The sequence below is a fragment of the Lepisosteus platostomus genome, chromosome 9, assembly GCF_059453375.1.
Source record: "Lepisosteus platostomus isolate fLepPlt1 chromosome 9, fLepPlt1.hap1, whole genome shotgun sequence".
NCBI lineage: Eukaryota > Metazoa > Chordata > Actinopteri > Semionotiformes > Lepisosteidae > Lepisosteus > Lepisosteus platostomus.
This window is the reverse complement of record NC_142619.1, coordinates 25,390,369-25,924,700: the sequence shown is the minus strand read 5'-3', so window position 1 is coordinate 25,924,700 and position 534,332 is coordinate 25,390,369. Positions and strand designations below refer to the sequence as shown.

Here is a 534,332-nt window from a genome sequence, read left to right as displayed (position 1 = left end):
ATTATTAGGTAAAACACAACTGGGAATTAATGAAAAGTATGTCATGACAGAAACAAACGAGCATTTTGCTTATGTCGGCACCAAATGCAGGTACCCGATTTTGGGAAATGTAATTGTTTTTCCTGATTAGTATTCTCCTTGTGCTGGTATAAGGGTTGAATGGGTGAACTGGAAATCTGAGAGTTAGAAAGAAACAAATAGCGTTTCTATTGTTTTTTCAGATCAAATCAAGGATAGTTCTTTCACAGCATCAGCTTGTATGACCCCAACTATTACTTTTATTCTGCGATCCTGTATGGTGACCAATTTCATGGAATGCCTGTCAAAGCTATTTGTTTACAACAAAAATATAAAAGACACCAACAGCAGTGGCACTCCTTTAAGCTTTTTTTATTACAAAGCTCTGACAAATACTTTGCTACAGGTACCAGTATAGAATGAACCAGTTTGTCTCATAATAGATACAAAGAATACAGCTATTACAAAACACCGGTTCTGTGTTCTGTTATATAACAGATAGGGGAATAAACACTACAAAAGCAGCAATAATACAACAGTAAACTATTTCACCTAGCAGTGCAATCATTTAATAGTAAGCAGCATTAAATTAACAGACATCCAACACTGTATAAAATAGCGATGTTGATAAAAGTGTTCAATACAATGTACAAAATACGATAAATGTATAAAAAGTACTAAGAATTCTATACAATACTATACACATCTGCAGTTCAGGTCACAGTCTGCACATTCTGGTGCAAAAATAAAAACTGCTGGAAATTGATTACTTAACCATACTAAATAAGAAAAAACTAAATATAATGAATAAATCACAGTGGATTGCTAAATTACAGTACATTGATATTTAAGTTAGTCCCGTATGACCACTGGGTGTTTCCTAATTGTTTCAAGTACGTTTTTATAATAAAAAGCACCTTTAAAATCAAGTACATCACTTTACTCCCTCCCTATTTCTTTACTGTAGCACCTTGAGAAATGATCATTTGTATCTCAAGGACCAGTAAATGAATGCAACTAATAAGTTAAAAAAAATGTATCATTTTCAGGTTTTGTAGTTTTCACTTTTCCCATATTCAATTGTTAGGAAAGAAACTACCTTAAATTCACATTCTCAAAGCTGTATTTTTACCCAAGTAATAAACAGTTTTGAAATCATCATCTCTGCAAGACATGTGCAACACAGTGCTAACCACTGTGGGCCCCGAAAGGGTGATGTGGATGCCAGTACAATATTTCATGGAAATATGTCGCATTAAATAGAGACAAGTCTCAGAGAATCAGATTTTCAGTCTCTTACTTAAAGGTTGTACAGAGCTTAAGCCGTAAAATACAAAACGTGTTCCATTCATAGCTTTTCCATCCAAAATGTGTTCTGCTTTTCCTATCATCAAATAAAATTCTAACATTTCCAAAACCGGTGTGTGGGTTTTTGGGTTTTGATAAATCTGGGCTTGCTATTAAGTGAAAAAAATAACTTTCTCTATTTCACAGATATAGTTTTTCCTGCTAAATCAGTCTCTTTCATATTTTAATATTGATATCCATATTAAAATGTTGCCAAGAGAAGCTGGAAATAACTTAAAAGGCCAACCTTTTTGAGATGCCAGATAGCAAAAAAGAGATGTTGCTCCAGTGCTCTACAGTTCAATTTGATGATTTCCTTGAGTTTGTTCACCATTTCCTACATTCCTGTCTATATTTGTCATTTGTTAATTCTGAGATTCCACCCTCCCCACACACAGATGGTTTGTGTAATCAAGATGTTTCTCATTTAAATCTTTATCTCTCTCATCTAAACATTGGATTTAGCCAAGCAACTTAATTCTGAGTTATTTTTAAATGTGACCAAGATTCGGATTTGTGAAACTGTACAGAAGTGCAAACTGTATTTAAATCTTATTTCACATTTCAGGATTTGATAGCAGTGCTGAACTCAAAGTGCTCCATTTACCAAATATGTTTACCATTTATATTAATTTTATATAGCCTCTATATTAATTTTAACTTAAATCCAGAAACCTTCACAATGCTTCTCAAATCAAGGAGAGTGGGCTTTCTAGTGAAACTTTGCTTGCTAAAGTAAAAACACAGTGACCCAGAAAAAGTGAAATTCAAAGTTTGAATCAAAGGTTCCAAACAGTCTGCCTGAGGCAGTGGCATGTTGTCTACATATTCAACACATGCACTGCATATCTTTTTTTGCATATGCAGAAACAAAGAAAATATTGCAATTACTTTTCTCCTTTATAATTTACAATTACAATTACAGTGAATCCTAACGTGGTTACTCGTGAAGGATTCACACAGATCAGTTAAGTGAAGAACTGATTCGAATCAAGTCAGGGTGGAATGAAAATAAAACAACACAGCCCTCCAGGACCAGGAGTGAATATCAGTGGGCTCGATTTATCCATTGACCACTGGGGGCAGCAGAAATCATCAAAGAGAACCTCAAAACAGCACATGCAGTAATATTTTTTCTTTTTGTCAAGTTTTTTAAAGCCAGAATTCACCTACCCTTACATTTAAGCTATACCAAACATCTTGATGACCTCGTAAAGTTCAACGTTCTAAACAGACAATTACTTTAAATATGAAGTTCTGTCAAACACATTTGGTGATTGAATTCATTTCCTTCAAAGTTGTTAAAATGCTCAAGTGTATGGATGATTAATATACATTTACATTTTAACTGAAACACAGGCATCAATCCATATTGACTGACATAAATAAAGTTCATGTGCACATCAAAAATGTAACAGAGGCACAATGAGATACTCACTGAGCTTCTGTACTGTACATGAGAAAATGGGCTCCCGTGTGCTTGACAAGTCTCGATCCAAACGATTCCTGAATTAGTGCTTAACACTTTCTCTTTCAGTGTATGAAGGGGAGGTTTGTATTCCTCTGGTTGAACATGTAGATCTTTGATACTGGAAACTTACATCCCAGTCAACATAAAAACAAACAGAAATCTAAATCTATTCCCACAAAAGGGAGACAAAACCACATGAGCTGTAAGAATATACCAGAGAAACACTATTATTGTTTTGGCATTACTCAATAACTGGGTTTTTCAAAAACCTGAGCAGCTAAAGAATGGATTAATCAAAAAGGTTTTACCAAAAGATCATTACTGTACCACTTAATGTACTTATAAAATATGTACAAAAACTCCTCTTAATGCTTCATTAAACCTGTGAAGCACCTCTAGTAAAAAGATTTAAATATGATTGTTGAGGGAAATCAGAATTGTTGCATTCCTGAGTTTTTTTTAGAACAATGTCTTTCTTAGTTTCATGTTAGCACAGCTAACTGCCATTATTTTTGAAAGAATACAACAAATGCACCATAAAACGACTGCTTTCAGCACAGCAATTACTTTACAAGTTCTAAATGAACAGCCAACCTTGTCATGGCAAGAGTTTTCTCCCAAAAGTCTCTTTGAAAATCCAAACAAAGGTCCTGTTATAGCTATAAGCTTGAAATATTGATTTTTGGAGGCTACATGGTACATCTCTATCCACTGAAGCTGTCACTTGGCCATGCTGTTGCCAATATCCAGCCTCCTCTGAACTGAGCTGCCAGCTCGGGTCCGCCCTCTCTCGCCTCGTTTCCGGGCAACGGAGGAAAGAGTTGAGCCAGTCGTGCCTGGCGTCTGGAAGAAAGCCTTGAGGTAGGCCATATGCGTCTCTTTTGGAGTCAGTGGTGTTTGTGGCTGCAGAGAGAAAAGATAAAAATCTGAGGCCTGAAACCCACCAAAGGAACTGAAGGAGTCTCATGTTTCTTCCGAATGAAAAGCCTTGAGAATGTGCAAAAAGACATGAGAAACCGCCTGTGCCCCAACACATTTTTGTTGTTGGAAATTTCCTGCCAAAGAAAGGTCAATTAAAATGCAGTGGGTCCTAAGATATGGCTAGCGGTCGTACACTCCAGCCTATGTGGGGGATCCATGAAATAAAATTGTTGGTATGATGACAGTTAATGAAATATGGAATCAAAATAATTGGTTCATCCATACGTTACCCACATCCATAAAGGAAAAAAGGAAATGAACATTAGTCTACTTTTTTGTATTACCGTATACACTTTTTTTTTCAGACAAGTGAAGTATAAGTAGCACGTAGATTAATAAAAACTACAAGGTGAAGGAATGATACGTGCTAATCACCCAAAAAGAAAATAAATAAATGGCACTTTGCGGATGGAAAGGCAAGGAGAGAAGTCCATTATATTGGGCTGGAATTTGACAGAGAAAATATTACTTCAGCTCAGGGGAATGACCAATGAAAGGCAAATGAAAAAAAAAGCAGAATGGAAGAGTACAGTAGATATTTAACATTGCAGGCTGTGCTCACTGGGGTCTGAAAACTGATAACATGGCAGGATCTTTTGACTTCGTTAAGCTGCAACTGGTCTGTTTCCAAACGTTTGTATTGTCTCTTTGCCTAGAACAAATGTACAGGACAGAAAACCATTTCATGCAGCACATAAAAGAGAAATGGCATCCGGCTCTTCACAGTAAGTCTCCCCACAGCTCTCAGAGGAACAGTTAGTGTTTGGAGGAGAAAGATGCCGCCAGTGCAAAACTACCATAAAAAAGCTCTTAATGGTCTCTATGATCATGGAAGCTTCACTTAAGTGACGCAGGAAATACGTTCAAGACAGACTCGTGAGCTGCTAAATCAGGCTGAACAGCTAAAAGAAGGCTGACGACCTACAATAAGGAAACTTCATTACAGGCTACAGAAGAGGCTTATTAACTCTATTGATTGTTTCTTGACCATGATTTCTCATTTAAATCAATACTCAGTCACTCACCTTATCTTAACTTCCGTGTCCTAATATTATCATTTTCCTGTTTTGAATTTGACATCTCAAAGGCAGCTTTACCTCATTAGGAACCCAATGCTGCCCTATAACCATAGACAGTTCTGCGTCATCACGGTCATTTCCTCTCCCAAAGCCAACTTGTCATCAAGTTTCAGTGGAAAAGGTTATGGCAGCACCCTAATGCTAAGCCACGTCCGCTGTAATAACTGTAAATGGTGTGGTCTTTTGGGATGCACAGGCACCAGTTCTCACTGATTTGTTTCATTCTGTATTTCTGCTGTTGTTAGTACTAATCAACTACAGAAGAAAACACCCAAGGTTGGTTTTGCATTATTCTTCATTTGACCTCCTATTCACCTCCTTTTCTATGTCCTGACCTAAACCACAGCTCTTCCTCCTCAGACTCAAAAACAAAATGAAAGGGGCAGGATGCAACATGTCTGGCAGTTAATTCACATCTTTACCCTCGCTACGTCCTTTTCGATAAATGAAACTAAGCCACTGAGCAAGTTCTAGAAACATTTCTATCAACCTAATCACAGCAAGCTCCCTCGTGGACTCGGACAGCGCTCTCTGAGGAACACAAAAGCTAATGGTCTAACAGCCTGCACAGGGAGATCAAACAAGGCAATCTGGCGCTGTCAGAACAAGTCTGTTTTCTGAGCTGTCGGAAAGAGTCTGTCTTCTGAGCTGCCTGAAAGAGTCTGTTGAAGTTTCATCTTAGCTTGTTGCCTTGTTAAAAGTAGACTTCGGCTCTTTTTTGTGTTTGCATAGGGGAAGTAGAATTGGAGCGAAATGTTACAGAGGGTGAATTGGAAGGATATAATCTACCTGGTTTACGTGAGGCTGCAGGTTTGGCATGGCTGACAGCTGGCCAGGCCCGGCAGGGGAGTCCGCGCTCACGGTGCTGACAGGCCTTGGCTGCTCCGGACTGGAGCGGCCGGATGAGGGGACCTGGCCTTCCTGTGGGGGGGAGTACGCTGAGCTGCTGGGCACAGGAACAGACCTCGGTCCGACCACGAACCGCGCAGGGGACACCATCGCTGGCACGTTGAAACTGACCGGGCCCTTGTTGTGCATGTGAGTGCCTGCCCCCGCCGGGAGGCTGTTGGCCACGAGAGAGTAGGGGGGCAGCGTGGAGGAAGGCACAACAACATATGGCAAAGCCAGGGTGGGCAACCCGTTCGGAGACAGAGCCAGGCCACCGGAGCTGGGCCCAGCAGAAAGGAGGAAGTTCAAGCCATTCAGACCTGGAAGAAATGTGAACACGAGGTGAAATCTTTAAAACGGTTTGTTATCAGTTGCCAATACTATATCACGAGGTCGCTGCCCACAGACAATGCGCACAACATTAGATCTAGAGACTTAAAATGCTCAAATATCCACTTCTTAAAACATGACTTAGGAAACAATGGCTTCATCATCTAGGAAAATAATATGTATTTCTGGTTGGCTTCCTGTTTGAATACACTTCCATCCACTTACTGGTGGGTATTTACTGCCATGTCAAAACAATGCCTCACATTGGTACAAAAAGATGGACACAGCAGCACTTCCTCACAAGATTTAATTGTTTCAGATGGTCTGTTCTTGCTACACTTTTCATATGGCAGGGCTGTCTTGCGAGGGCTCCGAGCTCACCTGCTGAGTTGGGCACATAGAGGTAGTGCGAGTGAGGGGCGAAATCGAGGGGATTGTGCTTCCCAGCCTCCCCTGCTTCGCTTGGGGGGCTCTGAGGGGGTCCTGGCTGTGTCTCTTCTGTGCGCAGAGAGCACCACTGTCCCTCCTGGGGCTGCACGCTGGGCACCGCCTTCAGGTTGCCTGTCTTCAAGGAGCTCTTTGACACCTGGGCGTTTCCTCTCAAGCTCTTCTGGGGACAACATAGAAATGTGTGATTCTGTAGCTGTTGAAATTATGCTATGGCATTTAACCAAAGAGCAAAAGAATTATAATTATATGTGGGAACAGGCAGAATTGACCCTTAATGGCAGAACGAAAGATTTAGAACTTAAAAGTTCAGCCCTGCAGATAAAATTCTTTAATTCTATATAATTCTTCTATAACTGCATGCTACATTGCTCAAGAATCACTCACATTTGTTGATTGTCTAAATCATAACTATTATGTACTAATCAAGTCACACATTAACCTTCCGAAGAACAGTTTTAAAATAAAATGCATGCATCATTTACGAATATCATTACTGTAACATGTCTTTAATGCAGATCTACACATCATTTTTGAAGACTGCTCCTGTCGCCGGTTGTATGAAGAATCTATTCAGGAATTCCTCATCTGTAAACATTACCTAAATGTATTCCAAACATTTGAACAAATAAAAGTGGTATGACAAATCATGTCAGTTTCCCAAAAGTGATGTATTTGACCAATTTAATTGCCTTTATTAATTACCAGGCCTCATTAATTCCCAAACTGGCATAATTACAATTGGAATTACTTGCTTTAAATCACCAATCTTAAAACAGTTCATATTTTAATATAATGGCTCTTTTCCTGATATTAATGACATTCTCAGATCACAAGAGTAAAGCTTCTGAAATATGTAATAATCCAGAAGACAATGAAATAATTCTTTGCATTAATACTGGAGACTCCATCTCCTAAGTGTTTTTAAATTGGAGGAAATCAATCAGCTTAATCTTACCAAAGCAATAAAGAAGAAAAAATCTTTTCCTGTCATACTACATTATTAAGTAATAACCCTAATATCCCTGCTTATTCTTCAGAACTATGTCTTTTATCATCAAATAGAAGCTATATACCAGGATGATCTAGTAAAGACACAGCGAGGCTGATGTCCTTCATGATGACAGCTTCACAAAAAAAGCTGATTTCTTTTCCTTTCTATAAATACATTCTTTGTGTCTTGTGTAAGTAACTTCTGTGTTCCTATCTTTTAACTATTTTTCACAACAAAAACATATAATTCCAAATGTAGAATTTGTGTTGAAATGGGGCTGCAGCAAAGCTCTATTCTCCACAGCCCTGAATAAATCTGGCACTAAATTAATTTAGGTGTCCTTTGAACAGCAAGGTGAGTTTGGTTAAGGTCATTGTTTGGTTGCTGTTATTGCCTGTTCCTGGGGATGTCTTGAGGAATATTTTTACCAGGGAAAGGGAACTCACCTCACTGAAGGCCTCTGCTCTGGAAAATGACAAATTGCCCCTTTTGGCCAATGGGCCCTCATCTTCAGAAAGCCGTTTCCTCCCCATGCTGAGGGGCTGAGGACTGTTGCTGGCAACAGGTGACCTCTGACCTTCACTAGCTGTCCGAGTGCGGTCCACCTCCTCCGAGACACCTTTCCCATAAAGCATGACCAGTGGCGCTGGGGGCATGTTTTGGAAATACACCAGGGAATTCTGGGACTGGGGTTCTCTCTCGTCCCTGGGGGTCCCGGAGGACACTGACAGGACCGGTTGGCATCCCTGGGCAGTGCTTGGAAAGAAACGAGGCAACAGCAGCTCAGGGTGTGGCAGAGAGAAGGCCGACTGGGCATGAGGCTTTGGAAGAGATCCATACTGAGAATCCACAGCAATGGGAATGACCATCTGGCTGAAGGCAGGACGATGAGATGCAGAGCTGTTCTGAGGACTTGAGGCTTTTGATTCTCCATAGTGTTGGGTTCTAGAAAAAAAAACAGAGCAGCCCAGATTGGTAATATCTTTTTATCTTGCATCCGCAGTTGTACTTCAAAAATACTATATGATTAATAGCTTAAGTTTCTTTAAACCTTATGAAGAAATGTATGAAGCTGTATGAAGAAACAGATGTACTAGGCCCAAAGTCAATTAAATTAACTGAACAATACTGGAGCATTTTAAATATTTTCTGCAAATTTCCAATACTCACTTTAGATTCTCTCCAAACTGCAGTTTACAAACAGCTGCCCTTTTTTGTGAATAGTCCACTGGCTCAGGAGTCAAGGCTAAGTAAGAAGCAAACAGAATGAAAAAAAAATCAGCCTGCAATACAATCTACATCTGCAAAATAAATTCTGTTTGTGGTGTTAGCAGAGAGAAGGATGATAGAAATCTTGGGCACCAATTGTATTTAAATCCCTGATAACAGTGATTGCTGCTGGCATCCCATAGGCCCTGATTCTAATGAATTATTCTCACACTAATAAAGGACTGGGCTAAAATAGCTGATTACAGATAGATTTCCTTAAAGTTATTTTCCTGACCAACATGCTTCTGTTTAAAGACGGTTACACTTTTAGATTTCACAAACAGGCAGTGGTGCATTTATCATTTATCCTAAATCCTTTCATTTAAAAAAAATTATCATTGTTGTCCAAGGACATAAGGGACATAAGACTAGTTACAGTTTAAGTGGTTAATTTTATTCTCCGATTGCTCAAGGACGTGTGTTTCAGCTTGATCAAACTTCACAAAATTCTCAAAAACCCTAACACAAAAGATAATAATAGTGTCAGTGCTGACAGTGGTAAATTGTCTCTGATGGTACTTTGCTGACTAGTGCAGTACTCAGAGATACTGGTTTGTCAAAGAAGAAAACTTGAATTTTCATAAATAATAATGACTCTGCCCTGAAACTGACATTAAAAGATATCAGTGTAATTAGGAAACTGCTCCCCTAGTTCATAGTGATGGCTGTTGTAATTCATTGGGGTTAAGGTATCAAAGCTTTGTGTCAAACTGGACTGAGAGGAGGCACACCTGGAACTAATTATATAAACTAAAAACATGTTAATAAAAATGTATTAGTCAAGTCCATATCAGTACACATCCGTATTTTGGCTCTGCTCTACAGTAAGTTTCCAAAAAAAGTTTTCTGATTCACTCTTTCTATCTATGAGCTACTATTATTGGCACAATCATATTTATCATTGCCAGCCACCACTTCCTCCTTTATACATTTCATAACCTTTTAATTTGATGATTTTACACCTCACATTCTTAAAAGCTAGGCCTTCATTTTAAAGTTTCCGATTTCATTTATGAAACTGGAGACCAAGACGAGCCCAGTGGAAATGTCAACTTGTTTTATATTTATTGAATACCAAACAAAAGCAGGCCAACAAAATGCCAGATGATACCACTTGATATCAAATTAAGTGGTTTTGGTGGGGTTTTTTTTACAACAAAATAAAAAAACCAAAGACATAACAAATGTTTCATTGTTAGTCCATGCTACAGCATTTTTTTTTTATTTTAGATTTCTGTGAGCAACTCTGGCTTGGAACAGAACTTGGAAGCTGTCTCACCCATCACAGGTAACTAACCCACTGTCTGATGGCAGGTCTCCTCTGAACAGAAATAAGATGCCTCTGGGAAACAGTAGGCTGCCCTCCAGCACTTGGGGCTGCAGTGCGTGACTGGCAAGTGAAGTGAACTTCGTTGTGGGCCTCCGAAAGCTAATGATGTTACCATTCTGTTCCCTCTGTGGGCTGCTGGGCGCTGAGCTGATCTTTCGCTGCCGGCTCCTGGAGGCAGGCACGCTGCTGAAGGAAGCATGTCGTGTCAGTCTCTGCTTCCCGGGGCCGGTTAGCGCAGGCTGGGACGTCAGCAGCTCTGGGCGGACGGATGGTAAAGCTTCTGCCACCGCCACCGCTTCCGCATCTCCTGCAATCGTAAAAATAAACGATTCCACGTGACGCCCCAAGATGGGTGGGAGAGCATACCGACAAAGAGGCTACGCCCACGGAATATTTTCTTTTATAATCAATGGGCAAAATGCATGCCTAATTAATGTATTATTCCATTTAGAAATGGTGAATGTGTAATCATAAAACAAACCAATCTGGTAAGTTTAAGGGGCCATGAGCCACAAATCTGGAAATCCAAATGAAATATCAGAGGTGAGGAAGGTATGATGGGCCTTGAACCGTGTCAGGGACCTACAACAAAAGCAGTGAGACAGAACTTGAAATTTCTGGTACTTACCACTGAATGTCCTGAATTCTGTGGGACCAATCCATTTAAAAGCTGGTTTCCTTCCTCTTTCTTCTTTCACATGAACCTTTTTAATGAGGCCCAGGCTTGTTAATACATTAGCGATGTCATATAACCGACGGACCTTAGCTGCAAACACAGGGGTGAGATGGTCAAGTATAAATGCAAGTGTCGTGAATGATCATTTTGTGTTATTCTTAATTTCTACAGAGCAGGCCTTGCTTTAGTATTCTCTCAACATGCTCAGCTCTCCTGTGTCAAACATCGAAAAACAGCTTCCAGAAATACCTGCCTATAGGAAATTAGTATGAGGAGACAATTAAGAAGTGGATGACAATTAAGAAGTAACCTTTTTGGGTAGGTTTTGAAATTTGTAATAAACAGGGACAATAAAGAGTGAAATCTACAGATTTGTTCAAGGAAAAAAAAAAGATATCCAACTGTGATATTAAAAATAGAGGAGTTAATAATAGGTATTTATATACTGCCCACATTCACTTCTCATACTCAGTCTTGAACCTGCTTATCAGGAACAGGAATAGTAGGCAGGGTATAAATTTAGACATGAACAGCAGAGGGCCATGTGCATTATATAATAAGACACAGTCCTATGTTGAGAAATAAATAGGTCGATAGGAAAACTAAGGTTCTTTGGGTTCTGAAACTTGACCCAAAAATGGTTTATTAGCCTATTTTCTGAAACTATTTTAAACTTTGACGGGTTGGGGAGCTTTAAGTGATAAAAAAAGAACCACGTGTGCCCCCCGAGTTGCTCAACTGGTAAATGGCACATGCCCATGTGGAAGTAGAACTCTGCAAAACCAGGCATCGCAGGTCTGAGCCTGGGATTTGGCACAAGCCCAGGAGGTTTGGAGTCTCTCGACTCTTGGCAAACACACGGACCCCTGCAACCTCTCAGGAACCTCCTAGGCCTCATCCAGTCTGCTTTGAAAACTCTAGTATGATGTAATAGAACCTGTGACATGTTAAAGGGTGATTGGCTTGAAGGTAGGTGGGTGGGAGGAGTCTGCCTCATTCTCCCGTGTGCGGATGCGGGGTTTGAAACTGTGAGCAGAAATGTGAAAATCTCACTGTCTATTCCAAAATTGGATGAGTATGACAAAAAATAATAGGTGAAAAAATAAAGAAAAATGCTTTTACTCAGCTAATTTAGATTTAATTATCCATTATTACATCTAACTCTTGGTGTTAGGAAAAGAACATAAACTTACTTTTATACTTGCTGTGGTTGGCTGCATCCTGGCTCTCTTCAATGAGGATTTTAGCTGCAACATCCAATGTAACGATCCTGGTCCTTGATACCAGGAACAGCATAACAAACTTCTGACTCATAATTCGCAAGGATTTGTCTTTTCTTCTGCTGGCTGACCCTGTAAAGACCAGTTAAACTATGATAAAGAAATATAACATGATGGAAAAGGCATTAAAAACAGGATATGATAAATTTAGCGAGTACATAGAAGATTTTTAAAAATAGGAGTAAACAGTAAATAGGAATTAAAATGTTCATAGTGTTCAAATATCTACTGCTCCAAATTCTAGCTTTCAGACTGAGTTTTGGTGAGATGTGTAAATAAACTTTTTATTGTATTTTGTGTTTGATGTCTATATATATATTCAGAAAGATGTACTTTACAGTAAATCATAGTGAGTTGTCATGCAAAGCTTCAGCTATAGAAACCACAGCTACTAGCAGCTTTTATCTCAAAAGTCCTGAAAAACATGCTGAGTATTTTCTTAGCTAACTGTTCCAGTCAAAATGTTTTCTTATTGGAATTTACAGCACCTAGGTGATTTTAACCGCTCAAAGAAAAAAAAAAATCTACAGTTTCCTTGCCCACACAATGTCATCTCCTGCACTGCCTCTAAAATTGTTTTTTAAATGTAATATTGTCTATGTGTATGAGTCACATACACAGCAGACATGCACTGCTATTTTTCATATCAAATAAAAATACAGAAGCAGCAAAACAGTTGCAGGGAGAAAAATGTCAGAAAGTTAAAGGATAATTCCAGTTCTAAATCTAATTCTGTCATGTTCAATAACCCTGAGAATACATGTTCCAGTAAGCTATCAAACAGGAACTAACAAAATCAAAACGTGTAATTTTATTTAAAAAAATCATTTTGAAAGGAAAACTGGTTTAAAAGCTTTAAATGAAGTTCACTGAAGATCAGGCTCAATAATTCTTGGCCTTAAAGGCATTGTAACACACAGTATAGTGAAAAGACCTGAATTCCTTTCATGCTGAACAAAGGAGACTAAGAAGTCACTGATTCAAAGAATTAAAAATTCCACAAAGTACTGACATAGTCAACCCACTACACAACTCCAGTTAAATTAAAATGGTTTAAGTGCCTGGAACCAACATCCCAGCCATATCACTGCTTCAAGAAAGGGTTCAATGAGGTACTGATCAGTACAAAATATAATTTAGATTAGAGTAACAAAATTACACAATCTGAGAATGTGCATTCCACTACCCTATTTACCACATGAGCACTTCAAAAATCCTCTGCCCAGGAATTAACTCGTCACAACAAAATCATGTAGCAACAGTAATGACAAATCACATCCAGGAAAAAGAAACCAAGACCAAGTTTGTAAAAACAGACATTGTGTTTCAATTGTAATACAATAAGAGGCCTGTAAGACAAAAAACAGGGTCCATATACTGACCTATCAATTGTAGGCCTTACAAGCCTAGAGGGCTCTGAGCAGAACTAAGGTACACAGTAATGTACTGAGCAGTGTACTGTATATAAAATTAACACTTTTCATTAAACAGAGCAGATTCTCCAGTAAATGAAAGCATTCTTCACTTTCAAACTGATTTAAGGTGTTAAGAGAATGCTGATGGTTTATTTAATTTCACTCAGCCAGAGTGAATTATTGGAGTAAAAAAAATATCTCTATTGATTAAAGCCACCAGGTTTGATTAATGAATCACTCCATCTTACAGCTATTAGCCCCTTAGCAACAGGGTAATTGTATGAAACTTTTAACAAAACCAGATTTTTGCAGTTATTAACGGACAAACCGATTTTAGATTACCTTTCTGTAGTAAAGTGTGAAAAATATGTAAACCCTGTTTTATACAATATTTAGCTTTTTTAAGGGCTTACAAGTGCTTTAGGATGTGCAACATTGCCCTCTATTTATCCATGAAAGAGGCAAAGTGATCTTGGTTCACAAATACAGTCTGGCTGATGTGCCTTACTCCTGCCCTGTGGGAAGCATCACTGAAGAGGAAGACGAAAACATTCCCCCTAAATAATGATTGCTCTTTGATTCTGTCACTGTCTCTCAGGCTGCCTGATTGAACCTGCCAGTCTTATTTCGCCTGCGTCTTGAACAGGACACAAATCTGCCATCAGGTCAGCCTCTTTTCTCCATTAATGGGATTTAATGGGTCCTCGTGAGACGACAACAACAAAAAAGAAACCCAGAGTGACTAGCACAGTCATGAAACAAAAACGCCTCAGGGGCCAGGCCTGTTAGTGAGGTGGCAAATGAAACAAAAGTTGTAAGACATGACATGACCGGATGGCAAGCGAAGCAGAGCCTGACAGGCCTGCGGAGGAGCGGTGCCGGTGAACGCGCCGAACTCTCTTTTCCTACCACAGCCGATGTCCGAATCACTGCCGTCCTCCGAAAGCTCAGGGGCACACTTCTTGCTCTGCAGCTCGGCCGGTACCAAGTCCTTCTCGCGGATCTGTGCCATCTGCCCCTCGTAGTTCTGCTGTCGGCCCACGCTCTGCAGGGCCTCCAGGGTCTGGCGCAGGTGATGTCGCCCATGCCAGCAGTACTGGTTTTTGGCCACCCGGCTCACCAGCAGCAGAGACTCCAGGACATTCACAATGTCATAGATCCTCCTGCGTTCCACCCCTGGCGATAGGCGGGGAAACAAAAATGTTTCAATCTTCATTTTGCTCCCTTTTTTAAACCTTACTACTTATTAGGAGCAAGAAAGACACAAACCCGGCAAGAGACCAACAAAGCAAGCTCTCATTAGTGGCTTCTTTGTGGAAATCAAGAGCAATTAGAATTCACGGCAATAAATAATGAACTAAAACAAAAATCCAGTGAATTTCAACTGCTTTAAAGATTACAAGCCTGGTGATTTATCCACTTAAGCCACACTTAAAGCTATTCCAATAACAAAAAGGATTTATCAACACTGAATATACCTAATTTAAATTTAAAAACCTCTCCCACTTCACTCCTTCAAATTTCCTTTTTCTTTATCTTTACATTTCTTTTCCATCTCTGTACATTTTTGTATCATTAAAAAAAAAAATCAATGGAAAAAAAGGGCTATCTTCATTTCATCCACAGTCATACAAGGCTAATGTGTTTCCAGCTCCAATCGCCTTAAGGAATATTCTAAATAAGCTGTTACCAACAGCATATAGCCAGGACCATGATCAATAATTTGGGAGAAAACAGTAAACAGTAACAGTGAGTAAACGTAAAAAAAAACAGTGAACAGTCGAAATTTTCTGTTATACTTTTTGATAGAGTCAAAAACGAAGCCAAGAAATACTAAACCTGCCTACAATAAATTAGAATGAGGAGACAAATAAGAAGTGCACACTAAAAACACTACCACTTTCTGAGTAGGCCAAAGCAGAAGATACACACAGATCTCTCAATAATGTGGATGTGCTGTTGAAGCCACACTATGATGCTTCCTATGTCTTAACATGAGACTACTGTCGCCTGTGGTTCTTAAATTTCTAGATTTATTTAAAGTGTAATGGCAAATAAAATGTAAAAATAAGTATCAGGGCAAATAAAAAGCATAAAGTGGCAACTCAATAAACATGGTGTGCATTTTAAAATATGTCCTTGAATCCTATCACATATAACAACCAGCATAGTCAGACAAACGTGTTTTATGAAGAACACCCATCTTTATTGTTCAGAAAATTAAAACCTCTTCCTTAACTAAAAACATTCTTTGCAAAGCAGCTTTGTCAGGGACTCACTGCTTGAGGAAAAGGGTAGGTATCCATAGCAACAGCCTTATACTAGCATACTTCTAAATATTACATCTATAAAATGCTTAATGTGGATTTACATAACCATACTTTTTTAGCAATACTAACTAATGTAAAAACTAAGAAGACATTCAGAGTTACAAATGTAATAAAATCTGAAACTTTGGAAAAGGTGTGGGTCAGAGAAAAAAAAACACCATAGGTATCAGTTTCACATATTTTGAAAAAAAAAAAAACACAGGAAGGTCACCACTGTCTCCTTACCCAGACTTACAGCCACCTCATCTAAAGAAATGTTAGTCTTCTCTGCAGATAGTGGGTAATCAGGATAAAGGGCAAGAAACTTCTGGCAGAGAAGGCCCAGGCTTTTCAACTTCCTGCTAGGCCTCTGTTTTTCAAAATCTTCTGGGGTGCAGTCATCAGTTATGTCAAACTGAAGATGTTAAAGGAAAGAACAGACATCAATCAATTTTTCTGGTCTACTTGCTAATGAAAATACAGTTAACTCACACAATGGACAGCTGCACATACTGTAATTGCACACAGCCAGACCCACAAGAAAACACCTGAAATTGCAAGGTACTTTAGCTCACATTTCCCTCTTGAAATTCTTCCATTTTTTTTAAAAAAAAGGCCATGTCTATCTGCTTTATATCCATGTGGGACATTCTGATGGAGTGGAATACAGGTATATCACCACAGAAAACTCAAGAAAACCTAAGAAGCACTGTACAGAAATTATCTAGAGTCATCCAAGTCAGACATTTCTGTTGTTGGGTGTAAAAAACTCAGCTGACTTCAAGGTATAGCATTTTCGTTTCTTCTGAGCCCTTGTTGAGTTTACCTGCTTATTCAATTACACAAATACAATAGGCAGGTCAATTTAGAACCATGTGAACCCTGAATCTGAAAGCCATCAGCCCCTTTTAACAAATTCTGAATACCCTGTTCAGTTGTGACCACCATTTTGGGGTTTTGCGCTGAATTCCCAGATAGGAGGTACATGTTACCTGGTTAGAATCATCCACAACCTCCTCTGTCTCATTTTCAATGGGGCGAAAAAGGCTCTTCCTCATCTCTCTGTCCCTGATGTCGGGGCTGGCAGCACTGATGAGCATTTTCAAGTTTGCTGTTGGAGTCCAGGGCTCTGTCTGAGGGCGGTCCACGAGTTTGTTTGGAGTGCAGTGAATTCTCTCTGGGGTGTAACCTTTTCTGCTTAGCACAACTGCTGATGTTGTCTCGTCTTTAAAGGGGGTTATTTTTTTACATTCAACATATATGTTCTCCTATAAAACATAAACGAAAAACACATATATGTACAAGCACATGAACATGACACTAGTAGCTGTAAATAATATTTTCTTGTCAAACTGTAATGTTTTTCAAAATGAAAACATGCGTTTTTTCCCAATACACATAAAACTGAAAGATTTGAAATGATTATAGTACTCTGTAAAATTATATTGTTTAATACTGTGATTTTTATTGTAATACTAATAATATTGTTTATTCCTGAGGATTATCACTAATTCGAAGCACCATAGGCACAAAAATTGTACGTTTACAGTATATATATATATACACACTGTACGTACATTTCACAATTAAAAGTAGACTCTTTCTTAGGACGTTTATTGCCTACAAAGAAAACACAGTACTCATAATAACTAACACTGGCAAGAGTTTACTAATTCTTAAGTAAACTAATTTTCTTTAGAGAAATCATTAGTATGTGCACAAACATGGCAATTTTCAAACTATGTGTCAGTTACCTGTTCATTACATAGTTAAGAACTACGTGATGCTTTGTAACAAGAAAAAGCTTTAAGAGGATGCATTAGGAAAACTTATAAAGCTAATAACAAAATCAAACCCACGGCGCATTACGGTTGCTATAATACCGATACCGTATTTTATAAAGGCTGATTTGGAGTAGTAATTCGTAATTATCATTATATTAAAAAAAACAACAGGATATGCTTGCCTTCTGCTCAATTTTGCTTTCATCTTCATTTATGATGTCCGGTTTGGTCTTTCTTGGACTCACCAGATCCTTTAAAGATAAACATTCAACTTTCTCCATCTATAAAAGAAATATAATAAGGATTAAAGTTTGAGTGTGAGAGTAAAACGAAGTGCGAGATGCATAAAAACGTACTTCTATAACTAGCTATCTTTCTCTACGTTTTAGATGGTTCGAAATTCTCACTTGTGTTTAAAAATATTAATAAAACTATCATATGCTTGGGTTTTCAAAGTGAAAAACACTTAACTTTCTAAAGTTGTACCAAAGATTGTGCAAAACTCATTTGGTCAGTTGATTTTGGCGCAAAGACCTCACAAATTCCGCCCTCTACTCACATTTACTGAATTGTGGATCCTGACAGCTTCCTCACAAGAGAAGTCAGTGACGCATAACTACTCTATATACTATATATGCACATATATAACTTTGTTTCCAAAGGGTCAGTTCATAAATATTTTAATGCTCTTATTATAAAGCTACGTGCATTTTTCTTGCAGGCGCAATTACCTACAACATCTGTATAAAAAAAAAACAGAAAATAAATCCAAAATGAAAACCATGGTTCTCCATAAAAATATAAATGACAGAAATACTAAACTTACATAGACACATAAAAAGCATTATTATGTATTTATATGGGAGATAACGCTTAACGGGCTAAACCTAGAGCACGGACTTGTATAAAAAGTTTACTCACCTGGTCTTTTTTCAGTCCAACTCAATTAGTTTATGTGTTTCGTCTGGTCGTAAAACACTATAAATTACATTAACACCTTTTACAAATAAACCATCCCAGTTCATCAGCTGTAACCTCCCAGCCTGATCCAGTCCTAGTCCGTTCTGATGGTACTGAAAATGACATTCCTCATCACAGTTTACAACACCCGCTAAAGCTCGTTTTCTGGCGCTCTGAGAATCTCAACCCATTCCAGCCAATCGGCAGCCGGACGTGCGTAAACTTAATCGGACCGGAGCCAATCAGCGCCAGAGCGGCTGCCACGCCTCCAGGGGTCCGTGTTGGCGGGTGAGTCGGCGCGGTCGGCTGCAGAAGGAGGAGATTTGCTGGTATTTGGAGTAGAGCTGTGCTTCTCGCACCTTGGAGACCTAATTAAAAAAGTAATCACTGCGGTTTTTTGCTGTTCAGTGTAAAGACTGTGGACCTGCTGTAACATGCTGTAATTAACCTCTGTTTGAAAGAAACAGATGGAAGTGGAGCACAGGCGGATTCTGGCGCTGACCCTGCGCGGAAATTGGATTGGAAACCTAGATGTATAATTACCCACCTCCGGCTTTGATCAGGACGGTTAAAATAAAGCGATAACAGTTCTGTGACACAGCCATGAAATATTTTCAGAATTACGTAAAACTAAATGTTTAATACACTGGAGACATTTTTTTCTTTTCAAAGCTAGGTGAACGATCATTACCTTTCAACTGTATGGTATTAAAACGATCATTTTGGCTGCTGCTCCCTGTATAATGGTCAGATTTCGGGATTTTTACACATTCATACTACCAATAAAATAATATTTTAAAATGTAGGTATTGCAGTTCATTTGTCTAATGGAAAAAATAGGTGTGACGTTTTTCATTTTATTCTACACAGTTGCAAAGTTTATTTGGATCACTGGTTTATAGCATCAACTCTTAAATATAAACAAGTCAAAACATAATAACATAAATGGATTTTGTGATATACAAAATATTTTTTTAAACAAAAAGGACCTCTTAAAGGTTCGCACAAAAGTAATAATTTAATCGAGCTGTAGATTACTGACTTCAATGCTGAGTAATAAGCAAGTATTCTTTAGTGATACATTTTGGTTGTGTCCACTGTCCACCCACCATGTAATGTTGAGATGTTTTTTTTTCTTCCATTCTAAACCAGTATTTTACAGCAAGGGGATTCTGGTTTGAGGGAAGGTTTGTTTAAGGGTTACATATTAAGTGGGAGTTTGCGTTACACCCGGGGGAAGATGTGTAGTTAATTTATATAAGCCTGGAAGGAGGGGGAAGGGATTTAGCAAAGCAAACATATCAGAGCAGCGCTTAATTTTAGCAAGGTGGTGTTGTGGCTTATTGGGGGTCTGTTTAATTTATTTTCAACGTTTTTCCTACCGCGTTCGATTTGATTTGAAATCGGAGCCCGTTTCTTGTTGGCTTTACGCAACAGCTCAACAGTCTGACAAAGGCACAGCAATTCGCCTCGGGGTTGCCTATTCGGCGCCCAAACTGTTGATTCCCGAAGGACTAGGCAGAGTCGCCTTTCTGAGTCACAGCATTTTTTTGGGGGGGGGGTTCTGTAGTCTATCGCGTATGATACTGGGGTTAAAGTAGAGTGAATTCTAATCAATCATCTTTGGAACTGACGAATGCAAAAACAGTATTTATTTACTGTACCAAGTTGTTTGACTCCATATTTTAGATTTTAAATTCGGCAATGCTAAAAAAATGCAAGTAAGTCGTAGCTACGTCAGTATGCGTTGGCTGCAAAGTAACAGGTAAACGTTTCTTTACGTTTCTGAACGGAAAAGAAAAGAGACACGGTTTCGGCTATGGAGTCTTGATCTTCAGGTGTGTGAAGAAGGCTGCACAACCGATACGTTGTGTCTGTTTTCTTTTCCTTTTAGCAAAGCTAAAAAATGCAGAGACGGTGATATACCAGCAACAAATCCCCTCAAAAAAAATCTCGAAAGACGTAAGAATTTAAAATAGTGTTTCCCAAGACTTGTCAAGAGTATCATCGTGCAGAGCAGGGGTCCGCCTTGTAAGGGGCAAATATGTCAGTACTGTGTGAATATATGCACACTGAAGTTAAATAAGAGATTTGCAAGTCGAAAATGGTGTTGAAATACGGTATGGTGTATCTTTGAGTTGGTTTGAGGTAGTTCAAATATTACAATAACAGATAATTTAAACATTTAAATGTTGTAAATTATCTAGAGCAGTACCCAGATGTGACTAAAACACCTGGCTATAAATCCAATTGTGGTCGCAGAAGTCATAAAAAGACTAGGCCCCACAGATAGTGGAAAAAGTGTTTACAAAAGTACTTTTCTTCAGAAAAAGTAGCATTCATCAAGTGTGTAAAAGCTTTGGCACTTTGAAATTGCTTGACCCGATTTTCCTCTCTTTTCAATTTATTCTGGTTGTTGTTCAAACAGTGAAGACTTGAGAGGTTTTCATTTTATTCAGTGGGAAGTGTAAGCTGACAGAGAATTCGCATTAGAATCACTGAGCAAAACTGCAAACTGCCTGAATCTGCAGCTCTGATATGAAGATACATTTCACACAAAAAATAATTTACTAATCCTCTCTGTGATGTTCCTTTCTTTGGGTGATTGTATGTATTGTTGTGTTCTTAATTTTGAGAGGTTTGGGATTAAATGCAGTTTAGTAACAAAATATTGGCCAGGGAAACCTTTATTGCAGCACAGGAAAATATTTACAACAACTCACTTATACAGATGGGGGTAACTGCAGTCTGTAACTGATATAACGATGATACTATAGCTGTTCCAAAGAGCTGTAATTGTGTTTCTATACTATGGCCTAGACTGCAACCTCCCAATACTGTCTCTGATGTGTTGGCCTGTTAAACACGTCTTTGTTATAACTAATAACCAGCAGAACATGCCCTGTACTTAGTCAGGACATACTCAGTATAAGTACTGTATATGGCAGTAGGAGGTGGAAATGGTGTACAATACACTACTCCCTCCCAACTGTGCTGAGTCCCTTCAGCACCATAACTGGCTTAAACTAGGGGACATAACAATTCAGTTAACAATTAAGTCCACCATATAGAGTTGACTCAAGTAAATAAGCTTTGTGTAAATAAGTGTTATGCCCGGGCGACTCAGAGCTCGCAGCCCATGGTTTCTTCGGAAATCGGGAGCATTCTCACATTCTATCTGGGGCTGTTCGGACTTCCTGGGGCCGATTGTCCCAGCCTCCTCTGACCAATTAACAGGTGCTTTAGTCTCCATACTTAAACTCTACTCTGCCACTGATCTGGTGCTCTGTCATTGAGTTACCTTCTGACAACTGTAGTGTGCCCAGCAATACTACCTTGCATCACCGAAGGATATTCTGCTTGAATTCGCCTGAAAGATTCCCAGTCTGTTCTCAACTTCTTCTGACTGTCCTGAACCTGAGTAGTCAGTAGTCTTTTCAGCACCCTACCAGTCACATGGTTCCCTGCCAGTAATCGCACACAGCGGCACAGCCCCCTATCTACTGTACAACTGCCCAGAGAGTTGTGTTCGCCTTCCAATCCTATACGAACCCGGTCTCCCTTCTCCACGATCTCCATCTGTCTTCTCTGTCAGCCTCCGTTAACCAACCCACTTCGGCTATGTCCGGCAGGCTCCAGCTCTCTCCGAGCCCTCACTGGCTTATTGTACTTGGGTTCTCCGGCCTGTCAGTATGAAGCGTCTGTCTCAGCCAGCTAGCCGCGTCTTAACAACATTTTACAACTGGTGAGCCAGTGAGCCACAGTCTTTCACAGTCTGATGTGGCGACTACTATTGCTGGCCAGGCCTACTGTATATGTATGAACATGTTTGAATAGGAGTGTGAGTTGTAGAGGTATTATCTTCAAGGGCTGCTCTGCATTGCTTTGCCTTTTATCCATAACTATGTGTGATGAGGGGATGAGGGTGGGGGCATGTTGTGACAACATTCTGACAGACAAATTTGTGTTGGTATCCCAGGTGTTGGACATGATGAGCAGTGGAACTATGTTCCTGCCATCCAGCAGATGGTGACTTCTGTGGCAGATCTGTCTGGGATCCAGTTTTGGATGGTGGGACCTAAGCTGTGGGTTCACTGTTGGATGACTCTAGTTCTTTATTGAATTAATGCTATGATGCCTTGGGTGTAACACTGCACGTGGATAGGGTAGCATTCAGTGTAGACAGGTGACCTTGCACAAGAGTGGCAACACAATTTGTATTAGTCTAGTCAGACATTTACATAAGGTTTATAGCCAGACTGCATACTGCTTAGGGGTTGCAGTCTCTTCTGTGGTGTCTTGCTTTGCACTTGCTTGTTCTGTTGCTGTATGTTTTTATTTTATAATTTTTGTTGAATTAAAAAAATGTAAATTAAGTTGCCAGTAACTGTCACCCTCATCCAATATTGGCAGATGTTTCAGTCAACAACACAATATAGTTTCAGTACACTTTTTGGTTGTTGGCTGTCCACCAATTTGTTTTTTTCTGCAGACAGATGCCAGTTGTTATAATGTTGTAAAGCCAGTAGACTGCTCCTTCCACACATGATGCAACTTTGCTTCCTTATCACATGACTTTCCAGATAGCTTACCACATCACCCTTCCGTCATGTGACCTTCTATCCTACTACAATCCTACACTTCACCCACTTCATCTCACCCTCCTAGAGGCCTGCAGTGTTCCCCATTTCTTCCCCTTGGCCTTCTGATTGTTCTTTCCTCTGCAATGTTCTGCCTGTACAACAAATTGTACACAATTAATGCAGTCCTTTCCCCTTTTTGGGTTTGGCACATTCAAATTGACTTGGCATACTGTACAGATATAATGTTTTTCTTTATGCTTCTCTGTTCTCGGTATAGTTTAACTTGAACTAATTCCACAATAAAACTATTGTTCAATATAGTTTTTTTGAGATGTGGGTTAAGCAAAACTTAATTTAGTGTTACAACAAAAATATTGGTCAGCAAAATATTTATTCTGGTATAGCAAAGCCTTCACATTAATATTTGTGAATGCTTTGCTATACCAGAATAAAAATTTGAATAAAAAATACAATCATAGTCCTTTTAAACTGGATTAAATAGCTCTAGCACAGAATGGTAACTATGTGTACGTGTTGTTCAAGTTGGTAGCTGTGTCAGCATGCCTAAGGCTGCAAAGGAACAAGTAAAGAGTCTTCTTTGGGTGGCTTTGACCCAAAGTAGGCCCCACAGCTGAAAGGTTGTGTTTCTTTTCTTCTGTTTTCAGCATTGAATAAACCTTTACTTGTTACTATGTGTACATACTGGTAGCATGTAAGCAACCAACTACTTACTGTCTCTGTTGTGTGCGCCAGACAAATCTGTCTGTGTTAAATCTCATGACCGGTATATGCCCTCTATTTGACCAGTATTCGAACAGTTTATATACAGTGTATAGTGTATATGTGGCAGAAAAGTGGAAATAAATAAACATACTTTTGGTAAAGTACAATATATTGAATGTACAGTATGTGGCAACCATTTTATGCCTTGTTGTATAACTATGACAAATATGTGACAAGAGTGTGGAGGAATAGGGAAATAAGTTAATGTGGTCACTTTAGATTCAATATTAATTTTAAAAAATAAAAAGACAATACAATTGGGTAAAAAAAGTGAATTTGCTATATTCAGCTGTTTTGTAATCGAATGGCAAAAATGTCAAAATCTTCAAGTGCACATTCTGTTTTAGGACTTTATAATAGGAATCTGAAAGCACATTTGCATAAAAATGAATCTCCTCACAAAATAAAACAAGGAAACATACCCGCTGTTTTCGTACCACATATGGCTGTCAGTGGCAATTATGGGCCACAACAATGGAAAATTCAGAATGTCTGACTTTGTAATTTCCCAGCACACAAAAACAACAGCAATGCCTGTGATACTTTACTAAGTTTAGAGTTTTGCCCACCACACTTTTCTGCATGTGATATTTACATTGATATTGTCTGAACATACAAATGAGAATGCTCTATATTTAATGTTTTTTATATACTATACATGCTTTGCAGTGACATAATACTTATACAAGGGACTTAGTAACAAACTGTCTCCAAACATCCTTTGTTGCTCCAGGAAACAGATGCAGTAACAGTTGTTGCAGTGTGAGCCATTTCCAATTAGGTGACCTGAAGCTCTTGCACAAACCATACTTACGAAACAGATGCAATCACCTACACTCAAAATGTAGTGACATATTTGAATTATTTTACACAGTTTGCTGGCTTGTGAATGAGAAGTGTTAATGTTGTGCAATCGTAGTCTTATCTGTTTCTTTCTTACCCAATGGCTGGTTTTCACCCAAAGCTGAAGAAGTGAAAATTTAAAGTTCACTCAATGGCATGTAAGGTGAGGGTTGACTTGATGTGTTTGCCTTCCCCCTACTCATACACTTCCATAAAAAAAATCGAATCTGGCTTCATTTTCCTGGGGGTGCATTCCTGCATCTTCTGGAGATCAATTGTGAGTAATTTATAATCCTTTAACTTAACATTTCTTGAGAGGAACCTTTTGAGGTTGCCCAATTATGAAGGAGGTAAGTTGATGAAAAAACTGTGTAATATGAGTGGCGGAAGTTGGTATACATACAAAATGAACCTTGGACAACATGATCTCATAGACAATGGTAGTACCCAGCAATGTGGCCAATATGAACACTGGTGACAACAGCAAATGTGCAATGGGTTTTCAGGGTGAAAAAGCATGGCCTCTGTGGTATTATTTGCAGTCACAAATGTTACTGGTCCACAGTGTAAAAAATATTTACAATAGAGTTACCTGAGCTGGTTACTTAACTTATACTTATACTGTAGGTCACTTAACATGTACTGTGAGTGGGAAAAACATCCTGTGCCCCACCTCCAAGTCAACAAAGACTAGGAAACAGGCAGGTACTTAAAAAACAATGTTATTTATTAATGTCTGTGTCCATATGTGTTAGAATTTTAGCTGCAATTCCTTTGATATGGCTTTAATAAACTGAAAAGCATTCTCAGTTTTTTTCCCCATATGTTTAGATTTACTTACATTTAAAAATTAATTCAGCTACAGCGTAATGCTTCGGATTGAGCTCTCCAAAACATCAAAAGCAGAACTAAATTTATTTCTAGCATGGAAATGTTCTCGCATTTTTAACTTTCCTGCAGTTTGTTGTTCCAGCAAATTATCCAAATGAAATTCTGGCATATGCTGATGGACATGTCATTTTCTTTCCACCAGCAGGAGAAAATGAGAAGGCAGAGACACAAGGCAGGTAGATGTAAATTTCTTTTGTGCTGTTGTGGACTGTGCGTGTTTCCATGGATACATAGGCACTACAAACTTTTGCTCACTGTATACAAATCACGCAGCCTCGCATCTGACAGATTACAAATGGCAAACTACAAAAACGTAAACACTGATGCATTTTCAGACTAATTAATGTGTCTCCTGTTTTTCTCCCTCAAACTATTTAAATTCACCTTGTAGTGTAGATGAGGGAAAATGTTGACTTTAAGAGCATATTTTATAGCAAGCTATGTTTTTTCATCTTGTGAAAACCACTGTTGTGGTTTCATTACCATGGACTGGAGAATGGCAAAACAAATTAAGCAGCATTGTATAAAATAATCTCCAATCAATTGATGACCATGTCTCTTCAAATTCAATAGTGAATAATGCACAACACAGGAAGAGAATTGATTTTCTGGACAACATCAATGCAAATCGAAGTAATTCACGAACACCAACGCAGAAACTAAGAGCTTTCTTCGATGTAACCTTATTAACATTGATGAAAGCCTACACGTTTGATGTCTGTGGTTGTGTAAACGCATGGTTTTTAAAGGAGCAAAGACGTTTAATGAAATGAACCATCAGAATGGAATTTTAAAGTAGTTTTGCCATGTCTTTCTCTCCAATTAATGTGTGAGGCTGGAGCATCATTACTTTACCAGGTGCTTAATAAACTGTTCCCTTCACTGTCAGTTGAAGTCCACATATTTGGAACCACATTTCAAATCTTAACTTTTTTTTCTCTAATACATTGTAAGGCATAGTGAGGCTCTTCAATGTATTGGTCCCTATTAATATGCCCTGAAGGAAGAATGCAAAATAATTTGCAATCATGCATCCAATATAACTGGTTTAACCACTTCACCTAGACATCTGTGTTTTTAACTGCCATATGCGAGGCTTTCATAAAAGTGACTTGCAGCCAAATACAATATTTGGAATTTAAACCTCTTCATAGCAGTAAGGTAGTGCTGAATTTGTAAGTACAGTTTAGTCTTTTTTTTCACTTTTCTATATTCTCCTTTCCCATATGAAGTATACAGTATAAATATGAACAAGTCATAGGTTTATTCCATGCTGAAAAGAGAAGAAAGAAAACACAACAATTCGGCCATGAAGCTGTTATGTCAACAAAACACCAGGTGACAACAACTAAAACAAATGATTATTCCTTCTTGCCATTATGCCATACAGACAAGATTTGTATTCTTGGGATGTTGTTGGCATATGCACCCTTTGGCACTTGGCCATAAAACCCTGTACCTCTTTCAAATTTGCCATTGGCCTCTTGGTAGCACATCTGATCAGTCTCCTTCTTGATTAGTTATCCAGTAACGCCTCCCACTTGTTAATAATCATCTTCACCGTGCTTCAAGGGTTTCGGAGCCTTTCACAGTTTGGCATACAGTACCTATCTTCTGCTCTGTGGCTTTTCACAACATTGTCCCACTGTTCTGTTGATAGCTCCTTTGTGCTCAAGTCTTTCCTTCAAATGCACTACCCAAGGAACTGCTGAATTTATCCCGACATCATGTGAAACACTGCCATTTAACACAGGTGGAGGCTAATTAATTAGGCATGAGATTTTGAAGGCAACTGGATACCCCTAAGCAAATTTAGGATTATTATTACAAGGTGGTTTATCAAGGTAACATGTATCCAACCGGGATAATTTAGTTGTCATTTATAATTACTTTTCTAAACTTTTTTACAATTTTTTTGCAGGTGGAAGTTGGGAGTTGGGATATGTATTTAAATTTAAAACAGCTATTTTAATGCATTTTTCATTTCAGGCAACAAAAAGTGAAACTTTTGAAAGGGGGTGCAAATTTTCCAGAGGCAGTGTACACACAGTGGTATAATTCAGTAAATAAAAACTGTATGTGGTATCAGAAATAATTCTTAACATCTTTTAAATTAGACCTGCTGTGAGGCTGTGATGGTTGTTATTCCTCTGATTTAATATCTCACGGTGCCACACATTTTTGTTTCATTTTTCATCATCAACAGGTTTATTTTGAAATGCTCATAAGCTTCTTAATGATTGTTTGTGTTTTGCTTTATTGTGCTTTGAAATATAATGCAATTACTCCTAATCATGAAGCTAGTTCAGCATTCATAGACTACATCAGTATTCAGTATTGGGAGTTTGGTATACAGACAAAAAAATGCTTCCTTGTTGCAGTGTTCTGAAAAGAGAAATAAGGAAATAATTCTAAAATGCTTTCCTTTGTTTCTACATCAAATAGAATGATTGATTTTCCATCAGTTGACAAATATCTATTTTACAAATAGACCCCCACCAGTTTATGTAGGTGTAACAGGGATCATTGGTACTGACTCACTTCATAACAGAAGTTTGCGTTATCCCCTTAGAATCGAGGGTGGAGACTTTTCCATCAGCCAGAGTCCAGGTCTTTGGGGAATAGAGTGGTGTTATGTGGCTCTGAAACTGGAATGTCCATGAGTGGCCAGCAGGAGGCTCTGACAGGGGCTTGGTTGAACTTAACACCTAGGCCCAGAGCTGAACAGTAGTAGGAGGTAGGCCCTTAACCCCAACTGCTCTAGGGGCGCCGTATAAATGGCTGACCCTGCGCTCTTATCCCAAGCTTCCTCCCTGTCTGTGTTTCTCATGGAGAGCAAGTTGGGGTATGCGATAAGACAAATTCTTAATACAAGAAATTGTATATGAAGTGATCTTATCTTATCTTAACGTGAGTTCTGCTTTTGCATTTCCTTAACACGTTGAAAGTTACTGTTCAACATTTGTTTTCCAATCAAGCAACATGCTAATTTAATTAAGGGCTAAATTTGTACTTTGAGGTACAATGTAGAAGAAAACCAATCAAGGCAGACAAAGCTCATTTTATACAGGGATTAGAATTTGTTTGCCAGATATGCCAAATAGCAGATATTGTCGCAAACAATTTGTTGTGTTAGCAAAAAACACATTTAACTTGCATTGTAAGAGTTTTAATGGTGTAAGGGAGGTGTGAATACAGAACACACTGATAGAGAGTAATTTGCAGGACCGATTATCACAGGATGAGCTGAAAAGGTGATAATTGTAGGCAGGAAGACTGACAGCAATTAAACAACAGTAGAGAAAAACAACAAGCACATTATCCTCATCAGGTATAGAACTCAGTTAAAATAAAAAAAAGGTGTTTAAACCATTGATCTTCAACATATGCGACATGTGGAGCACCCCAGAGAAGATCCAACATCAAGACAACATTGGAAATGTTGCCACAAAGTCCAGGTACTGAATGTAAAGGTTAATGCACATGAGGAGAAGGAGCTGAAATATCTGATAGGCCTCCAAGGAATTGAAGAACTGAAAAAAGTGTTTGTTTGCACCCTGGACTGGTACAAAAACAGGGCCAGCCAGCAGCCATATCACCCTGCAGCTCACAACTGGCAACCCAATGAAGCTAAGCAGGTGTGAACCTGGCCAGTACCTGGATGGGAGATCTGCTTGGAAAGCTAAGATTGCTGGTGGAAGATTCAATAATGGGGCCAGTAGGTGGTGCTCACCTTGCAATATGTGTGAGTCTTAATGCCTCACTATAGTGATGGGGACACTATACTGTAAAAAGGCACCTTCCTTTGGATGAGACATAAAACCGAGGTCCTGACTCTCTGTGGTCATTAAAAATCCCAGTGTATTTTTTTTAAAAAGAGTAGGGGTGTAACTCTGGCGTCCTGGCCTAATTTCCCATTGGCCTTTGCCAATCATGGACTCGTAATAATCCTCATCTATGAATTGGCTTCATTACTCTGTTCTCCTTCCCACTGACAGCCGATGTGTGATGAGTGTATTGGTGTACTATGGGTGCCGGCACCTCATCTAGGTGGGTGCTGCAAATTGATGGTGGTGTAGGGGAGTCCCCATTATCTGTAAAGTGCTTTCAGTGGAGTGTCCAGATAAGCGTTATATAAGTGTAATGAATTATTATTATTGTTGTTGTTGTTGAAAAAACACATACAGTAGAGAGAAGCTGGTATCAGATTGTTAATGCCAATCAATTTCATTAACCCATCCAAACAATACCTTCCAGCATCACATTGCCAAAAACTGTTGCCCCACTTCAGGACCCAAAATCAGATGTGGGAACTCAAGACCAGCATATCTCCTTAGCTGACCAGAACTCCTGAAGGCAACCAGAAACATTAACTACAACTATAGTGTCAGCATTAGTAGGAATCCAGAAAGAGAAGTGGTGGCTGTTGGAGACTCAATTTTCGAATCGAGGGTGGAGACTTCTCCTTCAGCCAGAGTCCTGGTCTTTGGGGAATAGAGTGGTGTTATGTGGCTCTGAAACTGGAGTGTCCATGAGTGGCCAGCAGGAGGCTCTGACAGGGGCTTGGTTGAACTTAACACCTAGGCCCAGAGCTGAACAGTAGTAGGAGGTAGGCCCTTAACCCCAACTGCTCCAGGGGCGCCGTATAAATGGCTGACCCTGCGCTCTGTCCCCAAGCTTCTCTCCCTGTCTGTGTGTCTCATGGAGAGCAAGTTGGGGTATGTGAAAAGACAAATTCCTAATACAAGAAATTGTATATGGCCAATAAAGTGATCTTCTTTTTCCCAGGCTGGACCCCATTAAATAGGGTATGCCCAGCCTGGACAGCAGCACACATTTGATTTTTGCTTTTGATTTAGTTTTTTCACCCTTTTTTGTGTTATTTTCGGTTCTTGCTAACCTCACACTGGTGCTTCTGTCCCTCAGTAGGGGCGTTGACTTTTTACCTGTGCTCACCACTGCCTTTCCCACTCCCACAATGTTACTGTTTAACTTCCATAACAAATTCAAACAAATTGACAAGAAACTGAATAACTGCACATTCTCCGGAATCCTTCCAGCAACAGGCAAAGGTGAACTACTACATGTACCCTGTGGAGCACTCTGGAGAAGCTATGAGGTTAATCCAACAACACAACACATGGATGAGTGAGAACATAGTGTGTAGAAGAAGGTGAAGATCTGTAATCTGTAAAGTTCTGACAGACTACATGCGTATGAACGGGGTACTAGTCATCTTGGCATGAAGATACACACAGAAATCCAGAAATGTGAAATCTGGAATGGAAGAACTTATAAAGGGTGTCTCACGGGGAACCAAAAAGAGAACCAAAGGCAAAATTGAAACAAAGGAACAGGTAATTAAATGTTTATATCTAAATGCTAGGAGTAATCAAATAAAATACAGGAAATGGAAGCTACTGTAATAACAGACAATGATGATATAATTGGGATCACAGAAACATGGTTAACTGAAAATAATGAAGATTAATGTAACACACTGTTCTGGAGAAACAGGAAAGAGGAAAGAGTCTGTTTAGTAAGGACATTAGCTCCCTTTGTGTATTATTCTTTTTATTATTTTATGGGATCAGTCACACTCATTTGAGTCTAGAATCTTCCTTCTCATAAACCCATCATGACTTAAAGCTCATTCTTAGAAAAGGTACAGAGGCAAGAACATCCAATAAATGCTTTAAGCATTCGAATAGGTATTATTGAGAAAATGTGCATCTACGACACAATTCTACAATGAGTGTGAACCATCTGGCTAAAGATAATCCAGGTCTGTGAGGCTTCCTTCAGGGTGGTGGAGTTGACAGCCTTATCATAGCTGAGTTGCTTTGGCACTGAGATTTATAATATACACGCATCAGTACATTCAGAAGACATGCTGCACAATATCCTATTGTGCATTTTGCAGGATCTAAAGCAAACACTGTCAGGGAGGACTGACATGGTGCAGAGGTGTTGTGGGAGAAGGGGAAACTATTTAGCAGTACTCAAATTATGATTGTAAAAATGGAACTCTGAAATTATGTGCCTCAATTGTAAGGCACACCATCATCCATATTTATGTAGTATCTTTCCCAATCAAACCTCTCAGGAAGCTGGCATAATAGCAAACATTCTTAAATTCAAGAAGATTGATTAGGATGACTTTAAACTGCCTTGAACAGTGGAAGGCAGTTAACTACCCAGGACTGTGGATAAACAGCAAAACAAAATAATCATTTCAGACAGATTTGCTGTTGATGAAACACTAATTCCAGAAAAAAGTCAGATACCAAGACATTTAGAACCTTCAATATTAATTTTGTGTTGCATAAGTAATTTGAATTACAGCAAATTGAGGACAAGGACAGCAGGTCTGGCTTCATTACAGATAACACGGGATGTCTATGCAACCTTTGTTTGCTGGAAGAGAAGCTAAACACTGAACTGGGGTATCATGATAAAACTGAGACATAATTTCTCAGGTCCTGCAGGTTCAAGTGAGTTTATCTTTTTTATAGCCAGCAGCTATATCAGCCTACAACTCACAACTGGCAACCCACTGAAACTAAGCAGGTGTGAGCCTGGTCAGTACCTGGATGGGAGACCTCCTGGGAAAGCTAAGGTTGCTGCTGGAAGAGGTATTACTGGGATCAGTAGGGAGTGCTCACTCTGCAGTGTGGGTCCTAATGGCCCAGTATGACAGGGACACTATACTCTACAAAAATGTGCTGTCCTTCAGATGAGATGTAAAAATAAGATCCTAACTCTCTGTGGTCATGAAAAATTCCAGGGCATTTATCAAAAAGTGAAGGGGTCCGTAAGTCAAACAGATACAAACATTCCTTTGTTCCACTATCCATTAAAGCTGTCAACACAAATGTCAAGGATAAACACAATTTTGACTCTTACAACCCACTTGAGGGCAATATGTTTTGTGATGTGTTATAAATGTTACATGTTGTTATGTGTTATACTGTACATGTGCAATAGAATGATGTGCAATGTTTTTCTTATTTTTTGTAATAGTATAATGTGCAATGTTTTTCTTCTCTTTTTTGCACTCTATTTAAATGTACAGGAGTGCTACCTGTAGGTGTCCATAAAATATTTCCTTCAGGGTACAATAAAATCTCATCTTATCTACTCCACTGTCCTGACCACATTTCCCCTTGACCTTTACTAATCATGGCCTCCTCCTTCTTCTATTAAATGGCTTCATTGCTCTGTTTTCCTTGTCACTGATAGCTGATGTGTGTTAAGCAGATTGGCACACTTTAGCTGCCATCACATCATCCAGGTGCTATACATTGGTTTTGGTGAAGGGGAGTCTCCATTACCTGTTAAGCACTTTGAGTGTAGTGATATATAAGTATAGTTTAGTATGGATGAGCCGCTCAGGTACAGTACCTGGATGTATGCAGTGAGAGTGGTGCCTGTTAGTTACCTCTGAAGAGTGTCTATTGTGTTAACACATTGTAGAATCTAATCTGCATATGTGAAAGGGTTCATTCTACATTTTTTCTTTACAGGGGCACAAGCATTTGCTGTATGTGACATTTAAGAAACAACAGAAGGCGCATATAACCGTTGTCATAAATAGCTGTTATGTCATCTATTTTATCTAATTGATTATTAATTATTAATTAATTATTATATATTTATATTATGTATATACCTGAAGAAGGCTCCACGGCCGAAACGTTGTGTTCTCTTTCTTCTTTTTTTCAGCATGGAATAAACCTATTACTTGTTCCTATATTTATATTATATTATTATATAATAATTTAATTAATTAATTATTATCTAATTGATCAAAGAGTTTCATTTTGTCATTTTTTTAGGAAGCCAGGATATTGACTTCAACAGCATGGCTGGGTTGCTTTTTCCATAGTCCCACAACATTTTGTGTAAAAGGGTGCCCAATGATTTCTAATTCACTGCCACATAGATTCCTCTTATTCCTCTTGTGTCCTGTGGTTCGTGTTTCATTATTTATTCTAAAGAAGTACACTGGGTTTAATTCGTCAGTGACTTCTAAGGATTCTGAATACTTGGTACAGGTTCCCTTGTAACCTTCGTTGTTCAAGACTCAAAAGCTTCAGTTTATTCACTCTGTCAGTGTGGGACATTTCCTTAAGCCCCAGAATTCAGCTAGCCGCTTTTCTCTGGACTGATTCCAGGAAAGCAATATCTTCTGTATAATGCCATGACCAAAATTGTATACAATAATCTTTGTATGAGTTTTAATGCAATGATCCCTTTGAAAAACCCAATAATAGTAATACTGTTGAGATTGACCAGGCTGTAGTCATCTTATAAAAACCTTTGAAATGCTTGAATACAAAGCCTTACAGGAAGATTGTGTGTGTTTCTGTTTGTTCTCTGGAAGATGGCATTTTTCGTGAATAATTAAAACTCGGTTAACACCCTTGCTGAAATGCGTTGTTACTGTTTGCAGCCCTACAAGACATCTCATGAACTGGACCATTATTTGCCCAGGAGCAGGGGAACATACTAGCTAGTAGTTGTTGGAAATGGGTCCATGATCCAGAAATTCCTTGACACATCATCAACTGGCCCAATCAGTGCCAAGCTTTAGACCTACCTCCTCAGAAGTGTAGGACATACAGAATATAGCCACCTTTGTCTTCAGAATAGAAAAGAGAGTAACTAAAAGGCCTTCCATTCTACCAATTAGAGGAAATGACCAGGCAGAACACATTAATTTACGTGCAACAAGATCCCTGGCTTGCACAAGAGGCTTGCATTGAGAGGGCAGGCACCATGCTATAACACGTTTCACTGTTGTTAAGGCCAAAAGAATTATGCACAGAAATATAAAGTCTAAAAAATGATGATGTTGTAGGGGTGTTTAAACACACTCTGGGGAAAAGGTTCCTTCCAGAAAGTGCAAGGACCACTGAAGGCAAACTGGTTACTCTAGCCAAAACGGAACCTGTCCATTGTCCGTGTGCTGTGTGTCACGGACGTCCAAAGGGACTAACCGTGGGGAGCAGGAGAGCGGAAAAAGACCCATATGCGTAGCGGCGAGACGGGAAAAAGGCCCGGGCTCATTAGTGCAAAGAGTTCAGGAATGCCGTATAGAAACCTATGCCCTCAGGGAGCGGACGTGGGGCGCCCTGGTGCTAGGCGGGTCTCAGGACATCCGAACGTCAATGCTGAGCCAGGACAGAGTGCAAGACCCGGAAATATATAGCCCAAGGGAAAGAGAGGGACAGGAAGGACAGCAGACCGGAAACTAGGGACAGGACAGAGAAGGAGCGCCCTCTGGCTGCAGAGGGCGTGACACTGTGGTTAAAATATTCACACAAACAGCTGGATGTTGGGAGTGTTCTTCCACCACATGTGTCTACAGTCTGGCTCTTGCCTTAGAAAACCTTAGGAACGTGTGACCAAGTAAATCAGTGAATCTAAAAGAAACTCCCGTGTTGATCTTAATCTGCTTCCATGTAATAATCAGCTAGTGCACGTTGTAAGTTTTTGGACCACCACATGGGAAATGTAGATCTATGATGGAGAACATAAATAGTGTATAACTGTAACTAAAACTATCACAGCAGAAAAGCAAAATGCTGTCGCATCATTTTGGATCGAAATATTATTCAGAAAGAATTCAAATACAACTTGTGAATGTGAGTAACAGAGAGTGGGCATAATACTGTATATCAGCCTGTTAATAATATTGTAAATTTACACTTTACCTGTATAGATTTGTGTAAATGGCAAGAGTAGTCTGTGCTAGAGAATAAATGGTACAGAATATTATTTTGTCATGGATGTGAAGGATATTTCTGTATCTCTAGGATTTTTAATGCTTAGTGCTGGATGTAAGGGCTGGTAGAGATGAATACCAATACAGGTTCTAATATAAGCAGTAGAAAATAATTACAGATTCTAAAAAAAACACAAACAAAAGCATTTTGATAGGTTTCACAGCCCCTTGTTCAGCTGGTGCTATGTGTTAAAAGACTGGAATGTTTCCAGCACAGTCAGCCCCCTGCTGATCTTTAGAAGTTTGAAATACACAGAAGCCTATTATTCCTAATTAGCATGTATAATATTAGTCTTTGCTAAGTTGTCCTTCTGTTGATTGGAAAGACAAAATCATTTTTTGTGTGCTTGATTTACTAAAATAACAAGTGACATTGATTGCAGTAGCAGATTTTGGTTTGCAGGGCTGCTAGTCCAGTATTCAAAAGAAATTTGCTCATGCCAATGGTGATGGTGAAACCTTAATCCAACACAGAGGAAACAATGAGTAAAAACTGTGTTGAGGGTAACTAAAACACAATAGCATGTTTTATGATAATACAAATGTAGTGCTTTTAGCTTTCCTAGTGATGAGTTCATGGTCACAGATGCATAAAAACATTTTTAAAAACAAATATGGTTAAGATGGTTAAGATGTTGTATTATTTTGCTCTGTTAATTTTTGAATTAGCACTCAAACCTTGTTGTTATATTTTGTTCATATACAGTAGTTTCTAGACCATATTTGTGGAAAGTATCAGTTTTTTTCCTGAATCAAAAAGTACTGAAAAGCAATAAAACATTTCTGTGGGTGACAATGTGACCAGACTGAGTATACAATTATGTGTTTGGAAACACTGGAAGGTTTGTAAAACAAAGTTTTAACTTTAAAACAAAGAAAACTGAAAAGGCATATGCAGACTAAAAATGAAAGCAAGGCTTATTTTAGGTTGAATCAGGCTTTTGAGAATTCTGAAAGCCAGTGGTGTGTCCTGACTTTTTACTGAGGCAATGAAATGTGCTATTTATAAAAAAATATAAAATACAATAAAATATATTTTTTAAAATTGCAGATATTTGCCTGGTGGCGCCAAGTCCTCTGCAGTTTCTTCTTTATTGTCATTAGGGCTAAACTTGACAAGTGTTTGCTAGCTCGAATGATGCATGCAAATCGCATTATTTTCTTCAAAGCGATCATGATAATTAGTGTTCTAAGTTCATTAACTTTGGAAACTCAAAAGTCCAAAATAACAGGTTTATATGTTAAGAAAAACAGACCTATGAAGGAATGAAACAGAGCTTAAGAGAAGTAGAATGGGCTAGGACAGATTTTTAACTAAATACAAAACACATTTATGCCAAGAGTAAAATAAAATCAAAACCAGTTTTCCAAAAAATCAACTAGGATAATACATGGAAAAAATAAAGTACTTTATAAAATGATTAAAAAAGAGGGTCCAGTTATAGAAATGGAGTACAATGAATTGCAAGCACAGGTATAAAAAGAACATTATAAATGCCAATGGAGAGATGTAAAGGAATATTTAATTGAGGCCAAAATAAAAAAGAAGTTCTCTCAGTATTGCAATAACAAAAGAAAGGATGACATAAAATGGATCAAGACAATAATGGGAAACGTCTAGACAATGAAATGTCTGATGCGTTAATTGAGTATGTTCACAAAGGAAGTAGTCAACAACAGTGCCTTAAGTAGAGGAATGACAAAATACATTATTATATAGCAATTATATAGCATTAACATAAAAGAAGGAAAGGTGTTTCAGGTACAAGAAGCACTCCATTTTAAAATATCTTCAGGAAAGGAAACTAGAGTTGTTATTACTGAAGCCATTGATGATTTGTTCAACACACACTGACTGGTGGATTACTAATGTAGTATTCATCCATAATGGGGTGACAAAATGGAACTAATTAATTACCAATTATAGACCAATAAGTCTGAATTACAGGCAAGGTTATGGAAACTGTAATAAGAACTAAATTAGAGGATCACCTATATAGAAATAGGATTCTAGAGGATAGTAATCATGGGTATATTTACTGCAGGTCTTTCTTCACTGAATTGTTAGATTTATTGAAATAAGCAACAACAGTAATTGAAACACACAAGGAGCATTATACATGATATATTTAGGTGTTCAAAAGGCTTTTGATAACTTCAAAAAACTTTTGGAGTTTTTCATAAATTATTACTTGTCACATAATTATTCAGGAAAATACCAACATTTGGATTAGTTAATAGCAAACACTACAGATAAGGGATGAATGCTCAGATGTAATTAGGGCAGTACCCAGTGATCTGTACTACTGTTTTTCCTAGTTCATATCAATGATGATGATTCTGGTAGTGTTCGTAAATATTCAAGTTTTCAAATGATACCAAAATAAAAGGATTAGCAAAGACAATAGAAGCAGCAAATGGAATTTTAGTTTTAAATAAAACCAAAACTAAGCAAATACAATGTAAATGACATGTAATGTAAATAAGTGCAAAGGTAACAAAACATTAACTAAACATAGAAAATAAACGCTGAGCTTCAAAAAGTCGCTTATGGAAAAGACTTAGGTGCTTATGTCGATTATATCTTCTGGACAATGTGGGGAAGCAATAAAAAGCAAACAGAATCAAGCGCTGTTATGTTAAAGTTGTACAGTATAACTCCCCTAAAGTAATGTTCCATTTGAATATTGTTTACAATTTTGGTCACCACACTAAAGAAAAGATGTTGGTGCTCTGTCATCAGGCCAGAGAAAAGCAGCCAGATAAATATACATTAAGGAAAAGACCAACAGGCTGAAGTTACTGAATATTTTGAGTCAGATTATGAGAGGATCTGATTGAAGTATACAGAGCCTTCAAAGTCAACCCAGTGGAAGTCTGTAAAAGAAACAGTGAAAAATAAACCAGAGGACACAAGTGGCTGCTGTGTGAAAGTGCATTTCAAATCAACAGAAGGGAGCATGTCTTAATGCAAAATGTTGTGGCGGTATGGAGGTAGGTATATAACTATGTTGCGAAAGCTGATTTCCCATCTTTTTTCAAAATTGGAATAAGACAAAGCCTGAAGGCAGTCTCTGTTTGACAATGTTGCAAAGAGACTCAGACAACCTTATACTGTATGTCAAGAGAAAAATGTCTTGCACACCTCTGTATTAAAACCACGTGCAGGGTATTGTACAAGGGTTTCATCCTCAATTTCTTCAGCAATTGCATTAATTTGACCATTACTCATTACTTTGATAAGGTCATTCTGTCACTATGGATCCAGTTTGATGTCTCTGAAAATATATTTGAGTGACAGGAATACATAAAAGTAAATATATAAAAATATTGTGTGTATAATTTTTTAATATCCATCTCATAAGGCCATTTTGAATGTTTGGGCCCTGGGCATGTGCCTTCATCTGGCCATGAGTGTCACGATTATAGTCCCCCCTCCTTAAGGGTGCTCCAGCCCTTTCACGTGAGACTTTATTCTGTGCACCTGTTTCCTATTCCCAGCCCACCTTAAAAGCCAGGCGCTGATGCTCATCCGGGCTCTGCATCTGATTTCCGTATCGTGCGAGTCCGGGACCTGGAAGCGCCTTGTTTTAATTCCTTGTTCTGATGGATCTCCTGGTTTTGGACGTACCCATTTGTTTGGATTCTCTCTAAGGACTACTCTTTTGGATTGTTCGCCTCGGCCACACCTTCCCCGTGCACCAGCGCACCTTGGACACGCCCCCCTGTCTTCAGCCCCGTATTCCTGCATGACGTTTCCCCAGTGTTTCCCCACTTCGTCGGATTGTGTCGTCCGCATAGGGTCCGGAAAGAACTGTTCGTTACAATGAGTGTATGTGTTGGATACATGGACAACACACCAATTTATAAGGTTTTATCTATTTCTACATTTCTGCTTCTAGGGTTAATGGTAACATGATCTAACCATGAAGTAAATTTATTTTAAAGTGATACATGGTTCTACCTTAGTTAATTTTCTGACGACAATATTTTACAGGCTGTCCTGATGTCATGACAATGAAATCCCTTACAATTCAAATGATATCAAAGAAATGTGGAACACTATCATCATGAATAAGGTGATAATTATTGGTTTGGGGATATTGTAAAAGGCCCGACCTTGTAAACTTGAAGTTTAAATGTTGCTGACTCACCAGCATATTCACTGTTAAGTAGCCTAAAGTGATGATTGAGTGCTTGCAAAAGCAATGAGACTGAGAAATGAGAAATTGGTCACATTTCTCAAGCCAGTCAATTAGAAAGCTCTAGGGAGACAGTATTCTTGCTAATTATCTTGTTAAAGGAGGTTGAATAAATCAGAATAGATTAAATATGTAAGATACTTAATCAAATGTTTTTACATCTTCTGTCATGTCAAAGTATTATTGTTGTAGAAGTCAAGATAGCCTTCACCCACTTGGTCAAGCACAGCAGCACTTGGTCATTCCGGGTCATAAGCCTGACTCAAATCAACAGTGACTTGACCTTATGACTCATACAGTGCAGTAAATGAACACATTTACTGTTTGTAATTTTCACAGTCCTTTTCAAAAAGCATTGAACACAATTGAGGATGACACTCTGTGCATTGCAGAACTTGACAAACACATCTGGAGGTCACTGTTCTAATGTCTGCTCCCTGGAATAACCCTGCCTTATCTCCTGTTGCGATCCCTAAATGGCACACTTTCACACATGATTCACTCCAGGCCCTCCGAGTTCACAAATTAATATCAGACAGCGAGCACATCCAAAGAAAATGCATGGGGTGGGGGTGGATAAGAAAGCAACATTGCAAAGATTCAGCATTTTTATTAACTGCAGCCGTCACAGTATCCTAGAGGATGTGTCCAATCTTCTGCCCCCAAAATAGCCTTTTCTTTGCAATAGCAGCTAAATGGAATAGCAAGAGGAAGAGACCTGTGTAAATGTCACAGGATAGGGAGCCTGTGGTAAAATTTGGGTCACACCGATTGAAAGATGCAGCCCACAAGTGAAAAAAAGCTGTTTAGAGCTGCAGTGTCAAGTCTGAGAGTCAGAAAATAAGTTGTATATGTCTACCTCTCCCTCTGTTTTTGTTCTTTCATCTAAGCTTTACATTTTTTATCTAATATTTTCATAGTTATAGTCCAGAAGGGTTGAAGTTTTGTTCATGATCACACTGTGTAGTAATAGAATCTCTCTCTCTCTGTTTTTTTCCTGAACTCTAAAAGAAATAGCTGGTCAGGTTGTCACTCTCAGAACCCCACAAAATCAATCTTTGAATCACAGTCTCTAATCCCCTAGCTGGATTAATAAAGAATAGTGATGGTGTGAATTCTGAACATCTCTCTTAGGAGAAAAGATCAATGTCTTATTGAAACTGTCTGATGTTACTTGGTAACCAAAGTTCATATTAAATGCACACTTAAGAAGTCCAATACATTGACCTGTTTATCTTTCCACTGGAAGAGGGCCAGTAACATGACAATAAAGAAATAGAATACTGTCTGGAAAAATATGTTTAGAATTCTTGTTGTGTCAAATATAAAATTGCCAAATTACTATTTACTAACAGTCTCTTTTTTCTCATATTCTAAAGCTGTGTTATTTAGTCTCTCATTTTTTCACAAGTGATTAAGATAGTTAAACTTCAGTAAAAAGTAAAGTTATTTGCAATTCACCAGCAAACCACTTTTTCAGAACATTGAGCTATTCACCTCAAGGGATCTTTCTTTTTTAACCCACTTTCTGTTAAATCTTAAAAAAAACTGGGTAAAAGATGGCTCCTGACTTGGATAAGCATTGATGTATTCAGGGGAGCAAAAGCTCATAAAAGCAGTGAGGCTGATGTTGCTCTTGGTATGGTATGTATCCTGTACATGATATCCTTCTGTACTGTTATTTGCATGTAGAGCACTTGGGCAAACTCCCTTGCCTCAAAAGACAAAAATATGAAAGGTTCACAAAAAAGACATTCTTGTTATAGGATGTGTGAATCTGTAGCAGTAAAAACACAGAAGTCTGGAAAATGACATGCAGATTTCTGAGTGCATGTTTTTGCTTAATTTAGTATCACAATACTGTCTATAACTTTAAAAAATTACAGTTTAATGTAACATTTATTTGTGTTGAAGGGATGCAAGATGTCACAGCACAGTTCAGTGAAAGTTTGAATTTAGTTTTAATCTGTGATGAAAATCAGAATCGCTTTTATTCAGAATCAGAGAAAAATACCATTTCCAGAGAATACTGGGAGAAGACACACAAAGTTCATTCCAGTACAGCCATGAGTTATGAGTAACCTAAGTACTGGAACCATGGAAAACACTTCCGCTTATGGCACAGTGGCTATTCCTGATAATGCTGTCCCCACCTTTCAGTAACATATTTATTTCTCACATGTCCCACACAGCAGATGTCTGTTTAAAATCCACTCAAGCCAGGTCAGGAGTAATGACCCCAGACCAGAGTCAGATTGCTACAGTGTGTTTTCTACAAATAAATATAACTTATGTCTGAAGCTCAGTGAGTAAGGGCAGCATGACTGCCTTACACCGTTTGCTTCTTGTGATAAAAGCCGGCCCATTCCCACGACCTCAGTCAATCAGACACCAGCCCGATCCGATTCCCGAAAACAACAGCACACAATCTAATCATCCTATCACGTCTCTCGCTTCTCACTGCACCTTCTATTTAAACCTCCTCAACCTGCGCTTCATCGCTTGGTATTAAACAGTCTTCAGTTTCTTTGAGCTCTTCACCCTCAAAACCTTTTTAGCGAAATCTTTCTTCAAGCCACCTGGATACAATACTGCCTGCCTTGCTGACTCCGACTTCGTCTTGCCCTATTGGATTCGTTCGGTACCTGACCTGCATAGGGTTCTTCACACCATTCGTGACAGACACCTTTTGTGTGAGGTTTACATGGACACCTGTGGCCATGGGGGTTTTCACCAGCTACTCTAGTTTCCTTCCACAGTCCAAAGACAAGTTTTAGGGTTAATCTACGTGTATAGACTGTCCCCTGTTTGTGTCAGCATGTGTGTGCTCTGTAATGGACTGACTATCTGTAAGTGTATCCTATCTATAAGCTGACAGTGTAAGACTGTGACTCACTACATCTCTGTATTGGGCTGGATAGATATTAGTAAGCGTAATATAAATCATTGTTAAGGCTGGAGATCCTCACAGTTGATAAAGAAACAATATTGAGTCTTCATAGATTAGAAATGTATTTAATGTGTGTATAATTTTGCCTTCATAAATATTTCAGTAGATTAGTTTAATATAATCAGTCACCACCAGAACAGTGAAGTTCTAATAGCAATATATTCACTATAATGAACTAACTACACCAAAACATTGTGAAATTGCTTAAAAAAGTCTGAATTAAAATACAAAGCAACCATACTATGTTTGTTACAAGCTGTTGAAGAGTCACACTTTTAGCACAAATGTGAAAAGAGTTTTAATTTCTATACGGCAGACATCATTGTTGAATGTCTTTTGAAACAAAATTAATTGTTTGGACACAAAATGAGAACTTTTTTCAGTAAAGGAGGATAAACATTTTTTCATCTAATTATTCCTTTTTACAATATTATAATCCTTCATGTTATTAATATTAGTGTTTAAAAAACAATTCAGTTTTATTTTCTCCATGGTGCTCAATGTTTTTTTTTCCTGTGTTATTTATAAAGCTGGTTCTTTATCCATAACTTGTCTCTGATGATTGACACAGCCAGACAGGCAGAATCACCAGAGGCTGATGTGTCCGCTATCACTGTGCACGTGGGAAACCTAAATGTGCAGCATTTTCTAAGCCTTTGGCAAATGTCTAGGAAGTTACATTTGCTTATGTTTTCAGACTATACTTGAACTTTTAAACTCAGTTTTCTGATGCCCGAGAATGTTGAATGAGCTGTTCTCTCCTCCTTACGAACAGTAAAGACAGTTTTTAAATATTTACTAAAAACATGTTATCACGTGTAAAGAAAGCACAAATGCCCAAATACACAAACACACACATGGGCTTTGTAGTCACTGAGTGGACAGCACTGTTCCACATTTTTTTCTGAATCTGTATACTCCAAGACACAGCAGGTAAAGAGCTAATTTGCTTTGTTCTATCTGAGCATCTGTTCCACTGAAAATCTTTGTGTGTGTCTCAAAAAGCTTATTTTCATGTATTACTGGAAATAAGCAAAACAAATGTTGCATAGATAAATTTTAAAATACTCTACAATGAGAATAAGCTATCTTTTAGGATATCCTGTAATGCAAGTAAATCTATGACAGAATGTTTTTAAGTGAATCTATACTGTACCTACGCTGTTTTCACTTTTTGACTTTAACAATTTCTTTTTAAACAACTGGAGCAAAACTCACTCTGGAACAAAACTGTTATTCTATCATTTTTGTACCAGAAGACTGCTCTAGGCATTATTTTAATGTAAAAATGATGGATTCTTCTGAGTTAGCCATAAGACATAAGATAAGGTCACAAATGAAAGAAACCTATGTGGTCCAGCTAGCCCATTTGGTAATTATTATCTAATTGATCAAAGAGTTTCATTTAGTCATTTTTTAGGAAGCCAGGGTATTGACTTCAACAGCATGGCTGGGTAGCTTTTTCCATAGTCCCACAACATTTTGTGTAAAGGGTGCCCAATGATTTCGAATTCACTGCCACGTAGATTCCTCTTATTCCTCTTGTGTCCTGTGGTTCGTGTTTCATTATTTATTCTAAAGAAGTACACTGGGTTTAATTCGTCAGTGACTTCTAAGGATTCTGAATACTTGGTACAGGTTCCCTTGTAACCTTCGTTGTTCAAGACTCAAAAGCTTCAGTTTATTCACTCTGTCAGTGTGGGACATTCCCTTAAGCCCCAGAATTCAGCTAGCTGCTTTTCTCTGGACTGATTCCAGGAAAGCAATATCTTCTGTATAATGCCATGACCAAAATTGTATACAATAACTTAAAGGAGATCTTTCTAGTGCATTGAATAATTTGACTTAAATCCAACTTCAATATATACTTTAAAACTCGCTTAAAAACTCACAAATAGTTTACAAATGTAAAACCTTGCCTAATTGAAAATTGCACTCTGTTCTGTTGTCCACTAACACTCTGCTTGATAGCCTGTTTTGATATTTAATATCTAATATCTGATATCTATCCAAGTCTAACAGAATCTAGTTTGCAATTGTCCAGTTAGCCATTATTGATGTCTTTGGCACTCCTGCTATAAAGACTTGTACAGGTATTTTTCCATTTACAGACTCTTAATTTGTATGTTTTTATTTTAACACAGCTCTGTATATATCACTTCTAAATTTAGGATCTGTTAATTCTCATTTTAAAAATCTTCAACATGTTCAGCGGCAGGCAGCTCAATGGAGTGTTCAATTAAATTCAACTTTATTGTCATTGAACTTACACAGGTGCATAGTATAATGAAAAGTGTTTCTCATTAGTCACTCAGGTGCAGTATATAAATAGGACAGAAGATAAGACAATAGACAGTAACACAATAGCAATAACAGTAACATGTAATAACATAACATAAATATATGTAGTCAAGTAATCAAAACTGTGCAAAATTCCACAAACAGAGAAAATATAACAGGACAAAAACAGTGCAAGGTAATTCTTGGAACAGTGCAAAAATAGTATGGTTAAAAATAGTATGGTTAATTAATAAATATTAAATATTATTACCACCGGTACAGTTTTACTGGGCTATCGAGGGGACAGTACAATTTCGACTGTAGTGGTGTAGGAGTACAGTCATTGTGGGTACAGGAAGACGTTAGGAGAGATCATAATATGGTGGGAGGGAGTGGGGGTGTCACCAACTTGACAGCTCTGGGGAAGAAGCTATTTTGGAGTCTAGTTGTGTGCAACTGGAGTGACCAGAACCTTCTGCCAGATGGTAGGGGAACAAACAAGTTATGACTGGGGTGAGTGGGGTCAGACATAATTTTGGTGGCTTTTTTCAGACTCCTGGTGTTGTATATTTCCTGGATGGATGGTAAGGCACTGCCGATGATGTGTTGGGCAGTTTTGACCACCTGCTGCAGTGCCTTACGGTCGGATGCGGTGCAGTTGCCGTACCAAACTGTGATGCAGCTGGTCAGTTTGCTCTCCACCGTACATCTGTAGAAGTTGGTGAGGATCTGTGGATGTAGGTGTATTTTCTTCAGCCTTCTCAGGAAGTACAGCCGCTGTTGTGCCTTCTTGATGAGACTGGAGGTGTTCAGTGTCCATGTAAGGTCCTTAGAGATGTGATCACCTAGTAATTTGAAGTTATTCACCATCTCCACCGCAGACCCTTCTATGTAGATGGGGGAGTGAACTTTTCCTTGTCTTCTGAAGTCAACAATCAGCTCTTTGGTTTTGCTGATGTTGAGACATAGGTTGTTGGTTCGGCACCAGTCTGCAAGTTGATTTATCTCCTCCCTGTAGGCAGTTTCGTCATTGTCAGTGATCAGCCCCACGACTGTGGTATCGTCAGCATACTTGATGATGGTGTTTGTGCTGACAGTACAGTCGTGGGTGAACAGGGAGTAATGCAGTGGGCTGAGCACACAGCCTTGAGGGGCACCGGTGTTAAGGGTGAGTGTGTTGGAGGTGAGGTTGCCAATCCTGACAGTCTGGGGTCTGCTGGTGAGGAAGTCTAGGATCCAGCTGCAGAGGGTTGTATCTAAACCTAGAGCCCTGAGTTTGGTAGAAAGTTTTATGGGTATGATGGTGTTAAATGCTGAGCTAAAGTCAATGAACAGCATTCTTGTATAGGTGTTCCTTTTATCTAGGTGGGTTAGTGTGGTGTGTAAAGCTTTAGAGATTGCATCCTCTGTGGAGCGGTTTGTGTGATAGGCAAACTGGAGAGGATCCAGTGTTTTTGGAATGCTGGCTTTAATGTGCAGAATAAGAAGTTTTTCAAAGCACTTCATTATGATGGGGGTGAGTGCAATAGGGCGGTAGTCGTTCAGACATGTGGGGGCTGATTTTTTCGGTACTGGCACGATTGTGGTCATCTTGAAGCAGCTAGGTACAGTGGCCTGGGCCAAGGACAGGTTGAAGATGTCGATACAGACATCAGCTATCTGCCAGGCACATGTTCTGAGTACCAGGTCAGGGATACCATCAGGTCCAGCAGCTTTATGTGTGTTCACTCTACTTAGTGATTTCCACACATCTAGCTTGGATAGTGTGGGGGGTGGGGTGGCAGGGGAGTCAGTGGTCCAGGTGGTTGGTTCAGGGTTTTGAGCTTCGAAGCGTGCGTAGGTGTTAAGCTTGTTTGGAAGAGAGGGGTCAGTAGCGCTTACAGGGCTTGTTTTGCTCTTGTAGCTTGTGATTGTATTTATGTCTCTCCACATGCGTCGTGGGTTAGCGTTGTAGTGGTGTTCTATCTGGGATTTGTACTGTTTCTTGGCAGATTTTATGCCAGCTCTTAATTTTTTCCTAGCCCCTCTCAGTTCTTCCTCATTACCAGATTTGAAGGCTGCGTCACAGGCTTTGAGCAGGGAGCGGATCTCAGTGTTCATCCAAGGTTTTTGATTCGGGAGTTTGCGTATCTTTTAAACGCTCACTACATCATCAGCACATTTGCTGATGTAGCTAGTGACTGCCGATGCATACATATCAATATCGGTGTGGGATCCATGGGAGGCTGCATCTTTGAACACATTCCAGTCTATGGAGTGTTGGGGATAATATATTGCTCACTCTGTGTAGCAGAATGAATAATAGCATTTTGGTGGCACACAAGCAGCTGGACAATCTTTGCCTCTGCGTTCTTTTAGCCACTGTTTATCTCTGATCATCTCACACTTACTAAATAAATCTATACAATATCTTTATTGTTTTAGTCTGTAACTTATGTTTAGCCATTCATCCTTTTCCTAACGGTTTTATACGATACAGGGTCTCAGGGTAACTGGAGACTATTACGGCAAGCAATACAGGATACAATCTGGACAGAACGCCAGTCCATCGCAGGAGACAGTCAAACACATGCACACACACTCACAGCAGGGCCACTTTTCCCAGAATTCACCTGCCAGTATGTCTCCATGGCCTCAGTGCTGTGGGACAGCAAGCCTAACCACTGTGCCACCTAACATAAATTTCCAGTGTAAGAAATCTAAAATAGAGCCAATAAAACCATAAAATAAAGTTATTTAAACACCTTAAGTGTAAGATATTTTTAAAAAACAATTGTTTTTAAATCTTACTGGAGGTAAAAAGTCTGATGATAGTTGCACAGTCCAGATGCAAGTGACTCATGCATTTTCCACGCCACTAACAGCAGTCTTCCTTTCACATTTTTACATGAAAACGAAAAACATGTATAAACTTTTAACTTTTAAAACGACTTCTAGCACAACTGTATGAACATGTTCCATGAAGAAATACATGTAATTGTTTTTATGTGGGAGTTCAGTCCTCTGGTTGGAAACCAACTCTGGAACAAATCTCCCCATTTACATGCATTCTTGTGGAAAATTATTTTTTTTAATTTACACATCTTTGATTTAAGTAGCATTTTTCAGCAATGCATTTGCTGGGTAAATTGAGAGCTACCTGAATGTGAAATACCTAAACAGTAATATCAATACAGTATTTTATGGAAACACAGCAAAATTAGATATTGTTTACTGATATGGAAATCTGTATTGCTGTGGTTGATAACTTTTTCTTTTCAGTTTTTTTTTTGTATTATAGCAACTTGGTCAGGTGTCTGTTTGAAAAGTTCCAAACATTCACAAACAGCAAGGTGTCTTAAAGCCATCTTACAGAATGTTGCAGTAAACCTGCTTGGATGTCACAGTCAACATACAATAACAGCACTTAGAGTGTTGATCAGGACAAAATTATCCACGTATGCAATGTTAATGGAATTGCTCAGCTGGTATATCATTTTTCATGCTCTTTTGTCCTTGTTTCAGGTCTCAGGCAGGAAATTATGCAGGCAGGTCCAAACAAGACCTGGACAGAAGTCACAGAGACATGCCTTCCCAGCTATGATTTAACAGCTGGTTTCTGAAGATGACTGTGCAAGAAGGCATGACTGTCTCTCAGGTAACTAGATCCTGTAATTGTCACGTTGTGACAACCTCTAGTCCAAGCAAACTGTTTCGAAATCTTGGACCCAGCGGGGGGTCAGCATTCTTGACAAGGGACAGAGCAAGGGCATGGCTGTTACACAGGAGTCATGTGCTTAATAGCCTGTGAAATGTCTGGCTTTCCAATGGGACTATTTGCCCATTCTTCGGTAGAAGAAAAAATGTGCTGTCAGAGTCAGCTCCTGACTGAATTTGCTGGTTATCATACGGCCTGCTGAGGACCAACTGCCTACCCTCAGTTAAGAGGTTCCTGCTGTTGTGACACATCATAGAGGAGTATGAATTGACTGAGAACTGGCACTAATGGAGGCCAAGGAAAGGCTGTTGTTCCCTGTCGAGGGCATAGTCTTGGTCAGAGGTAAATGTTTTTTTATACGTTGCCTGGTACACAGCACATCAACTTACATTCAGGAAACCTCAATGAATTTCAATGAATGGGTCAGAGGTAGAGAGTGCATTTTGTACCTCTGCTGCAATGTTTTCTCTCGCTTCCTATGTCAGTGAAACAAACATCTTGAGTTTTGAAGTTTCATGCTGATATCAAATATAAATGAGTGCTGTAGCAAAATGTTGAGAATTGCTAGTTCGGTGCATAATGGGATATGTGTTAAATAATAAGAGCAACATGATTCCGTAAATTGTTTATGTTACAATATCCTGTCAATATCTTTTGATTTCATATTTTATATATATAGTTTTGCATTATTTAATTTAGTACACTTGTACTATATTAAATAATATAAATATAGCATATTATTTATATTACACACAGATTCTGCAGATTTTAATTAGATGGAAGAGAGAGACAGTTTTTTGTCATTGAAATTAATGAATCCTATTAGACAAGATAACCTAGTCTATCCTAGCTGCTTCTGAGTACAAACAAATGTTTCTCTCAAATTATGAAAGTTTACTGTAATAAATGTGGGAAAATTCATGGTTTATCACAGTAAACATTCCTTAGATATGCCTCTAATGAACATTACATACCCATGGTCCAGTGTAGTAAAACAAAATAGTGAAATCCCATGGTCAAACCACAGTAAAACCGTGGTAAAAGTGCTGAAACCCCATGGTAAACTGTCATAAGGGATGAATCCAAAAAGGCATAAATTAATTTGACCATTTCCTGTTGCATGGAAGCGATGGTACGAGTTGAAGACTGTAAATCAATCTTAAAATCGGCAAGACCAAAGGAGAAGGACATTTCAAGTCTCACCAGTTTCCTTAAGCACTCATCAACTATATACTGAAATGCATTAGTTTGCCACATGAAAAGCAAGCTTAATCAATTTGGGAAACATTGTTTTTATGGCCTGTAACCCAGACTGTTCTCTCCACAATGTCTTGGTGGTTGTTCACAACATATGCATTAATCACAAAGTATAAGGATAGAAAATAACATAGTCTTCCTTGTTGAGGAGAATTCAGCATATTGAGAGAAGGCTGCTACAAATCCTGTACCATATACAGTGTGTAGACATAAGCTGTTTAGGTTTAGCTGGTTCTCACGCTGCTGAATGCACTGTTCTGTATTGGCCAGGATGGAGCATTGACACATACTGTACATGACCAAACTCTGTACTTACTGCTACTTTTCTTTTTAAATCTCAAAAATATGCATTTGTATAATCTATATGGCACATAGTTGTGTCTTTCTGTTCGTTCATTTCCCCCTTGTGCTTTCAACTCCAAACAGCCAATAGCTAGATGTCAAGGTGGATGTGATGCAATGAGGTTGTGTGGTATTTTGTTATCGGCAGTTATTCTATCTAGAATATGTAACACAGGAACTAGAATTTTAATAATTTGAGAAGTCCTTAACAAACTGTTATTTGGGCAAAAGACTCCAGTTTCAAATGTTGCTCAGTTAGCATATTTTTTTTATTCTTTGAGAGCGCTACTAAGATTATTAAGAGAAATTGATGTGCAAGTATCCTCATTGCAAACAAATCCTTCTAGTCAAGTCTATGAGAAAAACCTAAGTACCATACAAACATTGGTGGATTTATCCAAAAAATGTATTTATTCATTTTATTTAGATAAAGAAGAAAATACTGTACATTTAAACATAAGTGGTTTTGAGCAGTGCTGAAATATTCTTAGAATACAATGTTTTCTCTAAAAATATGCATTGACATCTTAGTTCATCTTCTCCTTATTTCATAATGGCCGTTGACTCTCCTTTTTCATCTGGTGTTTCACCACCCCCAGGAGAATGTCTGTTTCTTAATTCATGATCAAGGTATGACCTCAGTCTTCTTCTGTCTATAATGATGAGTAATGTGGTCAATTGATGTCATCAATGGATAATCAGACATTCAAAACACCATGACACACTCTCAGCCTGAAGAAAGGCAGGAAACAGATCACAGGAATTGCAGCACAGACATTTGAGTGTGTGACATCATTTAAAAAGGATAAGGAGACCAAAATGCCAATGTACTGGGAAGACTACATGAAATAAGGTTTATATTTAGGCATGGAAAAAGATTAAAAGAAGAGACAAAACTTGTAAAGAACATCTTATGTACAAGTGTGATACATAAGATAGGTTTGCAGGACTAAGCTAGATGACTATAGCCAAAGACAGGCTTGCAGAAGCATCTTAAAGGAGGGGTGATGATGATATCCTGTATGTTTGTAAAATGAGATGCAAAGCTTTATAAATCTTAACTTACACATCTTTTATTGTAAGTGGTGTCTTCGCAACACGCATACATGTAGACCATTGTGTAGTCCTTACAAATGCGATATGTACTAGAACCATCCTACCTGATGGGTTTCAGAGCAAGTGTTTTTAATAATTAATAAATAATGCCAATAAAAGAACAAGAGATTGATAACAAGTGGTGTGCCAGAAGCTGATTTAAGGAAGTATCTCAAAGAAAGAGGATTTGGAGGCACAGCAGCAGATCAGTTAATGCTTCTACCCTGACTGTCTGAAGTTGAACTGAAGGACTAGGAGGTTTAGATAACTAAACTGGATTAACCAAGGAAAACAATAATAAAAAAGTTAAGCTGAATCCATAAAGAGAGAATATAGCAGAGTTTACTTTACTGCTAGTTTAAAAAAAAACAGAAGCAGGTAACTGCTGGACTAATCCCGCGGTATGCAACAAACTCACCACAAGGTGGCACTCTCTGCTCTGATGCCTGTTCTAACCCTGTATTCCTGTCTTGGACCTGGGTTCTTTAGACAACTTGGGGAAGAGTGATGGTTACTCATTAGTGGAAAGTATTAGTATTATCACATTGATTTCTTGTATGCTCACAATAAGTAGTTTTGTTTATATAATGTGGTACATTAAGAATCACATTAGCCCAAGACCAACATAGATATGTATGAAAAAATAACTCTTCGTTTTAATGTAAAATCAAGTCTCAATACCAAAACCAGATATATCTGAATGTCAGCATAGACCATATTTTAATGTTAGTGATAGGTTACAGTTTGTCTATGTTTTAGTTTTTATTCATTAATGATAATCTACGCCATCCACAAATATCACAATGGGTAATTGCTTTAGAATCTTCAATCAAGTTTATATTGTGAGATCAATGAAAAACATGAAGAAGCACTTAAACATTTGTTGTTACCTTTTCTTGAATTTCATCTTCATTTCTGTTTCAAGGTTTCTGTGGCTAGTGCAGTTACCATGGAGATGTTAAGAACAGAGTTCCACCCTTGCCTGTCCTGACCTTTTATCAAAAAAAGTGAAGTAAGATGCTTTCGAAGGATGGGACAGAATTCACAAATGGAAAGAATTAATTTATATTCAAATTTGCCCTGAAAGATGCTGCATTGTCACACTCAAAACCCAACTGTAAGATCACTGAAAGTAGTGGAGCTTTGGAATTGCAATTCTTCATAGTACAAAGGGAAAGATAAAAGAAATGCTCCCTCATCTATTACAGGAATAAACCTTTAAAACATCGGGCCACCGAAAAGACAAAAGCATACGTTATTCATGTGCATATTCTACTCATTTTCTTACTCAAAATTTAAGGTGTGTGATGGAAGACAGGGTGAATAGATTGACTTTATTCTTTAAATATGTGTAAAATTCATACAATGTCTATACAATTATATATTTAAAATTTTTAAAGAAGGCACTGTGCAATAGCAGAGTTAATACACATAAGAGAAATAAAAATAAAGCCAAAATAAAGCACAGTAAGTTAAGCTGGTAAACCAAGGGAAAACTTAGCATTTAAGGCTATAATGAAAAAATTACATCTTTAAGCAAGTATTATACTTTAAATAGCAAGTATTGTGCTATTATGGTGACAGTCACAGCGTCCCTAATGGATCTGGGCAATGAACTTCACAGATGTGGTGCTGTATATGGCAATGCATTATTGCCCATTGTGTGCAGCCTGGTCTTTGTAATAGAAAGAAGGCCTGAGTCAGCAGATCTCTGATTGGGCTTTGGACGCTACTCACGCAATAAATCCTTAATATTAAGGCAGATAGTTATATGCTAGAGAACAGTTATAACGTAGATTAGACTGAAAAACAAAAAATGCCCAAAAATCAGAAATGTGCACCTCAGTTTTACAGTTCCCCTGAAGAGTGTAAGGAACTTAGCTATTCTGTAATTATGATGCAGATGAAGAGAATACAATTATCCAAAATTAACAGTCATACACTGTGCTCATACACTGAAATGATTTCAGATGACAAATTCTGCACACTCCACTCAAAGCGCTTTACAGGTAATGGGGCCTCTCCTCCAGCACCCCATGTGCTGCCCCACCTGGATGATGCGACGGCAGCCATAGTGAACGCTATGAACGCACCAGTTATCAATGGTGAGGAGAATGGAATGATGAAGCCATTACTCTACACCCCTACTCTTTTCAAGTATTTACCTGTAAAGCGCTTTGAGTGGAGTGTCAAGAAAAGCGCTATGTAAGTGTAAGCAATTATTATTATTATTTATTGGTCAACATTTGTCAATCAGAGTCTTTGTTGCTTTTCAATACTAGTGAATTGACCCAAGTGCTACCCAAGAACATATCATTTGTATTGTTCATCATTGTTGCCAATCATCAAAAAATTGTTGAAGCTCTGGAGATTAGAGAAGGTTTACACTTCATTATTTGCCTTATGCCTCCCAACCTCATATAATGATGGCTGGAATAATACTCTTTCTATTTCCTAGCTTGATCTAGCAAATAATCAAAGAGATAAACTACAAAACATTCGTAATATCCTATGCAGAGGCCTTCTTCCATACTAATGGATGTTTTGCAGAAGATACTCTTCAGTATAGTTTTTAACCAATATTACAATCAGCAGTAATAGTAAAAATAGAATTTTAAAATATTTGCACACTGGTTTAAAAAAACATGGAAGGCAAAAAATCTAAGGACTTGTTACACTTATTAAGTAGTATTTGAAGGAAAATAAGGAACAAGTAAAGGTTTATTCCATGCTAAACATAGAAAAAAGGAAACATAACATTTTGGCTATGGGGCCTTCTTCAGGTGTAAAGAAGGCGGCTCAACAACCAAAACATTTTTTTTATTCCTCTCTTTTCAGGGAAGGCAAGAATTCAGATCAAGATTGTTTCATCTTTGAAACAATCACATTTTACAGCGACTCAAAAATGTGAAAATCATTCAAGCAAGGTGAAATCATGCAAATTATTTAATGCATAAGGTGTGCGGAAATAATACATTGTCAAAAGATTTTTTTTGTTCTACTATTTACAGCATATACTATTATAGGTGGGTAGCGGTGCCAGCATGCGTAGGCTGCAAAGGAACAAGTAATCATGCAGGTTTATTCCATGCTGAAAAGAGAAGAAAGAAAACACAACGTTTCGGCCGTGGAGCCTTCTTCAGGTGTGAGCACTATTATACTATTGCATAATATATTAATATACATAATGTAACACAACAGGGGTTCAGGTGGGCGCCCTTGCCGCATTAGGTCACCCCCCCCCACTGTCTCGGGCTTGAACCCGGGACTCCTGCATCACTCAACAAGGACCCAGCCAAAGAGAGATCTCTCCACAGCCCAGGGGCTGTGGTCCTGCTATTACAGGGAAGGGCGGTGATGTCACCCCTCTGGTAACCCGGCTCTTACACAGTACCTGTCGGCCATATGCGTTACAATAATATACATGTATAGTATTACATAAACATGCCTTTGTTTATTTTTCAACCACATAATGAATAGCTATCAGCTATAACAATGAGAAAATGCTCATCTTCAAATGAGAGATTAGAGGGGGCACTTTTAAACAGTGCTGCAAGGAAAAGGCACAAAATATAAGCAGATGTTTTTGAACAAATGCATGTATTGCTGAAAACATCAAATTGCACTTTAAAAAATCTTTATCATAAAAACAAATGAAAAACAGAACCCATTCAAGAACCGTAAGAAGGATTTTACTGATTTTTATTAAACTTTTACATAAAATAAAGTGTTTTAATGCTTTCCACAGCTGATAGGTGTCAAGCCCTCATCTCACACGGAAGCGCACTCGCGCTAATCACACTGCAGCCCCGAGCACTTCTGCCAAACCACACCGCTCCTGTCAATCAGCCAACCGCGACACTTCATCAATCAGCGCACCTTCCTCCTCGCACAATACTTAAACCCTCCAGAACGCTTTGTTCTTCTCCTGGTATTGGTTGTTCTTTGGAGCCCCTACGTCGCCTTTGTTTTTCTGAACCTTCTCTTGACTCTTCAATATAAGAACCACAGAACTTGCCTTTGATCACGTCTTTCGCCTAGCCCTTCTGTATTTTGGAAGCTGCCTTCCTGCCTCTTGACCACCTAAGGTACCGTATAGGGTTCATTCCCCCCCCACCCGTTTGCACAGCGGGTCATTCGTGACAACAGGTTTGTGTTGCAGAAACGAATAAAATTAGTTTACGTTTCTAACACAAATAATGATTCAGAGTATGTTATTAGTGTGGTTTATTTATTGCAGTGTCCCCCCCAAAGTAGATGTCTTGTTCAGTGCTCCAACTGCCATCAGTAGTGATCTCAAGTTTGAAACCAGTTTACAACAACACATTTTTATTTTAAAATTTTAGTCCATAAATTTCCAAAAAAGGGTCATAATATTGCAAATATATCACAGATTCATAAACTTTGTCTGCAGTTCTATCAATTTTAAACATGGTCACAAGATGCCAATATGTATAAGAATGAGGAGTAGCTGTAAGAAGACTGAGTAGAAATCTGTATAGCTGCTCTCTATACTTCTTATTGTCATGTCTAGACCTCTTTAAGAATAGAACACTATTACCAAGTGACATCTTCAGTACTGGCTGTGATTAAATCCTGCAAATACAACAGCAATACTAAAGTCATTCAGCTGATGCCGTTATCTAAACAGATTTATGTAGCTGAGGTGGTGAACTTTACATGATCAAAGTAATGTACAGTATACAACCTGAAGCTGGGGAGTCACTTACAGTGGGACCTTGGCTCTTCATCTCATCTAGAAAATGAGACTAGGAAAAATGCTTCCAATATAGTTTGCATTTACGCATAACTGAAGTCTTCAATGTATTAGAAGTAACCATTAGAAGGTCTACTTTTATTTTGGTGTTGAAAGAAAGTACAGTAATTACCATGGAAATATCCCACAACTGCAAGTTATCAAATGATTACAGAAAGCATAAGGATGTGAAAAAAAGTCTACAGGAAATTGTATCCAAATTTAAATTTGTAGGGTTTCCATTAAGTTGATAGTGGAGAGATAATAGGATGTGGTCACTGTTCGTAATGAAGAGATTTTGTCATAGTTGTTGGTGTTGTTAATTTATGCAAGTCTTTTAGCTCTAACTAGGATACGAACAAGAAGAGTGAGACGAAAAAATTGAGAATATCTAGAAATTTCATTCTATGTTTCTAAATGACAGTTTTCCATAAAACATGATGGTCTTGGTTTGAAACTGTTTGAGCAATGTATTTTGCACCTTTCTCTCTCTGTATTCATTAGCACCATTCAGACCTACAGGCTAGTTGTCACCTATTAAACCTTTTTTTAGTGTTTTTCCCATGTCTGGCCTCTGGGAATAGTTACTTCCCTTGTAATTCCATTCCTGCTGTTCATTAGTGATTGTGCTCACCATTCAAAGAAGTCCCCAGTGTCATATATACTTTCTTGGCATGCCATTGGTCTGCTTTATTCTTTTCTCTCTCCAGCACTTACAATAATCAGGGTTACTGTACGTCTCTGGGTCCTTCTTGTAACTATACTTATATAACTTTATAAGAATCATCTACTTTATGTATTGGTACAAAAAACAAGGGCTGCAATTTTCAAAGTTTACCCATATCCAAGATGTATTTGTTTAGAAGATAAAATTTACCATTGAATTCTAAATAGCCACTATTATCAATTTATACTCACTTTATAGGTCTAATATTTATTAAATTGATTCTTAAATGGCGGTTTCCATTACATTATTATTTTCTTCCATGAACAAGTCTAATGATTGATAGTTTTTTTTCTCAGAAGACTTCTCTGAATATGTGCCTAGACAACTGAACTAAAAATCTTGGATTTTCAACGGTTAAACCTTTATTATTAACAGGGAGTCCACTGCAACTTCAGCATTCAACCAAAGGCAGATAAGTGAAAACAGAGATATCTTATTAGAGGGCTAAACTCAATACAATCATTTGAAATATAATTACATAGGATTCTGCATCTTGAGCAATCAATGAATTTTCTCTCAGAAGCCCATAAACTGATGGAGGAAGCTTTGATATCAGCAAGAAAAGAGCACCTGCTAGTGAAGTGCATTGAAGGGTAAAGGTAATGCTTTTCACAGTTCACAGGCTGCAAATTGCATGAAAATCAATATATTCTTAGGTGCAACATAAATACTGTGATCCCTCAATGAAAGTCTTACTTTGGATGGGATTTTTGAGTACAGGACAGCTTGTCTCTCTATGTACTGTACTTGCTTTTAAGCATCTCAGATTTTCAAGGACTGTGGGTTAATCAAGTTTCTGATTCTCATGTCCCTTTAATTTCTTTTACTCTAACATTTTTACTCAATCATTTGTCATGATTAATTTTGAAAAAATAATGTAAAACTTATTGCACTTGTTTCCTCCCTTTTTCAGCCAAAAAGTAGGAGGATATAGAAAAATGAAATATTTTCAATATGAATTTCAATAAAACTGTAACAAAAAAGACCTCTTGAACTTTGGGACAGAGTGCAGGAACTCTTCTGAAGTCTGCCTTCCTTGTTGAAAGGACATGTAAGTGTTCAGGGTTTTGTCCTATCACTTTAAGGAGCAGCACATGCTGGTGTATGCTGCTTTCGGGGCTATCATCATGGCCAGTTATTATATCGTGACAATTACTGAAACTCATAAAATGCATAAGAGGCTCTGCTAGCTTCCGAGAGCCCTCTTGCAGACCACAGGAACTGTGTGACACCCAGGGGCAGGGTGTTGTAGCAGTGATCTTTAAATAGGAGGATCTCAGGGCAAGTACACAAACAACCTTATAGGACAAAAACTGATATTTTTATTTATAGTGCATGAAATCAAATAGCGAAACAAAACCCAAACTGTCAAAATAGTTCTTCATCTTGTATATATCCTCTTTATTAATGCAGCTGGGCAGTAAAGCTGCTTACCAGCAACAAAATACAGAAACTCACAATACATGATCAAGGGCCCATCCATGGGTCAGGTCCTTGCTGCCTTCTCCCTCTGAGGCAGCACATCGGATCATTCCTCAATGCTTCCTGGGGAATGTGGTTCAGACAAGAACTGCCATCTTGTCTCCAACTACTGCCCTCTTACTTATCCATGCCCTCTACGAGAGAGCTCTTTAGCAGGCTGAAGATTTGTCATTCCACATTAGTCATTAACTTTTAGCAAAAAACAGGGGAAGCAGGCTTGGACACACCTTCTTCCTCCTGCATCATGCTTCAAGTGTATTTTCCCATCTTGGAACTCTAGTAGCAGCCTTCCCCTCTTTCCTGGTGCTGGGGACACTGGTGGCAGCTGCCATTTTCCTCTTTGTGGCTCATAAGGTGCTCTCCCCTCTGGGTGCATGGGAGACAGGTACAACTTCCCCTTTTCTAGTACCACTTTTGCAGTACCTCTTGGTCTTGCTGTCAGGGGACAGTCAGGCAGCCTCCCACTCATTCTTTCTTTGTCAGTGGAAGATGCACAAACATAGCAGTATAGGTAAAAGCTACAGTATGCACCAAAAGAAAAACAAAATCTTAGGTATCTCTGAGATTTAACTATGCTTCATCAGCTTGTATACAGTATATCCTCTTTATCAATACAGCTAAGCCGCTAAACTGCTTACTAGTTCCAAAATCAAAATAAACCATTTCTAAAAAAAAAACAGTTCCAAAACTCACAATACAAGTCCACTGGCCTGCCCATTTGTTGCTTCCTCTCTCCCTTCTCATTCTGATGCTTCACATAATAAACTCTCCGCTCCCTTCTCACACACCAGATGTTTGACAGCCACCTCCTGGGAACTGACAACTCACAGCTGGCCAGGTGACAGCCTTCCTGGGTTTTTCAATTGGTCATGTCACCAGGAATGGCAGGTCATTCTCCATTGCTTTCTGGGAAACATGGATCAGACAAGAGCTGCCATCTTCTTGTCTAATCCATCTACTGCTCTTTTGGTAGATTCTTCACATTTAAGCAGCTTTTGTCATAATTTGGAAGTGACGTGTCCTTTAACAATTATTCCCAACTGTATCAAAAACAGAAACTGTATACTACTTGGGTATTTTTACAGTGACCTGAGAGAGAAAAAAAACATGATATACTGTACACTTAGTAATGTTTTTTCTAAGTCTGCACAGGGGTTATCTATGATCTCTAGGATTGAAGATGGATTGTTATGCTCAGGAAGCAGAACAATGTGGGTTTGCAGAACTATGGGCAGCAAACAGTGGTGTTGTGCACAGCTGGTGTTTTGGCCCCTCAGCTTCAAATCTTGGAGCTGTCGCCAGTTTTCAGCAGCATACATTGTGCATCTGTGCATGAACATTTAAGGACCTAACTGCCTTTTTCCCTCAAGACAATCTTTGCCAGCTCATTCTTGGATAGTATTGTTTAGCAGACAGAACTGTGAGAAGTGCTAATCAGCTCTGCTTTTTGCTCTGGATTCCAGAAGAAACAATACACTGCCTTTATGTACACCTTTATGGTGTATGTAAATATATATGTCTATACTTATATAGAGGCCTGATGAAAGTTAATACATCCCCATGTTCGATGAGGCTTGTAGCATTGGCAAACAATGAGAGAAGTTAATTCTCTTCGGAGACATCTTTTGATTTAAACTGTACAATATATGCTATTAAGGGATTTACAAATTGTGATATGACTACAACATACTGTAATGCAACAGGGTTCAGGTGGGCGCCCTTGCCGCATTAGGTCAGCCTCAAACCCAGGACTCCCGCGTCACTCAACAGGGATCCAGCCCGGTGAACCAAAGAGAGATCTCTCCACAGCCCAGGGGCTGTGGTCCTGCTATTACAGGGAAGGGCGGCGACGTCACCGCTCTGGTAAGCTGGCTCTTACACAGTACCTCATGGCCATATGCGTTACAATACCTATAGTCCTAATGTGGTAGAATGCAATGCATTTCCAGTACAGAATCGATATATGATCATGTCCCAGGAAATGGGTTTGATGTAACAGTGCAGGGATGGAATGAGAATGCGCTCAGTGGGGTTCATGTCTTGTGATTGGGTACCATCTGTCTATCTATTTGCAATCATCAACTAGCAAGTTTTTTTTTTCTGCATCTGTGACCAAAAGGAACTTAAATAACATTCGTTTAATCCGTCTGAGATTCCTTTTTTCGGAATTACATTTTTATTTAATTCCTAGACAATGTAAATAGAAAGGCGTTCCAATAAATATTCTAATGCACATAAGAATGTTTATAAAATAAAATAACCACAAATTTTAGTATCAGCCACATTTTCACATATACAGTATTTGTCAGCCCCTACATGTAATTATGTAAAAAAGGCTACGAACAAGAGATGTCCATTCTTACCCTCTGGGTCATTTGACTAATTCATCCGAGGACACCATCCACCCCCTTCTTGAAAGATGCCTTCATATTTGACAGCATTTCAAAAGATAATACTTAAAACACACATACACAGTATAAACACATTAGACATTTACAACACCATGAAGCTTTGATTTCCTTGATTACATATTTGAAGTGGGCAAATTATTTGAATACATAGGTATTAAATTCTCACTCTACCTTGATAATAGCATAATTACTGAAAAAAGTTTAAATACTTTGATGCAATAAAAAGGTCCATCAGTAATGTTCAACTTTCATTTCACAGCAATTGTGAATCAATTTAATTATTTATTCGTATTTAGAAAACGTCCCTGTTAACAATCTTACTAAAAGGACGAAAGCAAATTTATGAAGACCAGATATGCTTTCCAGTTATATTAGAGCCGACTGTGATTGCAGGATTAACACTCTTACTGCACTTATTGAGAGAGTGCCTGGGGATGTTGTATCTTCATGCAGTCTACAGGGCTTGAATTAATGTTTCATTCTAAATGACATGACAGAATATAATTGCTATGTACTGCCCGGACATTGTTTTGGAGATTCTGGACTTGTGTAAGTGTAAGAATATCAGTTGCCACTTCTCCAGCGAGATTTCCCACAATATTCAGTTTTCCTTAGAGACTTATCTTTGACACATGAACCATGCTCAGATCCTTTTCTTTTGAAGGATCAGAAGTTCTGGCTCCAAAGGGATGTAGCTGCAGCAGTGACTCATTCCAATGGGATATTTTAAAATACCGTTGGGGAATGACAATGCATTAAAGATAGTAAATGGGGATTGAATCTTGATCTACCAGGCATAAACGGGATGTAAGTAAACCAATTCCTGAAGGGTTTATTACCAAAGGCTATCAAAAAATATATGTTCTATTGTTGATCCCTCTTTTTTTGAAAGTGTACTATAGTATTCATTTTGTATCTTTATCATAATAAATCATGATATTTTAATGATATAGTGAAATATCTCATATTGGAAGGCAGGTAAGTGTTATACTCTAAAACAGCCAGACTTCACACACAGAATCTTGTCAGCACCACAGTGGTTACTGTATTAAACTGACAAATATTAAAAAATAAATTAAATAGGAAAAATGGGCTCAAAGAGCTATTTCATTTTCTACTTCAATGAATGTTTTTCATTATAGTAATTTAAAAGCCAAAAATATTGATTACAAATTGAAACTTGATCTTAGACTTTTTTCTCTCTTTATTTTAACCATTTCATAAGGGCAACAAGTTAGTAGTATTTATTGTTGTCAGTTATAAAACCATATATTCACCCTAGTGTGCCCCATTACCCTGTGTTAAGACTGAAAAGGACACCTCAATCGAGCTTGTATTGCTCAGTTGAAAGTCTCAGCTTTTTTTCTTCATTTTCCAAACAAGTGTATTTCAAATCACATGAACCAAACTTCACAGATGAAACATCTGTACTTCTACTTCTAGCACTTGTACTTCTGTACTTTTAAGTGCTTCTCCTTTAGATTATTAGATGTTAACTCTTAAATGTTGTTTCTGAGTAATGAGTGTGAGGTGTCTGGAACGAGAGAATATTTGTTGCACTTAACACTGTTTCAGAGTATGCTGGTTTGTGAAATGTGAATTTTTAAACTTGAAACCTTTCATTTTCTATCCACTACTGCATTTTATATAAAACGAAATGTGATCAAAATAATGTTTTGAAGTTCAATCAAATATATATTTTGACAGTGAACTCCTCCATCACCTACAATGTGAAATTATAAGATGCAGCAATGTTGGTTTTATAACACATCTTGTTATACTTTTGCAGGTTCCTTGTTAGTTGGGGAATGTATACTGAGCATTTAAAGGGACTTGTCACTTATAATTGCAGCAATTTCACATAGTTATATGGAAAACAATAACATTTTTGTAGCAGGTGAATACACATTACATAAATAAACTGATTATGTTCTTAACATTTTTGTCAACATTGTTGTCCTGAGAATGTCACAGGCAAATATCTTGTGTGGTCACCTTTAGGAAGCCGTATTTGCACCAGGTTGCATATGAATCCCACAAGACATCATATGCATGTCCTAACTGCCCCATATAGGCCTAGCTCACCCCACATATGTTCAGTGAGGCTAAGGTCTGACAAGTAGTGTGTTCACTGCGTAACTGAAACATTCTCATCTTGCAAGAAAGCCGTTCTGTGAGCAGCATGAGGACATGCTTGAATGTTATCACATCAGGATGAGTGTACAGGAAAGGCAGAAGGCTGGCTCCCAGGACAAGACAAGGAGGCAGCATGTGGTTGTCATCAATCACTGCAAGTAGAGTCCTATAGCAACTGGACACTCCTGCCCAGACAATCACAATCTGACCTCTCCATCCCCTCCCCAGATTGTGGCACGTGATTGACAGACTGCAATTTCCTTTCTGGTCTAACTTAAAAACTGCTAGCCGTGAACACCTTAGACAGCCAGTTGGAGTGTCCTTAGTCCAGCTTCCAACAGAGAAAAGGATCAAAGCAATTGTTCTTTTGATAAATGGGATCATGATCAGCCATGAGTGATAAACTAATTAAAGTAAGACATGGAAACTGTCTATTTTCTAACTGCTTCATCCAATTCAGGGTTGTGGGGGAGCAGAAGCCTATCCTGGCAAGCAACAGACGCAAGTTGGGATACATCCTGGATGCCTAGTACATCTCAGGACACACACACACCGGGGCCATTTTTCCCTGAAGCCAATTAACCTACCAGTGTGTCTTTGGACTGTGGCAAGAAAACCAGAGCATCCAGTGGAAAAGAGAGTTTACAAACTCCACACAGAGAGCATCAAAGATCTGAAATTGAACATACTGTATACAGTAGTCTTAGCACTATGAGGCAACAATGATAGCCACTGCACCACTGTGCTATCTGACACTAAAACCATTTAAGCACTATATACAATTAGTTTACTTTAGTTTTCCAAAAACATACATGTATGAATGGAATGGCTATCTTCTTTTGATGCTCGCTAAGACAGGGAAATAAGACAAAAGTCATGACCCACCTTGGGACAAATGCCTCGAGGCATATACAGTAGGTAATAGGGTAATACTGATAAGTGCCTTTAGGAATATTTCTGCTTTTTAATAACTTGTACATACTTTGGTGTCTTTGTTTTGAAAATCAGATTTCCCTTTTTTTACTGAATTTGAGAGTGGATGGTCAGAATACATATAATTTGATAAGAACTTCATGTCTAAATGAAATGTTCTATCTAATTGAAACACTTCTAAGGTTACATAAAAATAAATCCTAGTGGAATCAACCCCTCCACCCTGAAATGTGTTAGAAATATTTTTATTTATTTCAAGCATCATTAGCCTGTCAGCTGTATTTTAGTTTCCAGACCCAGTTAAATTATTAACATAAAGACACACATGGAGATGTTTTTTTTTTGGTTTTCTTGGCTATGGAACCGATGGAAGTAAATGTAAGAATGTCAAAAAAAAGTCTAGATTTCTTTGCAAACACAACAGATGTAAGAAATATGTGGCATGAGCTTAGCACTCTCTCACACAAAGAAATAGACCTAGAGTAAGTTACCTAGTACCCTGGTCTCCATGATATTGAAGTTGTAAACATAACAACCTACAGTAAGTGTGATTTATTTGTCTGAAGCTTTTATCCAAAATAACTATGGTTTGTATCTATTTAAACAGCTGAGCATTTCAGTGGAGCAATGTGAGCGAAGTGCCTGGAATTAGGACCCACCCACAACCATCTACTTACCAGTCTTGAGCCCTAACCACTCCACAACACCACCTACTCCTTCCTTATTGTAAAAGTGTTTGAGGTTTGTGTTTGTGTGTCAGTGGGAGGTGCTGGGTTGATGCACACAGGCCAATGGGTAAGCTGAGAAAAACATATGACAGAAGTCCAGTCATTACCTCATATCTGACCGAGAACTGTAAAACACTAATATACATGTAAGCCCCAGTGCATTCAATTTCTCACCTTTTTCAAGCCCTAAAAGGACCATAAACAGTCTATTTTTACTGTAGCTCTCCAGGTTAAAATTCTTCCCTTTTGTGGCTGTGCACCCTAGGGCTTTAACGTTAACCAGCTGTGCGTTTGCCCCAGTTCTTATCTGTGCAGCTGCTCAAGGAATAAGCTGCCTGAAACCTTGACTGGAGTTGGCTTTTTCTTTGGGATACATTTCAGGTTTGCGTATTAAATAACAGCCAAAAGCAAACAAACAATCACAGTTCTGTTACAAAAAGTGACATCACGAATTTTATGACTTGATAATAAGTCATAATAATATCATCAGTTGTCAAACTGACACACATCTTAAACTTCGAGGTATTTTTTGTAATAGCTGTATTGTTTTGCAATAGATATTAATTTCTGTAATAGAAGGTGAATTCTAAGTCACCTTTCCATTCTTTCTAGAACTTGTAGTTAAAAGCAAATAGTTATATTAAACATAAAAAAGAAAATGTTATTGCCACTACTTAAATGTCAGTTTTTGTTGGTACTTATTTTTGCTTGTGACAAATGTGTTTAAGGTTCTTATAAACTGGCTTTCTATAAGTTCCACAACACCATACAGTACATCATATAGAGTATTTACACACATGAAGCCAACCTAGATGAATCAGGGATCTCAGAATCTATATGGAGCAGCCACAAACAATTTAAAGGGCATAACATCAGTCATTTTAGGAGTCTCATAATTCAGACATGAATTATAATGCAGCTTTATATAATGACATTTGGGGTGTAAATGAAGATGTGGTTATCATGGGAGATTTTACTTTTCCATGTGTAAATGGGAAAAAAATCATCAGGGATGTCAGCAGCTGAACCTGAGAAGGTAGACAAAGCTATTGACTGCTTCCTTTGTCAAACATCTGCTAGGCAGAGTGGCTGTATTGATCTAGTCTTTTCAATCAATCAAGATAAAGTAAGGAAAACAGAAGTGAGAGAAGGCAACAGTAATACCGTATTCATTGAAACTGCGAACTAAAACAAATGTTTGTAATTTTAGGAAAGCGGATTATGTAAGAAATAATTAGTTTAAAGAAGTAAAAAGGGACATAATAGATACTGTATGTTATCAGTAGAGAATGGATGGAAACGGTTTAAAGATGTTTTAATTTAAGCACAGAACAGGTTCACCCCAAGTGTAAGCAAATCAAAGGCTAGAAAACAGTGGTTTAATAAATCAATTTAAAAAATATACACAGCAACAAAGTAATCTAATCTACAAACAAAATAACAAAGTAATCTAAAATACTTTAAAAGAACAGATCCAGTTAGTGTACTCACCTCCAAGGAAAGGTAAAATAATTTTAGAATAGACAAGAATAGAATTTAAAAATAAAATTTAATGTAAGCTAAAGTAAAAAAACTGAAATTATTTTATGCATCCCAACATCAAAAGAACAAAAAGTAAAAATAGGAAAATTTTTGAGGATGAAAGGAAAATGGCTGAACATAAGATGAATTTCAGAAAGGTCTATCTATTGTACATAAATAAACAAAATAGTATTCATAGGCCATTAGGAAAGCTCTTCCAACTATCACTCAAGACAGGGGTCGTGCTCACTGAGTGAATACAAGACAGCGGTAAACGATAAAATGTATATAAGACATTGTATGTTTAGATTTTTAAAAGCCTTTCTAATAAAATGAATTGTGAAAATGCATGTGGTAGCCATTCAAGAAAATGGGATGATGTAATTAGCAGGGTACCTTAGTAATCTGTGTTAGGATGACTACTCTTCCTTCTTTATATTAATGATCTAGATTCTGGTGTAGTTACTAAAGTGACTACAAATCACTTAACTCTTAAAGTATCTATGTTCACACATCATTTCCGTCTTGTAGACACTGTAGGGAAACGATAAATAAGGCAATTAAAATGTTGGGCTATATAATTAGAAGTGTCGAATTTTAAATAATGTAGCTAAGATTGTATCCTGCACTACCTAGACCTTCTGTAGAATATTGTGTACACTTTTGGTCACCTTGTTACAAAAAGAATAGTGTATGCTAAGTCTAATATTGATTATAAACCTGATTTACAGTATATAGAGTAATTGGTATATGAATATGGAGGGTGGTCATTTTTATTTGTCCCTGATATTTTAGAGCCATTCTGACTGCAGAAGGAGAGTATACATGTACTGTATTTGATGAAAAGCTGGCACATCTGAGGGTTTATCTAACTAGATGATTACAACTCTGATTTGTGTGGAGACCAGATGGCTGTAAATGCTATCAGAAGTCCATTGTGTTGATGTTCTCAATGCCTTGAGGATTCATGTACTTCAGTCAAATCCCCTGTAGTCTTGTCTGTTCAAGATTTAAAAAGCTGCAGTTCTTTTAACCTGTCTGTAGAGGATCTTGGGAATATAGTCTGTCTTGTCTGCACTGATCCTAGTGCAGCATTGCCTTTTTTGTACCTTAATAAGACAAATTGTATGCAGCAAAGGATTGATTCTTTGTACAGTATTAACATAAACTAAAATCCTTCTTAATTTAATAATAATTAATAATAATTGCTTACACTTATATAGCGCTTTTCTGGACACTCCACTCAAAGTGCTTTACAGGTAATGGGGACTCTCCTGCACTACCACCAATGTGCAGCATCCACCTTGATGATGCGACGGCAGCCATAGTGCGCCAGAATGCTCACCCCACATCAGCTATCAGTGGGGAGGAGAGCAGAGTAATGTAGCCAATTCATAGATGGGGATTATTAGGAGGCAATGATTGGTAAGGGCCAATGGGAAATTTGGCCAGGACGCCGGGGTTACACCCCTACTCTTTTCGAGAAACGCCCTGGGATTTTTAATGACCAGAGTCAGGACCTCGGTTTTACATCTCATCCGAAGGACGGCGCCTGTTTACAGTATAGTGTCCCCGTCACTAGACTGGGGCATTAGGACCCACACGGACCACAGGGTGAGCGCCCCCTGCTGGCCCCACTAACACTTCTTCCAGCAGCAACCTTAGTTTTTCCCAGGAGGTCTCCCATCCAGGTACTGACCAGGCTCATACCTGCTTAGCTTCAGTGGGTTGCTAGTTGTGAGTTGCAGGGTGATATGGCTGCTGGCGTATAATTTAATAATATAATTATTATAATAATTTAATAGATGAAGTCTCAGTTTTCTTCCTTACCTGGTGTGTATTGGAGCTGCACCATACCCAGCTGTGTAGTGCTCTTCAGTGTTGAATGAAGTAGGTCCCCTAATGTATGTAAAGTAATTTAAGATCCTTCATGGATACAAATAAAACTATATATGTGCAAAGAATTGTAATAATTATCATCTCTGCAACCTGGAACAGTATGCAGGAACTAGAACTGGAAAATACATACAAACAAACTTGAAAGTAGCTTTTTATTTCCATGAAGTAACTTATGGAGGAATCAAACGTGAGATAGGACTAGCTGTCACAGTGTGTGTTTTTTTAGACAGGTGTCTAAGACTTGTTTAGAAATTGGAATTCCAAAGTGGAGAAAAATATGAAAAAGTATGCCTTACAAGCTAAAAATCTGTTAAAAATGAAGAAAAAATGAATGAACATAAGAAACATTTTGTATGGTATCCTACAAGGAATGGGTTGAGACTGTGTGTGGCTAATAGGAAAATGGCAGAGTCTGTCAGATTGTTCAATGACCTTGGCACACACAGGGCCCTTCTATGAATGAAATAGCAGGCAGCCTGGTTTCCCAGAAACCTGGAAAGCAGCTGACAAATGTTTCACACTCCAATATAATCCAATTACATTATAAACTTACCTTGTGCTTAATGGAAGCCAATTAATTTTCCTGGCTGATGCTGGCATTGCTAAAAATCCTAGTTATAGATTATGTGAGTGAGATTAGAGATTAGTTCTGTAACGCTATTGCTTCTATTTGGTTTGATAGATAAATTATTGCTTTTACTTGGTTTGCTTTGTGTGTAAATATACATGAAAGCAGTTTCATCACAATGCAAAATGCACATGATGCAAGCTCTGCAACGAATACTTGAAATCTCTCACTAATACTAACTTCTATCTACGCAAGGGTCTGGATTCATACAAACTGCACACATAGTGCTAATTGTGCTCAGGAGGTTTTACCCAAACGCTTCTCATCAGTGGGTTAAATCGACAGCTTATTCATGCATATCTGTTGTTTAATAACGAGTACAGCAAGCACTATTAATTTTTCATGACGATGGTCCAGAATTTCCCCACCTGTTTCAAATTGATATTTTTTTCTCTTAAATTCTGGACAGCCTGAAAGGTTCAAGGATGTATCAGTGTGGAAGGAATTTAGAAGGTCGTGGACTGGACAGGATTCTAGGCTATCCTGTTGTTCTTTCTTAAAATGCTTAATGAGACTCAGCATTTGATGTGTTCTACAGCAGGAGTCAACAGAAAAAGTTCTGATAAGAAAAATTCTGGTAATAAGTGGTAATAATATATGTCTGGTAATAATCAATTACATCTGGTAATAATTTATGTAATTTATACAATTTAATAATAATAAGAAGAAATTATGTCTAGTCAAGAAAAACGTAAAACAGTACTAGGATTTGGTAGTGCAATTAATAATTTATATTACTAGTAATAGTAATATAATGGCAGAATTACAAAATAAAGAAAACAACGACATCAAGTGTCTTAATAGGGCGTTGGACCACTGTGAGCTGCCAGAACAGTTTCAATGCACTTTGGTATAGATTCTACAAGTGTCTGGATCTCTACTGGAGGGATGCAATGCAATTTTCCACAAGAAATTCCATCCTTTGGTGTTAATTTAATAAATTAACATCACTTTATTAACCCTTTACAATTTCTTGCATTAGGAATAATCTTTTCACATACCCCAGCTTGCTCTCCATGAGACACACAGATAGGGAGAGAGTCTAGGGTCAGAGCACAGGATCTGCCATTATACAGCACCCCTGGAGCAGTTGGGGTTAAGGGCCTTGCTCAGAAGTAGGATTCCTCTGCCAGCTGTGGGATTTGAACCAGCAACCTTCTAGCCACAGGCACAGATCCTTAGCCACAGAGCCACCACTCCGCCCTATTTGTTTGATGGTAGTGGAAACACCGTCTCAGGCTTTGCTCCAGAATCTCCAATAAGTGTTCAATTGGGTTGAGATCTGGTGACTGGGATGGCCATGGCATTTGGTTTACATTGTTTTCATCAAACCACTCATGCCCTGTGGAGGTGGACAGGATAGCTTCACCATAGGATGAACGTGAATGTGATCACTCAAATGGCATTTATCTTTGCTCTTTTAGGGGTTAAGCGGATCTAAACCTGGAAAAGTCTGCTTCCCTCAGGCATATGATTCACAACAGCATCCCAGAATCACAACAAATCCAGTGAGTTCCTGCATATATTTAGTTAGGAGATTGGAAAAAAATCTGACCTGAGCATCATAGTTGCTTGAAAAAATCCATATGATAAGAAATCTCATTTAGCCATTTAATCAACTTCTTTCAGTTTCTTCTTACATGGAACAGCCATGAGAAAAGAATCAACACAACAGCACAAAGATGATGATGATGATGATCATAATAATTATTTCTGGGGTTACAATTCTAATGTGTGATGAGGAGATCAGACAGGCAATAGATTAATACCTGATCAAGTATTCACAGCAAAATGTTAATACATTTTTCCCCATGTTAAGTCAGTTAGCAATGCTCTTTCGCCTTGTACAAGATTCACATAACTAAACATATTGTGAGCATGGGTATTAATAAAGGAGACAAGATTCAGATTAACAGAAAACAGGTTTTTATTATGTCATGAATGGGGGATAAATTCATAACAACCAGGCTACAATGACAACATCTAGGCTGGTTGGTCTTCGAGGTCCTGACTCTCTGTGGTCATTAAAAATCCCAGGGTGTTTCTCGAAAAGAGTAGTGGTGTAATCTCGGTCTCCTGGCCAAATTTCCCATTGGCCCTTACCAATCATGGCCTCCTAATAATCCCCATCTATGAATTGGCTTCATTACTCTGTTCTCCTGTCCACTGATAGCTGATGTGTGGTGAGCGTTCTGGCGCACTATGGCTGCCGTCGCATCATCCAGGTGGATGCTGCACATTGGTGGTGGTGGAGGGGAGTCCCCATTACCTGTAAAGCGCTTTTAGTGGAGTGTCCAGAAAAGCGCTATATAAGTGTAAGCAATTATTATTAATTATTATTATTATTTCAACTGGAAAAGAAAAGAACGTAGAATGATGATAACGATTATGATAATAATAATGATTCCTCAAGAGTGTGGTCAGTAGGGGGTGCTCATCCTGTGGTCTGTGTGGGTCCTAATGCCTCAGTATAGTTTTGTTGTCCCTGATGTAACAAAATAGATTGGCTTGGTTCAATTAGGCTTTGCAGTCCAGTTCAGCTAATGGAGACTAGAGAACATCTTTCTTTTATCTGGTATTGTGATTACCAAGCATTTGCTTTTGAAGAAAAGCTTTGGCAAAAATAAATCAGTCTAACCCATCAAGACTTTTCTCTAGAGATCACAGAAAAGCTAAGGAAAATCTTAGTCTCGCTGTATATCTACTATTTAGGGGGTCAGAATGGTCTGTCTGGGGCAGTGAGGACTTGTAATAGGTTTACATGAGTCACCTCATGCCTAGTTTTGGAAAGTTAGACTCTCACAATTACTGCAGACTGGTATTTTATAGATATCAGTATACATTTGATACTGTAGATATTGAAAACAGGGAGGTAATGCTAACATTTTTAATTTCAGACTGAACAGACTTAATAGGAAACTAGGGGATGACTGTTGAGAGAAGTAAAACATCGTTGGATCATTTTGTATTACGTCACTCTGTGATCATTCCAGCAAAGCGCTGTGTGGGTAAAAGCAGCACAGACAGTTCAGCTACCTTGCAAAAAAAAAAAAGTGATAAACCAGCACTACCCCAAAGCACTTGATGATGAATGTCTCAGAGGATTACTTTAACAGTTTGTGGGGGAAGGGATATTCTCTTCATTGGAGAAAGCTTTTTTTTCCCAGTGGTATCCCAAAGAGACACTGTAGTTAAAAGAGGTATGAAATCAGGTCTAAAATCAATTAATAACATAAACAGACACCTGGGCTGTATAATGGTATTGTAGAATACCTGAGGCCCCAAGAATGCCTATATTGCAGCAAATAGAAAAACCCAGAAGTAGTTTTGTTATCACAGTTGGAGTTAAGAGAATATCCTTATAATTTTTAAGACATACTAAACAGCTGTCCGACTACACAATTTTGAAGGTTTTAAAGCTGTACTAATATATAATGTATGACTTTAATGAATTATGATTCACTTAAACCCATTTGGAAGAAGAAAAAACGTTGATCAACAATGACTCATCTTGCTTGGCATTTCTCAGAAGGACATGGGGTAGCTTTCAGAATTTAGTGCGTGTTTGACATCAGTCGGCAGCAAAAGATGAGAGAGACAGCAATCTCATTGATTCAATATGTCTGAATGAATGCCTTGGATAATCCTACTCCTGTCTGGCACAAGATGATCTTCTAGCTGCAGGAGGTTCTGTAATGACTGAGGATCTTATATTCAAGGTTCCAGTTTGTCGCAAATGTGTTAAGTGGTTTTCTGTTGAATATCACAGCACTTGCATGTTGTGACACTACTGTAAATGCACTATAGGATCATGCAGGAGCACTGAAATTTGTAAAAAAAACACATTTTTTTATTTTGACCCCAACAGTCCAGCAAGACTAGCACATTTCCCCTAGAGGTCTGAGTAAGAATCATATACAGTAGTATTTCTTTTATGGTTTGGAAGGTGTAGATTGTTTCATGACATGTACAAAAACGTGCGGCACCCATCAAAAGATTAGTGTGATAGGCCTGACACATCTTCTAAAGATATGAAGATGTTGAATGACAGAGAAACACTGTCCCATCTGTCCAGAAGTGGTGACTGTAGGTCAGAGGCCTGCAATTCTGCTGTTGGAATCCCACAGTCCTGTAAGCACCTTCAAAAGGGTAATGAGTACAGTAGAGATCTGAAAAGCATGTCAACATCTCATAAATAAGCAACATATCTACCGTAACTGATCCAATTAAGTTATTAACAGCTTGGCTTGAACAAAATAAAAAAATATTGTGGACTCTCCAGGACTGACTGACCACAAAGTACTGTGGTCTCTAGTGCTGAAGGTCTGCACCTACCTTATTTGTGCTCTTGTACTTCCTTCCTGTCAGCCTTTCACACAATCCACTATCCAAGCAAATGGCAGAACCTACTGTCAATATTACAATTTGGTTAGAGCCAAGACTATCAAATAGTCCATTTTTAAAAGTCTCAAGAGGTTGCACTTTAGAAAAGTAGGTTGAATGGATATCTTTCACACACTGTCCTTGACTGTGTTGATTCCCAGTTACTGAAGGGACCCTAACTGGAAATGCCTTAGAAATTACAGTATATGATGGTCTAGTTTAGAAAGGTGCTTCAGTGCCTACATTCGTATCGGAGACATTTCAGTGCTTTACTCAGTTTATCTGACTTTAAATTTTAGCTAATTAATAACCAGCATAGAAAAGTATCTGAATCCCTATCTGATTGATTCCATGATGTAATTGTTTAGTAAATAATGGCATAATAACTGTGAAATTGTTTTTAAATTACTAAACAGCTCTTGGGGTGGTTAATGAAAATCAGTCACTGTGCAGAATGAATGTGTAGTTATAGTTGTCTTGTTATAATAAGTTTAGATCTGTTATAATGCATATCTATTCTCTCTAGGTTATGAAAGAGGCATTTTCATTGAGTTACTGTATCCATTTTAAGTGTAAAGCTCTTTTTAAGAAACAATTATTTTGTGTCTCCCTCCTTTGAGAGAGCATTGTATCCTACCTACATTGAGACACATTAAAAACACTACAAGAGAGCATTGGAACAAATAGTTCTGACAATCGGTTGTGTATTTAAAGCTTTTTTTAATATCAGTTTATATAAATAAAAACAAAAGCACAGCATTAAACTCTGCACAGACTTTAATTTTTCAGATCACAGTTAAAACCTATGACTTCGCCATAATTATGTCATTATGTTTCAGCCTGACATTTTGCAAACCTTCCATGCTTTACAGATTTCACAGTTTGCTGAAATGTTGAAAAAGACTTGGAGGTACTCAACCCTGTGGTAAAATCATTGCAGAATTGAGCCTAAAAGTATCATATATGACTTGACTATCCACAAAACAGAGCAGGTTTGACTGATCACTACCAGACCCGGATGGGTATTAATTGGCCAGTGTTTTCCCAATTTTTTGTGCAACAGGATCAGAAACTCCTGGGACCTGCCAGGTGCCTGCAAACCTACAGCAAAATTAGTAATAAATGCACCACTTCTCTCTCTGTTGATGGACTAATTACTTCCAAATTATTCTTGGTTATAAGAATTAACTACAGGACCTTCAGTATTTTGCAGTTAACCTCCTCATCTATTACTTTCTTTCTGTTCTTACTAGAATTATCTTTCAGGCACACAGACAAGACAATGCAGTATTGTTAACTTTTGAACAGTTTCTTACTGTCATCTGTATGTGCTCAGAATTTTCAGTTTCCTTTTCTTGAGGAATATATTCAAAACTTATTATTTAACTCTTTTGAAACAGTTTTATTTTATTTTTGTGTGCTATTAACTTTAGAAGCATAATGTTATGTGGCATTAACTTGGTTCAGTGTTAGTTAAAATAATAAATTTACCCATTGACACTAGCTGGATGACTCAGAAAAGGATTCCAGACTTAATTCTTGTAGTCCTTTTGTGAATTTGTGTTATGATTTCCTTCAGATTTGTGTTGAATCTAAAGGAAAAAAGCTACAGTCTTGAAGAATATTGATCTTTTTTGCAATGGGAGTATGGAATGGGAGATGTTCTGTGTTATCTCAGCCTGTGCATTTTTATTATTAGAAATGTATTCTCATCACCTAAAATCTCTGTATTAGCGATTATATTGGAACTTCAATTCATCCCATTATTCCAAACGTAATATTTTATTTTTGTAGTGAGATATACTCACGATGACTGATTGTTGTGTGAACATTTTGATTTAATGTGGGTATTTATCTTTCCAAATGTTTCTAAATGTGCATGCCCCACAACCTATTCAAAATGAAATATCTATAACAAACTATGAGGACATCAAAGCATTTGGAACATGGACTTAGGGTATTGTTTCTTTTCTTCAACTGGAAAAGAAAGTAAGATGATAATTATATAATAATTACTTATACTTATATAGCGCTTTTCCAGACACCCCCACTCAAAGCGCTTTACAGGTAATGGGGACTCCCCTCCACCACCACCATTGTGCAGCACCTACCTGGATGATGCAACGGCAGCCATAGTGCGCCAGAACACTCCCCACACATCAGCTATCAGTGGGCAGGAGAACAGAGTGATTAAGTCAATTCATAGATGAGGATTATTAGAAAGCCATGACTGGTAAAGGCCAATTGGAAATTTGACCAGGAAACTAGGGTAACACGTTTTGAGAAACACCCTGTGATTTTTAATTACCACAGAGAGTCAAGGCCTCAGTTTTACATCAGATCCGAAGAACGGCACCTTTTTATAGTGACTGTCCCCGTCACTATACTGTGGCATTAGCACCCACACAGACTGCAGGGTGAGCTCCCCCTACTGGCCCCAGTAAGTCTTCCAGCCGCAACCTTAGTTTTTTCCAGGAGGTCTCTCATCCAGGTTCTGACCAGGCTCACACCTGTTTAGCTTCAGTGGTTTGCTAGTTGTGAGTTGCAGGGTGACATGGCTGCTGGCCAAATGTAAACTCAACAATACAAGGACACATACTATGTATGTAAAATGAAATGAATGTGTGATTACATTAAACAGAACATATGCACAAGCACGTCTTTACTAACTTCTCGCAAACATAGCAAGTTTTTGAACTTCTCCAGGGGTGGCTGTTTCTCTGCAAGCCACCCCTCCCAGCTTTAAATAACTGACTCCAAGACACTATTGGGTGTCTGGGCCACCTAGGGACTTTAAACGACAATCTGTGGAGTTTAAAAAGATTCCAAATCTGTTTTGGGAACCAAGTCAAAGGAAAAACTGCTTGAAGTCAGATCTGCCTTGGAGACAAAATAGATTTACAATAAGTGGCATGTGTGTAGGCCTAGCAGTCCCAGCCAACCCACTGGAAACCCCTGGCACAGATTACAAGATGTATACAAGCAAGCCAATAAGTGTTCATTAGTACATCTCTTTAAAAATCTATACATTTCTCCTTTACCCTGAAGGTTTATTGCTGGGATTAAAAGAACAGCAACAAAATTAATATGGCAATAAAACCTATTTTCATTCATAGCACACACATGGATATTTTAGAAGGCATTTTCTTTCATGATAATATGTTGTTTTTGTTTTTCTGTGAAGGACCCAAGAATATATCACACAATGCCTGTGGTCAATTACCAGGTAATACTGTCTATGTTAGATGTAATGCTTAATTTCCACATGTTTATGACTTCTCTTGGCAACCCAGACAGATTAACTCCACATCTGTTTTAAAGTAAAGACAAACAAATTGGAGTTCTGATTCCAATGTATAACTCATGAAGTATAGCAGGGACTCTGTTCAGAGCATATTTATGTTGTATATCTTAAGTCTTATTGCTAGTTGAAATTCCAGAAACACCGCTAATGACATTTTTATGACCATTTTAATGTATCTGTAGTCTAGTTTATACATATAATTGGAATTTAATTACCCTTCAGAGAATTGAGGGAATATGTTTTAAAGTAGCATGTATGGAACATGGAAAAGAAGCTAGAGAGGCATCTAGGTCTGAGAATGTTCACTGTCCAGAAAATATGGAGATAAAAATAGTCAAGCTGGAATATTACTATTGTCCCTTCATTTTCACGGGAAGTTTCTTTATTGTGTGAACAACTGACCATCTGCAGCGGTTTCCATCTTTTGTATTTATGTGCACATGAAAGAAGACTGTGCTTTCTTTACATTTAATTTAATTTTCAAAACCACCCACTTTGTTTTAAATATCACAAGCTACTGTGCAGCCACTGTCCTCCGAAAGTATTGGAGCAGCAAAGTCAAAACTTTGAAACGTTTTTTCAGTCAAACAATTTGATATGCGAGGATGTGATTCACATGAAGGACAAGTACAGCATATGTTTTATTTTTGGCTAATTCCATGCATACTTTTGAAAAAATAAAAGTTACTACAAATAATCTTTTACATGAACATATTCTAGGATGCATGTTTTATCATGTCAAATACCCATATAACAATAATACAATTTATTATGTTCCATTGAGGGTTTACAAGGCAGGTGTCACTATCATAAGTCCCTCCTCTTAAGGGTGCTCCGGCTCTTTGCCATTTTAGTTGATTTTGTGCATATGCCTCCTATCCAGCCCCTCCCTATTTAAGCCAGACACTCCTACCATTCTGGGCTCAGCTTTGGGCCCGGAAGCCCGCCTACTAGTGGGTCCAGGAGAGACCCGACGGCAAAGGCTTTACCACGGCGTCCTGACCATCTGGGTCCGGGGCTCGGAGCGCCTGGCCTCATTAACCCGTTTTTATTCCCCGTCCCTGCACCGGATCCTGCTCCAGTTTTTAAACCTTGTCTTGTCTGTCCTGGGTGGATCACCCGGCTCTGGACTCTTGGACTTCACCCTGGATTTTCCCTTTGGACTCCCTTGGACTTGTACGCCTGGACCACGCCTTCCCCCCTCGAGCACCAATTCACACTCGTCACGCCCCCCTGTTCGTCCAACCTGCACAGTTCCTAGTCGTCTCTTCCCTGTGTCCGTTTCACTCCCTTCCAGATTCTACCGTCTGCATAGGGTCCTGATCTATGCTTCGTGACAGCAGGATGTTGTCTTGTTGATAGATAAAACCCAAATGTTGACAGTGTCACATCATTAAATTGTTCCTCAAAATTATTTCAAAATACTTCAGATATAAGATTGTTACATAAATCTTCCTTTCCTTACAGAGTTCAGTAGCTGTGAATGGAGGCGTATGCCGTAGATCTGCAAGATTCAACTTGAGACCAATCAAGCTCATTTCAAGCAATGTTTCAAGCCTGATTTTCAATATATGGTGTCTTGGAATTTTGGTTCTTCTGAGCCCTTCATTTTGGAATTACATGAGTCATAGCATGCCTGGTCTAACTCTGCAATGAGTATCAGGACGATGTTTTGAAAGATGTATTCATTTAATTTTTAACCCAACCAATTTGGAATGTTGCATTGTTTTTATGTCTTGCATAAAGGTACTCTTTTACTACATTAGGAAGGTGAAGAACAGACAAGTTTAACCACTCATCTTTAGACATGCTGCAAGCTCCACAGTGCCTTAAAGGAGGCATACTGTAGCATGTAACAATATGAGGTTAACAATTTGTACACAATTTAAAATAAAAAACAAAAGAGCTTCCATATGCACAATGTATATAGTGTGTTTGCTTCAAATCTGTCATGTTGAAAATGAGATGGTGTCTGTTTTTCAAACGTTGAGCTTTTTGTTGCAGATGTAAATTTGTTCTCTTTTTTCCTGCAAGTACATTTATACTTCTGAAAGATCAAAAATAACAAATGTCAGTCTGAGTGCAGCTGAACTGTGCATTATATAAGGAAAAGAGAAATGTTATCAATATATTTAACACTTAAAATAGTTTTGTGAAAGTTATTAAAAATTTAACTTCAGAAAAAGCAGCACTGGCGCTAAAATTGAAAGCAGGGTTTTCAGTGTAAAAAGAACCTATTTGCAGGATGTACGCTAATGTGTGTCAGCATAATCCTTTGACACAACCAGCTGGTGAATGTTAGTGAGTGAGATTAATATACACAATCACAGCAAGCTTAAAAAGATTGGCAATTATAGAGGTATATACGAATCTTAGGCCTCGAAATGAGTTCTTTGCATTAAATTGTTTTGAAAAACTGAAGTACTGTGTGTCTACCTCTAATAAAAAACAACTGGAATTAAGTATTTGTGTTTTTTCTCATTCCTAGCCTTTACTCACCTCAGAATCACTACTGAAGGGCTAAGCACTGAACACTGTACAGCTGGAGCAACAACATCTCAAAATACAGAGTTTATTGTACATTTCTGCACAGCTGGAGCTAATCTTTTGCAAGTCTTTCGTTAATTAGCTTTGTGTAGATACTTCCAAACAATCCTTGGAAGTGCATTCAAAATAATTAGCATAAGATCCTAATAAAAGTGTGGTTTGAAACCATCCAAAGCATTTGAATACTAAGTATTCTGATACTGTACAGCAGTTCATTTTTAGTCAACCTGATTGCAGTTTCTACCGTGCATTGTATTGATACTTCAGGAAGATCTATCTATTACAAGTTTTTAAAAGGTATAATATAGATCAATACATCAATTAATGGTTTTTCCTGTGTAAACGATTCTAAGAGTTTCTGATAGAAAACTTTAATTGTATTCACACGTATAATACTGCCATGAAAATGAAGAAATCAGTGCATTATCTCACAGACTTTAGAATTTTCTTTATTGCCGGCCCAACTTAAATGGTCCATGATCTTTATTCACATTTACTATTACAGTTTCTAATTGAAAAGTTGCATCCATGACTCCTTTTTCTTGTACCAAAATTAATTATACATAATTAGAAATTTTTAGCAGAGTCAGTGCTCAGTGTTGGACGTGGAAGAATACCTTCTAATACAACTAATATATGAGTCAGAACTGTTTTGTATTTAGTACAAACATACTGAAGGATCTTAATGCATATATTTCACTCAGTATAAACAATTATACCAGAATTGTACAGTAGACTATAGGATCATCTTTGATAGATCTAACACAGAAAATAAAAGGTAGGTTCACTGGATGGATGACAACTTTTATCATTAAAGGTTACCATAGAGAATCAAAACTTTCTCCAGTTTTCAAGCCATGTCAAAAGATTATACAGACATTAGGTAGAATGTGAGCATGTTTAAAATGACTGGAAAAGCAGTGTATGTTTTTTGGCTTTTACACAAAAGTGTAATATACAGCAAAGTTTGTATAATAACAATTTTACACTACAGGGAAAACGACTGCAAGACATTGACTAGAAAATTAATGTCAGGAAAAATACATGAATGTACTGGAAATCAAAAGTGCTGAACTGCTTAAAATGAAGGCAATTGATCTGGTTTGTAAAATGTACGTACAGCATCTATACAAAAAATAATAGAATATTAAGCTGAAGAATTATTAAAGCAATGAGACTTCTGAGTCTTCTGGGCATAAGTCAATAGGAACATTAGAACTGCTAATTTTGTGATTTCATGACTAAATTAAGAAATATCACAGCAGATTCTACTTTCTACCAACTAATACAGTAAATTAGGTATTACTTTGAATTAGAACTTCAATTATGATAAAAGTATTTCCATGCAAAATTAGAGAAACTTCATTTTACAAATATTTGTGAAATATGAGCTATACAGTTTTTTTAATTGGCCATTGGAGATAAAAAATAATTAGCACCAGCCATTTTCATTAAAATGTTATTTTTCTAAAGACATGGTCATTAGAGTAAATAAGCACATTTTCATGTTTTACTTTGTTCTTACTGTACTGTATGTGAAATACCAGGTGGCAAATACCAGGAGCAGTAAATTAATGGTGGCAAGTAGGTGTGAAAGTCCCTGTCAGTAGAAAAGTACCTATTTTAAGAGCTTAGCTGATTAAGAAGATTTTGGAAATCTGTGGAACTGTGACAAAGGAAGATCGATTTTAGTGTTTGGGATGGAAGAAGCTATAAAGGAGATAGCTATGTATCAGATGGTTTTGAATCCACAGACTTTTGTTGTTCATGGTAGCTAGAGAGGCTTAGCATACAGTATGTCCAGGAAAGGAAGAGTAATTGAGGAAACATTCACAGTGAGTTTGAGAGATGGATGAAGGTTGGTGAAAGGATGCAGTAATCGCTGTAGCTGGTTGCTTGAGTGGTGGTACCAACATGGGTATCAATGCATCACAGGAAGAATGCAGGAGCAAAGCCATGATAGGAGAAGAAGCATTCTTCTACCCAGTTGATGAAGATGTTCACATAACTTTGTCCCATCCTGGTACCCAGTGCCATTCCAATGACCTAGTGGTACGTAAGAGTATTTGAAAGAAAATGAATTCAGAATGAGAATAATTTAACTACAGTACTGTACATTTGGTAAGTGTGTGTTCGAGAACTTTGAGACTGTTGTCATGGGGAATGACAGTGTACAGGAATGCATTGTCCTTGGTGAAGATGAAACATTCTGGACCCTGAATTTACAAGCTGTCAGACCAGTAGGGAACATGGTTAGTGCCCTTAATATATGAAGGGAGACCATCAACAAGTGGTCTCATTGAGCTATCAAAGAGAGATGAGAAATCAGTATATCCTAGTTGCACGCCAAACACAGTTGGGCGTTCTTGGGTGTTAGGTTTTTAGATTTTAGCTCTTATAATAAGGACTTAAATGTTGTTGGTGATTTAAAGAGATCTGTAAAACTTGGTTTGCATGCCTTAAATACTGGAGACATTCTCTTACCCTTTGTCTACAGTATGATTGTTTTGTTCCTTACAGATGTCTTAAGGATGTTACCTTGCATGTACAGTAATTGTAGTGTGAAAGAAAGTTGTTCTACGTTTTAGATCAATTCAAGGCACAGTATGTGTTCTTGTTGGGAGGGCCAACTCATTATGGCCTCTAATTACTGGAGCAGTCTTTTCTGATGTTATCATAGCTTATACATTTAACGAATTTGAGTTTTTTTAAAGGAGGTGGAGAAAATGTAAAATTCCAGTGAAGAAACAACTCCTCCCACTGTGTTTTTACAAATTTCTGGAGAATTTGTTCATAACAATGGGAATTTAAAGCATTAGGAACTCTTTATTTCAGAATCAATTTTAACTGGAAATGGAAAATAGAAATAGAATTACTGATAATATGTCTCTAGTAGGAAGGATAACTAATGGATAAGGAGACTATAATGAGCACTGAGAAAGGTCTGGTTTTTATGACTATTAAGGTAAAGAAAACATATCAAGCTTTCTTCATCTTGAAAAGATGAAAGTACATGAGGGCTGTCTTACTACTGTATGTCAAACTATATTCATTTGCCAAATTATAACACGCTAAAAGAGTATAGAGAATAGAGAAATAAAAAAACACAACGATTCCAACAAAAATGGTGAATTCATAACTTCAACTTTCCAAATTGAAATCCTGCTCTTTCTTAAGGAAGGGTCACATCTATTTCAAAATCATATCATGCAGATACAATTGAACAAAACTTTCTAACCTCGTATTACAAATGTTGGGGGCTAGAACTGAAGAAATGAAAATGACTTGCGGTTGATTCTAAATCTCAAGGCTAATTATTTTCAGGGACTCTGATGAATTTTTCCCACTTACTGATAGCATGGATAAACAAGAGATACACTAGGATCCCTTGATGCTTGTGGGGTCATACAAAAAAGTAAAACTGGAATAATTTGTTTTTTTTTTCCCCCTGATAATATGCAAGAGAAAGCATTCAATCAATTAAACACACAAATGAAGGCTTTCGAAATTCCCTCGGTCAGATACAAAGAATGTCAACATCCCAGGTCAAGTGTTGTATGAACAAAGCTAATTGGGTTCGCTTTCATCATGAAGTCCATTTTTGTGATACATTATAGCTTCAATTACCACATTATACAGCTAGTATGTCAAATTCATGACGACTGGGGTGCAAGGTGCAGGGTTATATTTGAAAAGATGAATCACTGAGAGGATGAATCTCTAATGATATCAGAGATTTTGCTTGAAAATGTATATGCAGTCATTTCCCTGTCATTGTCAGTAACACCATAACACAAGATTCACGGGCAAACCATAGTGGTCACCTTGCCAGGTCCTCACGTTGAGATGTCCATGATTGTGCTCAAGATGCCAATCATTTCACTCCGAAGAGGTATGAAGATTAGTTAAATAATCAATATGCTGTAAATTGCTGCCTAATTATAAAACATCCATAACAACTTATTCTTCTTCTTTTTCACAGCCTTAGTCCCAGACTGTCCTGGGGTCAGCTGCTTTAGTTCCTCTTCTCCACTTGTCTCTGTCAAGCACATCTTCCTCAATCACTTCACATACCTCCATATCTTTTCTCACACAATCTATCCATCTCTTTCTAGGCCTGCCTCTTCCCCTGTTACCTTCCACCTCAAATTCCATTACCCTCTTTGTTACTTCCTCAACGTCCCTCCTCATGATATGTCCATACCACCGTAACCTCGCCTCTCGCATCTTCTCAACTACATCCACCACCGTACATCGTCTACGGATTTCTTCATTTCTGATCCTATCCTTCATTGAAATCTGCAGAATCCATCTCAACATCCTCATTTCAGTTCTTCTCATCAAGTTTTCTTCCCTCTTTCCAACTGCCAAGTATTCATCTCCATATAGTAGTACAGGTCTAATCACAGTCCTGTACATTTTGCACTTTAACTTTCTAGGAATTTTCCTGTCACAGATTATTCCAGTTATTTCTCTCCACTTGTTCCATCCAGCTTTCACTCTTTGTTTTACTGCCTCCAGTGTTTCTCCTCCCTTTACCAGTTTTGATCCAAGGTATTTAAAGCCATCAACCTGTTTCAGTTTTCCTCCATTTGTCTCCTCAACATTGGTCATAGTATCTCCTCTTCTCTCCATTACCATTATTTCAGATTTTTCTGCATTCATTTTCAGTCCACCCTTTTCCAGACTCCTCTGCCATTTGAACACTTTCTCCTGTAGTTCTACTTCTGAATCTGCCATCAGTGCCACATCATCAGCAAAGATGAGTTCCCAAGGCACTTCTATTCTTACCTCCTCTGTCAGTGTGTCAATAATGTTTATAAAAAGGAAAGGACTTAGTGTTGATCCTTGGTGTACTCCAACTGTGATTTCAAACTCTTTTGTCTCTCCTCGTTGTGTGATCACCTTCATAGTTGCATCTCTATAGGTTGCTTGAACTAACTTCACCATGCTTTCTGGTATTCCTTTCTTTCTCAAGCTCCAATACACCACCTCTCTGGGCACACGGTCATATGCCTTCTCCAAGTCCAGAAAGTCCACATACAGCTTTTTCCCTTTCTCTAGTGTCTTATCCTGTAACTGTCTCATCACAAAAATGGCATCTGTTGTGCTTTTCCCTGCTGAGAATCCAAATTGTGAGTTGTGGATCCTGACTATCTTCCTGAGTCTCTTGTCCAGAATTGTTTCCAGGATTTTCAATCCATGTTCCAGAAGTTTTATTCCTCTATAGTTTTTACACTCCATTGGGTCTCCTTTCTCCTTGTAGATGGTAACCATACTGCTTTTTGTCCATTCTTCTGGAATTCTCTCTTCCTTTGCAATATTGTTTAGCAATCTCGTCAGCCACTGAATCGAGGTTCTTAAAGTGTTCTGCTGCTATTCCTGATGGTCCAATTGCTTTGCCCACTTTCATATCTTTGATAGCTTCTGTCACTTCCTTTACTGAAAACATCCATAACAACAACAACAGGCAATTTCACTGGACCTTAATTCTGAAGAAAGCTCTAGTATGCAGTACGAGCCTATTCCAGCATGAAAAGCTAACTGCTTCATTAGCAACCGCTTTGAAGTTTATCGTTTTACACTGTAAATGTATGAACGAGTGCTATAGAGTAAAGGACCTATTAGGAAATTTTGAATGAGTGCTTTATACTAACTAGGTTAAACTTTTTTTCTTTAGTGAAGTACTCTTTACAGTGGTCACCCTGGTGATGTCTTTGGAAGAAACTTGATTGCTTTTATTTTTCTAAACTATTTCAATACCATTCTTCGATACAAATAAAGGATCTAACAGAACCAGATAAGGATAGATAAGGACCACTGGAAGTTTCTATTAAATATAAACAGTTATATTTAAAAATCAGAGACAAGAAATATGCCAGAAATATAATCATACTGATGGTGCTTGAAAGATTTTAAATTCGCAGCCGGCTTTAAAACCAATTCAACTAGGCATTTTCTGAACTCTTATCCCTGTTTATCTTTTGATCGCACAACATTGACTTAATAGTCACCAATGAAATCCATCATAATTAGATACTTTTCGTAAATGCGCAGCTTTTCATGGCTAATTCCAAAATTTTCCATTTCACTACACAAGTCTCAAGTTTTTATTCTCTGTCCCCGAATTACGTTTAGTTTGAGAAAAAAAGGCTGCTCCTTTTGCGGGTTCCTTGCCTGAATCACGTTTAATTCAATTACAGACAGCTGAAGATGGAGATAACAGCTGAAATGACTGACATATTTTTAAATAAATAGGTTACAAAAACAATAATAACAAAAACCGTTCATAAATCATCATTAAAAAAAAATACAGACATGAATTTGGGTAACAGCGCCACTTGCTGCAGAAGCCGACAGCTGCATGCTGGCAGTTGGTTTCTGTAGACCAGGGTTTGGCACTTGAAGCTACGCGGTTTACACAGTCCTGGGAGAGAGGAGCGCTGTGTACGGGCTGTGTGGAATGACAGCCGCTTCTCGGTTCTGCTCCTGCTGGAGGGGATGATAATTTCCCTTACACCAGTTCCCCTTGTAATCTCTTTATCTGGTACATTTAACTACCGAAGAGGAAAACGCTGCTGAAGATTGCTAGCAGGTAGGTGTCTAAATCTGACTTTTAATTCCACCCCTTATTGTTCCTTTTTCTGCCTTTTTATTTTTTTTTATCACTGCAAAACTGGTTGATTGTAGTGTCTTCGATTTCATTGCATTGAAATGCTGAGACCTGGAAAGTGCGAACACCTGTGTAACTGCGCAAGCTATGCAAAAAACGGCAAATAATAATAACAAAAAACAAACTGGGCAGGCTTTACTTTAGAAACGATTATTATACTAACTAAAATGATATCGAGAAAAATTCTGGGAAGAAACCAAATGCAATTTTCAGCACATGGGTTCATGTGGTGGCGTTGTATACTGTTGCACTGAAAGAGTCAAAACCTGCATCATTTAACTGCTTTATTGTGATTTTGTGACACCTGAAAATATTTATGTGGTCTGATGCAGTTACGATGTTATGAATATATGAAAAAAAAGTGCTTAGGTTAAATGCAGCCACATAAAAAGGTGTTGCAGTTTCCATTTTTGGTCTGGTGCCAGCGTTTCTCCCCAAAAATATTGATTATTCAATATCGGTTCTTTAAAGTCGAGACAAATGTTTAATATTTACACTTTGTTGTAGGATCGGCAAAGATGCCGTTAATTTTTAACAAAATTGTTACGGCATGATAAATGAACTATTGAAATAAGCTTCTTAAAAGTATAAGAGCAGCAATGCTAAATATCTTCGAACAGCTACCGAAGAAAATACTGGACGTCACAGAAGGGGAACGCTACCCACTTAGTCTTTTTTCATTACGGAGGAAGAAATAAATATCAAACACTTGAATATTGGATGTCTTTATTACAAATGTAATCTAAATATCAATGTATTAACTCACATGTAATCTAATTTTAACGCGAGTAATTCATCTATGCTTTGTTACTTAACTAAAAAAATGACAGATTTATCGTCTTGGCATACTATCAGTTTATGATGAAAACTCAGTCAGGAATATGTGCAGATCACTTTGGGGGAAAAAACGCGTAAAATACATTAAATTATACATTAATCAATTTTGTTCACTCCGGTGTTCTTAAGATTCTCCACAGGGGGTAGCTTGTCAATAGGAGAGGGTCTCAGTTTAGATGAATAAAAAATAATGCAATGAAGCTGCAAATTACACACTCTTTATCTTAATTGCTTACATGCAGCTCTTAATAACTAAATATTTTGAGGTCTTCAAAGAAAACTTGTCATACTACTTCTTAGATTAAAACAATTAAATATCATCTATTGTATTCCAATTTCAATTCACATATGCAGTTTTGAGAATCTTGCGCTGAAATGGCAAAAAGCAATTAATGTTAGTTTCCTTATTAACACCTGTTCATAAAACATCTTCTACCTGTTAACTCAACAGGGAATCATGGAGACTTCATTATTTAGTTCCTGGGCTGAAAAAAGTGTTTCAGTATAATTGTACTAAAGGATAACGTTTATGAAATATGCATAAATATAAATAGAGTTTACTCGAGCTCTGAAATACTCAAGAATGAAAATACACTTGTTGATTCTGGAAACATTAATGCAATACAGTACTGTGGTTAGTACTTTGAGGTGTAGCCACCTGTCTTCTTCAGGACAACATTGTGTATTATACATATTGTGTGAACAAGAAGCTCTGGTCTATGCAACTGTAATTCATTTGTACTGTATAATTTGATAGTCCTGTGAAATGGGACTCACTAGGGTCCTATCTTTTGAATCGCCGGACCTGGGCAGAATTCTAATTCCAGAACTCTTTCCAGTGTCTGTGTAGCTGACGTGATGTGAGCCTGGAAAACATATTGTTTAAAAATCCGGCCTTGCTTGGACAAATGACCATTGACATTATTAGTCAGAGGTTTTAGAGAACGTTGATGTATTGAGCTGAAGTTGCAGTTCCTTTGCTACCGTCTAGTGGCTGACATCATGACTGACATATTTCTTCATGCCTGGAAGATGGTGAGATGAAATTTTTTTTGTCGTACAGTGTCACATCTATGCACAATCACAGCACTGTCTGAGAGCTGCCTGAAAATCTGGAGTCATGGGAACATTTGCAGTATTCCAAAAGACTGTGCGTGCATGTGGGTTGCAGTTGATGACAGACGGTGTGGATTTAGGGGTGGCTTGCTGTGTTTTTATGCTGGCTTTTGTAATGCCCAAAGGCATCTTTTGTGCTTTTTCGAACTAAAGTGTCATCTTGTTAACTGTCAGTTATACAGTTTACAGTAATACAGTCCGTTGATTTGGATATTTTCTTGTGTGCCCTTTCCTAGTTCTGATGATCCTCCTGTTTTTTTCTGTAGACTCAGGCTTCCTCTGGCCTATATCTGTTCTTACAGCTAGCAATCATGTGTTTCTTATTTGAATAGAATGGCCTGCCTGTACATCAAGGACACTCAAGACAGATGAAGTTCTTCTGATATCATCTGCCAGCCAGGCTGTGATTTTGTCTAGTACACCTGATCACCAGATTTCTTTGAATTATTGAGCACTGAAGGACTCAAACAATTCACATGCTATGTAACAGAATGCCTTTATATCCCCAGATGCCAATGAATATGTCTTTTACAGGTTATAGTGCAAAATATGCTTCCTATTACTTGAAATCAAAAGGATGAGTTTCAAAACGTTGAGCTTCAGGGCACGGTTCTAATTTTTGGGAGATTATTGTGAAACTTTAAAACATGCAACTACAACATATGTGTAAAAGAGTATTTTTTCTGAAACATTTTCTGAGAAATGTCTGAAATTTACTTGAAGTCAAAAGAAGTGGAGTCATTTTTGTGTGGTAACTGTAAAGCTTTTGAAGATCTCCTGTTAATATACTTAGGTACTTTTGTGGTACATTTTATAGTGCAACAGTGTGGGCTGGGTCTGAAAGACTGGATTAAATCTGGGATTGCACAGAAAAGGTTAGGTTGGTGCCATGTCTTGGGGTAATGAAACTGATATCTTGTGGTTGTCGAGATTGCTGTGCATAGCAGGGAGTTTAGGAGGGGAGTGTAAAGTAGTTAAACTCTTAGGTCAGACAAAATTAAAAGTGGTTTACCTTAGCAAATCATACTTTCACTAAGGTAACAGTTATGATCACAAAATACAAGTAAACAATGAAATAGTGTGTTTCTTCAGCCTTAGGTTCTAGCAATGGATGTATGTTGGATAACATTGAGAGGACATGGAAAGATCTCTAAATTCCTTCTGTAATTGTAGATTAGATGTTGCCACTAATCTACTGATAGGTACTGAGACCTAAACAACGTTCACATTATTATGCTGCATTGGAGATATTTCTAAAATCAATAAAATGAAAACAACAAGCATCTCAACAGCAAAACAAAAAACAATTATCCAAACCTTCCATTCAGCTAGCTGAAAAAAGTGGATGAGAGTCAAAGCCAGGTCGTGTTTGATACCTGACTTGTCTCTTGCTGGAGTTAAGTAAATAACCCGACACTGAAGGTTTGTGAAAGTACTTTGAGATGTCTATGAATGAGATCATCAAGACACGGCCTGGCTTCAATTCACTACCTGGGGTGCTGTCTGTGTGGAGTTTATATGTTTTCCCTGTGTTCATGTGGGTTTCCTCTCGATGCTCCATTTTCCTGCCACAGTCCAAAACCAAAAGTGATAATTGGCTTCTGGAAAAATTGGCCAAGGTGTGTGTGTGACTGCGTCTGTGTGTGTCCAGCAATGGACTGGATATGATGCCAGTCTCCTCTGCAACCCTGAATTGGATAGTTTGGCTGGTTTTCATTTTCTAAAGTTTTCAGTAAAAAAAAATTATAGCAACTTCAAAGTTGCCAGGAGCTAGTATATTACATAGTTTATTTTTTGCAGAATTACAGGTGGTGGTCATTAAGATGAAAACGCTAATATAAAGTCAATTACTAGAGGTTTGGCCATCACATGCAGCCTGTATGGTGTGTCTGTGCTGTGGCGCAGAGTCTACCAGCATCTGGAATTCTGCAGCAGGGATGTGGCACCTTGCTTTCACAAAAAAGGTAATTAGCATACACATGGTTGATTGAGGTAGAAAATGCTGTTTCAGGTGGTGTTCCAAAGATAAGGGGATGTGAGTTGTCTCAGTTACAGACTGCATGTTGGAGGTCTTGTGGAGAAAAGACGGTTCTGGCTGATATGTCATGGCCTTATAAAGCTTTTATGGAATATGGATAACATCAGTGTCATGCTCATAAACCACTAGGTGACCACACATGGTTAATGGTGACCCAAGCCATGCCAGGAAAATGTGCCCCACACCATTACAGAGTCACATCAGAACCCTTTGCTTGGAACCAGACAGTCAGAGCAATGAAACTCATGTTGGCGCAACACATGCACTCGTTCGTTTGTCAAGAACATGGTCAAGGGTGATTTGTCAGACCATACCGCATTTCTCCAGTGTTCGTTAGTCAATTTAGATGTGCTGTTTGTACCACCGGACACTGGATTATGCTCATACGCCAGGCTAAAATTTGCAGTTAGTTGATCCGCGGTTGCTCACCTGTTTTGCCTTGCACTTTGAATCAAAGTGTCCCTATCATGATTCAAGAGTATGTCCTTCTTCCCCTGTTGTTTCTTGCCGATGATGTTTTATATCAGATTTCCTTGCTGACATCACTTTAGGCACTTTTGCTTGTGGAACATCAAGCTGAGTTGTCTCCAATCAAACAATAATCATCCTTCTTTTGAAGTCTGGTTTTGAGGTGTGCTGGGTATAATTACAGGCAACCAGGTCTGTGCAGCAGTTTCAGTGTTTCTATTTTTTGTCCCCTAGATGCATACTATACTATATGTACTATACATGGAGATAGCCTTATATCAGGTTGCACTGGACTATTTTAAATGGCATTCTATCATTTAGACCTCTACAGTTGATGGATTTATGCTTTTTAATTGAACATAGAAAATGTCCCTCCTGGAGATTTTACATATAGAACTGTTGGGGATGTGTGACCTTGGCTAAGGCATAATGTTATTGAATAACAGGCACATGAATGAGGGAATTGCCGAGGTACCTGAAGATTACAGTTGTATTTTGGGCTATGCAGAGTGATTAATTGATGAGGTTTCTAAATGGACCTTTGTGGGAGAAATAAAGTCTGTGGATACTTATTCAAAATCTCTGAATGCATAAAAGGCACATAAAATGTAGTTTGATATTCATGAAGAAAGCATTTTTAATGTTATAATGTGAAAGATTGATAACCAGTGGAACGGTGGAGTGTATGGCAGTGTTGATGATTATATTCCACTGTTCAGTAGGGGAGTATCCTGTTATAGATTATAATTTATTTTCCAACTAATGTGCTCTTTAAAAAAAGGCTTTTCAGAAGTAAAAAGACGATTATAGACTGCCTTTAACTGAAAAATTGTAGTATTATATGTCTCCTCTGTTTTTTTGTGTGGCTAGATTAGGACAATTAAATAATTTACCTTAGGATAAGCAAAACTCTTTTCCAGATAAACATACTGTATCTAGACAACAATGTATTTAAAATCATAACAATGACTAATCGATTTAAAAAAGAGACTTTGCACAGAACTGCACTGCAATCTCAGAGATATCACTATAACTGTTGTTGATGTCTGTTATAATGTTTTGAAGTCCATTAGAAATGTATTATTTGGTCAAAGACAATAGAAATAAGAGGATAGAACAGTTTTGTTTTTTGGCTCATTTGTTGTGTACAAGAATATGTAAACTTAATGAAATGTTTTGAAACAGTAGATACTTATAGTACTGTTACATGTAGAATATGTTATTTTTTTTCTCTTGATATTTTATAATATTCATTATATTTATTTTAAAAATGTAGCCACTAGTAATTTAACAGAAAAGTTTGCAATAGCTGAACCGTACCTTAGTGGCTTAATAATGCATTTACAATGTTCAGTATGTGACAGAATAGACAATATTTTTTTTATTTTTGTTTACCTAAGTTAAGGGACATTTCAGGCAACAACTGATTTCCGGCATTATTGTGTTTTATTGTTCTTTTTGTTTGTATCCTTTGTCTCATGGTTATGGTTCATAACTGTAATGGGAACTGATACACCAAACTCTTTAGAGGCTCATGAACAGACACAGAACATTCAGATGAATAGGACTGTTTTTGTAAATAAGCATTTTTATAGCTCAAAACAAATAAATAAACATTTATGTTAACAGTGCAGTGTTGATTGGTGTCATTGTTTGTGCTACAGAAAGTTTGATAAAAAACAGAAAGGAACAGTGTTTCACCAATACATTTCCTGTAGACATATTTGGGCTAATTTGTTTTCTGTTTGTTTAGTGTTCTGGAGCTCCTAGTTTTAGATTCATAAATGAGTTAGCTGGAATATAGGTCAAGTTGTATCAAACCTGTACAGGATTATAACTTTTTTACTATCTTTACTCTTTTTAAGCGATATCACATCTCCTATTGGCAGACTCTTTATTTTTCTTTCCAACTTGGCTGTTTTGGAACATTGGGCATGTTTTAGACATATTACCTGTACAAATACAGCCTCCATCTTTTTCACATTTTAGCCATATAACAAGATTTTCATCCGGAAAACACTAACCAAGTACTAAGGTATCAGTACCGTACCTTTTATGTTAAACCTCTAGTTAACCATCCATCCATTTTCTAACCACTACTTCCAGTTTGGGGGTTGTGGGAGAGCTGGAGGCAGCCCATCACAGGGCAGACACTGACACACAAACATTCAAACCTAGGGCCATTGTTCCCAGGAGCCAATTAAACTACCAGAATGTTTTTTGGACTGTGAATGGAAACTGGAGCAACTGGAAAAAAACCCATACAAACCCAGGTAGAACACACAAAGTCCAAGGAGACAGCCTCCCAGGTCCAGAATTGAACCTGAATTGAGGCAGCAAAGCTAAGGACTCTGCCACTGTGCCACACTCCTCTAGTTTACTTAAGATGTCATTACTGACTATAGTGCCAGGTAGAGGACTTCTTAATTTGATCTGTCATTTTAAATCTCACACCTGAAGAAGGTTCTTTCTTCTCTTTTCAGCACGGAATAAACTTATTACTTGTTCCTTTGCAGCCTACGCATGCTGACGCAGCTACCCACCTGAGCTATTTGAAATCTTCTTTGACCATCTTAATAATGGGGAGTTGGCTTTGTCTTTTTGGCTCATGTCCTCTGGAAGGCAAGACAACCAATGCAGTTTCACTATGAAATGGTATTTGATTTGAATAGTGAACTCAGGTAACCTCTGGAGAAATGCTTAAAAGGCAATGAATTTAGCATCTCCTTGCCGTGTCAGATTTTTGAAGTGTTGCCAGACCCTAATCACATCGCATCAGTCCATATTGTGGTTTTTGGTAAAGTGTGCAATGAAACATGCCATTAGGAATCAAGAGTCTGTTATTACTCTCCCCCCCCCACCTCCCCAGTTGCAGCATAGAGTTGTTTTAAAAGCGTTTGGTTTTGTGTGGATTTCAGTTGTGGAAGTGATGGTATGTATATCTGAAAATGTTCCGGTTTTGGGGAATGCTCTTACGCTCAAAAATCCATTTGTTCTTCACGAAAAGAAAAGAATAAGGTGATAATAGCGCATGAAGAAAGGCATGACAACGTAAATTTCATGAAAGACTCCCTGCTTGTAAATCAATCACTTTATGTGAAAAGGGTGCAATGCTGATCCAAAAAGCTAAAGAAATGTCTTCAAAAAATATCTGAGTGTTCTACTGCAGTTCTGTCTGAAATGAAGGGGCAGTATGAGGTGCGGTAACAGGAACCGATAGCCAAAAACTGACAGACTGAAAAATACTTTAATTCTAAGGGTTTATAACATGATTACACAAGGCATATGAAACTGAATTTTCAGATTCAGAATATCTGAATGTTTAAGTTTAAATAAATGAGAAAAAATGTCAAATGCAACATATACTGTACAGCACAATGCTTTTGTTATTTCCATAAAAAAGGTAGCTTTTGTTTTGCTTGAAGTCTATTGCATTCTTAACAAAGTATGTCATTTTAGGAAATGGGGAGCTCTATGTGCCTTAGTAATGAAAGCATAATGCAGAGAGCCATTCTTTTATATAATGTGGAAACTGGGAATGTAACAATGTGCAGCAAATAAAAGAAAATACAAAACCTTAGTCCAATAAATAGAAAAATGACAGATAAAATGACAGGGCAAAAGCTCTTGCTTTGATAAAAGCAGTTGAAACAGTGTTGCCCTCAGCCTGTAATGAAATATAGACCATTGCCCATGAGACTGAAATGTGGGAAGAATGTCCCTATTTTTAGTTCTGATTCTTGAACATAGCTTAGTCCCAATTGAACAACTTCCCGGATTTCATTTCTAAATTCATTATAAAATTTGACTTAACTGTGAAGTTTTGTTTTCTGCTGCTCAGGATAGAATGAAATCATGGCATTTTGGTGTGACATTGTACAAATGAGTTTTAATGTTAATAATGAACTTCCTACACATAAATATATAATAAAAATTTAAAAATATAAACTTAAGCAATAAGAAAGAGCACCATATTACATAGTTTAAACTATAAATAAAAATAAATGTTTTAGTAAATAAAAAAAAAAATTTTGCTAAATATTTTGAGTGCAATTTAAATGACCTTGCTAAAACAAATCTTCTTGTGAATATTTTCTTGGTATTGCTTTTGTTTCTGTTGGCTCCAGAGACACAATAACTTCCCAGTCATTAACAGACAACGTACTATATACGATTCCTTTCATTTAGGTTTGCTTTCTCAATTATTATTCAAGACAAAGCCTAATTGGTTAACATTTCAAGTGTAATTCTAAGCATAGTGCTTCATTTTGGTCCTAATTAAATTACTAGAATACTGGATTGGAACAACACTGGAGAGGAGGGTGGAGATGCTAGTAGCCAACAACAGAGAGGAGGCAAAGAGCGAAGTAGGACACCTCAGGCAGCAGCTCCAGATGCCTGTAGAGGAAGACTCAAAGCCATGGACTAACACAAGCCAACATTCAGACAATTCATAACAATATGGGCACATTTTCTAAGCCTCTAATGTTATGGTGATCATTAGACGGTAACACTGGTATGGTTTCAGTGGACTATGGAGATAAAAGATTTGCTTTATTTTAATTTTTCTCTATGACAGCTTTTTAGCCAGGGTGTCCCTAAGGTTCCAGTTCAGTGTTACTTCTAATATTCTACTGCTGAGTCACAAGTACAACATGCTAATAAGGAAATGCTTTCTTTCATAACTTATCATGTGTGGCTGTGACTTCATTCCCTGCGGTGCAGATCTGAGACAGCCGTTTGAGAAATTCTTGGGACTGAATATTAGACTTTACCCGCAGGGGTAGGGAATATAGCATTTAATGAACTGTAGAAGCTGTTTCGAAAGTTTCGATCTCTGTAGTTTAGGACAAAAAATAAAATCTGAAGGTCAAGCATTGATAGGAGAAGGATATAATAAGACTGCTGTAATTTTTAGTTAAACCTACTTTTTTTACCTTAAATGCAATTTATTTTTAAAGTGAGGCATTCCTTGCAGAATACATGTGAGGAAAATGCAGCTCAAGACTCAAGACTTTGACTAGGAAATTGTAAATGAAGTGCCCATCTATTAAAAGCATGGCAAAACTGAATATACCGTAATTATAGACCATTAGTAATTATAGACTGTTTTTAAGTTTTACATCTATTGTATATAAGGTTATGGAAAACATAATTAGAACAAAAATACAGGATCATCTCTATGATAATAAGATTCTGTAGGATAGTCAACATGAATTTAGAAAAGGCAGGTCTTCCTTGTGTTATTCTTTAAACAAGCAACAAAAGTAATGGGTACACAGAGATGACAATATGGTATACTTGGAGTTTTAGAAGGCTTTTGATAAACTTCCTAAAAAAAGATTCACTCTCAAATTGCACGCAATAGATCTTCAAGGTTGTACTTGGTATTGAATTGAAAATTGGTTAATGACAAGAAAACAGTACAGTAAAGAGTACAGTATAAATAGGGAGTGGTTTCTCAAACTAAAATGACATAATTAGTGGAGTACCACTGGAATCTCTATTAATATTACAGTTCTTTTTATCTTATACCAATGATCTAGATTCTGGTATTGCTAGTAGATTAGTATAGTTGCAGGTGATATCAAAATAAGAGAATCGGAAAACATTGTAAATGCTGCAAAGGACATTCAAGAAGATTAAGACAGTTGTTTAGAACTTCCCGGCAAAAAATAATATTTCATTCAGTTTATAAGGTACAAGGGGCAAAATATTTTTTAACATTTCTTAAATTAATATTTCATGAATTACGGATAGGACATCCTTTTGATCCTTATATAAATAGTATCTTTATGTAAATTATACTGTAGCAATGAATTTTTATGAACACATCATATTTATTCCCTTTTATGTAGTGGAGGCTGTGGTGGAAGTCATATCAGGGCACATGCTGTATTGTCTGTATTGCGCAATGTCCCAAAAGACAGAAAAGTCTTATCTTGTTCTCTTGTGTATTTTTTCTAGCAGCTATAGATATGATATTTGTCATTTGCGTGCTCTCCCTCTGGATTTAAAAATACAAAATTCATGTGGAGCTTCTTATTTATGCATGTTCTACAGCAGGCTTGATTATTCTTGGGAAAAGTAATTTTAGTGTAGGGGAAAATACCTAGGCTTGTCAATTGCTCTGTTGGTTCTTCAGCGTAAGCAAATGAGAAAAGGGAGAATACTTATGACTAAGTATATGAATCTGTACTTGATATCGGATCTGGAAAGTGCTTTGAAAGGGGTTTTTATTAGCTGCGATCCTCATGATAAACACAAAGCTTTGCAAGAATACAGTAGGTGGCCTTGCATTAGTGCTAGAAGATGTGTGATCCACACTGAATGTCCCATATTGAGAACAGGTTATTCTTCACGTGGGAGAGGTGTATATTTATAACAAGAGGTAATCATTTATAACAGACTGATTGCATAACAATCAGACATAGGCCAAGTAAAAAGATGTGGTTTAAGTTTAGATTTACAGTAAAAACTCTCAGATTCAAGAGTTTCGTATTGTATATCTTCAGGGGCTAAAGAGGGCAAACACTATGTAGGTGTACAGGGAGTTATTAGTACACAGATGTAGTGAAGAGCCAAACCATTCATACCTTTAAAGGTTAGCAGCAGTATTTTGACTCTTATTGTGAAATCCATAGGGAGAGAATGCAAGGAAGCTATAACACATTATACATGCTTATGGGGTTTAGTTTTGGAATCGAAGCAACCATGTTAGGGGAAAGGGGGGCTAATTAAGTTCTGAAGAGTAGAAGAAACACCTGATCATACTGTCACAGCTTTTGCACTCGCCAAAAATAATCTGAGCATACTTTCTTCCATAAGAACAATTTCTGTAAATGAATGCAGCCGACATCTTATAGTGACTGTTGAAACCGTGTAGACCACCAAATGCTTTGGAGTGCTGTAAGGTTATAATAGAATACATTTGTTCAGGTGTTTTCATTGAGATGAAATGGTGATCAGGGAAATTAAGAAATGAACATGATAGAGTATAATATATTTTAGAATGGAAATTTTACCATGAGGTATAGCCTGTAAAGTCAAATAAGCTTTAATTTATTCAGGACCTTGAATGGTTATTATTACTAGTCTCCAGAAAATCTGTGGGGATCCTAATATCTAGCTAAGTAAATCTGTAGATTACTGAATAGGAAAATGAAATGGAGGAATGTTGTTGTAGTAGTGGGATTTAGAGGCCTACGGATTTATTATGACCAGTTTATTTATTATCAGGAAGATCTCCCAAAAAACAATTACGTTTAAAACGTGGGGAACTAAACTAAAAATATAATAATCAGGAGGAGTTCATCAGCAAAGTGTGCAATAGCCTGAACCCCTGTCTTATCCCAACGAGAGGGATGATTATATTTTGTCTGATTGCTTCTGCCAGCAATTCTAATGAAAGAACAAACAATAATAGTGATAATGGACAGCTTTTTGAGTACCTATTCCCAGCATAATCAGTATCACTGACCCATTCTGCACACAAATTCTGTGATTGCTCTGTTGTTTAGGATAGTGTTCATATTAATAAATGAGTGGAACAGCTCATAGGCAGTTCCATTTCAGGTGATTTAATGTCTTCTTTGCATCCAAAGAAAATAAAAAGGAATTCAAATATGAAGATATGAGATTTGTCAATCAGTAAACCCAATCCATCGAGCATTTTTTCTTTTAGTGGTACCATGCATTATAGAGCAATGGTATCCTGCTAGATTGATTAATCACAGGAAATTGTGGTATCTGTGTTTGTTAATGGGGGGTGGCGTCATTGCCTGTGAGTTATATTTCTCAGGTGCTTCTATTATAAGTATAGTTCTTAAAATTGGCCTAAATATTTAGCTTTAATTTAGCTCTGAGTGTGAAAGGATCCCAACTGAACTACCGTCTCACCATCTGAGCTTTCTGAAATTACCAATAATTTTCCATACTGTTTTTCACCAAATTGGTGGGAAATTTTGACACTAGTTACACAGACAGGATATTTAAAATAACTGGAAGCCATACATTATGTTTTAGATTGTACGAACCTGTCAATTAAGTTTTCCAGGGAGAAATTGTTAAAGCATGATTGGAAAACTAACCATAGAACTCATTAACTGATTTTTTTTTCCCTCTAGCCAGACCATCTAAAATATCACAAAAGTGTGTTTTGTTCTGTTACCTCAAGCTGGATGTCTGTTCTGTGGTCAGGTCCTTAAAAAGGGAAGACCGCTCCTGTTTTGAATCACCATGCAATGTTTAATTCTAGTGCTTCATAGACTTGTGGAAGCCATCCATCAATTGCCCCTGTTTCCATCTGGTTGGGAAAATGAGCCAAGCAATTTGTTCTCAAGTTTGTCTGCGGCCATATTTGCTCTGCCACAGTTTCCATGAGCAGCGGCTCATAGCCCATCTGCCACCTTTGTTTTTAACAAAGGCCAGAGGGCACCTCTCAGTGATGTCTTTTTTACAATCAGTTTCACACAGACTCTCCACAGTTGTACAACTTGCACACATAGGAGAGGAAGTCATGGTGAGACTACTATTGAAATAATTGATATTATTTCTATAGAGGGATGGTTATATACTGTACATGTACAACTATTGGATAGATATTAGAATCAGAAGCTGTATCAGTATCTGAGCCGCAGAGGATGAAGCAGACAATTACATGCTAAAAAGTAAAAAAAAAAATTGTGGAGTCAGATTCAGGTACAGTATTGTCACACGATGGCCTGAGGAAGGCCAAAGTAGGTGCTTTTTATAAAAGAAATGCTCTGCCACAAAGGACTCAGGTGAATTCAGTGCGGTTTACAGTGGTCCCCATTCCCGACACAAGAAAAACACCAAAAAGAAAAGTAAAATAAAAATAATCCTTCAAATAAAGACAAACCCTCCTACAATTACTCTTATTTTGGTCACAACTAACTGACTCACCAACTGACCCCCTAACAGGCTGAGGAGCTGGCTTATATAGTATGTAAGCCCCTCCCCCTTTGGAACAAACCATTTCTCCTTTACATAACCATAATTCACAAATTATGCATCCATAATACATCCATTTGATTTCCTACAAAAGAACATCATCAAAAATATCTTGACAACATTCAGTTTACATTTCCCTTTATCCTGGTTCAATAAACATCAACATAAACAATAACATTCCCCCCTCCCCCCTTCACATGCATGTGGTTTTAACCATCTCCATGAATACACCTTTTGGACTGGGGTTAGGTTTGGCCTTCTGAGGCCACCATAAACTGACCCATCCTGGAAGTCACGAACACCAAACTAACAGTGAGTATCATTCACTTCAACAGCGCTCTCCATTAATGCCACAATACTCACTCATACCCATATGAAAGTGTATGTCTTATGTGAGTGTATGTGAAATGAAGTAATAGCAGTTGTTAGCCAAACCCTGAGTGTGAACCCTTAGGAATTCATTTAGCACCAGAGTGTATGAATAGTGTATTTCCCGTGCTAGCCATACCTCGTGACAGGCTCCTCTGTCACAAGTATATATGTTAGATCAGGACAGGGCAGAAATATGAGGCAAAGGGATGGGGCAGACAGGATGAGATTTTGCTCAGACACCTGAAGATGGCTCCACTAGGCGATGACCTGATTTGTTGAGGAGCTGTAACTAAAACAATAAGGAAAATGCAGAATCACACTTGGTCTACAGAGATCTTAGTAAACTGCCACAGTTAAAATGGTATCCTGAGTAACATAACACAAAAGACACTACATTGAACAAAGCAGCTGCCTGGTGTATCACACAGTCTGCCAATATGTTCCTCTCTGGCCTACCAACCCACAATGACCAAACCCTCATGGTCTTATACGAAAAAAGCAGTGTGAGGATCACAACATTTTAGACGATTAAGGCAAACATTAATATCCAGAGGTACAGATATTTAAGCATGAACAAGTCATTTGGGACCAGTTGGCCTCCTCTAATGTCAGATGCATGGTTATTACAGACCTCTCACAGGGCTGTCTGCACTGTGTTTAGATATGTACAGTGAAAACTGTACTGCAGAGTAAAGTGTGGTACATGCAGTATACAAAATGGACCTGTGGCCAACACCTTCCACCAGAGGGCAACAAGTGTATTGAGCAGTAAAAAATTATCAGCCTCTGTTGATGTACAGTAGCGCCCCCAGGTGACCATCTGTGTTGTCCTTAGCAGCATGTCTCTCAGGACAGGTGTGTAGGTGAGTCACATTTCATTGCCCCACAGCATACAGTTTTTTTTATGTCACCTTTTCAATGAATCGGCTGACTGTATAAACACCTAATATATATATTTTTTTGTGCTCTTAAGACCTATACTTGCTAAGGGTCATTCTGTATCTAATCAAGTGAAAATTTAAGAAATGTTGAAGTAAATGTAATTTTGTGGAAACGTGTATTGTGGGCAGTAAGCTCCTGTTGGGATATACAGAACCAAAGGGGCAGCCTCTCACTTTTTCTGTTCTCAACAAAACACATGATCCTTTTAATACATTTTGAAATTTTATGACAGCAGTTACATTCCACACAAAAGATAAAGTTTGAGTCTCTTAATCATAAACTGTTTTGGTGCTAGAATAGAGAGACCTTTGGTCCGCAAGATATATTCTAGCACTGTGTAGATGCAAAAGATGCTTTTGAGATTGTATTCTCAAGATTTACACGTGACATTTTATTTTGGGATCTGTTTTGGAGATTTAAAATTCCCTCCAAAAGTACTGTACAGGAAAAAAGTCAAAAAGTTAGTTTGCTTTATAGTCAAGCAAGTGTATTTGTCATCATGAGATGAATGTGAACGATACTATATTTAATTTTTATCTGATTACGTACGTTTAATCATTTTAGAATAAGAATATACTTAATTTTTAGTGGACACCCTAGGGATTGCAAGTCACAGTAAGTATTGGGACACATTTCCTATAAATACATGTCACAGTGTAAAAGTCATGTAGGCTGTGTATCCTATTTAAGTAATAATTGTGAAATCTGTGACCCATTGAGCTCACCAATTGTATAATCATTTGAGATACTTTGCTGTAGCCTATTTGAGTGTTTGAATTTCATTTATTTTTCCTTCATGAAATACTTGCTACAGTACCTGATGAATTCTTGAGCTGTGTTGTGGGTATTTGTCATGTTGCATCGTTTAAGTAAAGGTTTATCTTGGTCTCATCTGTCCCTAAATCTTTGTTCCAAAAGGTTGGCCTATTGCAATGTATTTTCTAATTCTCCTGGTCCCGGTCTTCTGCGAGCTGTGGGCTTTGGTATCTTTACTCATGTTGCTGGCCGTTTCACGGACAGATGTTTTAGGGTTTGCTTTTGACAGCTCTGAGCATTTTACTGTCATCAACTGCAAATGATGTTCTTGGCCAATCTGGTCTTGGTTGATTGGTAATTATTCCTGTGGTTTCTCTCTTTTTTAGTATATTGCAAATTGTAGATTTTGGTATGCCCAGTCCCATAGCATTATTTAACTCTTAAATCTTAAGGGAAATTTAAAACAGAACAGAAAGCCATACAACATAAAGTATCAAAAGACCTATTTACATTTGCTGACACTATGGCACTCTTGAAAGTGGATCGCAGCTTGATATGTCCCGTGACACAAATGTTTATCCACATGTCTGAACATATCTAAACAAATCTGTTGGTGACCAATTGAGCCTCAGTTTAACCATGGAAAGTATGCTTTGACATTATGTGATGTGACTATTTGTAGATTTTGTGGCTAAAAAATGTGTGTGAATTGTGGTGGCTGTAACATAGTATTTTTAGACATACTAGCTTTTAAAAGCTGTGTTTTTTTTTTTGGAACTGAAAAACTGAGTTGCACACCAGATTGTGTCTTGCTTAAAATGCAGATCTTACAATATAATTGTTTTGGGATAATTTAGTAGCTATTTTCATTAAAATCTGAGATGTACAGTATGGTGATAGTGGCATTTTGAATGGGCACTGAATGACCCTCCATACAGCAATTACTGTATCTGGTAAAATTCAAAACTAATAAAATGCATCAAACATCTTGGTGCTGTCAAATGTTTAAACATTGGTGAGAGCTTGACAAAAGTTAATTAATTTGATGAAAATATTCTGCATGAAAAAGTTCAGTTCATGGTCTTTCCAAAAGATAAATCATAAATGGCAATCAAAAAAAGCTGTAATTTGGTTGTTTCGGCATGCTCTGTATTGGCTTTAATAGATATTTCATATTGTTGTCTTGTGTACAAGACTGAGAAATTTTCAAACCCCCTTAGTCCATGTATCCTATAGTAAATGACAAGTCTCAGATGCTTTGGGTGTGTCAGGGGGAAAAGTTTCTCCACATAGCTCCAGATGAGTGGGAGAACTTTAATGACAGTTACAGATTACAAGGAACCCAGTTCATTAGAGACATAATTAATGATACGCTGAAAATGGAAAAGGATTTATAAACTACTCATTACACTGGCTTTTCAAAGTTTCCATTGAATAATGTCTTCTTTTTAGATCAATCGTAAGTCTGCTTTGATAATTGTATGCCCTTTTGCAATTAATTAATATGCGTCTGCAATGCAAGGAGGGAAAAATATAAGTCAGCAAATTTCTGGCCACAAGCTTAATATATTATTATTTCATGCTTTTTATTGAAATAACCATTGCTCTCCTCTTCACTGCATTAAGCATTGCACATTTTTATATCTTTAGCCTATAGTTTAGAAACAAATCTCCTGGCAATATAAAGCAGAGAATTACAAATTGCTGAAAAATGTGAAGACTAATTTAGTTTCTCAAAGAGTAAGGGATATATATTATTTCTCAAGCAGGTCTCATTATTACACAGCCTTAAGTACCTAATTAAGAAAAAAATGAGTGCTTTGTCTTTTAGTGCTTTTGAGAAGTATTGGACAGGTAGCGCTGTTAACAGGAATGATCTATATCTATATACATATTATATATATTATAGATCTCTATATAATGATCTATAAAAAATCTATAGTATGGGGAGCTGTAATGTACTGTAGTTTTCTGAAAAAAGCCTAATTTTTGTGCCCACACTGCTTTTGCATAAAATGGGTATGACTAGTTGGCCAAGTATACTGTATGTCTCTATTGATAATTGAGACTGGTTGCTTGGTGTAAAACTGTCTAAAAAACAATAATTTATTTAAGTATGTGGAAAATATGTGTACTTGTACAGGTATATTAAGAAAACAAATTAAAATAATTCACATTCATAGTATGAATAGTATAGTAAAATAGTCACATTATTATTTTTTGAAAAATAAAAACAGAACTTGCTGCTTTTTCTATTCAGTGATAAGACAGCGCTGATACACAGTATGTCTTTGCAGTAACTTTGATAAGCAAATTTGAGTTTAAATTTCAAAACGTAGGTATTGTAATAGGGTGGTTTTGTATTTAGGGTCTTGAAAATAATTTAAGTCTTGTTTTTGGCAGCTTTTCTTTGAATCTGAAAGTCTTGCTAGTAGAAAAAGTGTGTAATAAGATGAGACTGCAGAATCTGGGTGGACACTGACCAGAGGTCGTCTCCCAAATAATTTGTTTTTTACACAAAAACAAGATTCAGGTTATAAAGGATTCATCATTTCATTGAGGAGAAGTGTTTATTTCTCAAATATTGAACGATTTCATTGGACAAAACATTGAATTATGGAAGACGGAAAAAAATAATTTGAACAACTGAGTAGATTTTTTTTTCTGGACATTTCCCAATAAATCCTTTTCTACATGCAATTTTTGGATTTAATTTTTTTACCTGAGTATGCATTAACCCTAGCATTGTTTATTCTTGCTTATGGCAGAATTTGACATGCCAAGCCTTTGAACTCCAATTTGCTTTGCTCCTCCCTGATTTGATAGCAAAAGGCAAGGCATGTCAATGGGATATTCCCATGAGATTTTGTGACTGTGGAGAACCAGTACAAATTAAATTAAGCCGGCTGGAATACCCACTGATATAGAGCAATCACAATGCCTGGCTAAAGTTTATATGCAATACATACTATGTATATTCCCGTTTAATGGCCACTTTATCTTTAAATGGTTCCAAGTCTATTTGTGTGCATTTTAATGTCCATTGAGTAAACTGTGCAATACAGCTAGAGTTTAATAACTGTATTAGCATCTTAAATATGTTTTTCCTTTTCTGTAAGCATTGTATGTACAGTGTAGTGTACAGTACATACAGTACTATGTAGCCAGAAATTAGTAGTAGGGCTTTACATGAGGGCCTCTGTACCTCAGCAAAGAAGTAACCAAGGAAGGTTTAAACTCTAAATACAGTATGAATCAAACAAATAAAACCCCAGCATCCATTCTTGTCACAAGAACAAGACAAGAATTCATCATAATTTAACTTTTTAAAATACTTTTGTACAGAGCGATAAGGACACCGTCATAACACATCCTAAAGCAAAATACTAATAGAAACGTAGATGCAAATTAAGAGTGTGAAGCTCTATTTTTTTTTGCAATACAAATTTTACACAGAAGAAAAGAAGTCCAGACTCACACCTATAAAATCTAAAATTGATATAGCAACTTTTTTTGTGTCAGTGTTTGCACATTGAATAATAATACTGGATGGTGCTGTGACACGTTGTGTCTGGGGGGAAAAAAAGTGATGGTCTTTTGATATATTGAAAGCTATAGACATTGTGGTCTATTGAGTGTGCCTACTGTATCTTGGTAATCTTGGAGGAGGTGATTGATCATCTTTACTTTCTGACCATCTGCTGAAGGTGGCATGGTTCTGTTTTTTAGATAGAGAATGTTTTTAACATAAAGCAATGAGGAGAAATAGGTGTCACAAATGATTATGGTGGTAATAACAGAGTCTGCTCAGGAAGGTGGAAAGAATGTAGGTGGAAAAGGCATGTGAAATTTGAACGCAACTTCCCAATTAAAGGATTAGTGCCATATAAATGAGCATAATTTTCTTCCCTGGAACACAGGTGGAGACCAGAATTCTAGAACCAGCTGCTTCAGCATATAATATTTGCAATAGGGGAAATCATTTTATTAAGCCTACATACCAATCCCAATGGTAGATTTAGATAGCAGAATCAATGCAAGACTTCCCTCATGGGACTTGCTTGTATGCAGTGTTGCAGACAGTGTCTCGGAGAGTGATAAGAGAATGTGGAAACAGGAGCCCCTGAAACCATACAAGGTTTCAGTTGTGCACAACCTTGAGAATAACGCATGAAATTCAATCTAGCCTACTTGTCACACAGGGCTGAGTTTATGGGTATGCAGTGCGCATTGAATCAAGACAAAGGAATACAGACTCTTATAGTGGCTGGGGTGGTAGGGTCTGTCTGATTTTTTTTTAGCTTTGATAAATGAGACAGCATTAAGCATGTTTCGACTGTGCTGTAAGAACTTATTTTCCAGTTGTGCATTTTTCCTTTTCTCAGTTGTCTTCTATCCTGAAGAATTATACAACTTTATTCCTTTATATATTAACACTGGGCTTCCAAATAAAAAGTGGTATTTAATATTATAAATGATTGATGCATTTTTTCTCTTTTACTATTATTTTTTATGATTTTAAAATATTTCTCAGGTGTTTCTATTTATTTATTTTTGTTTCCTTGTGGGATGTTTTATGTGGCGTAAATAGATTGAATTTATTCTTCTGATTATTATGGATAGCTGCTCTTTTAACATCTCAGAAATATTGAACAGCCCTTGTGACGTTTTTACAGTAAATTGTGTTTGCCAGTGTCTCTTCAGATTTTAAATTGAAACCTCATTGTTAAGAAGAAATGTTCCATCATGGTAAGGTATTAAGAAACAAACCACTACATTCTGTGATCTGCATCTTGATTACCCGTTTTGGTAACTCTTTTTATATAACTCTCTTATCCTTGTAAGCCGTTAAAGGATGCAGCTGTCAACAGATGTGAAATGGCTTTTTAGGAAGTAAAAGATCACAGTGAAAATTTGATTTGGGAGTGGGTTTAGCAGATGGCAAGGATCAGATTTGGAAACAATTTGATGTTTCTCAAGAAGTGATCTTATAAAGTGTTTTTTTCCTTTCAGATTTAAAAACGCATTTTTTAAAAAGGTCCTTTGGTCCCTTATTACTCGAATCATTGAAGCAGTGACAAAAGTCCTGCGCTTCAGAATTAAATGTCAAAAAGAAACTGGTGTGACCTATACTTATCTCAGTGATTGGCCATTTTACACTCCCAAGTCAGACCCTCTATCTGAGAGAGAATGTGCTGAATCTCCAGTATATGTAAGGTCAAGCACAAAGAACATGAAACACAAAATAAAAATGAGGTTCAGAGCATTCATTTCCTGGGGGGTGGGGTTGGGGTCCAAAAGTATATTTCTGTTGAAGGCTTGGAGGTTAAAGACTGTCTTACCCCTTTCTGATGCCTGGCGAAATACTTCGGACCGTGCATTTGGAATAGAAAGCATAGTAAGGAGAAGAGGCTTCTCAGACATCACTACGTACAGTACATGCAGCACAAGGCAATAAGTCAGATGGTGTCAGGAGAATCACTATGGTAACCATGAAGAACGTCTTTCTACCAAGCGTTACAGCCTAGGTGTGATTTCCAGCTCATCAAGTGTTTGTGATGATTTACTTGTTGACACTGCATGCCTGATGGATAGCCACGTTAACGCCAGTCATGTCACTGAGAACTAATAGCAGCAGGGCCTTTTATGGTTCTGGAAGCACAGCAGGTGACTTTAGGGGATCATTTACAGCAGTAGAATTAAGCTGCCAGCAGCAGATCAGCATAAAACATGCGGTTTAATATCTGTGATTAACATGAAACAATGGACATGTGAGCAGAAGAAGAATAGATTATTCCAGAGACTAATTTCAGCTCTTTCCTTACTAATTTACGACATGTTTCCTGAAGGCTTATCAGAACATGATTGCTTGAAGTATAATGTGATAGGAATAATATTTAATCACTTTGCCGATAAATATTTAAATACATTTAAATAGTTTTAGATCTGTCCTCAAGGATGTCTTGTCCCTGTTAACTAGTTTGTGAAATGCAATAACATAATCAATATTCTATTAAGATAGTAGATTACAGTTAATCAATAACGTATAGGATGTCAACGGCAAATTCAACGTTTAAAGTTTAAAAGGTTAGAAGCGAAACTACTTTTTCCAAATAAAGTAGTTTTTTTTTCCCTCTCAGGAATAGAATAGCAAAGGTGCATTGTAATGATGTTTTGAATAAAATATATTAAAACAACACCCTAATAATTATTATATTTTCATTTAGGAGAGAACCCATTTCATCTACTACTGAAGCTGTACTGCTGCACCCAACTGGGTGATCCATGACAGCATTTATCTGCTAGTAGGCCTGATACACAGCACATTAAGTGGAGATGTGTGAAGTTGCTTCACCAGTTGAACCAAATGAGACCTGTAGGTAAATCAGATTGTACAAGCAAAGACTAGATTTTAGCCAGACATTCAGGATCAACGGCTGTACAGATTTCTGTTCAACACAGTAGCCAGACCCTTAGTTTAAGTCTCATCCAAAGGACAGCTCCTCCTGTAGAACACAATGTAATGTACCTGTTCGCTGTACTAGGACTTGGAACTTCTTGCCCAGAGGGGAGAGCACCACTTACTGGTCACCAACACTCACAAACAGTCTGGTTTTCTTTAAAGGACTCATTCTTCCCTCTGCTGATGACTCTTATCTTTGTTTAGGTTCAGATCAGCGTAGTACTAACAGCCACACTCATTTGATTCGCCCTCAATATTCTTAATTAACTTCTTGATTATCATTTTACCAAAAGAAATTTGTTCTTGTTTGTGCTTTTATGGTTATCGCACATTCGTGATTTTGGGGCTTTTAATTCAGGTCTCGGATCCAGTGGCTCCAATGAGAAATTGTGAATTTGGTTTATATGAATGCAACCAGGCGGCTTTAATTTGTCAGGGTTTTTTTATAACCAAACATTGATGATTTATTCAATGAAAGAGCCCTGGAGTATTAATGAGTTCAGTGTTTGACACTTTATATCATCTGGAGTCTAACCTTTCAAGAAATGCTTTGAAAATGTGTATGCACCAGTGCTTCAGTATAGAAAAGATGTAATTATGAAATTTTGCTTGTGAATAAGTCATTCCAAGTAGCTTTGCAGCAAGATAGTATACTTATGTGTTCCTTGTATATCTTATTAAGAAGTAGCACTATTGTAAAGGTCAGAAAGATACCTGGTGGATGTGGAAGAAATATCACTTTGACAAGACAATGATCCTAGGATGTTACAGTGTATGAAGAACTCCTGGATACATCTCAGTGGATGTTTCCAATATTCAGTACTGTGTAAGTCTGACTCAGAAGACAGGAAAAAGTTACAGAATTTATTAATTCATGTAATATGGTGCTTGACCATAACTGTAAATAAAACAAAGACCAGTAAAATGGTTCTCAAGTGAAGCCCTTATCTATGAGGTAGAAAGTCTAGGATGCACCTTTGGCAAATGAGGGTTTTAAGATAGCTTTGCAGGCTTTTAGTCAAATGCTGCCCAAATAGATAGTAATGAGATTTGTTCTGATTTCTGGAGAAAAGGAACAAGTAAAGGTTGATTCCATGCTGAAAAGAGAAGAACAGAAACACAATGCTTGTGGGATTTTTTTTTTGTAAATCAGTTGGTATGCCTGTAGGAAAAAAGTGAATGGGCTTCTCAGAATGAAATACAAATATTGTTATACAAATATATTTTTGAATAATACAAAAATACAAAATCTACATTTAAAAGGAATTATTTAGGTTCTTTAGGTTGAATTATCTAAAGAACACTTGATAGTTGGAGTGTAAGGCTCTAAGACTGGATTAGAATTATTACAAGAGTCATTACTGATGACCCATCAAAGAGCTTGTATTCCTTCAAGCACTTTATACAAACTAGTAAACAAACAGAAATGTACCCCATGTGAGGATGCAGTGGCTTTAAAGAATTATCTTAAGATTCTGACACTTTGATGATGTCTTGATCTGGTGTGAAGTACTGTGTCATGGAACAATTACAAGACAAGCAGGACCAAACCACTGACCTTGATCATATTTGCAACAGCAGGTGCTTATATTGAAACACATCACTTCACAGTGAGGAGTTTTTGTAATCCAGATGTTTTATTTACTTTCAAAATGTGAGATTTTTGATTATTCTTTTCCTGGGCTGTTGACTGGAATATACTAAATTCCAAATGGAAGGAAGTCAGATGTCTTGAGCCTGCTTCGTGCTACAGTTACCAGGATAAGTACTGGCCTGATGAGCCACTCGGCTCAACCTCACTTATATCTTGAGGCCTGAAACATTTTGCATTTTTTTCTGGAATTTAGTAGTACAGTATATAACACATTCACTGTGTTTTTTTTCTTTGTGTCATATTATTTGCAGCACCGGAGATCAAGAGAGGAATAGAAATATTCTAGGACAAAGGAATGACAATATGCATAGGCAGCAGTTTAATAACCTCAAATTAAACATGTTGTCTGTGGAAATAGGAGTTTTAAAATATTTGATAAAGCATGCTTTATTTTTGGAAATGATTTTAGTTAAGAGAGAATATTTTTCTAGATACCCGTCCGGACAATGAAAGATAGCTGTCATGCTTGCTTGACGTAGAATTAATTTAAATTATGAAAAAAGGTTCTGACCTATGGCTTTTAATGCATTTACCCCTTTGAAGCTTTAAATCCTTTTTTTTTGTTTGATGTGGTGCAACAGATAGGATTATCTCCTAGGCAGTGTCTTTTAATTTGTGTCCAGTGTGACTTGAGCTGACATGGCGTCAGGCCAGTGTTGCTGTATTCAATATCTACTTGAAGAAAGTGTGAAAGTGTGCAATCAGTGACTTTATGGAGTTGCAGATGGGAATGATTTGGTAATAACCATTCCATTGTAATGTTCAATAAGCTGTGCTTTTTCACTATGAACATGTAGTAATAAACATGTTACAACATGATTAAATATATAAAGTCAGACCTCACTTCTCAAGTATGGGCAATTTTGCAGTAACCACGATTAAGATCATAATTAGCTGATTTCAGGATGGTATTCTCCACCTTTGTTCATTAGGCTACTTCATCTCTTCATCTATTTTCTAAACACTCTATCCAGTCTGAGGCTGCAGGGGAGCTGGAGCTTATCCTGACAAGAAACGAGCACAAGGCAGGGGAAGCCAGTCTATTACAGGACACACAGGTGCACAAACATGCACACACTTGCGTCAGGGCTAGTTTTTCCAGAAACCAAGTAACTTACCAGTATGTGTTTGGACTGCGGTGGGAGGAAACTGGAGCACCTGAAAGAAACCCACATGAACATGGGGAGAACATGTGAACTCCACACAGACAGCACCCCAGGACTGAAACTGAACACAGGGCCCCAGTGCTGGGATGCAGCAATGCTAAGCACTCCACCATGCTGCCCAAGACTGCTTCATTTAGTAGTAATAGATCTTTTTTTTTTCTCTAACAGTGTATGTTATTTAACTTCTTGTTGTTGCTGCCGCTGTTTGGTGTTTTTGTTTTTGTTGTTTTCTTTATGTCTTTGTAAAATAGCATACATGCAAATAAGAATTTAATTGCACTTGTGCATATGGCAGTAAACTCTACTACTACTAATAGATGATGCATTTTTAAGCCCTTCAATTCACAGAGCTTAAGAACATTTAATCAATACGGATACAGTCAGACTTTCTGTAAAAATGTTTTTGAAGTATGATTTAAATTTTAACCCCTTCTTCTAATTTAAATGCTTGTAGATTCAAATTGAAGGCGTATGTTCAGGGAATTCACTCATGTCAACTCTTTATCAATATGCAGTAATTATTCAATGAGATTGATCTTCTTTTGATTCAGTTTCAATCTACAGTATGTGGCGTTTTCAGGGCTGCTGCAATGAGTGGTGAATTGTCCAGTTTTTATTGATTTGTATGCAGATTGTCTATGTGTTTATATTGGTGTATTCTCTAAAATTGCACGATAACATATCGTTTTCCTAAATATCCATCCATTGTAAAAGGCTGCTTATTTCTAGTGGTGACCATGGCAACCTGGGGCCTGTTCCAAAAACATGGGCCAAATAAAGTTGGGCTACTGCCTGAAGGGTAAGGGTATGTCAGGGCACTAGTATAACATGCATTAATTTTGTACAGCAGAGCTATGAAATCAACAGATGAGCGCAGTTCTGATTCATGCTTTGACCACCATAATAAACAGTGACAGTGTTGCTCTATTTCAGATTTTTATGAAATGGTTTTCACAATTTCAGTGATTAGGCTATTACAGAAATTTGTGAGTGCCCTGAAATGAAAAGGGATGCGTGAAACATGTGTTTGCAATTAACATGTTATTGACAAGTGCTCCTTTTAAGTGTTATCTGTCATTTTAGAGAGAAAGTGTTCAAGGGTTGGTGTGGGATTCCTTTGAATGGAAGCCGTAACATTAATTACTACATGCCACTGGTAAAACAATAACGGCAGTTTGCTTCCACTGGCATGAAATACTCTAGTAGTAAACTAATGAGCAGATATTAGTAACAAAGAGAAACTAACATGAAACAATGATGCATCAACAATATTCACTATAATGATCTATTGTAGTTGTAAGCAGCATTACTATAGTACCTTCTGGTATAGTACTATAGTACCGAGCTTGTGACATTTCAGAACCTAAACACAGTAGTACCTAGGAAGTATGGAGGTGATGGACCTCTAGAGAAAACCAGGTTCTTGGTGGTTAGTGTTTGAGGACCAGTAAGCGAGACACTCCCTGCTGAACGTAAAAAACAACCAAAACCAAGGCATTGAGTTTGATGAATTGGACTCCTTGATCAAAAAATCGCATTGAAGTGTGTCTTTGAACCTGGTGTTCAGGATAGATTTGATTCTTGTTTTCCACAATCTTAACTTACCTAAAGTTAGTAATAGTTTCCCCATCAAAAGTACTTTGTAATTGTCTGGTATAAAACAATTAAAGAACAGTGTGTGTACAGTATATGTGTCATTAACAGTATGATCATTTACATCTTATGTTTTGTGCTTCTGATCGCTTTGATCTCATAATTAAAATGGATTTCAGGATTTTTAGCCTGTAATGTGTCCGGTTGATGGATAGGGCACTAACTGAGCATGTATTAACTAAAACTGTGGTATTTCGTATATATATAACGGCGGTAATAACATAACAGTTACAGATTAGAGGAGACAACTTGGCTAATTGATCCAAGAATCCATCTATCTGTTTGTTGGAAACAAACGAGGGTATCAATTTTAACATGGCCATGTGTCTGTGAACACACATGGCTGGGTAACTTCCATACTTCCGCATCCCTTTTAAATGCCTGTGCATGTTGTATTCATGTGTGTCCCTTGTTTTGTGTTTCAGTGTTCATCCTTTAGAAATCTGTTAGGTTGACTTTGTCAGTTGATGATTTTGAATACTTGGATCAGTCCCCCTTGTAAATGTCTCTGTTCACACCTAAAAGAGGCTTCGTTCCTTCAGTCCGAGCAGTCCGACTTCAGTCCCCACACACCTGTTGTTTTTTGTTCCAGCCGAGGCCTCAGTTACACAATCAAGCCCCTCGTTGACTTAATAATAATATTAATTTGAACTGTTTGTTCTCAGCTCTTGAATGTGTTGGAGCTTTAACTGTTGTATTTTGTAAGTGAAATTAAATCCCAAACTTGTGACTAGGAACAGAATGCAAATATTCAATTGAAGCAACTTTCTAGATCAAGTGGGTGTTGCGACTAATGAAGGTGGGATGGAATGAAAACCAGCAGGTGTTTGGTCTCCGGGTCCAGGATTGGGAACAACTGATGAAGGACATTCCTTTTCTTGAGTGGATTTTGTATCCAAGGTTTTATTATTTTCCTATGGGAAATATATTTTTTTAAATTATTGCTTTCTGGGCGATCCTTGTAATTACATACACAGAAAAACAAAATTTACATATCTCAGTTACACTGGCCTCATGATTATACCTGCAGTACCATATTTGGAGTTATTTGGCAGAACATTTTAAAGTTAGTTATCGTTTCCCCATCAATTCTGTTGAGCCGTTTCTCACCTCTTTACTATTGTTTTCTGTTGTGCCACACCTCCTGTACAGTGTGTAAAGTACTTTGTAATTGTCTGGTATTAAATATCTCAGAATATTGATCAGTGTCAATGCAACTATTTGTGACTGAAATCAGTCCCAATAACATTTTGCATTATTTTAATTGCATTTCCTCCTTGATGATGATGTTTTAAGAGGACATTGTCTTTGATAAATATGAATCACTAGTATTATACATACCTAGCCTGGAGGTCACCGATCAGTTTTTCAACCGGAACATTCTGTGGTATGTACTACATTTCATCAAGAAGTTGATGACTCAGTGCAGACAAATTATTGTAGCAGCCTGTGAGTTGCAAATCTGAAGCAGACGTTTGGTGTTTATCAAATCTGCAAGGTAAAATTCAATCAGTTAAAGAGTTCCTAAGAAGACCTTGAGAGAGCTTCTGATCTGTGTGCCAAGCTACCATCTTTGTTGAGGCAGGACCACAGTTTTTATTGTATCATTGTTTTTTTTTCTGTGCCACAATACCTGCTAATTTTGAAAGTTTGATTTGAGACATTGTCTTTGATCAGTGTTTTTTTTTAATTTGAGAAGAAAACATAATAAAAATTAGAATCCTGACCATAACATAAGGCTTCTAGCATTATAAGTAAGGCCCAAAATGTAATAGAATTTATCTTTGTAGGTGACTGCTAGAATACCTTTGTTCTCATCCGATAAAAGACCTCTGAAAGCATTATCCACAGTGTCACGTCCGTACTTTACTTTTTCAGAGATAATACTTCAAGGAGCTTGTGCTTGTGGAACAGGTCTTAGCTTATCAAATGTTACTAGTATGTAATAAGGTGTCAAAGAAGTGAAATTTCAAACAAAAGCTGGATAATAATTATTTTTTATCTTCTCACAACATTTATCATCTTCGTGAATTTTCTGGTTGCTTGTAGCTAATTGATCTGAGGATTGTATTCATCCATTTCATGCAAAAATGCAGTATGTCTGGGTAGCTAGTTGTAGACCCCTAAATCTTGTATTTAAAGCATTTAAATCCTTCCGTTCTAAGTTGTAAACGCACATTGTGTTTGCTGCCGATTCTGTGAAATTACGTGAGTTCTGTGATGTCCATTGTATTGACATTGAGGATTTTGAATACACTAAGGTCTCCACAGCTGCAAATTGAACATTCGCAAATTTGCTTATTCGTGATTCTGTGTGGCTATCGCATGAAACCGGGCCGAAGGTTACCCAAAACTTTCAAATCACCTGCACAGCAGACTCTAGAAGAATTTAGCAAGTGAGTGAGTCTCTCCCTGCCACCTGCCATTACCCAACATCTGTATCTCAAGGTGGTCTTGTATTTATAATTTAATGAATGGCTCCTGGTTTTATTTTGGAGGGGTTGGGAATTATAGGCTGGAGACGACATTACAGGCATGACGGTCTTCTTGCCTGTTTTATTACAGTGGGGTGTGCTAATTCTGGAGCAGGGTATTAGCTGTGAGCAAAAAAGTGCAGGCATCCACTTGACTCAGAGGAGGGATTCAAGTTGTTTATTGTAGCTGATTGCTATACAATTAGGTTGTGATTACTGTTGTTTCTTTTAGTTGGTCAATATTATTTAAATTAGCTAAAAAATTATCCATTAGTACTTTCATTATCATGTAAAGGAAGGTTTCTTATGCCTTTTAACCATACATACAGTACAATATATTTTAGTGCATTATGCAGTGGTGTAGGGGTGGACTTATATCCAAAATCGGTTACTGGCACCAGTTTCCTGCACTGAACCCTCATGAATGGTGTGACCCTACTGTACTGGAAAGAGGTGTCCTTGTCATTTTCTGTGTTCAAGACTTAAAATGTGAAAGCTTTTTAGTCTGTCAGAGTAGGGCATTCCTTTAAATTCTGTAGTGCTTTTATGGACTGATTCCATTATCTTTTTGTGGAACATAGTGACCACAATTGTCACAGTATTCTTAGTGAAGTCTTACTAGTGCAGTGTACATAATACCTTTCGAGCCATCACCTGTCTGAGAAATTACTATTAAGCTTTGCAGTGTGCACTTGGCCTCAAATGCAAATTAGAGTACAAGGATAAGATAACATAGTTTAATAGACAGGAGAGCATTGGTCAATAAAGGTTCAATTTTGGTTACCATTTAAGTTATAAAACTCTGTAAATTCAGTGCACAGTATCAATGGGAAGGAAAAGCACATTTACAAAGTGAGTCTGTCTGGGGAGTCAGGACTTAATTTCATAGCAGAAGAGGTTTTATTTCTGGATTGAACATATGCACATATTTTACTTTCCTACTTGTCTAAATTGATTTCTAATTGGACTGGTATATTTTCACTTCTGGGAATACAAGAAAGAGGAAAATGATTTTACACTTTCCCTTAAGTAGCCTTGGTATACCAGCTATTTATGTGAATACTTCAGCACTGTCCTTCTTATGATATATTGTCTATATAACGCATTTATTAAGAATACAATGATTGAAAATAAACTGCATAGTCCAGTACACAGGTTCTTAACACAAACAATTGTCAGTAATATCATGAAGACAAGACATTGACCTTACAAGATCAAATAAATGTCTTAGGCCAAAGTGAGACCTCATGGTTTAGTCATATCTGGTCATCATAAGAATGTGTGCTTTACAGTCATGACAGAAACCAGTCAGAGCCACTGCTGCAGCATGGAAGGTCAGGTCATCGAAGTGATATACTGTAGCATTGTAAAATGGCTGTGAGGGAGTCCAGAGAGCGCTTCTTAGCACATACAGTACTGTATGTGCCCTGAGCAGTTGTAGGCTTGTTTCCCTCTTAAACAGACATCTTTGAGTCATTTGATGTCTCTGTTAAACTGATGTTTGAACTCATGTGGGAGACTTGACATGTCCTTGTAATCATGTGAATCAAGGGCTAACTATTTCCATTGTTGGGTTTATCGCCTGTTCTACCAAGGATGTTATCTGAGAGTCATTGCCTGAGACTGGTTTCTTTTGATAACAAGCAGTTGTTCCAGACTAATGGAATTAGGATGTGCCAGCTGCTTCTGACATCTTCTTGTCACCATAGGGCAGATACATATTCACTACATATATATTCCCTCAGTGTTGATCACAGTGTATCCATGTTTTTTCACTGGATAAGACAGGATAAGTTTTTAAATTGCAACTTCAGAACAGGGATGTCTATGAGTGTGGCATATGATTGCATTAAAAGAAAACCAAGAATAACTAAAAACCTAGATTGTACAAGCAACAAAAACGAATACGAAATTGATATAAAAATCTAACTTTTTATGCAAGATGGACTTTTGTAATTCTTGTAATTCTGTTTAAATGCTATCAATTTGTAGGTAAATGTTGGCATTCTGTTGTTAATTCAGATTTCCTTTTAGTTTAAGATTTCCCCATATAAAATGCAAGGAATAATGAGGTCTGAATGTTTCAGAAAGAAAAGTGCCGTCTTTCTGAAACCTTTACACAGGCAAGCCTGAAATTGCATTGTGTTGGTTTCCAATATGTGTACTTTAACTACTGATGATAAACAGATTGCACAGACTATCAGTTTTATTAATAAAGAAATGGAGTGGTGTGGATATGTTAAGGTTTATAGTCAAGTCTTCAGTAGTCCTTTAACAGCATGGTTTAAAAGGGGTTGCATATGGTTATATTTCTGTTCCGTAACATTTACAAATAGGAACTTGTAAATGTACAGCGCATTCTTGCAGCATTTACAAAATTTTACAGATGCGATTATCAAGTTTACAAAGAAGACACCCGCTACCTACATACCAAATCAATTAACTGAATGCTGTTTTGTTTACAAATATTATTTTCTCTCTTTTCATGAGGTTTTAAATGTGTAGAGGAAGATAAGATGTTGTGAATGCTACTTTTGTTGTGTATCCACTTTAAATAGTAGTCTTAAAAATAATCTTATGAGTGCAAGTTAGATGAGGTAATTACTGCTGATTTACAGGTAACCCATAGATTAAAAGAAGTGACTTTCTGAAAATCATTACCTACAGTATACAGTATTCTTTGGATGAATTACCAGTAGGAAGTGGTTGCAAAGTCTTGCCATTGGATTATTAGATTAAATTATTCACCTTACATTTTCTAGCAGTGTCTATAGTATTGCATATCACAGGAAAAATGCTTGTGTGCTACTAGCAAAGAAAAAGAGCTTTATATCACTGGGAATTTGTCTTCTATTGTGGTGGGTAACTTTGGAATGGTTTGTTGAAATTGGGTCCTAAGGCAACAACAGTTCAGCAAAAGCAAACAGAAACAGTAGGTACAAAAAATTGTAGTGGCCATTTGTTTGATAAAAGGCACAGTAGTGGGTATTATATCTTGTTCTCCATTAAATAAGGTCATACACTGAATTGTGCCTTTCATGCCTAGTATAATATTTTCCTTAAACATGTTTCAGTATGTTAATTTAATGTCATAGTTTTCAATATATCATCTGTCTATTCTTCTGTTTTCTAACCGCTTTGTCCAATAAAGAGTTGTTGGGGATCTGGAGCCTATTCTGGCAAGCAACATGCAGAAGGCAAGGATACACCCTGGACAGAACACCAGTCCATTGCAGGGCACACAATGACACAAAGACAGACAATTTTACCAGAAGCTCATTAACCTACCAATAACATTTTTAGACTGTGTGAGGAAACTGGAACACCAAGAGGTGATTTCAATATCAATAATATACCTGTATTATTACATGTGGATCATCTCGGCTGATGCTTTTAAACTAGAGATGGTTGTGCTGAAAGTATCTGTGGATACTTAAAATGAATGCAGTTTTCTTCAGATTTTGTTTTACTAGAGCCAAACTAAGAGTTCTGGTAGGTGGTCTTAATTCTTTTGGGCAAGAGAAATGGATTTAGCATGATGTGAGTGTACAGGTCCTCTACAAAAAAGTAAAACATAATTTTAAAAAGCAGAAATATGAAGTTATTAGATATGAATATGAAGGATGACACTGGCTTCTTTGAAGACGCATATCCAGAAAGAAAAAATACAAATATTTTAACATGGTTAGAAGGTTACAATGAGCTATGAAGTAGTAGAGTTCGATAGATTGCTAGCAAACATTACTGTAATGGCTCCAGGAGATTGAAGTTATTTCATAGTTTGTGCTTCTGGACTTTTTTTTTCTTAAAACTATTTTTAGAGCTTTTACGACTGTGAAATGAGAGCCTTCACACTCTCATTTCATACTGTGTCAAAAAACTAAATTGCTGGAGATTTGCAGCATTAAGCTCTAGTAAGAATTCAGAATGAAATTAAAAGTGGTGCTTGCAATTGCTAGGTTTGGGAAGGACTGGCTTAATAAGAGTTTTCCAGACTTCCAGAGCAGTGGAAAGGTAGCTGATGTGTGACATATTATTTGAGTTTGAGAAAGTGTGTTTGGCTTTCATTGTGTTGCCCTGGCATTTCAACATTTGAAACTGTAATAATTTGATAATTTGCTCTGACCTTTTTGCTTGGTTCTGGGTTATTAGCAGTCCCTTGTAATGTCATTTTTGGATTACTTTTTGCCACATCCTAGAATAAGCTACAGCAGCATTCCATAGTTCTTAATTACAGTTACTGCAATGTAAATTATATAATAATGTTGAAGTGTTACAATTCCTCTTGTAGTTTCCTTCTTTCAGTACTATACAGTATGTGGTCCATTCTTTTTGCGTATGACATTCCTTTAACGCCACAAATTCACCTTATCATTTGTATTTGGACTAATTGCATTGTATAGAGCAGCAATTCTATAGAGCAGCAAAAATTGTTGCACTCATATATTATTTAATCACAACATCTCTTGATTTCAGTTCTGTTCTTTCTGCTGTATGTTTTAACATTTTGATTATCTCTTAACGGCTTTTAATTATTTCCAGCAGAACTGGGTTTACTGCAGATATTTTTACTATAATTTGTATTCCCTGCAATATTTATTTTTATACATGAAGTATTGGCGTTGGTTTTAGTTAATTAACACAGCCTGCTTCTATGACGCATATACTAGGTTTCAAGAGATGGAGATTATATTTTCCATTTAAAATGTCTCATCACCCTCTTCTTTTCACATCGTAGACTCCATAATGAAAAGAGCTATGCTAATCATTGGAGAGGAGATTATTAAAACTTGCTGTCATTTGTAAGCATAAAAAGGCTGCTGATGACCACTTTAGACTCTTGCCCTTTATAGTAAACATTTACTATATAATAACTATTAAAGACATATAGTTTTTTGGATATAGAAAAAGCTGTAAGGATATATTAAATTGTTTCTAATGCAAACTGACAATGATTGCAATACCTTGACGCTAAGACCTTAATTAGTACTAGGGCCATTTCATGGACATTAATAGATTGAACTTCTAGTTGATAAAGTAGAAAAGGAATATTACAAATGCATTAAATCTCCCCATGTTTTAATGGCATATAAATCTGGGGTTTTTGTATTGCCAAATGTTATATCAGGTATCGTTTTTCTAGATACCTCATCTTGGGCCAGTGCAATCTCCTCTGAGCCTCACTTTTTTGCGGTAATTTTGTTTGTTAAATGTATGTTGTGCTTTGGTCTCCAGCGTAAATAATTTATCCTTTTTATCAGTCTGTCACAATGCATTATTGTTGAGATTTAGTGAAAGAAATAACATTACAGTGTTTAACTGTCTTTATTTTAGCCATCTTCATCAGCAGTTACTCCAAATTTATTATGTATTAATATTTTTGGAATGGAAGGTAGTCTAAAGACCAAACTTACTCTGGATGTATTATATACATATGTAGTGGTCATAAAATGGAAACAGCAATGTAAGGGCACTTAATGGGGTGTTGGGCCACTGCATGTTGCAAGTGTAGCCTATACTGTACGCATCGTGGTCCAACATGGTCTGCAGGAGGGATGAGGCACCATTCTGCCATGAGAAAGTCAGTCTTGATAGATGTGGAAAACACTTTCCCTGATGTAGTTCCATAATATTCCATAGATGCTCAGTTGGGTTTAGATCAGTGTTATACTAAACCATTGGATGACTACACACAGTCTGTGGATGTCCATTTGTCTCAAACATGATGAGGAATGATTCATTTGACCATATCACATTCCTTCATAGCTTGGTAGTCCATTGCCTGTGTTCTTTAAATCATTGGACTCGCAAATGCACATTGCCAGGTGTAAAGAGCAGTTTGTGCACTATAACCTCAGGAGAGTATCCTGCTCTGTGGAGTTCGTGTTGGACAATTTTTTATTAAACTTTCTGTTCAAAGGTTGAAATTTGCAATTGGTTTATCTGCAGTTACTCACCTGTTTTTTCTTTCCCTTTGAATTAATGAATTGCACATCCTGGAGTTTGTGCTTCTGTCCATTCTTTGTTGCTCTTTGCTGATCATGTCTTTCCCTTGGCTTTCCATGCTATCATCAGACACTGTTGTTAATGAAACACCAAAATGTTGAACTGTTGTCGCTAATAATAATTATTGCTTACACTTATATAGCGCTTTTCTGGACAGTCCACTCAAAGTGTTTCAAAGTTAATGGAGACTCCCCTCCACCACCTGGATGATGCGACAGCAGCCATAGTGCACCAGTACACTCACCACACATCAGCTATCAGTGGGAGATGAAGAGAGTGGTGAAGCCACCTCATAGATGGGGATTACTAGGAGGCCAATGGTAAATTTGGCCAGGACGCCAGGGTTACAGGGTTAGTTTGATCTTTCTTCTGACAGCTTAAAGAGATTTTTTGAATTGGAGTCCTCACAATGTTGAAAGGTTAAAAAGTGTCCGTACAGTATACTGTAAAGAAAAATGTACAGTAGACATTCTTTTTGGAGGAATACATTTTTTGATGATACAGTATATTCCAAATGGAATCACCTGTTCACTCAGTACTTCTTTCTTATTACTGGGGGTTTATGTGTCAAGACATTATTTTGAAAGGCTTATTTGCCTATTGAGATATTGCTATATAATTATAGCAGAGCACTATTTAAAGCGACCATACAATATACATTTACAATATGAGATATATTGTTTAACTGTGTCACATCTTATTTTTTACTTTTTGTTAGTGAAACTGATTTTAAAGGCGGTTACCGGATTTAAACCAAAATAAATATGTCTTATTCCATGGCAAATGTACACAGTCACCAAGAAACATTAAGTGCATACAGTCCATTTTTCCAGATGTATCCTTTTCTGTCCAGACATTGTTTTCTTTATTATGTGTTTATTATTCCGTTCAGGTACAAACACTTGTAAATAGCAATACAGAAAGGCAAATTGAGGCTAATGGCAATGATATGTCTTGAGGCACTGCTGTATCAGATATATTTTGAATGGAAAAATGTATAGACCAGTTTGTAAAATAAAACCTGTTGAAAAAATCCAGAAAACATATAAATGTATTTGCTGTATAAATCAGTGTTTAAAAGATGTTTTATATAGTTTTCACATACCATGCTGAGAAGAATAGTTGTAATTTCCTCTCTGTTAACAGAGATGTCCTATTACATGGCTGGCTTTTCTAACAGTAACCTTTGTTAACCTCTTTTTATTTTAAAAGAACAGCAGCTGTCCAAGGAAAAACAATTGGTTAAGATTCTGATCTAAAAAAATAACCTTGAGGAACAAAGCTTAAATTATTAACGGTTACTGTTCTGTTTCTGCAGTTTATTTTGTTTTGGGCAAAATGGGAAGTCACTTGAGGAGAGACAGTATTGTTTCTTGGCTAAAATGTATGGTACAGCTGGGTCAGTCAGTTGATTGTAAAGAAGGTGACTAATGTTCTGTTCTGCATTGGCACGACTTGAGCCATCATGGCTCATGTCTGGGGTCAGATCACCAAGAAGGCACTGTACGTACCTATAGTATGATAAGTAGGCTTTGGTACTTCCATGTTTTCTTTTTTCTAAAGAACGGACCATATTTTATTTGTTTCTTTATTTACTGTATGTTTGTGGTGTTTAGCTTCTTGTGTTATCTGTAAACTAACTTGATACTTTGAACTACACCACCAGCCATCCATCCATTTTCTAACTGCCTTATCTAATACAGGGTCAAGGGGGACCCAGACCCTATCCCGGCAAGCAATAGGCACAAGGCAAGGTACTCCTTGGAAGAGATGCCAGTCCATCGCAGGGTACCACCAGCTAGTATTACTGTGAATTGGGGGAAATTAAATTTTGGTGTCAATGATCATGTTTGGAAAGGTCAACAAAGGCAGGCTGTCAGTGCCGCACTGTGCACTCTGAATCTTTAAGACGAACTGTTATTTTGGGCCAAAGTGAGTATAACAAACCAAGAAAATGTAATGGCCCTGTGTTTTTTTAGACAGCTTTTTTTCTTCAGTCTTTTCTCGGTCCACATGCCCTTTCGGTTGTGTTCACATGTAAAATCTAGAGGACTGTGTGTTATCATTCACCTTATTTATAGAAGAATGCAGAGTCTTTTTGGATCGGTCTTCTATTCATTGGCCTCTGTGATGTCTTTGTTGGCAGTCAGGTGGTGAAGAAGAATGTGTAGGAAAAAGAATTTACAGATCTTGCTAACAGCCTTTATTGCCCACAAACACTTGCCTGTTACAGAGCTCCCCTCTGTAAAACTCCCCTGGAGTTTGATAAATTATAAAATGACGAGCTCTTTTACTCCAGCCTTATGGATAGGTCTCCCTTGATGTTTACATATTTGAACAGAATTTCCCATTTTAATACTAATTCAATTATGAACAAACTCCATTGTTTTCACAGCACTCCAGTCTGCCCTGTGCACTGTTGCACGTTCTTGTATTTGGTTGCACTCTACCAAAAAAAGGTGTTTTTTTATGCAAACACAGTATGCCTACCCTTTTGGCAGACTCCTTAGAGAATTTAAAGATTTTAAATAATTTTCATCGTTATAATGTGCTGTCTAGAATGCATGAATTTCAATTAGGTTAATTATATTCGTTCACTAACTGGCTCAGGGCTGAAACCTTTCAGTTGTTCTGGAAACATAAATGAACTATTTACAAGACTTCTCTGGTCCAGAGATGTTTTTTTTCTTTCCAAAGTATTCAGCTGGATTGGCTATATTGGGGATCTGTTTGTCAGTACTAACTAAAGTGCCAGTGAGTCAACCTTGTTTAAAAACATTGTATATTCAAATAAATGAACATTACTTTCTTATAATCTGCTGTCTTTATTAAACACATTTAGCTTGAACACTTTGCAATACATTGCTTTCACTCTCTTCGATCTAAAACCACAATGAACCTTTAGCCTGATGGGCAGAGAGCAAATATTTATGCACAGTTTTCTGATGTTCTTAGATGTTATACACAGAGGACAGCAGTGTGATGATCCATTGTGCTGGCAGGAAAAGAGGATCTCTAGCGAAATGAAAGCGAGCTCCATAGAATATTTATGAAGCTGGGGAAAAGAAGTGTATATATAACAATCATACTTTGAAGGTTTACTGATGTGGATTGACAATAAATTATTGCCAAGTGAGGAATGCTGATAAAATATGTAAAACAAAAAATGAAGAGTAACACGCTGAACATCTGACTCTTTAAAATGTTCTGCCCAGGTGCAGTGTTTGGATCAGTCTAAATCTGTAACATAACCAGTTACAGCTTCATTCAGACATCTGTTACAGGGAGGAGTAGGTGTGTGGAAAAAAGTTTGTTTAATCTTTTATCACAAAAAAGCATCAACAAACACCTAAAAAAATTGGGATTTGTATATAGTGTTATTTATATTTTGCAAACATTTATATTGTTATGAACATTTCTTTTTCCTTTCATCTTTGTATTTCAATATTTTGTTGTACAGTGTATGAAGTTTCATTGGGGTGAAGCAGTGTCACAGTGTTAGCCTGCTTTCTTGCACTGCTGGGGTAATTTCTGCTGTGGAGTTTCCTGCATGGAGTTGTATGTTTCCCTGTGTTTGTGTGGGCTTCCTCCGGATGCTTCAGTTTACTTCCACAGTCCAAAGATATACTGTTAGGTCAACTGGCTTCTGGGATAACTGGCCCCAGTGTGACTGTGTGCATGTCTGTGTGTCTTCTACAATGGATGTCCCATCCAGGTTGTTTCCTGCCTTGCACCCATTGCATGCTGGGACAGGCACTGGCTCCCTCCATGACTCTATTTTAGATAAGATCACTTTATTAGCCATATACAATTTCTTGCATTAGGAATTTGTCTTTTCACATACCCCAACTTGCTCTCCATGAGACACACAAGCACACAGGCGGGGAAAGAGAAGCTTGGGATCAGAGCGCAGCGTCAGCCATTTATACAGCGCCCCTGGAGTAGTTGGGGTTAAGGGCCTTGCTCAGTGGCCCAACGGAGTAGGATTCCTCTGCCGGCCATGGGATTTGTACCGGCAACTTTACAGCCACAGGTACAGATCCTAAGCCACAGTGCCGGCGCTCCACCTTAGATAAAGTGGTTTAAACAATGGATGAAGTTGCTTTTTTCTGACTGGTTCAGCTGACTTTTTTTACCTTGTTGGAATGTTTATATGCTGGCACAGACATGAATGAAAATGCAAATGTCAACACAGGGCAGATAAATACAACCAGTTTGTTTTTGAGTGCTTTTAAAAGATGTTACTGCTTATAATAAACTGAATTGTGTCATGAGAGTTACAGTATTAATGCATGCATAACCTTGTAATTCTAATTGAGGGAAAACAGAACAAAATAAAAATCTGTCAAGCAACATCTTACAAAAATGAGGCTTTCTCATATAGGAATATGAAATGTTTAATGTATAGGAAAACAAGGAGTATAATTAAGTTGTAAGTGCTTAAATCAGTGAGCTGTCATTAGTAGAGTACCACTGAGATCTGTAGTAGGAATGATGCACTTTTTAAATTAATATCAATAAGCTGGATTCCGGTATAGTTACTGTACTTGTTAAGAATATCCTTGTGTGGCAGGTCAGATCAGCATCAAATGGGAAAGTAACACAAAGTACATTTAAAACCTAGAATGGGTGGCAGTTCTTTATACGAAGTGTTGTGGAATTCAAGCTTCCCAGCCATGTTGATGAAAAGGATACTCTGGCTTCCTTCAAGAAATGACTGGATAAGATACAAGCTCAATAATGCCTAAATTCTAAACAGCATAAATAGGAGGGACGGCTTCCTCTTGCTTGTGTCCTTTCTAATATTCTATTTTTCTATGTGTGATATTAAAAAGTATTTTGATATTCGGAAAATATACTGTAGCATACTGCTGTTCTGTTCCAAATATTCTGTTTCAAATAAGTAAACAGTATTGTCTTTACTGTATGTCTGCATCTTCTGTGACTCTTTCAGTGATTTGCCCTCTAGACCATACTGTATATAGGCCTTGACCTGTATTGGTACTCTGTGGAATGAAAGGGGAGAAGCAACAACTAACTATAATAAAGTAATGATGACTGACTGTGAATTTGTTGTTGGATTTGGATCTTATTGTCTTCCATAATGAATAATGCATGGGCATTATCAACCCTTTTTTCTAGTGATGGTTTGAGATTCGATATCAGTCCTTTGAAATCCATGTTAAATTAAACTGGCAAGAGGAATGTGCTTGCTAATACGTGACTAGCTATTGATAAAAGAATCCCACATAATAATTCTCTGGAGCTTCCAGATAACGCCAAATAAATCAAAGTCAGACCACATATCCTGATGCGTTGTCTTGGAAAAGTAGGGTGTTTTATCATTGTAGTTGGTTGCAGTACATCGGATCTCTCCTCTGTTGATTTCCATCCAAATAATATAGTGAAGAAAACATATTGCTCTCCTGAATAAAGTGTTTAAAGAAAATGCATTGTAATAACAGCTAAAGATAGTCTGTTAAACTAAATTGAAAGATTTTTTGTTCTTTTAATGGAAAATGTATTCATTGTTGTTTCAACCTTTCTAACATATAGATATTTGAGTCAGAGTTATTTCATGTTCCAGGAAACTTTGACTTCAATATCGTGCAAGCTGTAAACAACCGATTGAGTCAAAAGATAGACATTTGATTTAAATGTATTGTATATTTTGTAAAAAAAAACAATACTTCTCTCACTATGAAGAATGTGGCTCTCATGGCCAAATAGATCAAAATATTTCCATATTGTGTTCATTTTCCGAGTAATTTTCCCTTCTTTTTTCCCCAAATTGAAATACAAAATTTTTATTTTTAATGTTTGTTTTCACTCTTGAACAAAATAGGATCATTTTGTAAAGAGGTAAAATTACAGTCTGCAGTGCATATGCGTAGCCCCAGTCTTCTCCTTTATTTATAACCCGACGGACTTTGACCATTTCAGGATTTGCTGTGCTTTTGGTTGCCAGGCACTTTTCCTGGGAGATGGTGTGTGTGACTACCCAGTTCAAATTGGCTATGCCCAGACAAAGTCTGGATCATGTTTCCGTGAACATTGTGATGGATTTATTTTTTGCTTTTAACCCTAAAGGGCAGCTACTATAGCCATCACTAGAGAGGGTGTTTCAGTCACATGACGTTTGGTGTTAACACAGTGTAGCAGTTCACCAAATTGTTACTCTTGGCTCAGCCAGCAGCTTGGAAGAATGAAGTCACCCCCTTGTTATCCGAAGCGTGAATGCACTAACCTCATTATTAGCATGCTGAGCTCCACACAAACAATGATTTGTAATCATTTTGACAATAGCAATGAAATCAGTCCTTTAGCCTGAAGCATCTCAAATGGCATCATTATAAAGCAGGTACTGTACATGTACTTTTCTGGCTCTGGGATGAAGTGATTGTGGTTGATAAATGTAATATGTTCACAAACTGTGTTGGAAGCTTCTGAGCTGATGTACACTGCCTCAAGTATCCTCTGTGTACGCTGTGGCATTCAGTCAGGTTGGCCGGTGAATACGGTGCAATTTGGCTGCTGTGATTTTTTTTTTTTAATGCAAGTGTTCTTCCTAGCAGAGAGAATTTGGCTTGAAGTTTCTTGTCTGAGCCTGGAGTAGAATCCCTGTTTTGCAGCATTGTTGTGATGCAGGACTGGACAACGTGTCTCATTATCATTTGCTTCCATTTGGCTTCCTTCCAGTGTGCCTGCAGCTCAGTGTCTGGCTCCTTTGGATGCAATCTGTAGCATTTCATCTGTCAGCCTGATTGGACATCAAATATCGCCTTCGTTTCCTTGAACTAATAAAGTCAAGAACTGCCATAAACCGGGCTGTCATATTGCACCATTGGCAGTCTGGGAACTGAAATGCTATATGACATTTTCTGTTGATTTCTTGTAAAAATGCATCACTTTAAAACTTATGTGGCTTGGACAAGTGACAGTTTATTTACATTTCTGTTGTTGCTTTGGAACCCCATTTGTCTGTTTAGAGCTGTGTCATATGAAGCAATTACACACTGCTTTCCATAGCGCCATGCAGTGAGAGTTGGAAATGCTAAAAGACAAGTCCAGAAAGTAATACTGTACTTATTAATATCAAATAAACTGATTTAAAACTTGACCTTTATTTTGCATTCCATCATAAATACTGATCCACACTGAAAATAGAAGAGTTTACGTTTTACATCCACAACTTATTGGGTACAAGCATGATCCATTTGTCCATTATTGGAAAGGCACTTGTCCTGGTGTGGCCACATCAACCCAAAGCCTGGTCCAGAGAAGGTTCACAAATGGGCCAGAGAGCATGTGAGAAAGGGAAGGTTTAGGATAGCCAATCAAACCTTGCCAGCATGTTTTTGGAAGAAGAATCATATAATCTGGGGAAAGCATGAGAATCTGCAACAAAAGTTACATAAAAAGGTGCTGCGGTCTATAATAAAACCCAGAGCTGTGAGAGAGCTGCACTAACAACCATGTGTCTGTGTCTGTGTTGCCCCACATACAGTACATAATGTTATTATCATTTTCACTACCAGCATACGGTAGGTGTGCTGATTGTTTGAGTAGTCCTTGGGATAACAAAATGCTGATATGATTTAAAAATATCAGTATGACCTTTGGTATTTGATTTGCATGATAGATATAGTCATTCCAAATGGTGTGATTTTAATTTGAGAACAGCAAGCGATATGGCTCTCTCAGTTGAATAATGAAATCACTTGGCTACTATAGACTGCATTGAGGACGAACTGTCTGTATGAGATGTTACCTGGAAAAAGAGAATTTCTCTGTTGATCAGCAGACCATTCTAGAGAAACCAGGAAACTGGCTGTATGAGGGAAAAATCCCCAAATTTCACCAATTCTGAATGTTAGAGGGTCATTGCACCAAAGGTCCTTACATTAACCTGATCCATCTCTGCAATCTTTTGCAGCCTGCAGGGGCTACAGCATGGGAAATTCCAGGGAGAAACATGAATATCAGTAGAATGGCTATAGCTTGATATCTGCTTTGCCAAGGCCCTTCTGCTGGTACACAGACTTATCACGTTCCATGTGCCAGGGACATTTGAGGTAATGGTAGAGACAGGGATGGGGTATTTTATTCATTAGTGCCGTTTTACCTTTGAAAGTTCCGATAAGTGAAATGACGTGGAAGTGTGGTGGTGCATTATGCTGACAATGGTGCTGTTAAAGCTAACAGAAATTGATGGTCAGTGTGTGATGATGCAAGGAGAATTCTGCTTTACAAGAAGGCCTTTTGTGCAGATTGGGCACAAAAGAGTAATTTTTTTTTCTTCCCGCAATACGGTTCAATGTGGATGGTATTGCAGAACAATTCGAGACTGCGATTGTGATGTGTTATAATTATAGTTCATGAAAACAATATAGAGCTCATGTGGTGGCCAGTTTTTTCTCCCTACCAGTATCCAGTAGCACATCTGTGGTATACAGTACACTCTGAAGTGCCATGAACAGGAGAGAACTGTGACCAGCACACTTTTGCCACTTACATGCAACGGCAGAGGAAGAGTGACAGAAAATCTCACAGGAGTCCATCCAGAGGCTAATCGGGTCTATGAGTTAATGTTTTAAAGATGGTTAATGATCAGTGAAGTCATACCTGACATTCATTTGGAATGATTTCATTTTGATGGTGTGTCACATTTCATTTGAAGGCTTAGGAGTCCTTAAACTGTACTTATGTCCATGTCACATTTTCTGTGATTTCGTTTGATATGCATTATTCAGTTTATATGATGATGATATGAAATCTTTGCATAAATATTAAATGGCTATTTTCAATGGAGTTTAAATCTAGAACTACTGAAAGTTAACTGAAACACTCTGAATTGTGATTCGTGAGACTGATTTCAATTCTGAATTTACTGGGCACCGGATGAGTGTGTTTTATAAGTATCGTGTAAGCTAGTACAGGGCTCCTGCAGAAAACCTTTTGCTTTTTATTAGACTCTAAAGATTTATGTACTGCATCTATTGATACACATTTTGATGGTGGGGTTGAATAGAAATATGGGACAATAAATTCTGTAGCTTTTTGTTACTTTTTATATTGAAAAAGAAAAAAAAATTGCCACTTAATATTCTAGACACTTTTAATAACTTTTGTGCATTCAAATTTCTTGAAGTTTCAACAGTATGTTAAGTTTGCAAAACACCTTCCTCTTTCACAGCTGCACAATTATACTTTATTATACCTATAGCAGTATAATTGCTGTATCTTAGTTTGAGCAGCCTCTTAATTAATCTCCTAATTGTTGATTAAGAAAATGGTACATTTGTTATTTAGCTCTATTGTAGAATATTACAGTTTTTATAAAAATTAACTAAGTGATGGCAGGATTTTTTTGCTTACAAAATTTATATCCAGGGCATTTTGCCAGGTACTTTTCTTCATCTGTGCTACAGATCTGAGAGTAATGGAAAATTGTATAATTTTGATAGTTATCACTTTATGTAAATGTGAAAATATGGAAGAGACATTTAGGTTTTGGTGAGGGCATATGGAAATTAGATGGAGATCTTGCATTGTGCTTGATGTCATTGCAGAGAAAAAAAAACCTTTAGATCAATATTCAGAAGGACAGAAGTGTCTTTGCTTTGAGTAAAGCTGACAGAAACAGACAGTCCACAGCTTTAGCTGCAAAAAACAAAACTTCTAAAACAAAACGTAGATTGACCAATTCACATGATGTAGTTAACTTTGAAAGGACTTCAACATTCTTCCCCCCCCCTCCAATGAAATATAATAAAAACGTATTAATTTGGTATGCAATTTTAAATGCTTTGGCCACTTTGATTATAGCAGAGCTACAGTATATTTTATCCCCCCCCAAAACAAAAGGGAAAACTACAGGTTTTTATTCTAATACAATTATTTAAAACATGTCTTTAATTAGGGGTACTATTTTTTTCTCTCTAAGAACACAGGTGTTAAAACAATTGGATCCCATTTCTTGTACTTGGTGCAACCTCCTCTAGCATGAATAACAGCACAAAGCCTTTACCTATAATGATTAAATAGCACATTGGCAGGGATCCTGGACCATTCCTCTAAGCAGATGTTGTCATGATCCATGTTACCCTTATGGACTGCCCTTTTCAATTCAGACCACAGGATTTCAATCAGGTTTACATCTGGAGACTGAGATGGCCATTGCACCTGTGTTGTTTTTGAGTTGTCATGCTGGAATGTCCACCTGAGACCACGTCCCAGCTTTCTGGCAGAGGCAACCGGGTTTTTCTAACACTTCCCCCTCACGCCCTGTAAATTTCCGCAACTGGCGATCAATTGATCACCCAGGGTTTGCAAATTCTGTTCTGTCTTGTTTCTTGTTTCTCTACCTCGGACCCTCTAGAGGACAAAATACAGTTACTTGACAGTGCTCTTTTATCTACCATTGACACTTTTGCTCCTTTAAAAACTTGAACTGTCTCCTTCTCACACCCTGCCCCCTGGTACAATGACCAGCTGCGATCTATGAAGGCAGCCTCCCGCAAACTTGAGTGTAAGTGGCGTCTTTCTGGCCTAAATGTACATTATCAGGCTTGGAGAGATTACGTGTCTGAATATAAGGTTACAATAGAGTTTCATAGATCCACCTACTTCTCTCACATAATTGAAAATCACCATAACAACCCCAGACATCTTTTCTCCACCATCAACAGCTTACTAAAGCCAAACTGCCTCACCACATTACCTGCCTCATTGCAACTTTGCAACACATTCTTAGATTTCTTTAGCTCCAAGATCGACAACATCTGGCATCACATTCTCTCCTCTACACATCATTTCCATACCTCCTCCCTCCTTATCCAACTTTTCTGGTTCCCTTCTCTCCAGCTTCTCTCTTTTTGACTCAGCATCCCTCAATAAACTAGTTCAACACATGAAACCCACTACAGGTACATCTATTTTAGATCCCATTCCCACCACTTTATTTCAGTCCTGTTTCTCTTCTCTCTGTTCCATTGTCCTCAATATTATAAATGAATCCTTGAGCACTAGCATTGTACCAACGGTCCTCAAAACTGCTGCCATTACCCCCGTGCCAAAAAAGCCTAACATGGCTCTCAACGATCTTAACAATTTACGCCCCATCTCCAACTTACCCTTTCTTGCAAAAATTCTAGAACGTGCTGTCACATTTCTGTTACATGAACCTCCTCATGACATATAACCTTATCGAACCCCTCCAATCTGGCTTCCATCAACTTCACAGCACAGAAACTGCCCTGATCAAAGTCACTTATGATCTTCTAAAAGCTCCTGATTCTGGTTCTCTTTCTATACTCACCCTTCTTAAGCTCAGTGCTGCTTTTGACACTGTTGATCATGACATCCTACTTTCTCGTCTTGAGACTGTGTTTGGAGTTTCTGACGCTGCTCTCAAATGGTTTAAGTCTTACCTCACTGATCGCTGTCACTTTGTCTCTCTTAATGGGTATTGGTCTGAAATTGGTCTTGTTAAGTCTGGTGTTCCTCAGGGCTCAATACTGGGCCCCTTGGTCTTCAGCATTTACATGTTTCTACTTGGTCAGCTTTTACGATCACATGGCTTCAGCTATTATTTCTACGCTGATGATACTCAAATATACATCATACCAAACCTGACCCTAACATAAAAACTCAAAATGTCCTTAATCTTAACTGTGACAAGACTGAAGTCATGCTTATTGGCACCTCCCATCAACTTCGTAAAACCAATCCTGTAACCCTATCTGTAGATGGTTCTGTACTTGAGTACAATCTTCAGTCTAAATTGAAAAACCTTGGGGTGATATTCGATTCTGGCTTAACATTTGACCCAAATGTGCAGCATATTGTCAAAACATCTTTTTTTTTACCTCAGAAGTATTGCTAGACTACGCCCTATGCTATCACTAACTGTGGCTGAAAAACTGATCAACACATTTGTGTTCTCTCCAATTGACTACTGTAAAGCTCTACTCGCTGGGCATTTAAATCTACTTTGAACAAACTGCGGTATGTCCAAAATTTCAGCAGCCAGAATCCTGACCAGGTCTAGTGCAAATGATCACATTACTCCTATCCTGGAGTCCTTGCACAGGCTTCCTGTCAAATTCCGTGTGGACTTTAAAATCCTCATGCTCACCTACAGTATAAGGCTCTGCATGGCTTGGCACCTCAGTACCTGTCTGAACTTAACTGGTTCCATTCTTCACTCCTCTACTTTTCCTAGTACCACCATCCACAGTCTTCTCTATATATTGTAATTGTGTTTTATCTTAATTGTGTCTTTTTAATTATTGTTATTCTCATTCTGTAAAGCACTTTGAGAAGCCACCTTTAAAGGTGCTATATGAAATAAAGTTTATTATTATTACTTTTTTAATGTATTAGAATAAAAGACTCTCATTTTCCAATTTTTGGTAATAAAAAATAACTTGTGTGTGCTGTTTATTTTAAAAAGGCTATTTTTGTTTGTTTATCAAGGGTGCCCATAATTCTCATAATGAGTCCACTGTTTGTTCTGTTCTAATGCAGCTTTAAAACATTACTTTAGCGATTCTCTTGCAAGAAATTTTTAAACCTTTGATTTCATCCAAAGGTTTTGGGAGTCTTAATATTGAAATGAAGGCCGACACTGAAGGTTATAGAGTGCATTGGGGGTAATCTAAGAGATCACCCCATTATCACTAATCTGTTAATCCCCTTTAAACTGTTAGACCACACTACACGTTTAATATTTGCAAGTGATAAGAAGTGGCTGTAGTAGAATTAAGCTAATGTAAGCTTTGCATGTTCAATTCAAGATCTGGCATGCAGGGATCTTTCAGGAGACACTGCTTGAGCTACATATTGTAGCATTAAGTATTCACTGCTACTCCTACAGCATTTGGAGGTTAATTGTATTTGCATTCTGACGTGATTCTTGGGAATTTAATATCTAAATCTCATTTGAAGCAAAAAAAAAGAATTTGAAGCCCCTCTTCTGTGAGATAGATGCGTATCTGTTTCAATAAGCAGTGTGTTTGACAGGTCACCTAATCAGTATGTGTAAGTAGTGTAAAGTAGGGTTTATTTTTCCTTCTCTGTGCAAGAGTGATCAGAATTTGATATGGGGGTCTTTACATATTCAATTTTGATTCTCTCTTTCTATTATGTTATCAGTTTAGATTAAAGGCTGATTGAGTAGCATCAAATTACTGTTTTTCTCCAACTCTACAGGTTGTTTTTTTTTCCACAGTATTTGCCATCATTATTAGTGAAACATTAAAGCTAAAGCTATTAAAGTGTCTTCATTTTTGAAAAGATTGGTATTAGTACAATTGATGGTATTATATGTGTTGTGTTATATTATTTCTTCTATATTATGCATACATGTAAATGCATTTGTTCTGAGTGATAAAGATCAGAGCAAAGATAACAGATGCTTTCAGAGGTTTAGAAATCTAAAGGGCATAAGTTTAGATCAAAACAGAAGCTTTGTCAAATTTTTCCCCTGTTTTCTTCATTATTTCTTTCTGACATTCCAGGTTTCAGCAATTCTGTAATAGTGGCATTGAATTTAAATGTAAACAAAGAAGAGTTTCCTAATATGTTTTATTATCATATAAAGCTTGGCTTTTTTATTCTGTTGTTGTGGTAGGATAATGCTGTGGTGTATCAGGTCTGTTCTTGAATGCATTGGTGTCAATGATTATACTTAACTGCTGTTATCAGACTAACATGGCAAATAACTAAACATACTGCATGGGGGAGGGAGCACTTAATAGACATTTTGCAGCAGGTCAACATCTGTACATGTATATTAACATCGCATATGCTTTTCAGCTCTTTCTTCTGATCATCCCCTCTAGGTTTGAGCTGAGACAGTAGGAGACCTATTTGCTACGTTTGCCTTGATTTTCATTCTCACCACAACCCTTCACCAGCTTTGACCTTGAGTTTATGGCGGTATGATTTGTTCAATAGAGTTAATTCCCAATAAATCTTGATTATTTCACAGGGGTGTCAAAAATGCAAGAAAGAGTTTCCTTGTATTCTCTAAAATATATATTTGCTGTATATACTGTGTAGTCTCCTAAATGAACTCTTATCTGGGTTCTCTGTGTTTTCTGTTCTGTGCTTTCTTCCCCATTGTCTGCATGCCTTCATACATTTTAAAGGGCAGAACAATTTTAGTTCCAGTTATATTAAGATATAGTATATTTATCTTTGGTTGGCATTAATTTACATGATCATCTGTCTTCGCAATTTAAAGATTCAGCTGTGCAAACCATACAGTATATACTGTATATATTGATCATACTTATATATGAAGAAATAATACATTATACAGTGTATAAGGTTCTGAAATATGAAAAAGGGGAATCCACTGCATTTTTGTTGTATGTCAGAAACTGTAGAGTCAACTGCAGTCTCTCATCGCAATCTCTAATCTTCAAAATATATTTTTTCATTAGGACATGATGTGTCCTATATAATATTCTATGAACCTTTGTGACGAAATTTGAAGACTTCCATTGATAATGGAAGAGATTTTAAATGAGGAATTCAATTATGTTTTATACACATTTGTACATTTATTTTTGGTTGCCAGAGCTATCTTTGTTTTATGATTCATAAATCCTATGTCCTAGCAAAATAATTTAATACAAATGTTTTTGAAAAATGTTTGTACCAGACAAATCTAATCAAAATGGATGAACATTGTTATTTCCTCTTCTTATTTCCAGCAGCTATCCACTTATATTACTTGTAACTGGTCATGAAGAGTTGCAAAACAGACACATCGTGTGGCCTAAAACCCATGTAAAAATGCCTGGCTTTCTTTACAAGAAACCCTGGTTCCCTGAAAAGAAAAACAGTAATATCTGAAGGGAATCCCTCATGACTGACACAATTACATGTGTACCAGATATTCCCGTTTTTCCTGAGCTCTGGAAGATGTGGAATTATCTTTCCTAATTTTAGTTTAAATAAGGTAAGAAGACTAGCTAGGAATGGCCTGCAGAGGGTGAAGACTGCCTTCTTTATATGGCAATTAGGGTTGTGAATGACAAAGTTTACCCTATCATGGATGGAATTACTATAATTACTAAATCACTTGGGTGAAAATACTCAAGTAAACTGGATACCCAGACTTTACATCCAGTGTTTGTCAGAGTATCTGCCTGGGTAAAAATAACGTGCATGTTCCTCACTACAAAAGATGTGAAGTGTGACATTCTTATAGGGTGTAGAATCTGGAAAATGCAGAGGGTAAAGATTGTTACTGCAGTGCCGGGCTCATGCCAAAAAATCCATGTCAGTGAGATTCCAAAAATATATTACTGGGCTCTGGTGGAATGCACCTGAAGTAGTCCAGGAGCACACATCCAGGTGTCTCACCCCCAATGATAGGAACAGTGTGTTATTTGTGGTCTATTCTGAGGGTATGACATTGCTGGATTCAGAAGGATGGCTGTATTGGGCCTTAATGAAACCCACAGGCAGTGGACAGAACTTGGTGAGCAGTTGCAGTAGACAGCAGAAACAATGTTGTGGAGTCCAGTGGTCCAAATTAAGTCTTTGTGAGCATCTGCAGGACCATGGACAGTATTAGATTAATGTATGAATGTAGTCTCTAAGCACTACATAGGAGTGCTAACTGTGTCTCCATTGATTCTATCAATGGAGCAGAGGGAGATTTCCATTCTATATCTTATCATTGTCAATGGGTTCTCCCCTTCATCAAAGAGGGACTGGAGAAAATTTAAGACCATGAAGACAAGCAGGAGAAAAGGTCACATGCAACACACTATAGAGATCCCCTTCTTGTAGGATTATTATCACCTGGTGTAGTGTGCACATGCATTCTGAGGGATGGTCAACCACATTGGACAATTCTTAACTCCAAGTCCTTCATGGGCCACACCTTCTTTCATTCGCTGGGCATGCAACAGAGAGCTCCTCACATACGCTAGTAAATTACACTGATGAGGATGCTACAACAACAGATTGGCCAGCATTTAACTTAGCAGGAAAAACTAGTCTCCCTGGCCAAAGTAGAGATACTAGGAATATGTGAACACCTGGTTCACATGACTAAATGCCATTGCTGGATATAAAACCAAAGTGTGCTTTGTGTTTTTTCCATGAAGGTGAAGAACTTCTGCCTTCCTAAAAGGATCTCAAATATAATGAGCCAGGGAAAGATACAAAATCCATTCTACACTCTCCAGCCTGCCTTTTCCTACACGTTGACTCCTGCAATCAGATGTATAGCCCTGAGGCATAGTAGGCAAGTGTGAGTCTAGAGGAGAAATGCCTGTCGCCATGTGTCTGACAGAAATACAATAATTTCCATTACGTTAACTGCGCATCTAGCAATGCAGTCCTCAGAGCAAGGATCAATACACTTTTTTCCAATTCACCTGTAGGCAGAGGTTGGCTATGAGTGACTGGATCTTTGACCTGAGGGTGAGCCAGTTGCTCAGGTAGCTCAGCATGAGCTAAACCTCAGCAGATTGAAGACCATATCAGTTCACTTCAAGAAGGTGTTGGGAGTCAATAACAAACTGAACAAAAAGATGCAGAAGTTGCCAACTCCCATTGATTACACATCTTAAGCAGAGCCTGTTCAGATCCTGAATGGGTGTATTGAAGTATGTGTCTGTGAGGGAATCTACATTCTTGACTGGAGGGTTTAGTTGAGGGACCCCTTAAAGGCGTCTGTAGGGAGCAGCCATTTTGTCTCTTGAAAAGAATGAGGTGTAGTTACTCAGTGAAACTGAGATTGACAGGCCTCAATTATTTGCACCTGTAGACAAAAGTATTGAGCAGGTGATATAAACTGGAAGGAACGGAGGAGAGATGTCTCTTTTGTGGGAAAGTTAGGGTAAAGTTGTAAAAGTATTGTCAGCACTCTGATAGGAATTAGGTTTTGTTCTTGTCTAGAGTTAAGAACCAAGACTTGAGATTTAAGAATTGTTTTAATTGATGGACCATCTAACACTGTCTTTCAGGTACATGGTCACCATCCAAATTCCAGATTAACCGCCTTGAGGAGTTTAGCAGATTATTATCAGAATCAGAATTACATTTATTCACTACATACTGTACGTTTCACGTACAATAAATTTACTCTGGTGTTTTTGCTGTGCCAGATACATTCTACATATACTGTACTAGACACAAACAGGACTAAAACACATCATTAGAACAGGGCACACATAACTAGGAATTATGGTTAAGCAAAAAGACAGCCCTAAGAAAGAAGCTGGTCATATAACAGGTGGTTCTGTTTTTCCTAAGGGAAATTTCTCTCGCAGTTTCTTGGTTGGAAGGGGTCTATGTCTTTGCTCTTCAATTGTCAGCTCATCTATGGAGGGCAGGTAACAGCCAAATACCCTTTCCTATGAGCAAACCACTCACTGCTGATGCAGTTTGCATATATTTATAGAGGCAGTCAGAATGCTCTCAATAATGGCTCTGCAAAACTGTATCAGATTTGGTTGAGATACCAATTAGCAACATTTTTCATTTTTCTGCTGTGCTTTCTTTGTGATACCGATGATATTCATGTCCATTATAAGGGTATTGGAGATCATAATTCCCAAAAACGTAATGGAATCCACCACACTCACAGCCATGTCATTGATTACCAGTGAGAGAGGTTTTAGAAAATGTTTCCAGAAATCAACCAACATTTCCACTGCTTTCAGGCTATTATCACATCACACCATGATACCAACTGACTCACCTTTTTCCTGTCCATGATCTCGTCATCATTAGTGATAAGACCAATAAGGGTGATGTCAAAGTAAGTTTGTGGATGACAGAAGAGTCGCTGGAGGGGCAGTCGTTGGTGTACAAGGAATACAGTAGTGGGAAAAGCACACATCCTTGAGGTACACCAGTATTCACAGTCTGACAAATAAGGGCCTAGCCACACCTGTTGCCTTCTATCTGTGAGAAAGTTCACTGCAAGATGGAAAGTGGAACTTTCAGCTGTGACAATTTATTGTAAAAGAGTTCTGGAATTACTGTATAGTACAGAACTAAAATCCACAAAAATAATTTGTGCATACCTAAGGATTCTAGATGTCACAAAATGAAGTGATTGCACTTATTCAAATATAGTGTTTCTCAGGGGGACACAGTGTCCATTGTAGTTGTGTGTGGCTAATACAGTTAGTCTAAATATCTTCAGTGAAGATCTCGAGATCTCTAGCAGATGCACCAGACAATGAGGTGTGGCAAGTCAACAATGAAGGCACTGATGCTGAAGGTTGTGTAGAGAAGCAGAATGTAGGTAGTCGCAGTCTGTATGTTTGTGCTGAGTTGCATAATATTGGAGGGTCAAGGCTGGTTGCAGGGTGGTTGGCAAAAGACCTCATTTGGTCTCAGTCAACGTTTCCCTCTGCATGCTGCTCTTTAAAGGCAGGGTTAAATATGTACCTGGCTGCGCTGGGAGAATCAAGCAAAGAGGACTTGTGTACAGACAAGTTTAATTTGCCACAGGTGAGGCCATGGCACACCATGATCAAAACCTCCAGACTGTGTCCCACTACCTAGAGAACTGGTAAACCTATAATTAAGAAAATCTTCCCAGTAGGGGAAGCCCACCCCACCTCTTCTTCAGATGGGCTGTGATTATTTGGTTCTCTATATTGTATCGGTGTGAAGGCACAAGACCAAACCCACAAAGACATTTAGCTCTGAAAAGATTATTAGTACAGAGCGTAGTCCACTCCACTTTGTGGGAGGCAGTGTCCTGTCTCTTGGTAGGTACTTCTTAAGTTATATCGTTAGAAGTGTCTTTGTAGTATTTCTAAATACTATTTTGTATGTGAGTACTGTAAGCAAAAAAATGTTCCTTATGTATTTAATATAGTCAAACATTTATAAAAAGAGGAAAAGGTAACGGGTTTATTCCATGCTGAAAAGAAATAGGAAACAAATTTTTGGCCATGGAACAACGTTGTTTCCTTTCTTTTCTTTTCAGCATGGAATAAACCTGTTACTTGTTCGTTTGCAGCCTACACATGCTGACACAGCTACCTACTTGAACTACATTTATAAATGAATACATCTGGCTTACTCTAAGAGTAACGACAAGATAGTTTGCCATATATTTTTGAATATTGTACCAATGGAAAGTCCTGTTACATGACATCTGTACTTTTGATTAATCAGGGCTACCTTTAATGTACCTGTTCTTGCTTATTCAGATAAGTCGTAGGGAAACACCTTGCATATTTTAAGATTAGTTGCCAAATTGTGCTTCAGTAGTAATAATGAGTAGTGCTTCTTTTATTAGCTATTCATGCAGCTGTCTATCCCATTCAATGTTCCAGCCTTCCCCAGTTCTAATGAATTGATTGTGTTTCTTGTAGCTATAATGTGGTTCTCTGTTTAATCATCACTCTTTGGACTTCTGCCATATTGGTGACTTCATTCACATTATTTTTCACATTGCATCACTTAGGCATTTTTAATCCACAGTGCCAGATATAGTAGATTTATAATTTGGCATTGTTCTAATGCCAGACTTATGACACTTTTCTCTCATAGCAGTAGAAGAAAAAAAACTCGTCAAGATTCCATCTGAGCTTTATGAATGTGTTTCTAACATCTTGTTATGGGCCAATGTAAGTGGTGTGATACATCAAGGTTTAAGATGTGCTGATTCTCGTTGTAGTTTAATGCCTCCGTCGTTATTTTGCACTCAGAATGCAAACATGCATAATTTGTTTTCAACACAAACATACAAAGATCAGGTGGATAAGTGCTCTGTCTGTTGCATGAATACAAGCCAGGAGATTGTGTTTGCGAGTTGACAGTGTTTGAGTTATTGAAAATGACAGGATCATTACACAGTACTTTTGGGCTGGCATCATTTTTTTCCTGTCCTTTTGTTTTCATTTTGGCATCAAAGACAACAAAGTTAAATTAGCAGATTTACACTTACAATTGTGTTAGTTTCTCTGTAGCACTCAAGGAGCTATGATTAATTAATGCAATGCTAACCAAAGGTTTATAGGTGAACCCTAAAATAAATTGTTACCAATACACCAGACAGTTTGTTTTGGTGTGATTTTGTTTCTAAAAGTGGAAATGACAGTCCTGAAAGATACTGCTGTTTGAAAGATTGGGAATTCTGCTGAAATGTCCATTAATATGGTTTTGCAGGTTTAAGAAAATTTGCTTGGGAGATTTTTTTTTTTAAATGAAAGCCAGGGGGTAGATTTTGCTTCATGGCTTCATGGGGTAAATTCCAGCCTTTCAACTTCAAGCAGTGTGGGTATTCTGTTTATTTCATTTAGCAGGGTGCTATAGCTATACTGTTTAAGCAATCATATGGGATCTAATTAGTGTTGTAAAGATCCTGAATTACTTAGGCGTTTTTTATAAATATATAAATTTTTTATATGAAAAGCAGAATGAAAGAAATTTCCATGGGATGTTCATTTAAATGCACCACTGTACATGTTGTGACACTCTGGCATTTTAAATGTTTTTCTATTACACGTTTGGATGATGTAGCCATGTAGTCTCTAGCTATTATGCTGTCAAGAGTCATCTTCTGTACTATGTGCGAATTACAGTTGTGCTGTGTTCATATTTATTTCCCCATTGTTAGACAAGGAAAATGGGAAGCAGTGTCAGTAGCCATTACTATAGATAGAAACATGGTTTTCCATCCATATATCATTGGTAGTGTTGCATATTTAAAGTTGTATATGATGTGCACTTGCATAAAGCTCTGATATTCATAAACATCACCTTAATACATTACCTGCTACATTTCTGTCTTTGTGATGCTTTCACTTTTTCTGAGCTTTGAAAAAGGTGCACTTCTTTCAAATTCACTGTAGGTTTAAATTATAGAACAACCTCTATAATTGCTGGTTTGATTCTTAATGCAAAAGGTCAATGGAGTAATTTTACCCATGTTAATAAGAGCGAGGGAAAATAATTGGAATTTGATATGCTAGCTGTGGAAGATAATGATAAAACTAGATCTCTCATGACTGACGCACAACAAGAATATCAGTGCTTAAGACAGTGTATAGCTATAATTAATAAATACATTGAACTATCTACAAATTGGTAGGTAAGCTTTGATATCTCAGAAATATCTTTAAATGAAATTGAAATTGTTTATTATAATGTTTAACAAGCAAAGAACTGTTTGATATAAAGTAACAGTACGTACTATGTGTGATTTAAATAACAGATATAATTATTAATAATACTGTGTATTTAGGAGACTGCACAACAAAGTTGCTGAAACCTAGCATTATTGCTTGAATTTTTTGTACTGGAAGTTTCAAATGCCTATAAAATGGAACCGCTTGATGAAAGTACATGAATGTTGGCAGGGTTTTAGATGCCTATGGCAAATAGTCCGAGTGAAAAAAGCTCCCACAATTGGTCACATGGTTTGGCAGCCATATTGGGTTTTTCACTAAATTTGGGGGATTTGTTTGAAAATATTTTTGAGACCAATTGAATTGCCGTATTGTTGAAACTGGGTGAACTGTTACCACATGCCCAAGATTTAGACTTCTCAGGAAAGGTCACATTTCTTGGATGCCATAATGGGTTTGTCATTAAACATTAAAATGACAGAAAATTCTCTGCCTAATTGAAGGCAGATACATACACTAGTACACATAAACCAGTTCAGACTCACTCTCAAAGTTATTCAATATGATGTTGTAAGTTTGTGTATCATCAAAGATGAATAGATGGTTATGGACGTTATGTCTTGAATGGAATAATGTTACCTGATTACATGCTTTTGAATTCATTTACAACCTCTGTATTTGGTCAAAATAATCTCAGAATGCAATTTTAAATGCATATATAGTTACTGTATGTTTACTACAGAACATAAATAGGAACCCTTATGTACTCATTCATTGCCCCATCACCTTGGACATTCCCAAGATTTTTATGAAAACACTTAAATAAGTGCACATAGTGTCATGGTAATTCTGAAACGTACTGTATAACAGAAACCATACAGTATGTGTTCTTCAAAAATGTCCTTGCCCTTATGCAGTGCATATACTGTAGGGTCATATTTACCATGATACATATACAGGAACCCATATACTGTATACTGTATATATGTACAGTATGTATTAGGTGACATCATGACAACATACTAGTTGGCACAGCTGCCTTATAGAGGATTTTTCAATTTGAGAGGGGTTAAAGAGGAATCAAATAGTTCAAAATGAACTTCATTGACCAAATGGCTCCCTCTCACTTGTTATGTGTTCTATGCATACTGTATGTATCTTGTATTAATTTTCACTGACTACTTTACAGTATTAAAACTTTCCCCTTGATTTTTGTTTTATGATTTGAAATGAAATTTATTTCATAATCTTTTAAGATATACGTCCAAAAGGACAAGTCAGCTGCCAGAATTACATGGAAGAATATACTGTTGCACAATGTCTTGTGGTGAGGAAAGAATTTTAAATGGATGTTTCCTTAGACAAAATAAATACTAAAATGTTTCTATGTACTGTATGTCAATGGGTGATCACCCAACTAAGAAATTAACATTTGTTGTTCTATAATACATTTTGTATTTCAATTTCTAGTCTCTTCTTTCTGTATAAAAACCAAGGTTCAATACATGTACCTTTATTTAATGTGATGTGCTCAGTAACAAAAAAAAACTGACCCCAGATTTTTCCTTCCCGTGTCCTTCAGCTTGTAGGCTGTTGATTGCATTTTGGATTACATGATTCTTCCCAACTCATATGGCCATTATTTTGTTAAATATATTCAGAATGAGTTTTGAGCAACTCAAGACTGCCTAAATGTGACATCCCTTGCTTCTGAATAAAATAGTAAATATAGATTTGTCTTGTTTTAGGTTCAAAGCATCTACACTGGTTTTTAAGGAGGTTGTACTGGAGTTTAAACTAGAAGTCTCATTGGGAATACTAGGACATGCTGTTTGACAGTGTGATCTTTTGGCAGAGAATCCTGTGTATGTTTTGTGAATGCCAAAAGTGTGAAATTTAGGTATTCAGATGTGATATTTTTTCTGGTGACCAATTACAATTGAAACTGAATTAAACCATCAGCACCAGGCTTATGATGGAACTGTAAATAGCCCAACTGGTGAACAAAGACAATAAAATCTCTTAACATTTGTATAAAGGAAAACAACATAATGAGTTGTTTGATTTCTTAATGTACATTTTGATTATAATGTTTAAAGTCTTGGCAAGTTTGCATAGTCTTTCGGAAAATACATAGCAAATAGCATACACTGTATTCAAGCACTCAGAAAAGGGTAGCAATTAGCAAAAAAATGTAGCTATTAACTCAAGTGTGCTCCATGTTAGGTTTTTAATAAGTTCATTACTCACGGAGTGGATTTCCTCCTTATGTCTAGACATTACTGAACTCTATAATGCTCACTTTCTTGGAAAATTTAAATGAGCAGTCTTGGATGTTTTATCCAATAGATACTTTAAAGTCTTTTCCCCTTCGACTGATGTTTTCCCAGTGAGAAATTATATATGTATGGCTACATTCTGGTTTTAAACTTAAGTGCTGTGCTTAGTTTCTGTAATATAGACGTTTTAATTAGTCTGTGGTTGTTACTGTCATGCTATGTGGAATATCCCTTTAACTTAAAAAATGATGACTGAACAATAGACTTTAAAGCCAAAGCTGTCATTCTTTTTTTATTATTTAGCTCCTTTGTGCCACTTCACCATATGCTGCTCATCACCTCCTGCTGTTAAAGACAGTTTGTGGTTTTACAAAATCTGGAAGCAGACTGAAGCATAGTTGTCGGGAGCTGAGCTCATAGTCTATAGGCTGAATATTGATGAAAACAGTGCTTTCAGTTGTGACTGGACATTTATCAGCTTTGAACTATTGCAGGGGCCAAGGTTATATTGCCTACTTCTGGGATAACTAAAATGGTAGAAGAGAGGAAACGGAAAAAGATAATAAGAAATATGTGACTTGACTAGGTAGGCTGTCTTAAACTAAGATGTTCCTTAAAGCCTAACTCGTTAGTCACCTAAGGAATTTAAATAAATATATATATCTACTGTGTACATAAAATCTGTGAGCTGGGATTTATTGACTTGAGATAGAGATGTTGTTTTAAACCCTGGAAGGCATGATCACATCGAATTTTTCCATTAAGAATTCTGTTGGATATTAAAAATTCAATGTGTTTAACCTTTTTAATTGCCTGAAAATACTATCCATGTAAATGCAGCACACTGAACACAAAGTTCTGAACAATAATGTTAATGAGCTCTTAAAGCTGAGCTGTGGCCACAAATCTTGTGTCGTATTGTTGATGTAGACAATCAAAGAAACGTTGTGCATATTGAAGCTTTCCGTGTGCCATCAGAATGGAAAGACAAAGCTGTGCACAGTAAGGAAGCAAACCTTTTTAATGTCTAAACAGTCATAGAGCCAATTAAAGTTTCAAAGGCAATCACAAACCACTGACCTGGAGTTTCCCAACTGCAAACTCAACACAAACCATTAAGGCTTTTTTACATCATCAGTTAAACAGCTGTCAGACCAATTTCTACAAGTAATAATTGTCTTTGTGGGTTTTTATTTGCAGCAGCCATATCACCCTGCAACTTACAACTGGCAACCGACTGAAACTAAGCAGGTGTGAGCCTGGTCAGTACCTGGATGGGAAAAACTAAGGTTGCTGCTGGAAGAGGCATTAGTGAGGCCAGCAGGGGGCGCTAACCCTGCGGCTCATGTGGGTCCTAATTCCTCAGTGTAGTGACGGGGACATTATACTGTAAACAGGCGCCGTCCTTCGGATGAGACGTAAAACCGAGGTCCTGACTCTTTAAAAATCCCAGGGTATTTCTCGAAAAGAGTAGGGGTGTACCCCGGTGTCCTGGCCAAATTTCCCATTGGCCCTTACCGATCATGGCCTCCTTATAATCCCCCTCTATAAATTGGCTTCATTACTCTGCTCTCCTCCCCACTGATCACTGATGTGTGGTGAGCGTTCTGGCGCACTATGGCTGCCGTCGCATCATCCAGGTGGATGCTGCACATTGGTGGTGGTGGAGGGGAGTTCCCATTACCTGTAAAGCGCTTTTAGTGGAGTGTCCAGAAAAAGTGCTATATAAGTGTAAGCAATTATTATTATTAATTATTATTATTATTTGCCTCAGACCAGATTTATTTTTTTATTTTACTGCAAGAATCAAACATCCATAAATTCTATAGAAGATCAAAGGTTCAGTGAGTGGGAATAATGGGGAAATCTGACAGTTTATCGCTGTTAAATACACTTGTATATCTCCTTTCTTACAGATTATTATTAATAATAAGGTGGAATTCATGCGGAACTGTCTAGAGGTGGCATAGGATAGAGTGGGTCAATAAAAAAAAAGCCAAGCACAATAATGCTGGCAAATAATGTATAATGCAAAGACCATACAAAAATAAAACATTGAAGTAAAAAGTATAAAAACAATAAAAAGAACATACAGGTGGGTAGCCAATACAAAACAGTTGTACTACCCCCAGGCAAGTCCGAGCTCTCAGTCCTCGGTCTCCTCAAAGACCACTTGAGAAACTGCGACACCCATCAGATTTGGCACTCTGTCCCATCCCCCCACTGCTCGATATCGTTTGATTAGCACTGTATTTAAGCCCCGCAGCACCACCGCCCGCGGCTCTGTAATTGAGGTGCTTTCCGTCACACTTTATCCTGCCCCTGAGAGGTCCGGTCCCACCTCGTCCTGCTGCTGGCAGCTCCGGTCCGCTGCCGTCTCCAGCACGCCTCCAGCGGCCTCTATCTGCTCTCCTCGAGCAGCTTCATAGCCTCCCGCAAGTCCTCGCCTGGGAGGCTTTGGGTGTTTCCGCGTTTCCGTCAGATCACACCTCTGCCGTTGCATCCACACTTGTTGTACTCCGTTTCTTCAGCTCTGCAATAAACCACCCTTCATTCCATCACTGCGCCAACCGAGCCGTGGCATAACCAGTAGGTGCTTCACTGGAATGTGCCCCATGTTTCCAGTGAACAGGAGCAGCACGTGAATAACATTACCACATCAAAATTATTTAAAAATAAGAATGAGGGCAAGGGGTGCAGTCTGTCCTCAAAAAATTCTGCAAAACGCAAAGTGAAATGTGCACCTGGCAAACCCGTGGTAGGTGTTTAAATCTGAATTTTTAAATGAAGATACTGATGTGAAAAGTATGGGAGAACGTGATCATTCATGATCGATTTGGCCTCCTGAGCAAAAGCAGCTCATTTTACAACCTGTTGCGTTATTTGAATGCCCATAAAATGGGTGTCAAATGTCAATGTCAAAGATACTGGAGTTTAAAAAGGTAGATCATACTAGGGCCAATGGAAACAAGGTGTGTGGCCCTAGAAATAAACTGTGACACAAACGTTGACCTTAAGGCATTCTATGTGTAAGGAAGATATACTGACGTCATGGTATTGATGTTTTATATCCATATTCATTAAACTTTAGTGACCTGAAAACAGAAAAACAATTAAAGTATTTTGTGCCCCTATCACTGTAAAGGTCTCTTCATCCATTTCCCTTAGTGTTGCATACCTTTAACAAAACCTTCACGTAGGATAAATAAAAGCAACAAGTGACTTGAACAGCTAAGCTCCAGAAACTGCTGTGGTTCTAATCTCGAGTTCCTTACTGTCCGTCAGAATGGTTTGATGTTGACAGTTGTCTATGTACTGACCTTTTCTGCGAATCCTATTGGCTCTTCATCTTCAATAACGTGGAAATGCTGGATCTAACACAAACTGTCGACAGATGAGTATTTTATTTTTTTTCCTAAACTCAAACAAGGCCACACCAGTTTAACCTGTAAGATGTAATGAGTTAACATCGCCAGGCTCCTGTTCCTCTTGGCTGGCAGCCTGTTGGATCTGTTTCCAAATGAATTGTGGAGTGAATCCACAAATCAATGCAGTATGTGTGGTTAAGTCACACCAGAAGGAAGTAAAATAAACACATGACATGACCAGTATGTATTTCAACAATTAAATAATTAAAGGAAGAATAAACATGCTCAATCAGCACATTTTTTAAGACTGAAGACTGAACTATTTTAAATATAACATATTTAAATATAAGCCTTTTCCTTTCAGTTATGATATGAAAAGTATCATTAAAGGACATGACAAAAACTAGCTTGCCAACATATTAGGAACATCCCTTTAAAACTGATCTTTCTCACCTTAAAAACAGGTAATGCAGATATGATGATTAATGAGTTACATGACTTCATCCAAAGTTCACTGGCAGAAACATATAAAATGAATAGAGGCTGGGACTGAATGTTAATAGGATAGGAAAGACTAGTAACCTAAGTGGTTTTTGAACAGATATCATTGTGGAGTCTTAAATATTTAAGACTTGGATAAAATCGACATTGTTATTGGAATGTCCCTTGCTATATCTCTCTTGACCTTCTGTTTTTAATCTGTGCTTGCAGTTCATTATACTCATGTTCTTAAATGGAGTTTGTACATTTTGAATGATGTATTATTAGCGCACTTATCAAAGAGTAAAAAATGCCATTATTTTTGGCATTTAAATGCAAATTATTTTTTTCCAATTGTAAAAGTTTGGTACAGTACTTGCAATTGTATCTGTTTACTGACTAGAAGGAATATATGTACCTCAGAAAAAATACTTTATGACATTATTTTGGTAATAATAGTATTATAGTAATTCAATAGTAATATTTAATCTGTATTGTATGTTTACCTGGGGATAATAAATTAAATATACTTGAACTGAAGGGATGTTTACCAGCATTTTCAAATATCCAGGCTGTGAAACAGCAATTAAGTTTTAGACAACCAAGCTAACAAATCACAGAAGAGGTAACTGCTGTAGAATGATAACTAAATAATTTCAATAATTTGGCAGATTGTCTATAGTTTGGAAAACTTGTATAGCTGTTGAAAACAATGTTATCCCTAATAGTGATTTATCCTATGAAAATCCATCTACTGTTTTCAGTGCCCTTATTTTGGTTTATTTCAATTCTTAACACAAACCCTGACAATGCCATAACATTTAAGTGAACATCTGTACCAGCTGTCAAAAGAAAAATGTCAAAAAAGGTGATGCATCAGTGAAACAGACAAATTATGTATAGTCCAAATATTATTGAAAATCTGTGATGAAATGTTGTGTGAGCGGAACTGGGATTTAGGGAACGATGTTTGAAAGACACATATGTTTAATTCAGACAGATCATTATTAATGTTTTGATCTACCACTCAGGCATTAATTACATAGACATTGTTTTGTAAATCAAGGAAAACCAGAAATATAGATGTGCTTATGGATCAGAATTATACTGACTTCAGTTTTTACTGTTTTGCCTACATATGCTGAAAAAAATGGCAAAAATGCTTTTGCTTCCAATACGTTACACTTTTAATGCCTCTCAGTTTGTATATTGACCACTGTTAGTGTAGGGTCATATAACAACTTTATTGTTGCTTTGTATGTAATTCATACATCTGTAATAAGTAGGCTACAGTCACTCCTGTACAGGTTAATGAATTGCATGTACTATACTGTATATACCATATACATGCATTAAGTATAGTGTGGGTTTCTGGTGGATTATTTTAAACCTTTTCTCTTCTATGTGGAAGAAAAAACAAAGAAAATCAAATATTAGGTCAATTTATTCTTGAACTGCAGTCGTTGCATCTTTTTCCACCCTGGCATTGCTGTTTGTGCTGTTATCTCAGCGTCATGTTCAATTCCTGCACAGTGTCTGAAGGACTCCTCTGTTCCTCCTTGAGTAATTGTTTGAACATGTCTAACATGTTGGTGTATGTGACAGGAGGAAAATGTATTGGGTCATAAATCTGCAATTGCTTGGCAAATATGAAAGTACTGAACATATATGAGCTATTCTTCAAAATTGGTCCCAATTCTGGGACTCCTTTACATTAGTCTGAGGACTGCTGTACTTGTCCTCTGTAACAGGAAAGTATAATATCACTCATGTTTTCCCGGTGTTATATATTAAGCCTGCAGAAAGAGCTGTTCCTTTAAGAAGGGTACTGTTCATTATAGCTGCAGACTGGATCACTCATCGTGTAGACAATTGTGCCAGAGAAGAAAAGGAAAAGTAAAACCTATTATTAAGTAGCATTGCAAGGCAACATTACACAATAGTTTGTAATTAAATAATGACAGTTTAAAGGACCTTAAATTTAAAATGGTTGCACATAGAAATCTTGAAAAACAAAAACAACAGTGCCCAATATGATTCATACCTCTTTCCATACTTTATAGTAGCCAAATATATGAGAATCTTCGGCTATTTTCTTGGATGTTTTTAGTTGCTCTACTAAAATGACCAGAATTGGTTATAAGGTTTTCATGACTATGTGTTTTATACACTAATTAAATAAAATAGAGCCAGATGTTATACTGTATAGAAGTATAGGCTATTGTGTCAGTTTTTTGCAGTCCAGAGTTTCTCCACTACAACCATGGGTTTGGAGCATATTGTATCAAATTATATATTAAATTTTTTTAGTAATCACCCCCTGCATCCCCACACTTCTCAAATTAAAATATAGAATTACAACAATCACCCGTATATCTTGAAAAAGTAATAGTTCTTAAATTATTGAGCAATATATTTATTTTAATTACATATGAATTCTTGGCAAACATCAGCATAGAAGAACAAATTGATGCTGTTAGAATAATTGTAAACAGGGGGGGAGGAATAGGTCCTAGATGCCTGGTAAATGTCATTGAAAGCCACATGAAGGCTGTTGTTAAATGATAATCAAACGTGTTGGGGATTACTTGCATTTGGAAAATATTGCTTTAATTTAATTAGTCCATGACATAGCCGTGGATTCATCTGAACTTTTTGTTTTATTTTAAATTAATCTTTTATAAACATTTCCAGAGCAGAGCAAATCCTAAAAAGGGCTGCTTATTTGCGGTTACAGCTGCCCAGATACACTTCTGACACAACCCAAGTGCTTGATGATCCTCTCATAACAGTCACCTCTTTGCCAGGTTATGAACTTACATCAGTGCCCTGCACCCGGCCACATTAGCTAGTTGCCAAAAAACTGGGAATGGAACATTCCTGTGTATGACAACTTTTATCATGCAGAAACTGTTGAGAAATGGCTTGCACAAATCTTGAGAGAATGCAAATACCCTTGATCTAATCATGTGGGGACTAACATGGCAGGAAATCTTATACTGCTTCGGCCTTTATCCTCCTTAGCACCTGATGTTGCAGGGGGGTGGACTTTAGAACCCATAGCTTGCCTATAGTAGGATGGTCAATGAACCTCAAAATGTTCAGTAGATGACAAAGCTCTCTGGTTTTAAAGGACTGCTTAACACATGGGTTTGTGCATCATAACTTCTAGGAACTTTCCTTTTTTAGCACAAAAGCCACTTATGTCATTTACCTTATTAAAATTGCCTTTACTGAACTGTGAGTTTCAAACTGTTGAGCTATTTTAAAGACCCCTCGTGTGTTAACTTCAGTTTCATATCTAACATATACTGTACAGTGCTTCGCCAAAGTATTCAAACCCTTTCTATGGTGTCCCATGATAAGAAATCACGACATGATGCTGTGGTGCAAATAGACCAGCAAATAATATTTTTATCTTTCCTTGTGAAAATTTACATGTTCCTTTGCAGTCTACACATGCTGACTCAGCCACCCACTTGAACTTCTGTTAGTTTTAGCTTCTACTAGAGGTTATTCTGGCCTCAATCATTTGTATATACTGTAGATTTCATGCACACACTTGTGGGAGTGCTGTGGAATAAGCTAGTGCTACCGTAGCAACCAGCCATGCCTCTACTCATCTGCCAGTGCCAGTTGCTGTGGATATACAATCAGACAGGAAGTCTGCTTAACCTGTGGGGCATTATGACCTCCCCCGTCTCAGGTGTAGCAGGCTACTTAAGGTCTAATCTTATTGCTCTGTGCTCTAATACAGATTTCTGCTCTTGTCTCTCGTTCCCAAGCACTAGCTTGTGTTTCCTCATGAATTCTTGACCTTTGCTTGCTTTGCTGTGACCTTGACCTTGCATTTTTTTATTCTGCTTCACTACAATGTTCTCTCAACAGCAGATTTTGCTTGCTTATTTCGAACATGATTATGGATTCCCCTTTTGTGATGTGCCTCAGTGTCCATCAGGCTTTGAATCTTGCCTATTCGGCCTTCCTACCCTAGTGTTTTGTGTTTTGCCCATTTTCCCTGCCTGTTGGCTACACTTGCCCTCTGCTTGCCTGCTCTTCTCTGATTCCCTCACCTGCACTAAAGTTCAGCTCACGACCCACTGACAACTGCTTCACTCCAACATATGCAAGCGACCATTACATATACAGTAGATTCACATGGGATGAATAAGTTACAGTAATTAGTTAAGGGTGAGAGGCACAGTTTCATACAGGTATCAGCCTAGGCTTTGTATATAAAAGGCTCCACAGTGAGAACTGGTTACTGGTTGGGTTACTAGTGACTTTTGTGTACTACCTTTACATGAAATAACATGAAATAGATCCTTATTTCACAGTTTCACATTTCCATTGTGGTTTGTCCACGTGCTTAGACCTCGTGAGTCACCTGAGGAGAGGTTGGCCTGCTACCGATGAATACACATTCTGTAAACTTAATATTTTATTAAAAACCTGATTGTTCAAAAGACTTGTAAGAGTAAGATAAGTTATACTAAGTGTCAACAAAAACTAACATGATGTTTGTTGATTGCGTAAGTATTTAGACCTATGAATCTCAGTGTGCCGTAGCAGCAACTTCAGCAGCATGTCTCTACCAGCTTTGAACAGCTTTGCTTGTAGATCAATTATGGGCAGCAGTTTTTAAGTCTTTCTACATTTACTTCAGTGCATCTTTAAATCATTGTCCTGTTGAAAGATGAACTTTTAGCCCAGTTATAGGTCTGAAGTATGTTTTCCTCCATGATTTGCATGCACTTTGCGCCATCTATATCAGTCTTGACAAGCTTCCCACCCAGCTTAGGAAAAACAACTATTACATAAAGCTGCCACCACCATGCTTGACAGGGATGATGTATTTCATTTACTGTATGTTATTTGAATTAAATATATTAATTATGGGAAACTTAATTTTCTTTGACAGTACAAAACTGATTCTCTTGCCAATGCTAGTGTTGAAAGACATAACCTAAGGCCCACAGAAAACAGTTATTATTTAACTTATAGCGCATAATGCTGTAGTGATATAATGCAGTTATTTAAAGGCAGGAGAAATAGAGTACCTGCCATGAACAGGAAGTGGGTTTCCATTTTGCTTAAATTTCTGGTGCTTTCACACCTCAATCATGCTGCTTGTAGATTGAGCTATTTGAAAAAATATAATTAGTTTACATACAGTATTTTATCACAACATCCGTTTTTAACAATCAGTTTTACTGAAGTGAACAGCAAGGAGCAACATAGTTAATTGAGATTTTCATGACCAATGAATGTTGGTTATTAAATTAGAAGAAGTGCAAGATTCTTTATAACATCTGATATTAAAGTGTTAATTTTGTAGTGGACAGCAGGTATCTTTAAATGAACACAGAGTTGCTTATTAATTTAGAAAATATTGTATATACAGTATGTATATTATGTCCTGGGTGACAAGTTGTTGTCATAGTAAGTACTGTTGCCTCACAGCATTTGAACCCTGGTTTCAGTACGGGACAGAGCACCTTCTGGATGAAGTTTCTCAATATATAGAAAAAGAGGAAAGTACATTATTAGTCATTTTAAGATAGAGCTACTGTTGTGAGTATAATTTCTTAGTATTTACATTTTTGCCTTCATAGATATCACCAAACGGAAGAGCTTGCTCCTAATATCAGCAAAAAGGCTGCAAATGACATTATAAAATTCATAGGGGAGGCAATTTTTCATTTTTATGAACTCCAATTTTAAAGTTCACTGGCATTTTCAGAATAATAATTGACTGGTGTGATTAATGCCAAATGCAGAGATTAAATGAGACTGGAATGAGGTTGTATGGTTCCTGTAACACATTCACAGAAATATTATTTTCAGAATTCCACTTTAATTTAATTAGCATTCTCCTTTCTGATTGAAAAGAAATAGCTGTATCACTGTGTCTCAATGCCGTGGTATTCTAATGAGGCCTGTGCAGTGTAATCTTTCCTGAAGCCCACAGTTGCAAGCTGAAAGGTAATCTAAAAATAGTTCCTGGCTTGACCTTAGCTCTGTAAATGTTTTTGCCTTTGTTTTCTCAGTTATGGATAAAGATCTAAAATGACAACATGCAGTGTTTTTGTGTTTTCCAAATAATTTCTCATTTTTCTAACGATTCTAATGGGCCTCTTGTTTTTTGCCACTCAGATGAACCTTAAAATAATTACATTAAATTACATTTATTTCTTTCCTAGGCTTGAGGAATAACTGTATTGGTTTGTGCTGATAAAAAATATTTTTCAAGCTTTACTTAATATAGTCATCTTCTGGTCTCATGAGATTAATCTCATTGCGGTGAAAAAAAGATTGCTTGGGAAATAGCAAACCTGTTTGCTTAAGCATTGAAATTTGAATTAAAATGCTTTTCTCATTACTTGAGAGGAAGACGCCTGCTGATACTGGCTGATAATTGATTTGAAAGAGGAATATATTATCAACAGTAGCATTCAGAACACATGCATTTACGCTCACACAACAAAAAACCTAAAAATTAATTAGGTCAGATCAGAATCACTTCCTGTTTTAGTTATCATTTTCATATCCTTACATACAGTAGAATCAAGATCTTTTGGTTTGTAATTACCTGGATAAAAATCCCTGCTTATTGATAGGTATTACATGTTCCAGTGAATGTGTATTACATAAGTGACTATTTTGAAGTCAATGAGTTTTGTTAAAGTATTATGAATACGATCTCGTCTCCTTACAGGTAGGAAATGGTATTTGATAATTCCTGGAAGTTCGTTTACCTCAAGTGCTTGTAATACCTGTAACTATGTCTTTTCAGTGCTGTACTGGGCATCAATCTTTATAATTGTAACACATTTACAAAGTTATTACCAGACTAAAATTTTTTTGTAGCAGGTTACATTTTATCGAACATACAGTACATGACATATCGTAGGTAAATTCATTATGTTGATTAACATCATTGTCAAGAGGGCCCTAGTGAGAAAGTCATAGGCTTGTAGTGTTTCCAACATCGCAAGCAAAAGAAGCTGTACATCTAACTGCTTTGCACCAGTTGCTGCTGATGTCATGTGGGACTCTGTCCCAATCTTCTCACAGATTCTGGACAAGCACGTGCCTGTTCTTTTGTCTTTGAGCCCTAGAAACATGTTATCCTAACTCATTCCTTAAATGTTAAGTGGGGCTGAAGTCTGGCACATAGGGCACCTATAGCACAACTGTCACATTCTGTTGTCACAAGAAAGCTATTACACAAGCATTATGAGAAAATCTTTTGTCCTACTGGAATATTATCACTTCAGAGTTAAACCCACAGGAAAGGCAACAAGGTAGGTCCCGGCACTTGATCAATGTAATTTCAAGAAGTCAGGTTGCCATTAATCAATACAAGTGGACCTCTGTAGTTTTCTCAACACTTCTGCCTAGACCCATCACACTTGGACTTCCCCATTGATCCTGGCGATGTGTCATGACTCATGGTCTCCCAGCTCATGGCCTGTCATTGAATTTATTTAGCTGTAATGTCTTTCCAAATTATAACTTGCTGACTGTATACACTCCATAATGGATTCTTTTTGTGCTTTTCTTTCTTGATTTTCACTAGGCTTGACATTTCAAAGGTGAGCCCCAATCAACTCTCCCATTAGTGAGGAGATTGTGTGCTTATGCGACACTCAAAGCACTTGAGTTAAGGTTGGTCAGTCAAAAATGAAAAAAATAATCAAAAACAATATTTACAAAATCTGATGGAGCAATAAATTTCTGCATAGAATATTTTTAATACAGAATTTTGCCTATTGCCTATCTTTTACTATGGTTTTGCTAGTGTAATATTAAAATGAAACTTTGATTTATTTTTTATTTAATTGCAGTATTCATTTCTCTTTTGTCTTTTCTAATATCCATTTATTGTTCTCCACATCGGCAAACATCCTCTCTCCTTTGAAGCCAGAAGTGTTTACTCTGCCAAGAGTCACACACTTTATCTACAATCCAAGATCCTATCCCATAAAGCTGTAACAGTATATTTGAAAATATACCATGCTATGATCAGAGTTCCCCCATGGTTCTCACCTGTTTTACTTTCTCTGTTTGTGTATTTGAAAAGCCTAGATCAATAAGGGCAGTAGCTCATTTAGAAGCTCTGAGAGGTTGAGTAAGGAAGCATGTTTATCATTTCAATTTTGGTTGCCAGTGTATCCATTGGTTCTTTTTTCTGAGGAAAACTTATATCCCCCATGATAACTATTTCTTCTTTTACTGTATATATATACTATATACTGTACTGTACAACCCTGATTTCGTTATGTGTGGCTGTATTATAATTGATATTGTAATTTGGGGGCCTGCAGCATACTCCTTACACTATGCTCTTTGGTTTTTTTTTGTAGGTCTGATCCATACACTGTAGATTCTCTGTAGATAAGCCCTCGACTTAACTGGGTTATATTCCTGTGTCCGAATGCTCTCTTGAGAACAGGTTGTTGCTACACTGGTACATCATAGAAAAGGAGGAATGCAAGACACTTAACATTACAGTGTTGAATACGTTGATCATGATCTACAGTATACTGGTTTTAATTTTGTGCTAGTAAGAGCAAACATTTGTCATTATTCGTGAAAACAAGTTACTTCTGGGTATTTGCAGTATCTTTCAAAACTTTATCACTGAATATATTGATGAAATGTTACCATAAAAACCATGATCGTTAAATCAAAATGTTTCTTTCCACTGAAAAATGAAAGAGAACCTCCTGCACTGACTTTCACACAGTTTTACAAATTTTACTCTTCATTGTATTATTGCGTAAACGTCAGAATTTCATCATAGCAAATTGTGTTATAATTTTACTTGGCATTGTTATGTTTGATCAAGTGTGCAGATGCCTTTCCTCCTTTAATTACACAGCCTGAAAGACTTAAAAAGATTTTTGCAGAGACTTCTGCTTAGTATATGTGGAATGTGAGGTGGCGGGGGCACTCAAGGGAATAGATAACCTTACAGCTGCAGGATCACCAATGCCTTGATGAATGTTAAATGTTTGTCAAAGGAACAGGGGATTCCTGACACTCTCTCATCTCTGATTGTGACAAAGCCTTGACATCTGCCATTAAGTAAGGCAGGCCCTTGTTCTGAATCTTCACTTTTTCCTTTATTTTCTTTTTCTTCAATATCCTTTCCCTCCTGTGTCTTCTGTCTCAGAGCTGATGAACCAGACCTAGCAACAACAACCCCCCTCAATCCCTTTCGGGATCTGTTCAATCAATGGGTTTTTTTTTTAGCCTAGGTCTTGTTGCTGGACTCTCTCTCAGCTCTCTCTGTGGATTTGGGGTATTCATATCCACTCTTCTTGTGGATTAAATGTTGCTTGTCTCTGTAACACTAGTCTGCCCAGTGGATATACCCAGACTAGAAGTGTCTAGACTCCCGAGTGTTAGCTAGGTGAAATGCAACCTTTTTCCTGAACCGTTGAACAGAAGACATGCTTTATTTCTGCTTTTATTAATTGGAGATTTTTTTATTAAATTTGTTAGCTGTAGTGCTATTACCTGAATGCTGCTGTCTGATATTATAAGCAATAACTACACATTGAATTCTTTATTTACAATACAAATCTGTAGTCCAGGACAGTGTTTTTCCATAGCATTTAATTTGCTTTTAAGCAGTCCGCAGTGGGACTTCTGTTTGTCTCCCCTATTAAGGGCTTGATTGCAGTAATCAAAATAAAATCAAAATAAGAAAATTGAAATATAGTTAGATAATGGAACTGTTCAAATCACAGTGTTTTTTAATTATATATATGTATATATAAATCAGTTCCTTGTAATGAGTAGTGGTTAGAATACTATGCATAAGTCTGTTTTAGGATGCTTGATTGCATTTTCTTTTTCCAAGGTCGATAGCATTTTCCTCTCTTTCTCAAGGTTACCCCGAATATGAATGTGCCTGAATAACATTTCCCTTTAAATTGGTACAAATGATTTTAATAGGATCTTATTTATACTGTACAGTATATGCAGATATATGCAGTGCCGCAGATCCTTAGAAGTTACCAACACATAAGACCTGGAATTTTTTTTTCTTGAGATTAGTTGTATAAATAGTATTTCTACTTTAGTAAGGACCAGCACTACTGTATAATTGTCAGATTCTGAAAGAGTTCTATTTTAATTCTGAACAGAGCCGGAGTTCTTGTTTAATGTCTGTGCTTGGCAATAAAGCATCACAATTTATTTTGATTCATGAGACAATTAATGTAGCTGAAAGCAAATGTGCTTACAGCTGGCTTATGGTGTCTCTCTGTCTTCCAAGGTCCTTTATTTTTTGCACAAAAGAACAATAAGCCTTTGGCTCACAACAGCTCTTCTTTAAATGTAACATTTTGTTAGTTTTGGTTCCATAGAAAAACAGCTTCCAAACAGGCCTTTTGTATTGCGCTCTACAGTACATGTTTGTGATAAGAAAAGTGTGAGGACTGGTGTAAGCTCTATCGGATTTCCATTCACAGCATCAGGAACTGGGAGAAGAGCTGTCACCATGTTTGATATGCGTATGTGTGTGTTCGTGATTGTGAGTCGGCGTGTGTGTAGCTCCCCAGAGACATGCCTGTTCATTATTCTTCCTAAAAGAACCATTAAAATTTCATCAGTGCAATGCAATCTTCTTCTTGGAGGAAAGGCATCATTTTCACAGTGCCTTCTACACAGACTCAGGGAAGGCTCCGCTGGAGTGTATACTGGGATGTACAGCTGGTCTGCAGAAGAGGAATAATGTAAGTAATTCTAGTCAAATGCCATGGACATGATTTTAGGGATATCTTCAGGGCTCAGTGGGAAGGCAATTTGTAATGGAAACTGGCAAGGTGTAATTGGTGGCTTTGAGGGGCATTTTGTAACCTTGTTTGATAAGATATCTTCCCACTCTCCATAGGAGAGCGAGGCCTGTGCCGTGAAGGCTGGTTGAGATTTTGTGTGATTTGGTAGATAGGTGCTAAAAATATGATTACTTGGAGGATTTGGTAAGCTTTAGGCAGAGGTAAGAAATATTTTTAATATTGTATGAGTTTTGTGGAGCATGGAAACACTAATTTAATGTTTTTGGTTTCTTGGTTCTAGGGACATTACATTATTATTCTGTGTTAGTAGTGTAGTGTTCCTGTTGCACAAAATAAGATGTGCATTATTTGAGTTGGTAGAGCATTCTCTTTTAGTACACTTTGATAATGTTGTTTATTAATTTCTAAATTCACCAAATAAATAACCATAAATCACTTTGAAAAATTTGGAAAGCAATAGTTTTATCTGCATTTTCGTGTGCATTTCTGCATTGTTATCCAGTTTAAAATCTGCTCTGTATATGAATCTGGTCCACAGACCAAATGCTGTGGCAGCTTGTCAAGAAATGGAATTAGCAGGTACAGTACCATCTGTGATTAATTTAATGTTCACTTAATTGAGCTGGTTTGTGTGTAATTATTAACTTTCTGACTAGGAATGCCTTGAACTCTGCTTGATTCTGTAATAATTTCAAACAGCACTGCATATACTGTATGAATTTACGAGATTAATTGCTGCCCTGGTCCTGTCTGCACAAGTGGGGAATGAGCAGTAATTTAACTGGATGCATTCAAAATGGAAAATGAGGTAAAGCGGGTTTGTTATAGCAGTGCCCACTCATAGGCAGTCTATCATAGGCTAAAGTAGTTCAGGTGGGTAGCTGCGTCAGCATGCGTAGGCTGCAAAGGAACGAATAATAGGTTTATGCCATGCTGAAAAGAGAAGAAAGATAACACAACGTTTTTGGTGTGCAGCTTTCTTCGGGTGTTACATGCTCCACAGTCGAAACGTTGTGTTTTCTTTCTTCTCTTTTCAGGATGGAATAAACCTACAGGTATTACTTGTTCCATAGCAAAGGCTATGTGCCTGAATATTTTTGGGTGGTTGGGCGATTGTTCTGCTTCACTCTGCCTCCTTGCAGAGACCCACAGCATTCTGATGTTTCAGTTCAGAGTGAGCTTGCAGACACAGGCCAACAGTGTACAGACTTGGAGTTTGTCAAGAGCTTGGCAGAGAGCCAGGTCTGGCCAGCAGTGTGAATAATTATCTGAACAGGGTCATTGGTACAGCATATAGCAGAAAGGAGCAGGTCTTCAAATCTTCAGACCCTTGTGTAGAACTCTCTGCATATCTGAATATTTTCTATCTATACTGCTATTAAAGACAGAACAGTTTGTACTACCATTCTTGTCATGTACTGTAGCAAATAATACATTGAAAACATCCATCAGCAATACAATAACAAATCAAACCCATTTGTAATCTTTTCTTCAAAATTTTGAACTTTGGAAAAGGGAGTGTGATACATCCTTACCGGAAAAGAATTTGTGTCTTGGGCTTCTTTCAGATGATGATTTTTCTGCTCATCTTCTCATGAATGTGATCATTAAGAATATACAGTGTGTACTTACTTGATTTGATCTCCTGTGAAAATTCAGTTGAGACTAAGTGTTTTGAAATTTTCAGCAACCAACTGAATATAACATTAATTTTCAAGGAACAAGATCAGTTTTGCATCAAGGAATGAGTGCATTTATATTTAGCCTGTGTTAGATGAAGCCTTGCATTTCTCCTGGAGTGCGTGGCTTGCTGTTACTGTTAATAATGATTTCCAATAAAAAGCACTGTTGGTTACAAGACTGTCAGTGAATGAAGCTTTATTACTGAAATCTTAGTGTTAGCACAATAATGAACATTTCATAAACGCATAATGTCTGTTTTCATATACTGTATGTAGTAAACAGGCATCATATGACGATATAGTTTGTCTACTCCATTTGTTGCTTAATGTTTACAGATGCACTCAGAAACTGAACGAGATTTAAGCAAAACTTTCTAAAAGATTACAGAGAATTATGTCTGAAAATTAACTTTTTTAAGCTACTTTTTTTCTTTGAGTCAATATGTTTTAACAGCCTTCTAAGAAAACATTAATTACACAGCAGTATATTCATTCAGGAGCACCCTGTGCCCTCAGCTTTCAGGATAGGCTCCAGGTTGTCGTGATCCTTACCAGGAATAAATGGTTGTCTGACAGTACAGTATTCTACCGTGTGCATCTGCAAATCATCCCATTCATGCACATTTTGAGCATGTGCATAGAGGTTAGGTTTAATAAATAATAAATGAGGATCAAGGGATTGCTAAGGAGCTAGAGTGGACGATGATTACACTGCCCCACATCCTGTTACAAGACAAGTAGCCACCATACAGATTGACAGGAAGCAGTTTGCTGATACGGGGCATTAGTTGTGTCAGAAAGTGATAATGAGCAGGCATACATCTCTGAATTTAATTACACTAGCGTAGATCACATGTGTGTTTAGAGTGAGTTTGCAGCATCAGGTAATCAGTGTTATATCTTACCAGTTTAATCACCGAAAACTGAGTTCTTAAGGTATTTTGGAGTCTATACTGCAGTGTCATATACTGTGCCACCATCCTTAATAACTTTCATAACGGGATTTTCCCAGAATGAAAAACAAATCTCTAACGATTCATTCCTGCATTTGAGTGCTGTATTGATTGCTCTGTATTCATTCTAACAGGTGTTACACACGGTTTTCGTAAAGCAGCCCTTTTCTTTAGTCATAATCCTCAATAAAGACAGTTCCAGTTTGACCTAGAATTGTTTTAATTTTCCAGATAAGGTTAACACAAGCACTTTCAGTCATAAATATGTACCTCTTTTGTATCAGACGCATATTTACCACCTGCAACAGTAGGTTAAACTTGCTCTATTAAATTTTTAGCAATAGAAATCTTCTTCCAAATTTGCTGATGCTTATTCTACACCACTGCTTTGGTGGTTCATGTGGACGTTTTTTTCTAACCCTGCTTAAGAAAATAATTTGAAAAAAAGGGAAATGTGAAATTCAGGATTATTTGCTCCATTTCATCAGTAAACTGTAAAGTCTTCCAGTCAAACTATCTAGGCATAGTTGTGCTAAATCAATTATACAGTATTTTATAACGAGATTCATAATGTTATATTGAGCGTATTCCTTCTTCAATCTAATAAATTAAACTAATGTGTTTTTCTGGCTTGACAATATTTTTTTTTTACTGCCAAAGTAATACCGGATACTTTCTCCCTTCACATTACCTACTGTAAAAATAATTCATGTAATTGTGATTAAGGTTTTAAGCTTTTAAAACAAGTTTTTATTTAAGTGTCATTTTAATTTTAGTAATACAGGATATTTATTAATTATTGCTAAGATATTGTGTCGAATAAAGCCTAGACATGTGTCATGTTTATGGAGCAATTTCATTTGCCGGAGGATGCAGAATTCTGAGAGAATAAATAAATAATGTAACACCCTGAGGGAAAGAGTAGTAGAACACTAATACGTACCCAACAGAATGACAAAAGAAATGGAGCTATGGAGAGCCAGCTCGAAGACAATGAAACAAAGAGACTTGGGACTTTTGGAAGGAGTAAGCAGTTGAGGGAAACTGACACACCTGGGAAGCTCGTGCTTCAGGTTTAAAAGGGAAGAAAACATACCAGTCTGGGCCTTTAGACTGAGTAGTAGTGGAGGGTGGAGGAACAATGAGTGTAGCGGAGAAAATAAACATAATGTTTATTTTGTTTGTTATGAGAAGGAACTTCAGTAGTTTGAACTGACAGAGGAACACTACTGAAATGAAAATACTTTTCCGTTTCTCACCTAAACTGTGGTGTACTTCTAGAAGAGCCTACTGTTAAAGATGCCTGCAAACACAGCCAGACTCCCAGTGCATTGCGGTTAACAAATACATTTGTTTACAAATACAGAATTTGTTAATTTAGGAAGCATTTTTTTCCGGTTTTGGAATTCTCTATAAAAAGTTCTGAAATTGTACAACAGTTGGACATGCTCTTTGCTGCACATCTAAAAAAAGAAAAGCGAATGTATTATTAGAACGTAATACTTAATATATTCTTTGCTGTTTACACTGCTTGCAGTTCTTAATTATTAAAAAAACAATAAACTACAGTATGTGCAGTTTATTAAATTTTCATTTATAAAATAATTGAAATTCTTGTGAAGAGACTTTGGGTCTGGTACCTTTAAAATCTGATTGTACTTGTGGTTTCTAGCTAACTACTGTATGTAGATCTGTTGTACATAAATATGCTTAAATGTACCATTGTTTAATATTAGTAAGACTGTTTCTTAAAGTATGGGGATGAAAATTATTAATTATACCAAAATAACTGTTAATGACAAGGTATGATTTGAGATACTCTATATTGCCTTTACTTGCCTCCTGCTGGCAGCTTATGCTTTTGTTCAGCAGTGTAGTTTGTATTGCCAATAATGCATTTACAGCTCAATAAAATGTAGATACTGCAAAGAGAAAAATTGTGCATGTGGGGGGTGGCTGAGTCACAGGCTTTATACAGTATGTCTCTAGGAACTCTGTGGCTTGCCTCCTGTGAAGCACTGTGTGCTGCACGTGGAGAAATCAGATTTATGCCATTTATTGAGCTTGTGAATGCTTTTTTGTTTAATGGAGAGGGGATTTTTTATTATTTCACTCTATAGGATGCAGGTGTATATTTTAGAACTGAATCTTATTTGAACAGAACCATATAAACCTGACAGTTACTAATGTAACAAATTTGTTGGAATTTTTTGTTGCGAAAAAAGACATAAATGCTGTTATCTTTCTTGGTTGACAGAGTATTGGACTTAGAAAAAGAGACAGGCCATAAATTATAAACCTTATGCAATGTGCCGTTCTGGCCTGCAACCTTTAACCTCTGTGTTATTCTACCTTTCGTTTGCTACATGCTTTGAATGGCGACAAGGGAATTAAGTCTGGTAGATTGACACCATTCTGATGTTAATAGTTCATGGTAAAAATTGAGATTTCATGGTGTGATTCAGTGTTTTTCTTTCAACCTTGCATACATTTAAATGAGCTTTTAACTGCCAATTTATTTCTTATGCATTCCTTAATAAGATTTTATTTTAATCCCGACATGATATTACAAGATTATGTCGCACAGATATGGGTCTGTTGAAGAATAAAACTGGGGGGAGTCAACACAAGCAATTTAATTGAAGAATAATTGTCTCATTATTTGTTCGTGTGTTTATTTTATACTGAAAATGAATACACATACAAATGTTTTCTAATATGATTTTTTTTTCTTTTGTGCAAACAGAGAGCATAAAAATCACATTTTAGAGCATTTTTTTTGTTGTGTTGCTTGAGGAATGTCAGCTGCTTATCTGGCTGACAGTGCTGGAAGATGACAGTGGCACATAATAGGAAGAAAAATGGGGTTTAAAATGATTGTGTACGAGTATGAAAAATATCCCTCTAATTATTTCTGCCGGGGTATGTTCATGAATTAAATTTTTCTTTCACTTTTGGAATAATGAAATAATAATGAAATAATTTAATAACTAGAGCACATAATACTATTTGTAGTAAGTACAGTAAATATATTCACATAAAAAATGAAGAAACCTTAATGAGGAGGGTGAATAAGCAAAATCAGGTTTACCTGCTCTGTGTTCTTTATAGTGTGAGGAATGATTGTCTATTACTACTGTACATACCCAGAATGTCTATTAATTGTCCTGGCTTCCTGGACAGGCTGCCATAATGCAGTTTGGTTCTGGCAGGTGAGGCATACAGTACTGTAGTATTCAATGAAGTATTAAAGGTACAGACATGAATCTGCTGAAGGTTTTATTTAGTGTATTCCCACACTAGTGTATGGATAAAAATAGTTAAAAACATTTAAAGAATCCCTCACTTTCTTAAAGTGTTAAATTTGATTGAAACAAAGTGATCAGAAAGGAAAGTGATTTTTCAAGCAAAAGTCTCACATAGACGGTGCTGTCTCCCTTGCTTATCTCTTAACTACAGTGTAAAACCTAGTGTTTACCCTTAGTGGGATAAATATAAACTGATAAACTGATGAAGATTCATCTTAGAAATATCAAGCTTTTAACTTAAATAAAATCGGTATACAGTGAATCTGTTATATACAATAATTGTAATTTTGTGTGTAACTTAAAAGGCTGCCCCCTGATGAGATCAGTTTTTGTGCAGAAAATAATTATGTTGAGATGACACGTGGCCAAAAGTGAAATAAGTTTTCTGTTTTGGAAACTAATTGGTTTTCATTATCTGCTTTTTATTTCATTCTGAATACCCTGTTTTAGGTAAGCCTAAGCTGTTTTTCTATGGGTCTTGCCCTTGTCTTCCAGCCACAAGACATTTAAGTCTGTACAGAAAGCAAAATAATTAACAGTCAATAAGCAGTCATCCCTTAAATTTAATTTCACCATTTAGCGACCAAATCACTCAATTACTACAAACTATATATTAGTGGATTCATAAACAGAATATTAACATCAGAAGTAACTTTCTGTTATAAAACATTTTCCAGACTTTGTTGTAGCTCATTTTTTTAGAAAGGCAGTCACCCCCTTTTGTAATAATATAAAATGCCAGTCTGGTCCTGTCCAGTGTATACTGCTGCCTGGCACCCTATGCTTCCAGGATAGGTTCTAGTTTACTGTGGCTCTGTTAGGAATAACAGGGTTTCTCATCATGGAAGGATCGAAAATGTCATTGTGATTCAAATACCTTTGCAACTCTGTATTGCAAATCAGATGGATTGCATTGTGTGGTTTCAAATTGTTTTCGATCAAGTTTCCTATTTTTCTTTCATTTAAAGTAAATTATTAAATGTTGCATTATCCATGGCTGTTCCTCACTTTTGGGGGATACAAAAGTAAAAAAGTGTGTTTCCCTTCTGTAAAAGTGTTAATGTTACGTCCCAGTGTGGTCCATGTGTGTTTGTTTTGATGTTATGTTCCACACTTCCTGACTTTGGTTGTTCTCCCTTCCCATTGGTTCATTAATTCATCCATCTTTGCCGTTGTGGCATCATCTTCAATCAACTCTCCACCAATCAGGACTCAGCTTATTCAGTATTTAACTTGGAGGTTTTCAGAACGAAGGGCGCTTTCACTTGACTTTGGTTCTGCTCGGCTCATCTTCATTTCGCTCTGTTTTGCTTCGGCTCCGGCTCTCTGTTTTCGTTCGTTTCGCTTCATGTGTGTTTTCGTATAGCTTCGGCTTTGTTGGTTTGTGTTCCTCTCCTTGTACTTTTGTTTGTTTGTATTATCCTGTATCTCGCCATTACCTTGACAAAACATATTATATCAACCTCTGTGTTCTTTTGTACTCTGTTCCTTGTCTACCCTTGTTTTTCCCTTATTTGTATTTGTAGTTCACTTGTATATTTGTGTGAACCTTTGTGTTAAGGGTTAGTTAACGTTGACGGGTACATTCTACAAACGTAGTTTGTCTTTGTATTTGTAACACTAGTTAGGAAGGGTGAGTGGCTTTTGTCTTGTATGGTTTTTGGGTAGTTAGTGAAGGTTAGCCAGGGCATTAGAAGACGCCGAAGACCGAGTGTTTCAGGTTTTTGTTTTGTAGTTAGATCAGCTTTCCCTCACTTTATTAGCCAGTTCCATTTTGTTTGTTATTTTCTTTCCTTTGGCACCACTCTAGTTCCCTTTCCCTGTGTGTTATTGTGTCCTATTTATGTACCTGTCACTTTATTCACTTTAAAAATAAATCCCTTTTGCACCAAACGTGTTGTCCTAAGTCCCTCACCAGAAACCCACCTGCATCCAAAACCATCCTAAATGTTACATCCCTTTACCCCTAGACACTTGGGGTCGTAACAGTTAATACTTGGTGTTTAGGTTAGTTTCATGTTCAACATCATATGATTTTGAACCAAACTACAGGCAATTCAGATATTCTAATTACTCTGTGAGGTCTGTATACTGTATATCCCCATTAACTATTCAAATGCTGAAACTTATTTCTGTACTGTATCTGTCTAGATCTCTTTTATGAAGTTAAGAATGTCATCAGATGGTACTGTATGTTTATAGTCAGGCTTATGAGACTTTTTCCCAATGAAAGTACCAGGCTTTGGTGAACTTTAGAGATATTTTGAGGGTGAATTCAAATCGAATCCAGCTTTGGAAACAATAGTCATTTCCATGGTGGTGGGTAGAATCTCATGCACTTCATCACAAGTAAGCTTTGTCTCTATTGGAGAGCAACAACAGTATAATCAGTGTTATAGTGGTTTTCGTACACAATGATGGGAATAGACATTACAGTGGGTATAGAAAGTCACCACCCCCTTTCAAAATGTTCACGTTTTGTTGCCCTAAAGCCCAAAAAGAAAACAAATAAAAGCAGACTTCTTCCAGTTTTATTTACAAATTGTACCTTGCAACATCCAAGTAAAAAAAGAAAGCAAAATTTCTGGAAAAGAAAGTAGAATAACTGGGTTAGATAAGAGAACACCCCCCTGAGTTAATACTTGGTGGAAGCACCTTTTGCTTGAATTACAGTCTTGAGTCTGTTTGGATAAATCTCTACCAACTTTTCATACCCAGAAGGAGGAATATTTGCTCATTCCTCCTTACAGAATTGTTCAATCTCAGTCAGACTGCACGGTGACCGTTGATGAACTGCCCTCTTCAAGTCATTCCAAAGATTTTCAGTGGGATTTAAGTCAGGGCTCTGACTGGGCCACTCAAGGACATTCACCTTCCAGTCCTTCAGCCACTGTACTGTTGCTTTGGGTCATTGTCATGTTGAAAGGTAAACCATCTTCCCATTTTCAACTTCCTGGCTGAGGGCTGCAGGTTTTCTTCAACAATTTGCCTGTGTTTTGCACCATCCATCTTCCCTTCTATCCTGACAAGTGCCCCAGTCCCAGCTGAAGAGAAACACCCCCACAACAGGATGCTGCCACCACCATGCCACCTTTACTGTAGGAATGGTCTTCTTTAGGTGGTCAGATGTATTGGGTTTTGACCAGACATACAATTTTGCATTCTGGCCAAAAAGGTAAATTCTGGTCTCATTTGACCACAGCACCTTTTGCCACTTGGCCACAGAATCTTTAAGGTGCTTTTTTGAAAAATATAAACGTGACTTGATGTGGCTTTTTTTAAAAAGTGTTTCTTTGGTGCCACCCTCCCATACAGGCCAGATTTGTGGAGTGCTTGTGACATTGTGTACACATGCATACCATGCCCAGTCTTTGCCATAAAGGCCTGCAGCTCGTTCAATGTTGCCATTGCCCTCTTGGTAGACTCTCTGATCAGTCTCCTTCTTGCTCGGTCATCCAGTTTGGAGGGACGGCCTGTCCCAGGTAAGGTTTATTTTCACTTGGCTAATGTGGGTTACTGTGTGTAAATAAAAATGCAACAAGCCTAATTAAATTTGTTTTTATTTTCAGATGTCATACAACAAAAGGTACAAATTTTGAAACGGGGTGGTGACATTCTATAACCACTGTATACTGTACAGTATTCAAGTGCCAAAAAATAGACCTTTAAAAAAGCTGTAAACATGAAATACTGTATATCTTACTGAAAGAGTAACACAAAATTGCTACATAAAAACAATGCAGAGGTTTTAGAAATGTCTCTGCTCTGCTAACACGATCTGTAACTAAAATCGTAAACCTATTTTGTGATTGATTTGGTCAATTAATTTTCTGTATGCCTTTATGAAGGTATACTTGTTTTTTGGCACTATATATTTCTGGAAGTGTATTTAGGTAATGCAATGCAGGGTGAACAAAAGATTCAGCTCAAGCATGGGGCTGATGTCATCTGTCTCTGCAAAGTGTCATGTATTCTTAAATGATTTTCAAGGAAATATCCAATGGGTTCTACCAAAGGGTCAATAGAAATTGACCTCTTGAAAAGGCAGTTAATCAGCTTGCTTTGTGTTACAGTGTGTGAGTGAGGTGGGCTTTCAACAGTGACCAACAAGGCATGAAAGTTTTTTTAATCGAATGTCAGAGCTGTCTTCTGTGGTGGAAACTCTGTTTGGGACAGGTAGCAGAAAATAAATTAAGCCCTTTTGTTTGTACCACACGTTTCCTGCATTTTTTCTAACAGGTAGTTTTTAATTAATTATTTTGGTATGTAAAAAATCCAAACATGTTTTGGGGATTTAAAGTTAGGGTTGGGTCACTCTTCTTAAAAGTCATTATTCCATCTGTTGTATTGTGGTAGAATTCTCAAGGACCCTAGTTTGCAGAGTCCTGGGAGATTATTCAACATATGGCAAAACTGCTCAGAAAAAATATGAGTGAATAATATTATAAGTAAAGTAAACTCTGTTTATTGAGAAAAACAAAATCCACAAAGGTGGTGTCTTGTTTTTCAAATAAGGGCAAACGTTTACATGATCTGTGATCTGCAGAAGCTGAGAAAAAAGTTGTCCATATCCCTTCTTCAGAAGAAAGAAGAACCTCTTGGTTAGTTTCTGTTTAATTTAATGAGCCATCAATGCTGCTGTAAGGCAGTCTCTTGAAGCCAGGTAATTACTGCATTACAAAACTACAGCTGGTACCTGAAGCCTTGAACGCTGTGCTCCAGCTTTCCTGTCAGTTACCGTGACAACAGGAAAGTGAGGAGGTCATTTTCTTTGCTGAGCTGTCTTCAGGCTCCAATCCAGGTTTCAAGTGACAATATGCTGAAATGGCATTTAGGCCTGTTTGTAAGAAAACTACAGGGCACATTCTTTTGTGAAAGGGTACAGTTAATGGCGAAAGGAAAAAAATACATCTTAATAATCTTATTCATAATTTTTCAGATTTCTTGATATACAGGTAGCTTCATGTTTGTTATCACGAATGCTCATGTATTGTTTCAGTAAAATGTTATGTTTCAGTGTTTAGAATGAAAGGAATGTTCTCTTAGGAGTTTAGCATTCAGACATAATAGAACTGCTCTGCTCAGATTTCTCAGCATTCTAGAGTTAAGGAAGTTCCATTGCCTTTTTTCTCTTAACCGTAGACTAGGAAGACTTGTAAAACTTTTTGAACTACTCAAAATTCAGTCAGTACAAAAAAAAACCCAATTACATTATTCGAAAACTCTTAACGGGATTTTCATAGTACTGAAACACAAAATGGGTACATAATATAATTAGGAATAAGTAATATGTTTATTCCATGCTGGAAAAAAAGAAGAAAGAAAACAACGTTTTGGCGGTGGAGCCTTCTTCAGGTGTGAGCAACCTGAAGAAGGCTCCACGGCCGAAACGTTGTGTTTTCTTTCTTCTTTTTTTCAGCATGGAATAAATATATTACTTGTTCCTTTGCAGCCTACGCATGCTGACGCAGCTACCCACCTGTAATATAATTATACAGATAAATACGGTAAATAAATTCAGAGACCGAATTATAGCCTGAAGTGCTTTGAGTGTGTGAACAGTATGTTTGTGCAAGAAAGCATCTATGCTATCTTGAGACAAACTCCAAACCCCCAATTATAAAAAGGCCAGGCTTTCCTCTATAGCTCAGCAGACCCAGAATAAGCTTTGTTTGGTATTTCTGGGTTTCAGACCCCAGGAGTATTTCAGCAATATCGCCTGCAGTGACATCTGTGTGCACTAAGTCTTCCTGCATATCCCTGCTCTCTGGTGTTTATACCTGTTTCCCTAATTGCACTTACAATAATCCATCTCAGCCATTGACATTACTGACGGTAGGTGAGCTTAGGATCCAATGGCACATTGGTGATATTTTTACATAGAATACAATTATTGCTTTTATCTTTTCCATGTAACATTTTCTGCTTCCTGTTTATGCTCTACTTTGTATGTGTGTTTTTTTCTTGTTTCTTCTGCTCAGATTAGTGTTTTCTACATCCAACTATTATAGTAACTATTCCACTAAAATCATCTTTGAAAAGGCCAGTGAAGGCAAGAAAATGCGATAAGATGATGTGCACAGATTTCACAACAAAACTTTTGCTATGTTGGAGTCTTGCAGCAGTGTTTTCAGAATAAAGCTCTCTGCAATAGTAAGTCATCTTATCCAGAAACTACATTGCTGCTATTACATTTTGTTGCCATATACAAATGCAGTTTACAGTATACAGTATAATAAAATAAGTTTTGATATTTTTAAATTCACTGTGAAGACCGCAGTGATGAAGTGGAAGAAAGTTGAATTTTGAAATAAAAAATTGAAACAATAAATCAATCAGAGGAAAATATTTAGTGCAGTCTGCCAAATAATGGAATAAAACCTTTGTGCTTTTGCGATGAAAACATTTAACAGATAAAAATCTAGTCCATGTTTATGAGGTATTTTTGAGTGCAGGTGCACTACTTCCAGATTTTTCTTTTGGCTTGTTGATTGTGAATTGCTGTTTTGTTTACAGCAAAAGGTACTAATTATCAAAACTTCAAAGCCCAGTTTTAGGCCAAAGATGATAACCATGAAACATTAAAAGACCCATAGTCTTTGAAATTTCTGCCAAACTTCTAAGCAATTATATTTTCCAACGTTTAATTTGGTTCTTGTTTCGCAGTGCAGTCTACAGATATTAAAATAATTCAGAGGAGGTCAAAGAGTGAAGATGCTTATTGAGCTCTGTAAATTAAAGTTTATTAGTCTGAGAATGAGATATGTCAGTAGTCTCCTACAGGTGGAATTCTGCATGCTTTGGTGGAAAGTTGAACAATCTCCACTGTGTACGAGTCTCCCAGAGTATCGCAGGGAGCACCGGGATGCGTCCTAGTTCTTTCACTGATGCCTTATGTACAGTACCAAAATGACCTGCATTCAAAATGCAATGAAACATATGTTAAAGATACACATTATAAAGGTAATATTTTGTATGGTGATATAAGAAAACATCTAAAATACCACAACAGTGTGAGAAGTTATCCAGTTTACAAAATGATACAAGGTAGATCAGGTGAAGAATTGCACTCCAGAACATGTGGTTAAACTAAAAATGAAATGGGCGGCAGTGATAAGGTTCTGCCCCTGTAACGGGAAGGTGATGTGTTTAAATCCCAGGTGAAAATACACAACTTTATAGATGTGTGCAAGCATGCTGTAAGTCATTCTGGATAAAATTGTCAGCCAAACAAATACATTTAAATAAAAGGGGTCTAAGATTCCACAGGAGCTAGCATGAATTAATAATGCAGTGGTAATAACAGATTAGAGGTTGCAAGCAAGTAGATTTTAGATTTGGAATCCCAAAAAGTCAAAATGGGACAGTCATAAAAACATACTGTACTGTAAGAGCTTACGAAGAAGAGGAAGCCACTTGGCCCATTCAGTTCATTTGCTAGATAGTAGCTAGTTGATCCAAAGATGCCACCCAAGTTTTGATTCCTTAAAATCATGATGTTCCCAGATATCTGGGTCTGCTACATTGGTACTGAGGAGGAGCATGAGAAGGAGGAGAATGAAATAGAAGCAATACCTAAGAGGCCCTTAAAAGATGACACTAGAATTGTTGGGGGTGAAAGAAGAGACACAGGACTGGATATATGAGGGGGCATTGCAGGCAAGAGCAGTACTGTAGGTCAGAACAAGAATGCTCAATTTCCTAGCATAGCTCAGACTGGCAAATGTTTTGTAAGAGTACACAAGTAATACAAATTTGTTTTGTTGTGCTTGTAATCCTATCTCTTCTAAAACCATGGCTTGAGATTTTTGTTGGCATATTGCATTGTGTGATATGCCACCTCTACAGGATGTAGAACTGCTTTTGTGAGTCACACTTCAATGTAATTGTTTTACTGTATGTGATCGAAGATCCAGACATATTGTAAATAAGCTTTCACCTGATATTTCCCATTGCATCCTCAGTAACGGAATTTACTGTTAGGCAACCCATCACAACTAATTAATTTTTTTGTTGGCCTGTGTATTAACAGTCAGCTCTGCATGAACTCTAAATGAAGATGTAGTTAATCTATGCAGTGATTATACTGTACATCAATAAGTAGTGAATTAAGTTAGAAAGAATTTCTGTGTGTTGTTTAGATAACACTCAGTCTTATGTAGATTATCCTGTGATGAAGGTAGGGAGGGTTTACGTTACATGTGTAAAGAGCAAGTAGTGCAGCAAGTTCCTTCCGCAGGTGAACAGAGCAATGTACAGTAAACATAATGCAGTCACCACTAGCATCCACCAAGCTTCCATTTCACACTTTAGTCTGGCTTTGCTTGTGAGCGCGTGTGGTCAATTATCTCAAGCCTTTTCATTGAAATTTGTGAGTAAGCCATATTGCAATTGTGTCAGGGAAGTACCTTAAGGTTTTATTGTTTGTATTATTTATATGTATTTAATTTTTTTATGAATTATTGAAAAGTGTGCGGTATAGGAGAATGAAGTGTACAGTTTTTACAAAATTGTTAAAGGGGAACTAGAGTCCCAGTGTCTGAGTGGTTCTTAAATCTTGGTAATAAAATTAAATTCATGACGATATATAGAAAAGTTTAATAAATTTTATATCAAGCACAAATCTTGAACTTTGTGAATGTAATGTAAGTTGCCATATTGTTGCAAACCCCTGGTCATGCCACAAGATCGAGAGTTTCCACAAATTGAGACTGACTAATGTAATGCAGTGTACGAGCGAATTATGTACAGGTTGTTTAAGTAGGATTCATTTATTGGCAAAATTGTCTCAAATCGAGAACAATATTTCTATTGGATTAAAAGAGATGTCTTCACAAGCCTGTTTGTTTACAATGCAGAAGGGGCGTTTCACTTCACTGGACATTTTGTTGCCTTATTCTGAATCACAGAATGTGGCACTGCACATACATGGAAATGTAGTCTACATGTGATGTAAATTGGAGGTTTTATAAGTTAATGTACATATTTTACTTGTGTTGTGGTTTGAAATGCACTAATCAGTGCTGATTCTTTCTAACCCGGGAATATAAAAATGACATTGCAGTTCCCCTTTAAAAGGTCATTCTTTCTGATTTAGTGTATTGTATATTTTCAGTGTGGGCTATATTTGGTGTTTATTCAAATTATAGGGTTCCAAAAACGTTTTTGTTTTAATTTACATCCTTTCTCTCCCCAAATATATAGAAAGGACTGCTTGCTGCTATTTTCTCCTGTTCTTGTTCTCTATCAACTCTGTGATCTGCACACAAACCTGATAAGCATATAAGAACCCAGGTGAGCCTGCAGTTCTGCTCTCTTCTCTCTCCTTCCTCACTTGCAGACTCAACTAAGGCAAATAAGGCAGGATTGCTGTTGGCACGAATGGTAATTCTCTATATGTATTCACAAAGGCTACAAGAGGGTTGCTTCTAAATGATGTACTGTAAGGTTCGGGTTATATAAGGACAAGATGACCTGAACCCTTATGTATCCCAGAGAGTGGGAGTATGCACTATGCTGGTTGTGCATGTTTTTACTGTAATATACTGTAAGATACCACTTCACTAAGAAACTGTGTAGATAAAATTGGCAGTGCTGCTTATATACAGTAAGTCTATTAAGAAAAAGAAGAAGAAAACTTTTTAAACCCAAGAGAGTCAGTAATTATGTATGTTTAATTGTTCTTATTTATTGCCTAAACCGCTTTTTTACATAATGAATAATTTGTTACCTAAGTTAGACTGGAAAGTAGCTAAGAATACATTAAAAAAACACACAAAATGTAATCTGAAAAGTAAAATAAAGAATCATTGTATTTTCACAAGAATCTGTTCTGCAATAATGCACTCTATTTGGAGAATGTTTTACAGTATGTACAGTATGTTATTTGTCATAAAAACATTTGAAAATAGCTACTGGATAGTAGCCCTTATTACCCTTATTTTTTTAAAAAGCCCAGCATTACTTATACTACAGTATATGGTATAGTGAAATGAGTTATTAAAAATATAGTAATCCACACAAGAAATATATGTTTTTATGGCATTTTTCTATTTCATAAAGGAAAACTAAATTGAATGAGTTTCAAGGCCTCTGGGACTCTTGAAAAACTCCTTCACTCTATTTAATTTTTTTTTGCTGAATTGAGCTTCTCTTGGAGATACACATGGGCAAGCCCACAGTTTTTGCAAGCTTCCTTTTGCTCTTCTGAGCCATTTGCATGATTTGCTTGCTCCTGAGTCCTTGTGGCTCCTCTGTGATTTCTTTTCATATGGTGCCTTGTCTGTATCACAGCTTTTTTTTTTGTCCTGGTGCTCTTTTTGTACCTAAAGGGCTGATAAAAATTCATTATCTTCCAAGATGCTGTAAAATCAATTTATTGCTCATGAAATTAAAATAACTTTTATCTGTTTTCATGTGTTGATGATGGATTCTGAGCTGTGCTTGTTCTTTGTGTAAAGAGCAATTGAAGACTTAGATTTTATCAATGGGCAGCACGCACATACTGAACAGACTCTGTTGAAGTTCATTTTAAATTACTTACACTTGACCTGGTCATACATGACTTGAAGAAGCTGCTCAGTTCTAAAATGAGATTCAGCAAGTTCAGACATTCAAAAATCCCTTCAATTCTGCATTTGCTGTTCAATTACAAACCTGACTTACAAACCTGAAGTGAAGTGATTTGTAATTTCAATATCTCAGTTTTATTCTATTTAGAAAGTACTATTCCTAAAGGAATTTCATCTTGGAATAGTATAAATACAAATCCCGTGCTTTCGATTGTCATAGGCACTCATTCCATAAAAATGGGAAAACTTGGTGATTGATGTCTGATAAGTATCTATGGTTGAATTAATTTTTCTTTGAATACAAATTGAATATTGCATCAGTAACATATTTACATATTGTAGCAATGCAGAGTAGCGGTCTGGACTCAGAATCTTGCAAGAGACGCAGCTGTTGAACGCTTCACCAGTGTTCTGTGCCTTGCTCAAGTATGCTGCCTTGCTGAATAAATGATTCCACAGGTGTTCATTGTAAATGAGAATTCCTCCATGGATTTACCCGGTAAGATTAAGGTAAATGTTAGTTTTAAGTACTGTAAACATATAACATTCCCTGTCAACAATGAAATCACATCCTTCCCCCCAGAAATAGAAAACCATAGAAAACAAACAGCATTTATTGTGCAGGATCTTTCAGATGGTTTTGTTTGCTTGCATTGGTTAAGTGATGACATTTGAAAAGATGATGAGTATAATGGTTTGTGTCCATTAAACCATTTTGAAACATTATATGGTGACATGAATTGCTCAGAAAAAAAGAATTTGATTTGTTTTCTGATGGTCATCTAAATTGTGAGGGAAATGTTCATGATGTGCAGGCAGTGGACTGGAAATGTCATTTATAAACATCTTACGACACGTTCAAAGTACAAGGTAGTTCTTCTCTCTAATTATAGCATTTAACGTTAGAGAGATCTCATGCTGAAAGATCAAGTGAGCACTCTTATGATAGCTGATGCTTGTCGAATTCTGTTCTTTCTCTCTCTTCTTAATGCTGCGTATTTTCCATAGAGCTGTTGAATGTCTCAGTTGTTTGCAGAATACTTCAATCTTGCCCAAGATAATGGCATTCAGTTTTGAATTACACCATCAGACAATGTAATAGAGGCCTCATTTTGTAACAGTATCTGAGCAATAACATTAGTGTTTTCTTCACGCAATTTGTCGTTTTTTTTTATCTAAACCTTTCTAAAGTCAGACATTGCAAACAATATTGGCCAAGCTGTGCTTGTTTGAAGGATGTGCTTTAACAAAAATGTGTGGTGCAGTATGTTCTGTTTATCTTCCACTGAAAGATTTGCTAGTGTTTTAATAATAGACTACATATGTACAATAGTTATACTGTATCTAGTATGCAACGTCCAGTACTGAATTAACAAGGACAGCTGCACTGGGCTACATCCAGAGCAAAAGTTTTCTTAGTCTATTATCTGTATCCATTTGTTCTTAATAAATGTGACATTTATGGTATTTCATATAAATAAATATAAAAATTTGATCTTCTAAATTTGCATGCATTAATGAAGTACAATAAATGTACGGGATGAAGAAAGAATGGCATGCTTAACAGTGAAATTTATACATGATTAACCACCATCCTCCTCTCCTTAGCTCCATCAATTTGTACGTCTTCAAAAATGTCCAGAAAATTCCTATTTTCCCTTTTGTCCCTGGTCTCAAGATGTGTTTCAGCACATAAAACCAATGTACAGTACTAACATATTCTCCTGCAAAGAGCAACTCAAGAATTAAGAATTTGTGACTGTGCAACATTGGCTCAAATTTCTTGTAATTAATTTATCCAATAATATTTTAAAGATCTAATTACTACCTTATATTGTTGCTGGCCTTTCTGTAAAACAAATTGAACAGGCCAATATGGTATAAACAAAGAATAAGTGGCTGAACGGGGTTAAATTGACCAATTAAAGAAACAAAACTTTCCATTGATTTTAAGTCCTGAGCATGTGTTAGACAGCTGAGAGATGCATACATTTATTTTAACACAGGGTGTATACTGCAAATTAATCCAAAGAAAGATTCAAAGTTATTTCACTTTCAGTCCATTTTGGTGTTTTTTGCTGCTGTACTGTTCGTGCATTGATAAATAAACCGTGATTGATTGATTGAATATTGACCCGTAAACATTTTATACAGTATAATTCGCACACAGTATGGGTGAGTTTTGTGACGTGTAACACAATATGAGATTGATAGTGCCTTCAACTGGGGAATCCTGGTTGTGACCAGCTAATGACAAAGCCCAGGTTCAAGACTGTGCTGTTTGGGATGTACAGTTCAGTCTTTACTTGCTGAGCTACTCTGGGAAACCCTTCCCCCCATAACACCGTCCCATTAATCTGTGACATTTTATCTTTCACCCATACTCACTAGTGACTGGACAGTTCTACCGATGGCTATCTCTTTTATTGGTTATTTGTACTAAAGTGATCTTCTGTTAACATAGATTATATTCCGTGCTACTTTGTACTTGAAGAGAGAACAGTTTTAATGTTTTACCTTGGACTTTGACAGACAGTTTTCTTTTGAAGAGTACAAGATCAAATGCAAAAAAAAACCAAACCTGCTGAATTGCATCTATTTTTGCTTTGCAAGAATACAAATACAAAGCACAGTTGTAAAAAAAATCTTGAAGTATTGATTACAGAAATTATATTTTTGTGTGAGAAAATGCTGGCATTTGGCAGCTTTTTGGATTAATGAGCCAAGTTGTTGCTTGTGGTGGGAAATTCATTTCATTTGCGTTGAAGAGATTATCTAACAGCTGCCTTCTTTTAAAGCCTTGGGCCATGATGGCTTTATGTCCCACTTGTAACGTGCCAAGCCCTGTGGCTGATTTCATATGGCAGTTGAGTATCAATTTGGGGGATAGTTCAGCACAAACCAACAGGAATGTAACTTTGGGTCTTGCTACAGTACTTATCCAGGTTGCAAAATGTCATTAAAAAGCTTTCAATTTTAAGTATGAAGGGGTTGGACACAGCTAGTGGTAAAGATATTTTTAAATATATTGAAAATACAACTGTGACATGAACGTCATTTCCACTAGTTGTTAAATACACTCTTAATAGCCTGCTCTCCAGGAAAACAAATCAGACTTCTTCTGCATCAAGGAATAGCAGCTTGTGCATAATCAACTTGCCATGGAAAGAGCAGTCTGAGTTGCCATGAGAGATCGCAAGAAGTGCTACAAGTGTTTCTCATCTGGCTTATTTCCATTGTCTTTTCGTGGGTGTGTTTTTTTTTTACTTGTGCAATCTTCAATCTAATTTTATAACCCACTTCTTATCATTCCATTTATAGCTGAGCTCCTGCTGTAGAAAACATAAACAAAGTGGTTTAAACCTGTATGGGGGCTAAAACTGGCAGTCAAAAGCTACCTGTGGTTTCTGCTGGGAGGTGATGGATTTTGGTTTAACCCCAGATTGTGGCTTCAGACCTCAGACTGAGTACATTTCCAACTGTAGTGCTAGACAGGTGAATAACTTCCATTTGATTAAATTAATGTTTTAGCTTAAATGAAACAACTGAAAAGTTGAAACTAGGTAAGAAACAATAGTTTGTCATTTCAGTTGTATCAAATGAATAATGTTTTTACATCTGCGTCACCCCACTGAAAAGAACTACGTTTTTTTTTCTACCTGGTCTCATGTACTCCAAATAGTTTTGACAGACAGTATATTTCTGCTTTACAGATGTGAAGACTACACCTTATGACTGGATACAAATTTGGCCAATAAAGAGGAAGTGGAGCGTTCAGCAGGAAACGGTGAAACCTGAATGGATGATTTTCTTTGATGGCGGCAGTTCCCAATGCTCCTCAGATGATATGCTGATTTGGATTACACTGGATGCGTCTCTCAGATTTTCTTCTCCCAGTTCAATCTGCAAGGCCTTAGAAGTATGTATTCCATGGGGTCCTTGAAGTTCCACAAAGGTGTGTTTTGGGGAAACGGCTTGACTGCCCGTTTGTAGCCCCCCCCACCCCCCCCTTCCCCTGCACTTTGGTTTTTCTGTTGTGTTCCCGGAGAGTTTTCAATTAACCAAGGAATGGATTTACCATCAGAAGCAAGCAAACATGGGAAGAAACCGTCAAGTCACAAGCTGGAAGATCAAAAGAAGGTAGGCCAATTTGGGCATTTTATACTTAAGTGGACTGGAGTCATGATGACTGATAATAGTAATGAGAGTAATCTTGCTTACATTTATTAAGCACTGAAGGAATGAAAATGGTTTTCGGTGTAATTTTTCTGTTAAAATGACTGTATTTTGCAATCAAAGGCAGCAGTGCAGTCAATGAATATTACTGCCATGGTTAGTATAATAACTGACCTTCAGTGTTCTTTGTGCAGAGCACAAATCATTGTACTGTATATTCATTTACAGTAATGTTCTGAAACTCATTTTCTATTAGTTGCTTGAGATTTCATTGAAGCTGATGACTAGTGTGTTCAATACAATCTTTCCCCTTTTCTTGTGTTTGAATGCAAGTGTCTGCCACCACATTGAATCACAAATAAAATGTAAAATTTTCCATAAGGAGACACATTTTATGCATGTGTAATTCTTAGTAATTTGAGAAAATCAAAGCTTGTTTTTTGTAATAACATTGTATTTAGGTCTCTATATGTCTACCTTTATACAGTATTTGTTTTCAAATTACAGTATATTGAGTATCCATACCTAAATTAGCACAGACTTGATAGACTGAAATTCCTTTTACATGTCACATGAAAGATAAGGTTTAAAAGAAGCACTACAGGACTAGGGGTCCTTAATTAAGTTTGGATTGATGTCTAAAAATACTGTATAGAGATATCATAACAAACCAATTGATTTCAGATGCGTATCATGACTTATAACAGGATATTTCAATAAGCCAGTTTATTAACTCATTTCTTTAAACGGATGACCTTGTTCAAAATGTGTTCCCAAAACATCAGGCTCAATTTATATATACAGTAGTTTTTCATTTTCCCTAAATTTGCAATTGTGTTTTCATTACAGTGCATTTTGTACTGCTTGAAACTTGCAGCTTATATGTAAAATGTCACGGTGCTTAAAGTATAAGTATACAAGTATAAAAGAGTATACAATATTCTCTCAGTTATTTTACTTACAGTCATGCACAGTTCCTGTTTTTGTACAGTGGCATTTTTTTTATTATTATGATTATGAATAATTATGAATTCCCCTGTGAAACAACTAATAGATTATTCAAAAGGAGTATGCATTTAAATGTTTGGAGCTGAAACCTTATCGCTCTAGTGTTTTTGGCTTTTTAAACACTTCCCCCTCCATAGTTCAAAAAGAAAAAGAGAAACATATGTGGTCAATGCAGTTTTAATTACTTCTGGTTTACTTGTTTCAACTGCTTTGTTTGTTGTTTGAATACCTCTCAGACAAGGCTTGAGAACTAGACATGAAACTCATTGTATGCAGACACACCGTCTCCTGTGATCCTACTGTGTGGAAAATGGCATTGTGGAAATTTTTCTTCTGTTGACAGCAGTATTCAGGTCTAGTCTACAACGTTAAGTTTAATTGGGACAGTTCCCGATTTACTGACCTGATTCTTAATAACAAACTTCAACCAGTAAATGCATTTATCTTCATCCTAGAACATCTGATTAGAATGGGCTCCCAGTAATAAATCAGATTTGACATTTGTTGTACCATTAAGTCACTATAAAATCATGCAGTATTCTTTTTCTACTGCCAAGAGACTGCTGAAGAGCTCTTTAATGCTGTAAGTAACACAAGCAAAGTGAGGGTAGACAGAATGGAGATGTTGTTGTGCTGGGCTACACAGGTTGTGTCGATATCTTCAAAGAACACCTGCTACCCTCCAGCATTGACAGTGAATATGCGGAGAGATTGTTGTATCTGAAGTCTTAGCCTTCATACGAGCTTTTTATTAGAAAAAGCATTGCTAGAAGAAATCACATCTATCAATCACTGCAGTAAGTCATATTGAGGAACAACATCTCACTAAAGAGAAGTTTGTGTAGATTAGGGCCAGGAAAAAAAACAATGGAGAAAAAACACAGATGCCTATGGAAAATAAATAAATGTGTAAATTTAAGCATGTACTATAGTTTCGATACCTTTTCTGTGGTTCATCAAATGCTTTGATTTGTGTGAATTGTAGGTGTAGTTGTACTGTGAGTTTTATAGTGAGACATCTTTTATTTCTGATATTGGTATTTTATGATCACATGGGGATTATGTGAATACCGTACATGTACATTTTGAATTTCTTCTTTTTCTACCTCATTTTCATAATATAAAAGTATTGTAATTAACTGTAACAGGACATTAATGCATTAACAAATAAATCAGTAATGTATATATGATGTCATTAGAACTGTGGCTTACATTGACAGTGATAAAACTGTGTTACAATGCTTTACTGAAAGGAAACTTGAAATAATCAGACTCTTTGTGAATGTGTTAATACTGTCTTTTTACCTTGAGATTTAATTGAGTTTCATATTAAGTAGCAAAGTCTTGATAGGTTTCTAAAGTTATTTTGAATACTGAGTGTACTGCTGCTTCTGAACTCTGGATGAATTTGAGGTATCCTACAAATCTTGACAGATTCTTCTGTATGAATATAGATCTACAAAAAAAAAACACATCACTTTGTAATGGCTCTGATGCCTTTCTACTGCTGTATCCATAGTGAAAGCCTAACTGAGGAGCAGCATCAGACTCATAACAACCCTCCCTTGGTTTGGTTTTTAAATAATAGTAAAAATGATCACGTGATGTCAAGGGATTGCACATATGATCACAGCAATTTTAGCTTAGGTCAAATGTAAGAGAAACAGGGACACTGAATTTGTAAAGTGTTAGTTTTAAGTGTATAACTAGTCTTGAACCCAGGCTTATTTTTTATAATAATAATAATAATAATTGCTTACACTTATATAGCGCTTTTCTGGACACTCCACTCAAAGCGCTTTACAGGTAATGGGGACTCCCCTCCACCACCACCAATGTGTAGCATCCACCTGGATGATGCGACGGCAGCCATAGTGCGCCAGAACGCTCACCACACATCAGCTATCAGTGGGGAGGAGAGCAGAGTAATGTAGCCAATTCATAGAGGGGGAGTATTAGGAGGCCATGATTGGTAAGGGCCAATTGGAAATTTGGCCAGGACACCGGGGTTACACCCCTACTCTTTTCGAGAAGCGCCCTGGGATTTTTAATGACCACTGAGAGTCAGGACCTCGGTTTTACGTCTCATCCGAAGGACGGCGCCTGTTTACAGTATAGTGCCCCCTGCTGGCCCCACTAACACCTCTTCCAGCAGCAACCTTAGTTTTTCCCAGGAGGTCTCCCATCCAGGTACTGACCAGGCTCACACCTGCTTAGCTTCAGTGGGTTGCCAGTTGTGAGTTGCAGGGTGATATGGCTGCTGGCCACAAACACGTTTCTCTTTTTAATTAATGAATGCTACCTACGGGATAAAAGTGTACAGGTCACTAACTAGTCCCTGTATTTCACGTCAGTTTTAGTGGACAAAATAATTATTTGAGATCCTTATAGTATTTTAAGGCTGTAGGAGGAGGAATTATGAACTGGAAGACTACTGTAGCTGCCTGGCCACTGTAAATTTTTACCGAACCCAAGAGATGTGATGACGTAATGGGATAAAAGTATAATTAAATATTAATAGAATGGTTATTGACAATTCTCATGGTGTTATTGAATTCAGAGATGCTTTATCTGTAGTATAATTTCTGTTTCCATTTCCAAAGGTTTTTGTACACAAATAAAGGTTAATTTTTATAGACTTTTTGGATATCCTAAAATACAATATTTAGCTTCACTGCTACAAGCATTGATTTAAATCCAAAAGAAGAACTGTGATTTAGCTGGCCTAAAAATGATACTTTTATTTATATTTTCTGAGATTGTTTTCACTGTATATAGAGAGAAACAAACAATGAGCTTTCAAGATTCAAGTAACAGCCTCAGAAACCTGGGAAAGAGAACACTGCCAAAAACCTACACAGCAGGTCAGCTAGAGAAGTGAGAAACTGCGTTACCAGCTGAATTAAGGGATTTTAGGTAGGCCAGATTGTGCAAGCACAGAGTGGAATTTAGCCACATCACCAAGGTAACACCTCTTCTTTTATGAACAGTGTCATGGGATCTCTTATAGCCAAGTTGTTTTAATGTTGCATCTAAAGAATGGAACCTCCTATAGCACAGTGTCTCTGTGTACCTTGCTGGGACATTAGTTTTAAAAATACTCTTCCTTCTGCACCAGAGGGATCAGTAGGTGACAAGAATCACCTACTAGGCTATAATGCATGAGCATATCGTATGCACAAAACAGTATATGTATATCAGGAAAATGCATATCATTATGTATTTTAGACGGCTACAGTACAGTATATTGTTGTTTTTTATACTCATTTGGGCAATGATTGGAATAATACGTACATAATCCATTAGTTTAAGTATCAAAATTATGATTAATCAAAATAAAAATGTATAGATGTTTTGATTTTCATTTTGATGAACGAAAAAATAGTAACTGTATACTATTGATGTTTCAGAGAGGAAAATCATACAGTTTAGAAGTTGTAGGTTGGAAATCAACAACACTTTATGGAATATAAGATACAACTGACTCTATAAGTTGAATTTAAATTTAAAGCATAATACAATATTTTTGGGAACTTTAAAGAATAGGCGAGACTAAATTCTACTGTCAGTTCAGGTTTTTATAAGGCTTAGAAGATTTTGAAAAGAAAATTAATTTTTATATTCTGAATAAGGTTAAAATGGTTAATAATCATGTTTGTCTTGTGAACAAAAAATCTAACTTGCACATAAAAATTCTTCCCTTCATTTATCGTAAGCAAATAAAAATAAAAATTATGTGATGAAAGGCTGAACTATCATTAATTGTTGCGGAATGTTTTTGCACACAATTTGAGATAAACTGCACAAACAGTTGTGAAGCCTGAACATTAAGAAGGGGGTCATATATTTTATGGCTCTGCCGGGAGACAGTGCAGTCCCTATGAATATTTAATAGTCAAAGTGTGCCAAAATGGAGTGGCAGAAAGGCCATACAGTTGGCAGATTGTGATCATCTGTGCCTTCCATGCTAGCAGCCCATACTGTAGACACAATAGATGTGTTTTAGAAATCTCTGAGCATAGTTGGCTGTGCTTCCTTGTTTTCTGGGTGCACTTATAACCGATATGCTTGATTTCCAGAGAATACCAGTTTTTGTGGAAGAAGCATGCATTTTCTTAGGGTACACACTGAATTTGTTCATTTTTTACATTATATTTTTACAAACAAAATGAGGCAGCAAGTAAATGTGTACTGGGGACTTGTCCTTTGTATTTCCACATCTGTATGCAAGGTCTCATAGAAGTTACCTTCACCTTTGGCACTGTTATACCCCACTGCTCACATTGTCCGATAAATATTGATCTTGTTCTTGTGCAATACACTGTATCACTTTTCTTTTTTATGAGTTTCTGAACTTTCAGCAATGGACAATAGTCTGAAATACACAATAAATATTAGAAAGCAGTCAGAGCAGTTAGAATTGTTTCTTTCACTCATGATCACCATAAAGGAACCATGCTGAGATTGCCTGTTAAAGGTCAGTCAGCTCTTTAGCACACAGCATATTGATTGTAACTGAGTATCTGGGCCTCCTTCTGAAATGTATAATTTGTAGCGTTCATTAAATTTAAAGAAGCTTATGTGAACATACAACAAATATATATTTTTTTGAGTTGGCTGGGGTCACCCAGTACTTTTAGTACTGATTAAGTTTTCCTCATTTTAGGATCCTCAGTGAAAACATGCATGAATTCCCGTATTCTGTGTTTTTAATTAAAGTGTTGAAGACACTGTATTGATGAAAATGCAAAAGCAAATGTGTTTTGTGTATGACACTCAATAAATAATTCATGTTTGTAGCTGATATTGTAATTGCGATCTGTCTGACTTTTGAAGCTGTCTGCCGGATGTAGAGATTGGGGATTGGGGGCAGAGAGATCAACTTTAAAGCCCTGAAGAGGCATGTCTGTCCCAGTAATCTCAGTCCCATCAATCCTGTGTTTTAGAAATGTTTTAGAATAAGAATACACACACAGGGCAATCTGCAATGCACACACACACACTTGCCAGCTTAGTTACACAACTGCAGTTGTCTTCTTGAGTCCTGGTGGGACTATACAACATATTCGAATGCTTTAAATACTGCATTTGCCAGCCAAGGGTTAATTCCTTGTTAATTCCTTGCTTTAGGGAGCGCGTGCTACCTGTTAGTTAAAGGTAAAAACTTCGAAATTCTGTAACACACTCTTGCAGTCCAATATTCCAGTTCCTAGCATTTCATTTTCTTAGATCTCATACAAATGTACTGAACTAAGTGTTATTTGGTTCTCATTGTTTTAATTCCCTGAGGACTCTAAAATATGCGGTTAGTTTTAGTAAACTACAGAGTCCAAGAGAAAGCTTTATTGTTACCTTGTAATTTGCTCAACAGTTCCATAAATATTGTCACAACACCATTTTTTGCTGGAACAAGAAAGATTTTCCTTTGTATTTAAACTGTCAACTTGTCGAACTTATTGCTTTCTGAGACAGGTAACATTGCATATTTTAAGCATTTTACTTAATAGAGGTGACCTAGCAATACTATTTTTATAAACGCAACATTTTTTTCAGAGAATCTCTTTAACATTTTAATTCATTAGGCTTCTACTGAATTATGATCAGTTTATTTGTGAATCATCATGCAATACAGCATCATCACTGATATCAAATATTGTACAAATTAATTTAATCTGAAAAATTAATGGGACTCAGACATCTGCAAAGACACGCATGGTGTGTCAGAGAAGGATATTTTAATGAGCCACAGATGTTTCTGAACTTGTCTGACATTATTGTATAATCTAATTTCAGAATACTCAGGAGTGGCTTTTATGTGAAGGATTCTTCCCATATACGGTTAAATCAACATCCTGCCTGTAAGATTTTTTAAATTACATTTGGGGGGTGTGTAGTGAAAGAAAGAAAGAAAAACCCAAATAGTTAAATATATTGTTAATGTGTTTAATGCTTCGAGTTTAATTGATTAATTTCCACATTGTATAGTAGTGAACAATTTTGGCTTTTTCAAATCTAATCCTTTTTGCAGTATGATCCTATTTAAAAGAAATTGCATTTCTACTGCATTCATCCATCTTCAATTACTTACAGGAGACTAACCTCTTAGACAATAGGCACAGGGCAGGATATACAGGTACAGCAGAAGGGCTGACAGTCCATAACAGGGCACTCATACTGGGAACAAGTTTTAGATATGCCAACTAACCTAGACTTTAGACTTTGGAAGAAACTGGACCCCTTGGTGAAAACCCACATGACCATGCAGAGAATATACACATAAGGTACAATATTGAATCTGCTCACCACTAAGCCACTATACGACCCTTCTACTTGATATTGTATTCATGTAGTAACTAATGCAAAGAAACTTCAACACCCCAGACAGTCAATTGCAAAACATTTTTTTTCCAAAACAACTGGGATGGCTCAAGAGCAATTTGGCAATCGATTCAAGTAAAAAAAAAAAGGTTCACCCAAGAATGCTAAAATAGCCTCTTTTGAATTCTGTCTCATATTGATACAGATCACACTTTTTCATCTCAAGGGTTAAGCAAATGTACATTAGGAAGTACAATGCTATTAATTTTGTGAAAGGTATTCATTTAAAATGTGAGCTGAAAGGTGTTAACTCATTGCGTTAATAAATTCGCTATTTTTGTGGTAATGTACCTGCATACTGTATACTGCAAAGTATTTTATCATGGAGGTGCATTTTAAAAAAATAAAACAGTGTAGCCTTAGTTTCAGAAACGCGCAGGCGATGTACGTGTATTAAATAAAAAGGTGCAGTGTATTTCAATTCTAATCTGTAAGTTATTATTTGATCTACAAGATAAAAGTGTGGTGTATGAGAGCTAGTAGTGATCTCTATGGAAAAACCCTGCCAGCTTTTTAACCTTGCATGGATAAAATATTACCAATGTGGTTGTGTCATGTTTTATGCTGCTCACTAACCACTTTGATGTAGTTTGTGTTCAGTAGAAAACCATACTATAAAAACCTCGTTAGGTGAACTAATTTGAGGTGAGAGATTACCCCCCTCTCTCCCCCATTCATTGTACACACCTGCTCTCAATTTGTCTTCCTTGAGCTACAAGGGACGTGAAACATAGAGCAGCAGTGTTTCTCACTCTCAGGCAAGAATAGTAGTGGTTAGGGACCAGAGCGTGTTGCACTATTTGTCAAATGCTTGTGGTGGGTCCACATCAGGCTTAGCAGGTGAAATGCATGAAATACAAGACAAGAAGAAAGAAGTGTTTGTTGTCTGTTCACCAGCTGAAGGCACTGTCAATGGGGTTAATCTTTTTCTACAAAGTTATTAGGAGACTGTTCAGGTTTTGGGAAAAGCAGGTGAAGACACTTCTTCAATCAATCAAAGGTTATGTATCAAATGCACAACAATGCGGCGTGCAGCGGTAGTTGCTGGCAATTAAATGTCTTTTTTACGAGCTCACGGGGGGGGGATAAAAATCACAAAATTAAAGTTACATAATGATAGATAATAGTGCAATAGAAATTGAATAAGAAAAACTCAGACAACAAAACTCAATATAAATACCACACCCGAAGAAGGCTCCACGTTGTGTTTTCTTTCTTCTCTTTTCAGCATGGAATAAACCTATTACTTGTTCAATATAAATAGAGGTGCTATGTGTCCAGGGTTCTTGTTTAGCATTCTTGATCATTTTGTGTTGGGGTGAGGGGTGTAGGGCTCTTTTACTGTGGATTAATGATAATAGCTTCACTTCCCTGATACTGTATATCGTATTAATAAATGTTACTGAAAAAATGTATTCTGAGAATACAAAAAACATGCGAAAATGTAGAATTGATCATTTTAAAGTTGGCATGTGAGAAGCTAGCACGGCACTACAGTTTTTAAAATCGCAGCCCGGGGGCCCTGGGTTTAATTCTGGATCTGAGGTGCTATCTGTGTGGAGATGTGCTCCAGATTCCTCCCTATAGTCCAAACACATACAGTACTGGTAGGTTAACTCGCTTCTGGGAAAGCTGGCCCTGGTGTGAGTGTGCGTGTCTGTGTCTGTCTGTGCCCTGCCTTGCACCTGTTGCTTGCTGTTGCTTGACCCTGAATTGGATGAAGTGATTAGAAAATGGATGTACTGTATGGATAGCTTTGTGAAACATTAATAACTTAATTATCTAATATGTTTCTCATTAGATCATTAATAGACACACTTTTTGCATTATACTTTTTACATACTTTGCATTACTGCAAAGTAATGCTAAATATATATAAATTTGGTATCCTTTTATATGCTTGCTTTTATCTTCACTTGTTTAGAAATGTACAATATACAGACAAGAAGACCTGCTAACCTTTAGGCATTATGAGAGCTTTCAGTAAGGACAATGATTTCAATTCAGTAATTAAAAGTTAATTGTGAATGCAACTAAGAAGACCTCACTGCTCTTTAGGATCAGGGATGATCTGATTTTATCGAACTAAAATATTATTTTTACAGTCTCGCACTGTTGAGGCAAGGGGCTTTCATTGAGTACAAATGAGCAAGGAGTTGTTGCTGTTGATGCTGATACTGGTGAGCTTTTCTTTCCTCCTTTGTGTGATCTTGACTGCAGCTGTCTACTGCTTTCTGCAGCTGCCTACAGGGAGCTTTGGCAAACACTTGAGAACTTTATTTATTCATGGATAAGTCATTGTTTTTTTTTAAAAAAAACAGCAAGCATGTGTTTGAGCTAACGAAGCACAGTACCCTAGTAGTATATTACCCCCATTATCCTACCTTTATAACCGTACTGTATAATGCCTTCAAATTTTAAAGATCTAAAGGGGTGTTTTGTCAATATTTTTGTTTTATTTATTAGCTATTGAACCTGTTGGCTGTTTTGTCCAGTTGTGATCGATGTGAAGTCTTTTCTTGACATTGTTGTGAAGAAAATGTAAATCAATTGGAATCTAATATTAAACTGATGACATGAATGCTAGCATCAATGCTTACTTTTATGAGGAAAAATTGTTACCACCTCATTTTCTACAGTTCCACAGAAGATGTTGAAATGGTTTGGCGTGAATGCAGTGAGGGGTTAGCAGTGGCACAACCTTAAGTGACAGCTGTGAAATGGAAAGCAGAGAAAACGTGTTAAAACCTGATGGAATGAAAGACAAATATTGTTTTAATCTTTTTTTTAAATGAAAGTCATTTATGCAGCTTTCAGACCTTTGCCTACGCTGCTCCAGAAAATATATGTTTGTAATCGCACTTTCAAATACCAATGCGCTGAGGAAATTTAATTTGTGTTACAGTATGGTTAAAATTCTGGGAAATCATAATGAAACATGATTCCATGACCCCAACGAACAAAGCACAAAGCAAATGTGGTTCCTTTTGGAAACCTGATTGAATTACTCAGAAGCTTATAGTAGGTCGGAGATCATAGTGACTATATCTGTCCTGGATTGAGGGTGTCTGCTAAGCATATAGATAATGATGAATTTCATTTCTGCAGATAATGTACCCTTACTTATTTTTTTTTATTATTTGAGATATGAGACCTAGTCCAGTGAATGGAAAAGGAGAGAAATTGCAGGGAATAAAAGAGAGTGAGGGTTTATCTCAAGTTTTCATGATTTCTGTTGCACCCATTGTGCATTTCAATGAGATCTTGGTGGGCTGCTTTGTTCATGAAAGGTCTGGGCTGGGAAGATGGAAGGATTGACAGAACAGAACATATTTGCACAGAGGTTATACTCTTTGAGTTCAAAGCCTTTTTTTAACTTTGCGAGACAGACATGTTCGAAGATATATGATTTTGAAGCTGTGTTCAACCTTGTGATGCCATCCAAAAAATCCTCTACCACAAGGAAATTAATTCCTTGCTTTAAATCTTATGTAGTTAATACCATGTTTTCCTTATCGTGAAGCACCTGTTAGCCAGATCCTAAGATTGTTTCTGCTGCTATAGTAGGTTGTGTTTCACATTGATTGTATTAGTGCTGTGATTCAGACATACTAGATTTATTAGTAACTGTAATGTCTGTGAAGACTTTGAATATTTTTTCTTAGGCATTCTGGCCTATTGCCTAAATCAAGTGAACTACATACTGTGCAGCCTTTGCCATTTTGTTGGTTAGGGATTTGGTTAAATACTTCTGTAATATGAGAGCATGAGTTGAAAGATCCCAAGCCAGTAATGTTATACACAAAAGCAGAAAAAACTAGACTTCTACAATGAGTAAAATAATAAAGCACATTTCTAGTGTTTTATGTCAAGCACTTGACTCACTTTTACAGAAGATCTAGAAATAGATGAAAAACCTAATAAAATCCTTCACTATTGAATCTGTATTTGAAATATATCCTATAGATTCTGTATGTCATTAGAGAAAAGACAGCTCTCAAGTATTCTGAGTTTAAACTGTCTATGAACATATATCTGGCCACATCATGTTGGCAGACACAGTACATCAGAGAAAATGTGTAATCCAACAAGGGCCTCTCTCCAAGCATTTGTATGTACTGTATGCTTTGCTATACATTTGTTGAAGTGTGTAATATGTCCACTAGAGGAAGAATAAATTATTTTTAAGTCCAAAGCAGAAAAAAGTGCTGGTTGCTTTCTAAAAAAAAATGTTTCAGACCAGAATTCCAAAGGAGCTGTTTCATGCCTTTTATGTTGTGCTGTTATTTTTAATCCAGTTTTTCAGAATGCATTAAGTAAAAAAAGGTGGTAATTGTGAGGAATCCACTGTTGAACTTAATACAGTGTACTGTATGACAGTTCTCCTAAACTTTCCACAATGTATTTTCTACATGGAAAATGTAGGTTTTTATTTCGAAGTCCAGACATGCCTTTCTGTTCTCTGCAGTATAGTTTAGTACCATTATATTGCTTAAAAGAAGTGGTTTTAAAATACCAAGAGCTGGGTATGCAAAAAACGTAAAACTTGACAAGAATTTATTAATTTATTTCTCAACTCTAGTGATTATATTTGATGTATCGGTATTTAAACAGGTGATAATTTAGGAAGGATTGTGCTAGATGTTATCTCTACAAAATTAAACAAGACTGTGCTAGATGTTATCTCTACAACATTCTTTACAGCTAATGTAAGTGTCACACTTTGTCATGCCATTTTCTAAATTGTCTAAATTCTTGTTTGTCTTGAGCTAGTGCCTCAGTACTGCAGGAAGGACAGGAATCTTCTTTGGTGATTTGAAAAATCATCATTAGAGAGAGACAGCATTACAGCATGTTATACTGAGCTCACTGGGTCTCCGAAGCTAAGAAAAGCCGGCCTGTTTCAATCTGGAGCGGGCGGTCGCTAAGGAAATCTAGATTAGATTTCTGCTTCAAGAGCCAAGTAAGTGGCACTTTTCCCTCTGGCTAGTGCTTTCTGACAACTAAAGCCACAATATGGTGACAAGAGACACTTTGTGAGAGAATCCTTCGAGTTAAATTAGTTCCTGAATGCTTTGTCATTAATGATCTTATGGCATTTTTTTTAAATTCCTCCCTTAAATTGTTGAAGTAAATTCTCTCTGTGTACCTGTACATGACCTGACGTTTTGGAGCTGTACATCACAGTGGATCCTCTCATATACTAAAGGTTTGAGATCTTCTGACATACTGTAAAAGGCACTATACAAGTGGAAGGGATAAAATTCTCTCACAGTAAATTCTCTCAGCACCACTGACATAAAGCAATGAGCATGTTGTGTTGAATGACCCCCTCTCTCTTGTATTCTCTAAATTGTTAAATATAGACCTGCTGAGATAAACATGTTCTAATAAGTATGATGTTATTTGGTACTAACTAGCAAAGTATTTTTTTTAAACGTTTAGTTCTTTTTTTAAAGAGCTTGCTATAGTTTTCAAACAATAACATAAAGGATTTGACTTGTTTCTTAATGGCTACCTTTGCAGACAGGTTTTCAGTTCCGATATTATTGTGCACATATTGTACATCATAGTTTTCAGATGTGGAATATAAAATGAGATCAATAAGGAGTGACTCATACACGAAATGGCCGCTGTGAAGTTGTCAGGCAGCTTCTGCAGAACTTTGGATTTGTGGCTGTGATTTCTGAGAGAAATTGACTGGGAAGCCTCATTCACTTTAGGGGGCTGATTGATATAATGATATTCATACAGTAGCTAAAGAACACAGTGGTACTGGATTTTGCACAGTGAAATCTTCCCTCACTGTGTGAAGGCAGTGGGGTTGAATGTTTGCCTATTTGTTTTAAAATTTAAATGGCCTGGATCAACATTTTAAAACTGTTCTGCATATTTTTTTTGTTCCCTTATTAAAAAAAAAACAAATAACCAGGGGAAGATTTTTGTTTTAAAGGAGGACTAATTAATTGCAAATTAATATTTGTGGAAATATTGTTTTGTCACAATTTGGGTAAAAAACTTTCAGTAACATTATACTTTGTGTACATTAATCACCTTGTGTAGGTGGTTTGAAAGAGTTAAATATTCATATGCTTGTTTCATTTATTTAACAAGCTCTGTTTGTTTGTTATCAGTGCATTTTCCTTTTAAGCATCATTATCTATCTTATTATCAGATGCTTTCTAACACCAAGGGATTATAGACAATTGATAGGCATTAGGATTTAATAAATTCCCTCTGGCTTATGGCCATTACATATTGTATTCAGCTTTTCTCAGTTGTAACTGGGGCTCCACGGGTGACACTATGGTCTTGTTAGTTTGAATTAAGAAAAGCAATGCATGGCCTTAATTATGCATTGGAATACAGGCAGGGTGAAAGTGGGGGATTGATACAGCACTGCAAGTAGTATCAAGCTAAATGGAGCTGCTCAGCTAATTGTTGTCATGTGTGATGTATATAAAATGAATCATATTAAACCAGCAACTAAGAACAAACACCCAAGGATTTAAATTGGAGTTGCTCTGACTCTTATCAATGAAGAAATACTGTATGGCTTCTTTTTTTAATTTGAAAACTCTGTGCGGGAAATGTCCAACAGTGGTTTTAAGCTTTTTTGAGGAGATGCACTTAACACATATACTGCTTAACCTTTTTATATAAGGCTAGAATAATTTTATCTGTTATATTGATTGGGTGGTTTTTCAGGCTGCTGAATTTGAGAAAAAGTAGATGGTTGCTGTCTCCAGCAGCATGATTCCTTAGTAAATAGAGAGTATGATTTACCTCTGAGGAAAGCATTTGACTTGAATGCCTTCCTTGTTGCCTAACCGGTTGTGTTTGTTTAGATATGTGATGAATCGTGAGCAACCCCACATTTGTAAATCAGCCCGAAGAGAGAACTGCAAACGAAGGGAAGAGTTTCTGATTCACGCTTTTGTGGTTGGGTCTTTTCACTAACCTCTGTCTTAAGGTTAGGCAGGTCACAAGAGTTTACACTAGGGAGGATAATTTGTCTTCAGTTAAGACACAAGGCTTTGCAGAGCTAACCTGGGGAAAAAGAAAACACTGTAAGGTAATTAATTTAAAGTAAAAATTTAAAATAATAAGCAACTGGAATCTAAAAGAACTCTTGTTGGTATGATGAAATTTGTTTAATAAAATCCATGCTTTGATGTTATTCTCAAGAAAATATGCAACTATTCACATCTGCTTTAAAGGCGGTTTATTCTTATTGTGTTTATTGTGTTTAGTAGTAGATTTCTAGCACATTTGCTCAATTGTTTTCATATTGTACAGTTGTACTCCTGTACTTGAGTCTTGGAGTTTTTAAAGTTATTTTGTTCCAAATGTGCCATACAGTACATGCCGTCTTCTGAATTTCACTAATGAAAACTGAATGCTCAGCTTGTGTTGTCAGCAGCTCCTAAGGAAGGTAACCTTTGGCAAGTTTTCCTGGCACAAGATTAGCTATAACACAATTTGAGGTTGTCACAGTAGCAACCTTTAGATGTATTTAGTGATAGTAAGTCAACATTTATTAATCATAACAATGTAACACAGGCACTTTGGCTATTGGTGTTGGCAGCTTTCTGACTTGACTTTGAATAACATTTTTATTCTGGGATAAACTTCAGAACCTGAAATGATGGGGTTTTTTTTTCAGTATTATTATATTCAGCAAAAATGTCAGTTCACATTTTTCTTCATGCTTTAAAAGTTTCCAGATATGACTTGCCATTGAGGATTCTGAGAATTTGATTTTTTTTATCTTTATGCTTTCGTTCCCTTAATAGATATTTATATTATCTATAGATTCAGTCATGTGAGTATTAAAGCCAAATGTAGTGTGTTTGGGTAATACAAAAGTATATTCAATTATTATAAATTCATTTTGTAGTTTCATCCTATAGCGGTCAAAAGGTGATGAATTTCAATGCTTTTTCAAACAAAAGTGAAAGAGCTGCCATCTTGGGATTTAACTGAATGGTACCTATTGATTTTCCTTACTTAAAACTGTTCATTGAATCATTCATTGAAGTGCTCTTTGTAGTGCTGAAGGTACGTTACAGGGATTCTTTGATATATCTAGTTAGTACTGTAGTAGATTCTTCTGCAAATCTCTGTAATGATGCTCCTTGTGTTTTATACTAGAAACGTTTTATGGGGGAAGATCGCAAAAAAGTAGAATGTTTAATATGTGGAGCTGCAGAAGTCCACTTTAGAAACAAATGATCAGACAACTGTTAATACATTTATAATTATAAATTAAACAAGCTACCTTCTGTTAATAATCCTGGGGTGAGTGTTAAGGATGTGTTACTCACTATGGTCATGATTGAGGTTGTGTTGCTAACATGGATTTAAAGTAAACATCCTCTACCACAGGTACAATTACCATTTAATGCTAATTGTTTGTGCTCTGCTTCCTTTTTGAGCTGTTATAGATGAAATGTATTTTCCATTTGGAAAAGAATGAAAAACAGGTGTTAGTAAACTATATGCTTTTTAAATAGATATAAATGGTTTTTAAATAGAACAGAAACTTTCATCTAAAGCGTTAGTGGTATATCTTTGTTTCATTTGCAGAGATTGAGAAGGATTTTTGAGAAATTCATTGAAGACGATAGAAACCATCTTATCTGCTTGAATCCTGGGTCCATCTTGTATTTGTGTAAACATGACTGTGTTTAAAATAGCACCTCTATCATAGGTACGCTCTATTTAAGCTTCTGATTGCATTTTTACCATTTTTATCCCTGGAAGTTACTTTGCCAGCTGCTGACCTGTCCTGTTTTTTCTTTCATTGTGAATTCTGAAGAGATAAGAGACCTACTGGAGGTGAACTGGCTGTAGGCATTGGCAGGTGGTACATTGATAATGCCAGTTTCCTTCTGGTGGTGTGCAGAAAAAAATAATCTGTCATCTTACGATATTTGATGTTCCTCGTAAAGTGGACAGAAAAATGTAATTTCCTTAAACCCACTATGTGGTTTAGCTCAATGGAATGGAATACTTGATGCAACATGACACATAATACACAAACATGATGCCTTGAAATATTTCAGTTTTAATTTCCAGAATGTATTTTCGAATGCACCACAGGAGGTATACGGGTTGTGCTTTGTAACCGTCACAATTTAAACTGAATCCGTCTATTAATTTGTAGGTCTCAAGGATGTCAAGTATAGAAGATGAGACCATTTTGCTATGTTGCACTTTGCAGTCGATTGTGTTAGTGCATGTCACAGTCACAGACATGGCCTTGTGATCTTGCTCTCTCTTCAAACCTCTTGTAGCCCTGCGGCGAGACATGGCTATATTAAGAACAGCAGCTGAAGTCTTCAGTACTCTCCATTCAGCAACTGCATTTGGATTAAAGTTTCACATGTAATTAACGTGATGCTTTTGGCAGATATATTGATGAATCGCTAAGAAACAAGCCAAAAGAAAAATGTTTACAATGTATTGGAAGAATGTCACAGGGATTGTAAAGTTATAATATAACAGAGTCAGGCTATAAATGTGTCAAGGCACGTCTTACAGGTACTTCACAATAACACAACTTCTGATGTCCCATCAGCTGGTGCACCTGAGATTAAAAATGGTCTCATCTGCTGTCTTCAGACATGCATCTTTTTTGAAAGGTTGTACACCTTTTTTAAGGAGTTTTTGGCTAGAAAGCTTAAAGGTTAAAAATCTATACACTGTATCTGTTCCTTGTTTAGATTGGAAGGTGGCACGATGAATTTCTAGTAAATATCTAGGAAAGGATGAACAAACAAGCAGAAGACAAGATAATTTTGCTTGCAATATAATAGGCATGACTGGTGGCAAAATGATGCTGAGCAAAGGACACTGAAATAATTAATTGTATTAGAAGATGTGATTGCATTTTCCATTGAACATTTTAAAATGGTACTTTAATGAGAAACCTCTTATTTTGTCTCCGTCAACAAAAGTTTCATTCGTTATTGCAACCTTGGGCCAGTCATAATGGCTGAAATACTGATTATGAACAACTGTGCAAATGCACTTTTTTAGCTGGGTGAAGGAAGGGGATTTCATTAATTTTCTTGATTAAGAAGCATGAAGCAGACCTGACAGTTGCATTTGAACATACAGTATTTGTGTGAAACAGTTTTTATTTAATTGATTCTGAATGTGGTTTGGTTGTCAAATACAGAATTTTACAAACTCAGATTTTAACTTCATATACTGAAAAGCCATCTTTTACTGTGAACAAATACAATTTCTAAGTATCTTTTTTTTGTTTCAGAAGGTGAAACATTACTTGTTTCAAAAGCATGCATTTCACATTTCCCAACAGTTATTTGAAATACTGTCAAGTTGATTAATTTATAATATCGTGTGTACAGTGTTATGGAGTGGTATGACAGAAGGAGCTAATTGGCAGATACTGTGATATTGAATTGAGAATTAAAGTGACATTACAGCCTTGTAGTTTTATCCATCTGTACCTTAAGAACTAGCACATTTTAATTAACAAATGCTGTGGTTCATTCTTATGACTACAGTACACATTAAAAAGAATGTCCTCACATTATGGTTTATTTTTCTTTACCTTATGTATAATGTGAAAAAGTATATCAAGAAGAAGGTGCTGTTCTCCCAGCTCTCTTTCCATGTGAGTCGGGCTCTTTTAATGATGATTGCTCTTGGCTCATTCCAGAATCCTGGGAGCTAGAATGCAGATAAGCCATCCACAGACACATTCGCTTAATACACAGTCTTACTTCACAGTATCTATTCATCACACTGACAGGCAGATGCACTACAAATATAATCACAGTAATTTACTGTGTGTTAAATATTTCACCAGAGGAGGAATTGGTCCCTCTATGTTGCCTTCAGATGTGAATCACAATTAGATATTTACTGCTTCACTGTGCAGGTCTTCTTAATCAAAGTAGTGCATACATGTTTCATTCACAGAAGCATGGATGACATTACAAAAGCAAAAATTGCAGTGCCATTTTAGACCTCTATATCAAGTAGTGAAGTAACTGTAACCATTTGTGACTCCTAAATCTGTTCAAGCAAAGCACTTTTGTGAAGCTTTGTTTAAACATTTGGAGTAAAAAAAACCCTTCTAATAGTTTATCCAAAGGTATCAAAGAAAGGTTTTAAGGTTATTAAAGAAAACTCATTCTCACATCAAATTATAATACTGAGAGATTATTTAACTGTCTGGACAGTATTAAACCGGAGCTCTATTTAACAGACATTTTATGTAATATGTTATTTTAGCTGTTTTCCATTTAACGATTAAGCTAATTATTTTTTTTATATTACCTGCTGCAAATCTGGTTGCTAGCCAGTCTCCATTACCACTAACTCCAAGCTGTATTATAAACAGAACACATAAATAGTTTTGAAAACATCAATCTTAATTCACATACAGTAGTACAACTGTTTTGTCTGCAGTTCCCTTGAAATATTTGAACATTCTGTCTGAGAACTTTTCCTTTGTTCTAAGTTGTAATCACCTGCTTTAAGAATAGTTTAAGGGGAGAGAGATTTTTTTTTTACAGTATCAAAGCGTTTGCTTTGGTTTCCAGGCATGATATGAAATATTAATCACCTAGTCCTCAGGCTGTGTTCATAAGCCGGTTTCATGCTGGTAGCCCATGGTGTTGCATTTACCGGAAATGTCATTTGGAACAGTGTGCCCTAGAATGCCCTTTTCATTTATTCAGCGCTGGATGCATCCGGTAGAGCCCCCTGTAAGTGGCAGATGACTGCTTTCATCAGACAAAACAGATGAGGTTTTTAGGGGGGCTTTAACAATTTATGAAAAAAAAATACAGGTCAGCAAGTCAGGCACTAAACAACCCTAAAAACCTCCGTTGTTTGGTCTGCAGGATGGTAAGATTAATCCTGTACATCAGTACATATTTGAAGGCCTAGAGCATTTAATTAAAAAAGGTGAAGACTACACAAATGGCTTTACAAATGACAAAGTGCAAGGTTTTTAATAACTAATGACAGTAACTTGTGGACAACACAAGCTCTGAGACAAGGAGCTTGTCTATGCTTGTCTATGATGGGAATATGTTGGATATGTTTTACCAAGCCATTATTACTTTCATATTAATCTTAACCACTTTGGCAAATACAGTATACATATTATATACATCTACATTAGTGTATAGTAAATCTTGTGTTTGTAAAGTTTGTGAACCCATAGGTTGGTCTGGATTCTCATTGATTTTATTCTTACAATACGATTGGATCTTTATGAAAGTCTCCATAAACATTTAAGATTAAATGTATAAATACAAAGACATATAAGATATATTTGGATTATTTAATTAGGTAACAAAATGATCCAGAAGTAAATATCTTCATGTGAATAGGTATGTGAACCCTTAGGTTCAGTAAGTAGTGGCACCTCCTTGAGCAGCAATGACTTCAACTCCACATTTCCTGTAATGGTACTGTACATCCCAGTCCTATAAACACAACAGTTTGAGTTTTACTATTCATCATTCTCTCACATAATCTTTAATTAATATTGGCTCATTCTTCCTTACATGACTGGTTTAAGTTGTGACATTTGAAGATTTCTTTTCATGAACAGCCTGTTTCAGGTCCTGACATAACTTTTAAATGAGGTTTAGGTCTGGAATTTGTCTTGGCCAATCCAAAATGCTAAATTTCTTCATCAGTCATTCTGTTGTTGATCTGCTTTTATGCAAAGGAACAAGTAAAGGTTTATGCCATGCTGAAAAGAGAAGAAAAGAAACACGACATTTCGGCTGTGGAGCCTTTTGTAAACATTAACTTGTTCCTTTGCATGCTGACGCAGCTACCTACTTGATCTGTTTTTATGTTTAGGATAATTGTTTTTCTGCGTTACCTGTACAAGAATGAATTCATGGTTCCATCAATGATGGCAAAATGTCTTGAGGAAGCAAAGCAGACAGAAATCCATGATCCATGATACTGCGGACCTTCTATTGTAAGGCTGTGCAAAACATTTTTCATTGCAGCCAAAAATTAACTTCTAACTAATCTTTCCAGAGAACAATCTTCTGATTGTCTTGTGGATTTTCCAGGTGTTCTGTGGCGAAGTTAAGATGGAGGCAATGCTTTTTTTTTAGAGAGAGCAGTGGTTTCTTCCTGGATATCCTCCCATTAAAACCATTCCTGTTCATGCTTTTCCTGATGGTCGAGGCACCAACACTGGCATTAGCCACAGCAGGTTCTTTGTGACTTCCTGCATGATTTTCCAGGTTGCTTTTGTAATTTTGTCTTGGCAGGACAACTGGTCCTGGTAGAATCACTGTGGCCTTGGATATTTTCGATTTATAGATTGTGTGTCAGTGAGCCCCAAATGGGTTTAGAATGGGTTTTGTTACCCTCTCTAGACAAGTGAGCATTCAACTACGCTTTTTCTGAGGTCCTCTGGAATCTCTTTTGATAGTGGCAATGTGTACTGCACTAATCCATATGGTGAACACCAAACTCTTATTTCATATTCACTGATTCATAATTATTATTTTTTTTACTTCATGCACCATTGTGTCTCAGAAAATATTGAACTGGTAAATGTAAACCATCATCGATATTTCAGAAAGCACGAGTACCAAGGGTATCCTGGTAAGAAAATGTCATTCCCACAATTGTAGTGAGGAAGCTTTTTCTTCGCAATTCATGTGGATTTTCATATTAAAGTATATACATGTACAGTACAGTAGCTTTAATTTGTCACACATGAAATGTATGCTTTCAAAAAAGATTTTTTTTTCACCACAGCTGCCAGGACTTAATTTCTATAAGATCAAGTAAAAGCAGTTCGTTGTCATGCCAACGATCGCTTTCATCAGTATCTTCACCTATGGAAACAAAGAGAAACTGCGGTTCATGCCAAAATGAGCCCAATTTGAATTGTAACAGACAGCTGTGTAGTGTAAGAGCTTGAACTAGAGAGAGGTCAAGAAAGCTAATATTTATGTTTTGATTATCACACAAAAATAATTACAGATTAAACTAATAAAAAATTAAAATGTTCACACGTGGTAATGTACGTGGGTAATGTACAGCTAAGATGCAATTACAGCCACTCATGGTCACACTGGCTTCATAGTCACACCACTCCCCAGGCAGTAGAGAATTCCAGTATACCAAGATACCATGTCTGCTGCCATGGGGGAATTCAGCATTATCCTGGTTCCTACAGGATGACATCAACATAACAGGTTCCCTTTCACCTTATTAGACTGTAAGATACTAGGTAATGGTCATTTTGTTCTGATTTGTAACGGTTTAGGTAATGATATGCCAACTTATGAACATTGTTCCTCAAACTTTTGGGTGAGCTGAGATTTTAAGTAAAATATTGAAGTGACCTAAAGTAATTTATGCAAGTTTTCTATTTTATTTTGATTTGCATATCCATTGTTGTAGGTCATCACAGTGACACAGTGGTTAGTAATGCTAGTTCAAATTGCCGGGTGCTTGGGTTCAGTTCCTGAGGTGCTATCTGCATGGTATTTGTATGTTTGTATGTGGCGTTTGGGTTTCCTTCAGGTGCTTCAGTTTCCACTCATAATCTAAGGCCATAGTGGAAGGTTAACTGGCTTCTGTGAAATTGGCCCTGGTGTGAGTGTGTGCCTGTACTGTATGTGTTTGTGTCTGTGTGGATCCTGGACTGGCATCCAATCCAGTGTGTACATGTATCCTGCCTTGCTTGCTGGACTAGGCTTCAGCTCCTCCACGCACCTACTGTTTATTGGATAAAACGGTTAGAGACTGGATTGATTATTGCATGAGGCTGTGTGATCGATTTGCCATACTATTTCCTTCATATCAGAAACAATGTGGGGGCAAAGGTTTATTCTTTTTGAGTGGTAGCCATCTCATTGGATTGTTTTCATCCCAAAGTATGCTAAAATAGAGTCAAAAAACACAGTTTTGACAATAACTCTTGAGGTAACGTTTGTGACTTGAATTACTTTATACAGTATTTTGTATATTTAATCTGAAATTAAGCAAAGACTTAAGAGAATGTTTTGGTACGAACAATTATTTTGTTATTGTTTCTTAAATGGTGACAACTGTGCAACAAACCCATCAATGCACAAAATTTTGTGAGATTCCCAGCCCTATAAACACAACATATTAATGGGTTTTACTGCAACATGCCACAACCGATGATTGCAAAGAGGTAACTAACACTTGAAATGGTGAAGGCTTGAATTCTGCAGCCACTGTTTGCATACCAGTTAGGACAACTAGTAGTGTATTATATTGCATTTGTCTTTTTAACCTACAGGTATGTCACCACAGCAGATGAGGACAGTTGGTTGTAACTATACAGTATACTCTCAATTTGACTTGAAATGCTGTTTACTGACTAGTGTATTATCTTTGGCATTTAAAGCACAAATGCTATAAGTGAAGCCAAAATTTACTGGTTATTATAACTCTAACCCTATCTCAGCCTGAAAAGCATTCATTTCAACATCATGTTTCAAATACTGTATTTGAAAACCTGTCAAATACATTATTGTATTAGATACATTTAACGTAATTTTAGGCAATTCAGTTGTTCCAGACTACTTATTTGATTAATTGAATCATATCTTCAGTTTGAATTGATTGTTTCAAATATGCATTGCAGAAAGGCTAAATTTAGCCTGAGATAGGGCTAGGGTTAGCTTTCCCACAAAATGTAGACATATCTACGTAGACAGCTGTGTCTTGACACCTAATTGAAATGTGGCAAAATTGATATTATAGTTACTTTTATATTCTTTTCGGATGGGCATCACTATTTAGTTTATATTACTGTTAATACAGATATGACTTCAATGAAAATTTTAAAAGCATGACCATAACAATAAGTGAAGCCAAATTTACTGCTTATTCTAATCTAGCATAGCCTGATTAAATGGCTCATTCAAACAAAAATTCCGAATGAGATTGCACGCTCATTCCCAAAACCATTTCAACAGCTTGATTAAAATAAAACCTCTGTGAAGGTTTGTGCTGTTATAAACCCTTTTCTGTGATCATCAGCACAGACTTACAGTACATGGCACTACTGGACAGGAAATGGTGGTAACCTTGCCCATCCTGAAGGACAGTGGCAGATTCAGCTTGGCATTTTTCTTTAGAACAAACAGTGAAAAACAAACCAGATGGCACAAGGGGAAATTATGTGGAAGTGCATTTACAGTATAGCTGAAGCCAGGGGGCACCTCTTTACCCAAAAGTTTGTGGAAGTGTGGAACAAGCTACCCAGTCATGTTGAGGCTGCTAGCCTGGCTTCTTTCAAGAAATGGCTGGGTGAGATTATTTGAACGTGGCCTAAATGGGCTGAATGGCCGCCTCTCATTTGTAATACTTCTTATGGTTACAGAAGAAGTCAAATATGTGGCTGTTGATGCTGAACAGAATGATTTGCCCAGAGCTATGCTTTTTAGCGAGAATGGTTTGATGGAAATGGAGTGGGATTGAGGATCTTGCACTCTAATCAAAATGTGTTATTCAGGGTAGGCACTCTGTCCCCTGCTATATGGAAAACAAGTGATAACCACAATCTCTCTTTCCACTGTTATTTCAAGCTGAAAGGCAGTTAGGTCATAGTCATTGTCATTGAGCCGCATCCTCTAGACCAGTGGTTCTCAAACTTTTTGGACCAAGTACAACCCCTGATCAAACCAAAGCATCCAAGTACCACCTACAAGTCTATACAAGTCTATAGTACCATAGTTTGAGAACCACTGCTCTAGAGTTATTGTGGTTTACACAAACATTTGAAAGGTCTCCCACAACCAAATGAACATCTGTGTCAATGGATGTCTCATAGACTCTAGGCATGTATCAGAGCATGTTTATTCACCTGTTGCTCAGTGTTGGACATCCCTACCTGACATCTAGTGGTTCATACAGTATATATATTCATATACCATTGTGGACTGTTTCTCTTGACTGTAGTGTACGCAATTTAATATGCAACATACTTGCCTTTTGAGTTATAAAATAATTTCACAGTTGCACTATTATTATCTCTTAATACTGTACTTCCGTGTGACTAATACAATATTAATCTTTTCTAAAGTTGCAGAAACATGATGGTTTTTACTGAAGATGTTTTATTTTTTACATAAATTCCTGAAAGGAGGTAAAATTATTAGAAATTTACATAAGCAGAGAGTTGGCAAAACTCTTCATATACGTTTATATTGAGTAATATATCTTTATTGAATTTAGAAGTATGTATATAGTTTTGCAGTTCACACAATGGTTCACACTGGGATTTGACTAAACAATTTCTCGCATGATTCCATATTGCATTAGGGTCCACTAAGGACCAGACTGATAGTGTTTCAAGATCATTTAATAGTCGATAGAATTTAATAGGGAAAAGGGAATGTTCTTGTTCTAAGCTGTTATTGCATTCTTGACTTTAGAACTCCTCAAAATTCTAAATTGAAGCCTTCTTTTAGGAAGGCTTTTACCTCAAAAGTCGACAAAATGTTGATACTGAAATGGTGATGGCAGGAATCACATCTACAATGTGAAAGACTAGTGATTCACAATAGACCCGGAGTTCAGGTTCACGGGTAAGTAGTGACAAGTAGTGATGGTCTTTGGTATTGTAGTGAACAGCTCAGTCTAGTGGTTAGAAGAGCGCATGGCACCTTTATCTCTGCCCTTTAATTGCAGGTTCCTGTATTCTCTAAGTGTATCAGAACCATGCACACCAGCACTGGAGAAGTGAGTGTAGTGAACTTGTTAATGCACTGAAGTGGCAGAGTGCGGTACTGTATGGTATGTGTCAAGGGAACTACAGTACATGCTTGTAAAACCTAAACTCTGTAGGTAAGAGAGTAACCAAAACACACAGCACTGCCTTCATTTACTGTACTTACCCATGCTCATGCTGAACATTTAGCAATGGTCAGTGGTCCAGTACCAAACCTATGATCTTCTGTGACTGAAACATTACAAGGCCTACAAGAAGGCAAGGAGGCATCCTACAAGGAGGCATCTAGGTGGAAGTTTATCCCACTGGACTATATTATTACACATTGCTATCTTAGTAGAATTATTGTACAAAATGTAGCCAATTAGCTTGTTTTCACATTTTGTTTTTGCCTGAACCCTGGTCTTTTTTATTTTTTTATGCACAAGAGGAAAAAAGTTTGATTTCAGCCTGATCTCTACCTTATTATGGTCTGAAAAGCACCAGCTTCTGACATTTTATATTAATTAGTGGGCTTTTTTTAGCATCTTCTAAAGAAACCTACAGTGGGTAATTACACAAGTTGATCTCTCTGTGCAGAATTCAGAATTTAATTAGTCTGTAAAAGCATAATATTGAGCACAGATTTGAATTGTAATATCTCATAATTAGCAAGTACTCTTTAAAGGATTCAGTGTAATATTTTGAAACCTCAATCTTCTGAAGAATATCAGAAAATTTAAAAAAGGCTTGGTGCTAGTTGACACCACAGTGTGACCTGCCTTAAGCAGGTGTCCTTAGAAGCTGTTAAACTTGTGACATAGCAATAGAAATAACACATTATATCCTGTGTTCTTTTGGATAAAAAATGAATGGCATATACTGTACAAAAATTATAGGTGGAAAGACAGGTAATTGCAGCTCTTTTCCATTTTATACTGTAGAGTTTAGAAATACCAATGTCTTAAATTCAAACTACAGCTATATAGGGCTGTACATTCTATGGACGACTGCTGCAATTTTCTTATCAGTTACTTTTCTTGCTAATAAACAGTACAGACATGTTTGTTGGATGCCATTTTTTTAATCTTAAAAAGAAATGGAGTCAAGATCCATAAGTTGTTTTATAGATCTATGGATAACAGAAGACTTAGTGAGAGTTGATTGGCATCACAAAGACTGGGACATACAGTACTGTTTTACCACTGGGTGACTACTCAAGGATATCTTCTTTCCATGTGTGTTGGGTAGATGAAATATTATACTGGGTTGTGCTGCATAAGATGATTCATTGTGAGACTTTACAAGCTGCAACTTTTATACTAAATTAAGTTCCATTCAGTACTGAGAATCTGAAGAATCATCGTAAATGGAATGCTGCTTTTTTGAAACCATGTAATTTTTGATGTTATACTTCCGTCATTCATATTTAAATGTTTCATTTATTGCTCTATTCCTCTTTTGGTATCAAAGATGTGACTGAGTGTGTTTCCTGTGGTGAGGGAATTCCTTGTAATTATGGTTCTTTTTATTCTTCCCGTGACAGGAACCAATGAATAAAATGGACATTACTCTATGACCTAGAAATAAAATGCTTTGCTAAAGTATTCAAACCCCTCTTATGGTGTACCGTTTGGTGGAAAATAATACACATACACATTTTTAATCATAATAGTTTATTCAAACTCTGAATGTTTGAACTAAAAGGTTTGTTTCCAAAAGTTCTAACCGTTGGGAATATCAAGTAAAGTAAAAACCTGCTTCTCACCTGAAACGGGGCTACAAATTCAGCTTTCAACAGTAATCCTAAGCATAAGGGCAAAGCTATACTGGAGTAGCTTAACAATAAAAACTGAACATCATTGAGTGGCCCAGTCCTGATTTGAACCGTATTGAGAAAGACTTGACAACTGGTATCATTAAGTGATCCTTAAGTAATATAAGAAAGCTTGAGCTAATCTATCAAGAGGATGGGAAAAATATTGCACCAAACCAGTGTACAAAGTTGGTAGAGACTTACCAAAATTAATTGTGGCCATAATTACTGTCAAAGGTGCTTCCACTAAATATTGAGATCACAGGTAAGAATACTTATTTAACCATTTATTAAATAATGATTATATATTATTTTGGAACAGTCGGCAAACTAGTGAAATTCACAGATGTTACCAAAACATGAAGAGTAGCCAACATTGTTGAAATGCTGAAGAAAAGATATCTGTCTATAAGTCAAGGCTGGGCAAACACCTGGCTGATGACATTTACCAGCAGCCATATCACCCTGCAACTCACAACTGGCAACCCACTGAAGCTAAGCAGGTGTGAGCCTGGTCAGTACCTGTATGGGAGACCTCCTGGGAAAAACTAGGTTGCTGCTGGAAGAGGTGTTAGTGGGGCCAGCAGGGGGCGCTCACCCTGCGGTCCATGTGGATCCTAATGCCCCAGTATAGTGACTGGGATACTATACTATAAATAGGCGCTGTCCTTCGGATTAGACGTAAAATCGAGGTCCTGACTCTCTGTGGTCATTAAAAATCCCAGGGCGTTTCTCGAAAAGAGTAGGGGTGTAACCCCGGCGTCCTGGCCGTCCTGGCCAAATTTCCCATTGGCCCTTACTTACTTATTGGGCTTCCTAATAATCCCCATCTATGAATGGCTTCATTACTCTGCTCTCCTCCCCACTGATAGCTGATGTGTGGTGAGCGTTCTGGCGCACTATGGCTGCCGTCGCATCATCCAGGTGGATGCTGCACATTGGTGGTGGTGAAGGGGAGTCCCCATTACATGTAAAGCGCTTTGAGTGGAGTGTCCAGAAAAAGCGCTATATAAGTGTAAGCAATTATTATTTTTAAATTTAAAGTAGACAAGTACTTGGTGTTGCATTCAGGTAGCGAAAGCAAACCTTCGATTTAAAATGGGTAATGCTTCAAGATGATATTTATGAAAAATGACTTAGGCACTTCATGTAGGTGCATGATTTTCATCTTCCAGTCACTGTGGGGAAGCAATCAAAAAGGCATAAAGTGTTGGGATGTAAAGATGTTATTATACAATGCACTTCTAAGATCTAATTTAGAATGCTGTGTTCAGTTTTGGTCACCGTGATGCAAAAATGAAAATGTTGGCATGTAATTCATCCAGAGGAGAATAGCCAGATACAATCTTGTGCTCAAAGGAACGTGACAGGCTGAATGAAATGAACCTTTAATTCTTAACAGAGAAGATGAGAAAGGTACACGATTCAAGTATTCAATATTCTTAAAGTCACTGATAAAGTCAGGTCTATATCAAAGAAAAAAAATGACAATGTAAACCCAATTTCTTTCTTCAGATTCAACAGTGAAACCACAGGACACAAGTGGAAACTATGTGGAAATTCATTTAAAAATTAGAACAGAAGACACGTTTTTACAGAAACTCTGGAACTTGTTACCCAGCCATTTTGTTGAAGCAGATTTCTAAACATTTGTACACTATACTGCAGCTGGCCTGGAAGAAAGCAAGATGACACCCATTGTTACGCAAGGTTGTAATATGGATCTTTGTCTTGTTTACTTCTAGTCTGGAGACCTTTTGCTCATGTAAGGACTTCATTTCCATTAGTAATGTCATAAATGATATAGTATTTTGCTCAGCGCAACAAAACTACTTAATTTTCTCTGTCTCATAGAGGCTGTTAACAGAGAAAAATACATTGATTACATGACCCGTTTTCATCAAGAAAATTGGCATGCGTGTTTTACTGTTCATTTAAACTGTTTGAGCAATTCACTCGATGTAGGCTTCATAGATCAGAGTCTTATTGACTTTACATAAGTATTAAGAACAATCATCCATTTCATATGCTTTATTTCCTATATGACTTATTGGAAAAATATAAATTGTACTGTCTTGTAGAAAGCCAGCATTCTAAGAGACTATCCTGTGTTTTCTTGAAGCAGTTTGTACGAGAGCAAATGTACAACTGCCTATTCGAAAACATGATTTTTGTTAAGATTGACAAAATCTGTCCCTAGAGATTTTGTTATGGATCTGTGAATGAAAGTAAGGCTAGTTTAAATTTGCAGAATGTTTCACCTGAATAGAATTGAAACCAGTTTGAAACTAACCAGTTGTCATCGACACCAGCAAAAACTTAGACAAATGCATTTAAATTGCTGACAGATCAGTAATGAAAACCCAGGCAGATACAGTAGCTTTAATACAGTAGCCTTAATTTATAAATTTTAAGTGACTGTATATGCTTCAAGGTGCAATATATTGCCAGTCACATTTATAAATTTTAAAAGAAGAAAATCAGCCTATAATTAGATTCATATGAGAAAGGTAAAAAGGTAAGACATATATGTGTTTATTAAATATGATGTGAGGGAGAAATATGATTCTAAATGAAAAACTTTGATGAAGATACCTTTTCATTTTGACACTTTTGCTTTTCCATTTGTATGTTAAAATGGTATTAAAATCTTCTAGACAATGTGGAGAAGTAATAAAATTGCAAGCAAAATGTAAGCAGGATAATTTAAATTCAAGGGATGTTATGAGAAAATTGTACAATGCACTAGTGAGACTACATTTACAGTGTTGTATACATTTCCGGTCATGTTGTAAAAAGATATTGCTGCTCTGGAACCAGTACAAAAAGAGCTGCCAGATACATTCAGGACCTTAAAGGATTGTCGTACAGTGAAACGCTAAAAGGAGGGGATCTTTTTACTTCTGAATAGAAAAGACTATGAGGGGACCTGATCCAAGTCTTTAAATTATCATCAATCCAGTGCACTTCTTCAGGATAAAGAATGTAGCGGAAACCAGATAACACAAACAGAAACTGCATGGAAGTACATTTACAACTAAGAACAGGAGTCATTTTATGTGAAAGGTTTTAAGAGTATGGAACAAGCTACCTGGTCATATTATTGAAGTCATTATCCTAGCTTCTTTAAAAAAATGTCTGTTGATCATCAGATCGATTAACTACTAACTACTGAACAGGATAGATGAGCTGAATGGCCTCCTCTCATTTGAAACCTTTTCTTATGTTCTAAAGTGTGAATCTCTCAGCAGAGACATTACTGAGCAGATGGGATGATAACAGAAAAGATAAATCACTGTGAAAATAAGCATCTTATTCATCTACTCTTTTCTTCTTTTTAAAATACGTACGAAAGGTTGTACAGTACTAGTGGAGTGAGTAAGATTTGTTTTCTTTAGATTTTGACAGGGACACATGATCAAATGTGCAAATATTAAGCAAATAGAATAACAGACACAAAAAGTTAAGTTGAAAGCCAAGATCAAAGAAGAAGATAAGGAGAGTATCAATAAGAAACTGGCAGTATTGAAGTGTTTTAATCACATTTTGTGTAGTGTGAATTGGAGGTATTAAAAACTGTACATCTCCTACTTATTTTACTGTCTTATACCTGTAGTGGTCAGATTACTTCACATGACTGTCAGGAGCTTTAATTAGTGAGTACCCTGAAGCAGTATTTATGTTTTTCTCTGTGGTAAGAGGCATGTTGAAGAGAACAGGGGCAAAGGGAGAGGCTAGATAACTTGAGAGGTGTAGGAGGTATCTGTCACTACATTCTGTATGTATCTGGATGATTCCAGTTTAAAATCATAGCTGCAAAAATTCTAATCCATTACCCTTGCTAAAACCTCAAATTTTCTTGTCCTCATTTCATTTCTTGGTTTGCCTTGATTTTTTTTCCCTTCAGAACATCTCAAAACATGTAACTGTAGTTTTTGCCAGGTCTTTGTAACCAGAACATTTCTATCATTAGTGCTGTTCTGTAACATTGCACTTTAATGCCTGGGTTAATTAGTTAATGGTTTTCCAAAGTCTCTTTTTAGAATTACATCTTGAAATCCATTCAGCTGCTAATAGAGTATAGTTCACTTGTTAATGGCATTTTCACACCCTTCATTAACGTTAAGAATCTGAAGGTAATATGCACAGCTGACCTTTATTGGTATGGAAACAACATTTGCATTTGCATCCCGATTACACCAGTCTTGTGGCTGACTGAGAGTATGAGGACTGAAGGATATTGCATCATTTTCATTCTCGAGATCTTATAAGTACGTTGTAAAAGATGTCTACGTTAGATGAGGGTTTGGGTTTTGGATGAAGTTTTCAAATGGGCAAGGGTTTCAATGTGGCCAAGGTGTCGAATGCAATATATACAGTAATGTTTTAAATTATTCCTTTAGCTTTGCTGCAAAAGTGGTCAGTGCTCTTTCCAATGTGGTACAGTTACAAAATACAGTGCATACAGAATCTGTTGATTTTCTATAGGCACTGTATTTTTTGCAAGTGTTTTAGGAATTTAAGGATTTTACAGTATATGGCTGGTATTGAATGTATAGCTTTTTACTTGAACACCTAAGATGATGTTTAAATACTGTCAAAGTGTTTCTTCTTACTCTTTACATGGAATTCAAAATCAGGTGTTTACTGTATAAAATGTACTGTATCAAATGTTGTAATATCGACCTAAAGTTCTTTTAATATTTATATTGATCTGCTGTAGTTTTTTCAGACAATCAAGATGATTAAGGAAAATGAGGTGAGGTAACTTGATCATAGTATGGTTTGATTTGTTACTTTGAAACTCCAAGACACGGATACTGTATATAATTTAAGAAGAGCAGAATGAGAGTTGTTAGAACAGCCAGGAGAATATTGATGATGTGAAGTATATCAGGGTGAATAGTGGGGAACATTTAAATGACAAAAGAGAAGTGGCTTGTTACAGTATGTTAAAAGAATATATGAAGAAATTGACTACGTGCCTCAGGCTGAGGGAGGATAAAGTTCTCTACTAAATAGTATTATCATAGAAGAGGCAGAACTTTTGCAGAAACTAGACATGCACATGAAAACTCTCCAAGGCCTGATGGTGTGTACCAGTTGTGCTTAAGGAAACAAGGAGATTATCCAGTAGACAAAAATTCTTCCAGCAGTTGCTCAAAACAGGGGTAATATCCATTGACTGGAAAATTGGCAATGCAGTGCCCATTCATTAACCGTGACAAAACTGAACCAAATAATTATAGACCAATGCGTTTTATTTCTATTACATGCAAGGTTATGGAAACAATTAGAGGATCATCTGTATGGCAGTAGGATTTTATGGATAGTCTTCTGGATTTAGAAATGTCTTTCCTAACTATCTTGGTAGAGCAATTTGAACAAGCAACATCAGTTGTGGTTAAAAACGCGGAGTATATGACACGGCAATTTTTTTAAGGCTTTTCCTTACATTGCTCTTAAAAGATGAATCTTTAAATTGCATTCACATTATTTCATGTATTTGGATTGAGAACTGGTGAATGGGTAGAAAATAGAGAAAACTGACAAGATATGTATGCAATGTAATGTATGTATTGTAAGATGTAATAAGTCCATGGTACCACAGAGAATTAGCACCGTATTAGTATAACTGCTCTTCAAAATCTAATATTTATATTGTGATATATAAGTAATATTGTCTAAAAACAAAAGGTTTGCAGCACCAAATACTATAGGTTATAAATAAAACATTTAAAAACATATAGAATTCAAGGCAGAAGCCATGTCATTTAGACATGTATAGAGTGTTGCATACAGGTTGCCAAATATATACGTACATAAATAAATAAATAAAAAAAGGGTAAGCAATGAGCTTGAAGAAGCTGCTTATGAAATGTCAGACAGGCTTATAAAATTGAGCCTTCTCTGAACAGAAAATACCAGGTGACCAGGGAGATTTATTCAAAACCTTCAAAGGCAATGACAAATGGAAAACAATGACAAAGGCAGTACATTTAAAACTGGGAATATCATGCACTTTATATAAACATGGTATAGGAGTTTGGAAAAGCTACCCAGTCATGTTGTTGCAACTGATAGCCTCATCTAGCCAGATCCTCAGAACAATTACTCTTAGTAATAAACCAGGTAAATTGGGCTGGATAGTCATTTCTCACTTGTAACTCATTTGAACTTTTTATTAATACATTTTTATATTCTTTAAATTAATAAGTAGAAGCAGGTACAGTAGATATGTGTATGTATCATTCACACAGCCTTTGTAGCTTCTGTGTTCCCTTCTGTAGTTTACAGTATGGAAATGCAGAGGTTGCACATTTCAGTTCAGTGAACAAATCTTGATGATTTCCAGACATGCTTGAGATGTGGTGCTGATACGATACAGACATTCAGGTATAGTTCGCCTTTTTGTTTAAAAAGACAGAACAGCACCTTAAGCATCAATAAATCATTACTATGCAAACATTAGACTGCACATAGGTAGATTCTTCATGCATGTGTTTTGCAGGTTAGGTGATTTTTCACTTTTCTGTTGCTGTGGCAACACCTGTTCTGTTCTACTAAGCACTCAATTAGAATTTAAGAACAAACATGGTGGTTTTGATTAGAAACCTGAAATCCATACACTGTACTGTGACAAAGAGGAGAACCTTCCCTAATGTCTTACACATGTGGTAGGCTAGTGAGCTGAAAACAAATCTGCAAAATGTCTGCATTTTTATTATATTGGACCATTTGCCTGAAAATGGGACATCATTTATTTATTGTTTTAATTTTTCATATTAACCCCAATATTGTAAATCATAGGACAAAATAAAGAAATAGGAAAGAGTACTTGATTTTATGCATAATGGCTAAATTTAATTTTAGATTAAGCTAGCATGACAAGCAATTGAAAATCAAGCTTTGGTTATTATAAAGAGAGGAAATTGCTGCTAATGTCTGTTAATCTGTCCTAAAATAGGTCACCTTATTAGACTTGTTCAAAACCATTAAAATTGCTTCATTAACCATCATTATCCTTTGGAGTCATGTAGCTACAGTATTTCTTTAGTATTTCTTTTTGCATTTTTAAGATAACAGCCCTAACCCTAGCTGGGGTTTCAACTGAGCAGTTCCATAATCTGTGCTTGATGCCCTCCAGTCATCAGATTTACAAATCTTTCCCAATCCACAGCATATGAGTCTAAAACAATCCAAACCACTGGTTAAAGCTCTTGGAATTTAGTCTTGTTAAATAATATACAGTATCTTCTTAAGGTAAATGTTCAATCGGGACAAAAATGCTTTTAAAATTGAATGTAAATGAGAATCCATTTTGCACTAGTGTAGGGTTAGGGTTACAAAAAACACTAAATGTTTACTGCAGTTTTTCTAGTTCCACTTTAAATGACAAAATTAAGAATGTTTACTCAGTAGAACAGAGTTGATTGCAACTTTTGAACTGACTCAGTTTTGGGTACATTAATGAATGGTGCAATATGTAAATCTAGCAGCCAAAAGTGTCTGAAGAAAGGTTGAAGATTGGAGTAAAGTAACACTTGTCCTAAAGTTGACTTGGGCCCCAAAATCCAGCAGTGAACGTGAAACATTTCTAAGTGTGGGGGAATGCTAACCCTAACCCTAGCTGGGGTTTAAACTGAGCAGTTTCATAATCTGTGTTTGATACCCTCCAGTCATCAGATTTAAAAATGTTCCCCAACCACAACATGTGAGTCTAAAACAATCTTAACGACTGATTAAAGCTCTTGGAATTTAATATTGTTCCATAATATATCTTCTTTAGGTAATTGTTCAATCAGGAGAAAAATGCTTTTAAAATGGAATGTAAATGTGAAGCCATTTTGTGCCAGTGTAGGTTTAGTGTCACAAGAACCACTAAATGTTGACTGCAGTTATTCTTTTGGTTCCTCTTTAAATGGCAACATTAATTGTGTGTACCCATTAGAACAGAGTGTCTTACAACTTTTGATCTGATTGAGTTTTGTGATATCATTAATGAATGGTGCAATTCGTAATACAAGCAACCCAAAGTCTCCAGAAAAAACAAAATGTTGAAATTACTGTAATTAAATGATTAGAGTACTCACAGTACTTGACATGTTTGTTCATTGAACATGATGTAACAGTGTGGTGTGTATGAATTATTTATGTCAGTTTTCACTCATTAGGTATTTTGCCATTGAATGTCAGAAATTCACTCCCAGTTTAATTTGAAGAAGACAACTCTATTGATCAATATCAAATTCTCGATAACCAACCACAAAGGTAAATTCTATTAAGACCAAGAATGAGAAATACAGTGTAGGATGATGACATTTCTTTTTTCATCATTTTCATAAGTAAGCCTGTTCTTTAACCAACATTTTCAGAAGAGTAGTAATGCTTTAAAATAATGTAAAGGTTTACAACCTTAAATTATGAAATAGGATAGTTTGAAAGCCAGAAGACCTTAACTGCCGGTGTTTAAAGAATGACTTGCAGTATTTTACAGCATTTATTGAGGCTGCCAGCTGTGCTTGGCACTCATATTGCAATATGAGTAACATGGTGTCATGGATTTGCAGGTGAAACGTAAGGTTTATTCATTAATGTACAATATTTCTTTTAAATGGATGGTGTACTGTTTCATACAGTATATAGAAGCTGGTAGATGAAGGTAGATACTGTACTTGTGTGTAGCATTCATACAAATATTGTACTGTAGCTTTTGTTTCACTTCTGTAGGTTTATCATGAGCATTTGTATCACAGGCTTACTATCCCTCTATAAAAACATCAATTCATCATTCGGTGACTGAATTTCATTATAAAAAGCATGTGGTTTTGTTCTCTTTTGTTCACCTTAGACTTTCTACAGTTTCCACAACTTCTCGACCCTGACTTCTACTTTTGTCAGTAGCTAAGGAGTTTTGCTTGCTGGGAACATAATAAAATATGTAATTTGGTTAGTATTTAGTGGTGATCTGAACATGTCTGCAGTACATTCACAGTTATCATATTTTCTGAAAACATACCAAAGGCTAGTCGCACATTGCTGCCTTGCAGGTCTGGGATCTAGGATCAAACTGGGTGTAGTTTGTACCTGTTTTTTCTAAGTTTGCGCAGGTTTCCTCCCACAGTCCAAAGACATTCTGGAAAGTTATTTGAGTTCTGGGAAAATTGGCCCTGGTGTGAGTGTTTGTATCTGTGTGTTTCTCTATGTGCCCAGCAATGTGCTAGTTGCCTCTCCAGGGTGTATCCTGCCTTCTGCTTTTTGCTTGGTGGAATAGGCTTTGGCTCCCCTGTAAACCTATTGTTTACAATAAACAATAAACCTACAGTATATTAGATTAATACAGGTTAAAAATGGAAGGATGGATAGCAAAGGCTACTTAAATGTTAAATAGAGTACATGTGCCAAGAATATACTTCCTCATTTTTTGTGTTTCTGTTTATGGTGATTGGCAAGTGATCACTATAAAGCTGGATCATTGAAATCAGTGTGCATCTTTTACTGCATGTGAATTGCACAGTTGATAAAACAAACCATTAAAGCCTATCTTTTAGCATCAGCTAAAATCCATTTTCACAGATCTGGAATTCTGCTTACCTTCAGTCCAGTTCATGCTCATCTTAGGTCATATTTTTCTCTGGTCCTATTAATATAATTTAACAGTGCTTCCTGAAATCTGTGGTGTCATTAGATTTCATGGAGAGGAACTCTACATCTATTCTAGCTGTCATGAATCAGTTATGAATTAATTTATCCTTATGTTTATTGATCCTTATAAACATTACCAAAGCCTCCAAAAAGCTACTGAAATAATTTTAATTACTACACGTTCTGGAGATGGTGTTCATTTTTCAAAAAAAAAACTATTAATTTTTTTTCCCAGCAAAAAAAATGTCATTGCAGTCAATTTCCAGTATGACTAATTGTGGATTAAATGTTTAAATGGATTGCCATTCTGTCTTGCCATAGGGACTGTTGAAAGAAAGTAATCTGGCAGCAGATCTGTGATATCAGCACTGTCTCGGCCACCCAGTGTGTTATGGTCGACTGCCAAAGAGGTGGGAAGATGAAAGACATGAAGATAAAATCAAAAAATATTTGTATCTCTGCCAGTTTTTATTCCAGGGCAGGGGAGGGATAGTGGCATGGAATTGAGACTGATAACAATTTAAAAAAATAATCGTATTTTTGCCCATGAGACCCATAAATAGTTTTTAACTAACACCATTATATATGATGTGCATAGCAGAGTATTGCACTGTTGTTATGAGTGTGGAAACCCATTACTTTATTAAAAACTTAAATTTTCAAAGAGTACCATGTGTGCCACTAACATTAGCTCAGTAATACAATGTTGAAGGATGGAAACTGAAATGAAGACAGCAATTTAACAGACTGAGCGGCTTCATTGCTTTTTAATTATTTTCTTTATTGAGTAGTATCTTTAAATAAGGAAGATTTAAACGCATTAGAATAAATAAATGTTATTATGCACACACTCATACCTATTAGCCCATTAGCCTTCTAGTTTTAGACTGTGGGATTAAACCTGACCTCCCGGAAGAAATCCATATGAAAATTCAGATAAATAGAAACTCCATATTGATAACACATCAGGTCTGGAATTGAACCCTAGGCCCCAGTGCTGCTAGGCAGCAAAGCTAAAAACTGTGCCACCATCCCACACACGTATGTTTTTTATTAAGAAAAACCGAGCACGGTGACTAGTACAGAACTTTACTATCTACTTACAAAACAAGCAGCTACTGTATATTGTAAACTGTGGTGAATAAATCATTCAAAAACACAACCATTCATTACTAGTTGATTACAGAATTCTCCTACAAATGTTTAAGACTACAAAAATAGCAGACTAGGCTTAATTATTTCTTTCTGTCGCATTTGGTCTGCTCTTGGCTTTTCAGAATTAGGGACAAACTACCAATAAGAGTGACAGCTTAATTAAGATGGATCACAAATAACCTGGATAGCATCTGTGTAAAATACACATGGTCACATTCCCCCTTGGCGTAATTAAACTTGTTCTCCTTACATGATGCATAGTCAGTAACACTGAGCAAGCAAGAGTGTCATTCTATTGTTCAAGTCTTATTCATGTCAATTCAACAGTAACATCAAGAGCAACAACAGCTTGGGATTTGAGTTTTTTTTATTTTCTTTAAGTAAAGAAAATGCAGGCTTGGAATAGTATATTTATAGAAAAATGCTACAATACTGGCATCTGAAAATTTCTTAAGCCCTATAATGTCTTAAGCCACACTTTATAGCAGTTGATGGTGTCAGTTACTGTCTTAGTCCTTATACCTGCGTAAGCATCCTCCATCTTTCAGTTGGAAGGTACAGTACCTGCTGGCATAATACTGTATGCATAGTGTCTTCCTATCTCAACTCCATTTTGCATTTATTTCTTTTACAAATGAAAAACTAGTCATGTCATGTGCTTATGCATTTTGGTTTCGTCTTAGATTCTGTATTGATAGTCCTTTAATTTTTTTTATGCAGTTTTTTTTTCTGATGCCAGTGTCACAATAAAGTTTACTGCATGAGTGTCACACCTTCGGAAAATACACACTGACTTATGGAGCAAAGTCCATAAGTGCACCCGGAGCAAAGACTCTAGGGGATCCGTGGAAAAAAGAGAGGCTTCCGAGAAGCCTTGAGACTGTGTGTTACAGTATGTATACATATGAGTTTTAAAGATATTTTCAGTACATTACTGGCATCGGTTGTCCTCGACTCTCTTGCTTTTAACCCTTAAATGTTAGCCAGACAATCTGTGAATGCCTATTGTGAAGCAGAAGCAGGGCTATTCACACGTTTCATTATGCCAAAAACCTTTTTCACACAGTATTTACTTCATTTACTTCCCAGATTAATTAAAGTGTTTGTAGTAAAATGAATAAATGAATGCAATATAAAAATAGGTGCAGTATGTAGCAAACAAAACCTCCTTTGTATCCTTCAGATTAATGTTTTTCTTGTTCCGAGTACTGAGTGACTCAATGCCTATGTGAAAGTAAGCCACTTTCATGTATTAGTTTTGTAAATAACATGTCCACCTTAAGTAACAAGCTGTAGCAAATCAGTTCTTCATGCCGGATTCAATTTGAAATTTCACAGCATCTATGAGGCCTTCTTGTGCCATGACCGTCGTATAGAGGAGAACAGTATAAAGAAACAGGCATGTGTTTTGAAATCAACAAGTACGCACAAGAGCAACACATTAAAGTTCTCTCTTGGGAGTGAAATATAACATACTCTAAATATAACATTTTTAACAGTATGGCACATAAGATATGATGACTTTGAGTTTCTATAATTACAGAAGGCATATGGGTTGCATGGTGAGAGTATAAATGAAAAAAGAAAACAAATTCCCATTTACTTATATTTACTTTTTACTGTGCTGTGCTAATATTCATTTACATTTCATGGGAGAACATAACTGAAAGCAGTTTTAATTTCTTGTACTGTTTTTTTTTATCACAGAAGCTAGCGGAATAAATTTAATGTTGGTTCTAGGTAAAGCTCAGGCACCTTTACAGAATCATTAACTGATCGAGTAGAAAGTATGTCTTTAAGTTGGGAAATAAAAATGTTTACAGTCAAGATAATCCTGATAATCATTCTCTGTCTGAACAAAGCAGTGTTATTTTGTAAATGAAATATCTATTGAGAAATGTGGCTTAGGGATGAAGTATTTCTCTAAAGTTTAACTTAAAAATAATTTAATTTATGTTTTCTTGTAGTACCTGTAGTAATTCTGGTTTTGTTTTTTCTTTCATTTTTCTTTGCTTTACAATTTATTCAGTCAAAAACAACCTTCTGAAATCATCACCTTATAATTAAAGGGAGGTAATCCTAATATGACCCTCTGGAACAAACCTAAAATGATCAGTGACAGGGCATTGGACAGCTGGTTACAGAAGGTGATACTGTGCATTGAGAGAAAGAAAATGAGTGAAGGTATTGACTATAACAGAATACTTTTGTTATTTTCTTTTTGTTGACAATTTTATTGCCAAGATGTGATGGATTATGATCCTTAACAATCAGTAACTTCAGAAGTGTGTCATAGACTGTACTGTCAGATTTTACTTTACTGTATATAAAAATAAAACACACATGATTGTAATAAACAGATCACCTACAGCTACAATTATCTTTCTAAAAATTGACAGTATTGGCCAAAGAACGAAATATGTAATTTACATTTCACATTATGATTCTCTGTACTTCTTGCATATTTTATGCACTCATCAATTACCACTGTATATGTTAGCATATTTCATGTTTTCTGCCTTATCAAATCCCTAATGCCAAACTGTTTTACTAGACGTGAGTCCCTATAAAAAGGATTTGCTAACAGCCATATAATTAAACTTCACAATCTATTAATTGGCAAATATCATGTTAGTTTTTCTTGTGCTTTGTTACTAGACTAAAAGTTATTAATTGCACTTGGGTCATCAAAATTACATGGATAAAATGATGTAAAGCTTGTTTCTGTGTGTTAATAGACATGCTTGAAATGAGCTTTAACAGGAAAATCAAACAATTGATTGTAAAAATGGCCATTTACATTTTATGCTCTTGACAAAACTTTTATTATGATGTTGTACCAAAATATATCCATATCCTCAACGAGGTGTAATTAAAGATGATTTCATGCTAAGTATGTCTAAAATGATGTAAAATTTTCCTCCATTGTTTTGCGCCTTCTAACAATTTATAGAACCCTTTGGAAGTCACCTTGATGGACATTGGGCATTAAAGCAGTTTGTGCACAGAAGTAATGCCTTCAGTGCCATTTTAATCATGGGGAAAGAGAGTTTTCTGAAATTCTCAAGCAGTGAGGCTATTGACCACATTACAGGCAATAGCTATAAAAAATCAAGCTGGTTCTAGTTTCATTTGTGGTGTCAAGAGGTTCAAAGCTAAGGAGATAGTGGCTGCTGTAATAGGAAGAGGACACAAGAAATCTTTATCCAAATGTGCAGCCAGACAAGGAAGCGAAATCAGACCTTAGGGCAATAACTCGGAATGTTCAGGAAATTATGACATCTGGATACAGTGTCTCCAAGACTACCATTTGATATAGCCTTGTGAATCAAGTGTCTGCAGCAGAGATAACTCTGACATAAAAAGTAGTGACATGAATTTGCCAAAGAGCATTTAAATGACTCAGAGGCTGAACAGGACCAAGTGATGTGGTTGTACAGTATGAAACACAAATTGAGCTTTTGGAAACTGACAAAGCAGTGTTTTTAACACAGAAAAGTGAAACTTACTTTGTAATAATTTTCCTTTTTGGGCAGCATAGAAATTGATGTGTTTTGGGTTTTTTTGGTCCACTGCCTTCTTATTAGAGCTAAAGGATGGATAGATATAGTTCAGAATTCATCAGAATATTTTAACTGAATGGTGCCTTTTCTTTAAAAAAACTTGTGAACTTTTCAGCAGGATGAAAATGTCCAAGCCTACAACCAGTTGATTAAGGGAGCATAGAATGGTCATCGCAGTCTCTGGTGAACATTTACAGTAGATTATGAGTTGAAGAACACATTTGCAACACAAGCACTTTCACATCAAGGCGTAATCTAGGTTTTGTGTAGAGTAGTAGCCAAAAAACCTTTTAAAAAGTGAAGAAGCCTGGGCCCATAAAAGAATAAGAATACAATATTTTTTTGTGTACCAGTTTGAGTTTTTTCAAACTTTTCAAAAAACAAATCAAAATAAGAACAAAACACAGTAACTCAACTGTACCCCTTTTGAGATTCCACTCAAAGGCCCACACCATAAGATTTAGATAGCCATTGTCGAGAGACTGTAATGAAGACTTTAGGCATTCCAAGCTTCCAAGTTCCCCCTCTGGATTTTGAAAGCTCCATATTAATTATATGAAAATATGATAAGATCCATTGATGCCAGGTGAGGAAATAAACAGGTTTCCAATGGAATGCTACTCTTCTCAGCTGCAATGGGATCAGCGAATGGGATTGATTTAGTTGTTGCGAAAGGCAGATAAATGATTAATAATATGAGAAAAGAACAAGGAATTTTCTTGGTGAGAAGAATGGACAACAAAGAAGGAACCTGCTTCCAAAATGTAACCACATCTGGACACTCTCAAAATGCATTCAATGGTGTCCATAATTCCTCCAGGACAACATGCACAATAGTCTAGAGGTGATTTGTTTTTTATGATGGAGTCAATGGAGGTTCAAGTGTGCGCTGTATAGAAAAGTTAAGTGAACTGTTACATGGCTAGAATTTATATTGTCCTAGGAAATTTCTTTGAGTGGAGCATACAAATCTTTATTCCAAAGTGAAGCACTTGTTGAAGGATTGTCTGTAACCTCTTCAAAAGAAAAATCTAGAGAGATCAAGTCAATCCCTCTGTTATTCCTCAAGGACTAGCAGATTAAGCATTTTGTGTGTAGACAACCTGGACTCACAAGGCACATACTGTATTGCAGAAAAACACAAAATCAACAGCTATGAGTAACTATAAATATGTAATCATGTCATCAAGAATTCTTTCATTATGAATTTTGTCTTGCCTGAAGACCAAACATAGAAGTCTGAAAAGGTAAGAATCCACTAAATGTAGTATTTTGTATACAATTTCAAAATAACCACAGAATACTAGTGTAATCTTTTGACATTTCTTAAGGAAAAAAAATGCAGGATCTTTTTATCCAGCAGTGTAAGGAAATGTGCTTGAGTTTGTATAGTTGTTTGAAAGTTATTGAAATGTAAGGTTTATATATTTTTAGGTTTTCTATTTGATTGTAGTCATTTGTATTTTGTAGTTCTTTCTTGGTTCTTTCCCCATTAAGGTACACAGTAAGCAGCATTAAGGTGGAGATACATAGACTGGAAGTGATGCCGATTTAGGAGTGTTGTTTACTAACACCAGAAACCACTTTTAAATTTTAAATGTTACACAATAATACATTTGTAAGTATGTGCTGCTTAAGTAAAAAAAAGAATATTTTGTCACCTAGATTAAACAATATGTATTTCCTCTTTAGTCTTCCTAGCATAATTTCTATTTCAAAAATGCCTTGTTTCTCACAAAATGTGAACTAAATCTCATAGGTCAGTAGTTTCCAGATACTCCTTAATGACCTGTCTGCCTGTGTGTTTATGATTTTCCTGAGCTAGCATAGTTGTGCCCAGTTTATAGTAGGTTGATACTGTTCAGACTGATTAATATCTTACAGTCATGTCTCGTGCTCAGCATAAACAAGAAAAGCCTGGTCTGCACATATCTTTCTTTTTCTGACTAAGACGGCTTTTTCAAATCCATTTTTAATAGTTTTATTTTCTCTTCCTCTGATAAGCAGCAGCTACAGATGCTTATGAAGCAAGTTGTTGTATGGTTGTATGTAGTGTTACAGTACTGCATTGTTTTATGGTGAGGCAGAGGAGACCAGATGTCTTCCTTAGACAGACATCTGCTAGTTTTTCACAGCTTTAATTTAAAACTTTACTTGGAATATATTCAAGTGAGATAATGCGGTTTTCCTCAAACTGATTCTGTGCACTAATGAGTACTGAAAGCCTTTATTTTATGTACTTTTTTAAAATCATACATGCATTATAGTGATAAGTTTCTTTTGATGTTCACTGCATTTAAGAAAAATACCCTTATTTAAAGCACTTAACTTTTATATGATGTGCTTTATAAAAAGGCAAGAAGGCTTAGTAAAGGGGATAGAAAATAGAGGGAAATAGAATTGCATTTCTTTTGTTGCTTTCAAAATCATTATACAGTAGATTTGCCTTTATAATGGTAAAAGGTAATTAGCTTGCAGGAAGTTGTTTTCACATGTACTAGATATTCTTTATGTTTTGAAAACTTAGGTTTTAAGCAGAAGTATGGTTTCTGGAATGAGAACCAAATAGGATGCACATGATTTTTTATCTTTGAAAACGCTAGACTTATGCATAATGTATGTTAAAAAGAATGAATTAAATCAGGGAAAAATAAAATGCTAAAGAATATTTTCAAACCCCTGGTACTTGCTTCTCTTATTTTTTTTCATACAGCATTATGCAGCTTTACAAACAGTGTAGACTGTTCTCTGAACTAAGTTCTGCAACCAATTTATTGTACATTACATGACAACATCTAAAGGGCATCTTGATGTTCTGAAGCCAGATATATTGTCCAGTTCTATCTGCAGGCTCATTGTGTCCTGTGACTGTCAATCTTTGTGTTGTGACCTTTAGAATCATTATTTTCCTTGAGCAGACCTTTTCCTTACCAGCATTACAAGTTGTGTTTATGTCTCTGCTACGCCCTCAAGCATAGCACATCTCTTAATTTTCATACATCATGCTCTGTGCCTTAACTTTAACAATTAAAATGCTTTTTTCCACTTCTTGATTGTTCTGTTCAGAAGTCACTGAAGCAGATCTTTTCAGTTTATTATTTTGCTTACACCGGGCAGCAGGTGTAGTGACACATACAGTACCAGACCTTTTTTTCCTGAAACCTATATATAGTCCACTGCACTGAAGCACAACTCCAGTCCTCAGGGCCTGGAATTCAGCAGGCTTATAGGTCTCTTTAAACCATCAGTAGTTGAAGAGCATTGGAAAGTGTTAAACTGGTCCAGCTTAGTTGTTGATTACTTCAATTAGGTCGTTAAGTGCAGTAGTGGGAAGGATTCCAGGACTGGAGTTGTGCAGGCAGGTCTTCTGTGAGACTGGTGGTTAAATATTCCGTAGGAGAATGTTATCTGTTCTTTAACATCATGATGATGCAAGAAGCAAATAGAAATTAATTATGGTATTCACTTTCTGTATTTTCCTTCATAAATATACATTTTGGGAGCATATACTTTTATAATGACAGTATTATAGCCATTGAAGATGGACATATTAATTATATAAAATTTACTTTGATGGGATAGTACCAAATATTAATCTGTAAGTTAAGAAACTGGATGTTTGGTCATATGACCTCTTTAGCATGATTGTACTGAAGAGTACAATGCAATCGCTTTGCAATCGCTTTTGAAGATAGAGAGAAGTACATTAATGAAATGGCATAATCATGAACTACAGTAATTCCACACTGGAGAACGGCTTTTTAGAAAGCTCAAAAAAGTTGTAACAAAACCTTTTGTGCCTTAGACTGTAAAAAGCTATCTGAGCTTAAATATGGGATTTAAGATGCTAGCTTTTTAGGCTGGTAATGTGCTGTTGGTAATAGGCTGTATGTACAGACAGATGAAACTAGTGCCTTGTCTGGTACCAATGGCCACATTTTTCAATATGTTCAATTGAAACGAATATAAAGCTCTGAACTAATAGAATGATTTTTACAGACCCTGGGTAGCACAAATCTTAGAAGATGCTAATCTCTGTTAAACCAGTCCAAAAAGTTTTAATTTATCATTATTTTATAATTAATTCTAAAATGATAACATGATTTTATGTATCATTATTATTGTTATTATTGTTTATCAATATATTTTTTTAAAAGTTTGAATGTCTAAACAAATAATACATTTGCTCATTGTATTAAACATCATTCATAAAAAAATCACAATCATTTACTCAAAACATCTAGCATCAATAAAGTTACTTTGTGAAGAACAGGAATTAATTTGGTTTAATATTTTTTCAATGATTTGCAGGCCGTTGGAGAAGAGAAGCTAATTGTTTCCAATTCTGACATTTTCCCAGGCACCTCGATATTGCACGCTCATTATAATCAGCTCAGTCGAGCTGTATCGTACTCCTCTACAGGGAATTAACAGATGCATGGCTGAGTAGTCAGAATTAGGTTAGCATTCTCTTATGTGGTGGCTGAATTTAGCTTTTCAGAGAATGTGATTTAGAACTGTCCATTAAGTTTAACTTATTTGACATATTGGATGTATTACTATGATAAGGTTCCTTAAAAGGTGTTCCTCCTTCCCAGCTCAGTGATATAACTGTCCTCTAACACTGCATGTGATTAACATCTGTTTGTGTACTCATAGCTGCACATGGTTTCTAGTGATTCGGAAATGAAATTTACAGTCTGAAACCATTCCAGGTCTGTCATTAAATCTTTATATTCTTTCTGAGACCATATACTGTAGCCTGCAACCTGTGGGAATAACCTCATGATGCAGTTGTAGTTGTAATAACATGCCCTGGGTTTTAACTGAACTAATATATATATAATAGTTATTGTAGCTCACATTTAACATTCACTAAACAATTTACAGTATACCATACACTTTTAATGTACAGTAATTAGAAAGTCTTATTCTGTATCAATAATAACGACACTACATTTATGGGAGGCATGGTGGCATAGTGTTGGGCATTGCTGCCTTGCAGTGCAGGGGTCCTAAATTTGCTTCTGGAACTGGGGTGCTATCTGTGTGGAGTTTTTATGTTCTTCCCTTGTGAGTTTTCACCAGGTGCTCCTGTTTCTTCCCACAATCCAAAGACTTGCTGGTAAGTTAATTGGCTTCTGGGAAAATTGGCCTGGTGTGAGTGTGTGCGTGTTTGTCTGTGTCCGCCCTGTGATTGGCTGGTGTCCTGTCCAGAGTGTATCCTGACTTGTGTCCCTTGCTTGCGGAGATAGGCTCTGGCTCCCTTGCGACCCTGAATTGGATGAAGCAGTTAGAAAATGGATGGATGAATAACAATTATATGCTTTCTTTGGAATTTGAAACTGCTAAACCAATAAATAATGACAAATTCTCAAGTTTTCACATTGCAGATTGGACTCACTGAGCCTTCCTGTTGTATATTGTTTATAGAATTTAAATTCTGTTATTGTTCCTCTTCTTTCCCCTTCCAGTTCGTAATAGAGAATCAGGATTAAATTCAGCTCACTGCCGCATACCCTGCAGCAGTTCAGGAGAAATAAAAACAACCAGTGCAACTTCGAAGGTGTCTTTCTATGCATCTCTGCCTATGTTCTCTGAGTGATCCTGGAATACAATCATCGGGGCCTTCCTGTGAGAGGGAGGACTGATGTAAGATTAAGCCTCACAGATAATGGACATTTTTATGAGCACATGCTGAGTGACAGAGATCACAAGAGCACTAAAACAAAGCCCTCCTGGAGTTTGACTCACCCTGCACTCTTCATAGAGGTCTCCACCAAACTAGCTATGCTAGAGCTACGAGTTACTTTTTTCCTTATTCTGACATTTAAACGGGCCATTGTGATGCACCTCTGTGTCCCCTTCTTAAATGTTTAGAAGTCTGTTCGTCTCTGTAGTTTACACTTGTGCTGAAAGAACTAAAGGCAGATGGCATGCTTCCATTTCCCCTCCCTGTATAGATTCTCTTTATTTGATCTTCATTGATCCTGAGTGATTTTTACCTGAGGTGACTAGGCGTTTGCTTAGAAGGTTCCCTGCTTGGGTATGGTCCTGTGCCATGGCTAAGGTACTGCACCAGGTATTAAATTGAGTAATTAAATGTTCAGAAAGTGCTTTCACAAGTGTGCCCCTGAACTCATTATTTTGCCTTCAGGGAGCATGTATACTATCTGCTCAACATGAAAACGTGGCCATGAAATTCATAGATTGTGTTAACCGGGGGTTAGATTAGAATCAGCAGGCCAGATTTGCAATTAGTGTGAATGTCTTGTCAGTCCATCCTGGAAAACTGTGAAGAAGCAGGTAGAACGGAGTGGGGGGATGATATTGGTCACGCTGTACAACTGCACGTGAAAGGGAGTGTGAGCAGAGTTGCTTCCTACTCCTTTCCAGAATTTTCCCTGCAGAGATCTTCAGGGCAACACTGTGATCTCAACAGCTGTCTTTCACCTCTTGTAATTTTCACACAGCTCCTGACTTTGTGCTCTCTGATCACAGGAGTCAAGGTCTTGGCTTAATTGCCTGTAGATGAATGCTAGTGATAAGGAAATCTTTTTTCTTAATTGCTGCTGACTTTAAAGGAGTGGTGATTTCCTATTGTATTAATAGGATTTTGTATGTCTGTAATTAGAACTCTGATGTCCTATAACCCACAACCTTCTACTCTTACTGGGACTTAAGAAAATTTGTATATGAGACAGGAGAATTAATTCTTATCTACATATTTCAAGTGTGTGTCTCAGATTTATGGTACATTGTACACTCCTCAGGACGATGGAATCATGCTTAGAATGCTCTAGGCGCTGTGGTTATAAAATATTAAAATGTGTAATTTTGGTGCAGAAAATACTGGAGTAGCACAATGAAAAAACCCAAATCACAGAACTAAAGCAATGACCGCAGTGTAAATCAAATATTTTCTCATCAATGTTGTATCTCTAGTTTCCTTAAGCAAGTGCCCTTTTAATTATGAATCATAAAATATTTACCCATCTCTATTATTGACTAAAATTTACCAGCTTTCTTGCAGCTGTTTCCCAGTCAACAGATCATGAATGTACAGTATTTGTTGATACTGTACATACTCAAGCCATGAGCAGGGGATGTGCCAAACCTTTTTTTTCTCAGTTTCAAATGTTCCTAATTTCAAAAGAACAGTTAAAATGAGAAGATGCAATTTTCCAGTCTTGCTCATCGTGTAGTTTATTGGCTAAGAAACCTTTTGCCAATATTTTTTAAAGGAGTCCAGAGTTTTAGCTTTAAACACCAGACTTGTTCATCCTGTTAGTCACCCACAACCCTTTGAGTAAATCATTTTCCATTTCTCTTCCTAAAAGAATTCTCTAGTTGTGGTCATGTGCTCTTGTTTCTTGAGTGAATGTGAAATAGTTCCTTGGGTTAACCTGTCTACTAGACAACCCTTTAAATTTGATATACAGTACTTGAAACAAATCTCTTCTCTTTGTTTCAGAGAATTAAATAGGTGGTTAAATACCTGAAACAAAGTTGGTTTATTAGTTGGTTTTATTATTGAAAAATAAGCAGTATTAATAAAAAAATCAACATGATCAGGATCAAATATACAGTATACTGCATCTTCTTTCAACCTTTTCACATTTTAAGAATCCCTGTGAAATATAATTGCATTTTCTTTTTACTTGTTATTTTGCAGTTTGGAAAGACAACTGGCAATTTAAATCATTTTCTGTAGGATCTGCAGTTAATTAATTATTATTTTTAATTTGATTACAAAAAGACAACTGGAAAGATGGCTTATTTTAATAGATCCATCATAAGCTGATAACCGACCTCGTTTTAATGTGATACTTGAGTCAGGATCACTTCAGAACAAGCCAATACATTCTCTAGAAAACAAGAAGATAGAGCGGGTTCCTGTTATTGTGGTTTATTACTGAATGTTCTAATGATAGGTGCAGGATATATTTTCCATGTGTCTTACATTAGAAAATATGCCCTAAATAAGCAGAAAAGTCATTTCATAAGCTACTTCCTAGGGCAGGTGTTCTACTGTAGTACTGTGACTGACAGACGAAATTGAACTGATGTCTGTCATACTATAGAGAAACACAAAATTTAATTGATAGTTTAAGGCAAAAGGAAAAGTATCCTTTTTAATTAGTGGTAAACTAAGCCACAAAACTAAGGGAAGGGCAAAATAATGTTGAAAGTAAAACTTAAATGAAAAGATTTGTAATTGTAAAGTCAGAAATTGCTTAAGTAACATCTGAAGAAACTGGAAACCCTGTTGTTAGCCAAACAGTAACTGAAGATGCAGAAGGAAAAATTGCACATACAAAGAACAGAGGTCGAGCAACTTAAAATGTAATTTATAACCTTAAGTCAGTTTCTATCTCTCTTTTGTGTTGGTCTATTTTTTTAAATTTGCTTTACAAAAGATTTGTTATACTTTGTATTGTAACAGAACAGCTGTGTCTCAGCCATCTTTTGGTTGTGCTGTGAGTGTGCAGCATAGAGACCAGTCAGGGAAATAAGTGCAGGCTTTTTTACTAGGCAACAAAGGTGAAATCTGTACCGAATGTGTTATATCAGACTGAGTGGTTAGTTCTAAACTCAGTTTGCTCTGCCAGTGGTTTTAAGGAAAAAATTACACGGTATTCTCTTATGGCTAATGGTTCAAAGAGAAAAAGTGTTCGGCTTCCTAAAGGCATAAGTTTGAAGTGAAAACTGTAGCTTAGCTCTTCCACCATTAAGCTAAGGTTTACAGGGGAATCCCTGAAGCAAAATAGGTTATGGACCACGTAAGGGTAGGGTGGTTATTTGCTCCAAGTTGGGTCTGTCCTGGTCCCTGTTTTTACAGTTCCCCACAAGAATAGAAATAGAATAGGGGGTTAACAAGTGTACTGTAACTCTTCTGATGCCATGCTACAGGGTTAAGGAGGAACTGCCACGATATTTAATAGTATTTATCATTGTTGGTGTCAGAAGGATCACAAGATTTATAGCTATACAGTATATGACAAAATATTGGGCATTTAGAGCATATGAGTTAATATGGTATTTAGTACTACATTAACAACATATTTAATTTTTTTCCTTCGAAAGTTAACTTTGGTCAACTTTTTATGTTTTTGCTATGGTAACAAATATTTATACGTAATGCTTTGGTCATAGTTAAGTTGTACATAACATTATATAATACTAATAAATTGCCTTAGTATCAGGAGATAAAGTGGCTAAGAATGTCTGAGTTATTCTCTGTGAGAAAGACTCATGATTTATTTTTTCAAAAAGCAGGTATGAAAATATATTTCTTAGTTATACTTAAAGCACTATACAAGGCAAATAATGTACAGTATTCATTACTAGAGTACTCCATCAACTTCATAATTTTATGTTTATTTGGTTCTTTAAATTGAAGAGCCCTTATCCAGGAATGCTTTTTATAATACGTTTTTTATTAGGTTTATTTTTTTAGATAAATTTGTCAGACTGTACTATTAACAAAACGTGTTTGTTTTTTTGACTGCTTCAGGTGTTGGCTGCAGTGGCTAACTGACCTGCCACTGAACTGCTCAATAATCAATAGGTTCACAATAAATCCTTTCAGTCTTTAGCTCTTATGCCCATTTCAGTTGTTTTCCCTGATTCACAGGGATGATTCTTAAAAAAAAGATATTCAAAATCCAATTATAGTGTTGACATTTAATGCTCTTACATAGAAAGTAGGGCAGGGGTTTCCATTCAGATCTTTTAGATTTTGTAGACTTTGTAAGTCTCTTTAAAGCACTAACATTTGAAGAGCTGGTACAAGATATTAAATTAAGATGGCCCAATTCAAGCAGCAATGGGCTAATTTAGGTCAAAGATGAGCTAGAATGAAAACCTATAGACACAAGAGCCCTCCAGTACCAAGATTGAATACTCTCTCAAAAGCACTTTCCAGTTTCAGATTGCCTGCTATAAATGCCATGTACAGTATGCCTTCATGTCTAGAATTCCATTTCATTTACTCAAAGAACTCAAAGTGAAATGTCCAATGAATATTATTAATTTGACAAATTTCCCACAGGGTGTTTTGCTCAGATAATGGTATTGAGATCTAATGTGCTCCCACAAATGAAACCATGCACTGTGTAGTAATTAACTTGTCACTGCAAAAAAAGTGGTAAAAACCTCTTGTATAGTACTTCCTGAAGCCAAAGGATTAGCGAGATAATGTCTTATCTGCATGTAACGCACACATATATATATATATTTTCACATATCTTCTTTGTGGAATCCACATGGCACTCTCAAACTGTACTTTAGACAGCTATATTCTGAAACCTGTATTCTGAGAAATTTGTTTGAATGTTGTTGTGAATTGTTCTCATGATCAGGACAAAAGATCATACTTATCTTGATGGCTTTAAGTTACTTGTATTACTTGTAGCATTATACCCTTGTGGTGCACCTGTGCAGCTCTAATTGCCCTATTTCTTTGTTGCATAGCATTGTGATCAGTTAAATCACACATTTTCTTTCAAAAGAGTCATTTAGAAGATAGCACTATTAGAAATGCAAAGCTAGCTGTGACTTAATATTGACCTGAAGGTTTGCCCTTGCTTAGAAAACATGGTCTTAAACCTTAGAATAAATGCTTACTTTATTTTGTTTGCAGATATGAATATGCTCTTAATTTTGAGCATATTCTATGTCTGCTGGTATTTACTGTAATTGTTCAGCTTCATTGACACAGAGTAATTGCTTCCAAAGCTCATGTGCATGCTGAATTGGAAATCTAATCTGTTTAAACCAGCTAGACATGTCCTTTAGCATGTTGTATGAATGATTCAGTGGATTCTAATAGCTGCTGCAATTTCTTATGAATCATTAAAAACAATTCAAATCTGCCAACAATGCTGCAAGAAAGAAGAGCTGTCTCTAAAACTGTTTCCTGGTGATAATGTCATTATTGTGACCTGTCAATGGTCAAATATACTGTATACAGTACCAGCTGGTCTGATTTAGGCCTGTTAAATAAAATATTGTCCCAGTACATTTTAGTCCATTAGGTATCACAAACACTACCATGTTCAGGATTCAGGGAAATGTTTAGAGTGAAACTTGTTTTTTAGTGTCTTATGCAATACAACAATGTATACCTTAAAGTCTGTACATTATTCTAAGCCGTTTTTGTTTGCTTACTTAAGTAGAACAAATTAGATGCATAAATAATATTTGAGTCTGTTATGTAATTCAATTGCAGTTAAATCCTGAGTTAATAATGTAATTAAAAATTCAGCTTTTCTATTTCAGTATAATGTTAAACCACACAATTAATGGGTACTTTGTATTAGGTTTTGAAGGCTCCTGGCTACATTTTAAGTGTCTAATTTTAAAGGATACAGGCAATTTATTCTTAAAAAGAAAGTGCAGACACTGGTATCCCCAAATACTGTATAAGCAGCCACTGTTTGATGACTAGTACATTTCTGATATAGGGAAAGATGAGGCAATCAGTGAGGAAAAACACAGGAGTGAAGAAGTGGACACATCTCTTGTTTTAGCTCACCTCATTTTCAGGATACTAGGCACATAAAATCCCTTTTTAACAAAGATGTGAAAATATTGTTTTTTAACTAATTTGTGTCTATACGCTAAGTAGAAAAAACGTATGTTGCGAATGGAAAAATATCCATTATAAAAAAATATCATATAATCTAAGATATCCTGCATCTAAAATTGAATTATAAAAAAAACAGTATACTGTGAATTATTTATGGATATTTATCTTTTGTTATCTTGATTTGTTAGAAACAAATACAGCAAATGTACTGTATGTTTCTTGTCTGCTGTTGGGCATTTTCCCTTTGCAACATTCATATTTCTGTGACACCTGATCATCAAAACTCAGAATGTAACCAAGGCTAGATATGAACTAAGGACAAGCAGTTTGCTTATTGTACTGCTTTAGGCTAATTAGAATATGACATCCTTTTGAATAATACAAACAGCTAGAATCCAAGCACAGTGAAGATGGGGACACAGTGCTTTAATGATGTTATATTATGCAGCACAGACATGAAACAGTAAAAATCTAAAGAACAGAAGAAAGGTTGCCAGTTAGAGTTAGTAGCGATTCTACTTGACTCTTTTACTTGATTCTTCTTTTTTTTAACACATTTGGATATAATATTGATGTCAGCCAAACTCAGAGTATTATAAAATGTAATTTGCATTTCATTCTTCCTTTCATTCGGATTAAGAGTAGAGTTCTTACAGCCCTCCTACAGCTTTGTAAAAACTTAGTTACAACCTTGAGTCGAGAGCACTAATAGTTTGTTCAGCTAGGGTTTCATTATGAAGATCCTCGAGATCTTTGGTTGTGATACCGTAAGTGCATTGTATACATTTTTATGTAAACTTTGGTGAATGTTGCCATCTGTTGCTGCAAAATACCTTTTTGTTAAGTACTGTCTAGAGATAACAATATGTAATTACAAAAAGGATTTAAAAACATATTTGTAACATTGAACACTCTTGAACGTTCAGTATGGAGCTCACACTTGCCTATGAAAACCTGCCTTTTTAGGATAATTAATCAAAATTGATTTAAGTTCTTTTGGCACACTACACCTGTTTAAATCAATAATGTGAAAAAGTCCCTCTAATATGAATCACAGTATGTTTCACAGTCTCTAATATGCACTCTTCAGTATTTCTGCTGATGCATTGCAGCTACTCTTGTAGTTTTTTGCCTCTATTTGAGACATTGCAGAAAATGAGTTGATGTTGTGTATATGCTAATTATTTCCTTGGGGGGGATATTATTAAAAATTATTCTTTGTATGAATATCAAGATCCCCTGGTGGACTTGCCTCGGAAAAGCCTTCACCCAGGAAGTAGGATGAGTTGGTGGGCAGCCCCCAGTGATGCTGAAATTAGATAAATCAGCTAAGGTTCCCAGCTATCTTTTTTTTTAAACTAATTTGTGTCTATAAGTTGAAAAAACTACTTATGTTGCAAATGGAAAAACAGAAACAGAAAAAAATTCATATCATCTATGATTGTACATGTATTCCAAATTGCCCTGCCTTCTACCAAGTTTCCAGTGTTTTTGTTTTGAATATCTACAATAAAATTGATAGTCCTGGAGAAAAGGTTTGCATATCGTGTTAGTTTGTTAGTTTCGAAATCAGTTTGGAAGAGCAAAAGTGAGCTGCACATTTTGAGTGCAGTGTTATTTTAGTGGGTCATCATCCATATAACTGTTTGTTATGTCTATTCAGTTATAACCACAGATGCTGAAATATATTATTTTTCCAAATAGCATATTTTAGGGGGTTGATTGGGAAAAATGATTGCAAAAGATAATTTATTAGCATTATATGATTTATATTGCTACTGTAGTTAATTAGGTTTTGTAGGTTGCCTCCTCTGCAGGTTTCCAGATAATGACCAGATTGGAAGGAGCCAGCTGTTCACCGGAATGAACATTATTCCCAAGAGTGAAAATGTAGACATTTTCCTAAAGCAGTTTAAACTGTTTAAAAGAACAAAAAAAATCCATGGTGTTTTTGTTTGCCTCAGTAGTTTAGGTCTCTGTTTCTCCCCAGCAGAGGCCACTGTAACCAAGCTGTCCTTCTGTCTACATTGAATACATCCTCAGATATGGAGAAGATGAGTTGATTTAGAGGTTAGAGGTTTTCATCCCCCTTTTTATAAAAACAGACCTATATTTATTTAATCATATGCCAATCCAGTTAATGGAGATGTCATGCAAGTACAGTACATACAGTGTATATAATGGATATATTTTGCAAGCTTTATACACTAAAACTAGTATCATACAATTTGATTACTGCACTGTACTGTACAGTAGATCTAAAGTATAGAATTTGTGATCTTTTACATCATTTACATCTTTCTCTTGACCATTTACAGATCCATCATTATATATGATCTTTCAAAAGATTTCTTTTTTATAAATGCAATTTAAAATAAAAAATAAAACTTGGTAGTCCACTAGGGGTAGCATGATGCTCAGTGATTAGCATTGCTTCCACGCAGCGCTGGGGCCCTGGGTTCAATTCTGGAGCTAGAGTGCTATCTGTGCGCAGTTTTGTATGTTCTCCCTGTGTTCATGAGGGTTTCCTCTGAGTGCTCCTCTCACAGTCCAGTACACATCTCTGGCCATGCTTAATAACTTTTAAGAACATTTTTTTTCAATTATTCTGTTATATGCACACCGGATTTGGATTGTGGGTTTCTCATGTCTCAGCTCGAAGCTACTGTACTAATCCTTCAACTCCAGAATGAGGAAGTGTGGACGAACTCCTCCAGGCTGCCTGCTTTCAAGACTTTCATTTTTGACATGTCACAGGCAACGGAGACATGTGGAGGTGAGGTGCATCCTTGTCTTTCAGCACTGCAAACATGAAAGTGCCCAGGAAGCTTGCTGAATCCCAGTCACAGCTGGCTTGTGACATGACTCAAGCTGGGTCATAGAGCTCAACCTGTGAGCGTCTTTACAGTTTGAGCCACAAAAGAGGCTGTGACTGGGCATAATATCCCATACATGTTCATAATGTTTTTACCTAAAGTAACTGTATATTTGGAGTATACAATGTATTTTTTATATTTAAAAGAATTTCTTTTATGCCATCAACAGTCACTGATTTTAGTCTTTTATATAATTCAACAGTACAGACAGCAGGTAGCTTTAAATTTGGATTATTTTCTGAAAAAAGAGTGTTTTTTCTTGTCGAGTAAATGTATACTGTATTCAGTGAACAGTTACGGTAAACGGGATACAGTACATCTCCAAATCACATCTCCCGCCATAGCACTGGTTGGTTTGAACAACACAACAGTTAATCTCTCCAACCATGTTATTTTCCATGAGATCTGCTTTGGGCGAAATGGTCTTCTCTGATTAATAAAACACTCCACCTCTCTATCTACATCATTTCAGAAGATTCAAAGAGGCATTGTCTCTTAGTTATGAATGAGCAACCTCCCAGCATATACTGTAAATCATTTTCATGCAGATGATGAGTTAGTCCTTCAGCTGAAGCACAGTGCTAATTCTTCCTAGTGTTTCTTGTTCTGTAGTCTCTGCAGTCTGATGAACAGGTTGCTATGGCACATGTAATGTTCCAGTTATTTGCATACCGTTCTTAGATTAATCACACGTCAGCAATTACACCTTGATTTTAATATGCAGTCTTGCTTTTTATCTGTTCAGTGAGTAAAGAACTGTCACATGTTGACTACTGGAAATGTAAAAAATTGTACAGTAATTTGGTTTTCAGATTTGATTTCCTTGGAGCTTTAAAGATTTGTTTGGTGGAATCTTGCATTGGCTTATATTCTATTTACAGAATATATATTTTGGCTTATATATTGGCTTATATATAAGCATTACATAAGCATTATGAACATTACATTCATGCAGTGCAATGAAAATTAGTGCTTTAATTTCCAAATGTTTTTGCATTTGCTAGGGACCAACAAATTGGTTACAAAGCTATGTACTGCAGCATGTGTGAAGAATTTCTTGCCTTTATTGCTTGTTGAACCAGTTTCTTTATCTCCCCTCCTCTGACAGAAATGTCATTCTGACCTCCTCCTAGATCACATAATCTCTTAAGTGAATACCCATTTCATGTGGCTTTAATGACTACACCTACAAGGTAGATTTAATGGCATATAAGGTAAATTATGAGACTATGATTGACACCAGGACATTCATAGCTTTTATTTAACAAGAGTAATCTAGTGTTCTAGCAAACCCATCGGTAAAGCCTCACCTCAAGTCAATTCAATTCCATATTTGTGTCAGACTGATTCACTGTTATTGCCTATTTTACTGTTTCTGCAGCTTCATTATGGTCATAGTTTCCCAAAGTGAATCAGATAGTGTGCCATAGCTGCTGCAAACACAAGATGGCAGACCCAGGAAACCAAAGCTAATTCATTTAGGAGACCCTGATGATGACAATCTGAGGACATTAGGAGCTTATCCATGGTTTATTGTGATTAATGTACCACCGACTCGTTCCCTGGAGGTGGTGCAACCATTGGGCCTGGGACCCCCAGAGGTTTCTTTATTTACTCCCACAGGGAGTTTTTGTTTTCCTCTTCTTTTTGCCCACACGGTCAGCTGTTGCTATATTGGTAAGTGCTTTATAATTCTATGCTCTGTGGCAAACTGTTACAAAGGACACTGTAGCAAATAAATGTTTGTTTGACCACACAGTGAAATTCTGACTCCAAAACAAAAGGGGGTAAAGTCTGCCTCTTCTTTCATCTGTGGAGAAAAAAAGGAGTGTGCTCACAGTACTTGAGTTGATGTTGGCCGTGGGCTGAGGAAAAAAATTGGGCTGTTGTAAACAGGAACAGTGCACAGCACAGTTTCCCCCAATGGTAGCACGCCTTCAGTATTGTGATAAATGTACAATTGCTTCTCTCAAGATGGTAAATAACACTAATATTTCTCCCAGCAGCAGAAAACTGGAAGTTTCCCAGTTTTCCTGAGACATGGAAACTGGCACAATTCATCTTACTGATGTTTTCTTAATTGTGTGAAGCATGGAAGCAGCAGATCAGAGCATTGTTTGAGAGGTCACAGCACACAGTAGTTTTAAACTGCTCCATTATAGTTGGCCAGATTGGCTGATGCCTAAAATACAGAATTATAGTGTGATTTTTAACTATGTGTTTATTGTCATTTTGCACTGTGGGAGTGCTCTGCTATTTAAGTTCTTAGATTTACCATGGTGGAAGAAAGCTGCTTTTTGTCTTGCGTTTGGCACTTAGAACTTGCAAGAACGTGCACTGGCAGACCTGCGATCAAATGAGACAAGAAAGTGTGTGTATTGCCTGCTCAGGGACCACTGTAAAACTTGTACAAACTACACCATTAAAACATGATTAGTGACATGCGTCACAGATTGACAGTTCAATTATAGACTGTGACCTCCTGGGGTTAATTGCATTAATGTTTTTTTTCCCATTTTCTGCTGTTTTTACCACCCTTATCTGCTAGAATTGTAGTGATGCTATTTTTATCACAATGCCAGGTGTCAGTGAAGGGTTTTATCTGAATGTGACTTCTGGCACAGGACTTGCAGGGATTTGACTGGTTTGAACACTGAAAATATATAGTCATTTAGGGTGTCTTCTTGTTAATGCCTGTGTGTATCTCTTAAATCGTAGAGAAAAGAGGCATAGTCAAACCATGTGTGGAAAGGCAGACTTAATCAGTATAATGCCAAGTCAGTCTGTGATTGTATTATGAGAGCGGTGCTAATTAGAAAATGGACAATTGTTCGATTTCCTTATGGTTTATCTATATTCTTTCAGGTATTTCATTTTGCAATAGCGCAGTACAGAAATTCGGTGCCTGTCCAGATATCTTGGTATCTTGAGTAGAACTTGATATCAGTGCAGAAGTTGATATCTACTCTGTACAGTGGATTCGGTGCTGTTTTGTGTTCAAAGTGGTAATTCGATCTATTTTTGTGTTAATTATGGCTTTTTTTTAAAGAGATGATCTAGTGTATAACATACATTTTGCACCTTGCACAAATTTTCATGCTGAAATCTGTATTTTGAGATAGTTTTTGAGATTGTTAATGAGACATAAAGCAATACGTGACTGCTTTGCTACAGTATATTATTGGAAATCTGTCATGGGATAGCTCTGAGATGCCATTTGTTCTTTGCTTTGAATGTACATTTCTTACTGTATATTGTCCCTGTGTTTTTTTGTGAAGGCAGGAATTGAAGGTTATGTTACAGTATGTGGAATTGAATTGGTTATGCAAGAACATAACCTTAAATTCAGGAAAATTCCTAAATAACACACACAACCCTTAAAAAGGGGTGGTCCTCTGGCATGAAAAGAATGATTTAGATGATAGATTTCATAAGACAGATAGGGAGCATCAAGTGGAAAAGTTATAAATGCCATCATCTTCATTTCACCATTTTCCAAACATAAACAACTTACCTAAATGCTTCTGTTTGTGCGGGTTTTGATTTTTGAATTATTCTGGAGTGCACTTTCAATCTCTGCTATTTTGTGACTCCTCACAGCCCTGTTCCCAATTTCTGCACAGAATGACAAATTGTAACATTGGATAGTGAAGTGGCTATACACCAGCATCTGCATTTCTGTGAGAAAACTGGAGGAGGGAGGAAAGATAGATGTACAGTAGTTCTCAAAATGGGTCAATGGGTCAGAAAAAAAGAAGATAAAACACACAGCATCCCTCACGCATATTTAATAGCTTTCTTTTTAGATTGGAAGCACTGTCCCCTTTCTCTTGATTTATATTGTATGAATACTAGCACAATTATACAGGAGGATGTTTTGCATCTTCTTATTTGAAATTTATATATAAATGATCATCTGGAATCTCTTGCTCATGCACACTAGGGGATTGCAATATTCCCCTCCCAGAAATAGTTTACAAGATGAAGAACTAATATTGGCTGCATGTTATTGCATTCTAGGTTTTATCCATCAGGATTATAAGTCTCTGAAGAGCAGTGGTGGTTAATATTTAGAGCAGCTTTCTGTATAATTTCATTTACTGGACAGTGCCACCTATTGGTACTTTGTGATAATGCACGTGATAATAACACAAGTAGAGTAAACGATTTTGCAAGTTTTTCAGTTCATTGTTTTTTAAGGCTGACTTCTTTGCAACCTCCATTATTTAAAAACATGTATTATGTACCATAATACCCAGATGAGCATAATTTGTACATTTGTACAGTTTTTTTTGTTGATAATTGTATTTTGAATTTAGTTCTTGAAAATATTTTGAATAGACTCATTTGATATGATTTTATAACATATTTGTACCTCAATTTAATGTGGAAGCTCCTTGATTTTTGAGTTATGACAAAAGAGGATTTTTGAAATTTAAAGTATTTAAGTGGTGTTTGTGCATGTAACTATTGTCTGTCAGACCAGTTTATATATGCTGCATGAAAAGAGTAATATTTCCATGAACTGGTTCGTGAGAAAAAAACTGCATACATATGTAAGTTTTGTCTTTCTTAGCACCTTTGTGATCTCTGCCTTGATTTTGCTAATACGAGATGATTTGCTTGCATTGTATGGATGGGATAATACTGTCTGGCTAAGTCATGCTTATTGGTACCCCCCATCAACTTCGCAAAGCCAGTCCTGTAACCCTGTCTGTAGATGGCTCTGTACTTGAGCTCCAATCAAAATTGAAAAACCTTGGGGTTATATTCGATTCTGGCTTAACATTCGACCCACATGTACAGCATACTGTCAAAACATCTTTTTTTCACCTTAGAAATATCGCAAGACTACGCCCTATGCTATCATTAACTGTGGCTGAAAAGCTGATCAACATATTTGTATTCTCTCGAATTGACTACTGCAATGCTCTGCTCCCTGGGGTATCTAAATCTACTCTGAACAAGCTGCAGTATGTCCAAAATTCAGCAGCCAGAATCCTGACCAGATCTAGTGCAAGTGTTCACATTACTCCTATCCTGGAGTCCTTGCACTGGCTTCCGGTCAAATTCCGCGTAGACTTTAAAATCCTCATGCTCACCTACAAGGCTTTACATGGCTTGGCACCTCAATACCTGTCTGAACTTTTATCGCCCTACTCCCCACCTCGCAACCTCCGCTCTTCAAATTCTGCCCTCCTTACTGTCCCCCAAGCCCGTCTACATTGTATGGGCGACAGGGCCTTCTCCTGCTATGCCCCCAAGCTCTGGAACTCCTTGCCCAAGGATATTAGAGAGTCACCTTCTCTAAACTCCTTCAAATCCAGACTCAAAACCCTCCTTTTCAGAAAAGCCTTTACTTAACTGGTTCCATTCTTCACCCCTCTGCTCTTCTTAATACCATCTTCCACGGTCTCCTCTATTGTTATTGTTGTATTGCTGTAATTATAATTGTGTCCTGTCTTGTGAAATTTTTCTTATTTATTGTTGTAGTCTTCTTATTTATTGTTATTGTCATCCTGTAAAGCGCTTTGAGAAGCCACCTTTAAAGGCGCTATATAAAATAAAGTTTATTATTATTATTATTATTATTATTATTATTATTATTATTATTATATACTGTAGTAAGGTAAGAACAGGAAATAAAGTTCTACAGTGAAGTTAAACAGTACAGTCAGTGAAGTTCATTGTTATTTCTGCTTCTGCTCAATTTATTGTTTATTTAAATTTTAATGACTTTTTTCATTTTGTAGTGATAGCTTGTGATTGACATGTCATTGGCAGTGATTCAGTTTAATCTCTGAAACAGTTTAAAAAATCGATCTTTTCAAAATATTTTGGAATCCCAAGAAGTAATCTTTGGACTCAATGCAAAAAGTATTTCACTGTTGTCTACAAAGGATCATTCTGATTGAGTATATATGCAATATAAAATACTCTTCAAAATTAACCCCTTATTGTTCAAGTGGTGATCAAATACAGTACTTAGAGTGGTAGACATTGCTATGTCAATATAAATACAGGTAACTATTAATGGGGATTACCAAATGCCAAATGATTTATAACAGTGTTTTTGTTTTACTTAATTGAATATTTGAGATTGCTCTTACTGCTGTTTTTAAACACTTATTTTCTAGTAGGTGTACAAATACTGTAGTTCTGTAAATGAAACATGAGGAATGCACAAAGTCATTTGCTTCGAAGTCATGAATTCCATTGTAATCCTGGCCAGATTTTCTGAAAATGTCAAATTTGTGTGAGTTACTGCTAGCTACCTTGTAAATCCTCAACAGGTGCAATTTTCTGAAACTCATCTCTATGTTAAAGAGAGATGCATTAGAAAAAGAGGTGTACGGATGTGTCATGGGAAAATCTTGTACTAAATTCAGCAAAATGGCACCATTATTGAAAGGCATTAGAACTGAATAAAATTTTTAAAAAAACAAGTGAAAATCTGGTTAAACATTAACACTTAAGTGAGCTTTGGAAATTTCTCCAAGTACTGTGAACCAAACAACAAAATGAGGAGATAGGATAGATCTTTTGTACGGCAATGGGTGTATTTAGATTTCAGTTGCATTCATTTACAGTACTTATTAATATGAATTATTAATGCACGTGGTGGCAGCTGTGGTTTGAACAATATAATTTTTGCACCTCATTAAAGCTATGGACACATGGCTTGACTTAAGACAATCTGCTGAGCTGTTCAGATATTTTTTTTTAATTAACACTGTTATGTATTGATATATTTTCCTTAGCTACAATGCTTGCTGTTTTTTTTTTGCTGAATGAGCCAAGAATTATGGAGGAACCATTCTTTTGTAATGATATCTTGAATAGGTTTTACCCTCCAGTAGATTTATTAAATTCAAAGTAGTGTTTTACACCTTTCACCTATAAATAAAACATACAGTATGTACAGAGAGCTCAGGGTAATATTGTGAATTAATATAGTAAGCCACTAAAAGAAAAAAAAAACTTTTTCACAGGACTAAGTAAGGTGTCCAGAGGTCAATTTCCTTGGGTGATGTCACACCGTCAGACAGTAACTTGGCTGTGTCTGAGCTCAATATCTCTCTACCCTCTCTTTGGCTGTGCTTCTTTTTCCTCCTCAGTTTGGTGTCACCCAAGTGTCAGGAAAACTGATGGTGGAAGAAGTCCAACCTTGAAAATGGAACCAGTTATGATTTGTTTGAAACTGAATAGCCCAACATTATACATATATAATCCCTTCTTCCCAAACCTATGTTACTCCAAACCTCCAGTACTCCAAACCATCTGAAAGTTATAATGTGCCTAAATGTAAAGAGAGCAATAAAGAGATTTCTTTAGTTATCTTATGTCTTATAATATTCTTTCTTATAGTATTCAAGAAAACAAGTGTTATTAAAAGTGTTATCTTAAGTCTTATTAAAATCACATTTATACTGCTTTAGTTACCCTACCTTAGGAAGGATGCATACGGTAGGAGGAATAAGTACTGTACATAAAGAAAGAAAGAAAAAAGGATATACAGTATAGTATACTGTACATGTGAAGTACATTAACTGTTGTTTCTAAAGAGAAAGTTCATTTGATTTCATTCTTTCTTCCTGCAATGAACTACTTAAGATGTTTTAATGCTTCCATGGCTCCTGTTTTAAAACTGTGGCACTTTTATGCTGACTGGACTACAGCCCTTCAAAGGAAAGTTTCTTTCTAAAACATCAGTTTCTTATTTCAGGTATCCCTTTTGTTGTCTAGTGATCACTGTTTGGACCTAACAATATCAGGATCGGGTAAAAGGTGCTCTGCAATCTTAAAGAGCTGTATTATTATGGAAGGCTTGGTAAGAGTGAGTCAGGCAGTAGTGAAGTCTGGAGATTATAGAGATGTTTCACTAGACCATATCCTGTAGGAAATTTGTAAATCATGGAAAATACTTTTATCTTTTTGTAATTCTCATTTTGCTGCCTCAAAAGCTCGACATATCCGAGTGGGATTTTGTCAAACACAAACCCCTGTTGTTATTTTTAAATAACATGTATACCAAGAGAATCAACAATATTCATTTGGCCACATTCCAGAATAAGTTCATTTTAGATACAACCTCCTCATTGACGTGTACCTGTATTACCTGTTAGATTAATGCAATACATTTCGGCTACAGCCATATAATCTTTCTTGTTTGCACAAGTTTATTTGGAAAGTAGCAGCTTTCACTGGCTTATATAATGCTTTCACTGTTAATTGTTTGCAGAAAGAAGTTTGTTTTAGCTGTGCTTCATCATACAGTACAGTATACAGTATACTGCATAAAGTACAAGATTACCATGAAGGGGGAATGGGAGAGAATTTCCACTGTTAATGTGCAGAAATAGTAATAGTATTGTTTTCCATTTAGTTCCTTACTGTTGGCTTGATCTCATTATGAACAGGTAGAGGCTGCTTGCCCATTTTCTGAAGGATGCCTAGGATTTGCTTGACTTGAAGAATTAACTTTTTTCATGCAAGCATGCCTTTTTAAAAAAAAACAACACTTGTTAGACTGATTGCCAAAGTGTTACAATTACTTGAATTATAGGTTTCTGAAGATCACAAAAGTCAGGAGTTGTATATCCAGACAAGGGTCCAATACATTAAAGTTCTGTTTAAGTACGTGTTGTAGATTTAGTATACAGTTGGTGAAGTTTATTACTTCCACTTTTTTCAAAATGTAAAATGTTCTAAAATCATGCATGATCAATCAGACCAAAGTAAATCGAGTTCACAACTCATATATAAATAGGTCTTCAGAATTCCTGATGAGACATTGAATCATGTTCTGCTAAAAGATTCAGATGATTTTGTTTTTCCCCCTGTGCATACAGTTTTATTAGTTGCTTGGCCTTGTCTTCATGGAACTACAGAATGGGATGAACAAATACAGACACATCACAGATCATATTTATGACACACTCTTTTGTTAATCATTCTGCTGCAGGCCGAACTGTATTAAGGCTAACTGTAAAGCTTTAGAAAATCAGTAAATTAAAGTGACCACTGTTAGACATTGATCTGGGCTATTAACATCAGATGTAATTTTTCTGAAGACCCAAAACATGTTAAAAACAAAAGGAAAGGTGTTATACAGTGGCATAAGTAGATCACATTATAAATCTATACGATAAAAATGTTCAGTTTTAAAAATGTCATTAGGTGTGTAGGGGTAATACAGTAGGAAAAGCTGTTTTACAGCTTCCATCTACTGGACAGTTTGTAGAGGGCAAGTGAGTCTTCAGATTTTCATTTAACTGAACTCTAAATAATTTATATTAGCTATTACTTCCTAAATGGACCGATTAAATGGTTTCTCTCGGGTGTTCGTTCCCAGAAATCCTGTAGGGACACGGGCCCTCCGAGATGAGAACTGGACAGCCTGTTCTAGAAATGTAACCTTTTCATTGCAGTACATACTAGATTCATTAGAAAATAATGGCATTTTTTTACAAAAGTAAGACATAAAAGCAGCCCACTCAATATCTCCTTAGAATTTATACTATGAATTTTTGGGGCTTATAGTGCTGAAATTTCAATTTCTCTAAAAATGTAATGTGTTGTTCTTAATTTTTACTTGACAGAACCTCAATTTTAGGTACATTTTTTTCGTTACACAACATATTTGTGTAACCATAAGAAAGGTTAAAAATGAGAGACTCATCCATGGTGAACAAATAAGATATACTTTGGGGTTTTTTTCAGTGAGGGGAGCTATCATGAACTCTTCAGTTTTTAAGGCTTTTTGCATTCTCAGTTTCATCTCTTAGAGTCTTGTGGTTTTTGACTAGACAAAATTTGAGTGCAAGATTATCTTTCTTAATTCCCTAGCTTCCTGTTATGTATTCTTGCCAGAAGGCCTTGTTAGGAATAACTAACAGTTCTCATGGATGAGCTTTTTTTCCTTCACTAGGATCATAAGATATGATGTGCTTTAATCTAGATCAGTTGTAAATGTCTGTGTAAAAATGGACATGGGATGCAAATGTATTGCATTTAAAATGGTTTGTGGCTTCCACAGATATTTCCTCAGTAAAAAAAATATTGCTTTATTCTAAAATGTAATATACAGTATGTAAATCATAAATTGATTATAGTTTAGCACACCAACACATATCTCCTATCTTTGTATAATAAGGGACAGCGAAAAATTTTTTCAGTCTAGAGTAATCCAGAGTTCATTGGCGACAGTTTTTTGATTCGGAGCAGTTAGCATTGTGGGCTGTGATTTCCTAAGCAGGCGGCGACCTGTTGTGGGTGTGAAAAGAGTTTCAGCAACATATGGAGTGCAAGTCAGAAACAAGTTTAGTGTGATGAATCCTGCCAAGTTGCAAGCTACTGTAACTGGTTGAGCGATACTGATACCAATAAGTATATCACTAAGTAGTTTGAAGGCTGAAAACAAAATTTCACTCAGGAAGCTATCTCTTCTTAAGCAAGAACCTACCTTCAAGATATGCTAATTGTGTAGTTACTGGGAAGATGGCTGAATTAATTGGCCAAATCAGATTTTCCTCCAAAGCAGGTTGTGGTACAGGATGGGTAGCAGAAGGATAACAAAACAGTAGTTAGGTAATCATCCTTTTTTATGTTGGCAACCTATTTCACCATATTGTAGTTCCATTGTCACTAGAATGACACCTAATAGGTTTGGAGATAACAGTCCATACAGTTTTCAAAGAAGAACAGATACTGTAGCATTATGTAGTACTTTTTGCCAAGAAAGTGATGACCTGCTGTGACCTTAAGAAGGTCACGTTTTCTGTTGTGTGCTCTTTGTATCCAGTAAAGGAACAAGTAAAGGTTTTGTTTCATGCTGAAAAGAGAGGGAAAAAAACACAACATTTCAGTTCTGGAGCCTCCTTTGGGTGTAAGAAAGAAGAAAGTCAGCAGCTAATAAACCATGGGAGAACAAATGCCAGAAGAGGAGAAGGGGCGGGAGCAGGAGAAATGCAGAGTGGGCACTCAGGTGGTGTGAAGTCGAGAGAGGTGAAGAGAGGTGTGAGGTTGAAACCTGCAAATGAATAGAGAGGATTAGAAGAAAACGAGTCTGTCGTTGAGAGAAGGGGGAAGGTGTGATCCTAATTTCATGATAATTTTGGTTTTGGATGTCTTTCTGCAATAGGAGTTGAGAAACCCTTCTTTGAGAATGCAAAAGGAGAGATCACTGTGAGATCATGGCTATTAGAGGTGAAATGAGAAACTATGGGCTTGGAGAAATCTTTGATCCTCACAGCCCTGACATGTTCCCTGAAGCGGTCTCCAAGTCTCCTTCCTGTTTCCTCAATGTAGATAACTAGGCATTTTCTGCAAGAGATGCAGTAAATAAGGTTGCTGGAGGTACAAGATGTCATCAGAGTGATCCGGAATTGTTCAGAGGGGCCTTGAATGAGTGTGGTTTGGGATATATATTTGCAGGTGATGCAGCAAGTTCTGTTGCAGGGAAAAGTGCCTGGTGTGGATGATGGCTGAGGATGGCCGAGCAAGCTGTGAACAAGAAGGTTACTCAGATTAGGTGGTCGGCAATATGAGATGATGGGGCGGTCAGAAAAAAGTGTACCAGTGGAGGGATAATCCTGTAAGATGGGAAGGTTGTCTTTAATGGTCCTGTGGATAGGAAGTTTGTTAGGGTGGTAGGGAAGTATAGTATTTTGTTATACCATATATCTGTATATGAGTATAATGACAATAAACTTGAACTTGAATATGAGATATTCTTGCTTAATGCAGTACTACAGGTGCACTATTGAAAGTGTGCTTATGGTACAGTATGGTATTATAGTGTGGTTTGGTAGGACCTCAATGTCTGACCAAAAAGCGTTACAGGGTGTGATCAGGTTGGCCCAGTCCAGTATTGGAGTACAGCTCCCTTCTATTGTGGACATATTTACAACTCACTATCTCAGGAAAGCTGGGAGTATTGCTAAGGATAACAATTATCCTGGTTTCTCATTTTTCTCTCCCCTGCCCTCTCATAAGCTTTATAACTGTATAAAAGCACATACCTCCAGATTTAGAAAGCTTCTCCCGCAAGCTGTCAGATTATTGAATTCTATCTCTACTACTGATGTTTTTTTGCACACAGTTTGTGCTGAGCTTTATTTAAGTTGTGTTATTCACAGTAACTTTGTTGTTTCTGCTTTTCTGTGTTTTATGTTTCCTTAATGTCTTTGTATTGGAGCATACTGTATGTGCAAATAAGCATTTCAAAGGACTTGTGCATATGAGAAAATAACTGAGCTTAGGAAGTTTGATTTTAGTAAACAAAATGTCAATCAGGCAGCCATTGTGGATAGAGTCTAATTTTGTAATGTGTTAATTACTTTGTGACTAGAATGATATTGAATAGAATGATCAATTTTTGGAGTTAATCAGCCAACCAGTCCTTGAACAGAATCAATTTCCATAAGAGGTCGCATTTTGCTTTTTAGCAAGACATTAATCTCTTGGTGTTGGTGGGTGAAATGTCAAAGCAGATTTTGACATGCATATCATAAGCAGTTATGATTGTTGATAAATTGCCTCGTTTTGATACAATTGGTGAACTTATTCAGAAAACAGAAGTAGTCTTACTTGAAAGAAAAAAATTAAGATGGTTTCCATGTTGATATAAGCAGGAATTTCAGAGTGTGATATATTAATTGTAAGGTAACTACTGATTCTTGATTTTTACTAAGTCAAATAGTTTTTAAACAGGAGGAGAAATATTGACAGTAAAGAAAAAGAAACAGTGATTTGGGTTACTTGGTTAGTTAGTTTAATAGGAACACTAGATTGCATTGGGTGCTCGTGACATGAAAGTGCTAAGCAATAATCAAGACAAACAAATCAAAGGAACAGTGAAAGTGCGATTTCTCTTCTCTCATTCTCTCTTGGTACTATGAGAATGATGACCAGAGAACCTCTTTGTTTACATATAGTAGAAACGTCTACCCTTGTATCATAATCACCAATTGTACTTACCCTTTTTTCATCCAGTATGCATAGCCACATCATCCTGTGGAAGGGATGTCACAGGGAGTAGAACCATTACCATTACCATTTTTTACTCAGCGTTTATAAGATTGCTTCTGAGATTGAAAAGAAGTCGCCAAAAAAGTTCACTTTCAGTTACTGCCTCCACAGAAAAACCCAGCTAAATGTGTTGCACTGCACTACCTTATTCATATATTGGATTTTGACATTTGCATTACAGAACAAGTAGCCTGGGGGTCCCACGGATTTGCTTCCATTTTATAATTCTTAATTTACCCTTCACCTGCATGGAGAGAGTTCATATAAGTACAATGGTGTTTGTTCATTTTAATGATTCATGGAAAGTTCTTCACAAATTTCTTAAATATAAAAAAGCACTTCTTGCCTGGCAAGATCTGATTAATAGCAGGTATTCAGTGTTTTATATAATACAAAAGATACAGAAAAAAGCATTTAATTACTACTAATCCTGATACTTCCCTTTCTTCTTTCCAGATTTGTGTCTTGCCAATTTCTGTTAGCTTTGTTTAGACGTTTATTGTACCCACACGTGTGAGTTTGGGCACCCTCATGATTAATTTGAGATTGGGGGGGTTATTGAATTTAATTCCTTTGTTTTTCCTTTCATGATAAATCAGCTACTCGTGCTGTGTGCCAGGCAGACACTGTTAAGAGCCTTGAAATCTTTGGGTTTCAATTCCTCAAGTAAGCACAACTGCATCTTTCACGCTGAGAATTCTTTAGCTCTAGAGTCCTGCCAGTTTCTCTTTGTTGTGAAAGAATGTGTAATGTAAAATAGCTACTGTCAGGCTTCTAAAATTGTATTATCCCTTCTGTATTTATTCTTAGGGATCATTTAGAAGTTAGCTAACATCCTTGCTTACATGCAGAACTTGCCCCCTGGTTCCATATAACCAAAATCAGAAAACACAAATCATTGTAGTGACGATCATGTCATTAGGTACTTTCTGAATTTTTCTCAATCTGGAATATCTGTTCAAGTTTACACTATGTCAATATTTGAATATCCATTCAAATAAATACTTCTTTATGTTCCATTTGTCCCTGACATAATCATCACCTTGCTGAAAGTGAAGTCAGGGAATACTGAGCTTTCCTCTTTTTGCATGCATATACAGTACAGTAGAAATATTTTCCGTTAATATAATTTTAAAAATGTAATTTTGGTAAAGAAGGCTAGAAAATTATATTTGACACTACTGCGTTTCTTGTTGTGTATTACTGTGCGCTGTATGCTCAGCACAGTGTTCTGGAACACCAGTGGTTTGATAATCCATACCCACCTATAGTATGGTAAGAGCTAAGCACTACTTCTGTTTTTCTTCCAAAGTCTCTGCACTTAGTTGGTGGTGATCCTTTAAGATTCTTTGATTCCTTAAATGTGTAATTATGCTAGAAGATTTTACAGTAAATGCTGGGTACGTAATTTATATAATAATAAGGTAGAAGCCACTTAGCTTCTTGCTTGTTCTGCTGTGCTATTTAAAAAATTATACATCAGAAACACTGGTATATAATCATTCTGTATGGGGGATCCCTGGTGCTTAGAACTGGAAATTACATTGGAAGAAGGTTAATGCTGAAATAAAACATGATGTCTATATTTAATATCTTTATTCATAATGCATAAGTTTATTATACTTTACTGTGTATACAGTCTGAAATCTACATAGAAAAAAGAAAAGACAAAGCATTTCTATTTTTTTGTTTAGTTATGTTCACAAAACAAAGCAATGCGTTCCAAAATGACAAGCTGATGCACATTCTGCATCATTTGTATATTTTCTGGATCATCTTGACCTTAAGATCACCCTGTATTTTAAGGGGATGACTGTCATATTAAAGAGATCCCATTGGATACAGGTTAATAGAGATTGTTGAACTGCTTACAGTATATTCCAGTCTTTGTCATTGTTTTCATGGGTTCACATCCCTTGTTAACATCCAGCTTCCACCGCCACTTAAATTGTCATCCAGCTTTGATTTCCTGCTCTGTGGTTTTGAATCCCACTGCTAGCCAGATCAGCACAATATAATTTGCCCTGTCTCTTGCAGTATAAAACCACATGTAATGTTTCTTGTCTCCGTAATGAGGATCCAAACAGTGCACTTTGAGAGAAAGTTCAACTCCGTATTTTAATTGTTCAAGATTAACAATAAGCATAGAGTACATGCAGTATTTCTGTATTTCGAGATTGCCCAGACAGCCCGGCCTGTTCAGTTCCTTTCAGTGGTTTCTCTATTCGGGTTCCCTCCATACCCAAGACACGCTTTTTCTGCTGGGCTGTATTCTGCAGCCTTTCTTTTCGCCATGGAAAGAAACTGACCGGCCTGGACTGATTAGGCCCCACCGACCGGTTCATTATTTCACTTTCACCTTTCACTTTTCACTCTCCGATCTCTTGCGCTTGGGTTCTGACAAATCACCACCCACGCGGCTGTATCCAGCTACTGCATTTCAGAGATCCACCAATATTTAAGTTTCTCGTGTTACAGGACAAATTAAAAAAAGAGAATTAAGAGTTACCACTAACTGTTACCAGTTGTCTAGTATATCCTGCCATTGAGAAGGGAGGAGGGCACCCATGGCATAACTAATACATTCACATCTCCCAAGAAAGCTAATTTTACATGAGGAGCTTGAAAACATACATTGCCCTGTAGAAATTTTGTCATGTGAGGATGAGCCCACAGGAAGGGCAACAGGTGAGCTCCCAGCTTGTGACCAATGTAGTGCCGTGCAAATCAAATCAATCAAATTGAATTCAGAATTGACTAGACACTACTGTTTAGACCATCAGACTTGGACCTCCCCATCAATTTCTCTGTTGTACACAAGTGTGTGGTTCTACATGTTTGTGTCATGCTCACTGGTGTCCGTCACCCTGTTCTACACAAAACCTTAATTCATTTCTAGGAAAGACTTGACTAGTTGACAAGTATACCTGAGGAGTTCGTTCAACATACTGGCAGCACAAAGTACTTCTCCTGATGAATGCATTAGTTCCACTATCTATGTTTTCTCCAGATTTTTGCAAGGCTCGACATTCAACAGGTTAAACCATCTAATAACCTACTGTATGCATAATCAACTATGAATATTGAGTTGAATTAGTGTTTTATGGAATGGTCAAATTCACTCAAGTATATTAAGTGTGATCATGATTAATCAATTACTGCAGATGATACTGGAAAATTCAATCAGTATACAAAGTCTGTAAACTAATGGTAAACTAGTTTGATTTGTATTTGGTGATTAATGGTTAAACAGTTGGTCCTTTCAAAAGGGCAGTAAGTGGTAAAAGACATGTTTCACCAACAAGGCGGCCTCAACAGTAATGTAGTTAACTGAGAAAGTAGGAATCATATGTTCCAATTCTCTAAATCTAATATTTGCACTTTGTTGTTTTGATAACTGTAACTGAGCTCTGTAGAGTAAAGCAATGGGAATGGAAAACATTATCAGTGTCCTTGAAACTCGCCAATCGTGTGAAGGATCCAAAACTTACATGCTCACTAAATGCTTGGCTCACTGCTCCTCTAACAATAAATCAGTGTTAAAGGTGTACCTTGTGTTACCTTGAATTGACCTGTTATTGAGATTAATAACCAGAGTTCCTGACGGCTGCAGTGCTAAAACCTTTATTGTCCGTACACCAGGTCAAATAAGTTAACACATTAAACTTTCATTCATTTTTCATTGGGCCATGTTTATGCTATAGGTACTGTACAGTATGTTTGATTCCACTCTCTGTACAGTAAATATCTTGCTAAGCACCTGTATACTCCCTGTCTTAATTGTATACATTATGTGCAATTTGACCATTTGTTCCATGCAAACATTAATTACTTACAGTACAGTATATAATATGAAAAGCATAGTAAAGGCAACCCACAATTTAATGGACTTCACTTTAGCAGACTTTGGAATTTGGACAAAAACCTGTTAAAGTGGAATTATGTCTGTAAAACCATCAATACTGAACATTCCTCACAATAAAGATGAAATGCTCAAATAATAAAGTAAAAAAAAAAGTATAATAGTTTTTTTGGGGGCTGAAAAATATCAAATGGACATTTGGTAATAACGGACACCCCTCACTGTTTGAACTGAAGGTTTACTGTAATGCTGAAATTTATCAGATCCTCCCCAAGTCTTTTGTCATGTATTTGCAGTTGTACATCTAGTATTTCTATGCCAGCGCATAAAGTGAATAAAAAATCCAGGGCGTTTGAAACCCATTTTGTACTTTGATTACTTTTTTTTTTTAAACGATAAAAAGGACAATATATTGTACTTCAGTAACACTATAATTTTGAGTTTCAACATTGTTTCTGTTTCCATGTAACAGATGTTACTGGAATTCAAGTAATCCAGGTTCTTAAATGAGCCTCTGTTGAATGGTTTCTTTTGAGTCCAATGTTATGTTCTTATTGATTTCTTTCAATGTAAGTTTAGCCAAAAGTTTTCAAAGTTCCTACCTGTCATTAAGTACAGTACATTGAGAATGATAGATGCTGGGTGAAAAGGCTGGCCTGTGTGATTTATTTTTGTTAGTGGTATGGATTTCTGTGGCTGAGTAAAAGAGTAATGTTCTGGTTAAATCGATTGGGTGGTCTTTTAGTTTGCATGCAAGTATCTTTGGGAAAGGCCTTTTTGTTCTTTCAGGTATTCATGATATAGAATGTTTCTGAAAACAGAGGATATTAAAGACAGGTAATAAAGTACTGTATATTATAGGGCATTCCACAAGATAAATATTTCTCTTGGAACTGCATAAATGCAGATATATCCGTGTCAAAATTAGTAGGTAGTTAACACTCATATCAACTAATCAAGCATAAAGCACCTCTCTTGTTGTTCTTCCTGAGTTTGGACACTCATTCTCACCTGCTTCATGCCCTTTTCTGGTACTAGGATGAAGAAATTAGGACCCCCAAAGGGGGTCAACCAATGCAGAACTATTAAAATATAAGAAAAATGAAACTTTTTTTTTATTGAAGAACTGTTGGTCCTTTTAATTTAGAAATAAAATAACAAATTAGTAATTTAGGTAAGCAAGGGTGAAAATCCCCTGCTTACTTGTAAATTGGTTGCTGTCACAAGTGAAGCATTCAGAAGTTTTTGTGATGCTTAGATCTTTGTGGTTTCACTTATTTTTGGAGCAATGGTGATAAAATGTAACGGTGCACAAACCCTTGCGAAATCCAAAATAAAGATGAGAGAGAATTTTAATGGCCAGTGTTCGATGTCATTTTCTCTGTAGGACATGCAAAGCTTTAGACAGCCAATAAAATAGTGATTATTTTGTCAGTGCACCCCTAAGTGGTAGCGTAGATTAGTGTCAATAAACATTAGTTAAAAGGCATTAGCAAAGTCAACTTTGCAAGCTAAGCATTTTGCTTAGCTGCTTTGATCAGATATATAGTATGATCAGTGGTTATACAAGGCAGAATACGTGTGCCATTTCTGTGAAGCTGTCTGACTTGAAGTAGAACCCCCCCCCCGAAAAGATGACTATAGCTTGGAAAAGGGACATGGGTTGGGTAGAGAAAAGAAATCAGAAACAACAGATTACAAAGAGGGCAAAGAGAGGGAGATATTGGCAGGAATGCAGAAAGGACCCTTCCAGCTACAGATAATACATATGATGTGGAGCCAGTGAATAGAAGAGAGTAGAAGAAAGTTTTTATCACTTTGGAGTGGAGAAGGTGGTTCCAATGCTGAAGGTGCATTGTGGCCTGATCTGAAAACTGTCTGTGGTATTTAAGTTAGAGGTGCCAAAGTGAAGGACGAGATCAAGCATGAAGATGTCTAGTTCACCCATACTGTATATTCTCAAGATGTTAGAGTAGGCAAAAAAATATGAGGTTAACTTTACAGATTTTCAAAGTTTGAAAGAGCAGGGGTATGTTAATTTTATAATAGGAGACAGGGCCACAATGTGTGGGTCTGGGGTTAGTAGCATTAATAATAATAATAATAATAATTGCTTACACTTATATAGCGCTTTTCTGGACACTCCACTCAAAGCACTTTTACAGGTAATGGGGACTCCCCTCCACCACCACCAATGTACAGCATCCACCTGGATGATGCGACGGCAGCCATAGTGCGCCAGAACGCTCACCACACCTCAGCTATCAGTGGGGAGGAGAGCAGAGTAATGTAGCCAATTGCATTGATTTGAGGAGAAAAAGCCAAGTTAACATCTAACTCCTGAATTGTCTGATTGCACAGCGGTGAGAAAAAGTTTTTGAATCCTTTGAAATTATCTGTATCCCTGCAATAATTGCTCCTAACATGTGGTCTGATCTCTATCTCTGCCATAATAATACATAAATACTATCTAATTAAACAAATAACACACAATTGTACTTTTCCATGTCTATATTGAACACATTGTTTGAACAATGTCCATGTCTAAGTATAATTGTCTGTGTGTTATTTGTTTAGTCAGATTGTGTTTATATATTATTATGACTTACATGAAGATCAGATCACACTTTAGGTGTGATTAATGCAAAAGAGATAAGAGTACAGAAGACATTGTTAGGGACAAAGTCATAGGTGGGTAGGACACCTGAAGGCAAAAGAATAAAGATAGGAGAAATTAAAGAGTTGCAGGGACTCCAAAGGGCAAAATAACATGAAGGAAGAGCATAGTGGGCAGGATGGCATGGAATCTAAGAGCCAAGAGAAAAGAGAGGACATCACTGAGGCCCAGACAAATTGATGGACAAATTGCCAAGGATACAAACAGATTAACAGGAGATTGAGGCAATTGGGTGGACAGGAACAAAGCTGCCTGGGATTCAGACTGACAGTTTGACAGGAATGGGACTGCCCAGGATATAAGTAGATGGATTAATAGGAATGGGTCTGCCCAGGATACAGGCAGATGGGTTGAGTGCTTCACTGGTGCACCGGTGCTGATAGAAGTGTTCTTTGGTAGACATGTGAGCAAGCAATGAGCACAGAGCTGAAAAACTAAGCACAGAAGCTCAATGTCAGAGCACCAGTCTAGCACTGAATCAAGATAGAGATAGGTAGATACTTTATTGATCCCGTGAGGGAAATTGCAGTGCAACAGCAGCTTAACACAGACAACACAGCCACACTGTAACGAATGATACAATAATAATAATAATAATAATAATAATAATAATAATAATAATAATACAATACATACAATACAATCAGTACAGTGAGGGGTGCACTAAAAGAGTTACTCACAGTCCAGGACACACAAAGAACAAACTAGAACAGAACAGTACGCAGAAAAATCATATTGCACATATGAATATAAATATAGATGTAAATATAGATATAAATATACAGTAAATATAAATGTATTGCACTGGTCCCTGGCATATATTGCACAAAAAACGGTTGTAAATGGGAAAAGAAAAATAACAGATGTAGCAGTAGATGTGTAGATGTGTTCAGTCCAGAAACAGATCCTTGTCAATGTTGCCTCTGCCCAGACGCAAGGTGGATGCGTTGTACAGTCTTATGGCAGAAGGCAAGAATGACCTCCTGTAGCGCTCCCTGTCGCACTGTGGATGAATAAGTCTATTGCTGAACATGCTCTTGATTTCTACAAGCCTGTCATAGAGGGGGTGGGAGATGTTGTCCATGATGGCCTCTAGCTTGGACACTATTCTCCTCTCAGCCGCTACCTCCAAGGGGTCTAGGTCAGACCCAATGACAGAGCTTGCTCTCCTGATGAGCTTGTTCAGCCTTTTAGAATCAAGCCATAAATGTAGTGATTAATTGGTGGCTTAATAAGAAAATTGGCTGCTTGGTTGAAAGTCAGCCAGCCAGCCAGACAGACAAGTGACCCAATCTCGTCGGGACCAGCTAGAAGGTGAGCGCTTGTACTGTATGAATGCAGCTCACAGCCTGGACTTATGAACAGAGAGTTACAGTATAAGTTAAGTTCTCTTGTGCGAGTGAGGGCTGAATGGGATGGATGACAGGATAGAGAACAGGGTCTATCCTGGTGGTTGCAGCAGGGTAGAGGTTGAAGTATGGATAGAGATATTTGACATAAGTAAATACAGCAGTAAGATTCAGTGGTCAGGGCTGCCCGGTTGTAATGTAGTAATTGAGCTGGTGCTTGCAGTATTTATACTAGCACCACTAGCATAAAGAACACAATTCGGGAGCTGTATTTATGAATTTGCCCTAGGGGAGTTGGGGACTCTTGGGGACTTCCACTGCATAAGTCTGGATCAGCAGTAGGTAGGACATATATTATTGCAGGGAACAGCAGACATGGTAGGACATGCTGTATACTGAATGAGTCAGATTAGGACACTTGATAGGCTCAGGTTCAGGAGATGGCATCTGGAGTACTGGGGAGCTGAAAAAGTTGAATCCAGGGTCAGAGGCACAGAACATGTTGGGCCTAAGCCAGATAGGGTGCCTAACACAGAAGTAGAACATTATAAATTTAATTTAATGGACTTTTTCCTCATCATTTTGTGCAGTCTCCTGCTCTTGAAAACAATATTTTCTTTTTCTCACTGTTAGTTTTTTTATTCCTGTTCTTTGCTTATAATCCTATTATTAAAATGAATTATTGATTCTATGAGGCCAGATGTAAGAAAATCTGCATGAACACAAGTCACTAAATGTCCAGGATTTCCTAAGGGAGCAATATGTTTGACATATTTGCCATCTGTTTAGAAGCAAAGTTATTAGGATTTCAGGGATTGGAATGAAAACTGTGTTCAGACAATGTTCTTCTGCACAAAAGTTATTTATTATTTCTAAAACTATGATTTAGTGCATTGTATTTTATGCTGACAAAAAACAAACCTTCTAATTATTTTTGGTGTTTTAGAAATAATAGTACTGCTTCATTTAAACACAATAAAAATTCAAGTCTGGCTAAGTATTGACTTTATAGTCACCGACTCCATATCACATGGGTATAGTACTTCAACATATTGTCAATTTGCTTTTCATTGCTGCATAGAGAACCTTGTTTATATCAAGTATTTGTTTCAGAAGTACATTGTTTTTCATCATATTCCATCTTGCATCTTTATACAATGTAAGATGGTGTTTTGCTTCTCACAAATGCTTGTGTATCGTTATGTAGGCAACATGGAAAATAAACCTTCTCATTATGTATGATTTTCAAAAACGGAGTAATGTACAACATCTTGGAATCGTTTTTAACATCAGTATAAAAATCAAGATTTACGGCAGACATGATAAAGTACTGTAGGTCAAACAACACTTTACTGTGGATAATGTCCATAATAGAAAGAAGTCAACAGAAATCAACTCAACTATCGCTCTTCTTGTCCAGTCACAGACAATAAGAGAAAATAATAATCTAGCAGCAGCATTTAATGATCATTTGGATAAGTAGCTGTGGAGATAGTAGGCAGAGCATTAGCTACATTAAGTAAGACTCCAAAAGCAGAATATAACAGTCACTATCCACTTAACAATGTAGACATGGAAATATTTACAAGATTTTAAGTTTAAGTAAATGTTTTGTTTTGTCTTAGAAAGCTGAAAGTATTTTGCTTTTCCAATGCGGGATCAAAAAATGCCTCCTATTAGGAGGCCCACTTCTTGTAAGTACACAGAGATCACTTTATTTACTGTATCATTTCACGTCTCATCCAAAAGATTTCTGCGAGTCTTACGCATTGGCTGAGTCATCGATGAGGAGATTCATGCTAGAGGGATGTGTGTTCTATGTCTTTTCAACTCTAGCTCACTTTTCCCGTAAAAATCCCTCCCCCTCCAGCAATGACCAGATTCGGTCTTGCTTGGCTTCTGACTGTCTTGTCATGTCTGCATTACCATCTCTTGATTTCCTCTGCCTTCATACCTTGGTATTCACAATGCAGCTTAGCAGTAGGCAACATTGCTGCCTCTTCAATATTATTTTAATGATAAATGCTTCAGAAGAAAGCATACAATAAAAAAGCATGAAAAAGGTTTGGCCTGCTTTTACCACTCCAGAATCAAAGAATGTGACTGGTCGTTCAGCGTCCAAGCTAACATTTGTAATGCATCAGCGATCCACGCAGTGTTTTATTGTGAGGGCTAAGCAGATTTGTGTTTCATAAGGAATATGGACACTGGATTAATAATTATAATTCTAACTTGGAAGAAGTGCTGTATTTGTATATGCTGTATTTTGTATTTCTTTGGCTGCGAGATTTAAAAATTGTATCTGTGCCGCAGGAACACATGGCTTTATGTTGTGTAATTGTCTTACGGAAGAGATTTAGACAGGTTTACATGATACTGTAGTACATGCATGTAAAAAAGAGATAGTACTGGGTTGTTATGGTTAAGTTCCAGTAATTGACTTCAAAGCTATTGACTTCAAAACATGCGGTACTTTTTATTATAAATTGTTTTCCAGTTATGATAACTGTTACATATTTGCCACAGATTCCTAAATGATAAATGTAGAATAAATGCAATACAAAATAGACATTTAATATTTTTAGTATTTAAAATTAGTATAAGGTAGTGTATATCATGTCATTCAACTTACTGAGCATACAGTAGACATATCACAGATATACTGTTAGGTGCTTTTAATGCAATGCTAAAACAGGAAAAAAGAAACAAAAGTTTGGTTTATGTATGCGTTCTGTACTGGACACTGAAGTGAGAAGTGGGACAGTTGATGACCTTAATTCATAACATAAAGGACTCTGCAAGATTTCATTACTGTGAAACAGATAGCTTAGTTATCTTGTCAACGTGACCCAGAGGTTAACGTAAATGTAGTCTTAATGGTGTTCATGCAAGTGATCCTAAAATATCATGTTCAAAAGAACTAAGGTGCACAGATGGCTTGTAGCACTTTCCACTCAAGATAAATGTATAAGAACTACAATAGGTGAAACATATATATACTGTCGTACACTTGAAGTGCAAGTGGCTTCAGAATGTAAGGATTCTTATTGGCCAAAACCTGTTTTTTAAGGTACTGTTTCTATTACAGTATTGACAAAAGTAGTAGTTAAAGATAATGATAATAATGCAGCTTTATAACATTTGGGATGGATAACAATGTACTATTATTAATAATTAAGGCAAGTGCAAGGAAACTCAGAGTGACTGTTACAACTTTGTTGTAATGCCTCTGGGAACATGTAAATTTCCATTCTGTTTTGATTTGTTTACCCAGCAGTTTTCCTTGCCCAGACTATTTTGCCTGCGCCCAGTGCGGTCTTTTATGGTTTCTATAAAAGGTTGGAGTTTTCTTTGAGGCTGTCTTACCGCTTCTGCCAAAAGCCACAGCCGATGTGTAATGTGCCATTTACTTTTGTTCTTTGTTACAAATTGGCAGATGCTTGTTTCTGATGTAGGAACATGAAACAAACTTTCTCCTGTCATTAAGGGTGAGTGATGCAACCTCTCTTCCATTTATCTGTAGATTGTCTTATTCAGACTGCATTTCCCCCTCCATTAGGTGCCATAAAGAATGCATTTCTGTGTTTGCCAGATAAAAAACATAGATGTATTTGTATACATATGTTCAGGCATTTAGTTCACAGGTCACAACAATATATTCGTTGTGTTTTCTGAAGTATAATGGTAATGTGTTAGTTTTTTCTATCAGGGGGCCAAAGAATTTTAATGATTTTATTGTTTTGTTCTGTAATATTTATCACATTCAATGACCTCGGATCTTTTGCAATTTAATGGTTGTCATAGTGTAGTTTGTTAAATTTTTACATTTTTTTGCTTTGCAATTGTAGAGTAACATCTCTTTTATGGATGAAAACAGTCTCCAAATTAAAACAGTCTGTTGTCTTGAATGAGATATTCTGCTTTCGGTATATAACTTGATTCTATTCAGTGTTATTTTACCAAATGTGATTTTGTATTTTTATTAATTTATAATTCCTTTAAAATATAAAATATTGTATATTACAATATTACAATATCATATTTTTATTCCAAATATAGTTGTGATCCCAATAATGGGATACTCGTACATTTTACTGGTAAGGAACAAATACTCCATTAACACAGTCTTTGCAGTACTGACACACAGACCTTATCAGCCTCTGCAGAGATCGCTGTGGGATGTTCCACCACTCTTCCTGTAAAGCTGTAATCAGCTAATGATGGTTCATTTTCATGCAGTGAGCTAAAGGCATTCTACTGAAATGAAATTCAGATGCTGTAATTATTGTAATCTGAAAACTGACTACAATTACAAATTAATCAGATCAATGTAACCTTCCTGGGCCAGTGTGGTGACCCTCTACCTTCCAGGATGTGGCCTGTTCCTCACAGAACTAGTTTCCTGGTTTCTCTGAACTTGTCTGCTGATTGTTGAAGCAAAACTTGTCATTCTGTGAGCAGTTTCTCTCTCAAACATACCATATTCAATAATGCCAACAGCAACCAAGCTATGGTCATTACTCAGGCAAGGCGTTTTGCTAGTTTTGTGATAATTAAGATACTTCTGAATGGGTGTTTGTGTTTCCTTAACAGTTTGTTTTGGCAAGTTCAACACTACACAAATGCTAAATGCTGTGAAATCACATGACTTGATCACAGTGTTTTGTTATCCCAATGCACAGTACCACTCAATCACAAACCTAATGACTATCTAAAATACTAATGACATTATACAGTATATCCTGATGAGCTACTGATGCTAAATGCAGGCTGATGTGTTTTTATTTGAGCATTGGTATATAATAGTGTAACGCTTACGGCCGACAGGCACTGTGTAAGAGCCGGCGTACCAGAGCAGGTGACGTCACCGCCCTTCCCTGTGATAGCAGGACTACAGCTACTGGGCTGTAGGGAGATCTCTCTTTGGCTCACCGGGTTGGGTCGCTGCAGAGTGACGCGGGAGTCCAGGGTTCGAGCCCCCGACGGTGGGGGGCCGACCTAATGCGGCAAGGGCGCCCGCCTGAGCCCCCATTGCGTTACAATACATTAGGTTTCACAAGTTTATTATCCCTTTGTGAAAGGAAGCTCCACTGATCATCAGATATCAGACAAATCCACTGATATGTTTTACTGTAATTTAACCTTGATTGTAAAACCTGCAAAAAGTGCATTTAAAGCCAAGACCAAGAAGAATTTCTTAATGTAAAGTGTTTTGGAACATGGAACAAGTTACCCAGTGGAAAAAATGGCTCCTTTGTAAACTTTACTTCTTGAGGTTACTCCAATAAATGTATAAACCCTTAAATTTAGGTATTGCACATTACTCTCTCAGTCATCAAGATACTTTAGAAACTGAACTAATGGATAAAACCAGAGACAACCCATATTAGCTTTGATTGGTAATGGTTCTCCTTGAAATGCAAGATATTAGGGGATGTTAGGGGGATGTTAGGGGAATGTACTGAAAAGTGAGATACGTGTACCATGACTCGATGGAAGCAGATAAAATGCTACATTGCCCCTTACAAATCAGTCCAAAGAAGAGTGACTAGCTACATTACGAGGGGTAAAGGAACATCCTTCACTGATGCAATAGGTTAAAATTATTTTAACAGAAAAGAGTACAAGGGGATCTGATTTAAGCGTTCAAAATCCTCAAAGGCACTGACAGAATCAACCCAATGGATTTCTCTTGGGTCAACAGGGAAACACTAACCAGAATTACATGGAAGTCTCTTTAAACCTGAGAAATGGCTTTGGGAGCCTGGAACAAGCTGTTCATCCATGTTGCTAAAACTGATATCCTGTTTCCTTTACAAAATGAATAGGTGAGATGTTCATATCAGTCACACTGATAGCGACGGTTCTCTCATTTGTAACCATTCATATCAAAATATTAAGTTTTGAAATTTACAATACTGCTGCTTTTTAATCCATGATCACTTGGAACAAGTGCCATGAAGACTGGTCAAAAGAAAAGTTGAGGATAAAGTTATAGACATATTAAACAATGTTTAACATTTTCTACTCTGGGATGAAACAGTATGTGAGAAGACCATCAGAATAACCACAGTACAACATTAATTTGTTGACATGAGATTTTGGGGTTGGTTTGCAGGTATTCAAACAGAACAGCAAACTCAGAAGATGTACCTCTAAAGAAAGAATGTATTGTAGGTCCTTTCTTAAACATTTGTGGAATATTATCAAGAATGCACAATGTGGGTAAAAGACATACTGTATTTAACATGACAGTGAAGCTATTTACATAGTGAGTTTACCTAAGCCTAATTTATAGCAGAATTTATTGCAGGTTTGAAATTGATATATCACCTGACCTTAGCCAAGCAGAAATATATAGTTTGAACTTGACAAAGAAGAATATATCAAACATTAAAAAATGAATTCACCACAGAACACAATTGCTCAATACTGTAAGTGTGACTAAAATGGGTTATCATTTAATGAAATGACTGTATGTAATAACAGTGCATAAATACCCCGTTTACTATTTTCTATTACATGTTTTTTTAGGTTTCATCTAAACATTTTAATGTTGCTTATTTTCTTTTGTATTTTCTTTTGAATTTATTATATAAATTCCCCAAGTTTTGATGCACATTTTATACTAGCCTTGAAAATTCTTTATGGACATATGTGAAATCAGTGGCTGAGACAAACACACGGACTGGAGCAAAACCCACCCTGTCAAAACTGCTTATCGTGGTGTTTACACAACACCTGCCAAGAAAGCAAAAACACAAATAAGTGACATGACCTAGCACTTTAATTGCATTGTCAATTAAGTGATGAATTCCATTGCAGTGATTTGTAGCCTTCTATGTAGTCATGACAACACTCTCACAGAACCACTGTATAGTGTATGTGACAGTGCGATAATTTGTCAGGAATATACTTGAAATGCAGCTAATCTTTGCCATTTGTTGAGGACAACCTTTACTCTAGTAATCTCCTGTGTTGCTAAAATAGATGAGAAACCCTGGAAACATTTGAAAAAATCTCAGAGCAGATTTCTGAGATGTGCAAAAGGCTTTTGCGTTGTTTTTTTTGCCAAAGGCTATCAGGTGCACAGTATCATTATAAAACACAGATTGAAGGCAAGGAGGAGTAACAATTTGGGGGTTGTACAAAATGTTCACATCTTGTATTTACAGCAATGTTGACACTAATGTGTGGTTTGATACAAAATAAGTCTATGTCCCTGGACTAAGACTTTTCTATTCCACATGAGGGAACTTAAATACCAAGTTTCTCATAACTTTAGTTCAAAAAAGTGTGAAAAAACAGGTAAAGACCGATTAAATATTTTCAGTCACATTTTTACTGAAAACTGTCAAACAGTAAAACAGAACTGAATCACAAATATACTTCAGTGATTTTTGTTTTTGTTGCATTCTTGACCTTTTTATTGTATTGCTTGTTTGTTTTGGGGGATTTTGTCTGTCTATTTTTACATTGAAAATACTCCCTGGCTTCATTTTCCTGTTTTCTTTCAGCTCTTCAGTAACCTTTCAAATGTCATATTAATAACACACCCAGATTAGAGATTGCTTTTGATGGGGCGTGTTGTGGAACACCTGTGCCTGTTAAAATGTTTTCTGTCCTGTGTAAATCATTACTTCCCTCTGTGTCCCTGTGCCAGATTTATTTTTACACACAATTATGTTTGTAGTTTAAAGGGGATCAGTTGATTTAGTTTTGGCAGAATGTACACTAAGACATGTATTTGAGCTATTTTTAGTATTTTCAGTTGGAATGTTTTAAATATTTTTTTTTAGTTCAATAGTTGAATAGCTTTGGAAAACGAACCCATTTTCAAGTTTGTATACAATATGATGACATCAGTTCTTTTCCAGCTTTGTTAGTACTATATTAAAAATCTTAACTGTAAAAAATTAACTGTAAGAAGTGTAATTTCTGACTTAAGCCCTATAATTATTGTTTAATGCTTAAAAAAGGGAATATTTTCATTCTGGACCAACATAGAGCTCTGTACTGAAATTAATATGAACAATTAAAAATGATATAACAAAAGTGCATTTACTGTTTATGAAACTTAAAACACAAACGAATAGAATGTTTCTATTTTCTATTAATACAGTATACAAAATGTTTCATATCATTTTGAAAAAATATCTGACATTACATTTTTTATTCTGAGTGTTTTGTGCCACAGTGTGTTCCAGGATAGCTGCAGTAGGGCATTTCTGGAGACTTTAAATATGGGAGTTTTTTTCTTTTTTAAGAAGTAAGGTATTTTTATTTTTATTATTTTTTTCGATGTATCATACAGTGCAAGAGTAATGCTCAACATAATATTACAGTTGTTTAGATACGATATATACATTTTATGTGCATTTTTAGATTTCTGTCATGTATTTTGTACTATAATTGTTTACATCTGGCCATCTGTAAACCCATCATCAAAATTAATTCTTGGAAGCCTGTTTGTTGGCTTAATAATCCTGGCAACTGATAAGAAGAGCAGCTGCATCAGCAGATACTGCAAAATCATTACTTTTCAGCTACAAGACTTGTGTTATATAGGTCAGGTTTTATTTTATGATTCTGTTTATCACAGCAATAACCTTGTAATATGCAGTATCTCAAATAATGTTGAAATTTATGTGTAACAAAAGTCCTTCTATGCCAATTAGATTTAATTGTTCAATTAAATACATCTGCATGAGTTTACATACAAACAATCTGCCACATTGCTTTAGAAGCCCAGTAAATTCAATTTGGGATTTGCTCTAATTAAAAAGAGGGATATTTATTGGAACTGCCTAGATATCAAGACAGTTTTTGACAGATGAATTATGGCTGTGTTGAATAATTGATTTATTGCTGTGTTTCAGCAAATTGGAAGACATTTAATACGACTCAGCAGATTGTTCTTTTGAATTGAGAAAGGTGTTTAATGAAGTCAGGTTGTTTAAGTATTAGAGGTTAGGAAACTTCAGTCAGCTGCAAACACAAAGGCTTTATTGAAGGCTTGTAGATTTCCTCTTAGGCTTTGTTAAGATGTGAATTGTGGAAAAAAAACAACAACTGACTTTCCATAGCAAAATCATGTTTAAATTTATTTTACCAAGCAAATAAATTGAAACTACATTCTCATTTTCAACCTCCAATGACCTTGCGACCCATTTTATACAAAAAAAAATTATTAATTTGACTAAAATACTGTGCTCACCCGTATGCCACTTGAATTTTGGACCTGCTATATACTTCCAGAGTTTTAAATACTACTCTTTGTTGAAAAGATCGCAAACTGGATGATAATGCTTTGTCTGTCTCACTATTATTAATGAGACTCAAATGCTCAGCCACTACCACTGGAGGTGCTTTCTGGCTGTTGAAGACCATTGTTTAATGTGCTTATCTGGTTCCATTCCAGGTGTTACTGGATCTGTTGTGTGTTTGAGTTAACACAGCATACTGTATATCGGCTGATCCGCCTTTATTTTACTTTTATAAAGTCCTGCAGTATTTCAACATTCATAGGCAATCTTGGCTAGCTATCTAAATACACAGTACTGTATGTAACAAATTCTTAGAGATGGTAAAGTCTTTTGCCTTTTTGGTTGTAGTATAAATGTTAATCCTTTTATGTATTTCAGGTTTAGACCAAAATCCAAAACTAAGTTATTTTAATAGATTTCTTATGAGCTCTTGCAGTGGCATTAACAGACCTTTTGTTTTTCCCAGCCTGCTGGGTTTGGATGAAGCTCTGTTTCAATCAAGTATTTATGAAGGAACAAGTGCTGGAAGCAGAAATCCCCCTAAAGAACGTAGGAAAAGGGAGACACTTCAGAATTTGATCCCAAAATTTACACATCAGCAGGGTTCAAAAGAAAGTCTGTCCACATTGCCTGCAGTGCTTTTTTATCTCGAGTTTCTGCTGAATAAAAAGCCTTATGAATTAGCCTCTTCATTTTGTGTTGGAACAGAGTGAGCTGTCTATTGCCAAACAATGAGACATTGTTTCATGTTGGTTTTTGTACAAAAATTGGACTTGCAATTGGGAGGAGAGGTTAGGTAATGGAAAGCACTCAAGTGTTGCATTAACCTGCACCTTTAACCTTTTTTAGGACAAGGCTAATACATTGCTTAGAATCTGTCACGTGATTTTTTTTTCTTTGGTGGGTGCTGTGCTTTTTTATTTCCCTTTTCTTTCCAAGTAAGTGTTTGCTCAATGTTTTATTGTCATTATTCTAAGAAGAGAAGAATATGCTAGTGAGTCATGTCTAAAGCTCTATGAAAAGAAAGGTCTTTTACTAATTCCTCTTCTTTGAGGGCATTGTTATTATAGTGAAGTATTTTTTTTATATATTTTGTCCTTGCTTACTAGGTACTTATATCTATTTCATGTACAGATGCTTAACTATAGAATATTGGTGGTTTTGCTTGAATGCCTGTTGTGCTGTCACATAATTGGAGACAAAAATATATGCAGTACTGCCAGAGTTTTGTATTTATGCATATTGGTGGTAACTTAGACTGTAAGTACTTATTAGACATACAAAATTTGAAAACTAGATACTGCATTGAAAATTATTAGAAACACATGGGTAGTGTAATCTAGTATTCCAACACCCTATGTCTCACTGTTTTTCAGTAGTTTTGCTAATGTTGCTATACATGCATTTTTTTCCTTCTAAACATGGATTTCCATGACTGTTCCCAGCAAACACAAAAACTGTGTTCGTTGTGTTTCCTTTTTTCATTGAAAGTCAAGTTGCTAATGGAACCTGCTGTTTTATCTAAGTGACGAATGAAACATAAGTGTGCAGTGACTGTATATTGTGGGTTAGCAGGCAGGAGTACAGCAGGGTGTGGGTTGCAGTTTTTATTAATAAGAGGTATACAGTATTCTAATGTACAGCATAGCTGGACCTTTGCAAGAACGGAGCAGGTTTGCATTGTTGAATGAGGAGAATGTTCTGGTAACTGTGCTGACTGAGTGCTAGCAATGCAGAACCATATTCCTTTTATTTTACTGGGAGTAGCTGTAAGGCAGTCATCATGCAATGTCATCAATTCCTCTTGAAGCAGAGTGACTTTAGAAATTGCTACATCAATCTTGGTCATTTGGTGCTTGCTTATAATTTGCATGTGACAATATTAGCATGCACTTTACACCTTTTTTACACCTTGTGTTTTTCCTTGTTCATTTATGATAAAATACTTAGATTGTGGCATTCTTTTGGGATGCTGGTGTTTTAGCTGAAACTAAACATCATTATCACCTTAATTAGTTTCCAGCATAACCATCCTTTATATTATTTTTACTATGAACTGTTAACTTATAGTTTGGGTAAAAAAGAAACCTGTAGTAAGACAGCAGGTAGATAGAATGGCATTAAATAATAAGCATACCTGTAGTGAACCATTTACTGCGCTATGGCTGCACTGAAGAAGTTCTGCACTAGAATGTTGCTTTGTAATATTACGGGATTATCTTTGTTTAATTCTTTACATTAACACTATTTATGCCATACTGGATTGGTTTTATTTTGACCTCTGGAAGGTTTTTCCTCTTTGTGTTGTTTTTTTATGTTAATCAGGCAGTTGGTTTAATAAAACCCTGAAAGTTTGCTTTGTCCCCACAAGCTGTGGTGGCATTTGGGGACTGGGGGGAAGGTTTGATGTGATGGACTGTGACAATTCTGAATTTATGCCGGGTTGCAGACTGCACGGAAGGGTGCACCGGGATCCGGCAGACCTGTTCCTAGCAAATGAATGCAGATAATTTTCGAAAGGTCTAGACCTGGCTCCTCTGCAGGTTATTTGATTTACCACACTCCAAATTACATCTTTGTATGGTTTTTTATATTTCTTTATTTTCCCTTGTTGATTATTGGCACATCATCAAAGTAAAAGAAACATGAATTCTGCTTTGTTCTTGATTATGGAGGGGGAGAATTCATCCCCGTCAAAAAAATGCATCTTTGTGCATGGGTAATGAGCTCAGTTTATGATGGATCTAACAGTCCTCACTGTGTGCTAATGTCTTGGCGGCTTTATGATTTTCATCAATGTAACACCCGGTCTGAACTGAGGCCTTTCCTCAGCCGTTCCACCTGCGCCATGAAACAGGGAAGTCCAATTCTGGCAGACTTGCCAAGCGTTGGCAATGCAAGTCATTTATCTGAGCAGACTGCATACAATTATGAACTGGAGCTCTCTTGGGATTTAGGGGGGAAACAAAGAGACAGAAAAAGAAGGGGGGGGGGGGGATAGCGACAGACGGAAAAAGAGCAAGGGGATTGAGTGTCACTTGCTTGGTGGCTGGTGGCGTGGTGAGAATCCAAAGTGAAGATCTGCTTCCCGATCTGGTTCCTTTTAAGTCTGTTTTTTTTTGTGACGGTGAAGGAGGGTGCCCTGAAGGCTGTCATATAGTAATCTAGGTAATAAAGGGAACAAGAGTGCATTGCTGTCAGGTGCAGTGAAGAGGCCTCTGGCTGAACGTGGCGAGGATGAAGTGGCTGGCCACAGTGCGGTCGTTGCTCTCTGGAAGCCACAGTGCTCCTTCCTCACCTGCTGCCAGTCCCAGCATGCACTCCAAGGGGGAAATGTCAGCCAAGCAGGTAAGGTAAAAACAGCAAACAAACCAGTAAAGATGTGAAGTAGTATTTACGCCATATATACGGCTCTTGGTCATTGATGGAATGTAACAGCATTTAAATTTGTGTAAGCTATCACAAATGTAGATTTCAAAATGAAAAGTTAATGAGGGGAAAATATCGATACCGTGATTTTCGGCAGACATTTTGTCAGAATTAATAGGTTATCATTTTTACAAAATTGTGATGACAAAGTCATTAGAACTGGAGTAAAGGAAAGAAATTGTGAAAATTATTGCAAAATAGGAAATGGATTGAGAGCACTGTAAATAGAATTTGGCATATCAAGAAAAAATAAGAGAAACTGAGTAAACTGGTATTTGACCAGTTTTAATGATATAATACACCTGGAACTCTGTTGAGGATGATGTTGTTAGAAGAAAGTTTTCCAGAAAAAAAAATTTAACAACTTGATTGCAGAACTGGTGGTGTATGTCATAAAAGTGTGAAAGAAAATGTGAACAATGGACAATGTTTCATATTAGTAGATGCAGACATTGTGAAAGAATTGGAAGAAGTGCCAAGACATGTCATCTTTACAAAAACCTATTCTGATCGATGTTTTTTTTATGTCATTTGTTGACTGATTAAATCAAGATGCAGCATTTTATCAGCAAAGAATCAAGACGTCCTTTACTTCATATAAGTTTTGTGTTTAGATGAAAAGTAAGCGGAGAAAAAAATGATGCCTACTGTCAAACAATGAGTGGGTTTATATAATTTGGTCTTAAATCAACAGTGCAGACCTTGTATGTACAGAATACTTTACTTACGCATGCCAAATACAGAATCTGATGTAGATCCTCTATTGTATTTATGGCTCCTGTCATTGCTTATAAAAAACGTCTTTTACAAGTTCTTTGGCACAAGTTCTTTACAAGTTCTGTGGTAATCCTGTGAATGGCTTTTCACAAAATCCTTAAATTTGCCATGTGTATTTGTGTTTCCAGGATCATCCTGGATCTTTGCAGGTTCTATTTGTCGCATATGATATCTACCCAAATTAACCTCACCAGTATTGGGTTGTCTTAAAGGTCATCATTAAAATATTTTATGTACAGTATGCTAAACAAAATGTATTGGGTATTGAGCAATTTACATAAAAGAAGCCTTGTTTTGCCACGGCAGTGCCACATATTGTATAATGAGCAATTATGCAAAACCATGAGTGAGAATGTGGTTGGGCCTGATATAATGGCATTTAGGATTTTCCACAAAAGATGACCATACAAGAGTGAAATGCAATACTTTCTCATGTAATCACATCCTCCAAGTAATTGTTGGGAAATCTAAGTTAACTAAAGAACAATCTAGACTGACAATAAACTAGGTCACTTTAAATTCGCTAGGCTCTGTCTTGAAAAATTGTTTTTCCCACATTTTTCTTTAGTTGAACAACTCAGATGTGCTTGTTAAGTTTTCATTTACCTGGGTGTGCTTCCTATTAATCACAAAATAGAGGGAAATGTGACCCCATGGATTCTGTGAGGAAGTTTCTGTCATCATATTTTATAGTTTCTGTTCATATCAAATTGCTTAAAGATTATCTATCAGAAGTACCTCTCAAGCACAAAATGTGTAACAGCTTTTATAGGTCTTTAAAATACATTCATGATGATTATTTTAAATATTGGTGTAGTGTGAAAATTAAGTTCTGAAGTTTGAAAATTAAATTGTCACCATGATTTGTCCTTGCCATTAAAATCTACTGTATCCATATATTTATACATACATATATTTATGAGATACACCAATTACCAGTATCTGTATAACACTTAAACCAATGTTGAACTGAGGGAAGAGACCTATGGAGCACCAATGTGAATACCAGCACACATTTGGTATTTTGTCTCTTATTTGCGCTTCATGGATCAATTTGCACAGATGAGAGGCAGCTGGGGGAAAGCTGCAGGGTACAGATCACTGTTCCATGGACTTCCACTTCCTCATGAATTTTAATCTTGGGGCTGGCACATTCTCATGGAGCCAGGGGGCACCAAAGCAATTACACAGCATTGTCTTGTACACAGCAGCTCCCTCCTCAGGGAGACTAGGATGTGGAAATGGGAAACATGCAATTCCTTTACAAGCACAAGTGATTTTTTTTTTTACAGCGGATGTCAGTGCACATGAAGGGCCTGATCCTCGGATACAAGTGCCTATGTAGAAAATAACTTTAAATTCTTTTCAAATTAAAATTAATTTACTATGTTCTAGGCTTTTAATATTTATAAATGTGCACAGGGTTAGAAAAAATTCATTTTAAATGCCAACAATGTTGTACTTCTGTTCTTATTATACATTGTCTAGTATGTGACAATTTATACAGTACTACTGTACCTTGTGGAAAAAAATAACTTGGAGCAAGATCTCCAGTCAATTTGTTTTATGAAAAAGTGGAATCAAACCTAAGGGGAAGCATAATGATTTAGTATTTGGAGTGGATTTTCTGTTGGGAGTATTTGGTAAATTATTTTGCAGTAGAGAAATGTTCAGGTAAAGGACAGAACTGTCCTACTGTGTTTCAAAAATAAAATTAAAGACTTTGTAATTTACTATTTGGATTTCAAAAATCTCTTTTTAAATTGGTCCTGTAGCATCTTTCTGCAAGTTCTCATTACATGTTGCAGTGGCAGTATATAAAGTGTATTTAGAACACAAAAATATAATCTTAATCAAAGTCCTTCAGTAAGGATCATGTCTTTGGAAGAATCACAGAACAGAGAGACCATAGGAACATTTGTTAATTTGGGTTGGTTAAAATAATCCTAAAACAATCCAATTGTTTATAAGGAAAACAATTCACAGAACTGGAATTTATTGTGTGATTTTGTTACTGTTTTATCATTAAACGAGTGACACCAGCAAGTATTTAACTTTGTTTTGTAGCTGTAACTCTGTTCTTTCCTGTTCTTAATTTACCACAGTGTTTATGACATTTGTTTAGTTTCACTTTTGATATGCACCCCTTTAGATAACAAGAACACCATAAGTTCACACTTCCTGGTTTGGCCTCTTTGCCTTCAGTGTCCACAGCAGGGCTGTTCACCATGTGTCCCTCCTGATCCTGTCTGCACTGTTGTACTTCTTTAACGTAACCCAGACATTACTTGTCATATTGATCCTTCTAATTATCATTTCAGTACTGTAATTCGACAGCTGGTTATAGCAGAGTTCTTCAATGGTTTAAATTAGAGGGACTGCTTGTTGAGTAACCTACTGTAGGTCTACTGTCGGAACGGGAAACGTTGAAATTAAGCAATGTAGCTGTTTGGACTGTTCTTTGTGCTTTGTAGGTGATGCCTTTTCTAAATCTCTGAGTGTGCTTGTGTATACACTATAAGTCAGTGCACTCTAGGAAACCTTATCAGCCCTGACAGATCAGATCAGCTCCCATTGATCCCATTTTTTGCACAGTGCAGGATAAACTTTAAGATCCTTAGGTTTGGTTCCTGTTTCAAGGATGTATTTAATCATGCATATCATAATCCTTGTGTTTTGTACTTAAGATATTTATCCTATTATGCGCCCAAAATGTCTTGGGCACAACTCATTGGCAAGGTTTTACAGCGGTTTTAATTTCTCTCTAATTACTTTTGTTTGTGCACGTTGAGTAGTTACCATTTTCCTCAGATAACCTCAGCCCATTGTGAAAACAGGAAGAACAGCAGTAGCAGAACTGCAGGGAGGGAGCTTTGATTCATATAGGCGTACACAGAAAATTTCTAGTTGTGACCATCCGTTTCCATCAGCTTCTACCAGCTGTGGAATTTTCAAAAACCGAACCCTGTGGTTTACATATAAACATTCTGTTTTGAAATATTCCTTTCGGATATTTAATAATTATTCACTATTTTCAAAATTGGAGGTTAATAATACATATACATATAAATACACATAAAATTACAGAAAATGCAATAAATTAATAATGGAAACTGCATTTCTGGATTCATTATGCCCTTGATTATATACTGTATATGAAGTGATTTGACAGAATTACCTTCCTTGCTAAATAATCAAGTCAAGTCTGCTTCCATTATTATCGGTTAGATTACCAGCTAGGAAACATTCTGGGTCTTCTATAATTATATCTTAGAAATCATGTATTTAAGAAGTGTTTGAGTTGAGAGCTACATTCAATTAAAAAATCATGTTTAGGAGACCAAGTGGAGGTTGAACTCTGCGATCACGGATTCAAGCCTGGGTCATGTCTTTAGCTGGCAGTGACCAGAATTCCCCAGTTACTACTATTCCCCAAAGTAGCAAGAATCTGTAGAATTGCTCTTGGCTCAATAAATTTTCAAATTTCTGAATCCCCAACTTGTCTAAAGTTATAGTGACATTCTTTTTTAAGACATTAGGAATCACACGCTCAACCAACCCTAACAGATATTTACCAAATATGCACGATTCCCGGTCAGTTTTGGCAATGTCAGGAGTATTGCACAATATCTTTGAGATATAATGATGTTACAGTAAGTGTTGACAAAATACATTAAAGAATGTGTCAGCTTTTTAATATATATTTCAGTCAAAAAAATATTCAGTTCATTCTTCATGAAAAATAGATTGAAGCTCTTTATGTAATCATCTGCATTACCCAATGCTTAATGTTCTGAATGCTTTACCGATTCATGCAGCTGTGTTTTCCTAATGCCCATTTATTAGCTGAGAATTAGCTTCTTTAATTAGCTTCTTCGTGCTGTTCAAGAAGCGTAATAAAGTGTGTGTATCTGACATACATATGCTTCTACCTGTCGTTCTAAAATGTAGGGAATGCAAGGTTGCCTGAAATGTTAATAGAGCACATTTATACAGCAATAATGGATCTCTTTTACTGCTTGACTTTTGTCCTCAATTTCAGTTACCTATCTTGTTAAATGATTGCTAACATATAATAAAGAAATCATATTCAAAATGTTATTCTTGGAAATTGATTGTTATGTAATTATGTATTATGTAATTACATTTGAACACTGTATCATAGATGAATGATTTGGAGATGAGAGTCTGTATAATTTATTAAGAAAAACCTCACTGTGTAATCTGTATATTTATTTTACACCCCTCTCCCTCTCTTTCCTAAATATTTTTGGCCTTTTTACATGTGTAAATGATGCACAATCTTTATATATCATAACAAAGGATTTCTCTCATATTAAAATAAGAATGAACCTATTGAGAACATAAGAAATACTACAAAAGAGATGAAGTCATTTAGCCCATCTAGGTCATTTGGTTTCACATTGTACCTCCATTTTTGCAGAGCACTGACCTCATCCCAGTCTACTGAGATTTCCAGTGTGTGTGTACTGTACCACTGCTATCAGGCTTCAGTGCACTCAGTCCAGTCAACCTAGTTCAGTTTAAACAGGATCTGTCTCTGGGGCACGAAGCACTGCTTGTTCTTTCATTATTGTAATGTCAGCCTCTGGCCATGCTGCTTTGTATACCACATCTGAGATAACCTATCCCAGGAGGTGTAAGTGTAGTTTTTCATACAGTACCTCAGTCTGTACAGGCAAAGACATCTAGGGCACAAGAGCAGATTGTCTTGACTTTGTCCTTTTGCACCGTATATATTTCTCTTGTGGGATGGCTGATTATGTTTAAATCACATCAGCATCACTTTATCTTTTTACATTTAATGTAATAGTTTATGTATTAACAATATGTATTCAATGAATCAGTACTCTTCTGGGATCACTGAGATATCTGCATGTTATCAAGCTGACATTGAACTGGATACCATTTTCTAAACAATTTATCCAATGCAGTGTTGTCAGGGAGCCAGAGCCTATCCCGGCAAGCAACAGGCACAAGGTGGGTTAGGACTGGACAGGACGCCAGTCCATCACAGGGCACACAAAGATACAAACATGCACACACTCATACCAGGGCCTCTTTTCCCAGAAGCACAATAGCTTAGCACTATGGCTTTGGAGTGTGAGATGAAAGTGGTGCACTCTATGAAACGCAATGCAAACATGGGGCAAACTTTCAAACTCCACATACTGTAGATACAGTAGCAGCCTGGGAATCGAACCCAGTGCCAAATGCGATATACTGTATAAAAATGCATAAAGGTATTTGTAATTGACTATGTTGACCTTGTGCTGTGCATATGTTGATCCTATCACCCATCTACGGAAGGTGAAACTATGGTTTCCTTTGAAAGGTTTTGAAAGTCCCTAGGCTGTAGATACAGTACTTTTATTGAGAAAAAAAAAGAACTTGAATAATACTTTATCCTTACAATATAAATACAAAAATATTATGTCTCACTATTGTTATATGTTATTTCCCTATAATTAAATTTATCTGCTTACATTGGAACAATTGAGCCTGAAACATTAATACTTCATGTCAAAAAGTAAAATATAGACATTTTACAAAAGACAGCAACTTTAAACTCTACTTCTACTTAAACAGTTCTTCCCTTCTCCTTACCTCAGCTCTAGGGAGCTAAATGTATTGAAGACAACCAACTCATGAAAAGTTAAGTTCATTCTCTAGCCTCTTTCTCTTCTAGCATAAATGCTCACTATTGTCTAGTAATGTCAGTCTAGCTCTGCTTCATGAAAAACACTGTAATCATCCTGGAGGTTGATTGCTAAACCCTTGTCATGGTAAAGAAGAATCCATTTAATCCACTTAGTGGTAGCTCCTTTACCTTACTATGCTCTCAAATCCATTTTATGGAGTTGGCTGCAATGTTATATCCCTCATTCATAGTAGCTACACATCAGTCAAATACAGACTGAAAGATAAATCATTCATTAGATTTCAAATATTAAATGTTCAGAGATGATTTACAGTATAGAGGCCTTAAGAATTCCCCTTTCTTTTTTCCAAAACTATCGGTCCTGTTATTGTACTGATTTCCACCAATGTGGTGCTTTTCAGCAACTGTTCACAGACCCATGGATTTACTGGTTTAGACTGTGAGTAATTTAAGGTACAGGTTTGGTTTTCACTAAGGCAGTGCCAGGCTGAAAGCAAGTGAGAGGCCCTGAGAAGCGCCCCCATCTTGGAGAAATACATGAAGGAACTGCTGGAAGAGCAGTGACAGGGTTGAGGGATGGAAGGATGAAAAAACAGAACATTGTGAAGGAGATTCCCTATTCTTGAATTTTTTCAGTCCATTAAAAACAAATGAGTCCCACTTTAGTCATATAAGTAGTTATTATGTACCCATTACTTTTATTTTGGGGAGTGAGTCAAATTAGGGTTTTGTTATTTACATAAAATTTATTATAGGCATTGGCTATTATGTCACTCTATCTGCACTTTAGAAATATTATAAAGTGTTTTTCAATGCCATGTTCATGTATTAATCTAGAGCTTTACCAACCTATCAGTCTTAGTTAAGTATGAGAATATATGCAGGCCTTTTTAGGTTGTTCTGCAAAAGCAAAAACATGTCCCTTCAGTATTTCACTCCTAATAGCCTGCTTTGTTGCTGTTTATACGCTTCTGCCAGCTTCCAGAAGAACCTGGGACCCTTTCCATCTTCATATCCACAGATATTGTACTGTATATATAATGGATAAAAAAATGGATGTCCAACTTAAAACTTACATAATTTTCTAAACTTTTAATAATATTCCAATCGTTCATAACTAGGTTCATAACTTTCTAAATATTCTAGCTCAGAGGAACTGAAAAATGAACCAAAACATTCCCGCACCTGAATGATAAGAATAAGGTTAACACATTCAGTACAAATACTACTTTTTTTTACAAAACAAAACTAACACTTACCATACATACAGTAAACCACAATATGCTGGAAACATATTTCCTACAAACTACACCTTAATAATGTAAAGATGCACTTTTTGTCTGGTTGCTTTTGTCTCACTGATATATATCTTATTTGCCCTTAATTTGTAGTAGGTATGTTTAGCATACAGTACATACAGCATGTAGGAATTTACTGTATGTATCATCAGACAATACATTTCCTGTGGCTAAACATCCTTAGGTAGAGAAAGTGAAACCGAGGTAAAACACAGACTGTTTCCTAGCAATAAAGCAATGCGAAGGCTACAGAATTTTGTTCATGGCTCTTTGCTATTCCCAGTAGGCTTCAGCCTCACTCTTTTCATTCTCTAACAATGTTAAGACCTTGCTGACAGTTTTCGAAAAAGAAGTAAAATATCATATTCCTTGCAAGTGAAAACAGAATGCCATATCTCACAGAAGTGTATCCTTCTTAACCATGACACCCTGTAGACTATCTGTAAGGCCTATGTTCTTTTAAGAGGAGGAAATCCACCAGGAAAAAAGCTGATTGGTAAGCTGACTGACTGCCAGTTTTTCCTAGATTACGTACAGTTGAAGGTATCTTTGTTGTGGTTTCAGGAAGGCATTTCATACACTTAATTTAACAGCTGCCTTATTGGACAGCACTTCAAGAGCAGATGGACACTTATTCTCATATCAGCGGATAGACACATATTTCTTTTATCAATTTTCTTAAACTGAAGTTGATTGGTTTGGATGAAGAGAATTTGCTGTGCACGCCAAACATCAGATATTGTTTTTTGTCCAAAAGAAGACTTCCAGGCCAGTGATATTCAGCTGTCATAGTATTTTTTTTTTCTTTCCTACTTTCTTGTAGTTCTCTTTTTGAACCAAGGATAATATATGTTATTTTAAGCAGTCTCTTGTACATCTTATGTAAATAACCAGTTTGATTTTAGTCATTAAAATTGTTTATGGTTTGATAGTAACTTCTGAAATAAAGCACACATTAAAGGGATTGTAGAGTGCCTTCAGTAAGTGCTTGAGCCGAATCAGTATAAATATTTATTGGATCCATGAATACATACAGTATAAATCCCAATTTCCATCTGCCTATTATGTACTGTATTATTTAGATGTGTATTTTCATGATATTCTGTTTGATTTTGTTTCTCATCGCAGAGGCTCCAGGAAGTACTTGAATTAGACATGATAACATTTTATCAGGCAAATACTGGTTATCTACAGCCTTTCTTTATGATTAACATTTCTTGTGTTTTTGTTTGTTGTTGTTTTGTGATGTTAACTGACATAACTTTTGGCGTTAGTTGCCAATCTAGTATTTGGGTGCATGGCATTTAGATAGTTAGTCATCTATAGAGCTAGGCTGCATGCTGTTTTTAGCCAGTATACCACAGTTAACACCCTTACTCTTTCAAGCAGTGCCACTGGATCTTTAATTACCAGGTAGTCTTAAAATCTTATCTGAAGGACAACACCTCCTACAGAATGTCTGTGGGTAAGTGAGTGTAACACTCAGGAAAATGTTGAAATTAAATTGAGCTTTCATGCAATTTGGTCATGTGGTCTGGCTTCCATATATGATAATTCAGGAGTTATCTTCTTTAGAACCAAGGAAAGTACAAATCTGAAACTCTCACTTAAACTTGTATGCGACAGCTTAATTGGTCACATGGTTTATCCGCCATATTGAATTTGCTGAAAAGCATTCAAAAGACATTTTGTCTTTATGCATGTGTCCAATTGGGGCACAAAGTGGTATGTAGTAGTGGTATGTGGTTCTTTCACAAAGTTGTTCAACAAACCTTGCTTTATTGAGAAAAATGGCTTCTCAGAGCCAGTCAAATTTCAGGTGTGCCTTAGTATGCATGTACAGTATTTACATGTTGTAACATGTAGTATCATCAATACAGTGTTGTAAACCTGTGAATAATCAAGGAGTGACAGTTGGAATTATAGCTCATAAATAAGACTGATTGGTTATAAAGCGATGTACTGTAAGACCGGTCACCTTTTTTTCTACTTTATCTTATAAACCTACAGTATAATGAATGCAGATACGGTCATTTTTGCTATTAAATAAAAATTGTAACCCTTACTGTATATGACTTCTATGGCCATAAATTCACATGTGTATGACTTCTGAACTTTCCTAATGGTCAGGTTGCCTTTATGGGAAGATGGGAGCTCTGTTTGTGCTCTATAAAAAAATGTCCTTATGCATGTTCTTCAAACTCTGTTAAAGGCAAATGCAAAACTATGTAATGGCTCATTATATATTTCAAAAATAGTTATGGTTGAACACATACAGTATGGTTTATCAGCCATGATATGCTACAATGCATATCAGACCCCATAAATGTTCTGTCCAGAAATAATCTTTGTGATTTTTGACCTCTCAGCAGTATGGAAACCCATTTTATAGCTCCTCAGTAAATGCAGTAAAGGTCATGGTTATTCTGAAATACACATAGGAAACCAAGTATTCTCTATCAAAAAATGTCAGTGAAAAGAGATATTTCAGCTTGATAACCAATGGTAGCTGCTTGCAGCTACATTTTGTCATTTAATGTTGTTACTTGGCAGCATGGTGGTCTGCATATGAAACTTTCTCATACTCTTTTTGTTACTATTATTTTTTATCCTGAGCTGTTTAATTGTGTAATTATAATTTTGAGATTCTAGTGTCTTGCTGTATTTTTTGTTCTAGAAGATATAATGTAGTATGCAAATGTAAAACTCAAAACTCAATTAAACTGTAATTCACACTAAAAGACATTTTAATAACTACCTCTTCCATTTACACTAGCATATTCCCAGCACTATTTTGTACTGAAAGCCAGGCCTACACCACACATAGACCTAATAATTCGATGACTGAATGGTGGAGCTTGCTGTACCACTAATAGTTAAACATTATTGCTGTAACGGAAGTATCACCCTCTGCTGGTTCAAATTCTACGCATTATTTTAATTATAAATCTTGGCTACTAAAATCATTATATGAAGAAGGTTTTTGCATATATTAATTTCTAATATACAGTGCCTTGCAAAAGTATTCAGCCCTCTGCCAGTCATCTCCCATTTTGTTGAATTACAATGATGCATGCATTTAAAGTGAATATTTTCATCAAAATGCACAAATTGGGCATAAAACGAAAGAGACAAGTAATAGGTTTATTCCATGCTGAAAAGAGAAGAAAGAAAACAACATTTCGGCTGTGGAGCCTTCTTCAAGTGTGAAAGCTCACACTGTGTTTTCTTCTCTTCTCTTTGTGTTTTCTCTCTTCTCTTTTCAGCATGGAATAAACCTGTTACTTGTTCCTTTGCAGCCTACGCATGCTGACACAGCTACCCACCTCAACTACTATAAAATGAAAGATACTACAATTTGAAATCAAGTTAAATACATATTTGATACAATTTTGCATTGTAAATTATATTTTTTAATTAAATCATATTTAAAAAAAACATGCATTTCCCATGCAGGTAAAAAATTGTATACTTGATAGTTGTGAACAGGAGAAGCAGAAATGGATTGCTTGAAGTACTGTATATGGCCAACCAATTCAGTAGACTGCTGTTCCTTTTTATTGATGGAATCTGATGGTGTCAAAGGTGAAATTTGTATTGGTTTAATCCCAATAAATTGTTTGATCTTTTATGTCACAGAGATCTTGTATCGGACACTTTGCCAGTGCTATGATCAAAAAAAAAATTCTGTTTCCATTTAGACGTTCTGCACTAATGTGCTTTTTTTCCCTCGATAATCATCTACCTGCTGAGCCAAGGTAAGCAGAAACTCTTCCAATCAGACTCATGACCAACAAAAAAGGCAATGAGATTATCTTTGCAATATGTTTTCCACTTTCCAGTAAGAATTGCCAAGAACTTGCAAAAGGCCATGTGCAGTACAGCATTTCAGTATTGATTGTGAGGGGAAAAAAGCCTGGAATTATCCGTAGAATGTATAATTCTTGATAGTTTTTGCTTTTGATTACATTAGATCACAATCCTTCATTAAAGTCATTGCTGCCATCAATGTTTCGTTTTGTTTGAAGCCAAAGAAACAGACCCTCAGGAAATGGGATCTTTAGTATAGCTGCAGATTTAACTATTTAACAAATTTGTAACAACCATTTACAAGAGTACAGTAAATCTAGACAAGGTACTGTATATTGCACTAGTAAAACATTGATCTTCTTTCAGATACACTGTGCCAGTAAATTCTTGTCATGAAACTCCAAACAGTATGTAAAAACAATAGACAACTCGCATCTATTCTGTGGCTTCTAAATTAGATATACAGTAGTTTATAATTACTGCTTTTAATATGTACTGTAGGTGTGCCCCATACACTATGTCATAAGAGTCCTTGCGTGCTTTGCATATAGTACAGAGACCGAAACATTACAGTCTGTTTTATACATGCTGCAGTTTCTAGTACATTAATTCAATGTTGATATTTGAGGTTCCAGAAAGATATTTTGTATTCAGAATGTACTGTAAACATTTTTAAAAGGTATTAAGACTGCACTATTACCATAAAATAATCTAATTTAGGTCACCCAGTGACTTATTTTTCTAGGGTTCATTCATATGAACTGTTTTACTCTTATTTTGGATTTTTGGTATTTTGTGGATCTACAGTACAGTACTGTACATCTTCTACTCTACAAATAAATCACTTATAGTTGCCTGGGTGTGTACAGTATACAGTGATTACCTTTAATTAATGATTTTTTCAAAGGTACAGATCCTGCCAGAATTATGAGCCTTTGCTAAAAGCATTATGTGTAGCGTTAGAAAAAACACCCAGAGAGCTTTAAGTGTGATTGTGATTTCTTTTGCACCTTGACACTATTGCTTTTTTGTACTTCAAAAACTTACATATTTATTAATTTTCATTCCATCTGTACAATGTCCCCCTTGCTTGTCAGTGAAACAAGGGATAGATTAGACCTGGTGAGAGACTAATCCCTCTATTTAAGATTAACTTAATATACTATAACTCTAACAATATTTCAATGCTTAGGTTATTTACCATAATTGTCCAATTTGTATTATTGTCCTATTAAGTAGTATTCGATGATCATCAAAATTAGGTTGAAAAAAGGCATAGGTACTTGAGAAAGAGGTAGAATGTTTTATACAGGGTCTTAGTGTAATTGTTTTTCACTTATGTCGGTCTGTTTTGTTTTATACATCCTTCTTTAATGTAAAAAAATGCAGAAAGCAGATCAATCAGAATAATAATACTTTATCTAAACAAATAATACCAGTTGAGAAATTTACAATATTGACTTGATATCCAGTACCAACATTACAACCAGACAAAATAGAGAAGGAAAATTAATACAATATTTAATAACACAGCAGGACATTTTTGTCACAGTTAACAAGTGCAGCAGTCTAGCAGAATAGATATGATTGTATGACTGAAAATACCCTCTGATATAAAGGTGGACGTTTTCAGCTTACTCTGCAGATTTTTCTGGAATTGGAAATATCAAACTGAACGTATTTGCATCATAAATAGGTACTGACTCTTGTACAATTATTTTTGATCAAATGTCTTTAAATTGTTCAGTAGTTCTCTTTGAACTGCAATAATTGTCTCTAGACAGCACTTACAATACATCCTCCTTTTTAAGTTCTTTAAAGTCTCTGTATTTCACTGACAGTTGTTTGTGAACTAAGTGATACAGTACATTTGAGCTAGCATGTACTTTGAGAAACGTGTAAAACCAGATATGTTGTGATAAAAGAAACTCAAGTCTAGACTTGTCTTTAGCTTGTTTTAATAAATCTGTATTTTGAAAGTCAAAGCTCTGTCCACTCAGAACATTTTTGACTTTTTAAAATGTGCTTTGCTGTTGTAAAAACGGATACCGAGTGTCACCAAGTAGAAATGCAGTAACGTGTTGTTAAGTCACAGCACATCTCAGACAAGCATGATGAAGCACAGAGAGGAATAGCACAAGGGATTGCAGTGATAAATGTTTATAAGGCAACGACAAATTCTATGTATTGTTTATACAAACGTGAAAGCCAGAGGCTGGTTGCAAGCTGCCAACTCAGTGCCTGCCATCTTTGGAAGCACAGGCTCTGACACACACAGGGGCTATTGTGAAAATATCATTTTTATTTAAACAAACCTTTTATAGACTTTTTCCAGTCTAGTTTGCCCACCTGAGTAATGGCATCCTGAGTCATTAATTGACTCAGTGCACAGCAGATTCCCATTTGTTTTGTTGTGGCAGGACAGTCCTTTCAGTTCTCCAAGAAGTCCTTAATTGGGCACAGTCCTGACTATGATAACCACTCTTCCTTGGTTTGTTTTTATTCTGTAAAATCCAGTTTGAGAAAAAGAACTTAGATATGGATGGTGACACTTGACAGTTGAATTCGTTTCCAGGACTTTTTCCAGCCTTTTGTCCTCTGTAGTGGGCATTTGCTTAAAACAGGGTATTGACATGGCCATCTGCGAATTTAAAACACAGCAGCAGAGTAGACCTGAGAAAGACTTACTGTAGGATCGTTTTATAATTTGGTGAAAATCTCCCATGGAGCATGGCCCTCACACTTTACACATAGCAAATCCAGTGCTCTTAGTCCTAATAATGCAGCTGTGCCTTAATATCAGCGTGCTGAATTTTCACTGGGGAAATGGAAATGTGGGACAATCTGGTACTGCTGGCTGAGGTGAGTTTCAGTTATCTTGCCAAGAGTAACACTATTTTGGACTACAATCAACAGACTGGAGTCTGTACTTGGCCAGATATAATAAGGCAGTATTTAAAATGTGCAACACTTTATATAATCATTGCATGTACATTTTAATTTTTAAGAGTTAAGCAAACATATTTTTGCATGGGTCTCCTTGCTTAAGCTATTACAATTGGGCTGTATGCCAGTGGAAAAGAACTGCATATTGTTTTCTGTTACACTTCTAAGCTTTGAGGCTTGTTTTGATTTTAAGAAGAATTATTAATCTAGAATAATAATATAAGGCTTTAGTGCAGTATTTTTGTTGCATTTACTATTATTTTACCGAAAACGTTCAACAAAGCTTTAAGCAGTTTTTCTTTTAACTTAGAATTTTTGGAGGTTATGTTGACTTGTTGAAGAACTAATGGGAACTTATGACTTCTTTAGAAACCCCACTACAGTATATCCGAGATCCTTTGTGGCTCATTTCTATCAGAATTTTCAGCAGCTGTTTAACATTTTCTATATTTTCTATAGTTTCTTGGTCCCCAAGAGAATCTCAAATGAGCTTCAGTCAATCTGTAACTAAAAGATCAATCCGTTATGCTTTTTGTACTATTTTCACATAAAAAAACAGCAAATCTTACAGTGGCTTTCAGTGCATAGAGGAAAAACTGCCCACAGACAATTGATTGTATCTTACTTTATGCCTTTACCCTGGACGCATCTTTCACAGAGATGCTTCACATGCTGTTTTGCAGGCATGTATACTCTATAAATGTTATCTTCAGCGTCTACCCTGAATTGTCAGAATCTGCACCTTATCACAAAGTAGACTGGGTAATTATTTTTTGATAAGATTTTATATACAGAAGGAGTAAAATTCCATGCCCCAGTGTTTCTTACAATCGTAACATTAATACAAGTATTTTCACATTATTGCCAGTAATTGGGCAGGTAAAGTAAAGCTCTAACCTATGGATCCCTTGTAGGAAGAATGAGGCAAACCAGCCTGGTGCAAAATGTAAAAATTAAGGAAATAAATAATTAACGTCTACACTGATAATGGTGGCTAACTTACTTATTCATGAACTTTACTTTTGTCTACTGATTCTTTTAGTGGGCATATTCATTTAGGTGATGTTTACGCAACTTTTAACTTGTAAAATATATTTTAATAACAGTTGTTAGGCAGTTTTTTTTAAGGTATCTCACTTTCACTCCCAAAGAATAAAAAAAATAGTTCAAATTTTCCGTTTATTCCAATTTTCTGACAGTTGTATAGGACAGAAATACCCAAAGGCAGTCGTTGTTTACTTATCACCCAATTATATAACCATGTGATACTTATTATCCCCATAATGATGCTAAGTAAACTACGGTCTAACTTATTTCACAAACATTACTTATTATTTATTACTTTTTGCCTACTTCAAAACACCCTTGAAAACCTGAAAACACATTGAACTGGTAAATATACTGTAAACCCATTTGTTTATTTAAGAAAAGACTAGTTTTGATTATACAAGGGTATCAGGGTAAGGAATTATAATTCCAATAATTACAAGCATTTTCTTTTCACTGTACAGTATATTCAGATGACTTGGTCCTATGACTATGCAGGGCTGTGGTTCATGAATGTACTAAAAGTCTTGGTATTATTTTTGCAACGTACCAAAAAAACACATGAGGGTGGGTATCATCACCTGTGCTACTCAGAGCCCAGAAACAAACGCTCTTGAACTTTCAACGTGCCTTGTCAAAAAACTGAAAAAACTGGCTCAATGAGTTCTGAATTGAGTGTGGTGTAAAAATGTGCTTTCACTTGGATAGTATTTTAGAAAATACACAACAAAACAACACTGCAAAGTTGACCTTTGCATTTACAGAAAGAATTACATTGTAAAATGTATAAAGTCCAATATACCATAAATATCTATTTGAAACATTTAATAGCATAGTTTTGCAAGTACAGCACTAATAATGTTTTTATTTTTCCCCACATGTCTACATTTGTTTGTGGCTCCCAACTACTGTATATTGGAAATGACAGGTAAGCCTTGAGCTTTTTTTTGCTACATTCATTCATGTATTGTATTATAATTGTTTTTCTTTTGAGTTGAAACATACTGTATATATTCAGAGTTGCTTGAAATTGTGTCAAGTGTCGTTCCTATTAAGTTTAGGAATACATCGTTCTGTCACCCGAAAAATTGAATTAAATTAACCTGCCTCTAATTGTCTCTAGACGGCACTTACAATATATCCTACCTTTTAAGTTATTTGAAGTCTCTGTACTTCACTGACAGTTGTTTGTGAACTAAAGAAATGTAATAAATGGAACAGGTAAAGGTTTATTCCATCCTGAAAGGAAAAGAAAAGAGACATTTCGGTTGTGGAGCCTTCTTCAGGTGTGTGAAAATGAATAAAATATAATGATTACAGACAAACAAACCCATTATTTACCAGTACTTTATTATTGTGACAGCCTTGCTTTCATAAGCAAATACCCTTTTATATTGTGCTTTAAAAATATTCTGTTTTTTAATGTTCCAGATATCAATTTGGCCACCACTTACTCATTTTACCCATGTCCCCCATTTGGAAACTTTTACCTGCTTAACTGCATATAATTCTTCAAATGGGAAGCTGCCATAACTGGATTTAAATGCATGCAGTTCTTATACGAATGAAAATTTTGATATGTTTATGGTGAAGCAGCATTACAAACAACTTGAGATTTACATCATTGCTCTGGGATTTTGTTTGTAAAGATGCTCTCCTGAGGAAACTCAAGCAGATATCTCTCTTAACAGAGCTTATTACAGGTTACCTTTTCTTAAATTCTCCATAAAACCTTCCTTTTTAAACTTTTCATAATAAGCTGTACCAGTTTTATGCATTCCTGTTTTAATCAACCTGTTTTTCTCTTTTAATGATTGTCTTGGAATAGCTGATCTTAAAATGTCTTTTCTTATTGATGTCTTTTTTATGTTGAATTAGTTTAACACTGGGAATTCAGCATACACTTTTTGTGGAACCTGCAAGACTCAGTATTTTTAAATACTAATAGTAATAGTAATTTTTAAATGAGATACACCACAAACTGCTACTGCACAAAGCATATGTGGATATTATGCAGAACATACAGTATTTCTGTGTGCCATCAGCACAAAGTGCTACAAATAAGCCAAGCAAGTCATTATTTACTTTGGATATCAGCCTATGTGAAATTTCCCTGTTCTGGGTAAAGTATAGACATTGTTACAGAGATATTTAATGAATGCGAATTCAAAGTTGTGTTTGAAGTTATGACTGATACTAATATGTTTATATTTAAAAAAAACTGTGTGCATGCATACTGTGCTAGCATATACTGAATTACAAACTGATTTCAGTAGTGGTAAATAGGTGTATTTATATACAGTATAATCACATCTAAAATATTTAATATAATATTTACATATTAAAATTAAATATAAGATATTAAAATTAATACACCTTAATGTGTTTGATGAAAAAATAAATATCTTAGATCTTATATACAGTATGTATACACTAAGAGGTCTTTAATCATTGGAACAAATAATGCCTATTGCATTTTTAAAGCCTCTAAGTAGGTACAGTATGTGTATACTATATACATTTAGACAAAAACATGCTTGTTACAGTGCTAATATTTAAGAGAGAAACAGCTGTGTTTGGCTGACAACTTTCTCTGTACCTACATGAAAGGGGGTTATATGTCTCTTGGGGCAGTGTTCCTTATAGTGTTGTAAAATTATAATTTCATTCTAATAATCCACGTGGAATAACATCACCCAATAAGCAGATGTTTTTATAAATGTGTATTATTGCTTTAAGCATAAAAGGCTGTAGCTTAAACATTTTGAATCAGGACTAATAACCTGACTTTATAACAAGGAAATGAGGACCTCCATACAGAGAGAGGAGTTGTGGGGTAGCTGCAAAGCTGGCAGTGGGTTATAGATTTCAAATCAAAAGAGTGGATTACTATGATATTTATGGTGGTTTTGGGGAGTGATGTCATGAAGAATTACAGTATGAGTAAGAGTAGTAATAGGGGATACTTGGTTGTTGTTACCACCCCTGTACTTTCATTAAAAATAACTCTTATTATATATAATGTTGCAACTATTGTTTGAATTATAACAATAGAATGGAGTGAAATGCATATGAGATCTCAGTTTTATTTAACATTTTAATTATGTTGCCTTGATTCTGTGAAAATATTTATTGTAATTAAGTTCACGTTTTTTCCTGGTCTTGCCTGGGTATTTGTCCTTGTGGAACAATAAGGACCAAAGAATACAGGTGCGTTCAGATTACCTGCCAAGTCTGCAAATGACACAGTCAACAATAATACATAATCATGATTAAACATTTCTTACATAATGGTAAGAAAAATTAAGTAGTAAGTAAAAGTGACTGAAAATGATAAAAGTACTTGACATATTGACCTGCTGTACAAGATGACAAGATTTATTGAAGATCTTCCCTCTGTCTATCCGTTTTCTTTCTACTTCTCCAGATGAGAGTTGCAGATATATCAATCCATCCATTTCCTAACTTGCTTTATCTTGCACATGGTCATGGGGGAGCCGGAACCTAACCTTGCAGCAATGAGCAATGGACCAGAAAGCCAGTCTATTACAAGGCACAACACACATTAACACCAGGGCCAATTTTTACAGAAGCCAATTAACCTAGCACAATATCTTTGTAATGTTGGAGGAAAGTGGAACACCAGGAGGAAACCCTTAGAAAACCCGGAGAGAACAAACAGATAGTGTACAAACTCCATGAAGATAATACCTCAGGAATAGAGCCCAGGGCTCCAACGCTGTGTGGCACTAATGCTAATTTCTGTGCCACCCATATAAAATCTTATTATAGTCAAAACATGTTTAACATAGATTAACATTGATATAGAACAAAATCATAGAAAATTTAAATCCAAACTACAGAACACAGAATTATGGTAATGTGACAACAGAGTCACAGAAACCACAAAAATAAAAACAATCTTTCCTTATTCGAGTCCCACTTTGTCATCATGTGATTTATTGCACGATTTATTTACACATGAGGAATGAAAATAAAGTATCAACGCACAGTAGCCACACATAACCAGAAATAAGATACATTCTTATACAAACGTTATTCCCATCCAGTGTGTTTGCTTACTGGTAAAATCCTGATCAGGTGTATGAGAGTCTTGTCAGTGTTACAGATCTCTGCTTACTTCAGGTTCAAATACTAACAAGTAACTTTGCGATTGATTGGAAATGTATATCTACTGAATGTCCCGTGTTGGTTGTTGGAGAGTAAGAGTTGCTGGGAGAAATAGTGGCTGTTTGAGTAAGGAGGGCTTATTGTAGGGGGACAGTAGTTAATGGTTAAATGAAGTGAAGGTTGAAAATAATTTATTTTGTTTCGGATTAGAAATGCTACTGTATCTTTTCAGTTCACCATGGGACCAATTGATTTTCGTCACATTTGGTGATTTTTTTCAAAATGACCTCTCAGAATTTTAGCACAGACCTACAGTATTAACATGAATGCATAGATCTGATTATCTTATCAATCAAAAGGATGTCATTCATTGGCTGTCCCACCCAGTCAAGGGTGATTATTTTCTGTAAGCCTGGTAAGGTAACTGATAAAGCATATATGAGATCTGCACACTCTCTGGTAGGCTGAACGGGTTTTTTCTTCCTAGGTATCAGTTTATATATGGCACAATCCGTATGGCTCAAAACCCTTTGGAACATTTGCTTTACCTCCTTTACATTTCAGACTCTATTCTTCTTCTATTTGATTTCAAGGGCCACAATCTCCAAGGAGACAGTTGATATTGTCTCAATTTATCAAGTTTGCTCTTACCATATCTTTAAAATGAGTTTTTTGGTTTCCTCTGCTTTCATTGTTTCGGCCAAGTTGGGAGAAGAGAACCTTCATGTGTCGCCTGGAGTTTGGTAACATGATCAACACAGTGCACCTGATGATGGGTGATCAGAGTGTCGGTGCTTGTGATGATCTCTTGCGATAAAGCACTGTTGGAGTAGTGAGTCTATCATGTCACTTGGTCTGTAAAGATTTCTGCAAATATTTTTCATGATCTGACTCCAGTCAGTCTAAGTGTCTCTGGATGTTGTCCATGTTTCAGCAAAATATAGTGAAGTACAGTAGGAATGATGACTACATGATAAACCATCATTTTGCTTTCAGTTTGGATGCTTTTCAGATTTCAGTTGATTTTGGGTTTCTCATTAAATTACAAATCATTATTGTCATCATCAGCTTTCAGTAAATTATTGCTCCCAAGTTATGGAATAAGCCTCTATATTCTTCGGTCCCTTGTTATGAATCTGAATCAATGGTGCTTGACTCCTGTATGTGCATCTTTAGCTTGGTAAAGGAGAATATGTCTCTAATGAATATTAAGTCTAAGTCCCACCTTCTCATATGCCTCAATAAATATGTTGACTAATATCCGGAGGTCCATTTCTGTCAAGTCACAAACTACAGCATCATCCGTACACTGGAGTTTAGCATCTGAAGTTGAAGTGGGATAAGTAGTTGGAACTTAAATACTGTACATTTGATAAGCCAGCTACAGCCCACCAGGGAACTTGTTAGTTACGAAATGCAGCATGTGACTTGTAAATATTGAAAATAGGGTTGCAGTGATAATACGTCTGTTTGCCTCCTGCCCAAACTTCAAAAAGCTCTGTAATGCATCCATAACTGACAATTATGAAATGCATATATAATCATGAAACAGGTAAGGAAGAGGAAAATTTTTGGAGTGTATAAAATTTAAATTACCACTACATAAAAATTGAATTTCAAAAGAAATCTTAAATCTACTACTGTATGCCTGATATAGAAAACATTCCACCAATCTTTCTTGTGTAGAACCTATTGTGGTATATGACATTTCAGAAATAGCTGAAAGATGGGCATAACCTTTTCAAAAATATCCAGGTGTGGAAATGTTTTGCATAGATTTTAATGCATACGCAGTTAGCACTTCTGAAAAATCATCATAGCAACAGTAGAGAGTGGACAGCGTTGTATTTAGGCTATAAACCTTGCTGAAAATGCTGGACTTTAGAGCACCACAAGGAGGATGCTCTTTGTGTGTGTTCTTGGGTGTTTTCCAGAAAATGACCTTTTTTGTAAGGAAAAAAAAATCAAACCTTCCCTGAACTGTGCTGAGACTTATTCCATCCTCTACACTGGGACCACCTCAGATGCTCACTGGACTACAGAAGATATTGATTCCTCAGCTATCAACTTAACTTCTGCCTGGCTTTCAGATTGTTTTTGAGCAGATGGCAAGTTTCTGCGCTGCACAGATTATTTCTTCTTGGAATTTCCCATGCTGTAGTCACTGCATACTGAAAACAGTTATGCAGATAAGACAGACATGATGGTTCTGGGCTGGTGTGGCGACCCTTGGCCTTACAGGAGGGGGCCTTAAGCTCTATCTGTTTTCAGTGTATCTCTGACCTTGTCAGCTGATTACTGAAGCAAAACATCCCAATCTCCATAGAACGTTGTCACAGGTGTGTTCATTACTGTAGCAGGGCACAGCCCCATCTTTTGCTTTAGTTTTTTAAATGGTTGTTTGTAAACATTCTTGTTCAACTCAACTTGATCATTTTAACCTTTTGTACTTTGTTAGTTGATACAGCAGCACTACTCGGACAATTAACACTCCTCTCTGTTCACCATTTTAAACACGAATGACATTATGTAATCTATTAACATTGCCTTTGTCTTTTTGTATCTGTATATTCCAACCTACATAAAGAAAACAAAACTTCTGTTGCTTTAATAAATAAGGAAACAGAATAGAAGAGGAATGTGTGTTTTTTTTAACAAATTCTCCTCTAGGATTCAGATTTGCTGTTTAAGATTTAAACATGCTGACAAAACACCTGCCTGCTTTCTGTTGGATTTATTAAATACCCTTGAGCATTGTCCCATTTCTGCTTTTACCTGCTTTGCAGATTAGTGACAGGGCCTTAGTAACCACAGTGTTTACCAATATCATCACTGCTGCGGTCTTGGCTTTGTTAAGTGGTGTACAAGTGAGTGTTATGTTCTTCAGATCGTTACTTACAGAGGATGCCGGTTACTTTAGCAATGAATTGCAGTAATATTTTATAGTAAAATTACTTTTTGCATAGCTATAACAAGGAAACATCCATTGATTACCATTTCACATGATCATTAATTTTCTTATGTATGATTATTAGACAAATTAAATCTTATTACCCCACCCTCGTTGGATCTACTTCGAAAGTAAAAAAAAAACAATTGCCTTCCCAAGCTTGATTTTCATTCTCATTAATATCTGTTTCGTTAAAGACCGCCTTCTGGAATTTATTTCAGTCTTATTTTGTTACTTCTGAGAAAGAAGTAAAGCTAAGTGTTTTTTTTTACGTTCCTGGTTAAAATAGTAACACATGATTTACAGGGTGTGTATGAATGATCATAAATGCTGCCTTATCTTGTATCTAAAATCACTGGTTGTGAAACCAGAACAGCTACGTAACATGGAGAAAATATGGTGCGGTATATACTATAGTAGGTGTACAGTACTTCTCTTGGGTAAAGAAAAATTGTCAAACAAGCTACCTCTCTAGATCTGTACAGTATATTGGTATTACCGTGTAAGTTTGTATACAGTTTTATTTTCTTTTGGCGGGAATAGGAATTCTGCTATTGCTGTTCCCAATAAATGCACTAAACAGCACAGAACACATTGTGTTGTTCCTCTTATCTTTAGTTCCGATTGGAATCTCTATTTTGTGCTCCTGTAACTCAATAAATAGATGCTATGAATGCTATGAAGACGGATAGTATCCCCATGACAAGCTATAATGTGTCAAGTCATAAAAAATGAAGTTTAAAATTCAGTAGATAACTTGGGTAGCTGGCCTGAGAGGCAAAGTAAGGTACATCAAGGATTTGTTTGTTTAATGTATTTGTTTCTACAAAGATGAGAATTTGCACTGCATTTCTAAGAGGTGGGCATACTGTATTTTAAGTGAATGAAATGAGGTCTCAAAATCCATGCTCCAAAAAAGAAAAAAAAAGAAAAGTCGTGAGATTCATTATCATTAGACATGCTTTTTACTGTACGGTACAGTATATAGTTAAACAGTCTGAGGACAGAATTTCCTTATTTTGATTGGGATTATCAGCACTTCTCCGGGAATGTGCTGTTGTAATTTAATGTTTTCAAACACCAGTTGCGGACAAACTTTGATACCAATCTTTTTAACCTTGCATCCCAACAGTAACTTTCTTATGATAACGTCTTTACCTTTTTAAGCCTTCATAGAGATGTTGTTTCTGTTTCTTTTTCGGTTGTGACACTCTTGGCAGTGTCAGCCGGGCAGGAATTCAGGCAGTGCAAAGTCATGTAATTAAGCATAAATGTTTAACTTTGTCAACTGCCTAGGGATGCCACCTGGCCTCACAATCACTGGACAGAACAGGATTTTAATGTTGCCCTGAAACATTTAGTTAACCTGTAAACTGAATGCTAAACCTTTACAAAATTAAAATGGCTTTTTACAGTATTTACACTGTGGAGCCTGACAATGTACTGGTCCTTTATAAAAAGTGACTGGAGTAATTTTTATTTCCCTTTGTGTCATGATTTAAAATATCCATTATTTAAAAACTGTAAAGTTGCCTGGTTCATTTAGATTCCTAGTTTGGATTAACAACCAATCAAAAGTGATCATCTGTGAAAGGAACAGTGCACAGCCGATTGCATATTTAACCACCAGGCTGTGCAAATTAAGATAGGAGCATCCACACAATGTAAATGGGAGTTTTAAAATAAGGATGGCTGAAATGGGTTGGTAGATTTGTATGAAAGCGAACAAGCATGTTCAAGCTGTTTTTTATATGATAGAGAATTATGTAAGTATCATTCTGCTTTGCATGGTATTTCAGCAGAATTATCACTTGGTAAAGGTTTTAATGCTCGGTTCACAGGCACCATTAAAATCCTGTTCAGGGGTCATCTATACCCTGCCGGCCTTACCTCTGGATTTTCCAGTTAAAAGTATACAGTGTTGAACCAGTTATTTTTCTTTAGGTTCTTTCGTGGCTTACTCCAGAAACTGTCTGGTTGGCAAGATGTTTTTAAATACTCATAGAAACACTTATGGTGATAGTTTTCCAAGTTATGCAACATTTTTTTTGGCGGTGCTAGCGATTAACTAAGCTTCTGTGGACTTATCAGATTTCCTTCATAGAGCTGCAAGGCCCAGTGGGTGGTTTATAGACAACACCTACAGTACAACATGTAGAGCTCAGTGAAGCCGACGTGCAATTGTTCGGTTCTTGAACTTTGTGCCATGATTATTTGCTCATGATGTATTCTTCCATGAATTCATTTTCCAAATTGCACACATAATTATATATAATTTTGTTTTCCTATTGCTTTTTTAATCATTTTTTTCTGAAATCTAAACAGTTTATACAGTTGTCCTTTCAGGGTTATAGTGTTTTTAAGAGGAAGGAAATGTCACTGTCAGTCAGTGGTTAAATGAATATTAATTGGCCCTGACTTTCACAACACTAGATAAAATAACCATTCAGTTGCATTTAACTGTATTTATATATAGATTATGGTTATGTGTAATATGTTGCCTTCAATAATGTTGTCTGCTTAATACATATTTATACATTTCTAATTCCAAAGAATTTTCCAAAAAACAGGTTTAATCTGTTGTATATTTTACACACTATTTTTAGACATGCAGTGGACATATCTGTATTACCCTAGTTCTACTTGTTGCACAGGAAGAGATCACATAGTCTTCTCATTTGAAACTTATCAAGAGCAGCTGTGCACAACAGGAAATATATGAGCAGAGGATATTTACAAAAAGTAGGTTAATGGAGAAGACCATACTAAATTTTAAAGGAGATAGTGGAAATGTTTTTATTATTGTAGGTTTATTATGATGAGGAATGAAGTGGTTTCTTCATATGTTGTGGAATAGCTTTCATGGGGATTGTAAAGTACAGGACTTAGGAATATTAAAAAATTTTACTTACCTTGCTCGATCCATACTCCGAAAACAGTAATATGGCATGGGGCATTGCTAACTGAATTTCACAGACAAACAAAGGATTTGGTTTATTTGTGATTTCCAATCAATCAAATTATTTCCCTAATTTGTAATGTCTAATTTTATGTTTTACCACATTGCCACATCTGTTACAGGGGGAAGAAAGGTTGATTAATGATAATTATCCCATGGCTTCATCATTTTCTTTTTCACCCAGCAGGCAATCATGTACTCCCATGCTGGTGAGCTGTTAATAGCAAGACACTGGCATCTAGTTCAAGACTTTCCTGCTGAGCCTTACCATGTATCCATTCAATACGAGCTGTGTGTTATAGCACTATCACAAGTGAGTCCATTATCATAAATGGATGTGTAACAAAATGCCATAATACAACATGTGAGAGTCTTCTAAATAATGAATTTGTAACACAAAGTGTCCATGCATAAACAGTAAGTATAATGCAAAGGAAGAAGTAAAGGTCTATTCCATGCTGAAAAGAGAAGAAAAGAAACATAACATTTCGGATCCATGGATCCTCTCTCTCTCACACCCACAGAAGAAACATTGTGTTTCTTTTCTTCTCTTTTCAACATGGAATTAACCTTTACTTCTTCCTTTGCAGTCTATGCATGCTGACACGGCTACCTTCTTGAACTATGGGTACTACAGTAAGTATAATTCTGCATGTATACAGTATACTGGATATACCCAGTTATACTGCTTCAGTTGGCAACATCTGAGGTCAGATTTGGGTGGTGCATTGGCTCTGTGGCTAAGGATCTGCGCCTTTGGCTGGAAGATTGCCAGTTTGTATCCCGCGGCCGGCAGAGGAATCCTACTCTGTTGGGCCCCTGAGCCCTTAACCCCAACTGCTCCAGGGGCGCCATATAAATGTCTGAACCTTTGCTCTGACCCTCTCTCTCCCATCTGTGTGCCTGTGTGTCTCATGGAGAGCAAGTTGGAGTATGCAAAAAGACAAATTCCTAATTTAAGAAATTGTATATGGGCAATAAAGTGATCTTATCCATCTTATTTTCTGTCAGTATTGACTGAAATAATGCCAGACACCATTTTTTAAAAGCAATGCTTTTTGATAGATTGTGTATATCCAGGGGCCCACACATGGGGCACATCCCAACAACAGTACACACCAAAGGATGATCTGCTGGGCTCAGTTTTGGAGAGAATGTGCAGTACCTGCAAGGATGAACATGGTTTGAAGTTTTTCAGTGGTCAGAATGTCAAAATAATGGCATCTGTGCTGTGTGTGCAGGTATTTTCCAATAGATAACCATATTAAGGTTAGACCAGAAAGGCCAGAAATCAGATGGTTCACATTTCTAGAAATCGTGGCTGAGGCTTGAGGAAAACATTGGTTATCAACAAACAGATTAACATCAGCATCTTCTCAGAACTTGCAATGTGAGGGGGTTCATTAACCTCCATAAAGGCTGTCATCTGTCACCTTTAGATCATTCAGCATTTGTTTGACCTAGCCAAGAGGATTATTGCATATTAATGACTGTTGACACGACCTTGACATGTGCAGAGGTAAATGACCCCATACAGTATATTCAGTTTCCTGAGCAGCTTTAAAACATAAGAAATTTTGGAAACTAACAGAGACCATTTGGCACATCTTTCTCATTTGGTAGTTTAGTTACTAAGGGGTAAAAAGTCATCCAATCATTTGTTAAAACAGCAGAGATTTTGGGCCTCAGGTGCTTAGCTAATAAAATCTGCTTCAGATACTAGTGGCTCTTTGTGTAAAGAAGCATTTCCTTTTTTCTGTCCTGAATTCCCTTTCAGCTTACAGGTGTGTGACCCCCTGTCCTTGTTTTACTATTTGTTCATTTTTTCTATTACTTGCCCAAGGCCACTTTCATGTTGAAACAACCTCAATGAGTCTGCCATATTTCTGTTTTTAAATCATCTGTGCATGAGAACAGTGATTTTGTGTTACAATTATGTCTTTAGTGGCATTAGATCTGTCCACCCTTTGGTGTTCATCAGTGATATTAGCACCCCCTGATCTCTACTACGGTTGTCTTCAGTTCAAACTTCAAACTGAGCCCCTGATATAAATGTGGCTTTGCATAAAATAATCTATTAAATAACAAAGTAGTTTTTAAATCCGTCAAAAGGATTACATATTGTTGATGTTTGTTTTTGAAAAGTTGTCCCCACATGCTTTATGCTGTGACTGATACTCATTTAGTGAATACATTGGCCAGAGCTCTAAGTGCAGGTTACTTTTGAAGTCATGCCTCCCTAAACGTGTGTGCCCTAAAAGCATTGAAGTCGTATTTGATTTCTCTTTCAAGTTTCAAAAAGTTCTACCTTTGAAGAGAGGTGTATTTAAGCTTTGTACTGTAAATGACTCTCACTCTGTCCCTTCACATTGAGTCATGTTCTAATGTATTTGGCACATTCTGCAGTTATACAGTAAATAAGCCAGGGTGGGCCTTTGGAAAAGATGCAACAGGTCAAATTGGCATTTGGAGTCAATAGCTTAAATAGCTTATTTGTACTTTAGGGTGTATTTATTATTTTTCAGGTGAACCAATCTGATAGCTAGAGATAACATGTTCGTTGTTGATAAGACCAGGTGCATCACAGATATCTGCCCTCAGGGTTGTTTTGACATGAAAACCCTGGGTGAGCTACAGTACACTGAATTATCATCATGGAGCCTCATCAGGATGTTTATTTTGATAGTTAAGACAAGCTGCTCTGTGACATCATCTGCCTCAGCTGCGCCATTGTTGTCATAACAGCAAAGTGGTTAGTGGCTCATCTGTACCAGCTTCATAGCAGTGTTGCGGTGGGTCAAGGACAGAGTGTGTAATTGAAAAAAGAAGGCCTGTGCAGGACTGAAATCTTCATCTTTCATCTGTGCGGGCCAGCTATTTCTGTGAACAATGGAAAACAATAAGTTGCAGTTATTCACTAATTCAAAAGGTTAAAGTAGTGGAAGATGATGAAGGCATACCATGAATAAGATATTAAGAGCTCTAGGGCCATAACCTCTGTGTGCTACTTTAGTGTGTGGATCTGTCCTCATTTCTCCTTAGGTCATCATTCACCCAGGAATGCTTTATCTGACCACCACTATAAATTCCAGTGTGGGTTTGGCGGCAACCTTAGGATTTAGGATGTAGTCACACACATAAAAATAAAAGCCATTGTAAATTCAGTTTTCTGTCAGCTCTTTGTCTGTATTCCAAAGAAACAGGAGAAGCTGTTTTTTTTTGGTCATAGCCACAATGTTATGTTAATGCACATAATTGAAATGATTGGTCTGTGACATCCTAAAGTTGGGATGTAAAAACATGTAGCCACAAGTGTTTTGTATTTATAGGACAACAAGAGTGACAAAGGTATAACAAATACAATTATGTCAATTATATCAACCCAAATAATGGCATACTTGACATTACCTCAGTGGATGTGTGATACCTGTATGGCACAGGGGGACGAACTCCCTAAATGATTAAGCAAATGTTAGTGAACAGAAGTTGGGCTGATGAAAGCTGAATAACCAGCCTCAACCATGATACCTCGAAATGTTCAAGTACAGTACAGTACATGATACAAAAGCATGTAATAGGTTTGGAAGATCTACACCAGTGGTTCTCAAACTTTTTGGACCAAGTACCACCCCTGATCAAACCAAAGCATCCACGTACCACCTACATCTTCTCATAGGAACCCCAGAAAATCTCAACGAGCAACATGCGCGCGCGTGTACACACATTCACACACACATATAATAAATATATTAATAATAAAATCTTTATTTGATATAGCACCATTAAACGTGGCTTCTCAAATTGCTTTACAGAATGACAACAGGCACAACAACAATTAAAAATAAACAGTAAAAAAGCACAATTTCAGTGAGAGGGTTGTGCCTGTTTAGTCGAGCAAAGCAGATGTGAATTCATTTTTCGAGCCTTGATACAATTCACAACAGAGTCTAACAGATTTTAAATCTTCAGGCATTTTCTTGACGGCCGAGGCCTCGCGGTGGATGCTGCAGTTCATTTCTGGAGCAACCTCTCTAATTCGTGCAACTACAGCACTCTGTCGGCTTGTCATCGCTCTAGCACCGTCTATACAAACTCCTACGCATTTTATCCAGCCGATGACATTCTCTTCGATAAATTCATTCAGAAACTGAAATATATGCTCTCCTGCAGTCCCATTGGAAGCAGCTTACAGAACAGAAAGTCCTCATGAGATATGCCCTCAAACTCGTACAGTATCTAATGTAAACGAGCAAATTGATAAAGTATCTGCTCATCTTAACGCGCTCTATCAGCTTACTTTTGATATCATCCGCCATATCAATAATTCTATGAGTGTGTCTTTCGGAAGGGGTAGCAGGTCAAGCTGCTTAGCAGCTTTTTCTCCACACGTAATATGTCAGCTCTTTTGCCAACGGTAAATAAGGTTCTTCAAAAATACTGGGGCTTACCTGCTTTAGCAATCCGCAAGCTTGCAATTTTCCCCGTTTCCATTTCAGTAGTCCATCTCAGAAGTTAAAAGAAGTTATTTCATGCGCATGGGAGCAAAATAGAGACGCTCGGTGTATTTTTCTCAAATTAACCTAGAACAGTTCTTAAATATTTTTCTGTTATCTATCACGCTTTCCTGTGCTCACAAGATTGTCAGCGTTCGTAGTACGCATTTCTATGCTTTCCTGTGCTTAAAACATTGGCATTGTTCCAAAATCACGCACATTTTCCTACCTCCCTATTTGCTGGAGATAACTTTTTTTAAATACAATTGGCCGCTTTCGTTCGTAGCACACATTTCTATGCTTTCCTGTGCTTGCAAGATTGGCGGTGTTCCAAAATCACGCACATTCTCCTACCTCCCTATTTGCTGGAGATACCTTTTTTTAATATACAATTGGTCACTTGTGTCGTAACATGCATTCCTTTAGAATGGAATAGAATTGCATTCTAGCTCTTGTGTACACTCAAGTATTAGGGCGCGCTGTATCGTAGTAAGTGGGCTGCGTATTCGACGTATTAAAATGGAAATATGAAAACCCATCTCAATTTTTCAGTGCACACTACAAAGTTGCAGGGTCATAAGGCGTACCAGCTTGCGGCGCTCCGCGTACCACTCGTGGTACACGTACCACAGTTTGAGAACCACTGATCTACACTTTTTTTAAAAATTTTGATTATCTTTTTGGGGAGGTGGTTAAATAAACTTATTCATTTTACTTCACCATATACTTAGTCATTCACAAGAATAGCATTGATTAATCAAGAACTTATTTGGGAAAAAAGATACAGAACTGATTCCCTGGTGAAGACTGATAAGGGATATAAAAAGTCATTTTTTCATATTTGTTCATGTTTCATTTTACATCTTATGCTTTTATTTTGCAATATAAAACTTTAATTAGAAAGTTAAATTAATTCAGTCCTTTCTTAAACTTACCCCAGCTAACCCATTTTGTCAGTGTAGTTCCAGCTGTGGGTTTACAGAGGCAGGTGGTAGCAGTATTCTGTGAGTGTGCGGCAGAGTGTTACAGCAGGGATTCCTTAACTGTTCTGCCTCTTAAAAAGGACCTCTTTTAAAAATGTAAGTGCATGAGATGGATAACAAATGAGAAAGACATGGGCCATTTAGCCCATGTCACTTGATGGCCAATTGATCCTGGAATCTCATGGAAATGGATCAAAACAGTGAAAATCAAGCTAACATGGTGAACAGGGATCCCCTGTTTAGACTAACATACAGTAAAAGCAAACTTTAATACTGAAATTGCTATCCTTACATTTGTGTTAAAATACTAATAGTGGTACTATCTGTAAAGTCACAAATGCTCAAGAAACATGCTCCAATAAATCTGTTAATGAGATGAAGTGAGATGGTGTTGATTTTATCTGCATGTTTTGATGATGTATTGCTAGGATTTCCTAAGGACAATCTAGGTCATGCCTAAGGACCTTCAGTACTCCTTGGAACCTGATTTGAAAACCATTCTGGAGCAGCATTTATGGCGAGGGAGTTTCAGATGTTAGAAAAGTGAGAGAAGAACTCCAGAACTGAATAATAAAATAGCTTATGTGAAAAAGGAAAAGTATAAATGCATCATCTTAATTGTATTTCCTAAACCCAAGATTAATCGTAGTCTTACAGAGTTATCTAAGAAACACGGCATCCTAGTTAATTACGGTCAGTCTTTGAAACAAGCTAAAGTTGTGCTTTACAGTTATTTTTTAAATGAATGTTGAAATGTTCCGGTTTGGTGTGGCTTAACAGTTTCTCTTCTCTCACACATTTCACTGTTTAACCTAAACCAGATGTATACTTTCCACATAAAACTTTCACTTGCTTTTATGTTTCACACCAGGCTAGATATTGTTAAAAATACTGTTGCCCACCATATTTATCCTGCTAATTACACTAATTACTTAAAAAATCTAAATGAGCATTTTCCTCCCATTTAAAATATAGTTTTTGCATGCAAACAAGGTACTGGGATTTGAGGTCAATGACCAATCTGATTAGTGTTTAAATGAAAATCTTTGTTTCATATTTTCATTTTGTGAAGAGTTGACGATATATAAACACTTCTTGGTCGTAGGGGAAATTCCCGAAAATGGAAAAAAATGTGTTTCATCCCTCTAAGTTAAAGATAATTAGCATAGAGGATTACTAAATAGGCAGCAGTCAGCAAGGCAGTAATCTCCTGGCATAAATGTCTGTGTTGTTATTGAAATTTTCCTGCATCCTGTAACGGCAAATTCAGACGTTACACAGAGCATGACTCAAAACCCTTTGACAGATCCTTGCTCTCTGCTTGACTTTGAACTGATTTTCATGGGCTGAGTGAGGGAAAAAAAGAAGCAGTATTTCTCATCCTGGGGCTGTCAGCAGTGAAAAATAGGCAGGAATCAGACAAACAGCTTCAGTGAAGGGATTGTTTCCGGGCTGAAAGCTTTTCCAACAGCTGTTTGCTTTGGCCACTGCTTACGTCCCCTTTTTTACCAAAAAAGAACTTTTTTTTGGTCAAGAGGAGGCTGCTGTTGCTGTGGTCAGGAAGAGGTGTCTATTTCCAGTTTTCAGTGTTGTGGGCTCGGAACGATGTTTTGACAGTTGGAGTTCAGGCTTGTTTTTTCAACTCACTCAGGCTATACGCTGCTTCGGAATGCTGTTTGGGAGAAAAACGCACACTTGTGAGTCCTCTAATCACAGACAGCTCAGTGGCAGTTACCTTCAAGAAAAGTTCACGCCCCAGAGGAGTGCTTAGTTCTATAGTAGTGAAACCCTGTCAGAGCTGTGTGCCATAGAGTGTGGAAGAAGAAAAAGGGCTGAGAGTTTCTATGAGTCTCACTCACTCAAGACTGGCTTCAGAATGACTGCTCCCATTTTTCCTTATAGGATTTTGTTTTAACATCAGATTTTTTGTTAGCGGCTGGGAGACACAGAGCTCTTGTTTCATCTCTTCTGCGGGAATAGTTCTGTTTAGTAGAACGCGCAGAGCCTTTCACTCTTTTGCTATTTTTGTTTTAATTCTGTGACCATGCCTGTTGTTGGAGTTGCTTCTAAGTTGAGACAGCCAGCAGTGGGCACGAAGCCTGTTCACACTGCTATCCCAATTCCCAATCTTGGCAGGACTGCTGTGTCACAGTCTTTTATGCCAAGGACCGTGGAACTGAGAGGCACAGACAACTCAATGCTGTCTTGTCAGCTGTCATTAAAATCAACCTGCGAGTTTCAGGAGATGAAAGCACCTCAGGGGAAAACCAAGGAGACTGAAGACAGTAGGGTAAGTGAGACATGTTTGTTACACCCTGTAGCAGTTTGCATTTGATCCGTAGATTTGATTGTCCATGTGTGCAGACCAAAGGAACTTCAAACTCTTTCATATTGAATAACAGGAAGAAGAAATAATTAATTTATATAGCATTTAGTAGTTTTAGTAGAACATCATTGTGGTTTATACTGTTTTCATATTCTCTAAATACAGTATATACTGTACAAATCAGAAACCACATGCTGTGTTTGTATGTGTGTGTGGCATATAGTATTTTTCTTGAGCTATTAAGATTTATATCTGTGAAATGAACTGGTCCATGCATTTTGAGGAGCAATACATAATCATGCCTTTCCAGAAATGTATTTCTGTAAGAAGTCTTTGGAAACCTTACCTGGCTTCAATTCAAACCAGCCACCCACGGTTTTATCCCAATTGCTAAGTTAAGGATATCATTTCAGATGAATTGCACCCGATTTCCGAAAGCCCATTCTTAAGCTCAGTTGCTCACTCACATTTATTAAACATTCCTACCAGGAGTGGCTGACAAATGACGGGTGCATACCGTCTTACTAAGTGCTTTACCATATAAGACAGCTGATGCCAAGTATTTAGATTCTTTAATAATGTTGTGCTGTATTTAGCTGGAGCAGGAGTAGCCACAGAGCTTAGGGTGGAGGTGTCAAAATCAGGAAAAAAAAAAAGCTTTCAGTTGTGGTGTCCTGCACTTTACCTGATAAAATAAACATACTTTCCTGTTTATGTAGCAGCCCCGGTGGTTGTCTCATTTACCTTTTGATTCCCGGAGAGTTCACAACCTTTCACACATTAACCAAGCTTAGCACAATGGCTTCTTTTTTTTGCCTTCAAGGGAATGTGTACAACATCAAAGCTGTAGCACCGACAGACCACTTTTGGATCAGTATACCGTATCCATAGAGGTGCCAATTAAGGGGTTACTTACCCTGTTCGGTACTAGAACAGAGAAAATGAAAACCCTTTTTATTATTAACCTTATTTTAACTACCTCTTTGATAGTGCTGGTTTCACTTACAGTGCGTTAACTACAAGTGAAAGTTGCATGTCTTGTACTTACCGAAAGGTGAACCTAACAGGCCCCCCTGCTCTTACATTTAGCCTGTGGTGAAGGTGGCTCTTGTTATGATCCTTTAGAAGTGTACAGCCTGTTATAGCTTGTCCTGCAAATGACAATTAGCCATTGTTAATTAGGATATCTTCTTCTCAAAGTAACCCCTGTCTTGACAACATAGAGTGCAGAACATTTTTATTCCCGCCACTGAAAGATTGACAGTATTTTGTTGGGTGTGAGGTGAAAATGACACTTTGATTGAACTAAATTTTGAAGATTGATTAATTACATGATATGAAAGAAAATAAGGACAAACTATTTGGAACTATTTTGGTCCTTAGATACACAATACAGTGTAATACAGCAGACTGCTCTGAGGAAAAGAAAAATACTTTTTGCTTGCATAATATTCTGTTAATGTTTTTTGTTATGCTAAAATCTAATTGAAAGTACAAAGCTAAAATCACATGACTGCCTTGATTTAACTCAGGAAATAATTATTGTTATTGCTAATAGTTATTAACTTACTTAATTATGAAAGCTGACACGGAACATGTTGGCTATTTATATTCTTCTCTTGAGAATTTCATGGCCATGCAACTTAATATGCTTTCAAGGATTGGGCTATATAAACCTGTTAAAGAAATTGCACAGCGCTATGGACTTTCAGCATGTATTTGTAAAGGTATACACTGAAGCTAGGCAGGTGTGAGCCTGGTCAGTACCTGGATGGGAGAGGTTGATGCTGGAAGAGGTTTTAGTGGGGCCAGCAGGGGGATGCTGCTCATCCTGTGGTCTGTGTGGGTCCACAGTGACGGTGACAATATACTGTAAAAAGGCGCCGTCCTTCAGATGAGACAGAAAACCGAGGTCCTGACTCTCTTTGGTCATTAAAAATCCCAGGGTGTTTCTTGAAAAGAGTAGGGGTGTTAACCTGGCATTCTGGCCAAATTTCCCATTGGCCTTTGCCAATCATGGCCTCCTAATAATCCTGATTTATGAACTGGCTTCATCACACTGTTCTCCTTCCCACTGATAGCTGATGTGTGGTGAGAGTACTGGCGCACTATGGCTGCTGTTGCATTATCCAGGTGGGGCTGCACATTGGTGGGGGTGGAGGGGAGTCCCTATTACCTGTAAAGTGCTTTGAGTGGAGTGTCTAGAAAAGCACGATATACTGCAAGTGTAAGCAATTATTATTATTTATATTATTATTATCTTTCAACTCAGTTTAAAGTAGGTGAGTAGGCAAAAATGATTTGAGTGCAAAACATTTATCATTGTGCTATTTTTTGTAAGAATGTACATTTACATTTTGTACGTTTGTACCCGTGCATTTTGATTTAATGTCTCAGCATGTTTATTGTAAAATATGAGGAAAAATATGGTATTTTCTTAGAGAAACAAAAGCTTTCCACCCAGGTGTAGTATTTACAATGTGAATATAGCCCTGAGTATATTTGAGATGCTGGGGGTGGTAATTCATGTGTGACAGTGTGATGTCTCTTCTCGGTAGTAGCACCTGCACTCTTATTGGGGATCGTACTTCATCATCTCATTTTTGTCTGTAAAAAGAAACATTTGCTCTGATGGAGAAGAGATCTCACCAGATGTTGCTTTTCTTAAATAAAACTTAGATACTGTGCTGATGCAAAATGCAAATACATGTCAGACATGATGTGTGTTTTAAGAGTTAAATACTACAGAAATAAGAATTTTAAGCAATCAATCACAAGGCATATCTTTCACTTAATCTAGAGTACTTGTGGTTTGTAAGTGCTGGAGACATATGAACAAAGACTGTTGTCTGCACTGCTTATGTAACAGACTGTCTCCCTTAGTAGTGCACCTTCCTACACCACCATTGTGACTGCTGTGAGCTGAAGTTGGGACATCTCTTGTATGACCACCGGTCATAACGTTTATTTTTACTTGGGACCCACGGGGAAAACATTGTTCAATCATCTCTTGACAGTGCAGAAATGTTCTTTGAGGACGTGACTTGTGAAACCTGGCAGGGATTACAAGATCTGTGCTTTGCCTTTCTTGGTTGAATACCTCTGTAACATACTGTACTGTTTTTTTAATCCCACACAGCCAATCTAAACAATGCATCTGTCTGGGTTTTGATAGCAGATGGAATGTAAGAGATGTATCTTCACACCTGTTGTGGGAAGGTGAACCGGAACATGAGCTTTCCTCATTGAGGAGAAAATGGGATAAAACTAAAACATGTGAAAAAAGGGAAAAGAAACAATAAAATGCAGACTGGGTTAATATTTGCAGACTCCATGCCGTCACTCTAGACAGAAAGGCAATGATGTGCGGAGATTGCTGAAATCTGCCTTCTTCTTCAGGAGGATGCCTCTTGTGCTGTTTGGCTGATTTAGCACACCAGTATCCTGTGTTATGACAAATTTTCTGTAGCCAAGAGATAACACTTCTCCCTAGCCCCAGTAACAGATTAACTGTATTACACACCATCTGTCTCTGCATTGACTGCCTCAGCTTTAAGCAAATCTAGAAATACAAAATAATACAATTGCTATCTCTTCTCTTTTCAATTATATTAAAGAAAATAGCCAACCTGAAAGAGATGAGGGCAGAAAAGCGAGGTTTGTGTTGTATACAATTAGAAACTCTACAGACTTTGCGAACATAATGGATTTATCAATTACTGGAATAACGTAGTTGTTTATAATCTCACCAGGGTTGCAATTGCATTTTGAATTTTGTTTAATTTTAAGTGAATGTACAATATGTAGCCCATTGTTTTCTTTTTCTGAAACCTGTCCATTTTATTTCATTATGCATAAGGCATAAAAAGGGAGAAGGAGAATCTGCTTGTCATACAAGAACGGTAATGCTGTACCTTCCAAAGAAAAAAAATCCTTTCACCATTTCAGTTGATTAACAAAGCAGTGAACAAGATTAAGGTGTGGTTGACATATAAATTGACTTGTACAGTACAATTGAGAATTACCAGATTAAAAAAAAAAACATCAGTTGCAGTGAATTGCTTAAATTCAGGGTGGAGAATATAACCAATGTTAACAGTTTGTGTTGAAACAGTGTTAAGGATAATTGGAAGCCTGGTAGTACAAGATTTCAACTTAAGGTTGGATGTCATTCCCACAAGTATAGAGGGATGATTGTCAGTGGTGGTCTTGTTGAAGGTTTACTTACTGTAATCTGAAATAACAAACAGTCAGGTTGAGAAGTGCGTTATGTTTTAGGGACAGGGAACAGGGATGGGAAAAGTGAAATCAAGGTTCCACCTGAATAATGACTGCATCAAAGCAAAGGTCTCTTCAACCACAGAATGAGCTAGAGCAGAAAAAAAGATTCTGTGATTGTTTTGACTCATCACATCTTCGCAACCCTAAGCGACAGGGCCCCTGGAAGAACTCAGGAGTCATCTTCCAGAATGTCTGAGAATTGTTCCAGTGTTGCTGTTTAAAAAGAAGTGGCTGCCAGAGAACATACTAGAGGATGCCAGCTGATTCTTGGAACAGCAGACAATTATGGTCAACCGTAACAGAGTTAAAAAACAAAAACAACAACAGAAAATTAAAAGCAACTTGTACAATTTCAAGTGTACATTGTTACACAGTATAGTACCGTACATGCAGTTTACTTTTATGTAAAAGTGCATAGAGCAACAACTGAAGAACTGTATTTGGATCTTTATTTTCTTGAAGTATGGTACGATGAAACATCCATCTCTTTAGCATTTCTTCAGCATATTCTGAAGAAAGAAGGGAACTGTACTTTTAAAAAAAAAGAGAGAACAGCATTTATACCTTGTCTTGTAATCATGTACAGTTTTTCCCATCACTCCTTCACTCCATGGACTTTATTATGCATTGACATGTGTTCCATTTGAACATAGAGAGCGTCTACCTGTTGACTAACAGGTAGCATGATTCATCCTGATATGAAGATAAATGAGGTTTAAATACAACATCATTCTAAAATTTAATTATTTGAAAGCTGCAAATCAGACTTCAGAAGGAGCTCCTTATACAGGGCCGAATAATAAAATAAATACTAAAATCTCATGTTTGTTTTCTTTTTCTTTCTTTGCTGGGTGTTGCAGATCCAACACAGAGGCATGTTGCTTTAAGCATCAAGAGGGAAACAGAGAAATAATGTTGTTTACAGTATGGCTGAGTCAGTTAAATATAGCTAGTAGAGCTACACAGCCAGGTTGAAACTGTAATAAAACAGGAAGAAAAATATGAGGAGGAAAAGGGTATAGTCCTAAAAAAGGATTTATGAAATTTCCTGTTGTACATGCTGAACAACTAGAGTGCACGTAGGATTTCAGTGATTATTAGTGACAAATGATGTTATTAAATCTCCAGAAATAAATTGGAACTGTACCCATGTATTTATATATGACATGCTGTATATATGAGGTTGTAGAACCACATATTCAGTCTTCCATCTTAAATAGTTCACCAAAAAGCTTCCCATTTGTTAGAATGAAATGAACTTTAATAAACATATAAATGTGCAGAGAGCAAATAATCTGTTCAACATTTCTACAGTATATTTTGAACTATTAACTGTTGGCAGCTTCTGGTTGTAGGTATAAGATCTACCTCTTGGATGCATAAGTGCTTTTTTGTCTCTGTTGAGTGAACCTGTAAGCTCCCATTGCTTAGAGTTCTAGTTACTGTAAATTCAAAGGTAAAGAAATTAAATGATCTTCATAAAAAATCCCTTCTTCTGTGACTTGTTTGTTCCTTAATCTCATAAAATACAAACCAGTACCATTGCATTAGATTAAAAACGCAAGCGTGGAGGATTAATGCATGTGCTCCACTGAAGCCAGTCCTGATCCAGCACACTCTTAATCACGCGGTTCTCTTTCTTTGAAGATTTGTTTATTAAACTAGCATGGAAGTCTAACACCTGGGTCTGTTGCTGTCTTGATTGCGGCGTGCTGCTGCAACTTTGCAGTATTTGGCCCTGTACTCTTCCTGTTATGCATCAGGATTTGATTTTTCCAGGGCACATCTGTAAAACCACAATACAAGGCTAATTAGTAATCAAAATGGCCTGGAATAGATAGCTGACATCCCACTGAGTGCTGTAAAGTTGACCAGAGCGGGAAAAAGGCAGTGTGACTCAGGCTCTGCATTAGTCAGGGGCTCTGAGTAAGATGTTATATACAGTGACCTGTGTGTAGCTTTTACTCACCAGCAGCACAATTATGGGATTTCCTGGCCATTGAGCTTTAGAGTAAATATGCAACTCAAGGGTCAGCCAAAACAGTTTGAAGGAGTTATTTTGTTAACCCTTTCCTTTACATTTTCATTTTCATCTTTTAATCAGAAAAATAATTGTTGTTCAAGAAGGTGGGCTCTACTTCTGCTCTGTGTAGTTGAGACTCCCAACACGCTCCTTGAATGTGAGTGATACTTTTTTATTCTGTCATTTACTATGTACAACATAGTCATAGAACTAGGATTATGTTCCTTATTGTTCAGTCCCTATGTCGTTTGATTTTCTAGAGTGCATTTGATACAGGTTCCAGTGTGGATGGCTTACTGTCTTTCTTTTTCTGTATGCCTGTAAAACCTCAGAGGATAAGAACATATTTCCGACTGCTGACATCTGTAGATTTCCAGTTCTTTAGTGGACTAAATGGAACAAGGGCCTCAACAATAGCAGTGTGTAAGGAAAACTTTTGAATACCTTAATTATTATATGCTGTGGGATATACGGTGCATTTTCTTATATATAACATACTGCAGAATGACTGATCGGTGAAGAAAGAAAATGAGGTGAGGTGAAGGTCATTTCCCACAATTTGTTGTGAGCTGTTTATGGTTGATAGAGTTCAGAGGCAGTGGAATTCAGTGAGGCATTGTCTGGGAAGGCACATGCTGGCAGCTGACCTCTGCTGTTTAGATGCAGACTCTTGTTGGATAAATGAGAGCAATTAAACAAGACTTCATTAGAGCACAGGGTTTGTTTCATTGCACAGGGCACAAGGTTATGGTATCCAGTAGAGTGGGGGTAATTAATGGGAGCACAAGTGTTCTTTTTTTTCTTTCTGTATATCTTTTCCTTCAGGGGTCACGTATAACTCAGCTCCATTGTACTTTGCAATAATTCCTGCATGAGAAACTTGCTCCATCTTAAACACAGGAGATCATTTCCATTTTAACACTTGACATAATCGCTTTCTCATTGAAGTGGGTTAATGCTGTAATTAAACATTATTTTTTACTCCTGCCACTCTCCTGGGGCCTTAGATTATCTTAATAGGTTCAAAACTTGTGTCTCAGAAAAATCACTATTGCATACTGCTGAATAACAAACAAAAACCCAGTGGCAGATATGCTAAGTTTGTGTATTGCCATGGGCTTTGATGTATAATAACATTATTATTCTTTGTTTGTAGTCCCTTTCCGTTGTGCACTGTTTGTGATTTTGCCAGGGCTGTTTCTCGGAAACTTTGTCTTCATTTTTAATCTCAAATTCCGTTGTACTGTACATTTTAATCTATCCATCCATCCGTTATCTAACCACCTCTTTCAGTTCAGGGTTGTGGGAGAGCCAGAGCCTATCCAGGCTATTGCAGCGTGTTGCAGGGCATGCATTTTAATTTAAAAAAAACATAAAAAACATTTGTGTACAGTACTTATTAGAATGGCACACAGCAGATTGAATCAGTCCTGTGGCTGAGGTTAAACATGAATATTAACTGAACAAGTAATAGGTTTATTCCATCCTGAAAAAAGGAAGAGAGAAAACACAGCGTTTCGGCCATGGAGCCTTCTTCAGGTGTGAGAGAGACGAGGCCTTGTCTCACACCTGAAGAAGGCTCCACGGCCAAAACGTTGTGTTTTCTCTCTTCTTTTTTTCAGCATTGAATTAACCTATTACTTGTTCCTTTGCAGCCTACGCATGCTGATGCAGCAACCAACCACCCTCATGAATATTAACTGATTTATATCCATTTTATAATAATAATAATTATAATTGCTTACACTTATATAGCGCTTTTCAGGTAATGAGGACTCCCCTCCACCACCACCAATGTGCAGCATGCACCTGGATGATGCGACGGCAGCCATAGTGCGCCAAAACGCTCACCACACATCAGCTATCGGTGGGGTGGAGAGCAGAGTAATGAAGCCAATTCATAAATGGGGATTAATAGGAGGCTTTGATTGGTAAGGGCCAATGGGAAAGTTGGCCAGGACGCCGGGGTTACTCCCCTACTCTTTTCGAGAAACGCCCTGGGATTTTTAATGACCACAGAAAGTAGGGACCTTAGTTTTACGTCTCATCCGAAGGACGGGACCTGTTTACAGTATAGTGTCCCCGTCACTATACTGGGGCATTAGGACCCACATGGACCACAGGGTGAGTGCCCCCTGCTGGCCCCACTAACACCTCTTCCAGCAGCAACCTTAGTTTTTCCCCAGGAGGTCTCTCATCCATGTACTGACCAGGCTCACACCTGCTTAGCTTCAGTGGGTTGCCAGTTGTGAGTTGCAGGGTGATATGGCTGCTGGATTTATATCCCCTAATAGTTTATATCCAAAATCCCTTTAAAGGAATCTTCTAGCCAGAGAGTGATGGAAATATGGATGCAGATAAAATAATATAATAATGATGAAAGCAGCAATCAATTGCAGCAGGTGAGCAAGAGTTGTGAGGGAAGCAACTGTTTACACAATATTATGCTTGCAAACAAACATTGCATTTAAGGTGAATAAGATTGTATAAAACATTTGATTCCATGCATATTGTATAGAATATTACATAATATATAAACATTGATGTCCCTTCATTGAAGATTAGTGGGGATGACAGTGCAAATAAATTTGAAATAATTAAAAATCTTGATTCTGTCAACTTAAGTATGCCGAAGCCTTCCCTTGGGTCTTATTTTTCATGTTGTCATAGTTACTTTCTTTACTTTTTCTCACATGGAGCACTGTGTTGCCTGAACACCAATCCACCTGTGTTCTAGGCCTTGTGCGGCACTCCTGAGTGGAAACAGTAATTTTCTACAATACGGAAGTGGGAAAAGACCACATCATTAGAACAGTTACAAACGAGCGGAAGCCATTTGGCCTGTCTTTTCAGCCCATTTGACAGCTTCTCCCGGGAACACCAGTCTTTAATAGAATTAGTCTGGATAATATTCAATTAAATGTCACCATTTGGGGGCAATCTTGGAGAAAGTAGAGGATTCAGAGATATGATGTAATTAGTTCTGAGAAGTTTAAAATATATCAATAGGTTTCTACAGGGTGATAATGTTAAAAATTATTAAATGTTAACCTGTAAAGAGGATTCTAGCACAGGTATTAACAGATTCTAGATGTTGTAAAATGTAACTGATGTGCACAGATCTGTGTGAACAGTACAGTATGTGAACTGGAGGGGTCAAGGTGCGGATTGTTAACAGATGTTAAATGCCTTATGTATGAGATGCTTCAAAAGTTAATAATTATGACAACTGAAGGGACATGGGTTTGTAGTTGTTAAGGTAAGGAACTGTAGATCTTTTGGGGACAGTAAACGCAAATGACAAGTCCCCACCTCGAGACTCAAGATTATGGCAAGAAAAAGTGAAGTGGTCACCATTTTAAAGGGATTGTACCATCAAGGCCTATGTGTCAGAACTGGGGACAGAAGATAGAGAAATGAAAGCCTTGTGGAACATGCTGCTTTTACACATATCCTGACTGTAGGTAGAAGTTTCCTCTGTCTTCCTTTGTCAACCTGCTCTCAGCATAGATTAATTTTATATGAAGAGTGCCTCTAGAAAGGAGGTTTAGTCTGAAATGTTCAGAACACAGGTAAAATTTCCTCTCCTGTAGTCAGGCAATATAAATGATAATATATATTTATTATATGTTGGAAGAGAGGTTTTCTCGGTTATGAGGTCTGACACTATTTTCTGATTGATGGATTTGTGAGTTTCTTTTTTCTACATAATTTGAAAACCTGCTTTTCCTGTCTCGGTTTTGTGTGTTCCTGCCTTTTCAAAGGTGAATGGGCTAAGGTTTTACTCAGTTTTCCTTTTTCTTTAAGGTTGTAACTCGTGATTTATGGTGCTTGAAGACACTTTTAAACTGTCTACTGCATTTGTTGGCTATAGCCCAGAGGATAAGACGGTTCATGTTTAAAAGATCTAGTTCCCACCTTTCTGGAGGACATGACCCTTCAGTCTGTAACCCACTGATAAAGAAGAGGGAAAAAAAACTTTTGAAATTCTGAATACAGTACTGGCATACTTGTGTTGCTTGGCAACATTAAACAGCACTTCATTCAAAGAAGATGTGGATCAGAGAATTTAACGGTCAGAATATTGAAAGCAGCTGCAGGTACCTAATTCAGGTTTTAAACCTTAATAGGTCTGCATATGGTTCTTGAAGGGAATGACTGAGCAAAGGGAGCTTGCTGGCACTGAATGCAAAAGCTCTGGATGTTAAGGAACTTAATATTTCAGTAATCTAAAGTCAAACTGTTTTAATTAGGCTACAAAGGGAAGAGGGTTTGAGAATTAAAAACACATTGTTACAAGTGGGTGAACTTGCTCATATGGGTCTGTGTTGGTTGGCTTTGATCTAAACATGCCTCTAGCTTACAGTGTATTTATTGGGAATCATACAGAAGCAGAAATCCTACTCAAAAAATACAAAGGGGGGTTGTAAAATGTCTTCCTTTTCCTTGTTCAAGATAAGCTCGTACTGAAATGAATTTCCCTTTTGCAAAAGGAGTGTTATTTTAAAAAACGAAACATTGCAATGTGTGGATTAAAGAATACTGGCACACATACAGGAATGCTGCTAAAATGTGCAGCAGCCATGGAGTTTAGTCAAAGGTAAAACGTTTTTTTTTTAACGTTTAAGTAATGCTTTACACTTCAAGTTTATCTTTAGCAGTTTATTACACTGTAGCTACTGGTGTGTTGGGAAAGAAAGTGGAGTCATTTTGTGTTAAATGGGGCTAAGTGAAGCTGTGGAGCGAGGTGGTAGTTCTGTACATCTTATACTGAGAAGTCAAACCTTGAATTCTCAGAAGTGCTGGGCCTCTTTTAGGTTTTACTTCATAAACAGCACTTTCAGTGGGGGTCACAAAGTAGACATTGAACCTGCTTTTAGAATTCTATGTCCAAAAGATTTTCAATACAGAGCTCTTTTTCAAAGATCTGTGTTTTTCTTCACTCCTTTTGGCTTTTCCAGCCGTCATCTCTGCACATTGTTATACAGTAGATGTATATACACTTACAGTATGTGTTAAGAGTTTCCTAATGTAAAAAAGCACATTTTTAGTATTGCCATAATATTCCACTGAAACTGATGCTAATGCATCACACATTTGTGAGTTTAGTAAAATTGTCCTAGAGAAAAACATGGGCATTGTAGTTGGTATACATACAAAAAAATATTTTTCCTTCACATTCTTTTTTACTTTTCCAGTTTGGACAGTTGTTGTTAGGGGAATCAACTACAGAAATGTTGAATTAAGAAATGCCATGCTGTACTAAATATGAACATCATGGGTTTTGTTTTTGGATTTGAAATGAAGCTCAGCACTGCTGAAAAAAGGACACAATTGTCAAATCATTTAGTACACACTTCCAAGATCTTTATACAGAGTGGCCACAGCTAAACTTATCAACTCCCACGCTTGGATTTTAAAAAGTTACTTAACTATCCCTGTTGAATATCTGACATCCGTTTGACTAAATAAATGTTCAGAATTCCCACACTAAGAATTCCAGACCATGAAATCCCTAAACTTAGTTGGCTAAATTAATCCTGTTTCACAATTGTCCCCATGAGTAATAGGAATATGAGAAACTACACAGGAGGTGTACTTAGTTTTGGCCAATTCACCCCAACAGAATTTAATCATTTGGTTGTTAAATAGAGAAGATAATTCACTTTTAACACATGCTGACACAATGTTTTATACACTCAAGTTATTATTAAACTTAATTAGGTGTGCACATGAAAAAAATCCATGTCTTTTCCTTTGAGAAGGCACAAAAGTCTGTTCGATTTTGTTTTTAATAGTTGAAAATTCTTAAAGGATGTCTTTAACAGACAGAGAATATTATGGAATGTCTCAGAGTATTACCAGTAATGTGATTTGTTAGCTATGCTTTAACAGAACATGCCTTTCCCCCAGGTTTTGCACTATAGTAGCACATTGCCTCAGGGCCAAAGCTGCTACCTTTTAAAACACTAGCTGTTTTTATTCTTCGTAATTTCAACCAATATTGTGATGGTTCCTGTTCCCCTCTTGGCAAGCATCAGGTATTTTTATTGTGTGGCACACCTAGTTTTTCCTTTCTAAATGGCTATATAAACCACAGCCAAACCGTGCCATTTTAATATAGCTAGAGGTTACATAACAGTGCTTGGGAATGTTGGCCATGCAAGCAGTTTAGGTACTCAAAAGAAAAAAGAATAAACAAATTACTGGAAAATGTTGTAAACCAAGGACATTAGAGGGTATCGTAATTGTGCAGTTCAGACACTTTTCAAGTGTCATGCAAGTGGTTTATAAAGTTTTACAGACACAGAAAGGTACCCAGGGTGATGAAAGGAAGTTTGTGTTTGCCAAAGTTGGATATCCTGCTTTTTTGGCAAACAAATATACTTAGCCTCCAATATCACAGTGCAAATCTTTCATCTGTTTTTGTTTGCAAAAGTTTCCTTTAAATGAATTGGTCTTCACATTGTTTAAGACATTAAAATTGGGAACAAAAAATAAAGGGAAAAAAACAATTATGTTTGCAGTTAACATACCTATAACTATGTGAACAGCTTCAGTGAAACTCATTAAGAGGAATGAATGTGATTTTTTTCCCTCCTTTTTTCCCCAAGTTATCTTGGCATACTTCTTTAGTGCGGGTTCACAAACTCATTGGAGGTTTTTTATAAAGGTTATGATGGCTTTCCAAGTTTTTTCAGAGACTTAAGCAGATGTTGACATTCAGCCTTAAAACCCTGTGCTCATAGAGTCTAAAATGCTTTGTGAAATGTTTGAAAAGGAGAGAGATAAGGAGGCAGAGACAAGGACAGCTGATTGGTTTCCTTACAGTGCCCTGACCTTAGTCTCCTCACTGAAGTAAAGCCTAGCATGTAGAAAATGGGGGCAGCTGTTTGCTCGTTTTCAAACATGTTAGTCAAAAACAAAATTCCTGTGGTGATGTAGATTTGGAGTTTTTTATTGAATACTGTGATTGAAGATGTACTTAAAGGGATCGATGATTTTCCATTCATTCCTCAGATCTTACTGAGTCAGCCCTGGACAAACGTAAGATGTTTTCAGTTGCGACGATCCTTTAATAACACAGTGGATTTGCACCCATCTGTGAAGAAAAGGCACCAGATACCAAAACAGCCAGACTCTGTAGTCTGACAACCAATTTAAGAATGTTTTGATTGGCTATGGCATGGATAAAGGTCTAATTAGTAAAATAGTGTTGGTCGGAATTTTTCATGTTATCATGAAATTATCTTGATATGCGATCCTGGGATGACATTAAAAATTACCAAAATGGAAGGCTAAGGCAACTATACCAGCCTCGATAGAGAGGGGAATAAAAATAATAATATTGCTTTAGATTTTGAAATACATTGTTATTGGCTCAAATGGCACACCAGGAAGTAAAGATGTCCAAGAAGTAACATGTCAAGAAAGAAAAACCCTGGAACATTCAAGCAGGCAAAAAAAGAAAGAAATTTGTCAGCTGTAGCTTCTGACACTTTTTGAGCATTGTAAGTGTACACTTTAGATGTATTATTTATTCAATACTTGTAGAGGTTGCACTGAATAAAATCTACTTTTCTTATAGTGACAGAGTCCCATAGTAATACAGTATATTGTACAGCAGTACATTTCATTGCTGTGAATTGGAAGCAGGCATTTCTAGACAGTTTAAACTGTCCCATAGATCTCTGAATATGCTGAGCATACAGTACATGATCAACAGGTTCTCATTTCTCTCTCACTGATTTCCAGCAAGGCTAGGCTTAATTTTGAAAATCACAAAATAGTTTAGAATGTGATTTGCTAATACAGTGAATTCATTGTTAGATTTTCCATATATGGGTTTACTGTAGTTTGAAGCTTTTTAAACTGTATTGGCTGGAAAGGCATAAATATGTTTGCTGTAAAATACAATAGTATTTTCGGATACATCCAAAAATAATGTAGTTTCCATTTCATCTGTTCTTATTTGATTTTGTTTTGTGCAGTGATCAGCGTCTTTGGGCAATAGTTATTAAAGTGGGCTTTGCAATATTGTACATAGTGTTGGCAAACCATATTAAAATGGTGCTCTAGCGAGTTCTTTTGTTCTTTGTTTGTTAAAGACTTATTTCCTTTTCTTAAAAAATGTGAAAAGTAATACTTTGATCTAAAACCTTCAAGAATGTGATCTGTCTTATGATGTTATGAATTGTGCTGCATTTAAACAATGTATGTAAAACACGGATGAAAGTAACATCTGGAAACAAAAAACACCCCCTTCTTCAATCTATTTTAATACAAATTCTCTCCCAAAAGAGCAGAAAGATTGAGAAAGATTTATAAGCTGCTAATCAAAGAGGCTGGAGGACATCTTTCATCGATGAAGTACTGTATTGTAGGTGGCACATTGCTGAGTCTTCTTGGGCTAGGCTGTGGTAACGGTGGCATAATTAGAATGATCAAGACAGCAGACCATTAAAAAATTGAGTGAATCAGAAGATTTTAAACTCAAAATATCCTGCAAAAGCCTGCTGGTGGAATTTCTCCCCCAACAAATGGTTTGGAGTTGTCATCTGGAGCAAAAAAAGAAGACTATTATCCATCCATCCAATTTCTAACTGCTTTGTCCAATTTAAGGTTGCAGGGTAGCCGTAACCTATCCCAGCAAGCAACAGGCACAAGGCATGATACACCCTGGAGAGGACACCAGTCAATCATAGGGAACAGACAGTCACAGACACTCACACCAGGGCCAATTTTCCCAGAAACCAATTAACCTGCCAGTATGACTTTGGAATGTGGGAGGAAACAAGACAGTTGAGACATATGGAAAATTGCAGCGTTTGAGTCTTTGGCAGGCTCTCTCTTTAAACAAGCGCAAGTTAGAGAATACAAGTTCAAATGTTGGGGGTAGCAAGATGGGTACATCAGGTACCCATACAAATAGTTATCTTAAATAGTTAAGATTTTTGCCAGTGTGTGAACAGACAGTGTACTGTAAATGGGACTTAACTTCCAGATATGCAATAAGAAAAGCTCACACTAGCAGTCTGAGAAACATCTCATGCTATTTGGTTATCATGACAGCACAGAGAATAAACATTGGAACCCAGTGTTTGTAATATATTTGTATTCCAGAATATACAGTACAGTTAGACCTAGGATTGTGCTATTAATATTCACATACTGTTCATAGATACAGTATATTAGAACAACAGTCTCTTAGAATTTTTGCTTAAGTTATGGAATATATTGTTTTTAGAATGTAATTATTAAGTTGCTGTTAACGTGCTGAGCAGTCTCTTTACATTCTCTGCATATACTGTACACGTAAAATCCACTGTCCTTACTTTTAGGATGTCTGTTTCCAGTGAGTGCAGTACAGGTGTTTCTTCAAGGCTGTTGTCTGTCTGACATTGATCACAGCTGTGGGGGAAATGCCTCCTGGAGGCCTCTGTAGATGTTGTTTCTCAAACATGTGCAAGTGTTGTCAGTCAGGTGGAAACATTGCTGCACTTAAGAAGATGATTGCTTGAAAATGACTGCATTCAATTTCACTATTTGTATAGTGAAATTGAAAAAGTTGATAAAGTACAGTAGGTAACACTAGATAAAACTTGTAGCAAGATGATGTTAAAGAATGATTCTATTCACCTTTTTATTAATATATTATTAGTAATTTTGTAATGAAATAATTAAAATAAACTATTTTATACAGCTTCTTTAAATGGAACTGTCTTGAAGTGCTTTGTTTGCCAAAGAACACCATATAGAAATTGTGTCTTTGTATCACATGAAGTGCAAAATAGACCCAAGAAGCCATTGAACCATGTAGTACTAAAGTTATGCTGAAAGCAAACAGCCAGCATTGGCTATACTTCCAAAATCGGCTGCTTGTCAGCATGTATACATGAAGTGCCACCTGTTCCCTTTTATTTTGAATTATCTTCTTTCTACGGTCAAAGAGATGTGAGGATCACTTAAATGTTTACATGTGGCACTAATTACCGAGGCACACTGCCAGCCTAAAAAATACAAGATGAAATAATGTAAAAAGTCTGAATACATTCCTGTCTTGTCTTGAAGCTTTTGAGAGCAAGACAATGTACATTTAATGGTTGATATTATTAAATGAGTATAATATGTTTAAGAGAAAGTCATGAGAACAGAATTATGAAGATCTCGTGAAACCTGAATAACTTACAACTGAATGACAGTTCAAAACAGCTTTCAAAACTGACTTTGTGAGCACTCAAGAACTGATGTGTACTGATATCAAACATTTTCATGCTGGATTTACATTTTTACTCACCAATGCCTCCTTTTTGAAAACTAAATCATTTACTTGATGTCTTTATAGACAGAAAAATGTGTTACAGTAATTCCCTAGTGTCCTTTTTAATGTGCTTACCAGTGTGTGTGGCAACAGTGTTCCGGGTGTAATCATTTAGTTCAATGTTTAATGTAGCTTAGATATTAGTCTTTTCACTTTTTAAAAGACACACCGTCGCTACTTTCTTACAAGCAGGTAGCCCATCTTTTCTGAGCATTCATCATGTGTCTGACTGACTGCTTTTGGCATGCTGAATAAAATACAGTATCTTGCCATTTCAGCTATACAAGAATCCACATGGAGATGAGATTCTTAGTTTGAAAACTCATTTATATAATCTTTCAACAAAAAATTGAGACTGTGTTTTTTATGCATAAATCATATTTTTCATTTGTAGCAAAAACAATTCTGGTATAGTACGTCTTTATTTAAATAATTCTGGCAATATTTTTTAAACGTATGTAGCTTGTGGATATTAGTCCTTAATGATAGATTGTGAGTTACCACTGACTTTTTTTGCAAATTTAAGATCTCAAAGACATGATTGTGAGCTGTATTAGCAAGTACACGCATTGAAGGCAACGCACATTTTCATCTTGCAGGAAAGTATTCTTCTGCTGTAATATTGTCATCGAGGGATGAGCCTACTGAAAGGACAGTAAGTGAGGTCCCATGACTTAATCAATAGAATCAGGTTCCCATCAATCATTACAATTGAAGTACTCTAGAGAATGGATATGTACTCATAAGTCAATCCACAGATTTGTCTGTTTTATCAATGAATAGTGTATCTTACTGCACATTTATGTCCATTAAGAGAATCTACACAAAACTTGATTCATCATTAAAAAAAAACTCCACTGCTGACGAGTCCATCTCAGATGTTGCTTCAACTTGTCAATGACACAAAGGGTCTGTTGTTTTAAGACATATCGGTTGCCTTCTTTGTTTTTCTTGCTTGATTTTCTTTAGAATTGACTTTCAGTAGTTTAAATCACCATATCTCTTGTGCATTCAAATCTGATGAGATTATTTATACAACAGTTAATGTCACTCAAATGTGTCATGAATGAATGATTAATCAAATGGCAGCAAAAAATGTATTCGATATCCAGAATTTGTGTACTTTTTTCATTAAACTTAATTGCATATGTAGAGTGATAGGTTTCCTTTGACACTAAGTATGGGACCTTTCAAGTGAATTCAGACCCTTGAACAATTTTCACAATTTCAATGAAAAAAAAATAAAAAAAGAAGTTGATAATATAAAGGAGAAATGGAAAGGTTATGATCGCAAAAGTACTGAAACACTTTGCTCTGGCAAACAAATTTGTAGCACAGATTTAACATCACAAGCCACACACTACATTGAGTTGCTTCTGTCTGTCGACAGAGTAATGGTTCTCATGATTACAGAATAAAATGTCTCTATTGGGTTTCTTAGTCAGATAGAGACTTTCAAGCAAACTTTTAAAGTTATGGATCAAGTTATTGAAAAATACAGACCAGGAGAAACAAAAAAATATCAAGGTTTGTGAAAATCTCTGTGAGCTCAGTCTGCTCACTAGATCAGGCTGTCCTTCTATACTGGCAGTTAAGCAACGAGGACAATGGTGACAAATGTCACTGTGAGACCAAAAACAATATTGAAAAACTACAGAGCTGAGTGGGTTAACAATATAATGTACATTATAAAAACATGTGCTTGTTCGGAACTAAAAAAAACTAATCTCAAATCTAACATTGGGTTTTAAACAAAGAACCTACTGTAGGTTACTGTGTATTGCAAACGTTTAGCAAAAGTTGTGGCCAGAAAAGACAGAATTGGAACTTTCTGATGTGAATACAAACTGTTACATCTTACAGTATGTAAACACAAATAGTGCATCATTCCGTCAACACTATCCCTACTGTCAAACATTTTGGAAGCAGCATTATGTTATAGTTCTGCTTCTCATCAGCAGGGAAAGGAAAGTTTATCAAGACTGATGGGTACGTACAGGAGCGGTACTGGCGAATATTGCAGGAAACCTGCTTTGGACCTAAAGCAGACACAAATTCACCTTTCAGCAGGACAATGATCCAAAGCACAAGGCCAGAACTTCACTGGAGTGGCTTATGAACAAGAAAGTAAATGTCCTTGAGGGGCCCAGTTAAAGTCCTGACTCAAGTCCTATTGAGAATCAGTGGAAAGACTTGAAAGCTACTGCACATAAGTGATCCCCATGCCACTTTAGAGAACTTATGCAAACCGGCCAAGAAAGTTTTGTTAGAGGGATGTACTGTGCGTTTCTATATACAAAGACGTTTGGTACTTTAACTTACACACAGTAACTGTATATGCTTTCAAGAACAGATTGAAGATTTTTTTATTTGCTCTCACTATGATCACAGTCATGTTAAAGACTAAGTACTGTAGTTCTTACAGTTCACACTACACCGGGAAACTTGTTTCCTCTGTAGCTGGGATTGTATGCTAGATTTTTTTTTAATTAGGTAAAAATGTGGTGTAGTGGTTATGGCTCTGGATTCTGGACTGCAGGGTCTTGGATTCAAAGTTCAGGAGGTATGCTGCTGTTCTGTCCATGGACAAGGTACTTCTCTCATGTTCTCTAGGAAATACCCTGTTGTAAAAATAATCATTGTAAATCTCAGTTTTTCTATGGTCTTTCGTGTTGAAATAAATAAGATAGAGGTCCATACCACTACAACAAGTAGTGCAACAAGTTGCAATAGAAAAAGTCAAAGGGCTTTGCCAGTATATGTAATAAAATAAAAGTTATATTAGTCATAATAGCAAGCTCACATGCCTGAGAACCAAGGTGTATTGAAATTTTTATTTGTAATGTATTTTTTTGCAGTGCCTCAAAGCAAAGATGTCTGCCGTTTACACCTGTAATTGTGCTTGTCAAATAAAATCAATTACTTTATCCATTTTTAGAAGGATGCTATCTTTTTATAGATAGATAGATAGATACTTTATTGATCCCGTGAGGGAAATTGCAGTGCAACAGCAGCTTAACACACACAACACAGCCACAGTGTAACGAATTATATACTAATAGTACAATACATACAATACAATACAAGAGTTACTCACAGTCCGGACACACAAGAGGAAACTAGAACAGAACAGTACACAGAAAATCGTATCACACGTATGAATATAAATATAGATGTAACCATAGATATAAATATAAATATAAATGTATTGCACAGGTCCCTGGCATATATTGCACAAAAGTGGTTGTAAACGGGAAAAAGAAAAAGAAAAAGAAAGAGAACAGATGTAGCAGTATATGTGTATATGCGTTTAGTCCAGAAACAGGTCACTGTCGCTGTTGCCTCTGCCAAGACGCAAGGTGGATGCGTTGTACAGTCTTATGGCAGACGGCAAGAATGACCTCCTGTAGCGCTCCCTGTCGCACCGTGGGTGAATCAGTCTATTGCTGAACGTGCTCTTCATTCCTGCAAGCCTGTCATAGAGGGGATGGGAGAAGTTGTCCATGATGGCCTCCAGTTTGGACATCATTCTCCTCTCAGCCACTACCTCCGTTATGATATCTTTTAATCCCACCTTAATTTCTGCTGTGTTGATTTTAACTAAAGCATCTTCTAAAAACTGCAGCTACTTTGCTACATAAAGGGAAGCATACTGGATACCACATGACTATATTCCTGTCCACTATTAAAGTAATAGACCATAAAAACAGGCTTTTAGCCAAAGACTATTACAAAGGAAAAATAGAGTAATGCACGCAACAATTACTTTTGAAATTTAAAAGCTGCACTTGTGGTCAGTTAACACAGTAGTAGTATGGCTTATAAGCACTATGTTTTTGCTGACCCATATTATTAACAATCTGCAGTCACTAAACAGATTCATATTTTAAGTGTTCTAATTAGAAACAAAAAGGTCTGATTGTTTCTTCTGCAAGATCACCCTATTATCATTATCAAGATTATGACTTGTATTTTGATATTTAACAAATTTGTGCATGTCAAAATGCTGTATATATGATATACTGTATAATATATTTCTGTTTGTGTATCTGCAAAGGTTGGACAATATTTTGCCTATTAATTTCATTGGTCCTGTGAGGAAATAGTAAAAGTGTATTCACTAGAGTGAGCTATGGTTAAAAGTATACCTATACTATACCTATAACTATACAAACTCTGAAAGTCTTATCTTGTTCACAGGTGAAAATGACTTGACTCAACATTTTTTTAATGCTTATCTAGCACCCAGAAGTTGCATAAGCATTAACACGTCTAAGGAATACCACATACAGTAAATTAATACTTTTGTGTTTGTAGTGGTACTCTAGTTGTGGCAAAACCTAGGTTCCCTTAACTCAGCACTGTATCTAAACACAAAATGCATTTACATTCACATTTATATGTCTTGATGACCAAGCATTAACAAATAATCTAATCTACATGGATATATTGGCTAAATACATGCATCTAGGTGCTATTCTAGATGTTTGTCTTTTTAAAAAAACTCATATTTAATATTAATTATGGAAAGTAAAATCCTAGGTTAAAAGAAGACAGACAAAACAAACTGCCAGTAATGCATGTAGGTAAGAGCAGGCAGACGGACAGCACCGAAACATTTAAATAATATATTTTCTTCCATTCTCCACCACTAGGGGTGTGTCCACACCCTCACATGGCACCACTGGGAATTTAAAGTTGAATGGTCAATTCTAGTTAGATTTGGTCTTCACAAGGTTCCGGAGAGGGAGAGCTCCAGCTAAAGCAAAGAAAAACTTTTATAATAATCACTGATAAGGTCCACTTACTTGGGTAGTCATAGTAATGTTGTGTCCTATATTTTTAATAGAAATGATTACTTACAGGCATTGTTCTTCGATATGCAGCAGGCTGCTGAGTGGACCAAATGATCAAGTGTCTGTAAGATAATTTGATCATGTAAATCAAAGCAACAACAAAACAAACTATCATCTAATTATTGTTGTATTTAACCCAGAAAATAGGTGTGATTAGGTAACAACTAGGAATACAGGAACATGTCAAGACAGCATAAACAAGGCCTATCCATTATAATAAAACAATGAAATAAATTTGTAAATCTAATCAAGTATCACTGACCTTCCTTCTCTGTCAACCAGACTTCCTTTACAGTACATCAGTCTTCCTGGATTCTCTGTCTTCTTTGGATGTGTTTTTATAGTCCCAAAAGTCTTATTTTTTCATGTTTTTTTACTAGTCCTTCAGAAAAAGAAGTCTAAAAAAGCCTAATTCGTTTACCAGTGTCATTTTCAAAATGAATGTGGGAAAGTGGGTATGAGGTGCCAAAGTTCTAGTAATGTGTAAAATGAGGGTTAATTTCAGGAGATAACAGACAGCTTTTATCTTTTTCGGAAGAACAAAATCTATATTTTATATCAAGCTATAATATTTACAGGTGTGACAGGCATGGATTTTTATTATGCAACATCTGTGCAAAGAAGAAAAGAAAAACATACATTTATTATTGTGGCTATTCTCCTTTTCAGCTTAATTAAGCAAGATCTGTTCTCCAGCGTGTGACATCTGAAATCTAAACCATCAGCAAAGACAAAGCAAATACTGTACTGTATGTATTGTATGTACAATTATTGCTCTACATTTGGGTTAAAGCATCTAACCAAAGTCAATTAAGTCTGACAACTTTTAATATTTATCAGTACAGAATGACTCGGACTCCTACACAGTGCACTCATGAGCAAAGAATACAGTATGAATTCATCTTTCTTACAATGCAATCTTCTATTCATATGCTCTCTGTTTCTGTTAAAAATAAGACTGCAAAACTGAGAAGGGGCTTAGTAGCAAAACATCATTTTTTTATATTAACCTAACTCTTGCACTCTCCTACATATTATTTTAAACATAAATAAAATAAAATATCTGTGTATTAAATTATTATTTTAGTAATATTTTTATAAACGGTTGTGAGAAATAAAATTAATGTTACATTCTTAACAGTGCATGCAGAATCACTTGTTTACTTGATGCTGTCAGGACATACACTTTCAACAGCAAACCTTTATCTGAAGCATCAGGGGTGAGCGTTCTGGTGCACTATGGCTGCCGTCGCATCATCCAGGTGGATGCTGCACATTGGTGGTGGTGGAGGGGAGTCCCCAGTACCTGTAAAGCGCTTTGAGTGGAGTGTCCAGAAAAGCACTATATAAGTGTAAGCAATTATTATTATTATTGTCTGCCAAATAAAACAACAGATAACCTGCAAAGTAGCACCCTGCAATCTCTGTACTCCACATCCTTGCATTTTGGGGAGAGAAATTAGACCCCTCCACTGCTTTGCTTTGTCTAAGTTTGATCCTATCTGCTGCATATAGAGATCCCTTGCAGTTGTCTCTCTCTTTTAAAGTTGCTCTTACTACAGAGTAAAAAGGGTTTGAAGGCCACCTGGAATCTCTCATGGAAGGACAATGAATTCCATAAATTTCTGTCGGTGTCAATATTCCCAGTTAGAAAGGCTGCGTTTGAAGTTCTGAGACTTGTCGAGCCCTCTTCCTGTGCTGAAAACAATAACAAAAACATTCCACAAGTACATGTTTTCAGTTTGATTTCACAGATAATTTGTGAATAGGGAGATAACAAGAGACAAGATTCAAACTTTAAAAGGGGCATCTATGGAAATGAAAATCATGAAAATTAACATCATGCCATTTTTTATTAGAGTTGGATAGAAAAAAAATGTACAACCTCCAATTGAGTATTTCCATTTTACCTGCAGCTACACAGAAGGTTACAGCTTATAACAATATAAATTGATGTAATCTTTTTTTTTCTGCTTTAGAACATTAGTGTGGTATGGATCCTTGACCAAACCGCATTATTCTTGCAAGCACGCACATCCATTCAATTGTCCATTCTGTATCTCCAAAATGTGGGACTACTATGTTGACTCATATTTTCTGTTATGTGAAGAGGATTTATGAGGTTGAGTAATGTGCTTTTGGAAAAACTAAAAATTTCTTTTACGTGACCTCAGTCATAGTTAAAGAGCCACCTGTGTTTAAAAGGCTGTGTGTGTTCTTGGATAAATATTAATTCGTTTTTCTTAATATTTTACAAACATCTCTCTCAACTGTCAACCTGTTCATCATTTTGCATTTATTATCTGCACTGCAGTGATATCTTAGTGTATGAAAATAGGATCTCACAATAGTAGTGATACGGGGCACACCTGCGCAGTGGTGTGCATTTCTGCCTCACAGTACTGGGGTCCTGGTTTCAGTCCTGGATGGCCGTCTGTGCGGAATATGTATGTTCTTTTTTGTGATCACATGGGTTTACTCCCACAGTCCAAAGACATACTGGTAGATTAATTGGCTTCTCGGAAAACTGACCCTGGTGTGAGTGTGTGTGTTTGTGTCTATGTGTGCCTGTGGTGGATTGGTGTCCCATCCAGGGTGTACCCTGCCCTGCTCCTGCTGCTTGCCAATATAGGCTCTTGGTCTCCTGTGACCCTTTATTGGTTAAAGCTGTTAGAAAACAGATAGATGGAGAGAGGGTATAATTCATAATATAATAACCAAGGCATCATTGTTGTAATCAATTCATTTTAGCATAATGCATTATTTATTTAGTTACAGAAGCACGCCGGTTTATTTTCACATTCACATTCAGTGCCTCTAAGAATAATGAGTATGATACAGTACATGTAGAGAAAAGAACATTCTTTATGTCTATTTGTATGTGGAGAGAGAAAATCCAGGTTGTGGATATAGTTGAAAGCAATCATAAAGATCTAGAATAAAAAAGGAAAGCAAGTTGACCAAGATAAACCATATGAACTGCCTGAATTCCTGCATGTAATGTGCAGTCATTTAACATCTGATGAAACCTACTGTATGTATAGAAATGAATCTGTTCATTTACTCAAGTGCTGTTGCTCACTTATTTTGAGAGAAATCGCATCCTGTGGGACTGTCATTGAAAGCATATTCCGGCTTTCTAGCTAAGTTTTTGGTTCTTTTGTTTCCTAGTATCTTCTTTCAGTTTTGTACAAAGGGGATTTTAACAGATGACAATACTTTAATGAATAAACCAAGTTTGCTGAAATTCAGTTTAGAGACTATCGTGCACCCTAATACGTCAGGGACTATACCATACTTTATAGCAAATGGGTGTCAGGAGACAGCTGTGGGGTTGGAATTTTTTTCTTCTTCACAAAAATGATGTGATACAATTACACACGAGGACACATACAAATGTTTGTAGTTTGCTTTTTATTCTTGATTTTTGTCTCCAGTTTTGAGAAGAGAATATTCAAGTGAAAGTAAACAAGTAATCAAACTGCCTTCTGACCTCCCAGAAGTGTAATTTGCTGTAGGAGGCCTGTGCAGTTTAGTGTTTGGGCAAATTCACATCCTGTGCTGTCGTCATCTCCACTCAGTCGTTTGTGTAGAAAGTCCAGGGAATCTTAAAATGATTACTGTCGTCTCTGTATGAGAGCTATGGAATATGGGCTAGAGCTAATAGCAGCTTCTTTTCTCTTTTCATGAGTGGAAGCTTGTATAACAGTGTTCCCAGAAACAGTTCAAAGAGTCAGGTCATGCAAGATTTCAGGAGGAGGTGCTGAGGACTGTAGGGGACTTGGAGCAGTTCACAGGAAAGGTCATGTGAATAAGTACTGCAAAAAGCTCTAAGCAGCTCACTGTTATAAAGTGAGCCTTGACAAAGCTAATCATATGTTTCTTTGGAGAAAACGTTTAATAATCAGAATTACTAAGAACATGTTTTATAATCAGAATTCGAAAGTTCTGAATGATTACTAGCTTTTTGAGTAATAGCTGACTAAGGGAGAAGTAGAACATAACTAGTGCTTAAGTTAAAGGCTGTACATCAAAATGATGAACAACATGAACAAGAATGAAATTTAGAATTAGATTGCATTAAGTGTAATAAAACTGTTAATATGATATTAAAGTTATTTGTCTGGATCCCTTTATAACTTATCTGATTTGCTCATTTTCCAAAAACAAAAACATTCTGGAGGGAAATGTACATTTTAACATGCCACATGCAGCACTGTCATTCTGCAAGCTATATTTGCTTGCTTTTCGTGAAAGGACCAGTGCACCCAAGGACATTATTTTTTTTGCCTCTGGTTGCATCTGCATTAATCTAATTATAAGGCTGTTCATATAACTAAATTGTATATACAGCTTGTAAAAAATAAGTGGAAAAAGTACAGTACCAATCTGTATGCATACTGTACCTACAGAGACTGTACTAAATAATACTTTGGTTTCTTTCTCTATTGGCTTGACTGCTGAGTGTATGGTCACGTCCTGTGTTGCATTTGGGCCTTTCAGTAAGAGCTACAGTAGCAGGAACAGCTTGACAAAATGACAGGAAATTTACATTTCCAAATCATTTAAAATCACCCTTCAGAATGCAAACTTTTGGAAATACCCAATCAGTGTAAACCATTTTGAGGCCTGATGAGTCTTTAAAGGTATTTAATATTTTATAGTATAGTTTTAAATATGGTTTGTACAGAAAGTACAGTACATGTCTATTTGAGCCCCTTAAAATTAATCGTAGCTGTCTTAGTTGTACAGGGAATACTTGTGAGATGATTCCCCTCATTCTTCTAATGAAAAACAACAGCAAGGAGATGGGTTATCTTGAGAATATGATGTTGGCTCCATGGTTAGTTAATATTACAAATTTTCTGCTGTTTGAAAATGAAACATATGATCCTGGAATGCATCAAAGATGAGGTCAACCCTTAGTGATCTGCTGACATCCACTGCTGATTATATGTATGAAGCCACTCAGACTTCCCTTTCAGCAGTAACTCATATGTGCTGCTGTACATATGATAAGTATTAAAATAAGAATGTTTCTTTTATGTAATATATATATACAGCATATACTTTACTGACCTGGTTCTTGTTTCGATACTCAAAACGAAGAGACAAAATTGTAGGAGATGCAGATGCAACTAGCTACACACCAGTTCTAGAAGCACAATTTTAACCTCCAAAGCAGACTCGAAAGAGACTTGATAAAGTTGGACATGGCTGCAAACCAGCGTTTGTTTAATACGGATTTCAGTTAAATAACCCTCTGATTAACCATTATACACAAAAATAAGTTTAATGATGATTAGCTTTATGAGGTACAGCGTTTGGTTTTGCCATGGAAGTCTCAGACAGGAAAGTAACATTTTTAAATTCTAACAGGAACAGAACAACAAAAAAAGAGGAATTTAAAGGACTTAAGGTTAAGTCCTATTCTGCAGGCTGTTTTTGGTAGAGACTACTATAAAAACTTTAGGAAGAAGTTTTTAAACTTGTGCACCCATTTCTCTCCCACTGCTAAGAGCACTTACAAATATAGAAAAAGGAATCTACTTTATGTATCTCTGACTTTCAGCCATCTGTCGGTTTGAGTAGTGAGCATGTGACTTAGAGACTAAAAAGAGAGAGAACTGAGTGCAGGTATTTGCAAGACATGGCATAGATGTCTTTCTTGCCATGTTTGATCACATTTCATTAATTAAAATATCATTACAAACATAGGAGAAGTCATCTTATTGACTAGTTCTACATTCAGTTTAGTTTAGGATTACGGTGAACTCAAGGAAAATAATTTTAATTTCCCATTGAATGGCAGGGAAAAGCAGGTTCGCTCTCACAAAGGTTATTAGGGAGTTTTCCTTTTTGGTTAAAGGTTAGAATGGAAAAGCACAGTTCTGCTCTTCCATCATAAAGGTTAGGTTTACGGGGGAACCCAGTGAGGCAAAACAGGTTATCGACCAAGTTGGGGTGGGATGGCTGTTTACAACTGGGTTGGTCCCTGGTTTAACAGTTCCCCACTATTTATTAGAAACAGTTTTTTAAGGTTACAGCAGTGATGAATTTATGTTGGTACATATGTCTAAAAAAGCAATTATACTAGGTTAACAGGGTCTTGCAACAGTGTCATTAAAAGACTTTTGAAATGAACCTAATTATAGCATGAGGCCTGCTCCATAACATGCTTAATGCAGTGTATTTTAACTCAAGGTTTAGAGCACATTTTTACAGTACATGCATAACTGTGGTAAATGAAATCGTACTGTATTTTGGAGAAAAAAAGAAAGATCTTTTTTACTCAAATGTTTGAATTATTAAAACAGCCTTGTATTTTTTTCTTTCTTTAAACCTTCTTTTTGCAGGTTCTGTTGAAATAGAAAATTGAAACAAATTCTGAGTACTATTTACTAATGAGTCAAGTGATATCATATACATGTTTTCTTATTTGAAAAGGTTTCTTTCATTTTGTGATCATTTCAATACATGATGTCTAATTCAGTTGTACCTAATAAAACAATTGTTGCCAGGTTCCCTGGACTATTTTGGTTTGACATAGTGTTTTGTTGTATAATATTTACAAGATATATGATATGAGAGTGATAAATCTGGCATCTGTATAGAGAATTTGCAAGCAGGCTTGTTCTGTGTATTAAATTATATATGTTAAATTAAGGGCAGCATGGTGGCACAATGGTTAGCATTGCTGTCCGCAGCATTAAGGCCCTGGGTTCAATGCCCACTGTGCTATCTGCATTTGTATGTTCTCGCTGTGATCGTGTGGGTTTCCTCCAGGTGCTCCCCCATGTCTTGTGTTGGCCCTGATGTGATTGTGTGTTTGTGTCTGTGTGTACCCTTTGATGGACTGGCCTTCTGTCCAGGGTGTGTCTGTTGCTTGCTGGGATAGGCTTCAGCTCCCCTATGATCCTATATTGGATAAAGTGGTTAGAAAAAGGATGGGTGGATTAAAGTAAAATAAAAATCAGGAGTCCGATGTACAGTAGGTTCAGGGTTTGTCAATCAACATTCATTGCTGGCATTAGTCATCTTCAAAAAGTATGGTTTTGAGACTGGGCTGGGGATTACTTGAACTGACCAGCAATCTAAAGACCACTTTGCAGTGCTGGTAATTGAGATATCAGTGTTCTTTCTTTTTCTCCCAGACACATCTCTGTTGCTGATAAGGTTATCAGTGGTGCTTCTCAAACGGTCTAAGTAATGCTGCCACAAAAGTATGCTCAACAAAAGCTGCCTTTCTTGACAATCCAATCCGGTCTTTATCATTCCAAACAAAGGTACCTTTGTTTTTAGCTGTTAAGAGGACTTAAGTTATATGATTAAGCAGAAATATGTGTTCTTTTATGGGGAATGGTACCAGCTAGACTGAAGATCATGTTGCTCTTTGAAGAGATAAAACCCAAAGGTAAGAGTTTGATATCAGTTGCTTTCCTATTTACCTTTTTAAGTCTTATGGCAGGTATGGTCTTGAGAACTGTACCTTGACTTTTATTTGATTAAATATTTTCTTTTTTTTTTCAGAATTAATACATAATCAAGATGAAAATTGATGGTCATATGAGGGGGGTGGTTTTTAAAGCTTCCCAAAAATGCTGCAATACAGGAAATGTTCTAAAACCAGTGATAAAAAGAATTATCTGCCAGGGAAGAAGAAATAATGAGAAATTTGATAGGAGATAAATGAGCTTTATGAGAAGGAAGATATCTAATTGACAGTTTTTATCCAAAGCCAATGTGTTAAGGGCTAACTCACTTTCCCTGGAGTTAATATATTAAACATATCTCTCCTTTATTGTTAGAAATTAAACAGATTTAGGAATGATTGGGATCACACTAAAACTGTATCTGATAGAAAGATTTTGCGTATTTCCATAATTATGTTTCACACACTGGATAACCATCGCAATAATCTTTTCATGAGAAAATATATGCCATGTAGACATACTGTACCCAAGGACAGAAATTAAAGCAGTTTTTAAAATCTACTGTTTATTTGCGAATAGATTTAACTATGAAGAATAGAGTGCAAGCTTTCAAAACCTGCCGAAATCTAAATGTAGTACTTTTTTATATTCTGTATTTGGATGTTAGAACAAATTGTTTTCTTTGGAGAAATTAGCTTTACTCCCTCACTCTTTTTTGTGAGTAAGCATACTGACATTAATAAAATGGCTGAGCACCAGATCATTCATTGTGGATGGTTTCCCCCTGCTAGATGACCCCCGATGCACAAACTAAAATTGTGGATTTGAGGTGCAGAAAAGTAGAAGGTCAAACAGGTGGAATATCTGAAGAGATGGTATGAAACCACAGATGAATGAAGTCTGGTCTGTCTGTCACAGACCCATAAGGAATGTGCTTCATCTGCACTCCCCTGTTGTTTCATCTCTTACTTGTCACATAACTCATTTTCTAAACAAACTCTTGGCAAAAATAGCTTTTAAGAAGACTTTTCAAAATTGTTACAGGAGGAATAAACTTAGTTTTACCCCATGTGATGCACACCACTGGTTAAGCATTACTGATGTTCAGTAGTTCACACGCTAATTCATTTTCATTCTGATGACTGCAGTTATTTTATCTTCATTTGGAAGTGATAAAACATTCTCTGAAGGTACCATAAAAAGGTTTCGAGTTGAACTAGTGTCTCTGTTGTGATTAGCTTTAAAATTAATATAAAGCAAAACCCTGTAACGGATCCAGGAAAATACATCCAGTACCTTGAAAAAGTATTCATACCCTTGCACATCTTGTTACTTTAAAGCAAAAAGAATAATAGAAGAGTCATGATTGCATAATTATTCAAATCCTTTGCTGTGGCAAATGGTAAATGAATTTTGGTGCACAAAAAGTACCTTAACAAGCCACACAATTAGTTGAGTGGTCTCTAGGTGTGTGTAATTATAATGGGTCACATGATTTCAGAATAAATACAGCTACAGTGTCTCTGTAAGGTCCAAAGATTCAACCATTAAGATGAAGGAGCTTTCAAAACAACTCAGGGATAAAGTTTTATAAAGGTTGAAATTAGGAGAAGGGCATAAAACATTTCAGAAATACTTAGTATCTGTTTGAGCATGGTGAGGTTCATCATTAAAAGGTGGAAGGCACCCAAACACTGCCTAGATCAGGCTGAGCAGGCAGGCAAAGAGCAAGATGGTTAGAGATGCTACCAATATGCCAAGGGCAACATTGAAAGAGTTAAAGAGTCCAGTGGCAGAGAAAGCATCCATGGGTCAACGTCACAACTATGTGCTTGAAGGGTACAGATAAAAAGAACATCTCCTTATCTTTGTTGGGGTTTACAGCAAAGCACCTAATGGCAAAGGTGGCAAAAGATTTTGTGGCGCTTCTAACACATTTTCAGTCTTTTCTCTTTACTTTTTGTTGACACATCTTACTTTTAAAAGTCTTTAGTTTGAGTATTCGGTTTAGTTTAAAAAATGTGTATCGTTTTGTAATTTCATAAAATGGAACGAATGCTTTTAAACCCATAGGAAAGGTCTGTGTGCTTTTGCAAGGAACTACATGTTTAGGACTGCAGACGGCATCATACCATGGTTAAAACATTCACATACTGTACATAAGTGCTGGTAAAGATGATATATTTAAAAGAAAATTTTTAAATTTTTTGAGTTCATAAAGACAAAAGACTGTACATATGAAATTTATGTAATACTGCATACTGTCATACAGTATGTACATAAACATATTTGTATGATACTGTACATACTGTATGATACATAGTCGTGGGCAAATATATTGGCACCCTTGTACTTTTTGCAAATAACTCACTCATCTAAAAATAAGTTGAAATTGACCATTCTTTATTTCACTGTTAATATTACAGAACCTTTGTATTTTTATTCAGAACTTAATATACCTCTTTAAATCATAAAATGAAAAGAAATGGTATTTCAACTCATTTTAGAGAAAATTGTTATTTGCGAAAAGTGCAATATTTTTGGCCACAACTGTACCTCCTACCTTAAACACAGTTCTCTCTCTTGGCTATTGTTAAGTTTCAGGTTGGGTTGTTCCGATGTGAGAAAGAAAAACTCAAGGTTCAGATGGGTTTCTTAAAATCTCATGCTCACCTTTAAGGCTCTGTATGGCTTGGCACCTCAGTAACTGTCTGACCTACTATTGTTCTACTCCCCACCTCCCAACTTTTGTTTGTCTAATTCTGGTCCCCTGTCTGTCTCCCAAGCCTATGTCCTGTACATACTGTGGGTGAGAAGGCCTTCTCCTGATACGCTACAAAGCTCTGGAATTATATCTCTAAGTATAGTATATCAAAGAGTCACCTTACCTGAGCACTTTCAAGTCAAGACTCAAACCTTCTTCTTTAGAAGGGCTTTTATTTAAATGGTTCTGTCTCCCCCTTTGGTTTCCTACTGTATTCCAAACCCTTGCTGTACAGTAATTGTGTAATTCAATTCAATTCTTTTCCCCCTGTAAAGCCTCTTGAGAAGCCACTTTTAAAGGCACTCTATGAAATAAAGTTTATTATTAAATTTTGTACCGGTGCTATCTGTAATAGGCTTTAAGACAGGAACTACATTACTTAGTGACTGATTTTTAGGATATTGCAGAGTAGACTCTGGGGGTGCCCAAAAGTTGTTAAAAAACATTAGGCAGAAATACTCCTATTTTTAATACAATGAGTAATTCTGAACAGTTGGTGAACACAAAATCCAGAGAGAAAGTGCTGCAGGATGTAATCCTTGTTTGTCTTTACAACTCCATTCTTGGGCTTGAACGTGTTGACATGTTTGCCACATGAGCAGTGGCACCAATTAAATGCCACACAATAGTAGGGGTGTATTGTTTCTTTTCACGCAGTGCTCTCAACATTTCTAACCTATAACACCCATCGTGTTCTTTAATTGAAATGAGTAGCACCCCTGGCTTTTGTAGTTCTGTATTAGTTAAACCTTTAAATGATCTATGGCAGCCAGAAAGCATACATTCAGAGACTAGAAAAAAATGTAGTGTATTGTAGTTACTCTCAGAAATCACTGATCTGTCATATACTGTAAATCGTATGTATACGTTTGTGGTAGTGCACAAATGCCTTAAAGCAGAAAAATATATTTTTCCCCCCAGTTGGAAGAATTACCAGCATCCACCACAAAAACCAGTGAGTGTTCCATTTCAAGTCATAGATTTAAACCCTTATTTGAAAATACTGTATCATTTACAAAGCATTCACCAAGACTACATTTAAATGGGTGAAATGACTCATAAGTTGCTACGGAAAGATATTTAATAGAGCCACTGTCAATGAAGTTCACTTAGTGATTTGGGTCAATTCAGCAAAAAAAAAAATAGCAAGGGATTTATACTACCTCTGTGGAACATTCTGGGTCATCATTATTGGCATCCTTCATCTTTTTAAGCATAGGTTAAAATGCTGTGTGGATTGTCTAATACAGTATAAAAGTTTAGGTGCCCAGATGCTTGTGTAGTCTGAGAAATTGGCCATCCCATTGAAACATATTTGTGCCATGGTCATACAGTATCAGAATGTCATGAACTAGCTGTCTGTTCTAATATCGTGCAAGTTCAGAACCTCTTTAAATACCTATACCTCTGGCTTTGAAAAAGGGCTGTTTTTCATCTAATTTCCATTGCCATTTAATAGAAATCTTTAATAGTACTTAATGTTGTTACTGTACAGTATGACTGTGAAACACAGTGAGTACATTTTCTTATGAGATTGAACCTGATCAGTGTTAAATAACTTTCTACTTATATTTTTAGATATATCGAGTGATAGTTGTACATGCCAGAGCAATTAGGATTAAACTTGCTGTGCTGGTATTTGTCGCAGCGTAATGCTGCTTAGTCAATTAGAAATCCAGTTACACAAAGGAAATGCAGTATGTGATTACAGGAGACAACAGTACAGGTTTTAATGTGGATGGTCTTATGGCTCACTCCCAATTGTATATTGGAATTGTAATTAACTCTAACAGATAGAGAATCTTTCGAAAACACACTTCTGACCTGGCTGTCCTACTAACATATTTGAATTTCTAAATTAGTGTGGAGCTGTGCTGAACAAACATATGAAATGTTCCGTGTAATCACCCAAGGTTATTTAAATTCAATGTTCCCCTTCTTACTGAAATCAACATACAAAGCTTTGTTCACTGATTTGGTGATTTCAGAGCAAAAATCAGAGACAAATGGAGAATATTTCAATGTGACCTGAGAACAAATCTTTTTGCTAATAGAAATATCATTTATTGTCTCAGGATCCAATTTTACTGTGTATTCTCTGGTACCTTGTAAATAAAGGGCGGTCTTTTATTTAAAGTGATTATGCTTAAAACAATAAACAGCTTGCAGTTTGCAAAGGAGATCATCTCTCCTTTGGAACTGAACTAGGTATTTGCTGAGAGAAAATTATTATTATAGTAAAAGTATAAAATGCAGCAATTGCTGTGAATAGCTGATTTTAGTTTTGTTTGATGTCACAGATAAAGGGACATGATTTAGAAGAGGCACAAATCAATGAAATGCTGCCTTTTGACATTTTGAACGCTAAATAAATACTTAAGATTCCTACTGTAGTTTTCTGGTGTTTAATTTTGATCTTGTGATACCACTGTAAACGTAAAGTCAATTCAGTTTAATAAGCCCACCATAAACCACAGAACAAGACTAGCTGCTCCTAAATTCATGTTTTGATGTAACTGCAGATTGTATTTTCAATTGGAACATGTCTTAAAGGTGGATTTGATCAGACATACTAATACACAAACCAGTTCATTTCAAGCCCTTTTCATCTCACCAACAACCTAATTTATCCTCTAATACAGTTGTTGCTTTATCTTTGTGCTTCAGTTAATTTTACCCGTTGTCAAACGAGATCTACTGACAAATAGTATATCAATATCAGATGACTAATATAACCCATCTGTTTCTGAAATCAGACAAGATTAGGCTACAAGGTGGTAATGCTACTGTCTGTACAGGTCTGCTGCCTGTAACTGCTTATGGTGTTTTAAATTGAAATGGCATTTCTGGTGTACTTTGTAGCTCTCCCTTATAATTCCTTTTCTTTCAACCTGGGAAATCAATTGTCCAGCTTCAGTGGGTAATATTTCCAGTTGTTTTATCAAGTTTTATTACAGTCCTTCAGATGATTCCAACTTTCTTCCCTTTTTACTGTAGTATAAAGTGGGTTTTTATTTGGTTATGTCACTTTTTTACACCTGCTTTCTTCATCAGCTGCACCAGACACCCTCCCTAGTGTTTAGAGTCAAGGACACATGCTGTGTACTCTGGGTTTAACATCATGCATCCAGCAGGATCTAGGTGGGGTAATAGAAAAGCATTTGTTTTAAGTGTTTTAAATGGAACTGATAGACAAAAAGGCAGGCAGACAGCAATCGAATCAGGTCCTGAAAAATATTTATACCTCACTGTTTTTTTGCAACAAGATCTCAGCCTATTGTCTATTCTGTCAATTTGATCTAGTCCCTATGGTAGTAGTCAACGACTATAGGGCTCAAGTTTGTCACCTTTCCAACATTGCATTTCCTTTTATCCCATTCTATAAATATGCACTGCTGTGCAAAGGTCTTAGGTGTTTTTACAGTGCTTTACTAATTTCATTCAGTGCTTTTCCTTCTTTATTAAGAAGCACAATTCTGTAGTGATCAACTACTGAAATTTTACCACTTTGCTTTAAGATAGCAGTTAATTAACAGTTTATAATTTGTGGTATAAAAAGTATTTTATTAGCTTTATGGATGTATAGAGATAAACAAAATTTTGTTAGTGACAAGAAACACCTTTGAAAAAATGATTGCTAAATGAGATGGTTTGGAGAACTTTATATTTCTTGCTCATGTATAGTTTTTATTGTGCTTTTTGATCAATTAAAGATTTTAGTCAAAGTCATTTAAAGATCCTTGCATTCAGACGGAAAAAATAATAAAAGTGGAAGTTGTTGAAACAGTAGAAATCAATAGTGCAAGCACTGAGTAAATTGCTGATGTTTGTATCCAGCATGTATTCTATTTCCTAAGATGTTTAAGACTTCTTAGTTGTCTAAGACTTGCACATGCAATATGCTGTGCTGTTACAATATGAATACAGTGAGGAGTTGAGTCAGCATGTGAACTGCAAAATAGCACGCAGGGGCCATTTGCACACAAAGGTAAAAAGGAAGGTTGAGGATCTTTCTTTACATATGTGCTTGATACAGTACATATGTACTGTATATTTATATACAGTACTGTATGTACTACTGTAAAGGAAGCACAATGGTGCAGTGGTAAAGGGGCCAGGTTCAGTTCCTGGGTTGCTACCGTATCTGTGCGGAGTTTGTATAGTATATTTTCCCTGTGTTCATATGGGTTTTTGCTGAGTGCTCTGGTTTCCTCCTGTAGTCCAAAGACATAGTGTATGGGTAGGCCAACTGGTTCCCTTGTGAGTGTTTGCATGTCTACTGTACTGTAGGTCTTTGTGTTCTGCAATGGACTGGCATCCCTGTGCCTGGCATTGTGCCCTGCTGCTTGCCGGGATAGGCTCTGGCTCCCCTGCTCCCCATTATTGAATAAAGTTGCTTGAAAATGGATGGATATACTGTATGTTGGTGTATACACATACATACAGTAGTACATGTATAAAACCTGAACAGTCTGCTCTGCTAGTTTAACTTAATCACTTCACTTCATCTATTACATATTATAATACTTTACCTGTTTACCAAAAGATAGGAATTATTTATCCTTCTATAAATGCACAATGTACATGTACTGTATATTGGCATGAACACACTAAAAACCTCAGTGGTGCATTGTGATTCAGGCATTAGTTCCAGTGTAGTCGCACATACATAAAATCTCACTCCAAACTGATCATTTGAAACTGAGTTATAGGGTGGCAAAACTTGCATTAGCTCAGATGTTTGCTGTCTGCATTTTCTTTTTCCGGTCCTTAGGATCCAATAGCTGATTGAAACTGGGAGCAGCAAACACTGTGCATGTGCTAGGAGATTTCTCAGGCATATTGCCCTGATACAGCCAGAGGCAGAATGATAATCAGGCTTTGCTTGGCTGCCAGCAAATGTAATTATTAGACATGTAAGAAGTACTAGAGGAATTTTTGTTGACCTGTCAAAAAATCATCAGCATGGTCAGTGTTTTTCCTTTTCCAAAGGAAATTGTCATTGAATATGACATTTGGAAGAAATGTAGTACACAAAGATAGATCTGGTTGCTAGATCATGGCTATTTATATAAGTACATACTGTACAGTATATGTCATTTTCCTGTAGAAGGTAGTCTGTCATTGTTTACCTCTTTACATTTTGTCTCTGTGTATTAAGGGCATTCTCTGGCTTTTTCACATCAGCATTCTTGGCTTTTTGTGTCTCACAGATGCTGTTATTTATGCCTTGGCCTGTGACTGATTTAGAGCCGTCTGTGGCTTCACACTTTCATATGGTTTCAGAGAGGCCTTTAGAATATTCGCCTACAATGTTGGTGAAAGTGACAGCAGGTTGATGAATTTTAGAGATGTTTCGTGGGGCTTTTCATCAAGAATAGAAAACAAATTTCTGAGTAACAAATTTATATTGTTATTAGTGAGCTGCCTCCTCAGTGGCCGTTTCAAAAACCCATATACTCCAGGTCTATAAGAGCATTATTTCTAGTGGCATTCACGGAAAAAATCAAGAAAACAACTTTTTTTCCCAAATTGCCTAGTCTCCGTTTAGCCTTTCTATTAATGGATCACTCTTTTATTTAAATTTGTAAAAACGTTTTTTGCTGCGGCCTCATGACAATTGTTTTATTGTAGTAGGAATTGATGTTTATATTATACCAAGCCCATACCTGACTTGCACAACGAAATGACTTTTTTAAGTGAAGCAATGTAATCTCTCACAACTGCCTTCTTCACACCTGAACAAGAATGTGCATTTTTGGCAGTCCCATTAATCCTGTGGGACCTCTTGGTTTTTTCTTTCATTGTAATTTGTCAACAATGACATGACTAATTACCAGTAGAGATTTGGCTGTTATAGTTGTGACACCTGCAGTTATTTTCAAGATAATGTACAGTACTGTACATTGATGGAACAGACCATGAGATGTCGGCCACACATGTATATATATATATTTGTTTGCATCGTTAGAAAATTAACAAATTTAGTTTTTTTTAAATATCAACCAAGGCTTCTCTCTTTGGTAGTTATTGTTGAAAATACCTGCTATCCATGGGCAATACAAAAATAATAATTCAATATTCTGTATATATAGTGTGGATGAGGTCTCAAAGTATTTTCTACATCAGTAATTCCTATGGAAATAGTTCTTTTGGTTTTTCAGCTTGTTTGCTTTTGAACATAATGGCCATTCTGTTGTTTCTGCTGTGAGGGATGCATCATTTGTTATGCTCATATATACAGGTAGTGGACAGAAAAATGGAACCATCAATTTAAAGTCACTTAACAGGGTGTTGAGCCAACACATGTGGCTAGTAAAGCCAGAATGCTCTGAAGCACAGAGGCTGCCAGTGTCTGGATTTCTTCAGGAGAGATGTGGTACCACTCTTCCACAGGGAAGTCAGTCATCTCCCACCTGGTTGTTTGAAGTGGCAAAGCTGTCTCAGGCTTCGTTCTAGAATAACCAAATGGTCAGTTGGGTTCAAATCTAGTGACTGAGTAGGCCATGACATTAGTATCATGCTTTTCAAAATATTGAGATGACTACCTGTGTTCTGTGGATCAGGGCGTTGTCATCTTGGAAGACTTGGAAAGAAATGCTACAGCATGGAGTGATAATGACCTCTCAGTGCCATAAGGTATGAGATAAGATTGACCTTACCCTCTGAGAAAATGAGTTCACCCAAACAATGCTAGATTAATATGCCCTGCAACATTATGAAACTGCAAAAACCCTTTTGAACCAAGCACCAGGGCTACAGCATTCAAGCTCCATAGGCTGGTGCCACCCATGGGAGGAGCATTGGCACTGTGGCTAAGGATCTGCGCCTGTGGCTGGAAATCCTGTTCCAAATCCCACGGCTGGCAGAGGAATCCTACTCCGTTGGGTCCCTGAACAAGGCCCTTAACCCCAGCTGCTCCAGGGGCACAGTATATATGGCGCTCTGACCCCAAGCTTCTCTCCCTGTCTGTGTGTCTCATGGAGAGCAAGCTGGGGAATGCGAAACGACAAATCCTAATGCAAGAAATTGTATATAGCGGATAAAGTGATCTCGTCTCATCTCGCATTTCTCCAGTGATCAGTATTCTATGGCATGTTCTAACTTCTGCACTCAAAAACGTGTATTGCAAAGTGTGAATAGTAGTTCATGCCCTACAACCCTAATTATAGTGTCCTCCTGCTCTATGGTGTTTTCAGTGGACTATATTGATGAAAATGGCTGTTTGCTCTCCAGGTTGAAATGTAGAGGCAATTGGTCTGTAGTGGTTTGCCCGTTTTGTCTTGTACTTTGAATTAAAGCAAGGTTATTATGATTCTGGAGTATGTGCTCCATGTCTGATGATGATGACTTTCCCTTGGATTTCAATGTTGACATCACCTTAGACACTGTCGTTTATGAAGCATCAGCAACTTGAGGTGTCTTGGTCACTGAAGCTCCTGCCAAATGCGCTCTGACAATCAACATTTTTTCAGAGTCACTGAGGTCTCCTTTTGCTCCCAGGCTAATCTTAAATATAGGCAATGAAGTCTGTTTTTTAGGCATTTTAGCATTTTTAGACAGGACCCTAAGCATGCATGTTGTTTGCTTAATTAACACATGAGCCACGCCTGTGTGACCACCCTTGCTTTCAGTATACTTGGTGTCCTTCATTTACTCAGGTGTTTTCATTTTTTTGTCCACTACCTGTATTATTTATAGTCTGTTACTCAGATACAGTATATACTGTATATTATATTAGTCTATAACTTTAATATGTATCATCACTTCCTCAGATAATATACTGTATTTATACATAATATATAACTTGATATTCTGTAGGAATGTTGATTGCTATAGTTTGCTTTGGAGACATGTAACATCTCCATTAATATTTACCAATCTCACATATTCGCACAGCAAATCTTTATCCATAAAGACTAATATCAATCTGTTTTAATTTGAAATATTTTCCAACTATGTATTTGGGCCTAGGTGTGTGGAAAGCATGCTCTCTCTGTTTTTTGTTTGCTCCACTGTATATCTTGAACTGTGAAATTCAAGTTCAAAAAAGTAAATACAATCAACTTAAAGTTTTCAACTCTGCATGTCTGCCAAGAATATTGTACAAATTGTATAGTCATCCTGACCTGGTACTGTCAAGATAATAAAAGGGAGTGTTGGAAACGTAACAAGAAACTACTTGAGCGTCTTCAGACATTTTATAAATCTGTTATGTTCTGGATATTAAAAATGCGAAATGTCTTTGCGCTTTTAATGATGGGGATGCAGTTTGACCATAGTCAATAGGACTAATAGCTATTCAAGTTTGAGTAGATTTCTTATTTCATGGAATATATAATTACATCTTTGATTAGAGAGGCTTTCTTAATGTTTTCTTGGAAATATAATATGTGGTAGTAAGCAAATTGCTGGCAGTAACATTAAAGCTTTCTTTTGTAGAAATATTAAAAAATACAAACAGATCTTCTAAATATGTTGAATATTTTTAACTGCATTTTGACAGTTTTTAAAGTGGGATATACACAAATAGAATAGTCAAATAAAATTGAAACGATGTTCTAATCTTTGGTTTGTTGTGTAAAATAGCCACCTTGAAACCTTTCTGCTGAACAAAGAAACAGAAATCTAGTCTAAAAAAATCTAGTTTCAGAAAATATATCTGTCACAAAGCCAACAGAAACATTGAGATAAAAATGTAAATACTTCTTTCTGAGAAGGTTAGGCTTTAAATTGTAATTGTTTTAAATAATGTCAATGGATTTTGAATTTCAATGTAACTGTAATTTGTTAGCTTCATCTCAAACTTTTAAAGCGTAAGTGCATAGAATGTTTGATTTCAAAAATACGAATTTCATATTTTTTTACTGTTAGATTTAAAGAATTAACTTGGACTACTATGGGAAAAATTAAGTTCTTTACAATAAACTTGGAGCAAACTGGTTATTGATGACCCTGATGTGAAAGGTTGTGTATACCACTATCAGTCACAAAAGCCAACCCCACAATTATTTCTGTTACCTTTCACCCTGAGGATCACTCACAAATGTAGAAAGTCCATTAGAGGGATATCATAAATAGTATCATTTACAACCAGGTGAACTGCCTTGTAATTCATCTGGTCCCTGCTCTATGCCGAAAGCATGTTCTTCTGTGTTTTTCCAAAATAAATAAAGTAATTAAGAAAGTTAATAGACCATTAAAACTGTAAAGTAACTGATGCATTTGACACATTTTAAGAGAATGTTAAAAGATGAGTTAACAAGGACATCAACTTTAGAAGGATAAAACTAGATCTAAGCAAAATTTGAGGTCTTGTTTTTCAACCTGCCGAGTTGGAGAAGGGGGGGGGGGGGGGGCTTTGATCTCAATGAGTTTTTCTTAAGAAACCTTTTTATCCAATGTATCTACAAAGCTTTCCCTTAAAGCTAATTTTTGTGTGTTTATTTAGCTTAAAAGCAGTGGTCTGCTCTACATAACTTTTGTAGCATAGTTAAGAGGTATCTTTAAATTGTAGCAAGGTTTGAGTTTTGCAACTCACCACAAAAAGTACTCTTTCTACTCCTAGAAAGCAGATCTGTAATGGTCTGTTCTGTGTGAATGCCTTTGGAGTATGTTCTACATTGAGGAAGAATTCCTTCTCTGTGCGATAAAAGGTGTAATTAAGTACCAGCTCAGTAATGTAACTTTCCCTAAGAAAATGCACTTTTCTCTTGTTCCTGTACTACTATTGTTATTGGAATGTTGCTCTAAAACAGAAAGGAAGCCGTTAATGGGATTTGCATTATCAGCATGACTCTTCCAAGAGCCAAGACTCAACCTGTGGCAAGTCACAATGGAACACAAGCAGGAAAGGGATTTTCACCTGGAAGCACGAGGAGGAAACCTGATGAAAAGGCCACAGAGAGGATTGCTTCCCTCTGTGTTTTCTGTGTTGTTTTTGTGGGTGAATTTTTAGAAAGCTGCAAAAGGAAATCCTGAATGACTCTTGCCCAGCCTGCTGACTTCTCTTCGCCTGACCATTGTGTTAATCCTGGCAGTGGCTACAGAGACATTTATAAAAGAGGCGGGAGGAAGCACTTCGTTTGTGACACACAGACTGGGAATTAGGTGACTCCTCCAGAGCCATTAAACACATGCCAAAATAACTATGGTGATTGATTACTCATTACTTGAAAAAAATAACTTTGCAAAAAATATGTATAATAAACTATATTTTGACATGATGACTAATAATACATCATCAATGACTAAGACAGGGAGCATGGTGATGCTGTAAACATGCAGATGATTAAGACATGCTGGAAATGTTATGCTAAACTTGATACTTTGACATGGTTTCATTTAACAAGCTGCAACTTTTGTTAAACGTATTATTAAGAATAATAATATACCGATTTGTGTGATCTAATACCTATCTTTTTTTCGCAGAATCAGAGTGTAGTTCTTTTTTTTACTTTTCAAAATATTTTATATGACATTATGAAAGTTATTAGTATTGATATTAAAAAAACATTAAAACCCTTAATTTTGCTTATAATACATATACACTGTATTAAGCATCTGCTTCTAAAGTTTGTGATTTACTGGGTAAATTGCCAATATGAGAGAAAAACAGAGGTTCTGGAAATGATAGGCTACAAACATTTTCAGAAAGTTCTAGCCAACATGTGGTGGACAGTGGATAAGTCTTTAAAAGTCTTTATTGCTTGAAGTTACAAGACCATGCTCAGCTTTTCCAGTCTGAAATTCTACACTGATGTCATATAAAATTTCTATATTCTAAGCCATAAGCCTTTCACAGGGCTCTGTGACCAACTGATAGAAGGAATTGTGATTTAGCACTTGAAAAGGTACAGTATCTAGTATTGCTGATTTTCCATTGTTAGTTAGCTGTTAGGTCCCCCTGCTGGTATCTTAATAATATACAGTACAGGCTCTTTATACTCACCATGGAGGAGTAAACAACAGTATTCTTCAGAACTAAGGTCTAACAAATGTTCAAGTTATTGTATGATTGTCACAATATTTGTATACAAATATTTGTAAATATTTTTATTTATGTGCTTAGCGGGTGCTATTATTCAGAGAAACTTAAAATACACAGTACATAAAATAAATACAAAAAACATTACTAATATGTGTTCCCCTTAACAATAAAATAATAGGAACATTGCAAAGGCTTACCAATGAAGCAGGAATTTTTGTTTATACAGTACTTTCTGAAGAGAGTATTTTGCTTATATTGATTGTTACTGTAAACTGTTTGAAAATAAATCTAGAATGTGATTGTGTTTGGTGATCTTGCTTTATAGAAACATACCAGCATTTTAAGTGGTGAATAATTTACAGTAGGTGAAATAAATATAGCAATATTGCAAAACCTAAAACTTTAAAGGTTGCTTAATAAAGCCACATACTGTATGCAGTATCACACTGAAAATTCACATGTGTGTTATTGTATTATTTATGTAATAGAAAGACACTTACTTTTAAGTAAGAATTAATGTAATACAACATTAAATAGTCCTTAATATAAATTTGTTTTGAGGGCACTTTTATCCATGTGACTTGCATTTGTTCCCAATTAATAGTCAGGCATTTTACTGGAGCAGTCTGTGTAAAGTAGTACAGTACCTTGCTAAAAGGTTCAGCAGTGAAAGCTGTTCATCACTGAAAACAATGCTTTTAGAACGTTTGCTTTACTTGCTGATACTGTGTGTTATATCGGCATCAGCCCAGCTGGAGCTGTAAGAATCCTTATTGATGAGAAAAGTCATCCTCCCACAGCAGACTGAGAGCTGTGAGGGGCAGAGATGACCTCAGCTTTCACAATAAGATCAAAGGCTTTCTGTTGGAGATCTGATTTCCTTGCAGTCCAATTAAACAGTTGTCATTCTTGATATATATTTTAGATAATATCACACCCAGAACATGCTAATATTTTTGCACTCTGCAAATTTATACATTTTGTTACAAGTCAGAAGTCAGTTTAACCTAGTTTTTGTTATCTTCTGCTTTGGAATGGATAACTGCCATATGTACATTTAAGACGTTGAGGAAGCCAGTGGAAGTAGTAAGAGTATAAAGTGAGGGGCAATGGACAGCATTTGTTTCTTCTCAATTAAATGTTTTAATTGTAAATCTAAAAAAATATCCAGACTGCATCTCCCATAAAAGATGAGATAAGGTGAAAGTGCAGGTTGGGTTACATTATTTTTCTTCATAATGGGAAAAGCAGTCTTATCACAATTGCTATTATTTTTCTATCATTAGTTATCAAATACATTTGAAAGACTAACACGCTACCTTACCTGTCAATAATATTATTGACTAATTTAAAAAAAACATATCTGCAGGTGCAAAGGTCTTCACCTCTCTATACAACAGAAACAGTTTTTGCTTTTTATTACTTAAATGTGCAAGCACAATTAGAAATACCCTAAACATTTGTTTCTGGACAGCTTTGGATTGCCATTCCTAATACAATGCTGAGTCTTAGAGGTGTTATAATATTACTGCTTTACGTACTTATTGTGTATGTAAGTGCATTACTGAAAAACATAATGTAATGTGATCCAGGGTTAAAGGTCACGGTGTCTGCACCTGCCCTACTACTGTATGTTTTTTCTACCAAAGGTCAGACAGCCATGATGCAGAAACTGATATCTGACTGGGCTCAGTAACCTGATCCTTTTCAACTGTGGTGCTTTGCAGTTTGGAAAGAAGTTCATGTTTTCTTTTCAAAGTACAGTAGAACAATATACATTTATGCTGATTTTATTTACTGCACATTGGGATTAAGTATTAAAATCTGTTCCTTTTGGCATTTTATCTTTGTCATTTAAGGTTTTCTTCTCTAAAATTCTTACACAGTATGATTATATATTTTCTTTCTTTATACTGTATAAAAAACTGTATGTGATTCCCCATGTAAGTGGGTTTTCTGTCAGTCATCAACATTCCATTGAAGGAGAACATTGCAATAAGCACGTTTGCAATAACTGGAAAAACCACCCAGGTGTACCTGGCCAACAAGAATTTTGAGTAGATTCATCCTGACCATTGTTATCATAATCTCTTACTGTAAGGGTTTATCTGAGTTTATCTTATCTGTTCAAGCAGTTATCCTTCAAAAAAGAAACCAGAGACTAATTGGAGAATAGAGCTGTTAATGGAAGACCATCACCTGATACTTAGAATTTGTCATCTTAACCTTTTCTCAAATTTTTGGTGTACACTGCACATTCATTGTCTTCGTAAATGGTCCTTAGTATGTATTATTACTTTCAACTGGAAACATATCCTATGTTAAAAATCTATATACTGGCTGTCACCCTTCATATGGTAAGTACCGTAAGCATAAATGTTATTTTTTTCAAAACATGCTTGATACTTATATAACCATTTGTTATTGTTTGCTAGATGTAAGAAATACAAATTCTACGCCTTTCATTCCTTTTCAGTTTCCTAGCTTTGAAAAATGTAAGACCGTCAGTACCCTCTAGTGGGCTCATTAAGAATATGCTTTTAGTAGACTATAGAGCACACATGGACATAGTTTGTTTGCAGAGGCAGCAGATACACGGCTGGTCATCCAGTTAGAAAGCTGTTAATCTGACTTTAATAGTCAGTCCGGAAGATGTTGAACTATGGCATTTGTTCATCACTTAAAATTATTGCAATCAGGCCATTTCCAGACTATGGCGTGCTCCTACTGTATGTTTTGATGTACATTTATGCTCTAATGATTTTCACCTCTTCAGAAGTGTCTGTGTAGAAGACTCATGTCTCTTTGTGTATGATGCTGTCAGAGCTGGCAGCCATCATAGTGAAGCAAACTACTGCACAGCAATGGGTTACACCACCTTTTATAATCTGGTTCAAAGAAAATGACTTATACAGTATTTTAGAAATGCTCAGAAGATGTACTCCAGGGTAGAAAATGGACTAAGACCATTTTCTCTAAGATAACAATGCTTAAAATTACATTTTTTTGCTCGAAGAAGACCCCAGATTACCAATTACCAATATTCAATAGCTGCACAACTAAAGACTCGCAGATTTATAGTACAGTATTGTGTTTTGAAATGTATAAATTTGGGCTCTCAGGAGTAGCCAAACCCCAAGATAGTCTTTTTTTTTTCCCTCCAGAGCACTCTGCCCTCATTCACTGCTCTCTGATGTGGGAAAGATGGGTGCTTTGGCTCTGAATATTCTGAAGGCATAGTCAGAAAAGACAGATCATTTTTGAGAGCATTGACATTGCACAACCTTTCATTCACCTGAGGTTGATTAGATGGCCTGTTCCGGGGAAATACTGACATTTTGGATGTCAATTTTGAAGGCAGGCAACATAAATACATCTAAAGACTGTGAGGTTGTGCCTGAAGTGCCAGTTTGCATTTGAGATTCAGGTATTTAAGTGAAGACAAGGAGCTAGTGAATTACCCTTAGAAAGAATGAGAGGATTTGAATCCCGGAACTGTGACTATGTGTTTAAACAGCGGTTTTTGAGATGTTACCATCACAAAAAAGAGGTTTGGTGTGGTTAATATGTCCTGTGCTGGCAGATACATTATTGCAGATGTTTAAGAAACAGTTACTGTACAGAGTACTGTTTAAGATATTTGTTATTCCACACACAGTAGTTGGTATCTAAATGTTATGAATTTAATCTAGTTACTGTACATTGGACATTCAGAAGCACTGGTTCTGCTGGAGCCACTTCAATTCTTAACGGCAGTTGTCCTCATATAGAGGGAGTTCAGTAATGTGTTTAATAGTGATATGCAAGGAAACTGAAATCAAGTAGTTCTAGTGGTTTGTGTAAAGGTCCGAGCAGGAGATTCCCAGACAGAGACTAGAGCCCTTGCATTATTCTGAAGTAGGTGCTTATTCTTAATGTTAAGGATTTTAAAAACATGTCCTCAGAATAAAAAAAAAGCTAAACAAAAAAGGACATTGTGTTAAAGGTTAATACGTTTTCTCTAAGTTATAATGTGTGCTATTATCATTTTAAAAATCCAGCTACTCCACTTTCATTCCTGCTGGACAGTGGCACTTACTGTAGCTGCAGGTACTGTATGTATGTATAGTATGTTTAAAGTGGCTCACTACTGGATTACATTTATTTTCGGTTTCTTTATGCCACATTAGCTACACTAATGACATGCCCGACTGTGGTTCTGATAAGTAATTCAAGGACAGTGCTTAGAGTGTGCCAGGAGTGAGAAGTGACTAAAATGTTAACAGCCATTGACTCACCTTTCCTAAGTGGATGACAATAGGACCAGTCTTAATTAAATACTGCTTGAGTGCCAGATTAAGTTTAGCAGGTTAAAATGGCTAGGCAAAGCACTGGATGACTCACTTTTAAGCAAGTGCAACACTCTTTCCTACAAGTACTTTCATATGTATTGAATGAGACATTTTTTGAGTAAGACTGGGAGGAAAAGGGGGATTTCAGTTCTGCTATTGTCAGCTTTATGGTTTTATTATGACACATGTGCCTTGAGACACAGTGTTCACTTGATTTGTGCAAGTACAGAATTGAACCCATTAGCACATTTAGTATCTGGCAGATGGGGAAAGCAGAATCTGCAGATTGCCTTATTAAATGATAATTTCAAAACATCTAGAAGAAAAATGGGCACCACATTTTATGAGACTGGCCCTTTTCTTGCTGGTGGAAATATGCCAAAAAAGGATGCCAGTTCACTCTAGCTGATTTCAGTACATATGGCCTCCAGTTTGTCTCCTTTCAATGGGACTTGCAAGCCCTTTGGAACTGTGACCAGTAATTGTATGTTTTCTGTTTACATATTGCACTATCATAATTTATTTGCAAAAATACACATTTCCTTGTAAACTACTAATTATAGAGTGGGCACTAAATAACTAAGTATCATTCTGCGAGATGGAATTTATGCATCATGGACTCAGTGCTAGATTTTGATTTTAATGCTCTTAACTTTGTTTACAGCACATGAAATATACAATTATAAGCCTCCTGAAGATAAACAGTATTACACTTGTTCTCCTACAGCTGTTAGATAAGCCTGTTAATTAAAACATAATTTGCTCTTGTATCCATTGAGGTTTTGTGTCTTAGCTTGTGGTTTTATTAATTTATTCCCTCTTTTTCAATTATTTCTCATTTCTAACTTCTCTGTTTTTTTTGTTTGCGCCACATAGTGCCTTAGAGCCTGGAAGCTTGCCTCAGTTTGCCAGAACAAATTTGATCGGAAGTTTCAGCGTTTACATTCATTTGCTGTTTCCACCCATTTTTTTAATAGAAAAATCGCTTAATGTAAATAAAAGTGACAATAACGAATTAATTCAGCAGAGTTGGTGTTCTAATTAAAAAGTTCCACCAAGACCTGTGATAAGAACCAGCTGATGTGTATGCTGGTTAGCAAACTGGACAGTTTTATTGAAAAGCACCCTAGAAAAAGGAAAAATCGGTATTGACTATTGATTAATATGCATAATAACCTTCTCAAAAGCATATGTGGTGGCATTTTACTTCAAACCATTCCCACCAAACTTCCTCTCATTATTAGCAATCTCTGCTGTGTATTGTCATGGAGTTCTGTCACACTTCCTGAGCCATGTATCGTCTGCTCTTGCATGTTCAGCCCTTATCACCTCACAGAGCACTGCTGTGATGACTGCACTCCACTCTGTTGTCAGACTCATCCTGTAACATTTCACTAGCATTCTGACAAGGTAGCCAGTGCAATAGTACCAGTTTCAAAACATTTCTGTCTTCTGGCGAAAATGACAAAATATTTTTTTTTGGTTATATATCATCATTTTCATGTTGAACGTTCTTCACTCAAACATCACTTTTCTCTGGGTTTTCATGATGCTGAACCCTGGAAGAATGTTCCTTTACAAATGAACCTGCTCCTTTTACTGTATCTATTTCTATTAACACCTTTATGTTTTAAGTCCAATGAAACAATCCTGATTGTGTTTTGCCCCTGTTTTTCTTCTTAATCCTCTGGATCGAAAAATTCAGAAACTAAGATAAGAGAAGACTTTATTAATCCCGTAGGGAAATTGAAGTGTTACAGCAGTCCAGCCCAAGACGAGCAAAAACAGACATCAGAATAGTTATAAAACAAAAGACAACAAAATAAATAAAAATAAATACATACATACATAGGTGTGTGCAAAATGTGATGATCATAGTCACTGTAAAAACAATAAAAAATGTGCAAAAGACTCATCTCTGTTTCTTCTTTGATCAATCTTTTTGGTTTAGTGTCCATTTGTATAATTTAATTTGTTTACCTTGTATGAACAAACGTTGTGTTAGTTGCACACTACTTACTGTACATGCTCATATCTTCTAATATCTTCAGTACTGATCTGAAAATGGTTTATTCTGGACTTGGTGAACAGATTATATTTCAGTTGTTCTACCTATTGTGTCTCACTAATTTTTAGCTGATCTGGTACCAGGTCTTCTGCTGCCTATGGTCTGCTCTGTGTCGTGCATAGATAGATTTTCTTTTGTGCTTCCTCATGTACTAACCTTAATAGTAAAAAGCAGGTATTGTTGCATGGTCTGCACTGTACCATCTCCTTTTTTCAGTTGCCTCTTTCCTCAGTTATCATAACACTTTTCTTTTACTTTCTCCCACATTTTATAATGGCTAATTTTCTCACTTAGACTGGGTGATAAATTGGAAAATATCTACTCTATCGCTAATCTTCACAGAAGTATAATGCCACTAAAACATTTGTAAAATACTTGTGTTACAATTATGTTGTCTTAATAGAAATTCATTAAAATGTGAAGTGTAAAGTACTGATATATACACTGTACACCCACATTTACACACAGCTTTAATGCTTAAACCTACTGTATTCCAAACATGGTGTACGATTTGCTGGTAGAATATTAGCAAAGTTATAATTTTGTGGTGCTATAATATTATGTGTGTATGCCATGAGCATCTGAAGGTTACCTTGAAATGTTTAAAGCTAACTGATCAGTTGTTAAAGACTGAAGATTATTTTTTTCGGGAATAACTTGCAAGTGATTAAATTTTCTGTTTGGTTTTATTACGGAAGTGAGTGTCTATTTTTTCAGTTTTACTAATGGGTGCCATGAAATAAGGCTGCTGCTCTAAATTGTGTAAAACTGTTGTGCCAATTCTTGGGGAAAAAAAGAATGTCAAGGCCAGTGTTGTTTACTCCACAGATGAATGTGCTTGTCTGGATTTCCTGTTCCATGGCCATTCTCAGTTTGAAGTGGTTAAGTACTTCTGTACTTAAGAACTTCTTGCCAGCAGAAACCGTTATAGTAACTGTTCCTAATTACGAGGTCTCTGGCTTGGCCAAGCAAATCATATTCTGTTTTACCATTTCATCTCCTTGAACCTTTTGAAGTGCAGAACTCTGCTTTGACTGACATGTTTTGAACATCCAAGATGAGAATTCATCCAAATTATGTACCACTGTGTAAGAATTTCATATTCTAGTATTTTATTTTTTTCATTTTTTTTCAGACATAATTTAGGTGATTTCCTGCAAATCATTTTGAGGTGCGTCAGGGTTTTCTTTAATTTAATTCTGGCACTGGGACTTGTTATCACACCTGTGCTATGTTAATAGGACCTGCTGTCACTAATCCTCATAATGTACAGTAGGTTAGAAAAGTGGTCTCATTCTGCATTTCAGGATATAATAAAGGACACATGGTTTGGCAGATCTGCAGTAGATTGAGTGTCAATGATAAGCCATACATAAAAGAAGTAAAACGATACCAAAATGCCTGTTTTAACTGTTTCTTCAGAAGTTCTCAAATAGTGATTCTTAAATTAACTTGATATTGTTGGAGAACTGATTGAAGAAGCTTTTCAGGGTTGGACTTTCATCACATACTGTAGGAAAGTTACAGTGAAACTTTGTCCTAAGTACTATGTCCTATGTGCAAACTGATAGTTTGGCACATTTACTAGATTTGTTTTGTTTTAAAATCAGGGGGCATCAACACTTCAAGTGATGTGCAGTTGTTAAATATAGATGCTTGCTATGGAATGTTTTAGCTCTAGATTAAGATGTTCTTTACATTCAGCCTATTGCTGTTACAATGTCTACAGTATAATAATAATAATAATAATAATAATAATAATAATAATAATAATAATAATAATAATTGCTTACACATATATAGCGCTTTTCTGGACACTCCACTCAAAGCGTTTTACAGGTAATGGGGACTCCCCTCAACCACCACCACTCCCCTCACCTGGATGATGCGACGGCAGCCATACTGCGCCAGAACGCTCACCACACATCAGCTATCAGTGGGGAGGAGAGCAGAGTAATGAAGCCAATTCATAGATGGGGATTATTAGGAGGCCATGATTGGTAAGGGCCAAAGGGAAATTTGGCCAGGACGCCAGTGTTACACCCCTACTCTTTTCGAGAAACACCCTGGGATTTTTAATGACCACAGAGAGTCAGGACCTCGGTTTTACGTCTCATCCGAAGGATGACACCTTTCTACAGTATAGTGGGACTTGTATTTAAATATAAATACTGTGGGACTTTTGTATAGTACATTTAGTTTGATTGAAGCTGTGTTTGTTTCTGCTGTTCCCAGATATGCATACTTTACTATTGGGTATGTTTCTGCCAATATAAGGTTCCAGCTAAAAGCATTTTTTTGCATACAAAATAATATTATGTACATATACTGTATAATTAAAGGACTAATGGTAATCAGCATATTTTTAAAACATACAGTAAATATTCACATTTTTTTGCAAGTGAGGTGGGAAAAGGTTTAGTTACAGTGTGAAATACTTGAGAATATGTTTGCTACTGTATGAATTTTTGTCTGTCCCAGTATGTGTGCTTTAATATTCATGAGTCTGAATTCTGTCTCCTGCTACTGTAAAGTGCCACAAACGTCTACGGGGAAGGTTACAGAACATGAGAGGCAGCACATACAACTCACTCGGGTGTTGCTGGATAAACAGTTTTTAAACAAATATAATTAAATATGCTTATTGTGAAGTAGGTTGCCTTCTGTGAAAGTCTACCAAAAACCATCTTCCTCATCTGCTTGATTTTGGCTCATTTTACTGTATAATAACAAGAACCTCCATGCTAATGCAACTAAGATATGTTGCACTATAATATTAAGAGTGTCTTTTCTAATTTTGCTATCTCCATTGTAGTTGTATTGCATTAGTCTTAATAGCTTGCCAAATAGAAGCATTTACGAGAATCTCTTTAAATGACTTGAATGATTTACATTTAAAATGTTTTGTTTGTCTGAGGTCTTGTTTATATCCATTTTAAAATTGGCAGTGTTTTCAGGTTTCAAATCCAAATCAAATGGATTGCCTTCCAGGGATGTTTTAACGTATATTTGAATTGTCATGTTAACAAAAAGAACAAGAGCAACAAGATCATTTTTTTAAACTTCTTTTGTTTAATATGAAACTAACAGTTTAATATGAAAAAATGTATTTAAAATGTCTGCAACATAATTTTAGGTACCACAGGAAAATGGACCGTGACAACTATACTCTCACAGTTTTGTTGCTGTGTGCTTAGCAGTAAATGTTTTGCTAAAAATTTTAATTAACTGAATTATTAAGAAGAACCTTATATTCCATTGCTCTAATATTATTGGATATGTATCATTATCATTGTTCCTTATCTTGAAATAAAATATAAATATGTCAGACTCACTGTAATTTTATGCTACATTGACTGTCTAACTGTGTTTTAATGCTGTACATTTTAACTAATAATAATTGAGAGAGCTTTAAATACTCTGAACTGAAAGTGTCATTTAAATAGGGGTTAAGTGTATAAAGTCCATGAACTGAATGCATTCACTGATGGATTGCAGAGAAGAGCTCTTAAAATGTAAAAAAAAAAACTACATATCAATATCTTGACATCTTCCATTTCCTTTAAAATAAAGAGTTGTGTCTTTGCTTGACAAAGAAACTGCACTAACACCCTGTGACAGCAGCAGGGTTTGTTTGAATTGGTAACTGATGAAGTCAGCTGATCGCAGAGTATGGCCAGTAATTGCAGATCGTTCAAATCTGCTGCCAAATGATCAAATTATTGCCATATGCCCTTTTGACCGCTGTGTTGGTTGCTTTCATGAGGTTCTGGGAAGATTCATAATATCTACTAAAAATTCCCATGTTAAAAAAGATCTGAAATATAGACTGATGTTAAAAGGGGAAAGAAAAACATTGTTCTTTCTCTCTGGGCTTGTGGTTTAAGAGTATCACCAGCTAAAATTATGTATTTATTATGCTGGGATTTCGCACCTCCAGACTGCAGTTCCAAACATCTGAAGTAACTGAAATCTCCTAGTATAATGTGTGTGGTGTATAACATTACACCGTGTCCAACAAACTTTACTTGGTCTTTAACTGCTTGCTAAACTTAATTTACATAGTATTGTATGTGAAGATCTATGGAATGCCAGGGTTAAGTGGAGGAATATTATCAGCTGTATGGTTTATGATTGATTTCTTTTCTGTTTTAGACAAGCCAGTTGGAAGTGTATTGTAATTCAATGTATTCCCGTGTTGTTTGAATTTCTGTGAGGTCTGTTGTAGGCTGGCATGCCGTTATTTCATGTCTCTTTGAAGAGGTTTGATGGAATGGTAGAATGATCAGGAATGCATTTTATAATACAGCAAAACTATCTGTATAACAGCAAGTAATGCTGAGCATTAGCTATGCTAGTTTTGCATAGCCAAAAGCTTCTCTCTCTACCTAACACCTCCCTATGGAAGTTCTGAGCTACTGCATGTTACTTACAGTACCTGCACACCGAAAGACACTGCAATGTGATCAGACTATAAAGCAATCCATCTGCTATCTGCAAAGCATAGTCACATTGGCGTAGAACAGATTGTTTTCTTATGAGAACACGCTGAAGAATGTCTCCTCTTATGCATATGGAAGGTATATTGTTAGTTCTTTTAACAGCAGCTAAACTGTTTTAAAAGGTGGGGAGGAAACCTGAAATGTTTTTTGGAGGGTTTAGTCTTCGGATTGATTGGTAAGGCTTGAGGGGGCATGCTGATGGCTAGAGCTTATGTGTAGCTTTCATAGTGGACAGCCAGGCAGTTTAAAGGCAAAATGTGGATTAGAATGAAAGCAAACTGAATCACAGGAAAGACAAAATTAACCTATAAACTGAGAAATATAACATGATATTCTGTTCTAGGAAATTCACTGTATTTGGTCTTAAAGAGACCACATCTATTTTTAAAAAATGAAAAGCTATGGCTGGTTAAAGTACCAATAACAATACCAGTTTTAGAGATCGTGAAATATTTTTATTTATATTTTTGGATGTCTGGGAAATCTGTTCATAGCTGATGACAGGGTCAGATAAATTTGCATTTGTTTTATCCATGATGTTTAGGATTGTCGTTAACTCTGGTTCTTGGCATAGTTTTTTTTTTAATGAATACATACAGTAAGGTATGCAGTTACATATCAGTTTCTTTATGATATTGGGAAAGATGTTAGAAATACAAGATTTATTGATATTTAGATAGAAGGCTAGGCTGGAAAAGTGGCAAAGCTTTAATTGGTAACATCTGGTAATAGGCATAGTGTCCTCTTTCCTTTTTAGTCTAAACAACATGGAGCAAAGGAACACAGTTCACACAAGTTAAATGTACTGAATGTTCTGAGAATTGTGACTTTAATGTACTGTATTCTGCATTTCTCTTTACTCTGGCTGCCATTGTGTCAAACTGAACTTGCTCTTGAATATTAAGAATCGAATACTAGAATGAGTTTAATAAAGTGCACCAAATGATGTGTTTTGACTTATTTATTATTTCATACTATACATACATATTTAATTTTTAAATTATACAGATTAGTTCGCTGGGAATAAATGTAGTTTTTCTAGTATTTATTATTTATAAAAAGCTGTTTAGGAAAGATAAAAGCCTTTATGTTCCGCTATTTAAATGCAAATTTCCTCATCAGATCAAAAGTATTTACTATGGAGAAAAAGCAGCAGTACAATCTATTTTCATTCTCCATTGACTTCTCTAAATGCTTAAAGACAATTATCGAGTTAAACAGGCAAAACATAATTTGGTTGGAAAGAATAAACTCTGCTTCCTTTTTTTGCCTCATTCAATTAATCATACTTTATGATTTCACAGAATATAGTGATATTTGGTTATTTCTTAAACTGTTTCATTTACTCCCATTGAAAAACAAATGGGACTTAACTACAAATGAAAGTGTGAAACGCTTGATCGGCTAAATTGTTGGGTTTTATTGTAAATCATAGTAATAGTAATTTGATAGTCAATCAGAATTAATAGATTTGGACTATACTCTTATACGTACTTGTTATTAACTGTAATAGCGCAGGTAGTAATGAAAGATTCAGCAGTAATAGTAGTAGTATTGTACATTTGTGTTTTTATTTTCGTGGAATTGGTGTTTGGAAGTTAACGAGACCATATAAATGTGGTTTGGAACCAGTTTCTAGTGTACGAAATTGAGAGTGCAACTGAGGCGCTTCACTTCTTCCTTTTAACTTCTCTTTGTGGGAAAAGCTGGAAAAAACCACAACAGATAAGCCTTTGAACACTTGCTCTTTTGAAGCATGGCAGAGATATTAAAAGGAGAAAAAGTATGTTTAATTAGAAATGTGGGTGGTTTTTGAAGAGAGAAGAGCGTGTACTGTATGTGTGCGTTGGGGGAGTCATTTTTAATAAGGTAAAGGAGGAATAAAAAAGGACATTAGCCAAAAGCTGGTTAGTTGTTGGTTGCTAAAATTTGAAAATGTAAGACTTACCTGATAGACTGGCCCTCTTTTGCTTTTTTTAATATGAGGCTTTTGCTTGTAATCACCAAAACTTCAATGTGAGGTTTAAGATGGAGGGAGTTTCCGGTTTAAGAGTACTTATGCATTAGTTTTAGTTAAACTAATGGGTATGGCATGAAAGACAAAACAACAGCAATAAAACTTGATATGGTTGCCACATTATTAAGGGATTATGCAGCAGAAAATCAGCTAAGCTGGTTGCTAAATGGGAAGTGAATAACTGGTTGTCTTGCTGTTTGGATTAATCTGAAGTTCACAAAAAGAGAGACTCTTTGAGAATGGTCACCAGAGTAATTGTGTGGTTCTTGGATGGACTCCCGTGGCCTTCTTTTTGAAACCCAAGAAACTGGCTTAACACACCAGATACTGGATACCCAATTTTAAAAGCAAGTCACCCAGATAAAGCAGAGTTTTAATGCCTTCACTTTTTCTGTTCGGTTTGCATGAAATACTCGATACACCGCAAACGAACCACTGCGTTTACCACTTTCATCTGTCAAATGCCGTTTTGGGTTAGCATTCACTTTTGTCTGGCAAGTGAGCAGAAACTTTTAATTAGAGTCTTCTGTAAAATGTTATTCAATGCAAAGACCCAGGATTTGATAAACGATTGCTTGTCATAACTGCTTTATATCAGCACAGTACTTTCGCAGGTATTGTGCTATTCGTATTCCTTAAAAAAATATTTGATCCATTTCAAAGTACACATACTGTATTAGACTTTTTGTGACACAGTAGCTTATGAAATGTTGGAGTACAGTAGCTCCTCCATTGTTGGTAATTATATTTATTTATAGATGTTTACAATTAGATGCCAAGGGTTCCGTTTGTTAAAAAATGTAATGATAGGAGACTTCTCTTGTTTTTTCAAAGCGTACTGTTTTTGAGTATGTGTGCTAATATTATCTTTAGTTTTAGGCAATAATGTTGAATGTTTTTTACTGTTGTCAGTAAAAAGTTGTCAAGCTTTTTACAGTTTTGCTCTGAAATACTGTTTCTAGATGCCATTTTTTCCCCTCTATCAAATATGTGCTGTTGGATGCTTATACCAGCAATCTGTACCACCTTATGCAAATATTATTTGTGTGTCTCTGTTTTTAGTCTGTAAACTCCTGTCTGGTCTGTGTGAAACTGCCTCCCATTCTTTGGCTTTTACCAGAATTTCCGCATAAACAAACTTAAGCATTTTTGTGGTAATGCACAGTTTTTGAATATAATATTTATTTTTATGTTGGAGATGAATTGCTTCCCGCCTGTTTAGCTAACGTTCTCTGTTTCAGTGAAGAGTACTTGTAGGGTGTAGGGGCTGACTGATTTGTGAATCAGCACGTTTCTGAAAAAAGGCAGTTTGTTTTCTTGTGTGGTCAGAATAGTGCTGACCCTGGTTTTAAAACAAACGTAACTCATACCTCAAATAGGAAAAGTCATAAACGTCCGTTGAGCATAGGGTTTCCTTTTTACTGCAGCAAGATAATGTAATCCAGAATAGAGTCGATTTTTGGGGGGGTTCGAGTCCAAGCCAAAATTCCTTATCCCATTTTTACTCCGGTTTATTTCCTTGCAGATTTACACTGATTGGGCCAATCACTATCTTGCCAAGTCTGGTCACAAGAGGCTGATCAAGGACCTGCAGCAGGACATTGCAGACGGAGTTCTACTGGCAGAAATCATCCAGATCATCGGTGAGACCCCTGTATCAAGCTGTGGAAACAGCAGCACAGAGCTTGTGGAATTTTTCAGCGTCCACTGCCCCTTGCCTCTGAGGGAATGCTGCATAACATATCCCGACAAGGTCAATCCAGCTCAGTGGGCTGGGAAAGTCCTTTAATATTCATATGAAGAAAAAAATATTCTGAGAATTTAAGTGGAAGCCAAAGGGTTCGTTTAGTTCAATTTCAAACTCCAGCTAAAGCAGCAGCAAAAACCTATCGCCTAGCACATAAAGCTGGATTGTAAAATATTTATGTGCTATTAAACCATGTGTCTCCCATGTGTGCCTTTTGCAGGCTTGGAGTGGCTCGTGCTTTTTTTGGGGGGGCTGTCTTGAAACTTTACCCCGGCCCTTGAAAAAGACAATCGCTATGGATTTTATGTCAGTAATCATTTGGCAGTGGCTGATGAATTAGCAGACGACTTTCTTTTTTTAACTTCCCTCCTATTATATGGGAGCTCATGGAATCCATCTCTGAGAATGTTATTTCCTAACACATGTTGAACTATATACTGCAGCATCCCACAGCAAGTGCTATTTTTTAGGTCTTGCTGGTAACGGAGAGTTCTCTTACTCAATATAATTCTTTTTTTGTAACTTTTTTTATAGCGAATGAAAAGGTTGAAGATATCAATGGCTGTCCCCGAAGTCAATCTCAGATGGTGAGTTGCAAATTTTGGGGATTTGTGTTTTTGATATGTTCATGGAAGTACAACTGATTAAAAACTCATATGGTATGGATACCATTACAGTCTGTGTGAATTTGTGATTTTTATGGTTATTTTACTCTGCTTTAGTGTCAGTAGAAACTTTGTTTGCCTTATTTCTGTCAGTCTAATACAAAAGAATACAAATGGTACTATTTAAACTACCTTTTGAAACAAAAGTAATAGCAACAAGAAAAATGTCACTAACATGAAACTGGCTATACATACAAGGAAAACAGCACTTATATTAATAAAAATTAAAACATTTTTTACAAAACAGGTTAGATTAGATTGCATTTTTATTTCTAGTCTTGTTGTGGCAGTAGCTAACTTTGCAATAAATTTAGTTGCACATACAGTAGCTACTTGATAACATAAAATGAGCACATCTCTTCTTAGACAATGACCTAAGTCATATCACAACTGTAGCATAAAATCCCATATATTATTTCTTTCAGTTATAGTTGTAAAATCACCAAAACCCTGACCACTTAAAAAAAAAAAGTTCTTTTTTTGTTTTCTTTTGTGTGGATAATGAATTTTACTCTTCCAGGTTTTCTCTGGCCCATGTAATTAAAGGGGACTTATATTTTTCATATTTTTGACTTTGAGTGCCAAGATCTTTGTTTCAAGTCTCCCGCTCTTCAGTGCTCTGAAAGGAGATTTTCCACGCTGGATTTGTCTCTCAGAACAAATGACTAACCAGTGGGGTTCAGTCTCGATAGGCTGCTGCTTGCAACATATAAATAGCATTCAGTCTGCCCATAAGCAGGTCAGTTTTGACTTGTGGGTCACCAAGGGCTTTCACGAATAGCACTCAAGTTATGAGAGAGCTCGGCAAATGTGGTATGGACCTCTTTTCTTAAGTAGAAGAGAGATTTTTCTTTTATTTTTGTTGTGTGAGTTGGTCACCCGTTCTTTTTCTTTGTATACCCAGAAGGTCATGCTTGCTCACCTGTTCTCTGTATCAATTGACGCGAAACTTCATTAGAAGCAAGTGCAAGCTCTTGATGTGTTTTTGTTTTGGAAGCAGCAAGGGGTAATGTGATATTGTCAGCCTGATTTTACCCATCGGCGTCAAAGCTCCATGCTCCCACTGGATTCTTCTTGCACACTTCACCTTATTGTAGGGCACGCCAGTCTGTCACCAGAGAGGCTTCAGATCCAAGGTAAAAACAAATCACACTGAAGTGTTTCTTCTGTTTATTGCTGCGTGGTTTGAGCTTGGACTGATGCTGGAGTATGCTGTATGCTGGAATGTGCTCAGCAGGGGAGGCGCAGTAGTGCTGGCACATACTGTAACTACAGAGTTTTAGACAGACAAAAGTAATTTGCTAGAAACGACCGATTTGATGCTTTTCATGGAGCTATAAATGCTTAAAGGCAAAAACAGTCCTAGTGTTTTGTTCAAGTGTTTATCGCCTTATACTTTTTTTTATTTATTTCTTTATGACATAACAATCCTTTTAGGAAGAAATCATAAAGGATTTGACAGTGTTTTTGACGTTATGCAGTCTATGCACAGAACGTTAACATCAGAAACTAAGTTAATTGATATAGTTGTGGCTTTGGCTTAGTGACATGATCAAGCTGAGAGAGTAATAAACAGCAGTACTGACCATAATTACACTTCACTGCGTTGCAATTGTGGGTCCACAAAAGTCAACATGTTATTGGATTGTCATCTATGTCTTCCTGCATACTCAGAAATACTACTTTTTTTAGTGTGTAGTTTTTTTTATGTTTGCATTTACTCATAAAAGAATACACAAAGAACATTTTAAATTGCATGCTTACAAAAATCGTTTAAAGAGCTTCGTTGCCTCCTGGGATTATCAATTGATCTTAATCTGACAACACTTTCAAATTTTCAGTGGCATCTTGTCTCAGTTGTAATTGCCCCTGCACTATATTTTCTGGAGTGCAAGGAGTCGTTAGTTATTTCTGTTGACACTTGACACTAAAGTCGTGCGCAGCAAAATAACTTACATATAAAGAATGGCTGTAATTCCACCCACATTCTATTATGTTGGATGCCAGGCATGCCTTTTTAAATGCGCATCTGAAGTGGAGTATTGGAGTAATGGAGGGGTGCTGCTAATCCAGTACTATTGAATGTTAACCCCCCCCAGTGTGTTCACACTCTTTGTTTTATGCGAGCATTAAGGTTGTATTAATGACCAAAAAAATAGATTTACTTCCACCAGGTGTTCCTCCTTTAATATTCCCCAAATAAGGGCTCGATATTATAGCGATTTGCAGTCAGAATCTAGATTACATTAATTAACCCTCCACTTGATCCACTTGATCCATATCCTTTAAATAAAGTTGTGTTTGAAAATTGTGTTTAGATTTAATCTGAGAAGTACCAAGCAAGTTTGCTTTTTCGTCCTTTATCAGGATGATACATTGTACAGTAGGGCAACTTAAAATATGATTCAGGCATCTTATCAAGATTGTTGTTCATTAGGGATAAACTGAATCCATGCAGTAAATTAAAAAGCATGCATTGAATAATAATAATAATTGCTTACACTTATATAGCGCTTTTCTGAACACTCCACTCAAAGCGCTTTACAGGTAATGGGGACTCCCCTCCATCACCACCAATGTGCAGCATCCACCTGGATGATGCGACGGCAGCCATAGTGCGCCAGAACGCTCACCACACATCAGCTATCCGTGGGGAGGAGAGCAGAGTAATGTTATGCCAATTCATAGATGGGGATTATTAGGAGGCCATGATTGGTAAGGACCAATGGGAAATTTGGCCAGGACGCCGGGGTTACACCCCTACTCTTTTTGAGAAACGCCCTGGGATTTTTAATGACCACAGAGAGTCAGGACCTCGGTTTTACGTCTCATCCGAAGGACGGCGCCTGTTTACAGTATAGCGTCCCCGTCACTATACTGGGGGATTAGGACCAACATGGACCGCAGGGTGAGCGCCCCCCTGCTGGCCCCACTAACACCTCTTCCAGCAGCAACCTTAGTTTTTCCCAGGAGGTCTCTCATCCAGGTACTGACCAGGCTCACACCTGCTTAGCTTCAGTGGGTTGCCAGTTGTGAGTTGCAGGGTGATATGGCTGCTGAATGTCAGTTGCTATGATACTGATTACGTCTCACCATATTACTTTATGGGGTGGCATGGTGATAAAGTGATTAGCATTGCTGCAGAGGTCCTGGGTTCACTTCCGGACCTGGGGTGCTGTTCCCACGGAGTTTGGATGTTCTCACCGCGTTTGCAAGGGTTTTACCCGAGTGCTACATTGGTGTGAGTGTGTGAGTGTCTTTGTCCAGGGTGTATTCTGCCTTGCACCCGTTGCTTGCCAGGATAGGCTATTGCATAGTTATTGCTATGTGGTTTTACCATTACAAATTCCATTTGAAGTTTGGGTATGTTGAACAGTGCTAAATTATATTCATTTTGCAGACCACATTTTGTACTTCCATTCATTATACCAATATTAAGGAGTCTACTTGCAAGTAATGTTACCATGTGATTCATTGTGATTCTTTTTTGTGGTACAACTTCTGTACTTCTGCAATTTGGTAAATATGGACTTTTTAGCAAAAGCAGTATCATAATGTTCTGAAACTATGGGGCTACAGCTGTCATTGGATTGTCTAGTGAAGTTATTAATGTTGAGCCAAACTGAGGTTTTACATTTAAACACTTTCAATGAGATTTATACACTTTACTAAAATTGTGACCATTAAAATTGTGGTTCATAACTCTATCATAGATTTATCAAATTAAATTTACCAGTAATTGTGAATTGTGATTATCCCTCAGGAGCATCAAGGCACAAAAAAACAGTATATGGATAAACAAACTTAATTAAAATTAAATTTCAACTGGAAAATAAAATTGGTCACTACTCAACAAAATATAAAGTTTTTGAATGCGATGATGTTTTTGCATTTCCAAGGTAGTAAACCTATTATGTTCAATTATATATAAAGTTGTATTGCTGTAATTCCATACAGTAGATCTAGAGAGAGACATAGACATAAGACATCCCTGTAATATATTAGAAAGCTTACACACTAAACTTGAAGTTAGTTATCACATTTTCTCCTGCTAAAAGCTGCAGTTAATAATATTTGTATTTGTTTTATTATGTATAGACTGTCCAATCATATACTCTGTTATCTTTATGGTTCATGTTGAGAATGTGGTGATGTATACTGACTATTCTCTCACAAGGACTGTATGAAATCTAATTTCAAACTTAAATTAGATTATTATTAATAGTAGTACTGTATATATAGTGCAAAACACATTCGGGTTTTATGGTGTGGTTCAAGAGTCAACAGTCTTAATGTACTGTATTAATGTACAGCTAAGCTCTGGCTATTTCACTGAGAAATCATTACCTCTATGAAACCTGTAACTGGTCAAAGTACAGATTTTTCATACTGTAGTAAGGTTGAAACAGCTGTTGGTGCTAATTAATTTTGACCTTAGGTATGCAGTGGAATTACAAGTCTGTTTGGAAACTAACAAAGCTAATTGCCATAATATACATTATTTTATACAAATGTGGAGACCTGAATTCACCTATTTAGTCACTGTACTGTAAATAAGAGTTAAGATAACATAGGTAGGGTAGTATTGTGAGGCAAGCAATAAAATAGTTTTTTTTTTCTCTTATAGCTTTACATTTCCAGTCAACAAGAAAAATAACATTTGCACTGAGTACCCTCTACATAATGCACAGCATGTGATGCCTAATATAATTAAGTCTTCGTTAGGAGCTGTAATGTAGAAAACATCATCTGTATTCCATTCTGATTGTAATGCACAAGATGTCTGACAGTGTAGTGACACACACCATTCTCAGTTTAGTTTGTTCACATCTCTTAATCTCTTAATTACCTTCAGTATCTACAATTCAAAAAATGTGCAGAGTCTGATTCAAAATTCTGAATTAACTGAGAAGCTATTGAGTTGTGCAAAGAGCTGTCAGGAACTACTGACGTTTGATCATTTTTTTTTTCCTCTGGGAAAGGCTAACATTTCTAGATGCCTCCCACACTTAATCTGTTACTGTCCATAAATGTTTGAATAACAGCACTGCACTTCCTGAATCTTTAATGAGATATTTTTCAGTATTTCTTATTGAAATATACCAGAAAACTTTTATTTCATTCCGGTTTCCCTCAAACGTTTACAGTGACGTTTGCAGCTTTTAATAGAATGCATCCTACTCATTGCAAATCTTATGTTGCTTCATTAATGTCTAGACTAACCTTAAAAAACAAAGGGCAGATTTAGTCTGACACTAAATCAGATATGCCTTGATCCACTCATCTGGTACATATTAGGAAGTTTAGAAATTGAGTTTTTGTTCACTAAACTACCAGGGGGGGGAAAAAACGAAGGGTGTTAATAGTGCGTTTTAGGTCACTCAAAAAATCATATGAACTCCTGGGAGCCTTCTTGTCGCTGGGCACCTTGCTTAGAATTTGTTCTGGCATGGGCTGCATTTTATTAAAGAGTCATTAAAGGATTTTCTGAGCCCTTTTAAAATTAACGTGTTGTTAACTCTCCTGTTTCTGCTGACATGAACTTACAGCATTTTAAATTGAACCTGTCAACGGTGGAGTTCTGTTTCACTGAACACTTCCTAGTGCTTTTCTAATGTTGAATGCATTTTTCATTCATTGTGTAAAAAAAAGAATCATAAGGTTAAATTACTTGTAGATGGAAAGAGTTATGTTAATTGTTAAATTAATGGAAGGAAAATTGAAAGCAGCTAAAAACATTTTGACCTTCGCTTGATGAGCTGGGATGGATAAGTATAACCTTACAAATTCATAATGTACAGTACTGTATATGTTTTATGCAGTACTTTGCGAGATATATATTTAAAAACCCCTGGCATCCTGTCCCATTATTTTATGTTTCAACAGTACATTGATTGAACCATCATGAAATAGGTTGTTACTGGCATTTCTGCTAAGCACAAGATGGTCAATACTTCTTATGGCCCCAGATTAAAGAATGATGATGCAAACTATTAACTGAATGCTCTGAGAGTCACAGGGGGAAAATGCTAGCAGTTTTGGAACAGACGGTGTTATATGAGAATATTTTTGCTGTCTGCAGTGTATTTCTGCTAAAAGAACAGGCAAACTTGTATTTGTCAAATGATAGAATTTCACATTATACAATACTAATGTATATAATCTTGATCTTATATTTTTACTTTCATACAGTCTTGAAGCATTTAAATCATGCTTGTTTATAGTATAACATTAAATCTACACATTTATTTATTTTTTACTCTTTTAAGCTGCAATATCTCATTTAGACGTGTGATAAGGAATATTAAAATCACATACTGTCACCAACTACATTTCATGCAGTGGTAGGAATGCAGTAGGTGTAGAAGAGTTCCTGATTTTCTTTTTTCGCTACAAAGTTTATATAAGACATGTACTACACCTACGTGTGTCTAAATAACATGAGTGTGTAATTTAAACACATCAGTGAGAAAATGTTCCTTAGCAGAATGTGCACTTGAAAATAATAATTGCTTACATTTGTATAGCATTTTTCATCCCAAAGGATCCCAAAAGTGCTTCACAGATAATAAGGCACCCACTTCATTCATCCCTGAAATGCAGTGCCGAATTGGGTGACTTGAGCCAGCATTTACAGAGCAGCAGCCCTACTGTACAGCAGATCAGTAGAAGTAAGGAACTACATCACTAATTAAGTGCAATTTTGTGCAGGCTCAAAGTGGAATTCAGCTAGGCCACTGGGGTGAACACCACTACAGCGTCACAGGGATATTTAATGAGCAGTTAGTCAAAAGCATGGTTTAAAATCTCATCCAAAGAATGACATTTCCTGCCTCACAGACTGTAGTTACCACACTAGGGCATTAATTTGAGAAATTCTCATCCAGATGGAAGAGTGTCACCTACTGGTCCAACATCACCACTTACAGTTGCAGCTACTGTAGGTTTTCAACTCCACTAATGACCAGTCACTACCTTGCTTAGATTCTGAAATCTGCAGGGATCCAGCTATAGGATGACAGTACTGTAGTGGCTACATGTGTTGGGTGTCTAAACCACTGATTATACAAAAAAGTGTAGAAACTGAGAAGTGTAGACAAGAGAGTGTTTGGAAGCAACATTTTTATAGAATACATTATACCCTGAAATATTTATTTTAAATAATCTGAATTTTATATTGTGAGTATAAAAATACTATTGAGTTCGTGAAAAAAAATATCTGGACTTTTCTTTTTTCTCTCTCTAGAAAATGATACTGCGCGCAAGGATTCCCTTTATTTTCAGATAATCTACGAACATCTTCTTTTACACAAATGATCTCAGCTCATTTCAGCAGCTTTTCATCGGGGCAATTATACACATGAGTGAGGTGCACTTTATAGTTGTGAAGAGTTTGTGAATAGCATGTGCATATCATTACTTCTCTTTCCACTTCATTTGCATACATTAACATGTAATTAGCTTATTCAGCTTGTGTACAGTATCACTTCTTATTTTTTACACAAGTTATTACGTTATAGCCCTTTTGTGAATAAGAACCAAAATATCTTGTTGCCATGTGTAAAATATTTGCCAAAAGTATTGAGATTCATCAGATATTCAAAGGGCTGTTTTATGTTCAGTTCACAGGGGATTTGTGAGTTTTTTTATTTCAGAGCTCTCTGGAGATTGAATGTCTGTCCCATTTTTATGTGAATATGTTTAATTTACCCAGTTATGTCTTCCTGTACAAATAAATGATCCTTGCTGTAACTACTTCTGTTCTGTTTCATAGTAATACATAAGCTTTTCCTGATTTTCCATTCTCTCACAGATACCCCTTCACTTTATCCTTCCTTCTTTAATGCTTACAGTAAATGCAATGATACATCAGGAATCATTTAGTTTTAGGTCTCTGTATAGTATATATTGTGGGCACACTTTAGCAGTGCAGCAGAATTATAAAGAAATTCAGTAATTAGTCTAGGAGAAGGATAGGTAGTGTGCAGTGGACCTCACAAGGAGAGAGACAGGCCTGAGAGAGGCTCTAATGGAAAATAATGTTCAAGCAACTGCTGCTTTCTGGGTAAGCAGTTCATTTCAAGGAAAATTCCTAGCAGCATTGACATGATTCATAACCAGCTCCTAACGTCTGAGAAAGAAAGTCACAAAATTTCTTCTGGGGTGTGTATAGCGGAGGCAGTGAAGGATGGTTTGGCCTATAGAGTGTCTCAGTTACCAAGGAAACAAGCAAGCTGATGCAGAAACCCAAATGGCAAATTAAAATTGCAGAAAGCAAAATTTCTCTTTAAAATGTAAACACCATTATGTGCATATTGTAGTGAAGCACAAGATAATGAATAAATTGTGTCCTTACCATACCTGAATAGCATAAACAAATACGGTTTGTCCTTTAATCATATTTTAGTTCAGCTTCATTACTGTGTTGGTTTCATGCAATTTGGGGTTAAGGTCAACTCTTATCTTTTCTTCTAAGAATATAAAGAGCACTGTAATGAACACAAAGCTATTCATTTAATGTATTCATAGAAGCACGGAAACAGGTAAAGGTTTATTTCGAGCTGAAAGGAAAAGAAATGAGAGACAACGTTTTGGCTGTGGATACATCAGCTGAAGAAGGCTCCACAGGCAAAACGTTGTGTTTCTTTTCCTTTCCTTTCAGCCTGGAATAAACCTTTACCTGTTCCTTTGTAGCCTACGCATGCTAACGCAGCTACCTACTTAAACTTCTTCGCCGGAGCACAGTCTGGCTTCTTATTCTTTATGAATAAAGCTGAATGCCATTCTGCCATCTAGTGACTGAAGTTAGAAGTGAGTTTGGAAACTTTTTTATCTGCTTTATGGCCTAGTATTCAGTCGTGGTAGTAAAATGTACCAATCACATGTGTAAACTTAATGACTACACTGTATTTTCATTAGACTTATTCAGTTTATGCAAACATTCCTTTTCATTTAAATTATTTAGTTTAATTAATTGAAGCTTTGTATATTAATCAATTACTTTTGTAGGATTTCCAGACCTTGTTTTTTATTCATTTAAAAATAGAATGTATTTTAAAATTACTCAATAACTGTTTTGCGTGTTCCAGATTTTCAAATTTACCTCTCGGTACTGTCAGACTAGAACTTGGACATTTAAAAATGACCTTCAGAAGACAATACAGTGAATGTCTAGGAACAGTCTGGATGTACTTTCTCTTTTGGACCACCATCTTAGCTGAAGAGTGTTTAAATACTTTAAGCACCCTGCATTTAATAATTTACGACTTAACCAAGTATATTTTTGTTAACATTTCAAGATGTCTTCGAGATGGGATTTCCAATGAGCACAAAGATGAACAAGGGAAACATTAAAATTGCCCTTGATCAAAAGGTCAATACATTTAAAAATAAATTAAAAATATAATAGTTCAGGTGGGTACAGTAGCTGCGTGGCTCTGTGGCTAAGGCAGGGCAGACAGCAAAGATTAAATAGCATAGGAGAACAAAAGCTGAGAGCAGGGGAGAGGCAGAGAGGCCACTCAGGTCGTGCAAAGTTGAGAGAGGTGTGAAGTCGAAACCTGCATGTGAATAGAGAAGATTACATGAAAACAAGTCTGTCATTGAGAGAAGGGGGAAGGTGTGAACCAAGTTTCAGGATAATTTTTGTTTCTGATGTCTTTCTGCTGTGGGAGTTAAGAAACCCTTCTTTGAGAATACAGATGGAGAGATCAGTGAGATCCTGGTTGTCTGAGGTGAAATGAGAAACTATGGGCTTGGGGAAGTCTTTAATCTTCACAGCCCCAACGTGTTCTCTGAATCAGTCTCCTAGTCTCCTTCCGGTTTTCCCAATGTAGATAGCTGGGCATTTCCTGCAAGAGATACAGTAAATGAGGTTGCTGGAGGTACAAGAGGTCACCTGGTCACAAGTAAACCTATTACTTGTTCCTTTGCAGCCATAAAAATATAATGATGTGCCTTTAAAAGAGGGAGTTCAGTTAATATCCTGACGTGCTCTCTTCAGCAGGCTGGGTCATGTTGGTCTGACTCACTTGCTCTGTTTGCGTGATCCTTTCATTACAGGGCATCATTTTACTTTAAACCATGGCTACTTCCAAGAACCTATAGGAATGGAGCTCCGAGCAGAGCTGCCTCATTGACTCAATGACAGCTGCTCATCAGATGAAGTGATCTCATGCTAGTATATTCTGGTTTTTAACAATTCAGTTACTGCTACAGTATAATGGTACTTAACCATAAAGGAAGGCTATTGTTAAACACCACAGCATGCTGGACTTTGTACAACATTTCTTTAGTACCTTTCCTTCATACATACTGTAGACACTTCAACCCCCCTCTGTATGAGCAGGGGAGGAACACATCCATTTTAACCTGGCATTTTCTTATCCCAGCAAGCAACGAGTACAAGGCAGGGTACACCCTGGATGGGACACCAGTCCATCGCAGCGCACACACAGACGCACACATTCTCACACCAGGACCAGTTTTCCCAGAAGCCAATTAACCTACCGGTATGTCTTTAGACTTTGGGAAGAAAGCACACTACCCAGAGGCAAATCCCCTGAATCTGAGGAGAACATACAAACTCCACACAGATAGCACCCTGGGCTTTCAACCCAGGGCCCCAGTGCTGCGAGGCAGCATTGCTAATCGCTGCACCACCATGCCTGCCTGGTTATTTTTACCACATGCGGTGTTAGCGGATGCTATGCTTGCCCCCTCTCTCCCTCAGCCTCAGTGACTAGCACCCACCTGTTAATTATTAAAGGGAATATACAGTACCTCTTTGAGTCTGCAGCCCTGCTGCTCTGCTGTTTCCTTCCCCACTCTGCTGACACACTTATACAAGGGAAAAATGGGTTTCGGGTGCTACCTTATTTTTACATAATGTTAATGTTTTACAAATTTTATTTTTATAAGAAATAAAAAAAATACCCGATTCCTGGCAGTACTGTATATGAGATGTAAGGAAGTATGGAACCCCTTTAGAAGTTCCACTGCTTGTATTAATTATTAGGGGTTCTGCAGTTTTCCATTTTGGTCCGTAGACTTTCCTTGTCATGTGCTCAGTAAATGCTAGTACATCTGGTATATGAAGTTTAATAAAGATGCTGTGTTCACTATATATGAAGGTAACTATTCATGTACAGATATAAAGATCTATTTCAGTACTCTCTGATTTCATATACAGTATAAAAGCTGTTTTTGCCTCTTAATTGTGTTTAGACTAAGGTCATTTTAAAGGTTGTCCCCATTAGTTTAATAAATCCAGTCTTTTAATCTTATCAATTGATGGTACTATGCTTGGGTTTCATTCCAAAATGAAGAACATGTCTGTAGCTAAAAAAATAATTTATGCAGGTGTCTCCTAAACTGCACTTGACAGTCTGTTCAGAATTCAGCATCTAGCATCTTGACTAGGTCCTACACAAGGTTTCACATTTCTCCTGACCTGGAGTCCATACATTTGCTTTCTGTCAGGTTTTAAATTGGTTTTAAAAAATTCTAGCTTACAGTATGTTCAATTCTACATGGTATACTGTAGCTTCCCAATATCTAGTCAGGATATTATCTGTTTACTCTGTTAAACTTGCCCTTTGCTCTGATGATACAAGTTTATTATCTGATCCTACTGTTCCTCTGAACTATGTGGGAGACAGGACATGTTGCTTTACCCAAAGTTTTAGAACAACATCCCAAAACAAATCTGGGACTTAGTCACATTGGAAGCTTTTAATTCTAGCCTAAAAATATACTTTATACTGTATGTGTGATCGCCAAGCTATTAATTGATTTGACTTCATTAATCAGCAAGAACATGCTGATGCAGGATATTTCATGGCATTTTTAAGCTCCTTTCTGCAGTCAGTTACCTGAAAAACTAGTATATCTCCACAATATTTCTTTAATTAGGAAATTCTGAAACCTTAACAAAATGGGAAGTACGTTATAGTTCCCTTTTCTACTTAAACTGTTACTGAGTTCAGCTGTTCCTAGTTTAAATGAAGAAAAGAGCTTCATCAAGCTGTTAGTGTTTGGACTTCAAAGAACAACTGTGGTCAGCCCAGGCAAGAAGAGGGTAATTAAACTGGCTTCATATAATAAAATCTTTTAAACATGTAAGAGTTCAGTATAAATTATTTGGTTACTAATTAGACTTAAGTGACCACAAGAATTTATAGGCAATCACCACAGTTTCATCTGTTGTTTGTCTGTTTTTTTTTGTGTTACAGCTTTTCTTCTCAAACGCTAGTGGCAGTGGTGCTTCCAAATAGAGCATTTTCAGCTGCAGCAATATCATATTCACTGGAATGAATGGTATTTGTGTACTTAAAATAAATTGTTCCAGAAATATTTTATTAAATGTTATTTTTACTGATACACAGTGCAGTATGCACATCAAAAGTCTATGTAGCAGCAGAGATAGGTACTCTTCAGTGTGCTGGCGAAGACATTTCTATAGCAGTCAATTTGCTTGGTGAAGTTGTAGCAGGATTTCACAGTATCCATATTTTGTCCAAATAAGACTAGAACAACAATAAGAACTCAGAAGACACTGCTTATCTTCAAATTATGAGATACACTATTTATAGAGGTGTAAGTACTGTATATGTGCTGGAGACACTTTGAATGTTGTGTAAACCTTATTTGGAATTCATACTTTTTATCTCTGTTCAGTGTTTTTACATTGATTTGAACATTCACGTTTTTCCCATTTTCTTCATTAGAATAGAATACTTTTTGCTTTGAATGCTTTTGCTCTTGATCAGCATAAGTTATGCTTCTCTGTAGTGGGCACTTACTGGAGCCATAGCAAACTCCAAGGCCGTACAAGACTTTTCATCTGTCATCTTTTTGAATTTTGTTTACACTGTGATGGCTCTTAATTGAAACATGAAGGAGTATCAATAAATTCTGATTCATATGACACATACTGGAGGTGAATGCATGCACTGCAATTGGACAATTACAGTACATTGTTCTGTTCTTATTGTTCAACAGAACACTGTTATTAATGTGTTCTAGGTTTCATTCAGTTTTTAAATGCATCTCTCCCTGCTTCTAAATTGAATGTCATGACACATTTGAGACTGAAACGTGCTTTCCCACTCCAACAATCTACACAGCTTAAATACTGTACTGTGTATTCCTCATAAACTAGTTACAATCCCACACGATAAAATGAGAAACCACTTGCCAAAATAGCGGTTTATTACAAAATGCAGTGAAAATGTTAACACTCTTTTGCCATTTTAAATATTGCACTATAAGCAGTATTTTAAATATTGCTGGCTTCATATTAATCTATAAACGGATTTTAAGAGGGATTTTATAAATGAAAGGAAAACCCTGCTGTCAGTACTGCTCCTTGTATTACTCTTAATACCCTGTTTTCACTGCACATATTAAGGAAAGCATATCTTTAACTTTAGAACAAAACAATTCACATGTTGAGTCTCAACATGAATAATTAGGTTTGTTACAAAGTAAAACACAAAGTGAATAACGTAAAATAAAATTTCAATAAGATACAGTACTTATTTTAATATTATTATTATTAGTCTTTGATCAACAGATCCTCTGCCTTTTCTACTGAAGGTTAAAAGTTCAAGAGCTTATAGCAATTTGCTTAACAAGCTTAGAAAATAAGATGATTCAAACCTATTACCCTACTGTATGTGTTCAGTATACAGTAAATATAAAAAGTGTTCTTAAACTGCCTCTCAGGGCTAGCTACCTTTAACCAGCTTATCCCCCATTCATCCTTTACTGAAGTGTAGCACCTACATGTACAGTACCTGGGGGATGCTTGGTAGCAATTGTCACCAGCCCTACTACACAACAGAAACGTTAATTCACCAGTTAAATTCAGGGGGATATATTGTATACTGTAGGTAGGCCAGCTCCTTCAAGTAAAAGTTCTATTTAAACTTGACAATGGGTTAACTCTACTCTTAAAAGTATCTTGAGATCTGTAGTGACCAATTGGTCAGGAGCTTCGTTAAAGGATATCACATGATACAACACAGTGTCCTCAGTCACTTCGTTGAAGCATTAATTGGGAAATTATTTCCATTCCAGTACTTACTAGGCTCAGCCTTGCTTATCTTGATATACTGTATGAGATACCAGCCTGTTTAGTCAAAGCTTGTTATGCGCTCAGTCCCAGTGAAAGTTTGCTTACTTTCTGAAATGGCCAGAACTCATTAAGATTAAATTTCATAATTCATAATTCATGCGGTATGCTTATATGTCTTTGAATTTTAGTTTCCCCAATAAGAGATATTGAAAAGTGTATTGAAAACTGTTTTTAAAGAAAGTGAGTGAATCTGTACATGTAAAGCTGTTTTCACTTTAATGTATTTTCTTGTATCACAGTATATGCAGTTGTTTATATAACATTTATAAGTTTTTTTTTGTCTTCTGATAAAAAATTAATGCTTGGAAATAATTACAGATTTAGGTTTTCTGCACGTGTGGGAACATATGTGTATTCAGCCACATGTTAAGAACAGATAGGTCTGTTAATAAACAAATGTCTTTGTTGGTTTTTGCACATTCAGCTACTGAGGCGCAACATGTTACAGATGTGCAGAATATGTTCTTTCAGCCTTCTGATCTAGCAGTCTAGCTTTCCACCTATTCATCTCACGGAATTATTAGCCCAGTTTATGCTGATTCGAAAATTAAAAAGCTGTACCAGCTGGCACTTACTTTTCTTACTGTAAAAACATTGTTTTCTACTTATTTGCTTTGTGCAGAATAAGCAAAACAAATTGAAGTACAATAATATTCATGGACTACAGAACTACAAGCACTCATCACTGAAGGGATGGCAACACTTGTAATTCTAAACCATTAAAAGTGTTATTGCATGTAAGGTTATAGAAATTATAATTAGAACTGTACTAGAGGAATCTGTATGGCAGTAGTATCCTGGAAGATAGTCTTTTCAAGAGACATGTCATCTGTAACTAATGGTTAGTAATGGATACAAACAGAGCATTTAATACTGTTTCTAATGAAGGATAAATTCTCAAATTGCTGGCCATACAGTGTATATTTAAAGAAATCTTTTTGAATTGAGAACTGATTAATGGGTATAAAACATAGTACAGATAAGGGAAGAACGCTCAAACTATGTTATTAATGTTATTAATAGGTGTTATTAATAGGAGAGTATAATATGGATCAGTGTTAGGAGCACTACTCTTCCTAATGTATAGCAATGATCTAGATTGCTATACATGATATACACTCTGGTATAGTTAGAAAATTATATAAATTCACAGATAATACCAAATTAGGAGGATTAGTTTACGCTGTGGAAGCAGCAAAGGAAATTCAAACATTTACTGTAGATAGAAATCAGGACTGGCAGACATCTGGCAGATGACATTTAATGAAGACAAATGCAGAGTGTTACAGGTATCAAAAACATAACTGCTGTATAAATATACTATAAAATAGGCAGTACAGGGCTCCAAGACCCATAAAAAGTATTTATATGTGTTTACAGTATGTAGACACATCATTTTCAACTTCTTGTCAATGAGAGGAAACATTAAAAAGACAAATTGTTAAGATATGTAGTTTATAGTACAGAATTTTAGTCACATGTTATACTACTGACCCTAAACACAGGAGCCCCCCGGGGCTGTTTGTTTAGCCCTGTCCTCTACTCCTTATTTACCATGATTGTGTCGCCAGGCATAACTCAAACTCCATCATTAAGTTTGCGGACAATACAACAGTCATTGGCCTGATCACAGATGGTGATGAGTCTCAGGACAGGGATGAGGTTGAAGCCCTGGCACCACGGTGCCAGGAGAACAACCTATTTCTGAACATCAGTAAGACTAAGGAGATGATTGTGGACTATAGGAAACACAAGGGAGGAGATCACACACCCATTTACAGTATATCAATGGGACTTCAGTGGAGAGAGTCAGCAGTTTTAAGTTCCTGGTAGTTAACATCACAGAGGACTTAATCTGGATCCAGCCTCACCAACATCGTGGTCAAAACAGCACGGCAGCGCCTATTCTTTCTCTATAGGCTAAAGAAGTTTGGCATACCATCACATATCCAGGGCCAACTTCTACAGGTGCACTATTGAGAGTATCCTGACTGGTTGCATCACTGCCTGGTATGGGAACTGCTCCGCCCGGGATCACAAAGTACTGCAGAGGGTGGTGAAGTCAGCGCAGCTCATTACCGGCTGTGATCTACAAAACATCCAGGATATCTACTCAGCTAGATGTCTTAAGAAGTTCAGGTCCATTCTCAAGGACCCCAGTCATCCCAGTCGCAAACTGTTTTCTCTCCTACCGTCCGGTAAATGGTATCGAAGCTTTCAGTCAAAGACTAACAGATTATGGAACAGCTTCTACCTCCAGGCAATAAGACTGCTAAATAGCCAACCTGCAGCTCCTTCAGCAAATCACCTATAATGGCTACATGGACATACAGTTTTCATTGTATTTGGCACACTGCACTACTTGGACATAATGTATTGCACACACCCTGAACACATAGCAGCTCTATTTATATTGAGCTCTGTCTGAGTTTATTTCATTCAATTTCTATTGCACTGTTCTGTATTATTATGTTACCTTATTTTATAACTTGAATTTTGTGATTAACCCTCCCCCCCCCCCCCCCCCCCCAGTGAGCTCGTGGAAAAGACATTTCATTGCCAGCAACTACTACTGCATCCTGTCTTGTGTATTTGATAAATAAACCTTGATTGATTGTTAAAATTGTGTATAGTTTTCATTGTAGAAAATATATAGAAAGTTGCTGCTCTGCATGCAGTCCAGTGTTGAGCACCCAGATGCATTCTGAGGCTTAAATAAATGTCCTACACTGAGAGACTGAAAGAACTGTAGTGCATCTTTTCAATCTTGAACAGTGAGGAGTACAAGGGGATATGATATGAATAAGTCTGTAAGGGGACCCCTATGCATTCCAAGGGACACAAATAGAAACCAATGAATTAAGAATGTTCAAAATATGTTTTTAAAGTATTCATCAACTTTTTGATGTAAAAAATCATCTATTATTTTGCTAAATGGGTGGATGAGATGCTAGGAGTAGCAGCTAAAAACCAAACGCACTAGGTGGATCAGACAGCCTCCTCTCATTTTCAGAATTTCTTTTTAGGCTTTTTAAGTTTACACCTGTTGTTTAGGAAAAGGAAATCTGAGTACAAAATCCTTGTTTGTCCAAAAGATTGAGGAAGTATGGACAAAGTTAACCAGCCATGGTGTTGAAGCTGATAAACAGGTTTCTTTCAAGAAATGGCTGTATGAGTTCTTTGGATCAATTAAATATTAACGTCCAGATGGGCCTTATTGGCTTTCTTTCATTTGTTACCTTTCTTCTGTTCTTATTCTCCTAGTTTTTTTTCTTCCTAGTGTTTTAATCATGATAAAAAACCCAATTGTAATAATTGGTCTTTACCAAGTCACAGCTTTCTGTTTGTGTGACACATCCCAGATGTACATTCAGAAGAATGTTGCAACACCATCAGAATTCATTTGAGGTCAGATTGGTCTTTGCTGGCTTCTGTCCAGTGTCCTACAAGGTGACAGACCCATGCCTAGAGACAGAGGGCTCACTTTCCCTTCCCAGACTTTGGATTGCTGCCTGGCTTAAGTGGGCTGCCCACAAATGAACAGTACAGTGCCGTACAGTAGCTATGGTAGAGGAGTACAAAAGAGCTCTTCTGTGAAGAGATTTAATGAAAGAGAGAGTAAGTGATAAATATGTAAAGGGCAAAAAAGATAATGACTGCTGTCATTCCATTTAAAAAAAATTGAACACTTGATGTACTTTTCCTGCCAAATACTGTACGTCTCATTGTTGTTGGTCCTTTGCAAGATTTCCTTTTGTTGTTGTTGTTTGGCATTCTTTCATTCAGGCAATCATTCACATCTCCTGTCATATGGAAAGCAGTTTCATCTCATACACACATTTTTCCCGGCTGAGCATTTGTGGCACATAATGTTCATGTCAAACAATAGGTGGGTTGGGTACAGACTCCTGTGTCATTCAAGGCCACTTCAGAATAGTTGAGTGACCACCTCATATTAACAATGAAATCTTTATGGAACTCTGACAATTACAACTAATCATTCTTGTTAAATGTTGCCAAATGCCAATGTGTGTGATGGATTTGAATTATTCATACATCTCACTGACTTATGCTTTTTTTCCTTGAGGGTCTGATTTTCTTGTTGTTTTTAACTGTTTTGCAGATTGAGAATGTGGATGCTTGCCTCAGCTTTTTAGAAGCCAGAGGAGTGAATGTACAGGGCCTCTCAGCTGAAGGTAAGAAGCCTTGGTAATGTTGTTTGATATTGCAGGGTATATACTCTCTCTTTTATTCTTTTTGAGTAATGTTGTTTTACTTATTTTACCGGTTGTAGCCCTTACCAATAAGATGATACTCACATAAGAGGACCATGTTAAGATTGTTTGGAATATTTACAAGTGCTGAGAGTGGTTTACTTGTTTCAAAAGCTTTCAGTATCATCTGCTTTATATAGATGAAAGTGTGGATAAGAAGAAACAGTATCTATAGTTACAGATGTTGAACCCAACATATTAATCCACCCTCTTTTTAGTTTTGGGGGTTATAGGCAAAGTTAAGGGGTAACCACAATAGTTTAAAGTTTGTGGATGCAAGTCTAATTAATGTTCTGTGTCAGAAGCCATTTCTATTATAAGATTTCTGGATATAGCCTCCGATTGTGCTGGCTTATCTTTGCTTGAATTGAGAGCTCTTGTGTTTCAGATGTAATACACTGTACGGTTTGAGCAGCAAATGGTATTCAGAACTAACTTCTAAAAGTGGCTTTGCAGACTAGCCTTTTTAAGATGTCTCTAAATATAAAGAATATAGAGTTACTTTTGAATTCTATTTCTGTTGATATCCATCAGTCTTTAAAGAACATTATGAGCCATATGTTACGGTATATGGCTGTGCTCACATGTGGAGAATGTGCTATTTTCACAAGCTGTAAGTAACAGGCTTAATTGAATTAGAAGCGAGTTGCACACTAAGGTCTTCTCAGACGTGTGAATGGCTGTGTTAAATTTAATGGTACAAAAAATGTTTAATGTGTTGTGAGTTTAGAACATTTCCAGGAAATGAATATATTGTAGTAATCTCTAAAATAAAACCCTATGGGATTTTTTTTAATCATAGCACATAGCACAGTTGTTAGTCAAATTATTTATTTCTGTTACAGTACATATGTGTAAATAAACCTCTTTAGAAGCCTTTTTATATGTTTGGTTTAGCTTACCAGACAAGAGTACTGAACTACTGAACTGGATTGCTTAGAAAGCTGTAAAATACTGTACATCACTAGGAACAAGGTATTTTTAGGAGCCATACATCCCAGCTGTTTCATGCTAATTGAGCTATAAAAAGTAATCTGTTACTTGTTGAATACAGTGGGCAAAAAAACTTTTTTAATGTAGTTCATAGTCATATAAAAAAACTGAACAGTAGTTAATGTAAATAATGTACACTTCGAACAATAAACTGATTAGATTAGTCATTAAGAGTCTAGATCATCTAAGCCTCCAGGACCACACTCAGTTGTCCCACAGGTTCTGCTAAGCTCTTAATGACCCACACTTTTACACTTTGACCCACAGTTGTACCTACCAGTTGGCTTGAACAATAAAACAGACGACAGCAGAGTGTCTCCACATATGTTGTCTTTTATCAGATCTGTCAAGGACAAAACTGTGAATAAAACACTTCACCACTCTGTCTGCTACCGCTTTAGATGTGGTCTGGATCACAGGACATGGAGATTTCGCCCCATAATTGCCAATTGCACCCCTAAACAGTCTGCCAGCATGCAGATCATTTTCATGCAGAAGGCAAGCTCCAGTCATTGTGCCGATGCCCTGGTTATGTCTTTCTTGAATCTGATAGAAAATAATTACGTACGGTAGATGGATCAGATAGATCTCAAATTCCTGGGCCTGTGTGTTGACCCTCTGATGAAGCAGAACTTTTCACTCTCCAGAAAACTTTTCTTGCAGAGAGACTACCTATAATCACACCACAACCAGGCGATCTTGGGCATTATCCAAGCAGGGTGTGGTTTTATCTTTTAATTAAAATGTTTTTCTTTATGTATCCATATATAGAAATTCACAAGATAATGTTACTGAAATAAGGAAAGTTTTATCTTCATTTGTCCCCAGGAACGTGGTCTAATTATCCCCAGGAACTAATTATAAGCCTTTAGACCATTGTGGGAGAGGGTGTATGGATGGATTGGGGACATGGAGCGGTTGAGGTCATTACAGTGCTGCTATTTATGCTTTTAGGTGAGAGATAGCATAGAGCTTTCCACCTGCCTATTTAAAATTGTTCAGTCATCTGGACTGTGTGGTTTTACTTTTAAATATACAGTATTTATGGCAAGCACAAAGTACAGTAGCTTTTATCCTAATTAAGGGGTTAGAACAACAATTGTGTATGTAATTGTTAAGTAGCTACTTAAAAAAACAAGTGTACAGATCTTTATTGCTTTGTTATTTCAGTTCCCTGTTGCTTCAGATGTATTGTACAATTATGGAAATCATCATAAAAAGAGGATGTGAAGCATTGTCATTATATTTAGCCAGTTCTTTTTTTGTGCTGTCTTTAAAATTAGGTACTTTTCAGAAAGGATGGGTCCTACTGTAGGTCTTAAAGGTCAAAGGTTTTCAAAAAGTCCCAGCAGAACTCTCTGTGGCTACTATACAAGAAGAAATAATAAAGATTAATCAGGAGACACATTTCCAGCTGATAGATTTTCTTAAAGCTTTTCTATATTATTCTTGCCAAATTAAACCCCCAAACCTATGCAGCTAACAAAGCAGCCAAGAAGAAAAGGTTAAATGAAACCGCATTTACCATTAAAAGCATCTTAGCATAAGTGCTGTTCACTCTAATTTTATAGGTTCATAGTGTGTTATGGTCATGGCATATTTTTCTCTTTTATTCAGCAGAGAAACTAGAGTAAGATAATCTCTTTCAAACAGCAGTACCAAAAAGCTTAGCATAATCAACTAGAATTTCCTTTCTGACTTTTCTGTGAAGTTAAACTGTATGAATCTTATGGATCAGTCCTCAATGGGACAATTAATATATTTTTATACTTTTATGCACAATCTTCTACTGATGTTAGATAAGATCTGAAAAAAAACTTTCCTTACTTTCTTTCTGTGGGAAAACAAATCATTTTCCCCTGCAAAAAAAACATTGTCTAAGTGAACAAAGTACACTGCATTGCTCCCAGTTTCATTTGACATTAGAATCAATCAGTGGTGTGTAATATTCTGAATAATGTATTTCTCATGTCCAGAGAATCTTTTTTCAGTATACTACACTAGAAACCAAATACTTGTTTTCTAAAACATTTGAGTAGTTTTTTTTTTAGTTTACATTAGTTGTGTTCCTGAAGTAAACTTCGCAGCATTAATACACTCTACAAGGGGGGGCAAACATTTCAGTAGCTTCAACTCACATTTTAAATGGGGTAAAAACAGGTAATAAATAATGGATCTAATTTTGAAAAATGCAAACAGCTTTACTTGTAAAATTGGTTCTTACAGCCAGTTTACTTCTACTGTTGACTTCTAAACAGAAATTACCATAAATAAGTATACAGCAAAATTAATTTAGTACATGTATATAATGAGTAAGGTTTTATAATATGGTTTTGCAAGAAAACCAGTACTTTATGGCAGCAATATTATTGCCTACAGGCCTGAGTTAAATTCCAGAAGCTGAGCAATGCTGGACATGGTCAGTGCTGTTGTGGGAGGCCTCTAGTAAATTAGGATTGCTGTGTTGTCCTTATGGACCAGTAGGTAGTGCTCTTTCCTCTGGCCCAGAATGTGTGAATAGTAAAGCAATGCCCTAATACTGTATGTGACCAGGGACTTCTTATGAGCCTTTCTGTTCTTAGATGTTCTGATCTGAGTTTGCACAGTCTGGCTTATCTTGCTTTTCCCTTTAATTCAGTTGGTATAGTGATTCCCACTTGACCAGGTCTGTTGTATAGTGGGGCACAAAATGGATACCAGTCAGATGGGTTCTGTACTTGCTTTGGGATCCTGAGAGATGCAGAGGGTTAGGTACAGTAAATATTATTATTTATTGTAATTGAGTTTTTGAGCCTTGACATTTAAAGACATGTGGATATGTGTTTTGCCATTTAATGTTTTTAACCATAATATTATATTAAACATAATGAGTTTTTGCTTATAATATCTACAAAGCCCCTGCATTCCTGAATTAGATGAAATGGTTAGAAAAATGGATGGATATATAAAAAGCAATACTGCCTGTAATGATTTATGCTTCTCTAACTTACAATGATATCTGCATAAATACTATCTTGTGGAAGCACTTCTGTAGAAGGCCCTTCTCCAAATAGTGCCTTTAAGAATGTGAAACTGAAATTGAAATGATGACTTTTGCAATCTGCAAACAAGAGGCCATGACACTGAGATGTTTGAAAAGAGATGTGAGATTGTGTTTTTTTTTATCGCTGCACCAGCTGAGGAATCTAGAATCTTTGGAATATCAAGTTCTGATTAAAATGCTTCTGAGATTCTGTTATTCATGTATGCTTTCAGAGAATGATCGGTATCATTGCAAAACAGAACATCAAATTACCATCTGTCTCAGTGAAACCAGTGTTTGGGAAAGAAAACCCAAAAATTTTTTTATAGTTTCACTCACAATTCTCTTGTTGTAAATGGTTGATATTAAGCTGTTCTTTCTTTCATGTCATCGGGGAATTTATTTATCAATTCGTTTTTTTGCAGAAATAAGAAATGGGAATTTGAAAACTATATTAGGACTCTTCTTCAGTTTGTCCCGCTACAAACAGCAGCAACAGCAGCAGCAGCAGTACTACCAGTCCTTAGTAGAACTCCAGCAGCAAGTCTCTCACCAATCTTCTGGAGCATCACCTACCAGCCAGCATAAGACACAAGACATGCAATCCAGGTAGGCACTCCCTTTACCTCGAAACTCTTCTAGCAGGGCTGATGGATTGATCATTTATTGATTGTAAGAGATTCATAACAGCAACCACAGAGACAGACACCTCATTACGTTTGCTGATGACACAGCCCTGGTCAGCTTATGGATGGACCTTGAAGAGGTGTAAACATTTATCTTTGATCTTAAATGCTTTGTGATAGTGTCAGATGTAATAGGAAGCTGCCTGAGCACCAGCAGAGTGCTTGTTGTTTTCTGTGCAGTGTGCCGGTGTGTAGTCGTCTGCAGATGTCTCTGTTCTCTAGTGGAGGAGAGAGTCCTTTCGTGGATCCGAGTAAATGTTTGTGTCGCTGGTGAGGGGAACACATTCGGTTCTATGATGAACCCCGTCTCCGGGCACGTGTGGATCTTTTAAAGCACAGTCTTGATTAGCCTCTGGTGTGGTAGCTGCGCATTCCCACGCGCTGCGGAGTGGGGAGTGCAGTGGGAGGTGTGGTCCACTGTCACACTTGGAAAGCAAAAGAGCCGATCATTGATTTGAGGAAAAATGCAACACCCCCTAGCCTACTGTAATTAATGGTCAGACTGTAGAGGGTATCAATAACTACAAGTATTTGGGACTTTTTATTAAAAAAAGGTTGATTGAGACTTTTTAAAATTAAACTTTGCTATTTTAAGGTAGATCAAACTATTTAAATAGTTTTCTACAAATCATTTGTTGAAAGCCTCTTTAATTAAAGTCTCATCTTTAAAGGCGCTATATAAAATAAAGTTTATTATTATTATTAATATACTGTATCATTTGTAAGTTTGGCAACATCAGATCCGATAATTAGTGAGGAAAAGCAGTAAAATCATTGAGGCAAATCAAACCTAAAACGTCCCTCTACAAACAGAAAGTGTTTGGCTAACCCCATCTATACTACTCCCATCTAGGAGATGCCTCTAGATGGGAGCCTGTGTCCCCAGATGTAACATTAAAAGGTTCAGGTTCAGGCTCTGAAATTTCACTCTCAGACAATGTAAAATAACTCTTTTATCTCCCATAACAATGTTGTACTGTATTTTTTGTGATGGTAGTCTGTTTTTGTTGTATTATTGTGTTGGACCCTGATGTAAAAAAACTTTCCCCCAGGGGGTAATAAATGTTGAATTCAATTGAAATTGAAAATGATGCAGGATTATGAAGGGTACACTAGTGTATACTGTACTAATAGGCAGTGCATTTAGATTTACTTTGTGAAGAATTTATCTTGTATAACATTGTGTGTAATTTAGTGTACAGAGAGCTTCATCACTTATTGTTCTTTTGAATCCAGATTTATTGAATCAGACCTTAAAATTGTTCCTTTGGTTTATAAGCAAAGCATTAATTTTCAATGAATTTCCAATATAGAGAGTCCAATATACTGTAAAGAGTCTTAAGTGTCAGTGCTCTTGTTTTTAAAAACACGTGTATATCTCATGCCAAAGGTTCAATATAAGTGACATAATACACATTATTTCATACCTAAAATGTTTCATGCAAGGAATTTATATTTGTAGGAAGGTGTTCTCTTTTTTCTGCTCTTTTAAATTGATTCTGTTCACAATGAAACAGTGCTGCAGCCATTGACAACATTGAGTCAATATATTTTAATTTAAAAAACACAAAACAGTACATTTATGCACAATTACATTTGCCGAGGTGTGTGAGTGATGGTTTATTGAAAAAAATAAAAAAGAAGAGGCAGTAGCTAGAAAACTTGAAAGACCTGGGAAATGTTAGCCGTTTCTCCTAGAGGACTGTATTCTTGGTATGCAGGGTCTTGGTCTTGCTTCTACGTGTGACTGTGACAGCAGCTTTGGCCTTATTATTGACATGTCTATAATGTAGGTTTGTGTTAAGCACAGTATTCATCCCTGCTGTGAACCACACAGCTGCCCCATTCCTGATATAACCCAGGGTCTTTTTAATACAGCCAGTGACAGGTGTACAGATGGCTGCTGAAGTCTATTTGAACATAAGTGAAAACCAAAGCAAACCAATTATTTGAAACATGCGCCAGAGGTATCTGTGTTGGAACATACCAGAGTGAGTCAGGGGCACAAAAATGAGAGACTCAAATACTAGATGTCATATTTATGTTCAGACAGTTTGTCCATATCTTACTTTCATTTTGGTTTACAGACTACTTACAGTACTACCTGAGACTGTCGTGTAAACTATGATAAAAGCAACTGGTTTCAATAAATTGCAAATTTGAGCTGGGCTAAAAAGCTTAGCAGAAGCTAAGCTTTAGTGCCCTTTGGGATTTTGAATTACTGAGCTGGTAATTTGACTAATTGCAACTGTATATGATTTTATGGCTCTAGCATCCATTATATAGCATTTCATATCCTTGGGAACAAACTAATGTACTGACCTAATAATTGAAACGAATTAAATAAATTAATTTATTTGTACATTAAAGTGCCTTAAAACATATGTCAAACATATTTATTTCTTGTGTTTGTCATTGTATTAAAAAATTATATGTGTCACATAGATTTGCAATGAAATACAATGAAAACCCAACAAAAAATGCAATACTGGGTTGTGGTAAATGTAACATTGTATCAGAGTAATCCTGAAATCTAAAAACCACTAGGAAAATTTAAATTTAATCAAACAAATTAAACATACTGGATTAAAAAAAGAAGTAGAGATTTGACTGAAGTAGCAGCTGTTATTCTGATGGAAGATAGTTAATTGGAGAATTATACAATTTTAATGTATTATAAGCCACTACAGAGAAACAAAAACAGAACCCCTTCTTAACAGTGTTTTATTGTTTTATTGTTAAATACACTTTTTATAGGAAATGACTGACGATGCTTTATCAGTTCAGATGCACTGAATAGTTGGGAGAATTCTTGTGTTGTAAATTTATAAACTGCAGCAAGTCTTTTCCTATCCCACTCACAAGTTTTGCTTTTATAGTATGTGCTTCTACCTGCATTTTGTGTAAATTATATCAATAAAGAAGATATCTGTTCTTTACAGAGAAACCCTCCATTTTAGTTTGCTTTTCCAAGAAGGAGTTTTCTTCATATTTTGTTTCTTATTTGTTACAGCAGTTGTTGATTACTTCTGGAATAAGATAAGGAAATTTGTAATACAGATAAAGCATTCCCCCCACTTTAATGTCAGAATGCTCTTATGGGTTCAGATTCAGTAGGTTGAATCAGTATCTTCTTTCTTTCACTAAAGAGGTGTTACAGTACATAGGAAACAATAACATTTTGTGGAAACCATAGGGATTAAATCTGTGTTTTTTTTTAAATAACCTTCTGGCTATAGTTACAGTTCATGTTTTCTATAGCAAACACCTGCTAGTATTCATTGCTGTTCCTCTTTTGTGTGTTTTACTGGTGATCAGACACTTGGGAGCCAGTGGATTTAGGAAGCAGAAATAGTACAACCCACTCACTGACTCCTAAGGTCCTGTGGTGAATAACTTGACCTCCCTGTGTCTTGGTTTTCACCCATCTTCAAAACTCAGTGAAAGGCAAAACCATCTACCAAATGGAAACTTTGATATTATTTCTAAGATGGACTTCCTAGGTAAATTGATTTTAATTGTAATGTGTTTTACTTTTATCAGGGGAAGTTTCTGGGTTATTAAATACGTACACCAGCACATTCAGTGCTATGAATCACCGTATGTATTATTTGATGGTAAATGATTGTATAGTTTTTAACTAGATTTTATATAATTATTAAAATTAATTTGGGATGCTTTTTAAATATATTCTCTGCATTGTTTTTAGAAGCAAAAATACATTTTATAGCAGTTATATACATTTGTATCATTTATCCACTCATTTTATTGCTTCTCAGTCTCAAATTGCAAATGAGCCTGAGTTATTTTAGTGTTTCTGATTATGAATGACATCTAAAAATACAAGCAACTCTGTAAACATGCTGAAGTATTGTACTTCTCAAGTTCTGAAATGCTGATTGATTTCTTTAATTTTTTGGGTGGGACTTCTAAATTGTGGGATATAAAAAACAAAGTCACCAAAAACCCCTATATGGAAAAGCAAACAGTTCACCTACATTTAAAGGGAGGAAATTAATAATTTGTGTACTAATTCTGAGAGTTTAATGTCATCTTTAATCCTAAGAGCTATAATAAGATTTTGTGAGATGTCGCTCAGTATCTGTAGATGCACTCTGGGGAGCTGTATTGCTAAAAGACTACAACATAATCTACTTCTGGCTTGTCACTTTGGAAATATTTAATACTTGCTTTCATCAAGTTGAGTTTAGGCTTTGAAGAGTGTTAGTGGATTTGTGTATCACTCCCACATGCATTGAACGTCCTGTATATTAGTCCATACAATGAAGGGTGCACATATTGTATGTTCAAAAAAATAAATGCTTGTATTTGCAACTAAACAAAGCTGTTTTACACTGAGAACATCTGTATCTCTGAACATCTGTACCTCTCAAAGCTCTATCACTGCATTTCATCATAGAATAATTCCTTCTGGTTGACCTTGAACCTCAAGTTATGCTTGTTTTCTCTGGGCTGTTATTCCAATGTTATTTTATGTAATATTAATAAAGTTTTTTGTGTCGCAGAAAAGGGAGAGTAAATGTGAACAGGGGAATGCTACCGTGTAAGAGAGCCCAATCACAATTATTTTAACAAAGAAGAAGCAGTCAGTTAAAGCAAAACATGCTGCACGCTTGTGCTTGTCATTTCTGCTTATATTAACACTCAGTGCCACATTTTAGATCATTGTGCAGGAATTTTGCTGACAGATCCTCTAACCGATAGTCTATAACCTATATATGAGGCAGATTTCTATCTTCACTCCTCATATGTTTCCTCTTACCCACTTGGTGGCTAGTGTATGAATGTGCAGCAAGGTTATTTATGTTACCATGATAATGAACTGTAAGAAATAGTGTGGGTGCAAATGTGACACTATAGATTATGCTGAAAAATGCTAACACTCCTCTTGTTTGGTGGTGGGGAGGGGGGCAGCCCACCGACAGTGAATTGAAAAGTTCATCTTTAATTCAGCAGCTGCAACACCATTATATACCCAAGTGTAAGATCTTTTCCAAGGAAATTACTTGCTTCATTAATCATCTCCAAAACTGCTATTTGCAGTGCCTGAATAGGTTGTTCAGTAAAACGTGTCTGAGGTGGAAGAATTCATGATGGAAAAGGAGCCCATCATGAGGAAGAATTATGTCTGCATGTTTTCTTGCAGTTCACATGGCTTTGTCCACTACAGGGCAATTAGCTTTATCTTCCTAATATTGAATTAGGGGCATCTTTTTTTTTTTAAAACGAGTTTGTCAGCTGCTGTTCTTTCAAAACCCAAAAGTGAATAGGCTTTTTTGTCAAAGTTATCCTGGGAGGTAACTAAGTAGTTAACCAGAAGTATTTAATTTGAAAAAGCCAGTGAAAAGTGAACAAAAATGTGAGGTAAAAGATATTGCCCACTAGCAGAATAATTTATCCTAATTTTTGTGAAATCCTAGTTTCTTATTAGTGTAATCACTGTCTTTAAAGTGTCTGCTCAATAACAGAACCTTGGATATTGATTTGATTTCTGTTTGCTTTGAGTCTCTTGAAAATAACTAATAAATAAATCTGTATGGTGATGAAGATGCATTAAATAGATTTCTTTAAAAATGTTGTTATGTTCTTACATAATGCATTTACCAAATAGTAATAAAAATTGATATTGTGGAGGTTCATTTTAAACATAAGGTTTCAGTGTCAGTTTTTTAAACATTTACACATCAGTCTGATTTATTCTTCTAGTTTCCAGAAAGTGTTCTGAAAGCTATACTTTACCACTCCGCACTGTTTTTCTTCCACCTGTTAGGAAATGACCCCAGAGTCAAATCACGTACTTCCTATGTTATTATTATACATCTTCAAGCAGGGCAAACAGATGGCCAGGTATTCTTAAAGTTAAAATATGCTTTTGTTCAAAATGGGATTGAAATGAATGTGTGCAAAACAGTAATCGACTTTGATTTTTAAATAAGGGGGCTTATGTGTAAAAAAGAAAAACAAAGAGAAAAGGCCTTCAAGTCCATAGGATCAGCTTGTACATCAGAATACTTATCGATACCTTTGTGATGTGGAGAAGAAATAAATATAGTTTTCCATTTATTACTATCGTGTTAGTGAAGTAATGAGATCCATAAAGTTCTTCAAAAACACATAATTTAACCACAGCTTAGTTACCTCCATTTGAAGTGTCCATGTTAATTTTCATCCCATTGCATCTGTTATCCCTGTCTTCTCCAGCACCCGTTCCTGATTGATGTGAATAATCCCTGTGCATTTCCAGCTTGGAAACTAAAGTTTGAGGGCTGTTTGTCATTTAAGAGAGATACACTGTTTGATCTGTTAGGAATTACATTTTCCAACGGCTGCATTCCATTTAAATAATATGCTCAATTTGGTGCAAACGGTTGACAAGCCTCTCTTGCAAATGAAAAAGAGCAAGATGTGGCAGTATTTTGGCTGCTTTATTTACCCTTTAGGCTTTCAGACAAACTAGCTTTCAGTGCTGCTGCCCAGTTACCAAGCTCATTTACGGAAACAAACAAGTTTGTTTGATAGCCCTTCTGTGCAATACCAGATCTAGGGACTGAAGCCAAACGCTGGCCTGAAAACACATGCAGGAACAGCTCAGTGAAGTCTGGGAGGCTGAGCTGTGGGGATTTAAGCAAGTCTCTGAGTAGTATAAACTCAGCTGAGGTGATAATCTTCCAAGTCTGCAATCACATAAGGAGTCACAAGTCCCACCTTTCTTCTATTCAGCATGTAAAATAATTAATAATAATTGCTTACACTTATATAGTATTTTTCTGGACACTCCATTCAAAGCGCTTTACAGGTAATGGGGACTCCCCTCCACCACCACCAATGTGCAACATCCACCTGGATGATGAGACAATAGCACATAGTGCACCAGTATGCTCACCACACATCAGCTATCACTGCGGAGGAGAACAGAGTGATGAAGCCAGTTCATACTGTAGATGGGGATTATAGGGAGGCCATGATTGGTAAAGGCCAATGGTAAATTTAGCCAGGACAAAAAGAGGGGTTACACCCCTACTCTTTTCGAGAAACGCCCTGGGATTTTTAATGACCACAGAGAGTCAGGACCTCAGTTTTTACCTCTCATCTGAAGGACAGTGCCTTTTTACAGTATAGTGTCCCCGTCACTATACTGGGGCATTAGGACCCACACAAATCGCAGGGTGAGCACCCCCTACTGGCCCCACTTACACCTCTTCCAGCAGCAACCTTAGTTTTTCCCAGGAGGTCTCCCATCCAGGTACTGACCAGGCTCACACCTGTTCAGCTTCAGTGTTTTCTAAATGTGTAACAGCAAATCATTTTCTTTGTTTCTTTGAATCTTGAATTTATGTCTGAGGAGTTTGTTATTGTTTTAAAGTGTTTTTTTTATTCCACAATACCTAAATTACTAGGAGAATTGCTATCACTACTAGAAATACTAGTAATATTTATTAATTAATTTATTTTAAAATAGTATAAAATAATGAAAAGGAGTAAAATAAGGCTCATGTACAGTACATTGTGGAAGATACAGCAAGGCTCTGCAACCTCAATCTTATACAGACAGTGGTTATATTGGTTACAGCTTCTTCCCAAAGCATTAGTAACTAGGAGGAAGCCGTGTTTTCAGTTCTTCACGTCAACAGATTTTTTTTAGAGCAAAATGCAATAAATTGTTATCGATACTGAGTTTTACATAAACTTTGTTTTATGTACTAGGCAAACGCCTGAGAGACTCGTTGAAATTTTCAAAATTGAACTCACCATTGTACCGAGGTTAATGAATAACTATGGTTTGGAGTGCTGGAAAGGAATTCATACTATATTGAAATACATCCCAGTTTTAGTACATTTTTATGAATCTATGTTTTTATGGATCCACTGCTTTTCTTTATTTTTTTTTAATGTTTATGTTTAAGAAAGCTTACTTGCAAAAGAATGGGCATTTATTCTCTTCTAGCCAACCAGCTGAAATCACTCCCCAAAGTCCAATGTGAAACAGGAAAGGTTTTCAGTTGCCCTGTTAATGAACCTACATGACAGGCTATTAAACTACAACAAACATTTTTTATTCACAATCTGCATATTACAGATCCCCTTACGTCGGAATACCAGCATGTTTGGACATGAACCAAAGCTCCAATGCCTGGTTTTACATTCTGATATGTTTAGTCAACCATTATTTTTTCAGTTACATGATAGTAGCAGAAATTAATAAGGAGATAACTTTGATAACTTTTTTATAATTAAGTGAGTGTAGACTGTGCTGTTTCCACTTGTGAGGAAAAGAGAACACTACTGAAAACCCCAAACCAAAATTGCGACTGTAAAATTGATTAGAAAGCATAGCAAATGGCCTCCTAATAATTTTCTTTTTCTATTTTTACATTTTGCAAATTAATCTGAATTTGTTGAAAAATGATTTGCCAGTGTTTGTATGCTAAGACCTTAGGAAAAAGATGGATTTCATCTTCACACAAGAAACAGAGCCGGCCAAAAACATGGCAGAGCAGTGTTTAAAATGGTTATATGGAATGCCATCTTATATACAGTACATCTTTCAGCTCCAAAGTTATACAGTACCTTAGCCCTTATCTGAACAGCTGTTATTCAGTTAATTATTTTTTTTTCAAGATTATCCTCCGCTTTATAATGACTTCATGGTGGGAAGATCATGCCCAAAGGTAAAATGAGGAAACTTACTTGAACTGAACCTGTAATCTGAATAACTGGAAAGATTATTACTGTGTATTAACATTTTGGATTTTTTTGTTTTCAGTCAGAATTTGAATTTCTTAACCCTTTTAATGTTTCCTTGCCCAGGAGTTCTGTTTTTCACATAAACAGCCTGTATACATATCACCATTATAGCATACACCTTTACAAATGTTTAATAGTAACATATTCAATCAGCTGTTTGGTGTATATAAATGTATATTATAGTCATCGCACGGTTAAATGAAAAATAGGCTGTACAGAAATCTATTTCAGTAATGTACAGTACGTCATTTTAAAATGACTAAGGATGACTTTTCTTTGGTGAATTATGACTTTGTTTTAAAGTATTTTTTTTGTGCTTGGGGTTTCATACCTGAAAAACTCTCCATGTTTGTTCAGGTCAGATGGACTGATGGAAACATCTTTTGTTTTCAGTCCTGATCTGCACATAAAGTGAGGAAAGCATGAAAGAGATCCTCATGTTCTTGGTTATTTGAGTTTTACATGTTTTTTAACATGTTTCCATTTATTCCCAAAGTATTTGGTGCCATAGTGCATGGTGCAATCATAGTTAGATTTCCCTTTTGCACTTTTCATTGCTTTCCTGGTATAAACTAGGAGATCTCGTTATTACATTAGTGCATTTCAAACGTGCCACCGTGTTCAAGATTTAATAAAGCTGTTAGAACTTATTTTGTGTTCTCTTCTATCTCACAGTCTAACTGCAAGATATGCAACTCCATCAAGCCACAGTGGAATAGGATCCAGTCAAAAGAAGAATACAAGGTATGTGACATGTGAATTTGACAGTTAAAATATGATAAACCCCAAAGCATCGAAACAGTGTGAAATTGTCAGTGGCAAATACTTAGTTTAAGTTATCATGAGTTTTAAATGTCATTTTGTTTTTGCAAATTTACAAAAACTTTTCACCAGATCGCCCTGCAGGTATCCACGAAATAGGTCATGGCATTTTAACAGAATTACTTCATAATAAGGTAACCATCTCCCTTAATCTCCTCCTCATCCCAAACATTTCATTCAAAAATCTCAGTTGAAAACAGTGCAAGGCACCGGTGAAAGAAATGCCCAGGGTTGCAGCTGGTTTAGTTCAGAGAGCAGCAACCAGCATGAAACTGTGGTTCAGTAATAACAGGATAGATGAAAAGAAGAAAAAATGTAAGTTGCTAAATTTGTAAATGACAAGGGTACGCCATGGTGAGGGAAAGGATTTGTGATGAAGACTCAACAAGTGTTTAATTTAAAGCTACACGTTGTGGGCATTTGCTGTGCGTCCACAGATACTGACATTAGCTTTGACATTACTGGAGCAACTCCTTGTGTAACCAGATTCTAACCACATTACTGTGCACATCACTCCATCACTCAGCACCTATCCCACATAAGGCCCTGTTCTAAAATTGTTTTGTTTTGATGGCAATCTACAGTTATATTTGTGGTAAAATAGTGCATCAACTACAGTGTAAACAGCAAACACTCATGGGTCTTATGATTTGAAAAAGATAATTTTTTTTCTCTTGCTGCTGGAAATGTCCAGACTGGTAGTAGCTTTTTTATATAAACTACACTCAAGTTGATAGTGTCTGGAGAGTTAAAACTCCCATCATTAAACCGTTTTGCATGTCTGTTGCACTGCATTGAATTCTTTGTAATGGCTGGTGTTTACTTAAAAAAAAATGCAGGGAACAAAACAACGTGACAGCAAATTTTTATTTTCATCACCATGATGTTTTCAATAGGCCTTCCTGATAAAACTAAATATAGCATATAAATAAAGTGACATATTTACAGCTTAAGAAACACAAAGCCATACTTTGTTAACTTTTCATAATGGAAATCTCTTAAGAGAGAAAGTTGTTTTGTTTTTATCATGTTTTGAAAATCCGACATTACAGCTGCAGAGGGATATAGGACAAAAAATTAGCAGAGATAAAAAAAATGAAATGCAAGACACTTTTATTTTGCACTTGTTGCTGTTAAGGAGTTGTCTAAAAACATGTCTATCTACGCTTCTCCTCTTTTTGGTGCTGCTCCCTGCTTCTCTTGAACTTAGATAAATGAACCGAGGGTGGTTGAATTAAGGAAATGAAAAAGAGCAAATGGATTTTTAAGTTTGTCTTGAGCTTATACTTCAGGGAACAAGGGACATGAGTGGAGCTCAAGGGTCACAGCAGAGGTGGAGTGGCGGAGCAGTTGCTAGTCAGTCTGCAACAGGCCCTGCTGTGAGACAGTTAAGAGCAGGCTGGGAGCCAGCAGGAGCTATAAAAAGCTGATGAATGGGCCCTTGGAGACTCATATCCTAGGGCCTGTAGAATAAGCTGTTTGTGTATGACATCTTAAGCCACTAATGAAATTAAGAATGGAAAAACTGATTTTCCATTACAGAATAATATGTGAAAATATATTGTATTTACAGTACATAATTACAAATTAATTATTTGTCTGTGTCTTGGTAATGCTAGATTTCGAAACAGTAATGGACTTTGCAAGGGAATGGCAAGCAGTCTAGAATTATTTGGTAGATTTATACCATAAGTACTGTATGTTAATTCCTTAATCTCTTAAGAAAGTTTTGAATAACCTAATTGCCGGAGTAGTGACCCTCACTAAAATCCTTCAATTTCATATAAAGCTGTAAGCTTATGAATTTACTGTATGACTTAAAACAAACATTCCTGTTGGTGCTAGATGCCGTAATATTCAATTCATTACAGCGGTTATTTTTCTGATCTTGAAAAAACAGCTGTTCTGCTTATACATTGATGCTACCTCGGTTTAGCTATGTTTAATTGAAAGATGTTGCTTTTGGCTGAGGCTCTGATACGAAAAAGACAAAGAGTCACCAGAGAGATCCCTTGTGATTAATTATTGTTTGTGGGTGTGCATGTCTGTCATGGTGATAGGGGTATCAGTGACACATACAGTGTGCTATGTTCAGGCATTCACAAGAGTCTTAGTGTTGATTAGTTTAAAGGGTTTAAAGTTACACAGTCCCAGCATTTTAACCTTTTGTGGGTTTGTGGAATAAACTACTGAATATGTGCAGCTTTTCAGAATCCATTTTTTCTCAGCAGGTGGCAGTGTTTGACAACAGAATACTGCATTGCATGAGTTTCATCTTTAATTTCTTCCATAGCTAGAGTCCAGTTAGATTTGACATACATGGTCATGTAGGATATTGAGGTCAAATAGTAATCTATGTCAGCTTAATAACATTTTGTTTTACAGTATATGTTTATGTTTTAGTATGCAATTCAGTCAAAACAATGAAAGCAAAAATATAAAACCTTTAAATACAACTCATACTTTTTATATTTGGAAGTGACTATACTTACAAAAATTGTACCTTTTTGCTGTAGTTGGCTTCTGTGTATTGTGTTGAATTGTGCTGCAGTATTCAGACAGACATAAGTGTTTTTCTTTTTTTTAATTTATAATAATGACTGATATCATTCAATTTCAATTGGAAATTGGTTTGCTATTCAGGCCTCAGTAAAATAGTTTAATTAATTAAAATACAGTACATTCTCTCCACATTTAATAAACGTGACTCAGACTTCCTTGTTGTCTTTTTTTAAAGCCCAGAGATTTAATTTATTTACAGTATGTAATAAATGTATAATCATTATTTACAGTAAATCTGTTTTTTTCTCTTGGCTCAGAAGTTGGCTTATCTCTTTCTCTTTCCCAGATGAAGCTTATTTTTTGGACTTGATATAAAATATATCAGTGAACACATTTTTGGTAAAGTATACTACAAAGTTTGTTGTGATTTAAAGGGTATAGAAGTTTTGCAGAGGAATATATTCAGGAATTACACACATTTAATACAGTACACAGTATTTTTTTTCCTTACTAGTTTTATTTATCCCTCAATTTTTTACTGTGGCTTTAGGTTTAGGTCTGTTCAATTTTGGATTTAGGAGTGCACAACCATCAGGAGTGACGGGCTTCACCACTAACAGTAACACTCAACACTTCAACACTGTCAGTACCTTCATTTTAACTAAACTCACTATTGGGGGAAAATGTACTGTAAGTATGTACTGTATTTAAGGTTCTTTTTGGATTTTTGGCAAACAGAGATTTTAATGATCTATTTAGTACTTTTTGTGATTTGGAAAAATCATTAGCATCTCATATCTGAAAATTATGCCTTAAGGATCGTGGGATATTCCATTCTGAAGATAACAGTATAAGGCATGTTAGATATTTTAAACTAGAATTGATTGAATTCTTATCTGAATTGAGTGGAATGACAATTTTAGGTTATTTTATTGAATCTGCTTTTCAAAGGAGAACTTAGCAATTATCCCTGTCAGCAGCCATATCGCCCTGCAACACAGCTACTGTAGCAACCCACTGAATCTAAGCAGAAGTGAGCCTGGTCAGTACCTGGATGGGAGACCACCTGGGAAAAATTAAGGTTGCTGCTGTAAGAGGTGTTAGTGGGGCCAGCAGGGGGTGCTCCCCCTGCAGTCTGTGTGGGACCTAACACCCCATTATAGTGACGGGGACACTATACTGTAGAAAGATGCCATCCTTCAGATGAGACGTAAAACCAAGGTCCTGACTCTCTGTGGTCATTAAAAATCCCAGGGCGCACTATGGCTGCTGTCGCATCATCCAGGTGGGTGCTGCACATTGGTGGTGGTGGAGGGGGTCCCCATTACCTGTGAAGATTTTTAAGAAGAGTGTCCAGAAAAGTTCTGTATAAGTGTAAGAAATTATTAATAATAATTATTATTATTAAACATTTTTTAGCTCTGTAGCTGAAACAGAGAACGCATGAATACTCTCAATGATTTATCAGCATCCTCTGTACTGGTGTGAAGTGGTTCTTACAATACACCAATAATGATAATACAATACATGTGTTCATGCTGTACCAGATGCACAAACTACTGTATATAGCGGTTACAAGCAGTTAAAACTTAAGCAAGGTTTCAATTACATATTTTATGAGATTAATTACTTTACAATCTCAGAGTTATAAAGGCCAATAATTATTTATCAATCATTGTTTATTAGATCCTTCTGAAAGGTTCTTAAAACCATTTAAAATCTCAAGTTAGGCATGTAAGCAAAATTAACGCAGTGAAGAAAATGTATAAATGCAGATTTCTTAGTCAATAAAATAACATAATGAACTTAATTGTGAAGAAATTCTTATGCAAATTTTATTTATCAGAACAGTAGGGAATTAAAGGTCCTGAATGCTTGTCTAAACCTTAATTTGAGTAGCATTGCATTTTCTTATTGTAGGATTTAGGTCCGTAGTTCCCAATAATTAACAATTAATTATTAACAAATTCATGATGAATAGATACAAGTGGGACTGTGTATCAAATATTCCCCCAATGAGCATTTGTTTTCTTTCTGTATAGTTCAAAATGGGGGAATTTTTAAATTCAGAAATTACCCTATAATTGGTTGATACCAATTATAAAGCAGACTCAGCATTTCAAGATTTGGAGACAAATTGAAAAATTAGCCCCAGATAGAATTCAGCTGGTACACAATCTAGGAGACCGAGTTTCTCAAGGACCAGGGCTGAGAATTGCTATCTTATGCCACTGTGCAAAAGTGGAAATAACTAAAGAAATGTGAAATGAAAGTTTCAGGGATTACATCTTATACTATGTTTTAGAAAACATCACATTCATTCTTTTGATTATTTTATATCTTCTGAAGGGCAATACCAGATTTAGACCACATAAGCTCGAGTTTGGACTGAGTTCAGATATACAGTAATCTATTCTTGTTGATACATTTTCAGAATAATGCAGTTATAAGCTGATTCACTTCGAGCAAGAATGTAACATCAGGTTCAGTAAAGATTGTTGTTTGAATGATCTGAATGTGTTAGAATGTCATATGTCCTACTGTAATACAACAATACATGTTACATTTAAAGTTGGGGGTAGTATGGTGATGCAATGATTAGCATTGCTGCCTTACAGAACTGGGGGCCTGGGTTTAATTCTGGGGACTGGAGTTTGATCTACATGGATGTATGTTCTCCCCATGTATGCGTGGCTTTCCCCACACAGTCCAAAGACATACTGGTAAGTTAACTGGCTCCAGTGAAAATGGGCCCTGGTGTGAGTGTGTGTGTCTGTGTCTGTGTGTGCCCTGTGATGGGCCGTCCAGGATGTTTCCTGCCCTGCGCCTGTTACTTGCCAAGTTGTCTCCTGCTGCCCCACAACCCAGTATTTGATCAAACAGTTAGAAAATGAAGGATGGATGTTATGTTGGCACTGAAAAAGTAAGTTCAGTAGTTAATTTTGGTTTCAGTTGGACTGAAAGAATTAGTCTCAAAATGAACCGAGCATTGCAGGAATACCTTCATAATAAGGTAAATGAAGACAAAGTTCAGTTGCTGAAAAGCCTTACAGTATGTTACTTATTTAAAATGCAGGGATATACAGTACTGTAGTATGTGGCTCTGTTGCAGGGTATGATAGTTTGCTGGAGCTTGGCAGCCTTTTTTGACTATGCTAATGTGTTTTTAATTGAGTAATTCTGTTTGCCTTGTAATTCCTGAACTTGTGACTTTTCTGCAGCTGCAACATCTGAAGAAAACATTTTAGTTACACACAGAGGCTGATAGTACCAAAGGCTCCACCGTCCACCCGCCTCACATCCTCCCTGCCCAACCCTCATTCTCCCCTTCTGCTATATGAATGTAGAAGTAATTTTAGGATTTGAAGCTGGGGTGAAAAAAAAGCATTGGAGTTTCTCCCCTGAGAGTCAGTGTTTAGTTGAATGGCAGGTCTCTTAGTAAGCCCTAATCACTGTCTTTTTGTTTTACAGACTTCCTGGGCCTTCAAGGGGGCCAGCTGCAGGCAGCAGTGCCAGCAAGGTCCAAGGAGCTTCAAATTTAAACAGGAGGAGTCAGAGCTTTAACAGCATAGACAAAAACAAGCCTCTCCAATATGCAAGCAGCAACGAGAAAGGTAGGGGATAATGGGAGTGAACACAAAACTGATCATATCAATGCCTGGGCTCTGGGCTAATCTGTACTCACATTACCCAACTTTGTGACTGCTGATACCTTGGGCATACAGCATTTGCTAAGGTACAGGTAGTCAGAGTACAACAATACTGCCCACCATTTCCCCAAAAATATCTTACACCATTTCTGAAAATAATTTGTGGATTTGTGGGTTATAATCATCATAGAGTTCGGCAAATAATCCACTTTAGTGGAAATTCCACAAGGTCAAACCTGCGTAATTTATTTTCTGGAAAACTAAATGATTCCTAAAGGAGTCTTGTAGGATATACACAGTATTTAGAAATTGTGTGGGACATCGGGGTTCAAAACCACAGAATATCCGAGAGGGCTTTTAAAGTTTTTTTTAGCTAGAATGACTAGGCTTTTGTATAACATTCTAATAAAGATTATTTCTTTTTGTTTACCTTGTACATGAATGCATTTATTTTAATATTTCAATATTTTTATGACGATAACCTGTTGGCTTTTGGAATTTCCTTGACTGTTATTACTGTTTCTTTTTTTTAGAGATTTTTCATCGAATTCAAGGTATACAACTGTAAATGACTAGTTTCAGCTCGTATAATACTGAAGTAAAGTCAAATTAAAAATATAATGAATTCAAGTGTAATGTTCGGCTGATCTGTACTTATGTTCTCTACATATTGTTGTTACGTTTGTTGCTCTGGATTTCTCCCACCTGTCAAAGACACGCTGGTGAAGTGAATTATTGTTTCTACATTTTCCCTTTGTATTTATGTGCATGTGTGTGGGTGTGCACTCTGCAAGGACTGGCATCCACAGTGTAGTCTTTTGCTTTGTTGTTCTGGGAAGGGCTGCAATTTGCAACAACCCTTATAAGGATTAAGCTCTATTTTGACAATGGATGTATGGTATAGATATATTAAAGCCATTTTAACAGTTAAAATTGCATAAGGACAGAAAAGTTTAATTAAGGGAAGTGCTTTCAAGCCTGACAACAGGTGGTGCTTTGTGAGTCTGGAACAAGCTGCCAAACCAAAATCAGGCAGATTCTTGGGATCTCTTAGTAAATCTCTGAATGAGGTTCTTGAATCATTAAGCTTCTTAAAACCCAGTTTTTTAGATGAGCCTCCCTTCATTTGTATTCTTTCTTATGATCAAATAATCTTCACAATATCTTCATAGAAATGATTACTTGACATTGCTAATTTGTCTGGCAGAGCACACAGAGGATTAAACACATTTAATTTGGACGTTTTCCATATCCTGAAGCCCATATCAGCATTATACCCACCTGTGCACATGCTGCAGCTGTGAATAAGCATAATTTATAAAATTTGTTTGATTTGTTTGAAACATAGAAAAACACTCTCGGGTGTTGAAATAGGTTAAAAATTAGTTTACCCTTGACTGTATTCTGTATTGCACAGGTGGATGTACAGTTTCTTTCTGGTATTGCTTTCTCTAACAGCGTTGCAGAAATAGTACTTTTTTCCCGGAGATAATCCACTCGATGGTGCGTATTATTGCACATTATATTACACTTAGCACGCAATATATAATTGACTGCAACTAGTATTAATATATCATACAAAGATTACAACAGTATGTTACAGTATTTTATGAAGCATCAAATGTTTTCTTATTGTTCAGTATAAGCAATGAACAATGTACAATGAACTGAGTACCGATTAGTGTTATAATTTAACTTTAAATGATATACTGAAAGGGTGGCACCGTGGCACAGTGGTTAGCATTGCTGTGACCCAGGGTTCAATTCCTGGGGTGCTCTCTGCGTGGAGTTTGTGTATTATTCCCATGTTTTCGTGAGTTTCCTCCCGCAGACCAAAGACATACAGTACTGGGTGTGTGTTTGTGTGCCCTGAGATGGACTTGTGTCCTGCCCTGTGCCAGTTGCTTACCAGGGATAGGCTTCTGCTTCATCACACTCTGTATTAGATAAAGAGGTTAGATAATGGATGGATTATATACTAAATACAACACAAATTGTTTTTAGTAATAATACCTGCATGGTTTTGTAAAGACTTAAAACACAATGTTAGTCTATCAAAAACAGTTTATGAATAAGATTTAGGTTTGTTTGTTGAGGCATAAATTGCAGATTTAGAGTGGAGCTGCATTCGTGCAAGTATCAAATGTGACCCTGTGGAGCAGGCTATGGGTTAGAGCTGTCATGCTATTTTCCTAGGTTTGAACATTGAGGCACTTTCTTGTCTTATGCTTGAATTATAATGAAGGCCGCTGTAAAGAAAACATGAAGCAGTCAGTGGTTTCAGCTGAAGAAAATATATCCCATTGTTTGCTTTGGCAGGCCTAGGACTGTAGATTTATGGAAGACTTGAATCAAAGTTCACAGTAACCCTTTTTGTACAGTACTGTTTTTACAATTACTCTCTGCAAACCAAAGTCTGACCAAAATAATGCTAGGTTTTGTCTTCCTCCGAAAGTGTAGTGGCACTTTGCTTTGATGAATTCTTGTGTCAGGAGACAGGGAGGTTTGGCCCTCACCATTCAAGATATATATTAAACTACTCCTGAGTTGTGATTAATGACGTTCTGCCACTAATGCCTCCCTAGGTACGTAAAGCAAACCTTTAAGTCTTCACTTTCTTTTCTAAGAATACACTGCTCAATAGCTCCTATGATGGTGTAGAATGACTGTTGTATATCATGAACAACCGAGAGATTGTGTTAGAGGTTCTAGTACAGGATTGGTTTACATTTTATATACAGTACATGCATACAATATTAAGTCCAAAAAACAAGGTTTTGAAACAGAAATGAAGACATTTGCCTTATAAGATTTGGACTACACTGATATTAGGACTTTTTCTAGGTTTTATGAAGAACTATTTGGAGATGTTTTCTTCTTTCAAAACCTAAAATCAATTCTTGTCAACCTATACCTTGAAAATCAAAAGCAAGGAATGGAAAAGGAGATTAAAGTATTTCCTTAGCCTCTGAAAAGTTGAAAGTACAGTATGTTAATAATTGTTTTACTTGAATGTTAACATTTACTTTTCAGAATTAACTGTATCTTTATTGATCAATGGAGGGCATTTTTCTAATGAATGTCACTGGAGCATATTGATACTGTAATGCAAAGTGTTCTGTTTATGCCACGTTCAGTATCTGTAACCTATACCAGATTGACAGACAGCATCTTTATGACATTGATGTAGTCTTGTTGCATTGAAGGGGGCATATTCTGGCTTTGGCACAACAATAAATAATCTGTGGTGTTTTGTTGTTGTTTTTGTTGTTTACAACTGCATCAAGCCACTTAAGTCCAGCTTGAGTGAGTGAGTAAGTGGCACAGTGAACAAACGTAAAGACCTGGTTGCATAGTTGAAGTGACATTTCATTTTCAGTAGATAAAGTGAGTGGTGCAAAATGTATGTTGCTATGGAAACTCAAAGTCAGTATCATTAAAGCCAGGCAGCTGGAATGTAAAAGATTTTTAAAAACTGCTTTTAGTTACAAACCTCGAGTTAATTTGCAAAAGATATACGAATAATCAGCATTACATCCCTACTTACTTTACAACATTCTGATAATGTTTAAGACTCGAATGAATTTAACAATAGTAATTTCTGGCTTCACTACCAAGTTGTTTCCCTTTTAACCCCATGGGTGAGAGTTATGAATGCTCTTGCTCTGCTTCGTAAACACTACAAGCAGTAATGGAGTTTTTCTTCATTCTTATGACAAGTTTATAGTCTCTATTACCTTTTATAACTTAAACCAACCACTTTGTAAATCGTTAAAATGTCTGTCACTACAGCCTCTGTCACGAGCTATTGGAATCCATCCTGTTGCTGATGTGACATATTTGTAATAATTACAAAATAAATTCCAACCAAAGCTACAGTACCTTTATAACTGTAGCCTCACTCTTTTCCTTTTCTAATGCTATGGCTGTCTTTTCTCAAAATAGAACAAAATAACTAGCATGCAACAGAAATAGTTAATTGGAATGGTCTCTCTCATGTACTATTACTATGCTATTATTTAAATATGAAAAATAGGCTTATATCAAAGGTACAGTATTTTATAAGACATTAAATATGGGTATGAATCTGTGAGATAAAATGAATCAGTTACTATATATGCAAATACACTGCAATTGTTAAATACAATCATGTATAAAGGGTATGGGTGGGTATTTAGGACCTAGTGTTACCTCTGCTGAGGTAGCTGTCAAATACAGTGTTTTGTAGAACATATTTTCAGGGTAAGCATCACCTCAAAACTCTTTTCATCACATTATGCTACAGAAGAACACAGGAAAACGTACAGAGAAGGTGTCACTTATTCTCTGTAGAATAGAAGTGATAAAATCCATGACATGTTATTCATGGAAGGAGATTAGGAAAAGAAAAGCACATATGTTAGTTTTGAAAAAAATAAAAAGTGGGAGTCAAAAAAGCCAATGAGGTAGATACTAAGGGTAAATCCCTAGCACATAGTTATTTGTAAGTGCTCCAAGAACAGTTAATTTTCTGCCTCACAGAACTCATTAATGTGCTCTTTATGTTCTGGAGATTTCAGCACACTGGAACTGTAAAGTAAGATTTGGACAGTGCACAGTCTGCTCTGTATGCCCCAATTTTAGTGGTAGGAATGCAGATAAGCCCAGAACGCTGATCACATGTAGAATGAGATTGAATGCATAAGCACTGATACTCTAGCTTATTGTTAGAGAACGCAATAAAGCTTTATTGATTAAATACCTAACAGCAGTGATAAGAAAACTTGTCTCATCTGTACCTTAGATTATTATATCTTCTAATTTATTTATCCTGTAATCAAACATTTAGTCAAGACAATCAAATCCTGTCATTATGTTCTATTTAACACTTTTGAAGATGTTGAGATGTTTGCATTGATTTCTTTAAAAACCATAGTGTTCTTGATTATTTAATACCCTTTAGATTGTTGCTTTCTTTTCACACAGACTGAAGCTACTACATATTTATAAGCTATATAGTTAAAACATCTGTGAAAAAAACAAGCTTTGGTAAAGTATTCCAAATTGTAGTCAAAATATTGTAATTCCCATTACATTTCATCTTCCCAAGAAGGTGAGACACCCCAAATTTAAAACACAATTACTAAATTGTTTTGGCATTTTTCCCACAGTACACAGCGATTACGAAATATCTGTGTAATTTGTTTCATTGAAACTTTCCATAAGGAAGACTGAAAAAAACAGCAATAAGAATATTGTCTTTTGGGAATAAATAAAATGTTTACTGGACATTTACATCTCTGTGGCTAAGGATCTGCACCTGTGGCTGGAAGGTTGCCTGTTCAAATCCTGCAGCCGGCAGCAGAATCCTACTCTGTTGGGCCCCTGAGCAAGGCCCTTAACCCCAGCTGCTACAGGGTCGCCGTATAAATGGCTGACCCTGCGCTCTGACCCCAAGCTTCTCTCCCTGTCTGTGTGTCTTAAGGGGAGCAAGTATGCAAAAAATACAAATTCCTAATGCAAGAAATTGTATATGGCTAATAAAGTGATCTCTCTTACATCTGGACTGCTCTTTGAAATGGAAGGTGGACTATGTTTTTACTGTGTAAAGATACACTGTTACAGTACTGTCATTACCAGCACACATTTCACTTTGCGACTCACAACTGGCAACCCACTAAAGCTACAGAGATGTGAGTCTGGACTGTACATGGATGGGAGAACTCCTGGGACAGCTAAGTTTGCTGCTAGAAGAGGTGTTAGTGGGGCCAGTAGGAGCACTCACCCTGAGGCCTGTGTGGGTTCCAATGCCACAGTATAGTGATGGGGACACTATAATGTAAAAAAAGGTGCCATCCTTCGCATGAGACACAAAACCTAGGTTCTTTTTTTCCTTGGTCATTAAAACTCCAAGGGAGTTTCTCAGAAAGAGTAGGGGTGTTACCTGGATATCCTGGCTAAATTTTATCCTGGCCTTTACCACTCATGACCTCTTAATAATCCCCATCCCTGAAATGGCTTGATTACTCTCCTCCTCCCCACTCATAGCTGATGTGTGGTGAGTGTACTTGTGCACTCTGGCTACCATTGCATCAACCAGGTGGGTGCTAAACATTGGTGGTGGTGGTGGGGAATCCCCATTTCCTATAAAGGCCTTGAGTGGAGAGTCCAGAAAGGCACTATATAAGTGTAAGGGATTATTATTTTTATTTGTTTGTCACACAAGATAAGTGAATTGCATTTATTGTCAGTTAAAGAGTATACAGTATGTCTTGAAAAGCTCATATACTCTATTTCCACCAGCCATATCACCCTGCAACTCACAACTGGCAGCCCACTGAAGCTCAGCAAGTGTGAGCCTGACCAGTACCTGGATGGGAGACCTCCTGGGAAAAAAACTAAGGTTGCTGCTGGAAGAGGTGTCAATGTAGTCAGTAGAGGGCACTCACCCTGTGGTCTATGTGGGTCCTATTGTCCCATATAGTGATGGGGACACTCTGCTGCAAAAAGGTTCTGTCATTCGGTTGAGGTCCTGACTATCTGTGATCATTAAAAATCCTAGGGCGTTTCACAAAAAGAGTAGGATTGTTACCCCCAGCGTCCTGGCCAAATGTCCCATTGGACTTTACGAATCATGGCCTCTTAATTATCGCCGTGATTGGTAAAGTCCCACTGATAGCTGGTGTGTGGTGAGAGTACTGGCGCACTATGGCTGCCGTTGCATGATCCGTTGCGCATTGGTGGTGGTGGAAGGGAGTCCCCATTACCCATAAAGCACTTTGAGTGGAGTGTCCAGAGAAGCGCTATATAAGTTTAAGGATTTATTATTATTAAAAGCAGTGGTGTAAAGAAAAATATGTCACACAATGAACCTTAGGTTGGTGGTCTCCAACATTCCAAAGTCCAGAAGCTTTGCTTTGTTTATTTCCCCATATACTCAGCAAGATGTTCTATTGCTTTCTTTCAGAAATGGTGAAAGGACTTCCTCAGACTGGCAGCATGAATGGAAATGTCCAAACAGCCACCAGCACAGGGCAGCAGCTGGTCTCTGCCATCCCCTCCCCCAGCTCCAGCAAGCCTTGGCGGAGCAAATCAATGAACGTCAAACACACAGCCACCTCCTCAATGCTTTCAGTGAAGCAGCCCAGCCCAGCCACCTCACCTACTCCTACCACAGAACGACTCAAACCCCCACTGTCAGAGGGGACCAAGCCTTCTGGTAGTGGACAGAAGTCCATGCTAGAGAAATTTAAACTCATAAACCCCAGGACTGCCTCCAGAACCCCTCTAACATCAAATCTGGGACTGTCTGCAGAGGTGGGACAGAGGGAAGAAGATGTTTTATTGGAGAGTAGTGAAGTAGAAGGTTTAAACAGTAGACAGAGCAGTGGAGGATGCACAGGTAGCAGTCCCAAGCAACCCATTAAAGCAACTACTCCCACCACAAAAACTGGCAGCAAGTCTGTGAGCAATAACAAATCTTTGCCCCAGCCGAAGGACAAGGAGGACAAGAATAAGAGCAAAGGGAAAGCAAGTACACCTAACAAGGACGAAAAAGAGCAGCTAGCAGAGCCATCAAAGAAGAGCTCCAAAATCGCAAGCCTTATTCCCAAGGGAGGAAAGGCTTCAGCTGTCAAAAAGGAACATGCTATCCCCGTTTCAAGTGGAATTCCAAAGCCTGGCCTGAAAGTGGCTACACCCACAGGAAAACCGGCCGCCAGCCCTACGGGACTCAGTGGCAAAGACACAGAGAAATCAAAGATTGCAAAAGGAAGTCAGACGTTCTATATTCAGAAATCCCCAGCTGACGGCAGGGCACTGGGTAGCCTGTCCTCACCAGCAGAGGGAAGACGGACCAGCATGGTGTCATCGACCAGCACTTCTGCACTTTCAGCTGCCATGGCAACAGCAGGTGGACAGCTGTCGGGAAATGGCATCGTCCAGCTCCCCCAACAACAGCAGCACAACCACCCCAACACGGCCACAGTTGCTCCTTTTATGTACAGGTAAATATATAAAGGGAGGGCTGTATATCTATTGGGATGCAGAAAATATTTAACTGTAGGATTTTTTTTGTCACAGAGCATCCCACAGAATACATATGTATGTGAATTACTGCTAATGAAGTTTAATTAAGGAGCAGGATATGCACACCTCGGGAAAATAGCAGAGAACATCAAAACCACCTTCAGTAAGGGAATTGATGAATAGTAGTATTATTCAGGTTGTTTCCAGAGCTCTGTGTCTGCTGTGTACTTTTATTGTACAAGAATACTTATTTATGTAAGAACCTTTTATATGCATTGCTTTTTGATTTTTCTGATTTTTATTGTGAATAGTCTATATCCATTGGTTAAGAAAAATACAATATATGTTCACATACAGTATGCAGACATTAAAGTAAGTGCTTGTTTCCTTAAAAAAAAGGTCAGTATCCATTGTATAGGGCAAAGACCAATGACATCTACCACCACCATTTAACTCAGACTCTGTGTTTACAGTAATTATGAAATTAAAGAAGACTGCTCTGTAAAACATTCACTTAACATTGGAAATGTAACATTCCAAACAATTCATTGGTGTCATTTCTCTTCACTGTTGCATGAGGTGTAGTGAAACAGAATTCCGAAGACTAATTACACATTTCGAGGCAGTCTGTTAATAATTTTTTTTATCTGCTGTGTTTTATTCCATCTGAAACAGCGGAGCATAACAGACAAAAAATTAAGTGCAGATAAAAACACATTCTGGGGGGATATTGAAGCCGTTACATGCAGTACAGTACCTGCATGAAAATGTACCCTTTTAAAATGAGGTGAATACATCAAGCATATCAGTGTATATTTTACCTGGTTAAAAATAGCATGTGAAAGCAGCATACAGAGCCATTCAAGCATCTGGGAGGCCAGAATCCTTGACTGTGTGTGCCAAGTAGTGGCTCCTTTCCATCTTTCAAAAGGGAATCATATGGCCTCAATCTGAATCACTAAATCACGCCTTCAGAGCAGGTGGTCTGTTGAAGTTGCTCAGAAAGGACCCAAATGGAACCCCATGAATCTGCATTTTTAGCTCACTGATTTCCACTGTAGGATGATCTCATTAGATGATAGCTTTGGAGGACACCCACCGCTCGTCTGTGTTTCTAGCTGTGTAGGAGGCAGTGGTGGCTTTTGAAATGGGCTCTCCGAAATGGGCGAGAAACAGTGAGAAAAATGAGTCATGTAAAAATGTTTAAATGGCCATTTGTTTCAGTTCACAGTAGACATGATGTTCACACACTCTGCAGTTAAACTTTGGAAACATTTTCCTCTTTTTTTACCAATCTCCTTTATGTTCAAAAGCATTACTGCAGAGATATTTTAGAGGAAAATTGTATTCCACAAGGTTTTTGTGTTCACCTACTGTACAGTATCTCAAGGGCAATGACAGCAAAAATATTTAAAAAGCATTCACAAAACAATGAATTATGAGAAAGAATAATGTTCTATGATTTTTAAAAGCTTTTATATGACACAATTACTTTTACATTTGTAAAGCTTATTAATGCTATGTAATGCTATTAATGACAGCATTAAGCATTATAAGGCAGTTGAATTTATAGGCAGAAAATACGATGTTAGTGTATTGATCACAGTTGAGGGACTATGTACACAATTCAACACCCTAAAAATGAATCTTTCCAACCACACACACACAATAAACAACAGTTTTACAATATAAACATATTTTAAGGAGACTTTCCTGTGTGAATCAAATGTACTTGCCTTCAGGCTGTGGATAGCTCCTTGAAGGAGTCAGTTGCCACACATCATTTCTGTTTGACTGTCCAAATAATAATGAACAGGTATCTCGAGAAATTATTCTGGACACGTAGTGCACACAGCCACTAGGGCTACAGTACATGACATTACATTTCAGCCGCATCTCATCCTAAAAGCCTTAATCTCCCCGTTCTCTCACTCAAAGAGAAACTGTTAACTCTATCACCTGAGAATAAGGCCATTTAATGTCATTTCAATTGAAATTTGACTTCTAGGCCCAGATCCTGCCAGTCAGACACAGTAGAAATACTAGACTTAATTAAACCTTATTAGTTTATCATCACTTCATGTTTGGTAATTAGGTTGAATTGCTACTTGAGGTCTTGTAGGTACGAGCTCTCATAGTATGTCTTCAGTTTTAGCTTTGCTTATGTCCAGTGTTTTAAAAAAAAAAAGGGGATGATATATTTTCAGGAAACTTTAAAGATCTCTGAAACAGTGCTTCTCCATATATTGGTCATATTCATTGAGTGCTTTCACAGGCTCCTTTTGCAAAGGGTTAACAAAGGTGCAAAGGGGAAGAAGCACCTCAGTTTTTAATGGGCAGGTCATAATTTTTTTTTTACTGTACTTTTACCCATAATAAGTAATACATTTCTCAATTTCTCAGAAGTTAAAATTAATATACCCATATGTGAAAAATTGCACATCAAATTAGCTAAAAGGCTTATGCTAATATAGCATTTTTAAAAGAAATATACCTGGAATTTTATGCTAGATACAGTATATATTTGTGTTTACCTGAATGCTATTATAGTTTATGTGTACTGTATGTCGATGGCTTGGCTTCAAAACAGGCAGTGCTCCTTTGCCAGAAAGCAGATATTGTATTTTCGGTGTCCTGATGCATCCTAGATAGTCATTTGATGTCTGACATCTTCAGGACAGTTTTCTCCTTTTTTTGATACAGTGGAAATTAGATCTCTGGCAGCTATAAATGTCACAAGCCAACAGCAAAAAAGTGCCAGGGAAAGGAAGTGACTTTCAGTCAATGCAATTTCATTCTAATTTGCAGATGTTTTTTTTTTTCACCAGTATAATAGCAAATCATTTCTGAATTAGATATTTGGCTACACTGGATAAGAAGCTAAATAAAGGCATTCTAGAAACTGTCAAACGTTGCACAGGATTTTCACATAAAAACAAAACCATTTTATTTCTTGATGACTATAAATATGCTTTACCATATATTTGTGGGGTTTACATTTGATGAAGTTATTTTTCTAGTTGTATCATTGGTACTGTATAATTTCTCAGTTGGCGAAATGTGCTCTAGTGTACTGATTCAGTTATATACATAACAATCTGAATACAGCATCATTTTATCCTAAAGCTATTCCCAGTTGCACCCATTTCAAATGTCACAGCCCATAAAAGAAAAATATTTATCTCAAGATGTGCAGGTGTGTTGCAAACACTTTGTTGTGGAATCAACATTGCTATCTTCAAGTTTGCAGCAGGTTTCTGCTTTTCTTGGTTCTACAGTTCAAAGCAGAAATTAGTCTCTAGGTAGGAATTCTTATCCATTTTATATATTAAAAATTATATAGTTATAACACTTTTCAATATTTTCTTCTGCTAAACTCTTTCTAATGTTCAAACAATAAAACACAGAGTTGCGCTAAAAAATGAAAAACCTTAAATGTAAACATATAGCACAATGACACAGATCTAAGAGGCATTACACCATCAGAATTGCATGTTGAAAATCAACTGTAAAGAAGGTTATTTTAACTGCTTTTAAGTCTTTCCTTGCCATTCCTGTCTTTCCTTCTTAATTAGATATTTTATGTGTACAGCGAAAGAGGGAGGGAACAATAGAACTCCTAACCTCTTTAGCAATCTGTAATTCCCCTCACATTCACTGCCCCAACCTCCTTTCACGAAAGATTGGATATGCAAGTCATTCATTGTACTGTACCTGTGCACTTACCTGAACCTTTCCTGTGTGCTAAAATGTTGATGCTCTTCTTTAATATGATTTGTGATTTGTGATTTCTCTAGAACATACTCTGAAAATGATTGTACTACTGTCGCGCCCCCGGACTCCTGTCTCAGCCCCACAAAAGCAGATCTAGTTTACAGCAAGACTGCCAAACAGTGCCTGGAGGAGATTTCTGGTAGGTAATGAGACTTGACTATAAATTAAAAGCGCCCACAGGTTTTGAAAATGGAGGACTGCTTTGAACATATACCTAAAGGTCACGAAAGAAAAGATTTTAAGTATTGGTGTCATTGCCAGAATACCATATTTTACACATTCACAATTATATCTTAAATCTGTTTTTATAATCTGGGAATTCACAAGGACAGATTATAAAGGGTAAACAGCGTCTGCTATCACCTAATATACTGCACTGCAGTTTTATGCGGAACAAATGATTATTGATTGCTGGTAGCATTGTCCCTTACAGCCAGAATGGAATTTATTCAGTAATTTGCTTTGCTTAATATTTTCGGTTATGTATGCACATAAGTAACGCAATACTCTTACAGGTACAATGAAACATTTTAAACAGATATGAAACATAATCGCAGAATATGTGAACACAAGTAAAAATCAAATAATCATGTCAAGTTTGCAATGTAAAACATGACATTTTGTTTAGTAATATTGTAAATGTTACTGTTTGATTTTAATGTAAGGAGCTGAGTAGTGTGCAGAGCCATGCTGTAGAAGGTTACATGTCAACATAAGAACTGTTGCAAATGAGAAGAGGCCATTCAGTACTCTGCTTTTTCAAGAAATTAGCTAGTAGCAAATTTCTTTAAAAAGCTAAGGGTATACAGTAGCTGTTTTCAGGAGGACTTCCGCACAGTAGTGTTCTGCTAGTGTTCTCTGGCAGCAGCCAGCTGGTGAAGGCAGGCTGGTCATTGTTGTCTCTTGTTGATAGCTTGGCACAGGACCACAAATGATCTGTTGGTCAGGAGAAAAACCTGACTGGAGAAAAACTATCACAATGTCTTCTTGCCTTTGTGATCTTCGTGAAGTCACTTCTTGCAGTGATCTTTGTGATGTTTTATCATTTTGGGGTTTTGCTTTATTCTGCTGGAAAATTGACACTTCCTTTGTGAACGGAATAACACTTCCAAGTGTGTCTCTAACAGTACGAATACCACCACTCTGAACCAAGAATCTGTTTATGTTAAAGAAAATTCCTCCCCAAATTACCACCAGCCCACTTGTTGCTTGAAAAGCGTGAAATTCAGCATAATTCTCATCATGTCCTCTCTATACATGTGTTTTTTATCAAGTCTGTCAAGGCCAAAGTGGTATTTATCGGTGAATAACTCCATCACCCTCACTACTGCCACTTCATATGTTCTGTGGTCCAAAGAAGATTTTCATCTACCAGCTCCCAACACATAATCTCTGAACAGCTTCCCAGAATGCAAATGACAAACTACAATCTTTCTGCTGATGCAGGAGTTATTTCTTTATTGTAAACATTTTTTATTAACTGTTTATCATTACAGACATAGCAAGTTTGAAAAAAAAATACATACAGTACGCAGCTGTGAAGCATCCTTTTCACATTACTAGCCAAGGTCCCCAGAACTTTAATTAGACCCTAATTTAGAAGCAATATTCATCCCTTACCTGTACTTTGTGTTTTCTATCCATTAATCAGTTCTCCATCCCATAAATGTATTCCTAGAACACCTATACATATGGCCTGCAATTTAAGAATTATTATTTTAGGAGAAACATTAAATGTTATATGAACATGGATATGCATTAATTCATATACCTGTACAAAAAGCATAAAATATATTAATTTTAAATCTATATACAGTATATATTAATGTTTTTTATTTGCCTAGTATCCTTTTAGCTTTTTTAATTAAATGTATTTCTTTTCATTATAGAAAATTAAAACATTCCTTTGACAAAGATTCCCTTTATTTTATTCTCTGCTTAGGAGGAAGCTGCCACATAGTATTGCTTATTAGCAAATCTACGAACAATTTGTTGCTTCCAATGAGACTCCTACTGTATGTCATGACAGTATCTACAGTATATTCTCCTGTGCTGCAAATCTAAGCAGTAGTGTATTTCATACACAGTACATATTCCAGGACGATATAGAAACCTTAGTCATATTTTTAAAAGTCAGAGCCAGTGACAAAAGGGAAGTAATATTTTTGATGAAACATACAGTACTGTATACTGTATAGCAGTTTCAGAGACAAAGTGGGATAATACAAAAGTGAGTCCATGGGCAGTGTGGTGACAGTCTCTCTTTTAGAACATGTCTGTGTACTGGAGAGTTTGAAAATTGTAGTGGTCTCTAGAAGAGCAGTCCTGGTCTGTGTCGACTAGCCCACTGATTGTTGAAGTAAAAAATCTTAAGTTTTTGGGCAGCATCTCTCATAGACTGGTCCTTTTCAATTATGCTGGTATCATCCGGATTATTGAGTTCATTACTCATTATTATGATGTTTTTCATGGTCATATATTTTGCCTTTCTTGCACTAATTACAGTAATATCTTGATATGAGTGGCTATTTATATAGGTTTTTATACATTATTTGAAAATTTCAACTCAACTCAAATGCTGAACTTTGGACACCTGATGTTTATATTAAATCACATGACTTATATCAGTAATCAGTAATATAAGTAATGTGTTATCCCAAGGAACAGTACGACTCAAACATCTGTTCACAGTTTAAAATTTAAATAAAATTATGTATGTGCCCAGTGAACTGGTGATGTGAAACCCAGGTGGTTGGCTTTTTTTGTGCATCAGCATACTGTATATTGGTATTTGATTTCTAATTATCTAATAGTTTTGTTGCTGTTCTAATTAATGATTGAAGTACTGTATTAAAAGCCACCACTTTAACTTGTAATTTTTCCATATACCTGGTTCCTTGCTACAATAGTTGATCTATGTGTTATTTTCATTTTTTGTATGTGGTTTAAGACAATTACGTGATTGTTATTTATTATTTTTTGTTTTTCAGTGGACTCTTTATCCAATAGTGATCTCTTTAATATTTCAAAACTGGTAAAGCAAATTTGTATGTTGGTCATTCATGACCGATCATCTTGAAGTATTTCATGTAATTGTTCAAAATGTTCAGGTAAAAGATTGGATGGATAAATTGGGTTTCTGGCAAAAAAGATTATATCTGGGTACTTAGTCTTTGCTATGGGAGTTTTTGGTAACCTCAGAAGGATAGTGTGAGTGAACTAGTAATTACTGTCATAGGTGTTGGCTTCTCTAACTCATTTGACAGATCTGATTATTTTAGAAAATAATGAAGGCTCAGTAATGTATTTTGATAATCTTGAGCCTTCTGTTTGAAAGTTATTGATGCCTTGTTTTCTTTTCACATTAGTCTAAATTTGACTGGAAGTACACAATCTATATCCCCAAAACTATAGGTGAGGAATGTTTTAAAATATTTAATTGAAAATTTAAATGTCATGTTATTGTTATTGAATATGTCCTTGTGTAATTTAAAACTAAATTCAAAATGCAGCAAAACACCTTGTGGCACTGGGAAAAAGATCTGTCAAAGGAGATAAGGAGATTGTAGTTTTGCTCATTCTTTGTCACAAAGAAAAACATAATAATTTAACCTATTTACCTGGAGCAATTTAATGAGAGACAGTTTTCTGTCAAGACATGATGTCTGCTTTCTATACAGTTTAAAATAGTTTGGTGCATAACTGCTTTGAGTCTTGTCTTTTTATTTGTTTTGTGTTTGTTCTGGGAATTTGTGGTAAATACTGAGGACAGCAAATGTTTTGTATTTTGGTTAAAAAAATAGTTCTAATCCAAATCTCACTTCTTCCTCACAGTGGAAAGTGATCCACAACCATTTCATTAAGCCCCACCCTGCTGTAAAAATTTATATAAACCAGCAGGGTGCTCCGTGCTGTACGTTTAGATATCTGATTTTTGTAAATGAAAACAGCTTGTAACCTTTACACTCTTAATTATTTTGTGTAGAAATTACATCAGAGAGAGCACACTAACTTATAGGCGCAGTGTCAAAGTTAATTTTATTCTAAAAGCAAAGTTTTTTTTATACTAACTAAAGAAAGGTACAGTATCTCCCCACTGCATTGTGTATTTCATCCCAGACACAATGGCTTGGATTTTTTCCCCTCTCTCCGGGTGCATCTCAGTCTTTAGTAGTAGCGACCCTAGGAGGTGTTGTTTGTAACGAACTGGGCAGCTCCCGATATTCACAAAGATTGTTTGCTGCCATGGTAGCCAGAAGCAGCAGCAGCCACTGCAGCAGAAGAGAGGAGACATGGATCTGAAAATGCAGGCTGAATACTAAAAATGAGACAAACCTAAAGCTGTGCTTCGCTGGCTCGTTTCTGTTCTTATTAAGCTTTGACGTGGGAGACCTATTTGCTTCCGTGTGGCAGCAATTTTAAAAAGAGGAAAATTAAGAGTCTTTTTGCTTTTGAACTGGGAGAAGAAGGAGAGATAACATTATATTAATCTGTTCCCTCATGCCTGGGATGGCTAAAGGAAGAAGGGAGGGAGCAAAGAAAGAGAAAAGAAGCCAGATTTGCAGTTGGGAGGCTGGAAGCTAGCTAGTTATTGGCTAAAGTGACCATAAGTGTGCTGTGGTTTGAATATTATTCTAGTTGTGCTTGAGCCGGAAACGGGGAGGCAGCATGACTTTTCATCATCATCTGCAGAATGAGACCTGGTGGATATTGGCTGTTGAAAAATCAATTAAATCTTCGTGGTGTTATGTGATGAGCAGCCCACGGGCTTCTCAGGGTGCAAGTGTGGGACCCCAGTAACTTGCAGTTCTTCTGATCATCCGCTCAAAAGGTGTGTGCCTGCTGCTTTTCTGCTCAGATGCCGTTGAAGCACTCTGCTGCTCCTGCTGCAGCTACTGTAGTGAAGAATGTGTGAAAAGTGAACAGGTGGATACCTTAAAAAAAAGGAATCAAAGGATGCAGAGGGGTGCTGAGCTGTCCATTTTTGAAGGCAAAAGTCCAAGCAAGAGGAGGGCGTTCAACCTACGGAAACAGAAATCCCTCACCAACCTGACCCTCCTGAGTGAAAGGGAGCAGAAGGTGTACTCGTTTGAACTGTCAGATTCAGAGGACCCGAGGGAAGCCGAAAGCATCCTCAAGCAGGATGGGAACGCCCTGTCCAAGGCGCTCTCCAAATCGGAGCATTCTCTCTTCCCTGGCGGCTCACCTGCCAGAGCCCCAGCACCCAGGGGAGGCGCTGAAGCCGGTCTGCCGGTGACGGCTGGCTGGAAGCTGACATGCCAGTGGGGTGAGGTCAAGCCTCCCGAAAAAGTTGGTGAGATCACGGACGAGGAAGGCAGCAGCAGGTCAGACGATGAGGCAGCCCTGTCTTGTGGGTCTAAGGCTACCGGCACCAAGTACTGGGCAGATGAGGACGATGGCTGTGCACGGGAGGGGACGGCTCATTTAGATCAGGACGTCATACTAACAATGCTGGGGGACTTAGAGCAGGCCTTGTACACTCATGTACTAAGTAAGTGTTGCCTGCCAGTGCTGGATGATGTTTTCTTTGTCTGCATTTTACTGTAAAGCTGTAATATTGTTTTTTGTTTGCTTTGGAGGTTAGCTTGCTCTGATTTAATTTTATATTTGCTTTATGTTTTCTGTGAACCTGCTCCTTCTACTGTTATCATTATTAATAATATTGGTATCAACAGGAATAAAAGTCACATTTCTGTGGTTTATTTAGCATGCATAATTGGATTCTGTTTTTATTGCATAGGTTGTAAAATATAAGTAGCACAGATTACAAGACACTAGAAGATAATTCATTTACCTATGAGAGAGGTTTGCTTTTGAGATATCACAGTGCATGTTAAGGAATCTCAGGTAGGATCTGGCAGTAATGTGTATATTATGTACAAAATAGAATTGGTCTTGACTGTTTTAAAATAGTTGTTAAAAGTAATTAAATTAATTATGTTGCTCAAGGAATCTCAGAACTGTTGTGAGTAGAGAGAATCAACAGCATATGTTGTGTGAAAGATCACAGTGTGTTTTCTAGGAAGAAGATGTGCATATTAATTGATTTGTTTTAAAAAAAGAGTTATACATGGTGATTAAAAATTGTACAAGCTGATAATCGATGAGGCGATGCTGAAAATGTGCGACTGTCTTGATCATTATTACTTACAAGGTTTTTTAAAGAGCAGCTGTATAGTTTTACTGTGATACACACCCACTGACATGAGGTGGTGAAGGCAAGATTAATACCTACAGAGCTGAAGACACACAGACACAGTGTGTGTCACTCTGTGTACAGTTGAACATACTAAAAATTTTGCTTGCTATGCTTTCACCTTGTAATTGATTTACATATTTTAATATCTCGCACTGCAAATAGAGCTCTCAGAAGTGTTTGTTCATATTTGAAATATGCTTAAGTTATTTCTAAAAGTGTTAACATGCTTTTAATCCATAATCACAAGTGGCAGTAATTTCAGTAATAGAAAAAGATGAACTTTGTCACTTACGCATCAAAAAATAATTAACTCAATCTTGAAAAGAAATGTTTTCAAAATAATGTGTGAATCCAGATTGCATGACACAAGACATGGTATTTTTGACATTGGGATAAGATTGCCTGCATTTAATTTTTGCTTATCTCATAGAGCAGTAAGGCTCTTTTTTCTGAAAACATAAGCAAGTTTAGAAATGAGAGGAGCTCGTTTGACCCATGGCTCACTGTATAACTTGCCGTTTCTGACACCTGTACTTGCTGTTTTTAACTTGCTGTTTATTACTTGTTTTTTTAATTCCTTGAAATCTGGTGTGCACATTTGGAAGAGGCAAGGTTAAATCACACTGTGCTTCCCACAGTTGGACTGCAGTTTTCTTGCTTTCAGTTTCTTTCACAGTACTTCGAAGGCTTTGGGTTTAATCTCGAAAGTCTCACTACTTAACTGAGACACTGAGGCCGTGTTTCCCTTAAAGTGCTATTTTCAAGGTTTCTCCATTTAAAAGTAGTGTTTAATCAAGGGTTAAAATCATAATTGTCCTCACCCTAAACTTTCGAAATTCAGCATCTCTTTGAGACAAGATTTGTTTCATGTGTTCTTTTGCTTGACTAAATCTGTAAACATGGTACTGATTAATTTTAATCTCATATTTACAATACGTCTTGAATTGAAAAACCTAATGTTATGATTTCTGTAGACATTCTCATTCATATTTCTTTTAAACCAACCTTATTTCTTAAGAAGAAAAATCAGCTTCCAATGATGGAACTTGTCTCTTGTTATACTCTTAGTATTTGAGCAGGCCTGTTAATGTCAGCTAGAGTTGTGGTTGTCAATGAAAAACTATAACAGGATCGTCATCCATCCATCTTCAATGTCCTTTTCCAAATCAGGGTCATGGGAGAGCCAGAGCCTACTGTATCTCTGCAAGCAAAAGGCGCATGGCAGGGTACATTCTGGATGAGACACCAGTCCATTGTAGGGCAGACAGACACAGACATACAGTACACACACTCATTCATAGGGCCAGTTGTCCCAGAAGCCAATAAATTGACCAGTATTACCATATCACCCGGAGTAAACCATCTTTTAGACACAAAGAGAACATACACTCAGATAGCACTCCAAACCTGCAATTGATTTTAGAGCCCTCTCTCTGGAAGGCAGCAATGCTAAGTATCATTAGGTGAAATATTTATAATAAGCAAATCAGCCAAACATTTTGATTTTAGGCTATACAGTAAATTTGAGAATGGCTCTACATACGAGCATATCCTTGAATAATTCTGAGGTTTGTGCACAGTGTGAGCAATGTGGATCAGGTACACAACACCAATGCTTGTAGCTGCTTGTAATTGCACTAGAAATGGATCATTCTTTTACTGTAGGTGAGTCTGGCAGTGTTTGTTTGTCATTATTACATTCTGTGCTGCCATCAAAGAGTAGTTTTGCTCTGTAAAGCAGTTAACGCCATTATTGTTATCGTAAAGCACAGAATATTTTTTCTGGTTGCATTTTAGTCATCTTGAAAAGCTTGTCTCAAAAGCTTTTCAAGATGACTTTACATAAATAAAGTTATTTGTGGATTACAAGTAAGCTTAGGAATTGTGACCACTTATTTGAACTTGCTGAGAGCCATAATGTCATGCTGACATTAAAATCTACTGAGACAAGAAGCTCAGAGTCATCCAGTACAGATGTAGAGTACAGTACTAGCATTGCAATATGACTTATTCCACTTATTAATTTCTCTTTTGAGAAGTCCTGAATTTAGTCGTAACTTAACCCACTTGTAAGTCAGTGTCCAAATCCAATTGTGGTGGCTCGGCATTCTCTGGATGCAACAGCCCTCTAGGAAAATAGAATGATCCTCTGAAGTGACACATTTGTGAATATGTAATCTCACCATTGGGTTTTTTCATGTTGAAAATGAACGTGGACAGCGTGTGCCTTAAATAATTAGATCAGATTTTAACCTTTCCAACTTGCAAACAGCTAACGTGAAGAGACAGCCTATCAGAAAGAAGACGCATTACACATGTAACACCTTTATTACAGCATGTCAAGTAGTCATTTAAGGTACTGTTTTTTAGGGTGCAGTGTTTGCTAGGTAAGGAAACTGACCCAGGGGTACTATAAGATGTTAAGAGGAAGTGCCTAAAGGACTGATTGTACGTAATTACTTTAAACAGGGTCCGAAATATTGGGAGCAAGCTACTCAGCTAAGTTGCTGAAGTAAATTCCATTATATCTTTCAAAAAACATATACAATAGTTGTTTCTAACCTTGCTTATGTTCTTAAACCTAACATACTTATCAATATTTGATCTTAGGAGAGGATCCTGAAACAAGACGAATGAGAACAGTGAAGAACATTGCAGACTTGAGGCAAAACCTTGAAGAAACCATGTCTAGTCTCAGAGGGACCCAGATCAGTCACAGGTGGGTAATAATCCCAAATATTGGAAATAGTGCTGTATACAATAACTGAATTTACAAACTGAAAGAAAAGACATAACAGTACAGACCTTTTGTAGATGTTGAAACAGATGTTAACAAAAAGTTCCTGTTTGTAGTTTACAAAACGGAAAGTACTATATCTAATGAAAATGAAAGTTCTTGTTTCAGAGCACAAGATTTTACAGGCAGGTAACAGAAGGTCTTTTTAATGCAAATACACGTCTTGAGATTATTAATTTTCTGGATAAAACAGAAAAAATATTTCTGGTGTTTCCATACTTTACAACTTGACTAATTGTCAAGCATGGGAGTTTCTGCATTTATTCTTTACTGTATGTTAAAGGTTTTTCAATCTTACTCACTGGAACGTCTTTGAAAATGCAAAATATGTCAAACTATGTGTTCATGCTCCAGTATTTAAATGGTCTTGTGGTGGCAGTTCATTTAAATATTTTCCATCTTGTAAATTTAACAACTTATGATACAGATATGTACAGTAGGCTGATGCCAGGCTGTGATATGATAGCTTCCTATCAAGTCATGTGCTGTGTATTATTGTCTCTTCAAGCATTCCTTCTCAAATAAATCAATGAGCTTCCATTGTTTTCCATCACCACAGAAACAAAATTGTGAAAAAAATGTGATTTCCATTATAGCTTTATGTACTACAATATAATTCAGTCATTTAAAGTTGTATAACCAGTATAATAATCTCATAGTAATTGTGAAATGTACAGCATAAGCTGGACAAACACATGCCGTATAATCCCAAGACACAAGGGTGAGTTAAAATATTTTATTTTCTCCTGGTTTCAGTTCTTATATACAGTTCTAGGCTGCATATACCTAAGGCAAGAAAGATGTACTTTAGGGTAGGAAAAATGTTTTCAGTATTTTCATTAAATTAATTTTGGGATGGAATGTGTTGAAAGTTGCTGTTACTTTTTTTTTCTGGTGGACCAAATCAAATGAATTTTGTTGATCTGATTTCCAAGACATTAAGACACCTTGTGCTCTAAACAAAGGAAGGTTAATGGAAATGTAGGTCTGCTACAGGACGATATAGTCATCAATGTCATTTACTTCAGCCAAAATTCACAGTCCCTTAATTTTAAATTGTCCAGCTAATGGAATTTAAAAATGTTAATATCAAAGAGTTTTACACATGAAAATCAAATTTGTAGAAATACAAAGATTAATATAGATTCTAAAGATTCCTAGAACACCTTATAGCTTGCTTCATTTATCAAATGATTTATGATTTTTGTGTTAATACATTTTGCAAGAGGCAAGTTCAGGTCTGTTTGGACTCAGCCTTTAGTATCTGGCAGTACACCTAATTTAGAACAGTATATTACTTATTTGAAAGACAGTTATTTTCTTCAAGGCTTAGATGTGCTAAATTGGGCTATGTTGGCATTGAATTATTACTTTTTCAACAAACGGAGTGAGATTGTGATGTTCAGCGATGCTAGGTTAGCAGCAACCATTGATTATGTTCACTGGAAGATGATTCTCTAGTTTGTCTTCCTGTGAAGAAAGTGGTAAATGTGAAACACTGCATACATTTTATACATTTATGATGGAGCTAACCAAGCTTGTGAAATTAATCCTGAGATGCAATTTCTTTTTATTCTTGGGTGTAATCCTCAGAGAAAAAAAATACTGTAGAAATTGTTGATGATGTGTAATGGTTTTCACTCCTTCACTTTTAAAAGGTTAAATTTGAAACATACTGTAGATCCCTTTGCACTGTGGGATGCATAAAATACCTACTGTATTGGCATTTAAAACGAAATACGCTTGCCCATTATGATTTATTCATCTCATAGTTACTGTGCAATTTTTCATTTCATGATCTCCGATATTCATGATTGTTGTATGGTTTTGGTCAGACCATAGGGTACACAGATGCCAGCGTGTTACATCCATTTCACAGTGCACGTTACAGTGATCATGCTGCATGGCACTGTATAGCCATTACAAAACCTATTACATCTATACCTTTAAAAATAAATCCAATTGATTTTTAAAGCTTTCAGGCTCGTCTTTCAACTCATACAAGCCAATATTTCATTCCAGTCATCATTGCAAAACTGTCACAGATAGTATAGGTATTGATTGAACTGTCTAATCATATTGCAGTGCAGCATCTACTTTCATTTGAAGGTAGAGTATATTCATGCTTTGAAACCTATGTACTTTTGTACATGCATGTAATACTTTTAATAGAAAAAAAATCTCCTTTAACAAATCTTAAGTCTTCTCTGATGGATCTTATTATTAGTATTGTTTGGTCTCCATCTTTAAATAATTTAAGAAGTAGATTTTTTATACTGTATCTTAACACTTTTAAGCTATTGCTAATACTTATGTATCCGTGGTTTTATATAAATTAGCTAAATGTTTTCCTGGTCTTCTTTCTATATAGTATAGTTGTAATGTATAGTTGTATACAGTATGTTCTTCCCACATTGTCTTCCTTTAGTTTTCTCAAACTGTAATGGCAACCAGGGAATACCTCTGTGCATCACTGTGGAAATACTGTATAATAAATCTAAAAGAAAGAGAAAATTCCTTAAACAGGCATACACAATCTATGTGATGTCATTAAATATCTGATGAATTACTGCTAAAACAAAAAAATTCTCACCATACTGTGAGCACCATTTTTACAGAACCAGTAGAGCTGGAAAAAGTGAATCATTTCCTAGTAGGACTTTGTAATCTGTAGAAAGCCACCTTGAAATTAATCACAGTGCTGTGCTAAAACATCCAATAATAACATTTTTGAATTACAAAAGGACTTTGAAGGAGGGTGGCTGCACTCTCTTTCAGGTGATAGTATGTTAGCATCTGAGCTTTGAGCTGTGCCCCTGCTGCATACAGATTTTTTGTTTAAAGGCCCACACTTCTTAGTGACAAACCAGAAGGGGAAGATAGAAGACTTATTAGTGCGTTACGGCACGCACTTTCTTCACATGCCAGTTTCCCTGTCTCAATCCCTTGCAGCACATTGGAAACCACCTTTGACAGCACAGTGACCACAGAGGTGAATGGCCGGAGTATCCCCAGCCTGTCCAGCAGGTCGTCTCCCATGGCCTGGCGGCTGGGCCAGTCGAGCCCCCGGTTACAGGCCGGCGATGCCCCCTCTCTGCCCAGCGGGTACCCTCCCCGCAGCAACGCCGGCCGCTTCATGCACACCGACCCGTCGCGGTTCATGTACACCACCCCTCTGCGGCGAGCCGCCGGCGCGGGCCGGGCGGGAGGCGTGGCCCCCGCTGACCTGAGCGAGAAGGGAGGTGCCGAGGGAACTCTGGAAGCGGACGTCGCGGGTTACATGAGCGACGGAGACATTCTCGGCAAGAACGTCAGGACTGATGAGATCAGCAGCGGGTAAGCCAGCGCCTTCAGTTTTGTCTTTTACTTCCGTCAGCTGGCATTTGTAGTAGTAAGTGAAGCTTCTTAAGGCTTCCATCTTATTTTATCTCAGTGGGAAAGGAATGGTATTGTACATTGCCAAGCCATAGTGTAAGTCTTGAATTCTACTGACAATGTGTATCCCTCAGAGCTACTGTATTTACTCTACTTAGCTTAAATGTAATAAGTGCATTTAATTAAAAGAGGAGGACACTCCTCCTGTTCGTATAGGGAAGGGCGGAACACATATTTCCCTTGACAGTGCATGTAATACTGGTGTTTGGAATTAATTAAAACAGTAACAATTACAGTATGTAACTGGGACAGGTGAAGATACCTTGGCTGGTTAACACTTATTTTTTATTATTATTATTATATATTATTTATTATTAATAATAATATAATTATATTATTATTATTATTTATTATGATTTATAATACATTCTGGACCTGGGTTGCTATCTGCATGGAGTTTTACAGTATGCTCTCCCTGTGTTTGCATGACTTTTCGCTGGGTGCTCTGGTTTCCTCCCACAGTCCAAAGACAAAGTGGAATTGGCTTCTGTAAACATGGTCCTGGTGTGAGTGGATGTGCCCTTCAGTGCACTGGCAACCAGTCCAGGGTGTTCCTACCTTGCGCCCACTGCATTCTGGGTTAGGTTCGGTCACCCGTGACCCTGTACTGAATGAAGTGGTTTAGAAACTGGGTGGATGAATATAATTTAAATATAACCTAAAGTGCCCTGTTATCATGAATTATGTTTGTCCAGTTTGATAATTTTGTGAACCATGCAGACATTAGGGAATCCTAAAGGATATTTATCTGGCAACAACATGTAAAGATCAATATTTCTAATATAGATGCATAATTCTGGATTCAAAAACTTATATTGTGTTTGATAAATTGCCTTTTTATAGCCTCTATAGTACATAGATATTTTTCTCACAAATAGAGTGAATGTTTTTATGAGGGCAAATATTTTTTATTTCTTAAAACTCTTTGCGTGCCGATTTCTAAGTAGTATTAAGAAGGATGTTCAGCATTTTTCCATGGAAAAAACATGCAATTTAAAGTGTTAGATGTCAGCACACTTTGTCAATTGCTTTCTTTCACACTAAATCTAAAGCACGTTTTTTTCCAAGGTCAGCTATTTAAAATGTGCATTGAGCTGCAACCAGGAGTCTCGAGATACCTCAGAGCTTTGTACATTTGTGCTTACAGACTGAAAAAAAAAGAGAAAGACCACCTTAGCATCTACTGTATAAGAGGATAAGAGTGTGTTCAGGCACTGCTCGACGTGTTCCTTTCTGACTCAAACATTATAGTCATGCTCAGTCAGAAAGAATCAGAATTGAAGGACTGATTTCTGTAGCACTGGGGGAAAGAAACAAGGCCAGTTTAACGTCAGTGCCAATGGTCAGATAGATCCCCAGAGTAAGTCACAGTTAACTCAGTAGTTATGATGACAGGTAAGGTAAGATGATGGCTAAGCCATGTTTCTTAGAGTGTGTGCAGGCTGAGTAAAGTTCTGCAGTGTAAGGAAATGAATCTGGCTGTCCTTAATATATTGAATCCTCTGTAGGATAAAACATTCTGTTTTATATTTGGTTTTATTTGAAATGCAAGGGTGGAGTAGGCCAGCACTCAAACCCAAGAACCTCAATTCAGCAGGTTTCATGGGTCTCCCCCAAGACATCAGTTTCTAAACATTAAGAGCAATTCTGTTTGACTGAACAGATTGTTCACATAGGGAGTTAAGAACCCATTTGAAATAAAAATATGAACACTTTGTAGCTCTCAAGGGCCACAATTGACTGTTCCTGCATTGTTATAGTAAAATGTGTATAATACAAAACTTATTTTTTTCTTGGACGTTATATATACAGTAGCAAATGTGTAAAGGGTCCCTTGCATATAATGAGTATTTCAAATAGGTAGCTGCGTCAGCATGTGTAGGCTGCAAAGGAACAATTGAAGGTTTATTCCATGCTGAAAGGAGAAGTAAAGAAACACAAAATTGTGGCTGTGGACCCTTCTTCAGGTGTCTTAATGAGTAGTGTTTTATGTATTTAACTCATGTCTTAATCATGGTGTGATGTTAAAAAAAATATACCCCTCATCTAAATGTAAATAGATTAATACAGTAACAACATTCAGACTAAAACAGTTACATAGTAATTAACTGGGTTCAAGCATACACCATGCTCCTCAGCAGCACAGTTTGCCTTGCTCTTTTAAGATCATGGGAAAGCTCTTATATATATATTATACTTATATATAAGTATAAATAAGAATCAGAAATAACCAAGCTTATCACAGCATACAAGTTCTACAGTATGTTTTATATAGTTTTATATAGCACAGCATTCTTATACAGTAAGTAATAATTGGCAAGCTTAAACGAGACATTCATTTACAATAAGCAACATGATGGTTCATGGCTATATAAAGATATTAACAATTCTGTGACTCCGAGGCCTTGCTAAAAATGGAAATTTATTCGTATAAATGCTGATTCCTAATTGTGGAATTCACAGGCTGACAGACATCGTTTTTCCACAAAGGCATAATTTGAGCAGCATGGCAATGCATTTAGAACCAAGAAAATGAGGCATTTATTTACGTTGTGGGAGTATGGAACAAATTACCAGGCCTCGTTGTTGAAGCTACATTAGCTTCTTTAAAGAAATGGATGGATGATATCCTTGGATTAAGTAACCACTAACTACCAAAGATTCTTGAATCAATTCAATTCTAAGTATCAAACAGACTAAATGGGATGGATGAACAGAAAAAAAAAACCATAATGGTCATTAAGTAAAGTCGAGGAAGCTTCGTTATATGAATGTATACGTTACATACCTTGCTTCAGAGAATGTGAAATCTCCACCCCTTCACCAGCAATGCTGTAATTAGGTAATTAATCACCATGGTGGCTATTTACAGTGATGTGCAGCTATATAGTGGCCTCTGCTGGTGATACATTTGTAACTGCATGACTTTCTTAGACTGCCAAGTTTCTACCTTAGGATTTATCATTCTTCCATCTCTAATAATAATATTGCTCAGGCATTAGGAAGTTTTCATATCTCCTTTTAATCTGAAAACACTGTTGTATTGAAGATGCAATTGTACTCATTCACTTGTACTAGTACTCACCTATCTCACCCTAAAATTCACAAGGCTTTGTGTGAACTTTAAATAACACTTTTATTTTTTACCTTCTGTAAAACTGGAGTTTACCTTAAGTAAAAAAAACAAGCAAGTCAAAATTGATAATTATCATGGCATCTGGACTGACAGTGTGTAACTTTTAAAACTTGAATTAATAACTTCACAAGCTTAAGTAAAATCTAATCTCAGTATCCTATATCACAAAAGTTTTTTAAATGCACATTTCACAATGCCCTGTGTCACAGAGGTACAGTATACTGTAATTTGCAGGGTGCAGATAAACTGTTTTCTAGAATATCTCGATTCAGTGATATTTGATTGACCATGTGAAATAAACAAAATGTAAACATTTTGTAAATGTTTTAAATATACACTGATTTTTTACAAATGTATTTTCATTAGCATCCACACATACAGTACTATGTTAAGAGTTACAATTAATTTTGTTTCTCTGCATGTCTGCAATTTACAGAAAGACAACTACTGTACAGTATCTGGGCTGAATTACTGTAGGAATTACCCTGCTTTTTTATGTTTTGTTTTTTTAAATGCACAAATGTTAAGATGGTTTTTCTAAGTGTTTTTTCACAGACATACAGAATATTGACTGCTAAGGGTTATTTGACCCAATGAGTGATAACTAACTATAAATAGGTGATAATCTGAGTGCTGATAATTTATGAGAAATTTAACCTTCAAATGTTAAGTACTGGTCTTTAGTCTTCTTACTGTCAAACACAGTGTAGAAAGTGTAAAACAAACATCAGAATCAAATACATATTATTAATATTTGATTATTTGATATGACTTTGACAGCCAGTTGTACCTTCACAAAATCTCAAAATAAATGCCTCACAAATGATGATAAGAAATTATAGCACATAAGTTAATTAGGAAATGTTTGAGGTTTTTTTTATTGGAGCCTTCCTTCAGACCCAGGACTAAATGTTCTGAATTTATTTCAAGTTTAATTCTATAGATAGAAGGCCTACAATTAATGTAACAGTGAATGTTTTTTAATCAATCTACACAAATGTTTATCTTGAAATTCCGCTCATTATTATCTATACACTGGGCAGCACGGTTTTATTATCTGATAGTATTAAACATAGATATTCATGTCTGCCAGAAGAAATATGTTTAATTTTCCTATAAAGGCATTAGTGTAACATCTGGCAAGTTTTGAAAACTAAGCTGCAGATCATTTAAACTTTATTAGAACCCCAGGGGTCTTGAAAGATAGTCTGTGTGATCCTAGAGACCTCTCTGACAGCTTTACAGGATTTGATTGAAAATCTCACAGTTCTTTTTTGGTGGTATATATAATGGGAGGAATTACAGTGCCCTCAAAACGTATTGGGACAATGAAGTCAAAACGTATTTTTACAGACAAGCAATTTTTATTTGTGTTCGTGAGATTAATATGTAGTATTAAGTTTAATAAACTGTACAATTTATTTTGGGGGAAATTGCAAGCATATTTTTTCCATATTAGAACAAACAATCCTTTGTGTGGGCAGCTTGGTAATACAGTGATTAACATTTCTGCTTTGCAGTGCTGGGGCCATACAGTAGATTCAGTTCCAGACCTGGGGTGCTATCTGCATGGAGTTTGTATGATCTCACTAGGTTTCCTCCGGGTGCTCCAGTTTTCCACCTCAGTCCCTCAGTCCCAAAACATACTAGTAGCTTTTGGCTTCTGGGAAAGTTTGCCCTGGTGTGTGTGTCTATGCTTGCTTTGTGTCTGCCCTGTGATGGACTGGCATCCTGTCCAAGGCGTACCCTGCCTTGTGCCCATTGCTTGCTGGGACATGCTCTGACTTCCCTGCGACCCTGAATTGGAAGGAGCCAATTAGAAAATGGATGGATTATCTAAACAATATCTTTATTACTGAGCCTCCTTCCATTGTGACAGAAATGGAATAGGGATCTGCCAATTCAATCTGACTGCTACACATGAGGGAGCCAGCTTTGTTCTCTCTTTCCAATCATACAGAATTGCTCAGCAGTGCTCAGAATGTTTCCAACGGAGCGAAAATGTATATTCACACAGGACCAGCTGCTAGTTACCTAACCCACCCACATTATTAAACTTCTTCTTTAAGAAAACATTTCATACTTATAGCTTTGATGTAATATCGCTCTTATTTAATCTCTCAATTATGTAATTTCGTTTTGAGCATGAGTTGTCAAGCATAACACTGATGAGCATGTTATAAAAACTTAATGTTCGTGTCATCTCTGGCAAGACAAGGTTCCAATTCTTCTTTCGAATGTAGTTTGGGAAATTTGAGTTGCTTTTTTTGTGGTTCAGCCTCACAAAAGGCTTCTTCTTTTTAACCTGCCCACATATTTATTTGAAATAGTTTTCCACACATTGTATTCTGCCGGTGCCAGTTCATATTGGAGATGTTAACTAGTTGCCTTTGGAATTGTAGTTGCTTTCCTAATCACTTGCCTCACAGCCTGTAATGACAAGATACATTTGTGCCCTTTTCCTGTGAGGGCTACCACTATCAAGTATTACTGTTTTAATACTGAGCACTGTAGTGGAAAATAGTAGTTCCAGCATTGGTGGAATCTTTCATACTGTAGGTATGCCCAAACTTGTGGAGGTCGATGATCATTTGTCTGCTGTCTTCAGAGAGTTTGTTGACCTTAACCATTATGATACATGCTGCTACTGAATGTCTTCTAGGTGTTACTTACTTTTATACCCCAGGAAAACAGGAAACCTTCTAAACCCCTGATATACTGTAGTTAGGGAGGCTTGTGTTTCACTTTCAAAAACCAGAAAGTCGATATTTGATGTTTGTAACAGTTTATAAATTTAATTCTTACTGTTAAAGACTGTTTTGTTATTGACTTAAAGAGTGGGATTTGTAGACTTTAAATGGATCCGTATAGAAATGTATTTGGGAAAAAAATGGGTTAAATGTTGGTCCTTCTTCCCCGACTTATTATCAAGCTTTTGAATCTGGAGAAATGGTAGGATTCATGGTCATTGTAACAGTCTGGCATTCCTGTCACTTCGAATCCAAAATGATGTGACAGTTTTGTAATTCCTCATGGCAGATACCTGACTGATGGAGGTCTCAATCTTTACTCCCGCAATGTGCATCGTGTGCCGGACCTGGCTGCCTCCCGTGATGTAATCCAAAGGGGAGTGAGTGAAGTGCTGGGGGATGCAGACAGGTAAGAATTTGGCTTCTCTTTTTTTGTGACCCTTTGTTCCCTTTGATATGGATCTGAAATCAATGTTAAGTGTATAGATGGGTGAATCATGTGCCCTTGTTTGTAGCCTTCATTTTTTTTATTATTTATGGTCTCAAGTGGTGGCATCCAGTAAGATTTTTAAGCTAAAATGCAAAAGATTATTGGGATACAAGTCGATTATTTGGATTGACCTTCATTGTTTGTTTTTTTAATGCTTGCCTTTTCAAAGCCATCAAAAATTGTACTTGAATGTCAAAATGGAAAAGCAATAGGTATTGTGACTCTGCTGAATCCATTGTGCATTCAACCTTAGAAGTGTGTTTGAAAAATGGTTCAGCTTTAATTCATTGCTTCACTGCCTTAAATCAAAGCCGTTTTTTATTTCACAGAACATAGTGAAACTAATAATTCATAGTTCACACAATCGTAGCGGAAAAGAAGTTTCATATAGATCAGACATAATTTCTGGAAAAGATGAAGTTGTACTGTATGGCAGTATTAGTACTTGCATTTATAAGAATTTTCTCCATTAGACGTTATAAAATGCAGTGTCATGATGGATGAATACTTATGGAGGAACATATTGTCTAACAGTAAAAAGAAACATTTATGTTACAAGTTGTACAGTAAATATAGGGTTCCCATAATTTCTTGCTTGATTTAAAAGTATAATTCTTTGTTACACTTTAATTTAGAAAGAGGAAGCCATGTTAATTCAAAACGAGCATAATGACTCTAGGTTTGTGAGATAAATGATAGATTAAGATCTACATGTTTAATGGATTATCCATTGTTTGTTTTCTGTGCAAATTAATGTTACTTTGTTTTAGTTCAACCCCTTAAAAAACTACACAATAACTGTTAAAAGTCCTCTAAATAATTTGATAAACAGCCTTGCATGTGAATTTGTTGTTGGATCTACTGCTTAGGGATCATGTAGAAATCATATACTGTACTGTAGGTCATATCAGAGTGAGGAAAGTGCTGTCATAGGCAAACTCATGGGCCCTTAGTGTTGGTATGTACCTATTGTTGGATTAGGACCACCATTACAGAATTAGCTTTTTGATGGTAGTCACATGTGACAAGTGTCACAAATAGATTTTTGCAGCTTTAGGTGATTCTTTTGGCATACTCAGACGAAGAATATGCAATCAGGACTGATGTTATGGAGCACCGTGTTGTAACAACTGCCCTCATTTATATCACTTCTGCCTATTATGAGTACTGTATTATACATAATATAATAAACATTGCCCAGTTTCTGGAATACAACGTAGAGTTACACACCACAGGCAGATGTGTAGTCTTGTGTGTTTGGAATTGCTGTTCTATGGCAACCTCTTCTTGAAAAATGTACTTTTAGTTAATACTGACTCAAAATGAATAAGAACCTCCTAATAAAGAGATTGGGCAGTGGAGCTGAACTTGTTTTTACACTAATTGATTTCCATGTTAAAGTGTTTGCAGTCTTTGGGATGTCTATTAAAAATGCATGGCCTGGAGTCTGTGATATGGATTGCTCTCAAGTTGAAGTAGAGCAGAAGAGGCAGGGAGCTGCAGAGCACAACAGGGTGATAGTAATTTATTTTATTCACAATTTTACTGAGTCCTTGTTCTAGCTGTACGAGCACCTATTATATTAATTCTAAAGGTATAAAAGCTGAAATAGATTTGGTTAGATATGTGTATATTCAGCATTTAGATAGTTGTTTCATTTTTTATGTGATTTGTACAGAATTGAAACAAAATACCATTAATTGATGTTAATGTTAAAGTGTTTTGTCCTGGTCTACACCTTATATTTAATGATAGGTAAGATGGGTACAAGTAAAAGTGGAAAATAAAGAATTCCTTGTGTTTATACAGTATAGCACTTTTCATTCCAAGGCATCTCAAAGTGCTTATCATTCTTATTCTTGTGAAAAGTTTATTCACCCTGCATTTCTTAGAAAATTCTTCCTTATCACCACTCATGCATCAGAAAATATATTCTAAATAATCTTTCTTATCATACAGTGTATCCTTTTTCTACATAAACCTAGGGGGGTTGTTTAGTACAACTTAAGTATAAATTCTGCATTAGCTCTCTCTTAGGGATCGCAGGTTAAATTGTAGCTGGTTAGGAATATTCAGTGCTTCAAATCACAGTGAACTGTGATAAGAATTTAATTAAAGCACATGTAACGGGTTAATTCACACCTTACATCTTACTAAGTATTTTTAACTTCAGTATTTTAAGCCCAGCACATTTTCATTAATGGAACTTCCTTGAGGCTGTTCTCTGTTTCAAATCAGCCTTCTATCACATTGTGAAGTTTGGGGAAGGCTGTTTTTCTAGTGAATATGAATGACACATCCCTGCACCAAATGCAAAGCAGTCTCTTGAAAATGAGAGAGGTGTCCAGGACTTTCAATCTCAAGACTAGCTACCTAGCTCCTCTTTTTTATTTACTTATATCTCTGCAATGAATTCCCATTTTGACCACAGCAGGGAGAGTTTGTCTACACATCCAGTGGGCAATGTACTATATTATAGGAGCAATACAAGATAATTGACTTCCACTATTTTTAAATCCCTTAGCAGCTGGTAGAATAAGGATTTGAATATTGCAGAAGAACATTGGTCATGGCACAGTGTGAATGAACAGTATAACATGGACAAGGATATGGTGTTTTTGTCTTGTTAATGGACTTATGTTAAAAACATTGGCTAAAAATGAATGTGAGGGAGGTGGGCATAAAACTTTTATGGGTGTGAAAAGGACATTTAATCAGATGTTTCTTGAGGTACAGCAGGTAGGTACAGAAACACAAGGCAATATACAATTTTTCACATTTGGGAACCCTGCTTTAAGAGTCAGAGAGAGTCCCTTACCAATGGATATTTGAAAATCATAGGTCATCATGCTGGAAAAGGAAAAAAAATCATTTGGAAGCAAAAGGAACTGTTATATAAAGGAATTCAGTAATGTTTTTTATCTACTGTAAGCTACTGCTCATCATCATGAAGAATGTATTTTTATCTACTGTACAAATGAAGAATTATATAGGTCAGCATCTTCAAAATCATTTTATTAAAAAAAAATAGACTTCTACAGAAAAAAGAGCAGGTACTGTAAGCAGCTTTGACGCCTGCCTAGGTTCTACAGTCCTACAGCTTTCTTAGAAAAAAAAATCTCTGCACTAACATATTCAGGTTTGCAAATGTGATTGTAAAAAGTAACAAAGCGTTATATTATGAAACAGCATGTTAATTTAAGCATTATCTTAGCCAGATGGCATTTAATAGGTTTTGAGAAATTCATTTCTTGCAGAATGTTCTTTTTTGCTTCACAATAATCATGGCCTTTCAAACAGATTGGCTTCGTCAGAGCCTTCTTTCACGGTACTTGTGTTTCTGTTATATGGCCTTGCACTGGGGGGAAAAATGGTAGTTTAGATTTTGTTCACTAGTTTTAGAATTAAAATCTCTTTACTCTCTGAGCTTGCATCACATCACTAAAAAACTGTAGGATGGGGTTGGGATTAATTAACCAGGATTTCATTGACTCCCAGTGAAACAGTGACCCAAGCAACGTACTGTAATGAGCCAGCAGGCATTATGATACAGTCAGTGAGGGATCTGCCTCTGTAAATTGATGCAGAATCTCCTTTACGCCATTGCAGAGCCTGTTATGTGTCAATGTTGAATGACATTGCAAAAACTAAAGTTATTAAAAAATAGTAACTGTTTAATGTGGTTGCATAAAATGAGTCCAGCTTCACTTTTTGTCTGTGCTTTCATTCTCCCCATGTGGGCGTAGGAGTCATTGCTGTCAGCTTTAGTGTAAAAACTGCAGTTGGTGATTCCAAAATGAGCAGGTATGTAAAAAAGTTCATTCTTGAGAATCATGATTTTTTAAAAATAGTTACCATTTTTTTTTGTTATGCCCACCTGCTTTTTTGGAATTGCCAGCTGTGTGTTTTGCATGCCTTGGCTCACAGCTACAGTATGAGCTCTGTGACCTCATACACAAGGGAATGTGGAAGGGTAGACATATTTCTCTCACCTGCCTACCTTTGAGCTACTTGTAACACATCACAGTCAGCAGAGCCCTCTGCCGGAGATTCAGCGCAGGTTAGAGAGGAGGCAAGTCCGTCATCGAATGCACCGCAATCCTACAAGCACTTGGGAAGCCAAAGTGGTTGCTGGGTTTGCTGAGAGGACTGGTTGACTATTCCCACACTTCCCCTAGGGGCATTCACTCAATTTTTCTCCACCGCTTGAGAAATCCCAGTCACTGTCAGTTAGTGATTTTACCCAGGATTGTACCCATGATGCCTTGGTCATAGAGCTGAACCTACATTCAAGGGAGTGCCTTTATAAGTTGAGGCACTTAAGAGGCCTTTTTTACCTACCATTAGGGTCATTTTTGCACAACTAGTCAGATTTACACTGAATATTATGTATTATAGAGTGATGTTAGTCCTTGGGTCAAATTATTCATTAAAAGAGGGTTAAAAGTACAGTGGAATACAAAACCATATTGGTCCAATGCCAATAATAGTTTGGCTTCATGTACAGTAGTTTTTCATAGTGATGTGCCAATAATTGTTGGAACCATTTCATTCTGTTGTAAAGAGAATTGAGCAGTATTGTTTGCAGTCATCTAATATACAGTAGGAAGGGGATAATAAGAGTTTATGTGTTTAAATAATACATGTGGATTACATAAAACTGTACTGCTGTCTTGGTGACGTTATCATTTAGAAAGCTGTGTTTGAATGTTGAAACTTTATAGTTAGTGTTTTCTGATTTTCTGTCACCACTATAGCTGTAAAAAAACTGGAATGCATGTGTGTGCATTCCAGTTCCCTGAACAGTAGCTAGCATTTAACAGATCAGGCAAACAGTGCAAGAAATCATGGAATATTTACTACTCAAAGGACTAAACCAGCATATTTTGAGCAGAAAAGAAAGTTGGTTCAAAAAGAAAACCCTGTGGGGAGTTGTTGCCTTTCATGGCTAGGTCTGCCCAGTCAGTCCCTTGGAAATTGCCAAAAGTCTGTTTATTTGTGTCAGTGATGCAACTGAGCTAAATTTACTTACAGTAGGTATTTAAATGCACCACATGGAGTGAAGGAACAGAACCTCTTCATAAGGAGATCTTCAATGAGCCTGGTGTACACATTCAGTGCATTGGTCCCTATTGGTCCAATTTGGTGTCTAGTTTCCAAACAGCATCTGAAGACAGAATGAAACAGCATTAAAATCTAGCAACACAGGAAAGCTAGGGGATCTGAAATTCATACAGTCTAAAACCAGCTGGATATTTGCAGTCTTCGAGAGAGATTATCATCACTGCTGTTTATGAAAGGGAGTTAAAATTAATGCTGGGCTGTTTAGCCCCAGGATCCTTTACATCCAGGTAAGCTCACAGTGATGCCTTCCCCTATAGAGCCTTCATCACCTTTTGGTCATGCTATGTAACTGCTCAGAAAGTGATGTCATGTCATTTGCCAAACCGCTTTATACCATACGGTGAAGCCGGAGCCTACCCATCAAGCAACGAGCACAAGGCAGAGTACACCCTGGATGGGATGCCAGTCCATCCATCGCAGGGCAAGTATAAGCCAATCATACAGGTACATGGGGACAATTTGGAGGCTACGGTAAAGGCCAAGGGGGGAAATCTGGTCCGGACACCGAGATAACCCCCTACTAGTATCGAGAAATGCCCGGGGATCTTTAATGACCACTGAGAGTCGGGATCTTGGTTTAACTTCTTATCCGAAAGATAGTGCCCACAACAGTATCGTGTCCCCGTCACTATACCGGGGTATTAGATCCCACATAGTTGAGTTCTACTCTTAAACACAAGTATTTAATACAATTTGAGGTCTGAATTAAAATACTGTACTAATTTACACAAATACTAATTTATTATTTTTGAATTGCAACTGTGCTGGAATGCATGGAGAGAGAGTTTTCTTAATGACTCTGTTATAGAACTGAAAATAATTTAGGATCACAGAGAACATACAAGTGAACAGCACACAAAAATGATGCAGGGTTTTAACACTTTAACACAAATACTGCGCCATAAGAGGAATTTTAACAAGTTTATCATGGAACATCATTACCATGAAAATGACCTTTTGGAGTAGATAATGGAAGGAAACAGACTTAGATGTGTTGTCTTGCAGTCGTCTTTTGTTGTTCATTTTATCATGTACAGTATGTTGAAATTTCTCATATTCATTGACTGGTGAGATGATTGTGACGTTATTGATGTCCAGTACCACCATGCTGAAAGTAAATTGGGCTTAGAAAGTATACTGCATGTACTATGAGGTTTATTCAAGTAGAAGTTTTTTCACAGGTCCTTGGTTTGGAAAATTATTTCAGCTCATTACTAATCCCACCAGATAAGATACTGTATTGTACAGTCATGCACGGGGCTGGTGTTTGATTTAAAAAACAGAAATACTAATAATTGAAGCTTTGGATTGTTGTAGTAGTATTTATTTGTTTTAAATACTGTACCTCATCCAGATAAGTGAGAGGTTATGGTCTAATGAATGAGTTTAAATGAAAGAATATGAAGTTTATTAATATAGACAAAGTGCATCTTGCTGAAGTCCCTTAATTGTCTTGCATGAACAAAGAGAAAAAGGTAATAGTTATAATCAGTAGTCCTTGACTGGTTTATGATTTTTATAAAGTGCTAAATAATTGGCTATATTTGTACTAACACCTTCAAATTTCTGACACTCACCAGAGGTACTACCTTTTGTCATTACCTGTGAATAACATTAAGTCCCTTTGTTTGTTATCTTTCACTATAAAAACGTAGATTGAAGTACGGTATGTTGAGAAGGGGGAGTCTATAAATACATTCTTGATGCAATATGAATAAGACTGCTCAATGTATTCACTTATTTCTGATGGCCAAAGTCGGTAAAGCATAAACAAGTGAATTTAAACATGGAGGCCTGCATTTCCCTGAAGATTTATGAATTAATAAAACCCCCCCTTTTAGACCATCTTTCAGTGTTTCTTTTGTAGAAACTGTCATGCAGGGTGACTAAGGGCTGGTAGCTGGCTTTTCTGTTTCAGTTGAAAGAGCAGCTTTGGGGAATTTCTGCAGAAAAGAAAGACATGCTCAGAAGAATTTTTAACTCATACTAAAATGCATTCCGGTTCGTGTCTGCACATTGCTGAAGTCAGCATCTAGGAGCTGTGGAGACTGAAAGTTTCCACTGATGCATTTTATAAAGCCACTGAAAAAATCTATATGTATACAGTATATATCACTCTTTATAAAAGACTTTAAAGCAGTCATATTGATGTGCTTTTACATATTTACTAATTTTAATTGAATACATTTTGAAGTTCGCAAAGGTTTTTAATAACTAGTTTTGAAATTGTGCAAGGATTTGATCATGATTAGTGTGAATCTGCCCATAACAGTACAGTAGATAAGGCTGGGATCTGACGCATCAAATCATGTGAGATGTGTCATTTATCAAAACTGTGGTTATCAGTTTGTTCCATGAATATTATTACAATCTCAAATGATGACATTAATTTTAGAAATGACTAAATTGATCATTTTTAGTTTGAAAATATGTTTAAATTTAGCATTTTGTATAAAATACAGTACATATTTATGAGATATGTGTAAAGTTTAACGTATTACATTTTATGGTTTTAAAAAAGATCTTAAATACTACGAACAAGCTAGCTTGATCTGGTGGAGCAGTCTGATTCAAGGATTGCAATGTACTGTAAATGAATGAAAAACTGTTTTCTCCTCAATCTTCTCTAAATGTTTTTTCCACAAACCTTTGATAATATCCAGATACTGTAGATAATGTTCTGTAACACTTTGGAGTGTGAGGTTTGGTAAAATTAATACTGTTCATTTTTTAATTTTTTTGCATAATTTTGTCTCTGAATGTGATACAAGCTTTTTGTGGGTCTTAGTGAAATATTGTATAAAGACATAAAGAGAGCCCGAATGCACAAGTATCATAAAAAATAGATGCCTGCTTAATTTATTTAATAAAAAAAGTAATCCACCATCCAGTGTTCCTGTATGAAAAAAATAATACCCCCGTAGTAAGTGGTTGCACCACCTCTAGCTGTAATAACTGCAACCAAACACTTCCTGTAATTGGTGATCAGTCTCTCACAGTGCTGTGTAGGAGTTTTGGCCCATTTCTCTATGGCAAACTGCTTCAACTTAGTAATACTGGAATTTTTTCTAGAATGAACCTTACTTGCATTTGCTGTAGAGCTGTGCAGATCTGCAGACTGGGGAGAGAAATCATCTTAGAGCTGACCTACTTAATTCTATCTATACCTCATTTGACTGTATCTGTTAATATGGCTTTTTGGTTGTTAGGAATCAGGTTTATAGAGATTTAAGTTGTTACCTCAGTTAAGTATGTTAATGTTATGTACAGTATGGTTGCACTGTAGATACAAGTACTGTATATGGTTAAAAAATGAAGAGAAGTCCCCCACTTAGTGAATTAATCTTAACCTCTGTTTTGAAGATTGGGTTTATCTTTAACTTTATGGTGAAACACAGAACATGTCCAGAACATTATATATTAAGAAAAAAAAAAGAGGTAGACCAGGTCACTTCCAATACAGTGACAAATGGTTGTGCTGAGTTGGTCAAGGACATTAAATTGGAGGCTTCCTGCTTGTCACTGATAAATTCCAAGTCCTCATCACTTCAGCACGCTGTTGATGGCATAAGGATATGCAGCATCTTCTGCATTCTGTCTCTATGTCACACGTCTGCATGCGTGACCACTTACAGTAGAATGAGCTATCAAAAATGCGACAGTACTCTGCATTGTTTTCATTGTGTTTGTTGTGCAAGGCAAATCCACTTCTCCATACTGTATGGATATTTTGAGATAGGAAAGGATAGGAAATTCACTTGATGGAATTAATCTTGGATAGTCCAATGGCTTTCTTAACTGTGACACATTAATACATATACTGTATAATGACTCAATAACTACTATATTGGACTGTATGTGGCAGGTCCTATCTGCAGACTGACAAACCTACAGTAGGTATTGTTGAAATGTTGCCTGGTAATAGCTCAGGTCTGCCTTAAGTGACTTGAAGGGAAGTCCATCAGACTGAATTGTTATGCAATGTGCAGTTCTAGAGAAGTATTTGTATCTTGTAACTGCCTCAAGTTTAATTTACTACAGTAGCTGCAATAAATATTGTGAATAACACCTCTTGTAAGTTGAGTGAAATTCCTTTATACTAGGAACTAGTACTTAACATGATGCTGTGCATTAAATATACCAACTCCTTATTCCAGCAAAGGGATGTGTTCTTTGAAACTAATTTGTTAAGAGAAAATGTGTTAAAAGATAATAAATGTCCCAATAATTAAAGGCTTTAATTAGGGATATTTGACCAGGGATGATGCATTTGTTAATGATAGCAAATGAAGGTACATATATAGTACAGTATAGCTGTTATATATCCATACTGTACAATAAACTGTATTAATTAATGCAAACATAAAGTAAAAAGGAAAAAAAGGACCAAAAATGAAACAGAAAACAAAGCATTGCTATTGACATTAAAGGGCGATGAATCACTCCCTTGCAAAAATTAATTCTCAGGTTCTGAGGCAGCTGATGCCTTTTTAAGATAAAACTTGCAAAATGGCTCAAGCTCTGGTTATCCTACATTATACAAGAAAGAATCCAATACAAAGACAGCAGCCAGCTATGCGAGTGATGGTGGGCCAGGCTTTTTGTGCTTTCATTGTAGGGGAAATCCTTTATTATTGTAAAAAGGGCATTAATTTTTCAAATGCGTTAACATGAACATATTGTATGTTAGTCCACTGTTCATATAGGGAGCCATTAGATATATTTTCAGCTGTGTTCTGTATAAACATTAAAAGTAGGTTTTGAAGCTTTAAAAATAATGCACCGATCTGGATATGGCTGACTTGGTCTAGCTGATGATATAATTAATGATGGCAGCAACATAACAAATTCTGAATATTACAGAGACATTCAGTCAGCTGATGTGATAGAAAATGCTTCCATATTTATCAGTCCCGCTTCACCACGCAGTGGGACTATATCCTATAACATACAGTATGACCGATACAATCAAGGAGTTCATCAGGAGAAAAAAGTGAAAATTCTTAGTTTGGCCCTTTTCTAGATTTAAATCCTATTGGACATTTATTTTTTCTTCAGCATGTAAAATTAATTAAGTCTGAACACCACAAGAAAAGATAAATTGGCTGCAGCAAAGGCACGTGAAAGCATAATAAAATAATTACGTAAAGCTCAGTAGCTCACACACATCAGACTGTACTTCATCATTACATCAAAAGAACATGCAACCAATTACTGATTTTTACCCCCTAAAATTTACTTTCTGTGAATGTGCCCCAATACTTACAGTGACTTGAAATCACTGGGTTGAGCACAAAATATTCCATTCATCCTTCCATTTTTCTAACCACTTTATCCAATACAGCGTTGCGGGGGAACTGGAGCCTACCTGGCAAACAACGAGCACAAGGCAGAATGCACCCTGGACGGGATGCCAGTCTCTGTAATGAGACAGACACACATACAGTACACAGACAACTCCAAAGCCAAATTTCCCGGAAGACAGTTAACCTACAGCACCAGTATGTCTTTGGACTCTGGGAGGAAACTGGAGCAGCTGGTGAAAATCCACATACAGTATACAAGGGGAGAACATACAAACTCCAAAGAGATACAGTAGCATCCCAGGTCTGGAATTGAACCCAGGGCCCCAGGGTTTCAAGGCAGCAGTGTTAACCAGTGCATCACCTACATTAACCACACATGCAGCCCACATTAAGTAATTGTTGTCCAACATTTTCTCTAATATTGATCACATGCATTTTTACAATTCCCCAAAAATAAAATGTATTGTTTACTTATCATTACCTATTAATCTCACGAACACAAATACAAATCACTCAACTGTAAAGTAAAAATAAGTTTTGGAATTTTCTGTCCCAATACTTTTTAAGGACACTGTAATTCCTCCCCTTATGTATACCAAGACAAAGTACTGTGAGATTTTTTTATCAAATCCTATAAAAAGCCGTCTGAAAGGTCTCTTGGATCACACAGACTCTTTTCCAAGACCCTTGGGGTTCTCATCTGTAGCCTAGTTTTTAAAACTTGGCCAATGTTACATGAATGCCTTTATAGGAAACATACACTTATCTCTTCTGGCAGACATGGATATCTATGTTTAACACTACCAGATAATGACAAAAATGCCAGTCTCTTTGAAAATGTGCAGTACGCAGATTAAACAATGTAATGCAAATTACTTACACTGCACTCAGAAAATCCTAACGGTATCCAAAAAACGATAAATGTGAAAATTGCATTTTACATTAATTAGAGCTTAATCAGCTATTAAAGAAGACTATAAAGAATATGATTTTTTGTCCATGTCTTTTCTGTTGTTGCTAATATTAAACAGCTGAGTTTTTAACAAGTACTGGTTATCATCGTTAAATATGTAATTTGCTCTTAATTTCTAAACTGCTTTGTGTGTTTAAGTGACCTAAGTCACTGTCTTTGTTATTGTTCATTTTTTTAAGCTCGCACTGTTACCTTGCTATTAACCTGCTTCTAAACCTTAAAACAGTTCTGTCTGTATTGCATTTCATCACTTTTCTTGCACTTACTCTGCATGGCTGACTTACTGAAATATATCAGATATGGGGGAATTGGTCCAAACCAATAACAATGCTCAGAATGTGTGGAATCATGAATCACCATTTACTGCAATATGTACTTGTGTCATAGAAGGGAATACAGTTGCTCTATATTTGAACCCCAGTTTTAAGTTTCACGCGAAGAAGAGTATGCACTTATTTTTTTATAACAAAAAGACATTTATGCTCACAATAAACCAATTTTATTAAGCTGCTTTCTCAATATGTATTTCCATTGGATGGCCGCAGTGACGGTCGAAATGAATATGAACAATGCAAACACAGCAGAATGATGCAGTATACATAATTGAACCAAATTCACATTTTCATCACCAACGTTGTCAAGCATTGTAATTAACATATCAGACCACATACTGCATTTGAGACACAGCAACGCACATCCATACTGCAAGGGAAAAAAAAAGGTGTCCCTTCTGGTGTGACAGTGTATCATCATTTTAGTGTTGGTCATTGACGTGCATAGAAAGGAAGTGGTGTAAATGTGTTCAGAAATCCATACTAGACGATAAAAGAGCAGAAATTATTATAGCCTGACAAAGTGGCAGTGATTACTGTGTAGTTTGATTTAATCAGCCCTTCAGAGGTTAAGGAACCACCACAAAGCTGCAAAAGCACCGATAAGGCGCAGTAAGCAGTTCCACGCAGCTGACAGAGAAAAACAGAATATGTTTTCAGAAGGTTCAATATATTTTAATGATTGGATTTCTTGGTAAGTGTTCTTAACAAGTAATAGAAAATAAATAATCCTATTAAAAGAGTAAACTCCAAATGTTTCTAGCTAAATGCTGAGTGTTAAGAGTAGGTGCTATAGGTCTTCTTTAGTATCAATATACAGTAACATAGTGTATGTGAATCAATTCTTAATCTGAGGAAATGCCTGAAAACATTGCATACTGCTGAGGGTATCTGATGCACTGATGACCATAAGGATATTTCTGTAGTAGCAATCATCAACAACCATCATTTTCATATCACTTCTCTAATAAAGCAGGTTGTTCTGTTCGAACAAAAATCCTATTTGCTATTGGAATAGATACATTACATTATTTAACAGTTAATGGATGTTTGATAACACCTCTTTGCATATGTGTTTTGTTTCAATTACTAAGCACATACACTGGGGTAAATAGTTTAACAGTGGACTACAATTTGAAGTTTACAGATAGGTCACAATTGAGTGATTGGTTTAATCCCGTACTGGAGTCTTTGCAATGACTTCCTTTCAGGTTTTTAATTTTTCATAGTATTTAATTTATTGGGCACCATGTACTGTACACTGTTGTAATCCATGATACTGCTTTATTTGTTATCTACTTTTAAAGTTATGTTTGTATTTTGTAATTGGACCAAAAAAAACCATGACGTGTACATCCAGATCCTGTAAGAAAATATGCAGTATGTTGGAGTTGCCATTCACTCATTATCACTTGAATGTGCTACTGCAGTCTGGTTGTTTGCTGTATTTGCATCTCATACAGGAATTTAGTTAAAGTGTTGCGGCCATACTGTGAAATGGGTCAGAATACGGCATTGGCCTAGGTCTGGCAAAAATCAGATTCTGTGAAATAGCTTATAGAGACTGCATTTTGCAATGTGCATTTTTCTGTTTGCCTTGTTTTAAACCAAGTCTCTACAAGATCACTGTCTCTTGGAGTTACTACTGGCAAAACAACCCAAAATAATTGTATCAATATTTTTTTTAGATTGTTAAAATTATAATTAGGAATATGAATTTCCTCCATATGGGTTGCGTATATACTCTAAGTGTGGTATTTATTTCCAAATCCCATAATATATACAAAGAGATAAAATGTCATTATATGATATCTGAGAGAGGAAAATGAGGAAAGTACGCCGACATTCACTTGCCCAGTAAAAAGGATTCTGAATTGCAGCTGAGATGTGTCTATCAATTGCGTTTGTTTTTCTGGTGGCGCCAGCTTTGTACCACAGGCCATGGTATTCTAAGACTGCTTCTAAACCATAGACAGCCATAGACAGCTGGTTGACAAGGAGATGACTTATTTTTCCTCAGCTCACTACACTCTCAGCTATTTCTTTGGCTGGGATCCAAAGTTTCAGAAAATATAATTCAGTGATATTGTGGTCATTCAGAGCTTGAGTAAAAACTGTCATTTATTCCCTGTTTTCCTGTTTGGCTTTCACTGATAAAATGAGATTCAAGACTGTCTATTCAGGGAAAAGAGCTGGAGATTATAGGGCATCATCTAATCTCTGCAGCATGGTAGACTAGAGGATGATTCTTAGGTACTCACATGGGGTGACTTAGTTGGATCATTGGATAAATATCTTGGATATCTGGGCAATTCCACTACAGACGTTTTCTGCAACATAGTCATGTGTATCCACACCTTACAAGTTTCCTAAAGGTGAAAAAAAAGGTGATTTATACATTAAAAAATTAAAGAAAAAAATTAAAGTTTTAAATTTGAATTTGTGCTAATGGATAAAATATTAATTGCACAGTCATTTTGTATTCTTGATTTAGGAAAACATGCAGAGGTTTTCCCATGTAAAAAGACGGCCTTCATTTTACATTACTCATGATATCACTTTAGCTCCTCTCATTGTAGGAAAACTGTTGTGAATAGGTTCATGATCAAATAAAGTCACGCTGAACATGTGTCTTTGATTATGAGTTAGAGAGACACTATCTTAAATGTCCAAATTTGGAGTGAGAATTTCATCTGTATAATGCCAAACAATTTGAAATACAAAAATAGGTTGCTGAGCTCCATAGTGAGAAAAAAAAAGTTTTTTTCCAGAAACTAGCTCATGTTTAAAGTATGTTACTAGATAAACAGTTCAATAATTAGATATTGTATTACTGACATATACTTACTATATAAGGACATATTTTGGCTAGATTTAAAGCATACTGAAAGGCTGAACTAAAACTGAAGTATTAATCTTTACTAGCAGTTTACTGTGGTTATTTGTCCTGTAGATGAAAGAACAAACAGTTTCTATTTATCTAACTTAACCTTCGTGCCAGGAATGGCTTTGATTGGCTTTTAGTGACAGCAGCACATTTTTCAGCTCAGTGAGTCATGGGTTAGCTGTTGTGGAGATGTGGTGAGATGATGCTTTTCTCCAGCAAAGAGCAGCCGTTTAGTGGCACAGCGGCAGTGCAGGTGGGCTGTGTTCTGACAAGGCTTCAGCGGGGTGTGACAGTACGACCAACCACAAGGAAAGTGAGAACAAATAGATTAATCTGAAGGGGTGAGTCTCATTTTATGGAGTTTTTTAACAGTGACTGCACGTTTTATCATTCTGTTTTTTAAAAATTGGATTTATGGGGTTATCCAATGGCAAAGTTGATATAAAAGGGCAAAGTAGAGCAAAACAGATTTTCCTGTATTTCTTTGAGTTCACGTTTTACTGCAGCTGAGGGAAAGTCAGTTAACGGAATGTACAGTATTTATGCTTCTCACCAAGTCTCCCTTAAGAGGTCTGATGTTTAATTACGAGTGCATTTAGGGTCAACAGCATTAACCAGGATTATGTCAGTGGAAAATTAGGAAGAACTGTCTCTGCTGTTTTACAAAACTTAAGCAGACATGTACAGTAGTAATACTATTCTGATATGTTCATCTTGTGTTGAAGGACGTACAATTTAACAGGTTTATAAAATGTTAAACTTGATTTCATTGTAGATGTTGATGCTTTACTGTTGCAAATCTTGTTATTTTCATCTCTGAGGAATAAAGCTTAGTGACTGGAGCTTGCATTTGCTGTATGTAGAGAATTCCTATTAGGTTTTCTTTCAGGGTCACATTTCTGTGTGTTTGGTCCCAAGTAGATAAGATTTTACATTTTTGCACAAAGTACTTGTACACACTGTTAAGGTACTTAGCACTGTCAGCATGATTTCCTTAAAAAAACTACAAGGAGAGGAACTATGATGAATAGAAAGAAACTAATTATTAAGATTTTGTAAAAAATAATTTTTAATTGCAATTAAAAATTACGTTTAATAACAAAACACAGGCATACAGTAAGTTTATGACTGTGTTAATGAAATAATTAGATGTGTTTATCTATCTTTTCATTCTAATGCAAGTTAATACCTCTTATATTAAATTACTCCAGAATAATCATTGGATTTAATCTGAGGTTTGTGTTTTATATTAACACTTATTATGAAAGGTTTCGATTGGCATAATCTGCGATTTGTTTTTCTATCTCTAGCTACTTCTTTTGAAAGAAAATATTATGTGTAGAAGTACAATGTCATTACAGAAACTTGCCTGTAAGGGCCACCTGTTCAGGATGATCACTGTGACATTAGGACCGCATGTGTCCAAAAGGTTTTCAAATATACCGTAGACTTTCATAGCGGGATCTACAGCATATCATTAAAAAGTGCAGTTTTGGATTTTGACCTTTTTGTGTAAAAATGGTTGCCTTTTCCCTCTTTTGGTTTTATTTTCTGAGATATTCCCAGATGTAAAGCAAGCAATAAATTAAAAAAAAATGTCTAGATTGACTCCTGTAAGGGCGTCATTTATGAGCTTTTAATATTGCTTGAGAAGATTTCTCATGGCGAACATACACTATTGCATCCTCACCTCTCTGAAGAGGATCCCAAATGAAGCACAGCAGCTGCTGTGTAATTGGAGGATAAAGGACGGCTATTTTTTAGGTGTTTATTGAGCAGCAGGGCTGGGGAATACAGGAAATTGATGTTAGCAAAAAATAACTCCCTATTTGCTGCAGCTGTGATTTCTAGTACTGTGCTCAATGGGCTCATACTGTGATGCAGCTATTGATTTTTATGTAAGCTGTGCCATTTAAAGTCAACCTGCAAAAAATGTATGGAGAATGCCGTTACTTTATAAATAATGTCTGACATTATGAGCGACAACAGTACTCTTTTTAGGTCTTACTGGGCTGTCAGTCCGATCAAGAAGGATTGAGCTAGCTTCTGACATTATGAGACATGAGGTAATGAAATATTTAGTCAATGCAGCTGCACTTTTACAGGTTTTCATCTCTCTAGAAGAGTCAGCCTAGATCTGGTTTTTAGAAAGTGAAACTTAACACCTTGTTTGCCATGCTATTTCTTTTACTTTCTAGAATCAGCCTCAGTCATCTTTAAAAATCCTGTACAGTATAAAGTAAAGGCAGACTATTGCAGGGCCATCTTTAGCCTTTCTGTGAAGCTTACAGCGAATTTATTGCCTTGATTTTTTTAATCATCATAACAAATTGTACTTACTTCCATTTAATACTGACTTTCCACTGACCACTGTGGACGTGGGTATTTGTTACAGCTAGGTAGAAGTATATAGAAAATGTAGAATGTGCATTGTCCTTCCATACCTGTGAAACTACCACACAGATGTTCAGTAAAACAATTTTACTGTATTGTACTGAGAACTTTGTACATTGCAAAAGGGGACACAGGTCTACCTTTTATTTGTGTGAGGAATGCAAAAATTGTAAAATGTTTTTGGCAAAATTATAAGTCCTGTTTTTTACCATTTGATCTTGCATTTAATCAGTATTATAATACACTGGATAAATCCTTTGATTTGGGTAGTTTACTGTGAAATATGGTCCTTAATCTTTGACATAGAGTGTGTCTATTAAAGTTTTTTACAAGCGTCACGACACATACCCAGTAAAGCGTAATAAGAAGGTGAAAAATTAATTTAGAGCTACTCATTGCAGACACTTATAAAATGTCATCTGTGGATTTACAAGAATATGAGGAAATACATAGATTCTGAATGTTTGTCACACTTAATACTTCATAATTTTGATAAGGTAAATATTTGGGCCTTATCTACATAATTTAACTGTTCTGTGGAGCATTAATAAAGACTACTTTTTCTACAGAAAACAAGTAGCATGCATCTAAATGGAGGAAAAAGAGAATTTAACGACAGCCAAAATGCCCTGGAGGAGACCACTGTGGATTTTCACTTTGAATTCAATTTTACAAAAACAGTAAACCAATTTGGTTTTTAAAATCAAATCTCCTCAGTCTCTCTTGGTTAAGCTATACTAACCATGACCAATAAGAGTGTTAGAAACAAGAGAAGGAAATTGGTAATCTTATTAGGAAGTGGATTAAATACATTAAATGAATTATAAAAGTAGCAGTTACTATATTTTGACAGCTCATCAAACAGGGAAGAAAGAATTACCTCAGTTTCATTGAAAATATATTCTAAAATATAAAATACACTCTTCTTTAGCTCATACCAGAAGAAGGCTCAATGTTGATTCTTCTTTTTGCTTTTCAGCGTGGCAGTAATCTTTAATTGTTCCTTTGCATAAGTGGCATTGTTCTGTTTACAGTGAAATATTAAATGTTTAAATAAAATGCCCGTGTTTAATAAAAAAACATACATTTGATTGTTTTTTTTCATTCACACACACTTCATAATAGATAATTTAAGATTATTGGGAAGATTTTTCCCAGACCTTACCTGTACCGTACAGGTTAGTGGAAACACATGAGGTTTCAGAGGACATCAGAAAAAGAGTATTTGAGCTCATTAGTCTGGAAAGGGTTCTAAAACCATTTTTAAACATCTGGGGCTCAGTCTATCCAGAAAAATGGAAATGTTTTAAGTCCATGGTGACTCTACCAGGACCCATTATAATGCCACAATCTACCCAAGAGCAACCTGGAAAATCATCCAGGGTGTCACAAAGAATCCCAGAGTAACATTCAAGAATCTGAAGGCCTCTCTTGCTGTGGTTAATGTCAGTGTACATGCTGCTACCATCAGGAAAAAACTGATGAGGAATGGATTTCATGAAAGCGTAGCCAGGAAGAAATCATTGCTCTCTACAAATAATTTTGCCACTCATTTCAGGCTTGCCAAAGAGCACCTGGATGAAGGAAAAGACCACTGGAATAATGTTTTCTGGACAGACTATTCATAAATTGAACAGTTTGGCCACAATGTGAGGCGTTTTGTGTAGCGAAAAAACAAACACTGCTGTAAAGAGAAAAAATTAATCCAGATCATAAAACATGATGGCAGGAGTATGGTTTGGGGTAACTTTGCTGCTGTCATCTTGCCATTATTGATGGGATCATGAATTTGGTTTGTATCAACGAGGGTGTCAAGCCATCCATTTGACAGCTGAAGCTGGGTTGAAAGTGGGTCATGCCAACAAATCAATAATTCTAAAAAAGATCTACAACAGAGTGACTGAAGAAGAAATCTTGTATTTTGAAATGGCCGAGTTGGAGTGTAAACCCATTGAAATATTATGACAGGGCCTGAAGTAGGCTGTCCATGCAAGGAAACCCTCCTATGTCACTAATGTAAATCGTTTCTGTAAGGAGGAATAGTCCAAAATTCATATACATATTTCCAGTTAAAGGATATGTCTAGTTCAACTTATTGCTCCCCAAGAAAGTGCCATCAGTTACTGTATTAAATCTAAATCATACTTATTCACAATATGATATTTACTGCTAATCAATCCGATAAATATAATTAAATATAACATGTCTTCATGTTATACATGTGAGCATAGATAGGTTTAACATTTTAACATTTTAGGTGTAAAAAGAGAATAAGGAGCAGTCTAGGGGGTTCACCAACCTTTTCTCTGCACTGAAAGCTATTTTCGTGTTTTTCTGTGAAACATTTTCATATTAGCTTATTGTAAATTGCCGATATGATGGCTGGTTTACTGTATAGGGACACTAGCATTATTTTACTTTACTATACTGCTGCCCTGGAAGCTGTTAAGTAAGTGTGCTGCACATCTAAGACTAGTAGCGGTAAAGATATTTTTATATAAAAGCAAAATCATGTGATAGGAAGCACCAGAAGACTCGCAGGACGTGGTCCACTAATTCCTTGATTTTAAGTAACTGTGGCAGCACCAGATGTTTATGAAAAAAGGGTACGGTACATGCTGAAAAGAGAATGATGTTGGCATGGATGCAAAGGTTGAAGAAACAAAACTATTTCCAGGCAATATACATCCTTCAGTAAATAATACATAACTGCATACAGGAGGAAATGATTATAGAAAACATTCAGGGATTTCGGGTGGTTTGTTACACTATAGTTACCAGTGTTATTTTAATATATGATTTCCTTGAAGTAGGAAAAAGAAATACAGCACAATGCATTGTATACCTAAAGGCATTACAGCTTTGACATTGGAGAACCTATTGATTTTTAAAGCATACCATTCATAAACTAATAATTATCATAATGTGGACCTTGTGTTTCAAAAATATATCTGTAACCAATAGAAGACTGCCACAACTCAGTTGTTTCTCACCCATTTATCAATATATGTCTGTATGTTTTTTATAAAAAAATAGAAATTACATGGTTTTATATTCTAGGCAATAAGCATTTATGCAAATATTTTGTAACTGAGGAGAACCATGAAGTAAATATGAAATGATGAATTTTGATAGTAAATGACAAATTCTCTGTGATAGAATAAGATAAAAACTACATTTCTATTCTCTTTTATTCCAAAAGGCTAAATTATGTCAGTCACAAAATGGCTGAGCAAAGTGCAATGAAGTCTTTAGACTTACAGTATGTACAGTATATAAATTACTGTTTTCTGTCACTCACTCCCTAAATTTGTAGAATTTGTAGAAAATAACAGAATTTTGTACAAAAACTGGAAGAAGCAACAATGAACAGTATCTGATTTTGGTCATCACTACACATAGATTATTCTGTCAAGGATGCAGGCAGTGGAACAACCAACAGTTGCACATCATTTGCACATTGCTGACTTTGTGATAACAGTGGCTTCTGAAATTATTAGGCATTTCAGAAGCATTATTAATCCATCCTTTCTGACTCTTTTGAATGGACCCATTCAAGATTAAATAGTTGCTGGGCCAATGCTGAAAACAGTCAGGCAAGTTCACAGCTCATTTTCCTAAGGCAAAGGCAGATGCTGTTAATTCAAATCAATGGTCGTTTTGTAATTTTCCTCTCACACATGTACTTGCTTTAAGGCTGCAGACATTCTGCTGTTCTTAGAATCGGATGTCTGTCCTTTTGCTTGTTGTAAAGCTTACACATATATTATTCATTAAACAGGGTTTTTGAAAATGAAATATGCAAAACCTTTATATTGGATTTTCACACGACACGTACCACTGTGGCACTGAATACATTTATACAGACCGAAAAGATTTTCAATGAAATTTTCAATGGGAGTATTACCCATGAAAAGAACCATGAAAGGTTAAACATCTGTTTTTTTTAAAAGGTCATCTTCTGTAAGCTATTGAAAATAGTATTGTCGAGACATATCATACAACTGTTATGACCTGGAGACTGCTGTGTCTGTGGAATCACTGTGAAGGCAGTGACAGGTTAGTGCTGGGGATGTGCTGGGCTAACTAGCAGAGCAGGGGATGACCTGGTCAGGCAGACAGACAAGAGGTGGGAAGCACAAAGAATGTGCAGCTAGGCAGAACCATGCGCCAGAAAAGCATGGCGCAGCTGGGCAGAGCAGAAAGGGGAAGGTTGCCAGGTTGGTGGCCAATGACCCTGCATGTGCACGCATAGCAACTAGGAGACGGATGGAGATTCGGCTGACTTCCATAAGTAGGAAGCTCAAGGACAGAGCATATGACTGTGGACAGGGCAGGGGTTAAGTATCTTGGAACTGATGAGATAATTACCTTGCCTTTTAGTGGAGGCAGGTGGCACAGACAACACTTCCTGATCGCGTTCTCACGGCACATTTGTTTGACTCCAAGTGTGAATGTGGACTGTTGCCATGGGGTCCAGGAGCTTCATGCTCTGTCTCACCAGGGTGTAACAACAACAACTTGCAAAAATAAATGTACAGTCATATTAAAAAAATAATGTACATAAATTGTACCCTCACAGTGTGGGGCACAGGCTTCACACACAAAAAAACAACTCCTGTATAATTGCTGCCAAAGTGTTTGCAACTAGTATTGCCTTATATTTTAGTTTCTGTTTTTTCAGTACAGTTTTTGCTGACTTCATTCACAATTTAATGGTGAGCATCCAAATTTTCACTAAATCTTCCCCCTTTTTAGAACAATTTAGTATCCCTTTAATGTTTCTAACCGGAAAACAGAATTGGCCAAAAGCAAGTCTAAAAGTTACAAGTCTAAAAGTCTAAAACACAAATGCCAAAAACTTTGACACTACTTTCCAACTCTGTATAAATGAGCAAATAAGCTTGTTTATTTGGAAATTCATAAAATATAAGAGGGAACTGGTGTTGTGAATATTTAACCTGTGTGATACAGTATTTTAGGATGAACCAGCATACTGAATGCAACCAAACTATGATTTTTTTTTCTCTTTTGGATACAAATCTTAACTATAAATGTTAAAAGAATATTGATGTGTTTTTTTTTTAATGACTGGTATATTCCAGTTATCTGTTGAATACACTTCAGTTGCAGTTAGCAAAAACACTTAAGCATCCTTTATCCCAATTCTGAACCAAATGCTTCGGGTGTATTGTAAAGCTATAATCATATTCTGTTTGTGTGGATTTAAAATTTGTCTTGCATGAATTATGAATGAATGCTTAATTAAGATTTGCTTTGCCTCCTTTCAGATCATATCAGGTTTGCATTTACCTAATTTGTTCACACCAGATTTTAACAGAAAAATTAATTAACCCTTTAAGCAAAGGATTAACAGATAGAACTGACCCAAAAGACAGCAGATATTTAGTGTACACGTGGAAGGAGAAACATTAGTAACATTTTTTAAACATTCTTGATTAGGGTGAGTCTTGGTATGCCAAAGATAAAGAAAACATAGGTTCCTAAACAGCATTTTAATACAAAGTTTTGATTTTCTCTAAACATATAATTTGAAAAAAAAATGTATTTCTATAGAAAGGTAATGTGTTAGAATCAAACTGAAAAAATTGTTTTCATCATTATTATTTTAATTTGTAGATGAATTAATGGGAAATCAATTATTGAATACTGAGCAAAAAACGAAATGTATCAATCTATGTATATATGTTTAAAGACCACATAAATATACACATTTTGGATGTTAAATGTTTTGATATTGTTTTGATTAATTGATTTTCATCACTGACCGTGAAACACTTAGTGACTTTGCATATGCATTAAATCATCAGTCTGAGAGGTGATTGAGCACAGATCATGAGGTGATTTAACCTGTTGAATATCAAGCCGTGTGGAAATCAAGAAAGAAGAAGTAAAGAAACCAAATATGTCCTCTTTATCAAGAGAACAGTTCCTTCTTGCTATTGGTACAGTATCTTGGGGGTTGAACTAAGTTTGAGCATTGTCACTCAACATATGGGGTATTCACAGGCAGCAATAACTAATCTGGCAACGTGTCACAGCCAAACTCAGTCAGTCACCAATAGGCCAAGATCTGGGAGACCACAAGTCAAGACAGATAGCCAAATCCGTTGAGCGAGTGAGAGGGATAGTCTGAACAGGAATGTCTTTTGATACAGTACTCCATTACACTAAATTGATCAAGTCCTGGAACCTCATCTGCTACTCTTTCTGTTAGCCCAAATGTACAGCATGTGACTACATTTTAGCAGGACAATGTAGACCCTCATGCTACAAGTATTTCAACAGCTTTCTTCCAAAATGAGAATGTGACAGTTGTGATATGGATGCTCTATTTAATGTGACCTTAGCCCAATTGAACTTTTGTGTGGGTTAGAATTAATGTGGCTTCTAATGCTCAGAAGACCAGTGAACAGGCACGTGTCACCTAGGCTGTACAGGAGGAACAGGACAGAATCCTCCAAGTCAGTTTCTGCAACCTTTTGCAAAGCATGTGTGGCAGATGTACAGTACAGCTTGTATTGCTCCCAGCAGTGGCCACACACGGTACTAGTCTGTGACTTTCACAGTAGTCTGCCATTTATGACATATGTTATAATCAGAATAATTAATATAGCTTTATTTTGTCTGTTTAATAAAATGTCAGTTAATCTGGTAAATTTAAAACAAGTTGTACAGTAAGTGTTAATTGCCTTTTGATGCTCAGTATAATTCACCTTAAAAGCAAATATATTGTGTCAGTATAAAATACTTCAGTATTACTGCAGTATTATTTATAAAAAATAGCCTGACATGCCTTTCCACGTTAAGTGATGTATTAAATAGATCACACATGGAAAAGAACTAATACTTACTGTAAATCTGTAATTATTGCTGTGTGGCTCAAATTTACATTTGAAGATTGGTTTGCAAGGTTTGGGGAATATAAAGTAAAGACTAAAATGGTTTAGCATGTTGATGACACATTACAGCTCAGAGAGCACAAGGTAATTAGTGAAACAAACATGTATCACCATAATGATGCTACTAAACAAGTTACTGCATTTATCCAGTACTCTGTTAACTCTTTGTTACCAAATCACTGAGAAACATTTTTTTTTCCATTTCTCTTTTTTTCTGATTTATTGTCTGCTTTTTGTGGCGGATCTTCTCTTTTTTTGAATGCTCAGCTTTCTACCAAACTGCGAAAAGCAGCTGAATAGAGTGGAAGATTGTTCCAGTTTCAGTCAGTAACAGACTGAAAGCAATATAATTTGTATGTCAGTTAACATCTTACCCTTGTGTTAAGGTAGCTTGGAACCACTGAATGCAAAATAAAAAGCAAGACAAAGCAACATGCCGGGTGTGAATCCAGCTAGGTTTTCAAGTAGGGTGTCATGGTGCAGAAACAGAAAATTTAGGTGAACATTACATAGGATCCTGCTGATGGGAAAATGGGAGAATAATGCAGTATGAAATGCCGGGCTTGGTTGGGTTTTCTTTTCATTTCTCTTCATTATCAGTTATGATGGATATTTCACTGGAGCATAATCCTTCACAGCCCAGAATGACATTTTATTGCAGGGAGGCCAACCCTTCCATGACACCATTAAAAGTTAAAGAACACTGTCAAATCCCCTCAGATGATAATTAAGGGTGAAGCCACACCGTCTGGATGGCTCTCTGTCTCTCACTGAAGTGTTCTTCAGGGCTGGGTCTGTTGATATAGCAACCACATTAATGTGATGTGTGTGTGTATGCGTGTGCATGTGTGGAAAGAATTGTTGACTGCTAATATGCATGAGATTGCTATCACATTAACATACAGAGTGAACGTCATGTCTCAAGGAGTAAATGTCACAGAAAAAATGAATATATTAATAAAGAAACACACCTTTTTACAATATCTATTTGTCTTTTTATATCTACAGTATATCGGTTTCACAATGCTCTATCATGATAATAAAAACATTAAATTAATTAAATGTTCTTTATAATTCTCTCATGTTTAAGGATTTTTTAGCTACTACTACATAATACTAATTATCATGTCAGTTATAGGCATAGTCATTCCTTTTTAAAAAGAAAGAGCTTCATTTTAATATTCAGATGAATCAGCAGTGAGAGACTAGCATCAAATTATGTCCGCGCTGAAGACAGAGATAGTGAGCAGTCAATAAATGTAAAAAAAATTAAAACATAATAAATAGCTCAGAGGAAGACTGAAGAGACATGCACTGATTGAAAGTCAATGGAGTTGGTGCAGAAATTGAGGTTAGGAGCAGATGCAGAATGTGCAGAACAGATTAAATTAAGTTGCTGCCAAAACCTCAGAAAGCTGTGCAATGTAATTTCTTGATGTCCTTACAGCTGAACCTCTTTAATTAAAATAAATGAGAACTTTAAGTTTAGCTTATGCTTGGCATATCGCGGAAGACTTTAACAGATGTTGACCGTAGTGATGACAGCTGTGCCAACAGCAGTGCACATGACCTCTGACTCTGCCGTAGGTCCTGCAGCTGAGCAATAGCTAGCCCGAGTGGGAAGAGAGGTGATAAGGCAGACCCACAGCAGAGTGGTCGTGCCTTATGAAGCAGACTCCTTCTAAAGTTAAACATCTGCCCTGATGAAAGTTTGACCTTCCTTCTCTTCTAGCTGGGATGATAGTAGCTCTGTTAGCAGCGGACTCAGCGACACTCTGGACAATATCAGCACAGATGATCTGAACACCACCTCATCCGTCAGCTCGTACTCCAATATCGCAGCTTCTCCCCGGAAGAGCAAGGGCGCCCAGGTATTACGTCTTTCCTGATGACCTGCTTTTTTATGTACAGTATGTGCATATATTAGGATGATCTAATTCACTGTCAGAAGAGGCAAGTATTGTTGAACAGTTCAGGAAGTGGTAAGAAGAAGCTATAAACAGAACATAGTGAGAAACCCAGCTTACTTGTAAGCATGTGTGTCATACAGTATAACTTTAAAAAATATATTGACTGCATACAGAAGTACTGAGCAGAACACCACTGGTCTGTAGAGTGTAATATTTATGGTTTACAAGATTATTGAGTTATCTATAACCATTTTTTCACTTTTTAACTTAAGAAAATACTTGAGCACGTCTGATAGCATTCCTGCTCATATTTGCATTTGAAGATTGGTTTGCAAAGTTTGGGGAAGATAAAGTAAAGACATGGTTTAGCATGTTGATCACACATTACTGCTCAGAGAGCACAAGGTAATTAGGGAAACAAACATGTATCACCATAAGTAATGATGCTACTAAACAAGTTACTGCATTTATCTAGTACTCTGTTTACTTTTTGTTGCGAAATCACTGAGAAACATTTTTTTCTGTTTCTCTTTTTTGAGATTTATTGTTTTTCTAATTTATTGTCTGCTTTTCATGGCATGTCTGACAGCATTCCTGGAGCTTATTTTTTATGGGGAGAGTTCTCTACAAGTGTCAGACTGTTACTATATTATAGATTTGGCATAAATTCATGTACAACAAAGCCTGATGGGAATCAAGCAGTGTGGCAGGTATTGTAAGTAATAAGGAAGAAGCCTTGCGGGTCCTAATGGCTCTGTTGCTGATAATGGTTTAGATGTGTATTTTTTGCAATGTGCAACAAGATTCATTTTCCTTACCTTGTCTCAGGACATTTAAATTGCTACCGCAGTCTGGAATTTAAATCCTGTATTTTGAGTGGTGTAGCTGTGGAAGATACAGTATGTTCACTTTTATAAGAAAGGAGGCCATTAGATGCATGAATCAAAGGGACACAATGGCATCCCATATTTTGTTAAAATTGTTTCATTTGTTTCTGCACTAAGTGAAATATTACGGAATAGGTGAATGACTTGACAGCAGATAATGATGAAAAATGAATATTATTTCACAACCGATAGTAATTTGAGGTTTTTTATTGTTTCCATTTTTCAGTTGAAGACAGATGCAGAGAAACATCCCGCGCCAGACAATGACGGTGCGTGGGGCAGACCAGACGATCTGAAGAAAGCAGATGAGGAGTTTGACGGCAGCATGGACTCGAGTGGCAAGTGGAAGGGCACATCATCTGGGCAGTATGAAGAAACAGACAAAAGTGGACAAAAGACAGGCCTGCCAGTCTCTCAGAATGGCTCCTGGAGAAGAGGAATGACAGCTCAGGTTGGAATAACACCGCCCCGAACCAAGGCCACAAGTGGGACTCTCAAAACACCTGGTAAGCCTTTCACGTTTTGGAAATGGCGATGTACATTCCTATACATTTTCCTTTAGTGTCATTCTCCTGCAATTATTTGCAACAGTCTTTGATTCAATTGTATCATCGCCATGCTTAGGTGGCATGGTGGCGTAGTGGTTAGCATTGCTACCTTGTAGCTCTAGGTCTTAGGTTCATTTCCTGTGTTGCTAACTGTGTGAAATTTGTACGTTCTCCCCATGGTTGAATGGGTTTCATCCGGATGCCCTGGTTTTTTTCCCACAGTCTAAAGACATACTGCTAAGTTAATTTACTTCTAGGACAACTGGCACCTGGTGTCAGTGTGTGTGTGTGTCCTGCTATGGAAGGATAAAGTGGTTAGAAAATGGATGGGTGGAAGTAAAATAAAAATCAAGACTGTCAGAAAGAAGGCTAATGTAGATTCAGGGTTTAAACATCAACATGATTATTAATTAAAAATTAAAAAGTCATTAAAAATCCCAGGGCGTTTCTCGAAAAGAGTAGGGGTGTAACCCCGGTGTCCTGGCCAAATTTCCCATTGGCACTTACCAATCATGGCCTCCTAATAATCCCCATCTATGAATTGGCTACATTACTCTGCTCTCCTCCCCACTGAGAGCTGGTGTGTGGTGAGAGTTCTGGCGCACTATGGCTGCCATCGCATCATCCAGGTGGATGCTGCACATTGGTAGTGGTGGAGGGGAGTCCTCATTACCTGTAAAGTGCTTTGAGTGGAGTGTCCAGAAAAGCGCTATATACTGTAAGTGTAAGCAATTATTATAATTGTTATTATTATAATATTAATTTCTGGTACTAGTCATATTCACAAAGTATGCTTTTGAGGGTGGGGTTAGGGATTACTTGAACTGACCGGCTATCTAAAGACCTTGTATTGTAAAAAACAGTTAGAAAATAGATGGATGGATCACCATGCTTGATTGATACCAGTAGTAGAAATCTTACCCAAAAAGCACAAATTATTGGGATGGTGTTTTTGAGCTACTAAGACCAATAGAAGAGTTCTGAAAAAACATGGTATTTTGTCTTTCCCTTAATTAATCAAGAAATATTTCCAAAGGGTTGTTTTCTGTTTTATTAAATGAAGAAAAACAGAGTTCTAGAGTATTTTGTCAGACAATGTCTTATGTATTGCAGGCAAAACAGATGATGCCAAGGCTTCGGAGAAAGGAAAAGTTACCTCCAAGAGTACTGGCATTCAGCGCTCTCCCTCTGATGCTGGTAAAAGCAGTGGAGATGAAGGAAAGAAGCCACCATCAGGCATCGCCCGGCCTCCTACAACTGGATCATTTGGTTTTAAGAAAGTGGGCAGTGGGTCAGGGACTCTGATCACAGCAAGTGGGGCCACAGTCACCAGTGGCTCTGCCACTCTTGGGAAAATTCCCAAGTCTTCTGCCATTTCTGGGAAGGGGAACGGTGGACGCAAAACTAGCCTGGATGGCTCTCAAAACCAGGATGATGGTGTGTTGCTTGTCAGTTCCAAAGTCCCCTTGCAGTACCGTAGCCTGCCCCGGCCAGCAAAGTCCAGCACCAGTGGGATAGTCAGCAGGAGTGGGCACAGGTCCAGTTCCAGCAGCATTGACTCCAATGTCAGCAGCAAGTCAGCTGGGACCCCTACCAGTAACAAGCGCAGGGACACTGCCAAGATGGGGTCAGGGCGTTCCAGCCCCATCACAGTCAACCAGACTGACAAGGAGAAAGAGAAAGTGACTGTATCTGATTCTGAGAGCGTTTCTCTGTCCAGCTCTCCCAAATCTAGCCCCACATCTAGTGGCCAATCCGGATTGAGACAGCCAGGCTCTAAATACCCGGACATTGCATCCCCTACCTTCCGCAGGTAAGACTTTCACTGAATTTCTCTTTGATTATACGGTGATGCCCAGGAACCTATTCGGTTTTTCATTTTTTTTTTATTTTCTTTATACAGCTAAAAAAAACTGTTATTTTTATCCCTAGCTCTTTCATGTCCAGACCAAGGTCTTTGTCTATCATAGTGTTTATTTTGTAAAGTCAAAGAGAGTATAAAATTACAAAGTTGTGAGTTGCTTTTGCTGGTTATGTTATGAAATCTTTAGCTCGGTTAAAGAGTTTCATGTAGAATAGGACCGATAAATGACTGGGAAATCTGTCAGCTACACTTCTCCATGGTAGATGTTGTGTCTTGAATCCTATATTCCAGTATTTGTGAAAACCCTAGATAGATCACAGTTGTCTACCTTAACTATTAGTAATAATTGTCTGCTAAAGACATTACATCTTGAGTTAATAATTCTGAGGCATTTATTTTTTGTGTTTATTTTATAGCATATAAACTAGGCCCATCTTCTCAGGCAGTATGTTGAGATATGTATTTAAATCTAAATGTAAAGTTTCAGTTTTATGTGAGGGTGTTTTCCCTGCTGTTAGGCTTCACCTAGGGTTAGGCATTTTTACCTCTAATTCTACATGACTCTGTTTATGCAAAGCCCAGAGTAACAAAGATGATAATGCCCCCCACTGTTTTTTTTAAGGAACTACAGTAGATGGGATTTATTTATACAATTTTACTGAAAATTATCACATGCAGGATGTAAAATTCACAAAAGTATCTGTGACATTTCATACCATTGCCATTAACGTTTTTATGATCGTGTATGTGCAATTTGGAATTTAAAGTAATTACAGAATGTTTTTAAAGATATTTTCTACAGTGTTGATTGCAAGCCCTTATAAACACGCTGTACAGTATGTGGCAAACACTTCATAAAAAAGAAAACAAACTTGTCTAAAACAAACAAGAACAATAGCAGAAGAAAATAATCTGGCATTCAGGTCATGCTAGCTGACTGTTTGGGTGTGATTAAACCCGACAAGGTGAAAGCTATTTCATGTGTAAACCACTGGCTCATTAGCTCATTGAGTTTACAGACAAGCTCTGACACCTCGAGAAATGGGTTTGTCGTGCTCCTGTTACAGTGTCTGTTTGTCTGCTCTGTAAATTATCGTGAGACCATTTCCTATCCCTGATCTTGTGTGAGATGAATTACTGTCCTAAACAATTAGTCAGTATTGGTGAACAATGAAATCTGTATTCATATACTGTACATATGGTTTATTTTCATAAGGAAGATAATCACCTGAGAGCTAAAATTAGTTAAGTCTGGCCTCAGATCTCTAAAATGGATAAGATACAGGGAAGCACATTGGCATGTCAGTGAGTATTGTGGCCTGTAAGCTCTTGGGTTCTGGATTCAGATCCAGCCTTGTGTGAAACTTCTGTATGAAGTATACTCCTTATATCAATATGCTTTCTCTGTGTGGTACAGTTTTCTCCTATAGACAAACTTTCCACATTAATTGGTATCTTTAAATTGTGTCACACTCATGTGTGAGTAAGTGTGTGTGTACCCTGCAGTATACTGGCGTCCAAGGTGTATTTTCACCTTGTACTCTGTGCCTCCCAGGAAAGACTCTGGCTCATCATGAGTAGCTTATGAAAATAGGTGGATAGATAAGAAATACTATATAGCATTCAAGCTTTTATTAGAGTAACTAATTCTAGATTAATCCTTTCCCTGAAGTGATCTTGAAGGAGAATCAGCATAAACCTACTTAAAAGTAATGGAATTTGGCTGAACTCTGTGCTATTGCTTGACAGACCATTAGGTGTGATTAATTGGATAGGTTTGCTTTAAAGAATTTTTTAATGCATTAAGCAATACCATACAATGTACAAAACAGCTACAGTCAAACTTTCATTACTACAGTAGAATCATTGACTCTTTGATTGAAACACTATAAGAGAAAGCTCTCTTCTCTGTATTATGGAAGCCTTTCATATCTTGTAAATTTTGAGCTACTGTAGTCATTGTGAAAACACTTGATTATATCATACAATGATTCAGACAAGAGATGTCTAATTTATCACCAATGATTTGAGCTTTTCCTGTGATACGCACTCTTCTAATATCTCTGCCTTCTATCTTACAATAATCACATGTTGGTTTAAACATTTGGAGGACATCAATATTCTCAATTTACTGAATGCTAAAGATAGACTTTACATTAAGAACTAACCAGACCTTTCAGTAAAATGGAAAAAAGTGTCTAAAGAATGCTTAGAGGAAAAAAGGTTTTTCTTCATGTTTCAAATATGATTTCAGTGGAATACATCAGCACATGGTTTTATATTTAATCAACAATTATTTGAAACACAACTCAAACATTTATCACTGTATTCTGAAGCCATTCTGAAGCTGGATATGGCTTCGTTTAAGATATTCAAATTCTGATTAAGATACTGTATAAGATAGCATCTTGCGAACAGAAATGAAATATGGAGAGCTTTTATGATTTAGGCAGTGTGAAGAACATTCTGGAAATGATTGCTAATATATACCGTATATTTTAGAATGACTCATTTTGTTTTCCCTGGCCTATCCATCAGATTGTTCGGCAACAAAGCAAGCGGAAAACCGAGCTCTCCAGCCAACCCAGAATCCGTGAAGAACTCCACAGCGATCGGCAGCCCTCACGCCACACTGGCACGACAGGGCAGCCTGGAATCTCCATCGTCGGGCACAGGCAGCATGGGCAGCACCGGGGGTCAGAGCGGGGGGAGCAGCCCCCTCTACAGCAAGGGTCCCGATCTTGCCACCGATGTCATCAGCCTCAGCCAGTCTTTGGCTTCAAGCCCAGCCTCTGTCCACTCCCTGACCTCCGGAGGCAAGCAGTGGCCTACCAACCTCAGCAGCTCCTCAGCCGGCAGCAAGGACACCCTGAGCTACCAGTCCCTGACCAGCCTCCACACCAGCTCAGAGTCCATCGACCTTCCTGTCAGTCACCACGGCTCTCTGACCGGCCTCACCACTGCGCCCAAAGAGGTTCACAGCCTGCTGATGAGGACCGGCAGTGTCAAATCTACACTTTCAGAAAGGTCAGATTGCACTCCCCAACAAGATTATAGAGCAAAAGCACCATTGGGGGTACAAGTTTGAATTCAGACGTTTTTTGAGAAATTCATCAAAATGTTGCGATGACCTGATGTGTCATTGTCGATCATCATCATTGTTGCTGTTGTTAATTCTAAGAATCGAGTAGAGCAGGGATACAAGTAGTTTTGTTTAGGCATAGGTAAATCTAGGGAAATAACTTATTTCCATAGAGATACTGTCCTGATGTTGGGCGAACAAGCTATAGTGTCAGTTTTCCCATCCATTTCAGGAAAATGAGCATTAAAATTTCCTTACCAGCTCAGCCCATAGAGGTGCAGCAACTCCAATTACCCCAGTTGACAGCACACACTAAGCCACCTGCAAATAGGGATGTCAGGGTATCCTTGGATTCACATGTGCCTCAACCTTGCTAATACGACATGTGCAACATGAGCCACTTTGGCCAGGCAGAGTGCAGAATATCCAGGTACCTAGCAGCTAAGATTTTATGATAATATTCTGATTAAAATGGTATCTGAACAGCTCATTTTAGGAACACCAGTGGAAGTTTACATGAAAAACAAAAAAATGTGTACTTTATTCTGTATTGCCTTTGCTCTTTATTCCTTTGCAACACATATTACAGCATAAAATAGACAAGTTTTTGTAACACTCGTGCAATTGTTAGACTATTAAAAGATGTGGTCTCTAAGTAGCATTCAGTTACTTTATTTATATTTAAAATAAAGGGTAAAATGATATTCTTAATAGTTTTGTCATTGTAATTAGCAATGACCCAGTTCCTACCAGGTTACTGGTCAATTTTCTATTCCTCTGTTACAGATTATAAAGGATGTATAAATAGACATGGTTGCCCCTAAATATCAAACTGAATTCCTGGAGGGACTTATGTCTTCTATTTTGTTCCCAAGCTCTTAGTTACATAGTGACTCTAATTATTTTATGAACTCCATAATTGTAATATTTTAATTCTGACTCCAAAGAGTTTTATAGGCAACTGTAGTTTTTCATGAAGTGAGTGTGTTGAGTTACAGTATGCTCTGTAAAAGATCTTAAGTGACATCCTGTATGTGTCTAAGTATAAAAAATAATTCATTTTTTTGACAACTCAGGTTGAAACAGAAACTAGAATACACTAAGCCCTCCAGGAATTGTGTTTGATATCCCTGTTCTAAATTAAAGTGCTACCAAAATTAGAATCCAAAAAGCACATTGTGTTTTTTCTAACTAATCCTTCAATGGGAAGAAAGCATTTCTGTATCTCCTTTAAAGTCAAGTGCTCATCCCAACGGCCTTGGCAGATGTTTTTAGAAATTTGTGGTAATAAAAGTAGTAAAAATATATAGGATTGTATATGTGCAATACAATTACAATGATTGCCGTTTGAGAATATTAGAGTGTTATAACAACTACCACTTAGGTTTGTAATGTGATTAGAAAACAGCAGAGTGAATAATATTAAACATGTTATTGTGAAAACTGTAACCTTTTACAAGAGCACATGATTGATTTTAATTTAATTTACTTTTATGAGTCTCTGAAATGTGGAGTCCATAATGTATGCTCTTCGGGGTCTTTTTACATTATATTTTATGTAGCAAAGAAGGTTGTAAATGTCACTAAACTTATTTCTGTGAGTGATGTAGCTGAAGACCAGTTATGTTTGAAGGTCTCTGTGTTATAATAACTTTTCCTTTTATTCAACAGCATGCATCTTGACAGAAACACACTCCCCAAAAAAGGATTAAGGTACAATTAACCTTTCCTATATAACATCTTCTACAATATTATATAATTCATCTGTACTTCTACGATATCATATACTGTACAGTAGCTCATGCATTGTTGTTTTACTTTTGGTGAACAAAGTTTGGTTGCTTACAAAAAATTAGGTTTTGAGGAAAAGTAGCCACTTTATTTTTGTATTTAACCTTTAGAATCAACACAATCACCACACTAAATCTTTAACACTGCTTGTCCTGCAAAAAGATGCTTATCTCATCCATGACTATAGAAAGAAACAGAGAACACAAGATTTTGCTGGGACAATCCCTAGCTCTCAGATAGACATATAACATGGAGGTGCAGACTTGAGGAAGGATGAGTTGATACAGTTTATTTGGAGAACTGCTCATGTCCAGACTGATATGGATTTTCATTGCCCTCCAAAATTAAAAAGAAATAAAATTGTATTTTGTTATCAACATATCAATGGCTCATACTGTAGGTGCTTTCTGCCTCAGTAGGTAATAGTAGACCCCATACTGTATATAAACATATCCACCTTGATTCATTGATTCTTCAATCAATGACCTTCAAATAATTTCTTCTGTAACCATTGTTTGCAACAGGATGCAAAGATTTGAAAAGAGGCAGACTGTAAGTGCTGAATCAAAGTGTTTAGATTGCTTTTATAGTGCCAGAAATTAGTGACAAAAAGCAATACTTATACAGTACCTGGCTTACTTCCTTGAGATCAATTGACATGATGTCTAGCCTCATTAAGAAGCAACAGTTCGTTCAGACCAGAATGTGTTCCTGATTATGTTTTCCTGATTGCTGTCTCATTCATTATGTTATTCTGGCTGGAGCTGTTCCTGATGGATCAAATTGAAGAAATAAATTATAGCATGTCTGTGGAACAACGATGTTCCTTTATATTCTTGAACATTTTTCATGCTGAAAATTGTTTAAAATGACAAAAGATTGCCATTGGTTTTCTGGTGTGTTTTAAGTACAGCGTTTGTGTGTACTTGTATTTATTTAGTGAGGCAGATGTTTCCATTTAAAGAAATGATTGGTCACCAACCGATTAAAATTGTTATCCTTCACTTTTACAGAAGGTAATTCCTTGAATAGATGTAGTTCAAAGCTTTTGTTTTTTCTGCTAGTACAAAGAAGTACTGGTACAACAAAAGTCCAACAACACAGTTGAAATCAGAAAAAAACAGTACCACAGAATTTACTTAGATTTGATTCCAATAAGCAGAAGAATACCCAGAATTATGTTTAATCTTTCCTATAGTTTGTTCTTTTCTGTATAAGTATTAACCATATATCATTTCATTCATAAAAAAGCATATTCTACAATAAATCTAACAATTAAACTAAATTTAACAATTAACCTTAATTAACAAATAATGAATAAAAAGGCAAAACAAACCTGGTAATAAATGATTTTATTATATAATAATAATTTAGAAATTTGCCAAAACATTTTTCCCTTGAGCTCCAAAGTATACGGGATGAAGCCTTTCTGACAATGCAATCTTTCACCGACACACCAAGTATTTCATGTGAGAAATGTTAAGAGTCTGAATGAGGCTTTCTTTCTGGAGAAGTGCAAGATCAACTCACTGTTGACACAAGGGAAATATAAACAAGTTTTTCTTTCAGAAAAAAAAGAAGATAAAAATATTAAAACTGACAGCCTTGTGTTCCATTATCTTGAAAGGAGGCACACAAGGCTGCAGAAATAGAAATATCTTGCTTATGCACTTACAGGATTAAGCATGAATACATTCTCGAAAGGGCTTAACTGAAGTGATAAGGGTGCCCCCAGCTATCAGCCATTAAATAGAGAGCAGTCTCCATATTTGTGTGAGAGAGGGTTTGTGTCTACTGTGTGTGTCCACCCACTTGCATACGTACAGTATGTGTGAGTGGAAGAGAGCCTTGATTACAGTGTTGCCTACCTTCTGTAGGTATCCGCCATCTTCTCGGCAGACCTCTCAGGAGGAGGGGAAGGAGTGGCTCCGTTCTCACTCCACAGGGGGGCTGCAGGACACCGGCAGTCAGTCCCCACTTGCCTCCCCTTCTGGGACCTCCAGCTCAGCAGCTTGCAAATACCACTACTCCAACCTGGGTGGGTCTCTTCATCATCTTTACATTCACTGCATTAAGATCACCTTTTAAGTCTCAATGTAACTATTCCTCCTTCTGTGTTGAATGCTTCACATCTTGAACAGTTACAGTATTGACACCATTAGTTCATATAATGCTCTACATTTAGTTTCACCTCACCATTCTTCACGTTTCAACTTACATGTTGTGTCTCATTTGTATCCTGGGCATTTTTAAAAGTTTTTAATGATTTCTATTCTGTCATTTAGTGAGCCCCACAAACCTGTCACAGTTCAACATCCCCGGACCAAGTATGAGCCGCTCGAACAGTATTCCTGCTCAGGACTCGGCCTTTGACCTTTACGGAGAGTCCCATATCCTGTGTGGCAGTGCCACCTCTCTTGAGGAGCGGCATCATGGCATGAGCCGCTCTGAGTCCTTCAGGGACAGCACGGAAGAAGGTAAGCAGGTGGACTGGAGCATGTCGGTGTTCTTTATCATTTATAAATGTAGTGAAATGAATTGTAGTATGTATAAATGTAGTTAACTCCACTACCAAGTAGCTGGTGACCAAGTATGGATAAGATTGTCATCTTCATGACATGGCAAAGACATATCTTATGTGGAACTAAAACCTGAAAATAATTATGGCATTTTTAAGATTCATTTGGTGGCAGTCACAGAGAAATTATTTTTCATTTCATTTTCATGTACATTTTAATATAAAGTGTAAAAATAATGGAGGGATGGATGGATGAAGATCACGTACATTGAAGGCCATGGATAGTGCTTGTGACTTATAAAAGACACAGGAAAACCTCAATTAGAGTTCTTCTTTAAATTCATAGATATACACACAGTGCCTGGCAAAAGTACTGAGTATTTGGGAATGCCCCTTTTGTGAGGGCATAAACATATACTGTATGTATATATGGGGGCGGTGCGGTGGCTCTGTGGCTAAGGATCTGAGCCTGTGGCTAGACGGTTTCTGGTTTGTATCCCGTGGCCAGCAGAGGAATCCTCCTCCGTTGGGCCCCTGAGCAAGGCTCTTAACCCCAACTGCTCCAGGGGTGCCATATAAATGTCTGACCCTGCACTCTGACCCCAAGCTTCTCTCCCTGTCTGTGTGTCTCATGGAGAGCAAGCTGGGGAATGCAAAAAGACAAATTCCTTATGCAAGAAATTGTATATGGCCAATAAATGTCGTTATCTTATATCTGTAGCCACAACACTTATCCCTCTGTAACTCTTATTCAGGATGACATATATATATATGTTACAGATGCAGTATCTTTTATAGACATATATAGATATAAGTACTTGAGTACAGAGTAGTAGTGGAGACTGTTGGGAACTTTTCTCATGTTTAGAATTGTAGGACAATACAAGTGATGTGAAATTTCCTTTGATATTTTGTTTAAAAATTCTAGAGCAAAAGGTCTGATCAAATTTCTTATTTTTTGCAGTCCATGGGTCCTCACTATCACTGGTTTCCAGTACATCTTCTCTGTACTCCGCAGTGAGTATCACTCTGTGCTGCTCTTCAAGAAAATACATTTTTAGAGGAAAGGGGCACATTCTAGCAAACAACTATCAGTTTAATATACTGTACATCACAGCATAGTATGTCAGTGTCTTGTGAATTGTTTTAATGTGTTTTCGTCAATTAAAAAAAACTTAAACTTAAATAACAAATTAAAAGTGTTTTCCTTTCTGAACAATATTCCACATTCAAATATAACATAGAGTGATTATCAAAGGGCTATTTCTACCATTATCAATTACAGTTTACCCATAATGTAGAAGTCTTAACACTATATTTTTACAGATTCTTGAAAAATGGTAAGGGATTATTCACAATTATTATTTCACAATTTCCTGTGCTAATTGTTTACATGCTATGTAACCTGTCTTTAACAAGTCTTGAACATCGGTATTTCAGTTTTGGCTTCTTTAAAAGAGGTTTGTGTAAACAGTCTTAAAGGCCTTAGTGATGCACAGCACAGAGGCTCACACGGGTGTAGTCATTTAGTCTCACTAGCAAGAGAACATGAGCTAGGGACAGTTTACCTCCTGCCAGCGCTTCACTGAGTGGCAAACATTGAAACAACTCTGAGTCTCTCTACACCAAGGTCCCATCTGTCACTTGCAAAGGTCTTCACTTGTACAGTACATTGGTATTAACATACAGTAGTATTAAGATTATGTTCAAAATCCCTTCCATGTCGCCTGAGCCTTGTATCAATTTCATGGTTATTGATTGTTCAGTTGCAGCTCTTACCTGTTTGACACTGTAATTGAGCTTCAATTATAAGCAATTCTGTAGTAGAAGGATGTGGCTAATGTGGTTCATTCATGTTTCACTTATATATTCCTGTGCAAGAGAATTCTAAGCCTGTTATAATAAATGTGCACAAAGTTTCTACTGGAAGGATAATACTGTATATTATATTCTCATTCTATGGGTCACTTAACCTGAGAATGAAGGTAAAGTCTACTTCTAGCGGCGGTGAAATCACTCGTTCGTAATCACTTAAATGTTCAACAAATTAAAAGTAATGAATTTGTTATGATTACCAATTGTATTAATTATCTGTTTGTCTTACTTTCAAATTAAATTATATTTAATATTGTAATATTATGTAAATGAACAGCCAGGGAGATTTGCTCTTTTTGACAATACAAGTAATCTGTTCAGAATCAAAGTTTTAATTTTAAAAGATCCATACTTTAAAGTTGAGCAGCTGAATTCATTAGGCTTGTGATCAATGGATCTTTGTTTTTAATGAATCAAGTGTTTAAGAAGTTAAAGACTTTCATATTTTTTGAAAACTAAAAACCCCTGTCTACCAGAACATTTATCTTTAAATGTTAAAAAATAAAATATTTTCTTCACCCATAAAACACCCATCCCATGTCACCCTCCCATGTCACCCACACCTCCCTCAAGGTTTCTACTGAAGGACCCCTATTATCATAGACAAATCATGTTGGTTTAATTTGTTGAGCTATTAAAAGTAATTCAGGCTGCTTATTTTCTTATATGATGCATAGATTTAATCATGTTTTAGGCTACTTTGATTTTTATAAATGCTAGGATCATAAATACAAGTCTTATAGATGTGAAATAGTATGAATTACTTCCCACTCTCTGGACTCAGGAGAAATTGCAGTATTCATCCACACAGTTTAATTTTCACAGCTGGTCAAACCACATAGAATAGAGTATAAGAGTGAGAGAAACTGCTCATTTGTAGTACAGTATGTGGAAAAGCTGAAAATTTGAGGAAAACATGCAACATTTTTAGTAGTGTGTGAAAGAATAGTGAGATAAATTATAGTTTTGAAATAAGGCCTTATGTTTTAGGAAAACAAAATTGATAATTTTCTTTTTAAGGGATATGTACAGTATTAGTGCTTACCAGGATAGGCTCCTCTGCAATTGTGATTTGTATGAAGCTAGGTGGATGGGTGGTATACTTGACATACAGTACCGTACAAGTAGTGTGCAATCTATATTTATGTAGATTATAAATTTGCATTTCTAACAAAAGACGTGTTAACATAAACACTAAGACCAGTGCAACAGTAGTGTTACCATCCTTTAGCCTGATCTGGTCAGGTTTCATAAGTTAAGAAAGCTTTGGACTTGTTTCTGCTGGGATAGGAGATCTTCAAGGAAAGAGAGTACACAGTCCTACTGTAAGTGTTTCTAATGGACCAGAAGCAAGAACTACTCAATCTCTGCCAAAACTTTCAAAAATCAATGCCTAAGTATGGTGACTAAGAACATTGTGCTATAGGAAGTGCTCTCCTTTGGTTAAGATGTTAAACCAAGATCATTGGGTTATTAATGATCCCATGGAATTGTTTTCTATTAACCCTGATAGCCTGAATAAATTCTGCCCTGGGCTTGGACATCTGACCTATTTTAAAGTTCCTCCTTAATTAAGTTGGTGAAACAATTTTGCACGTCTCACCCAGTGGGCAATGCTCTTCAGTAATTGATACAGTAGGTCTTCGCTTAAAAACTGCTTTAGGTATTCTTTAGGATACAAGTTCTGTAAGTATGTGATTAATTATTAATAATTACCAACATTCAGTGAAGATACTTGACGGTATTAATTAATTTGAGCAGTGCTGAGTGCCTTCTACATGATGTAGTATATATAATAAAAACAATACAAACCATGTTTTCACTAGTATTACAATGTCGGATTTATAGGAGTGGCAACATCCAGATAAAATTAAATTATTACTTAGAGGTCATTCAGCTTTGTTTGTAGCAGTGGGCACTGTCTGTTACCCTAAGTTTTTTTTTTTATCATGTACTGTAGATCAATTCTTGGATTCCTCTTTCCACAACTAAGTACACTAAAATTTTAGTATTCTCAAGAGTTTGATACTTTGAAGTATTTACAAATGGAGATTTTGCAAATGTGGGACTTAATACCTTATGAAGAAAATACAGTTAGGATATGGTGAAAAAAAGCTTTTCTGTAGTCAGCAGTTGCTAAAGATGAAGAAATGCAAGTGAGTGCCTGCATTTGTGCTCATATTGTGCAGTCCGCAAATAGGCGAGTTTGGTCCGTGAATGCAGCAATAGTGGTCACTAAACATTTTGCATGAATAGGCGAAACTGCAAATATTAGAACCCGTGAAAATTGAGGTTTTAATGTTTGCTGATGATGGCATGATTCTATTAGATTCCATACTGGGATACCTTCTGCCTCCCAGGTGCTCCAGTTTACTCTTCTTTCCAAAGACATGCTGGGTAGACTAATTGGCATCTCTAAGTTGTCCTTGTCAGTGTGTGTGTGTCCTGCTCTAGACTCATCCAGGGTGCAATATGCACTCCATACTTTCATTGTTGGCTCTGGGTTGCCATGGCTCTGAACAGAAATAAGTGCCTTTCTGATAATGTGTGGATGACTTTTTGGGGTGACAGGATTTGTTGCTTGGTTGTGTTATACACACCTGTTTTTGCCTTACAATGGTTTATTTTCTTTACACTTGTAATTACTTGAGTTGAATTGTAACAAATATTAATTCACGTTACTTATTTCCCTTCATTTCAGGCTGAAGAAAAGGCTCATTCAGAGGTAAGAAAATATATACCCATACAGTACAGTACTGTAAATATAACATCTTAACTTAGGAACAAATCAGTCTTCCGGCACACGAGTTTATTAAAATTTAATTTTAAAAAACTGAATGTTTATTAAAACTAAGACCTGTTAAAATTTCAACAACCCACTAGCCCACAGCAAATGCCATATCCAGTACTTTGTGGTGACGTTATACCTCTATGATAGGCATACAGTACAGCATGCTTTTACCTATCTGGAAACCTCTATGATGTACAAAGTGGAGAATTTGTAATGGTGTTAGGGATGCAGTTTCAATGCAGTTCAGTCTAAAATTACATTGCAAAACTTCTTTCCATTTTGAATTCCAGATTTACTGAAACATTACACTTTTTTATTTCTTAAAAATAAAATATTTTGTCTCTAAATTGCAAGAGATTATAATGCCTGTGGATTTTAATTCCACAAATATCAGTGACCACTTTAAACAACACAACTTTTAAAATCATTGATCAAAATCACAGCTGGATTACACTAGATCAAGTTTCTTTTTGATGAGCAGCGTACAGCTGCTGCTTGCTAAATTATAGTTTACAATTGAAAAATTCACCTAGCAAAACTGTTTAACCCTATGTTGCATTGCTTTTAACACTGAATCATAAATTAATCACTTTGATTATGTTGTTTATTTCCAAACAGCATTTTAACCATTTTTGCTATAATATGATTAGTTTTCAATTTGAAATTATACTTGAACTGGACACACCCTTTCCACTATATATAGAGGTGTAATCTTTCATTATTTGGAATTTCTTTATGTAAAAATACTTGTAAACATACAGCATGAAAGAAAGTAAAGGGGAAAGCTGGTATTTGTTTAGTTGGTATTATTATATTATTGCGTGCAATTTTTTTAACCATCTTGACAAATGATGAAGTTATGTAATGAAAACAGAATTATTTCTTTGCTTGCCTTGACTAATTTTCACAGTTTTTGCTGTTTGGAACTGTAGCATGCAACATAGAGTTAATTTTATTCTTTTTTTTTTGTTAAGGTCCAAACCATCCAAAATGTTACGGTAATCTACCATTTACATTTAAGCTTTGTCACTGTCTTTAATTCTGTAATTTAATTATATTTTCATTTATATTGAGTGCTGAACCTGTGGCACACATACTGTACTCTCTTAAAACTTTCTAGAATGGAAAGCGAAGGACTCAGATATATACAGCATTGTTAACTGTAAAAGTTTCCTCTGGATTTTTAAAATAATTTCTTCTAAGAAAGTACTGTACATTTTACTTTGCTGTGTATAAAAAGGCTAAGCCAGAGACATACAATTTTCTCTTTGTGCCCACAGCAAATTAGAAAACTGCGAAGAGAACTTGATGCCTCCCAGGAAAAGGTTGCTACTTTGACGTCACAGCTGTCTGCCAACGTAAGTAAAGTGACTGATTGGATCTACTATTCATATTTGTAATAGAAATTATGCTTTCTAAAAAACTGCTAATATACAGAAAAAGTGCGTAGTATATAAACTTAAGTATTCAACCTCTTGTAAATGACTGCGTGTTATAGTTTAGGGCTGTTTTTATATTATTATGTGCAATAGATATTTCTCTACAAATCTATTGTATTTAAAATGAAAACAGGATTTTGAATGTCCTGACCAATTAATTTGTGTCCTTTAATGTAGTGCCTGCACACCTGATTTACAGATCGAATTGGCTAATTGTACAAATGTTAAGAATGCCGAAGATGTTCTGCCTTTGTCATCTGTGACAAATTTTGCACACAGGTGGGCTGAAATGTTAACTTAGACGGATAAAGACATGCTACTGTGAGACAGGAATTAGTCACACAAACCTCTCCAACAATCAAGAGTTTTGAAGGAATTTGAAGCCAAGTTTGGAAGACCCAAATGGCTCCTTCCTTTCTGAATTTTGAAGCACATTTCATCAGTTGTCTGCCTGTGAGGAGGGTGATCAAAAGGAGAAACTAAGACATTCTTTATCGTAGTGATCTCTTTAATCACCATGTTCCACAGTTAAGAATGTATCTGTCAAGAAAATGCAGAGCTGTAGAGTTAGGCGAAGTGAAGATGAGCTCACATTCCTTTTTAAGAACTGTCCCTGTGATTTTGTTTGTAGATTAAAATAGTAATTATTTTTTGCAGAAAGTTACTTTCTCTTGAAGCACAATGCTACTGTTTGGCTAGATAACACTTTTCAGAAGAAACTTACAAATGTATTACATACTGCATGCCTATTTCTTTGACTACAAAAGTAGACATGACACTGTTATAAGTTGTATGCCTTAAATACAACCTTATTTTAATTGCATGATAGGGTGTTTGAATTTTTAACAGTGAAATGCCAACTGCCAGTCAACTTCATTTCCCGCTACTCTTTCATGCTCTGATACCAGCAAAGATTAAATGAAAACAGCCTGAAAGTGTCCTACTCATACTGTTGTCCCACAGCACAAAGTGTGAATATCCACTCTAATCTCATCCAACTAATGCGCAAGCTGCAATCATGCTGGACCTTGAATAATACTGAGTCATGATATGGCCACTGTAGACGTGCAGCATATACTGAAGAGTAAGCTGGGACCTATGTGTGCAGGTCTTTGATGATGTCCAGGTGCTGTATATCGTAAGACATTGTGTGTAAAAGCGACTCCTCAGCTACTCTCTCAGAATTAATTATCTTGTTGTTGGATTGTTACACTTGAATCAGAAGGCATGGGTCAAAAGGTGCATCCTAGCGTTGAGCGGGTGGGTCGGGCGGACTCGAGTTAAAAAAAAAAGATTTTAGATCAGGTGAGGTGGGTGTGGGTTCATTTCTCACCACCGCGGACGGGTGCGGGGGAAAAAAAACCGACCCGTGCATCCCCTCTTCTGGGAGTAAAAGTGGAGTTCAGTGAACCCTTGAAGACCCTGCTGATTTTGTGGTGCAGTTTTCCTGCTGGGAATATTCCAGGAGCCATGTACCCTTGGTCTTTTATTGAGCCGTGTATAACAGGAAATGTCAACACAGGTTAAGTCTCCTATGATTGGAGATATTGAGCATAATTCGCCTGTCTGCTGCATCCACAGGTGGTGCATATCCGAAGTGCTTCTGATAAGTGGGTCTGATAAGTCTGACCACTTTATGCATTAGTCACTGCAACAGAAATAAAACACATGAATCTGTATTGCTTTCATGTGTGTACTTATTGCATTGGGAAATGCAAACTCTCACTGCCTTGCGGTTCCTCGCCATGTTGGTGTTCTTGCATTTTTTGTTGCTCTTCAGTCTCAGGGGATAATATGGAATGCACAAATGGGATGTGAGCTCTATTATTTTCTACAGATGCATTACAGGTCCTTGTACTTCATACTCAAACATGTTACAGTAAGCACTGCATAATTATGATAGTCAAACAAATTTTGTTGTTGTACCTTTTAAACTTTGGGTATTGTCATATTTTCTTACTCCAGTTGGTCATGAAAGTAACATTGATTTTCTTTTTTTTTTTTACTTGTGAAGTAGCACTTTTCATTTCCAGTAAAAAAGAAGTGCCAACAGCAGTTTATGATTCTCAATATAATAATGAACTTGAAATGCTGCATATTCTAACAATAAATCTTTTATTTAAAATAACAAGCATAGTAATATGGAATTTATCGTTATGCTTGTGTTTTGAATTCTGGTAAGAACAATGTAAACCATTGTTCTAACCAGAACCATTGAACCAATGTACAGTCATTTAACAGGGCACTACACTACTACTACATGAGACCAGTACAGCCTGTATGAGTGAATTCCAGCATCTGGAATTCTTCGGTTGGGAAATGGCAATAAAAGTAAACTCACGCCTCATTGATGGAGGTACAGTAGAAAATGCTGTCTCAGGCAACATTCGAAAAATATACATACGGACATACAGTATGGATATCTTCAGTGTCATGCACTACCAACCGGAAAGATACCTCCTGGCAGGAAAGAAGTCCTGTTAAATGTGTTGAAGATTATTACTCAATACAAAATAAGGGATTTGGACAATAGAATTTCTTTTTGCTGAAATTTTTCACAACATAACACAACTGCTGTTGAAACCAAGCACCCAAGGCTGTAAACTTCTTTAAGTTGGTGCAGCAGTGTATTCCTTGATTCATCTGGCCATATCACATTTCTCCAATGCTTATAATACTATGGTATTGCCTATAGTATGTTCTTCGCACCATTGGAGTTGTACACATACAGTACATTGCCAGGTGTAATGAGCAGTTTTTTTCACTGCAACCTGACAAAGGAATCCCACTACGTGTGTTCAAGGTGGTCTGTGTTTGATTAAATTTGCAGTCAATTGAGCTGCTGTTGCTTATTTTGTTTTTACCTTTCTAATAGGTTTCCCTTCAGCCAGTTTTCTAATGTTTTCAGGTTTCAGTAGGTTAGAACAGTTTATAATTATCTACTGTACATCAGGAACAGATAATTAACACTGCTAATTAATGCTGCTAATCAAAACATTTACTGTAAGTGTATAAAGACTAATTTTCCTACTCCATTTCATCTACCAATCTCAATACTGGTACCGGTACATTCATTGCTTAAAATAATAAAGCTAATATGTATTGATCAATGTAATGGGAAAACAGAATTTAAAATGTTTATGCTGAAAGGTATGTCATGTTTTTTATCAGTGCAAGTTCACCTTAAAGGAAAAAGAAAGGAATTGAGAGAACACAGACTTTGTCTTAAGCATTTAGAGGTAAAAGGAGCAGATGATTTTCTAATTGTAAAATTAAATTATTTTGAAATACACTTCAATGTTCAAATGCTATAAGGCTATTTCAACGTCAATAATGGACCTTAGTAAACTAATTCAGGATCTTTTGTCAGTGTTTTATAACCTTGAGTTTTTTCTTTTGCCTGGTCTTTTAAAACACCAGAAAAGGTGATATCTGAATAACACCTTTTAGTTTAAGGTGTCCTTGGTTATATCAGCTTCCAGTGTTAGTTACTGAACTCCCGTTTCAGGACAAGAACAAGAAGCAGTTGACAGCCTTTAAGCTACATTTGAATTGAGGCCAAAGCATTTTTGTTCAAATAAACCTATCAGTACAAAGGCCATTCACAGAGGTGTATACTTCTAGTTGTGCAATGTCCAGGATTTCCTTTTACTTACCTTTTGTGTTTTTTAATTTGTGCAAAGAAATGGCCTAGCAGGAAAAAAAAAGCTGCCAGCAGAAATGAGATTGTATTTTGCCTGATGCAGGCTTACATTCCATCTGTTATTACAGAGGTGCTCACATCAGAACTTACACGACTGCCCCTCCCTCTCTCTGATCTGCCCTGCCTTCCCTTCACTCTGTCTCTTGCTCTCTAGTTAGTAAACAGATAAGTCTCGGTGTGTGGACTTCTATGCATGCGAAGAGCCAGAATGTCATTGGAAGGCAAAGGCAACTCGTTGGCAAATTCCATGGTGTGGCCGGTTCTTAATCACTATCCAGTTACTAAGAGGCGGGATGACAGAAGTGAGAGGCTGAGACACAGCAGGAGTTACAGGCACGTGTCAGCAGCTCGTCCCCCAGACCTGTGGGCTGCTGCCCAGCCTTTTCTTCAGACACAGCAGGTGGGGGAACCTTTGCTGTGGAGCACGTTATTGCTGTAGTATGAGGGAAGCAGTTGAGCTACGTGTGTAAAATTGAAGATTATGTGGCTTAGCTGTGACATAATGAATAGGAGTTTTTGTAGTAATAGTGCAGGTTAACTGTCTGATATTTAAAATGTGTTTGCTTGTACCAGCGGGTGCAGTTACTTAATAATAATGGTTTTATGTGAATGTTCATGAGTTTGGCATCAGGAAAGGTCAGGGTAGAGGGTCAACTGTTTGTTAAATAAACATCTAACATATTTTTTTTTGCTAAAAGTTGCCTTTTGGGTTGATACTGTGAAAGATCTCATTACATTTGTTATGCAGTTCTTAATGGACCCACCTGCTATAGTTGCAAGCACTCAGCAGTTTGAGATTTTGTGTATAAGGCTGCATCACAAAGTATGATTTTTAAAGTCTTGTTTGTGTTTTTAATAAACTGGTTAGAGGTTACTTCAACACTTAATTAAATTAATAATAATTTTCAGCACAAGAAGGCTCTTAAATCATAATTGCATCTTAACGGAAGTAAAAAATTAAAAATAATTTTGACGTAGACATTATGCATTGGATTACATTTTAAGTCTCTTTTAAAACTTTTAAAGTCCTTTCAATGACTGACATTTTATTGCTTGGGTATTACTACTCATCTCATAGACTTTATTCGTTTACTTTGAAAATGACTGTTCTTTATTTCAACTGTTACTCTGGGGGTTTGTCAGTCATAATACTAAAATATATCCAGAATCTGCATCTAGTTTGCACTTAGTTTGGGTTGTAATGCCTTTCTCTTTTCTTAAGATGAAGTAAAGTTTGAACATGTAACTTAAAATAGTTCTTGAAACACTGTTCATACATTTATCCAAATGACTGTTAACTGAGCAAATCCAATTTTCAACAATATTGCTGTTAAAACCACCATTTATGTAGCAAATGTACATATGTACCTTAATGCACAATTGGTTCAGTGCCATTTTCATAAATATTTAAATATTTTCCAAGTTAATTTAATGCATTATCTCACATTCCTACATATATTTTCCAGATGTCTAGGATCAGTTTACAAGCACAAGTACTATTTCATATAAGTGTAGATTCTTTTTATCTGACATCAATGCAAAAACGAAATAAAAATAGTTTTTATTTACATATTTTGACCTATATTCCAATTCTGCTCAGCATGAGTTAGCATTTTAAAGCAAAATAAATTAATAGTCAGGCTTCTGTTTTAAAATGCAGTCTTAAAGATAGAAATTATCTCAATCTTATCGAAAGGTTATACTGAAAAAATAGATATAAAAAATCACAGAAAGTACAGTGCTTGCGCAGAAGCAAATATGATTCATAATTAGCAATACAGTTTTACACAGCACTCACAACACTTAGCTCTTGTAGGAATCTATAACAGATTTGGGGTGTGATATGGTGTTTCTTGGTATTAGTTTTAGAATTTAGCTCATTTTGACAAGGGCCTATTGATCAATCCTTATGGATGGCTCTGCATTCTTCAGATACTGTTATAACTATTATAAGGATGTACTGTAAGAGTCTGCCTCTGTCCTATCAGATCTCAGAAACCAAGTCCACATTTACAACAGATGACAGACAAGGTCTTCTCGGAATCTAGCAACTAAAGCAAATCCCCAAACTATAGTATAAGTAAGTTCAGAAACCATAACACTGCTTATTTAAACCGCAATCTGCATCTTGTATTGTTTCATTATAATGGTTTGCTTGCTTATTTTGACAGCCATTAGGATAACGAAGATTTTTTGTTGAAGCTGAAGGTGACAATTAAAAAATTAGTTGTTATTCCTAGTGTCGCAGAAGGAGATAAATACTGCCATGATTGAAGCTGGAAGCATAAATTCAACAGAACTCAGAATTCTTGCCAAGACTATAATTTCTCTTCCTTCATGAAATGGAAGCTGAAAGCTGTGGATTGAATGTGGAATACAGCTTTTATTTGCCAAAAGCCATGCAACATAAAACTTCATTGTGAGCTCAGAAGGAGTGAAGAGGCATCTGAATGCATCAGAGAGAAGTAATCTGTCATTTAGAGCAAATGAAATACTGTAGCTCTAATCGCAAACTGCAGTTGATTTTACTGCTGTTGTCTTCAAATCACATACTGTATGTTTGTAAATTTAATTTGTGACTTTAAATGTGACTTCATACATACCTGTATTTATTTTTTCTCCAGTACCCAGCTTCATGTAACTAGAGACATCCTATGTAACTTTCTCTGAAACATCAAGCATGCCATTATTTTTAAGTTCTCCTTGTGGCTTAGGTGCAACACAATAGATGTCACTTTATGTGAAGTAGAAGTCTGACTTTGAGTAATAAATACTGTAATTTTGTTTTGGCCCAGGCTCATCTGGTTGCAGCTTTTGAGAAGAGCCTGGGGAACATGACGTGTCGCTTGCAAAGCCTGACAATGACAGCTGAGCAAAAGGTGGGTCCCATTTTATACTGACGCACAGCGAAAGCGTGTGTCAAATTTAAGATCAAATTGCAAATGCAGAGTCTGCTTCTCATGATAAAGAATACAATGGCAAATTGTTTTTTTCTCTTCATAAGTTTCCTTTGTGCACTGTCGATGTCTAAAAAAGTCCATGCAAAGTAGTGGGATTAACTCAGACAAGAAGAACAGAAAAAACACAATGCCTCATCTGCATAAAAAATATAAGAATTTGTTGTTTGGATGTTTTAGGTCTGTGAGCAAGGTTGCCATGCAGCGGAATGCTGCAAAATTCAAAGAACAGTGGAGAACAACAATAACAGTTTAAGATAGACCATGTCTGAGAAGGAAGTGAATAATCAACGCAACTACTACTGTCACTTTTGTTTGCTACATTTCCTGAAACATTCTTGACCTCGGCTAGGACAGCATGTTACAATGACATTAGTCATTGTATGTTTTTATACATGGTGAGACCATCCAACCAAATCTGGTTCTGCATTTGCAAGAGCAAAAAGACTTAAGCTATCATTTACTAAATATACTCAGGGAGACCAAGGATCATCCTTATTTAGAGCAGTGATAAAAAAACCTGTTTCCAAAACATAACCAAATTTGGGTATCCCCAAAAATGTTAAACACCCCCTGGACAATGCTTACATGAGTGACTGAGTACCAGATTCCAATAATTGCATCTAGCAGGTGTCATGCAGGTTCTGTTAAGAAAATTGAGGCGAATCATTCAATAGGATTTTTCCTTAAGTTGTAAGGATCTTAGGGTCTGCTCCTGTCCTGTGCCATATGTTTTTTTCAAATTCATCTTAGAAACTGAACCCCATTTACAGCAGACTTCAGGAAAGATGTTATTGGAATACCACAACTAAGTTAAGACCCCAAACTGTAGTATTTCGTATGTATGTATGTACAGAAACCAAAACTTCAAATTTGGAATCATTAAAAGTTCTTCAGTGCTTCCTGCACAACAGTCTAAGTTTTTACAGACTTTACCTGATATTCCATTGACTACTCCTGCAGAGCAGTCAGTGCATGACTGAGCAGCCTTCTTAGCGAGATGAGGTCAGTCGGAATCCCTTTTAGCTTATTCTTTGTTAGGGAAGGAGTAGGAGAAAAGTTTTATGTGTCCCCTCCATTTTGGATGGATCACGAACAAAAAAATAAAAATGGATGAGGGGTTTCACAGAATAAAGAAAAGGGCTTGCAGACAGCAGTAGCTCTAGATCTGAGCTACCTTCCTGACATACCAATGACGTAAACTGGACAGTATCTCTTTGTTTCACATGGAAAACAACTCAAGAAATAGTCATTATCTCATTTAATGTATTCTAAGCATGTGTGAAATTTCTTTACATGCTACTGTGAATTCTAGCCTGATTATGCTAAAATTATGTTGGATGAATCTGATAAAATGAAACAGAACAGCACACTCAGTAGTGTAAACAGTAAATAGTACACTGCCTTTTCTTTGTGCATTTCCATGTTACAAATCTGACACAAGTTTTTGATTATGAGGATTTTAAACCTTTTCAGCATGCTATTTTTAGGAAAACTGTAATATAATAAAAGCAGGAAATTCATACAAACATTATTGCCTCAAGGCCTAAAGAACTCAAAGAGCTGCAGAAAAGATTCTCAGAAAGAAAAGCCATCCTAGCAACAAGATGAACACAATAGGTCAACTAACCTCTAGTGATTTGTAATGGTTTTTATATTAAGTAGAAATCCTTGCTAATATTTTGAAATGAACATTACATTCCATTAAAAATAAGGGGTAATGAAAATGGAGAAAATCAGAAAATGACCAAGTGGATAAATCAATAAGTAAAATAAATAATCATAATGATTAGGAGGTACAGTAGATGAATATGAATTCTTTGTTCTCTGGAAAAAAACTTTGGTGAAATAGTAATAACTCAAGCACACTGAGTCAAACAGATATTTATTAACAGCAACAATATACACGCTAACCTACATATACCATAAAAATACAGTACTGCATGCACGTTATGCTATTTACAGATTTACGAATTAAGTGTCTCATAGGCCTTACATCCTAACCACCCATGAAAAACCCCAGACCCCTACCATGTATTCAAGCTCTTATACAGTATAATGCATACAAAGGCCAAAAGAAGAGATAACCTGCCTAAACTTAATAGAATACAACCTGCAGTTAAATCTCTCTGCACCAAATAAATGGAAACCTACTGTATCTCCCTCCCTAAACCCACTAACCAGGAGAGGTAGTTTTTAACCAAGGGATACAGCAAATCAAAGTTCCTGACAACAACAGAATAGCAAGCTCTCCTAATAAGGTTCAAATACTTATTGATTGACACTTAATCATTTACCCAGAACTTAATTAATGAAGGTAAACTTTACGATTGATGTGATCACTGAATCTGGAACCACTACATCCCCTTGCTTTGAAGCTGGAAATGTTGACGCAAGCCGGGTGTTCCCCATTGTATCTATATTCACTTCATAACAATATCAAGATCTGAACATTAGGAATCTGATGTGAAATTAGAAATTGGGAATGGCAGGACTGCGCAAGAAAATTGTGGAGTCATTTGAAAAATATCTGGTCCAATGACTTTCAAAAGAGATGTGATAAGTTATTTTTACATCTGTACTGTTAACATTAAAGTTGCTCTGTACCATCATTATAAAGGTCTCTGATTTTTTTTACAAAAAAAGTTCTAAATAACATTAAATTCTTATTAACTTTGATAAGATCAAGTTTTTCCTTGTTAATTTGTCATACTTTTACACTGGTTTTTATCAATACAAATTTTTGGATAGACAATGGTATCATCTATGAATATCTTTTTTTTTTCTTATTGCAAGCTTATTAACCCAGTGCAGAATTGTTTTTTTTTGTAGTTATTATTGTGTTTTCACAACTTGAAGCTACATTTTCTTCACTCTGTAGATGTTTTTTTTAATGTTTACTAATTGAAGGCTTTTCAAGTTTTACTAATTTCAACAATGAATACATGTGTCACTGTAAAGGAAAAAATGTTCGCCAATTTTTAAATAAGCCTTTGTTCTGAATTACCGTACCACCACAAGCTATAAATGAAATAATTGTTCTTCCAACTTAACGGAAACAGAAATTCTTAAATTAGAAAGGGATTAGTCTCCTAAATCTTTAACAGAACAGAGCAGTGTACTGACACCAAGATTAGTGAGCAGACTGTGTATATGTAATGCTTAAGATAAAATGTGATTTTCTTTCTACTTTCATTCCTTGCTAAAATAAACAATCTTTGATGGTTTTAATTCACACTTCATGAAAGAAAGTTATTAGGGAAATCTTTGTTAAATGTGTCTCATCAGCTAACAAACCATTAATGTAAAAGGAAACTCTAAGAATTATTTGTGGAAAAGGAATCACATTACTCTTACTTATCCTAGTAAGTTGACCTTTATGTATTATGCAGTGTAGCTAAAAAGGCATATTGTAAAAATAACTCAAAACCTTATTATAAAATACATTTCCTACCCCTTTTACGTATTTTGTGCATGTGTTACTTTTAGTTTTTTAGGTTTGAGGACAAATGCAGTGTGTATTTTTGTTTTTATCAAATTATAGCTGCTCACAAACTCTGCTAGATTACATATTTGACAGTTCTTAATAAAAAGAAGGAATTTTCAAATTGCAGGTATGAAATACGTACAAGTTGGTGTAAAACTAAAGAGAAGCACTTCAGAGATGACTGCAAAGTTACACCAAGAAGACCAAAAAGCTATATGATAGTAAGGATTTAAAAAGCTACAGTATGTATAGCAGGCTTAAATTGTTTTTTATTTTAATCTCTTAGGAATCTGAACTGGCAGAGCTGAGAGAAACTATTGAAGCACTGAAAACACAGAACACTGATGCACAGGCAGCCATCCAGGTTGCACTGAACGGCCCTGACCACTTACATAAAGGTACTCATGGAAATACATACTGCATATACCTGCTGAAGCTGCATGGGTGGGCGGATATTTATTGCCATTCAGCCCACACAGTATTGTTTCATAAAACACCCCCGCCTTTTTAAGAACAAGGAAGGCATTGTATAAGAGACATGGTTCTTTAAATGTTTTGAATTCTATACTAATGTGGAATGACAAGGAGAGACTTTTTATGACCGGCCTTCATCGAATACACGTGACAGCCAATGCTGGTAGAAATCAAGAATTCTAGCAGTTCTTTGGGTGTTTTTTGAATCTGTCCTCTTTTATATACTGTCCATGTTAGGTAAATGCAAGTGTTATTGATAAATCATTGCATGAGAGAGATACTGCTTTCTTTTTCTCAACGTTCCACAAAATCTTCCCCTTGCGGACTTTATGCACCTTTCTTCCCCCCCCTCATGTGATCTTGGCTGTCTAATCCCTTTTTACTCTCATGAAGGAAACATTGTCTTATACAGACAAAATTGCTGGATATAAATGGCTTCTATCTGAAGCCCTAAATACAGCTTAGGTTGCACAAGAGAATGTTGTGCTTTTGAGATCATTAAGACTTAAGTTTATAATTATGTTTTCACCAATGCAGGTATTAATTTGACCAAAGTGGCTATTCAAGAATATCTATAAAATACCAGTTTACCAATATTTGTGATATTAGCATCTGTGGTATCCTTTCTAACTCAGAAATGATGATAAATAAAAGAATCAATAGCAGAGCCACATCAGTATGCAGTGTGTATGTAACTGTTTTGTTCACAAAAAGAGAGACATTTGTCATGTTGTGAAAGTTTGTGTGTTTTCTTTTATCTGTATGAGAGATGGGAGAGAGGCTGGGGGAAAAAAAAAAGCTAAATAGGTACATACTGTACAGAGATTAATTGAGAATTCTCAATGAATTCTTATTGAATTTTCAGACCTGCGAATAAGGAGGCAGCACTCTTCAGACAGTGTGTCCAGCATCAATAGTGCGACTAGTCACTCTAGCATTGGCAGTGCCAATGACGCGGAAGCCAAGAAGAAAAAGAAGAAGAGCTGGGTAAGAGCAGACACCACAGGAGACACTCCAAAGGCGGCTAAGATTTCTGCATTGAATACGTTAACCACACAGAGGGCTGTATTTGTATGCAGGCTAATTTGCGTTATTGTTTACCTCAAAAAGGCCATGAATTTTCATTTCCTCGATTTGTAATTCCACCCTCTTTCATCTTTCATATCACTCTGGCAGGCCAAGGCTGAAGGACACAAGGTGAATATAAAGTTAGCACCGTCTTTCAGCATGTGTTTTGGAAAGAGGGAACAGATGATCAGCAAGCACAGTAAGCTGTGTAGGTGGCAGCACAGCATGTACAGCACTGCTTCATTGCACTCGGCCTTTAGTATTTCTCTTGATGAACGGACATCTTATTCAAGATTATTTTCTGTCCATAAAAGATGAAAAAGCACTACAAATTGTTGTTTTTTTCCTTTCTGGTTGAAAAAAGCACTATAGAAAGCTGTAATTACCTGACTTTGAAAAACAAGTGTGCCAATCCATTCTTTCAATGATTTTATCTTGTTTATTCAATACCAGTTTGTCAAGAGCTAGTCAATACAATTTCCAGCACTTTTTTTTTAACTGACACCCACTCATATTTCTTATAGACATTCAGTGTTTTCAAGGAAATTAGACATGTCTATAATGACTATGTTTTGTACTATGTGCATATTATTTATTTTATTTATTCACAGGACTGTTGAGGGTTAAGCTGTTGTGGCATTTTGGCCTCATAACTTTTAGATAGTGATGCACAATGAAAACACAATAATTTACCTTTTACTTCAATAGCTCTTTGGGCATATAGATAATGTTACAGTATGTTGTTAGCTTTTTTGCTGCATCAGTATACAGGTATTAATTACAATCCTGCCACGTATTTACAAATCCCAAATACTTTTGTTCAGCTGTGATTTCTGATTTACAATAGTCTAACATGGTGTTTTCTTATCTTGAAGAAACCAGCCTGGGGGGTTGAAATATTGAATAAACCCATAACAAACTAAAGAGCAAATTATACTTCTTATTGAAATATAAGAATTGGTCCATTAATACCTACCAGGACAAATTTAAATCAGAACTACAAATCTAAGAAAAATCCACATAAATTAAATGATAGCAGGTTACCGGGCTGCAGAATTTGTCTTAAGTCACTATAGCCAGAACTAAATTAGTGAAAGCAGGTGTTGAATGGAGAAAGTGTTGTAATAGACATCTGTGTCTGAAGGTATATCGTGAGCCAATATTAAAATATCAAAATCAAATCAAATATCAAAAGCCAATATTAAAATAGTTCTAAAATGTACACAGCTTGTTGGGTTTAGCAGTTTTCAGTTTCTTGGGTTGTTCTCAACAAAATGGCATGTATATGTAGGCTATCAGTATAGAAACACTACAGTATTATTAGGTTATTTTTAAATTTTCAAATAATCTATCATTTATCATTATTAATTTTAATGTTTATGTATTCCATATTATCTTGACTGCCACCCTGCTAACAACCCTTTGTTAAAAGTCTGACATGCATGGTATAAGATTTCACTGTTCCTCAGGATCACTGGGACAAATTTTACTGGCATTGCTTGCTTTTGGTGGTATTGAATGCCATCTACTTTTCAAAGGTTATACTGTACAGGACATTATGATCATCATGTAATGCACAAAGCCAAAATCAGTGAGATTATCATTGAAATTATAGTGCTGTTACTGCAATTACAGCACTGAGTGTCTTTTATAGAGCTTATCAGTGCAAAGCGACACTATCATGCAATTGTGAATGAACCTTCATTTCTCCAGTCCCCCCCATAGATAAGGACGACACAATGAGAGAGAAATGGATGCAGATTGCCTCCTGCTGTACACACATCTGCCAATGTAAATTTGAATCTGTAAACCAAGTGATGAGAAACGGAATCCAGTGTGTCGGAAATGTTGGTAAATGTTTGTTCCTTAGAGGAAGAGTGTTGCCAAGGGAGCGACGCAATTCCCATACTTTAAAAATGCTAGAAGTATTCACTTTTAAGGTGAAGTGTAGTCATATGAAAATGCCATCCAAAGCTGTAATGGTCTGGGGCTGTCACATACTGTATACAGGGGTTCCTGTTTGTAGACAGCCTGTACCAGAACAGCATTGTAATAGTGAGTGTGTTTTACCTCTAGGTTGCCGATTCCATTCCTGCCCAGGTCAGTAGTGTTTGAAAGTCCTGTCAGTCTGACTGCTGTGGGAGATCCCCGTGCCCTCAGCGCTGATAGCAGTGGACAAATGTTTGCATGGCAACGGCCCTCCTTCTATTTAAAACTGATTGGCACCTAATTCATAGTTTGTATTTAAAGAGGCCCTGGACTGAAAGTACCTGAACGCTGAGCTATTGCTGCGACAGCAAATATCTTGAAATGCCATTTCAATGTATTTGTTTACAATGTAAAAAAAAAATAAAAATAAAGTACGGCATCATCCAAAAAAAGTTTTTGTTTATCATTCAATGCACCTAAAATAATGGAACCTTTAGTCTCTTAAGTAATATTCAAATATGAGACATACTGTACAGAAAATGACCTCGAGTGGAATAAAAATGTCATCGAGTACATACTGTACGTAAATGCAATTGAATTGTAGAGAGACAGGGAAGAATATGAAATCAGCAGCAAAATGTTGATATGTGTAATACCTTCATTTAGGAAATGGTGAATGCAGGAAAAGATTAAGGCATTCTAGATATTTATTCCTAAATTATCCTGAGGGAGCTTTGTTAATTCAAGGTAAGGGTAAAATGTAGCAACGTTTGAGCTGCTCAGTGAAAGAATTGTCATATTCACTTTCAAGTACTTTCATCTCACTCTTCCATGAGCCCCGCCAAACAGAGAATGCAAATCCCCCTCCCTGTATGTAACAAGCTTTTAAAAACTTAGTTTTATAAGAAGCTGAGTATTTTGTTTTATTCTTTTTTCAAATGTGTATTCGAAAAGTAGCTTCCATTCAAAGTAACATCAAACTTTCTAAAAGACTTAAAATTTTCACGCATGAATATAAAATAGTGCATCAGTCTTTATATTTCTTCCAAACTGTTTTTTGGTTGTTGTTGTTGTTGTTGTTGTTGTTGTTGTTGTTGTTGTTGTTGTTGTGGTTGTGGTTGTGGTTGTGGTTGTTTTATAATGGAATGCTGAGCTTTAACTGAACCCCAGTGAGCAGATTCAATACTGTAGTATCCTCATACAGTACATCCAGTGCAAAGCAGATCTGTTTTTGTAAACCAAAACAAAGATGTTTGTAGTTGTTTTAAACACAAAAAAATAAAAGCTGAATGTGTTTTCAAATCTTTATTAATTTTCTTCAAAACCTCTTTGTTTTGCCCTTTGCAGTTTTGCTTCGCTAGAATTACTTTACCAGTGGGATTACACTGGCCTAGATTGAATCTGCTCCCAAGTCTCCTTATGAGATGCTTTGCTTTCCTTTTACTGACCCGAGGCTGAATTTCAGATAATGGTAATGAACTGACTAACCCTTAAGGGACTGTATTTCTGGTCATGTGTATCTCAAGAACTAACTGCAATTGATATTTCTCTTACAGCTAAGAAGCTCCTTCAAGCAGGCATTCAGTAAGAAGAAGTCAGCCAAGCCACCATCTCCACATTCTGATATAGAAGAACTCACAGACTCTTCCCTGCCTTCCTCCCCCAAGCTTCCTCACACCACAAAACAGACAAGCACTCCTTCCATGAAACCCTCCCAGTCAGCATCTGAGTAAGTTCCATCACTGAATATGTGCATGTACAGTAGCTGACATGGTATATCTGGTATTATAATATGTGTTGCAAACATGCAGGGCTTGTTCAGCTCTTCCTTGATGTTGTGCTCTAGTCTTCAGTTATGTGTTCACTGAGTTCTGGTTGTGATAGCTGTAAGTCCTGGTCAAACCTAAACACGATTATAGCAGCATTTCTGAAAACGGGACGTGGCTAACTGTTAAGAATATTGTATTTCCATATTGTTATCTTTACATGCAACACAGAAGGCTTTGTAGAGTTCGTAATTTGTCTTGAAGTCTTGAAATGTTTTTGCCAGAATTGTTTTTTAAGAATGTTTTAATGGACTACAGTAGTTATTTTTAGTAAATTAAAGGGTTTTCAAGGAAAATAGCAAACGTAGTGTGTTCCAGATAGCAAAATGTAGTGTTGCCAAATTTCAGTGTAGATCACAACTGTCTTTTCTTCATTGAATGTTCAGTCACCCTTATAGTATTGATGTCTTTTGAACCTCACTCCCAAAAATGGGTTCTATATTAATATACCCCTTAGTGAAATACATAGAACGTGAAGTTATGGATGGGTTTCCACTGTTTCCATTTTCCTTTCAGCTGGGTTTCTCAGTTCTAATTTTGTTTCACTTTTTCTGATTCTTTGTTTTTTTTTGTTTAAATCTGTACCATATGCTTTATTCCTCATTTCTATGCATCTGTTTATAGCAAGTGTGATTGTGCTAGCAAGTCATCCCCCATTTGGATACCAAAGAAAAGGCAAAATGGCCATGTGATCTACAAGCACAGATCTCGGTAAAGGATGGTGTGCTGCATGCTTTGTTGATTTAGTGTGGAGTGCCTTGATGTTTTTTCTGTTCTTTGTCTGTTTTATAAAACATAAATATTCATCACGCGTAAGAAAAGATTTGAAACATTTTCTGTCAAGAGCCATCTACAACAACACCTCAGTTTCTGCTGAATCTGTATGTGCTTCTAATTACATTTCCCACCACTTCTTCTCAGACAATATCAGTTAAATTGTCACAGCATGTCTTCTGTTTATTTAATACCATAGAATCCTTTTAATCAAAACCAAGAAATAGCCATAATATTTTAACACAATAAAGTCAAGAAACATTAAGTTTCTTCCTGGAAACAAAAGGAAAGGACAACAGCAGTGCTTCCCCCTATTAATTTCAGCCCCTGTCTATGATTCCACTCCCATGAGTCTTGTCAGCCTGTGAGAGATTTTCCTCCCTCTGGAGGAAGAAAGATTGAAAGGCATGCAAACCCTTGGAACCTCTGTGACTCTCAACTCCCAAATAAAGGAACTTTTCTGTCCCTCCTAATTCTAAATTTGAGCAGCCTCTGTGCCCCCTCATTATTGTATGAAGAGCACAGACTACAGAGGTCGTTCGTCATTCCACAACCTGCCTTCATGACTTGAGCCCCTTTTCACGATGACTTTTGTCATGTAGGTTTAAAAAGGTTGATCCACAGACTTTTGACGTTTGAGGGGGCAGAATCACGGATTTTGGACTGGGTGGGTCCAGAGTTAAAGCAATAGTTTGTTTACAGTTTGGCTTTTCTAGATCTTGTTAGTTCATTTCCAACTGGTTGTTCTTCCACCTCCGAGCTGACATTGAAGGAGAGGGCTTTGTTCTCTTTTGGTGAACAATACCCATTGCTAGGGCATGGTGCTACTGTATGTCCCATGGGCCGGCAGAGGTGCTGAGATCTGTAATAGCTACACCTCTAGGTACTGAAAAAGGAGGTGAAATAACAGAAGTTTGCACTCCAGGAAACCATCATAGTAGGATATTGGATTAGTATTTAGGTCAAAGTGAGAGTTAAACTGCTTTGGCACAGCCTCCATGTAAAATCATATACAGGCCTATATACTATACTCTAGCTTTATATACACCTGGGGGTCAACCATTAATGTAGTGTCATTAACCAAATAACATTTATTGAATTAAAAGCGCTGCTACTTTCTCCAAAAGGAGACCACGTAAATTTATTTAAATTTTAATTTTGTCTGGTTTCTAGAAATTAGAATGTGTGCTTTGAAAGTATATGGAGTGGATGATAACATATTAGGATTTTGAAAATAATTCCAAGCTCTAAGTTTTGCAGGTAAGATTCTGTATGGCTGAAAACTAAATGTACATTTTCTTTAGTTCAGTATTTTATGCTGTGGTAAAGATTGTTTAAATGCCTAACGTTGTGCTATAATACTATAGAATAGATATGAGGTGAACTATTTAGGTATTAAATTATGTGGGAGCAAACTGTAATGTCAGTAAGACCTTATGTTATCAGTGTTTGTTTTGAATATTTGTGATTAGTAGTTGGACTGTCTACTACATATTTTACTAAGACAGCACAGAGCAATGTCAAGTTGATTTCAAAGGTAGCATGTACTTGTAGGTAAGATAAGATTGAAGCCAAATCATTTTTAAACTTGTGAAATACTGGAGCTGGCAAGTCCCTAATGATCTTTTTTTAATCTTTTTTTACTCCTTGTTTTTAATATTGATGGTATTGTAAGGACCCTTTGGTGTGGATTTGAAGACATCAGCCTTGTGTTCTAAATTTACTCTGTTGGTATGAGGAGGAATCTCGTCTCCTCCGCTGAAGCTGGGGGCTGTGTTTTAATTGTGTTTCTCTTGCAGGCTGTGCGAGTGTACAGAAGCAGAGGCAGAGATCATCCTTCAGCTGAAGAACGAGCTGCGGGAGAAGGAACTCAAACTGACGGATATTCGGCTGGAGGCCCTCAGCTCAGCTCACCATCTTGACCAAATCCGTGAAGCCATGAACAGAATGCAGGTTTGTATAGGTCTCACTGAACCTTGCAATGGAAGACGTATAGTAGGTATAGAGTTGTATGTACAGCATCATTATTATGTTAACTGTGCTGTACAGTATCTTGACAGTTGCTTTCAGTGAATGAATTTTGTTTTAACCATGTCTAATTGTGATGTTCAGTTTCAGACATACTGTAGTGTTTCATACGAGTCTCTTTCAACAACATTTCCTGCAGGTGTAAGTAGGACATTTAAACATGATTCTAAAAGTGGTGTTCTTTCAAAGAACATTATTTTATTGCGACATATGTTAAAACATAAGAATGGAACCACTCACTATGATTATTTTCAAGTTCTCTTTCATAGCTTGCCAGTAAGAGTTTAAAACATAACAAAGAAATTAACCTGTATTATTTTTACTGTATTCATACAGTGTTTTATGACAAAGACATTTAAAACATCCCAAACTGAAGGTTAAAACTCAGTAAAGTATAGTGGCAAATTGCTTCTTAATGATAAATGAGGTGACTCAAATCCTTAGGAAAACCTTTGGCCATCTCTGCTTTTGTCATGAAACTGGATGCAACCACTGGTAAAAAAAAAACCCAACAAGATTGTTTTTAGCCACTCCTTTACAAACTTGTCCTGCCCCAAGGCCTCCCACTCACCTTCACCTTACTAATAGAATGGTAACAAACTGAATACCTATTGTACCTGTAGAAAATAGTCTTTATAAGCGCAGGACAGAAACATCAAATAGGTAAATATGTAGGTAAAATACCTGTCTCCACCAGTACAATATAAAACTGTTTGGATGTTAAAATGTCTGGATTAAAGTACTTAATTCCAAATGCCATGGACAGAAGTTTTTTTTTTTAATCACATGATAAATGTAAGAAGAATCTGTGGCTTTCCAAAGCTCTGCATTTTAAGAGCATTTTTGGAAACACTTTTTGCAAAGATTTTCTTACAATGTAAAAAAAGAATGAATGCTTGTATGTGCTGTTGTTTCAGTTAATTCATATATGATATAGATAATATTAGAGATATTAATATACTTCACATACAATATGAGTACTGAATACTGTATGTGCACACAAATTCTCTTAACATAAATGAATGTGCACATTTTAGAATTGACAGAAGACTCAATGATTACACACTAAATACCAAATGAATGGTAGTATAACTGATATTCTGGTGTTGGCAGTTAACATCACATTTATAAGATGTGAAAGGTGTTTTAAAATTATGAAACCACTTTAAATAGTGTCAGGTGGCTATGTGGCTATTTTCTCCTTTAAGATTGCACAACAGGCTCTTTAACAGGCTTTCCAGTCTTTCAGAAGTCTTAAAAATGTTTAATGATAAAAGAATTGCAGAACACAAAAGAAAACATCATGTGCTATGAACAAAATGCTATTATTTCAAAATCCCAAGGAAGTCACATGCTTTTGTGTGAGTGGGCTAAGTCTTATCAAAGTAAATCAAAACCCTACCAAAGGGATGTATTGCACAAGAGAAAATAGAAAATTAAGAGGTAGCTTTTACTTTTTGCTCTAAAGGCAAGAACAAACTCATATTATGTGTTTGTGTAAAGTTTGTACCAAATGGCATAACAGCAGCAGTATCAAAAGCTTATTTTACCAGCTGAATGGGTGATTGAGCACTGATCAACAGTGTCTAGGATGGAGGAACTTTCTGACTGACTGTAAGACAGTCTGTTATTATATTACCTTGATATGGAACTAATGTGATGTGCAGGGATTTTGCAGGAATAAGCAAATGCTTTGTGGTCTGAAGCAGGGTGACTGAGAGGTCATAGCTGGCTAGTGCAGGGCTGTGCTGATCCCCAGTTTCTATTTGAACTGTGCAAGCATAGTAATCACTTGGCACCACTGAGGATTTAACAGAGAACCCAGGCTTTTGCTTATTTAGCTGTCAGCGACTGTTAATATCACCAAGATCCCGTTTCCAGTTGAGCGAGAATGAAAAAGGACAAACTTAGAAGGAAATATTTCACAAAGGGAGAGTGAGTGAGCTGTTTATCAACAGCCCAAACTCTTACATATTACCAATTTGTACGTAATGTAAAAGGGCTTGTTTTGTCTCTTGTAGGTTTATATTTATTCCCAAGCATCCCCACTCCAGACCAATGTTTATGGAGATAACATAGCATACCAACTTATGGAGCTAATTACAGCAGAGACTCTATTTGCTTCATGTATTGGCAAATATGTTCAATTTCAAATTGTGTTTGCAGGAAATCACAATATTTTTAATATAAATAAATGGAGCATTCGGAAACATTCTTGCTGATATTCAAATATTTATCTGATTGGAGCTACAGTTGAAGTTAGACTTAACAATTACACTGAAGTTAGTTGACAAGACCTCTACAACCACTGGGAGATAATAAACTGCAAGCAGTGACTGTTATACTTTTGTAAAGGTGGTTTGCAACACAGTAATGCAACAAAATACAAACTCATTAAATGCAAACCACAGCAAGACAAAACATTGTTTTCAACTAAAGACACTTTGCTAGCAATAGAGAGACTTTAATAAAGGAAATGTGTGTTGCTTCTTAAATTCCAAATGGAAAGGAAGTTTGCAATGGAGGTTACTGGTCACATTCAACACTGTCAACTGACAAATACACATGAACTACACATAAATGTATTAGTTTTGTTTACAAATTTAAGGTCGGTGTGGCTTGGAGTGCTTCTCAAGTTTGGTTTTATGGATTCCAGCAAAAACTGTTACAAAAGCTAAAACCAATCCTTCAACAACTAAGGCCGATAATAAAATAATAATCATACCTCAACCTCACACTAATGTAAATAGTAAAAAGAATATTGTAAACTTTTTTTCTCCTATTTGTTAAAGAGAAGGCCACATAAATATTTATGATCAAATCCTCCTTGATGTTTCATAAAAATGTAAAAGCTATTTTCTTGCATCAGGCTCTTTAAAACTAATCTCAATCAATTTCATTCACCTAAAGAATTGTTTTCCAAACCATTAGGCTAAGTGGTCAAGGTAATTTTTCCCTGTGTGTAACAGTACATAAGAAATGCCACAGATGAGTGGAGCCATTTGCCCACTGAACTCATCAGGTTATGTTTTTGTGTAGTCCCATAACTGGTACTGCTTGTACTCTAAACAATCCCCCCTCCCATGTATGAAATCTCGTTGAAGCCCTTCAATATCTGGAAAGGAACGAATTCTAAAAGTTAAAACTAACCATGCAAATTTAACCGGTATGTTTTTGGGAGTTACATAGGAAGAAACCAGAGCATTCATTAAAAACAAACGTAAATATGGGGAGAGCATGCAAATTCCACACAAGCAATATTCGCTAGTCCAGAACTGTTCCGAGGATCCTGGAGCTGTGAGACAGCAGCTCTAGCTACCACGGAGCCATGCTGCCCATTGACAATATCATGTCCCGCGCTTCCCAGAATGAAATTGAACTACTGAAAGCTGAAAATGACCGGCTGAAATCAACTGGAAGCACAACTCCCGCAGCTGCACCCGCAAAGGCAGGACGCCCGCCCTCCGAGACCTCAAGCACATCCTCCTCTTCCTCGTCCCGGCAGTCACTGGGACTGTCCCTCAACAACCTCAACATCACCGACACTATCATGTCAGGTAAATACATACTCTGGTGTGCTGCATGTATGTACTTCAAGGTAATCACTTTCATCTCACCTACATTAATATTCTAATAACATTAGATCATACAGTAGTAGTAATTCGACAACATAACCTTGAGAGCAGCATAGTTCGCCTAGCTATTTGATTATAAGTTTAATTTCACAATGACTGGAACGTAATGTGTACTGTAAGTCTTTAAAAAATCTTTAAACAGACTGCTAGTTATGATATACAGTAATATTATCTTTAAATTGAACACCACCTGTGTCTTTTAAAAGTGCCACTTTCTACAAGTTGCACTGGTGTAGCCTTCATACTGTACATTTCAACCTTTGCCTTACTGTCAAGGGCAGGGTGAAAAAGTCATTCTGTAAATGTAGAAAAGATTATCATTCTGGATTCCTGATTGACAAAAAACCTTACAGTAAGTTGTTATGCCAATTCAGACAGAACAAAAATAGTAATATCTTATGATGGAATTATGCAATTTAAGTTATGACAATTCGGACAGAATATACAGTATACTTATATTTATCTGCATAATTCCATCTTTATTGTTTTTCTTTATTTGAAAATAAAATCAAGGAAAATCAGTTTCAATAGCACAGTTAACTATAAAAAACATGCTCTACAATAAGGCCAGCATACAGTACCTGTACATTTTTACACACAGCACATTATATTATTATGAGATATGAAGCATAAATAACTCGTAAAGTGATCAAATGTGAATAGTCCATGTAAGGAATGTGTGGGATAAAACGTGAAATATAAAAACTGAATACAGTTTTTTATGAATAATGGAATCAATTTTAAAGTTTGCTCACATAATGTCTCTTCCTAAGGTGACAGCCCAAGTGTAAAATACATTCTTCTCAGTACTTCTGTTGTAATTAAATTAGAAAGTGCTTGGTTCTCCAAGGGCCCAGCTGTTTTAATGATGGCAGAATGTAAACAGCTCAGTAATGAGATGGAAAATAACTATGCTAGCGGAATAACTATCCTGTTATCACCTCAGCACAGAGACCATGCATAGAGGAAGTTACCAGAACACATGGAATTTCTAAACTGAGTTTCCACCCTGAGAATTATTTTCCAAATGTCAGAACATTTTAAATATAGAATATTATAATTATTCTGTCGAGCATGACTCAATACAATCAACATTTGTTCAATATTGTTTACATTTTAATGTTTAAAATATTCCTGTGAACTCTCCTGTGTTTTCTGGTTTCCATTAGACAACCTGAAATCTCACCCTTGTACTGTATGTCATGTCTTCAACCTCACATTATCAATAATGGATTTCTATTTATGTGGAGTGAGTGGAATTTGAAAAGGAGAAATATGTTGGTTTTGTAAGCTTAAAAGGCAGCTACAGAGCAAGTCACATTGATGTAAACAGTAATGCCAAATGTTCTTTTTAAACACAATGCAAGTTGCCTTTGTTTTTACAGATATTTTGCTGGATGATGGATATGAAGGAACCTTGAGAAAAGAAGGCCGCAGTGTTAGAATTGTGGTTACATTCAATGACGGATCAAACCAAACAAAGGTGACTGAATTAATAATAACATTCCGTGACAAATGGACCTTCTACATTTCTAGACAATTTTAAAAGCATTTTATGGCGCGCACAGAGCCTATTGTAGGTATTGCACTCTCTTATCTACTCAATACATCAATGGAGACTGTGGCTTTTCTCAAATTAGGTAAGACTCATTTCTGGTGGTGAGTCCACCCAGAGGTGTGCTGGAGATAGTGTTTAAAGTCAGCTATCTACTGTATGTGACAACTGTAAAGCTGGTCATTAATAAAGTGTTCTGCTGCTTTTAACTCCTACAATATATGAAGACAGAGTTCTAAATGTGAAACTATGATAACCTAGTGATAAATCAGATTAAGTAACTGTTAAATCAGTCATCCTCTTTCAGGGATACAAAAATATTGCTAGTTTACAACGGACATTTTTTTGGTGGGGGTGCTGGATTGTTGTTTTAAATACTACAAGCTTTTATTTACAAAGATACAGATAATATATTTTGTTTCATAACAGGGTGTGAAATGTCAGGAATATCTCATAGGATCCATCGGTGTTAGTGGAAAGACAAAATGGGATGTGCTAGATGGAGTCATCCGGCGGTTATTCAAGGTACAGTAAATTCACTGCGCCTCTTAAAATGTCTTGTTTTCTAATTCAGCGTAAGAAGTATATTTTGCTTTCCGGTAGTTTGTAATGCATTCTAGTTGTCATACAGTTCCAGAAGAACTTACGTAACTTGCAACTAAACTCCCTACTCAAACTTCACAGTTCCTGCACGGATTCAGTACTAACCGTTGTGTGTGTCTTGTTGGTTTCATTAAATAGGAGTACATATTCCGCATAGACCCTGTCACAAGCCTTGGCTTAAACTCAGACAGTATTGTGAGCTACAGAATGGGAGATGTGGTCAGGGCCCATGCTTCAGAAGTGCCTGAATTGCTGCCTTGTGGATACCTAGTTGGAGACAATAATGTTATCACTGTGAGCCTCAAAGGTAGGATTTTCTATCTATTATCATTGTGAAAAAGATAAATTCAAAGTGCTAATACTGTATATTTATAAAAGAAAAAAAGCAATATTGAGGTAAGGTGTACTGTAACTCATGCCTGACCAATATAACAAATTAACAAGCATCAGAAAGTACCACAAAGCTCATAAAAGTAGGTCTTTTATCTTGTTAATTTATGTCAGGAACACTTAACTGAAGCTGGCCTACTGTACAGCTGGAGCCTAATTTCAGTTTCCAGCACTTGAATTGTACCCTAGCAGCTTTGGTTTATGCAATTTCAAGATTTTGTGTGGATTTGGGTTTTTCTTAATCTTAAATCTAATTCTTAATTACAGTCATTTTTCAGAGTTGTAAAGATTCTCAGACACTAGTAAATGTGATTTCTGTAAAGAAAACAGAAACATTACTGTAAAAAATCTATTTGAAAAGGGTACATTTCTCTGCAAAAATAATCCATATCAAAGAGGTATCAATGGGTGATAATAAAATGTTACTTTAAATAATTTAACAAGAAGTATAGCATGTGGCGGATTTTGTGTTAAATGAATAACCTATCCTCTGCATATGTAGCTTTAGCACACTGAAAACCTTAAATATATCTTTTCATGTCTATAGCAAATTCTGTTTAACATCACATTCCAATAGTCTTTATAGAAGGTGTTTTACTTTCCATTCTCATTAATAGTTTGCTTTCATTAGCATCTTTTCTCCACCACCCTCTCTCAAACCTTTCTCACCCTTTTTAAACAGCATGTTCACACAAATTTAAAAGTGGGAACATATTGCTATAATTGTCCTGTACCTGACAGCTGATGTGTGAATTTGAACAGTATGTGTGTATATATGAGTCAATTCCCATGTCAGCTCTCAACTAAATTATTTCTGATTTTCCCAAAACTGGGCATACGCTTAAATTAATATACTGTATAAAATATAAAGCTAGAAGATATTCAGTGGAAATTGTTCATAGCCATTGTTCATTGTCCATATAAGGAACACTGATAAACTAGAACATCTATAGAAACAACACACATCTATTCATATACAGAGTTAGACTAATTGCTTTGAAAAAAGCTGAATATACTGTTCATACACTATATATCGTTACACATTCATAACGGTTTTTATTGCTTACTTCATTATAAAACAAGAAAAAAGTAATTTAAAACAAGTGCCGGAAAACCATCATGTATTTGTTTCTTGATTAGTTTCCTTAATAATGTAGAGCTTACACATGCAGTACATACTCTAGATGACTGCAGCATCATCACCTTGTAACCTGATCTTGTCAGATCTAAGAAGCTAAGCAAGCTGGACTTAGTCAGTACTGAGATGAGAGACAAGGCTGATCCTGGATGGTAATAGATACGGAATTTGAAATGTTCGTGTCAGAGGTCTTTTCAGTTTCCTCCATGGGAGCATGTGCACTTGACACAGTAGTTAACATGCCAATAGAGGACATAAACAGAGCTAATGTGAAAGGAACATAAAGATTACGTTTAAGGCTTTTCACCCTTTATAGAGCTTTTTCAATGTTTTTTTTTGTCTCACATTTCATTTGTTTCCTAATAATGTGTTGCGAAAATGTTAGAACAATAAGAATTTTCAGTGATACTCCTGTATGTAATTTGGACTATTGTTAATAGCCCATTTCCAGTGAAACGTCTGTTGCTACTGTATGGGCTGGTCATATTATTAGATTTCATGTATCTGTGTAATAAATCCCAGCTGACATGTTCAGTAGGTGTAAAGTGCAACCACACTGCTTTTCCTCCCCATTTGTCTTTGTGAAGGCTTTGCGAAACAGGAATGAGCAAGAAGGCTCTAAAACAGGACAAGGAGTGAAATCATACAGTTAATTTGTATAATTTTCTCAGACTGTAACATCAAAAAAGTCATCATTTGCTTTTTCATGGTTCAGATGATGCTCTATAATCCCCTGCTGACTGCATCAAATTGGGTTTTTTCTGTCTAATCTAAACAGTATTGGTTCTAAATAGCTTCATTAAACCAAATATTGACTCCTTTCATTTATATCTCTTTAGGACTTTATGTTCCTCCGAACTGCTGTGCTATAAATGTTGAATGGCTGTACAGTAGTTAAGACCCCTTCTGATTCCCTGATCCTGCTACAGATTCTTTGGTTATTCATTAGTTGCAACATGTAAATAGATCTTTTTTCCTGTGTGGCCGTTAATGAATTGAAACCTTCTATAACCTGGGTGAATTTGTCTTTAAGTATTACAGTATTTTCTGTAGGAATTGAGATTAATTCTCTTGGTGTCATATCAGAGTCTGTGTATTCTATAAAATATACATTCTCTGTAAATCTTTTATTATTACTGTAAATATTTATATATTTCAATATTATATAGAATATTCCAATCTTATTAAATATAGAAAAACATGTGTTTCAAGTTAATGTTTTTGTGCCATCTTGTACTTGACCATCAGATGTCTAGCTGCTTTTTGTCCCATTGCCACAGGTCGATTTAATTCCGATATTGGTGCTTTAAGTAAATAGCCATGCAAATTAAATTGAGAGAAGGCAACAAAGACATTAGCTTTACAGTAGGGGTGATTTAGAAGAGATATTATCCTGGGTGGGGGTAGTTGAGGGAAGTTGTATAAGTAGTAAATCATAAAATCATAAGGAAAAATAATAATCCTGATAATATTGTTAAAAGGGGAGTGGTGATTAAAGGAAACTGGACATAGTTTGAAAAGCACTCTGTTAGTTCAGGATCTTACTGGTTTACTGCAAATAAATAACAGATTTGCTACATATGTATTTAACTGTTTTTACTTAGCTGTTTTAATAAAGAAATAAATGATGGAAGGGTTAATAATTTTTACATACAGTATGTAGAGTATACATGCACATGTAAATACTAATCACACTCTGAAAAATATCACGATACTGTAGCTCAAAATAACATAATGATGTTAGTAAAGAAGATAATGTTTAAAAATACTTAGTTCTGGTGAATCCATAATTTATAAACGGAATATATTCTAATTAAGAAAACAATTCATATAGAGTATATATAGTGAGTAGAAAGGTGGCCTGTTGATTAGTTTTCTACCTCACAGTTCTTGAGTCCTGGGTTTGATTCTGGAGTGGTGCATTTTCTGTGTAGAATTTGCAAGTCCTTGTGTTAGTGTAGGTTTTTGCCAAGTACTGAAGTTTTCTTTCACCTTTCTAAAACTTGCTAAGTTAATAACTATATTTCTTTTACTGTGAACTCTTTCAAGAAGCAGCAGAACAAAATATTCGATTAACTTTGCTTTATCTTCAGAACTACTGTAGATAAACCAAAAGGCCTCCTCTCTTGCATTAATTATGTTCTAGTTAGTGTCTCTAAATAGGCCCTGTGTTTGTTTTGTCTGCATTGGACTGGTGTCCTACCTAACACCTTGTACTTTTGGAATTGTTAGCATAACCATTATGATCAATAAGTAGCTTTCTGATTGTTAATATAAATGTATAAACTGCATACATGTTGGAAAAAGTTCATTTTAAAAAGTGTTCAGTTATAGTTAGGGCTTCCTTTTAAAAGTAAAAGCACAATGGAGAAAATTGTTTTTTTGAGGCAGATTAAGGTTTACTTAACAATATTGAGGAAAGGTACTTTTTGTTACTTTTTAAAGTAGTCAATTATAGTTACAAACTACTTGTGCAAGGAGTATGTTTTAAATTAATAAGCAAATAGGAAAAATGCTTTTAAGAGCTAATGTACTATTTTGCTCAGTAACTATGCACACACTATGTAGATCACTGCAGGTGAGTACTGTTTTCCCCAAATTTTGTTTGGAAACCGTGATGTTAATTTTAAAATGTATTACTGTATATATGTAAGTACAGTAATTCTTAATATTTAATTTAACAGACAGTAACTGATGACTCACTCCTAATTCTGAGAGTTCCAGAATTACGCTGCCTTCAAAAATCCCCTCCCTTTTCTCTTGAGCTGTTTTGTATCAGTTGCACCTTTGTATCTGCCTTTACAACTCTTTTTCTTAACAATTTCAGAGGCTTTCTGGGTTTTGATGCCTGTATTATATGGTGAATGGACACACACTCATTCAAACACACACATACCCCATTGTGGTAGGCAAAGAAAGCATTGTCATAAACGTTCAACCCAAAGCGAGCATAACTCTGAATTATAATGGTGTGATCGATAAAATGTGAGGCTGCTCTGTACTAATTAATTTCACTTCAGAGCAGTCTGCCGTTGTAATGTACTGCACTTGCTAACAATTCCTCCTATCCCTGTGGAATGAGCTGCCAATTTTGCATTGATTCCAGTTCCGGCGTCCACTTATTTATTTCAAGTTCAGTCATGTGTCAGTGATTACAGTCCTTTAACTTCAATAAATTTACAGCAGTCAGCCCACCTTGCATGGGAGGTGATGAAAGGATAAGGTCAGCCTTGTTTCTTTTGTTTTTTTTTCCTTTCCTGGGTCATGGTAGATTTATTTACAGTATATAATGTGTATACTGTATATACACAGGTCTAGAATTATTTCCTTTCTTTTATTTATTTAATTTCTCTCTAATGTTTGATATAGGGAAACTAATTGGTTGACATTAGGTAAAACGAAGTGCGGTAGTTCAGGTGGGTAGCTGCGTCAAGCATGCGTAGTCTGCAAAGGAACAAGTAATAGGTTTATTCCATGCTGAAAAGAGAAGAGAGAAAACACAACGTTTTGGCTGTGAAGCCTTCTTCAGGTGTGAGAAAGACAGGGCAGACAGCAAAGATTAAATAGCACAGAAGAACCAAAGCTGAGAGAGGGGAGGAGGCAGGAGAGGCCACTCAGTAAGTGCAAAGTGCAGAAGGGTGAAGAAAGGTCAAAACCTGCATGAGAATAAAATTAAGTAAAACTGTTGGTTTCTTGATTAAGTTCAAATTAAACTTGCATAGTCAAGAACTGAGAAAGTATGGTAATCAAATGACATTATAGAAATTGCAATTTGCATCTTTCCTAACAAGGGAGACACACCGTAAACCTCAGGGTTTACAGAGATGTAACTCTGGGCGAAAGACAGAATTTATTTTTGGAAGTATAAGTCAACCATATTTTCTTATGGTCTTTTGTGCAGAATGTTTTCCATTTAAAAACATAATCTTCATTTCTTCTTTTACTTTCCATGGTAAGGAAAACATCTGAAATTGTCTGAAAGTTTGTTTTGCCTGCATGATCGCCAACTTTTGACTGCTTGTGTTGTTAGGTATAAAGGAGAACAGCATCGACAGTTTGGTGTTTGACACATTGATACCCAAAACAATTATGCAGCGATACCTAAACCTTCTCATGGAGCACAGACGAATCATCCTGTCCGGGCCAAGTGGGACTGGAAAGACTTACTTAGCCAATAAGCTTGCAGAGTACATAGTCTGCAAATCTGGGAGACATGTCACTGAAGGAAACGTCACCAGCTTTAATGTGGACCACAAATCAAGCAAGGTGATAAAACACATTTTCAATGATACTGATCAATGGAGTTATTTTAATTTGCAGTTTTTTTGTGTCACCTAATTTTATAAGCAGACATTTATGTGTGTGAACTTTACAACCACATTCTTTTTACTCACAGTGATGGCTGCCATCCAGCTAGTGGAGTATTCACTCACTACCTCATACACACCAAACCATTCCAGGCCTTAGATCATTGTACTGTTCTCCTCCAGGGGAATTCCAGTCATTGTTATTAACAGTGACTTACAGGATGTTTATGTTTGTGTATATTGTGTATTATATATATTGTGTATATATATTATATTTGTCTGTTTTGAGACAGTTGGAATAATGTGTCAAAGCTATATTTAGTTATAATGACATATCAGTTGTGTGTTCACATATTAATGCATATAAACAAAAGCGCCTAGGTATTGATGCATTTTCATTCACTTATATCGAATTAGCTTTGAGACCCTAATGTATTTATTATTTTGCATGGTTTGTTTAAGGAGTTACGACAGTACTTGTCTACCCTTGCCGAACAGTGCAACTCTGAAGAGAATGAAACGGAACTCCCAACAGTTGTTATACTTGATAACCTCCATCATATTGGCTCTCTGAGTGACATTTTCAATGGATTCCTCAATTGTAAATATCATAAATGGTAAGTGTCATAGATTAACTTGAGCAAGAACCATTTTTCTTAGTTGCCAGGGGACAAAAGAGAGTGTTTTTATTTTAAATCTTAAAATTAAGATCACAAAAATGTTATTCCTCTGCATTATTACATTGTTATTTAATAGGCTCTGAGTTTATAATGCAGATTCAAAGTTGCTCATATTTGATTAGTTTTCATAATCATTCTGATTTCATATGTGAAGATCAATTACTATTTCTTATTAATTACGGTGCATATGTGTTATTTAATTAACAGTAACTATTTTTTTTTCCTCTTTGCATTACTCCTGTAATTCTCTTTGCTTACGTTGTAGCCCTTATGTTATTGGAACCATGAACCAGGGAGTATCCTCATCACCAAACCTAGAGCTTCACCACAATTTCAGGTACATGGAACAAATTGAGCCAGCTTTGTGAGAAAGCTTCTGTGCTGTGTTGTTATGCAGTTCACAAATTAATTAGCTCACATTTAGAGCATCAAAGCTTTCATATTTACATAAAACATGCAATTAAGTACTTTACAAATTGTTAGCCTTTGATGATTGTGAGCAAAGCTGTTTACAGTACTTCAATGAAAATCACTTGCTGTCTTGCAGTATGAGAAATAAAACATAATCATTTATTATGTCCAATAACATTTCAGTAGCACTTTCTCACTTATAACTTGCTTATGATTTATAAATAACATTACGGGCTTGAATATTTAATCTGCATATTTTATCTGCATCATAATAACTAATATGCTGTTGTTTCTCTTACATTAAACTGTGATACTATCTTGTAGGTGGGTGCTATGTGCCAATCACACAGAACCAGTGAAGGGTTTTCTGGGACGATACCTTCGCAGAAAGCTCATCGAGACAGAGATTGACAAGAATATGCGAAGCAATGACCTCATGAAAATCATTGACTGGATCCCCAAAACATGGCAGCACCTCAACAGCTTCCTGGAGGCTCACAGCTCCTCAGATGTTACCATCGGTTAGTTATCAACGTAATGTCCTGCTAGAAAACTAGAGCAGCACCTTCTATCAAAATGTCATATTTCACCCTGCAAGCTGTAGTACCTACAGCAGAGTTAGCATTGAATGAACCTCCAGATCATACTACTGAAAGCTCACAAGTATCCCACACACCACAGGGGTTGCTGTTGCTTGGCAAATGGACAAACACTGACCAGTTTGTGCCCACTTAACCCTGGTAGTGCTTGGGGAACCCTGGTTATAGGTAGCTAATGACATGGTCAGGACTGAGTTTGGTGAAATCTTGCCTTTAAGATCAGCCTAGCTGTTCTTTTACTGGACAAATGACTCAGTAGCTCCAAATCCCAAATTCCCAAATATTTGGTACAAAGTAGACTTTAAAACACAATATTACCTTTCATGCAATGTTTTTAAATGTGACATTTCCCTTTGTTGATTTATTTTATCGATCCACTCCAATACAAGGTCGCCTGGGCCTATTGTGAGTTTCTTTCTGAATTAAAAAAAAATCATAATTGAAAAAGGATAACGCAGTTTTATGCTTTGATGTTATTGCTTTGCAGGTCCCAGGCTTTTCCTGTCCTGTCCTATGGATGCAGATGGTTCCCGGGTTTGGTTCACTGACCTGTGGAACTACTCCCTAGTACCTTACCTTCTGGAGGCCGTGAGAGAGGGGCTTCAGGTAGGCTTGATGCAATAATACTTCACACTACTGATATAGAAACTGTTTGACAATGTTCAGTTGAAAACACCCCTCTCTCTTGCTCAATTGTCTTCTAGTAACAGGTCAGGTGACCAAGGGTGGCAGGACATTCCCAACACCTTTCTGGGGAATGTAGTTCAAGCCAGTTTCCTATACCGCAAAGGAACAAGTAAAGGTTTATTCCATGCTGAAAAGAGAAGAAAATATACATAATTTTTAAGCCGTCGAGCTTTCTTCACATGTGGGTGTGTTTGGGTGGCTTCAGGAAGAAGGCTCTGCAGCCAAAACATTGTGTTTCTTTTCTTCTTTTTTCAGCATGTACTGTAATCAACCTTTACTTGTTCCTTTGCAGCCTATGCATGCTTTACGCAGCTACCTACAGTACTTGAACTTTCCTATACCTGCCATTGACACTATATGTTGTCACAATGTAGCTGCAAAAAGGATTTTAGCTCTGCCTTGAGCTAAGAGCTCTAGTCCTCCCCATGTAGTCAGGGCTCTGTAGTCACTCTCCACAGATTTCCATGTGGGAAATGAGAGAAAAAAATATCTCCCTTAGAAATCCCAGTCACACTCACAGGTGTTCCTCATTTCTAAGTGTATAAAAGAACAGCTCAGAGGGAGAGCTGTAGTCTGCCCATAGACCCAGCAAGGAAAGGACCTTAGAGGAGGAAATCTAAAAATACACAGGCTCCTAAACTACTGGGAGGAAAGCTCTGCATGTAGGAGTATCTGTCAGAGGGCTGTGGTTGGGCTGCCGAGCAAAAGCTGAGAGACACAGGAAGCAAATGAAGCTTGAGAAAATAGCAGGAATTCAAGAAGTGGTAGCTGAGTTAAACCTGGTCTCTGGAAAAGAGAATTGATGACACCACAAGGAATGGACAGACACACCGTGTCCTCAGGACATTTGAAGTAGAAGTTCTTGCATGAAGCCAACATGCAAGAGGATATCTCAGAGTAGAGAGGAGAGACCTTAAGCTTCTAGGTGGAACTGTTGTAATATGAGCAAGCTGTACACATGTATGTACTGCACATACTTTGTTTGAACAATAAACACAAAGTGTAATCAGAAGACTCTTGAGTTCTGCTTTCTAGAATTGTGAAATGGACAGAGCTAATAATGGAACTAACCTTTCCTTGTTCCTTTCTAGTCAAACCATGCTGTCAAAGCTCCCCACTTAAGCCTCTTTGGATCTAATTAATGTTCACATTCCCATACTTTATAGTGACTGTTCACTGATCCTTGTGTGATATTTTTATATAGACTATTCTAAATATATATAATTTTACAGAGGAAAAATATTTCATTCTCAAACACAACCAAATAATCATAGAAACGTCGCCTAATCATTTGAATCTTGGAAAGCTGCATCAGTTTAATTGCTGCCCCAGTATGCTAGATACTGTCCAACTCTAGTTGTATAAAAGTTTCCTTACATGTATTGTAGAAAATACACACACGTAAATGTGGCAAAACCTCAGATGCAGTCGTCCTTTTGCTTCACTTTGAACCAGTGAGATACACGTTTATGGAAAGTCATAAATATCTTTCTTTCTGTTTTAGTTGTATGGGAAAAGGGCTGCGTGGGAGGACCCTTCCAAATGGGTCATAGATACTTACCCATGGAGCTCTGCGTCTCTACAGCATGACTGGCAATCTCTGCTCCAGCTCCGGCCGGAAGATGTAGGTTATGATGGATATAGTTCTGCCAAAGAGGGAGCCTCCTCCAAGCAGGTTTCCCAGAGTGACACTGAAGGTGACCCACTGGTAAGACTGATGATCAGCATTCCTTCATACAAAGCCACAGAATATAGATTTTTGTTTTAATAAAAGAAACATCAAACAAACTGGTGTTATACGGTAGACTTGTATTTTCACCGTTGGAGTTCAAACAGAGTTGAAGTTCTGAAGAAAGATTTTCACTTGAGCATTTTTACTGCAAAGTAACTTTGATTCTTTATTGTAGCAGTGACTCTTCTCGGGCCTAAAGCATTGCAAAAAAAAAAAGGACAATACATAACTGCCGTTACACATTTGGATGACTGAACTTTAATTTCAGTACATCTGTGATAAACCTTAAGTGATTCCAGGGGAGAAAAAATCTCCTTCTTCACAGGAGTTTTTAATCCTCACACAACTTGTGTGTCTCATTGAGAAACTGCTCAGCTGTATTCGGTTGAGTCCTATAGGACATTACAAATGCAATTCCTACAAACAATTAAGATAATTACTGTAAGTCAGATGTGCTAAGCGGACATTCTCTGTGCTGAAGGTATTTGTACATTGTTGAGCTGATATTTACTATATCAGAGCAGTGTCTGTAAAATATGTACTATTTGTCTATGAAAAGTGTTGAATTATGCAATTAGTGTCTTAACTGCAACCTCTGATGAAGAAATTATTGATTTAATTGTATTTTTTGCATAACCCAGTTTAACAGATCCATAAAAATCCTCTCTCTCATTTTCTTTCTAGATGAACATGCTAATGAGATTGCAAGAGGCTGCCAATTATTCAAGTGCTCAAAGCTGTGACAGCGACAGCACGAGTCACCACGATGACTTATTGGATTCGTCGCTGGAATCCACTCTCTAGAGGAGGCTTGGCTAAAGAGTATCTGAGAGAGAGAAACAAATGTCAAATGTGTTTCCACAAAAATCTCTGCCACATAAATAAACATACAACACTTCCAAGTCCTCAGAAAGGGAATGGGAGGTTGCAGGTAGGCAGGAGCATCCTGTTAGCAAGGTCAAGTATGTTTGAAAGATCAATGTTTATTTAATTTCAAGGCATTTCCATACTTGTGGAGCTGAATGACAGACCTCCATTTCTCAACTGGAAAAAGCCCAAATTGAGGGGGCTTTTAAGTGATGGCTGCACATACAAAGAAAATAGTATTAAGAAAACTGGAATTTTTATTTTATTTTGTATTATGTATTTTTTTTTAACTGCAAACGTTTACAGGGCAAATATTGTTTAATTTACTGAGGTGCTATCGAAACAGCATGCATGCTGTTCTGATCCAACCCTGACCTCAGTTGAGCCACATGGTGCTGGTCACATGACTAAATCAGTCTTCGGTTTACAACACCGCCCATTCCACAATTCATGCAACTTGTTCACAACAAGCACAAGCACATTGTGCGACTCCAAACAACCACTACTGTGAAACACTGGACAAGTGCCAATCGTACCTTATGATAACTGCCAAGTGCACAGTGATGTATACACCCACATTTGCTGCATAATTTACTAAAAAAGATAATGGGTTTTGTTTTGTATTATTTCTTTTGAACTGGTATGCCTGTCATTCACCCCTCTCCTTACCAATTTATAGCATTATACCAACAGAAAGCTGCTAAAGGCTGTATTGTAGAATTCACTATTTTTTTCAAGAACCTTAAAGAAGGGAACAAATTTGATAATGGTGCTTTCTCACTGCCTTAAACTTCCTAGCAAATTTCTAAGAACATGCGGTTTATTCTTTGAACCACAGAACATTGTAATCATTTCTTGAGGAAATAATGTAAGAAAGGACAGATCTACGCACATTCACATACTTACGCTTTCGTGTAAGTGTGCGTCTTTTGAAATATCTTCATATCTTTTCTGCTCATATTTTTGTAGAAGAAGCTAAAAAGAGTGGCACATTAGAGTAATGAACTGCTTTGGACTGCCTACCCTTGGAAGCATAACTATTCCACAAATCAAACCTACTGCCACATTCAGTTTTATTTTTGTTATAGTTTTGTCTTTTATTTTAGAGCAAAGTATGGCTATACATGACACATTTAAAGATTTTTTAGAAAAAAACATTTGAAGGGATGGGGTGTTTCTTTTTTTTTGTCCTCATCAGTTTTTTTTTTACCCAGTTGACCTGGGACACTTGACTCAGCATGAGCACAGCTTTTGATTTAATACAGTTTAATACAGCATGTTGTTTTGAACTAAGTGTACATGAAACATTTAATTTTACTGAGTGAAGAGCTGATGGAAGATCAGCTGGTAAGGGGAGTGGGGGTGGAGGAAGAAGAGTAAATTTTATTTTCTATTTTTCTTTTTTAAGATAAAATGCGGGTTGGTTTTGCACAGTTTATCGGGGTGGGAATATTGTAAATAAGAAGTCTTGCACAGTGAAACAAAGATACATTCTGCCCTGTTGATGTTAACATATGCTTAACTTGCTGAGATTTCTTGTATTTTGCAAAAAATATGTATAATAAAAAACAAAAAGAAATGCAAACCTACAAGCTATTAGAACAGGTGTGCGTTGTCTTGTAATAATTGGTTGTTTGCCTATGCAGGAGCTTCAGAATATATAGAAGCATGTGCCAGTTTGATAACATAAAGATTAATAAATGAAAACAATCTAAGGGAGGTTGAGCATGGTTTTAATAGGTCTGTTACAATAATACTGAAAAGAACAAATCTGAACACAGCAAAGAGAAAAATCAAATACTAAAGCAAGCAAAAAACAACTGTCTTTCACAAAGCCATTACTCAAACCTCAATGTGATCCTCAGCCCCCAGACATTACATTATCCTATATTGAATCTTCCAGACCCAAACAGGTTAGATCTTCCAAAGAAAAAAAAAAACTATAGTACATTCAGAACTGTATGTCTCTCACCTGTGAGGGGTAGATTTCTCTTTACACAAGAACACAGTATAGACCATTGATTAGGTTTGATTCAAATGGAAATCCATTAATAACAAATTAACAGGTCAATCAAACAAATTGATGGGACCTCGTTTGTACATTTGTATGTACTTTATATTTTTTTTAATTAGAGGAAGTATCAACAAGGTCTCTAGAAAGCATTATCCAGTTTTTGACCCAAAAGCTTTAATGCTTACTGACAAACTTTTGTTTAACTTTTCATAGTATAACAGCATTCATTGTGAAACACTTCTATGTCCAATTATTTTCCTTTCTCAGTTTGTCAGGAGGTTGAGAAATACTTTACTGGCATTGAGACTATGTAGACCTGCTTTAGGTGAAACCAAAAAGTGGGAATAAACTGAAATCAACAGCAACAATCTTTCAGGTGCTAACAGCTACTTAACCCACCTACTGAACATATTTAAAATCTGATTACAGAAGGGCAATGTTTTAATGCTGATAAAACCCTCAGGACAATCCTTCTTTCTGTATTCAACTAGCAGGTCTAAAGGCTTCATCTCTTTTACACATCAAGGACAGCTTTAATCAGCTGCTTGCTTACCCATCATTGAGGACAAAAATAAACAGATATATTGAAAACCTTGCTGGCTGTCCTGTATCAACATTTTTAAAGGTCAGTTGTCTGAAACCATTCACCAAAAAAAAAAATCCTGTCTAGGCCATCGTGGGTACATCAACCAAGTGACATGTTCCAACTTTTTTGCAATACATCTCAGTGAGTGCATAGAGTTTACTACTTTGAAGAGTTTTTTGTGAAACATTTGTCTTTAAATGTTTTATATTTTGTACATTTGTATGTAACATATCATGTAAATAGACAGAGACAGTGATTTAAATCATCCGAAAGATTTTGTAGTCTTTGTAAAGCCCTAATAAATAGTATTTGGTGTCACCAGAGTAAACTGGATGATGTATTATTGATTTTTCTTTTTCTTTACTGGAGCACCGTGGAAAGGAAAGGAAGTAAAATTGTACCTCTAGGTTGTAAACCAGCTTCCTTATATTTTTTAGCAGATGTGCACACTGTATCTGTCTAAATTATTACTTTGCCATTAAAAGTCATTATTTATTGAAACTAACCCTGCGCTTGTTTTGTATATGTAGTGTGGATGTTAATAAGATGTCTCCAAGTCTAGAGGTCACAGTTGCTAGTACTGAATACACATTTCAGTGTAGGCAACCAGTAGGTGTAAAGTAGGCAAAATTATTCCTAATTCCACTTTTATGCTAAAATGAGAACTACAGCTAAAACTTGTATATGATTTATCTATTGGAAAAGCTTCAAAATTATAGTAAAAAATAAGATCTTGACTGAGTTTCAGAAACCAATAAATGTTATTGTAACAAATTTGTATATTTCCTATTACTTTGATTCTAGTCATGAACAGCTGTTATTAACAGAACTCATCTTTTAATATGGATTACTACTGTACAGATTATTTAAACATTATGATCTAACAAATGGAGGATATAAACTATTACCTCTGTTGCTGTATATTTAAAAATAGTTCCTTTCACCTCTTTAAGAAATATTCATTGAAACCTTAAAAGCTTAGAGATCACACAGATTTATTTTTATTTTTAAAAGGTATTCATGTATTAATATATCTAATATAAAAGATCCCCAATTTTGTAAGCATGGCTCGGGGGATCTCTGCACATAAAGCACCAAGATAAAGATAATTATTTGAAAGGTTTTAGCTCAACATTATACAACAAGAGTAAATCATGGTGAGAGCATTTAACAGATGAAATTCTTTCACAAATGTCCTTATGATTGTATTTTGGCTCCCTCTAGTGGCTCTGTACTCCTTCCATGGGACAACTTTCCCCCACAATAAACTGTACATTTCTCCATATCCTGTAGTTATTCTATGTCCCTATTGATAATACAGTACATATGATATCCTGAGAGATACCTCTATGTTTAGGGATATTAGTCAAAAATTACAATACACTCCTACAAACTGAACACGAAATCTTCTTTTCAATTAACATTTCTATTGCGTGAAACACAGAAAGTAAACAGTTCCTATTGTACTAGATACATGTTGTAAATTGTAAATATCGTTCTATTGAGCTGCTAACTGCAACACTACAGCAACCCAAAAGAGCCAGTCACCCATAAATAATATGTTTATGGTTAGAGAGCTTTAAAAACAAGAAAGATGTTCTAATATACTAAAGTGGGTATGTTAGAGTAATTGAGTTACATTTTGGTGGTATTGAGGGAAGTTACAGTTGTCTTTATAAATTTGAATTGAATATGCTGATAAATTAATGCAATATTTCATCTTGAGCATTATAAATTACAACTTGCCATCAAAACTTATCAATTATCTGAAAGGTACAGAAATAATATTCCAAGGAATATGAACTTTTGAGCTTTAATGTAAAGACATATTAAGTTGAAGCATTTGAAAATGTGTATATTTAAGCTTATGTGATTTGACTACATATTGTAAAGCAACAGATTAATATGCAGTTTTGATTGAATCTCAAAACACTGGAAAATAGCATAACATCTTATTACTGTAGCACAGATGACAAGTCTATTTTGTCTGTATTTACCTGATGTGGTAACTGGGACTACGATGCAGTGTCCTGAGTAATTCCACTTTGTAACTCTGATCCATCCATTTTAGGATGGACATAGTAGTGTAACCCCGGTGTCCTGGCCAAATTTCCCATTGGCCCTTACCAATCATGGCCTCCTAATAATCCCCATCTATGAACTGGCTTCATCACTCTGTTCCCCTCCCCACTGATAGCTGATGTGTGGTGAGCGTTCTGGCGCACTATGGCTGCCGTCACATCATCCAGGTGGACGCTACACATTGGTGGTGGTGGAGTGCAATCCCCATTACCTCTAAAGCGCTTTCAGTGGAGTGTCCAGAAAAGCGCTATATACTGTAAGTGTAAGCAATTATTAATTATTATTATTTTGTAATTGCTTTATCCAATACAGGGTCACGGGGCAGCTGGAGCTGGCAAGCAATGGGCGCAAAGGAAAGATACACCTGGGCAAGGACACCAGTCCATCGCAGGGCACTCACAGACACACACAGTCACACCAGGGTCAATTTTCCCAGAAGCCAGTTAACCTACCAGTATGTCTTTTTGACTGTGGGGGGAAACCAAAGCACCAAACCATGTACCATCGGCTGCCCCTTCTCCCTAAATTTCACCCTTCAATCACTGAATTAATGTCTTCATGTAAAACAAATCTCTATAGTTTACCTGTATTATAGTGCAAAATATAATTAATTTCTTATTAAGATATAAAGTGTAATCAATATTATAAAGATAAGGACTTTTGTTTAGTTAGTAGATACAATCCTGTGATGTACTGTAAATATGAAATATGAAAGTAGGTACACAGGTATTGGAAAACTTTGTGCTTGTAAGTATAGTAGTTGCATTGAAATGAGTTAACTTCAGATTTGGTTATTTTTAAAAGTATTGCAAGTACAAAACATTTTTAAAAAGTAACCATAGTTACCTAAATTTCCAGGTATGCACACCGCCATATTGCCATCATTGTAGTTCAGAACAAGGCAATAAAACTTCCTGTGAAGTTTTGAACTGGTCGTATTGCATTGTAAACAAGCAGACTTGTGAATACATCTTTTAATCCAAAAGAAACATTGCTCTTGAGTTGGAGATGGTTTTGCTGATAAATACTACTAACTTGTTAATATTTTTGTGATGAAAAGCCTGTAGTACAACCTGTACTTATTTGCTCGTACATCACATTGCAGGTACAGTACATTAATCATTACATTGACTAGTGAGCAGGAAAGGATGGTTAAAGTCACAATTCTCGCAATCTCTTGCTCTGTCCTGTGGCAACTTGGTGACCACGGAGTTCACGATTTTGTGCGTAATTCTGAATTTGTCAAATTTTGCATTACTGTCAATTCATTTATTGTGTTAGTTACCGAGATTTGATAAGTAGTCTGATAAATTGGGACTGCAGTTCCCACAATTTAGAAAAAAAACAAAGGAATTGAATAATCAGTGTGTGAGATAGAAACATTCATGACGGAAAAAAAATAAAATATACAATTAGTAGTCCAAATAAGGCAAGTTAATACCTGTAGGAATAAAGGATAACAGCTGTATTGCACTTACATTTGAATAGTCTAAATCTGTGCACTGGAAGGAGCTCAAATTCACTCTGCAAGGGGTGGTCATAATAGTTAACGATTATATTGGCCTTCTGCACTATTTGTTTGGTAATGATGGCTGCCAGCTGTAATTGTTGTGCACCAATGCGTTTGCTGGCTACCTTCACTACCCTGTTCAGTCTGTTTTTATTGTGTGTATTCAGTTTAAAAAACCAGGTTTCACAGTGAATGTTAGAAAAGATTCAATAAAAGGCCTATAGAATAAAGTCATCATAGTACTACACACATTAAAAGAGCTGCGTCTTCTCTGGAAGAACAGCTGCTGTTAGCTCTTCTTACTTTACATATGGTATCTGTGTTTGTTTTAAAGGCTAGCTTGGAGTGAGCAATAGTGGCAAGATATTTGTAACTGTTAACATCTTTATTGCTCCTCAGTGACTGTTAGTTTTGCAATTAGTAGTTGCTTTCAGTGATCAGTGACCATAACTTTAGTTTTCCATATATTAAGTTGAAGGAAGGAGTTGTTACAGCAAACTTAATGATATGTCTGTCCTCAGAGGTCTTCAGCTGTCACTATGCAGAATGTACAGGATGGGGAATAGCACATATCCTTAGAATTCTGGACCCCATAGGACCTGAAACCTATTTAGTACTTTATTACAGGTAGTCCACTAGGTAAAGCATTACAGTACTGTAAAGTTGATTAAATAAGAGAAAAAATGTCTTGAATTAATAAAAAAGCATCAGATAGAGCAAGAGTCTTAAACTAGCTAAATTTTGAAGTGATGTTTATAATGAGCTTCAAATCAGGGCACAGAGTCAGAAAAACAACAAGTGATTTTTTTGTTTTCGTTTCTGGGTTGCACAGAAATCATGATCAGCATAACTGTTGATGGGATCCACTACACATAATTCAATCCTAGCATAGTTTATCTGAAGAAAGTTCTGTTGAATCTGTTTCTTAATATCAGACATGCTGTAAAAGTTATATTTTTATGAATACATAATTTTGTTGATGAAGTATGAAAGTGTATGAAATGTGTCCATGGGAGAAATTAACATTAGAAATTAAGACATCATTATAATGTCAAGAAGGAAATCAACTCTTATTTACAGTATTTTGAGTTCATTTCAAGATTCATGTTCAAGTTCATAACATTTGATGCTGTTGTTAACTGCAGAATATCACCAACTTTAAAAAGGCATTTTATAATACCCCTTTACGGTATTTGCTGCCATCTAGTGACAGTGAACCAAAGAGCTAAAGCACATAGCTTAAACTATTTCAAATACATATTTTTGAAATAGTTTTATATATATATTGAATTTACTATATTTAAATATTTTGAATAGCAGATAAGGGAGAAATTTTCTTACAAAAACCAAAGGTTGATACTTTTGTTGTAATGGTTATTTTGTTGTTATTTAACAGTACTGCCAGCAGAGTGCACCACACATTGCAATCTAACGCTTTACATAACAGAAGGATCTCATTGCTTAGCAGACTCCCTCCTCCGGGATGACTTTTCAAATAACAAAAAAACATATATTGTGTAAGGTCAAATGCACAAATGAGTAAAATCTTAATTTAACTATTAATTCATCCATTATCTAAGTGCTTTAGCAATACGGGGTCGCGGGGGAGCCGGATCCTGGCAAGCAACTGGCACAAGTCGGGATACACCATGGACAGAAACACAAACAGACACAGACATGCACACCAGAGCCCATTAACCTACTGTTCTGGTGTGACTTTGGACTGTGGGAGGAAACCGAAGCACCTGGAAGAAACCCACGTGAACAGGAAAAACATTCAAACTTCACAAAATGTCAACCACTGCACAGCCATTCAACTCGTATTTAAATATTAATATTAATGAATTATTAATTTACACATAAGCCCTTTCAAATGCAGTGCAAAATAGTAAGAAATGAAAAGTATACAGATAGCATGGATTAACAGCAGCATTGTATACACCCTGTATGTATATCTTTCCTATTGCCTGCTTTTGTTCTGCATCTGTATAACTCTCTGCTTGTCATAGTTAAACTGATTCATGATGGTGCCTTACATTTATATAACTAAATCCTACCTTCTACAGTTTCTGGGATTTTAACTCTCCTTGCCTAGGTAAGGATTATCTATATACTGTACATAATTGAAGCCTTAATGAAATAATTTTGCATTACACTGAAAACATGCAAACTCTGTTATGATCACACCAGCCAGACCTAACTTCTCCTGTCATTCAGAGCCTGCTACTGTGGTAATTATTTGACAAGAGTCTTCAGCTGCCGTCCACCTGGAGGCAATTATCCACCTAACCCACCTGGTTTGGTTCAGGGCTACATGAACTATAATCTGGCCATGCTCAAAAACTCTGTCATAGAGTTCGCTACATTCCTAGCTTCACCACATGTTCCAGAGTTCCCAAGTTCTAGCTGTGTTTGCTTGCTGGATTCTGGACCTGCTGTCATTCTCTGGATTCTCTTCTGGTGTGTCTCTTGGTTTTGAACTTTGCTTGTCCCTCCCTGTTCACGGCTCTAGACACTTTGCCTGGACCATGCTTGTCTGTGCTCGACTTTGCTGTGTCTGTCTGTCTCCACTGCTGGTAGCAAACACCATGCTGCAGCTACTTACTCACGCCACTGATTGCCTGTTGTTCTGTGTTTTCTCTGCTCTTGGGTTTATTTCTCGAAAATTTGTTTGCTGCTTTATTATCTCCTGATGCAACCTGTTACAAGCTCCTCACAGAATGTGTCCCTCCCCAGAATTGAACCCAGGATCAAATTAGGCCCCTACTGTATATTTAAAATTGCAGTACTGTATTCAGCACTTTCTTCACAGCAATATTGTCAAGCTATTCTAGTATGTTTATTGAGAGAATTAAAGAACAGCTCTGAATAGTATGCAATTTACAGCTGGAAATCTATGACAGCAGTGCTCCCTCTTGTATGCAGTTATTTTTCACATTATTTCTGTACTTTTGCAGTGTGTGTGTGTGGTTCGATCAATTGGACAGAAAGTAGTTTTGTATAAATTTCCATTGGAAACAGTTCCATCAGACAAATTTCTCAGCACTCTGTTACTTTGCTTGTTTCCAAGATTTGAATGACTAATCTCTGCTGTAACATTACAGGTTTCCTGCAGTGTTAACATTTGCATTTGCTTTTAAATATCCATACATATGAAACAAGGAATGACTGTTTTTTCCTTTGGAATGTCAGGCCAAGAAAACAACAAATTTTGCACCAAAAAAACACATACACTGAAGAATAATCTGAAAGTTTATTATGCCTAGCTGAAAAAAACCCTGTATTGCAGTCTGAAGCTTTTTTTCTGATGCACCAAGCCAATTCCACTTTGTTCAAGTCACCTAACTCCTACTGTAGCTTGAACTCCTGAACTGCTGAAGTTTTTTCATCATTAAAAGTTCCTTTTTTCCTGTGAAGTTGCAATCTAAATAAAATGGTATAGGTTTGAGCTATTCCTTCTGTAATGAATTCAAACAAAAGTGTTAAATTGATTTCCATGTAACGAACTGTCCTTTTGTAATGTAATAAACAAAATCATACTATAATAAACAGTCAATTTAAAATATCTGCATACATATTAGTAACATTAGTATGCATTAGTAACAAACATATCAATTTGTAAAGTGAAAAAAGGGAAGAAATTCCACAAATCCACCAAAAAATAATTAAATTAGGGCAGACAAAAATTAAGAAATGCAAAAGCACCCGAACCCAATTGACTACCCTCAGAGTCCATTAAAGCAGACCCAGACATAGCAATAAACCTGCTATGACAGGGCAGATATGAGAGGATAAAAATAAATACTCAAATAGTGCACAGAAGGTTATTTAGTAAAACTCCCCAGTAAAGACAAATCTGAGACTGTAACAACTACAAGGATATCATGCTTTTTTTAAAATCTCTGGATAAAGAACTAAGAGAGCAGCAAGCAGGATAGACAGTACAGATCATGCATCAATCACATTGCTACACTGCATATTGTTGATCCACCCAGCATAAAGGAACCCATTAGCCAAGCATGTTCCCAGGTGGCTCCAGACAAGCGTTCACAGATATTGTATCAACCCAGGAGGGATTGCTAGACGCCATACTTCATCCTGTCTGGTGATTTATTAATATACTGATCAGTACAATAAATATTTAATAGGTTTATTCCATGCTGAAAAAAAGAAGAAAGAGAACAAAACGTTTCGTCCGTGGAGCCTTCTTCAGGTGTGAGAGAGACAGGGCAGTAGGCAAAGGTAAAGTAGCGGGAGAACAAAGGTTGAGAGGGAGGAGGAGTGAGAGGCGGGAGCAGGGGACAGAAAGAGAGGCCAATCAAGAGGTGTGAAGTCAGAATGGGTGCAGAGAGGTGTGAAATGAAACTTCCAATGAATGGAGAAAATTTAAAAGAACAGTAATCTGTCGTTAAGGGAAGGGAGAATGTGTGATCCTAGCTGCAGAATAATTTTAGTTTCAGTGGTCTTTCTGATGTATGAGTTCGGAAAACCGTCTTTGAGAACACAGACGGAGAGATTAGAGTGGTCGTGGCCGTCAGAGGTGAAATGAGAAACAATGGGCTTGGAGAGATCTTTAATCTTCACAGCCCTGACGTGTTCTCTGAAGCGGTCTCCGAGTCTCCTTCCTGTTTCTCCAATGTAGATGGCTGGGCATTTACTGCAAGAGATACAGTAAATAAGGTTACTGGAGGTACAAGATGCTGTCTGGGTGATCCGGAATTGTCCTGAGGGGCCTTGAATGAGTGTGGTGGTGGCTGTGTACTTGCAGGTGATACAGCGAGCTCTGTTGGACCCACCTGAACTACAATAAATATTTATTGTGTATTGGCCATAAGTGGTATTATTTGAATGCCAGATGGGTAATATAAAGAACTTAAACAAATTGAATGCTCTGGAGGCTGTGTAATTGTTCACTGTTAAGCAACTGAAGTTACTTTTGGATCATTACTTTTTAAACCATTACAAATTATTGAATGCTTTAAAATATTGAATGTTAAAGCAATTACTTAAAACCACATTATTTCAAAGAGAATGTATGCACTAATAGACACTTAAGGGTTAAACACATAAGGGTTAACTTTTTTCATTCTTTCTATATATTACAGACTTTAATTCAAGCTTTCACCAAATGATGGTGCCTCCTGTAGATACAGTAAATGCTTGGTTTTATAATTTTCAAGTTAATAAAGATGCAGTTAGTCCTCACAAGTCTTTAATAGAAGTGATGGAAATTTTATCCATTGTACAGTACATATCCACCCCAGACTGAGTACATACAGTGTTATCCATTTAGCTAAATGAAAAGCAAAATGTTAATGTGATACTGAGAGTTTTAAATAGTTTATATCCAGGGGACCAAAGCATTTATTCCAATATAAAAGTTTTAACTTGTCATTTGCAGTCAACTTCAATTTTATATAAGCAACAAGCTTATTTTAAAATATAAAATATTAGGTCATATACAATTTTTCCTGTAGAAATATGCAAAGCACCACATGTTATTAATTTAAGAAATTAGTTGATAGTTTCGTTACTAAGGATCTTTAATCTTTTCATATTGTTACATGGTCTCAGCACCTGTCTGTAGCAGAATGTAGCTAGAGAAAAGATTTAGTCTCCAGGGGGCAGGGGTCAGTCCATTCACAAATGTGCATTCCTCACATTCTCACATGGAAATCAATGGATTGGTTTAACCTGGAATCACCAACTCTCTATAAAAGCAGTGCCTGAGCAGTCAGAGATCATCTTTTTTTTTTTTTTTTTTTGACTCCCTTGTGGTTGTTAAGAACAGTGAGTGCTTACAAACCGAGAAAGATAAAGCTTATAGGGAGAGTATATTGCCCTTGTACTAAGAGCTTATACCAGGTTAGGTCTGGGTAACTTTGGTAGAAGCCTCAGTTGCAGGTGTCAGGACCCTGGTAGAAAGGTGGTTAATGAGTGTGCCAGGTTAAATGGAATCAACCATTTGAGGGCTTTTCCCCTGCTGCAGAGAGAGAAAATAGGCTTTGGTTTTGGTTTTTTTTTTTTAGGTGTAACACTATCATTTAAGTGGGGTCTTTCTCACTCTCCCAGTGGAGTAATACATACAATACATGTGCTGACGGCCACTCTAGTTCATGTGTAGTTTTAGTTCTACCTACAGCATATTATAGGGTTTGTGATAAGTGAGAGTCCCACTGGTGCTGTTCATTGGATTTCAAGAGACATTTGTTAGAGCAAAGGGGTAATTACTGAGGCACCAGGGGTTAAAATGGTCTAATTCAGCCAAGAATGAGCTGATTCATTAATCCAAATGGACTGAAATGCTGCTGACACATTGACCCCCCCAGAACCAGGTTAAGGGACCCTCTGGTGTAAAGGCACAGTAGATCCAAATTTGCTGACATACTGTACTGTCACAATGTAGCCATTTTTTGACCAGGAGTCTTTCAATGATGATTGTATTAGTATTGCGATTGTGTGACTGTTTATTCTTTTAGTTTCAATTTCTGGGTGTGAGTCTAGAAATTCGTATCTCCCAAAGTAATTAGAATTCTAGACATGACAGGAAGTCCTCAATCCTTGTACAGTTCATTATTCATATGGCTAATAACTTGAAGACATTAAACAAACCATTAACCTTAGAATATCAAGTGTGTTTTATTGACTGAACAAAGGAATTTATTACCAGCATTTGAAACCTACTGTAGGGACAGTATGTGTAGTATTTCTGAGCAAAAGATCATTCATTACAAAGCAGAAGATTCTCTATAAGGATACAAGTGCATTTTACTCATTGTAGGCTCTTGTAAATGGGTAATTTACAATGTATTACATATCCAGTACTTGGTGCTAACATACAGTATATACTGTAGTATATGATTCTAGAGTTATCAGCTCCTAACATCTGAAATGGATTTAACTGCCAATTTTTTTTATTTTCTTCCATGCACCATAAAAAAACACCCTTTGTTCCAAAAAGTTGATTGGATGAACTCTCAGGTTGCTTATTTTATTTTAGTCATGCTAATTTTATAGTCATACAATATACTATAGGTAGTTTGGAATATGCTGTTCCACTTTGGTAAACACTCATGGGTACAAGTCTGACTGCATTGTCAGTCCTGGGATTCATCTGTGAAATTATTTGGTAAGTAGACAGGTCCTCATTCACAAACCAATTGTTCCCTTTTTTATTTCAGTGGTATTTTAAATATACAGCTGACAAACATCCAGGTGTGACAAAGTACTGTGAATTGATGTGATACATTGTAGCACTATGACATATGATTGCAGCACATACCAGGTTATTGTAATAGTCTTCAACACATTTTCAAAAGAATCTGAAAGGACAATTTCTGCTGTGTGAAAGCTACTTCTTAATAATTCCTAAGAATTCACAAATTACAAATGGAAGAATCTTAAGAATCTCAGTATTGGAAACAACACAAACCAAACCTGTCCAATTACATTTCTAAACTTACAGTACAATGTTTAAAATTATTCCCACGTCTGCAACCTGTATTTTGTTGACTCTTATTCAACTTTGATAATCTAGAAAAGGCAGCTCCTGTAGTCTTTTAATATCTTGAGAAACTTTGATATTGTAACGCAACGGGGGCTCAGGCGGGCGCCCTTGCCGCATCTGGTCGGCCCCATCCCGACTGGAGGCTCGAACCCGGGACTTCCGCGTCTCTCTGCAGCGACCTAGCCCCGTGAGCTAAAGAGAGATCTCTCCACAGCCCAGTAGCTGTGGTCCTGCTATCACAGGGAAGGGCGGTGACGTCACCCGCTCTGGTACGCCGGCTCTTACACACAGTGCTTGTCGGCCGTAAGCGTTACAATATATTAAAGAAATCCTGACCTTTACATGACTTGTGCTTGTGAGCAACTTGCTACAGTGCATTTCTGTGATGACAAATCTGAACATTAATGTTATGCTTCTTTAACTATCTGGCAGTGGATTTTGTGGTTCGTTTCAGGATGCTAACTTGCAAAAAAAATCATTTGCAACCAACCTTGATCTTTTTCTCTAGTATGGTCAACAATTAATATATGGTTGAAACATATTGATTTTTTTTTTGCATAACTTGAAAGCAACTTTTTTTTTTCCCATTGAAGGAACGGCAACCAGCCCATAAGGTCCAGGCTGACAGGACCCCTTTCTTTATGAGACGCATAAAGCGCAAGGGCAAAGGTAGGAGGGGTTAGAGAAAAATGTGCCAAGAGGTTCTTAAGGGAGTAAGATATTTATGTGTAGGAAAGCAGACGTAGGAGGGATTACAATTGGAATTTCTCAATTTCTGTCAACAACTCCTTAGAGCAGAGCAGAGCGAACTAGAATTTTGGATTGCCTAAGCTGATATACTTTAGAAACCATCTGTCTCTCAGTTCTAACAAAGGAACGAGGATACTGTATATCCCTTGTGAGAGGATGCAAAAAGACCCACTTCCATTCTTCATGGGATGACATTCTTTCTGATAATGAGCTTTATCTATCCTTATGAATGCCGACGATACCACTCATAAACACCATTTGTGTTTCATCCATCTGCATCATCTGGTTTTGTTTCAGATGGGAGTCAAGAGGTCTCTGACAAATCCTTGTCCTTTTTGTTATCATAGAAATCTACATACAGTATGCATGAAATGTACTGTACAAGTACAGCCTCAAGTCTAATCTTGGAGATATTGTATCCCAAGGATGCCGGAGTTTTCTGAAGTTTCCTGCTATATGTGTTAGAATTAGCCTCCCAAACCACTTTTCTGACTGCACTTTTGGGTGAAACCCATTCCTATCCCATAACTTCGGAAGATTTGAAAACTTTTGTTATTCGTGATTCCCAAACACCTTGAGTGTGTTGTTCAAAAGTGGTGTGCAAACTTGGTAAAGACTTAACTAAAAATTGCTGACAAAGGTGCATCCTCCAAATATTGAGTTCATGGTTCTGACAACTTATAAAATCTTTTTTTTTTCTTGCTAAAAAAGAATGTTTTGTAATTTCACAAAATGTGCCACCAAAGCATACGAATACTTTTGCTAGGTACAGTATGTACATTAATTATTTGTAATTGTTGTTTAGTAGCTGTTCATATATTCAGTATTCTTTTTCATGCATTTACTTTAAAAAAAAACTCCTCTTTTCATCCTGGCGTGATCAGATTGAGGTTTCTGTAAGTAAAACTAATAGCAAATTAAAATCTATAGAGTAGAAAAAAATATTTTTTCAGTGGGATGGTTTGTATATTTTAGTTTTTTTTCCTAAGTAGATGGTGTCTGTTAAAGTCCCCTGAAAAGTGCTAATGTAGGCAAAAGACTGACTGTGTCTTCTGGAGCGTCTTCATAATTTGAACCGTTCACATATTCTTATCCATGGAAAATAAATTACCTGAGTGCCCTTTTACCGAGCCAAATCCCAAAGGCTATAGAAATGAAATTCCTCAGAACTGTCTAAAGAGAGATTTTCTTCTAATTGGCTGTGCTGGTTCTTTTCTTTCAAAATTACACTCCATTCTCTGGCCAAGATATTTGTGCATTTTGAAGTTTAAGCCAAATTGTAGTTGACAGCTTTGCTGATGCTTTTCATGTATTTTAACAATAGATTAATAATTTGTGCCCTTTTAGTTAGACGATTGTGCCTTTTCCTACCATAACTTTCTTTTATAAAATAAGTCAGGCTAAGGGTTTAAAGGTGCTTGCAACCAATGAATACAAATCTCAGATACAAATTGGATAACAAATGTGATGAGAACGTGAACAGCATTCTAACAGTGGAAGATGAAGCCCAAAGAAGATCCACTCATTTATGCATCTCAAATATAAATCTATTTTGCACCCATTCAATGCTGTGGTATTTCAGGAATAAGTATTTTTAATATGTTTTCAATATATTAGATGTTTCCAATATATTACATTTTATCAGTTTATATACATAAATATAGTAAACAGATTTCTGTTTTATAAAGTCTTTTATTGTTGATTTTTATAATATATGCAGTACAGTAGCTCAGTTTCCTGAATTTGACTTACCTGTATTTTCTGTGGTTTCATATACTTTTAACATAGTGTGGCAATAGCTGAAGATTATCTTTTTTATTTTTTTGTAATGGTCCTGTTAAGAAAACTCCTTTACTGAATAGATCAATTATATCGATTGTAAAAGGGAGATGCTTTGAGTCTGTCATAATTGTGACTGACTTAGCAGTAAAAGATAATTCTAGTTGTTTGTTGTGTTGACCTCATTATTTCTGTAGTATTGTGAGAGTTAAAATTTTGCATGGAAGTTGGCTTTGACCATTACACTGTTTTAAATGGAGCTCATATGAAAGCCAGCTGTATAATGTTGAAAGAACAGGTTTCCCAGCAGCAGTGCCTCAGACCAGCAAAGATTTGCTTCAGTCATCGATTTTGTGATTTTCTCTTTGAAATACAGCGCATATTGCATGTTCCCCTTATAGAATATTTCATTGCTGAACCTCTAGGGATATATTGGGAAATATTTATTGGGAAATTCTGCTTCATTTACTAATTGTGGCCATGGAGACTGGACTCTCTCTCTCTCTGATGATTTCAGTCTATGTTCTTGCTTCTCCATTATTTTTAGCTATTTATGTTAAAGATCTTGACTTCTGAGATTTTTGATGTGACTGTTACAGTGTCTTCTGTTTCCCAGGACTCCCAATAGTGTTAAAGGCTGTGTTTAAGTGACTGAGAAATGGTAGATCAAATCCTCTGTTTTAAATATTGCGTTTTTGCACTTCTGATTTTTTTCCTAACTTCTTTTTTATGTAAGTGCTCTTTTTTTGTGAAACATTACAGTACATAGATATACAGTAATGGGTTAAATAACATTAAATCTAAAAAAACAGATAGCATAAAATCTAAGAAAAAACTGTAGGTGCTGCTGAATCATACCATTGTTACAGTTTCCAAGAACATCAATGTCAGTCTTTCCAAGTATTTAACTTTAGCAAAATATCAGTGTCACTGTAGAAATCCTGTATTACATACATTTTCAACATCACAAATAAAAGCTTTGGCTTAAACTTTTTGTTTATATTTAGAATTATACATTCATCCATTTTCTAACCACTTTATCCAATAAAGCAGGCGGCATGTTTTGAGGTAGACATGTTAAAATGCAACTATTTAGAAAGATTGTTCCTGTACATAAAATCAGCAAGAACATTACCTGTACAGTCTTATTCTGCTGAAACCAGTTCTTTTCTCAAATGTCAATATATCCTAATAAAGTAACCTTGCCTGAAGTCCAGCCATCTGTATTTATTCCTTACAGTTATAAAAAACCCCAGATCTTAAAGGTTCTTGGAGTCATACAATACATGCACCAATTTCTGTGCAGTGCTTTCTGTCTTCAGTGGCACTTAATGTTCATATTGTGATCACACACTGATCCTGTACTCCTAGATGAATTTGGTGCAACTGTAATAAAGTTTTCAGTTCCTGTTGTGTTCTTAAAGAACAGTGATATTTTTGAGAACCTCCATGTGGCAAATCAGCAGAAGAAAACAGGAAAAGGAAATACAGAGGATTTTGCAACGGATGACCACTGGATTGTGTTGAGATTTCAGCAAAATGTGTTGGGTAAAGTTGGTAAAAAGTATTCCATTATAGTTGTTTCTTGTGTAAGGTGTAACTTTTTAAATAAATTTCTCCAACAGTGTTGGTAAAAAATGCTGTAGCCTCCAGTATGTCAGATATGTTACTGGAGGGTGTGCACAAGGAAGCTGATAATTGGCTGTAATATCCATTCAGGGTAATTGGTAACATATTGCAGTTGTCACTAGTATTTGTTATATTGAGTGGATCTTCCACTTCACAGATAACAGCCTCAACATGCACTAGCTGTGGCTTTTGTATGTATTTAAAGTGATGGTTAAGATAATCTATTATGCTTTTATGGTTCAGGGAGGAAGTGGAAGGAAGGAAGTGTGTATTCTCATTATCCATACATAGTCAGCTTTATCCAAATCTGGTTTGGCAGGGGAGCCGGAACATATCCCAGCAGGGTACCCCTGCGATTGGACACCAGTCATTTGCAGGGTACACACATACAGTATACAGACTTGCACACACTCACATCAGAGCAGTTTACCAGAAGCCAAATTACCAACCTGTACAATACTGTATGTCTTTGGACTGTGGGAGGAATACGGAGCACCCAGTGAAAACCCATGAAAAACATAAGGAGAACATACAGTATAAACTCCATGCCGACTTGAATTGAACACAGGGTCCCAAAACTGCAAAGCAGCAATAAAGACATTCAATAGCAATGAACATTCAAGGGATAAAGCTGTTCTTTGTTTCCCTTGAATATGTGTTGGTAGCCCATGGTTCCTGGGGGTTATGTCCTCTAATTTGTTTTCTTTCAAGAATAAAAGGGCTATTTATTCCCAGTCAGAGAATATTTTGTAAAAGTGGTGTGCAATAGATTGTGACTTGACATATACGAAAGACCTTGAAATTTGAAGTGTAAAGTGTTCATTTGTTCTTTGAAATTACTTTACAGTCCAGTAATTAGCAAACATGAACCTGTCCCTGTGGTAAAATGAGGAAAATATATATATTTTTTGGAATTGTCTTTTGATGTAACACTGAGCTCGTTAATTTTTAAGAAGTATCTGTTGGGAATTGAAATGATTCAATGCAATATTGATGGTAGTCCATGGAAAGAATTCAGTTTTCAAGGTATCACTCTCGACAGATACAAATTTATGACTTGTCTCATTTTGAAATCCCTAGGGTCGTGTTAATGCCACTTCTTCGAATGATTTTTACTTTTAATGGAATAACACATCATATATGCTTAGTACCTGTCAAACTGGATATTTTTTCTACAATCAACACAATGGTTATTCTATTTGCTAGGGAACAGTGCTTTACTAGGGAATTGTCTGGTATACCATCATAGGCTACAGAAAGGCAATAACATGATCTTATTTTTTAAGAATTTCTACAAAAATGGATTATATAATATACTGTATAAACACACAATGATTTATATATGTAAGAAAGGAAAGTCCATGATGTGTACAACTGATTAAAACATTTGTTCCAACACAGTTCATAAAAATATTCTTCAGTTGTGCAGGTTTTATTTTGTACAGTGCAGTTCAGTCTATTCTGTAACCTTCTATAATATTCTTTTATTTTTGCATTGCTTTATAGGTTAATTATATTCTTGTCTTTATGGTGTATATTTTAGAGCCAAGTGTGATCGCAGCCCAACACTGTATATTCTCTTTTATTAGGAATGCTGTACACAAGAGGAGGGTGTGTGTAGGTAACTAATGTAACTTACTCTACTTTCCTATTAATTCTGTTGGTTTATTTGAAAGTGTTTTTAATTTCTTCTTATTGTTGTAAAGGTTTTAAAGTGCAGTATTTCATGACACTTGGGTGGCTTTATGAGGACACAATAGTCCATTGTCATGCTTTTGGGAAAATTTTCACAATAGTGCCTAATTCAGTGCTGCAAACATTTAAGAATTCCAGGATTCAGAGGAAATAAGAGCCCTCAATATTTTCCACAGTCTTTCTGTGTGGTACTTCCAAATTTGTTCAATAATTAGAAGAAAACTGTGATACTTCAAACCAAAACAGTTTACTGTATATGCAAGAAACCTAAGTTGTCTTACTAGACAACAAACATGCCCTCTCTAGTTGTACAGTTGTACATTTTTCATTTTGGGACAGTTTCGTAGAGAGATATTGTAATAAGGATGGCCTTTGCTTCTCAAAGAAGTTTGTTCTCAATTACTACTGTAAGTAGGCCATACCTGAGTTTCAGAGCCAGAAATCTTGACTTGTTCCATTAAGAATTCATTTGGAAAAAGTTAACATCCACCCATTCTCAGGGAGCCACTTAGCCAAGTGAGAACTACAGAAAGCAAAAGCCTATCCTGGAACAGTTGGGACCAATAGCACATGACTGCTCTTGCATTGGACTAATCATCAGTTCATCACAAAGTCAATGGAAAAAGGGACAGAGCAGAATATCAAAATCGAAGCACTGTATGTCTTTTTCTTTGGGAGGTGAAAAGAAACTGGACTATCTGGGTCAAACCCATACAAACGGGGGGAAAACGTGCAGACTTAACAAAGACGGATATGTGATGCTGGAATTAACCACAGGACTCTGCAGCTGTCAGGCAGTAGTGCTAAATGCTATGCTAAGGTGCCTTCCTATGTTAACAGCACAGTAACAAATTATAGACCTATGCAACTAAAATTAACTAGAAAGTACTGTAAATGAGATGAATTGATCTAAACCTCCTTAATGTTTTAATATAAACAAAAGTTTCATTTGTACAGGTATTAATATTTTTAGAATTTAAGTGAAAATCTTGAAATGTTAAACCATTAATACATCTTATGGATGTCTACATGGTGCACAGAAGAAGGTTTCATCTTTTTTCGCCAGAGAAAAAGCAGTGGCAAAGGCCATCTGTACAGACAGATTACATTTACATGAGATTGACAATAGCTGTCTTGGCACACAGATCCAGAAAGAAATCCAGAAATATTTAAAACTGGAATGGAGAGGGGAAGGAGCCAAAAAAAGGTAGATTAACTGGAAATGATACAGCTGAATGTAAAGTCACAGAGTGAAAAAATATTGGGTGTGGGAAAAAAGGTCTGGGGCTGATTGATCTTAAATTGCATTGAGTGGCCAGTGTCATTCTAAGTGTTGGTGTAATTTGTACCTTGTTCTTCGAACTTCATCCCCTGATCGAGAGCCCTCTTAGTACACATGATGGACAATTCACAGTTCAGAGGTGACAGGTGACACGTGGGGTTGCAAGACAGCTTTACCTGTGCCCATGACTGGGAGGTGGAGAGGTGGGGCTCTAGAACAGGGTGTGAATACACAATGCATCGTTATACCTGGTCATCTGTATACAGCCGGTTCCTCAATGAGCCCTGGGCAATCAGAACCAGCTCTGCCCACACCCAGAACAAAGCTTCCACTCCCATGACTCGTGAATGAGTCATGAGCACTTGTGAACAGAGCTTCAAAAAGCCCCAGATAGAGAACAAAGACTTAGAAAGAAGGAAGGATTGTGAAAGAGATTACAGAGGCTGGACACAGGAAAGGACTTGAAGCAGAGATCAATGACTGGAAGCAGAGGAGGAAAACCACAGCATCGTTTTATTCCCCCCTCTACCTAAAACTGGGGTCCTTGTGCTGGTCTGAATTGTGTGCTCATTAGAGAGAGTTTTGTGTCATGGGCTCTGGATGTTAAGTAGACAAGGTGTTGAAATTGAATGTTAAAAGAGCACTTAAGCAATAATGTCTTGACTGGTCTGTGGATGTGTATAGGTGTACTGGTGGTTGTGGAAGATAAAACAACCTGTGCCAAGGGAAGAAGGGCCCTAGCACCATTTATAGTTGCCAAGTGGCATAGTCAGTATAAAGCAAAAGCAGTTCCTGAATTGAAGTGTCACCCAAACCATAACAGTAATATTATAGGTAACACACTATTCCAGAAAGACTTGTAAGATACTGTAGAAGAATGGGAGGTGTAGCTCTCTATATAGGAGAGAGTATTCAGCCTCAGGAACTAAACCTAAAGAAATCAAGAGTCTCAGAATCTAAATCTCAGAATTAGTGTCAGACTCGCATGGAAACTTTATAAAGAGGTAGTGTTAGGACGATACTTTAGTGGTAAGAGAGGCAAATATAGTTAGGAAATATAGGTTATACATAATTAATTAAGGGATGTTATGATAAAATTGCCAAATGTACTGTAAGACCTCATTTAGAATATCATGGACAGTTTTTGTCATTAAAATTTATACAAAAAAGATGTAGAAGGAAATATTCTGGAATGATAGACTGAAGGAACTGATGTTTTTTAGTCTTGAACAGAAGAATACAAAGGAACTTTTTCAAAGTATTAACAATAACCAAAAGCATCGACAAAGTCAACCTAGTGGACTTCTTCAGAATAAATGGTGATGCACAAACCAGAAGACACAAATGGGTACTATGGTGAAGTGGATCTAATACAGAAGCTGCATATAAATACAGTATATCGTCTTCGGGGCACCTGGTTGTATGCCTTCTCTCTCATACAGTACCTCCCTCTAGCCCATCAACTACTGTACCTTGCAGCAGCTTCCTGGCTTCTTCCTCATTTAAACAAGGTGGTGGTGGTGGGGGGGTGTCCATTAGCTTTGACATTGTCAGGTTGCTAATCCAAATCATGCCTCTACTTCACATCAGGTCTGGTCAAACTGCTGGAATCGTTTCAAAACTCCTGCCTGTCCATGAAACCTTATTCAAAATACATCTGCAAACTTACAATATCTGGAAGCTATTTTTTATACTGTATAAAAGATAAAAGCTTGCAGCTAGTAAACATTTGATGGGATACACAGTACAATGTAACATAGGTTTTCTTGGATTCTCTAATTTTGTAATCATTGATTGCCAATTATTCAGGTACCCAAAAAACCCAAATACACTCTATTTATAGTTTATTTTTTGGACCATTTTAGATAGCTACATTAAGCAAGGCTTAAGAATTTCACTTCAATCCAGACATAAGTGTGAAATAAAGAGCTACTGCTGCTAGAGCTTCTCATTTGCCAGTAGCTGGTGATAAGAGCACATAGGACTGCTCAAAAATCCTTTTTAGTAGCCATGGCAACGAACTATAATACATATGGAGAGCAAATCTGAAAAATTATATTAAAACACAGTCATGAAATAATTTCACACCCTCTATTAAATCTGTACACCTCATTTGTACAGTATGGTTGGAAAATGAAACTAATAGTGAGTCGTGGCATCAATGACTAATCAATGAGGTGAAATCAGGAGAAATGCCATTTGTTTCGTTTGCTTGTGGAAATGTCTTTGATAGCTTAGTTGTTTTGGTTATTTTAGTGCAAAGCTCCTCCGGATGATGGTCACTCACCGCTGTATAAAACCCAAAGTTAACTGAATAGCTGGTGCTGCACTGTTGCAGATATAGGGGTTCCACACATTTTTGCTTTGTGATTTGGTTATATGTCAAAGCTAAATGACTTTTGCAAGAACCTCTCAAATGACTGGAAAGGAAAAGTTAATATTAGCTTTACATTCAGCACTAGAATCATTATATCAACCCCTCCTCTCACCCCCTTTCCCCCCAAAACAATAAATTAATGAGAAAAAAAGTAAACAACAGCATGGACAGTGGGAGATTCTCATAACCATGGTGACTTTATTTAACTGCAGATGGCAGCATTGCCCTTGATAATAAAAGCAGTGATTATTACTTCCAGTTTTGTTTTGTATTACAATTTATACATACTGTAGGAATATAAAGGCTTTTTTGATAAAGCATTCTGATGGTATTTTTTATTCAATCTTATCATCCAATGGGCATATTTTAAAGGATAAGTCTGATTGGTGTAATGACTTGATCTTCAGAACTCTTGTTCAGCAGATTTTGGATTGTGTTTCTAATCACATTAAAATGAAAAAATCAAATCTGCTATAACATTTCATTTTATACTTGCACTTTCAGATGTTTTAAAGCAGTACAAACATTTTATATTTCATGACAGCACGCATCTCATGACAGCCCTGAAAACTCATCAATAAAAATAAACAAAGTGCTAAAGATTTAGAAATTTACCCCTCCAAAAATAACTGTACAAGGTCTATGTGTATAACTATTCTAATATTTTAACATTTTAATTGTTTAGTAAATGTGGGGATCTCTTTTATCAATGTAATTTAATCTGTATGATTACTTTGCCTTTATACCTTTAGTATACCGTATACATTTCTTACATTGTGAAAAGATTATTGAAAAGAAATGCTATAGAGATAGTACAACATACAGTACAGTAAGTATGCATTAAAGCTAATTTATATTCTGCTGAATCTGTGAAGATGAAATAGATGTTTATTAGTTAATGAGGTTTCATTAGTATTATGTTACTTGGTATAAGAGCTGTCTATGGTTTGTTCCTGTTTTTTTTTTCTTTGCTTTTAAGCATATAGAGTTGTTATGAGTGCTGCATTAAGTCAGAGATCTATTATGATCTCAGGATGATGCTGGTAAAATTGCTGGTAATCTTCTGGGTTAGAGTTGTTTTCCTCTGATTTCTTTTATTTCAAATGCCTGTAAGAAGACCTGAAATGGGCATTTTATCTTTTAAATTAGATGATGGACCTTATCATGATCAGAATCAAACTGCAGAGGCTAAATTGAATATAGATAGAAACAGCTATAATAGTTAATTGCCTATTTGATCCACAGTATATTACCCATTCCACACTATAATAATAATAATAATAATAATAATAATAATAATAATAATAAAAATAATAATTGCTTACACTTATACAGTATAGTGCTTTTCTGGACACTCCACTCAAAGTGCTTTACAGGTAATGGGAACTCCCCTCCACCACCACCAATGTGCAGCATCCACCTGCAAAATATATTTTAAAAAATTACTTTCTATACAGATACAATGTTCCTTTTCAAGATCACCTCAGTTAAATAAATATATATGCTTACTGTATGTAAAACAATTAACCAAAATAGCTATTTTTTAAATAAGAAGCTGCCATTTAAAGTACAGTTTTAAGGCAGAAATGTCTTGGCTGTCAACACAGTCATCGACTGTTCTAATTGTATAAAAAACATCTAAACAAAGAAAAATCTACAGATAGAATGTACTGACAGCAATTGCCGGAAAGGTACTAAGGTCACCCAGGGTCCTGGACAGCTTTGTTTTTCACAACACCAGTTCCCCAGACGTTCTAAGGCTTCACAGGGCTATGCAGTATAAGAGTTTATCAGCACTGAAAAACTGGATCTGCTGTGCATGCACTGGAGACCAAATGAAGTAAATCAGGAAAGGTCATGCTCTCTGCAAGCAGAACTCTATTGTTTTGCTTGGGGCTCCTGGGCTTCATTGTCTTTGTAGGCTGCTTACGTGCATAATTCGATGTTAGAAAACACACCCACCCACTGACAAGGTTCCAGGAGCATAGCCATAAAAGCAAAACCACAAAAATTGCCCTTTACTTCCCAATGGCTGGTGGGAATTCATGGACATTCATCTTTAATTGTAAGGCTTTATCACGCACATCAGGCCTGCTGGCATTCTAGCAGAACAGAAATAATGGTTTTCTTGTGCCCCTCTGGTGTGGCTGAAATTGTCTAACGTTCCGTGACCTGTGGCTGAGGCTTTTGAAACATTTTTATTTGTACGAGTAAACAAATCCTACAGAAATTATTGCTGAAGGAAAAAAAGCCAGCTTATAATATTTTTTTATTTATTTAACTGAGGTGATCTTGAAAATGAACATTGTATCTGTATAGAAAGTAATTTTTGAAAATATATTTTTAGGCTTTCCTTTTTTTCCATTTCCATTAATTGCTGATTCCCATACAGTACGTTTGTTAAGTGGTGATTCCTCACTGAAACTGTGTATTTAATCAAAAATAATTTAATTAACAGTTATAATCATCTTGGCTGCTATAGTACCTCTGTGTTGGCAATCTTTTGCTGCTTTGTCTTGCTTCATTGTCTGGCCCTTCCCTTTCTGGATATTTTGTTTGTGGAGCTTTCTTTGGCCTTGAAGCATGAGGTTAAAGACAGACGTGTTTGCTCTCCTTTGAAAACGTTGGTGCTCCTTCTTATATCTGTTTTCTCTTGCACTGGCCTCATGGTTTGGTTGACTCTTGAAGTATCTAAAGGCAAGGCAGATTGCCTCTCTGGAAAGGATGAGAGAGATGGGATTTGGAGGTCTCCAAATGTTGAATTTTGATTGCAATTTATATATACAGCATGTATTTATTATAGTCAGCAGCTACTGTATGTCACTCTACAACTCACAATTGGCAAGCCACTGAAGCTAAGCTATTCTGCTTAAAAAGGCACTGTCCTTTGGATGAGATGTAAAACTGAGGTCCTGACTCTCTGTGGTCATTACAAATCCCAGGACATTTCGTGAAAAGAGTAGGGGTGTTACTCCAGTGTCCGGGCCAAATCTCACCCTCGCCTTTGCCAATCATGGCTTCCTAACAATTCCCATCCATGAATTGGCTTCATCACTCTGTTCTCCTCCCCACTGATAGCTGATGTGTGATGAGCGTTCTGTGTGCACAATGGCTATCCAGGTGGGTGCTGCACATTGGTGGTGGTAGAGGAAAATCCCCATTACCTATAAAGCTCTTAGAGTGGAATGTCCACATAAGCATTATATAAGTTTAATTATTATTATTATACTACTTCTACTAACTCTTAGATATCTGGGATACTGTTTCAAAACTTCAAGGGAGAAGGTCTAAGTATTGAATGAATATCGCTCAGGTGTTTACCAAGGAAGAAATGTGCTAATTGAAGCATTTATTAAAAATACATCTCCAGGCCTTATGGTGTTCTACCAATCATATTTAAGAAAGCAAGAGATGTTATTCATAGGTCATTAACAAAACTCTCCTAACAGCTGCTAGGTATGGGGCTAATATCCATTGACTGGAGAATTACTAATGCAGTGCCCATCCATCCGGGGTGACAAAACTGAACCAAGTAATTATATACCAATAAGTCTTGCCTTTATTATATGTAATGTTATGCAAATGATGATTACAAATCAAATTGAGCATCATCCATATGAAGACAGGAAGAGATAGTCAGGGTGGATTTACACAAGCTGATTCTTGTGTAAATAGCTCGAGCACAGAGCATGCAAAATGATTTACTTTGATTTTAAGGAAGTATTTAATATAGTTTCTTAAATTTATTCTCAAATTATAGGTGGTAGGGTTTCGGACAAATGCGGGTGTTGGGATTGAGATTTAGTTGATAGATAAAAAAAAGATTACAGATGGGTGAATGCTGTAATTGGGGTGATGTAAACAGTAGAGTACCACAAGGCTCTGTATTGGAACTACTTATTTTCCTATAAATTATCTAGATTCCGATTCATTGAGTAAATTAGATACGTTCATAGATTGAAATGCAGCAAATGAGACGAGTTAGAATTGAAGACTGGACAAACACCCAGCAGGTCATGCTTAATGTTGACAAATATAGAAATAAAAATGCTTGAAGAAGCTTATTTGAAAACAGACTTAAGTATTTAAGTTGACATACTGTATGGTATCATTTTCATCTAAAATAAAAAAATAGAGAAGTAATCAAAAGGCAAAAACAGAATATTGGGGTATATACTGTAGCTAAAAGCACCAAATTGAAATCAAACGTATACTAGCAGCTTCTTGATAGAACTACTCAGGGGTCCGTTGTGTGACAGATAAACCTAAGAACAGGCTCAGACAAGCAGATAAGTAAC

General features: G+C 36.6%; 2 protein-coding genes across 11 annotated transcripts; one reads left to right on the top strand and one right to left on the bottom strand.

The window, feature by feature from the left end:
- Positions 1-2,298: 2,298 nt before the first annotated feature.
- Positions 2,299-18,759, bottom strand: e2f7 (E2F transcription factor 7). 2 transcript variants are annotated; one of them, XM_088647288.1, is made up of 13 exons: positions 18,540-18,759; positions 17,801-17,899; positions 16,827-17,102; positions 16,081-16,249; positions 14,435-14,701; positions 12,024-12,182; positions 10,783-10,920; positions 10,267-10,461; positions 8,726-8,801; positions 8,002-8,500; positions 6,496-6,724; positions 5,686-6,104; positions 2,299-3,739 (listed from the first exon to the last, which is right to left on the bottom strand). In XM_088647288.1, exons 2-13 carry the CDS (start codon positions 17,897-17,899, stop codon positions 3,557-3,559), a joined length of 2,709 nt encoding a protein of 902 aa, XP_088503414.1. In that variant the 5' UTR covers positions 18,540-18,759; the 3' UTR covers positions 2,299-3,556. The 2 variants fall into 2 exon arrangements, with proteins under 2 accessions (XP_088503414.1, XP_088503416.1); XM_088647290.1 differs by having other exon boundaries at positions 6,496-6,721.
- Positions 18,760-85,171: 66,412 nt separating this feature from the next.
- nav3 (neuron navigator 3) lies at positions 85,172-509,928 on the top strand. 9 transcript variants are annotated; one of them, XM_088647283.1, is made up of 41 exons: positions 85,172-85,341; positions 178,634-179,060; positions 358,979-359,096; positions 359,735-359,787; positions 378,129-378,201; positions 382,720-382,903; positions 392,422-392,490; positions 398,542-398,684; positions 405,667-406,705; positions 410,525-410,640; positions 419,332-419,440; positions 422,471-422,854; positions 429,129-429,248; positions 455,001-455,139; positions 456,292-456,571; positions 457,727-458,426; positions 461,016-461,504; positions 463,231-463,272; positions 465,228-465,388; positions 465,636-465,827; positions 466,833-466,885; positions 470,445-470,468; positions 471,509-471,532; positions 471,815-471,892; positions 478,472-478,555; positions 482,407-482,518; positions 483,460-483,581; positions 485,739-485,762; positions 487,148-487,320; positions 489,991-490,144; positions 493,587-493,776; positions 495,240-495,337; positions 495,839-495,934; positions 496,151-496,319; positions 501,571-501,806; positions 502,310-502,464; positions 502,793-502,864; positions 503,263-503,459; positions 504,025-504,143; positions 505,729-505,932; positions 506,641-509,928. In XM_088647283.1, the coding sequence occupies exons 2-41, from the start codon at positions 178,989-178,991 to the stop codon at positions 506,758-506,760; spliced, it is 6,987 nt and encodes a 2,328-aa protein (XP_088503409.1). In that variant the 5' UTR covers positions 85,172-85,341; positions 178,634-178,988; the 3' UTR covers positions 506,761-509,928. The 9 variants fall into 9 exon arrangements, with proteins under 9 accessions (XP_088503409.1, XP_088503412.1, XP_088503405.1 ...); XM_088647286.1 differs by lacking the exons at positions 85,172-85,341; positions 178,634-179,060 and adding exons at positions 300,988-301,831; positions 488,042-488,128; XM_088647279.1 differs by lacking the exons at positions 85,172-85,341; positions 178,634-179,060 and adding an exon at positions 300,990-301,831.
- The last annotated feature ends 24,404 nt before the right edge of the window (positions 509,929-534,332 follow it).

Bases quoted from the DNA above. Each gene is read 5' to 3' on its own strand.
- e2f7 (XM_088647288.1), bottom strand. From the start codon at position 17,899: ATGGAGAAAGTTGAATGTTTATCTTTAAAGGATCTGGTGAGTCCAAGA. The intron at 16,250-16,826 runs GTAACATGTACC...TAACATCTTCAG, and splicing joins TTGTGGATGATTCTAACCAG to TTTGACATAACTGATGACTG. The intron at 14,702-16,080 runs GTAAGGAGACAG...GCCTATCGCCAG, and splicing joins TGAGGTGGCTGTAAGTCTGG to GGGTGGAACGCAGGAGGATC.
- nav3 (XM_088647286.1), top strand. From the start codon at position 301,586: ATGCCTGTTGTTGGAGTTGCTTCTAAGTTGAGACAGCCAGCAGTGGGC. The intron at 378,202-382,719 runs GTAAGAAGCCTT...GTTTTTTTGCAG, and splicing joins ACAGGGCCTCTCAGCTGAAG to AAATAAGAAATGGGAATTTG. The intron at 502,465-502,792 runs GTAAGTGTCATA...CTTACGTTGTAG, and splicing joins AATTGTAAATATCATAAATG to CCCTTATGTTATTGGAACCA.